This window comes from Larus michahellis, chromosome 5 (assembly GCF_964199755.1).
Source record: "Larus michahellis chromosome 5, bLarMic1.1, whole genome shotgun sequence".
In the NCBI taxonomy this organism is placed as follows: domain Eukaryota; kingdom Metazoa; phylum Chordata; class Aves; order Charadriiformes; family Laridae; genus Larus; species Larus michahellis.
In genome coordinates this window covers 42921070-43447871 of record NC_133900.1, presented here as the reverse complement: position 1 = coordinate 43447871, position 526802 = coordinate 42921070, and the positions used below count along the sequence as shown (strand labels likewise).

The 526802-nt window shown below is 38.5% G+C and overlaps 6 protein-coding genes across 19 annotated transcripts; 3 read left to right on the top strand and 3 right to left on the bottom strand.

The window, feature by feature from the left end:
* The first annotated feature begins 8546 nt into the window (after positions 1-8546).
* On the top strand, positions 8547-27392 carry TMEM192 (transmembrane protein 192). 2 transcript variants are annotated; one of them, XM_074589818.1, is made up of 6 exons: positions 8547-8696; positions 12140-12286; positions 16450-16714; positions 18775-18900; positions 23219-23321; positions 25706-27392. In XM_074589818.1, the coding sequence occupies exons 1-6, from the start codon at positions 8652-8654 to the stop codon at positions 25827-25829; spliced, it is 810 nt and encodes a 269-aa protein (XP_074445919.1). In that variant the 5' UTR covers positions 8547-8651; the 3' UTR covers positions 25830-27392. The 2 variants fall into 2 exon arrangements, with proteins under 2 accessions (XP_074445919.1, XP_074445918.1); XM_074589817.1 differs by having other exon boundaries at positions 18766-18900.
* A 3593-nt stretch (positions 27393-30985) lies between these two features.
* APELA (apelin receptor early endogenous ligand) lies at positions 30986-39525 on the bottom strand. Its single transcript, XM_074589819.1, has 3 exons — positions 36335-39525; positions 35728-35841; positions 30986-33364 (listed from the first exon to the last, which is right to left on the bottom strand). The coding sequence occupies exons 1-2, from the start codon at positions 36408-36410 to the stop codon at positions 35753-35755; spliced, it is 165 nt and encodes a 54-aa protein (XP_074445920.1). The 5' UTR covers positions 36411-39525; the 3' UTR covers positions 30986-33364; positions 35728-35752.
* Positions 39526-179172: 139647 nt separating this feature from the next.
* MARCHF1 (membrane associated ring-CH-type finger 1) lies at positions 179173-422383 on the top strand. Of its 4 annotated transcripts, none has more exons than XM_074589809.1 (9): positions 179173-179312; positions 258913-258991; positions 282521-282729; positions 326396-326535; positions 373388-373438; positions 386713-386792; positions 400098-400278; positions 417815-417962; positions 421980-422383. In XM_074589809.1, exons 4-9 carry the CDS (start codon positions 326434-326436, stop codon positions 422279-422281), a joined length of 864 nt encoding a protein of 287 aa, XP_074445910.1. In that variant the 5' UTR covers positions 179173-179312; positions 258913-258991; positions 282521-282729; positions 326396-326433; the 3' UTR covers positions 422282-422383. The 4 variants fall into 4 exon arrangements, with proteins under 4 accessions (XP_074445910.1, XP_074445912.1, XP_074445909.1 ...); XM_074589811.1 differs by lacking the exon at positions 282521-282729 and adding an exon at positions 387074-387814 and having other exon boundaries at positions 421980-422281; XM_074589808.1 differs by lacking the exon at positions 282521-282729.
* TMA16 (translation machinery associated 16 homolog) lies at positions 415754-452627 on the bottom strand. Of its 7 annotated transcripts, none has more exons than XR_012587383.1 (9): positions 451998-452044; positions 450736-450848; positions 441618-441655; positions 440740-440824; positions 439496-439644; positions 432436-432478; positions 430605-430788; positions 417526-417623; positions 415754-417055 (listed from the first exon to the last, which is right to left on the bottom strand). XR_012587383.1 is itself a non-coding variant. In XM_074589816.1 (8 exons), the coding sequence occupies exons 1-7, from the start codon at positions 452025-452027 to the stop codon at positions 430650-430652; spliced, it is 570 nt and encodes a 189-aa protein (XP_074445917.1). In that variant the 5' UTR covers positions 452028-452627; the 3' UTR covers positions 421091-422341; positions 430605-430649. The 7 variants fall into 7 exon arrangements, 4 of the variants coding, with proteins under 4 accessions (XP_074445917.1, XP_074445915.1, XP_074445916.1 ...); XR_012587385.1 differs by lacking the exons at positions 415754-417055; positions 417526-417623 and adding exons at positions 421091-422341; positions 425358-425428 and having other exon boundaries at positions 452025-452627; XR_012587384.1 differs by lacking the exons at positions 415754-417055; positions 417526-417623 and adding exons at positions 421091-422341; positions 425358-425428.
* A 27067-nt stretch (positions 452628-479694) lies between these two features.
* NPY5R (neuropeptide Y receptor Y5) lies at positions 479695-488246 on the bottom strand. 4 transcript variants are annotated; one of them, XM_074588911.1, is made up of 2 exons: positions 488216-488246; positions 479695-481416 (listed from the first exon to the last, which is right to left on the bottom strand). In XM_074588911.1, exon 2 carries the CDS (start codon positions 481405-481407, stop codon positions 480076-480078), a length of 1332 nt encoding a protein of 443 aa, XP_074445012.1. In that variant the 5' UTR covers positions 481408-481416; positions 488216-488246; the 3' UTR covers positions 479695-480075. The 4 variants fall into 4 exon arrangements, with proteins under 4 accessions (XP_074445012.1, XP_074445009.1, XP_074445010.1 ...); XM_074588908.1 differs by lacking the exon at positions 488216-488246 and adding an exon at positions 487899-487982; XM_074588909.1 differs by lacking the exon at positions 488216-488246 and adding an exon at positions 487312-487924.
* Positions 488247-496536: 8290 nt separating this feature from the next.
* NPY1R (neuropeptide Y receptor Y1) lies at positions 496537-508159 on the top strand. Its single transcript, XM_074589807.1, has 3 exons — positions 496537-496664; positions 499450-500299; positions 500420-508159. Exons 2-3 carry the CDS (start codon positions 499544-499546, stop codon positions 500876-500878), a joined length of 1215 nt encoding a protein of 404 aa, XP_074445908.1. The 5' UTR covers positions 496537-496664; positions 499450-499543; the 3' UTR covers positions 500879-508159.
* The last annotated feature ends 18643 nt before the right edge of the window (positions 508160-526802 follow it).

The window sequence follows — 526802 nt, the reverse complement described above, 5'->3', positions numbered from 1 at the left end:
ATGCAGGTCAGGAAGACCTCTCCATGGTCAAAAAATAGATTTCACTTGTAAGAACATTTACTCTTGTTAGGTATTAGAAGTCATAACTTCTTAATGATTTGGGCAGAATGCTTATGAGAGGATGCTGCTAAGGCTGGGACTCTTTTAATGAAAAAGGAAGAAGAAAGGAAGGGGCTAGAATTAAAGACTTAAGTACCTCTCTGTACTGATATTGCTTCAAACAGAAAAACAAGGTCCTTCCTCATTTTGTTAGCAGATATCCATCATATTTGTATTTTACTGAATTTAGTTGTGGGTAATCTATGTATAAAATGTATGTAAAAATAAGTATGTTTATCCAAAATCATTCAGGGTACACATCCATTTTTTCCCCGTGCATTTCACTCCCAGTAACATTAACATCCAGCAACAGACTTTTATACAACCAAGGCCCCTGCATCTAAATAGATCCACAAGGACCTATGTGGAATTCATGGCAGGACTTGAGGTCAACAAAGACATTAGCTATTGCTGCATTCTTTTGTCTAAGCTCTAATATCAGCCTTGATAATCCAGCATTAACAAATCTTAAAAGGCCTTACTATGGTGTAAGAGACTTTTTTTTTTCCCCCAGAAGAATGGAATATTTAAAGATTCATAGAACCATTGAGCTAAGAACATGAATGCAGTTGAGAAGAATTAGATTGAAAAGTACTGTGAAAAGAAAAGGCAAGAAAGTGCATGTAGCAGACTGAAAAAGGGACCAGATTGCCAAGGAATATGTACTGGAGAGTAGGCAGAGAGAGAAAAAATTAGACGTGTAAATTGGGAATGTGAAATAAGGAATAGCAAAGCAGCTGCTATCAAAAATAAATTGTACTGTGACCAAAATCAGTTAAATGCAACTAAGCATAGATAAAAATATTTAATCTCTTCTAGGACTATTCTTCTGTGTAAGCAATTGCTGGAGCACTAAGAATGATACGTACTTAATAAAAATAGGTGAACAGTAAGATTTACACTGTAGAGTTCACAGACCTTATATGACGATGAAAATTAGTAACTAAGAAGTGGCTTTTCCGTGTTCAAAACCAGACATGGTGTAATTTCCAAAGAGGCTTGCTACGGCACACGGTCCAGTAAACAGGCTTTAAATACTCCAATCCTAATCTTGCAAAAGATGGGCCAATTCAAAAGCAAACAGCATGAAGTTTCTGAGTTCTGCTCAATGGAGAAGTCAGATCCTTGTGGTCAGTGCTGAACAGTGCAGCGTTCCCACAGATTACAAATTGATTTTAGTGCCATGGAAAAAGGAAGTCCTAGTTCAAGCAAGCATTATGGGTGGAAGCAAGCGTAGGTCACGGCTTTGATTCATATTAGTACTGCAAATTACTGAGGCACAAAGTAGAGATCTTGATGAACAGATCTGAGGCTCAGTGCTGCAAAGCTTTGAATTTCACATATGGTGTATTGTTGAGATGACCATGAAGAGGTAGGCCAACTCCTACTCTCATACCTGTAGACTTGTGTTGCTTCCTGCACACTGGATAAGGCAATCAGGTCTCTATACTGAGTGGTTTACATTCACTGAACCATCAGAAAACCCATCAAAAATTACTAGATTTCACCTTGTATCCGTGCAATGACTTAGACACGATGCAAAGGTAGCAGCAGAAACCTGCAGCAGGGATTTCTCGGGGAAAGCTGGACCATCCCAATCAGCTGCAGGCAAAGCTGATGATGGAGCTCCACCCTTCAACAGAGTGATACCTTACCGAAGTAAGTTCTGCACAGTTTTTGTGTAAGTTATAGTATCTCTCAGTGCAAGTCCATCAAAGCCAATGTATTTCTGCTCCATCGTAATTATTCTCTACTCTAACAGCAGTATTATAAGATAGTCCTAACCAATTCAATCCACTATTACATTTTTCTGAGAAGAAAACAGGTACAGCTAATTAACTAACATTACATTTTAAAAATTGATATACTGCCATCTAGTGCTTACTGAATGCACAACTGTACAGAGAAATTCTATTAATTTCAACAGTTCTTGGTTATCTATGATTGGCCTATAGCAAAAGAATACGTAAACTCACCACTATGCATGTACTCATGCATAGAGAGAACTTGCCTAAGAACAGTAATTGGGAGCAATTTAGACTGTGAAAAGTGACAGAGTATGCTGAAAGAATCAATCGGAATATATATTGTTTCATATGTATATGAATAAGACTGGAGGATCAGTATTTGCAGAGTCTACAGCACTTGAGGGGACACTCAGTGAAGATGAAAAATGGTGTAGATTGGGAAAGAGCAAGTGGGATATAGTTCATACATTGTACAAATTCTTTTGTTGTACAAAAAGACAATGAAATCAAAGACATTAACATATTAGAAGTTTATATTCAGGGAATCATAGCAATAACAATCACATAGGTGTAGTTACTGCATATAGTTTTACACAGACAATTGTTCATCGAAAATGAAAAACATATCATGCTGCTTTTCAAGAAATTTAGTAAATCCTCGTTTGGAATAATGTCCTGGGTTGAGTGACACAGGACTAATTTCTCTTCTAATGCTGGGGAAAACTCCACTTTCGGAAGACTCTAGTGTCTGAATTTGTGAAAATATTTACTTTATAGCCAGCTCAGCTATGTGGGATTCAAGGTCTGAGTGTTTTCAAGCCTTGCCAGGTGCAGGGATGAGGAGGAGCAAGGCCCAGGCATTTGACCCAGGCTGGCCAACAGAATTATTTCATACCATGAACGTCGCATTCGATATAAATTAGAAAGTTTGCTGCGTAGTTTCTCTCTCCCTTGACGACGGCGGTCCAGAGAAACTCCTTGCCCCAGTGCTGGATGCCTGAGCCCTTCCCTTCCTCCCGAAGCCGTTGTGCTTGCAGTGTCTGACATTTACTGTCCACTGCTGGGAGTGCACAGCTTCCTACTGATAGAATTGGCTGAGTATAATTCTTGTATATCTTATATTAATATCGGGATTAATACTGGTTCTTTAGTATTATTGTTAATTATTTAGTCTTATCCTATTAAATCTATTTATATTTCAACCCTTGTGTTTCCTTGCTTTCCCCGATTCCCCTTTCTGGGTGGGGAGGGGTCATCAGGTGATAGAATAATTGTCTAAACGACGATACATTGTTATGGGTTTTCTCCAACCATAACAAACAATTATTTTTTTTTTGTAAGAAAGACTAGAAGGTATTGCAAACTCATTGTAAAGATTGAGAAAAGAGCTCAGGATCAGTACACTTAACTATGCAGAACGTCTAGTAAAAGTTGACTCCTATTACATAAAGAAAAATGAAGGGGAAATTTAATTCAATGATAAAAGTTTGTCAAGGGTTAGTCCAATAATTCTGGTACAAGCAGATGCTCATAAAATAGTTTATTATGGTTTTACTGGAGTACAATTTTTCTATGCAAAAGAAGAACATTGTGATCTGGACTAATATACCAGGCAAATTATCTCAAACATTCCTCTTTTTCAATGAAAATCACACTAGATGGTATATAATCTAAACACAAATATTTTCAGAAACAGCTCTGCATTTCCTTTTATATAGTAAATGTTTGTCATATTGTGATGGCTTTATAATAAAATATAAACAGAAATGTGATTTTGAAAAATCAGAAGAAAGTGATAAAACCCATAGTTAGAAATCACTCTGCAAATTAGGCATTTGCTTAAGCCGTAAACCATTTAAAACTCTAAAACTCATCTTTAGTGCAAAGTAAGATACATTATGATACTGTTTCGAAGTCTGATTTATACTTCTAGTGTATGTTTCTAAAAATAAATATGAAATCAAGAGCTGTATCACTTCTTTAACCTCAATTTATTTGCTGTTGAATATAGCTGGAAATGCAGTAGAATTAAAAAAGTAATATCTGGAGTGCCCATTCTGTTATTCACAATTCTTCCATTCATTGTTCCATTACATCCTCTCTCTCGCCTGCATTAAGCAGTCCAAATTCTCTCCCTGCAGCTGTATTAACTTTTACCTACCTATTTTCATCAGCCCTATCTCTGGACTTCATTCTGGACACACTGGACATTTTACTAAATGATTTGTACTAATAGATTAGCTGAATTAAGCAATGGCCACACTAAGCATCCAGCATTCAAATTTGTCTATTAATTGGTGAAAGACTTTCTGAAAGAGTTTTTATTAATACCAGTGTTATGGTCTTCTCTTCTCAATAGCTTGCACTTAAAGGCCACAGAATTTTGAATGGGCATTTTATTTATGAAGCCAAAGCTTCATAGCAAGTGGCAGTTTCTGATGACACAATTACCGTGTCTAAACAGTCCCACACTGTTCACCACAAAAAGCTGACACTTGCATGATGTGAAAATCTGAAACTATAGATGGAGAGAAAGGTCCCTTTATTTTAAACGTATTCAGCAGTGAACTGTTTTTGTATCTCCACAGGATCTTAAAAACGTACAGAAGCTTAAAATAAAACAAGTACCCGTGAAGTGTCAGTAATTTAAGGCTAGAATATAGATTGCGCTTACTGCAGTATGACTGTCAGGACTATTACAACCAATTCATGCAAATAAAATTGTCTTTACTGATATTTTTACCTTTTCAGTTCCCATTTGTATTTTTAGTCATGCTGGGATCTGTCACAACCCCATACGCACGGAGCAAAGACTGTATTCTTTACATAGAGCTGAATACAGTTTAAGTACTAATTGTACCTGCAATATGAATAAGAAACAGTAATAATAATTACACCTTATAGCTGACGTTTAAAAAGGTTGTGAGCCCAATTCCGTTTCCATTCATGCCAAATTTTAAATAAAACTGAGAGGAAGAAAAGTAGATATTAGGCCTCTTTGTGAGGATACAATTGTGAAAGTTAGTCCCCAAATATTGTAATTATTACTGATATGGAAAAGGTTATGTGTGAGTATAGGATTTAATCCTGGGTATCTAATCTACACTAGCTTTCCTTAAGGGCAGACAGCAAATAAGGACATCATAGCATGCCACTGTTGGACCGTACCACATCTTTTTACCTTACCCTTATCAGATACCTTCATCATTACTGATGGAGCTGCAGAGGAAGTAATTTCAGAACAGGCCATATCTTAATCTGTTTTAGACTCCCCAGCACTGGTTCATCCCTCAGGAAGAGGCTTTCAAGTCACATGCACTAAAACGACAATGTCTGCAGAATTTGCCAGAAGATGGAAGAGGAACTGGGCAGAAGAGAATCTTACTGCATTAAAACCTTGCTTACATCGTTAAAACATCTCGCTATAAAAATTACCTATGAATCTAGTAATTAAATCAATATATCAAAACCAAAGCACAGATTGGGTGTTCTACTAAGAACAAGAGTAGACAACTTCTGTTAAGATTATATACACGTTTTAGGTAAACCGGTTGAAATTGTCAGTCGCATATTTCTAAAAAATGCAAACTGGTGTTGTGTACAGTAAATATTTATGCTTTTTGAACATTTAAACTTGCAATTTTTCCCCAACTGTATTCCTCAGTAACCTGTTGAGAACACTTAATTTTCCATTCGGTAGAAACAATACTTATGATCTATATAAAATTATACATATTCAAATGAGTGCTGGTAAATGTAAATTTCCTGGGACTTTAGAATTCTAAAACTATAGTTAGAAGAATTCATTTGTTTGATTTTATCTCAAACACTTGCCTAATGGCATGTATCACGCACACTGGATATATACATGCAAGCCACTGAACAGATGTGTTTTATAAATATACATTAGACCAAATTTCTAAATCTCTGAACAGAGATTGTTAGAAAACTGTTTCTGAACAAGCACAGAGAAATGACAACTACTTAGCAGTTGTGTTCACTTTTCAAATAGCGTGCTGCTGATATAATGTAGAAGTATATGTTTCTCACCTGACTGTACTGGATATCTGAAGAAACAGGCTAAAACCAAGATTATAGCTAGCATATAGTATTTTATGGAGACTGGCAACAGGGGGAAAAGTACTTCTGCAATTGAAATTATTATGCTAATAAAAAATGTAGTTCCTTGAGCTTGGGTGTCCAAGTGATGATTCAGATCCCTGACTTTAGGCTTCTTGGTTCCAAACTCTTTGAACAACTGTTTTAAATCACTTCTTTTCACTTCTTTGTTGTTTTTTTTTTTTTTAATTGTATCTCTTTCCCTCCTACTGTTTCCCCTCAAATATCATCCTTGCCAAATTCAGAATCCAAACCCCACAGATTAACAGACAAATACATGTGTGCATTCGTAAGTGTGCATGTACGCAAGCAAACAAAATGAGGGGAAACAAGAGAAATAAATATGCATTTCAGCATTTTCTTTGGTCATAAATCAAAGCAATAGCAGTTAAGCAATACAAAATGACGTGACTTTTTTTATAAAAGACTTAAGTGGTTCTTATTTTATTCTTCAAAAAGTTTAATGCTATTTTAAGGTGTTTTTTTAAAAGAAACTGTTACAAAGTATTATTAAATCAATATAGATTTATTTATACTAAAAAATTATTCTACCCATTGTCATTAACTGGCACTGCTATTAGCTTCTTGGCTGTGTGACTAGGTACAACACACTGCACACTAACATTTCTGGTTATTCCAGAACAGATGTGTTAACCAGAACGCAGACATTGTTGCTCCTTGCAGAACAAACAAAAGGTAAAGTCTTCATGCTTTTCAAGCTGAGCAAGAGCTCAGACAAAGGCACCATGCAGGTAAGTTGTACAGTTACACAAAGAAATGGGAAGTTCTGGCAGTCACACAGCATCCTCATAAAAAATGGCACAATCGAGTTTCAGACTGATCTATTGAGCCAGCAATATCTTTGATGTTTACTGGATCTGTGTAGATGCAGACCACACTTGCCAAGCTAACTACTTGGCAAGGCAGAACACCTTACAAAAGTAATGCCACTTACTTGAACAGCAACTAGTGAATTGTGGCGTCACTTCACTGTCACAGGAAAACTTTGTCCTCTAGTTGCTGATCAGTAGGATTTGTGTTCTTGTGAGGAAGGAAAAAAGAGGAAGCACAGTAAGGAAGAGGAAAAGAGAACATGTGGGCTGAGAAAGTGGAACTGAGCTGGCTCTTATCACAGGAGCTGGACTTAATCTTACTGAAAACAGCAAGTTTAAGGCTTGTTTTTCATTTAAGGCAGCCGCTCAGGTCGTTAAATATGTGTATCTATGTAAAACAAGAACAAATGAGTGCAAGTTACGAATGTAAATACTCTGTGTGGGAAGTTTCAGTTGGGTATTTTTCTACAAAAAGATACCCAAGAGAAGTCACAGAAACAGAGATGAAAAACTTGGGACAGCCTGAAGAAGCCCATAACTCAAAAGCAGCTTTTCACCTCTGGCACTTCTGCACTCTTTCAAGACAGGCAGTGCCACACCAGCTCTTCAGAGTCACAGCCCTGGCTTCTCTTAAATAGCACACAAAGAACAATTCCAACCTAGAGATGATACTACCTTGTTGTCTTTCAAGCCCCTGGTACAGCTTTGATCTTCTTCAGTGTCCTCACCAACACCAGCCCAGGGCTCAGGGATGGTCTCATAAAGCAAACAGAAGGTTAAGAAACATTCGCAGATGAACAGAGCACACAACAGATAATAAATATGCTGCTTTGTAAACTCATACTATGCCCACGCTTAACACTGTGTCATCCCGATCGCTCCCATTTCAGAAGAAGTCGGATAAACTAATGAAGATTACCACAGAATAACTGGAGTGATCCAGGAGTATTTGGCATACAAAAGGGTCTCAAGGAGTAATAAGACAGACATCCATAAAGTGAGTATCATGGACACCAAAAGTGGCCATAGTCTCTCTCAAGAACAAAGAGTTATACAATGAAATTAGCAGTGGGCAGGTTTTAAAGAAAATGTGTTTCTTCACAGAATATACAAACAGGCCAGAAACATCTTTCATGACTTACTATGTGCCTTGGGCATGCTAAAACTTTCCACGGCCTGAAGGGGCAACTTGGGCATGCTCATGGAGAAGATCCACTGGAAATAATTAAGTGCAGAGACTCTGTCCTTGCCTCGAGAAGTTCCTGCAAGACAAATTGTTGGCGATGGCAAGATACTCCGCAGAGCAAGCTGAAAGCGACACTTTTGGTAGCCACCTGCGGCTCTGCACTCCCACTTACGTGCCCCCCTCCCCCCGCGATGTCACCTGAGCCACCTGCCTCCCAGGGACACCAGCCCTGGGCCTGCATTAACTAGCCCCGCTTTGAAATTCAGCCCCGGGCTGCTGAGCCCACGGGACCGAGCCTCCCCGAGGGAGGGAGCGACACCCCGGGGCGGGCTCGGGGGACACAAGTTCGGACCCCGGCTGCTGGCTTGCAGGGCCCGCTCCGTGAGGTGGCAAGTCCTCATCCCTTGGGCAACAAACACGGCCCGGGCCAGTCCGGACCCACAAAGGGACACACCACGGACCCTGTTCGCGGCTGCGGCCCCCCTGCGGCTGCACCCCCCGCCCGCCCGCCGGCTGCGGCCCCGCCCCGGGGCCGGCGCTGCGGCGGGCCTCGGGCCCAATAGTGGCCGGGGCCGCTAAAGGCGGGGCGGGGCCTGCGCCAGGCCAGGCGGCGGTCGGGCCGCTGGTTAAGTGCAGGCGGGGCGGCGGTGTGGGGGGCAAGCGGAGATGGCGCTGACGGCGGGGGGGAGGCGGCGGCAGGACCTGGACAACGTGAGTGCGGGACTGGGGCGGCAGCGGCGGTTCCTCCCGGGGCGGGCGGCCAGGCTGCTGGCCGAGCACGGTGGGCGCTGCTGCGGGGGAGGCCCTCGCTTTCCGTTCCGTCTCTTCCTTCCCTCTGTTTTCTGTATGGGGCGCCGGAGGCTTCCTCCTCTTCTTCCGGGGGGGGGGCGGCGGCCGAGGCCTCTCGTAAATGGCGGTTTTGGAAGCGCAGAGGCCGCCGGGGCCGCTCCCCGGCCGGGCCGTCCCCCGCGCTGCTGGCGGGCACCGGACGCTGCCCTTCCGCAGCCGCGCTTGAAAGACCCTTCCCCCAGCAACCGAGACGGGTGGGGGGGGTGTTTTTTAATTGAGGTCGTTAATTGAATGGAGGTTGCTCGTGTAGCTTGTTTAGCTCTGGGTTATTTTTTCCCGCAGGCGGGTCCTGTGAGCGTAGTCTCTGGTTTACCCGCTGCGAGCTGGCGGGGCCGCGGCGTTTCTCTATGGATTTGGGTGTTTCCCCAGCTGGCAGCCCGGGCGGGCAGGGCTGGCTGTGGGTCTGCCTGGTCCGGCCTGCCTTCCTCCTCCGTCTCCTCCTGCTCCTCCTGGTGCTGGGCCGCCGCGGGGGCGGTCACAGGCTGGAAGCGGGTCAGGGAGCCCGGAGGCTGGAGCCATACCCTGTGCTCCTGGGAACATCAGGGCCTGACAGAGGGCCCATTTTTTTAAGGCGTTTTGGCTTCCAATAGCTGTGGCTTTAGCACATGGTAATTAAATGAAGCCTGTGTTTTATCTAATTAGGACACTTACAAGGTTTTCTTAATGTCAGAGTGACTGCATGGCATCATCGTCTCTCTTGCTTTAATTCCCCTCCTCCCTACGTTGCCTGTAATAATACCTGCTCAGGGAGGTTTTGTCGCCCCATGCTTCCTAATGCTAGCTATGTTTCAGGATGCAAAGATGAATTGTAGTTGGTCTTGCAATAAGTAACATGGACAAATATGTGCCCAGGTGGCCAAGAAGGCCAACAGCATCCTGGCCTGTATCGGCAATAGTGTGGCCAGCAGGACTAGGGAAGTGACTGTCCTCCCGTACTTGGCACAGGCGAGGCTGCACCTTGAATACTGTGTTCAGTTTTGGGCCCCTCACTACAAGAACGACACTGAGGTGCTGGAGCATGTCTGGAGAAGGGCAACAAAGCTGGTGAGGGGTCTGGAGAATAAGTCTGATGAGGAGCGGCTGAGGGAGCTGGGGTTGTTTAGCCTGGAGAAGAGGAGGCTGAGGGGAGACCTTATTGCTCTCTACAACTACCTGAAAGGAGGTTGTAGTGAGATGGGGGTCTGTCTCTTCTCCCAAGTAACAAGAGATAGGAAAAGAGGAGATGGCCTCAAGTTGTGCTAGGGGAGGTTTAGACTGGATATTAGGAAAAATTTCTCCACAACTTCTCCACTGAAAGGGCTATCAAGCATTGGAACAGGCTGCCTGGGGAAATGGTAGAATCACCATCCCTGGAAGTACTTAAAAGATGTGTAGATGTGGTGCTTAGTGACATGGTTTAGTGGGGTTTTTTGGCAGTGCTATGTTAGTGGTTGCACTTGGATGATCTTAAAGGTCCCTTCCAACCTAGACAATTCTATGATTCTGTGTTCTGATAAAGCTCTATCTGTGAAGGAGTGGGCTGATTTCTCCTGGTACTGCAGAAGCGATGAGTTCACCTGTTCCCATGAGACAAAGGATGTTGGTCTAAGGAGGATCACTGTCTTTGTGGGAGGTGTGAGCTGTTAGCTCTGCTGTTAATTCTGTGTTGTGGAGGAATGAGGCAAGATGTCTTGGCTACTGGAGTGCTGGTCCTGCACGCTTGCTTTCAGAGCTTAAAATTATACCTGGCCCTTGAAAAATGGGAGATGAGGAACAAGAGGGCATCTTTGTATTCTTGCTTCTGAATTTTATATCAGTGACATAAGAGAAGGGCCATTTGTAAACCTTTAGGTCTGCAGTAAAAGGTCATCTTAGCAGGCAGATATTTCGGCAAGGTTTTTTGCAGTCAAAGACTAGACTAATTGAAAGGTATCAAATAGGTGAGAGGCCTGTTAACACTCTTCTACGGTTCGGCAAGTGTAGCATTCACAGTACTAAAATAAAACTGCTGACTGAAATAACTCTTGATGACTAGTTCCTTAGCTGTAGGCAGCTGCCAGTAGGTGACATAACACTGGGGAGCCAATCTATATTGTCACAGTCAATAGCAAGTGTAAACCTAGGTCTAATCCCAAAACTTCTTTATCTCTATCTTGTGCTAATGGCTAAGAAGAATGACATGCCTCACTATCTTGAGGCTTATGGTGCTTTCTGTCATGGCAAGGAGAAGTCCTCAGTTCAAAAACATTCAATATCCCCGCAAACGCTGGCATGTCTCTCTTCATAGTCAGAAGTGTCTGCTCTTGTCTTCTTCTGGGCTGTGGCTGATATCACTCAGGAGAAGAGCAGTCAAAACTTGAGTTTCTTTATCTTTTGAAGCAAGCCAGTCATAGCATGGGACCCAGCAGGATGCTAAGAGGGAAACTTGAGCAGTTTGAACACTCATGGTGGCTGTGTATGTTTAGCTTAAGGTGTATTGAATGACTGTGTCCTGGCCTGGAAGGAAGAGAAATGTAGACCACTGAGGCAAGTTCCATGTCTACAAAGAAAGGTTTTTCCCCTCCACCCATTCCCCAGTCTTAGTTTTACTTTTTACTTAAAAAAAAAAAAAAAGGGGGGGGGGCAATCCGAAGATGTACTTCTAGAAACTTAGATAGCTGGAACATCTGAGTTGAATGTAAAGTCATAGCCCCAATATTTGGTGCTAACACGACAAGTAAGGGCTGCATGCTCTCTAGTAAAACCAGAGCGTGCCTTGCCCAGCACTTGGTAGCATCTTCTTCCCCCGTGAACTGCTTCTTTCTTGCCTGGCTTCAGTTTGAACTACTGCTGCAGGTGTTTTGACGTGTCAGGATCTGAATCACTTGAAACTGTTGCTGGTACACTGCAGCTGACTTTATTGCTTCTAACTGTAGTTGGATGGAAGTAAGAATAGCAGGGATTTTTGCAGTATCTGTATAAAATATGGGAGAGAGACTTTGTCACTTTTTCCATATTTTCATGTAAACATACTAATACATGTGGCCTCTCAGCAGTGATGCTCAAATACTTTTAATACATTTTAAAGAGTAAATTTCCTGAAGACTCAGTGTGATGCTGGGAGGTAGATTAGTGTCAGATTCCTCAGGGACTGAGTTCTTAGTAAAGATGTGATGAGAGTTTACCTAGAACTTAAGAGCTTGTCTCAAGATACTGACCTAGTTTGGTTTTTTTACCCCAAAGCTTGATTTGCTAAGAGGAAATTGCTCAAACTTTGTACTTTACTTTTGGAGCTTACCTGTTATTGCTCTTTGCCCCTCCCCCCCCCCCCCCGCCTTCTGTTCCAGGGTTCCTTGGAAATAACACAGAGTTTGGAAGATGATCCCCTACTGGATGCACCGCTTATTTCGTCTCATACACTGCATTCCCAACTGAGGCCAAAATTTCGTGCTATCCCAGCAGTTCTCCTGGCCAATTTTCTGTTGCTAATACATGTAAGTTTAAGAAGCGTGACTTCCTTATGGAAATTTGCTGTCTCTATTCTGAATTCTTAGTGTTCATGTTGGCAGACTTCTCCTGAGATGTGCATACACTGTTCTTCCAAACTGGTGAAGTCTTATTTGCCAATGAATCTTGATAATGTATATGCAACATGATATTTGCTGCATTCTCATTCTGATAGTTTGTCGATGCAAACATGCTACGACACATGTTGTTAGGAAGAAAAGCCTTTTAAATAGTAGTGCTTCTATGCTGTTGGAAATGTACTTCTAAAATAATATTATTGCTGTAGAATTGCTGATACTAGTTGTAGAGTTAAGATAATTTTAATGCTATGCCTTCCGGAGGCTGAACTTAATTCCACAGGGAAGACTTAAGGTATTTTCTATGGGAGCTAAACAAGTAAAGCTGGACTTGCTCCAGCTCTTTTTTTATCTTTCCATACGCTACTTTTTGCATGGTAGTGGATGGAGAGATAAAGGAATACAAATATTACCTTGTGCTCTGACTTCTAGGGATTAAGGGTGAAAAACACAGATAAAGGACAGAACTTGTACCCAACAGTTTGAAGGCCTTTTCAAGGTTGGTAAACGGAAGTAGGGAGACTCCTGTCTAGTAGTGAGCTTATCCTTGATAAGCTGAAGAGGTTTACTGTTGCTTGTGAGCATGTGGAAACCAAATGTGAAGAAGGAATGGTGAAGAGCTCTGGTCCTAAGATCTAACTGAGATGGTACTTGCATGGCACTTAGGTACATGGTTTAGTAGTGGACTTGTTAGTGTTAGGTTAACGGTTGGACTGGATGATCTGAAGGATTTTTTTCAACCTGAATGATTCCATGATTCTGTAATGCCACTAATGGTGGCCTGAAGACAGTATGTGTATAAAGCCAGAGAGCGCGCAAGACATGTATGTATGTGTTGCCAGCTATTTTAGAGCTTCATTTGATCTCAAACAAAAAATGCTGTGCCCAGTGCTCTGCAAAACATACTCTCTGCCAGGACTTTAAAAGCACATACCGACCTCTAAGGTCTCTCTTTAGGCAGCTGCATAAAGCTGTTCAAACAATATGCCCTAGCCTTCCAATTTTAAAGTAAATGTTTTGTGAGCCTCTTGGTAGTATCAAGAAATGTCCCTCTGTCTGTCAAGTAGACTTAGGAAATGCTTCTGCTGAATAAACCAAAGTTCCCAATGGCACCTGTGTATCCAGCCTTATTCCTGTCCACTACCAGAACACTGGTGCCATCCCGTTAGGTTAGCACTTGAAGTCTGCGTTACGAAGGCAGATGCTGTCATTGGTAGTAGAGCGGTAAATGTTTTTCAACCTGGCCTTGGGGCCTTACTATCTGGTACCATAACTGATGTAGCCAAATGTCAGTCACCCCAGTCTTGGGAAACTGCTGTCTCTTCTGTCCCCATCGCTTCCCCTCTCCGGCAGATGGAGAGAAGTGTGGGGAGGTGAAGAGAGAGAAAACTGCTGAGACATCTGTGAACGCACACTCTTCCAGGTAAAGTCTTGCTGCGGTTGCTGAATCTGCTGCAGTGGCCAGTTGGTCCTTGGAGCAAAATAGAGAAGTAACCTTTTCTGTTGGTGAAATACAATGTTATAATTGCCACATGAAATAGTGCTGTCTCTCTTGCTGAAAAGATGGATGGGGAAAACAAGCTTATTGAATTTCCTTCCTGTCTGCTTCTGCAAACTTGCACAAACCTTGTGGAATGTGGTGACACCAGGTTAGCTTCTGAGGCACAGCCTGCTAAAGGGACAAGTATCCTGGAGAAGTTAAGCCATCATAGTGTTATGCAGTAGAGTTGTAATGCATCTGTACAGTAATCTGTGTGTAACTTGAAGTATTTCTTCTCCACCCTCCTGTGCTAAGAAACAGGGTTAGGTGGCAAATAGCTGCTTTGGTGCAGCTGCCTAGTTATGTACAATTCTGGAGTGTGTGGGTAGGGTATGCTGGAGTGTGGTGGGGCTGGGTTTTTGAATGTCCTTCATTTTGCTAAGCCTTGCTTTTCTGCAGGCTTCTGGCTCTTATCAGGAGACTCTGGAGAGCAGTGGAAAGTGTACAGGCTAGAAATAATTTCTTTATTAACCCTGTCCATCCTTAATCCCCTCTGTGTATGCACATGTACAAAAATGAACTTAAATACTACTCCAAGAATAAATTTTTGTATATAAAAATCCACTGTATTAGGGTGAAGCACCTGTTCTTGGGCTGCCTTAAAATGTAAGCAAAACATCTTTAATAAATGACACCCTTAATGCCAACTATCTGTTTCCTCTTGTATACACTGCTGTAGTAAATTACTAGAGCTGCAATGCTAGGCTGTTCCTGCTCGCATCAGTTTAATATAGCCTTTTTCTGTACTGTACATTCCTAACACCTGGAGGGAGTAGAACAAGATGTGTTAATGGTTTAAAATGGCAAACTGAACAGTAAATGGACTAAATAAAATATGGGTTAGCTGGATAATTCTTAGCTTTGTAAGAAAAGGCAGTGATAATAGAATAAACAAATGTTTTGTTGATAAACCCTTCCTCTTATTTAACTACTTAATCTAGCTACTTAATCCATCTCAAGATAATTTGGGCTTAATTTGCATTTGAAGTAATGGTTTTACAGATAATAGAGGACACACTACTTTTTTTTTTTTCTTACCACCTTCTACCTGTCTGTTCTCTGTCCTGTCTCTTTTAGGTATTCACAGTTGTGTGAAAGTTATTCCCCTTTCTTCCTCCCTCCAATTACCTAGCTCTATTCACAACCAGAGCAAGCTAAGGGCAGTTCATATAAAGAATAATTAAGTGGTTCTGAAAGGTTAATTTCTGTGAAGAAAGCTGCTTGAGAAATGATGAAAGTATGAAAAATAAGTTCAAGGGAGCAGTGGGCTCTTCTATATTCATAGAATTAAGTATGGAAACAAAGCTAGCAAAGGAAAATCTGGCACTTCCCTCCCTCTTTAGTTCTGATGTGTTTCTATCAGTTATGAGATGCAGAACATTGGATGCTTTTTAAGCCAAATATATTTGAGGAGGTAGACTCTTGCAGACTTCAGCAAAATTGATTTTTTTTTTGTTTTGTATAGAAGCACTCGATTTACTTCTGTATTAATGGGAGCTGTTTTTGTTTTCAGTTGTTTTAAAATATGCTGATTCTGTAGAATGAATCAGGATGAGAAAGTACCGTATTTTCTTGTTTACTGAATGCAAACAGTAGAGAGAGTATTTTCTATGACAAAAACATTTTATAAAGATTTTCAAAAAGCCCTGTGTGTATACATATACCCCAGATAACGTGCACCCAAGACTCTGCCTTCTAGTTGGCCAAAAGATTGCTGATATTCACTGCTGCTGGTGAAAACTTGAAGAAAAGTCTAGAAGACAGGAAAAGTTATGGCATAATGGCACTAGTCTGAAAGGACAAGTGTATATACAGTCTGACTGATTATAGTCTGGTCATTCTGACATAAGTTCTGAGCAAAATGGAAAAATCTGATAGTAAATATACTAAAGAATGATTACCAATTGGCAAAGATGACTACCCAGTGTTAATAATTGACTCTCAGTTACTGTGATGATGTTTCACTTTTTTCTAGTGTCACAACCTGGAGATTATCTTTAATGGATTTAGTAAAGGGTTGACTTTCACTTATGAAATGTCAAGTCAGAGAAATAGAGACGGTACCAGTAAGATATGAGGCTGTCTGGCAGAGCAGTAATAAGTGTAATTGAATTAGTCTTAAAAGATGTGATTACTTTTTTTGGGGGGGGGTGGGGGGGTGGTTGCATTAAAGTAAAAAGACATGGTAAAGAGGATCCAGAAATAAGAGAAATTCACTACTAAGGGAAGACTTGGGTAACCGTGGAATTGATTTAGAGGAAATCCTGGGAAGAGTGGTGGTTCCCAGCTTTGTTCAGCTGGAGACTGGTTGCCCTCCTGGGAGACCATCACTACTTAGCAATTTCAGCTGTGTGTTCCCAGAATGACATGTAGTGGTTGAAGTAAGTGTCTGATGTTTTATGTTATCTGAACTCTAATAAAATCAATTTGGAAAGTCATGCATAATGAATAAAATACATAAGCCTGTCTTTTTTTTTTTTAATAGTAAAATGTTGACTTTAAGAATTTTCCTCTCTCTTCCTTTCTCTTCCAGGTTGCTTTTGTTGTTCTAGCATTTTTAGCAGCTATGTTTTGTTCTTACCCCAATCCAAATCAGGATAAGTGCCCTGGAAACTATACTCACCCACTTAAAGTACAGACTGTCATAATCATTGCAAAAGTAATTCTGTGGATTCTGCATGTTTTTTTTGAACGATATGTCCAGCACCACCACAGTAAAGTCAGAAGCAGAGGTTACTTCTCAATATACCGATCAACAAGACATCTAAAAAGGCTTCCGCTGCTGATACACTCCACAGGTGAAGTGACCTTGTTTTCCTGTTTGTTTTTTCTCCTAAAGCTTTAAGCTGACACAACAAAAGACTGATCAGTTTATATATAAATGTATATTATGTATTATGAACTCTTAAAAATGTGCCTTTGAGCATTTATAAACTATATTTATTTTAGTCAGGTGGACGTCCTGACTGACCTTTTTGGCCTGCCAGATGCATGTTGTAAAGAACTCTTTGTAGTGGAAAAATGCCCACAAGTAAGTGCGAGGTTGAGTAAAACATCTAGTCATTTGCATCTAGTCTTCAGCCATAAAATGCTCGGCCAGCAAGGTCTGTTTGGCTGCTAGTGATCTTGATTTGCATACTCATTTGCCTAATTGGATATGTGGCAAGACTGCCAGTCCTTCCAAGAAGTGTGCTACTCTTCTTTTCAAGCTCAGCAATTCAAGTAGAAATGGGTGAATTGTCTATTGCTCAACAGCTGTCTGAAATCAGTAGAATAAGAAGTTTCTTAATCTCCAGCGAGGCTATGTGTAATATTCGGCTCTACTTCTTACTCCCTTTTTCTATTCCTATGGATAAAGGGTGGAGCATGAGAGTGGTTTAATTATGTATTCTGCAACATCACTGGCCAGTGAAGCTGGAAGTGTTGGTAAAGTTAGCTGGTGTAGCTGTTCTAACAAACTACTTCAAACAAATATAAAATCCATAGCCCATCTAACTTGAGGGGATTTTTCGCGCAGAAATAACAGGGGGAAAGGGAACAGTGGTTGCTTTTACGGTATTTTTGCCTCTTCTAATCCCACCTCCGTTCTGCAAATCTTCTGAATAACTAGAGTAGAAAATTTTTCACCAGAATTGGTAAGTTAGATATTCCTGCTTTCTACAAAACCCTAGCTTTCATCCTGTCCCGTCACTGCAAGAGCTAGTTACCTTGATGAATGTGCAAAACTTCAGGCTACGGCCACTAGGTAGAGCTCTGAAGATAAAGATGTGTTTAGAGTGCAGTGTGACAAAATCGGGTTACAGCAGGCTTAAGGATGTTTCAAAAGACAGTAAAAGGACTGTTTCTGCCTATTGCAATGTAATGTGGAATATTTAGCCCTGTCTTCAGTCTTAGATGGAGCCCCATTCTCCCCTACCAGACAAACTCTGGGCATGTGTAAATGTTCGGCTACAATCCGTTGTGTGCTGTGGACTTTTGATGTAAAATCTCCTGTAGCTCAGAAGGTGGTTATCTCCGTTACTGCGAACTCTTTGCTATGCTAATTGCTGCCGGTACCACTTCCATCCTGACAGTTCCATTGCCTAATGTAGTACGAAAGAGAACTGGACAGTCCCCTAGCTACATTAGTGGTCTTAATACACTTAGTGCTTTATTCAGGCGCTGGTTATAGCATTTCTACAGGAAAGGAAAGAACATTTAACACTGTATCGGAGAAGAGGGTATGTAAAGAATTAAGAATGTGTGTAGGTCTGTATTTCAACACTTGCTGCACTTGACCAATTGTGCTTATTTCAGTTAAACTTTCAATGAATTGCAAGTATTAAAATAATAACTGGAAGCCTGTGCAAGTATCTCCCTGTGAAAGAAAGGTGTTTGCTTTTATGCTCTTACTGGAGTACACTCAAATCCACCATTTGAAGGAAAACACCCTCTCATTTTAATTTGGCTGATGTGACCTTTTAGGAATTGAAAGAAATTAATAGTCTTCAAGCAGTTTGTGGATGGATGGCAGGAATAAGGCTAGAAACTGATTAAGCCCACACAGTTACATTGGGTATTTCTAGTCCGCTTCTTCCACTCTTGTTTTTAAGTGAGAAAAATTGATAAAGAAATTCATAATTCTCTACCATTATAGTCAAATACTGAAATTAAACCTCGCTTTGCTGCCAGCAGTTTTGAGTTTGTATCACCTGTGTTAAGGAAATTAGCAAAAGAGGCAAGTATGAAATGGAAAAGCATTATTGAAATGTTGCAACCTCATGCAGATACCAGCGATGAGAGAGTACTAAGTTATTTTTGACAGCTAATGAAACTGTTACACCTGTAAAACATAACACTTGTTTTCTAGGTAATACAGCCCTGCTTTTGATTCTGTCAACGCAGCATTCCTTTCCTGATCACAGTAAAGTGTACCTGTATCTTATCCTGGGAGTCCTGGGCCTGGAGCTGATTAGCTCTCTGACATGCTTAGTGATTTACACAGGTGAGAGGCAGTTTTTGCTTTCTTGAGTGAGACTTGTCATAGCTGCTACTCAACTGTTTGGTTGCCCTCACAGTAGCTCGCTTCAGGTACTGCAAGGTATTTAATTACAGCTATAAATACAGAATGATTCTGTGCTTGTAGGAGAAGTAAGGCAAATCCAAAAGAAAGGGGAAGGTTGTCAGGCTTGATTTGGTCTCCAGGTGCTGCTAAATTAAAAGCTCTGTGTTACCTCAAACCTGTTGATCCAATGAAGTGGCAATAAATGCGTAATTGTTGCAAAAGTGTCCTGTGAACAAGCTTGTCTATTTAGCAGTGTGTTCTCAAATGGGTGCACCACAAGCTGCGAAGCAATAAAAGCTAGCTGGCTTTAATGGGACTGTATCTGGGATTTACATGTGGGACTTGCATAATTGATGGCGTGATGTGCCTTACTTGCCAGACTCTTTCCCTGGTCCCACCCCAAAAGCGTCAGTTCCTCTTTGTCACTAAAGTGGAAGATTCCCTCTAAGGAATGTTAAAATAAAAATATGACTCTTGCAATCTGTGCTAATACTAAAATGAGATATTGCTTCATAAAACTGAGGCATTGCTTTGTACTGTCACTGTTAGCTTGTAAGATTATCTGCTTTTAGATTTGGTTTAAATTACCAAAACTTGATAAGCCTCTTTCCATTATATTATTGCAGAACTATCTAAACTGTTGATTAATAAATGCTTGAACCAAATAGTTTTCTCTGATAATCTCATCTTAAAAACTATTTGGGTTTATGGCTTGCATTAACTCAAATTAAAACAGTTGTGTTAAAAAAAAAAAACACAACAATGAAAAGGTACAAGACACTAAAAAATGCAATTATTTTTGTTGTCCAAAGAAAACATGATCTTTACTGTGAAGTCTATATCTGTTTAGATGATACAGAATTCCTGCTCTTGAGTTAGTTTATACTCCTCCTTCTGAGATGCAGCTTTCTGATTATTCACAGCTACAAACAAGGACATGGCACCTTAGCTAAGTAGCCTCAATAGCACTGGTTTCCTGGAGGGGTAACACCAACAAAAACAATGTGGAAAAACTTAGTTTGCTCCTGACTTCTAATCAAACAGGAGGAAGGAGGGTGGAAATACCTTCTTCAGGACTGCATGAAGCTTAAAGTAAAAGACATTTCTATGGTGGTCAGTATTTGCATTAATTGATGTCTTTTGTGGTTTCATAATTAATCTAGGATGTCTTTTGGAGAAGAAAACTTTGGTATGTTCTTAGTAATGTAATAACACACAGAGAAATAGCGCCAAGTAACTTGGTCATAAAAATACAATCTTTTATTGACTCTCCTGCAATAACGTTGAAATTAAAATGCAACAAGAAATAAGGTCCCATTCTAAACTGCATCCTCCTCTTACAACTGTGCCAGGGCCTGAATGCTGTCGGCTTGTCAGGCGTTCCCCTGAACAGACCAGCATGGCTCAAGTAGACTAACTGTCCTTTGGAGGAGTAAAGGCAATGAGGAGGGAACACAAGCATAGTAGTCCTAGAGAACTATTCCAAGAATGCTGGAAATCATCCTTTTTTGCATAGGCATACTTAACTTTCCTGGGAAACTCAGGAAATAAGAAATAAATTGCAAAACTTTAATAGAACACCAGGAATTCCAGTGAAATGTTATTTCTTATCCTGAGGCCTCCTTGACCTCCAAGAACTACACTGTGTGTCTCTTACCCTGGCAGAAAAGTAAGAGTAACTGCAAGAAAGTTGATCTTTGTAGCAGTAAGGTCTGAGCCTGGACTTCCGTAAGAGCTCTCAAACTATCTTTCTGCTTATTTGTCACCAAAAGGGTCTCGTTTCCTAGCTTGTACTGTGTCAGTTCCTGTGTCTATCAAATCCATTAGCCAACTTACACTGGGAAGCTGCGGGATGCAATATTTTGCTTTCCCACTCTGAAGGCAGCTTGAAGAGAAGGATCCAGTGATCCTGGAACCAAAGTGAAGGAGGGACAGAGCTGCATTGTGAGGAAGGAGTAGAGCAGTCTCTTTTTATTTTCTCAGACGCCCCAAAACAATAGTCTACGTTTCATGCTCTAAAGCTTGGTGTAGAAAACTAGGGTTAATTTTTATGTAACTTAATACTTGCTTCAAGAAGGGGAAGACCTCCAGTCACCCTAGGTTTCCTTTTCCAGTGAGCAGTGTAACTTGCTTTCCAGTTTTCCATCCCAGTGCATGTTGAGGTAAGCTAAGAGACTGCTTGCATGTCCGTCTCCCATGTAGTGGTGGGTTTTTAACATTTTAAGAATCAAATTAAAGCTCTACTGAAACAAAACAAATTTATTTGGCCAATTTTGAAAATAGCCTGAGTATCTGTAGTAATAGTGATGCTCAGGTAATTTTTTTTTTTTTCCTCTCAAACAGCAGAGTATGTAACTGGAAGCACAAAGCTTCTTTAATAGGATAATTTTAAGGGCAATTCTCTGCTCGGGGATGGAGTCCCCCTCTCTAAGGCACGCACTTAGCAGATACCACTTACTGTTAAGGCAGTATCAGCTAATGTAGCTGGGCAACAATGGGGAACTAAGGTCACTTTATACTAGCAACTCATGATCAACCTCTTCCTTGTCTTAGTAGATTACTCCTAAATTTTGGAGGGAAGGTAGCACCGGTTAATACATTGTTTCTTCACTGTGGAATAATTATTTCTTTACTACAATGGGGTATAAATGCTTATCTGTAGAAGGTTCATGTACCTGACTTATTTTCATATAAATATTACTCCCTCACAAAGGGAAGTGGTGTCATAGAATACCTGATTGTAATTCTGGATATTTCTTCTTGCTTGTTGTGCATCACACAATTCATTAAAAAAAAAAGCTCCAATGTCCCATGAAGTACAACTGCCTTTCTTAAAGTCTCCATTTAGCAGTGTGTCAGCATGTATATATAGCAGTAGGATGCAGAGGCAGAGATTCAGAAATCTACAAGGAATTGCTGTGATTGACCTATAAGACTTGACATACATAAATTGTTCAAGTGAGGTAAATGTGCATAGAATGAAGTATGATACAGACAGCTCTAAATGTCAGCTTACTATTGTAAGTTAGTTATTGATAGGATAGGGAGTCAAGCTTTAAAAGGTTTGCTAAATATATGTATTTAATGACTTTCTTACATACTTCTAATATCACTTGAATAAAAGACTAACATTCCCACAAACAACATATGTTGGGAATTCCACTTCCATTCCTTCATGGCTTTATTTGTAGAGAAATACAGTCACAGAAATAACTAACCTTTGAGCCGAACTTGTAGTTGACCTCTGGAGGGTCTTAGCATTGTTTTAGCAGGGTGGCCTGTAATAAACCCCACAATGTTATTGACTTGTATGGACAGTCTTTCTCTGCTGCAGTAGTGTGGATTTCTCACAGAGCCAGACTGTAGTGGTTTTTGTGGCATTAGATGTATTGCTTCACGAGCAGCCCTAACTGCGGAGTCCAGAATGCATACTCCGGATCTCAGTATATTCCCTTAATCAGAATCTGACGTTGAACGGCTTCAAATACTTTCAGCTTCCTTCCAGAAATAATGCAGAGGGTGCCTACAGCTTCTCCCACACCCACCCATCCACATTCCATACCTGTTAAATCTAATCGTAAACTTTATTCACAGGTGCCCAGGAATGACTTCTGGTTTTGATAGCCAACATTACAAGGTTCACAATGTGAAGCTGATTGCAGAACTGCTCTGGTTTGAATACTTAATGGCTTTCTGTAGCAAGTCTGCCCTAGTTTTAGAGCAGGCAGACAAGCTGCTGCTTCATCACAGGTAGTCTAGTTAAAATAGTATTTATCAAAGAGCTTAAATTAGGAGTTCTGACCTAGATACCAGTATCAAAACTTTTTACAAGTTCTTTATGGCATGTGGCTTAATTTGTAGCCTGGATTTGGAGACTGAATCTCAGTACCCTCTCAATTCAGTTAAGGTTTCACCCTCTTTGAGGTGACAGATTAAATTTTGCAGATGTTAAGCAGTATGTTCAAGCTTCCTCTTTAAACAGCAGGACCAGGGAAAAACGAACAAACAAAGAACAAACAAGAACCCACCACCACCACTAACTTACAATCAAAGCCATTCCAGAAATGAGCGGAGATAGATTCTTTTTCTTTCCTTCCTCCCCACTCCCTAGTTTCCCTTATCTTTCCATCTCCTATCCTAAGGCAATCTTATAATGATCTGTTACAGATTATTTTTTTATTATTTTTACCTTAGAGCCTGGTGATAACACCTTTCTGTTTTGGTTGCTTTCCAACTAACTTATAAAACTTTGTTGCAGTGAAAATAAGCAACTTCAATCGTGCGAAGCCAAGACCTGACATAATTGAAGAAGAAAAGATGTATGCCTACCCTAGCCACATTACCTCAGAAGTTGGATTCAGGTAAGATTTTCTGTATTAATCTTGTGCTGTGTTCAGCCATAGTATATAGGTAACACTGACTAATGTAATTGCATTACTTCCTGTGGACTTGCATATAATCTTAAATCTGTCAACCAAAGCAGAGGTAAGAGTCATAGTTTTGAAGGAAACGATATGCTTAAGGCTTTTATTTTACGCGCACAGGTGAGAAGTAGTACAAACTTGGACTTTCTATGAAGTAATGGCAATTTATTATGATACAGAAACCCTCAAACATGAGGACAGAAATGATTTGACCATTTATGGCTGGTTCCATGAATCTTTAACATGCTATAAATAACTGTGTTTAATCTGTGTTAGTTGACTTTATATGGGAGTTTGAGGAGAGATACTGGTGTCTTACACTTTTACTTAAAGTATGTCTGCAGAAGCCTAGCTTCTTCAGCCAGTTTCAGGCAAGGAAATATATTGTGGGCAGCTGATAGATGAAGAAAAATTTGGAGCTTTGTTCTATGCCAGCAGTTGAATATGAGATTCCAACAAGGGATTTGGAATATATTTCCAGTGTGGGAGGGAACTTTAAAGGTGGCTGTGGCACTTGGGAGGTAAGGAAGTTATCAGTGAGACAGAGAAGCTATCTAACACTTGCCTCATAAGAACTGAGACTTATTGTTTGTCTTTTGTGTACCTTCTGACTTATTGAACATCTTCCAGTTGCTGAAATGAGTTTAGTGTGACTTAACAAAAACCAGTCGTCAAAACTAACATGGATTTCCATATAAGAATTTACCTAGAAATTTTCCATTACAGTATGACTTGCTTCTGTATGTATGCCTTAGTAAAAAGTTGAAGTGCAGAGATGACTAATACTTAGGCACTTCCCCTGGTGTCACAAATGCAGCACGCACATGCTTTTCTGGAACTTGGAAGTAGATGTCCAGGATACAGGAAGGATTTAGAGTTGTCTTGAATTTTGATACAATGTCTGACTTCCATCTTGATTTAAACACCATGGTGAATGCATGGTAGACCTCATTCCTTTCTTGTTCAGCTTCTCCCCTGAGAAATTCTCAAATACCCAGAGAATGAGTCTGCAACAATGACCAGCTGAGGAAAAGACTCTGATTTTTTGATTAAAGAGTGCAAACTTCCTGTGAGAACTGATTGCAAAACAGTTATTTTAATTCAGCTCTATACAACTCTGACTCTCTTTCCCTTGAGAGTTAAGGTCTATTGAAAAGTGAATCCTGTCAGCCCTTCAGTTGACCCTGGTTATAAGAATGTTTTTTGAATATTATGACCTCTACAACCTAAGCTACTGATCAGGACTTCTTCTGGTGCTTTAAGTTGGTAGTGCAGATTACTAGTTAAGGTTGCAAGCTTGCTGTCTGCAAAACCCGTTTTCTTTATTTTTTCCAGTTTAACTAAAGTAGATTTTTAATTGGCCCTAAGCTTTTTTTCTAATCTAACAATCCGCCTCAGCACTTTCTAAGAACTATGAAAAGGGCAATGTTCTTCCACAACATGCTGCAAGGCTGAGGAACAACTTTCTAAGCACCAAGATGCTCACATGCATACTAAAAGGGCAGATTCCCAAGTCATCTATGAAGACACAATGTGGAAGGGAAGACTGGAATCTGCTCAGGCATCAGTATTTATTTATTCTTGCTGTATTCTTAAAAGTTCCTAATTATAGATTTGACAAAATTCTGTACTTTTACAGATTTTTCTCAATTAACTTGGCTTTACTTAATGTTGCAGTTTTACCATCCTAGTTAAAATGAAAGACGCCTGAAAGCTGGAGATATTTGAAGCGGGAGGTTAGTTTTACATGAGGTCGTAGACCTGAAATAGCACAACTGTTTGGTGCTGATGCTGTTATGATATTGTGACAGACAGTATCAGTGTATATAATACTACATCATATATGTTGCTGCAGGTTAATCAAGAAACTTCCGTCTTAAACAGCTTATGATCCCCACAGCTGAATAAAAATACTATGCCTGCTAAAATAAGCATCCTAATGTATTTCAAAAAGGTGCCATGGATTTCTTAGTACAATTCTAGGATGTTGTCTGGCTCACTAACTTTGAGTTTGTTAAACAGTAAAAACCCTCATACTATAAATTTTCGGTAACTGCCTAGCAGGAAATAGGTAACTCAATTATGTATACATGGCAAGAAGTTTAGCCAAACTTTCTTCTCTTCCTGCCCTCTCATGCAAAATGGAGGTTAAATATAAAGGTGTCGTAGATTGCCTCTTCCCTCAATAGGTAGTTGAGATCAACAAAAGTAAAACTGAAGGAAGCAACTTGTTTAAATATTTGTTAACCATCTCTGACACTTTGTATGTTAGAAAGCTGCTGTCGCTTATTGAAACCCATATTGACTTTTTTTATTTCAAGGGAAAATTCAAGTTTAGAAGAGATAGTTGAGAAGCAAGGAGATGTAATAGAGTATCTTCAGCGACACAATGCACTGCTCAGCAAGAGACTATTGGCACTAACTTCTCAGCAAATCAAAACTTAACAGCATTTGGAAAACTGCTGCTGGAGCTCTGGAGGGAACATGAGGTAACGTAATACCAAGACTGATTTGTACAGATGACACTTCTTCTATCATCTTTCACATTTTGAAACAGAACAGCTGGAAGGAAGAGCTCTGCATATACTATAAACCTGTTACAACTGGACACTGGCTCTCTTCAAATCATCAGTTCAGAAAAAAAGTTCTGGAGTTTCAAGGATTTTTAATTCCTAATAGGTTAAAGTTGGATCTGAGGTAATGGTTTAACTCTGTTCAGTTGTTACTATTATTTTGTACTGTTGTAACCGTTAAGCTTCCAACTACCAAAGTATTTTATATTTCTATATACAAACTTTTTCTCTAGAAAAATCTGACTTTGCAAAGGGTTTGTCTTCAGTTTCTAGTGCTGAAGCTGGGAGTAGGTGTGTTCTGTTACTGAGTCCCATTACTTCCAGTGTTAGCGATGGCGTACTTCAATAATCCTATACAAAGTAGATACTTGCTTTCTAGATTGTTCTTCTTTTCTCCTCTGTCAAGAAAAGGAATTAAACTGTTGCCTGTGCCAATGGGGAAATCTGGCATCCAATTTAGGATTTAAAAAGTGGTGGGTGCCCCAAAATGGCAAATCTTGCATATAAGTGTGTTGTACAAAACAATGTCATGATAAGCAATTGAGCAGTTGTTTGGAATTCTGCCTTTAAAACCTATAAGAGGGATCTTCAGGGATGATGACTTTCGTGCTACTAGGAGTCTGTGTCAGTGAATAATCAACAAGATTCCTACTCTGCCGACTGGACTACCCTAATGCAAAAATACTTGAGTAAGCTTTTTCATTGACCTGGTAACTAACTTGTGTTGAATGGGTTTAAAGATCCTGTTAAAGATGCATCAGTTACAGGCATCCTTGCTCTTTACTTTGATTCTTCAAAAAACGTCAGCGTCTTGATTCAAAAGCTAAAACGGTGGATGTGGGGAAGTGAAAACCAGCAGAAGACGGAAAGGTCTTCTAGGAGTTGTAGAAACATGAATTTTTGGTCTCTTTCATGGCTTTACTGGGAAGGCTGGTAAGAGAACCATTCTGTTCTGGGTACTACTTTGTCTACCGATGTAGACTAAGAATTATTTTAGAAGCCAATACCTCTTTGTGGGGCGACAGGGTAACCACTAGTCAAAACTGGGAAGAAGGGTGTCATGAGGAGTAGTCTTGTAGATGAATATAAGAAAAACAAAAGAAAATTAATCCATCCTACTCTGGTTCTAGGGCACAACTTTAGGAAAAAAAAAAATAAACTGTTTAGTATGCAACAAACATGGGGGTTGTTTCATTTAAAGGAAAACAATAAACATTGGAGGTTTTGCTGCTATCCAACACTAAACTGTTCTCCTTAACTGTTTTTTCTTGAAAATGCAACCAGGATTTTATAGTATACATGTGAAGAATACAAATGTTTTTGGTTTTAGAACTTAGGTTTTGTTGTGATTGTGTATATCAATTTATATTTCTATGAAGAGCAGTAAAATGTGACTGTGAAGTTCATGCACAATAAATGCAACTAAGGAAAGGTGTGAATTCTGTCCTTTCTAAGCTCATGTACAGCTGCTTAAGACTGTTCCAACAGGCAATCTGTGCAGATTTTCTGTTATGCTGAGGTTCTCACAGCATGGTTTTGGCACTTAAAACTAGCTAAAACCTATGGCAAGGATAGCTGTGCACTTGTTTTGAAGCTTCAAGTTTAGTTTTATCCTCTTTCCTGGGTAATGTTTTTCCATTGCACTTCAGCCTTTCCCTGCTACTCCTGTTTCTCTCCAACATAGAGGAATCGGCTGCATAATGTGGCAGAACAACTTTACGGTATTTTGAGGGCGTTGGTCATACCCTCCTCCTCTCCTTTGTGGCTGCTTAAGGTGAAACTTGGGATTAACCAGCAGTATTGCCTTCTGTGGAACAGGGCAAGTGCGGGTTGCCATGTGTGAGCACGTGTTATCTCATGCCCTTTGTAAGTCATAGCTCTGTAAGTACACAAATGATTAACAACTTGCAACATATCTTTATCATACCCACACTGTATCTTGATTTCTTCCTTATCATACCCACACCCTGTCTTGAATTTCTTAGTATATTTAAGCTTCTGGGAAAAAATGGCTTTTCACACTTGTACAGGCTCCAAATAGGCACCAGCCCTCCTCACTACTCCTCCGTGAACCCTTTCTATGCTCTGTCTGTGCCGGGGCTATGCAGAAGTGATGAGGAGACGCCACTGGAACGGGGCAGGGACTGCAGGCCCCACTCGGTGTCAGCCCCAGCCCCTTTGCCGGCACCAGACAAGCCCCTGCCCCGCTTGGAGCCAAATGTGCTCCCTGGCCCCACACGTTCCGTCAGTGATGCTGCTCCCCATGCTGCTGTGTGCTCGTTGTGATGTCACTGCGCAATGGCATGGCATGGCGTGATGGGTGTTGGGGTTCCCCTAGGTGGGCTCGGGTCCTGCCAGTGCTGCCTGGTGCCAGGCACCCCTTCCCTGACCAAACTCAACAGTCCTTGGTGGTGGAGCCAGGCAAGGAGATGCCATGGGCAAAGCCGGTGCTGGAAATGCAACACAAAAGGGGAAATGACCACTGTTGTGTAAGCGAGAGGAAGCTCTGCTGTCACCACACTGCATCTGGCATGCCACAGCCCTGAAATCAGATGCTAAGTCCTAGTTTTTCTGGTTGTGCCACACCTTGCTTATCTTAACCTTACCCTCCGCCAGCATAAGGCGTAGTGCTGGGCATTGTGGTGGCTAATGCCACCTAACCAGCTTTGGAGCAGCTCTTGGTCCATCACCAACAATGTAGCTGCAGTAACTACCCCTGCAGCCCACAGCATCAGCACCTGTGTGCAGGCTGGACCTTCACTGTTCAAAGTAAAATCCATAATGTGCTGCACACCCAGTAATTAGGGACAAATTTCAGGAAAAAGAATAAGTATTGCCTAGGGAACATAATGGTTTCCACATGATCTGGTATGATTCATAGTGCTTTGCTGCAAACCATTGCAGCCCTTTTCGGGCATGGTGTGGCAAACCTGCACGTCAGCGAATACATGTGAATCTGAAGAAATTAGTGATGTTCTTTATGTAATTACAGCTGCATAAATATTTGCAGGTCCATGGTCTTAATTTGGTAAGCTCCAGTGGATTCCAACCAGGACAGCAAGAAGATAATGAAAAAGGAATGTTTCCTAACATACATTGCAACTGTACATTAAAAAAAAAAAATTCTTTTTTTTATTATTATTCAGTTTGTACCCCAATAGCATTTTGTTTCTGTAGAAAAACAATGTATATGTTTTTCAGATTTGGGAAAACAAGTATTTTAGACTACCTAAGAAACATAAAAGATTCAGAGTTGCCCAAAAATTGTTCACGCTGTGGGTTTTTTAATAATTTCTAGATGAAATGTGCTAAATATTTTGTACACACTAAAGACATTGTGATGATCTTTTGTAAATGCACTTCATATATAAGGGAAAAACTGAGTCGATAGTCGTGTTTTCTGTTTCTGAATAGCGGTTCTATATAAACACTTAAGTATTTCACCTTTGAAAGGAAATCACCGATTGCAAAAGATTTTAGTGGGATTTTCATGCTTGAAGGTTCTGCGTGACTATGCAGTTAAGCAGGCTTGCCCCGCTGAAGGTTGTTCTTAAACTAAAAAAGAAAGTGTCAAGGACCAGAGGCACTTGGGCAGACAACGATCTAACCTCGAGGTAACTCAAGAGGCATGAAAAAGCATCCTCGCTGTTGGAAAGAGTTAGGCTTTTAGGCATTATTGCTAACTAAAGACAGTGCTGTTGGAGTGTTACCCACTTTGCACAAATATTTTGCAGCTTGATCACTGTCAAGAAAGATAAAAGCCATCGACAGTAGTGAGAGATCAGTATGCTAATTGTGCTTGTCTGACGACAGTCAAACATTTGAAACTTATTTACCATACTACTGCTTCTGCTGATTGACGTTGATATAAATCTTATGTGACCCTTAGCAAAATGTGGCTTTGCGTGTACAGATAGTGAGATATTTATAGCATATGTATGTGGCGTAAGGGAAATATTTCCAGTCTTTATTCTTCTATAATTTCCTTTCTTCCATACTGGAAAGGGAAGAGGTGAATTGTTTATTATCCTTCGGGAACACACTAATCTGCTGTTTCTCACCGCAGCCTTACATTTACCTCTGTTTCCTGTTGACCTGCCACTACATCATTTTGTATTTCACTCTAAAATAGCCAATATAATTTAAAAGCCTTAATGAAGCTGACTTTCACATAAAATCTAAAATTTTCCTACGTAACTCTACAAGACAAGGAGTTAGTTCTGTTTCAGAAACTTGCGTTTTGTCTTTTTGAGGGCTGAGTTTGCCTTTGGATCAAGTCTTCTGTTAGATTGCCTCCGTGCAAACATCGATTCTGACGTTCAATACACAACAATTTGTATTTGTACAAACTTCCTTTACATGTACGCTCACACATGCACACGGAGAGTTCAGTCATCTCAGCTGTTGCAGCCTGTGTCCAAATGCTTCATGTTTATGTATGTAATCACACCATCGTCACGCAGAACTGTTTTTACCAGATGAAGTTTATGTTGCGCCAATCAAATGAAAACAGGTAGTTTCAACAAAGTCAAAGGCAAGTCCAGCTCAGCTGAAAACAAGGTCCTTTGAAGCCCTGCTGCCACTGAAGTTAAATGTCAACATAGCGTTGTGCTGTAGTAGCATCACTCGGCCCCTTAATTCTACTGTGCAAGATCTCTAGCACTTAGAAATTTATTTACAGTATCCAACTTTTAGTGGGAGAAGTTACTGCACATTTTATCTTCTGCTATGCTTCAGACTACTTCTGAGCTCATTTTTTTGTCCTGAAATAAGGCCATTTTCTTTAATTTGTGAGAACATTCAGATTTCAAGATTTAACGCTCTGAGGCAATTAAAAATCTCGCTTGTTCTAGGCATGAAGACAGTGCATAATCTGGGTTCTGCTGTAATCCTATCAAGGTATCACGATGTCATGTTAGAGCGTGCTGTGATTACATCAACCAGGAGTTTTAAACTAAGTTCTTTCTGTGTGGCTTTTATCAGAATTTTGTATTTTTAGAAAGATAGATAGGAAATGTGAGGGAAATGTTGACAGGAATAACTACTATTTATTTGTGTCAGAAACTGAGTGAGAAAAATTCTTAAGACACCGATTCCATATGAACCCTCAGGGAAACAAGGCAAATTACGCATTTTCTTTAGATACACTGCCTTTGATAGCTGAAGAACGTAAATTTTGAAATGCGTACAAAGTTTATTTAAAATGAGACATTGTTATTTGCAGGGCATACTGTCTTTTTACAAAATATACATTCAACCAGCTCGTTTATAAAAATATCTATCAAAGATCACAATCAATGCCTTTTTCAGAGAAGATTTTATGGTATCAGCATGTCTAAAAAGAATGGACATTTATAATAATTTTGTAGACTGACAATGGGCTTCCTAGGACCCCTTTGGTACTTGTTTTATTTATTTTTACATCTGTAAAGGAACATGCATATATAGCGCTCTGGTAGATACATTATGTTTTTCTTACAATTTTATCAAAGTTAATTGAATAATTATGGTTATATAAAATATCCAGTGCCACACTAAATCTGTATACTCATTCATAAGACATAACTGTTAAATAGTTACTCTTCACCTTTGTTGCTTTCCCATACTCTTTACCTGTACAGAGATAGCCATGGAACATATGAAAGCTAAGTTAAATAAATAATTAACAAATAAAATTAGTGGTAGTATGCCTCTAATTTTCGAAAACTTTTTTTTCAAAACTCCAAAGGTTTACCTGCAGGGCTGTTTGTTGGTATACACGAGTTTGACCATCTTTTCATGATGATTTTCTCAAACTCCAGAATAGGATGTGATGTTAATTTTTTTCTATACAGGGAAAACTGAAACTCCCCTTAAGCTCTGACTGTATGAATCTGATTAAGGTTTCAAGTTCTTAGAGATGGGAGGGTTACATATAGACACTAATTAGAAAGTTTTGGCTATCCAGTTTTCTTGATTGCTGCTCTTTCACTTACTAGAAACTATGTGTTGCAAGACAAAATTCTAATACTGGATTTAAACCATGACACTGCTGATTTTCACTCATCTTTATACAATTTACAAAAAACATTGACATTTCAAGCCTAGTGCAATGACTTAGAAATCTGGGTATGACTTATTTTCAGATTTCTTTTAGTTCTGCTAATGAAAGGGCCAAGATGTTTCCCTTTATGTGTAGTTTGTAATTTCTGCTGATATAAAAAGAGGGGAAACGTATATTTTTAAAAACAAAACGTAAAATAAAAGCTCAATGTATTCCTGACCTCCAGTGCTGAAAAGAACAGCCTGTTTTCTGTTTGAAGTTCTCATTCATTGTAGTGCTCTGTTCCAAATATCCCATTCATTTAATTACAGGAATAGAGTACTACCTAACACTGAGGTTGACCAAACAAAGGTTTCTTTTCAATGGTCTATTTTTATGCTCTATTTATAATACTGTAGTGGGTATTTTAGGAAAACTACTATTAAGCAAATAGGTCTATAGTACTGAATTTTCAAGTATGCTTTAGCTGTCTGGTTTGGCAGCCTGGTTTAAGAAAACAAATGACAAGCTTTGCAGTAACAGCTCATTAGGCAGGAGGATGGGCTTGACCTTAAGGCCTGACTTGAGAGCTCCGAGTTATCAGTTTTGCATGACCCTTGGCTAATCTCTTATCTCTGTGTGCTTCAATTCTCTATCTATAGAACGAGGGATAATTCTCTCTCTGCTTTCTTATATTGTAAACTCTTACTATACATGAAGCCAGTAGGACCACTAGTGTGGTGCTGACTTTGGTACTATTACAGTTATACGTTCTACATTATTATTAAGGTAATTCCATAAAGATGTAATGTTAGGTGTTAAAACATATATGTATATATTACGAATATATAAAAGTATAAAGCAAAAATGGACTTCACGGTTCTGTGCTGGAGTCTGACAGTATTTTACCCTAAATACTGCCCTGCACACAGCCTGAATTGAGTAGTCAACAGCAGGTCCAACTTCTCCCAGTCTGAATAGAACAGACCATTAAGAGTCCCCTTGGAAAAATCCTTCTTAAATGCCACTGCAAATCCATCTCAGGCACCCGATGTTTGATTTGGTCTTTAACTTTCACTGGTCGTTATGAGACCCAAAGAATTTATACAGAATGTTTCAAGCAGATGAGCTTCATGCACATCCTCCCATCACCACCCTCCGTTTCTTCCCCCCCCTCCTCCCTCCCTCCCTCTCTAGGGTGTGAGCCAGGGGCCTTTGTTCCAGGTCTTGCAGAAGGTCTTGCAGAATGTGGCAGACAGGACTGCTGAAGATGGGGCTGCGGTGGCTCTGTCAGATCAGCTGTTGTCGATCTGGACTTCTGACTAACTTCTCCATCAGTTTAATTGTTTCTCCTTTAAAACGCTGAAAAGCCCATTATGAAATTGCTGGGGGGAAAAAAGGAGAAATAGCCATTAATGAAAAATTTAGGAAACTGTCTCACATGAAAGAGAATATATTAATTATGAAATAGATGGTTGAAATTTGAGGTAAAGTTTCTTGATTTGGAAATTTCAGCTAAAAAGATTAAGAAAAAACAATCAAAACACCAAAAGCAAGAAGGCCTCTAATATAGGGGGGGTTTCCACTTTTTTTTATCCCCTGCTTTGCCTACGTAACTGATGAAAAATCAAGTCGAATCCCCTGATCATTTCAAATGTTGTTACAAAAAAGAGAGGCTGCTACATTCATCCCAGTTTCCAACCACCTGTTGAAATTCAGGCTTAAGGGTCCATCCTGTTTGCATCTGCAAATAGCTTTATCCATATGTACAACTCCATTGAGATCAACAAGATTACTCTAGCGAGTCGAGTTACCCAGGCATGTAAATATTTGCTGAATTAGGACTAAAATTGGAAGGGAATGTAAACGTAGATGGTAAATCCTACTTAAGATAAAGGAGCTGAGTACCCACAATGACGACTGGAGTTAGCAGAGTTGGCTCAGGTGCCTGTCACCCCTTACTCCCCGGTGAAGCTTTATGGATTTCCAAGCAGCTTTAAAAAGCAGAATTATATTTAGCTAAATGCCTACAAGTTATATTATTAATTAATAAGTACAGTGTTTTGCTTCGTTATTGATTTTTGCTGCAAGAAACCAGCTCTCCATACAGGATATAACACTGAAAATAGCTTTTATCTTGATGTTCGGTCGTGTAAGCGCACATATATTGTGCGGCTATTGCAGTCTCAAGCAAAAATGCATTATATACTGTTTCAGAGCATGTTAGAGAAAATGTAATTGTTTTCTGCACAGACAATCTCCAGATTATGGATGCTGGAGGATGGAAAAAGGGGGGTTAAATTTACTTTTCTTAGGAACTAAAGCAAACCATTGAGAAGGATTCAAGAAATTGCTGGACCTAAATTCCACTGTCCCTGTCATTCAGTCTCTGCATGTGGAGTGAATTGATCTGATTGCTTATCTTTTTAGGTTTATGCTTAAACTGATGAGGGAATCTCATTTAATCTGTCTCTTATTGAAGTGAATGCAGTAAGGAGACACAGCATTCAATAGTAAAGCATCCTTCTGGCATGTCCCTCTTTCTACTTGAAGCTCAATTCTGCCACTCAGTATGCAGCCCATCTGAGATTAAATTTAAGATAGGGTAATCTTTTTTCAACCTTCACAAAGTTGCCAGTTTACCATCCCATATGCACATTCCATGTGTTTATAGGCCAGCACTATAGAGTGGAATGGCACCTTTTCGCATGGCTGTTTTGGGAGTGGCGTAGGCCCTTTTCACCCAGGCAGTTTATGCACCGACAAGATCCTTGGTACAAGGCTGCTAAAAGGTTGACTTTGGTCTCCTTTTCACTGTTAACCGCTTAGTAAATCGAAAAATCTTGGATCCAAAGAGTGCAGGTTCTGCCCTCGTTTATTTATGATGCTGTCACACCTGGGGCTACAACATTATTTTAATATATAATGAGTTTAGAAGATGCAAAACTACTGGCTGCATGTTTTATTCATCCTTAAATTACAAGAGCGCCTTGGTTTCCTTTTGATGCCTACCCTATTTGCATATGCTACCTGTGTGCTTCTGCAGTCACTTAGTATTTGAATGTATATGCCCTCATCAGCTATAAAGCATTAATGCTTTTGCACTTGTATAGCCTTTCATCCGAGGAGCTCAAAGTCTTTTGCTGACAATGATTAAGAATTACAGTCCCCTTTGAAGTGGGTAAATGCTGCTACCTTCATGCTACTGACGGGCAGAGCGAGGTGGCTTTGCCCTGCATCCAGCACCAAGGAAGTGTCAGCCCTTGGAGTCCCGGAGCATCCTCTCCGGCTACCGCTTCGCGCAGCCTTTACTCCTTACACCGTTTGCCCCGCAGCTTTGCCAATAGCCTTAAAGGTTTGTAGGGCAGTAATTAGTCCTGTTTAGCAGACTCGGTTGTTTTCCACTCTGCCTCGGTGAAGGTGTTTGCGCGGGGAGCGGTGGCCGGGGGGGGATAACGCGGAGGCGGCAACAAGCGGGACCCGCACCCCGGCCGGCCACAGCCACCTCTTCACCACCAACCACCGGAGCCCAGGTGAAATCACACCTGCGGCTTGGCTTGCTTCCTCAAGCGCCTCTTAAAAACTCTTCCCAAAGGCAGGCGTGGATTAGGAAACGTGCTGATTGCGGGGGGCGCGCCCGGCTGCAGCCCGCACGGCGCCTCCGGGGGAACCTTGCGGGGAGGCGGCGGGAACTGGCCCCATCCCCCCCCCTTTCCGACGTTATTACCCGACACGCGTGGATTCTTACCTGGCCCACGCTCCGCCGGGGGGGCTCAGGGGAAGGGAACCCGGGAGTGGAGCGGCATACAGCGCCGGTGGGAGCAGCCGTGCCGGTGGAGCTTCCTGCGCAGGGCCAGGTTGGCTGCGGAGGGAGGGAGAGACAGGCAGGGCGTGAGGGAGGTGGCCGGCAATGCGCTCCGGTAGTCACGGCGCGGGGGCGAGCGGTTCTGCCCGGCCCCGCCGCTGCCGGGGAGCTACGGCCGCCCGGCCGCCGCTACTGCCGTGCCGGCGGCGCTTCCCGGCAGCAGGTTTGGACCAGCTGCTTACCTTAGGCCACAATTTATTTCAGCCCCCCCACCCCCCAAAAAAAAAAAACAAACAAAAAAACCACCAGTTGCCAGACTCCCGAGATTAGATACCGGACGCATCATCTCATGCTGCCGCGATGAGCAGGGATGAAGCGCATGGATCCAGACAGCAGAACTCGGGCAACCACAAACTCGTCCCGGAGGGCAGGAACGGCGTGTTGGATGGGCTTAGAGAAACACGCCGGAGGTGCCCACGGGAGGCACGAGCCGCGTCCGTGTCCCGTTCCCCCACCCCGGGCACACGCGGTCAGGGGGGGCATCGCTTACCCGGCCTCTGCCCGCCGGCGGGGAGGAGGCTCGCCAGGAGCACAAACACGATCCAGAGGAGCAGCCGGAGCCTCATGTCTGCGGTCAGCGCGGAGGCGCGCTCCCAGGCTGTGGGGGTATGTATATAGGCGAAGAGATGTACAGAAATCCGGCCCGCGTGGCTGCAGGCGGCCGGCAGCCCCTGCCCGGCTCACCCACCGGTGACAAACTGGGGAGCCAGCCGCCTTTTCCAGCGAGGTTAATGATCAGGCAGGGGGCAAGGTTCCTGGTTTGCACTGCGGTCAGTGCCTCCTTCTCTTCCCTTCTCCCTTTTCCCTTTCCTCTCTCTCTCTCTTTTTTTTTTTTTTTTTGTCTTGTCACTCCCCCTTATTTTCCATAAGCAAACAACGCAGGAATTAAAAGTCCGTGTAAACAGCAGGTTCTGTCAATGCAGCAGGGGCAAGGAGCCTCTTGAACAATGCAGCGACTTCACTTTAAATTCAAGCCAGGCAGGGGGAAAAAAAAAAAAATAATATGTAAAACAAGCACCGATGTTCCCTCCCCCATTTGCAACTGTTTAAACTTTGCATTGCCCATATTGGTCCCACATGCAGAAAGCAATGGCAGTGGCAGGAAGCCCTCGTCCCCCGTCTCTCCCTCCCCTTTTTCCCTCCTGAAAGCGGGGGCTGGGAAGTCCCCCCAAGCTCGGCGCTCCTCGCAGCTCGAATACCTTCTCTCTTCTCTAAACTAGCTGCCAAGTTGTGGCTATTCAAAGTGAAACTGGTGGCAGTTAAGGCTAATGGGTGTCTTTTGTACTGTCAAGTATTTTTAAAGGATCAGAATATTCTGGAATTAAATTTGCGAGACTTTTGGGGTTTTTTGTTGTTGTTGTGTTGTTTTGTGGTTGGTTTTTTTTTTTTTTCATCGTGTCGGGTGAAATAGAAGTATTACACGATGTATCTGTTACAACAGTGCCATTTTGGGGAAGGCAGTTTTGGATGGGATGTTAGGTTTGCACAACCCACCTGTACTATACCACCTGCATTATATTTGTACTGGATTACGGCGAGGGCTCGCTTTGACAAACCGCGCTGGAAACAGCTGGGGGGGGGGTGGGAGGGCAGGTATGCCAGCCCCAGGAGAAGACAGACCAGCCCTGCAAAATGCGTTGGCAGCAGCGATGGTTTTGAAATCCCATGAATAACTGGCATCAGTTAAAATTCGACTGGTCCTTTTCTTATTTCCAACCCGCTGATTTCTTGGGATGAAGTAGCACCTAGCGATACAGAAAATGAAAATTTGTCCCTTTTGGGGAAAAGTTTCTGTTTTAAAATACGTGGGAAAGAGTACATTTCTGAATAGATGAACTACTACTATTACTAATAGAAAAGCATTAGCCAAAGTGGTCTAAAGTTGTTCTTTGCCTAATTCCCAGAAGAGTGGAATACATGCTTTTTTAATTTAATTCCTCCTGTGTTTTTTCCCCTGTTACAGGTTTTCACACTTTCTTTAAAAGCCTCTTTAACTCGATAATGCATGTTAGTCCCTCTTCATAGAGTTATACGTCATTAATGGGTTACTTGATTTATCTAGGTAAAGTATACCTGTATGAATTAAAAGACAACTTGCAGCTTGAATACACAGTGGAAAGAGTTAGTGAATGTTATTTTAAAATGATGGCGAGACTGCTGAGGAAGATGGCTCAGAGAAAACAGTAACAACGGAAATCCTCCGCTGGTTGATCCCATTGGTCCGTCATAAGCAGCACATGCGTCCCAGTGTTCACCTGTACAGCTTGCTGGTCATTGCGTTTTCTCTGTACCATCTCTGGCCTTTACGCTAGACTTATATTTTCTCTGTACAGTCCCTGGCCTTATAAACTTTAAACTAGACTATATAGACTAATTAAGGTTAATGCCACTAGCTCAGCTGAAATCAGGGTCCCATGGTGCCGGTGACAGACTAGTCCTAAATAGGGTATCCTTTCAAATAGAAAAGTGATGGAGAAGGAGAGATGTGGTGTGGCCGGGTCACACAGTGAGTTTGTGACAAAATCAGGATTACGTCCTCAATATCCTAAATCTCACTTTGTCACCGTCTCCACCGGGATACCTTTAGGGATGCGTTCACTTGTTCACCGTGACTGAGAACATGCTGGCCACTTCATTCATACAGCCCTGCAAATGACCATGACTTTAATTCATCAGTGAGCTGTATAAGGGGTCAGACTCTTAATCTTAAGGTGAAAAGTAGTATAGTCTTCAAAGCGATAGGGACTCTGTAAATAGCTAAAAGAGCAGAAGGAATGCATAGACTATTGCCAGTCCCTCAGGCTATCTCTAGGCGTCTTCTGCACCGGTATGTGGTGAAGTTTGCAGACATTATGGGGAGACCTTAAATGTTAAGGGAATTGAGTAAGATGCGATATTTAAATGCAAAATTTATCTTTTTATTTTTGACTTCAGTTTACTACGAGCTGTTCATTCCACAGTTATTCTGTGCAAAAGTCCAAGTCACTGTAACATAAGCATCACAGATTTCTTGTAATTTTCATATAAGCTACAGTAATAATTTGATGCTTACCCACTGAAGAAGTTTCTAAAAGGTATTACAGTCCCACTGTGGAATCTGTAGTTCTTTTGCAAGCAGCTTTCTTTCAGGTGCTTACCACTGCTTGAAATTAGGCAAAGAACAACTAGGCATAATGAAGTGATGTAATGGTTCTGCTTTTTCATAGTGTTTGCTGGTGGTTTTGTGTTTTGGGGGTTTGTTTTGTTTATTTTTGTTGTTTTGTTTTTTTTTAATTGGCTGAAGAGGAAAGGGAATGTAAAGTACATAGGAAAGCTGAAGGTCTGTAGATAATGCTTTATAAGCTAGAGAAGAATTAGTTCTTTGAATCAAAAGCTTCCCTTCTCTCTTATGATCTGAAAGGAACACCCTAAAGGGATGATGATTTCAGTGCTTATGACCTATATCATTACTATTTTTCCAGTAGGCTCTCCGTTCCCTACCTCCCCTTTGGTAGGATCAAAATAGTCAAATTATCAGTTTACTTCCACAAAGCGGAAAAAAAAAAATTAGCACTTTGCAGAAATCATTTCAAAAGTTACAACATGGAAAATTAGGACTGCCTTTGCCGGATAACAAACGTTAACTGTGAGTAACACACAGGGCGTTGTCATTTGCTTGACACATTTCAGTAAGTCGTATTCAGTACTGCATCACTTCACTGGATATAAATTGTTCTGCATGATATTTTCAGTACAGAGTGACCGTTACAGTCTGTTTGGGGGAAAAATAATTTGAAATCATTGTGCCATGTCTAAGAATAAGGTTGAGAGAAATAAGGGAAAAGTGACTGAGGGAGTATCAAATTATTTTGCCACACACAGAAAAATAAAAAATCTTTTGATAAGTTAAATGAGGGAGCAAGTGATTGGAAGCACAAAAGATAAAATAATGGGTAGGAGCAGTAAAATTCATAGTAATAAGAAGTAGACTAAGCAGACTTGGATGATATCAACAGGAGAGGAAGATAGTTGGGCGCTTACTGGTGAGGAGTAAGGGATTAATTTGCATTCCCTATTGGGCTGCCAGTCAGATATTGAATCCTACCTTTCCTTTGAAGACCAGCACATAACTATAAACTCTAGTGTTTATCGTTAATCTTTGAGAACAGCTTTCAAGTGCTATCGGTATAAAATGTTAAATGGTAGCTTCTCAAGTGCAGGAATTAACTGTTATAAATGGCAATACTGGTTTCAGTCTCTGTACCTCAGATACCCGCTTGGATAATATCTCTTCCCTCCCTAGAGATCTGTAAAGATACATTGATCATTGTGGATCTCTACTGTGCTATGAGAAGACATGCCAAATGCTCAGCAGAGTCATAGTAATAATGAAAATTCGTGTTTATTTCTACTTAGAAGTGTCAGATAAGATACAATAGCAGAGTTTCTAATCAAATTTTTTAACTTTGTGTTCCCCGAATTCATCCATCCTGCTAATCCAGAGGAATTATTTCACTAACCAGTCAAGATCAGGGATAAAAATGTTTACTTCAAGATAATTTGGTGAAGCAAATAATCAAGGCCAATGGCAAATATCAGTAGGAAAAGTTCTAGGCTTTTCCTAGTTCCTTTCTGTTACATTGCAAGAGCTGTGCAACAGAGGAAAGAAAAAAATGCAAAAACCATTATGTGAGTCACTGCTTGAGGTGAAAAAGTTGGCAAAGCAATTCTCGAAGGGATAAATTTTGAAATGTTGTTTAGGCGTCTGATGTATTTTTTTCACCACAAATTTCACTAGGATTATTATCTCGTGGTTTTATTGGATCTGTGTGCCAGCCACGAATATAAAGGATGGTTTTTCTTCAGCCCAGGGTACAGCATCAGAGGCCAAATATAATGTTTGCCTTCTTCATTGACTATAATTGAGAAGACTACTTTTTCTAGACAAAACTTCATGAGTTTGAAAATTATGACTTCAGGAAAAAATGATGGACTTTCTGTCATGATTTTAATCTGTGCTTGGAATGAAAACCTACTCAGTAACTAAAACCCATTCCTCCTTTTTTTTTGCATTTTATGCTTTTTCTGGAGGGAAAAAAAAATAAAAAATCCACTTCTCTGCCTGTTTGTGCTCAGCTGCCTTTCCTCCTTTCCTGCCTGGGGGGTGACGGTGCTCCGGAAGAAAATGGTGGTCATGAGGCCAAAGGAATGCGTACCAGTAACCTGACACTGGAGACAGATGTGCTCAAGGAAAGGAAATGGGGGATGTCTCAGACTAGGCTAAATTTCGACTCTTTTTTTTTTTTTTTTTTTTCCTGTTTGAAAGGTTTTCCCTGTGCATTGCAGAGATGCGCAACCTAGACAGTACATTTTCTTTATTTTTAACCTGGGAAGAATGTTTGCTGCATCCATGGCAGCGTCTCCAGAGTCTTACTGCAGTACAAGTCATAATTATAATTATTAGAATAGTAATAAAAAGGAAAAACATTCTCTGGTAGACTTCAGTCTGTCTCAGTTCTGTAACCCTACAATCTGTAGAGTTGATGTCATTTAATACAATGAAAGTAGTACCAGCCACGCACCTGAATAATCATAAAGTTTCTCCTAGACAAATGATGATTTCATCAGTTACCTACAGAAGTGAATTGATGGATTTTCCTTTTTACTTTAAGGAAAACACGTTTACATAGGCTTGAAGGTGCACTTATTTGTCAGTTGTTTTCCATCCCTAACTAGTAAATTTTATTCTAAGATTCATCTAGGAAATATATATATATATTTATTTTTTTTTACTATTATTATTTTTTACTAGGAAAACAAAGAGGTGAACTCTGGAGCAGCAGTGCCTGCAATCCCCACTAGCGCGGCCACATGTTCCATTTCAGGCAACCCATTCAGGGTCAGATTCTTCTCTGGCACCGGTCATAATTTCAGAGCTTTTTTTAATTGAAGAGACATTTATGTTGTCTTGAATTAATGATGTTCAAGGAAAAAAAACCGCAATGCTTGCAAAGCACAAGATTCTATAATTAATTTTTATTTGCCGGTTAACTTTCAAATATGTAACCGCCTTGAATATCTAGACCCTTTATGCCCTAGGTTTCAGCCGGGAAACTCTCTAAAAAGTCTATGTTTCATGTTACGATGAAAACTCTCATAAGTGATCACGTAAATAAGGCAAGCAAGGTAACCTTTCTGCTACAGCATCTAACATACACATTTAGGAAAGCGAGGTGCTTACTGCAATGTTTAACATACATGTTACTGTTTATATTTGCTAGGGAAAGTTCAGTAAAGAAACAGAGATATATTTTTGTCCTAAGCTCTAAGTTTTAGAGCTTCATATGAGGTTGGAAAATTATTGTTTTCTATCCGTGTAGTTGTACAAATTTCAGTAAGTTTTTCCAGGTGGAGGATTTTATTTCCTGGAGGTGGTTTTCTACATAACTGATCTTCTGTTTTGGATCTGGGCAGCCACTAGCCACCGCAACATTTTAATGCAGGAAATGCTAGGACGTGCTTGGCAAATTTCTATAGAGAGTGGATGAGTAATTACTTGAGAGAGAATTTCAAATGACCCTCCAGCTCTTTGCATATTTATAATTCTGACTTTGGGTAGTAAATTTGGTTTGCAGTTTCGGTAGATTTATTTTTTTTTTTTATGTTGCTTGAAGTTTATCATTAGGGATATGGTGTCAGGTGAAGCAACTCGGTAGGAAGAGCGAACTCAGGTTCCCATAAGGGGGTCTAGTGTGATGTTTTAATATTCCAAATAGTTGTCACCATTAATGTTAACCCTCTGCAAGCCTGGTCACCAACTTGCGACAAGGTGAAACGTGCGCTTTGTGTATGGGTTTTCCTATCAGGGTTTGGACCTTCCAGTAGAGTCTTTTGAACTTCGCCTTTTGGCGAAAAGATTGCAGCTCTGCCTTGCTCTTCATCAATGGCTAGGCTGTGGTGCAGCCTTTTTGTATTTTCCTATCTGAATTATTTCTTTATCTGCTGTGGTCAGGAAGGTCAGCCTTTCTGTTGCCAACATGACTGGTGAAAGGTGCAAAAGCAGAGAAGATATGTATGATTTTTTTCACTTTTCCGACCTTCAGGCAAACTGAAAAGCAGGAATTGAAAGCTTACGTTCAAATAAAGGATATCAACACACGGAAAAAAAACAAAGGCAAGAAAGTCAAGCGTTTATTTAGGAAAATGTTGAATTTCTCATTGAATTCCTACGTTGTTTGGCCCTTGACCGCTGTGTGGGGAAAGGCCAATGTTTCCTGGTTGCATATTAAATACTTTTGTTTATTGGAAAGTTTTGCAGTGCTTGCTCTCAATTAGGGTAACAGCACCTACATGATAACTAGCCTTGGGTGTTTTATTAGCTTTTTTAGATATTGTATACTTCTAACTAATAATAGATTTTCCAAGGGACAAGATTTATGTCGTTGACTTGTGAAACCTGTCTACGCCAGCTTCTCTTTTTAATTACATACACTGGATAATTCAGTTACTGTGCAGCGGTAACAAAGTCCATCCTGCTGAAAAGACTGCTCTGAAGAGGCTGTCAGTGCCTTAGCTGCTGCGCTTGCACAGACGGCCGCTCTGATCAGCGCTTGCCGTGGATCTTGCACACTGATGGTCCTACTGCTTCTCCCACCGTTGAAGCTGCACTGATGGGAAAGGTGGGAAATTTAGAGGAAAAAAGCCTGCTACAAGACAGAGCACTGTAACCTGTCACCCCCTTCTAATCCCATAAGGTGATTACTGGCTGTATAACACCTATAGCTATACCAAATAAGGTCCAGTTGTTGGGTTGGTTTTTTTTTTAATGGAAGAGGGTTATCTCTATCAATGGAAAGACCAAAGACTAAATTAGCAGGGATGAGGCAGTGGAAATTTTTGCAATGCCTGATATTAGGTAGAGGGTACAGTGAAAGAACATCCTTTAGAAGCTGAAGCAGCCGTGCAGCTAGTTCAGCATTGTTCAGGGTTTTATTTTGCTAGTTTTGAAAGGTGACAATGTTTTGCACTGGTTTTGCTTCTGCAATATATGTATGTGTTAAATAATAATAATCTCTAATGTGACTAAAAGGCACAAAGCAAAGCTTATTTTACTAGTTTTGAAAGGTGATGGTGATTTGCACTGTTTTTGCTTCTGCAAAATATATATATATTTATATGTTTTAAATAACAATCATCCCTAATGTGAGTAAAAGGCACAAAGGAAAGCTCAAAGTAAAATGAGTTGATCTCAGTGTTCACCACAAGGATCCTTGCGTTAAGCCCTCAAAGAAGATCTTGAGGCTCCAGGCCCATCAAAGTTTTGTAGTGGATACTGTACTCCCTCAAAAATAGAGGAACCCAGGAAACAAAACAGCAGCCAAAAAACACCAGCCCTCAGACAAAATACACGCTTCGTGGAAGAGAGGTTACATTAGGTTACGGGCATAACTGAACCTAATGTCAGAAAGTGCAGTTCGTAAGCTGCGTTGCATCACAGCTTTAGAAACTCCCAGTTGAATTTGGCAGTGTTTTCATTTGCTTTTGTGGCTAGTGAATCTTTTCAGCCTGCAAATTTCTACTCAATAGTCATAAGAATCTGTTACCAGAGACCCTGAGGAACTTTCGTTTTGATGTGTGCTATTTTATGAAGTTTATTTTGCAAAAGGAGATGTGGTCCTTGCTCCTTTCAACTTATTCCTGATTGCCATTTTTGAATTCCTTAAAAACAGAAAGATAACGTTATTGATACAGAGGTGAAGATGCTAACGTATATAAATATGTATATAGGGTGAAGGAGTATTTAGTGATTCCGTCAAATTTCTTAACACTGTAAGTTTAAAGAGTCTTTATTTTAGCTTTGTGGGCACATACTGCACAGCCTAAGTTCAAGTTGTGTTGCTCAGTTGTGGTGGATTGTGTAAAACAATCATCTCATTTGTTTTCAGTGTTTGTACACATAATGTTTTCTCACAAAAAATAAGCTTGATTGAAATGCTGCTTCTAACGCTCATGAAAACAGCTATATATTGTTTAAATGTTTTCTAGACAAGCTCTGTGTTGAAAAGAAGTTGAAATTGAAAGTAATTGTAGAAGTACATCCCACCGAGGGCTGATTTTTGGTGTGCTTTTGAAAACTGGCCTTCACGTTTGGATGCTATTGTGCATATGTATGCAAACTAAAGCTACTTTTTGCCTTTTTTGTTTTGGTGTTTTGTGTTTTTCTTAAATGAGGCACTAAGGTGAGTAGGGGATAGCTGGCAGTGAGCTTACAGGATATACTTGGAGACAAAGTGATTTGTACCTTTGCAGGTAAAATAATAAATTTACTTTACTGACTTTAAGTTTTCCAGCATGATACATGCAGGATGGAAAAATCCCAGCATGAATGTCGTCGCTCAAGTATATATTGTGGTGCTGTTAGGTAGTAAAACACAGTTTTCCGTTTCCACAGTGAGCAAATTAAGTGTAGAAATCAGAAAGCTTCCCCTGGCCAACCCGTGGCCCTTCCGAGTGCAGAAGGTGTGAGGGAGCTGTGCAATGTCCGGCCGCCAGAGCTGCCTGGGGCTGCTTTAGCCCCTGCGTTACTTAGGTTTAGGTTAAGCTGTCTTTAAAAGCCTCCAGGGAGCTGTCGTGACAACAGGCAGGGATTAATGAGATGCAGGAGTCCAGGCTTGTTTCTGGCAAGGAGGTTGAGTGGGCAGTGAAGTGGCAGAGGCAGCTATCAGTAGTTCTGCCATTTCTGCGCTGTGTGAGTCTCCAGATATCTCACAGGGGCTTAGTAACCCTTTGCCTCTCCCCCTTGCCCACCCTGTGCTGTCCCACTGCTACAAGGGCTCCGTAGCAGAGGTCCACTGAATACGAAATCACACACCATCATCTTTGCAAAGTTGTCTTTTCAAGATTTTTGAGCTTGGATTCAATGTGACTGCGGTTATTTGCAGTAGTTTTGTTTCCCTTTTATAGATCGCATTTATGGACTTATTCCTTATCTGCGGTAGATTTTGGTGATGTCTAAAGTTGAAAGCCTGGGGAGGTCTCAGCACTACACTATCACGTGTTTGGGACTACTGCAGAGATTCAGATCTTCCAGTCTTCAACTTCATGGATGAAGTCTTGGAGACACTGGGCTTTCTTTGCATGTGCTGCACTGCCCTTGGCTTCCAAGTTGCTTGGAGAGAAGGTGGCCAGAGATGTGGGCCACCACAGTCCAGGCATTTCTTACAGCCTCTTTCTAGTTGTCTTCGCTCTCAGGAGCGGTCAGGATGGAGAACACCAGCTGGATGAATTGGTTTGGTGCCAGTAACATCTTGCTTCTGTTGTCTTTCCTGAGGAGCCCTTTGGTTTCCCAGCTGTTGTATTGTGGTTGTATAGTTTTTGTAAGATGTGGAAAGGGTACTGTAGCCTGAAGATTTGGAGCAACTGATAACAAATTATAAGGTCCGCAGCTTGTTCTGGCAGATGGAAAATGTATTGCAGACTGCAGCTTGGACAACTTGTGGATGGTATTTCAACTGGAAATCCGAATGAAGAATGAATTTATAGGATGAGCATTGGAGGTGTTCTTCACAAGACTGTGTTATCACTGCAGTGATTTACCCATACCAGGTTTAGATGTGCTAGCTATGGTTACCTGAGCAGTGTAACAGCCGTGCTCCTGAGTATTTGCTCATGTCCTCTGATGCGTTTACAACCTGTTCTTAGGGCCATGCTCTCTTCGTGACAGGGGTAGTCTTCCTGAGCTAACCGATTTAAGGCCATCATTGAATTGTTACTAATTTCATCCTGATTAACCAACATTAAATGCTGTGTACTCAGCTAAATAAATTATATGAGGGGTATAGACAATAATGTGTTAATGTAAGTGCATTCTACCTGCTACAGCTTTTATTCTTTTCGTTTACTGTCTGTCTCTGGCATGTAGCGGTATAAATAGACCATGATCTCTTCATGTATGATAGTTCATATGTTTTCCTATACCAACAGCAGGGTTTCATGGCTTTAAGTACTTACAATGCTAGGCATATGAAAACTCTTTCAGAATTCAAACCGACATTGACAGCAGTCATCTTTGGTTGCTATTCCTTGTCCCATTTTTCAAAGGATTAATGTGTATTTACTCGGGCCTTTTATTTCAATCTCAGTAGCAACAAACTGAGCTCACAGTTTTATTGATAAAGAGAATACTGTATAATTTTCTCAGTGTGTGTCAGTAGTAATTGAATTCTTAAAGTAATGTTTATACTGCAAAAAAAAATTTTTTCCTCTTTGGTTTTTCCAAGAAAACCTGAGAAGAACACAAATAGAAAGTTGAGGTTTATTACACTCTAAATTAAGCTTAAATGACTTATAATCTTATATTTATAGATCTGTGACTATACTTTTTATGTAGAATTTTTATGGAGACCTTAAATAGAACTTAGTGATTTACAGCTAGCTGGTTGAAATACATTATTTTCAGGGTTTGTTGCTTTCGTTACACATTAACTAAGTGTGCTAACAGCTAAGTAAATGTTTGGCAACTGATCAGGACCTCTAAATGAGGTCATAACACATGGAGAGGTCCTGAGAGCTTACAATTCCTGTTTGTCTCAATGAATATTGTAGCTACTAACCATCCTTCACAGCTCGTAGGCTCCAATCCAACGGTGCACTGGAGCATATACATGTCTTCAAGCCAATAAGTAGATCCATCAGCTCCACTAAGGCCGCCAGTCTGCTTAAAATTATGTACAGGAATGAATACTTCATTACGCCAAGGTGTTATGGAATAAATAAGTACTGCTGGGAGAGTTTCAGTACAACAAGGTGGAAGACTTGAGAACATCTTTGTCCAGCGTGTTGAGTTGCTTATTCCTGTATGTGAAAAGCAACTGTTGCTCTATACGAAAAGTGTTGTTTTCTATTTGATTGCAGCTCGTGAGATCATAAATACATACAATGTACTCTTGTTTTATCCTTGCATAGAAATTGTCATTACAGTTGATGTCATGCATGCAGAACCATGAAAGTAATGATTTCAGGCTTATAGGTATGTTTCTTAAGATGTCAGTCTCAATTGACAGACAGATACTCACCCCAGCCCAGTATTTCAGAGGGAATAATTTGTTCACCCCACATCATCTCTAGTAGTTTTGATATAATTTGGATTGACGGATTGACTGCATTGCAGTGGCTGCTAACTGTAATGGCACGGTAAATAGAAATGCATAGAAGAAAAATGGTACATTATTTAATCAGGTAATTTATAGAAAAAAGTATCTTCTGAAGTATTTCATTGTGAATGGGGGAAAAGAGTTCAAAGTCTTTGCGCTGGAAAACTGATGACCAACTCTTAATATAGAGCAAAACTAACAGAAATGAAAATGTGAGTTATTTGGACGTTTGTATGAAGCCCCTCACCTAGCGAGTGGTAGAGATTGCTAAGAAATACCGGTATAAAACACAGGAAAGGAGAAGTATTTTCATGAATTTTTTTTGTTGAAATACCATCAGTTTATTCAGAGTTTCATTATCTCTTCTGTTATCAAACAGGAAGTCCTGTCTTTGCTTTACTGCCTCTGAAAGTTAGTCTTATCAACCAACCATTCTTTGCGTTTGGCTCCCCAAAGTTTCTTCCACTTCTAGTATCTCACAGAGTGATTAGCTCTGAAAGAAGCAGGTGGAGCCAGCCTGTGGTTAGTGCTCCTACACGCCATTGGATATTTTATTTGTGTGAAGACAGAAAAGATTAATCTTGGCTCACTGAGACTGATAAAAAAGTGTCCTGTTTTCAATTTGTTCAGGATTCCACTTCCAGAAAATATAATCGCTTGTCAGAAGGGACCGTGCCTTCCGTTATGGCAGAACCGTGTTTAGCAGTGCTATCAGCTTTATCGTAATGATACACTAATGGTGGTATTAGGTATACAAAACCTAGTTGCCTGGAGTTAAACATCTTGAACTGGAATTATTTTAGGAACGTGTTTTGGTTTTGTGTTGGTTTTGGTTTTTTTTGGTGTGGGTTTGGTGGTTAATTTTTGTGAAGAAAAAAATAGTTGTCTTCAACATAGGGTCCTTTTTTAATAGATTTTGTTAAAACTCAGATTTTATGTTTTGATGAAGAAAATCCAGAATGGTTTAAAAACAAAAATAAAACCAAAACAACTTAGGAAAATTTCTGTTGGCTTAAAAAGTGTTTTTTCCCCAACAAAATAAAAGAAAAATCCCAGCGACCTTTATTTATAACTAATTTCTCCCAGGTCAGATGTGTAGATATAATCCCATACTGAGTACCAGCCGTGATGTAGTGCAGATTTTGAGGATGAAGATGAATCTAAATCCTCATAATAATTTAGTTGGTGTTTTAAATAGTTAATTTTCATATTTTTTAGTTGCTTGCAACTCCCTTATTCAGATAGAAAGGCCAACAGAAACAGAAAACCAAATATGAGATAGATCATATATTAATTACTTGAGGGAATGTGTAGAAACATTTGCAGAACTGTGGTTTTTAACAATAAATGCATATTTTATTTTACGCTTGTAAATTAAAAGAATCTTACTTCTGTAAGATGACATAGTAGCTCTCCCATTAACTTGGCATCTAAGATCCAGCCTGTTACAGTTTTCAAGTTCTTGCAGCAAAGATGCTAATTCTCTTCTTGTTTAGTTTTTTTTTGTTTTGTCTCCTGGTGTTCTCCTTGTCTAACCGTAAGCCAGATGGATATATTCGTATAATGTAATAACTTTGTTTCTACTTTAATTTATCCTGTGGATGTTTCCAGGTGACGAAAGGAGACCTTTTGAAAATTGCGTGCTCCTTTCTTTTTTTTGTTAAGCGATGGAAAGCGCGCCCCAGTGCTGACAGAGGCTGCTTTTGTCTCATTGACATGTATGCATAAGTTATACAGCCTTATAAATCTTGGCTTTATGGGACTATGTGTTTTACAAATGAGATGAAGAGTGTCCCTTTCGGAATGGATTTGTTAACGCCGAGAAAGAGTGATATTCTCTCCCTCTAACCTCTTGACCGCCCTTTAGTAAAATAGCATGGTTTAGTGTTAATGGATTAATTGCATGTATAGCAAACATCTTCATTTTCAAAGTCAGTGCAAGCTGACACCTGTATTGTCCTGTGTTAAAAATAGGACGGTGTTTCAGGGAAAAGAAATAGGGAGGAAAAGCTTATAAAGACAGACTGTGTTTGACAGAGTAAACACTGAGAGGCCTTGGCTGTGTTTATATCTGTTATAGTAGTTATAGGCAATTATTGATATAGTAGATATTAGACAATTATATCCCTTCTAAAAAGATTAAAGAGCTTTTCAGAAACACTTCCCTTTCTTTGTATGTTTTTATGCTTGTGTAAAGGGTAGCTTCAGTCTCTAATACTTTGGAACTATTCTTCTTCAAACCAGGTAGAGTCTTTGAATTTTATTTTGCCCAGATCAATTTAATGATCATCCTGTATGGAGAGAAAGGCCATCATCCAAATCAAAATGCATTTTTTTTTCTCTATTTTTGTGAAGAACTAAAAGAACCGGGGTGTCCACTTGTTTTAGCATTACACAGTCACTTCCTTGTCCAGAATTTTCTTTGTCTGACAAAAGTGGGGGATCCCAGCATTGCGTACTGAGGAGAGCAGCCCAGTTTATCAAAGACTACTGTTTTCAATTAAAAGCACGTAAACTTAGTTTTTGTTAAAACAGATTTAACATTAGTATGTTTAATTGCCCTCTGAACATCTGTCCATTAACAAACATAGTAAAAGACCTTTCCAGTAGTCTTTACTGCATTATCCAAAAACCTCCAGAGGTGAGCTACCCCCCAAAAAGTAAATGTTTTTTATATTCCTGTGTAAATGGAAAGTTAGGGAGAAATAAAAACATTCAAGTAGATCTAACAAAGCATGTAAAAGCAGCAAGTCTTTTACTAAGAAAAAAACCCCCAAAACCTAATGAAGTAGTTAAATTCTAATTTTCATTAAGATCCATTGACAAAGACAGACCTCTGATTGCTTCTCAATCACTTTCTGAAAATGTTTGCTACAGTACTGCTTCGGTTTGTTTTAGTTGCTCACACACAACTGGAGAACGTGTGCATTTGCTATGATCCGTGTTTATACACAGGAGTTGTGCTGCCTTAATCAATTTAGTGAGATTCTGCTGTAAATTGGCACTGCTGCTTTTTATTACAATGACAGATAATTTAACGCTTTTTCATAATGTCTTAATGCCAATTGGCTACTAATTTACGCAATTCCATGTATTTTGTGTTTTATTAGGCTTTGATTTTGTCATAGTTGCTGGTCCTTGGCTATACAAACTCAGAAATTTTCTTTTTTTAGAATACGTAGCAAATTTTGTAACAACTGTACCTCCTAATATAGCATTGGTACAATAGCAAAGTCCCATATTCATGAGAAGTTTGTCCTAGATCTGGAAGACCAATAAGAAATAGGAGGGAAGTGATTGATTAGCATTAGTTGTATTGGCACCGCCGCGCCTTGTCAGCCTGGACAGGGGTCACTCACTGCCTGTTACTGTAGGAACCGTACAAAACCAAAGCCGAAGCCCACCAAAAGCCCTCTGCATAATCATAGTGCTTTCATGGCTGGGCTGTGGATGGTATAAGGCAAGACATACAGTGCAAAGGATCTCTCATTAGGTCAACCCATTCTCTGAGAAAAGCAGATGACTTTTCCAGGCACACAAGCCCTACTTCAGGTCTGCGATAGAAACCAAAATGTTGTATATTAGGAATTCAGTAGAGGTATTGGTTTTATAGCACGTTGTAGTTTCCCCATATGTTTTACCATCACCCAGTAGTTTTGCATTTTATTCTCTGCTAACTAACAGTCTTAAACTCTCTCTGCTTACTAATACCCCCTTTTGTTATACCTATTCCAACTTTTTTATTCCCTTGGAATCCCCCCTAATTTATTAACGTAATTAACATAACCTTAAAGCAAATTGTTCTCAACCTGTGGCTTCTATTTCAAACCTGTCCTAAAGCTTTTCTGTTTTTCCCACTTAGATCGATCAGCCTAATAAAAGGTATCATCGTTTCTGAAATCCTGATCTTTTTATAATATGTGTAAGAAACAGTAGAGGGAAGAGACAGGCAATGAAATAATATCAGTAAGTTTAAAAGGCAGTGACCAACAGTCTATTTATTCTGTTGATTTTCTGCCTCCTCAGTCAGTTTTGGACGAAAAAATGCAATAAAACTATATTTTGCCAATGACAGTTTGTTCTAAACAGTATGAGTTATGACTCCCAAAGCTCAAACAGTTTGGCATTTTCTAAATCAAACAGAAAGAAAAAACTGGTTATCATTAGTTTTTGTGTACATCTAAAAAACACAGTGCCAGAATACATTCAATGACCATCCAGGGCATATTTGCTCTGATGTGGCAATTACGCAAGACCTAGCAAAGACAGATGAAGAGATTTTTTTTATACTGTGATAAAACCTCATTCAAGACATGAGCTCATGGCAAGGTCAAAATTCCTGATGATATTAGCAGCCAGCCTAGTACGTCTTCAGCTTAGGCTTGTATTACTGAGTATTGAAATGTGTCTCCTAACTCTTCTGATCAGGTGTGCTGCTCATCTATAAGTGAATGAGATCACACATGGGCAGCTGTAAGGACCAGTGTGCCCAGGCTACCCAGGTCGGTCCTTCATACAGTTCATCAGATGCTACTTACGCCTGGAGCTACTGGGCTAGAAGCGCCCTCAGGAAAAGAGGTAAGGGAGTTCAAACTTCCCTGGCTTCCAGACCATTGAATCCTCTCTTGAATAGATAACGTCTCTTCCTAGTCTGCCCTCACTATCTCTAATTCATGTCTCTGGTTTTACTGTTTTTTCCCAAGGCGCTCTCTGCTGCCTCCTTCATTTCCCTTTTTTGTGTCTTTTTTTACTTCTCTTTCTAAACAACTCCATAATAGTACTGGCTCTCCTTTTTCCTCTGCCTAATATAGGGCAGCACTCAGTGGCTTGTATCCTGAAAGCAGTAGAGCTTGGGTTACATAGGCTCAGCTTTCAAGCTAACAAACCTTGCCGCTCAACCGTGCTAATATGACCTCGCTAATTGTAGTTCCAGAGCTTACTTGATCAGACCTGGGTTGGATACTTCTGCGTGGTGCTCCACAGGGCAGGGCAAAGCGTGCTTTTACCTGGAGAGATCATATTCTAGCCTTTTCTCAGCTGCCGTCCCTTACGCCTGTCTACTCCAGAACGTAATACTGAAGAGCATTGCTAGCCTTCTAACGTGGCTGAGGTTTCTATCAGTAGAGAAGTATTTTCTATTGGGATTACGGTTTCTCTCTTCTGTAGTGTAGCTATTTTGATAAAAAGTGGCATCATCAATCAAAATAGAATCATAGAATCATAGAATTGTTGAGGTTGGAAGGGACCTTTAAGATCATCGAGTCCAACCTTTAGCCTACCCTGACAAGAGCCACTTCTAAACCGTGTCCCTCAGTGTCCCATCTACCCTTTTTTTAAACACCTCCAGAGATGGTGAATCCACCACCTCCCTGGGCAGCCTATTCCAATGTTTAATAACCCTTTCAGTGAAAAAATGTCTCCTAATATCTAATCTAAACCTCCCCTGACGTAACTTGAACCCGTTTCCCCCCGTCCTATCACTTGTCACCAGGGAGAAGAGGTCAGCCCCCATCTCTCTACAACCTCCTTTCAGGTAGTTGTAGAGGGTGATAAGGTCTCCCCTCAGCCTCCTCTTCTCCAGGCTAAACAACCCCAGCTCCCTCAGTCGTTCTTCATAAGGTTTGTCCTCCAGGCCCCTCACCAGCTTTGTAGCCCTTCTCTGGACACGCTCCAACACCTCAATGTCCCTCTTGTAGCGAGGGATATATAGCAATAAAGTTTAGGCATTGGTAGACTTTACCCGCATCTGCTGAACAGCTTTCTAAACTGCCCTTGCAAGGAGGTTTCTAAGGACTTGAGATATTCGCAATTATGGGAAAAACTATTGCATAAATCAGCCCTGTAATTGTCATCCATGCCAATATGTGAAATGCTTTCTCCAAAACTATTTTTCAAACAGAGGAGGAATTCGTGGCTGTGTTATGAACTGTTATGTGTGATTCATTAGATATTTTAAATTTCAGATTTTCTTTTTCTAGGTATCTTGTTTGATGGTGGTGGGCAGAAAAAGGGGGGGGGGGAAAGTGAAATGGACTGTCTTTACAGTTGTCTAGACTTTAAGTTACCCAGACTAGAATACATGCATTTCTGCATTCTTGTCTCTTCTGTATTTTATGTGATTGGAGAGGTGCCTGAAGTGTTCTGGATGCTGTTATTTGTGCTCTGCACAACTGGTAAGTATTGGAGAACACAGATTAATGCAGAGACATGAGTCTGTTGGTCAATACAAAAGTGGGATGGAAGCTTGCCATTGTAGGAATGGATATAAAAAATCTGCATTTCTCAAATCAAGTAGTTTCAAACTTTTCCATATGTGCTTGAGGAGTTGAAGAATACTTATCAGTGACCCATGAAAGAAAAGCAGTTCTAATGTCAGTCTGAAATACATTATACATGAGTGTAATGATTGGAATATTTTAAGGAGATTAAAAATGTTAAAACACACAGTTTTAGGCTACCTCGGAGCTTCAGAGTGCTGTGAGTAGAATGATGCTGCAACGTCTTCCTGAGTGTATCAGCATCTGGAAATGGTGGTTCAGAGGTCTCTTAACATCTCAGGTTAAGCCTAAACTTTGGAACTTCCCTGAAGAGCAGAACAGAAGTAGAACTGGCATTTCAGAATAAGCTGTGCTCATGTGTTCTGGATTAACAGGACATAACAACAGTTACAGTCTAGCAGTGGTCATCTTTACACAGAAAGCTCATTTTTTCAGCTTGCAAACAAGTGAAAACACGTTGGCAATGCTGAAAAATAAAGTACAGAAACAGTAGATGAACCGTGTTAGGATCTTTTGGGAAGGGGAAGGACTTTGGTAGGACTTGGATGTAAGGCCATGTTGTCATAGCACCCAGTTAATGCTGGAGGCAACTGATAAACACCGACCATCTCCAAGGAAATGGAGGTAAAGTGTGCAGAACCACAGTGGGCCGCAGAAGGTGCTGTTAAGGCTGGCTTGAGGTAGAACAAACCATTTTTCTTTCAGTCATTTTACTTTTCAGTGAAGTCTCCTCTGACAGCACTCTCTGAAATTAACGGTATTTTTTTGGTACAGTGTCTGCTTCTGGCAGTGGTAAGGCCCGATATTTATAGTTATTACCAAAGAATGGTATGCAGAGAGGCTCCTGCTTATTCTTATTGCTGTAACAAACAAGGTCAACTGACTTTGTTATTTGCCCCATTGGAGGGTTGGAAGCAGAAAAGCGTAGAGGGGTCCCACCTGTGGGGAGCAGCAGGCAGGACAGGTGACCCAAAACTGACCAACGGGGTATTCCATCCCATCTGCCCCATGCTCAGTATAAAAGCTGAGGGATCAAGGGGTCAGCCCTTTTTATTCAATGACCGGTGTCCGGGGAGGACTCTGTCTGTTTGTCTGCCTTTGATCCTGATCCGTGTGTTCCTGAATCCAGTTCCCAATGGTCACTGAGTCCAGTCTGGGATATTCCCAGTGCCTGCTGGCAATGTGATTGTCATCCTTGGAGCTCGATATCATTTTTGTATATATTTGTATATATTTAATTATTTTCTTCTTATTATATTTTCTTTTTATTATTAATATTTCATTAAAGCTGTTTTAGGTTTTTTTCCAACCCGTAAGTCTCTCTCCGTCTTCCCCTTCCTCTTCTGGGAAGGAAGAGGGACACTCTCATTTGTTTAGTGGCCAGCCCAGCCTCAACTGTGACAGCTCATCACAGACAGTCATTTAAAGGTCCCCAGCCATGTAAAAAAAATGTGAGCTGTGGAGTATTACTAATGAGAAAATATAGTTACTGTAGTCTGTGAAACCCTACCATTTCAAGGCTATGCACACTGAAATAACTAGAGGATCAAGGGCAGAATTCTATTTTGTCCCATTTGTTTGTTACTGCTTGGTCATGAGTTATTACATTCTCATCAGTGAGGTCACTGAAGACACTTGAGGCAAAACATGCCATGCTGAATTTCTTTGTTTTCTTTTTTTATGGAGCACTATGATTCTGTCTTGGATTCTTCTTTATTATGTTGTTAATAATTCACATAAGCAAGGCATATATCTAGTACTTTGTGAATATGTATGAAGACAATGTCTTTATCCTGAAATCCTTGGTCTGCTAAAATTAGAACTTGCAGTTCAACATACTCAACACTTTGGTTTGATGTCTTAAAACCAAGCCTTAAAATATCATTAGGTTCGCAAGTCAATGCCTGTTTGAACTGCATGGTTGGAACTGCAGGTGGTTTAAAACAATCTTCTGTCCTTAGCTAAGGGAAGTCAGAACTTGGCTATAAGTAAAATCTGTGCATTTTCAAAGATATCTCAAAAAATGTTGAATTACTCTGGCACTGAACTTTTTTTTTGGTCATTGTAGGCAATCTACATGACATCAGTTTCTAGTAACTGCTGTTGTATTACAATTTTTTCATATATTTGCATTTTCTCTATTTTGCAACCCACTGAACTTTTTTGGGGGTTGGCTTTTTGTTGTGTGGTTTGGGGGTTTTTTGGTTGTTTTTTGTTGTTGTTGTTGTTGGTTTGGGTTTTTTGTTAAATGTTCAGCATAAGCAACCAATTCAGACAGAAGGACAGTAGCAGATGAAAGACAAGGACACTTCAAAGAGAGTCTAAAAGTTGGAAAACAATACCAACGAAAAAGGTTAACCACTCAAAATCTAAGACTGCTGGAAATCACCACAATTTCAGTTCTAGAGGTGCAATATTGTTGTTGTCACTAGGTAACTGCCCAGCTTCAGTGGAGCTACTACGGTTGCTCTCGGGCCTCACTTCAGTGGGCCTCCATTACTCAATAAGGCTGTTAAGGCAGGTATCTGAGGGTTGCTTGCCGAAGAGAGATCAATTAAAGCACACACTCACCAACTTTGCTGTATGAGAACTTTCAGTCTGAACCTGCAAGTACTGATTTGGCTTCCTTCGCAAGGTTTTGACCAGTCCTAGTTCCCTTCAGTGGCAAAGTTAAGGAGCATTGTATGGACTTGTCAAATATGTGACACAGATTCTTGGGGAAGACTTGTTAAGGTCCATGCACCTTCCTGGTGGTCACTCTCTGAGTTAGTAATGCTATGAAGAAAGAGAATAGGGCTCTGTGAAGAGAAACAGTGAGAGAGGAGCCTAAACCGAAAAAGTTTTATCACAGATTACATGAACCTTAAACACTTTCTGAGGAAAGAGGGGGCTATTCAGTATAACTGTTATCTACAGCCAATTCAGCTAAGCAAATACATACTAACACTTAGGTAGTGGGGCCACCTGTCACCAAAACACCAAAAGCCACCTCCTTGAAATAATACTGCTTTTTAGATATCCACCTGAACAAAAGAAATACTTGAAAAGCAAACAACACACAAATATAAATTGCTCACAACAGTAGCCGTGGACAACTCCTTTCCCTACAACAGGACATTGATAAAGACACATAATTCAAGAAAACTAGTTGAGAAATGCCATTTGTATTCCCACTGCACTTAGGTCCTCTCCCACTCATCAAGTCTGTGGGAGATATTTGGGAAGAAGTGTAATAAGATATGAGATGTTATGTATACAAAAGATAAAGAAATTGTCACTTTGATGAAAGGAGATAACTAAAACACCTATAGACAGGTTTTTGCTAAAAACAGGAAAAAAAAAAAGGTAGAGAATTTGATGAGCTCTAAAGAATGAGGGGATGTACTTCCTTCAAGCCCCGAGCTTACTGTGCTATGAATGAGTAGCAATGGATGCTGGTGTCTACTCTGGGTTTTCCTGAGCATGCAGAATGTATACATCAATTGTTTTTTAATCAAGAGGAATATCATATCTTTTTCTTTCTCAGTTTATCTTTCTTTTTATGGTGATTTTTTTGTCTCTGCTAGAATTTCTTCTTCCATGTTTTTTGGTGTTGCTGAGTTAGTGTTCTTGGACTTGCTGAGCTTGGTTTTGTTCATATGACAAAAAGGGAAGCTATTTTGCATGCCAGTTGTGCTTTCTTCAACACTGATGATGTCAATAATAATGGCACGACTGTCAAGGAACTGTTATGCCTGGCTGAAACTTATGAAAAGCAAACCAAAGAAGCATAACATTTTCCTGTTGCATGTGTTTGTGTACAACTGTTTAGCCAAGGATGGCAGTACAAAATCTTTGACCGAAGACTTTTAAAACAAGTCTAAGAACCTAGAGAGCCACACTAAGAGCCAAATTGGAAAGAAAAAGAAGTCTTAAAGATCTAAGATTCATTTAAGTGATGGAATGAAGAGAGGTAGTTCTTGTACTAAACGATTAAAAGAACTCCAATGTAATGGCTCCTCCTTCAGTACAGAATCATGAGTGACTACTGATAAAAGGGCCAGGCAGTTCAGTAAAAAAACATCGTGTCCTAAATCTATTTCTTTCTGGCTTGACTTCCTTCTTCACCCTGCTTTTTCTTCCTTCCCTAATCTCTCTATCCATAATTCTTCTTATATTTCTCTTTTAGTTTTATCCTTCCTCTTTATCCTTCATTTTGTGACTCCAGCTCTCATCTTCCTTCCAGACTCTATTCTTCTAGTTTTCTCTATTCTTCCTTGTTTTCTTACCATTTTCCGTAACTCAGTTTGAATGTACCAAGGCCACAGCAGCTACAGTGATAGTAGATTATGCCATCTCCAGTAGCTTAGCTTCAGGGTCCTGAAGGGAGAAATTAAAGGAAATATCCAGGTTTGTGCCAGTTTTGGCATGCGGCTATGCAGGTATTTGTACTTCATTTAGTGGTCGTTCTTTAAGCTCATGTGTTATCATTCAAAGATGAGTAGTGTTATAAATGTCAAGAAGGAGGGCAGTTTAAAGAATGTTCAGGAAGAGCCAACTTTTGGAGTTTTTGTTTTCAAGTTAGGTCAGTCCTTGACTTTTTGCTTTTAAATCTATAACCAAAAAGTGCACAAACTAAAAAATGAGCTTAAATCAAATAAATGATGGCTAAAAGCTAGTTACTTAAATATCAGCAAATTTTCTTGAAAACCATAATTGAAACAGATGTAATTTGTAACAGTTTGACACATCTTAATAAATACAGTTGTTACAACAACTCCACAACTCATTTTTTCCCTATAAAATAATACATTAATTTACATTCTTTCACTATCAGTTTGGATTTTAAAAGGGACAGAGAGTGTTACCCTATACTTTTACATCATTCAAGCTATACAATTGATGTAAACTCTGAATGCTCTTTGAAGGCAGGGGTAGAAAACAGAGAAAAAGATGCTGTTAAAATAGGAAACGTTTTCCTGAGTGTGTAAGCATCCTATAGAATTCAGTCCTGCAGAAAGTTAGAGATTCAGAGATGCTATGACTGGGTTTGAGATGGTTAGCTATGAAAACCAGGACTACAAATGTACCTGACTGAAGACTTCAGGTCTGAAAAGGAATTTCTGAATGTGCATTCATCATTGGTTCAGTAAATTACAAAGTTAATTTGTAATTAACTGAAAGTTAATACTGTTCACAAAGTATTCTGAAACAAGTGGTAATGGGTAATTTTAAGAGGTGCTTGATGTTCTAGCATGGTAAAAACATGTAGCATGGGAAAACGTGAGTTTAAGCAGAAAAACTAACAGTCTCAAAATGATAAAATTTGCACCCAATAATTAAAACAATGGCAAGAAAATCCATACTTTACTAAAGGGTTCTAAAAAATACATTGGCAAGAATGGAGTAGTAATTAAAGCGTGAGAAAATTATCTAAACTTTCATAAACATTTTGGTAAAGTAAAATAAATATTTTGTATTAAATATACAGCAAAAACCACCGATGTCTTTCATATCAGCTCTGGAAATAGTGAAAATTTTAGTAAATGTTAAATAAAACACATCCTTGTTGATTGCTTCCTCTATGCAGAAGGAAGTAACTTTTTTTTTCCCCTCCAAAACAATACTATTTTTATTATCTAGGTTTATATTGTTGTAAAACTAATAACTAGGAATAATGATTAATAATATAAAATGTTTTCTGAAGCCCTGTAAGGGCAATAAATGCGCAGAGTTGTTTCCCAGGAAGGGGCAGTCGTTGAACTTTGAATGAAATGGACGTTCCATTCAGAAAATTTATTAGCTCCTATTTTAAACAATAATCAACCTTGGCTGAGAAGGTGTTTGTGTTGATTATTGACATTAAAATGTACATTCATTTGAGAATTTTCTTTGGCAATAGTCTTAATATCAACCAAAGTATGTTGGATCTGAAAATTGCCTTTTCTACTTTACTCCTCATCTTCAATAATAAGGCAGAAAAAACAATAAAAATGGTTTGCCTTATTTCCTAATAACTGGTGTCCTCTGTTCTTCTCTTTCCAGCTACTGCAAAACAAATGGAGAGCTAAAATCACGGTTCTGTCCCTTGTGTAACTATGTTTTTTGTGCTATATTTTAGGCTGTTTTCTAAAAGCTCAATTAATCTGTCAGTTGGTGCTGAATATACCTCTAGTGTTTCTAAATGAAGCCTGCAATTCCATTGCAATGTCAGATTTACAAGGCTTTCTGCTTTTTTCTGCTATTGTGCTTATTATATGTGGTACCTGCACTGCTAGTTCCATTCTTTTGTTTAATAGGATGCTAAGAAGAAGAGGAGGAGGAGGGAGGAGGAAGAAGAAAAGGAGGAAGGGGAATAAGAGGAGGAGGAAAAAGGATGAGGAGGAAGGAATAGGAAGGAAGAGAAGGATTACTGGATACCCAAAAGTACCTGTCCATATCATAGCCCTTTAATACCTTTGTAAATATGGTTTTCTTACCTTCATGTTCACCAAAACACTGTGTCATTAACACTGTACTTTCATCTCTTTTGGCCTGGAGCAGTAACGTCATAAAATTTACATCTCTGTTATTGTCCTTCAGTTCTGCTAATCTTCCTTAACGGGGCTGTAAATAACACCACTCACGTTCCCTTTAAAATAAAAAGTAAATGAAAACGAGGGAGGGAAAGTCTGCAAATAACTCCTCCCAAGGCCATGACCTCCTCCATCTCCCACAACCAGAGCAGGTAGATAAGGAGGTTACATATGAAAGCAACCCTTCTGAGTGACTACACGTTAAATCAACTTGTGGATCAAGCTTTGACAGGTGCTGATATGAAGGGCTGGCAGAGGCCACATGGGAATTGTGTGCTACATATCTATTATTTTCCTGGTTCCCCAGGATATCTTAAGAAAGCAGAAAGAGTGAAAATCTTCCATCTCTATAAGCAGTTCTTCACTCCCCTCTCACTAACGGATCTGCAGCTCTTCTGCAGCATTATAGTGTTCTCAAGCCATAATATTTCACTCCAAATATTCTTTTGCTTGAGAAAAAATACACTGAGGCATAGAGCCAACAGTTGAAGCGCTATGTTTTCATCAATTGTAATTTCAGTTATTACTTTGGGCTTGCATCCAAGTGTAAATTGCTAACACTTTATGCAGTTTCCACATTAATGGATAGTTAAATGGTACATCTAATACAACAAAGATAAAATTATTACAGTGGTAAGGACATTTCCTTGATGTACAGTTCAAAACTTTCTGTGCTTTTTTTTGTGCTACATTAAAACAATATGACAGTCATCGTCCCATTATAGAAAATAGCAAACACAGATAGAAATAAAGACAATTTCTTACCAACAAACCCTGCCACCCAGAAAATAATGTCTGTTCTTTCATGCTCTTTTCAAGTTCATCTGTTTCACGCAATTGAAGAGCTCATACCTTTGAATCTGATAAATTAATTATTCGTAGAGAACTCTTATGAAGAAGATAATGAATAGATTAAAAAAAATTTAGAAAACATAGATCAAAGAGTAATCTTAAAGTCTAAATCCATAGTAGTAGCCCAAGAGGAATATGCAAACAGACTTTTAATCTTTCAGCACAGCTGCCTCCAGGCTTAATTTGAATTCAACACTTTAGAGTATGCGAAACCAAGTAAAGTGTCAAATTTTAGAGCTGAGTACTTTGGCTGAATTCTAACAAAGCAGGTGAGTGTATTAAACTTCAAGTTTTTATGCAGCTACAGTAAGTATGTATATTCATGAAATCATATGCTGTCTGGTGGCTTTTTCGATCTTAGTGTTTTTATCACTTTTTATCCCTTTTAAAGTGAATATCCCAGTCATTCCGGTTTACAGTGCTTTACTTCCTGTCATGAAGCAGTATCAGAAAGTGCAAACTGGATTCTTTTTTAACTAATTATGAATTGAAGATGAGTACAACAGATGAGGTCCAACTGCTAATGTGTGTTTGGTCCGCAGAAGCTGATATCTGAGTAAATGCTCCTGAAACGTATGTGGTGTGGACATTGCGTCCTCGGCACCAGCCGTGGTGGTCTACAAGCCTTCTCCCGTGGGGCTGCACGACTCCCTCACCCAGGCGTAACCTCAGCATTCTGAGTCAGAACTCTTGTCTTTCTGCAGTCAGTCTGGTTCTCGGGGTTTAAGGACAAAAGTGGGCATATTCCCTTCTAGTCCAGAGCACTTCAAGAGTGAGTCTCAGAGAAATTTAGAAAATAACAAGAAGCCTAGGTACATTATAGAAAGGGGTAGGAAAAGCCCAGCAAGGGTGGATTTTTTAATTTATACAGAATAATGTTTTTATCTTTGGTCTGCCTCGAGCAACCACAAAAAATTACACAGTTTGTAAAGCTAGAGGTAATGCCACAGAATGCCTATATATATGTGTGTGTGTGTAGACTACATGTTGCGTGGGTTCAATCCCACTGTACTTTACAACCCTGTGTTAGGCAAGGAATGAGAATACATCCTGAATGCTTTCATTTAAGAAAGCAGGTGAATGCTGTTTTCATCACCTTAATATTACCTTTCTTTGGAACATGTAAATATATAGTCCCGTGAATTTACATCTATCAATTACATTTTAATAAATACAAGATTTACATGTATCATATAAAACAAAGATGAAGGCTACACTGTGGAGCTAACCCCTCAAAAATTCCCTCAGACTAATACATAGAGTTTAGTGCTTAGCTGAATAGAGAGATACACTAACTGTGTCTAATCTCTTTCTTTTTTCATGTCTTTTTCTTCTGTGTTGTGTGGCAACGTCATCTTTGAAGATGCTGTAGCTGGAATTAATCACTTCTCTATATACCAGAGCACTGGCATCCTGAATTTGTTACATCAAAGGATATTGACTGAGAAGACAAATAATTAAATGACCCGTAACACAGGTAAATGATACTCTTGGGATCAAAGGACTCCCCTATGAATACTGAGTGCTGCTCTGTTCTGCCAGTCATGGAAAGTGTCATTTGGTTGCAATGGCTGTAGTGAGGTAGCTTTTGTCAGTCCTTCAAAGCAAGGGTTTTCCAAACAGGATCTTCCTGTTTGTTTTCCTTGTTTGCTAATTGTTCAGAAAATACTAAGATGAATGTAAGACTTGGTCAAATATCAATTCATAGGACATGGCTGCATTAGTACCTGCAGGCTAGGCTTCTGAACCACTTTCAAGTGAAAGAGAAGACAGTCACCAGTAATGTGGTTTGGAAATGGATGGAGATGGCTGACTAAGAATTTCCTGGTGCAAGAAAATATTATGCAAAAGATACTACCTTTAAATCTTACCTTGAACCAAGACTGTTGTTTTTAGTTCTCGAGAGTGAGTTAAGCTTAAGATGTTTAAATCACAGTCTTCTAGTACAAGAGTGCCCATGTAGAAAGTTACGTAGAACAGCTGCTGTAGCTGTAGCTTAGACTGTGAGAGCTTGGTTGCATAGAAATACTGTAATGTGCCTTCCTTAAGTATGTTTTCCTAGGAATCATGGCTGTGTCTGTCAGCGCCTCTGTTCTCTCTCTTCCTCACTTTTTTTGAATATAAAGATCTTATTCAGCTGTCAAGGTTAATACTTTACATACCATTAGCTTTGAACCTGGTTGGATATTTCACTGTGGTGCAAATAAATCATGAAACTAAAAATATACATGAGTATTAGAAGGCAGAAATAATATCTGTGCTCTGAAGCAGTCATTCTTCATGTTATAGCTTCTCTGATTATAATGGATAAGAGCTGCTCTCCTGCAGCAAAATAATTTCAAATATATTTGTGTGAATGATACAATATTTAGAAGAAGAATAAATGAAAGGTATTGTGATTGCCTAGAAGGTGATGGCTGGATCAGTAGCTGGTATAAATTTACATACGGCTATTGAGAGTCAGAGATATTACTAAATGACTCAAAACTTGAATATGTTGCCTGATAATATAAAAATATTTCCATTCAAAATGAAGCAGAAATCTATAGCTGCAAGGATTTTTGGAAGATTTATTAAATACTGTCTGCTATAGTAAAACATATATTCAGATGTACATATAAATAATAATCTCATGGATTTCAACTGTTAGCCAACTATATACAAATTCTATACTGGTGTGATGGTAATCTGGTATGATTAATTCTTTATGCAATTTCATGTAAAATAATTGTTCACACACATTTGTTTTCTTTCTTACTATTTTTTATTACCTCATTAAAGTTCATGGCTTAGATCCACATTTTCGGTGAGGTACTTCCCATCACTATTTAAAATTAACTTTCTCAACTGATGGTGCTCTTTCTTTTCTGCTTCTGCTTTATAAGGAGAACAACAGTCAGCAGGAACTACATCTATCAGTCAGTGCAGAAACAGTACACTTTATGGGTTGATCCTAAGGAGCAATAGCCACTAAATCTCAGAATAAGAAAATAGTTACTTCACCTGTACTGTGTCTGTACTCGAAAGGATTGCTTCCCCTTTGGAGTCACTCATATGGGAATTTTTTAATAAAAAATGAATTAATTTCAGCCCTGAGGATGTGGCCATTAGGACGAACAACTCACTCCCAGAATTACAGTTCCCCTTCCGTAACTTGTGCCTTGAGCAGGAATGGGCTATTAAGTCTAAGTTGCCCCCTAATTGAATTAAACTGTAAAAATCTTCCCGACTTCGACAGAGCCAGATTTACATTCCAGGAGAGACTTGTCTAACGCCAGGATCTTTACTGGGATTCTCTACAGCTGAAAAACTTTACCAAACGTGATAGAAATAACGCTGCTAGTACTGGGAGGAGAAGGAGGATACCCAAGTGCAGAAATTACCTGCAGGAAGGTTTACAGCTGTTCAGGGTGGAAGATGATGTGTTGTCTTCTTACAGAACATAATAAAGCATAAGTAGAACAATATCTCTGAATAATAATAGAAGGGAATTTTAATTCCTTTAATTTTAGAATTTTAATCTGGTAAAGTATAACTGCATGTCCCTAGTAAAAGGTCTTCCTCTCTACTGTGTGAGCATGGTTGCTTCCTGTCTCTTAATGGTTAGGAGAGTAATTAGGTGATGATTGTATGACACCTTTAATGTTCTAGTGGCTTTTATAAATATAAATCATTAAAATTAGTTTTGTTGTGACTGGGCAATAATGTCAGAAGTGATTTTACCTCTGTATAGTGGTATCTGCCAGCATATCTGTGAAAGACTCAGTCTTTGTCTTTACAAGAAGGTTAGGTTGATTTGCTGGGAAACATTTCTGCAGTAATGCAACTCCTGTATGGATATTCTTATTTCAAAGTGTTTTCACAACAGTTCAGCTTAAATGTGTTTGCAATCCGATTCTTAACCAAGAAAGATCCAAAGTGTATGATGATCAGAGGATCTCTTCATGTTCAGAGAAATTTGAAGAGAAATTTCTTTGCAGTATTTAACATTAGTTTTTGTGTTGAGAGTCTTCAAGATGGAACTGAAATTAATCTCTACCTAGTGACAGCTTCTCTTTGCAATAGCAACTTCATGAGTAAGTACTTTTTCACACTTACACCTCTTTTCATTGTAGGGCAACATTTTACTGTCTATACCAGAGTTATCTGGTGTCCCATCCTGGTATGCTCTCCCCTTTGAAAGTGACGTTATAAATCTTCTTAAAGCTATGTCTCGCTTAGCTTGAGAACGCGAACATAGATTTATTTTAATTTTTTTTTAATTCTGTAATTTAATGGCATTTTTAAATACACTTACTGTGCTGGGAGGTTGGTCCCCTATATCTTCTATTAGTTAAAATATTAGAAAGTTCACTTTAGTTCTGTTTAGAACGTATGCAAAAACTTGGGCTGCAATTCAGAAGCAGGATTGAACGTGTATGCTTGATTTGGATCTTCCAAGCCACAGTTCTGAGTTGTGAAGTGCTCTCTTATCTTTGTGTCAACGCTGAATAATTTTTTGCTGGATGTATCCCTACAAACATGAATTGTTGAGAGCATGAGAACACTGGATGAGGAACAGTAGTTTTTAATCAAAATAACTGCTCTGTAAATTAAATGTCTTCAAAGCAATAATAAAAAAATAAATTAAAGACCAAAGAAACTCAGTTTACAAAGAAATACAATTTACTGTGTTTTTAAATAAAAAGTGGTAGAATCTGGATCCTTGTTAGGTTCATTCACCTTAGAACAACTTGTAAACAGCTCATGAAACCACAAATGCCTCGTACAGTGTTTTCTCTCAGAAAACCTTGTTTACACAGAGATTTTCTGCTAAATATATTTATATGACACCTGAAGATAAAAAAAAAATATATATTTCTTCTGTTATATATTCTTTCCTTACTGAAGTACTACTTGGTTGAAAGAAATTATTAAAATAGTGGACTGTTAAAACCTGGTCTGTGAGTGGTTTATTCACTATCTTAAATGTGTTCTCTGAACACGTATTTTAAAAAATAATTTGATGTTTAAGCAAGGCAGGAAGTATTTGCAGCAAACACTCTATATTTTGATAATTTTAAAATTTTACAAATTTAAAACTTCCCATTTTATTATTTTATTTCACTTGTTTTGACCATGTTTTCGATACCAGGAACATTTAATGAGATCTTGAAAGGTTAAAAAATAAAACAAAAAAAAAAGTTAAAACTGAACTTGTCTTAACAATAGTGTATATATTGGGAGAGACAGTTTGCAGGATTTTTTATTACCAAGCCATTTAAAATAGCGTGAGACTTTTGCATTGAGAAAACTTGCTAGAATAAAATGACGTGTTTTATTACTTAGTCTGTTAATTAAGATATGGAAGGATTTTATAATACAAAATTCTAGGAGCCACTTCCCTTGAGAGGCAGTGACTCCCAGTGAGGTCCTGCACACACCACAGACATTTCCCTGTGCAAGACCAGAACTGGGCTCTTACTTCTGAATGTTGGTTTTCTTCCAGTTCAGAGTTAAAAGATACCGACTACTGAGAGGCCTTTGTCTTCCCCAGAAGCAGGATGTGACCGATCACTTTTTAACTCGGTGGGAAGAGGGAATCTGGACGCAGCTGGCCGGGAGACACGGTCTCCCAGCTCCTGCAACCTTCCTGCTCTGCACTGAGTAGCTTTCTTTTGTGAGATTCTGAACCAGGCTGCGGGAACGTAGTGGGAAGGTCTTCTGCGTGAGGCACCAGCTCCCGCTGAGGTCCTGCAAGCAAAGCAGCATGTTGCCTAAAGGTGTTGATATTTTCTGCTTATTATAAAAAGAGCGAGATAATGTATTTTACTGTAGGAGGATTTGACAAGGCCTAAACTGGATAAGTGTTCCTGGACTTGCCTACCATTACCAGAAAGCAATTGTAATTTAGATATCCGTTTTCATAGTGAATTGATTTGTTTTGGGAAAACCTTTTTTGTGCTAAGGACAAGCTGGATAGGTAATAGGAAATAATGTTTATGGCATAAACCAGGGATTTTGGATTAATGTTCGTTATCTGACAGAACAGACATTCTCTTTGCTTTCCTGAAAAACACTGACAATCTGAAAATGATGCATTATAATTAGGCTGCTCAACAACTACCATCTGAAGCTTTGTCATACAAGGTCAATTTCTTGGTATTTTTACTCCTGTCACTGTGGTGAGGAACAAAATGACTTCTTCCCTGTACATGTTATACCTTGCAACCCAGCCCTGAGCTCTTCCAGTCATCTCCTAATATGCAAAAAGGAGTCTTCTAGTAATTAGTCTGTAAACTACTTTGTCCTTCCTCTTGCATCTTTTCACTTCTGGGCAGAAGAAGCAGTGCTGGTGTAGTGCAGGTACTTGAGACCTAAGGAAATGGGTAGGATCCCAAAAACTGAAAAACTGCAGAAATGCTTTGTCCGTGAGGCAAGAAGGATCAATTCCAAAGCCTTAGGCTTTCAGCAGATCTTCTGGACTTCGGCGAGAAAGAGGTATTGCTTCATTAGCTGTACCTGGTCTGTGAAGAAATGGAGGACTTCAATATCAAGGCTGAGTGAGGCACCTTTGAAAAGCAGCAAATCAACCTAATTTTTATAAGGCGTATTATAAACTTTCTAAATATCCAAAATCAAAAGCAATACTTGAGTACAGATTGCATTATACTGGAGAATTTTAAAAAATATTTGCCTTGTACTTTTCAGTAAGCTTCAGCAGCTGATTAATGTTCACGTAAATTAAGTAACTACTATAATACTGCTCTACAGTCTCATTGTAGAATTATTATCTTCGGATGCCAGCGTTCTGTTGACTGAAAAGTGGGGAGGAAACCAAACATAACTTCTGAATTTAAAGTTCCTCCTTTTGGAATTTAGACCAGATGTGCTCTGTAAAAAAAGCCCTGGTAGTTTTATTAAGGCCATGAATTGGGGTTGTAAAAAGGTGCTGAAGCAGCTTCATGGGTCGTGGTTCATTAACTCTAATTGATATGTCTGGATTCCATCTGATGATGATCAGGTCCTTCCTTTCTCACATCCTTTTTCTCACTGTCTATAGGTGACCAGCTTCCAGAGCTACCTCTTTCAGAAGTATTTCAAACAGTGCACCTGGGTAATCTTCTAAACCACTTCAGTCATACTTGAACGTGTCTTTTTGTTCTTGGATTTGCTCCTTTTCTTGTACTCTTCCTGTGTGGAGCTTTCCTCTGGAGAGAACAGAACCATCATTAATGGAAAGAATTTTAAATTTTGAGAGATTATGTCACATAAAAGTTTTCCTACTTGACAAGACTTGTTTTTGGAGGTCAGAAAATTCTTACATACATTAAAAATAGAAAATGTAAAAGCCTTATCGAGCACCAAGTGCCTTCTGATTTCAGGCTTGATATGAGGGAGTGAAGAAGCAATGTTTTACATACCACCCACGTAAGACAACCACGTAATTTATAGTATGTGGCCATCTGTGTGTTTCCCAAGTTCTTGTTTCTTTATTAGAATTAACTGTGTGCCAAAAGCAGAATATTAACTCTACAGGCAGTGGAAAAGATATGGAATAGGTAAAGAATGTTCCTCCCTTTATTTCAAGCTGTTTGTGACTGAAAGTTATGATTGGTGTCCTAAGAACAGGAATTAATGCTTTCAGACCTGACGTAGCACCTCTCTTTTTAGCAGTAAATATATGGGCACAGAACTACCTGTTTTCCCCACTAGAATTAAAATATTAAAATTTTCAGAACTTGGAATTTATTTGGCAAGTCTAATTCCAAAGCATAACTAAAACCTCATGTCATGGTAACAGAAGGAATAATCTTTCATTACTATGAAAGATTACAATTTCATTGGCTTTCAGTGTGATTTAAGTACTCTTAAGTACAGTTCTTTAAAATAAGTAAATAAATAATGCTGTGTTGTTAAACATTAATTTCATTAGCATGATTGGTGCTAGGGGTTTTTCTGAAATCAAGAGATATAAGAGCTGTAAATCTGAACACGCTTTCTGAGTTTATAAAATCAAAAACTAAGATTCCATAAGGTTGTCTTTTCTCGGCTCTTAATGTTGTTATAAGTATTCAAAAATCTTTAATTTTATATCCCTGATATACTATGCCAAAATAAAATAATCAAGTAACTGTAAACATGTGAAACAGTTATAACACTTCTCATATTACTGGTTTTAAATCTGTTTAATTGACAATACCGGTAGACCCTAAAAATTTGAAAAAAAAATGTTACAAATCCATTTTGCCATTATTATCAGACAGATAACTTCCTGGAATTATTACTGACATTAAATATATATAAATGTATTTATTTTTTTAAAAAGCTTTTTCTAGTGTATTCCATTTTTGTTAATGAATTTGTTTCCCTTCAGAATGCCACTGTCATGCCATGATATTTCTATCATCAGAACTGTCTGATACTGATTTCTAAAATCCTATCAGCGTTTATGTTTCTTTTAAAATATTTCCCATATTCTAAAATAGCAAGAAATAACACAGATAGACTACATTTCACTTCTGCTGACTTGCTAAAAAGATCACTTTTGTAACTGATAAATGCACCTCCATATAGCTATCTATATCACCTATGAATGTTAGCACAGTATTATTCTGTTTGTTCAGGGTTATTATCTGAGCAGTGGTTTAATCCATTTAGTTATAATCCTAAAAAATACCATATGCATAACAAAATTAAAACAGCCTCTCTTACCCATGTCTCAACATGCCTTGTGACTTTTATAAAAAGATTCTTCCTATTCCCTCAAAAAAAATCTGGTGCCATTCTATAGAGTAAACTATTTTATTCTGGGCTCTGCATATCAGCATTAATTTCATTCTTTTACAGCCTCCACTTTTTGGTTATTTATTCTAACTGATCCCTATTTAGCCATGGCATGCTAAACTCGTTAATCTGTAATTCTGCAGTTTTCTCCATAGTATCCACGTGTCTGAGAGCATAACACAGAGATGAAAACTGATAAATTATTAGACAGCATCTCTGGTCTTTAGTCTCATCACACTTTTGTATTTTTATTGTCTGAAAATTGACTTTTTTCCTGCATTTTATCTAGAAGAGAGGAGCTCACCGGCCTTATTTTCATACTGCAATATCTTAACTTCAGCCTGTTGTGGGTCTTTCTAATTTTCTTTAATAACAGAAGGAAGTGAGAGGTGCTTAAATATAGTCATAAACTATTTTTATGTGAAGCTCTACCTTCTTTACTCTCCAGTGTTAATTTACTTCTTTGGCTTGTACTTTTCTTTTCCTCTGGGAAGCTCTACTAATTTCCTTCATGCTACAGTTTCATACGCATCCTAGTCTATGTTTTCAGATGTTTGACCTTTATTAGCTATAAAATAGTATATAGTTTCTGCTTTGATAGCATCTAAACACTAAAATTCATCGTTAAGGAGTTACTCTATTTCCACTTCTTTTCTTCTGGACCACCACTAGCTGTTTTTACATTGCAGTCTTTACATAAGCTGAACATTCTTAGGCTCTGATATCTGATCTATACAATCTGCCATCAAAGAAAATGAGGCTAACATGTATTTGACCTGTTGCATAAATTTGCAGTTAGGGAAAATATTACATTCCCTGAGAAGAATGCTGGTGCCTCTAGAAGTTGTGAAGTCTAGTTTGATTTTCTTTCTTTTCTTTTTTTGTTCCTCTACTCCTCCGTACTTTCTCCATAACTGACTGGTCCCGAAGTCCTTAGGCATCTGTGTTTTTACCTTTAAAATATGCACTTTTGTTTTTACAGACTTACAAAATACAGTTATCCAATACTTAAAATATTTGTCTAACCTGTTCTTTTAATTCTCTTCTCCTATATTTGCACTGTTACTGGACTCAGGTCTTTGCTTTTGCCTTAGCAACATACCTTTTTTGAATTGTTCTTTCTGTTTGGGCTCATGAGGCTCGTTTGTCTCGGTATCAAACATGGCCAATTTATGTTAGTGTAACAAGTTACAGATGAGCCATCCTACCTGTTCGTATGGGTGTTCTTAACTTGCCCCACATGCAAGGGAAGTGCTGTTAGTTTTCAAAACGCCTGTGTTTGTTTAAGGTCTGCGAGCATAAGTTCATGTATACAGCAACAGGCAACACAGATTGTTTCTAGGGGGAGGAGGTGACACAGACCTATAGAAACATAGAACAGGAGAGGGGTGCTTGGGATTATCTAGACACTATTAGTAATTAATGCCTTTGGTATTAATTGCCTCACCATGTTTTCATTTTTTTATGAGTCTTTCTTGATATGAAGAGGTCACTGAAAAGCAGCTGGTTTTTACCTTAATTTTGCCCTCTTTTGCCTTGGTACTTCTAATTCCACCTCAGTAAATCCTAGTACTTTCTCCTGTGCCTCCTGACCCATTAGATTATCTGCTGTGGAAATACCATTAACAATCTCTGAATCTTTTGAAATTTGGGTTGTTAGCTTCCCTTAGGCTGGAAAGACTTATTGAGAAGGTTTCTGGAAGTCAGGAGCATCCCTTGCCATGGAACAGGGCATACAGAAGCCTTCGACTCAGAGGTGAGTAGATTCCTCATTGTATTTAGATGGAAGTTGCATGAAATCCAATCATGATGAGGAAATATATTGATTTAAAAGACTTAACGTTTCAAAAGCACGCTTTATGAATAATTTTTCTTTTTAACCCCAGGCATCAGTCCTATTTAGTAATGAAAATATCTGCAGTGTATCAATCAATACACCAAAAACTTATCTACACCAGTTTGAGTACAGATTTGAGGCATTTTCACAGAAATCTACCCCAACCCTTCCTTCCAACCCTATAATCCCCAAACAGAAGATATATGGAATTCAAGGCTGTATAGTGAAGAATACGGGAAACGAAAAGAAAACACGTTTTATTTTGAGGTATGTTTCCAAGATTCCAGCCAGGTTATGCAAAAGCCTACCGAAGGTCACTTATCTATGCTTCTACAGCTGCCTCTATACTTCATGGGAACTATTAATTACCGGCCTGATGAGAGATGCCTGGGTTCTGTGGAGGCAGAGGCAGGATGAGAGTTCAGGATAACAGGAAGCACCATCAGAGCCAAGAAGAAGTGTGAACTAACTTAGAGACTCCCATTTCAAATGGTTCTAGCTACAAAATGAGCCTGAGTACATGCTCATGCAGGTAGCTTTGCAATATCTTAATATTTTTTTTAGGGCGTGAAGCCAGGAGAGATCCCTGAGATTGGTGAGTCCTTTCATTCTCATATTCTTTCAGATATGAATTCTCCTACGCAGAGAGAACTGGGAAGCCTCTATCCTACTAGCAAAACACAGTCCTCAAAAAGCCCTTTCTAAACACCACTCACCCAGACGGAGCGCAAGAGTATCATATTACTAAGGGAAAAGTAGGATTAGTAGACAGAAGAGAACAGGAGCTGGTGGAGTAATCTTATTTATTGCCGCCTTCTAACCCAAACCGTTAGTTTTTTAATCTGGGAAGGAGTCCTTAACCTCTCTGGCACTTACTCTGCTATATATTTATCAGCAACACTTACCTCCCAGGGAGAGAGAAAAACTTCTGTACACTTATGAGTTTAAACAGAGTCATTGAGTCACGAGTGTTACCCGACAATTCAAAAGCAATCTTGCAACTCCAATATGAATTGAGTTTAGTCCTAAAATAATATGTACCAATTCTTTAGGGATTCCTGGGAAATTCTTAATGTTCAGTTCTAACTCCCACATCATCAGTTTGAAAACACAAGGCTGTTTTTTCTTTCTTTTCTACCCTCCCCTGTAGTGCTTTTCAAAGGTGGCTTATTTTCCCTGAGTTTTGCCACAAAAGGGAGTTAGTAAACTTTAAAGCCTGTGTGTTGGGAGGCAAAGGAGTGACATGAAAGCACTCTGGTAATGTTTTTGTGTGTGGGAAGACTTGCTGTAGGCCTATTATATTTCTCCAGAAGTTTTTTTGGGAAAAAAAAAAGCAAGACAAGTCTTGCTCCTAATGACCCAGACCACTTGAATTTTGTATTTGATTTTGATATATCTGTCTCCGAATACCTCCATTTTATTCTGATCAGCACAAGGCATTCCATGGCTTGCTCATTGTGCCATTTTTGAGTTGAAATCCTAAATTCAGTCTGCACTTGAGGGAGCGGTGGCAGATGGTGCTTATGGATGGAAGCAACTCCTTGGTGCTTACACTGAGGGAGGAAAGCACTTGTTGCTATGGGGTTTTCCCCCTGCCAGCTAAATGATATATAACTAGCCAAACACCCGTTCTGGTTCGCTCCCTGGCTGCCCTGGCAATCTTCTCCTTCCTGGTAGCGTGCCTCTTCCAATGCTTTCTGCCCCACCCTCAAGGAATTTGGCGTAGGTCCTCCTGTGAGAGAGGAGCACAGCCATCACGTACATTACGATCTCTTAGCGGTTAAGGCCATTTGTGTAAGAAGTGGAAAACTTAATTTCAGTGCCGCCTTCAAAGGAGCCTAAATACACCAAAGAAAGTGCTGACCACCCAACCGTAACCTAAGCTGACAGCACAATCTATCCTGTTGCAAGTGTGCAGAAAATAATTAAAATTCAGTAGGCTGCTGCTGGGGTTTGTGCACTTGACCAGAGGAAGATGCACAAGCGAGTCTTCTGACAAGAAGAGTGAGTTTGTTTATGTTACTCTGGCGACTTTGTACCACCGGGAAAGCATTGAGCCCAGCATTAAGAAGGCAAGTCGTGCCTCCTGCGCAGCCCTGATGGGTCCTACAGACCAGCATATGGTGGGATTCGGGACTCAATGTTATGCGCAGCATTGCATTTGACCCGATGTAGACAGATTCCTGCTCAGCATAAAGGGTATAGGACATATTGGATTGGCTTAAAAGGTGCGTCTTGCCTAGTATCCTCTCTGACCGCGACCATTAGCAAATACTCTTAGAGAAAGAGTTAAAGAAACAGACATGTATAGAGTGATTGTTTCCCAAAGCATCTTGTTCTCATGAATTTGGTATGTTCTCAGATGTTTAGGAACTTCTTTGTTCAGCATGCCTAGCCTATGCATGGCAACTGACATGTTCAGCTCTGGACTCAGGTGCCTAAAAGTTAGGGAAACCAAGTCCTTGCTCAGTTATAATCCTAAAACTTTTCTAGTTTTCTTTCTTATCACCTTCATACATCTCTTCCTCTTCTGGCCTCCTTACCTTTACAGACTTTCACACTCCTAGCAACTAAAATTGCATCTAAATTACATTCAGCCAAAGGAATCACTATATTTCAGATTAAATACATTCTTTTATTTAATTATTCGGCAATTACCTGCAAATTTTCACCTGTAAGGCCATGTCTGTGTTGCCATACACAGATGGTTGTGTTTCAACATTTCCTGTAGTTCAATCCAGCTTAGGCTCTACTGTTACTCAATAGCTGCACCATGGGTGGTCCTCCAACCAGGACACCCATACAGCTTTTTTTTCAAACAAAGTGTAAAAATGCCTTGTGTTACATCTGAAAATTCTGCTAGCAGCTATACTTACCCCCAAAACCTCCATAAGTCTTAAGATAAATATATATATAGAAGTGCAAATATATAGTATAGAGAAGAATATGAAATATAAAAATCCTCCCACATTAGCAAGTCTAATTCTCTACCTTTCTAAAATGCTTTATTTTAAATCATGAAATCAGGAACATAATTATAATATAGTTTCCCACTTTCAGTATCTTCAAACAATTGAATGCTTGGGGTACTTAAATTTTGAGAATGTCCTTTTCTCGGGTTAATCTTCCATTGGGTGTAATACGGGTCTTAAGTGTAAATTTTCTATTTTGGCTTTAGGATTAAAAGTTGTTCTTTTGAGCATGAATCACATGTAGTTTTATTACCAATTTGTGAAAGGGATGGTTGGGTCAACAAAAGCTGTCTCTCCACAGGGTATTTTAAAATGGATACCTGTCAATTTTTAAACTGCATCAGGAGGAAAGCAGTAACTTTCAATTGTAAAGAAAAAAAATAAAGGAAAGTTGGAATGTTCTTCCATCCTCTCATATAGCTGAGGATGTCATGAGCACTTATTTGGTGCTCCAATCATATTCTTACATGAGACATGCTATGGCTGTGGTCAGTCCTAAAAATGGTTCTGCATGGATTCTGATTCTGAAGCCCAAGTGAGTCTTTCCCACTGATTTCAGTAAACTTCATTCCTAAGTACTGCCAGCAGTAAAAAGGACGTATGCCATATACTGAGGAGTCTTACGTGTTCAGGTAATTTTTATTCAATTTAAAAAACACTATTAAAATCTCTGTTGTGAAACCCAAGTAATACTTCTGTATTCTGTGTCCATGATGTAGCATAATTTCTATTATAAGTTGTATAAGGATATTATTGCAGTATTTAAAGCAGTTATTGAAAAATTCCTTTCTTTTATTGCTACATTATCAAACAAGAGTGGTAAGAAGCTCACATTTATGGTTGATTTTAGACCAAGGAACATAAATTCCAAAATTCCAACTTCTTTTTTATCAAATTAACTAAAATTTTACGATCATCTCACTACTTAAATAGTTAGGATACTTCTGAATGTTTTATAATACAGGTATAATTTTGGCTTCTTATTAGGGAGATACTTAAAGTATTTTAAAGACCTTTCATGCAGGGTAAAATCAAACACTGAGACAGAAGGAACATAGTTGCTAAAGAAAGGTGATGATCATAGCAATGCCTAAATTGCATTATTCTAAGCTGTGACGCAATCTTTAATAAGACCTGAAAGCAGCCTGAGAAGCGTTAAGCAGCAGAGAAAAAAAATCATTTAGTGACTATGTAATCTCACAGTCTTTGACGTTATTAATTATGCCACCCCGTGGGGCCAAGCAAAAAACCCCCACACCACAGTTCCCTAAACCTGACTACTTTCCTGATTTAGAGTTTGAAAGTATTGCATTGTAGAGCAGAATGCAGTAAGCATATGAATTGTGCTATTGCCTCTCCTCATGGAAAGAAATAGATACTAAACTATCAAATAAATGTAGGTCACCAAGTGTTGTTACCAAGATGGTGAAGAATATCCCTTCGTGACTGAAGAAAGGTTAAACATTAATTCCCCAGGTTTCCTTCCGCAGATCTAACACTGTTGTTATGTGCTGTGATTTTTCCTAATAAGAACAAGCGCACAGCCAAGTCTCTTTATTCCTGAAGTTAACTTCGTTAAGTTTTGTAGGTAACGTACAGGTGGGGATTGATGAAGCTGGGATGTTTCCATGGAAATGTGTGGAAAACTTTACTATGTAATGCAAAGCTTCTTATTTAAAAATCATTTAGGAATTCCTAGTAATTGGTTAAGAAAATTCATATTAAAGTCTTTCCTTTTCTTCAGTATTTTTTTCTCCAGTGTAATCAGATTTGCTTACTGGTACAAAACAATGCTCTCAATATTATTCTTTTTTTTTTATTTCTTGCAGTGCTCAGGACTTGGCCCTTGCCCTTTTCATTCTGTAAAGTAGTAGCTGATGTACAACACTTGTTCCCGTTGGTTGGATTTTGGAAGTTTTGGCTGATGTCATTTTTCTAGAAAGGCTGTAAAGGCTTTCTAAAGGCTGGCTTGAGCCTTTATTTTTATAAGAAAGAGAAATAAAAGAGGTTTTGTCTGCAGACTTGTGTGCTTGCAGTACTCCATGTGACTCCATGGCCTTACAAGTCTCACCAGCAATTCACCGGTAACTCACCAGTGATTAAAAGAAATTCTAGTTACGGAAATCATGGAAAGATTAATATACAACATACAAAAAATAGTAGAAGTAAATTATAGAGAATAACAAGTTCTCAAGTGCACCTACTATTTGTACGTATCATCGCCCAGTATGTCAGTACTCAAATCATTTCAGAGATTTATACAGGAATCTTCAGAGCGATCGTATTACACAACCGTAACTTTTATGGTTGCTATTCTTAAATACCAAGGATCAAAAAAGTCTTAAAAATAGGCAGTTTCATTCTCATGTTCCTCGTTGAGTTTTTTTGGTCAGTGCAAATCCCGCCAAAAGTCTCTGCACCCCATGTGAGCAAACTGAGATGCAGTTAGTCAGGCAGATATGATGAAGCTGTGTGTACTGCTGGCACACTTCAATACCCTGTGGCATTGCTTAAGATGTAAAGGATAGAGCAGATTCAAATGCATCTCATTTCTTGTCACTTCCCATGGGAGCTAGGCAGAATCTCTGTGTCTTCCTGCGTAACGTACAGTTCAGTTAGTCAGCTCTATTCACAACTACTGTGGCCATCCTGGCTTCCAGCGCGTATTATTTAAGCTCTGGCTGTATAGAAGGCTCCTGAGATGTAGAGTGGATTATTTCCACTCTGATTTTAAAATCTGTCCTGCAGGATGGCTCTGCTTCACACACTGCTTTTTTTTTAGTGTATGTTGAGGGGATATGACATTCCCCGTCTCTAGCTTTCTTGAGAAGAATAAGCCAATAGCTCATGCTGCCTCCCAGAAAGTACTCCTAACGAAAAGTTGTAAGAAGTGCTTGAGGTGTTTTTTTAAGAGCAGCCCTGCTTCCAAGCTGCATTTGTTAAATGTTTCAGAAAGAGGAGTCATCAAACGTGACAAAGGCTCCAGAAACTTCTGCGATTTGCTGACACTGTGAGACATAGCAGTCAGTGTGCTGCCTTCACCTTCACAGAAGGATGGTATTTACCTTATAGTATCTGGAGCTTTTTGAAATACTGAAATCGCCTGAATACCACGACTCACTCTTAATGAACGCAGACAGGATCCTTCCCCAGATTTCTGTAATGGTGGCAGAGTTATATGCCAGTGGGGAGGGAGAAGGCATTGGGGTGCCTGCATGAAAAAAGGCATCTTGAAAAATTAAAGTCATTTTAATTTAAGTAACTTTTAAAAATAGTGGTTTAGTTTAGGCAATCCTTCCTTTTTTCCCTCTATATGTATAACTGCTTTTCTCTCTGGAAAAAAAAAAAGAAAAAAAAAAAAGAAGTATATTTATAGATAAGGAGAAACAAATTTTATGGGGCAAGGAGTATTGCTTGCTAGTATCTTCCTTGCTGTTTTGCCATTTGGATTATGCTGTATAAGTGCAGGAAAACAGTCAATTTATTCCACCGAAATTCAATTAGTGCATATGAAATCAAGTTCCCCTGAGGCGAAAATCTGCTAAGTAAATAGAAGAACTCCCTTGCCTGCACCTGTATTTGGAGTAGCTTGTCACGCTATGGAGATATGAATGGCAAGACAGGCATTTTAATCTTCAGGCCTGAGATTTTAGTGCTAACAGACACTGCTGAGAGCAAGGCTTCCAGGAATTCTTGTGTTGTTTCTGGTCTCTGCAAGATAATTCTTCTCCAAGTAGCACAGCTAGTGGTTCACGGTGACTAGAGAACTCCCTCCAGCGGGAGATTTATTGCATGAACTCTGCTTGAAACCGTGCTCTTCTAATGACTGCCTGTCTTTGGCAGCAAATGCATCACAAGCTATTAATGTCTCGCTCCCTTTTACCTTTCTACAATAAATCTGTAATCTTTTATATTTCTTAAAACAAAACTCTGCACAGCACATTGCGCTTTGCTTCAAGGAGCTGTGGTTTGGCTCCTGAGAGGGGGGTACAGGTCAAATAGTTAAAGGGAATTAAAGTCAAGGCTTACCTGCCTTGCACAAGAAAGAATCGAAAGAAACCAGAAGACTGCTTCCCCACTGTTATTCCTTATATAGAAGAGCAACAGTGGCGCTGGGGCATAAAAATGATGTTCCATATAATTTGTGACAGCGGGTTTAGCCTCTTCTAAGAGGGCAGCTGGAAACACATGCTGCAGCCTCCTTCAGGATGACACATCCTCTACAGCTCCCCAAGCCCTTTGCGTTCTTGTCGGCTTTTGCTCTGCTCTGTGTCCTGTACCTCTGGTTGTCCCAGATGCTAGCCTGTACACCTCTCATTTTGAGGAACAATATGTAATGCCGGCAAAAAAGGTTTCATAATACATGCAACAAGTATTTTCTTGATCTTACATATAGGTTTTCTGTAGGATTTTGTAGTACTTCCAGAAGCTACTATTATGCATAGTGTAATGATAAATTACCTTAAATGATAATGTAAATGTAATGATAAAATACTTTAAATTTAATTTTCTGAATTAAGTTTCATGTTCCTTAGAGTTATGATTTGGACATAGAAATCTCTTGACAGCAAAACGGGTGCAGAACAGTCTGCGACTATAGAAATTTCCTTGTGACACGTCTAATGAGGCACTCCTGCATTTTTCCTTACTGTCCATTTTTAATGCAAAGATGTAATTCGGTCTTGTACTTGTTCATTGCCCTTCTTCAGGTATCTCAGCTGCCATGTTGTTGTGAATTTGTCTTACTAGGGCTGCAATTAATGCTCTCAGGCTTCCTTTTTTTTTTTTCCTGAACAGGGTAACCCTGGTTATTCCAAATGATCTGCCTAACTTTTTTAGTTAGAAGCAGACTTTTGAAGGAAAATGTTATGTTTACATTTGCACGGATTAATGCATTTTCGCAAATGTAGGACAATCTTCCAGAAAAAGCCGTCATCTTTCTGAGGGAGGAAAAATCTGTCTTTGAATAGAAGGTAAGCATACCTCCCCTCACTTCCCAACTGTATTATTCTGTATTTCTAGTTTGCTACGCTTCACCATGTGCACTCCCCTCTCCCAGTCCCTCGCCTCTATTGAAATGGCAGATCTGAGCATTGGCTTTTGGGCTGGCACAGGAACTGCTCCTTCATGCTCTACTGTACAATGCTGTGACAAAATACGGTAATGTGAGGTAAGAGTTTTTTAGAAAAAATTCCCTTAAAAATTGCTTTAGAAACTTAAGAAATACAGTATATTTCTATTTCTCATTTTCCTTAATCTAAATAAATGAGATTTTTATGAGAAAGGCAAATAACGCGCAAGCTTCCCCGTCACAAGAGAAAAGAAACCAAGCACACGCGTCTTCCCACAAAAGTACAGCTATCTCTACCTAAGTATCTGAACTGAAATAATTGAAGCATAAATAAGAATCTTCCTGTAGTCTTCCTTCTGTGTTCAGATAACCTGTAATATGGAAATCAAAGGAGACCCCTTTCTGCTGTTAGTAGAAGACACTGCCCCAGTGCCTGACCCACTGTATGAGAGGATGAGCATGCTAAAAGTCCCATGAAGAACATCTCCTCACCCAAGCACCTGTTTCAGTTAGCTTTGAATCGAGACATGTTTCTAACATGACACTCATCAGTGTTAGCACAAAGAGGATATATTGCTTTCATTCTCCTGTTGACGCTGTCTCTGAGGCAGCAGGCTTTATCTTAGGTGCTCTGCTTGCCAGGTGTTCCTCCAAATGCAGAGTTTAAAAACCGTTGTAGGAGAAACACATAAACAGGGCGACAAGGCTCTGTTATTGCAGGAGGACATTGCCTGAATTCAGGGGTTATTTCACTAGCATAGTGTGATTTGTTCTCACAGCAATTCTGTCCAAGGTCGTTGCATACAAGACACTGAATACAGTCCTAACCTGGAACATGAGAACTAGCCCTGCTGCGTACACCAAGGTCTTCCAGACACTTGGCACCTACGAGCTCTTACATCAGGATTCTCCTCTCACATATGCTCAGCAAACGGAAAGCATGGCTGTAGTGATAAAAACAGGACAAGTGGAAAGTTCTCATGTAGTTTTGACACTAAGGAGATTCTGTCAGAGCTACTCACACTACATCGCTCTAATACATTGCTGTGAAAGCTGAGAGCAAGGAAGGAGACCTAACCTTGTCTTTGCACCCTTGCAGGCATAAGTTTAAAATCAGTATTTCCCCTTTTTAGGGGGGAAATGTCCCCTTTTTAGGACACGTCTCAGTTATAGACAGGTGAAGCTGAGTCTCATTTTCATGTTCGTGCCTGTGCCAAATTGCCCTGCAGATGGTTGGTTGCTGCCATGGGGACTGCACACCTTGTGGCACGTACTTCCCCCGTCCTCGGCTGGAGCGTGAGGAGTTGCTGTTCTTGCCACATCGGTACAATGGACGTCTCTCACTGAGCTGGTGTCCACGCTGTGTGAATGAGGTCAGTTCTCATGGCAACCACACTTTATCCGCAGAAACGTGCATTGTTTTCTAACACTTTCCCCTTCTGTGTAGAAATGATGTAAAATCCAAGGGGGCAGAAGAGTAAGAAAGAAACCTAATTGGCATGCAAGCGGCAAACGCTGTGACACGTATTTACCTTTCACGCTGATCACTATTGTTTCACAAATTTTTAAGCAGCCCAAAGTTTTATGAGATGAGGCGTATGTTAAGAATACTCCATTGGGGTTGCTCAGCAGCTTGCCCATACAATAGGTTTTTTTATTTAGACAGAAATCAAGTTGACACAGGATTAGGTGTGGCAAAACCCAACAGCTATATTGCTGCGTGCCTCGGGATTATTCCGGTCACTTCCTGCCTCCCTCCTTTCCTTCCCTTCCCTCCTTCTCCATTTTGAGGAAGCTTGTAGGGGCGAGGGTGATCCCACGGGAGGTTGGGAAGGAGAGGAAGTGCTCTGTTGGTGGGGATGGACAGAGCTCCCTGCTCCTGCCCCTGCCAGCAGGGGATTAGGTGGCACAACGGTGACTGTGACAGCGCTACGGCTGTAACATGGGAATTCTCCGCTGATGGTGTAAGGTTATGTTAAATCTCCTTTGCAGAACTAGCAGCGGGTCGAGTTGTTTTTTTTTTCCCCAGATTTCAAAACCTTTTGAATGGGAGAAAGACGCCCCCCGTGCTTTCAATGGCATTTTCACTCCTTTAAAAGGGAGCAAAGACTTGGCCTCAGCCTAATAAAAACATTTACCTTGATTACACGAACCTCCTCAGTTTTGCCAGCCTAAGCATCCTACAACTCCTCAGACCATGAAGTAGGACTGCTGCCAGGAAAAAAGCGCTGGGAGGCTACAGACAGCGCTGCTCTCAGCGGCGTGGCATGGCTCCCTCCGAGAGGGCAGAGCCGGCTGTAAAAGCTCTTGCTCTTGTACCTTAACGCAATTTCTAGCCTCGTGACCTTTATTGATGCCTTAGCGGATTGCTCTCCACCCTTCGTATGGTATTCGTAAAGTTAGTGTCAGGTACTCTGAGTCTACCAGCAAGATTGATCACAAACCCTATAATTAAAATATTAGTTAGTAAAAACTGTAAAGTACTATATCTATTTTAGATTATTACCTTCTTTGTTGTCTTGGGGGTCACTGTAGATAGAAGCCAGGGTAAACAAGGAGAAAATGACAAAAGCCAGCAAGATGAAAGCTACTTCAAGGTTTGTAAAGGGCAGCTCCATGAACTGTTACTGCTTCGCCTAGGAAAAAGAGTAAAGATTTACTCGGCTGGCTGTGGAAAGGGACTGCTCTCAATAGAGTAGTTACGTCTTTCGTCAGAAGGATACTAGATCCTGGTCAAACTGGTTGAGTAACTTTAGCAGGTAAGGAAACTACTGCTGGCTCATACAAGAATTCAAGCCCTTTTTACTGAGGCGGATGTAGTATGTACGTTCCTCTAGGGGATATTTACAGCAGTTATTAAAGTAAAGTTACACTTCACTGAGTGTCTATATCTATCTGTATCCTGTATTTATTTTACATATATTTACATGTGATGCATTTAATAACAGGAACATATTTGGACTCTGAAAGAGTAGTAAATAAATCCTTATTAAAACAAAAAGTATCTGTAAAGATCTGTAGGAAAGCATAGATTTTCTTAACAGTAAGGATCCTAGTATGTAAAACGTCTACCTTCTGTGTAATGGAAAGTTTAACATATATGAGGGAAAGTCCCAACATTACAACCAAATTACAAATCAAATCCCAATCAATAGTTAGTCCAGGGATTCTGAATGGAAATTTAAAGTGTTCGGTTGCTCACAGGATTTAGCTCTAAAAAGCAGTCTCCCTGAAATCTCAAAACCCAGGAGTCCAATACATTTGTACAGAGAAGTTGAGAGAAATCAAAAGCATGTAAAAAAAATGAAAACAGCTTGCAGGAAATAAAGGGAAGCCGGCACTTACTGATTGCCAGGAATTTGTATGTACATTCCATTGGGATTTCTTCAAAATCATCACAGTTCTAGAAAACGATTCAGTATCGTGGACCGAATTAATCACTTACAGCTAGAAGGATCTAATATAGTGTGGTTCCCTGACGCTTTTCAGTTGCTGCCTCGTGGGTGGCAGGTACAGTCCACATCAGACTAGAGAGTGGGGAAAGTGGAAGGAGAAGGCACAGCTCAATGAGTCTTTTTTTCTTGTACCTGTCTTCAGGATGCTGGCAATCTGCGAGCAAACCGAAGCAACAGAAGCTGTATCGATGCCATTGGGGCAGTCGAGACCGAAGTTTGTATGTTGTAAATCATGTTGGATTTTAAGTCCTAGTAAAATATTAACATAACTGTAAACAAGACTAACTAGTATAAGAAAGAAACCCGGCTCAGTAAACGTGGCAGCACGAATTTTGAAATTCAGATCCATACTGATATAAGCAATAATTATTGGAATGATGCGGCTATGTTAGCAAGAACCAAACCTGTATAGATGCAACTTACATGAAAAATCGTCCTTCTGAAAGATCTTTCTGATCACTTTGTCAGGATTTTTTTTATTTGCTGTAAAGTCTTGGTCTGAAAAATACAAATACCATTTATACAAACTAAGGCATCGGTCACCCCTGATTGTATTAGCTACATGTTAATTAAAGGGGATTACTAAACTGTAATTTTTAAATATTCTGATTATTCTGTTATTTAAAAATATCAAATATTTTGACATTGCTATTTTTGAGTTCTGGTCTTTTGTACGGTGATATAAGCAGGAATATTTCCACAAGGCAAAGGAATGATGCTTGTAAAACCCAGTATCAATAACACCAGGATAAAATAGGAGCATGTAAATGATATTTTTACCTACATATCATTGAGTAGTTTAATATCAATCATAAAACCCGAGACATTAGGCACAACAAAAAAAAATTAATCTGAACAGCCACCAGTAAAAGAACTGATGGTTGATAATGCTTTTTAAAGCTGCTAAATCCCATTGAAAGTACTTGGAATATAAGCTCTGTAGCTGTCCAGGACATCACATTTTTTTCTCTTTGCTGTTGGCAGTATTCGTTAGCTAGCTGCCATACCTTTAAAAATAAATACAAGTGTAGCCATCTACTGGTGCTCAAGTGTAACTATCACTAAAGAGAAAGAGAAGTCATAAATGGTAAAAGAAAAATTAAAAGTGTTAATTCTGGATTTATTCTTATATATATATAAATCCTTAAGTCTGAACTAACACAAAACTTATTAGCAAAAATATGCATCTGTCAGAATAAAATTGTAATTTGACTTAATATTAAAAACCACAGAACATTATAATAAAATATTAAATCACAATGTTCATGTATTTGTACATTGTCCATTGTACACTGAGAAAACAGCGCATCTTTCTTCTTGGAGACCAGTTCAATGGAGACGTGTTCAATGGAAGACCAGAATCCTCTGCCTATGTCCTACTGTTGTCATGAAGAGAGAAAGTATGCCATATTTGTTAAAAATAGAAGGCTTGTGCCTTGTATTGAGGTCTTATTAATACTTTGAGAAGGCTTTACAATCAGACACAAATTCTGTTTAGATATCTACAATGACACTAAAGAACATAGGGGGTTAACCCCTCAAATGTGGCAACTAAAATGTGACGTTATTTGATATAAATCTCTAAGTTTGTAAGCCATATTTAAAGTTCAAGTTCCTTTTTGTTTTTCTAGGGAGAAGTGTTAAACAGAAAGATTAAGAATGAACTCAAAACCAAACACCTGATTCAGCATCATCATATGACAGGGAGTCTTCAGAGCAAAACAGGAGGTGCTAGTGGGTAGGATAGACCTAAATCTTTCAGTTGAAAAACATTGGGAAGGGAAGGTGTTTGTAAGTAACCACAGGGTCTAATATGCTGTCACTGTCTACCTGGAAAACTATGACAACTTTCTCTTCTCACCCCCGTAAGATGCATCTTCTGCATTTGTCACAGTATAAAGGTTACACAAAACCCTCCATCTTCCTTAGAGGCTGACAAGTCTACCATATGTTTTCAGCTGAAGGATACCCTTGTTTTAGGAAAATGCCTTTAAAAAAAAATACCAGGAGGGCAAAAATAGCTGGAAAGCAAAACATGCTTTTTGAACATGAATAACCTTTCAATATATGGGTTATTCACTGAATTTCTAATATCATTCTCCATCAATGAAGGCAGATTGTTGTGCGCTGGGTAGAAATGAGGAAAAGAAGAATGTGCAGATGTGGGAAGGAGGTGCTCGTGGTGAAAAAATAGAGACAAAAGTTGATAGCCTTGTAGAGAAATTGGACTAGCCTTCATCATTACTATGTGTTTACAGGGACCTTGTCAAAAATTACCCCGCTTAAGATACAGCTGCTGACATTTTACTGGAGAGCAACGAAACCTCAGATCTTTGTAATGAATTCTGCTAGTTTTGGAATCAGATTAACTTGGAAAAAGATAGGGAAGTCAAGACGATTTTTGAAAGGTTGTTAAAAGGTTTGTATTGAAGTGTATATATATCTATGTATATGTGTGTGTATATATGTCTTTATAACACACTAAAACTAGACGACACTTACAGAATGTTCAGTTGCAGCCAAAACCAGATAATAATAGTGTATCTCGTGATTTACCAGTTTACCAGGTGGGGGAAATGGAGTCAGCACCAACCAAAGCTGGCATTTGATGGCTGTGCAATGTTCCTTTCCCCAGCTTTTTCAAATAAATGTGTATGAAAAGTAGTTCAATGACCAGATTCCTCAGACTTTTACTTTCCAGGTTAAATTCTGGCCCCACTGGAATCTTTAGAAAGCTGATCCATTACACTGGTGTGGCCTGGATTTCACGAACACTGTAACAAGTTCCTCCACAAATACGTTTGTTGACTTGTGTGGGATGACTGAGAAAATAAGGAACTAACCGTCAGGACTACACGTATATATCATGGCCTTAGAAAAGATGAAAGAAAAATCTGAGACTGAAAAGAAAAGAAAAATCCAGCATTTCTCCAAGCAGGACTTATAAGAGGTTAGTCAAAGACAGAATGGAGATTAGAATAAGAACTCAGTGGGAGCTGGACAGAATTAAATCCATAATTTGAAGTCTTACTTTTTCTTTTTTTCTTTTTCTTTTTTTTTTAAATCTATGCACTTTTTTTTTCTACTCTAGATTGCTTCTTGTCAATAAAAATATTATTCATTTTCTTTAGGAATGATCAAGTAAGATTGTAGGAAAAGTTGAATATGGGACAGGTAGAAAATATAAAGCAAACATATATTCTGCATACCTAGCTGCCTGTTCCCGTCACCGGAAAGAATGCTGCCAAGGAAGCGGAACTATCCTTCATGACAGTGCTTGTAGTTAATGTAAGTTCTTACTGGTTTTGCAGAGGCACTTCCTTATCCATTGCTGCTGCTGTCATTGGTGGTGTCGATCACTTCTGAAACCAAACAGTGGACCTGACCCCGTAGAGAGTATACTCAACCCAATGAAGTGTCAGAAAATGAGGAAAGGCAGTATCCAAACTTTAAAAATGTTCTGCTTTAATTAAAATCCAGCTTTGTAACTGACAGAAATTATTTGATCTCATAAAAATGGTTGACTAAACCAAATAAAGTGCAAGGGTCAAAAAGTGACGTATGAAAGTGTAATGTCTACAGCTTCCATCCAGTGATTGTTCCTATTGCTGATAACATGAGGTACCTACTTTACACAGGCCAAGTAAAGCAAATATGAGCTTTGTAAGATATTAACTTCAGTTATTTGTCTTAATGCAGTGGAACATATATAATTGGTCTCTATATTTCTAGTTGTTCTGAATTTTTTACATGCGTCGCATAATAAAATTATGCTACACTGCCATTTCTTGAGAAAGACACATGTGAATGTGGCCTTCTTTGCTTTAAAGTAACAAATACTGTGTTATGAGAGTAATATTATTCATAAACCTACTGTATTTTGTTTGCTATAAACAAGTCCTTAAGTTTTTATCATTAAAAAAACAGTAATAAAAGTCAGGCCACGTATTAAAAAAAGAGTTCACACACTGAAGGGAATGGATCTGAGGCAGATTCTGCTAAAACGTTTTTTGGAGCACCACCATTAAAGGCATTAAATGATTTGTTAGTTGTTACTGTTTTTCCACCCTTTGTTGCTTTTAAGCTGTCATGCAATTCTGTTTCTTGGCAGGTCTTTCAATTTGCTAAATATTGAAAAGCTGACTCCGTGCTATGACTTCATCTGTTGCAAATTAGCATCATTTGCTAACTTGAAAATGGTGAAGATCTGATGAGCAGCTTCTTCAGTGAATTATAACCTGCCAAGTCACGTGCTGTGGTGGGCTGGGTATCCTAATAAAAGAGTTTATCTATTTAAATCTGCTTGGCTGTTCAGGCATCATGGCTATATCTACAACTAAATCAGATACAGAGGAAAAGGTAAGAGAGGGGCTGTGGAAGGAACAGCCAGAGTAGGAAAAAAAAGAAATTGCCAGAGGAATAAATAAGTGTCAGCGTGCACAGTGTGTGTATATTGAAGAGGATAAGGACAGCCTTTGGACTTAGATATCTGTAACTCCCTAGTTATCTCAGTATATCCTAAGTTCATAGTGGGTATGTTCTAGTCTCTTGTTTGCTGAATCTGCTCATTTTATTTCCTTAATTTGTATTCTAAGCTAAGCGAAGTATAACTTAAACCAGATATATTAGCTGTGAAAAATGCAATAAGGTATAACTTTTTTATGGTATACTGAAAAATAACTAGTTCAATATAAGCTAAGGCATTTGCTCCCTTCATAGAGTTTGGCTTTATTAACAATTGTATAAAAAATGGGATGCTATGGAGATTAATTCGAGCTTTCTCTCTAGGCTTTGCTGAGGAATTTTCTTGAAGAATGCTCAGTTTACAGCATACGTCCTTCTTCATTATCTCAGTAAAGAAATGAGCCAACAACGTTAGTGACTCAGCAAGGCCCATAAAATAGCTTTTGCTAAATAAAATAAAATAAAGAAGGTGGTTGTATATCTATAATGTTGTTACAAAAAAAGTTGTTGAAGTTTCTCTGAGAATCACTGTTCCTCACTTACTTTTGCAGCTAAACTGTATTCAGTTCAGGGGCATTTTCTGTTCATAGAAATTGTCAGTGACAGGTAATTTTCTAGCTACTCTTGTTCAGGGTTTCCTGTTCTTGTTGGGGTTTTTTTTTGTGCTCCAGAGAGAACTGTTATATCCAATGTCTTTCTTATTAAATGTACCTCTGTTTCTTTACCTTTGCTGTCCATATATTGTTCCATGTTTTTACCTGCCTAAACAACTGATGTGGATTAAAAGGCAGAAGATCCTGCCGTATTTTTTTTGTGAGATATTGATGACTTTATAACTCAGCACTGGAGTGAGATTTTGTTTGTAAAACTGAAGCTAACACTGTTGACCTACAGAAACAATTCTAAATGTGAATGTTTTTTTTTTATTTTTTTTTTTCAATATCAGCTTGAGATCTATTCTTTCTAGTAAACTGTGTGTAAATTGTGTGATCTAGGATATGCCAACCCCTGAAAAACAGTAATTTTACAACCGTGACATTTAGCACTGTTGAAATATCCTCTCTCTAGGGTAAACTTTGGTTTGGGTGTATGTATCACCCTTATCACACTACATGATCATGTGCTTTCCATTAAGCACCATGACTAATAGCTGTCGCGCATCCTCGGCCCCTTCCTTGCTCAGAGGTGAATTGTGTGTGGAGCAGAATTTGTGCAGGGCTTCCATTTGTTTTCTCTGCAGACACATTGTTATGCATTTCTCTTCAGAAAATTGGTTCTAGGTTGCTCCTTGAGCAGAAGTTGATAAGCTTTATGGTAGTATGTAGGATCTCCTGGGCTATGTTAAGTAGACTGACTAAACGAAACTTCGTAATTGTAAAAAGAAATCTTTCTGCATTTCTTCCAAGACCCTAAGGTTTAATATTTTTTTAATTTTTTTTTAAATATATACATAACTGTGGTCACATCAGAAAACATACAGGTCCTATCTGTGAGATATTTGAAGACATAAAGGGGAACTACATCATCTTCCATTCCAAGTCAGCGCTAATTATTCTTTAATATGAAAAAGATTGAGTATAAAATCAGGACCTGACTTTGCAGTGTAGTAACACTTCTAGCTTAGATCATATCAATAAGAGATGGTGTTCATCACTTCATAGGAACCATAACTCACTTCCCAGTACTCTTCAGCAATATTTCTGTATAATACTAAAAACTTAAAAGAAAAGGCACAAAGTAAGCAAATATAAAAGTACTGGCCTAGTAATTAATTAGGAAACAAATAATTATAACCAATTTATTTCAACCTAACTCATCTGGAGATGCAGTTGTATGGTTTGTGTTATCAACCGTGGTCTTTGCATTGCCAAACAGGATGACTGCTTACCTAGTAGCATGAATAGGAAGGCTATATATATTTTTTCTTTTGCCACACTTTTTATTTGTGGGACACATCTTGCCTGGACAGAGATTTCCTGTTTAATGCCACAGCTAGAATGCAATTTCCACTTGGGTTCCTTTTTTCCCCTTCTGTTTTCTCACAGTTGTCTAGGATGTGATTTTTCTCACAAAAACTTTGAAACTGAGAACATTTCACAGCAAGGAAAACTCTGAAGGTATTTAACCACTTGGAATGCACATTTACAGATACCTTTTCAAACTCACAGGCATATCCATATCCAATGCAAATGATTTGTTCCTAGTACATAAAAACAATATTGGAGTTAATAATAGATTTATGTCGGCTTTCATGCTCATTGTATCACTAAAATGATCAGGTGGAAAAAGAGCTGGTAGACAAAAGCCAAAAAGGTGGATTTTGGCTAGTGGTAAATGACTTCTAGTAGCTACTTTTTTTAGGGTTCAGTTTGACTGATCTTCTTATCTCAGTGATGTGGCAAAGACATAAAGTAGCTGGAATTGACTAGTAGTGAGTCGTCCTATGTTGACATAAGACAGTGGAGATAACATATCTGCTTCCTGCAGCCACAGCTCACAACCCCAGCACCGTTCCTTTGGTAGATCCACAGTCCAGTAACACCTGTATATGAGGTCTGGCCAGCATGGGGTCTGCCAACCCTTAACTCTCTGTTTCTCCATTACAGCTAATTGGATAAGGGGCTAAAGCGCCAGGTTGGTCTTTCAAATGTCCTTGTACACTTCCACTGACGATATATGAAAGGACTAAAATGTAGTTTTCAATTCAGTTAAGTGTAAGTCAAGAGTGAACAACGCTCTATTTGTGTGACTTAAATTATTTTAATGTATCTAATGACAATTTCTGAGAATAAATTGGACTTGGGTAACGAATAATGGGATATGCTTGCTGATTTGATCTTACAGTGCCACGTATACTTCTTCAGTTGAATCCCTCTTTTTATAAAATATTGTTATAGCTGTCAACACTGTGATGTCTGTGTGATATCTTATTTACAACTAAATCCAGTTCTGTGAAATCTTAAAGAAATATTTTTGAAACTCATTTCATACCTTTTACCATCTGGTCTCTGTACATGTCACTCTTTTGACTATTTTAATGGTGGTATTTTGCTGGTAAATGAATATGAAGGGGACATTATGATTTATCTGCTTCTCTAGGTGCTTAACAATACATTACAAAATAAATATACAAATATATGATTTCATATGCAGGATTATCTACTCTCCTTCATTTACTGCCATTATCCTAGGAGCAGTAGGTAAAATAATAGTTGACACAAACATACACTTTATAATTTTCTCAGAATAACAAAGGAATCTGTAATTACTGGTGTTACTCGGCCTTGTGGTTTTTATATATGTTTTGGTATCTCAAAAGGAAGTAATTCTGCCATTTACCCCAACAGAATATTTAAAAAGTTCCCTCCCACATACTCAAAAATTGGTCTATGGTGTTTTAATACAAATATATTGTATGTGTCCTTAAGCAGTTTGGGACAGCCTATCATTTTGGGCTTCCTTGCTCTCCTCTAAGCCTACCAAGATTAATGTGCACATTGAAATCAGTGAAGTCAAAATAGAAAGAGCACTCAATTATTTTGGTATTCTACTGTTTCCCTTTCTGGCCTCCTTTATATTGCATGGGCCCTGTTGTGACCAAAATTCATGTTGCAGACCTTCCTGGACTGAAACTTTGCAAACATAAAAAATTTGACCGAGATAGCTGGGGCTCCAAATTGGCTCCAGATTTTACTCTGCTGCTGAACCTTAGATGGCAAATTAATTTGTAGGTGGCTGCTTGCTTTTGTATCCCACTGAAGAGATCCTGCCTACCTTATGCAAAAATACATAGCTGATGATGTTTTGATATAAAAATTACTACAGCCAAGTACACTTCCAAGGTATTTTTTAGAAAAATCTGTACCCATTTGTTGCAGTTTATAGATAACCCTGTATGCAGTCAGAATTTTTGAGTTCTTACTATAGAAAATGGAACCGAATAAGCTAAAACAAGAAATGGTAGTAAGATACATAAAAGCCTGTAGGTTGGAAGAACAAACACCTTCAAATTTCTGTAGCTGATTTGTAACTGGTGAAAACTGCTCTTTTTTTCCTTGAAGACAGAATTATCCCCGTGTTAACCATTTGGGGGAGGCAAGTGGATAATGACCCAGTTTAAGAACATCTAGATTTCATGCAGCCAGCTATGGGGTTTAAATGACATTTTAGGAATATACTATGGTATGCAGAGCTCATTGAGAATGGCTACTTAATTCAAGTTACTCTGAGCTATCTGTATGCATCTTTTCAGTTTGGTATTTACACCGACGGTTTATGGTTTATATCATATGCGGTACATACAATTGCAAATGACCAAACCAAAGTTGAAAGGGGTCATAAAACTCTGTATTCTCACAGTATTGACATGCTATAATCGGCCGAAAGGGTAGTGTGTATTCAAGCAACCTTTTGCCCGCAGTATGTAATTTTCATTTTCAAGTAGTTTACATTTCAGGCAGTGGATAAAATTTGGCTTTGCAGCTGTCTACTAGAGATTTGGTTTTGTTCCTTGGGTTTGACCTCAGAAAGGAGAAACTAAGGAATACTAGAAAAAATGTTTATTCAGCAGTCTTAAGTTTCCTAATGCCCACCGACCTAGCTGAATTTCTCTGATCTTTACCTAGGGAATTAAATTAACTTAAACAAATATGGTGTTTTTTTTGTATTAGCCTGAAATCAAAGAGTGGCATTTTAATTATTATTAAAAGGGAAAGAGACAACTTGGTTTCAATCAAAGGACATATTTATTGAAAATTTGGTATAAGTAATTCTGATAAATGCGTTAAAGGAGAACTGAATTGAAATAGTTATTGAAGAGCTCTATTCATACATTTTGGATACATTTTGGAAAAATTCCAAAGATGTTGTCATTTATAAACCTTCATAAATTCAATTTCATATATTTATTAGAACAGTCATGTTATTGAGAGCAGGCTATTTTACTTTATAACCTCCTGACTTTTTAATTATTGCAAAGATTTAGGATCGTTCTCATAACTCTAGTAAAAATCCGTGTTTACGTGAACAGTCATATGCCACTGCATGTATTTTTCTTCCTAACTTCTACGTCCTTGGTTTTTTTTAATAGTTAGGACAAGTGTACACATCCTCAACTTCTGGGGCACCATTCTCTTGACATTCCCTAACCCCTTAGCGAAGCATTTGTACTCCTAAACTCACCGTCTGGTCTAATACCTCAGAATGAATCTGGATTCAGTACATTATCACAGGAGGGAGGCCTTATCAACAGCTTATTTATGCCTCTTATTCTGTCAGTGTACAAAAATATATTTTATGTAACTTCTTGATTCCATTTGGGAATGGAGGCGGACAAAAAACAATACAGACGCAGAACAGCCATGGGAACTCCATGTTGTTCCGTCAACGTTCCATAAGGAGTTATGGACACCGTGTGTTTTGTCACAAGTTTTGAGAAATACAAGCCCCAGAAAATCCTAAAATTATATCTGCAAATTATTTCCATAATGCTTCAACATTTGATAATTTCTTTTAATCCTAGAAAGTATGTCATTTATGCATTCAGATTTGAGCACCAGCCTGAGAGCTGGGATTGTGATCTGTCATGGTGACACTTATGGCTTACAAAAGATGGCTGGTCCGCAAGGGTCCATGTTACTTTTGGCATTCAATTATTTGTAGGAGTGATGCATCAAAGAGAGAAGATAAGGGTGATGTTTTACATATTAAACCTGTTCTGAATTGAAAGAATATTCAATAAACAGTCTTTGGAATCAGTTTTTGTAGAATATGTACAAGGGTGTAATAAAACTCTGACATTTGAGCTGTTCATAGGTTACTAAATCAAATGAGGCCTAAGGCAGTGAGAAGCGCACATAGACAATTAACCCATTATGGGATGATACTTCTGAGGTTCAAAGCTTGTTATCCTGATCTTTCTTTGATCAGCAACTGTGTTATATAAATGAATTTTTAAAAGGGATCCTCTACTGAGAAGTAGAATTTGTATCTGGAGTAGTATCTCAAAATCATAAGAGTCAAATCACGCCCCCCCACTGTCACCCTCCAATGTTTCTCAGTCTTGCTAATAAAACCAGGAGGGAAATACAATCTCTCTTAACTGCCTTATTTATTCCCTATAAATTTAAGTATTTTGAAGTCCAAAGTATTATCCTTTCAGGTGCTCATTTTGCTTTTCTGGAAAAAATTGTGCTTGACTTCCACTGAATTAATTTGTGAAACTCATGTAACGTGAAACATTTTGGAAGAGAGAATTATACTATGTATTCTTATTGGTATCCATATCCTTAGAACTAGATGGCTGAGAAAGGTGTGACCTTAAATTTTCTCATATCTGCATATGTGAAGAATGGTATACGTATTGTATGTGTATAAGTGATAAATAAGCTATTGAAACTATCTATCTGACAGAAAACATTACAAATATTTTTAGATAGCAATACATATGAGGCATTATCATTCTGATTTTTTTTCAGTGATTTTAATTTTTATTCTTGTGAAAATTCAGTAATGTCAGCTGCAAATTGTCAATGGGAATCTAATCTGTGTCAATTTAAGGCATTAATACATTCTGAATGATGTTTTTTAAAAAAGAGGGGAGAAATAGAGTTGTAAAGTGCTTCAAGAGTGTTCTGCAACATCAGATTTTTCTCCAGTTAAGTCAAGCTAGGAAAATTACTGTTGCTATCTGAAACAATAAGAAAGGGTGACAGCCACAAAGAAAATATTTTAGAGAAAGAAAATTAGAAAGAGAGTGTTACTGGCATTATCTAGCAAAGGTAACTTTTTTCACACCTCAGTGAATTTTTTTAAAGACTTCTTCCCCTGCTTTTTCTTTTTGATCTGCTGTGAACGCATTGAAGTGGATATATAATGCATATTCAACATAAAGACAGAGTTAGGTTTTCTGACACTTAGAAGAGGGAGAAAAACAGGACCACATGAAAGACCGTGGTGGAGAACTAACTCTTCTATTAACATTGCCTGAAGGAATCATTCAGTCTGGGCGTTTTGTCACTAAAGGAAAGAAAATCCTCAGATATTGCTGTATTGCTATAACAACTCCTTTATTTCTCTAGCATTTCAATTCATCATCCCATTTTCAAGTGACGCAGAAGACAGGATCAAGTTGTGAGATGTTTGACTATTTTACTATATATTTTATTAAAAAATGGTATACAATCCAGACTAACAGTAATACCAAAACTTGTCTATGTTTTTTTCCAGTGAAAATTAACCACTTTGGGCTAGGAAAAATTAGAAAAATAACTTTGCGCTGAGACACATACCTGCACCTATGTCCAGGGACAGTCACACACGAATCAGAAGACAGAATTTTACACATCAGTGACTGTTGCCGCAAGCGACGGAGTTTTGGGTAAGGCTGTGCATTGCCCTGCGCACTCTGTTTGCTCCAAGGCCAAATTCTACCATCATTATTGCCGCAAATCAGCATCTTATGTCACAAAAGTTTGAATCAAGTTATGCCATTACGTATTTCTCCATAGAATCAGATATCTGCAGAAATTCATCAGGCTCTGACATTGTCTAACAGTTCCACTTGACCTCCTAATGCAGGAGTATTTGCTTTTAACAGAATTAGAGTATTTTCATTCTGTTTCTAGTCAGAACTAAATCATTCAATTTGGCACAAAAATTGTAAGGCATTTTGCTTTGTGTATCTTAGCCATTTAACCAATATTATAGAATATTTATATTTACTGTGAAAAATCCCCATCAGTTAGACTTAAAGATCTGTTCATATTTTGAGTGTAATACATTATTTTTGCCTTTAAAAAATACATTTGTGTGAGGACCGGTTCAATCAGGGATTAGTAATGGCCTATAAAACTGTTCAGATCTAGCTCAAGTCACTGTGGAGAGCTGCTCTGGTTTGGTAGCTGAGGTTTACGCTTTAGCTGGGATCTGGCTCAGCTGGCCCTTTAGCAATAGGTGCTGTATGGCGTGATTTTTATATCAGTCAAAATTATAATGCTAGGTTTATGTGAGAAGTCAAAAAGTGTGATGTGCCAAACAGCATGTGCTGGGAAATACAATAGTTCAGTTACCTTTTGTACATATGTGATGTAAAAATGTTGCTTTTTGGTTTTGAATATTTTAATGTACTACCAGGGTAAAAATTAACACAAAGAAAGAAAATACTCCAAAAAAATGGGGTTTTTTTTCTGTTTTCTTATGTCTTATTGAAGCTATCTGAGGAATTGTTTTGCTCACCTAGGCACACTTCAAAATCACCCTGGTGCTTCTGAGTGGACCAAAAGGCCAGTGCAAAAACCATCGGTAATGGAGCACAATGACACAGTCTGACACAGATGCATTGCAGCAGCTCCTGAGGAGACATTATGATGCATTTCGCCTCCATATGAGGAAAATGCTAGGATGTTAATACGGGTATAACCTACAATATAAATTTAAATAAATCATGGAAAAGTTACCTCTGTATATACAAAAGAGAATGGAGTTTTAAAACATTAATAACACAGCAGCTTTATTTTTCTTTTCACACAATGTAAGCAAATTGAGAGCTTTAACTTTAGTGTTAAATATTCATTCTGACTGAAGGAGATTCAGCGATACAATTTCTTTTACTATTTATGGGAGTTGATGTTGTTAACCCCTGTTCAGATGTCACGACGAATTTACTTTTGTATTTCTGAAATTACCTTTTTTAGTATAGAAGGGCTAAAGACTACAATTAGTTGAATTGAAAAGAAAAAGAATTACAAATGCCTTCACTTAGGGGTAAAAACCATTTGGAGAAAAAAAAAATATTTTGACATTCTCAAGTAGATGCTGAAACCAAGTGAATTTTAAATAACAGGCCATTTTAGCTAATTTTCTTGTGTACAATTTTATATTTTCTACTTCTTTTCCAGAAGATACTACCTTTTCCTAGCAGTTTTCATAAGGTAGGAGTATTTGGATGTAAAATCTGGTCCTTTAAGGTGATGGTTTGAGGGTCAACTGCAACATTAAAATCCTTTCACCTAATTTTTGTGAATTATCCTCAATGGCAAAATTTTTGTGAAGATCTAGAGCAGAGAGAGGTATGAAAAAGGCAGCTATGCTACTGTTAAATCTTTTTTTTTTTTTTTCCCCCAGGCATTGGGCTTTATAACTTATATAACTACTACACTGAAGGTTTGTGTGCCGTGGAACCCAAACACTTCCTAAGTGTCTAGGTTCAGTAGGGCATAGGCTGGCTTTTAGCTATATTTCATCTCTTCCTATCAAGAAGGACAGGGAATGACCTAACTCCACCCGAGTGCCATATCCATCAGACATGCTTTGTTAATAGCATGGACTGCACTGAACACAGTGACGAGTCCACCTTTCCTCAACACTGGGTCACTGGAAGAGGGAGCAGTCCTGTCGCAGAGCAAAGTAGTGGCTGGAGTGCTCAACCAAGAAGTGGGTCTCGGCCGTCCGAAGTAAGTTTAGCTCAAAGTTCTGATTAGAAACAAGACTGGCATAGTGCTTTCCTCTCTTGTCACTGGAAGTTTATCATTAAAGAATTCAGAAAGAATAAATATGAAGGAAACTGACTCTGTATCCTCAAGATGAGCTCGTGATCTCTGAGGCTGGGCTGTGTCCCAGCCCATGTTGTGAAAGAAGTGACCTGTTTGCTTTGGCACTCTGAAGCTTGATCTGAACCGTGTAGTATATCCCTGCTCCATCAGTCTCCGAGGTCTAGAGTGGGGATCTTTGCTGGAGCATGCTATGGCGCTCCTCTGGCCACATCTTTCACCTTCTTCCCAGAGCATGGGGTTAGAATGTCATTGATCCTTAGGTTCTTCATTGTCAAAGAGTCAGGCACTGAGACCTGCTTTTTGGAGGTGTAAGGAGCTTAAGCTGTTTTAGATATGCATATCTGCCCTGAAGCTTCTTCTCTTGCTGTTGCAGTATTTCATTAGGTACTTATAATGGCCAATCTGAATAGAATCCCTAGCAAAAGGGGGGGAAAAAAGCGCCTTAAACTAAGGATTATAAATATATTTTCTTACTCCTGTTTAGCATTTTTTATGGCCTGACTGACCTTTCTTATTGAATAAAAGCCTTTTATATTGATTTAGCAGAGCAATCGATTAGAAGGGCTCACACAATCTATGCCATTGACTCAGCTCCACTAGAGAAACGCATACTTAAGCAGTGGAAATGAATAGGTTGATAACTTCTAATCTGCCGAAGATATCTGCTTATCAGGTGAGTTAACTCTTCACATCCACATAGCATGATAATTTTTAAAGGAACAGAGATCTATGTTGTATTCTTCAAAATTATCAATATTTTTCATGAAGGATACAAATTTGTCATTTGCTGCAATTTCTGGAATAATGAGACCATACTGTGTTATCACACATGCACAAAAAAGAAGGAAAGGTGGTAATGTTCCTAATGAAAGTATTTTATGTTTCTTTTTTATATCTGTGCCTCTGTGGAGGAGTTTTGCATGTGTGATGGATGACAGAAATATAATATAGATAATATAATATAGAAGGGCTGTGACCAAATGAAAGGAATGTCACAGAAGTAAAATACAAAGATTAATGGTAGCAGATGGATGGAAAGGTCTATCTAACTGTTGTTATTATAGTTAAACATAAAACATTTTTCTTTCAGGTTTCTGTTTTCTGAAGGCAGGAATAGTAACTCATTCCCTAGCCACCGTGATGCTGGATAAAAAGGTTTTTTTATCAACTTCAGATCCAGTCGATATATCTCTTGCAAACTTGCCTCTTGTTCGTGTTCTCAAACGACACCACTATGGTGCACAAAATTATTTTCCAAAAGAGTGACTTCTGGGAAGATCAAGTGGGAGATGCTTTTTGGAAGCTAGGATCAACTTGGCTATCTTTTTGTAAGTTAGTTTGAAGCTATACTGTGAAAAGCATCCTTTTGGAAAATTTAATTTTTGTTTTGATAAAGACTTAGTTAATTTTATTAATAAGATGGCTTGATCAGGCTTAAAAAGTACTTGTCAGGCAAAGGCAGAAATTAGCTGGACTGTGGGGCAGATCTTCCATTTGATTTCATTTGGGAATTCCATTTTATGTATTTACCCTATGTGATGTAGTAAATTGTATTTGCCCCAAAAGCTGTAGGTTAGAACTCTTAAAAATACATATATGTGGTTGGACCCTGTAAGCCACACTTTTCAGTTTATTTTTGGAAACCTGTCTCCAGTTTTGTGAACACATCAACTCCAATAAAAAAGCCTGAACAGTGTCTCCATATTCCTACGTAAATCAGAAAACTAAGCCTCTAAATTCTATCATTTGGTTGCCTACGGTAGCTACTAAAGTAATCTAGAGGTTGAATTTTTCACTTTTCTTAAAATTGTTCTTGGTTTTACTAATATGGGTTTTTCAAGTTATCTACCTATTTCCATTACACAAAGACATAAGACTTCTCTGACAACAATGAATTTAACTGAGGGAGTATAACTGTGTTAGGCACAGAAGACAGAAGATATCAAGCTCTTAAACTGTTTGAACGTCCAGGTCTATTTGGGTTTATGGTCTGTACAACCGCAATACCATTCAAATGCCATATTACTGTAACTCCACTGATCTGAGTAATTACAATAGACGAAGGGGGGATTTTAGTAGTTGTGGCTGAAACTCTGAACTTTGTGAATGGAAAACCAAATTTAAAACTCTTCATGCCACCGTGTTGAGTTGTATTTTCACTGAAGATTCCAAATGTAGTGAAGAGGACAATTTTCATCACAGTTAAGAGAATGGCTGCCATTCCAGGCCAGTATGTGGTAAGCCCATACAAAAGTCATTTTAAGTTGCGTCTTGAAAAATGGAAGTAAAAATGGGTTTTACTGTATAATTTTTACTTTTGTTATATTATATTTTGAGATGCTTAGGAAAATTAGAGTCTTAAGAGGTGGTACCTAAGTTGCTATGCTAATTCCCAATGATAAATGCATGCTACACTATCAGTTCTTAGGTATCAGAATGTATGTGGCCAGGTGACTCTTATACCCCAGGGTAGATAAAACTTCAAGAGATGATCTTAAAAGTCTCCTCTGGCATTAAAATATGAATCTCTAAATTATATATTCCTTTGCTCTCAAAAAACCCCAGCAAAACCCGAAACAAAACAGCATGAACTTCTGACTGTACTTGTCAGTGGACCAGAGATACATTGTATAGTAAGGCTTAGTTATTTAAAGAAATGAATACAAAGGAGCAGAATATAATTTCTTTCATTTGATTCTCCAAAAATTGCGACTGGTAGCAATTCAGAACACTCACTTTTCCTTCTAGTGAGCATGCTGAAATGCTTCCGGTTTCTAAAGTGTTTTAAAAATAAATAATAGGAAAAAAGAATAAAGATTTATTGGGTAAAATATTAAATAAAAATGATTGACCCTGCAAGCTGGTATCTCTCCTCAGTCTCATTCTACTGTCCAGCAGCTTTTCATTGGCTTCATGAGCTGCACAACCCTTACACAACTCTCTTTAGGTCCTACAAATAGCTTCTTTACTCTGATTCTGGCTAGTGAGTCTTCTCCATGTTGCAATTAAGCCTTTTTTTTCTCTCAGGAGTATCCCAGGCTCAGCTCTTGTTGCAGTTGTCCATTCCTCTCTGCTCTGCATACCAGAAATGCCTCCAAGCTGTGTGTCATTTTTGTTTGATTGTCTTGTTGACTAACCCTGTTAATATGTTGGGAACAAAACAGAAATATATTGAATTACTGTATACCAAGATGCATTCTGGAGATACTGATGTCAGATTTGAATATTTAGAAAACTGTAACTTCCATTATTCCATATGCTGTGCTTACCTGGAAAGGAAAGTAAGCGGATTGGGTGGGTTATGTTCAAATGAATGACGAAAGTATTAAATCCCTTCATGGAGATGATCTCTTAGCCACTGTCTTAGGTGTGCAAGGAAAGGCTGAGAAATACAGCTCTTTAGGCAATTGAAAGGGAGTTGAACAACTCTTCCTTAACAGTCATTCATGGAGGAAAAAATGCTTTTCAGTAAGTTAACAAAGGGCTTCTGAGAGACAAATATACAACTTAGCCCAAATTCCTTCCAACCGTTTCAAAAAAGGAAAACAAGAGAGTCTGTGTAAGAGAGAAGCTTTCACCATTATATTCTCTTTCTACCTAACGTAAGGGAGAGAGGTTCCGTATGACCATCCTCCTAAGAGAAATTGCTTTGCTGTTTCCGTTAAAACACACCAAAAAAGAAAAAGCATGAAAAATCTTTCAGAAGGAAAAATACTTGGAAGTCTGTCTTCTACTGTTTATTTTTCTTGATTTACTTTTCCCATCAGTCTCTAAAGGGTAGAGATAATGATCCTAGCATGTAACAGGTCGACTTTGGGGATATTTCTACCTCTAATGAACATGGATGCTCATTGTTACCATGGAAGCAGATAAAACCACTGGTTGAGAATATCAGCAGTTACCAGTGCATCTACCAGCCCAACGAGAGATTATAATGAAACCGAACAGTAATGCTAGAAGATGCTGCAATAAATGGTATCTGATTTGCTCTCTTTGTCTTGCTGCTCTAACAGGTTTCAGGCAGTTGTTCCAAAATGAAAATTATCTTTTGCAAAGTCATTAATTGTAAGTAGTGGTCCTTTGCTTGTGAGGACTTATGCTTCTGTCTTCCACAGTAATTCCTAAATTGGCAGTGGTAGCCTGGTTTATATCATCTGAAGTCAGATTAAAGGAGCAGTGAATCTGTTGCTATTGTCCCATACACAAAACACTGGCATGCTTCTTGGGATACAGGAAAAAAACCTGGGGTCTTGTCAAGATTGAAGTGCTAGACAAAACAGATGTGTAGGATGTTGAGTTTGAGATACCCAAGGATAGGTAAATACATATTTTGTAATAAAATAATTTTAGGTAGTATTGTATGTATGTACGGGCAAACATGACCCAAGCCACGTAGACACCATTGTTAATATAGCGCCTAGTCTTGAGGGGTGAAAATATTTGATTACGGTTAGTGATGGTTTTGGGGGCTTTGTGTTGTTTTGACTTGTTTCAGCGGTACTTCAACTGGAACACAAACTCCCATAGACTTGGAGTACAGCTGGAATCCAAGGCAGGCACATCCGGATTTCTGTGTTAAGTCCTGAGCGAGGATAGTGATAGGAGGTCACTATGGTGTCCATAACTTAGGTTTTAGTAATACTCTTCTATTTTGAATGGTTAATTCAAAAGATATCAGTAAAAAATATCTGAGGAAAGCAATAATGGAAAGAAGAAATTGAACAAAACAGAAGAAAAGAAGTTTGAATTTGAAATGAAAACAGAACCTCGTACTGCTTTGGCTGACTCAGCTTGTCATTTCTTGTTTGTAAGGTAATGAAGATGTGAGAACTTTTCCCTAAAGACATCGTGTTCTTTTTTTTTTCCATAGAAGTTATAAAAATATCAAGAAAAATCCAAAACTGGTCAGAGACCATAAAATAGGACTGATATAAACTCCTCTGTCATATTTATGGAGAGAATGATTTATTTAAAGTTATTTATTTTGGCTCTAACAGCCCGATTTATACTCCACATGTAATACTACAACTATTTTTGGATGATCCCTCCCAAAGCACCAAATAGTAAGGTTCACAAAAGCAACTACCTTTGATCAACCGTCACTGTTTGGAAATGAGAATTCAGTGCTTGGGCAGTTCAATATCGCATATCACGACATGCTGCTGCTAACGGTGTGGGGTAAAATGAGATTTCCCCCCCAGGTGTAGAATGAACCTGTAAATTATTCTCCAACTGAAATGACTCTTTTGATGTTAAACCAGCCAACTGATACTTCTTTAACTGTTACGTTTCTCATTAGGCTAGATTTTATTAATGGTGTCTCAACGTATGTGGGAGAGGGTCTTCTGTTCCAAGACCACTTTTAATTATGTATGCTGTGTAAGTGGAACATCAGTGACATCCAGTGGCAGCACACGTTAATCACAGGCATGAATGTTTCATACAGCTTGAGGGGAGTCTCATCAGTTTGCCTCCATTTTCTTATGATTTGGCTCAAGCTTCACTTCTGGGGAGCTCAGGCACATTTTGGCAGAATCACGTTTTCTGTCTCAAATAGCGGATGGACAGGCTGTTACTACAGGATCATTTGACAAATAGTAAAGGACGAATGAGATTAATCTCAATTATCAGTTACCAACTCAAAGAATAAGTCGTCTTATATACGGTAGTCTTGTGTCATCCTATAGGATTTTTATTTTTTTAAATACTTGAGCAGAATTTACCAGAATTGCCAAGCAAGAGAGAACCAAGTTTTACAGGAGTGTGTACGAGAAATTATGAATTACGAACTAGAGCTAAAGTATTATTTAGGAATATCCATGGCGACATTTTTTGTTTGTTTTCTTAAGGTGACAGAACTTAGAGACTTGAATGCAGACTGTAGTAGTGCGCTATTTAAAAATGTGCTAGTATTTTAATAAATAAAATTGTGTTTCCTTTACCAGACAACGGATGCTATTGTACACACAAGGTACCGCTCTCTTTCTATCAAACTTTCTTCATTGTACTACAGCAAGATTTTTACCAAAGATTATTCTGAATTCATTATTTCTTGCTGAGAGGAAATGAATAGTAATGCTATAGGATGTCAAGCTCTAAGCTGCAGTATTTGAAATGATCATTCAGTTTCTATAGGCACTAACTGAAGGCAGCAGGCCTTTTTTGTAGTATACAGGAAATACATGTAATGAAAAACCACACATTTTAATGTATTATTGGAAGGGTCTTCTCCTTGTTTACTGTTCTTTCTCAACGTAAGCTCATTCTAATCCTAGAAGGTAAATTGTGTGAAATATGTTTAACTAACTGTAGTAAATTTCTGATGGAAAATGCTGCTTTAACTAAGCTAAAATTTTTCAAGAAAACATAAATTCTGACAAAATTTTTAAGGTAGAAAAACTAAAGAAATTATTGCAAATTCCTAATTTTTAAAATTTGAAACCTCTTTCAGTAATATATTTTCATTTAAATATTTTTTTTTATTTCGCTTAAATAAATTTTAATATTGTTGGTATTAAACAAAAGCCATCATTCTAAGAATTTCTTTCTCCAGAATCTTGTTTTAGAAAACTTCATTCTGATTTGGAAAACAGAATGTCAGAACTTGTGTTATGTTACCTGTTTTCACTGTGTTTTATACAGGTCCCCCCGATTCAGTATTAGTCATTTGCATTATCTTCTAAATTTAAATTATCTTCTAAAATAAGAAAGTCACAAAAATATGACCTCAAGTATTCAGTTATGTGCTCTGCTCTATCTGCCTTTGAAGAATAGCTGATTATCTACCATGCAATGAAAAAGCAGATACGACACCTTGTTTTCATTAGGTTGGAATTCTAGAACAAGGCCCAAACTTGCATGTGCAATTTTTCAACCTGCGTCTGCATGGTTTTGCCCCTGGCAATAGGAGCAGGCTCTACCCTGTGGAGTTCCCACGTAGTTTCAGTCCTTAGTTCTTGGCTAGAGGTTATCATTTTTTTTGTAAGGATGATGATTTCTGTTTCTGGCCCTAATTTAGAGATATATCAGATACGGCAACATCCGCATCAGAGGTAGCAAGTCAGGACTATCTAGTTTTCTTTCTCAATAATTTAATCTGAGTACTGTCACTAGGACTTGACTTCTCTATTTTCGTTATGAGATATTCTAAACCATTTTTAATTCCACAAGAGTAAGTGAAAACAAATCTGAATATGCCTGGTAGCCCGCGATTATTCCGCTCCTAAATGTGTCTGTTTCTGCAAAGAGGTAAATATAATACATTCAGTGTACTATGCCCCAACATTTTATTTTCAGTTTTTATAACTACATGTTTTTCCGTAGCAAATTCAGACATATTGCAGATTAATAAAAACACTTATTTTTTACTTTCTTTCAGTAAAGAAAGCCTACTGTTCTCTGAGTTAATGCAATAAGTTTTTTGATATCACTGTAATGAAGAAGAAATCCTCTGACATCAGCATTAGATTAATGAAAATGAGACTATTTGATGGAAACAGAGAATATTATTTACCTAACATAAATTTTTCTTCAGGAGCGTTGTTCCAGCTCAGCAACAAAAAATGTGGAGAAGCTGCCTATGAACCCACCAGGAAAGACTTTGCCAGATTCTTTTGCTGACTCTAAAATATTGCACAAAATACTTAATAGGTTAATAAAATGCTTAGAATAAATGGTGCTGTGTTGTACAAAAAAATTGTTTGGCTGATATTTTTCTTACTGTGTTTGCATGTGGCAATGCTGGAAACGGTGATGTACCAGAAAATGGGAAACAGATCAAATTGGTTAATCAAATGTAAATTAGTATCTTTTTAGCTATCAGAGTAGAGACAAAGAAATTAAAATGCCTTGAAAGGAAAGCCTCTCATATTTTTTTCACTCTGTTGTTTGTATTGCAAAAGTATGTAGAAGCCAATCTAAGGAAGCAGCTCTATTTTGCTAGATAGGTTCAAGCTAATACAAGAGGTGGCAGCAGTGTGGAAAAGAAGGTGAAAGAATGTGACCACAAAAATGGACCGGATGGTTCTACAATATTTCGGTTTTTATCCAAGCCAACAGCAGTAAGGAAATAAGCCCGTGAAAGTTAAGCAACTTTCTGATTTCTCAAGAGAATCCATGGTCAGATTTATTCCATTCTTGTGCTATGAAGATGGATTCTCCTATTCTTCTGTGACAAATGACTATTTCTGCCTGTTTATAGGGATGGAAGAAGCAGTCAGAAGAAAAATTCCATGTTATAGCTGCATTTGACAGGCTCTTTGTTCTACTCAGGTTTGTTTGGAAGAGTGAGGAAATAATGCCAGATAAATCCATATGAATATGAAGTCATGTGAGGATCCAGAAGAGAAAAATAGAAAATAATAAGAAAGAAAAAACCAACCCACCCAAATCTGATGCAGAAGGTGTTATCCCTTCTTACAGAAGGTTTTTTCAAGGAGTGGGAAGTTTGTTAAAATGTTTACAAAAGTCTATATCCATCTTTATTTATTTCACTAAACCAAGGACTACTTTTTTTGCATATGACGGGAAAATCTTTAAAGCACGCCTGTCACAACGACTCTCCAACTGATTCACAGATTTTACTACAAATGCTTAGCATCTGACATTGTAACTTTTCAGACTGTCACTGTGGCTTCCCTGCTTTTCTTCCTACACTCTGAATCAACCTATATATCAAAAAAGCTAATTTAATTTTGAAGGGTTCATTATCAGTGCGACTTAATTGCTCATTACATAAGAATTCAATTTCTAGAATTTGCACCTCCTATGTTTTTCGGACTCTCACAATTTTTCAGGTTCAGAGCATGACCTGCAACATCCGTTTTCGAGCATTTTTAAACACTGCTTCCGCAAACATGAGCTCCTCTGGACCTTGTGACATGAGGGAAAAAAGCTGATTTTTTCCTCAGCTTTTTTCTGAGGAACACACAGCACAGCTGCATTCCCTACATTTTCCTGGGTGAAGACAAGCTATACCTTTACAGCTGTTCCCAATAAGGTCACCTGGATACATTGCTTCAAAAGCAAGTGGAAACCACATATAAACTCCTTTCTCCTCTTTTTTGATGTGTCTTTCCTGACCAGGGCTGTCAACCAGTTTCTCTGATGTGTGGATGGTCACAGCCACAGGTGACCCTGTCCTCTGTCACAGCAATGTGAAAGCTGTGATAGCATAGCCATTTTTATTCAAAGCTTGATATAAGCAGGCTTAATTGATTATTGGTGCTACCACAGCATTCCAGAAAATGTGACTGGGAAAGATGTTTTCAGCCTGAAACTCTTTCTGTTCATTCTAAGGAGGCATGGTGGTGAATCTGCAATTGTATTTATCTTTCTAGAGATAATTGGTGACACTATGAAATTTGGCCTCATTAAATACACCTGTCATGGGATTAGGTGGAAGTGGGGAAAAACTACAAAATCACATTTGGACTAACCTATACTTTGTCTTGAGTAGTCAAAATATGTGGCACCTGGAGCGTGAGAAGACCATTTTGCTTTCTGTAGGGGTTCTTCAGGTAAGAAACAAACAAATTTTTGATACTTAATAGTGCGGTGTCATATGATTTGTGGTTTCGCATTATCCGGGGTTTACCCTGATCTTTAGATGTGGGCTGTTATTTGAGAAGCTTGAACTACAGTACAGGCAAATATGTGTGGTCTGTGGAAATAATGACAAAACAGATACTCCCTTGTCTTGAAAATAGGCACAGCATTCCTTAAGTATGTAAGTTCTAATTTCAGAGGTGTTCTGGAATGTTTCTGGTATTTTTGAATGGTGATAGCTAGAGTCTCCCTGTAGGTAAAAGGGAATACTTTTGCTAGTAAATAGTGAAATGTATAACTGAAAAAATAGAGCTCAGAGTGAACTTGAAACCAAACATAAACCATTTAGGAAGCCTCTTAACCTCTGTTTGGTTATGGCTCCTTTCTTGCAAAGATTGCAAAGTAGAGAATGGATTTGAGAACTCGTTTGCGTTTTAATCCATTTAACTTCTGTCCACCGTATTTATGGTGAAAGGTAATTTCTTTGCATAAATTTGTAAAACTACCATTCTGCTGGACTTTATAAGCCTAACTTTTCAGAGATTATTCTGCAATTTACTTTCTCCCTTCTAATGTTAAGTTTGTTACAAAAAAAAAATTAGCCTAAAAATAACTTTTTTTTAAAACATATTCTTTAAAGACATGTTTAATGTGACATGAACCTTCGCCCATAGTGAACAAGCTCTAGTTCAAGAACGCAGGTGCTGAGCAAGATTTCCAGCGAAGCTGTTTCTTCTGAAATAGCACACCATGCTATTTGGCACCTGAATTGAGAATGAGGAGGTGCCTTCTCTGCTTTTGCTTCTCCCCTTAAGATTTGCTGGAGGAAAGGTCTTCTTATCGTACTGCCAAAAGGAAACAAAGACAGAAGCAGAGAAGAGACAAAAGCAAGTGAGGAAGGAAGGCTCAAATTGAAAAAAAATATAGCACTTCAATGGTTCAGTGCAAAACAGTAGTTGTAAATAGCCAGGGCTAGGAAGGGAAAAGCTGTTCCACTGCATGAGATGCTTGGGTTAGACAGCTGGAATAGGAGGGGCTAAATACAGTGATTCAGAGATGGAAATGAGAAAGATAGTGAGACTGGAGTAAGAAATCAGCAAAGCAAAAAATGTTCAGAAAGGTCAGAGTTTGGGTTAGAACGATCAGAAAGGCTCATTACTGACTTCAATATTCATATCCAAAACCTGAAAATAACCTGAATTTCTGGAGTCATCATTTCTCTGGTCCCAAAGAGTATTTTTACTGTATGAATAAGTAGTTTCCCATCTCCTTTTTATGACTGGCTTACAATAAATGGTCTACTACTGTAAAAACATTAAACTTTACTGCTGTTCTTAGTTCTATAGAATCAAGTAGAAAAGATCTCTGCAGTGGTTTTAAAATTTGCAAATACAGTAGTGAATCATATAGGTGCCAATATGGTACACAAAAGAATCTGAACTTGCAGTATAGTGTTTTGTAATGTAGATGATTGTAGATAAACTTCATTTAAAGAACACATCAAGACTGCAAAGTCAAACATTGGAAAGCTGCAGAATGCAGAACTCTGTATGAATGTTTATTTTCCTCTCCCGCTTTAATTATAGTTATGTAACTCTTCCTCAGGGCTCCTTCCCTTATTTACTGGATAGGAAGACTGGGTCTGATTACCATTCATAACTGTCTCTGTGAAAAGAAAATGCACATCGAATCACAACTTCGTTTGTTGCAAAACAGGCAGACAAGAGCCCCCTTCCTTAACACTTGTCAACTGTACTAGCGATGAAGAGACAGAAAGTGCGTGCGGGGGGAAAAAAGCTGCTTGTGATTCAGCAAGCCATGTTCTTCCTTATTCAGGACAGTCAATGGTACTAGAGCAGTGTTTAAGTTACTAATGTATCCAAACACTGTCCTAAATAGTTCATTCTTTAGTACTTGAATTGGATTGAAGACCTAGATCCATAACGTCTTGAGATGCCCTTACCAGTGAGCACAAGTTGGATATCTAAAGAGTTTGTGTCTGGGTATCTTTCCTGATTTCAACAAACGCTATTATTCAAAGACCTAGTATGCGCTCTGAGGCTGACACAGCTTCCTGATCCCCCATTCTCCAAATGAATGACCTTCTTTATTTACCTTGCCCTCTGCAAGACAAGCTTCCTAAAGGCAGATCTGTCAGAGGTTGGTGTTTCAGGGTGTGAGTATACAGACTTTCTTGTAGTTAAAATGGCTCTTTGCCATGAGATATCAGAGTTTAAATTTAAGATAACCCTTAAACACTTAAAATCATTGTCCCCTGCTCACTATGAGCCCCATTCTAGTCCCATCAGAGCGTGGCAAAATCCCATTGACTTCAATAGGATCAAGAGTAAGCCTTGCATGTGGCTTTAAAAACTGTATTAGTACTATCTTACATTTATATGTCATAACGATTCTTGAAATCCCACAGAGCTTTTCTGAACAAAACTGTTCTTAAAAAAAAAAAAAAAAAAAAGCTTGAACAGAGCAACACGATGATACATAACCTGCAGAGCTGAAAAGAATTAAACTCTACGTGGTCATGCCAGTATAATGGTGCTCACAGCTTGTAATTTGCAGTGGATTCTGCTACTGTTACTCTAATAAAGAAATGAAGGTCGTCTCTTTTGAGCACACACGTGATACCAGAGCAGAGCAGGAGGTTGTTGCACAGTCCTTTTGTGACATGTGAGGAGACCATCACTGAATTAAACAAGCAGCCACAGGTACCTCAGTAACCATGCTGTGGACAGTGGCACCATCTCTCAGCCAGTGTTATGTACCTACACTGGTCTGCGGCTTCCGTAAGCTCCTTAGGAACTGGAGCACATTTGGAGGCTTAGGATTTTGTGGTGACATATATTGAGAGAGGATGAAAATTCCTAATGCACTGCAAAACTGAAGGGAATGTCAATGTGGTGACTTTCACTGAGAGAGAGGTTTAGTATCTCAGCTAAAATAAAACGGTGAAAAGTAATGGAAAAATATGAAGGTCCCAAAGTTTAATTGATTTTCAGTATAATCAGAACTTCTGGGGGGATTGCAGAAAAGAAGTGTGAATTTCTTAAACCTTCTAGTATTTTGATGCTCCATTTTTTTCTTTTCTATATATCCATCACATGCAGAGATGAAATACAGAATGCAACACCAGTCCCTTTATAAGGGTAACTTGCTTACAGAAGGTTAATTAATGATTACTTGATTATTAATACTACAGTCAGTCCCACCGATAGAATATCAGAATGTTTTACAGACCAAGTATTAAGTTGAAGTTGGGTATCACATGCACGCATCAATTAAGAGACAAAATAGAAAGTAACTGGACAAAAGGTTAATTTAGTAATTTCTATTGTTTATGCCACCCATGAAACCACATTCAGGGATAAAATTTCTACAGCAAGATTTGAACTCCTCCTCTGCCCTCTCTCTGTTCTGTTTTGTAGCATCCTTTCCAATTCCAGTGCATTGAAACAGAAATGGATGATTGTCCATACTGGTCACTTGGACTGATCAAGCTACAGGACACAGTGAGTTTGTGTGGGATCAACTCAGCAGATAAAACCTGTTTTGGTCACCACTACAGGCTTTATTCAAGGGCTTGTAATGACTTTGAAATGGCAGGGATTCTAGATAGTGCTTTCAAAACAAAGGATTACTTATTGATCTTTAGGAACGTAATAAGCATGAAACAGGGTTAAGTTACAAAAGCTGATGTATGCATTGTCTTAAGTTCAGCCATTCTGCTACAATTTAAATATACTCATTTGATCAATCAATAATGGGACTTGGAGAGATATTTTTCTTTGCTGTTGCACATGCTTTTCAAGATTGAGTCCCTGATTCGACCTTTTTTATAAGGCCATCTATTTTATCCATCCCAAAGCCTATGCCAGAGGGTCTTATAAGATTCTGATAAGGGATCTTAAAGCTGGTCAGACTGCTTTACACAATTGATCCAGAGGGCATGTAAAAATCTCACTGTGAGTCTCCTTTTTGACAACTTGGATAGCAAAGAGTTTAGAATCATGGAATACCAGGTTGGAAGGTACCTCAAGGACCATCTGGTCCAACCTTTCCCATCAAAAGCACTGTCTAGACAAGATGGTGCAGCACCGTGTCCCACTGAATCTTGAAAGTATCCAGTGATGGGGAATCCACTGCTTCCCTGGGAAGATTATTCCAATGGCTGATTGCTCTCGTTGTGAAAACTTTCCTCTTGTGTCTAATTGGAATCTCCCCTGGAGTAACATGTACTCATCACCCCTTGTCTTTTCCATGTGACTCCTTGTAAAAAGGGAGTTTCCATCTTCTTTACAGCCACCCTTCAAACACTGGAACATGGTGATAATGTCTACCCTAATCCTCCTTTTCTCAAGGCTGAGCAAACCCGGTTCTCTCAGCCTTTCCTCATATGTCAGGCTTCCCAGTCCTTTGATCATCTTGGTGGCCCTTCTCTGGACCCTCTTCAGTCCGTCCACATCTTTTTTGTATATCAGGGACCACTGAACACAGTAATTCAGGTGTGTTTGAAGAGTTATTGCTGGTTTTCTGCATAATCTAACCTTCAGATTAAAAATTGTATTCTCAGAGTTAGCTGAGTAGAGACATTGATAACACTAGTTTGAATTTGAACCATATTATAGAAAAAATCATGACAACTATTCACTCAAAGTCACAATCATGTTCCTCATTGAGCTGAGACATAGCTCTGAAAAAAAGTCCACAGCATTTTCTAGTTCAAAGGTCCAGATGTAAGCTTTAGAAATGTGGCCTGTACTCCATCCCTTCATCCTCCACTCTCGCAATCCTTTGCACATACTGTCAACCCTGCTCCAGGCTGACTGTGGCCTCTGGGACAGAACAAACCTTACCTCACTTTGGCAGACTGAGAGCAATGTAATATCAAAGAACACCTTTATGTTATTCTTGAACCTTATGAAAAATGCTGGCCATTACCCTCTACAAGACCACCTGAAGGAAGGAATATAGACAGCTACAAGTACGCTGGAAGCAGTCGCTGTAAACTGTTTTCTGAGCACGTAGTCCAATTTAAAAGAAATCTTACTTAAAAGAGTGGTGCTTCCATTTTTTTCATATAGAAAACTTCAGTGCATTAAGGTTGAAACACATCTGGGGAAGAAGTGCTCGTGTTGGTGCTTTGGTGGATCCTTCTGAAACAAGTAATCTGCACAGCACCAGACTGTCTAACTAATAGCACCACAGCCTGGCTTTGCATCCTGCTTCCTTTCCTTAGGAAGCTGCGGACAATATTTCACAGGAGCAGTGTGTTTCTGAGCCTGAAAAGGAGATGAATCAGCTGTAAAATAAGAATTATTCTGGACAAATTAAGCCTCAAATCTTACTGGTTTTAGGTATCAAAAGCTTATGAACGACTGAATACTGAGACGTGGCCCATAGATTGCCTTGAAATCACCTAGATAAGGCAGACAATAAAGTAGTTTTTTACATGCATTGCTTCTTGCAAGTTAATCCCTACCATATAAAAGCCACAACTAACAGAGTAGTAGAGCATCAGTTAAATTTTTCCTTACAAAAAGCTGCCAGAAACTTACCCAAAACCCAAATATTGCTCTTGGCTCAAACTTGTCCCAGAGGGTTTTGGCTAAAATAGCAGAGCTTTTTAATTATTTTGAAATTGATTTATACACAGATTTATGCAGCTGGGAATTTTGCAGGTCTCTGCACCACGACAAGCAGTTCAATTCTGAGTAATTACCTCTCTTTAACTAGCATTCTGAATGAATTGGGTTAATTTCTCCTCAGTCTGAAGTGAGTGTTCATGCAAATATATTTAACACTTGAGACAAAATTCCCACTTTTAAAATGTAAGACCCGAAGAAAAAAAAAATGCTCCCAAAAGTTCACATGGTAGAAAAAGTCATATTTTTCGAACTGTCCATGGATTTCCTGGAAAAACTAATTGCCCTTTTTCATTGGAATAAATGTTAAGTATACTGGATACACATTTCTGAGATAAAGTTTGTCTGATATTATATTGACATGTAACTTGGGAAAGATTATAAGCAAAAAGAATATCTGGATGGAGACAGTACTTATTTTACTTATATACTTTGACCTATTTAAAATCTGACTTCAGAACAGAGTTCAGCACAGGTCTCCTGAGAGACCAAGCTAAATGTGTAGCTAAATGTGTGGGCCACTCTTATGTCAGCGTGTAGCTCATTTTCACATTAAACTTCTTAGTTAATGAATAATAAAAGACCACATACAAACTATTACAATGCATTAAATGGTTTTTATCACGCTGAAAACGCCATAGTTTTGTATCCTAAAATGTAAACTAAAATGTCAGAGCAATTAGGAATTGTCACTGCAGCAGGCATATTTGAGAATACAAATCAAGAGATGAGTTCTTACAAATTCTATCAACAATACAACACTAAGTAAGTCAATTTCAGGGACAAAATTTTAATTAAAAGCAAGTGGAACGCACTGGCTATATTGAGAAATGAATAAACTTATTGTTTGACCTGTGTAATTGTAACTAATTCCACCATAGGGAACACAGTATTTGTATGCTTTTATCGCGTTTAATAGATGAAGATGTGGTCATTCATTTGGAGGTGTATTATTCCATCATTTTGACTGCAATTTTCCCAAGTAGCCTCCAAATTTGACACATACAGACTTTGAATGTGCATATTTGTGGTGATGAATTCTGCTCATGTAAAATTCACAGGAGGTGAGCTTGGTTTAAATGCTGAACACATTACCTGAACAACCTCAGGAGAGTATTTAACAGAAGCATGATTTGGTGAGCAGAGTAGAATCTGCCTTGACTCTCTTCTCTCCTTTTGAATGTAGAGAACAGTCTGTTCTTACAAAACTTGAAATATCTAAATCTTGGCACACTATTACAGAGAAAGGAATCACTTGCTGTGCATTTGCTAGAAGTAGCCCTCCTGTTAGCTTTCATGTGAAGTACCTTATATCCATTCAGATATAAACACATTGGTTTAGTCTGCATCTATGATTGCTAGACTGGGAAAAGGAGACAACAAAAAGGAAAAAAAGAAAGCAACACAGAAGATGTAGAAGTCTAAAGCAAAATCTGAAATCAAGCTTATCTGTTACCTCTGTCCTTTTTAGCAGTCCCCTCCACACTCCTCCTTTTCCTCTTTCTCTCTTTTTTTTCCCCCTTGATTTCTCCCTTAGGTATCTATTACACTTCCACAGTCTCTGTATATCTATCCTGCTTTCTGTACCCATCTTGGTTCTTGCTTCTTTCTCCTTCATACTCATGGCCTGTTTCCCTAGGTCTCTCCCCTCGTTCTTTCTTGTTTCTTTTTTGCCCCAATCTTTCCATACCTTCCTGACATCGCTAACCCCTCTCCATTCTGCTCATTTTCCAGTTGCTCTTTTCTGTTTCCTCTCACTCTTCTCATTCTTCTCATTTCCCTTTCTCTAGACTACCTTTTTGCTCTCTTTCCTCATTCTGGTTTTTCATTCTCTGTTATTTTGTATTGGGTCCTTATCCTTGTCTAACTTTTTCATCAAGCTTCTGTCTCTTCTCTTCCATTTATCTCCTTTATTTCTTTACCAACCCTTTATGTTTTTATTCCCAGTGCCCTACAGTTCTCTACCATTAACTACTCTGCTTGTTCTCCTCTTTTTCCCTGTAGCTCCGTTTTTCAGTAGAAAATGTCATCGAAATATGGGGCAGTTTTTATCAGCACAGTGATGTTGCAGACCTGATCCACTCTGTTTAAGTCATTTCCATTTCAGTGTATGCAGCTTTTTACTACTAATTCCTTTGAAGTGTGAAATCCATTGTTCTGGTAAAATACTACAGTAATGCTTTGTGGGGGGGAAAAAGCCTACCTGTAATGGAATGTTAACTTGCTAAATCAAAATCACAATGTCGGACAGATATGTAAATAATGAGATATTTATACTAGCTGTCACTCTACCTTATCTAGAAAATAATTCAGTAGTTCTTATACACAATCATGCCTGGCATGTATTTTGATGTGTGATAACTGTAAAACATTATCAGTGTCAGGAACTGTACATACTCGCGTCATTTTTCATTTTAATGGAGCTGAAAGTGCTGAGAACAAAGGCTCGCAACTGATGCAAATCTTCTTCTGATTAATGCCAAGTTTGAAGTATGTTGCGCACGAGAGAGACTGCACAGCCTTGTTTCACAGAGTGCGTAAGCATATGCAAAGGAAATTGTAGCTGAAAATGAAAAGAAAAAAATATCTTTAATGTTTTGGAATTGATTAGGCCTGTATCCAACTGATTGCAGGCATTCTTTGTGTGCATTAAAACTGAGCATTCATAGAATTTTAAGTACACTGCAGCAGTTTGCTAAATATTTGTTGTAACAACATTTTCTTTCCTTCTATTTAAAAAAACCCACCCTAATCTAGGCATTCTGACTCATTTTATATGTTTGCAGAGATTAAAATGTTGCTGCATTCTTGGAACATATGCTCAAACAGTTTTATCATCTGCTCCTAGTTTTCTCTTTTCCTATGTCCTTTTACTCACAAATGTCATTTATCCCCGTGAAGCAATAGGAAACCTCTGTTAAACAGGCCGTGGAAAACGATAATATCCACTTTCAAACTGTGACTACTGCCAAATGCATACATGGGAAACGATCTTTATGTCTGTCCATGCAAAGAGTCTATATTGGCTTGTTATGTCTTTGAACATGAGATGAGGTAATCAGGAAGAGCAGTTTGTGCCGTAGAGGAAGGTGCCTGGATGAGTTCCACGTCCACTGGCTGGCATGAGCTGCAAACCCTGCTCTACATTTCCTCTCCTCCCCACCAGGCAGCCAGTTAGGGTTACTCAGCACCCATAGGAATAAGACTGATTAGGATGTGAAGAGGTAAAGACACAATGTCAGGGCTGCTGATTTCTGTTACATTAAATAGTGAAGCGAATGTTGAGTGGAATGGCGGGACAGAATTCCAATATGTTGTCCTCTGATGGAGACAGTCCCTTTCCCTGGTGCCCATTTCAGCTGTAGGAATATCCAAATGTCACACAGTAGACATACCGAATCTTAGGAATGTCATATAACCCAGAGGATATATGTCATACATGCAGAATATTGGGAATGCCATATATCCCAGGGGACCAAGATCAAGATGGATCAGGTTCAAAATGCTCCGAATCCCGTCTTTTTTTTATATACTCTCTAGCACCAATTTATAGAGATGAAAACTTTACACAAAGTAATTATACAGTATTAGAAGCATCCCAATTAGATTTCTTAAGAGTCACCCCACCTACTATGCTAAAAGTATAATCAAGCCAAAATTTATGCAAGAGTGAATTAATTTTCTCTTACACTTAAACCTTCTATTATAGTGGCAATGGTACAGAAACTTCTGCCAGTTCTCCTCAGAGGTGTCCCAAGATGGAATTTTCAGATACACAAAATATTTTTGAGATTTAAAAAACTTGTTGTTTTGCCTTTGTACTCTATTTCTCAAAAGAGGTAAAAGTGTAATTTAGGAGGAATCAAAGTAGTGGGCATGGTAGCTTCCCGCTAGCTCAGGGTCCAGCTACCTGTGGAAGAACCAGGGAGAGCAGAGATAAAAGATTTTATAGAATGTACCAAAACACCTTTGATTTCTTTAGTGTGAGGGCAGGTCATGAACTAACAAGAGAAGTACAATTAAATTTAGATGGAATCGTACAGAAAATATTTATTTTCTGGCATTAGCATTTTCTTTCCCAAGGTCTGGTCTTGATCATAGCCTGCCTTCTCTTGTGTAGGTATGCAATCCTACATGGCCCAAGACAGCAAGCACCTTGCAGAGTGCACAGGTTCTTTTTTTTTTTTTCCTTTAAGTATTTTGTGTCTCTTTGGCTCTAGTCCAACAAAGCTCCATGAGACTACTTCTGTAGAGCAGTGCTGTAAGTTTGTGTCATTGTTTGAATCTTTACAAGATGGGGTTTTGCAAAAAATACATGAGTCAGTTCTTTCTCACACCGTTTTCACACTCATGCAGCAAAATTAAACTGTCACAAAATGTTTCCCTGCTTCCTCTGCTGATATTGTGTGCTATGAAATGGAGAACTAAATCTCTTTCTCTTTTCATCTGTTGCAAAGATGTGAAACACCCTGAGGTTCAGGGTAAAGATTTAAAACCATAAGGACAGTTTCTTGTGAGCTCAGAAATGGTTCTTAGGTGTGTGAATATATGTGTGCATGTACGTATGTGCATCCCGTGAGAAATTAACCTGAAGAAAAAAACATAATATAGGGTTATCTGGGTTCATATCTGCTTTGCACAGAAGGGCAGCCTTACACACAATTTCTTGTTTTACACAGATGCATGTCTGTAAGAGTTCTTATGCTTCCTATGGAACAAGGTCATGACTTTGGTCAGTTCTTTGTCAATAAAAACTCATCACTTCACGTTTTACCTCCTTTTGAAATACTTTCCTGGTATTTTTCAAGTGCCTTCTGCTATATACTAGATAACACACAGCTTTAAAAGTGATCATTTTGAACTTAATGACTTCCTTCTACCCTTCTGTTCTTCTTGAGATAGGAGGCAGAACTCTTCTCATTTTTTTTTTTTGACTTATTGTCAGCTGATCATTTCAGGAAAGTTGCAGTTTTTATAGGCACCCTGGTGAATGTAAAAATGTCATTGGTACGCTCTCCTGGAACATACCAAGTACTAAAACCTGGATATCCTGGGAGCAGCATTTTTGTTAGCTTATGTTTAGAGTGGTGAAGAATGAGGATAGTTGGTTTAAGAAATACTTAATAGAAAATATGTGTGTGAAGTACGTGTTGAAAACTCAAGTCTACTGTTTTCTTTGTCTATACATTATGAACTCTCTTCTGCTTTCCATGATGAGTCATTATGTTACTTCGGAATTTTTTTCCCCATACCTCACAGGATCCCACACAAGCTTTCAAAAAGTCACCAAGACGACAAAAAAAAGCGCCAATTTAAATAACATACCAGGGCTTATTTTACTCCTCCATTTGCTATGAAATCCCAGGAAAAAAAATTGTGTATGAGCAGTTTTCTATCAATCTTATGCTAAAAGGCTGTTAAGCAAGAGAAGGAAATTCCTAAGGATGAGAACATGCAAATACCCTAAAGAAAGTGCTGCTCTCTGAGGGGCAGACACTCGAACTTTTTATGAAGTTCAAGGAATCTTTCTAAAGTTACGAAGTACCTTGAGACAGAAACATCTTCTTGAAGCACCCAGACTGTTGCTAGGCAGAGGATCATAAATTACGGAATGCATAGATTTTCAGTCCTCACACCATTTTTATGTCTGGCAGAATAACTCTATCTGTTATATCTTGTTGCTACCCAAGAAGATTTATTAAGGTGAAAAGCATTGTATCTTTACTGAAAGAATAGCAGTGTACGCCTTACTATATATATGTGTCCTATCTAAAGCAGTTTGTATTTGTGCAGGAGGTTTATACAGTGTATTTTTTCCTGACTTGAGTGATAAATTTTTGGAAGACTGCAGGAATAATGATCTGGAAAATGTATTTTCCCCACAAGGCTCTAATATTTTTTTTTTTTAGCCAGTGGCTTTAGGATCCCATAAATGGTACAGATTTTTGGCAGGTATAAAACATTCCTGGAGACTGACTACTAATGACAAGTTAATCCATGATTAGATTGCTCCAAAAGAAGAGACAAAAAAAAATCTTGTGTACTTTTTTTTCCTTAATTTTTAGGGTTATTTTGCCAGAGGCTCTGAAAACACAGGACCACAAAGCCTTAAGATATTACTAGGGCTGGGTCTTAGGTGGTCACAATTTTGATGATGCTATTCTGCACAAACAAGGTTAGTTTCTAGGAAAGAACTGATTATTCCTCTTGTGCATTATAGTATGTAGTGAATAAAATTATTGTTCATAGCTGTACCTATTCCTGCCCTTTTCCTGTCTTAATAAGGGCTACTGAAATAATGAATTTTGTAAAGGAAGGTTACCTGGGACTAACTGTTGATAAAATGTACAGCACATAACTTGCATTGGTGTTAAGGTGTGGTGGTCAATACGGTTAAGTTACTTGAATAAGAACTGTGATTTTTTTTTTTTTTTTAATTAAACTGTCTTATTTGATAAAGTGAGGGTCATCAAGAAAAAAATATATTTCCCCACCTTTTACAACTTCTCCTATTGCCTTTTCAAAGAAAATATTCTTCTCTTGCTTAGGAATGGATCCTCTTGTGTAGCAGTTATTTAGTATAAACTACAGGAAATTAGAGAAAAGTCACTGACCAGAAAAATTAAAAACTCTTAGCTCTACAACAGCTGTTAAAACTACTAACATAGTTAGTAAATCCCTGGAGGGATTTAAAAGACTTGTAGACATGTTTTTTAGGGATGTGGTTTAGCGGTGGACTTGGAAGTGTTTGGTTTACGGTTGGACTCAATGATCTTAAGAGTCTTTTCAAACCTAAATGATTCCACGATTCTGTGCGCCTTATTCCACAAAAACTTTTGTATATTTTCCCTCTGCACACATCCCCCAAATATCACTCAGTTTTTGGGCACCATTTTAATTTTTATGCCTTCTTCAATGCCTGCGTGCTCTCATTATTACAAACCGTATTTTGTCATATGAAGCACAATTGTATTGAAAATACTAAAAAAAAAAAAAATAAACAAATAGTCACCAAAAAGGTCTTGAAGGGATGACACTTTTGTGACTAGACAAATGTGCTTTCTGTATTTTTCCATTTACCTCTCTTACGGAAAAAAAGAGAATGTTAAATAGCAGTAAGAAAAAGGCCAGATGGAATAGCTGTCTCCAGAAAGATGCTTGAATAGCTTTGCCCTGATGAAGTATTGCTACAATACATCAACAAAATGCAGCTTCTCTGAGGTAGTTGCTACTTGCCAAATACTGCAGTCGAGGAAATAATCGCTGCTTGTTTTTAGCTGAATGATTTTGGGACTAGAATGATAGTAGGTAGACTACAGAACTCTCCAGAATTAATTTTTATAAATACGGTTGATATGAAAGGCAACTGTTTGAATTTCAGACATGTTCCAAGTAAAAGCATATACAAATTTAGATGATTAAGCTTTTACATTTTTTTGCATACTTGCTAAGCTATGCTCCACATGCACTTCTCCAGCATATGTTATAGTGAGAGAAAGTCAAAGATAGACCTTTAGAAGGAAGTTCTGGCTTGAAAAATGGTTTGATGTGAAATTCTCCCTGGGGGTGGGAAATCATACCTGGCCTTTTAAACTTCTTATATTCAAAACATAGGTAGGTTTTCATACTTTATGTAGAACTGAGACTGCATTTCAAAGGGTGCATTTTACTGTATCCCAAAAGAGGCTCTGGATGACTGAGGAAATCAATAGTCTTGCTCAAAGTACCGATGTTTATCTTAATTTTGTAGCACAAACCAGAAGAAATGGTCCTGTGTCTTTACCTATGGTTAATTCTTTTTGATTGTTCATCTTTCCTTCTTCCATATTCATTCTTTTCCCCTTACTATGCTACTGCCCTATTGCCTTTTCCACAAATTCAGTGTCAATGATCACATCAGCCTGCTTCAGCCATGACCTCTTCAAAAATCCAGCTATTTCAGAGGACGGTTACTCTTCTGTTTCTCTAACCCCAGCTCTATTTCAATGCAGTTACAGCATGGCGGAAAAGAATAAAACTAGCAGAGGATATAATTTGTTACCTTTTGTAGGGACCTTAGGTTTTGTATCTTAAGTGGTCAGTTCCTTGTTAGTTTAATGAATATGCAAAATTTTCAGCCTTATAAATACACTTCAGTTCTGGACCAATATCTCATAAAGCATGAAATACTGGCATGATTCAGGTTGCATTAATTGGTTATCTTTGGGATCTTTTCCTGACACAATAATAGATTTCAATTTTATCTGCACCTGTAGTGGCTAAAATTCACCCGTGACGTTTATCTAGTCCTTACAGTCACGATACACTGTTTGTTAGGATATTGGTATTATTTAGAAGCCAACAGACTTTAATAATTCATGAAGCAACATAGGTCCGGAAAGCAAAAGTGTACATTTTGTCCACATACAGATCAAATATGTAAGGGCACTAAGAAAAAATATAAAGTTACCAGAATGCTGAGATTAAAGCACAACCCTAGCTATGTGTCTGATTTATTGATGCTTTTATTTATTTTATGCATTTTTTAATATCAAGTCCTTATTTAAATTCCCAGGGTAATATCTAAAATTCAAAGCTCAGTCTTTGGGTCACTAAATCCTGCAACTTAACGTTTTTCACAATGTATCCGTTTGTGGTGGTTTGTGTGGTTTTACTTCCCTTTTTTTGTTTGGGTTTTTTTTTGGTTGTGTTTGTTTGTTTGGGTGTTTTTAGAGTTTTAATACGCACCAAAGCAAAAATACTTTTCAAATACTTAGTGGATTTACTTTGACAAATTTGTACGCTGCAATAACCTAGCCTGCATAAATGATTACTTTCAACTGTGTTTGTGACAATTTTCTATAGCAAATGCTAGAGGGACCAGCATGGGTAATGGATTATTCCAGTGGGCGCTCACAGGCAGGGAAAAAAATGATGGTGAATTTCATGCTGGTGTCAGGTTTGGCTGATCCAGAAGAGGGCTGGAGAGATAATCAGCAGATTAGGGCTCTGCACACTAGGAACACAGACATTGTTGCCAGGGGTCAAGGAGCAGCGGGGACTTGCCGCTCTGCAAGGGAAGGTGAGACAGGGGAAGCATGGTAACAAGCGCCTGGGACAAAGGGTAACGGTTTTAAACTGAAAGAGGGTAGATTTAGATTAGATATTAGGAAGAAATTCTTTACTCTGAGGGTTGTGAGACACTGGAACAGGCTGCCCAGAGAAGGTGTGGATGCCCCATCCCTGGAAGTGTTCAAGGCCAGGCTGGATGGGGCTTTGAGCAACCTGGTCTAGTGGGAGGTGTCCCTGCCCATGGCAAGGGGGGGCTGGAACTAGATGGTCTTTAAGGTTCCTTCCAACGCAAACCATTCTATGACTCTATGAACACAGCCAGTAGAGGCAGTGGCTTCCTTGTAGGGGCCCCATAGCCACAGTACCCGACTGAGGCAAGTAGGTCTGGTGAGGGCAATCAGAAACAATGCAGTGATTGCCAGGCTGCCCAAGGTCACCAAAGGAAAAGGGACAGCCCTCAGCTGTGCCGTCTCTAAGCAGTCCCTGACCCCTAGACCTCCTGGAGGCGGGACGCTCTCAGGGTTCTGCCATCAAGACTGGTCAGCATGAAACTGTTAGTGACCTGACAACTTAATGGTGATGGAAGTGGTTGTCATCTCTATGCCATCCTCCTCTTCTAGCAATTCCACCTTCCTGTAAGCAGCTAATAATTCGCACATGATATCACAAGTACTTAAGAACACTTAGAATAGATGTGCACTTTCTTAATTTAGCAGATTAGTTTATCAAACAAAGATGCCTGATTATTCTGTCATAATATAGCAATGCAAAACCGATGTGATATTTAATCCTTTTTTCTGTTTACCTCTATCTTTAATTAATGTTTCCGCACATAATGTACCTGCAACTTGCCTATTACTAAGGTCATGTTATGAGGCATACAGCTGCCTGGATCACATTTCCTTTTTTCAGCTATAATTACTATGCTTGCTGTTTGTTAATTCTAAGCCTAGTTCCTGATTTGATAGATTCATTAATAGCCTTAATATGGGATTTAAAATTATACTCTGTTCTTCTAGTGCCCTGGGATGGAGATTATGTGATGTAGTCAGGAGACGTAAAATACTCTGTGTTTTAATCTTACTGTTGATGTAATTTCGTTTTCAGTATTCTTAAACTATTTGCCCTTGCACCTTTGACACTACACTGGATGCCATAATCCTTGCGGAAAACTAATGCAAAGTGTTCATTTAGATTCAAGTCATAAACCTCAATTATCTTCAGGCTCCAGGCTGTCCTTACTGAAAAGATGCCCCAGTTCTTTTTTCTTATTTTTTTGTTGTTGTTTTTTTCTTTATTTTTTTTTTACTAAATTGGCCAAACACTTCCTTTTAGGTTCTTTCACACAGTCCAGTTTAACTTGTTTTATAGTTACTTCCATTTTTCCTTCTGCTTTCCACTTCCATGACATGCCCCTTTTTTTTTTAATGTCCTTTTTTCCATTCCAGTATCTTTCACTATCCGTTTATTGAGAACTTCAATCTCTATGTAACCAACTCTTCATTTTTCAAATACATACTTTGCAAATCTAGAAGCTCAATTACTTATTTTTCTTTTACTTTTTACTAGTGTTCACAGTCTTATATATCTTTTGAATACAATGCAAAGCTCTCTTTGAATATCTATTTTATTGATACTCTGTCTCATCCTACATGTACATCTGTTGAATTAAAAAATGGCAAAACAGGATGACAGTGTAAGAGTAATGAAACTGTACATATATTTGTATATTTTCAGGTGTAGTAGGAACGTAAAACAAATAACTAAAGAATGTTCATTTTCCAGGTGCATAAGTAGATTGTCAATATTTTAAAAAAATGCAGAAAATTAAATTTGTAAATAAGCAACTAAAATAGTGGATTCAAATAAAAAAAAAACACCTTTTTTTTTTATTCTGGTAACTGGTTTTGGTTTGGTTGGGTTTTTTTGTTTGTTTTTTTTTTTTTCCCCTGTAAGTAATATATTGATGATACTTGGTACCATCATGGGAGAGAAAATTCAAATGCTTCAGATCTGTAAAATCCATTTTGTTCTACAAGTACCCTGAAAAGTAATAACAGTGTTTAGTGTTATTACTCTGTATGTTGACACCAGGAGTCTTTTACCTCCCCTAGGTCCAAATTACTTGCAAACAGTGTAATGAAATTAGTTAATCACTTGCCACTGAAATAAAGATAACGAGGGCACACCTGGGAAGTTTGGTATAAATGTCTGGGCTTGGATCAGGAGTGTGCTTTTGAAACACATCGCTTGTTCGTTCCCCCTGCTGAGCCTTGGCTCACATCTCACAACAATCTTGGACCACAGGCAATGAACCTCTTTGGGATAAAATTGAACTAGAAGATGCGACCTGGGAGCCCATATAATGCACTCCAGCTACAACTGGGCATGCAATTCATTGCATGACGTCCAAAATAAAACAGCTCTGGTGTGCAGAGTACAGCCCTCAGCTCTTTAGCTTTATTGATCTCTTCCTAGTGGTCTACATTACCTGCTAATGTAGACACAGCTGCATGCAGGTAGACGTTTTCCTTTGGAAATCGTAAGTACAATATTTATTTTAAAAAGTTCAGGAAAGAAATACTTTATAGGAGGCCAACATATCCAATGTTAGCTGCATGACCATACTTTTGTTCTTCCAGAATTGAAAATGAAGTCTGCAGTACCGTAAGCTGTTTTCTAAGCAGCGCTACGGGACTTTCAGAATCACACCTTTAATTCTGCTCTCATTGAAATAAGCTGAAACTTTTCATATCGAATTGAATAGAAATAGTGATAAGTGAAATATTTTGTTAGTATCTGTAGTATTTTCAACATCGGCTTTTAATAAGCACCAGTATTTAATTTTATGTTTGTAAAGTAAAATTGCTTTTTCAAACTGTTCAGGTCAGTGAAAGCACAAGTGTGAGTAGAAGAAGCGAAGTTCAGGAGGGAAAACAAAATCTATAAGTGGTATGTTAGGTTTGAAACAATCCCCGCATTCTAAAATAATATATATATTCGGGGGGAATCTGATCGAGATGCAATGGCAAGAAAGGAAAGTCAGGAATCTAAATTATTAACACTGTTCTAACTCTGTGAGAAGATTTTAAGTGCCTTGCAATAACTGATATTTTAGTTTTATACAAAGGTGTGGACTTTGCAGGCTGCTGAGATACTTTGCAACTTGCTGTACGCATTAAAAGGGACATAGTAAAAATGGTGATTTTGAGGGCTTTGTTCTTCCTGACAAAATGAGTGGCATATATAAACTGTTGAAACATTATCCTGCCAGGGGTGTATGGCTTGAAACCCCTCCTCGTTCCTCTTGCATCTAAAGGATCTTACTGACAGTACTGACGGTATTAATTTTCCCTCACTTTCCAAAATTCACAGAGGCCTAGGATCGGGTGGGAAAAGTGGCGGATGAGCCAAAACACTAGCTTTAGAGATTCTTCTTCCCGACATCATTTTGCCCGGTAGCCTCTCTTTCACCCGAGCAAAGGAAGAATTTGTATTTGCTTTATTTACAACTGTCATTGTTATAAGTTTATTTTACTTACTGGGAATTTTTAACTTTCTCAAGATGTCCTTCAGGATTTAATACTCATTCACAGGGAGATCCCATTTTCTTCCTGGTCCCATTTAAGCCAGGTCCCTCTCTCACTCAGTGAAACCATTTCTTAAAATACAAAACCATGTTTGTTTAAACTGTCCTTTAATTGATGGAAAAAACAAATGTCTAGAGAGTAATATGATTAATATGACTAATTTATTAAGTGCCCAATACTACAAACATATCAGAGACTTACGGAGATGGAACACGTGCTTTTCATTTTCAGAAAAATAATCTTAATTTTCCAGGTAAACTTCATTTTTTATTATAAGCACCATAATTGTTGCTGTATTTAATAAAAATAATATATATATAAAATTCTGGATTTCTACCTAAGTAATTTGGGTGCATGTCATTTCGCATCCCTTGCCTTCAGGTGAAGCCCTTGAATAAGTAAAAACAGACAGTTATTTGTCTGAGGCAGATCGTGGCCCACTTTTCCAGGGTAATGCAAGAACATGGGTAGGCACCATTTGTAGTGTTTTCCCCTGTTGCTCCATCTCTCCATTGTAGGATGACATCAAAGCTTGCTCTGACTCTGGAGTTTTCTCTTGGGTTGTTCCAGCATATGGTCCTTCACTTAGAGCTATGACAAAGTCACAGGTAATCTGTTCATCAGTCATCTTATTTACATTTTATACAGGACTAGTTGAAACACTCCTATGCTTTTTCACTATTATGGCCCTCATTCAGTACAACTGTATCTTCTTGCTGTCCCAAAAGGTAATTTTTAAAAAACTAAATGTTACGGCCATATGAGAACAATGTTTAAAAATTATTTCCAGTCAGTTTGTAAAGTGTCATTTGCCAAAGTTTTGTCTGAGTTGTTCTAATATTTCATGTTTCTCACATCTAAAAAACTTGTCCACAGATCCAAACGTCATAGCTGGATATTTTTTTTAAGAGAAAAATGTGTGTCCTAAATGTGTGACAACTTGATCATACAACTTCAGGCATGCAGATTTGCCATCTGGTCCTAGATCTGACTCTACATGTTTTCTGGCAACCGGTGCATGGTAGTCTAATGATAAATGGATGCAGACTAGAACCACTTGAAAGGTATTTGAAGGATGAATACAAATGTTTGTAGCTTCATATTAGAACTTGATCAGGAGCAAAAAAATTTAGATTTATATTTTTTTTTAGGTTAGGTAATCTTTGTTAGATTACCAAGTTTGTTTTTTTGAATGAAGGACTGGCAGCTACAGAATATCACCTGAACTTAAAAGAGCACACGAGTTCTTTCATGGTCTGGGGAAAAATCATGGTTATGTCGCTACTTCATCCACCCTATTTACCTATGTCTATATCAGTGGCATGCATGAGATAGAAAAAAAAATGAGACACCATACTTCTCTACAGACCTGTTGTAGGGAATGGATCACTTTCTGGACTTTTAAAAATGTAATATTTTGGAAAAATTCTACAGAATTATTGGCTCCCCCTCTGTAGGACTACTGAGAATTACAAGTTCAAAGCAGCTTGATTTTATACTGATCAAACGTTTTAATTCTTCAGAATATTTTTTTTCCTTTGATTGTGAGTTGTGCTTTTTTTCTGTCATGTGTTTTGTACATATTAAGTTTAAGATCTACTAGTAACAGTTGAAAAAAATGTGTAAAAAAAAAAAAAAAAAACCTTAAAAAGTTTCAGTGCTTATTCACAACATATTCAATTATTCACGTGTAGCACATAGTATATGATTTATTATGTCTGTTGCTTCTCCAAGTGATCGATGGTCTTCCTTGCTGACCACCATTTATCACTCCTGCATGTACCGCTTCATTCTGCACTTTATTTTTGCAACCTTTTAGATAACAAAAAGCAGTTTTAAAACCTTCAGGCTGAAACAGCAGTTCGGTCAAGACTTCTCACTATCATTATGGGCAAGACGCGGGTGGCAGGGGTGGCGGGAGGTGGGCAGCCTGCCCACGGAACTGCCCAGGTGAGGAGCAGCTGTCAGAGGAGATGAGGATCTTCATGGAGGCCCTGCAGAGAGGGGAGGCTGACCCACATAGATGGAGGGTCAGTAAGAGGCTGGGGTCAGTGTGAGGGCATGTGGAGGGTCCCGTTGTGGGGAAGGCTGGAGGCCTGTGACTGCTGATGGCAGAGGGGCAGCTGCTTGTCCACCACAGACCTGTGGCTGCAGGGTAGGCTTGGTGGCCCGTGAGAGTGGTTACCTGCGAGGGGGAGAAAGGCAGGTCTGGGGAAGCACTGGGGCCGCCCAAGTCTGAGACATGCACTGACACCACAAGGAAGTCACAAGTGGTTGTGGCGGGGGGGAGACTTGGGCCTGCAGGCAACATAAGGTCCTCTGCAGACCTAACTGTGCCATCTTGAGAGGTTTTTTCCTGGCCGGAGGCTCACATCAAGGACTCTGCACAGAGACCGCAGAGGCTTGCAGAGCCCTTGGAATATTATCTCTGATCTGTTTCAATGTAGGCACCAGTGACACTGCAGGGGAGATCTCAAGCTTACTGAGAGCATCTGCAAAGCTGTGAAGAGCAAGGAGAGGTTGAGAGAATCTGTTTTGTTCAGCCTGCAGACTTTGGGGAGGGGGGAACACCTAATAGCAGTTGCCCAGTACCTACAAGGAGGTCATCAAGAAGATGGAGCCAGGCTCTTCGTGGCGGTGTGTGGTGGGGGATGGGAGAAAAGAGCGTAAGCTGAAATGCAAGGTTCAGGCTGGATATATAGAAACCCTTTTTCCACACGGTGAACAGTCAAGCACTGGAATAGGTTGCACGCAGAGGTTATGCGATCTCTGTTCTCAGAAATTTTCAAGACCTGACCGCACAAAGCCCTGAGCAACCTTGTCGGGGCTCTCTTTACCCTCTTCTGAGCAGGAGGTTGGACTAGAGAGCTTCCGAGGTCCCTTCCAGACTGCAAGCCTAGGATTGAATCATGATCCTATGTACTGTGTAGGAGTTAAAACTAAAATAAAATCTCTGAAATGCACAGAGGTGATCTGGCATGTCAACTGCTGTTAGCTTCATTTGTCATATGTTGTCATATCACAATGAGCCATAACATGATATGACTAAAGCAATCCAATGTGGTACCTAAAATTCACCTCACAATGTGACAGCTCTGATGGAAAGAATGAAATCTGACTGTTTTTCTGGAAAGTGAGAAGCATCTTTAAAACGGCGTCTATTCTAAATTCCTTTAAAATAGATTTACTGTAAAAAAAAGTGAAAACCACCCAAGCCTTTTTATTTGCTGCAATCCCCCTCCTGCCCCTCCCAATGTAACAGGTTTTCAATCCTGCTTTAGCTACCATGGACCTTCTGTCATCGAAATTTTTGCTAAACTATTAAGAATGTTTTAATTTGAACATTTTATTCTGTCAGGAAAAAAAGAGACACTTCTCACAAAATAAAAGATTTCTCTTAACTCTGTGAGCTAAGCATTAAATAGGTTAACATTTGGGCTCCTGTCAGGGGAAAAAAAATAAAACCAGTTTCATTAGTTTCACAGAAATAAAGTTTGCATTTAATGTTGTTCCTGTTGAATCAGCATTACTCTGTTGCCAGAGTTGGAAAGGCAGTACACTTCCTGAAAGTGACCATGTGTAGTGTTGGATAATTTTTTTATTATTTTTTTTACGCTTAACAGAAATGTCAAAAAGACAAGAGTTCAGGTTCCACATTAACCTTTAAATTTGCTTTGTTTGGGGAACTGAAATCCTGAGCAACCTAGTAAAGCCTGTGTGTCATTGTTTTGATCTGTGAGGAGAGGTTGTAGGACTAAGGCATGGAATCTTGATTTCTGCCTGATTTCAGCTTACCTGCAGACAGACTTGAGTGCACATACCTTTTTCCTGCATGATAAGCTGGCCAGTTGATAGTTGCGTATCAGCTGGCTAGTCATACTGTACTACCCACGGCATGCCCGTACCCTCCTTCTTTACGTTAAATGGCTGAGAGAGATTTTGACGTGTAAAATATGCGAAGATTTTATGTGTCTGTCCCTTATCTGCGATGGAAAATGAATTTTTGTGCATACTCGTATGACTAAAATGCTAGTCAAAATACTATTATGTCGTCTTGTGTGTTTTTAGGTGGTAGAACAAATTAGCTGAAGTTCCCATGAGCTACGATAACATAGAACTTCCCCCAATAAGTTTTGTTTCTTTGTGTGATGACATATACGTTATGTGTATATTATTACTTGGATGTAATAGTGAAATTATCAAGATAGGCTTATGCATACAGTGGTCAGAATCATCTGCTGCTTCAGGAAACAGTTTTGATAATTCAAAGAATCAATGGACCCTTTTATAGGCACATTATAACCCATGCACACCAGACAGAAATGTTATTCACAGTGTTCTTAGCTAAAACAATCAGTGTGTACATGAATTTTCTTGTATGTACAGACAGAAGATAGAACAATAGTCCTAGAAGTATTCAAAGCTACTTGTGTCCACAGTTCCTCTATTCATTCTTTACTGATTGCACTCTGCATGTTATTATTATAAACATGTAAAAGGGGAATTTGTTGCTGTTGAACCTTCTATGATTTCTGAGTTTATAGGGAGCGCCTTACTCGGAAACTCTGACTGGGCTCTTACCAACAGCAAAGGATAATATGTCATACATTGTGTAGGAATGATGGGTGCATGGGATACGTATGTTTTTCTTATTGATTAGAGATCCACCGGTCTCAAGCAATTCTTTGACAATCTCTGAGCACCCACTCACCCTTTGACAAAACTGCATTGACACAAAACGTGATTAGTCAGCTGCTGCTTAGTGTAATCACCAGAAATGCTAATGCTTACTTCTTTCCTAGAAGACTATGATATGCTAGGAAGACCAGTTATTACTGTGTCTTGAATGATAAAGCTGACTGGATCACTAATAATGTATCCAGTCATTATAGACTGGATACATATAGAATGAATATAGACTCCACTTCTCTGTTTCTCCTTCACTTGGACATGTTGGTTTTTCAGGGTGGTTAAGAAGCAAGGTATGTTTATTGATTTAGCAGACTTTATTTTAGTATTTATATGTGTATAGTGAAAGGTTCACATTATAGTATGAAGAGAAACATATCCTTTAGCATTTGTTTTCCGTTTTAGTCAATTAAACAAGTTAGTTACAGAATTGATTAAACCTTTTTCATTAGCCCCCACAGGACTTTAAGTGCTGGGTTAAAAATATTTTCCTAATGCTGTGCCGGCAGTAGAAAATTTCATAGGTAGAGTGATGACATATGCATATACACATTGCTATGGCATGTATGTGATTCCTTTTGCCAGTATTTCATGTAACAATCAGGAGTTGTACTGGCAAAAGTTTTGGCATCCAGTATATAGATGCCAGTGCTCCTTGGATTACTGTCTAGTGCTTTGGTTTTATGACATTTTTACATTTTATGACATTTACGACATTTTATGTGTTGTGGGGTGGCAGCAGGGTACTCAAGGAAATAGGACAACACAGGATTTAGTCACCACAATATTATTTTAATCTACCTCTTTATTTTTCTCTCTCTCTCTTTTTTTTTTTTTTTTTTAAATTAAATTCTCTCAAATGTGAATTCCAAGAAAACAACTACTCCCTTGCCAGTGCCTGGTTATGCTTTGATTAAGTCGAAACCAGGAATACAGGATGCTGTTAGAGCATCCAGTGTGTCATTTAGTAAGCAGCTCCACCTGAGGTGAAATGGTGTTTCTAATGTACGGTCCTACGCTCCTGAACAGTTGGAAAACCAGAATGTGATGGAGTTTGGGGCTTAGGAGCAAGTCTGGCCAAAAGGAAAGGGCACATTTCTGGAATTTCTGCTGAAGTCCCCCAGCCGTTTAGAGCAACAGCATTGGAATGACAGCCCCTGTGACAGCTGGTAAGCAGATCATGATTATGCTCTGGAAGCTTAAAGCCTTATTAGCTGTTAGTCAGTGGCCACCCTGTTCAGGCAGTCCAAGGCAGAAACAGTTGTCCTACAGCTGTGTCCTCCATTTTGGTGCAGAGAAATAGGAATGTGAAGAGTGAGAGGGCTGCAGGGATATGAAGCACTAAAACTCCCACAGGATGCGCAACCAAATTTTCTCCCATCCCTGTTCTCTTTTTGAGTACTTACCAGAAAAGAATACTTTTAAATCACTGTATTAATCCTGGCAAATACTGGAGTTGGTCTGTCAGTGTTATCATTGACTGGGAAAGTGTTTGATGCTTGCAACTTCATGAATTCTAGATTTTTTTGAGAATATGTAATTAGGAAAGATTTTTCCAGAATAGTGTATTTACATTAGTGAGCTTAAAGTGTCAACAAGGCTGGTGGTAGTTCAGTCCATCGTTTAAGAAATTGTGGATCACACCTGTTTTCATCTGAGGCAAAAAAGCCCCACCAAAAATACCGATTAAAATTTTCTGATTAAAGCCAGTTTAGAAAAACACTGGAGAAATATTTTCAGAGAATCTCAGATGAGACGACTAATAAATGAAAACATTTCAGAGATACTGTTGTTATGAGAATGGAAGGGAAAATGTAAGTCTCCCAAATCCCTACATTTTTGCTCATAAATCTTTCTGAATGCACGCAAAGCTTCATTCAGAGCTGCATGATCGTTAACAACTTAAAGAAGACTTAAGGTAATTGTTAAAAGTTGTTGCTTGGAAAGTGTTAGGGGAGGAGACTTTTGCATATTCTGGGGTCTGGGTATGGCATTCGTTCAGTAAATGTTGTTATATTCATTATGAAAGACAATGCGAGATTCTAATCACTAGGATTCCTGGACAATATAGTTGAAAACTGTGAAGAGGATGGTCATTCAGAAGGACATACTGTGGGACGTTTGTGGGAGGCCATGATTTGAAATATTTTCTGTAACACTGTAACACTAAAAACACAGCGGTTTTCAACCATTTCAGTGCTAATGCCCATAGTTCACCAAAGCACCACATTAAATTCAAGTTAATTATATGTTTTTCTTTCTTGTTTACTTATGATCCCTTTTAAGTCATTATGACTTGTAGGATTTGCTTCACTGAAAAGTTACATTGCTTCTTGATGATTATATATGACAGAAATAAACAAGTCTGTAGCCTCAATTTAACTGCAAAAAACCCAAAAGTCTTTGGAAAAGATACTGTTAGGAATATCTATGCATTTGTTCCTTTTAGAAAATACAAACACTCAAAATTGAAAATATCTGTGGATGTTTCATTGGAGGATTTCTCAGGATTTACTTTTTAGTTAAAAACAAAAATGGAACCTCAAAGGGAACCAATAACTGCTGGGATGCTTACACAGCAATTATCGGGGCTAAGGTATCAGGTCCTTTTTCTACCTGATTCTAAGTTAACAACTTAAGTGTACTTTTTCCGTTTTTCAGGTGAGTGTGGTTATTGTATTTTCCTGTTGGCTTTTTTTTTTTTTTTCCTAATGGAGGAGTTTTGGAAAGACACTCTTATTTTGATGTGGAACAAATTGTAAATCAAATTAGCAGAACTTAAAAAACCAGTTCTGTGCTTCCCTCTGTAATGCCTCACTGAAAAGTACCCAGTGCTAAATTTGCACCCTTGCTGCCTTTTCAGTGCCCCTTCACTCAGGTGTTTCCAGCTGTCGTCTTTTTCCCTTCAGCCCACACCCAACATGCTGGGAGTCCCCTCCATGTTCCCTGTGCTGTTGCTGGGGAGACTTGGGCTGGTGAAACCTCTGCTCTGGCTAGTAGCAATCAGCCCAAGCAGCGGCTCCAAGCTCAGGGCTCGTGCACTGACTGCCCAGCAGGCCATGGCATACCCTGGTGGCAGGTGCCAAACTTACTGGCTCTTGCATTTGAAGCACTGAGAGTATCTGATTCAGCTATCAAATGTTATGGAATTTATGGGAAAACAGTGTCTGTGAGACCTCTGCCACCTGTGAAATTTGATTGGAATTGGTTGGCGGATTTGGCAGGTTTGTGGAACCATGCAAACCATGGAACCGTGCAAAATGGTTCTGTAATGGCCAGGATCAAGTAAGACATCTTTGCTTACCCTTTTTTCCCCTGCCTGAGGTAGTAGATCTGTTCTGAGCCATTTCCCTGGGTGATGGCAAGGTGAGAACAGTGCTGGAGGATGGTTGTCTCAATCCCACCTCCTCTCTTTGCTAACAATAAAGGTGACGTGGTCACAGCTGAAGAGCTGATGACAGAGCAGGCACTGCAGGTTCTCTGCAGACGCGTGTGCACTGGCATTCAGCTTACCCGGGAAGCCCTCTGTTGCGGGAGGGGTGGTGGGAGGAAGGAGGAAATAGCGGGGTGTGTGTGTGTGTGTGTGTGTGTATTTTCCAACGTGTAGGCCTGTAGCATCTGTAAAGCAACAGAGTTTCCTGTAATGGGCGATCCAGTGGACCTTCTCTGGAGCAGTAGTCATGGCAACCCCTTTGCGCTGGACCACCAGCACTAAGAGCACTGAGAGCCGAATGAATTTATGCAAGACATTTTTGTACATTTGTTAAAGACATGAAGGTAAAATTCAATTTGGTGTCTCAATTTTACACAGTCAACCATATAAATATAAGGACGTTACACATTTTTAATCTGGTAAACCTAGCTATAATTTGAGAATTTTCCTGGCAGTGTATGTTCTAATGTTTGTTCAGTCAGACTCTGTTATTAATTGAAGCTGTATTCAGACCTGTCAAGCAATGGAATAAGGAATCTAACTTGCAAGTTACTCAACCCGCTTCTCTGCATGTGCCTTGTTGTGACACTGTCTCGGGATGTCTCTTACTGGCAGACACCATTCGGTATTGCCCAGAACTTCTGTAATGTGAACCTTCTGTAACGCGACACCCTTATTCGTCATTATGATGCCCTGCCTTACGGAAAGACAATGACATTAGTCTTGACACCTGCAACCAGCCTGAATAAAGCCTGCCTTACTCCTAGATACGGGAGCTGTCATTAAAAAAGGAGCTCTGAGGTGAACGTACAGAAAATAATTTTATTTTTCCTGGTATTGTGAATGTATGTAGTGTGAATATGGGGATGGAAATTGCATGAATTTATTAGTTCTGATAATCTGATTCTTTTACTTTGTCTTTCCAGTGTTTTCTGTTTTGTACAGGAGGTAATCAGGAAAAATCCCTCTGTATTTTAGTTAACACTGACAATTCCCATTGACAGAAACAAAAATTGCAGTCTACTGAACAGCATCCACATTTCAGTGCAAAGATAGTAAGTCAAATCCTTGCGGGAGGATTGTATTTTTATGAGACTTTTTTCATATCTTTTATTCTCTTAGGGTCAAAGAATCATTACACCTTCAACACATAATTATCTTTATCATCCAAAAGTAATTTACATTTAACAAGAATATTTAATCACTTCATTGCTTGAAAAAGCAAATGAAATGCAGTGGTTTATACCTAGTCTGCCTGAATATTTTGCTTGCAGTTATTCCCTGTTATGAGCCAAAGAACAAACACCATTTGAAATCCCTAGTTTTTATTTTATTTTTTTATTTTTATTTTCCTAGTACACTTTAAAGGTTTTATACTGTAGTCAGGAAAGGAAAAGCGTAGAAAATAATTTAATGGTCGAAACCCCTCTAGTTACAGCCAAAAGGCTGAAACTTTCAGAAGTTCATCATCTTGCATCCGAGATAAATGTACAACAAAGATGTTTAGCTTCAGATCTCTTTTCTGTAGTTATGAAATATCTCAGCTATGTTTTTATTTTGCTTCAGTAGAAGTTTTGCCTTCAGAAGGGTGGGCGCCCCACTCGTGTTTAAGTGGTAGCTGCTTGGAGCGGCTGGCCAGAAAATGTAAGGACTCAGTTGTCAGCAGAAATAAAAGATGACCCTCTGTTTTGGAAAGCAGGATTTCTAGGTCTAAAGGTAGCTGTAGTGAATATCAGGCTGTATTTCCTTGTTTGTTAGAGCTTATGTAATGTTAAGTCGCTTGCTTTGACTGTTCCTTACATGTTCTGTGTGACACTGACATTGATTGTAAAATCCAGCCAGGATATATACGAGAGGAAAATGGGCAAGGGTGCATGCAGAAAGCTTCTGCTGGTTGTGTGTTATGGTTTGAAGAACCCACAACAATTTATTGTCATCCAGACAATTATTCTGTCACCCGATGACCCCTCCCTACCTGGGAAGGGCAATCGGGGAAAAAACAAGGAAACACAAGAGTTGAAATATAAACAGAGTTAGTAGAATAAGACTAAATAATTAACATTAATAATACTAAAGAACCAATATTGATCCCAATACCAATATCAAATATACGGGGATTATACTCAGCCCGTTCTACCGGCAGGAAGCTGTGCACTCCCGGCAGGGGACAGCAAATGTGGGACACTGCGAGCGCTACAGCTTTGGGAGGACAGGAAGGGCTCAGGGGGTCTGGTGCCAGGGCAAGAAGTTCTCAGGATCACAGCCATCAAGGGAGAGAGGGAGCTTTGCAGCAAACTTTCTAATTTCTGTTGAATGTGACGTTCATGGTACGAAATAATCCTGTTGGCCAGCCTGGGTCAAATGCTCAGGTCTTGTTCCTCCTTGTCCCTGCACCCAGCTAACTTGAAAACATTGAGACCTTGAAACCCACACGATAAGAGACCTTCCTGAAAAGTAAAATTACTGAAAGAGAAATCAATCCTGTGTCTCTCAAACCAGTACGTTGTGCTCCTTCGCTAACCAGCATCTGTTAAAAATAGTCCGCAACAACAAAAAGCAAACTGTAAATTGGATTCTAAGTTATAAACAAACTAATCCTTTTGAGTATGCTCATGTGCGTACCGAGTAGGGATTCCTCAGGATTCTTCTTGAATTTACCACGGAACCTGCAGAAATACCTTAAAGCGTTTACCTGAATGATACTGGGTATTGGCGTGCAGCGGAAGTTGACAAGTAACTTCAATATTAATATTTATATTGTAGTAGCATAGAAGATTCCCATGTAGCTGTTACTGACAGACATTAAAATTTCTGTCTCCACTATTTTACAGACTAAGTACCAGATGGTGGGATCAGCTCCTGCCACTTGACTAGAACTTCAGCATAGAAAGCTTTGTGCTGTTAAAAAAGTGTACCTGTGCAGGGTCCGTGGCTTTGCACGTGATAAAAACCAGATCCATCCTCCACATGTCACACCTGGATATCAGGGCATGACAGAAGGGATGTCCTACAGGACCGGCAGCATGGCATGCAGGCATGGAGGTGGCCCTTTGACCATTTGCTTCAAACCCGGGACTGTAATAGCTGCTGTGACCGTGGTAGCTACAATTACTCTGCCTTTCTTTTGAATCTTTGTTGCAGGAACCTGCAATGCACTTTAGCATGTGTTGTGGTAATGCAAGTCACATCTTCTTAACGCTGAAATTGTTTACGGATTCTTTTCTTACTTAGCCTGTTTTTATTTTTTATCGATTGTGAATGAAACATTCTGATTTGATATAAACATGGTAACGCATTGGTGAGGCTATGGCAAATAAAATATTTTACATGGAGTTAAACCCCAGCAGGTTTAAAGCTTTTGTCAGTTTGGTTTTGATAAAAAATAATTATGTACGTCTTCCTTGATTTTTCTATCACAATGAAGAACTTAGGTCTTGAATTTGCTAGCTGGACCCTTTACTCAGACTGAGTCAAGGACTCTATTTAACACCGTGATTGAAAGCTGGCGCTATTCTGCCATAGGGCTTCTACACATAATTTTGACAACTTGCTCTTTATCAAAGAAATTGTGTCAATCTTTAAAACCGCTGCTTTCCTTATTTACTTGCAAGGCTTGAATATCAAGCTCCAAGAGGAAAGGAAAAGCCACATGAAAGAAAAATTTCAAGGTAATTTTAAAACCAAAGGGAGGAGGTATATATTTCCCAGATTTTTACAAGCTTTGCTCTGCACTTCTGTTTCGCCTTTCAGTTACAATTCTCTGAGTTTCCTTTGGGCTGTGCTAATGCGATATTCTCAGCGCTCTGCTTCGTGTCCCACTTGTTTCCACCAAAGCAAGAGAGTCGCTATTAGGCTTCATATGCCTGTTGGCTTAAATCCATCACATAGATAGGCTACTTATTTAGTGGGACTTCTCTCACTGGTATCCTTGCTCAGGACTCCTTGACTCCCCTCATTACGAAGTTTCCAGTGAAGCTAAGAGTAACGTTTTTGATCCTAAAAAAATCTCACTCAGTCTGGACCACCATGCACAGTGGTACTATCCATCAGAGGTGTGATAAATGGGTGGCTGGCTGGATATTCTGTGGTCATAACTGAGGAAAATAAGTGTTTAAGGGTTCTTGAGATCTTTGAGAAAGCATTGACACATGCACTGAGCTTTCACAGATTTTATTGGAGCATTTCCTTCTGAAACAAGGATGTGTTCCTGAATCAGGGTGACTCTTGCTCTGAAATTGCTTCAAGATCTGGCTACCTGCGTACAGATAAACATGTATTTATCTGTAAAAAAGATAGCTTGGCTACTGCAAATATTCTCAGTCACAAATGCACCATGTATTGTTGTAATTGTAGTTTACTGTATTTTTCAGAGCACAAGCATTGCAGAGTAAATTAACTTCTGTAGGGGTCTAATCTGCCACTGACTTGCTGCTTCTGATGCCCAGGCTTGTGGTTTAGGTATGCTCCTTATAAATTCTTGACCTTTAGGCTGTGCTTTAAAAACAACTTAATGGGGAGTTGTTGGTGGGAGGCTAAAGTGGGTGTTAAGTGTTCTTTAAGGAAACAGTTGGGGTTTTTTATTATTACATCTTTTCTATTGTGTGTCTGTCTTATGAGAGATCTGAAATAACATTGCATATTGGTTTTGGTTTTGTAGTTATGAATTGATTTCAACAGATGTCACATCACTCGGTCTGGAAATTTCAAAAAGTGAGATCATAACATGAATAAAGCTGAAATCAATTTAAGGGAAGACCAACAGTTATATGGTAGTAACAACTTTTCTTCATTTATTGGAATAACTCTAAAGAGTACATAACAACTTTGATATACATCTAGAAGTACTAACATCAAAGAGCATTCTGTGTATGAATCATATGTACGATGATATAGTCCTTGTTGTGAAAATGCATTAACAAAAAATGAAGTACAGAAGGCAGGTGCAGAAGTGGTAAAACTATTTTGCCCTTTGCCAGATAATGATGTATGGAAACTTAAGAGACTGACTTGAAGACAAATACTTGAACATAGAGGCTAGTAAAATTTTTTAAACTTGACCATTTCCCTTAGGCATTTGCCTGTCAAATCCTAAACCTAATGAGAAATGAGATAACAAAAAATACCTGTGATTTTTTTTCCTTTTTGCAGTCTTTCCCTAAAACAGATGACTAAATATTTTTCTGTTGAAGGAGAAGGGAAGGGAAAGAGAAAGGTGTCAGCATTACTAGATACAGTTTTATAAATGCTTATTCTACCTTTAAAGTATGATTGAATTAGGCTCCATATCTTGATGTTGATACCATGATGTAAAACATCCTTGCATCATCAGAAGGGTCTTCTCAATATTATATATCACTGTTGATTTATTAGCATAAAATCAGGGTTAGTCAATAGTAAATGCTAACCATGCTTTCTTGCTAATACCGTATATAGTTTTCAGTGGTGGGAGGAAAATCCCCTGAGAGAATTATCTGCTTTTTGAATGCCTCCCATAGAGGGGCAAGAGGGAGAGAGAAATTCTTTGCACAAAAGCAGCAAATCTGCTCTGACAGCCGGCAGCGTAGCAGTGCAGACCACACCACTTCAAAGCTGCAACGCTCTCTCCCATCAGCAGCACTATCGGTGCTGCTGGGCTTTCTCTGGTCACTCCACAGGGAGAGGATAAGTACCCGAATTCTCAAATATTTTCTATTATTCACACTTCCTCCTGGCTCCGGTGAAGACATGGTGCAGAGCTGTTATCTACAGTCCTCTCTCGCTGACATAGGTAGGTAAATTTGTAAGGTTAGCCTGTTAGCTAGTGATAAAGACTGTCTCTGGGCAGGCAAATAAGTGGCAGGTCCATGACATAAACACTAATAGTGAAAACATTTTTAACTAAGCAGATGTCAATAATAATCTATATTCAGCTACCTAATAAAAAGATTTATTTTTATTGTGAAATAGTTGTAATTTCCATTCTTCCCTTTTCTCTCTTCTGGGAGGAGAAAAAAAAAAATACTGGCAATTAATTTTTTCAGTGATTCTCCCAGTCTTCATGGTTGTGTAAGGAAAGCACCTACAATGCAAGCTGCCAAAACTACAGTGAGCCACATCTACTGGCTCTTTAAGTCCTTGTAGTGAAGTTATCAAGGGAGAAGTGAAAAATAGCCCAACGACTTCTGAATTGCAAACACTGCGATGATTTCACTTCACATTACATCACTTGCACACTCTCCATCCACAACCTTCTACTTGCTTATGAAATATAAGAGAGAGAGACACAGAGCATCTGTCTCTTCCATCAACTAACTCTACTCTCTTAACATTGCTGGTAGTATGGAAATAGGTGAAATACCAAAAAAAAAAAAAAAAAAAAAAAAAAGAGAAAAGAACTGTAATTGAACCTTAGCTAGCTGTGTGGCTGAGCATATTCCTTCCTGTGCCCTGGCCTGGGAATTTTAGAGTGCCATTTCTCAGTATTTTCAATTCTATTGTGAATAGAGTAGGCATCCCAGGAAACGGGAGATAGATGTGGAGGGGCAAAAATAAGGGAGGGAAAAGCTCTGATTCAGAATTTATTATTCCTAAAACATAGAAATGTAGAAGTAGGGTAAGTTTAACTGATATGATACTTAGACTATGGAGGTTGAAAATGGCACGTATTTCCTTCAATAACAGTCGTTAATTGAAACCCAAGGTGATCTGAATTACCTTCTGTGAGATATGCTAGTAAATAGAATAAATATTTAAAAAACACACAGCACTTCATGCAGTAGAACTAAATATGCATGATGTGGGCATCCTGAAATTGTTGGTTCCTAGTGCCATTTCACTGTAGGGAACGGCTGCGTAGCATGTCTCTTCTGCCCGGTTCTTGAGACCCTCATGCTATCAGAGATTCAGGTTTGTAAGTCTCCACGTATCCATCCATGCACACTACCCACCCTTGGGTCAAGGAGCATATATTCTGGTTTTGCATGTCAGCTTGAGTGTTCCTGCACCCTGTTGCTCCCGTCCTTTCAGTTCCAGTGGTAGCATGGGGAACATCTACGGTCTCTACACCCACTAAATCAATATCTGCCTGTACATCCAATGTAAGTACACGGGATGGACCCTGCCTGCATTCCACTGCTCTGAGCTGTTGCTTGGAATATGGATCGTAGTTATTTTTGTTTGAGATCAGTAATGACTTGGAAATCAATCACCATATGTAATGTATTATAAATGAAAATATATTTTCTAGTATCATATGATAACACTCCATGTTTTCTAGATTATTAACACAGGGAAAAAAAATAGTTCCTAGGGATAAAGAGAGTGATTTCCTGTATAAAAAACAAATCTCTAAAGCAAGGCTTTTTCTTAGCTTTATCCACTGGGTACTTTTTGTTTCGGTATAAAATTGCCGTGTGTTTTAGTTTGCGCGTATTGTGGTTTAAGTGTATTTCAAATCAGGGTTAATATATCACATTCAGTTCAGAGTTGTGCTGTTTGTAATAAAAAAGTAGCCTGTCTTTATGCAGGGATATTACCTGCTTGTTGTAACACACCTGGGATTCTTTTAGGGCTTACAAAACATTTTGATTCTGAATTTATTCTTTCAAGAAAACTAGCACTTCTCTGTACTTTGCATGCTCGGAACGTGTGAAATGGATATTTATCATGTGACACATAACGCAAATAACATTTACTGTTACTAGGTGTCATGATAGCATGGTACTGAGCACAATGGGAATTGAAAAAGGTAGCTTGGTGCTTCCTTTTTTTTGCCTTTGGATTAAGGAGATATAGGTAAGGTGGGTTTTTTCTTCCCTTTTTTTTTTTTCTCCCGCCCCCCCATTTCATACATTGTCCATGTGCCTGAGCACTGCTTTTGAATTTAGGATTTGTTTTAACACCTCAGAGATAAACGCAAGTGTTCATGTTAAATTGTCTGGGCTTTGTGCTTAAGCTTTTTATCTGTAAAACAAAGATGTTTAATACTGGCTTGCCTTGTGGGTATTGTGAGGACAAATTCTCTAGCCTTTGTGAGGCAGAAGTACATGGATAAATTCAGTTTTTATTTGTAAAGCAATTTTTCAGATTATGTATATTGAAAGCCCGTTTGTCTTAAAATGTTCTATGGGGAAAAAATTAGTGTTCAAGACCACAGTGATAATCTTCATCTATATCACCTTTTTATCGAAGTCCAAAGGATTCTGCAGTTACAAAGTGTAACATGACTGTTCATTTTCATTGGTGTAACTAGCTCTATTTTAAAGATTCCAACGTACAAACAGGAGCCCACACAAAGAAAAAAAAAAAAAACCAGGGTTAACTCTGCATTATTGTGAAGCCTTGCTACAGAGAAAAAAAAGCAGTGAATTCAACTTTATTGCGAAGCCTTGCTAAGCAGTTCCCAAATGTCCCAAAAGTTACTTCAGAGACTCTTACCACCCCATAGATCGTAGTAGCACCGCTGAGCAGCAGGATAACAAGGAGACCCATCGGTAAGGCAGAGGGAGGTAGGCACAGCCCTTGCTAAGCAGTTCCCAAATGTTCCAAAAGTTACTTCAGAGAGTCTCACCACCCCACAGATTGTAGTAGTACCGCTGAGCAGCAGGATAACGAGGAGCTACATCGGTACGGCAGAGGGAAGGCAGGCACAGCGCTTGTTCAGGGCATCCCCTGCATCTTCAAAGTGCGCTCATGTCTCTCTCTCTCTCTCCGGCCCAAGACAGACCCCCTTATATCCTGCACTGGATTGAGTGGAAAAGTACAGGGTAGAGTTGCTGCACGCGTGGCCAGTGCATGCAGCGAGCCTCACCAGACTCATGATCCAGCTTTGCTGACAGCGGCTGTCTGATACCTGACTACACTGTTGTACTCCCTTCTTGTTATCTTCTTCTTTGAAGGTCAGGTTCTCATGGATACACACATAGTTTTTGCAGCAACAGTACTGAGGTTCTTTTTCTCGGCACGTATACTGGGTTTGGTTCAACTAGTAATTTTCCATCGTGTCTCACTCAGACCATCCTCTATTATCCCTAACACAATTGGGTCACACGCTGTGATGAAAACATAGAGTTGGGACCATGCGCCCAGGACGAGATTGCAGGGTGCGTGACTGTAAACTCAGTAACAGAGATGGGCTAGGTCTGAATAGACTCTGTTCAGCTGTAATCGGTAACAACTCACTGTCATTTATTAGACATAGTTTTCTACACTACATCTTGCTCTTTCTTGTGAATACAAAGGTACAACTGATTGTTTTAGGTTTAGCAAACATGCCATGCAAAATTCCCCACTGGATAGTACAGTAAGTGTATTTAAAGTCTTTTTCCAGCCGTATATTTGAGTACTATTGACTATGAATCAAAAGCCTCTCCTGGTTAGCGGCTGAGGCAGATTCATCATAGCAAGTGACCTGCGTCCCACACTACAGCCAAGAGCAAACCCTCCCTTTGCCCTGTCACATGTACAATTCCAACAAATATATCCAGGGAGAAAAATTCTTAAATCTTGAACGTGTGGAGAGAGAACACCAATCTCAACTCTGAAAATTGTATGCTAAGAGAAACAGCAGTACAACCTATCTCCTGTTTCTAGCTCTAGCTTACTGCAATTATTTCAAAATATCAAATTCAGACAGAACCCAAAATATAGGTCTATTTTGTGAGGAAAAGAAAATGTGACCCAGTTTTCTTTCAAAGGATAGCATAAGATTCAAATCACAAGCACATTTTCTTACATGTTGTTTAGAGCTTGTATTTTCACTATTTAGGTCCCTTTCTATGGTAGCAGAATGTTATTGTTCATTAATCCAAATTCTAGTTACGGCTGTAGTACAATTAATCACTAGCTGGTGATAAAAGTAATTGCATTTTTCTGACTTTCCTCATTTGTCAGAGCGGTTTTGGCAGTTATTATTGTTAGCTGAGCAAGAACTGTGTTCTCAGAAATGATTCACTGGGGTATATTCCGGTTAGAAAGATGAGGTTCTGGGTCATCTCAAGCGCATACTAAAATGAAGTGAGGGAAGCATATAAAAGTTGCTGCTGAAAAATAAACTGACTGAACCAGTGTTAATGTGATGTTCAGAAGCAGGGTTTTTTAAAGTCTAACTTCAAGCATTACTTTCCCACGGATCAATGACTCGCTGTTTTCATGATATAACAGATCAGCTGTTTTCTATTTATTATTTAGTAAAGAGAATTATTTCACAGAAGGATTATTAAAAAAAAAGACATTAATTGTACTGAAGTTAATTTTATAAGACTCAGATACCAATGTGTTTTCTAAATAGGTAAACTTTATTGCAAATATCGATATTGAAGTTATATAAGACTAACTAATTGTATAAGACTAACTAAGGTGTGGAAATCACCTATCCTATTTGTGTAAAATTTTCTATTAATCATCATGTATTAATCATGCTGTCAATTGGGTGATCTGTAATAGGTCCATGTTAAAAATGGAAAGAGGTTCTCTAGAGAAAGAATGCAGGAACTTTCCTCTCCAAAGATTTCATAATGCTGACAAAGCAGGGTTTTGTTTGTTTTTGGTTTGGTTTGGTTTTCCTTGGATCTTCATTTGAAATAAGTAGAATATTTCAAAGCTAGGATTACTTGATAACTCTTAGAGCTAGATTTTAAAGCACAAGACTCTAGAAATCTTTCCTTCAAGAATATGGTGGCAAAAGGGCTTAAAAAATCCTGCAAAACAAATCCTAAACTTGTGTAAAGAATTCTGAATGTTTGTTTACAAAAGGAGCAGACTTTTAGGAGAACAAGAAATAAATTTGCAATTCTTTCACTTTGCACTCTATTTTAACCACACTAACTTGTTGCTAACTGCCTTTGTGTGGCAACTTCTTCATTCTGTGGTGCAGGAAGAAAATCGTTCCCTGCAACAGAATGGCATCTTAAAACTCTGTGCAAGCTTCCAGCTTCCCATGAAACTCTGTGCAAAAGATTGTGTATCAAGCAGTTCCTTCAGATGTTAGTCTTTGTCTCTTGCTCATGATTTCTGAAGACACTGTAATAATTCATGCCAAGTTTACCATGCCATTCAGTGGAGTCCAGGATGTCTGATATATTTCCTTTCTGCATCTTGCGTGGATATATTCAGAATAGATGTTGAAATAAGACTAGTAGTGTAATTATCACAATCCAGATATGCTGATTGCTGTATTTCCTTTTTCTGTAGAATTGTATGCCATCTTCATAAGTTCTTTGGAAGTGCCTGGATATAGTGTAATATTTGTGAAGTAAGGCAACTTTTGTTACTGCATCTATAGTATCAAAGAGAAGGTTTTTATTTGGAGCACTGAAAAACTGATGTTCGTGTTGGGGAAGAAGTTATTTTCTTCAATGAAGTTTGATTTCTATCTCAAAATGCTGAAGCAAGTATCTAGGATGTTGAGGTGGTTCCCTAAGTCTCACTCGGCCTCTTGCTGAGGAAGCAAATACCAACGTCTGAAGCAATGCAGTTTGTACATAGAAACTTGCAAGGAAAATGGTGAATGGGGTATTACAAAGATTGAAAAGTACTGGTGCAAGCACAGAATTTGGAGGACTGTAGCTTTGAGTACTTATGTGAACGCTTTTATTCCAAAATATGCAGTGTAAATTTCTGTTGCAGTTTGTGGATGAGTGTAGCTTGCAGATCTATAGGAGCTTGCTCTAAAACCACACCAAAAGAAAGAGTTTCTAGAATGTGAAGGTTTTGAAGTAATTCTCCTTAGTTTAAGACAATATAAATTTTGCAGGCTTTAGTTCCTAGGTCTTAATTGTGATACGAAAACTTGATAAAAATAAGATGCCTGTCATAGTATCCTTTCTTCTTTCAGATCCTAAAGGTTTCTAGACAAAGGATATTAAATCTATGAACATTTTGTGCTTTCATTCATGTAAGCCCTTTGTATTGGGTTTGTGTGGTGAGGTTTCGGTAATGGGGGGGCTGCAGGGGTGGCTTCTCTGTGAAGCTGCTAGAAGCTTCCCCCATGTCCGATAGAGCCAATGCCAGCCAGCTCCAAGATGGACCCGCTGCTGACCAAGGCTGAACCCATCGGTGACAGTGGTAGCGCCTCGTTGACCACGTATTTAAGAAGGGGAAAAAGTTGCTGTGCAACAGCAGCTGTAGAGAGGAGTGAGAACATGAGCACACAACAGGGCTGCAGACACCAAGATCAGTGAAGAAGGAGGGGGAGTAGGAGCTCCAGGCGCTGGAATAGAGATTCCCCTGCAGCCTGTGGGGAAGACCATGGTGGAGCAGATATCCACATGCAGCCCATGCAGGACCCCATGCTGGAGCAGGTGGATGCCCAAAGGAGGTTGTGACCCTCTGAGAAGCCCACACTGGAGCAGGTTTGCTGGCAGGACTTGTGGCTCCATGGGGGACCCACGCTGGAGCAGTCTGTTCCTAAAGGACCACACCTCATAGAAAGGACCCACACTGGCGCAGCTTGTGAAGAACTGCAGTCCGTGGGAAGGACCCAAGTTGGAGAAGTTCGTGGAGGACTGTCTCCTGTGGGAGGGACCCCACGCTGGAGCAGGGGAAGAGTGTGAGCAGTCCTCCCCCTGAGGAGGAAGGAGTGTCAGAGATAACGTGTGATGAACTGACCACAACCCCCATTTCCCATCCACCTGCACCACTTGGGGCGGGGGGAGGAGGTAGAGAAAATCATGAGGCAGGGGGGAAGGTGTTTTAAGATTTAGGTTTTATTTCTCATTATCCTCCTCTGATTTGATTGGTAATGAATTAAATTAATTTTCCCCGAGTCGAGTCTGGTTTCCCCGTGAAGGTAATTGGCGAATGATCTCCCTGTCCTTATCTCGACCCATGACCTTTTCATTATATTTTCTCTCCCCTGTTCCAGCTGAGGAGGAGGAGTGATAGAGTGGCTTTGGTGGGCACCTGGCATCCAGCCAGGGTCAACCCACCATGACATTTTTGCATTTATTGCATTAAAAAAGGCATGGAAAATAGAGAGGTATCTGAAGATACCTCATGTGAGGGCGATTCCACATGTTCTGATGCAATTGCCACAGGTTTGTCTTTGACAGGACTTTTTTACTAATACTTTGTGTTATTTTGGTTTTGCACCATGTGGCTATCACATTCAGATTTACTTAAAGCAGTTTTTTCTCCCCTTGATTTACACTTAATAAGTGAGTTTACAGGTTTTTCAACTTGACTTTTATGAAGGCAATAACATCTGTAGTGTTATGCCATATTTTTTTACCCCTGTTGGCAGTGTCTAGGAATTTTGTAAGCAAACATTTGTGTGTGCATTTCTATCTAACATACTTCTTGTACATAGGTTCCCTTTCAATTTGGGGGGATGAATAATCTTCTAAAGCTTCAGGGCATCCTTGACTCTGTATACTCTTTGCCTTAAACTCTTTAAATAAATGTTACTGAACAAACATCAATTAGTCCAAATAGATGAAATAACAATGATAGCTGCTAACAAAGATTTAGGACAGATAATAGCTAGACAATATATTTTAGCCAGTAATAGTAAGGCTATATAACTCAGTAAGTTCAGTAACAAGACAATGCTTGTTATGAAGGAAGTTTGAGAATGCAGTTCTTGATACTAGTAAGGGTAAACTGTCTCTTTAGGGCCCAACGCAAGGCAAAAATCAAACTTACGTTTACCTGTAAATGTTCTTACTCTTTTGCGTGACAAATCTCTGGTGTCCTAAATGTACTCTTGAAAATAGCTGTCAGAGTGCAGTTTACCCAAACTAGCAAAGCAAGTAGTCACAATAAGAAAGAATACTCGTAGGGAACAGACAAAAGGAGACAAATTTCCAAGCAACCTATATGAAAAGTTTGTACTAAGAGTATACTAAAAGTACTGGAAAAACATACCTGCATTCCCTGGATCTTGTAGAACTGATCAAGATAATCAGAAGGATCCTAAAGAGGAATGAGGTTTTTTTTCTCTGGTGTAATGGATGAGATAAGAAACAAAAGAGGAGAGGACAGGCTTGGGAGCCTGGAAGCATTCCTTCTTGGCAGGAGTCAGGGTGTCTGGGAGCCAGCAGCCAGGCAGAGGCAGAGGGCTTTTGCCCTGAAGTCCCTGGTGATCAGTGAGTCTTGGGAATTCAGAGCATAGGGTTTCCTCTGTTCTCCTAGCTAAGAAGCTCTTCTGTAAGGATTTCTATCTCCTGCATGTTTCCTATGTGGGAGATGTGATCTGAATGTCCGGACAAGAAATAAATACAGTAGATATCCACATGCACTGAATTCACAAGATGAACTGGAGCAAGTTTTTAAAGAAATTTTAGACAGTCTATGGACATTTTTTGTAGCTGGTTTGTTAACAAAGGCTTTTAGAAATTGGTGCAACTGTTTTGATTTTGTTTGTTTGTGCTGTTCGGCGTCAATATCTGGCTTTTGACATCCCAGGCATATACACAACAACCAACTAACTAAATTTTTTTCTTACATAGATGTGATATATTTCAACCCTTATTTTCAGTTTTCACTGGTTCATTTTTAGAGGATGATCTAGCCCTGTACTGACTCAGTTATCTGAACACACCTAGCCGTTGTTATGATAGAAAAATGGGTTTGCTTTAATAGGTTAATGAAGTCTTTCTCAATCCCTCTTTGGTGGGAAAATCACAGAGATAACTCAGAGCAACAAACTATGGCAACTATCATTTAGTAACAAAACCAGAAAACAAAAGTCAGTGGTTAAAGCCAGCAGTGTACAATACCACAACCTTCTAGAAATTCACAGTAAAAGTTCAGTGAAGAACTTGACCTTTCAGCCTGCTGAAAAGCAGGTTTATTCTTTGCCTGAATGTCTTTGAGAAGAAACTTCATCTTTATTTACTGGGACATTAATGGTCCTAAGGTACTGACTCAAGTATCTCTTTTCTCTTAGATGCTCAAATTTCATACAGATTACAGATAAGGAGATGCATTCTCTTGGTTTGTAGATCTACAGTAAGGGCAAATACATAAATGTTATCTTGCACGGCTAGTGTTTTTAAAGCATTTTATTTGTTTCTTTTTTTAAAAAAAGTACTTATTATTTTTTAACATCTTTGATTTTTCAGCACTCTTTTAGGTTAACATTCTTTAGAATAACCACAGTTAAGACTGTTGGTGTCTATGCTGTGAGATCCCATGTAGCATAGATGAACAATTTTCAGCTATTGCTCAGGTTTGGTGTTTGGTTTTTTTTTGGTTTGGTTTGTTTTTTTTCCTTTCTTTCTTTTTCTTTTTTTTTTTTTTTAAACTTGCCAAATGCTCCTACTTTCATTTTAGTTACTTTTTGTCAGACAGAGTTGATCAGCTATCAAACTACCATCATCACTTTGGCAGTAATCAAAGGCTTGCCAGTGCTTTGATACCACTGATTCCTGTATTTTAGATTTCACTGGATGGCAGCTGTCCTAAAGGATGTTCCAGAAACCTGCAAGTGAATTATTTTGATTTATTGTCTTGGCCCAGTGCAGATGATGCTTACTATGTGGGAACTGGCAGATGTGTATGAGAAGGCGTAACTGAGCTTGCCAGACAGCTTAGAGCTCTCTACTTGGTAGAGGTACAATATGTCCACTTTTGCCACCCAGACTACAAACCAGGAAGATAGTTAATGCCCGTAGTAACAGGGTGCCTATGATACAAATGGCTTTCATCGAGATAAACCTACTGCTGACCCCAACAATGATAGGGAATTTTTAGTATCAGTTTCCATCCTGGGTTAAGTGGAATCATCAGAGACTTTGCAGTAGGATGGATTTACTAGAATTTTTTGGGTTGTTTTTAATTTAGGATGGGAAAAACTTTCCAACTCAAAGAAGAGATAAACATGTTTCTGTGAGAATGCCAAGGAAAAAAGACGATTTCCAGAATCTGATGTTATCAAGTTAGTTTCCAAATCGTTTGGCACTCTTGAGCTAAAAGTTTTGTTGGATTATGTGCAATTTAACCTCGTGGTCCCTTCTGGCAGAGTGCTTACAGTAGTTAACATTTAAGTACATGTTCTCTACCATATGTAACAACTTCCAAAGCTGGTGAGCCAGTGGAGACAATCCAGGGGCCTCTTTCTTGTGTGCAAATGTCTAGTAGTACTGTGAATTGCATCACTATGAAAAATTATTTTGGCTGCAATGAGCCAATTTGTAACCATCTTGTTAGACAGCGTTTTTTGCTCCTACTTCTGTGATGGCTAAGGCAATTTTGTAAGGCTTTGATCCTGGATACAACTCAAGAAATCCTGCATGGTTTGTATAGCCTGGGGAGAGGTGAGGGAAGGGTATTAGCACTGGTGTTACCTGCTACCAAATTCTAGTGCTTAGATCTGTACTATTATTTGGGCCAAATCTATCTGGAAATATGTTCAACTTTGGGCGATGGAAGCTGAAGCATTCTCAACTCTGGCACAGATACTTATTGTGGGAATTTCATCCAGGATCAAGCATTGTTCAGTTTGTGTGGGGAAACAGCAAAACAGTGTGGGGAAAATTGAGGGATCCTAGGCAATCAATAGGTCAAAAAGCTCCTATGGTTTTGTGAATGGTGAGAAAAACTTTTACTTATTAATAGTAGATGTAAAATTTATAACCAAATACATACTTGGTTTTGCGTTTTAGCAGCCATGGATGCTAGCAATGTAATTTGATATTGCAGTCACTTAAGCTAAAGTCTGAAGTTGATAACCAGAAACAAACTCTATTGAGCTACATGCAGACTCCTATAAAGCAAGCCATTTAAGCAAATATACATTCTATTAAGAGTTACCATGGTAGACAAGCTATATCTCTCAACATCCTCTACTACTTGGATTTTTCATACAACCGAAGTAAAAAGCTTTTCCCTATTTCTCAAAAGAATACAAAACTCGAATCGCTGAATTGTTCCAAGGGAAGAGAAATGCAGAAACAGCACATTTATTTGGTAGAAATTTGTTATGTTGCTACTTTAAAATTAAGTAAGATTCATGCAGGAATGACTTACACTAAATCATTGCATTACCCAAGCGTTATTACATTTGCTGCTAAATTCAGGGAGAGAGAGAGAGAAAGAAGGAATGAAACAGAGAGAGGGAAATCCTGCAAAACTGCAGCACAGAATTTATAAGCAAATGTGTGTGTGCATCCACATGCACGTATATATAAAATCCACAGTTCTTTTGAGATCAGATAGAATAGCTGCCTCAAGAAAATTAAATTTGGGTTTGGCTGTAACACATTTTTAATGTTCTACGCTAATAGAAAACAGTTATAAAAGTGATTGAAAATCAAAGTGATCACTGAGCTAGTTGTAAACAGCTCTACTGTCAAAATAGTTTGGAGATATCTCACTTGATTTAAGGATTAAACTCAAGAGTTGATTTACTTTCTAGCCCATAGTGGTTCATGAGATGTGAAATATAGTACATGGGCCAAAAATCTGTCTTTAGAGAATTTAACACGTGTCAACTGGTGAAGGTCTGAAGTGGTTGGAGGAAGGAAATAATCTATATCCTCGGGTCATAAAGTCACAGTAGTGCTCTTCTTCCTCCTGGGTGTATAAGAGTAATTTGGCACTTAATACGACTACTGTCACTGTTCTGGCCTGCAAATTTTCTCTCAACAGGTACTAAGAGAACCTGTGGAAAAGTTCATAAACAGCCTCTATTCTGCCCACTGCAATGTGAATTGGGTTACAGAATTTTTCTTCTCATAAAGATGAATGATGGTGGCTATAAAAACCTAGAAACTTCATGTCAGTAAGACCACTGCATTTAATAGATACAGCATTTGCCTTCCTTTGCCCTGGATAACAGCTTTCCACAACTGGCTTTTCCAGTTGTGTATGTCATGTATTAGTATCAAGGATGGGGTAGTTAAAGATAGTTTCTGTTTCCCAAGATGGTCTGTACCATCAGATCACAGAAACCCAACTCTTGGCATTGATCATCATCCTAGGTAAAAATGTCACCAATGATGCGTACCTTGAATAAGTTGTGAGTGGCACCTCTGCACCTATTTCTACCAAGAATGTCTCGCGGGAAAAAGATTTTTCTGTCATGTGTGGTTACTCAGCAAAATTGTCAGAAGGTTGTATAAACTTGCTTACCACTTAGTCCAAAGTAAATGATACAAAGGTTGCAGAATCCAATCAGTAAATGCCAAAACCTAAGAATCAGTTTGAATTGAGCTAAATAGAGTCAATTACCAACCTCATTAATTTGGATGATTTTTAGGAGGATTGTCACGGTGGCAATGCAGTTAGTCAATAATTAGTATGATAAATGGATTTGATGGAAGTACAATGTTTTGACTACTTTGTGTTGGCTACTGTGGTAGTGGCTGATGCCGCTTTGTAGTTTCAAATTGATCTGTGGACTAACAGTCAAGCGATTAATAATTCTGTATTGGGTATCTGTCACTTTTATTTGATTCAAGACCATTAAATAAAAACAGATAAGCAGCAGTTTTGAGGGAAAAGAGGGTAGTACAAAGTTGTTTTGCCATAGCATACATTGAGTTTTCAAAGCACTGGCAACATCATGACATGGGGAACAGAGATGCATATTGAGAAGAAGCGGTGGGGTTGTGGTTGGTGTAAAATACTAGCTGAATAATCAGCACATGGTTGATGAATCTTACGTGTTACTTTAGGATTTTCTAGTTACCTTGATAACCTGTTTATTCCTTTAGTTGCTGCCTGAAATCATACTTCTGGCCATGTTAAAAGCATAGGATGCTAACCTTGTATGCTTGTGGTTTGGGGATAAAGCTTGCTGTACTGTAACAAGAAATCCAGCTTTGATGGTCTTTCTGTGGAGTCTGATGGAGTGTCTGTCATTCTGGCACCTTCTGTCTTCTGCCCATTGCTCATCCTCTCTGCTATATTCATTCTCAAGGGAAAACCCTGGAACACCCACACCCACAAGATCTGGAGCAAAAGAAGCAGGAAGGAAGAGGGACACAGCAGTAGACCTAAGAGTCTCATCCCATTACTTGATTATGCTAGCAAAAAAAAAAAAAAAAAAAAAAAAAAAAAAAAAAAAGTCTTAAATGTGATTCTGCAGCCAAAATGATACTTTTCCTCCTCCATACCATCTGCAACATCTCAGATTCAGGCTGTTTTGAGTTACAGAAATCTGAATTAACTATCTCAGATAGTACTTGTTTTGAGCCCTTTAAATCGTGACAAAATTCTGCACTTCTGCAGAAAAAAATGATAAAAAGAAGCACAAAAAGTTGGCTTTCAAGATGTCAGAGAAAGGGAGCAAATACTCTGCTAGAAGTTCAGTTGGTTGAAGTAGAAGTAGTAAATTCACTGGAGCAGTGAATGTTTTTGTAGGAATTTTGTTTTACAGCCCATGTATTTGACTCATTTGATTCTGGCTAGTAAAAGTAAACAAGAGGATACTAAGTCCTTTACCCAGATGTGGAATAATATTTATTTAATGTAGAGTAATCTGTTGTGTGAACTGTCAGCAGTAGGTACCTGTATGCATGCAATTTTCTGTTTAAAAAAAAAAAATAAAGTCATAAGGTGCTTTACCTTGCTTCCAGCGAGGTCTAGATCTCCTCGCATTCACCATGTAGCAAGACCATTGTGTTACAATCTGGTCTGCTCCTTAATGCTACACATTTTATTGCATTTAATGTAATCTAATGTTTTTATTATTGGGTTTTTTTAATTATCAACACATGTTTAAGCTGGCTGGCCTGAGTGTAGCTTCTGTTTGGGTGTTGCAGTACTGCCTGGCACTGCCAGGGCTGGTTATGGCCTCGGGGAACCCTCTCTCTCTTTCCCTCCGCATCACACTGCCAAAGCCCCCATAAACACAGATGCAGAGCTGAATGCCTGTCATTACGTTTATACAAATATATATATGCACACATACACAAAAAGTGAGATATCCATCAAATTTGGTGAAGCCATGGGCCATACTGTGGAATACCTCCTCGAAAAATAGTTTTTTGCTGAAAACCCCCATAAAAATAAGTCCTTTTTCCCTAAGGTTTTAACTTGCTCGGTTCCAGTTTCAGTGATTTCCTTCTGCTGGTAAACTATTTCATAGTATAGGACCAGCATGCAGCCCAAGAACCTTGTACAAGTGTCCTCCTGTACTACTGAAAGGGCATAAAGTCATGACTAGCAAGGTAATAGAACATATGTTTAGTTTGGGGACAAATGTTGCAGAGCTTTGAACACAACAAGGAGACTGCGTTTTCAACAAAACGTGGGTGCCCATGACAGTAGCCAAGTAGTGCATTAATGAACAGAAGTGACTTTTATAACGGCAGTGGAACTGATCACTGGTGATGGCTTGAAATTAATGGTTGTTTTCCCACTACTGAGTGTTGAAAGGTGCTTTTATAGCTTTACGTAGTCAATGGTAGTCTTTAAAATTTCTCATAGATCCTGTTAAAGAGATCAAGAAGCAGGGAAACTTTCTATCCAAGCATCTGTAACTATTAAGCCTCGAACCTAGTTCAGGAAGGGAAAAAGACCTGAAATTTTTCCCTAAGAAATGCTGAGTTAGAAAACCCATTCTCTAAAACGAAGAATCGAGTTAAAGATACTATCTGATACAGGGCCCTCTATAATCCTCTGTGACTTCTATGTATAATGGTGTGTGCTAAGTAAAAGGAAATTAGAGCATGTATAATATAATTTCTTTTACCTAAAGTAACATCCTAAAAATTTAAGTGCCCTCTATGATACTTGGACTGTTTGCATGAAAAGGTAAATAGCAAATAGGTAGAGAGAGGCAAAACTGGAATGTCATAGGCCACAGTATACACCAGAAAGGTACCAAAGACTAAGCAGAAGTCTGATGTGTTCAATTTTTTTTTAATAAACATGGTAAATCATCTCTAGTTTCTCTGCTTGATGAAACAATATGCTACTAACTTAATTAATCTCTCTAATATAGAGGAATCATTTTCTTCACATCTGGTTCAGCTGCCAAAAATGTAAGTGGCAAATGCTGCAGATCTTTTGACAACTGAGAAAATATTCTGCCTGTCAAAAGGACTTGATTAACTTCAGTCTCTGCAAAAGACTTACACTTTTTGAATATGAGAAATATTACAACCTCACTCTGTGTCTAGAAAAAAACTTTAAACAACAGCTAAGATATTAGATTAAGCAGTTTAACTAAAAACATGTCAATTACCAAATATATGCCATGTGAAAATATAAAGTGATTTTTTTATGGAAGAGCGGACTATTCGTAGCTTCAGTTGAACACTTACACGGTACTTAGTGAAAGTCATAGCTAGAGATCATGAGCACATTTCTGTTGGACATTAGTCCTTTCGTCTTGTCACCATCTGTGTTACACTGCGATATGGATTAGCTCCAACAAATTAGTGTTAAGGATTCAAATTCATGTTTGTGTGTACATGTGTGTGTACATGTGCTTTAGGTACCACAGGGACTGCACTGTTACAATGAAAGTCATCGTGCTGTGGAACTGAAGCCCAGCATGGAAGACAGAGGCAAAGATGCTGTAAGTCTTTACAAAATATATTTTCATCATTCATACCAAATACATGTATCACACCGATATAGGAAAGATAGCACTTTTTCAGTAGTATATGCTACCGTCAGTGCCTAAAACACCCAGTTGCCAAATTAACCAAATCAGAACATGTCACTGAACATGTCACTAGCAAGCCCGTGGAAGAGTTGGATCCCAAAGGTCAGTTCTGTCTCTCCATTTCTGTTTTAGTAAAGATTTTCACACTCCAGGGCTTGGGCATTAATCACTGATTAATTGTTTTCTTCAGCAGGCTTGATGCTTCATGTGTTCATACCACTCAAGTCTAAGTTTGACGTTTTCTTGGGGGAGCTATGCATTAATTGCTGAATAAGAACTATTTCAGATGCTCTTGATGAAAAATCAGTATTTGTGGGTAAGCTGCACATGACATCGCTGTACAGTGCTAAGCAATGTGGCATCACCCAAAAATACTGATTTGGAGCAGTGAACCGCCTGCTTCCTCCAAGTGTTTTCACCCTTGTTACTAGATTATATTTCTGTTCCTCTCACACTCACAGTTGCTGTTCGTTCTGTCTAGTTATTTTACACTTAATACAGGCAAAGGCAGCACAGGCCTTGTGACCGCTGGTGGTACTCATATTGGCAGACACAGATTTTGGCATCACTAGCCTTGCTCACTGGCACGTAGCTTTGATCTGTAGAAGCTCTCATGGAATTACATAAACTGTGTATTACATGCGGAGCTCCTTGCTAAACCAGAAACTGCCAACCCAGGCTTTCACTTGTGTTCAGAGATTGAGTTACCACACTGACACACAATATGGTGATATCAGCTGGCTGGGTAGAAACAGCCTAGGAGAAAACTTGAAAGACTGTTTTAACATTCATATCTTCCATCCCATACTCCACCAAAATGTTGGGTAGAGAGCCAAAGTGTTGGAAAAAGTAATGTCTACAGTAGCTGAGGTACAACCCTTTGCATCGAGAAAAATAATAGATTGCAGTCGAGGATTCTGACTTGTGGTGAAATAAAGAATTCTTTGCATCGGTACAAATGTTTGGCTGTGAACAAGATGTCTGTAACACTAAAAAAAAAAAAAAAATCAAATTGAATTCTTAAGGACAAGATGGCATGATGATATCAGCATCATACATGCTAAGCAAAAACAAACTAAGTGCCTGTAGCATGAGCAATACGGATGTTGTACAAGAGAAATCCCAGAAATATAACAGTATTAATTACAATTGAGTAAATTATATTAATTAGGTACAAAAAATTATATTAATGCAATAATATATTGCTATTAATACATACTAAGACAATAATGTATTTATGTTCATAATTAAATTTTATGTCAATATAAGACTATATTAATTACATACTGTAATACAGGAAAACACCAGAAACTGAAATATGCAAAAAAGCATTTGTTGAATCTGGAAACAGTAAAGGAAACTGAAATGCATTAATCTCAAAATCATGCTATTTTCCACCTATTGTGTTCTCCATAATGACTGTGAACAGCTCCTATAATACTTCAGAGTCCAGAAGCAAGTGTAAGTAGACTGGATTTCTCCATCATCATTTTGTGGTTCATTAGCTTTTTATATGCTGTAGTAGCCAATGAGGAAGCATTGGGAACTCTTCCAGGAGTTATATCCGTGCTTCATTAGTTTTAAAGCCATCTTTCAGCCTCATGCTTACTTGTAAAAAAAAATCCTTATTCTCTGTGGAGCAATGAAAGAAAAACCCTCTCATCTTTACAAGCTTGTATTTCCTTCCAACAGCATATTCTCTTCTCAGCTGACAGGTACAGAAAACTGTAGCTGCCTGGAATTCTACAGATCCAGATTATGGCCTTAAATAAAACGGGCATTCATGTAATTGAAAAGTTGTTATGAAACTCTCAAAGACAAACTTATATCCAGAAACAGGAATGACATTATAAAAGTCACTATTCGTTACAGATAATGATACTACAACTTACTAGGAAAACGTTCACATTTCAGAAAATTATTGTCTGCGAGCAGTATGCACACATTAGAAAGACAACAAATGACTCTTCTTCAGTAAGCCACCACCTTGAATGTTAGCTCTCTCTTCATAACTAAAAATAGTGTGCATTCATCTGTCTAAGACAAAGTGAAATAGCCACCTGCACTGGCTGATTATTTTTTTTTAACACATCTCATAGGGCTTACAATTACGATACACTACAGTTCATTTTCTGTCCATTCAGGAATTGGCTTTTCTTATGAACTCGTTTGCATGGTCATCGCTCACTACCATTTTTTACAGTGGTTTTGTGCAATGCAGGTTTACCTACAGTGGCAGAGTTTTAAGTTCTTGATTAATGAAAAATGTTAGAAAGAAACGCAATCGATCACATAAAAAATAATTTCACAACAATTACTTTCAGAAACTGGAAATAGTTGAAAATAAAATTTTTGTTTCTAACGGTGAATTACATAATCAAATATAACATGGGTTCAAAGAAAAAGTCTTGTAAAACTCTTAAAACTTCTGGATTGCTTTGTATAAAACTGGCCAAGCATGTTTTGTGAAGATTAATTTAGACTGGAGAAATGCCGAGAGGAACTGCACGATAATAAGGGAATAAGCAAACTTTTAATGACAGGGGATACAAATACTTCTGGCAGTTTCTTTTGCCACCACAAAGGTGAAAAAAATTACATTATTAATCTCTGTATAGCTGACTCCAATGGCCAGATAATGGAAAAAAATTAATAATCTGGTTTGCAAAGGTGTGCAAGGAACTGCACTGAAAAGTAAGTAGTTCCACACAGAATCAGCTAAAGTCCAGCAGAATTTATTAGTTCTGGCTCAAAACCGGCTCTGCCCAGCTGGGGTTAATTCCTGGGAACTCACTTAGTCCCAGGTTGTCCTGCGCACTGTCTCTGTGGACATCTCTGGCCCAAAGTGCTAATTAGCTCAGGCTGGGCTCCCAAGAAGATGGTTGTGTTACTTTCTGTGTCAAGTTGGTTTTGGATGCAGAGCAGTCACCTGTGAGCAGCTGGACAGGTCTGAGGATGAACTCCGGGCCTGAGACTTTCAGGGTATGAATAAACACTGTTTTTCCCCCAGCTCCTAAGTATTTGAGAAGTCCACTACTATTTGTTAAAAATCAGTTTGAAGAGGAAATAACCGTTCTGAGGGTCTCCTTTTCTCAGGTCTTTTTCATACACTTTGGTAGAAGAAAACTAGGGACTAGCAATTCCCTTCATTCTAGGGAGAATTTTGAAAAAACCACACAGCAAACGTGAAGACTTTTAGCTATTGAGAACCGTACTGAAATGCAGACGTCAGAGTAAAAATACCGAAGAACAGCAATTACACCAATTGCATGCCAGCATGTTGTTGCCCCTCAAATTCACTCTTCTTATTTTTGCAAGCATAATTGTTTTGAGTGGTTTTATCTCTATGAAAAATCTAATCTTCATATTTTTGCTGATGGTTACTCAAATTAAAAACGACACAGTGCTGAAATATTTAAATGAAGGGAATCAGTGTTTTGACACTTGCTTCGCTGTCTAGTTTGTCAAATAAGCAAAAGATAATCCCAATGATTAGGTAGATTCTTTTTTCTGTCTGGGTGGTACACATTTCTCATAGCTAATCATGTCAGAAATATTTTGTGATGACTTCAGTATAACTGGCAACCATTATTTCCATTTTGTTTGAGGTATTTGGCCCTGAAACAGTGATGTAATGATCTCAGAAAGATGCTCCCTTCATTAAGTCAATTATGTGAACACATAAGGACCCTCATAGCTACCAAGAAGTTGTGTATCACAAAATACTGTAAATAAATCTTTGCATCCACACAGTGAAGATAATGCTGATAGCAGATGAGAATAACTTTGTTCTGATATTTTCCCTCCCAAATATGTGAAAAAATTCATCTTCTTTACCTTACCGCAGTTCACCTCTTTGAATTTGACTCAAAAAATAAAATAAAAAACCCACCACACGACCCCCAAACTTTTCACAGGAAGAGTTAGCATACAGTATAGTAGGCTTCTGCTTCTTTTGATATGGGCTTTGTCTCTCACTGCCAGTGTAGAGTGTTATAAACCTCATTCACTCATGGATGTTTTGGCTATTCTGTCAGGGAATATTTTTCTGATGATATCACATTATTGCGCATTTGAACCCCCTTGCGCTCCTACTGGTGGCTATGACACATCTACTGAATGCACTTTAATTGGTTCAGGCTCTTTGGACGGGGATTTCCAAACCTCAGAACCCACAATGAGATGGTACTAGTTCCCAGCTCTGAAATTATCATGAATTTGTACTTTAAAATTATGCTGCAATTATTACTGAAGTAACATAAGAAAGGAGGCAAGGATTTGGAATTGGGTCTGAATGTATTTTCACTGCCAATGCCAGAAAATTTACAATATTAAGAAGTGTGGGACAACGTTGAAGATTAAGTATTTTAAGATTTAAAATGACATAGGTCAGACAATGCCCATGTCTATAAAAACAGCAGGTGAGTAACACGTGCAACTCAAAGGATAAATTTCTGTTCATCTTTTAGGTGTATAAATTACTTTTCTTGAAGAGAAATTGCATTTCTGTCTTCTGGATAAATTCACAGGAGCTCGTGAAGGTTTATACAGCATGTGACTTCGAAAAACTGTTGGCCAAATATGGTCTAGGTAAGACCAGTCTCTGCTCCGTGTCCCGAGAGAGGAAGTTTTGTGTACTATGGTGCAAAGTCAGCCTGAACGCATCTGGCTTTCCGGAGACCCAGCATAACCCCATGTATAACAAACTCTAGGAACAATCTGAATGGGGGCACAGAGAGGATAACTGTGACAGCTAGAAAGACGTATCACTGACTCCAGAATAAAGCAAAGAGGCAGCACTAACATCTCCAGGGCAGGGACAGAAGGAGATCATGAAGGCAAATCTATGCCCAGGCTTTGCGTTGGGATCTGTGACACTACATGCTTATTATTTGAGTGAAGTATTGCTTCAGTGATGAGCGAGTCCTTCCAGAGCACTCGAAAAAAATTGTGCAAAGAATCCCATGTGGCTTCGCACCTCAGGCTCATGAAGGAAATTGTCTCCACTTGACAAGAATCCATGGATTACATGGTACCAGCATCTCCCCTGGTCTCCAGAGCTGAAGCCTCGTGTCCTAGGTGGCACTAGAAGTAGCTCAAGTTCTGCCTGCATGTGCACAGGAGGAAATACTTGGCTCTGAAGCTAAGCATTCACCTGCAGGCAAAATACATTCCGGTTAGACTGTAGAGTTTCTGCATTGTTGCGTCTGTGGCCTAGACATATGACACTTGCAGGTTGTGTGTGTGTGGTAACTCTCATACATCTGTCAGATGCTGTGAATCCTTGCGTAGGTGGGTCTTAAAAGTTTGTATTCATACTGGACAGCAAGGGAACTCCTGGGAATCTCCATAACCTAAATCCCCAGCTACTGCATACAGCCATGATATGTTCTGTTTTCCATAAACCACCTTAAGTTTAGAATAAACTAGTTTGATTTGGTTTATCCTTAGTGAGTTACATGAGTTTCACTTGCTTGTGCTTCTGCTACTCTTACAGGGCTATCCTAGAAACTTAATTTCCTCTCTTCATTTCCAGATTGAAATTGCCCGTGAACAATTCATATACGCTCCTTCTCCAGCCTTGTCCTTCAATTTAAATAGCTCTTCTTTTCCTCTTGTGTGGCCTACTTGAGTTTCAGTTCACTATGCATACGTTTTGTTTGATAGTCGTTATATGTCATTTAAAACAGAGGTAGATGAAGCTTTGGGACAGCTCACTTCCTTTTCCATGATGCACTTCGGGAACAGCATGTGTAGTTCTTAGTATTTGTCTTGCTAGGCTTGACAAACCAAGCTTTCATCATACTCATATCCTTTCTCTATCTGAATTCATCGTTCTAGCCACCACTGGTGTACGTTTAATTCCAGCTAAGGTTTCACTAGATCTCTGTCAATAAAACTTAATTTTGCTGAAAGTACCTGTAAGATTGAATCCAAAGGTACCATTTAATTTGTCTTTAAACAAACACACATAGTCCAGGTTTTTGCTTCAAGGAAGAAGACAACAATTAATTTCATCTTGGCAGGAAGTTTTCTTATTCATCTTGTTGTTTTCTATTGAGCAACTGACACTTAACACTGATAGTTTAGCTAGATGTAATTCTGGCAAATATTTATTTTCTCAATGACATGGGTCATATTTGGCAGTCCTATGCATGGTCTGCTGTTGGGTATAGAATTCAGTTTCATACTTACCTATGCTTGTCAAACAATAAGTAATCATTTAATAGAGTGCTTTAAGAGACTATCATAGGTGTGAAACCTGTTATATAAAACAATGCATTTTCCGTTTTACATTATGAGAGTAATTCCAGCTACATACAGTTTAAATATCACCATCAGCATCATGCAAAGTAAATACATACCAAACTCCAAACGGGTATCAGAATTAGTCGTGTTATACCGCTTGAGTCCTCAAACCTCACGATGCTGCCCTAATTACTAAGCTTCCTGCAGTGAGATTGGTGTTCTGGAGCCTTGTAACAGCTGGGCACTTGCAGTTGTGTTCATGGTGCCAACTCAAAGCTTCTCATCACCACAGGCAGAATTGAAAGCCAAGTATCAGCCTCTTCAAATTCTCTGTGTGCAATGGCTTCAGACCGGGCAGAGGTTTTTCTTTGCTCTCTCTCAGCCATTCTCTCCTTTCTACAACAGATTTTAGCCCTCCTTTTTGCCTCTGCTCCCACTTCTCCTGTGTTCATCGTTAATGTTAGAAAGTAGTAGTACCTCAGAAAGGATAAAGAATATACCTGACGTGGAGTAACTGTCGCTCCAGACTGCTTCCTGTGCCAAGACAATGCTACTTCTCTTTTTCAGTACTTCAGTCTACTTTTTGAGACTATGCTGGAACATTCCTGGTTGTATTCTCATTCTGTCAGCAGCGTCTTCCCGATGTTTGTAGATACTCTATTTTTTTCCAGTAAGTACACAGTCCCCTTTGGCAAATGACATTTACAGTCTTATATACAGACTGTTATATAGCCTTATAAGAAAAAAATGCCACATTTGTAACAATTAAAGGCATTCACATTCAACATCCTTGGAGGTAAGGCTCCTCCAAAGCTGCTTTTGCTCACATACTTGTTTGCTTATAGAGTCAGCATCTATGTTGAATAAATCATGCAGGTTTTACCCACATTTGTCTTCAGAAAATTATGTAATGTAAAACGTAGTTCAAAGTGAATGCAAGGTGCCTCTGGTTTTCTCTTTAAACATTTTATTTTCTTATTTTCTAAGAGTGTGAGTATGCTTTTTATATCCAAGTAAAAAATTAGGAATGTAAATTTGACTATGTGCTGCATATAGAACAGCAAAGTAACACTTGCTAATTTCTCACACATTGGGAGATTGTGTATAGTTTCCCACTACTCTCAAGTTGCAAGTCATTTGCATTACTAATAATGGACTGAAACCACACTAAATATGAGTTGCTCACAATAGAGGCCCTGCAAAATTCTGTGGTGCGAATGAAATTAATTAGCCCTTGCCACTACTGTGTTCTGCAATATGAAGACACAATAGAAGAGCGGCCTGCAATGGGGAAGGAATTTTTTCTTCATAGGAAAGGCATTATGATCCTTTGACCACAGATGACACCTTCTGTACTGATAAGGTTTAATTTAGATCTTTAGGTAGTGGAAGTTTTTCTCTAATTTAGCATGAGACATTTTAAATCACTTTCCAGAAGATGACCATAGTATGGTAATTACACAGAGGAGTGAAAAGGCAGTTGCTTCCTCTCTAATTGAGTCAATATAGTCTTTATCAATTTCCGTGCTTCTTATCTGTTTTCTTTTTAAAGCTTCAAAAGTGAGTATAGTATTTTTCAAAATATGGCCTTGAGTTATGCATACTTTAATTTACCAGTCCAGTATATTAAGATCTTGTCTGTGTGTATATATACACACACTGTAATCCAGTATATTAGAGATTTTGATAAGAAATGCAAAGCATCAGGAAAGTTGTTTATCCCTAGTTTGACTGTGTCATCAGTCCACCTTGTTGAAAAAGCAGTGTTTGCATTAAAAAAGGAAAAAAAAAAAAAAAAAAAGGAACAATTCAGTGTCTGGATAGTTTCCAGAAGGATCCTTCCTTATAAAGGAAAAAATCTGGTTGACAAGCAATAGGCAGTGTAACCAGAAGTTAAATGAGTTTAAGATTCAGGAATCCATAGTCTGAAAATAGCCTTGATAATTGTGTAATGAAGAGTTTGTTAAACATCTAGTGCTTCTTTTTAATATTAATGCTTTTCTTATTATATTGCTGTATCTCAATGTTGTTTTGACAAAACTTAGGTCGTGCAAATTAATAATAATATTGTAAGTTAATAACAGTTTAGTTAGAAAGTAGAGAAAGAAACGAGCAGCAACAACAGGAGAGCTAACATTAACTGTTCAAAATCAAAAAAATGTTCAGTTTGGATTGGAATCAGGTTTTCACCTGTTCTTTTATTTTTTGAAAACAACTGTTTTCCATTCACCAGTTTTGCATGAAAGAAAAAAGATGTTCTGTGATGAAACAGAAAACTCTCCCATATTATTAATAGAATTTATAGTACATTAAAGGGAAGATGTTCTAATGAAAATCATCTATTTGCTTTGAAGCCAGTGTTCAAACTGATGCTGGAAATGGATGGCAATAAACAGTAAAAACTTATCACTTTATCACTTAATTCATGAAAGAATTAATTTATCTTAGAAATTAGTCATTTCAGGGGGCAGCTGTAACTCATATTTCTTAAGACAGTTTTATTTAAATATAAATTGGTTGGAGGGAGATAAGGGTTTTTTCTCCACACTATTATATCCCTCATCCATAGGCAATGTACAGAACAAACATAGGAATTTGGTTTTTTCTTACTTTCTTTCTGAGCAGACTTGGGAATTGGCCCGTGTTTTTTTACCTCAAAATGCCCAATTCCTACTGCAAATGCATTGAAAACTGCTGTGGGTTGACCCCAGCCAACAGCTAAGTACCCATACAGCTGCTCGATCATTCCCCCCACCCCAGCAGAAGTGGGGGAGAGCATAGGAAGAGCAAAAGCAAGAAAACTTTTGGGTCAAAATAAAGACAGTTTAATAAGTGAAGGAAAGAGAAAAAATGCAAGCGATGCAAGGGCAATCGCTCATCACCTCCCACAAGCAGACCAATGCCCAGACACTCTCTGAGCAATGGCCAGCTTGGAAGCCAAGCCCCTGTACCCCATTCTTCCTCTACCCCTGTTTTTATTGCTAACCGTGACATTATAAAGCGTGGAATATCCCTTTGGCCAGTTCAAATCAGCTGTCCCAGCTCCTAGCTGGAGGGCAGGGTGGGAAAAAGAGAAAGTCTTTTTACTGTGTACTGCACTGCTCAGGAATAGTCAAAGCATTGCTGTCTTATCAACGCTTTTAGCCACAAATCCAAAACACAGCACCATACCAGCTGCTATGAAGAAAGTTAACTCCATCCCAGCCAAACCCAGTAGAGAACCTGAACTCTTATTTTCAGTATAGGAAGGTACATGACATGTGTCGCTAGCCTTTGAGATAGTTACAGACTATTAGAAGTAGTTGATTTAAATCATCAGAGGATCTGGTCTTGGATATCTCATGTATTAGTTGAAGATCAAAAGTCAATCCAAGACCACCTTGTACAAATAGCAATAGGATATGATTAATTAGCAGAATTAGATTTCTTGCATAGGTAAGAAAAATATAAGTAGTTTGGTAGTCTGTAAGAAGACCGATCGCTAATTCATGATAATCAGAAAAAAAAATCCGTTAGATTGATTATTCTGCAGTCATTTAGAAAAAAGTTTCTTATACCTTCCAAACAAGAATTTGGTACTGGTCACCAACTGAGTTTAAAAGGACCATGTTCTGAAATTTTGTGATAGTTGCTGGACTACATGAAATTTTTAAAACTAAAAAAATTGTTATAAGTGAGCAAATACCTTTTGAGTTTAGATATAAGTTAATGAGAAGTCGTTTATTTTGATATTGTATTCCATAAAGGGGCAAGAGATCGTTTCTACTAGGGCTGCAAAGCAGCATACTAATTGAGGGATGAATATAAAGTGCTGTACATTTCTTGTACACTAAGAGATCAGCTGTACATCTTTTCAAATGAAATATGCAAAGTTAACTGGCACTTCTGACATTAATCTTTTTTCCTTATCACGCATCTCATAGAATGGAGGAACCTAAGTGTGCTAGTAGCAAAGTTCAGTAAAAAGGACACAGGCAAATGTAATCAATGAAGTCCAGAACTGCAAATTGAAGCTCTTCCCTCTTCTCATGCCACTTAAACTCTGACTATTTAAATGCCTGCCTTTTCTACTTTTAAGGTCATAGGCTATCAAGAATATTGCCCCACTTAGCACTGTTTGCCCTGCCTCCAGCGAAGATCCAGGTAGTAGGTGACCCTCTTTGCCTGAGTGTTGATACTGATCACCCTTCAACACAAACACTATGAGCGGGGTGGGGGGGTGGAATTTGTCTAAGTGGGAAGGAGTGCCTCTGGTTCAAGCCTTGCCTCCAGCCACAGCAATTCAAACTTGCTTTCCAACGCAGTCAGACGCCAATTTGGGCTGAAGCACTTCCTAGCCCTGGATTTGAAGCACAGCAATTCTAGTCTCTTGATGCGGGAGAATGAAATCCCGGGTTCCGACTTCTGTTTCTAGTTCTGCTTTATGTATTAGAGACATGGATAAAATGTATACTTGGACCTGGCACCAGAATTGTGTGGATTATAGCAGTTTGGTAATCAGATGACTCGCATCAGCACTTGTTTTACTTCTAAATCTCTGCTGTTTTGGTTTGGAAACAATTTTATTATGGATCTGTTGGCGTTTTATTTTTAAGTTTTCCACCCAGAACCTAGTTTCATCATTGGTCAGTTTTAAATGAACAATAAAACACTATCAGCTGACAAGAGGTGCAGGAATTTCTTGTGAAGAGTCCACGTTCTGCCAGGCTGCACAACAGGCATCCTAGTCCTGTTTGGGTTTGAACCAGAGAGGTCATGCTGGAGTGGCTTTTAAAGACCGGTCTGATCTGCATCCTCAGATGCTTATTTAAAACATGTAAACGTACAGGGAAAAAAAAAACCCATGCAGGTTCCAGCTTTGCATGTGCAACTTAGGTTCTCCCTTTGCTCAGCATCTGGACAATAAACTCTCATCTTCTTGGGCTATTATTTGCTAAGTGTTGTTAAGCATGGAAACGTATCTTATCAGCCTTAACTGGACCCATGTAGCACAGTTTTATTTTTGTGTCTCTAATTTCAGTAAAGTCTTATAGAAGGCAAATGAGGTTGACTAAAAATATGCTAGTGCATATGTAATTCTTGTTTTCTTTTATGTCTGTGTGCTTTTTTTTTTTTTATTTCAGTGAGAGTTTTCTGCAAAGGGACTACTGTGGTATGAGATGTTACCCAAGGTAAATACAAATTTGAGAAAATGCTTTGATGTTGGAATTTGGTTTATCTGAAAAGTTCCCACACAGTTTACCACAGTTTTTTTAATGAATGTAGAAGCCTCCCACTCTTTATAAAGTGTTTGTTACATTAATTAGGGGGTCTGTTAGACAACTAATTTCCCCCATAAAAGCTGCTAGGAAACGATGAGCATGGGAGCGCTATGATGTGAAGAAACGCACATCTCAAACTAGAAACAGGGGCTGTTAGTTACTTAAAATAAAAGTAAGTTTTGGTGCTTTGTAGATTTATATATGTTGTCTTCCCACCTTTCAGGTCCATCCATTGTTTGGAAAGAAATACAAGACTTGCATGATAGACTATTGCAACCCTTCTCTATTACCATGTGAAGAGCCTATTGAAAGTGCTAACCATATTGTCAGCCATACTGGCAATTGAAACAAAACAAATGCCTCTGAGAACATGAGCTAATTTCTGAAAATCAGTATCTATGCATATCAGTTGCCATGCAAACTAGTACTATTGTACTCTGACAAAATCAACAAGCAATTAAGTAATGAATGTTTGTTTCTCAAGATGTGCTAAGCACCTGGATAGGCAGAAAACTGTCTACAAAATACTTAAACCAGCATGTGGTATGTAATACAAAACAAGCTTTGAAAGATCTACTACCCTAGAGAAAGAAAAATGCTTCAATTCATGCCATGATGGTAAAATTTTCAGGGTTGTTTCTACATGGCCTTTTTTTAGAGAAAAATTGACTTTATTAGTCCTTCAGCTATTAGCTCTTTTTCCCTTTTGCCATAATGCTATTGGTATATCTGTTATTTTCTCCATATACTTTCAGTACTTCCTTTTTAATTCTCCAAGATGGGCTTCGCTTTGTGTAGGAGGCCATCAAACAGAAAGTGTAGTATTGTCGAGAAGTCTACTGCAGACTTGCACAGCGGACAAAGCTGGTGCCATGTGGCTTTTCTCTAGAGCTGAGGTGGGTGAATTCTGTTGTCACTTCTTTGTGAGACAAATGCATATTGAGAAATGGAGAAGGCTAAGTAATGTCCGTACGTGATACTGGACATGATGTATATATTATAGGTGAAACTGATATTGCACATTAGGAGTGGTTATAGGAAGTAGATGGAGTAATGAGCACAAGCAAATCCTACTGGATTTTGAATCAAGAGAAGTCATTGATATATATGCTTCAGCAGCTATAATTAAACTTGGTTTCCTGGTCTGCATTACCTACATGGTGGCAGAGAGCAACTAAATACCTGTTCATTAGTAATGCATTTGCATGAAGGAAGATTGGAAATTCATACACACATGGGTGATGGCTTGGCATGTCATTTAAATTAATATTCTGTTAGGCATAGGCTTAGTTTTGCATGTTAAAGAGTAATTCTACGTAAACAATTTGAAATCATGAACACACAACTGCAGTGACAGTAAACTCTTTATGCAGAAGTATTTTTCAAGTCTTGTACTGAGCAACTTTTCAGGCCTTGTACTGAGCAACTTAGGACTGTGATGCATGAACGGAATGCTATGTACTGTCACATTAAAAAAAAAAGGAAAAGAAAATACTTATGGAAAAATTTGGATGCAGTGATAGTTCTTTTAATTGAAACACATGAATGCTAGTTCCTTTTGAATCAACTTGAACAACAAAAAAATCTAGTTCCAAGAAGCTAGCATAAATTATGTATCTGTATTTTTTGAGTTGACTCTGATTGCTGTTACTTCCTGAAATGTATCTTTTAATGACTTTTTGAAGTATCATTAGTGCATTAAGAAAAACTTAAAATTGAGTACAACTTTGGTTCCCATTAAAAACCACGTCTTTCTGTCTAAATCCTAATTCCTAGAAAATGGGCTCTTCCCTGCAAGCCTGCAAAATAGGAAATAACTTTGCTGTCACATCACCCTTTCTGCCACCTGCTGTGCACAATACCTGCCACATTATTAATTGCAACAACTCTTTGGGACCTGGATTCTGGAGCAGATCCCCTGTCAAAGAACCTTCCCAGGGTGAGTGAATAAGTTAAAAGATCTCCAGTGTATTCCAACAGTTTTTCATTTGGGCAGGAAGGGAAAGGTCCAAGAAAATGTTTCCCCAAAAGCAACAACACACATCCTTTAGTAACTTCTAATAATTGGCATAAAGGAGAAAACAGACATTGTATACAGTCAAGGTAACTTCTGTGTTCTCAGCACAATTTATTAAACTGAAATGATATTCCCAAGAATATCAACAATGTTGCCACAATCACAGTAAAAATGCCTTAATAAAGAAACTACAGAATCGGCCATTGAAATGTCTATTTGAGGATAGTTGCTATAGCTTTCAAAAACTTGAATGTAACTCAATTAAAGTATCTGACAAATTCAACATAAATTCAACATATCATAAACCAAGAAACTGAAGAAACGGAGACCACACTCACATAATCTGAATTTCAACCTGTTTGAGCATTGCCTGCTGCGTCCATAACCATGACAGCCTCCCAGTCTTTGAGCTACAAAATCTAGAAGAACCTTAGAGAGAGTGAAACACAACACCCACCGCAAAAAATGGGTCTGTCATCCTTTCCAACCACAAACTTTTCTTATCCCTCAAACCCTAACGACTTTCACCATGGCCAGAACACCGTGAGCCATTGAATGACCTCTCTCTGCCAATGAGGTCTTCTGTTTTGCAGGTGGACTGGTGAAGAGGAAATGCTGTGAGAATTCTACTGAAAAACTTTGGGTGGGTTTGTTTGTTTGTTTTTTTGGTATGAGTTGTATAAGTTTGCAAAGCTGGATACTACTGGATAGTAGTTTTTCTAAGGGTTTTGACTTCCTCCTTGATAGAACTGTCATTATGTATCGAAATACCATGAATTTGCAGCAGCTAACTGCGGGTGAGACAGAACGCTCCGATGGCTTTTTTCTCAAACCTGAATTCTCATTATGTAATATTTACATTACCTAGAAGAGATGTGTGTGTGCATATAATTAAACCTGAAACCAGGAAGGGAATATGTTTTTTTTGGTCAGATCACATACTTAAATCTTAATAATGAGCTAGATCTTTTGGGGACTTTGTGAAGCAAAAGTTTCTTCTGGGTACAAACACCCTCCAAGCTTTTGCTTTGTTTTCAGGACTATGGGGAGGAGGAAGGATGCAAGGGATCAGGGAACTGTGTAAAGCTAATTCAAATGACAACAAACAGTCACTAACTTAATCCTGAAAACTCACAGGTCATGACAATAGCAAGTATGGAGACATTAAGAGTGTCAGAAGTGAAACCTAAACTACAGAAAAATTGGTTAAAAAGCTAGCCTGTATTTAACTAGGTAATGCATTTTAGTAGATGCTTATCCCCACGAGCAAAGCATGATATATGAATGTCTGTCTCTGGCCACAGATGCCAGACTTGGGCTCTGTGAAATAACTCTTCTGTTGGTTCATTTGATGAAAAGTAAAAATGCATTTCATCTGTCTTAATAACCAGCTTGACTCACTTAGGGCTTTTGCTTTGATTTATAGGGCCAGATTACAGCATTTGTTCTTTAGCATGAGCATATGTAGTTTCCTATATTTACTTGTGTGAGTGATGCTACTGCAATCAAAGCAATGAATGTGTGTCAAGTTGACTCTTCAGATAAATTATTATTATAGATTTTTTTATAGGTTTTGTTGTGGTTTGAAAATTATTGTCTCCCACTGCCTAAACAGTGGATGAGTCTTGTCACGTCAAGTGTGGGAGGAAAACTGATCTTTAGACGTTAATGCTAACTACAGATAGAACTAAATGAAGCTACACATCTGAGCACATTTAAATGAGCTGTTGACTGACCTTTCCTTTCTTTTTTGTACCCCGCAAACTCCCCAGCAGGGAGTTCCTTTTTATGTAGTATTGTGTTGTCAGGCTTGACTAAATTTTCACCGGCAGGTAAAGATGGCTGTTATACGTTTTTAATTAAGCATTGAGCCTCAACCATTTTTAATCAATTTGTTGTTCTTGGAAAAAAGACAATGCACTTCGTACGCAGGGGCAGATGCATGCTCACACACATACTCCCAGAATTATGAGCTACCTCAATCTTAATTTCTGTTAACAGTTTTTGTGTATTCAAAGTCATTGCTGGTTAATGAAATATCTTAGTAATTATATTTAAGCGGTTGCAGTAATGTGGAACAAAAAGTGAATCCTATTATATCTCTCAACTTTGGAGATGTGAGCAAGTCAGATATATGAATTCTGGGCAATAGCTGTTAAGCTTCAATTATTACTCTTTCTTAAAACGAAGGGAGAACGAGGCATAAAGAAATATGTTATGTAAGTTATGTCATCAGCAAGGTACATATAAAAGAAAGACTGAAAGGGTTTCTGTTGCCAAAAAGATTCCTTTTAATTAAGGAAAACAAATCTAATGAGAATCCAGCAATTCCAAGTTATGTATGATAATGAAAAGCAGTACAAGGGATAAATCAGTTGATGTAGTAGTAGTATTCATACTGAATACTATTGAATAGTGATAGAAATATGAATAGTATTCAAGGCAGGAGAGAATACCTGGAAAGAAAAACATCACAAACTGGGAATGCAGTAGCAGCATTCAACAGTTGAAATAAGAACGGCCCACTGCCAGTATAACTAAAATATCCACTTCATGGGATATTTATGCATCTTCAGCTCAAGTACAAATGTGAAAACTAGAAACCAACCAAGTGAACTACACCAGAAGTGCGTAGCCCATCTGTACACCGGACAGTAGTTCCAACTCAAATAAAGCTCAGTGGCCAGGCTTACACAGTGGAATTGACCTTCCACATCCAAATGAATAGGAAACTGGAGTATCCAAACAGAGAGTTAATCCTGATAATGTGAGCACTTGAGAGAACAAGGTAGATGTAGCAATTGCAGATGCAATTTGGATATGCAAGTCTTCAGCATCTCCAGCATAATGTCAGCCTATAAAGAGCTGTGAAGGTTCCTGTAGCACCATTAATTTATTGTTTCAACAATGCAAAAAGCTACTGTTGATGAATTTTTGAATAGGATGTGGCTGTGAAATGCATTTTTTATAGTGACTGAAAATGCTTGCTCTGCTTTAATATTAAGAATGAAACCAATATAGCTGCTGCGGTAGGCTACTGTTAAGCAGCTGGAGAATATGTAAAACAGGCCACATCTTTGATACTTAGGGGAACGTCATACAAAGCTTGGAAACAGCTCAAAGAATAACACAAAATAGGAGGTAAAGAACTTTCTTTGTGTCCGAAGCAATGCTTGGATCGCATGGAATGTATTCAGATTGTCATCACCAGTACCTGAACCACCACTTAGAAGAAGCACAAGGAATAATCGGAGCATGCCAAGACTCTGTGCGTTGAATAGCATTTTAATATACTAAGAGAAGAGAAAAATTTGGTAGGTATTGTACATGGTGTGCTTGGGGGGCAGGGTGCAGCATGTTAAAATAGGATGCCAAGATAAATGTAGACCTCCTTATCTTTTCAGATGAATTAGCGCTCCTGTTATAGGGACAGAAGTTTCAGGCTCAAGGAAAATCATGCAGTATTGCAATCCCAAAGAAGTTCTTCTAACAGGTTGTTTTTTCCTTTGGCTTTTCCTTTCCAATTGCTACGTATTGCCATTTGTGAAGGGCAATATTGTTGATCCAGAATGCTTCCTGGATAGATCTATTGGCCCTTTTTGGAAAAATAGCATTTCTTTACAAGAATCAAACTGTGTGCATAGTTTAATTATAATATCATTATTGAAACTAACTGTTTATGAGCATGTCCATGTCTGTTCTGTAGTCTCTAAATCCTGGATTGTCCTCTGTATAGAAAAAGTTCAGTTTGCAACTGGAGAAGCTGCAGATCACAGACTTAATTTGGTCTTATATGTCCAGAAATCCTGCTAGTTAACCTCTCTATATACACAAATAATAATGTATTAATGAATAGACAATAACTTTTCAATCCACTGTGTTCACTGAAACTTTTCTCAATCACAATTTGACTCTTACCTATAAACTGCGAAACACTATGTGTAGGACGAACACACCTGTTGGCATAAATCGGTACAACATATCTTTTCACATCTTAGTACCAAGGAACCAAGATATGAAAATACCTAGTAGCGGGTTTGGCAATACCTAACTTAGCTTATTTATTAGGTCATAAGTGGTTCTCAGGAGTGGGACATCCATTCTGTAGTCTCATGATAACAAACTTTCTTTTCAGTTCTGTAAAACCTATTCATTTTTAGTCCATGTTTGAATTAGGATCTTTGAGAAGGCAATGCACACCAGGAACTGTAGGTATCACAGAGTAAAAGATCACAAGATGAAAAATAATGAAGTACCAAAATGGTATCTAAATGAAAATACTTTTCTCTCATAGTATTGTTTTGCCCAATCTCTTATTTTTATTTTATTATTTGTTTCTGGTGATAGACAGCTTTTTTGTGCCTTTTGGTCTTAATATTCACAGTTTTTATACATTTGTTGACCTTAAGTGGGCATATTGGCTACCAAAATACCATTATGTTTGCAATCCAGTGGTAAAATTTCAGAGAAGAAAACACGGAGTAATATTTGTAACGTGAATTCTGTTATGACAGCAGAGAACAAAACTGCTGGTGGGGCGGGGGGGCGGAGTGAGGAGGTATCATGGGCTCTTAAATGTGAGTTATAACTATTCAAAGCACTCGTTACCAGGAGCCAGAGTAACATTTTCACATCACGTATAGAACATGAAGATATGAAGGCCTGAATTAAAATCATATGAGAGGTAACTTGAAGTGCAGTGTTTGTGGGCATGATACTACAAGGATTAAAGAGGACGGCTGGCAGGAAAGGCAAGATTTCCCACTTGTGATTCTAAATTACCACAACAGTTTTCCTGTTAGAAAATACTTGCCTATGTGGATTTGTGTGTGCTGTGTTTTGATATTACATTAATTCTCGTACTACATCGGTACACCTTTTTATTGAAATGCTCTTCAAATTGTTAATAAGGATGCCGCAGGATGCCAATACTTCCACCTGTAGAACTACACATGGCACAGATTTGGTATTAGCATAACGAAGGTGACCCGCTCCTCTTCAGAACAGAACTTGCATTGCAGCACACGGCAAATATTTCTTTAAAACCTTATATCCTCTAGTCCTCAGTGTGAAGTGCTATATTTTATAACAAATCAACACTTTTGCAGTTTGGCCCTTAGGCTCTCAGCAGACGTTTATAGAATGAGGAAAAACAAATGTCTGGGTTATGCAAAGTTAATAAAAACAGATGCTTTTAACAGCCCACTGTACCGGTATTCCATGCACCAACATAAGTGCTGTTTTATGTTGGTTTAGGATGAAAGAAAAGGAAGGAGCTAGAGTAAGGATGAAATAGCAAAAGTGTATAATTGGTTATAAAATATAGAAGGCTGACTTATGAAAAGGATGATAAATTGATACTTTGTATTAAAAATACTTTGTGGCAAGATCTCTCTATTCCAAGGAACATCATGAAGAAATCCATCAATCAATCACAGGCATAGTGCTGTGGTGGTGGTCACACAGATGAGGATGTCACTTGCATAATTTGTCAAACTAAAACTGGCTCACTAATGATGAGTATTCAAGGTCAAAGTGAGAAACAAGAGTTATGCCTTGGTATTTTCATCCAGGTAATTGTATATTCCCTTTTAGCTTGGTTCATTCAGGCAACAGGCAGCATGCTTTTCTGTTGCTGAATGTATAGTAGGCAACGTGACATGAAGTCAGTTTTAATTTGGTAGAGTTTTTTACTCAGAGGATGGAGAAGAACAAGGAAAGTAACTTCCGTCCTTCCTCTGTTGCATCTCTACAGTCATTCTTTGTGATGTGAAATAGCTCTACCTTTCTGTCTTCTCTTTTACCTCCTCCTTCTTCTGAATACATATGAACTCAAGCTTTAAAGATGTAGCAGCAAGACAAGCAGCAGCCTAGGGAAGCGCTTCAGTGAAGCAGGAGCAAGTGGCTGGGTTCTGGGTTTGGGTTTTTTTCTTTGTTCTAACAAACATCTTTTGGGTCTTGGGGATATGTATTTCTAGCATTTTTTCATCATAGTTAGCTTTTAATCAGAGTCCAATGATGATTTAAACATGAATGAATGAAGCATCTTTTATTTTATCTTGAAATGAAGAAAATCCTCAATGCAAAAGTCATTACAATGGATAGAAGACAAAAAAAAAGCACAAATAGAAAAGTAATCAAAACGAAGAAGTTGAAAGAGTTACAGGATTGTTGGAGATTCACTAAGCTGCAGAAAGACTTTTCCTCTCTTTTTATCTGTTATCTCTGTGGTTAACACACTTGTCCAGTCTAAATGTGAGACATCAATTCAATTCCCTTCTCTGCCTGAAGGGATTAAAAGCTGCACTTCTGATCTTCTCAGCCTAACTACCAGGTTGTGATCAGCTCTGAGGAGGCACTAACGTAGTCCTTCCTGTTTTGAGCTGTTCTACTGCAAAGCAGACTTGGTTACCAAGAAAGCTGTTTTCAACTTATTGAAACAAGAAAAAAAGGAAGTTATTGCATTCAAGAGCATCGTAAATCTTTGCCTCTGGGATAACCACTTCCATTCTTGCATGTTTGGCAGCTGGCTTGAGTTAGTGTGACCACATTTCTGCTTGAGGCTTTCCTTCCATTTTCTCTCCCCCAGACCCATGTGCTGAGCTCCTGCTATGCTTGTGCAAGCACTAGTGATTGGTGACAGCTGGAGAAGAGGGTATACATAATTTTCTAAAACTTCCAGATTTGTTGGCAGCCTGATAAGTAAACCGATCTTGCTCACTGCATCAGCCATGTATTCATTAATGCTGATTACTGGGAGGCTTGGGAATGCCTGAAAGAAAGGAGGAGTCGCTTTCTTGGTGGGAACATCTTACCTAGGCTTGAACTGGCAGTGTAACTACATCCTGAGGGCGTAGCAAAGGCTTGACCACGAAATTTCTTATTTTTTAATAACAGGGTGGTGTTGTTGCTGTCTTTTGTTTCATGGACCAGGCCTGCAGAACCTGACACAAATCTATTCCCAAATAGCTTTGGGAAAGCTAATGTCGTACTCTTATGACAGACGAGATTTGAATCTCATTGCAAAAAATATCATTAAGTACTCATTGTAACATTTCCTGCCTTAATCCCCTTTAATTGTAGTTTTGGTTTAAATAATATATATAGCATGATTCTTCCCTCTCTTTTGCTTGCCATGTCCTCCATGTTAAATGTGGGGGGGTTTTGTTTGTTTGTTTGTTTGTTTTTTTAAACATAGAGTTTGACATAATATTTTGTGACATGTAGCTCTACAAGTTTGTTGCTCTATAACACATAAGTTTATGAAAGGTTTGTAAATACAATATTCATTTTTGATACTTGGAAGGATTAACTCAGAAAAGTTTAGCCCTGCATGTAAACGTGGTGGTTCTGAACCCATAAAGTTGCTGCTCAGGACTTTCTTCAGCACAAACTCTTTCTCAATGTTAATATCTGTTTAAAAGTCCAAATTTACTGGTTTGCAAGAAGACTGAATCTTGATGTCCAAAGAAAAAAGTTCAGGTAGAGTAAGCAATGAACTCAGACACACGTTTGGTCATAATAAATTGCTCTGTCGTGTGGTTCTTGGTCATCTTAGTCATATGGAATCAGAGGAGCTGTAGTTACAGAGTTGTTCACTTGCTCAAGGTATGAAGGAATCTAAAAAAGTTTCCTAGAGAAAGCTGCAGCTCTCCTTAAACCAGTACTTCCACCAGTGTTAAGTGATTCAGTAGTAGCAATCTAAATACGCCCTTTCCACTGGCAGACTGATGCTCTGCTCTGCTGAGGAATTCACTGTGAGGGAATCGCTCTGCGATGGCGAACCGAGCTCATCTTTTTACATGAACTTCTCTGAATCAATTGCCTAGTATGCATCTTCTGTCTAGTATACATCTTTTTCCAGTTAAACATTACTGTTCCAATGTCACCTTGTCCCTTGTTTTATGTCGATAGCTGCCTCATTACTCACTTAGTATCAGTCGTCTGTGTGGGTTTGAGGTATTTTTGGTCTTTTAAATTTTTGTGTTCCACTTAATGCAATCATTGAAGTGTCTTACTGAAATGAAACTGCACTGAATTCGTGAGCTGAGTAGCCTTTACTAGACCTCCACGATTAGCCCACTTATCCAAAGCAATGAGCTAAAGTTGCATACTACTGCCTCTGCCACGGGCTCCAGGACCCCAGGTGGGAGGGAGATTTTTTTGGAAGGAGAGTCCTCATTTCTGCATGTATGTTCTTACTGATGCAGTTTTTTAAAAATTGTTCTGCAGATAACAGGAAACGATTTAACACCCAAACACTTTCTTTGGAAGGGAGAAAGGGATGTATTTTGGTGCGGTGAGTAGCCATGCAAGTGTGTTAAAATGGTGAAGCAGAGCAGCAATAATTGAGGCTGATGTAGCTCCATTTTCAATTTTATTTTCAGGGTATAAAAATTGCTGTTACAAACCTGCTTAGATGAAATCTCCAATAAGACAAAAAGATAAATAAGGTAAGATAAAAAATGCAAGTACGAGTGAAAATGTACCCGCGTATAGCTGAGAATTAAAAGAATTTTTAAACCAGTGCCAGAAGGTGAGAGGAGAATTTTGAACAGCTTTATTTCATTTTTACTGTTCCTCAGAAAAGGAGAAGAAATATATAACAAGCAGATACGACTTTAGAAAACCTCTCATGTTTTGATCTTCAGATCAGGTCCCAGGGCTCAGAAAAATGTGAGAAATAATAGTTTATTGTACTTGAGTGAGCTCCATAATATACAGGCTTAATGTTTTCATCATGATGGAGGTGCCGCTTGTTTAGACACTTGCCCTTATGGCAACAGGATTTGAGAGTTCTCCATCTTCTCAGTGGACTTTGAAGAAGCCTGAGGCTTGTGCTACCACTCCTTCCACGCTGCAGCTCAGACCATTGTTTTCTTTAATTTCTAGACCTGTCAATCGAGCACAGTTATTAAGAAAAGAAAAGAAAAGAAAAGAAAAGAAAAGAAAAGAAAAGAAAAGAAAAGAAAAGAAAAGAAAAGAAAAGAAAAGAAAAGAAAAGAAAAGAAAAGAAAAGAAAAGAAAAGAAAAGAAAAGAAAAGAAAAGAAAAGAAAAGAGAAAAGAGTCTGTATGTCCTCTTTCTGCTCTTTCTGTCCCCTAAGACCGTAGAGGCATACTTGAAATCAGTCCGGAATGGTTTATTCTGGTGATGAAGCCTTTATCAGTATATGTAACTAGTGAACGTGTTGTGCTGCTGGAAATTTGGTCTACAGTTGATTTTGTGAGAAACAAGTTCCGGTCCGAATGAAATAGGCTCAGGCAGAATCCTCTGTGAAGCACATTTTTATTCACGTTCTTGCAAGAGCGGATGACCTAGCAAGTAGGCACACTTTCAGTTCTTGAAACACACCTTTTTATTCCCTAATCCCGGCCGAATTTTTCCCTCCCCTGTTTCCCATTGGTTAGGTACCCCAGGGTTCACAGTCTGTTCGAGGCGCCTAAAATTCTTTCCGCATGTCCTGCCTCTGTTTACTTCTCTTTATGCTACACCTAAAGGGATTATCTGACTAGTTTATTTCTTTCCTTTTTGGTAAAAGATTGCTCAATGTCATTAGCCCTGGTTAAATGTTTGACTACCCTTCTAGACGCTAATCCAGGAGGAATCAGTTTGTCCTTTTGTCTGTGTGATAAGAGATGTTCTACAAGCCTTTGCTGGAGCCTCTTTGTCTTAGTCATTCCCTTATCATGCCACCTCTGATGGAAACGGCTTTTCTCCTCTGCAAAAGCAATACCTGCCTTTCTTACAATTTTTCATTTTATTTTGGCTTTCCCACTCTGGACTGCTCGCCGAGCACACAGCCTCAGGACATTAGTTTGCTAAGCCAGCTAAGCCATTCAAACTTAGACTTCTTTTCAAACATGACATGAGAACAATTACACAAGCTGGGGTCCAAGCTGGAGCTGCGTGTTGTCGTGTGCCCCCTCCCGTCCCCTGCACTCCCCCCTTGTCCCCCCTCCCAGTTCTTCTCCGTGTTGAACCAGTGGCTGAGGGATGCCATTCCTGCACAGCTCTCTGAGGGGAAGGGAGAATCCAGGCGACCGCTCCCGTTCTTAATGCAAAGAGAAGTAAACCCGCCGATAAGCCCTCGCCCAGGGCTTCCACGCAGGATCTCTACGCTTCCAACAAACCGATTTTAAAGGATATTTCACAGGAAAAGCAGAAACCGGGTGAGGGGAAGGAAGAAGAGGGTCGGGGGGGGCGAATCCCCCAGTGTGAAACTCTGGGACCACCAGCCTGTGTCCCCCCCCGATGCTGTTACCATGCGAACGGGCAGCGCCCCCCCCTTCCCCCGACACGCGAGAAGGGGCGTGGCTCGGGGGCGTGGCGATGACATCATGGGGCGGCGGTGGGCGGGGGCGTGTTGGAGCCGGGGCGGGGCTGCGGGGCGGTGGCGGGCTGGCGGCGGCTCGGGCGGCGGGATGGGGCGGAGGGCGCAGCCCGGCGGGCAGCCTGCCCCGCCGCCCCGGCACCCGGCTCCCTGAGGCACCTCGGCCCGCCGCTGGTGAGTGGGCGGGGGGGGTGGCGACGGCGGGGCAGCTGCTGGGTCCCGGGTGCTGCCCTTTTTTTTGGGGTGGGTTGGGGTTTTTTCCCTTTTTTTTTTTTTTCCTAGGTTTTTTTTTGTGCGTGTTTTGTTTTATTTGCTTGGTTTGTGTTTTGGGGTTTTTTGTTGTTGTTTTTGGTTGGTTTTTTTTTTTGGGAGAAGCGCATCAGGGCACCCACGCGGGTTGCTGTTTGCGGGTGCCGGCAGACAGCGAGGTTTCCCGGCAGCTTCTCGGTTCACCGTTCCCTCGGGCCGGCACTTTGTCGGTGGCCGGTCGGGAGCAGCGGCCGTGGCTGCCCCCGGTCCCTCCGCCTCCAGCCTCCGCGCTGCTAGGAGAAATCCTCTACCGGAGTTTCTTTTGCTCTGCCACCCCCTTGCCCCAAGTCGGGGACGGACCCCGGGAGGGAGCTGCCGCCGAGCGCCCGCCCCGGCCTCCCGGTCCCCATCCGAGCCGCGGAGCCGCCGGGGAGCGGGGGCTGCCGCGGGCATCGCGGCTCGGGCAGCGCCCTCCCCCCCGGCGCACCTCCCACCCTGCGAGGGACAATTTCACGTTCTCTTCAAGCTTAACACCGGGATAAACGCAGCTTTAATCTTAAGGCTTTTCTGAGTAAGCGCGGCACGTAGCGACTTGGTAACAAGAGGAAAGCAGGGTTAGGAAAACCTGGCTTGGGAATGTGGGCGAACTTACTTGTCCTTTGTTTGTAACAAATTTTTCAGCGGTTTTTATTTTTATTTTTTTGTTTTTGATGATGCTCTGTGTGTGGGAAGGGGGATAGAAGTACCAGCCCTTATAAAATGAGACAGTAAAAGCTGTGGAAATGTGAACGAAGGTGTTGAGGCGTCCACCGCTTCAGCGCGTCTCGCTGGGACTATCTAGCCAACGTTCCTCTTAATCTGGCAGTTCTCCTCACTTTTCCTCTATCCCGTGTATTTTGCACGGACTTCTGGGGAGCATAAGTGTAAAATGCCTTCTCTCGCTTCTTCCCCGTCTTCCTCTTGTATTTGCAAGTTGTGGTCACGAATGACTCGAAAGGAGGGGAACACAACCCTGTGCTTCAGTGCAATTTAATTTGTCCTTATTGCCGAACAGAAAGGTAATGAACTGCCCTGTATTTCTCCTTCTCTGTTTGAAATGCTGCACAGTTCGATTTATCTGACTGTGTGTGGAGATCTGCAGATCTGATAGTTATTGTAGTGTGTTTTCTTAAATCCCTATGACCGTGGCACGGATTGAAGGAAACGTACAAACTAATGTACCGCCTGAGAGAATGAGCTTATCTTGCAGAACATTTCCTTTTTAATACTGAACGGCTAATATGGACGCTGCCACAGTACTTCATTAAAAAGTTGAGAACTAATTAGCTGTTTCTTACGGCTAGAGTTCCAGATTTTAATTAGAGTTCCTGTCTTCAAGTTTAAACTGATTAAAGTAATGCCAAAGCCACTCTGGTTATTTTCAATGTTTGTTTAAAAAAAGAAAAGAAAGGAAGAGTAATTTTAAGCAGTTTGAACTGCATGTTGGAAAACAAACCCTTCTGTTTGGGGTTCTGTCCCTGAGCCTGCTGGGTGTGGGGGGTGAGAAGATGCGTGTTGCGTGCATCTTGTATTAGAGTGAGGAAGGAAACTAATTAATGGTGATGAAACTTACAGGTTTGCTGTTTGCAGGGCATTGGTTTCAACTGGAAAATCGCAATTTGAAAAGGAAAATTGGGATGTGTTAACTAACAAAGGTAGCACTGGATAATCTGTGAGCATTCAGGTGCATTTCCCAGTGTTCAAACCACGTACAAGGGTGTGTTTGGACATACAATGATGCCACTTCCTAATAATACTAGAAACTCTGCCAGTGTCTAATATTCCTGGCCAAACTTACATAAAGCTGTCATGATGATTAAATATTGTCCTCCATTACCTTCTCTATTAATCTCCTGTGCATACTTCTGTCTTCATTCTGCTGAAGAACGGTTACTTGCTTTAGACTTGAAAAAGAAAATTCAGTGTATGGCTCATTCATGAGTACCCTGCTATATTTTTAACAACTTTCTTACCCTTTTTAGGTGTTTGAGAGATTTTCAAATTGATAATTCCCGAGGGAGTTGTTATGATGATTCAACTTGCATAGTGGGTTTATTCTGAATATTTCACAGCGCTCTTGGCACTCTTCATGGGAAGAGTTTAATGTTTTTCTCACACTACTAAGCACTTGCGACAAGATTTAGCAATGGGTGCTTTAAAATCCCCAAAATGAGGTTTTCTGGAAAATGCATACTAAATGAATGACACCCTTTTAAAGTGCACGGATGGGTCAAACTTGAGTGTGCTTGAAACTGTCCCATATAGGACGGACAGCTGACCTTAACTCTGTCAACTTGATTTATTTCAATGTTCGACCCAGTCAGAGCTGTGGTAATCCTCATGTCATGACAGAAAGTTCTCTTGTCTGTTCAAACATTTAAAGGATTTTTTTTTAAAAATTAGTATTATTTTAATAGTGACTGAATTCTGTGCAAAAGAAACTTCTTTGCAAAACCTTGGGTGTTAATTTGACATCTGTAGCTATTCACATTCAAGGCACTCAAATGCTTTGGTGTCAGGTATGCTGCCAATGAAACCTTTATAATTAAATCTCTTAAGTAAATTGACTAATTTTTCCGTACTATGATTATTCCATATGTTTGTTAACTACAGCTCACATCAGCTAATATGATGTCAGGATGGATAATGAGATAAACTGTCACCTTGGTTTTTATATTTGACGTGGGATTTCTATATGTGACTGCTGCAATTAAGTGTTTTTAATATCCTCAGAATAATTGTCTGGCTTTTGACAACTGGCCTTTCTTTCGTGGAAGAAGCAGGTCCATGCACTAGGAAAAACTATGTGCAAACACTAAAGCATTTATTAGATTTTTAGAAGATTTTATTAGCTAGACAGTCCTGAGAATCCTTACATGTGATCTAGGAACAAAATTACCCAAATGTGCCCCACTGCTCCTCCAGGGTGAAGAGTGCGGAAACTGGAAGTTTCTCTGTAGCCTGTGGCATCTTACTGGAATGGTCCAGCTAGGAGTTGATACATCTGCTGGCAGTCTTTTCTCAAGATGTGTCTATTTCCTTGTAATTTTTGTCCTTTCCTCGTTTTTCCAGTTATTGCTGGCTTCTGCTGCCACAGCCATGCTGCTGTCAGATGCCTGTTTTCTAATTCTGCGGCCTTTTTGCATTGCTGCCTGACCCCTTCGAAGTTTTCAACTTGAGTTTTGTTTGGTTCCTGTATTCATATTATCCATTCCTTAGTCCAGTAGATCCACCAAAAAAAAGGATCTTTAAAGAGAAACATCTTGTTACGTGAAATTAAATCCAGAATAGGCTCGTCATCTTAACAGCAGTGCAAATTCAAATAATGACTTAATAGAGGAACTTAAGCCTTTTATGTGATGAGAATAACCCTGTTAATTATCAGGGTTAATGAGGTGCATTCCTTTAAAGTGAACAGAGTGATCACAGGCCAAAAAAAAGGACATCTCTTCCACTGGATGGTATTTTTCCAAATCATTGGTAATTGAAAAGGAGTTTTTCTTCCAGACAGGCGTGTGATATTGCAACAATTTTTATCAGTTTCTTCAAGAAAGAGGAATAAACACCTATTTAAAAAGTAGGCTGTATGATTCAAAAAGTCAAACCAATATTAAATAGTAAAATAACTTTACCTTGTTTTGTATAGCTATCTTGTTTGACAACCAGACATATGCTGAAACTTAAATCTCTTTAATCAGAGTTCCATGATTTGGAAGTAGTAGGGAGTTTGATGTTATTGCGTTATTCTGTGTTGTTTCACAGCTCTCTAGGGTATTTCAGTGCTACTTGTCTCATGTAGTTCCTTCTATGGAATAGTTTGTGGGATGCAAAGGAATTACAGGTGCTTCGGGCAATTGCAGCGCGGCAGTGCTGTCCTGTTGGTTGTAGGACAGGTGTACAGGGTCTGTCTTGTCCTGTATTGTGAGAGGTGTTGGCAGCGGTGAGCTGCAGAAGGGTATAAAGTTAATTTCAGCCTAGATGACTATTGAAAAACAGTTTCTGATTTTACAGTGAAGATGATACTATATTTATAGCTCTTCTATAATCTTACAAAATGAGTGTTTTTGCACAAGAAGCGTGGCATCCAAGGCGTCAAAAGCATTTCTGGTAGCTTGTGTGTAGGAAGAGTTATAATCCCGCCGGAATTTTGTCCCAAATACCTTTGCTTGTCTGTTGCCAGATTTCTTTGCAAGAATGTCTCCGGAATTGACCCATCTCTGTCTGTCTGTCCCTATGACACGTGAGCGTGGCTGCCCTGGGAGGTGCAGCACAACAGGAACCCTCAGCTCGTTAGCTGCCACCCTGAACGGGCTTGGCTGAGCTCTTAGTGCTTTGGAGTGAGGTAGCTGCCAGTGTTACGTGCTTGCTCTCTCTCTCTGTCCGTCTGTCCTCACAGGCAGTGCTGAGCAGGCGGTTAGAGGCAGCGGTTCTTTCTGAATCTGCAAAAATGTTCTGTGAATGTGCACCTGCCCATCCTCTATAAAAAAAAACAAAAAACCAAAAAACCCAAAAAAAAACCCAAACAAAACCAAACAAACCAATAAAGGAGAGCAAAGAAAATGGAGCTAGATGCAGCTGTTACTGGAAATTTTAGGATAAAAAAGAAAGGGTGGTTTAGTGGTATGTAAACTTTTCTTGATAACATAAGGTGTGGCGGTGAAGGAAATGTGGTTTTACTGTAGATTAGTCATAGGCAGTCAATGGTAGCTCGAAAATTCTCTAACTTTTGGCAGTTTTAGTTTATAAAACTTAAATCCCTTATTTTTATTCCTTTAAAAGGCAAGTAATAGCTTGGTATTTTTATAAAATGTGAAACAATCATTAAAACTTCATATTAGGCAGAATTGAGTGCAATTTTGCAAAGCCAAACTGTATGATATTAAGTTAACTTTCTTTCATTTATAGGAATGTGATCATGCTTTATAGGGAAAAACTGGTAGTGCAAACCCTCAGACTTCAGTGGAATAAAATATATAACTTTAGTCTGGCAGATCAAGGAGGGTAGTATGTATTGGGAATGTTTCTATGATTGCCCACCAGCAACTAAAATCCAAGTTCGGACTATGTGTACCTTCAAATGGACTTCTAGGTAGACAAAATTAGATGTCAAACATGATTTATGAAAAAAGGTTATATAGTATTTGACTGTATTACAATATTGGGCTATGTGGGACGTGGTGGAAAATGTGGGGTGCAGAGTACTTCAGAATACTGAACAGCTTAAGTATACCTAATCTGTTCAGTGAGTCAGTTCGAGAATCTAAAAACCAGAAGCTTGTTTCATTTGTGATCCAGAACAACACTCCTCCTTGTCTATTTATCTCCATTGCAAAATTAAGTTCTTTAAATAAGGTAGTGGTCACTGACTGATTTCCTGTAAGGCTTTCCATTTTCCTCAAAGGAACAGTTTCTCTGTCTTTTTTTGATGTCTGTAAAAGCATTGCGATTAGTTACTCCCTTGTGTTGTGCTCTGTTTTTTTACTTCATGTTGCGTTACCAGCTGTAGAGGGGACAAACTGGGGAAGGGAAGTGGCACCACGGTTCTGCAGGAACTTGTGGAGTTGTAATCATTGTGGTATCGTGTGGTTAGGGCTCCCAGTGAGGATATGTAAGGGACAGCTTCTGTGCACGTCATAATTGTTTTGGTCGTGTTGGGTCAATGAGTGAAAATGTGTTTGAGGGCAATAGAGTACTATCCCAGTTTTCCAGTTTCTGCCCTTCAGCTCTCTACAGGAGAGGAGAAGAGATTCCAAACAAAAGCACCGTGAGGGAAAGCCAGGCCATCTTTGCAGTCATGGGAGCAGCTTCCTTGACCTCCATGGAGTGCGGTTTACGTTACGATGGCTTGATGACTGCAGATCTCATGGGAGGTTGGGTTCTTCCCCCCACCCCCTCCCTCCCTGCCTTCCCCAAGGTATTCTTCTCTGAAATCTTTTCCAGATGGATTTTTTGAAATACCAGTGATGTTATGGAAGAAAAGGATTTCTTTAGCATGGAGAAAAGGTTTAAAGAGGAAAAAAAATATTAATACATTGATTCAGATGTAAAATTGATGTAACATGAGCCATTCTAGGTACATACCTAACCTAAGGGACAAAATTTTGGCATGAGATCAAGTAGTAATAAAATAAGGACTAGGATAAGATTTCTAGCCAATGGAGAAGTGAACTTTTGGAGCTGTCTTCTCACAGGACGAGTGTGCGCGTGTGTTACATGGTCAGAGTTTTAAGGGGAAGCCCAAGCCCACTGTAAGACATTGTTGGACTTGGTAAGTGTGATGAAAGGAGGCTGGGAGGATAACTTGGACTGCAGCATTAATCCTGGTGTATTGCTGGAAATCATCGGCTGGAACTCAACTGCATAGCAGAAGAATGTGAGGCCAGCTCCAGCTCTCTGGTTATCAGGGCTGTTGGCTGAATGTGGAATGTGAGTGAGGAAAAAACCTTGCTCAGAAATAGGCTGTGGAGTGAGTGTCCCACATGCTAGCACAAAATAGTGTGTAACAGGACTAAATCTAATCATGCTTTCCTGATCTTTGGCCCTCGTAGGAAAGGGATGATTATGGTTCCCAAGGGAGGGTCTTGTGCTTCAACACTTCCAACACGTGAAACTGGCATCAGGCTGCGTGAGCAGGCCTTGCCATGTAACCTGTGAATGCAGGCACATTCTCATCCTGGCCTGTGGTGGACAATATGCTACTTTACCTCATTGCTGCTGCTGCTTCAGGGTCAGAGAGTCTGTGCTGCTGCTTTGGAGAGAAACCTAAACCAAACTCCTGAGTGCCAGCCCCCTTCAAAAGATGTCTGCTGTCTCCTCACAGTGGTGTGGTCTCGTCTGTTTAAAGTCCTTCTGCCGAGTGCCGCCAAACACAGGTCAGCTAATGTGACCGAGTTCTCTTTCTGGGGAGTAGTGAAAATTTCTCTATGTAATAACAGTATCAAATTGTCTGTGTATGTACTAGCTCTACATGTGGGTAAAACAGGCATTGAGAGAGTCAGCTGATGGATATGAGTTTTTGTCAAGACAGATGCTGATAAATGTTTTCAGTCCTATAGAGTTATGTTTAAGATGCATCTTCCTGGTTTGTATAAGTACATTTCTTGAAATCGAACAGTAAAATCAATGCCTTAGGTTAGTAGAAGTCCTAACAGACAGTGCGAGGTATTGGATGGAAGATGGCATACCTGCAAAAAGGCCAAACTAATTTCATCTCCATATGCCTCTTAAATGCTGGTCTTCACAGCCGGTGGGGTGCAGTATTCAGTGGAGCTCAGAGAAAGGGACTGTCTGTCCAATAGAGGCAAAATGCTTCAAAAAGATAAAAGCTCTTTGATAAATTCTTGCTAGAATGAAGAACTGAATTCAGCTTTGTAATCGTGTATGGATATGCTGAAGTTGGTAAGGTGAGAGACTTAAGGTAGAGCAAAGCCTGAGAAAGCAAATTCTGTCAAGAGGAGTAGGTGGAAATGGTCCCTCTTCTGCAGCCGCACACAGCGGAGGAGGGGAAAAGAAGTAGCTAAACCGTTTTCTTGGTGGGTTTGTTACATGAGCAGTCTCTGCGCTTTGTGAGAAATTGTTTCCTGAATTTTTTGAGTCCTTTGAACTGCATTCGTAGTAATAGTCTACTGATTTTATTCTGTCCTTCTGTGAAAAAACTTTATTACAAACCCTGTTCAGTCAGTAAGTGTTTGAAAATAGCCATGTTTTATTTAAGTAAGAAGAAGAGCGCCTGAATTGCATGTGTTTCTCTTTGAAAGAGAGTGAAAGGCAATGTTACAAAGAATGAATTTTGGCAAGCAGGAAGAAAGCTGAAGAGGAATGACAGAATGTGTAAGGGGCAGTTTTTATCCCTACTGAAAGGGTGGTTGGTGAATTCAAAGAGGAAACGATAAAAAGAATTTCAGGGAGAGGAAGACGAAGGTAAGGTTATAGAAAATGGAGAAAGGCCTAAGCAAACTAAAGGAAAACGAACCTGTAAAATCTGAGGTAGGGGTAGGGTGGAAGTGAAAAGGAGGGGAGGAAATATCTATGATAAGAGGAGATTGATATGAAGTGGGTGAAATGATCTGAGTGGAAAAATAGTGGAAAAGGGACACAATTGAGATATGGAATGAAAGATGATGATCACTGTATGTGGAATGAGAGAAGAAAATCTTGTTTTAAGTGTGTGCTGTGTTTAACTTTTCAAAAGCCTTTTGTTCCCATGTGCCAGGGGAAAATTTTTGGCCTGATCCGGCAGCCCGAGATGGGGGAGGCTGCCACAGCTCCGTGCCTGGGCCCCAACCAGCAGGAAGGTTGAACGTGTGTTCCCAGTACATATGCCTGCACCTGCTCCAGGTGCTCCACCACGGGCACGTGTGTCCCCATGACCCACCCCAGGCTGGCACTTAAGCCCACTCGCCCTGGTCTCTCCGGAGGCTGGCAGCCAGGTGCGTGGGCTGTCCCACCCCAGTCGCTGCACTTGGGCCCCCGAGCACACATGCATAATGTGTAGAGCCCCCACCCAGGGGAGGAGTTAGAAATGATTTAATAGGGTGATAGGACGGACTGCGCTGATCAGGTGCCGGGCACGGCCAGGCAAGTGAACCAACCAGCACACCAACCAAACTATTCACACGTAACCGGCCCTCTTTATCCACTTACTCATCTGTTTTCTTACACTTGTTACTCCACAAATCATGTAAATCCATCCCTTTCCTTGCCTTCTCTCCCTTTGGTTCCTCCTGTAAAGAGTCCCCCAGTAAATCCTGTGCAATCCCCAAGTGCCCTTCCCTTGCGTTCTATAACATGTCCCACAGCCCTGGGCGGTGCCCCTTCTGTGTCCAAGAGCTGCTCTGATGTTGACTCATCGTGATGGGTTTCACACCTGGACACTGGGGCTGAGGCTCTCCTGGGACAGCCCTAGGAGGAGTCTGGATGGGGCCTCAGTTCCTCCAAGTCCCTAATTTGTCTTCCTGCCTGCCATTCTGCATCCCTGTAGTCCTCATGGCTTGTGGAGATGGGCCTCTGATTGCTCCCATGATGGGCCTTTGATGAGCTGGGCAGGGTATTATTTGGGCTCCCCTCCCTGCCACTGTCTCTCTGTGCCCCTTTTTTGGGGTGCAGGTAAGCTTTTATAATCTAACAATACACAACCATCCTAATTTTCTATGGGAATTTTACAGAGTAAACTTGTGATAAAGATATTTTGTTAAATAATATGTAGGAATGAAAAAAAAAAATTGTTTTAGGGCATGTGCTTGCTGTCTCCTTGTTTGGCTTTATGCTGTGGAATACAAAATGTGTTGTATAACCTGTAGGGTCTAGTCAAGTTAGATTTTTATTTTAAAACTTGAAAGGGATTATTCTTCAGTTAAAGGTCTAGTCAATAGCAGTAAGCAACGATACAGGTTATGACACTACTTACGCATCTGTGAGGAATCCAGGTAACAGTAATAGTTACAAGACAAAAATTGAGGGGGTGCTTGTGATTGGCAATGTTGTAGCTAATGGGATGGAGTTAAATTTTTTTCCAGAATTGCCACCAACATTTGTTTATGTATCTTTAAGAATTTAGGCTGCATGTAAAGACTGTTACCATTATAATTACTTTTTTTTAAAGCCATGGTTAAACGTATGCATGTTCTGCAAAGCTGTCGTTAAGATACACTTGAATTCATGGAAGAATGATCGTGTTCATCATCGCAACTAGATTTTTCAGTGCCTTAGGACTGGAGGCAGGAGCCTGCAGAGAGAAACTGTCAAGCTGAGTTAGACCCGGCAAAGGGCATGGGAGTAAGTAGCACAAAGTTAATCAGATATGTTTCCAAGAGTGGGGATGGGGAAACATTAAAAGTCAGTTCGTCTAAAAACAGAATTGTGCACCACGTTTTACATCAAGTGATTTCCAGGCAGCTACAGGAAAAAGTATAGAAGTATGGAAATGGAAATTAAGGTGGAATCCGAGTGCAGATCCACTGGAAAGTGGAGCTGATAGCTAATTAGGCATTAACAGGGCAGTGTACTTTTTTTTTTTTTTAAGAAAGGGGGAAAAATTAATCCAGGCAACTGCAGGATTAGGGTTTTGACGTCAGTGTTATTCAAGTTCTTAAACTGCTTTTGGAGGAAAGGATAGTTCTGTGCATAATGGCAAAAGAAAATTAGAAAAAGGTATTAGGAATTTACCAAAGAGACTGGTGCTAAGGAAGTGTGACAGATCAAAGGCCCCTTTGCCTCAGCTGTACTTGTATCACAGTTTGTATAGCGACAGTGTAAATAAGATCAATTTTGATTTTAAGTCAGCCTTTTTTGACATGTATTGTGTCATTAGTTGTGAGCTTGACTTCTTTGGCAAGATGAAATTTGAGAGAGTATGTGAGTAGTCTGTAAAGGTGTGGGGATAATCACAAGGAAAGAATTACTTAGAGTAAGACAAAGCTGGTATGAGAGCAATTGGCTGTGTATAAATTTTCTCTAGAAATTAGAATAGGATTTCTAATCAATAGAATAGCCCCCCCAATTGAAGGTAGTGTATATCAAACCATATCTTACTGCATTAAAGCAGAGTCTAAGAAATTGATGAAAAAGTTCTCATAATGATGATGAGATGCCTGCCAGAGCAAAGAACTAAATTCATGGCACAAGGGAACTCTTTTCTGCCGTATTTTCCTAAAATAAAATTCCCAAAAATTGAATGCATCAATATTGTGAAAGTATATTTGACAGCAGATGCAGCTCGTTCTCTCCATGATGGTGGAGTTAGGTTTTTCAAACAGAAGCAACCAGTTTCAACCACCAAACCAAAATAAAAATAATTTAGAGAGAACAGAACTTTCCGCAGACAGGCAATGGAAATTTCGACAGGTGGAAATTTAAAATTGCTATGAAAGCCTAGAAAGGAGTTTTCTTGGGTAAAAGTTCTGAAATAGATAGTTGAAATGATAGTTGAAGAAGGTGGTGTGATAAATGATGAATACTCTTCTCTCACCCATATCACCTATTTAAAGTTATGTTTCCCTGATGTAAGGCACTGGTCACTGCTACTTATGCCTTTTGCTGGGTTTTAAACTCCCTGTGTGATGTCTGCTAGTCTTTCAAGCAGAAATTTTTGAAGGTTTTGGCAAGGTTAGAGAGCTGGGCTGGGGGAAAAAGGTAACTGTCAAATGCTGTTGGAAACTTACACGCACTGATGCTTCAGGGCAGGGCCTTGAAACAAAACAGATTGATTCTTGTGCAAGGAATGCATTTCTCCCCTTCCTCAGAAGATTTATTTGCTTGGGGAAAATGGTAGACGTTGAAAACACCTGTTCTCGTGCTGGGAAGACTTAGACTTTATTGGCTAAAACCTCTCTTAAAATTTAATGGTTGGGCCAGAGCAGGATTCCTCTGAAATCACAACTGTTGAGTTGTTTGGGCTGTGGGAGACCAGGGTGTGAGCAGCCCAACTGACACATGCTGCCCTGGAGCTCTGGAAGAGAAAGCTGCTTAGAAGGAAGGGTCCTGCAAAAGTAGGAGGGGAAAACAACAGGGAAGAGAACAAATCCAGAGAGATGAGTGCTTGAAACCCGAGGAGTGAAACTGTAGGAAGGGGAAGTGATATTCAGAGTCTTGGCTAGAAAGGTGTGACGCACTAAAAAATAAAACAAGAATTGACCTGGCAGGATGCGATTCAGATGAAGATACCGAAGAGAGGAGATGATGAGGAGCTAGTTAAGAAGAACATCAGCTCAACACCACCCGTGCAGTTTGAGAGGGTGAAGGAAGACGGGCTGGCAGGTGTGCCCAGCTGAAGCCAGGAGTCCAATCCGAGGTGCTGGTCTGATGGTGGTGTAGGTGAAATGTTAGTTGATTTGAATGCTTGATCACACGGGCGGTAATGCCTCGGCACTGTTACTTACTTTGGCTATTACAGCAGACTGCAATTGCTCTGCAGGTTTCTTGGGTGTACGTGAGTATGTATTACAACTGCATGTAATACTTTTTTTCCATCCTTTCGCGCCCCTCTCCATAGAACCCTTGCACAAAATTCTGATGTACAGGGGATAAATCAGAGCTGTATGACATTTTTATCAGTAGAGCTCTAGCCTCATTTTATTGTGCATGGTGAATGAGGCAGGGATTACTAGGGGAGAAGTGTTTTCTGTCGTCAGGCAGCTAAATGTTACTCTGGAGATATGGCTTATATCCTTTTCTGCCCATGTAGGTTGTGTTTAATGCTGGTCAGAGTATTTGCAGGTGTTTTTTCACTGTGTATTTCTCGTCTTTTCTGGATGTCCAATCTGAAAGTCAGGGTCTAATCTGCTGAAGAATGAGGTGCTTGCATCTGAAGTTGAAGGAATTTTAGTGCTTGTTTGTCGTAGAGACTGTATCGGCTCTACCTGTTAGTGTCTGGAGGTCTGCCTGAGTCAGGTGTCACGCCTCTGTATTTAGTAACCTTCTGTATTATTCAGGAAATAAAATTACATTATAATGGATGCCTTTTGGTGTAGCAGATTGGTAAAAGAGAATTCTGCTCTTGATTTTAGTTACTTAGCCTCAGACCTAGCTTCCTGCTTACATATTAATGGGGAGTAGTGTGGAGCCTACTCCAGTTCCCTTTCTGTTTCACTCTGTAGTGCTGTGGTCTCTGTAGGACCTTTGCAGCTGTATGACTTTCACGTTTATTCCATTGAAATAGTTATTATAGCGCTGGAAGGTTCTCCATGCTTTAATACTGTATTGGCTATGCAGTTCCGTAATGGTACTTCAAGCATTATGTTGTCTGTAATTCCTTGTGCAATCATCACAGCTCTTGCTGCATCACTTAAAAATGCACAGGGAGAATGCAAATGCTTTAGTGGTAAAAGACAACAGAATAGTCTATCTTTTTTTTTTTCAAATATATTATTTTTCCATTTCACCTTTAGTTGAATAAGAATTGAAGCCTATTTTTGGATCTCTAAATTACACCTTTATGCCTTACCATCTCTACAATAATTCTTCTGAAGTGTAGAAAACTTTGTTACTGCAGGGCCAATAAATTACACTCTTCTATGCTGAAAAACTAGTAAGAATTGTGACAGGCAATTTTGCTTTTTGTGGTAATAACAGGAGAATTTTTTTTATTTCACCAGACAACAAATAATATAGCAGACATCTGAGAACATGATAATTAAAATTCTCTCAGGGAAAGGTTTCCTTTCTCAATGTTATAAACAAAAAGAAAAAAATAGTAATAAAAATGCTCTTTAAAGTATAATTAATATCCTGTGTATTATTTACATCATAGGAGGATTTAAATCACTTGCAAATGGGGGAAATGCCAGGAAGTAAAACAGATGATGGCTTGCAAAATTGACAGAGAAACCAGGCAACTTCTGGTAGTGTTTAATTGATTGGGAGAGCAACAGTGAACCTGACTGGATCCCTCAATTTTATACAGATACTAATGGAGTGGCTGTTAACATCTAGGCAGCTAAAAGCTACTCATGATTAAGACCTTTCATCTTTATTGCTTTGGAACGCAAAGAGATTAATAACAAAATCTGTTATAGAAATAAGTTCATTTATAGTAAGGTGTTGTGGAAGAGCATGTCCTATATTTTCTTAAACTATTTATAAAGGAGTTTTTTAAAAGAAGATTTTTAAAAATAGTGGAATAAGATTATAAGACAGAGAACAAAGAGATAATGTGTGCTTATTTGCCTGGGCTAGAAGATGATGAGATGAAACAAGATGTATCTTCCCCAAACAGGCACATTTAACTTAGAATTCGCAATCTTTTTTTCGGTGTGATATTTAAAAAAAAAAAAAATTGTGGTTATTGACTTCTTATTAATCTTGCCCTTGGTAGAATAATTTCTGTAGCCTGTGTTGCATAAAATAGTGCTAAGCAATGCTTATTATAAGCCAGGAAGCTTAATGAAATATTTACATGAACACTTAACTAACAGACATAACTTTTAAGATTTAGCAGACCACCTGCTCAGCAGCTGAAATAGAGCAATGCTGTTTTCAAAACTAGTGCAGTTATTCATGGCCAGGGAAACATCCTGGGTAGACCTCCCAAGAAAACTGCTTTCTCATCCCATTAATTCTTTTCAGCTTTTTTTTTTTTTTAAATTACTTGAGAAAACATAAGGCTTCCAAAGGAAAAAAGAAGGATGGGTGTGTGCAGGAGAAGGAAGAAGAGAAGAAAAGAAGTGGCAAGAGACACAGCTTAGAGTAGCATCCAAGAATGGTCTCTTAACATAGGAGACTCTTGGTCAAATCTTTGGCCTCTCCACCTTATTCTAATAATTGGCTAGTTTAGCACAGTTTTTTTTTCTCCCCATATTCAGAGCTGTCTGTGCTCTGCCTTCAGTCCAGAAGCTACATAATGCTGTGTTACTGTGACTTATCCAAATTGCTGGCTCTCTTTCACAAGCCTGATTAGCAAACACATCGCTAGTGCTGGTCCTGGAGCGGTTTGTGTATATTTGTCCATGCAGATGTCTTTTGTGTACTGGAGAGGCATGTGCTAAACATAAGTAAACCACAGACATTGTTATGATCAGAAATATCACCAGTTTAACTGCTGGGATTTTTCTTCCAACTGTAGAAATCTGGGAGTAGACAGGCATATCAAAATAATTTTGACTGTATCTGTTCCAGCAAGGACTTTATCTGAACGAAATAGATACATCTTTCAAGTATGACATCAGATAGTGATTAAATGCAACATTTTGTCTTGTAAGGGTAAGGGTTTCTTGTCAGACACGGTTACTACACTTCCATTTTTGCATTTAAAATTGTTTTCAAGTTTGTTCAGTCTGTCACAGTGGCATGGCCTATCCTCTGTACTTGTGTCTAGAATGCGGTGAGATCCATGGAGTTATAAGCTAGTGCTGTTTCAGCAGCTTTCATACAACACATACCCATTTCTTTCTAGGTTCACCTGCTCACACAGGTAATGAGGAGAAAGAAGCCTGTAGAGGAGCTTCAAAATCTGAATAGTCGTGTGGGTTGGCAAGAGCCCGAAGAATTAAATATCCAAATATACACCCTTGACAAATTAACTGTTAAGCAGTAGATGTGTGATTACAGACAAACTTACAAATTCTTAACTCCCGCTAGCACTTCTGTTGTGAACATGAAAAAATAAAATATATTTTTTTCCTGAAAAATAAAAGGAATTGTTCTTCTCAAGTGGACCTGAGAGGGTTGATGTTTTCCATAGATAAGGAATGTAAAATACCCTCCTACTAGATAATTTTTTTTTTGTGCTGAAGCAACAAAGAACATCCTTTCCACTTTTTCAATATGATGGCAGTTGCCCCTACTATCATATAGCTACTATGTTAGTACCATGTATAGAAGTAACTGTATGATAGTAGTAAATACTGGGGAAAGGATATGTGATGTGTCATACTCTGCAGTAGTGTACAAATCTCGGTCAGTGCTATAAGTGGCTGGTCTTTCTCTCAGTGGACAATTGTGGCATCCTCACCAGGCAAACACACCAAATCTTACTCAGCCTTGAGGCTGGCATAAACAGGCACAAACACCACACATCTTGCAGGGCGTGATTTGAATATTTACCATCTTGAACTTCATGATGCTGAAAAAGTGAGTATTTTGCCACAGCTCTCATTACTACAGTTGTCAAGCAAGATCTGGTTTTGACAATGTTCAAGTTGAGCTAACTTACTGATGATTTTCGGCATACTATTCAAAATGTTGGAAATCAAACCATTTTCTGTGTCTTTCAGTCAGCATTTTAAGCTTAGGCTTTGTGTTTTGTCCTGTAACAAATGTTATAAGGATTGCAGAACTGGCAGGTACTGCAAGTACTCTGAAATAACAAACAGAGGCCTTTTCAGCTAGCGAAACATTTGACAATTGTGAGCGTTTCTGCCAGGAAACATTGCAGGCATCCAATTAAGGAATTCCATAACAAGAATGCCCTGAGTAGTTTTATATCTATGTTGGAAATATAGTTTGATTGACACCATACAGCGTATGGAAAGCAATAACAAATGGTTAATTTAGAGCTTTTTTGGAAAGCCTAACTGGAGCTGCTGGTCTAGTCACCTTTCTGGACTTTGGTGTTTGTTTACTTACTGGAGGATTTGAGAAGCAATTTGATGTTCAGTGTGACTTGCCTATTTCTGCCTTGATTCTCTATTTTATCTTCCTCAAGTTATTTTGGCTCAGAAGACATCTTCCTTCAGCCTAAGTCGTCTTTCCTAATTTTGTTACTTTATGTACTGTATAGTAGTACATATTAATTAATTGTATTTGTTGAGAACTTGAGTTCTCAGTGGAGAGTATTACATGTGAGGCTTGTTAGCTGTTGGAAGTCTGTCTAGTTGATAAACAGTTGTTGAACAGATGCAGAAAACTTTTGCTTAAGGGAAGAGGATTACCCACCTACATATCAGTTTTGTGGAAAGTCCTGAGCACATAGTGCGCTCTCTGGTTCGTGGCCCAAATCAAGATAGAGGAGAAAAATGCTGTAAGGGCAGGAAGTAAAAGTGTTCTTTATGAGGAAAAATGTCAGCTGTTATCCACACATTATCCGTAAAGATACTGTGTGTTGGTATTTAATTGTCCCTGGGAAGCATTCCTATATGGCACATTGTCATAATGAAAGACTAAAACCTAAGGTGTGTGGGATAATGGAGAACTGTATTTGCAGGTGGACATCAACAAAACAGAATTAAAATAAAGTCAGGTGATGTCCAGCTCTCAGTCCTTGAGGTTGGCTCTAGATCAGTGTTTCCAGTTATGAATAGCGGTCGTCACGTGGGAATACAGCTGAGAGCGCGGTGGTGTGGAAGCAGTACAGGCAAGAAGGGCCCAGGCAGCGGGTCATGGAGAGTGGGAGTGAGCACGTGTAACGGTCTCTACAGCAGGCCTCGCTTCTGTCTTTACGCATTTCAGCTGGCAAACATCATGTTTTTAGCAAGTTTGGCAGTAAAGTTCCATTCCTCTTTCTTAAGCAAAAACACGTTGGGTAGGCTCTGTTGTGCTACACTTATATTTTCAACAATTCTGAAATGTGTCTTCAAATAATATTTATTGTGACATAGTTAATTCTTTTCAGTAGAAAGACAAGTGCGTAATGGGATTTTTAGGTTCTATTACTGATTTCCATTGGATACTGCATTTTACAATTTATGCAAAATATGACAATTTCATTGTCACTTGAATCAACCCACACTTGATTTTCAAAACCGATTTCAGTCTCTAGACAGAGCTAGAAACCAAGCTCTTTAATTACTGTAGAACACAGCGACACAACTACACATTCCTACGAGGACCATCAGGCACCTCAGTTCTTTAGGACTAGCTGCGTGGGTTGAGGGATTAGTTATTGATGGTCATCAGCTTTTTGGCTTCTTGGCTGAGATTTCCAGGAATGACACTTCGTGCCGTTTGCGATTGCTGGGCTTACTTTTGCTAAACCCTTTATGGAGATCTGTACTAGAAAGATTAGGGTTGGTATGAATGACGTAGGAATGGAAAAGTGTGTTTAACCACCAGAAGCAGCAGCAGAAGGGTTAAAAGAAAGGCCTATATTGATAATGAAGAACAACTCTCCAAGGGTGCAGCTCACAGGACACTATTCCCAGTGGTAAGATTCAGGAATGCATTATTTATGTCAAGACCAGAATGCTTGCCCTCTGACAGAGCAGATGGTTCGTCATGTGTACCGTTTCTTTTCCTGCTTGCCTGACAGAAAAACAGACTATAGACTATATATATTCCAAATGAAGAAGAAACAGAGTAGGAAACAACCTGGTCTAAGATTTATGGAGGCTGAGGTAGGTGGGGGGTTCTGGTGTGGAGGACCACCCACAATGGCTACTGGCTCCTAAAGGCTATGAAGATCCGTCCAAAAACTAGTTTGTTGTTGCCAGTCTAGAAGAAACCCAGAAACATAGTGAGGACTTGATAGCTGGTGCCTGTTGTCCTCTTTGTCACATGCAGGTGATCCTGGACAAACCACTTGGGCAGACAGGTCACTTGTGTAAGTGAGCGTGAGATTGTGAGTGAATGAAGTCTTTGGAAGGGTGAGTGGGATATTTGCAAATAAATATCTTCCCCTTTCATAAGATCTGATGTAGAAATTTGCTACAGTAACTAAAATTTAAACCATAAATGAAGAACAAGTCAGATGGGAAGGAAAAAGACTGGACAGTGTCTGTTACTGAGAATTTTGTATTAATTAAACAATTTATATTTAATATAGACATTTATTTTCTTTTTTATTGAAATATAACAGCAATATCAGTAATACTAAATTAATAAAATTAATTTTAAAAATTGTCAATGATATCAATGTGATATAATTCTAGAATATTATTTTATTATGACTTATTTTTAACACAGGCATTTTTAAATGGCTACACAGGATCCCTAAAGGAACCAGCATCCTTTGATGTGATTAAGAAACCTTGGGACTGCAGGAGGCTGTTTGACCTTTGTCCTCCTTGGCATTTCAGCACCAAAATGTGGCATTATCACTGTTAGGTTCCCTCTTTTCTCAAGAGGTGTATTATCACTCATGTTTCCTTCAGACTAGATAATAAGCAGGAAATACAGAGGAAAAAATAGGGGGCAGCGAGAAGAAACTATTTTTATAGAGTTCAGACAGTTGTGTCAGGAGCAAGCCTGGTGAGCAAAGAGGCATTTTGCAAGCCAGAAGAGTAGCTGTATGGCACATGCTATATTTTTGTGAACTGTCTTTTCGGACTGAAAAATGTAAGCATCGAGATAAACATTTGTACTTATGTACTTGATCACGCGTTATGTTTGGTATATGTTCAAGCTTACGCAACAAACCGGTGGGAAGGACTGCCTAAGAGACAAATAGATTTACTGTCTAGCAGTTCTTGTTTAGGTTATTTCTAGCATGTAAAGCAGTTTCCCGTTTACACGTTCGTTGTTTTGTATGTTTGTTTAATGTCTGGTAGACTATAACATGTGCTTTTGGTGCCCGGAACCTGCTGTTTTCCAGGGCCTTAAATGTAGTGTAATTAACTCCCCAGAGTGAAAGGGGGAAATTCTTTGGCACACCTCTTTATAAGAGCTTTGCAGAACTTTAGGAAGAGTAGAAGGAGAACTAGCAAAGTACCTGATTGCTTCCGTGTGTCTCTAAAGCTTGGCTGGGGAAGAACCTATGTTGTTAAATCAAGGAACACTTTTAAAACAAACCCCAAAACTTTCCTTATCTTTTTGTCTAATCTTTTTTGAAAGCCTTTTAAAATAATTCTGAGCTTTTGTTTTGTTTTAGCTATTCAGGGGAAAAAAAAATAAATCGTAATTCATGAAACTTCACGGATAATGGTATTGGGTTGCAGACATACTAAATTTATTTCTATGATGTCTTTTCCTAAATGCTTATGTATCAAACCTGTGGCTTGTTCTGTGTTACGTGCTCTTTATGAAGTTAAATGTCTGGAAGACAGTGCGGTAATTTCACTGTATTAATACTTCATTTGGTTTTTATTTTGTATAGAGATGGTTTGGGTTTCTTAATTGCTGAGGGGGAGTGCAGCTGAATCAATGTGCTGGGAGCAGCAAGAAAGTAATATCTCATTTCATGCTCGCAGAAGTGGTGCCTCAGGTGAAACGGTTGTCTTTAACTTGCCTGTTTAGAGAAGTGCTGTGTTAGAAGCACTGACCTTTGACTTAAACCTAGAACGAAAATCTGTCTAATGAAAAAGCTGCCAGAAATGAAAGGTCGTACAAAATGCAATGAATTTTTCAACTCCTCAAGAAGGATTTCTCAAAGTACTGTAATTCCCTATTGATTTGCCTAACCAGAGTGATATTTGTCACTGTTCGCTGAACACAGTTTTACTTTTATTCATGGTCTCTCTGTGAATATAAAGCTTCTAAGAAGAATATAGCTTATGGAAATGGTCCAGCCTAAACAAACCGATGTGTTTGGTTCTTTATGAAATTGTCAGACTGGGTCAAAAATTTTATCCTGAGTCAATTCAGTAACAGCTGACCTTGAATATATTTTTTTCCTTCCTGTTTCTTAGCAACAGCAAACTTTTCTGCAGGATGACTATTTAATATCCTAATCTGTTTTAGAAGCTTTTATACCTAAAGAGGAACAGATGGTCTAAGGAAATTTTGTTTGTAGCAATAGAAATAGGGAATATCTACAGATTATTTTTCCTCATTTTATACCCTATTGTCCTGCACTTACAATTACCTAATATCTCCTTGATGGTAGCCAAAAACTTCCATCAGGAACAGAGAATAGCAGTCTTCAAATGCTACAGGTTTCCTTTTTTTTTTTTTTTCTCAATGTATGATGCAAGAAAGCAGTGATATCTATGCTCTAACAGCTGTGATTGCATTCCTTATACAAAGTGTGAGAATATGTATAATTGTATTCTGTAAGTGTTGAACTGTATCTGAGTAAATGAAGAAAGCATTATCTACAATGTAATTTTGTTCATTGGCAGTTGCTTACTCTCTCTCTCTCAAAATCTATCATGTGAAGTGGCTTTCTGTCTCCTTTATTATAGATTCCAAAGGTTCTTTATATTTCAGTGAGAAGAATCTTTTTTGAAAGGTTATTTTTATGTGACTTGGTGTTCACATAAAATACAAGTGAAGTCATTAATGACACTGAAATACAGAGCTCTGAAACACTGTTGTGACTATTTTATTATAGGCCCAATGAAGAAATAATTCTGTTTATTTTTCTGGTGGCAAGAAGCTTCTTACTTCCAAAGAAGCAGATTGAATGCTTGTAGAAGATTGGATGATCTTGGATTTTTCTACATAAATTTAAAATTAGTTCATGAGCCTCGATTCTGACTTTATTGCAGCCACCTGCAAAGGAGAGAATAAGAAGACCTGTTCTCTTCTAATTCTTTTTCAAAGTGCTGTGTAGTACGTTTGCTTCCTATTCCCGAACTTCTTCGTGCAAAGAGAGATACCTCCCCTCCATCACTTAGTTGGGGTCTTAAGAATCAAGCTGTAATGACGCTCATAAATGCCTGACAATGAAGTCATCTGGTTTTCTGTGATTGCTGGTTTGTCATGGAGACAGTTATTGACATGTAACTCCCGATTAGCAGGTGGAGACATGATGTCAGTGTGGTGAGGAGTGCTGAAGGAGTGTGTGTGAGCATATATATACGCATAAAAACAAGTGATGCATTGAGCAGTACGCTGTGGGTCTTCAGGCGAATCATCTGGTGCAGTTTTTTCCTCTGTATTGGCATATGTCGTACTTTGTTTATTATCAGTGGCTACCAAAATTGTATAAACTGTAGGATGAGCTTGTTTTTGATAACCTGACAGACCTGTTGCCTGGCCTGCTCTTGAGGTTTCATCACTTATCATCACTTACCACTCTTGATCCAAAGTGAGATGTGCTCAGTAGCCTTTGTTAGAGCTCTTTTAGCTGCATAGCATGATATGAGGCTGTCTCTTACCGTGAAACCTCCTTGACATCTTTTGTCCCTATTGTCGTCTTTGGATGTTGTGTGCCACCTTACCTTATTAGCTAGCCTAGAAATATTTCTACTTGCAACTTTTGCTTGTTGCAAGGAATGACAGTGTCACCTTTGTTTAGTTCCACTGAAGTAAAATTCTTCTGACTTCCCACATTTTTACACAAAGTATTTTCAAATGAAACTGAAGTGTGGAGCTTTAATATCTCCTTTTCACCTTCAGAGAAGAGCCCTTCCATTTCATTTTGCCTCTCTTTCTTGTATTGGGGGTGTTGGTTGACAGCCGGCTGAATATGAGCCAGCAGTGTGCCCAGGTGGCCAAGAAGGCCAACAGCATCCTAGCCTGTATCAGGAACAGTGTGGTGTGCCGGACTAGGGAAGTGATCATCCCCCTGTACTCGGCACTGGTGAGGCCCCACCTTGAGTACTGCATTCAGTTTTGGGCCCCTCGCTACAAGAGGGACATTGAGGTGTTGGAGCGTGTCCAGAGAAGGGCTACAAAGCTGGTGAGGGGCCTGGAGGACAAACCTTATGAGGAACGACTGAGGGAGCTGGGGTTGTTTAGCCTGGAGAAGAGGAGGCTGAGGGGAGACCTTATCACCCTCTACAACTACCTGAAAGGAGGTTGTAGAGAGATGGGGGCTGACCTCTTCTCCCTGGTGACAAGTGATAGGACGAGGGGAAACGGGTTCAAGTTATGTCAGGAGAGGTTTAGATTGGATATTAGGAAACATTTTTTCACTGAAAGGGTTATTAAACATTGGAATAGGCTGCCCAGGGAGGTGGTGGATTCACCATCCCTGGAGGTGTTTAAAAAAAGGGTAGATGGGGCACTTAGGGACATGGTTTAGAAGTGGCTTTTGTCAGGGTAGGTTAAAGGTTGGACTCGATGATCTTAAAGGTCCCTTCCAACCTCAGCGATTCTATGATTCTATTTTAATTAATTGGTTGGGCTGAATGAAGTCTGGAGTTTTTTGTTTTGCCCGGTTCCACCCCACCCACTCCTCCGTTCCCAGATTTGTCATAAAAAGTAATTTGAAACTTAAAACAGGCTCACCCTCTAGGAACAGTAAAACTCTTTGCTTAGGAATGTTTTGTGTCTCCCAGCGAATCCTTCCAACCCTTGAGTCTGTTCTAAGTCGTCGTGATGGCATGTCTAATCCAGAGACGAATGAGGTACATTTTGAAAAATCATTAAACAAGCTGCAGGGAGTCTCCTAAGAGAAGTAGGAAAGAAAGCGAGAAAAGGTGAAAGTGGGAAATATTTTGTTTTCATTTTTCTTCTTTCTGTCATCTTTCCCATTATCTTTAAAAAGGAATGATAGGAAAAGAGAAGAGAGCATGACTTTTAATAGGTACTTAATCTAATGTTAAAAATGGAATATAAGCTTTGGTTCTTGAAATCCTTCATGTGAAATGGCGCCACATGTAGCTGCCTGAATAAGTGGATTGCCTGGTACATTATCTTGCTTTTCTGTGTTTTTGTCTGAGAGGTGGCTCATTAATAAGAGGAAGGGTAGTGAATCTCTACACTCCGTTATTATATCTGACTCTTTAATGCAGAAATGATAGCCCTTCATCTACAAATGGTTGGGGTTTTTTTGGGTTTTGTATGACTAGGGAGATCAGTCTAGGAAGGAAGAACTCTTCAGTCTTAAAGGAGTATTGTCACAAAGCCCGTATGTGAACTCTGAGGGGCTGGAGAAGTGAAAATTAAAGGATTTTTTTTTTTTTTGAGGAAAAAAGCCTCCCCTAATTTTTTTTTGCTGAGTTACAGCTCTTTATGAATCCTTTAATATGTAGTACTCAAAGCACATCTGGATAGTGCGAGTGGCAGAGCATGTCTGCTCATCTGTTATGTTGCCGTTCACTAGTAGACCTCAGTATTGTTTAACTGGATCACAGTAGTTACTGAAGTTTAGAATTCTATGTGGTTCAAGTCACATATTAGACGAGAATTTACTTTGATCTCTATGAGCATTGTTAGAACGGGCTACTAATGAAACCAAGTCTATACATTTTTTCAAAAACTGACTTGTTGCTGGGATAGGTGCTGGGTTTTTTTTTTTTATAGCAAAGCAGCAAATTTGAGCTATTTTGTAATACTTGACAAAAGGTGTGAGTGTACTTGAGTTCTGAACTATGTAGGAGAGCAAACCATAATCACTTAACTGTCCACCACGGACTACTACTTACTGGTGCGTCAGACTCTTATCGTGTGTCTCTTTCTAAGGCACAAGATAAGTCTTTTATAGGCACAGTGTCCTCATTTCACTGTGACAAAGGATGTACATGCCTTCACGTGTTGGCTTGCTAAACTTCAGTTCCTCCTCTTCCTTTTCTGTTCCTCCTTTTTCTGGTCTGACCAAGTCAATAAAAACAAACAAGAAAACCCCAAACAACAAATAAAAAAGAACAAAAAACCCACAACCCAAAAAACTCCACAACCCCCACCCCCCAAACAAAACATGACCAACCAAGCAAAACTCCCCACCGCAAAACAGAAGAAGTAACTTAAAAAGCTTATTAAAATTTCTGCCCTTTAGTATTATGATAAATTCTGAATTAAGAGATAGCTGCTGCATTAGGTTGTTGGTTTAATCTTCATCAATGTATAATCTCAAAATAACCAGGTCAAAATGCTAAAGAAAGGGAGATCATGGATTGATATCACTGTAGTGTCTAGAGCACATTAATTTTCTTTTCATGCATTATATTGCTCTTTAAACATTTTAATTCATAAGGTGGCCCTTTCTTACTTTGCTTATTTTAGATTTCTTAATCAGGAATATAACCTACTCCCACTGTCCTCTGTAAAAATAACCTGATGGCGTCACAGTTCACGTCTTAATTTGAAAAGCTGGGTACCGTATGTAATCTATTGTAACATAACTCATCTGTCACATTTGCTTTTACTAATGTACCTCGGCATCTGTTAAGTGGGTCTCGATAGATGTCATTATTATGGCATTTAGGATTCTTTAATTCACAGTTCATCTTTCAGCATCAAGCAGACAAAACTAACCTTGGTGTTGTTGACTGTTTTGTCCAGGAAGAGCAAATACGATAATAGTGATAACAACAACAGTAATGAAAAAAAGACGCACTTACTGATGCATGCTGAATTCAAGTTGGGTATGTTCTACGTTATTTGAACTCAGTGTAAGTAAATGTTTTATCAGGCTGTTGGTATACCAATTGTTTCGTAATTTGGTTTTAAATCTCCCCCCAATTCTTCTTTTCATTCTTACATCACTAACTTATTTCTCTATTACTGTCATCTAATATAACGTTACCTTTTCTTGTATGAACAGTTATGAATTTTTTTTGGTTCAATCTGAAATTTAGCAAATCATTAATTCTTTGCATGTACTCATGCTGTATGATCTTGTGTGGTTATTTAGGTAATACAAAACAAATTTCCATGAAAATAAAAGTATGGCAACATAAGCATGCAAGGATTTGATTTTCTACAGATATCTATGAGCAAGGCCATCAGGTGTGGGTAAATGACACTTTCCTGCTATAAAATTAGATCATAATGTTGACAGCATGTAGTGGTCCACTGGAAAGAGAAATTTTATAATCCAAAAGCACCAAAAAGCCTGTCTGGAGAATCTTTCAAATTGAGTGAGTGTACTGGTGTCGTCTGTTGCTGCCTATACTTTAAAACTTTCTGCATCTCACTAATGTAAATGCAGCATGTCTGTCAAACTTTATAAACTAAACATGCTTGTTAATGTTTTTTTCTAGTTTTCACGCATCCTATTCTAGATCTGAAAAACTGTCTGAGGCATTTGTAGCAGCCCATTAGACCTTTCAGAACCCATGCAACACCTTCCCCCAGCCTTGTTTTCATCCCTGCATGAGATAAAATACGTTGTCACTTGTATATAAGAAAAAGGGTGAAAACCCTCCACTCCAATACTCCCAACATAAACCAAAAAAAAATAAATCCCCAAACCTTAACCATCAAACCTGGTGATTTGCCTTACTGGCTTATTCTTCAATCATTTGCCTTCAATTTTTTTTCCTCCTTGGGAGGAGGGCGAATCCAGTGCATCTGGCAACTTTTTTTTGTTTGGCTGTCATATTACAACAGTTGCTCAGCTATCTTCTGTGAACACCCACAACAGTAAAAATGCTTTAAATTTTTTAAATATGTCAGAATTCACACATACCCACACAGAAACTAAGAGTATATTGTGTCATCTAATCATTCTTCTCAGTTTTGATCCAGCTTCCTTGAGATTGTTCCTCTCCTTTCACTTTTCAGTGAAATTGATGGAAGGGATAGGAAGATAAATGTATAGATTCTTGGCTTGTGGTAGCAGCTGATCTGTGGCCTTCCTGGGATGTTGCCCAATACAGAATTTGTCATACTTTTCACATCAAGAAAACTTGAGAAAGTTTAGGACAATCCAAATTTTTTCAATGAGTAACTTCACAGGACTAAGAAGTGTTTTTGGAAGCCTATAGAATATGTGAGAAACACATATGAAGAAATATCATAGAATCATAGAGTCATTTGAGTTGAAGGGCACCTGTGGTGGGTTGAACTTGGCCAACAGCCAGACACCACACCAGCATCTTTCTCACTCCCGTCTCCCATGGGACAAGGAGAAAACAGAAGGAAGGTGAGCATGCTCATGGATTGAGATAATGATAGTTTGATAGGGAAAGCAAAAGTCTGACACTTAAGCAAAGCAAAAAAACCCCGTTCATTCACTAATTTCCGTAGTCAGGCAGATGTCCAACTGCATCGTGGAAGGCAGGTTCTCTGCATGCATAGTGAATGCCATAACCATAAATGTCCTCACTTCCATCTTTCCCTGAGCTTTTATTTCTGAGAATGACATCATATGATATGGTTAGTATGGGTCAGCTGTCCTGGTTGTGCCTCCTCCCAGCCTCTTGCTCACCCCCAGCCTGCTGGCTTGATGCTGTGCTAGCACAGTACAGCAATAGTTAAAATGTTGGTGTGTTACCCACACTGTTCTAGGCGCAGATACAAAGCACAGCACCATAAGGGCGCGCTAAAGAAAGTTAACTCCATCCCAGACAGACCCAGTACAATCTCTACCCTTTATTCTATGCCATTTCTGTACCTTCTGGAATTGATCTGATCCAGCAGCCTGCTCGGAGCAGGACTGGTTTTTAAAGATATGTGGGCTGCTCTGGGCCTTGTCTACTTGTTCCGGATATTTTCAGGAGTGAAGATTCCCCAGTCTTTCAGGGCAACCGGTTTCAGTTTTTGCTGACCCTTATTATGAACAATTTTTCCCTCTTATCTAATCTGAATTCCCCTTGCTTCAGTTTACATCCATTGCCTCTCATCTTTTTGCTGTGCATTTCCCAGCAAGTCTGGCTCTGTTTTTAAATAGTTGAGTATAGCAATATGATCTACCCTTAGCTTTGTCCTTTAGAGGCTGAACAGACCCGATTCTCTCAGCTGCTCCTTATCCATCCCACGCTCTAGCCCCAAACTATCTTGTTGGCTCTCCACTGTACCAATCTGTCTTATACTGGGGAGCATAAAATGGAATACAGTATTCAAGTTGTGGTCTGGCAGATGTGGATTAGAATAATAATTTACCTCTATTTGCTGGTTCCGCTGTGCAGTCTAGTATGCCCTTGGCATTCAGTTTCTTGCAAGGGTGCATTTTTGACTTATTCAAATGTCCACCAGTCCCTGCATGTCCTCTTGTGCAGTACTGATTTCTGATGAGTTAGCTCCCACACTGGACTGTTGCATGGGGCTATTCTGTCCCTGTTACAGCATTTTGCATTGTCTTTTGTTGAATTTCCTTGAGATTTGTCAGCCCATTTCTCCAGTCAGTTGTGATCTGTCTGAAGCACAGCCATGTCCCCTAATGTGTGAACCCCCGCTCCCCCTCCCTCAGTCACTAGTGAACTTGCTGAGGTACATTAATCCCAGCATCCAGGCCATTAAGATGTTAAATACAGAATCATAGAATATCTCAAGTTGGAAGGGACCCATAAGGATCATCAAATCCAACTCTCTGCTCCTCACAGGACTACCTAAAACTAAACCACATAACTAAGAACATTGTCCAGATGCACCTTGAACTCTCACAGGCTTGGTGCCATGACCATGGCCCTGGAGACCCTGTCGCAGTGACAAACCACCCTCTCCATGAAGGACCTTTTCTTAATGTCAAATCTGAACATCTCCTGTTTCAGCTTCCTTCCATTTCCTTGTATCCTATCGCTGGTCGCCAGAGAGAGGATATTGTTTTAATGATACTGCTCATCCTGGGCTCATAGGGGCAAAAAGTTGAAGGGACTGTGGGGAGGTTGACTATTGAGATTTGCAGACTAATTTATGTTGCAATCTGTTACAAATCAAATGGCGACTTAAAGGTTTAGATGTCATCTGGATTTCATTTGTAATCAAATGGTTAGAATTTCTAAGTTGTCGGTACTCATTCTTTTGGGAGATACTGAATGATTGGGAAAAGGGGCTGAATAATAGTAATATGGATACTAGTAAGAGGAGGAAAGGGACTATGAAACCATAACAAAAATGGAATGTTTCCCTGGGACAAAGGGGTATTTTGGCTTTTTGATATACTCCTCATTTGTTACCCAATCTTTAGCAAATCTCTGTGCTTTTATTGGTTCTGTTGCATTTGTTTTATTTATTTTGCCCAACTTCAGCGCAGGTGCAATCATTTCTGTGAAATACCTAGGCTCCACCTGAACAGATTCAACTTATATGTGGATAAGGTAGCCAGACATAGCGCTTGTTTTGCTGATTGCCGATAGGATATAACACTAGAATAGGCTAAGAAAGTTACAGTAAAACACTTGCAAGATTTAATTTCCTAAATGTTACATCAAATTTGATTTAATCACTGTCAAAATCAGCTAAGCTTTGATTATACCCTTTTAAGCACCACTTCTTTTTGTTTTGCACGCCATTTTTCTTTTTGCTTACCTTTATATGCCAGTACAAAGAAAATATTGTTTGGAATGCTTTCTTAATTTCTTCAGCATTTTTATTAAGCCATGTGTATGTAGGTACTTCTCCTCCTGTGAGTTATACGTCACTTAGCAATAGCATTGGATGAATTTGATGGCTTAGACAGTCTTTGAAATTACAGGTATAACAGATTTAATCAGTAGAGAGTTGTGATTTCTTTATTCAGAGAATTTATTAGTGTATATTTCAACAATTTCTCACTTGTGGTTTGTGGGTGTTCTTTTTCCTTCCTTTTTGTAATTGCAGTCCCTAAAGCAGAGACGTCTTCTTTCTTTTAGTAGTTCAAAAAGAGTTTTTCAGTGGATTTGCTCTGCTGTCAGTCCCTTGGAGATGCTAACTCAAGGCACCAAGAGAGATTTTTCAGAAGTACCAAAGTTAGTTAAAAGCCATACAGCCAGTTGGAAATTGATGGGCGTTTTCCTAAATCAAGATAATTTTGATGTTCATTTGACTTGGATGCCTATTATACAGCTGAAAATTCTGTAGAGACTTGGTTAGCGTAACTACTACATAATGAGTGGAATCCATGAGCAGAATGAATATTGCTAGATATTTAATACAGTCTACAAGTATTTTTGTAGGAGAGGCTACACTCGTGTGAAGTGGTGGAAAGATTTTCAGCCACAATGTTTTCCATTGGTCTTTCATTACTGTCTGTTGTGTATGTTGCTACTTTCCATTAACTTGTGCATTGTACTCTTATTTTTTTTACCTTATTATGGGTTACATAGAAGTAACATGTAAGATTTACTGTCCCCAGGTATATTTTTCTTTCCTTACAAATGGTTTCAAATGTTGACATTAAGTCATAATTGGCCTGATGAGTTCTTTCATTGCTGTCATGGAACAAATGGGTGGGAAGAACATATGTCAGCTTTGACATCACCCCACTTGTGCACAAGCTTGAGGAACATCTGCTGTTAACGGCTGTTGATTGCTATGACACTTTGTTGAAAGGTCGAGAACTTTTTGTCTCCACCTTATTTTTAAACTAGAAACGTCTTCCTGAAGATGATGTTTCTTGTCAAGTTGTAGCAATAGTATTAACTTGCCATATATGTATGCAATTCATTTTTAACTGTCATTCAATTTCTAAATGGTTGCTCAACGAATGCCGTAATTGTGTTTCGGATGCTTGGTAAGTGGTGTGAAACTTTCACACTTATCTTGCATATGCCTCTTAAATTATAGAGTAAATATCTTCTTGGTCCATCTGTTTGCTAAGGGACTGCTGAATCTGAAAATCTAGAATTTAGTGGAAACCCAGGTAACAAATAATGATAACCCATAATTTTGTTTGTATATGCACAGAATTCTACTTGACTTTGACTCAAAATACTAGCAGCTTTTCCAAAAATCTTGTAATGGGTGAAGTACACCTTGATTTCTGGAAGCCTGTCACATAGACCTTAAGTTGTTTCCCCATATTGCCTTTATCTTTCCTTTATACACCAAAGCTGGGGAGAAGCGCAGGAACCCTGCAATCTCATGCCAAAGAAAACCTCCAAAAGAAGCCTGCCAGCTCTAGTTAGTTTTTTCTCTTCTCTGCTAATTTCTTTTCATCCATGTTTTCAGTACTGAAAAATATTGCACTTTGTATTTTTCTTTCCTTTCTGTCTTGACTGTCTCTACCTTGCAGTCTGTAAAGTGACAGAGTCCAAGCTTGTTTCCTCACACTGTTAATTCCTTTGCCTGACATTTTATTGGCTTTCCACTAATAGTATTAGACATACATCCACTTTCTTCTGTGTCTGTTCCTCAGAATTCATTCTGAGTGATTTATGTTATTTTAGTTTGTTAAAAGTTATTTAGTGCCTTTAGTTATGAACCCACAAGTCTTCCGATAGTAAACCTATCGAAATGTTTTCCCTGAGTGGAGATGCATTTTTTTGGTTAATATATTGAAGGGATTTTCTGCAAAGAAAAATTTTTCTTGTTTGTTCTTTGTGTGTTGGGAAACATTGCAATGACTCCCTTTGCACTTCCTAGCTTTGCGAGCACTTGTGCCAAGGCCTGCTGTAATTTTCTGTGAATATTACAATTTGAATACAGAGAGTTGTCAAACATATGACTAATCTTTGCTTGCAACATTTCTGTTGTGTTTTGGCATTCAGACAGACTTCTTTTTCATATGCATGTAAAGTGATATGTTTAAGTCTGCAGCGTTGTTAATTTGCAGCAACCTTGTTTTTGGAATAGTTTGGATTTTACAATTGTATAACTCATAACACAGTTGTCTGACTTTTTACTTTTTTCTTTCCACCCCACCTTCCCTACTCATTTATCAGAAGTTTTACTGCAGAATGAGGTAATGTTATTAAGGTACGGTTTCCCAGGATCTTGAGATGACTCTTTGAATACCTTGACGTGTTTTGCATGTGTTCTGCATGACATAAGAAAACATGAAGCATAAACTCATTCAAAGCAGAAAGGAATAATTGGTTGTGCTCCAGTATTTACCATTATGATTCCACCAGGTGAGGGGAAGGGGGCTTTGAGGGAAGCTATTTGTCTTTGAGATTGCAAAAGAAGGAAGAAGTTAAAGGCTGGTGTTCACATGAATGGAAGATACCTATTAACCTTGCCAACTATGAACTCCTGAACTTATTTGTATACTACTAGAAAGTACTGAAGTAATACCTGAAGAGATTCCCATTATTCTGTAAGCCATTTGCTTGAATGGAAAACTGGATAATTCTTTTTGACCAATTGTGAAGTCCTTTCCCTCAGCAAAACCTTTCCTCATTCATGTCTACAGGTATGTAGCAGCTCTTCTTCCCCTCTGAAGATAAAGGTTCACTACTACTTTAGCAGGCTACAAGGCATGTTTTTACTTGGATTATCTAGAGGCAGGGAATTCTAATGGGGAGGATGGGATTTCTGTCTGTATATATTTCCCATGAAAAATAAGGTCAGTTCCTGCCTCTTTCTACCTGCTGATGATATTCTGAGCAACAGGTGTATGCTCGTTGGTACCCGTGTAGTGGAAGGAACCAGGAAAGAGTGTGATTCCTACATCACTCTCATTTCTTACACAAACCTTGAATGTCTTAAGATGTCTGTAGGAGAACATTATTGCTTTACCTTATGATAAGACGAGAAAAAAATAGTATTTAGCTGTAGCTGAATTCCGGAATACCTGCTCCAGTGAAACAAAGTATGGATACTTTTTCCCAACTTAAAGTACAATGTTTGGAGTAATTTTAAATTTAATTACAGAATTATAGAATATTTGATGTTGGAGAGAACCTCTGGAGGTAATCTAGTTCAATCTCCCTGCAGGGAGCAGAGTCAACTAGAGTGGGTTTATGAAGACTGTGTCCCGTTAGGTTCTGAGCATCCCCAAGCATGCTCCACAACCAGCCTGGGCAGAGCCTGTTACAGTGTTCGATCCTACAGCATGTCACCCAACAATACAGGGGCAAACACGAATCTGTGCAGGGGTCAGGAGCAGAGGGGTACCGATGACACCATGTCAAAGCTATTTCTTATGTTTAAATGGGTATTGCTGTATTTCAGTTTGTGTCTGTTGACCTGTGACTGGGCACCACTGACAAGAGTCTGTCTCTGCCTTCTTTAGTTCCCAGCATTATGTTTTTAGACAGATGGATTAAATCCCCTGAGCCTTCTCTTTACCAGGCTGAACGATCCCAGCTTTCTCAGCTTCTCCCCAAATGTGTATGCATTAAATCAGTCCTGGCAGGTCTTAAGATAATCTTACACTAATACAACAGTAGTTACTCACAGTTACTCACAGTTGTACAGAAAAGGGGATGGTACTTAATTTGGGTGATAGAATAATATGAAGGCTTAACTTGCAAACATGGGGTAGGACTTTGGAGGAGATGATACTGACCTTTACACAGGTCGACTTAGCATGTAGTTGAGATTTTCACTATGTGCACTTGAATTTGAACAAAATTATACTTTTTGTTAAGTTACAGTTGAAGATGTGTGAAATGGAAAATTTATTTGGTATTTATCTGGTAAATAAATCTGGTATTTATGGAACTAGTTTATTTACTTAAGGGGAGGAAAACAGAAGAATAAAAATTTATCTATGCAGCTCACTTTTTTTTCACTGTCTATGTCTTTATTCGGTTAATGAATTTTTTTTTCACTGTGTCTATATTTTTTATTTGGTTCTATAAGTGAATTGTATTTTTCAATGTTACAATGTAGTTTCTGGTTAGATAACAGGCTGCTTTTTGGCTTTGGTTAAAAGGTGTTTAAATACCAGCCTGGGATAAAATATGTAACAGGCAAATAATCTACACTGTATCTCTCTTCCTGTCTTTATGAAATGAGTTCTTCCCTTTTAGAGTTTCTCTTTTAGTCACGGAATTCACCAAGTTTAACTTGCTCATTTGGTTCCAAAATAGTGTTGGGAAAGGGATCTTTGATGTTACTCTAAGGTGTTCAAAATTTATTAGCAGTGGTAATACAGTGAGAGTCAACTGATAGTCCTCTGCCTTCCTTCACTTAATGGTGTTGTCTAAGCAGAAAAGAAAATTTAGAAAGCTGCGTTCTCGGGGCAGGGGGGAGGGAGTTTATATTTGACACTCTACCAAGCTGTATGACAATCCCCCTTTTACCCCTATTTCTGTAAAGCTTTCTGGTAAATAGTACATTGATTTTACATTTTAGGAACAAAATGCCTCTGCACGAACAGCAGTAGAGTGCTTCATCCCTGCACCATATGATCATCTCTTCTGAAACTCAACCTGTTGTAAAATATTTCAGTTATAGTTGATCCTTTTATATACTGTCCAAGCAAGAGGTCAAAACCTTTTCAATCTTATTATTTTTTTTAATGCTGCAACAAACTGATTTATTAAGTTCATAAAAATTTTGGGTATTATTTTTACCTTTTGCCTGTCTCCTCCCTCTTTTCCCTCCCCCTCCCAGCTTCCCTCACGGTATTTAAAGATAAAGACAGTAACATTTGGGAGGGTAGTTGGAGTGGAGAGATCATTACAAGAGTGCCTCAGTAGTAGCAAGTTATCTGTCCTTTCCCGAAGTTTGCTAAAAGCTTGATGTGAGGTATGTTTTTCTATTTCAACAGGCTTGAAAAATACACTTCCAAGTTCTCGAGCCTCAAATTTACATGGGAATAGCCCTGCAGCTTATGTACCTGGAGAGATCTTGCCTGAATCCTGGTCATGTTTAACCAAAAAAACCCCCACTAATCTCTTTGATTACATTGTTATTGAAAGGAGGCTTATCATTGAAGAAGATGAAGTAGGAAGTGCTTTCTGCCAAAGAGTAATTTTATGTTTTCTGCTATAGACAGTGATTCCCCTAGAGTTTAGACAGACTCTTTAAAACTGCTCTGTGGATAGAGCAAACCAAGGAGATGCAATAAAGCGTTCTTGCCCTTTAATATAATCTAAAAAGAAAGTCTCTGCTGGCAATGTCCTTCATACAAAAAACTGATGCATAGAGTTGTGGAAGAATAAATTGATGTCTGATTACCTAATGCTACAGAAGGAGAACACAAAGACACAGAGAGCTTATTCTTTTAATTCACCTTTTGCTTTTGTATGGGAAGGCTGTACTACTTGTTATCAGTACGTGATAGTTCAGAACAGAAGAATATTCTCATGGTACAATGACTTGTTGTTACCCATTAGTTAATTCAAACTGGGAAATTTTAGAGGTTAATTAAGTGTTAGGCCAGGGAAAATATTGTTTTTAAGGGTTTCATTGTGTTCGCTAATTATCATTTGTCACCAAAACTATGTTCAGCATTTTTTATTCTATTTATACTGTTCCAATTTATTTTGTTTGTTTAGCTGTACTGTTTTCCACAAAGAAACTGTTAGTTTCCCCGTTGAAGGAAGGAATAATTCATAGAGAATATCTGAAGCTCCAAAAGCTGCTGAAAAGACCCACAGAGCTGAAGTGAAAAAAAAACCCAACACACTAGATAGCCCAGCAGATTTTCCAGTATGGAAGTGTTTGATACAATTCAAAGTTTGATTAGTTTTTTTCCAATAATGCCTGTGACCTGGTATTTCTGAAATGCTGTTGCAGGTGAAAGAGATTTTTAACAATGGGTTTCTAAAAAATTTTGAAAAAATAAGATTAGAGGCCTTCAGAAGTATTTGTAAATGAGATTTCAATCTGGGGTATAGTTTTCAAGATAATGGGTAAAGCAGTACTTGTTTTCAAAACTTTTTAAGTATTAAGTATTCAGATACCTCGCTTAGGTATTTAATTTAGAAGTCTTCTTCCTGCAGGCTTTTTATATTACTGTGTAGGCTCATTCAAAAATAAATTCCAAACAGGAACTTAGGTCTAAACCTAAGATCTGAAGCTCCAAAAGCTGCTGAAAAGACCCACAGAGCTGAAGTGGAAAAAACCCAACACACTAGGTAGCCCAGCAGATTTTCCAGTATGGAAGTGTTTGATACAATTCCATAATTGTGAAGAGCCTGTCTGTCAAATCTCTATATGTAGATGAATTATTTCTGACTTGTTTCTGCATCAGTATGAGGAAAATCTGGTATCTGATTCCCCTCACATGGAGGGAAGGGGAAAAGGCAAAAGCACTACAAACACCGTGGGTGTCGGTAGTGAGATGGGTAGTATAAACTACTTAGGGCAGTCATCATCTCTGATTAATCATAGACTAATGTAGGTTGGCAGGGACTTCTGGAGGTCCCAAGTCCAGCCTTGTGTTCAACATGACATTCACCAGAGGAGGTGCTCTTCCAGGCAAGTTTTGAATGTCCTTTATGGGTGGAGGTCACGTAGCTTCCCTGGGAAACTTGTTCTGTGAACTCTCAGCTGTCTGGCAAAGAGGAGGCTAACTGCTACTAATAGTCAGATTTGCAATAAAACCAAAGAACAGTGTGATTTGCTCCACTGTTTCCTTCTAAGCAGCTTGAAGGGCCGCTTAGAAGGAAAAGTTATATATTTTTTTTTTTTTTTTATTCTGTTAACTATTGCATTTTCTAGAACAAGACCTAGCAATTACATGGAAGAGTAACATTATCATAGAGGTTTCTCTGAACACAATGAACTAGCTTTTCTATTGCTTTGCTTTCTTTGTGTTTGTCATCATCTGTGCGTTCTGGTCAGCATTCTTAGCCTAGACTGATGGTGCTTGTCCTATTCCAAATTATTTCCAGTAGTTAAAGTGCTGACTGGGAAGATTCCAGTCTCCATACAAGTGCCTTAGTCTGCCTTAATCAATTCACATATAATCAGGTATTAAATTCGGTCATGGATAGTTGCATGGATTACTCTTGATTTCTTGGTATGATAAAATTGGTTAGAACTTGCTGTCAGGAAGGCTCTGTTATGCAACTAGTATGAAATATTTGTCAAAATAAAATTATTGAGGGCTTAACAGCTATGGCGTGTACTGGTATTACAGTGTTCTTGCTGTGTTCAACAATAGAGCAGCAAAAGTCATCTTCACGTGACTGCAGAAAGCGACTACAGCACAGCTGTATACACAGATAAAACTTAATACAGCGACGTGTCAGGCAACAATGGAGTGCTTCAAAGGCTTGACAGGTCTAAATGGGTTAGAGACTCTGATAAACCAGGATGATGGTTATTTCAATTCAGATCTTTTAGGTTGACTTGCCCAGCATTTCTGTCTATTTGAGAGACATTAGTGTCTGTCTCCATTTAATGTTCTGCTTGAAGGGTAATAAATTCTCTGGGACAGTAAATGCTAAGAGTTTCAGGATGCCATGTAACGGTAACAGAGGCAAAAAGTGTTTTTCTTATTGTGCATGAAGAACTGTTAGAATTGTTTATCTGCATCTCTTATTGCAGTTTTTTCTGGTTTCCTGGGGTCTGCCATATGTGTGAGAGTTAATCAGCTCTTGATGGGGTTCTCACACATTGAGGAATGTTTCTATAAATGCATTAACAACTCAGTCTTTAATACTAAGACCAGTTGTTCTCTGGGTACCCAGCCCCCTGAGCTGGATGACAGGGATGGGGAGCAGACTGAAGCTCCCATAATCCAAAGGACAAATGGTTGGCAACCTGCTACACCACTTAGACGCACACAGGTCTATGTGGCCGGATTGCATCCATCCAAGAATACTGGGGGAGGTGGCAGATGTGCTCACCAAGCCACTTTCCATCACTTATCATCAGTCCTGGCTAACCGGGGAAGTGCCAGTTGACTGGAAGTTAGCAAATGTGACACCCATCTGCAAGAAGGGCTGCAAGGAGGATCTGGGGAAGTACAGGCCTGTCAGCCTGACTTTTATGCCAGGGGAGGTTATGGAGCGGATAATCTTGAATGCCATCACACAACATGTACAGGATAACCAGATGATCAGGACCAGTCAGCATGGGTTTATGAAAAGCAGGTCCTGCTTGACTAACCTTATCTTCTTCTGGGACGAGGTGACCCACTTAGTGGATGAGGGAAAGGCTGTGGATGATGTATGCCTAGACTTCAGTAAAGCCTTTGACACTGTTTCCCACAGCGTTCTCCTGGAGGAGCTGGCTGCTTATGGCTTGGGTGAGAGTACGCTTCGCTGGGTAAAAAAAAAAAAAACCTGCATGGCTGCGCCCAAAGAGTTGTGGTGAATTGAGTTAAATCCAGTTCGTGGCCAGTCACAAGTGATGTTCCCCAGGGCTCAGTACTGGGGCCAGTTCTGTCTAATATCTTTATCGCTGATCTGGACCAGAGGATCGAGTGCAGCCTCAGTAAGTTTGCAGGCGACACCAAGTTGGGCAGGAGTGTTGATCTGCTTGAGGGTAGGAAGAGTCTACAGGGGGATCTGGTCAGGGTGGGTTTTTGGGCCGAGGCCGATGGTATGAGGTTCAACAAGGCCAAGTGCCAGGTCCCACTTTTGTGTCACAACCCCATGCAGCGCTATGGGCCTGGGGAAGAGTGGCTGGAGAGCTGCCCGGAGGAAAAGGACCTGCAGGTATTTGTAGACAAATGACTGAATATGAGCCAGCAGTGTGCCCAGGTGGCCAAGAAGGCCAACAGCATCCTGGCTTGTATCAGGAATACTGTGGTGAGTAGGGCCAGGGAAGTCATCATCCCTCTATACTTGTCACTGGTGAGGCCACGCCTTGAATACTGTGTTCAGTTTTGGGCCCCTCACTACAAGAAAGACATTGGGGTGCTGGAGTACAATGAGAGAAGGGCAATGAAGCTGGTGAGGGTCTTAAGCACAAGTCTGACAAGGAGCAGCTGAGGGAGCTGGAGTTGTTTAGCCTGGAGAAAAGGAGGCTGAGGGGAGACCTCATCACTCTCTACAACTACCTGAAAGGAGGGTGTAGAGAGGTGGGGGTTGGTCTCTTCTCCCAAGTAATAAGCAATAGGACAAGTTGTGCCAGAGAAGGTTTAGATTGGGTATTGGGAAAAACTTCTCCACCCTTCCAGGGTTATCAAGCATTGGAACAGGCTGCTCAGGAAAGTGGTGGAATCGCCATCCCTGGAGGTATTTAAAAGATGTGTAGATGTGGTGCGGAGGGACGTGGTTTGGTGGTGGGCTTGGCAGTGCTAGGTTAACGGTTGGACTTGATGATCTTAAAGGTCTTTTCCAACCTAAATGATTCTGTGATTTGATATGACCAAATTAAGCCAGTCTGTTGGTTGACTCCCTGGTCTTTCACTGCAGAGGGAGTAGGCCACTGGAAGCCTTGGGAGTCTTATTTTAAAGTACACTTCAGGGACATTGTGCAGAGAGAAAATGTAGGTTTATACCACAGAAATGTATTTGTTGGCTCCTTGGACTGGGTACGGAAAGCGGACAGCCAGCAAGGCAAGCAAATGAAAAACTTCTAAAAAAAAAAAAAAAAAATATATAGTTGGGGAAGTAGCTGAAGGGAGGAGTTTTGGACGAACCAGAGAAGGCAAACCGTGAGGAAAATGTTCTTTTCAAGACAGGCTGACAGAAGGATGAGTATTTTAGCAGAAAGAATGACAAAGGAGGATAGACTTAAAAGAAAGAAGCTGTAGGGTTTAGTGAAAGAGCATATGCAGAGGAAGGAAGAAAGGTGATGAAAGATGAGACACAGCCTGAGAATTTGGGTAGTGCTGTCAGGGAAGATGGTGGAGTCGCCTCCTGAGAATGTGTAGATGGAAATATTTAAGAACTCAAATAAATATTACATGGTTAGGCAGCTGAGAGAAATCCCTGGATTTTATTTTTGGCACTACTGCCTCTGGGGAAAACTGCTAAAAAGTTCGTGCTCTGCATTCTGAAGATGAGTTCTGGTGCACAAAGATGCTGGTAAACCTTTTTCAAGCTGCTGAACTATAACTGAACACAGATACTCTTTTGAACCTTTTTTTTCAGAGGGTTCAGTCAGTGGGGGAATCTGTTCTGCAACCATTTTAACTCTATGTGCTAAAAATATTAACTATATTACTATACCGTTCAGTAGTTAGTATCTAAACAATAATGACATCAGATCCAAGATAAATATGGATTTTATACACCTCAGGAAGCACTGGAGTGACTTGAAGTTGCAGGGCTATCTGGTTCTAGTTTGCTTTCCAGATGAAGTTCCTTATATCCATGAATATTTCCACTCCTTGTAAATGTTTTTTCTTTGTATCATATTTCACTTGGCTGTTACGCATGAATCTTGTAGCTCTATGTTGTTCTGTATAGAATTAAATGGAAGTTTACAGTTTGAAAGAAACAAATACATGCTAATCACCTTGCAGTCAGTTTTGTTCCCTCTATTATTAAAATTAGATATGAAACCCAATTAGTATTTCTAAGTGTTACTAGCGTTTCTAAGCTAGATACTTTCTCACTACAGGCTTTAAAATTCTGAGAATAAACTTGGTCACCTCTTTCAAAAACAAATATAGAAAGCTGAGGGATTTACCTATCTGTCAGGATGTGCTAGTGGAGAAAAATGAGAAGCAAATAAAGATACAACAAAATTCAATCAGGAAAAATTTTTTTTTTGTTTCTTGAATGTTATGAAAGGAAAAATGCTAGTTTTCAGAGAAAACTATATCCTTCTAAATGTAAGGATGATAGTTTTGCAATAAAGGAATAGATGAGTTGGATATGAATAACTGTGATACATAATCTTTACAATGCACATGATGTTTAGTTGTGTAGGGTGGTGACTTGCAATTTGTTTCAGATTTTTCTGTTTGGTTTTGTTTAGGTGTCACGTATTCCACATACTATTTTTGGTGTACTGAGCTAATAAAATCTCCACACCATCTTGCCAAAAATTGTTGATAGAAGCCCTTGTGAAAATATGCTTAATTAATAGCAGAAGGTCAATGGTCTGTTCAGAAATAAGAACTGAATTGGAGCATACATACTACCAATTAATCAGTAATTACCATCAATAAAAGTAGGGAGGTAGTGAACCTGGATCCCAGTCTTGGATTTGGTTGTCTTTTGAAGATCCTGCAACCAGCCGTGTCTGCCATTCTCAAGTTGTGTAAAAATGTGCTGTTTGAATTTCTGGCACCTGATAAATTTCATTTGTATCTTTTCTATATATCCTCATCTAATAAAGATTGTATTTAAAATTTTGCAAAGTCAGCGGTTGGAAGCTCTAATAAGGATTAAGAAAGTAGAAATGTGTATAATAGTGTTTTTTAACTCTCCATAACATATGTAACTGAAATCAATGTTAGTGAATGTGCATCAAGTAATAATGCCTAGGGAATGCCTGAAGTTGCAAACTGGAAGTGTAGGCTATTGTTTACTTATTGTCTAGTTCATCAGGTGAACGTTAAGTACCTATTGAAAACCATAGCTCATTATTTAAAAAACGTATTTGTAAATCCATCCAAAGAACAAGAATTATTCCAACTTGAGTGCTATTTCTTTTCAAATTATTGCAACTTGCATTCATAAAAACTTCACAAAGTAGAAAATTTATGAATGTCTCTTAAAAAAAAAAAAAGAGGATTCAAATTTTTTTTTGTTGTTGTTCTAACTAGTGAATCTTGAAAATGTAAATTGCATTCTGTTAGAAGAAAACCTCGATGTCTACTTGGCTTTTTTATCTAAAGGGTTCAAGTGACAGAAACATTTTAATCAACCGCAGTGGTGGTAAAAGAAGATACTGATCCAAACAGAAGGCAGAAGTCTATTTTAGGAAGCTTGACTTAAAGATCTCTGTTCTAGGCGCAAAGCAATGTAATGCAAGCTGGAATAATAGTGTGTCATAATTAATTTTGAATATTGAAAGTGATTGATTTACATACTGTGAAACGTGGTGGATTTGAAAAATGTTTTATTTTTCTGAATTGCATCCAGAGGAATGTTATACATGAAAAAGAAATTAGGTTTTCGTGTGAGGATGCTAAATACCTAGGAATTCTTCTGCATAAACTATGATGTAGTGTCTGAGATCATAATTATCTTAGAATGGCAATCACATACACAAATCCAGATGGCCTTTGGGATAAGGGTCAAACAGTTGATCTTTTCAAGATAGTTACACTTCTGCTTTTATGTTCATCTATGTATCAAGCCATTACTTAAATGGAAAATTTCACTTGGCAGAGTTGCTGCAACAGATCTAGTACAGAGATGTTTATTCCAAAAAGCAAAGTGGTCTGTCTTTTAAAGACATTCAAGTGTAAGTTGAATATTGATTACTATCAGGCACATTCTGTATGTGTCTCTAAATGTATTTGGAGAAGTACATTCAAAACTCTTCACTTTCCAAGTAAAATGTCACACCTTAATTCAGTTTCTAAAGCATCCAGAAAACACATACTTTGCTAATTGTTTGATTTCCTAGGAACACCGGAAATTTAATATAATTAGTAAGGTATGGAACTAAATTCCTGTTCTATATTCCTTTTTGTGCATGTGTCCATAAAACATTGAAGTCTTCTGAGTGTTATAAATGGCCATTCTGATAGGGATGCTATTTATGGCTTCTCCAGGAATAAATTATAATTTTCCTAAAATTGATGGGAGACTAGTGTACTTGTACATTAACCAAAATATACATTTGGCTGCTTTTTCAATATTGAATTTGATTGTTTTTTATGTTGGTTGTTTTTATGTTTAAGATTACGATAATGAAAACAAATCACAATAAACCTTGATATGTGCAATCTCCTAAATTTACACTGAAAACCAGAGCTAAATTATCCAGGTGTTTTGAAGGTAATGAAGTTAGTGTATGGCCTCATTCATATTAGTATTAAATGAGAAGCTATATACATTCACAGAAGGAAATTAACATTAGCATAAATGTTTACATTACATTAACATTTTCAGTTTTGGTTCTCTAGTTACAATTTTTTATTTTTTCCACTGAAGAAAATGAAGTTCAAGTTCTGATCTATACCTGTTCTATTTAGTAATGTATTGAAAGGACAGAAGAATTTATCTTGGCATGTAGGGCTATACTTTGATTTAACTGGCTACCAAAGCCATGATAGTTTTTAGCCTCTGGCGGGAAAAGCATCTTATATGAAAAGAAATATTTTAGGCTTTGAACAATGTTTTCATGATACGGCTTTTACTTTTTACAGTCATACTCTAAAGAGTAACTGAAAACCTCTGTGTGTGTGTATTGCCAAGATAAACATCTTTAAGATAACCTACATTTTAAAGGGCTGTTTGGTGCTTTTTTTCAAGGGGAGAATATCAGCCAGTGAAAATAATGGGTTGCTTAAACCTTAAACAAAATCTGTCTGAAAAATGTTCCATATTTCTGTAGTATTTAAAGACAGCTTGGTCAATACTGTGAAAACTTACAACAAAAATTCTGATTTTTCTGTTGCTGTCAAGCTTCTAAATACAGCAACTTTTTATATGTTGTGTGTTACGCGTACTCACGCTCCCCCATACAGAAATAGAGTACATGTGTTCACTTATTTGTTAAGGTCAAAGGACACTGTAAAATTCTTTGCTATTAGGAAATAAGGATGTACCACAGCAGAATGTACCGCAGTGGTAGTGGGTATGCTAGCAACATCGCTGGCCCAATTCAAACCTTGGTAGAGCTTGTCGAAGGTTATTGGTTCAGTAAGCTTCTGATCAGGTCTCAGAGTAGGAATTGTTATTGCCTTATGATTTGTGTTGTAACATTAAAGCTTTGAAGAAAAATCATTTAAAAAAATTAGGGCACAGAAGATCTGTAGTGTGATATCAAGATCGTTAGGATGCTGTGAATGAATTGTGAAGGGCTTCAAAATGTTTGACTGTTTATTCATTACGCTGATGTCATCTGGGGAATTAATGGTGTACCTTTAATGTAGGATGACTGCACTCTACGTATTTTAGGTAGTAGTTATAGAAATGACTGCCAGGTATGCAGCTTATCTTTCCAGAATACCAGCAGGAAAAAAAATTCTTGATGAAAAAACATAGCAAACTAGGGTATAGCATCTCTTTTCAAATACGTGGGCATGTATGTGTATTTTGAATGGAATTCTAAATACACATAATGCTATAACAAATTCTGTTTCAAGGCTCGTAATACCACATAGCTGATTAATTGCTTTAAGTGCAATTAAGATATGTAAAAATACATAACTTCTGATATTTGAGGAAAAGGATGAATTGGAGGAGGAAAATAGGGGAGAAGGTAGATGCAAAAGGCTAATTTTTACAGTGTGACTTTAAATGTCAAGTATTTCATCTAGCTGTCAAAGATTTTCATCAGTGTAGAATCAATACCAAGTTTTGAGAAGTGGTTAGATAGGGAATTGGGAAGAAGACAAAAAGGATGAATCAAAAATTTACTCTGCTCAAGAAATGATTTGTTTTTACGTCAATGGTGGTCTACTTAAGATATTGCTAGACTTCATTTCCCTGAATCACAATGTGCATATGAAATAGGTGAGTCTACGTTAATGGTTTATATAGATACTTTGTGAAAGCAGCTTGATTATAGAAGCACCTTCCAACTTGTAAAATATATCTTCCCAAAAGATTAGAGGTTAGGTTAATTAACACATCTGGAATTGATTTACATTTGCAATGCTACCTTGATTCAATTCATTTGACTTCATAGAGGTGAGTGATAGAGGTTCAGCCTCTCATAGTACCAATGAGTAGTAATTTTATAGAGGTTCTGATTAGCCATTTAAAATGGCTGAAGGTAAAAGTGTTGAGTATAATCACATAATGGGAGTTAAAATTTTTTACTGTAATGCTCCAATACATGAAACAGAAATTTCTACTCTTCCAACACGTAGGTTTAGAGTAGGTATCTCCAAAGAATCACAGAATCATAGGGTTGGAAGGGACCTCTGGAGATCATCTAGTCCAACCCCACTCCTGAAACAGAGACAACATCAGTATTTTCCTGTCGCCAGAGTGTGCCTTAATCATACTGGCTTCATTTGTCATTCAGTCCCAGGAGAACTGACATATATAGTATTCACAGCAGGACTGTGAATGAAAGTTTCTGAGCACCCACTCTTCAGTTTTTATCTCTGTATGGTTCCCAGACTATGTGATGAATGAAGCAGGACTTGAGCCAAGAACAAAAGTAGGCTTTTGGGGCATGTAAGAGGGGACTTTCCTGAAGACCCTCATAGCTGTAGCAATTTATGGAATGTTTTAAAAGCTAGAAAAGTTGCAAAAATAGAATTCAATTATTTCCTTTAACTCAAGCATTCCACCTTGCTTTACACGTATATATGACATTAGGTATCCAATAAGAAATAAGTTTAAAAACAATGGAGATTAAAGGTCACATTCTGCCATGACTAACCTACATATAAAACCTTGTTAAAATAAGAAATTCCCTTTCCATAGGAAACTGATATTTTAAAAAATAATTTGAGGTTATGTATACTCATTTTTCAGCAAATCTGACTCCAAACAGTTTTCTAATATTATATTATTAAATGTGATCTATTCTAAGGTTAGAATGCAAGGATTTTTGTGCTATAAATTTTTTTGTGTTGATGTTTCTGCTTAGGGTATAGACAAAAAGAGTCTTCAATATTTTATAAATGCATTCATTCTGTTTTATCAGGAGCTGGGTAACTTATCTTTGAAAACGTATGTGTGTGAAGCTAAAGCTGTTTCATGGTAGATAGTATTTATAAAATGAGGTCATTCACTTTAGGTGCCAAAAGCTGTTTCAGTTTCATATAGAAATCATAGCAGAAACTTTTTTCTGGTCCTTCGATAGCCCAACTAAACGCCTCATCTGTGGAATTTTGCCTAGCTTGGCAAATTGTGGTTTTGACCAAAAATTCTGTCTTGGGTATGAAAATTTTCCTGGTTAAAGCCTTCTTGCAATTGTTCCTCAAAATTTGAGAGAGAGAATGCCGTCCACAGGCTAAAGAGGGGTGGTCTGGGGCAGCATTTTCCTCCATGTGGATAAAGCTGCCTTTGGTTTGATTGCAGTGCAGCCCCTTTCAGGGGGCAGATTCTGCTGTTCTCCTCTGGCAGAGAGAGGTGAGCTGCTGTTCTATAACCAGTGAAGCAAGAGATTCATAGAGTACATCACACTTAAAAAATAATTTTAAATGCAAGGAAATCAGCTTGTAGTCAGTACTACATTCTGTTGGATTGTCTTTAATTAAAATATTTATACTTTCAAGTGATTAAAATTCTGGGTGACTTGCAGAGTTTTCTGATAGAATAATGTAATTTGTAAAGAGGAGGAAAACATGTAGAATATCCTTCCCCATAAAAAAACTGTGCTGGAGGATCAGTAGATCGTTCAATTTGTACTTCAGTTTCTAAAATGTTGGATTCATAGAAGTCTTTTTACTACTAATGTTTCTAATGAGTTCTACATCATATAATTATCTCAGCCTTCAGTTTTAAGAAGGTGGCAATCCATGGCTGGCATTCTCAGCGCATTATCATCTCTCTAATCACATTTTCTAATTTTTTTGGAAGAATGTATCTTGATTCATATTTACAAGCTGCTTGTTATGTTTCAAACATGAAAATTGTTTGTGGGTGGCATACTTTCTCTTATTGTGCATGTGTATCAGAAATCATCTGTCATCTGATTTAAACTTCAATTTAGTCAGCACAGCATCTCAATTTAGAGAAAATTGGCCTCCATTATAAAATACAATTGCAATAGGATTATAGCTTTATGGTAATGTATGTAATTTATCATTCTTATTATTATGTAACAGATTGTAGAGTAATGTTTTGACTTTCTCCTTTAAAATTGCTGCGGAAATTATAACATTACTCTTATGTAGATTTTTTTCTTTTTTTCTTCAAAATTTTAAGGAGACATACAGTAGCCTGACTTTTATGGATAACATTATAAGGAATTTTCATAGTATTACAGTGAAATTGTATATTCAGTATTCATGTATTTCTTACTATGAGACAAGTAAACAAGGGATACAATATTTGAACAAAAAGCCGGGGAGGGTGTTTATTCAGGAATGAAATGAAGATCTTTTAATTAAGTTATGGAATTCCAACTGTTTTTATTTACGATAATCTGGGATTTTGCAGCATGGTCTTTGGCAATATCTTGTCTCTGAGCAGATTAAGTGCTAAAGTTGTGAATACACTGGAGATGTTAAAGCAAACAACCTTCCTTTCTCAGGAGGAACTTCATAACACTTTTGCAAATATTGAACTATAATAGCAACTCCAAGTTCATAAAAGCTTCTAACTGGAGCTACTGGCCAACGTCATGTCATCCCTGGGAGGCTGCATTCTGTTGTTTTGGATTTGCATTTTTCCCTTGAAACACCAGGACTCGTGCTGGGAGTCAGCAATTTCTTTTGTTCCAGAAGTGTAAGGTCTGAATCTCTTGTGGCTGTTGCTCAACTGAAACCATCCCTGCAAAGTGAGCAGCTTCTTTCCATCTAGAAATGTGCTTTGTAAGGGATAGCAGTCTCCTATGAGATCTCTGTGCTGTTTGTGATTATCAATTCTATTTTATCTGCACGGTCTAGTCTATTATTAGAATATGCAGAGATATTCACGTAAATTGCATATAGCTTAGGTTTCTTTCTTTTTTTTTTAAGGGGCTAGGAGCAATATGCATTACTTTATCTCTACACTTGTTATTTTGTATCACTGTGTTCTGAGTACAATTATTCCATAGGCAGATAGGAGGAATGGTGTGCGTACAGGTCATAAGCACATGCATTCAGAGTCACCCCAAGATTTCATTTGGTTTTGTTTTATTACAAGCAGATACAGTGCAGACTAGGTATCTTTCAAATCTAAAAACTTGGGGTTTGGTGACACTTTAAAGTGCTTTGTTCTAAATAGTTACTAGCAATAATTATTAGAAGACAATCAGGAAATTTAAAGATGTGTGTCATTTTAAAAAAAAAATATCAAATTTTATGTGAGGTTGAAATAGTAATTGTTTCAGACACTGACAACTTTACTTTTCATATGTATAAGGGGTGAGGGGAACTCTAGGAGATTTGTATGGACAAAACTTAAACCCGATTTATGCAAATTAATTCTTAAAATGGTACGTTAATTATTTTCAGTTGTTGACAGTCCTGTGGCACCCTCAGAGGTTGTTGCTGATATTCATGCAGTTCTGTGCAATGTCCTAAAGTCAGTGTATGAATGAGTAAATTATGTGAAATGTGGTATTCTTTAATCCTTATACAGCAAAATCTGTGATGTTGGTGATAAAGCTATTAATCTGTTTGGAGGAGTTGTTTTCATTGTGGAATAGTGCAAGATGAGCAGATGCAATATTGCAGATGAGCTTTGCTGACCCTGGAGGGCAATTCTGCTTGGTCATTACGGTGTGAAGGTAGGAGACCAGATAGCAGGACACTTGAGAGATTTGCACTTCGATGGTAACATTGCAGACGGGGACAACAGCAGTGGGGGAGAACGGCTGTCAAGTCTCTTTTATATGTTGGCATATTATGAATCATTTGACAGAGCAAAAGGGAGGCTTCTGCTAAATTGTTTCTCGGAAAGGGTTTTGTTTTCTTCATTCCAAAGATTAAATTTTGAATTCAGGTTTAATCTTTTTCCTGATAGTTTTTAAATCTTTCTTCTTAATACCTGCATTTCAGAATACAGTCCCATAGCATACTTCTGGTAGGGATTAAGAATTGCTATTGTCCTCACATTTATGATCTACAAATGTGCACCTGCATTTTCCAGTTTACCTCTCAATTAACAACACTGGTCTTTTTCTGCTTTTAAGGATGTTTATTCTCTGAGAAATGCTTCATTCTCTCTCTTTCCAATAGTTAAATGTTGTTTCTGCCAGGCTGGAAAACAAATGGACACAAGGAGTAAGATTCTTACTGAGATAGCTAGAATTAATTTTCCAGTAGCAGAGGTGAGCCACAAAATATGATACAATGCATGCTTTTGTACTATAGTGAAGCATTTGGCTAATAAAATGTTGGAGCCTTTTTCTTGATCAGTAATTAACCTAATTCTGGGGTCTGCCCTCCTTTAATAAAAAGGAAACTGAGATTTTCTTTGCCAATCTTTTTTGTCTAAGCTTCCAATTAATTAAATTTATACAGATTGTTTTGTTCAGATCCTCTGCCTTTTTTATAAGTCAAATTATTTATCACTTCATTGCTTTGCAAGTTTTTTCCTGCTGTAAGCATTTTTCTCAAATCAGAAGATGTAACTACAGCTTTAATAGTGTCTTTCAGTGTAATGGATTAAAAAAAAGAGATTCTGAGGAAATTGGTACAAGCAAATTTATAATTCTTTGTGCTATTTTTCTTTGCTTATCTAATGACAGCTCTTTCTGTGGAATAGACAAGCTTTTATGTCTCTCTACAGCTGTATCATGTGACTGCCTTACTACTTTGAGCATATTTCTTGATAAATTCTCAATATTAGGGAACAGCTTTTGGTCTAGAATAAAGGACTAAAGACTGCATTAAATGCCAAGCCAATTTACTGAGGATTTTTCTTTGTCTATGTCCTGCCTTTTTAACCCAAATGTGCATTTTTTTTGTCATAGTCATTTCGTTTTGATTTATTCTGAGGCTTATAAGCTTTTATAATGGCCAAGACCCTAAAAAAAATGAAAGGTATAGAAAATAAAATAAACCCAAAACAACAACAACAGGAAAAAAGGAAGTTTTTCAGCCTGGAAAGCTTGCAAGCTAAATGAGAGGTGAATTGATGAATACAGACAGGTAAGAAAGAACAAAGAGACAAGATGACGATATTGATTTAAAAATAAATAAATAAAAAATTGGTTCAGTTATTTGCTGCAGCCTCTTAGTTCTCATATTCTTGGTCTGGTTTCATACACTTGGTTTGTAAAGCGTGTGGCATCAGGTTGAATGTTTTTCATTTACACAGGGAAACCAGAGAGATCTGTTGTTTAGAGAAAAAAATACCTCCCAAGGGAAGGACTGTCCCTTCAAAACTTGGCGGTTTCCCTCCTAAGATTGGGTCGTTTATGGTTAGCTCGTACTCAATCATTATAATGCCACTTTCTCCTGTATTTTACTTGTTCTTGCGAGAATATGGATTAAGGTATAAAGAGGTCAGTGTGACCAAACAGAGCGATAGTGAGGGGGAGGAAACCTTAACTGAGAATAAGATGCGGCCATGAAAGCAGTTCCCAGCTGAGCATGGAGCGAATCGTAGACAGATCTGTTGGAAAGGACCTCAGGGGTCATCTAGCCCAAACTTCCAGCAGAAGTGGGCTATGGCCAGCACTAGATCAGGGCTCTTTAGAGTCTGGCTCGTCTTGAACACCTTCAGGGATGTGGAGATTTCATAACCTCTACGGACAACCTGATCCAGGGCTGCATTACTCTCTTGGGGAAATGTCTCCCTAATGTTCAGCCAGAAACTCCCAAATGCCAGTTTGGAGCTGTTTCCCTTTGCTTAGCTGTTTGCTTAGCCATTACTGAGAATTTGGCTTCCTTATCTTTGCAGTTCCCCTTCATGTCAGCTTGCCCCTACAGCTTGCTATTCACCAGACTGGACAAGGCCCATGTCCTCAACCTCTCCTTATGGATCATGTGCTCTGGTCTCCTGACCACGTGACGGTCCTCTGCTGGACCTCTCCACATTGCTTTTGAAGTGGAGGTGCAAAACCTGGCTCTGTAGTATTCCGACCTCATCAGTGGAAAGATGAGAATAACTTCGTTTGTTCTGTAGGCCCTGTTATCTGTTAATGGTGCTCAGGATGCAGTTTGCTTTATTCATGATGAGGGCACTGTTGGCTACGGTTTAACTTGGTGTCCACCATAAGTTCTGGGACCTCTTCAGCAGTTGACTGTGGGCCTACACTGCAGAGTTACATTGCTGCAGATGTAAAGCTTTGTACTTTTCTATGTTGAACCTCATGAGGTTAGCCCAGTCCTCAAGTTTACTGAGGTTTCTCTCAGTTGAAGTTCTGTTGTTTACATCAACCATTTATTTTACTTCAGTGTCATCTGCAGATTTGCTAAGGATGCGGTTCAGGTAGAACAGTAAAGTGTAATATAGTGATTGGAAAGGATGTAAAAGACCAACAAGAGCAGAAGGCTGATAATTTTGCCATTTCTAAAGTGAATTTGACTATGATGAGACCTATTGAGATCATCTTTTGAATGCACAGGAAAATAGTTGCTGCTGCTTTTTTCCAGATACTGAACTTGGAAAAAAGTACTAGCTAATATCTGCTTAAGACAGTAGTATTTATTGTAGGGAAAAAGATAAATATCCTGACCTTTATCCGTATGTTCTTATTTGGGAACACTTTCTCTGTGTTTCAGAGAAACACAAAGTATGGGCCAGTGTGCCTTGGTGAACCGTGTCCCAAAGTAAGAATCTGTAAATAATGTTCAGAGCAAGTAATGCAACTTATAATTCCTGTCTTCTCTGATTCATGCTCTGCCCAGGTCTAGCTAGCTGTGTTCTTGCTATCCTGCCTCAGTTTTTCATTTATTTATTTATTTATTAAATTCTTATCAGTACATTTTCAGATGCCTGGTGAGTAACACAGCCTGCAAGGATGTGAAGGGTGTGGGTAACATGGATTTAGTCTCCTCAAGTTCAGGAGGGAGCTGAACATGTTTCCCTGGTAAGCTGGACAAGTTGTCTTGCCAAGATGTTGTATGAAGTGATGGTAGTGTCTTCTGTCTTCGGTGTTCTTACGGTAGTTTAAAAAATGGAGTGGTTGCCCCTATTAAACAGTGAGGATTCCTGGGCAGAGAGAGCAATTCTCTGCACTCTTGAGTAAAGTGCCTAAATTTTGGAGAAGATAAGATGTAAAACTGTCCCCCTGCCCTTTTTTTGGCCTTGCAAATATAGTGAAGTGAATGTATTAATAATCGTGTCGAAATTATTTTATTATTTCAGAAACAGAAAGTCTGTTAAATCTCTCCAGACGTGCTCATCAGTCCTCAAGTTAGCATTATTCTCATGAGCTACTCCATTCATTAGTGTTAAAATTCACAGGTGATCTGCAATTTAGCAGTTGTGATTATAGATAAGCACCTTGTCTTCAAGCTTAAGTTTTATATCCACAAAAACTCAACGAAAGAAGTAGTTATCTGTAGAACTTTTAAACATGTCAGCCCCATTTCTGAGGGAGGCTACAGGACAGTTAAGAATAGACAGTCAGAATAGGACAGTTAAGTAGCCAATATATATTTGGGCCATAAACATAGAAGTGAGAGAACTTTTTGTGTTGTGTATCATTGAACCATTCAGCTCTCAGTGGAGGGAAAAAAAAAAAAAGAGACGTTTAGTAACTAGCTGTGTACCTGAAGTACAACTTTGCCATAGCACTTGTTAAACAAGCCTGTGTTTGCCAGCTCTGCTGGCCAAGGAGATGCCTTCTCTGTAGATGCTGATGGGAGTATTTCTGTTTGCAATAGACTGAAATTCTAGTGTAAACAACTTAAAAGATTGATTAAAATTCTCAGAAACTGAAATAATTCTCTGTTTCTATGTAGTCTTAACTGTTTGTAAATTAACTGTTTATGCTTTTCTTCTAATAAGATACTGTCATTTGCTCTTTCTTCCTTACCTGATGAAGGACTTGTATGCCAAAAGTTTCTCTGTGGGGTCACTTGCTATCAATTGGTTTAACAAAAATAGTATTTTTCCCCTGCAAACTTTGCTTCTTTATAAAATATATTATTTGTTTTGCTAGGGTAGTGATTCAGTGGCCTCGTAGTAGAATTCGTTGGAGTGCCACAGCAGACAATGAGAAGATGTAAGCTTTGGGTTTGTGCAGTTAATTAGATGACATATATTTTGACAGACACCTAGTAATTAGAATTTAAAATGATTTTTTTTTCTTTTTAGCATTTAATTATTTTTTATTTCAGTTCTTTGCTGAGAAGCTTTTCATTAGCTGTTAGGAGTTTACGTTACTGAATTTCATGAAGACATTTAAGTCATGTCATCATGGGCTTTCATGTGCAGAGCTCTGTGTTTTTCTGAAATTATCTCCAAGATCAGGATGTTACATGTCTGTGGAGTAACTTCTTTTAAGAGCCAATTTAAGCAAAGGGAATAAGCTCAGATTGCGTGTGCAGTTAACTATATTGCTCTATTATGATTTCTGCTGCCACTATTACAAAGACTTATGTTGAATTAAATAAAGATATATAGCAAGTATTTTACTATATCTTCAGTTATAATAAAACCTTCTACTAAAGTGTAATACTTAAATGCATTTTCTCAGTTTGGCGGAGCTGTCGTTATGGAGAGCAGATCAACAATCTTCTGTTGTTGCTGTTCCTTTTCCTTCCCAAATACTTGTTAGAAGAACTTAGTACTAAAGCTGTTCATTTACACTAATGGTATACTTGTTTAGATTTAATGTACTTCATTTGAAAAAAAAAAACAAAAACCAAACCTGCTCTGTGAAGGACTTGTCCCTCTTACCTACTTTTTCTTAAGTCCTGACATGAATATTGACTGTGTGAGGTTTATTTTTACTCTGAAAGAATTGACTTGTAAGATTGTTATCACACAACGTACATCCTCCTATGATGTTCCCCAGAGAGTGTTGTAAGGTGTTCATCTCACTGTTAACCTCCTCTCTCAAGTTGTGGCATAGCTTTTGTGAATGTGTTTTTTTTCTTCTGTGAGTACATGCTGCATAATATTTTGCTATGTTGATGGATGCAGGAGAGAGGCAAAATACGGTGTATTCAGTGAAGCTTTTAATCCTGAACTCATTCCTTGAAATATCAAGATTTCTTTTGTGCTTGCTTCATCAGCATTAGTAAGATCACCTGTATGGTTACACTTGGCTGTAAGCTTTTGGGAGCACTAAACAGGAATGGAAATTTGATGACTAATACATTAAAAGGAAGGTAAGGAGCCACATGAAAAACTGCCTCTTTGCATTAACCAGACCCCAGTCCATTTTCTCTCCCCAGTTCACTGGAACACACTGAAGGTCAAGTGATCATGAGGACCTGTCTCTCATGCCTCAGGCTCTTGCATTTTATCTGCTCGCTTTAGTGCTGTGATCCAAACTTTTTATAATCTCTTCTGTGTGTACTGATTGATTTTTTTTTTTTATTTTTTATTTTTAATTTGTTGATCAGAAATCACGGTAGTGAGAGTATATAGTGAATTTAAGGTTTGAGATGTTGAGAAGTCTTTCTACTCTACCAGTTCTTAGAGCAAACCAGAACAAATGTACCTGGAAATGCACAGTATTTGTTTTGAGTTACTATGGGAGCTGAGTGTAAGGACTGGTAAAGAACAGTGCTGGCAAAGAAACAGCTTTTCTGAGGCATAAAAATTATTCTAGCCTTTTATTAAAAAAGTCTGCCAGAAAATCTTTCCTGAGATTTTTTTGTATTGAGCTTGGCCTGAAGAAGCTGAATCAATGGAGCTGGAAGGATCCTCACTAGGTTTCCGTGCACAGGGGAGGGGATGTAGAATATGTTGTCTTGGCCGTAATGCCTGTGTGTCTCCTTACCCTGATGGTGGGGAAAAAACTGGATCGTACCTGTCAAATTTTCTTTTAATATCCTATTTGAGTACTAGTATTGCCCTTGATGCTGGGGAGGTGTGGGGTTTTTGTTGCTTTTTTGGTTTTGTTTTTGTTTTCTTCTGGAATCCCAAATAATTTGTTTGTTTGTGTGAAGTAGTTGCTTTTGGGGGACTTTTTGGTTGGTTGGGGTTTTTTTGGTTTTGTGTTTGGTGGTGTTTTTTCTGTTGTGTTTTTTTTTTTTTTTTGGTTTGTTATGTTCTGATGGTTGGCTGTTTTTGTTACTCGTGTTCAGACACAAAACCAGTGGTAGCATTGAGAGATACTCCTATGTGTACACATGGTAATAACTGTACATTTGTTTTTTCATTATGTTTCACTATTCTTGACTTTGTCACTAACTTGTCGGGGGAAACCTGAACCAGATAAAGGAAGTGCACGGCAGACTTGCTTGATTGTACGCTCAGAAATCAGCAACTTGTTTGTAACACCTATGTTTTGAATGCCAGGATTACAACTATGACAGAGTTTTTTGAGATACTCTTCTTGCTGGCATATTGCTTAGTTCTGGCAGGAGAGAGGGAACTCAGATGTAGCCATCGAAAAGTAGAGCACTGCTGATGACACCTTAGCACTGTGGTTGTAATCAACGTGTATTTACAGTATTATTCAGAAAACCCTTAGTTTGCACAGGTCAGCATTGTTATTTTTATTTAAAAATGCAAATTAGAAAAGCATATCTGTAAAAAAAGTAATTAAACCATAACTGAGTCAGTTGACTACAGGACACATTATGTTATCTGACAGTAAATATCCACGTGCTTGTAAGGATAAGATAGGTGTCTGATTTAAGTTACGCCTTAAGATGTCAAATTTTACCACTTTCCTTGCAACAGGAGTAGAGAGACATGACAAAACTGATAGAAAGCTGGCAACAAGAGGAGGCTGACATGAATATTCTCACTGCAATATCATTTATCAACAGGAGTAGTCTTTGAAGGAAAACACCAGTGCAAGCAAATTTGCATTAGTTTTTCCTTAAAACAAACAAACAAAAGTCCTCCCCCAAGCATCAAGACAGTTTTTCACTGTTTTTAGCTTCTGCAAAAGTGCAATTTTACAACTAGCCATATTTTTTTCATCAGGTTTTAGAATTTAGATCTTTTCCAACTCTTCTTCATTTTCATATACCATGTTTCAGCAAAGCAGGTACTGTCTGAATTTTGTGTTTTAGCTGACAAATGTTTTCAAGAGTAAATCCACCAGAAGCTACTGGGTCTTGATAGGACACATTTAGGAACATGATAAAATAGCAAACGATATTTTTAAAGGAGCTTTGCATGGACACATTACTTGTAGTAGATATGAAATTAATATAAAGTTAAGGAGAGACCCAGAAGCAATTCTGGGAAGGCAGCAGTCATCAGAGCAGTTTAAGTTGCACTTCTCTTTAATGTTGTCTGACGTTTATGGCAAACCAGGTCATTTTGTCACTAGTTCACCACTTCTGCACAATTCATTGTTAGTTGTTCGGCACAGTAGATGTTTCTAGGCTCACTGGATGCTGCATAATATTGTAGATTGAGAGTGGCAGACCTTTGTTGTTCTTCCATTAAGACTGAGAGAAGTAAAGCAGTACTTAGCCCTGCTAAACAAGAAGTTAAAATGAGTAATAGCCCAACTTAGTTAACGTGAGTGTTACTTTCCAGTCGAATTCAGTGTCTTCTGGAAGTTGATTGTGTCTTCTAAAAGGGTTAGAAGCTGAAGCTAGTTAGTGGGAGGGGGTCTCTAAACTGGGGAAGGATTATACTGGCTCCTCAGCTGCAGGGGAGTAATCTTGCTGTTGGAATTAAGGAAAAGTAGGGTTCCTTTCAGGGGTTTCCTCTCTGCTTTCCATAGTGAATATCAATGCAAGATTTTTTTTTTTTTTTTAATGTCACAGAATCACAGAATGGTAGAGTTGGAAGGGATCTCTGGAGATCTAGTCCAACCCCCCTGCCAGAGCAGGGTCACCTAGAGCAGGTTGCACAGGAACGCGTCCAGGCTGGTTTTGAATGTCTCCAGAGACGGAGACTCCACCACCTCTCTGGGCAGCCTGTTCCAGTGCTCTGCCACCCTCAGGGTAAAGAAGTTCCTCCTCATGTTTAGGTGGAACTTCCTATGCTCAAGTTTGTGCCCGTTACCTCTTCTCCTGTCCCTGAGCACCACTGAAAAGAGCCTGGCCCCATCCTCCTGACCCACATCCTTTAAGTATTTGTAAGTGTTGATAAGATCCCCCCTCAGTCGTCTTTTTTCCAGACTGAAGAGACCCAAATCCCTCAGCCTTTCTTCATAAGAGAGGTGTTCCAGTCCCCTAATCATCTTGGTAGCCCTTTGCTTCACCCTCTCCAGCAGTTCCCTGTCCTTCTTGAACCAGGGAGCCCAGAACTGGACACAGTTCACTGAAATGTTGTTCTCCTCTGTGGGTATTTTTTTGTATCTTGATTATCAACTGGTGCTACAGAATTTCTAGCAGGTGCTTAGCTCTGGTTGGGGTTGCATTTAGTACATAGCTTTGATTTCTGTGTTACTCTTTAAACTTTTTTTTTACCTGTTTGTATTTATTTATTCATTTAATTCACCAGGGTTTATGCTTCTTTTTGTCTTCATCTGAGCATAACCTAAGCTTTTCAATGAATGGATTTTGTTGTTGTTGTTGTGGTTTTCTTGTTTCTTCAAGCTGCTCTTAGCCTGTTTCTTCAAGGCAGTTTCCTTTTAACTTTTAATCAAGCCTTTCTTAACGTGATGTGTGCTAGCACTGTGTTTTCAATATGGTGTCTTTCAGTGATATACATGCTGTCTCTGGGATTTAATTCTTTTAGCAGTCTTTTTTTATCTTCTTTTTAATAGGCTCGCTCATTTCTGTGTCACTTTCCTTTTGGAAGTCGCATGCAACTGTGGTGGATTTTCTGGCTTTTGTAACTGCTGTAGGGATATTGAATCTGAATGTGTTATTAGCGTGCCTTTCAATAGAAAAATTTTGAAAAAGATCCTGCATACTATTCAATACTAAGTCTGGGACTGCATTTCTAATGGTTTCCCCAACCAGCTCTCCATGAAATGATTATTGTAGCACTAAAAGTTTCTTCTCTGCTTTGTGTCCCAGTGTGATACTTGCCTGATATTCATGGCTATCTGCCATTAGAACTGTATTTGCTTCCCTCATTGCCTCTCTGATCTCTCTTAGTGTATCATAGGTGGTCAGTGCTATGATTCTGCTAAGGCAATTGATAATAGAAACCTACTTTGAGCTGTTACATTTGGATCCAAGAACACTGAATGATTTACTGAAATCTTCCTTCTTACCAAAATTCAGTCAGAGGCCAAATACTCCCCTGGACCCTTCATGTGGACATCTGAGAGTTGAGACTATCTACTTAGAAAACTTAATACCCTGTTGTCATTCTGTTGAAATAGCAGTGTATCAAGTTCCAAGCCTTTTATAGCTGGTCTGCAAGATGTGGCATTTCATGGGAACAGGGCAATAATTGCAGAATACTTTGAGTTTGTCCCTATTCCATCACAATTGATTATCCATTTTCTTTCTGAACACAAACTGTTGCCTTGATGGGGAAAAACTGTAAGCATTGTGGACGTCTTCAGAGCCCTTCTTTACTTGTAGATTCTTGTCTTCATGCTGAAATAATACAGGTATCTGAAGAATATACAAGGTGAGAGTGAATTGCGTCGCTAATTGAAATTAACAGGAGTGCCTGGCTCTTTTTATTCAGACATCTGTTGGCCTCTGTGCTCCAGTTAACACTGCATGTGTTTGTTCAGAGTATTGTCCATTCAGAATGTTATATTACAGCTAGTAATAATCGACTGGCATTTTAATGCTAATCTGTACTATTCAGCTCCTGGGTCCAATTACTTATTGTTGAGGGGATAGAGAATCAATGGTGGTTTTTCTCCACCTCTCCCCTAGATTATATGTACTACATTGTAGCTATTTAAAATTCAAAAAATTGCTCAGTTCCAAGTATAACATGCTATTATTGTGCTGTTGGCTACTTACTTTCAATATATATTCATTTTTGTGATGTACTATAACACTTTCTTTGAAGCGTGATACTTCTAATAGGGTTTTTCTTGTTTGTTTGTTTAGCCTCAATTTAAAGTGATAATATTGGTAGTAATGACAAAAACATTCAAATAAGATATTTTACTGAGAAACTTTGATCTTTCATATGTAAGTAGAACTTCATACATAACCAAAATCAGCTCTTTTTTGTAGGTGAGTTTTATGGAAGTGGCACTTGGTAAATAATAGGGAAAGGGATCTGATGAATTAATTTTACTTGAAATTAGACAGCTAATTCTCCTTATTGCACTGATAATTATTACATTGAATTGTAGGATTGTTTTTCTTTCTTCCATGGGGTAAAAGTAACCTTAAAATAAGACAGGGAAGCATTGATGCTGATGATTTTAGAAATTGTATGTATAAGATCTATAAGTCTTTTTTGCATAATAACTGAAAACAATAATAATACTAAGGTTTTATATGGTCCTTAACTTTATCAATAGTTTTGGTAACAATGAGGTTTGTCTATTAAATGATTATAATCATATAATCAAAGTATAGGCCCAACCACAGATTGTAAATGCCCTAGTTAGGCTTAGAAGAACCAGGTGGGACAGAGGGAGAAAGGTGAGTCTTTCTCTACTTGTTCTTACACTGCTGGAAGCCCGTAAGCATCAAATCAGAATTAATCTTAATGCCTTAGAACTGTATACCATAAAAACTGTATGATCAGTGCATCTACATTCCAGTTCAATCCCCTATCAATCTAAAATGTTCAATCTAAAATGTTCAATCTAAAATGTTCAATCTAAAATGTTCAATCTAAAATGTTCAATCTAAAATGTTCAATCTAAAATGTTCAATCTAAAATGTTCAATCTAAAATGTTCAATCTAAAATGTTCAATCTAAAATGTTCAATCTAAAATGTTCAATCTAAAATGTTCAATCTAAAATGTTCAATCTAAAATGTTCAATCTAAAATGTTCAATCTAAAATGTTCAATCTAAAATGTTCAATCTAAAATGTTCAATCTAAAATGTTCAATCTAAAATGTTCAATCTAAAATGTTCAATCTAAAATGTTCAATCTAAAATGTTCAATCTAAAATGTTCAATCTAAAATGTTCAATCTAAAATGTTCAATCTAAAATGTTCAATCTAAAATGTTCAATCTAAAATGTTCAATCTAAAATGTTCAATCTAAAATGTTCAATCTAAAATGTTCAATCTAAAATGTTCAATCTAAAATGTTCAATCTAAAATGTTCAATCTAAAATGTTCAATCTAAAATGTTCAATCTAAAATGTTCAATCTAAAATGTTCAATCTAAAATGTTCAATCATCTAAAATGTTCAATCATCTAAAATGTTCAATCATCTAAAATGTTCAATCATCTAAAATGTTCAATCATCTAAAATGTTCAATCTTCTAAAATGTTCAATCTTCTAAAATGTTCAATCTTCTAAAATGTTCAATCATCTAAAATGTTCAATCATCTAAAATGTTCAATCATCTAAAATGTTCAATCATCTAAAATGTTCAATCATCTAAAATGTTCAATCATCTAAAATGTTCAATCATCTAAAATGTTCAATCATCTAAAATGTTCAATCATCTAAAATGTTCAATCTAAAATGTCGTTGATGCTAGATTTATGGTGCATGATCAGCTGTGTGCATTTTAGACTTTCTGTCCCTGAACTACAGTACTCCAGCTCCCTGAAACAGATGAGTGTTCTTGAGGGATGTCTGAATTTAGTGACTTCGTTGAGATGCTGGCCACTTAGGCTGCAGCGCTCATTATTTTGTCATCAGTCTAGTATTTGTATTTATGTGCTTATTCAATGTAATTGCATGGTAGAGTTTTGTCTTCATAGCTGTAGATTATATTATTCCCAGCAGATTAAGAGAATTCTAAGTATTAGGAATGTAGCAAATCAGCAGTAAATTCTGCATGAGACAGTGATGTTGCTTGCAGGTACTCTTGATTTTACGAAAATGTTACAAAATACTGAAATCTTGGCTTTCCAAATAGTTATGGAGTGTGAATTTTAAGCATGGTGAATAGTGAAACTTGTACAGGCTGAACTTGAACTTGTCATAGAATGATGAGCAACTAATTCTGTGTATTATAGTTATCATTTAGTGCTACTGTTGCAATGGAATTTCTGATTGATGCACCTGAAAGCTGTACAGTTTTGAAAAAAATTTCTATCTGATTGATAAGAGACTTCCTTCTGCTAGTTTCTTGTTTATTTTACTATTTGTCTATCAAACTTGCCATGTAGCTCTAGCACATACCACAAAAACAAAGTATCACATGAGAATTTTTTCCCATATAGGCATAAAATTGACCTGTAATCTGCATACTTGGAAATATTTCTCCTTATAGGAAATAATGGCAGCTCCTTTCCTGTGTTAACATTTGATACATACAGAATTTGTAAATAAGAAATTCCTGCAATCGTAATGTGATATGAGAAGTCTTGGCATGGGTATTTAGATGAGGTGGTGAAGAAATTTTCTTAGTAAACCCCTATTAATTCAGTGGAAAGTACTGGTATGCTCAACTGAGAAGCCAATACCATGAGCCTGCTTTAACCAATTGGTATAGTAGTATTTACTAAACAAGCAACAAACAAAACAAGCCCAAAATATAACATTAAAAAATGGCAAACCAAACTTTAAATGCACAAATAGCTCTAATTCTTGACACTTTTCCCTTTAAGTGGCTCCGTTGACAAAGTTGGACTCTACACAAAAAATAAATTGAGAAAACTCCAAAAGTCAGTAGTTCTGCAGGATTAATGGCTAGAGGTAGCTTTTTCACAGGATTCATATTTGAGTCAACTGAAAGTACACATATGTTTTCTGTCTTTGGTGATTTGTTCATTCCCCAAGAAAACCACCTACGTTTTTCTGAGGGAGAAAAAACAAACCAAAAAAAATACTATTTCATGTTGAAAATTCTGAAGCCTAATGCTTCTCAGCTGAAAATAGCACAAAGTTTTGACATTTACTTCTATGTCCTTAAAAAAAACAGGCCCCTTTTTACACTGTGCCAAACTGAAACATAGCATGCTAAGGTAAATGTTTAAGAAACAATTTGAGAAAACAGGTAATTTTTTTAATATTTATTTTTGGTTAACCAGAAGTTTTTAATGTTTTTCTTCTAACCGCTTAAAGTGGCCTAAGTTTATTTTATCTTTTTGATGAACCAAAAAGTAGATATTTGCATGTCTGTAGTTATAAAATAATTGTAAATTACCATCTCCCACTGTATTTCCTAGTTTCACTGCTTACAGATATCCAGTGCTTTAATTCTGTCTTGTATAACGTACACACTGAAGTTTGCACAACAGCATATTCTAAACTGCTTTATTTTGGATCCCACCTGTATCTTTTCTGTCATATGTTTCAATACGTATTAAGCCTACAGACCTGTGAGTTTTGAAAGGAAAACTATAATTTCTATGTTTTATATTCAAAATCTTTTCAGTTACTTCTATATGAATTAAAAATAATGTAGTTTTCTTTTCAAAAGGCTGTGACATACTGTTTGGGGAATGTTTCAAATACTAAATTTCTACCCAAGAAGTAAATGATTGAGTATGATGAGTTTCTGTATTTTCCCAGTGCACATGTGTTATTCTAATTCATAACTTTTTTCATACTTAAGAGTGAAACAGAGATTTATCGTTTCATGGAATAAGGAAATGACTTTTTTTTTTTTCAAATATTTACTTCAGCATAAAATGTTGGAATGAATAATGGACATCAGAGGTGGAAAATAAACGTACTAAGCTGCAATTTGCACTTTCCTGAGTAGGGCATAAAAGTATCTTGTATATTTATTTGCTTTGTTACACTTTAAATGTCCTAGCTGTTTCAGCCACATACTTTTTAACAATTTTTTTTATAGCCTAATAAATATCAATATATGATAGTTTTCCTTGGCATCCCATTTTTATTTTTGTCCTAATTTCAGACTAGTATTTCCAATTATTGTAATTTCCTGAATAACAGACGATACTTCTTTATATATATACTGTTTGGCATACAGGAGTAATCCTTTCCTCCTATAATCATCTTATTTCTTTTTGTTCTCTGAGATGGATTGCTTCTGTAGGTTACTTCCTAAAACTTTTCTGTTGTTCTGATGACGAAAGAACTAAGTTTTAGCTTCATTTATCAGTGAAACTCTTAGAAGCGAAAGATACATGCTATATCTTTTCCTATCCAGTAATGAAATACCATGGTTACTATTAGAGATCGTTGGGTGCCCAGGTTGGAAGTATATGTCGTTGTTCTGTGCTGGATTCACCCTGCTTACATTTAAAGCTCTATTTGTGAAATATAAAGCTTTTGGAAGCGGTATCCTATGTGAGGAGGATTTTTTCTTTGTGAATACACTGCTGTTCTCCAAAAAAAAACAAAAAAACAAAAAAACAAAAAAACAAAAAAACAAACAAAAAAAACAAACAAAAAAAAACCCCACCAAAAAAAACCTGGAAATCACACAGTGACAATTTGTCCATGAATCGTCATCCTAATTGGATACTTGCAAGGATTTTGGTTGCTGGTACAATAGCACTTGTGGAAGACTTAGAATTTTTAAATGGCAAAAATTGCTCTTTTTCATAATTCTGTGTCTCTTCTGGGAAATTTTTTCACTTCTTGAAAAATAGCTGAGGTGTTCCTTAGCCTAGGTGCTTTGTACAAGCCTGAAAGTTAGGGCTAAAGAAACTTTGGATCTTGAAGGATCTGTTTGCTGCAAGAAGGCAGAATTTTTCTGAATTACCCCTTTATCTTAAGCTTTTAACCAACCCTTAGTAGTTTAATAAGGTAGGCAGCGAGCTCCCTCAGCAGGTTGCTCTCCTACCTATTTGACTTTATCATTGTGATTTCCCTGAATATAACCTCAGTGTTTTTATTCCGAAATATCAAGCCAGAATCTACATCACAAACCAGAATATTTCACAGCATTGAAACTCTTTTTTTTTTTTTTTTTTTGGTAGTTGTTAAGTGTGTTGGCATATATGTGAGTAAAGTGATGGCAACTATGCTTTCAGAAAGCAATTTTTTAAAAAATCCCTATGTAAGTCTTTCTCTGACATGAAAATTGTAATACTCTGATAAAACCAAAAAGCGTAATTGTTTCCTGAAACCGTGCACAAGATTTGAGATTACTCTGAGAACTATTGATTTTAAAGTTCATGAAGAGTGTCTGTAATCAGCATAGCAATTTGACTTCTTAATTAGACTGGTCCTGTGAGAGTTTGGCTCCCCATACAGTATGTTTATGAATCTAATCAACCAGGCGGCAAAAAACCCAATTATAGATACTATCTTTATTTTTTAACTCGCAAAGGAGCAAGAACTGAAATACTGGAGCTTTTGCTTCTGTGATAATTAAAACATAGATTTGAATGAATAGAAATGAAAAAAAAAAAAAGAAAAAAAAAAACCCTACCCTGAAGAAATCTATACACCACAAAATGAGATTGTTGGCAGCTAACAGAAGCAAGAAAAGGACAAAAGAAACTCTTGGACTGTGCCAAGACTGTGCCATCAGATACGAGTTACCTGCTGGACTAGTATGCATCAATCTTCATTTTTTTCATTGAAGATTTATCAAGTCACAACAAACCGTATGGGAGATTTTGGTTTTCTCATGACAAATCACTCAGTCTGTTGTCTACGTTTAAAAAAAGAGAAAAAAGAAAAAAGTTTAAAAAAAGTGCTGTCTCTTATCAATTCATATCCTTAGATTTGTCTTGTTTCTTATTGACGTAAATGTTGGTAATTTGATTTTGTCATTAACTGTTCTTTGTGTATGAAGTGCTTTGTAGTGAAAATAGCTAGAAACAATAGTTAAAATTACCCAAACCTGATTTGTTATTTCTTCTGTTTACTCTGTTTTCCAATAGGTTAACTGTTCATTCTGCATCCATTTGTGACTTGGAACATTTCAAGCTCTGTTTTTGGTTTTAAAACTAAGTGAGCTGGCAATTGAACTGTGTATTGTATTCCGCACCCATATTGCTATAGTAGTTGAGGGTGTTGGTCTGCTGGGTGACCAACATGTCTATGGTTTATTATTGCCTTTTCTTTCCGTTCTTCTTCCTTCACTGGCTTTCTTCTTGTCATTGATAGAGAAAACTTGGGTTTTGGTTTTTCACTGTGCTCATGTTGAAAGTTCATAAATGCCTGTGAGAGAGTTCTGATGATTCTAGGTAGGTCAGGCGTATATGCTAGAGCCTTTTACAACTAGAAAACTCTGGTTTTGCACAGATAAACCTATCTCCTGGGGCAAGCAATTCCACTTTGCTTTTGGAGTGGAGTTGTTATGTTTGTTTATTCCAGAGCTCTTTTACAGTCTTGTAGCTATACTTAAGCTAGACCACTGATAGCCTTAAGTTGTCGACTGAAACCTGGCACTCGATACTATGCCAGATGCAGAGCAGAAGACAAAATTTACATTCTCGCGGACATCATTGACCTTAGTGTAAATTGCCAGAACTCCAGCTATGAATCTTGCCTATGAGTGGATTTCAATTTATTATCTTTTTTTTAATTGTTGAATCAATAGAAAGTCGTTATAGAGGTAAACATTATTGTCAAAAGGCCATCTGTGATATTCAAAGGGAAGGGCATTTATTACTTTCTTCCTTGTTTACATCTTCAGGTTTTCTTTTCGTCATTTAGCAGTGATTTTTGTGAGGGACTGTTGGCAGTAGCGGTGCAGGAGTCCACCATGGCTTACTGGGTCTTTCGGGAAGTGCCCAGTCAGATAATTTTTGAATGTAGTATATTCTTTGCCATATTTGAAGCAGTTTAATATGCTATCATTCTCTTTCTTGATTACGCAAATAAACTTTGGATAAAATAAGGATATTCCTAACAACAGTTGGAGAGAGACTTTCAGAGTCCGAAACAAGAAACCTGATATAATAATATATTTTGTGAAGTGTTTACTGTGAGCAATGAATTCCTCTTTAACTAAAAGACACCTGATGGCAGCTCTAAGAATTAGAGAGGTATTTTGTTAATTTCACAAGGTCTACGAATGTATGATGCAAATCACAGATGCAGCCCACGTGATCATGAAAACTACACCCATATGGGCACATATGCGCTCGCTCCCTGGCCCATTGACTGGACTCTGACTTAAAGGCCAGAAGCATGCTTTTGCACATAGACTCCATAGGCTTTGTCTGTTAACATTCCGGTTAGGTTTGCCTTAGTGCTAACTATGTTAGTGGGTGTTGGTTTTGGTTTTTTTTTTTTTTCTTTTCCAAAGAGTCTAATTTTTTTTTTCCTCTGTGGTTTGACATCTCAGCTGAGACCTGGAATAAGGTGATCATTTCCGTTCTCAATTCAGATCCATTTCAAGTGAACTATCATAGGAAGACAATTTTCATCCTCTGCAGATGACGTGGAAAATATGCTTGATGATATGTCTTGGGGATATTTACTTAAGTGCAGCACAGTGATTGAGCCTTGAGAAGCTGAGTTTTGAGATGCAGAACTTGATGTCTGAGGTAATTAATGACAAAAGCTTCCCAGCTTTCACTGTGGGATCCTTAAGCGTATGTTAGCCAGCATGTAGTGCTTCAATGAGGCAGAGTGCATTGGAAGAACATAAGTAGCAGAGAACAAATGCTGTTTAGATAACGGGAAGGAATCTACAGAAATCGGATGTTTCTCATAAGACCTTAACCTGGAGTTATTCCAAAATTGCACATTTGTAGAGATGTTATCTATCTACCTAATCGCTGAAGAGTCTGCATGTGTGACGGATGGTCTGTGCAGTTTGTTTGCAGTTTATTAGCTGCTCTGTGTCCTCTTCTGCTGAAAGGGGCACAGCTGGAGCACCGTGGAAGAGGGCTGCCTTCCTCCACATACTAAAAAATGGACTGGGTAGAAATCTTGGGGAGGAAGGGGGGACTGCCCCTTCCCAGCAAGCAGCTCCCCAGATTTGCCTGGGGAGAGGCTTTGATGGTGCTGGGTGGAGCAGGTAGTCAGAGACTGTGACTGACTTAGCTTCTAGAGGGCTTAAAACAGGCAGTAAGATGGGCTTTGGAGAAGCAGGCAGGCTGTATGTCTGTGGGTTCAAGTTTTAAAGGTAGTTAGAAAAGTCTTCTGGAAGATTGAAAAGGAGCTGCCTGGAGTTTGTTACAAACCAGAGGTTTTCTGGAAGTTCAGGTTTGTTCTGAGACCAGTAAAAAGGAACTTGCTGTGCAGCAATGGGGCATGGAGGAAGACATCTGTGTGCAAACCTTTTCATTCTGCTTACCCTTTAGAACCAAATTTCTTTATTCCAAGATTTCATTCTAGTTCATTTTCAAGAAAAACATGCTACATCAATTTAGAACCCCTTTTATTTTACTTGATGACTTCAGCTTAAAGCAGGTAAATCCACTTAAACCCCGGTAAATTTGATAGGCAGGTATTGTACGGTAACGCACTTATGCAAGAAGCAGAGCAACAAGTGCCAGTCTTTGTTTAACCTGCAGAGCTTACCTTTTCTCTTTTTTTTAGTTTTTAACACCTTTTTTTTTTCAATTCTACTGAAGCCCTCTTGGTCTTCAGAAGTCAGCTACAGGAAAAGCTTTAAAGACACAAAATAACAATTGTATTCTCCTGTTTCAGTGGCTAAATAGTAACTTGAATTTATGAAACATAGAATATATGCAATGTAGCAGTGGTTTGAAATGCTGATATTCCATGAGTATTTACTGGAAAAAATTCTGGGAAGATGGACCTTGTGTGTGCGTAAGTAAAATGGATCTGGGCTTTGGTTTTTATTTTGCTTCTTTTCCTGAGAATGGGGAGAACAAAAGTTTAAGCTAAAAAGGCTTTTGGTCCCATGGAAAATTCTTTATTAAGATTTTTCTTAGCACTAGCCATCCACTTGAGGAATTCAGGGCATGCATATTATCTGACAAATATGTTGCACAAATTTTATAGGGGAATTACAGTTTTGGGGTTTGGCTTAATTGATGTAAAGGCATAATAATGCATCCTCTCTAGCAGAAAAAATAGCGAGTTTATGCAATGGAAGTTTTGAGAATGATAGTATTTGTATACTATCAATATATATAGTATCAGTATACTGAATTGTAGAATGCAAATGTTCGGTCAGAGAGGCTAGCACTGGTAAGACAGTGCTTTGCATGTTTCTTCTGTTTCAGAAACTGGATTACTTGAGGCACTAACTTAAACTTTTTGCTCCAACTTTAAGACAACTTTTTCATTGTAAGTGCATCTTAAATGTGCAGGAACTCCAACTGTACTTTCCTTAGGTTGTTAAGTAAGACTTTATTGGTTTCGAAGTGAGGTACACTAGGTCATCTAAATGTGACACTGCTACTTCTGAACATCACCATGATGGATAACAAATCTTAGTTCCTCTTTGCAGAAATCATAGTCCAGAGGCCAAAGGCTACGTTGTGATACCTCTCTAACTTAGTCTTTAAATATCCCCAGTGTATTTAATCATCAAGCACCAGATCCTCTGTGACCTGATGAAGTTTATGCGCCCTGTCACTGGTCATGTATCCTTCATCCTGTCTTATACTTTGTTTTAGTTTCTGAGGTTGTAGCTTCATAAACACTTTTAAGTCAGTAATACCCGAAGAATCCTCCTCCTTTTTTTTTTTTTCCCCCGCTGTTACTTTCTTCCTTGATCCTAGACAAAGGATCATTTCAGGATCCTGGTAACTCGTAACATGGAAGAGACCTAGTTTAAAATGAATACAGCATTACAAAAAACAAAAAACAAAAAAACCCAAAAAACCAAAAAAAAAAAACCTGAGAAAAAAATTCTAGCTGGTTCATAAGTGGGAGGAAATGTTTCAGGAAAAGGTAGAACGGCTCCCTGTGGCTGTGTAAGGAATGAGGGTCTGTAACAGGAGACAGCATTTGGGGGCAGGAAGGTATGTACTTCCTCATGTAGAACTTCCATGTGATGGCTTGCTGGATGTCGCTTCACAGGTAGGTACTATGAATTCTCAAATACAGGAGCTATGTGGAACTGAGTATTCTTCAATTAAATATTAATTTAAATGCTAGATGAATATTCTATTCACAAAGCATCAAAACAAAACATAAAAGGAGGTTATGGATGAGTAACATAACATTTAAATTGTAAAACAGTCTTCTCGTAAGTGGGAAATATGGAATGAGAGTTATATCTCACTTCATAGAGAATTACAAACTTCGAGTTTTTTTTTTTTTAAAGATTTTGAGTGACATGCAATGTCTATGTTGTGTAGTGTATGACGGTGGTTGGGATTGGGACTTATTAAAGGCAAATTTACCAGGACGGGGAAAACAGCTGTTACTTTGAAAAGTCGGCACGCTAAAATCCAAGTGATGACATTATGGAATAATTTTACCGAAAGACAGTTGAAAAGCAAATCACAGAATACTTATTCCTATAAACCCTCTTCTCTGGTTTATTTGTTTGTTTTAAGATTTTCTTTTGACAATTAGTCGGGCTCTAGTGGTGCTGATGAATATGAGAAGTGTTACTTTCAAAGCAACAGACAATAATGAGAATAGACTAGTTCAGTTGCTCATGAAGTTGACACTATGCAACAACATAGTGGATGAGAACAAAATACTGTGTAGGCACATTAATTCTCAATGTAGGAGAGAAACCACACATGGGTTCCCTACTTTAAAGCCGGAGATGTTAATTCTTAACAGGATCAGAGAATAGTTGAGGTTAGAAGGGTACTCTGGAGATTGTCTGGCACAACTCCCCTGTTTACAGCAGGGTCACCTAGAGTAGTTTGCACAGGGCTGTGTCAAGTCATTTTTTGAGTATGTACAAGGATGAAGACTCCACAAAGAACCTGGGCGACCTTTTTCAATGTTTGACCAATCTGACAGTATGAAAGGTTTTTCTGATGTTTAACTGGAACTTCCTGTATTTCAGTTTGTGCCCATTTCTCTATGTCCTGTGACTGGGCACCACTGGCAAGAGCCTGTCTCTGTCTTCCTTGTATGCCTCCCATCAAATATTTATAAAGATGGATAAGATTCCCCTGAGCCTTCTCTTCTCCATGCTGAATGCCCCCATCTCTCTCAGCAGTTTCTCATGCAAAAGATGGTCCACTCCCTTAATCATCTTCATGGCCCTTTGCTGCACTTGCTTCACTATGCCCATGTCTCTCTTGTACTGGGGAGCTCGAGACAGGACCCAGCTCTCCAGGTGTTTCTCACTAGTACTGAGCAGAGGGAAAGGAGCACCTCCCGGTGATGCTGCCAAGTTGCTGTGATCTGTCGTTGCTGTGAGGGCACACTGCTGGCTCATGGTCAGTTTGTCCACCAGGACCCTTGAGTCCATCTCTGTAAAGCTGCTTTCCAGCTAGTCGGTCCCCAACCTGTACTAGTGCCTGGCATTATTCCTTCACAGGTGTAGGAATTTGCACTTCCCCTTTGTTAAACTTCATGAGGTTACTGTTTGCTCGTTTCTCTAGCCTGTCAAACTTCCTCTGAATGGCAACACAACCCTCTGGTGAATCAACTACTTCTCTTAGTTTTACATTATCTGTGAACTTGCTGAAGGTCCGCTCTCTCTCACCTTGCAAGTTATTAATGAATATGTTGAACAGTATTGGCTCTCATATTGACACCTGGGGTGTGCCTTTGATGACTGGCCTCCAGCTGGACTTGGTGCTGCTGATTCACAGCCTTTGGAGCCCAACACTAAACAGTTTTCATTGTTGATCACTGTTGATTTTAGGAGGAGAACTTGGTTGATAGTAGCTCTTAGTATGAGCAGGGATTTTTAAGTACACATGCGAATGTGGCATACTGTGCATAGAGACCAAAATATTTTGCAGAAGGCAATAGTATGGTGTTAGCATAATTCACCTAAAAAGCCAATCAACAGATGCAGAAACCTGGCTTCCTCAGTTCTGAGGCTCATGGGAAGTACTTGCATCTGCTTCATCTGGCTCTAGACCATCCGTTGATCTTCCAGTGTGCTCTTGTTTTGATGCCAGGCTAGGGTTGGGAAATGTTGGAAAGAGAAGAACCCTTCTAGTTGCTCTGTCTACATTGAAGAAACCTGAGATCAGCAGGGTTAGTGTCATCAGAAGGGCGGCTTGAAAACTTTTGGCCATATATAGGCGAGAAAGATCCCAAACATACTAAGTAGGGAAATAAATGCATGGATTGCAAAGTGCTGGGTTGTCACAGATGGCTTTTTGTCGTCGTTATTCTAAGGTTAAAACCAACATGGAATCTTCAAGTATGTTCACATAAGAGTACAGTTTTAAGATATAAAGGACAGGGTGATGTTACTCTGCCTATGAAAGATCACAGGACTTCACAAGATGAATATGAAAATAACCTTCTCACACACTGTGATCTTTAGGGGTAACTGTTGAACTAGTGATACTCTGTGACTAAAATTATGATTTACAGATTGTATATGTGCTAATAAGTGGATGTATATGATGCTTTCCTAACTTCATTAGGTCCCTCTGCCTGCTAGCATCGTATCAGTGTAATCCAGGTGGATTCTTGTCATCTTATGTTCTCTCTCGATATGGGGAGTAGGAAAGACAAAGGAAAAATTGAGTGGCATGTAAGGCATCTGATCTAACTGAAAAGAGCAACCTGAATGGGATGTAGTTTATTCAAATTAGTTATAAGATGTATTTCAAATTATTTAATCTTTACCGTATTTTTTTCTGTGACCATCACATTTTTGGAAGTTAGGACAGTTTCCATAATCACGTGTGTGCTTACATCTAAGTGAAAAGTGGGGAGAAGAGTTTTCCTTTGCGTTTTTGGGAACTTATAGCAGGGGTCCAAGGATCCAACACTTCACTCAGTGAACAGAGATTCACTTCCGCTTTTTGGAAGTTCTGCTCCTTGGAGTGCAGTATGTACCTGAATTTTATATATCAGTCAATAGACAGTAATCTCTATTACATAAAAGATTTCAGACACAATTGAGAATTACTCCAAGTAGAGTTCTTTATATTCCATGAAAATGAGGCTGTGGGACCTCATGCAGAAATCCAATATATCTACTTTTGTTCATTATGGGACAGTAGTTAAGGATTCAGTGACCTATCTGTTATGGGTATGACACCTGACTTTTAGATTGTCATCGTGGTGATTGATTTTGTCGTCCTTCAAGCTTAGGAGATCAATTGCTGTTTGTGTATTTTCTGCTTCCGATAGCTGTATTAGAACCATGTGGGCAACGTTAATCTATAAATACTATACGAAGGCTCAGGTTCTGCTTACTATGTTGTGTTTAGGAATGTTTTGGGATTTTTTTTCTTCATGTGATTTTTCTGGAATTTGGAGAGTTGTATGACCTTCCTTATTTAAAACCATTTGAATTATAATTAAAATTAGGTGTCCAAATTGTCAGAATATAATTAATGAGTCATGCCATGGTTTCAGTTCCTATACTTTCATTGCAACTGAAAGTTTGCAGTTCAGCAAATAAAATAGCCAGTCTTCAAAAAGAGATGTTTGTTTGAATGTGCCTTGGCACCTGCCAGTCTTTTAGTGAAATTTCATGGCAAAATTTCTGCACAAATCTTGAAATATTTTGTGAACTTGGAGCCTTTGGGGATGTATCGAATGTGAGGTCATCACTCACACTATGGCCATGTAAAATGGTAACTATGGCAACTGTGAAGTATTGGAATGGAGGGCGAGGAGAGAGGTTTATGTGAAAGAAGTAATATCATTAGACATAGAAAACATCCTCACAGAGCCTTCTCAGATGAAGGTATTATATGGACGTTTTATTTGTGTGAGGTTCCTTTTGTTTTCTAATGTCAAGGCAAATTAAACTTCCTGTGACTAGTCCTCTTCCAAGTTTATTTTAATTGGTACCACAGGTTTTAAGGAGAGGTTTATCGTGTGTTTCCCCCATAATTTAAAGCTTGCAGAATATTCTTAGGGCTTTAAAGGTATTAACCCCTTAGAATTTAATGTGGTGAAAACTGAAGCTATGAAAATATGTGGCTTAAAGTTTTGATTTTTTTCTTTTCGTTTTATTATATAAATTAGAAAATATTAAAAGATGAATGTGGAAAGGAAGGAAAAACAGCTTTTGAATTTTGAAAAAAACTTTATGGAATAAATTTAGGTAAATAGTAAAGTTACTTAAACAGGCACATAAAGATAGAATGCTGTGCAAAATTTTGATGTGAAGCCTGTGGGAACAGAACATTACTGCTGTTTTTCAAAGCATTCTAAGTTGTAGTATTTGCAAAAGCTCTCATTGGATTTGGAAACACTTGCAAGTCTTTTGAGAGCACTTACACTTATTTTATACTGTATCAGATCTCTAGCTTTTCTGATTTTCTTTTTTTCTCCCCAACTTTAGGTAATTCCTATTCATAGAGCTGGATTTAATTTCTTGTGATTTGTCCCATCGGTGCTGCTTCCTGCTTATGAGCCTTTTGCAGCAGTAAGACTGTGTGGGAAAAGGAAAGTGCCTGTATATCGTGCTCTCCTCTCCTCTCCTCAGATTATAGTTCAGAGATGGTACTGTCAATATGGATAGAAGTACTTTCTTCTATAGCCTGAGTGGATGAAATTGCAGTCGTTGCTAATGACAAAGGTGTTTTGGTTGCTTTTTTTTTTAAAGTAGTAAGGTTTATGTCTTTGATTATCTTAATGCTTAGGATGAAATTGAATCTGGATCTCTAGTGTTTTGTCAAAATGTTCTAACCATTAAGAACATCCTTGCCTTCCTCAATATGCTTACTGTGTTTTAAAGTAAAGGTGGGCCTCCCTCTGTTTTTTGTTTGAAGGACAGTACCAGGAATATTTGGAAAGAAGCATTTTGTGCATCTTTCTTTGAGTGTTGAATTCCCAGAAGGGTCTGGGGCTATTATGGAGCTTCACACAGTGACTTCCAAAATGTGCTGCCATTCTGGTTTAGATCAGGGACAAGCTGAAGGTCACAGAATCATTGGCCAAGTCAGGTGCAGAAACTACGATGACAGGACTTTGTCCTCTACAATAGTGACAGGAAGCATGGCCTTTAATTCCCTCGTATGTCATCCTTGTCATAAAGATACCTAGGATGAAATCTTTGCCCTGCTGAAGTTTATGGGAGTTTTGCTATTAACTTCAATGTAGTCAAGAGGTTACAAGTTGTGTATTATAGAGGAGAAAGTAGAAGTTTTAGACTTGGGTAACTCTCATGAGAAATATATTTTTTTTTCTCTCTTTTTTTTTTTTCAATTGAATGGAAATATGATTTCATTTTGCAATTTTGGTGACCTCTTAAAAGTAATCAAGTGATCTTTCTTTATCCTATATGAACATGACCTTGCCATTCAGTCTTGTTGCTTGTTATAAGAAGGGCAACAGCACAATAAGGAGCTAGAAAGCAGAAATAAAATACCATATGTAATAAAATTTTCTCTTGTTTGTGGGAATCATCCCTTCCCCCAGACCAAACATGCACACTTCTTACCATAGCAGATATTTTGTCTTTGAATCATGTTTGGTTCTAATATAATGCAGAAGTGAATGGAAGTATAAAATCAAATCAACAGAAGTGGAACTAACAGTTAAATACAACAGCTAAGGCGGCAGTGAAAACTTTTAGTTAAGGAGCGTGGTATCCAGTACAAGGACTTAGGGAAGTCTTTATTTTAAAATTAGTGGATTGTGGAATATATTCCAACGCTTTGATTACAGCTGTGAAATATATTCCAACTACTTGCAGAAAAACGTAGCTCCTCTTAGGTGCCAAGTGTAACTCCTGGTAATTAGGATTCAAGCAAACAGTGGCAATGCCATTAGCTTAGTTTACCTGTAACCAATGTCAGGACTGAGTTGGCATTGAAGTTGCTCAGTGCTGTCGTGACAAAACCCAACATATCCAAATAGGATACAGGATAAAGCTTGTCTTAATCTTCTGAAACACCGGCCCTCTTTCAAAGTAGTCTACATGGAGTAGGAGTCCAAGACTTTCCATTTCCTATCAATAGAATTCTTCTACAATGTAGACTCAACAGATTATTTGTAGTCTGTACTGTCACACAAAAGATACTGTAGGAACAAAGGTGGTTTTTATCTTTTGCGTGGGCTTGTCCAAATTGCAGTGCAAATCCTGGTGTCTCTTCCTTTCTAATACTTGCACCTCAGTCTGCTGTCAGAAAGGGAGTGAGATGGAGAGGTTGAAAGCTCATCTGTTGTGCTGTTTTGTTGATGGCCATCCAGCAGCACTGACTTCATGCAAATGAGAGCTAGTTTTGCTGAGATCTAGTTTGAGGTGGTACTGTGTCATTCCTGATGGTAACCAAGTTTTAAAATGAATTTTGAATTTATCTGTTGATGTCCTTTTAACCTTATGGTTTCTTTTGCTGTTATGTATAAAGCATAAATATGCAGAAATTGCTTTTAAAAGAAATGCTTGTCACCAATAATCTTTTTTTAATCTTTTTTTTTTTTTTAATCTTTGGCTTTGATTTTATGGTAGTATTGAATCCCAGATTGAAACCAGCTAATGGATTTCACAGAGAAAAGGCATAGTTACTATGGCTACACAGCACCCTGGAAGCTTAAAAGGACAAAGGCTAAATGAATACCGTACTGGCTGCTTAGCCGTTTCTAGAATAGATTCTAGTAATTTAAAGGCTTTACAGTTTTTCAGACACCGCCACTAAAAGCAACATGTTAGTCCTTTAAGGATTTGTATTTTATTTTTAGTTTAGATCATTACGTTTGAAGTAGCATATTTGAAAAATATTTGTCAAACCATCCTCTGCTTTTAGCCAATCTATTTCACATATATCGATTGCATGTAATGAAATTGACTATTACCGATCATTTTATCACTGATATTTTTACTGTGGTATTTTAAAATGAGTAGAAATCTGATCTTCGTATGGAAAAATAAACACAGAGTAATTGTGGTTTGATGAAAACTTGCAGTAATGTACTTTTTATTGCTTTCACTGTAGTTTTGACCGAAATGTTTTTACATTTGATTTTCTTACAAGCCAATCTACACATTTAAGGCAAACATTTTGTATATAGTAATGAATAGTAAAACATATGCACAGTTAGGTTCATACAATTAAGGAATTAAATTACCGTTTTTTTTGTCACCTGATTGACTGATGGCAGAAGTGCTACTACCTGCTTTTGCTTGAAAAATGAATTGCATTAGAAATCTTAAACATATAACTCATCAACTCAAGAGCATATTTTAATGACCTGTTAAAAATAATACAGAATAAAGATTTTTAGAGTGTAATGATAAAATGCATCTATTGTTTACCTCAGATAGAATTTTTTTCTCTACTGGTAAAACTGTACTTTGACTGATGGCTAGTAGAAAATCATTGGGAAGGTAGCAGGTGAGCTTACAGGTAGTTTTGTAAAGAGAAATTTCATATGCCCTTATATGCAGGGAGAGGGCTCTTGTATTTGTATTTTGGATTTATCTGTCAAGCAACATATGCATATATTTCTAAAGTGAACTGGACTTGCTGCATATGCAATAGACCAGTTGAGCCGCCCTCCTATTGTAGCTCTGTCCGGTGCTCAACAGAAATGCCACGTTGCTACGTTAGCCCATAGTGTCATTTATTTTTAAGACATGCAAAGAAACCTTTCTACCTAAAAATATCAGAATTATTGTACAGAACTTCACCATACAGACCAGCAATCTAGACTAATCTATAAAGCCCGTTTGGGCCAAATTGCAAGATGAGCAAAAGAGAATGCCTGGCAAAACTCGAGAATAACCCAAGTAAACGTATAGGTGAAAGAGGATGACACTGGCAGAAAAATATGTGGTAGTTCTAGGTTATGAACTGCTATAAACTAAAGTACAGTGGTGTAGAAGTGACCCAGAAGGTCTGATTACCTTTTAAATCTCCACAGGGCATGTTCCTAGCAACCTCTGGTGGTTTTGGACTAACAAGTCTAAAGATACCAGATGTTGAGATTCAGCAGGCTAGTTTTCCTGACTTAAGAAAATTCTACTTTAATTTACAGCTTGAACTGTAAATTCTGTTACAATTTCACACAGAATCAGTGTGCTCAAGACTAATATGGTATTTACTGAGGTATTGGGTGGTTCTGTTTTTGTTTTTAAGCACTTACTTGAAGAGAGTTTTTTCAGAAGGTCACTTAAAAATGAATGTTATGTATTTCTACTCGTTCTTAAAATAGGGAGAAGGAGTTACTGAGGTAGATTCTCGGGTAAGATATAAGTTCCTTTCAGGAAATCACTGTTACTAGTTTTTTATCTTGCATGAAAATGTATTGAGAAATTTTCCTCTTATTTGTATTTCCTTGATTGTTGTAAACATAAGGATGAAAAAATTAGATGGCTTGTTAATGATTTGTAGGTGATGATACCTAGCTGAAGTTGTCCCATAGTAATCAGTCATTGTGGACTTTTCATTCCAAAACTTAACTTTCCAGCATAGTGTAACCTTGTTCTTTAAAACTTGTATTGTGCACAATTTGTTTTGCTACATGTAACATAATGATTTTGAAATTTTAATCAAGTAAAAACCACCAGCGGATTGACAGGTTTTTTTATAATGTCAATCTCCCACCCCTGCCCTTGACGGTTTAAATCTAATTCTCTCCAAAAATGAAATTATAAAAACAATAACAAAAAAAAAAAATCCCCATACGAGGTTTTTTTATTCATGGGTATTTTCTTCATTCATGGGGTTTTTTTTTGGTTTGATGAGCTACTCTATTTATTATTTACTTAAGTACTGCAGAAAAAGACGCTGCTTGAAATGCAGGAGTGGATCAGTTAGAAGTGCTTCAACAGAAGACTGGGACTATGATATTTGATGTTGCCATGGGAAACTGCTTTGCAAGAACATTTGCAGAGCAGATGGACCAAGATAAATAAAACACATACAGGTATTGAATAGAGATTGTGTTATGTTCTGTGAAACGACAGGAAAACATGAACTCATATCTATGTAACGTAGTTCTTTGATTCATCCGTTTTTAATGGGTATGCTGATAGCTTGATTTTCAGAACACAGTTCATTATAGCAAACTTGTTTTGTCTTCCTTTAAATAGGGTAGTATATTTGCGTCATATTTTATCTTATGCCATTAATAAACAACAGTCTGATATGGATAGCACAGTAGTGAAAGTTTCCTATAGATTTTGAGTTTTCAACTGAATTTTCAAAGAAAATTTCTGGTTTATCTGCCTCATCTTCTGTGTTATGCAAAACCGGTAATGTCCTAACTTTATGCTGTAATCTACTGCCTTTTGAGCTAGCCTATAAAGTTACATCTAAGTACACAAACGCTATGGAAAGAAAAATCTTTATTTCAGATGTTGTAATTTTGATAGCTTAACATGCTCTTGGCTATTGAGAGCTCTTCTGTAACATTATACACTAGCCTTTCCCCCTCGATTTAAAAAATAAAAAAAAAAGGAGACACATACCCAGCCTGTTTAAGAACTAGAATATCTTTGAAATCGTATGTTTGGCACAGAAGTTTGTTTCCTTAGCAACATGAACACAAAAGATACCCATGTAATTGTATATATGCAGCATGCCTTTTTAAGAGTACATATGTACAGAAATCCACTGTATATTTATTTAACATGTATTCTTTGTTCTCGCTGGCAATGACTAAAGTAGGCATGTGCTGAGAATTTGAAATATAATTTGTGGTCATATCTTTTCAACTTCAAAGTATAAAAAGAAAAAGCCTCTGGAAAAATTAAAGCTTAATCTGCTCTCTTGAAGGCATATGATTTCAACTGCTAAAGGATTTTTTTTTTTTTCACGATGTGATATATTGACTGTAAAAAATTTCTTTGGACTTTTAATCTACAATCTATCTGTCCTTCTGTTCTTCATGAGTTATAAAACTTACTCCATGGATTGATTTCTCCACATGCAGTGGAACAGTTCTATGGGGCATGCTGTCATAAACGCATGAATGCCTACATAACTATTGGTGTTTTTCATTTAGTATGAAATGCCATGAAATACCATACCACTGCATACCATGCAGCTGATTCACATTTTTAGAGTGCATATTGACAATTTTTTTTGAGTTGTCAGAGTAATGCTTGTTTGTTTTTAAGTAAATACTCCATTGTGAATCCAAATGCATTTCATGTATTTGTTGTTAATCCATTTTAAATATCATATGTGAATATCTGCCTGAAGTTATGTATTTATGTGAAATCTGTTTTTTCAGGAAAACTAGGAGAGTTAGAAGCAGGAATTACTGGGAAAAATTTTATGGCTTCTACAATGAATTGGATCAGAGTATCTCAATTTCTTCCGTTGCTTTTAATCTATTGTTGTAAAGTCTTGCCATTAATATCAGAGGCACCAAAAGACGTGTTGGCATTCATTAGGGTCAGGGTTACTATATGTTGCTAGCTTTCAGCTATAACCTTTTAATGCCTTTTTCACTAACTAAAGCACAATGGGGTTGATTGTATTTTTTTTTTTTTCCGTGCATCATGGAGAGGCGATTTCATGGGTGATTAATTTAACCTCTTTTCAATTTACTTTAAGCAGAGACCAACAGTTAAATAGAAGACTTTACAGAATCACAGAATCATTGAGGTTGGAAGCTAATTCTGGAGATTGTCCAACCCCTTGGTCAAAGCAGGGGTCACCTTGAGCACATTGCCCAGTACTGTGTCCAGTTAGGTTTTGAATATCTGCAAGGATAAAGACTCTGAAACCATCTTGGGCAAGCTGTGCCATTGGCTGACCACCCTTACAGGGAAAAATAACTAAAGAATTATGTTTAAATGGGGTTGTCTTGTATTTAATTTGTGCCCATTGCCTCTTGTCCTTTCACTGAATACCACTGGGAAGAGCCTTCCTTACTCCGTCTCCCATCAGGTGCTTATAAACGTAGATAAGATCCTTCTGAGCCTTCTCTTCTCAAGGCCTCCATCTCTCTTAGCCTCTCCTCATACAACAGGTGCTCCAGTCCTTTAATTATGTTCATGACCTTTTACTGGACTTGCTCCAGTATGCCCATGTCTGTCTTGTACTGGGGAGTCCAGGATTGGGCCCAGCATTCAGGATGGCTCACTAGGGCTGAGTAGAGAGGAAGGATCACCTCCCTCAATCTGCTGAGGTGAATTCCTCCTATTCACATTGCCCCGTGTTCCTTGCTCGCCCACCTGGTCCTTCTCACTTGATTGTTGGTCATCCTCTATCCTCTCCTGCCCCTGTTATTCCTAGTTTTAACCTCTCATTACTGAATTGGCCATCCTGTTGGCAAAAATATTTTTCCCTGCTTAGGTGGATACCATCCCTGCTAACCAATCCTCTGTCCTTGTAGAGCATCCCATGATCATATAAAACTAAAACCCCTGTTGCCCATACCAACTGCACAATAAATTGTTGACTTGCAGGATCTTGCTTTCCTGATTGCCCTCGGCATCATCGTTGATGCCAGTGTGGAGGAGCAGCAAAGGGTGATAGTCTACAGCAGCCTTTCCACAATGTCCTGATCTGAGTCCCTGGCAAGCAGACAACCTCCCTGGGCAACAGGTCAGGGTGGCGGCTGGGGGCCTCCGCCTCCCCCCAGCACAGGGAGTTGCCCCACCATGTGAATGTCCACCACATGTTCCTGCACCACTCAGGTTTAGCCAGTTTGGGTGCTTTGCTGGACAGAGCTTCTATTTGTTGCCCTCATAAGACAACTATTGTAGTTAAAGGTTTAATGTGTTTTACTCTCTGTTTTGCAAGCCAATGTGTATAAAAACATTGCTAGCGAACAAAGTACATGTTTTGGCTTTTTTGTTTTATTAAGCTTTGTTCTTGCATGGTATTCTGCCAGTGCCATGCAGGTTAGCTGGCTACAAAAAGGCTTTTTACACTAGTGTGGCTGATAGAAGGAAAATCACATATGGTTCTCGTGTGCTTAGGGAGATCAAAGATTAATCTCTAGTTAATCTCAAATCAATCTGGGAGTCTACAGAAAGATGAATGGGAACCAGTATCTGGTATGGGATTTGATAAAGGTTGTTTAGGACTACCTATCAAGTCCAGAAGCATTGTTTAAGGTTGTACCGTCTGGAAGACATCAGCATTGAAAATTTTTCAAAGCTTGCTTCATAACACGATTTAAGGCTATTAAGTTTAGGTATACAATATTTCAACATGATATAACTAGTTTCACATGTGTCTTTTTTCTGTTCTAGGAAATGAACCCAGGAAGTAATGTGAAGGACCACGTGAAGTTCTGTCTTAGCAGAAATTTGCTAAAAGATTGTTTTACCTGTAAGTTCTTCTTTTCTGTTTTTAAATGTTAAATTACATTCATACTGCTGGAAAAAAAGGGTTTATTTTGGCATTTTGACTTGCAGCTTGATGGTGAAGAGAACCCTGCCAAGTGCCTTATGTTTAATGCCTGCTATTATTAACTTGCTATATTTTAGTGAAGAGCAAAGAAACATTTTTTTTTCCTCTTCTATTTAGGTTTTTAATCTAATGAACGAGATTTTCATGTTGTGTCATTATAGGTTGTATATCCACTGTGATGCACACTACACTGCAATAGCTTATTTTCCAGAAATTTTTTAAAAAGTGAATGAAAGGTAGAAAACATCCAAACCTGTATGAGTGTATGAAACTTTTTTTTCCACTGAAAAGTTCTTTAGCAAAGATTGCCTGGGCAGGTGGGTGCCTGCTGTGATTCAGACTTCTTCTGGATTAGTCATCTTCTTCCAGAGTTATTAAATTATATGATAATCCCCTTTACAGTTGTAAAAAGTTTCATGTGGTACTGGTGAAACTTCAGCAATTGCCCTGTGTTATCCTAAGTGTATTAAAATGATTCAGATGCTGAAGATTTTCCTTTGGTTTTCCAAAGAAGCTGGAGGGGAGTATTCCAGGATATTTCAAGGAGACTTTTATGATTAGTCAAGGAAAAGAGAAGAGAAACTCCTACTTTGATAATTCTGCCTTAAAAACTCTATTTGTCAGATTTTCAGTATTATTTGGTGGGTTTAATTACTTTGCACTAGTTAGGCAAGTGGATTTCTAGTATCATAAGAGTAGCCTTAAAAAACCCGAACAAACTGAAAAGAGGAAAGACTGAGTCAGAACTGGATAATTTATTTCAACTTCATCTTCTCTTTCAATTGGTCTGTTCACCTCTTCATGTCGCTCTGAGAAATGCAAGTATTTTATATGCGTATATACATAAGTATGTGTGTGTGCATGTGTATCAGTTGTAGATATTTATATTCATTGAAGATACACAGTACATACAGACTTGACTTGGAAAAATCTTAGGTGAGAATATGGAGAAAAGTCTTTGACAGGATGCAAAAGTTGAGAGTCATATTGCACGTTGAGCACATTTGTAGCCCCCCAGACAACAAATGCGTTATTTGGAGTCCTGCAAATATGCTGATTTCCATCTGATTTTAATAGTGTGACTGCATCTGAGGACAAAATAGCAGAAAATACAGGTGTGTGGTTTTTTTTTATCTAAATGTTGCCAATTTCTATATAGTTACAGAAAATACTGAAACCTGGTTAGAGAACTGTCAATTTGCGAGCATGGAGGCATATTTTCTTCCTTTAGCCTAAGAACTTATTCCATATCTACTCTTCCCAAGTGCCAGTGAGCCTTTTTCTGGTGTGTGTTATGAGCAAATGGTCACATACGTGAGATACCAATAGAGTATGGGCATTAATAAATTACATCAAAGGTACCGTAGTCCTAAATTTCATTGCCATCATTTTTCTGTTATACAAAGTATTCTACTCTAGGTATAACTTCAGTCTTGCAGAAGCATTGAAGATACTTGTGCACTTCATGTAAAGATCCTTCATGTGCGATCACTCTTATATGGAGTAATGGGTTGCTTTGAAGCCCAGGAATTTGAGAATTACAGTGGACTAAAAAACTGCTTATACTGCGTAAAGAGATTCACATGGGCCAAGAAACTGCCTTTTTTGCAGGAAGTACAGGCTTCAGCCGTTTTTCTTAAACCTGTTGCTCCAGAAAGATAACGGTCTGTCACTGGTCCTTACCGCTAGTGGACATTTATGAGTCTTTAATCTGCACTTGAGGTGTTTGTGCTGGCTGATGCCCTGGCAAGAGTGAACGAAGAGTCCACTCCAACACTTTGCAAATACACTGACTTGGCACTCTTTTCGGCATCTGGATCACATGCCGTGGCAATATAGAGAGGAGGATATATTTTTACCTCTAGTATAACTGTGTTGAAATGCTGTCAGTACCTTAATTTCTTATTTATTTGTGCCATTGTAACCATAGGCATTTGAAAATGCTAAGGATATTGCAGACGATTCTTATGGGGTAATCTGAACAGGAACAAACACATAGGCCCTAATTAGATAAATATAATAGCAGTTTAGAAGATTGACATCAGTCAATACGGGGGTTTTTTTTATAAGCATTGGACATACTGTTTTTCATTAAATCTGCCTACTTTGGCAGCGTGCTTCAGAGAGAAACACTGAGAAGAGGAGAAGAAAAGGTTCTAGAGACTGATTGTTGATTTAATAAGGGCCTAATAGAAGAAGTAATAAAGTAGTTTCGGTTTGGAATAACTTCTGACTGGTACTTTATGCAGGCCAGAAGGAATAACATGCCTTATTTAACCAATTAAATCTTGCTTGAAGAACTGTAGGCAAGCAATTCTGGTTCTGTTTTCTTTGATTGTCAATAAGTTAATGAAGCTATGGTAGCACTCTGTATTTTCACAGATGGCTGGACTGGCTTATTTCAAGTCCTCCTATACACCTCTATATTTAGTGCTTAATCTATTCACTTCTTGTTACGGAAATGGGGGACAGTATCAGAGAGACGACGCAAAGCAGCATATATACAGCTTCCTACTGAAGGCTGCAATTGATTTTAAAATTCACATATTCAACCGCTATATTGCTACAAACAAAAAGACACCACGGAGAGGAAAAAGGATAATATTATTATTGTTGTTGTTGTTGTTATTATTATTTTATATTCTGAGCACAGGTTACTACAAGAGAGAGAAATCTAACGTTTTTTTAACCATGATATAGTTCCAACTTATTTGTCTCAAATCTTTTTGCTAGAGATAATTCCATGCTGTTAATTGTGACATTGATTACAGTATTTATTTTATGCATTTAAGTATAAATCTGCTATATCTGGTAGTATTCCAATCAGTATTGCAAAACTGGCTGTCGTGATGCATAGACAAGTAACTATGTAACTTCCTGAGATTTGTAGATCATGGTGGCAATTACTTCATGATGATCAGTTTTGCGTATTTTTCTTCCAAAGGGAGTTTGCACGTATAATTTCTATTAATGTTAATTGGTGAACAAATAAGAAAACAGAAATCTTTTTCTACTTCTTTTTCCCCACAGCTGGATTGTTCTGTGTTCAGCTAATCACCATCAAAATAACATTTCTGTCCTGTGCTTATAAAAGATCAAAACTTCAGGTATCTTAGTATGTTCTATGTAAAATAAGCAGTAGCGAAGTCTACTGTGTTATAGAAGCACAACAATTTCTAAATATGATAACCATTCATTTTGACAGAAATTCAGGAGCACAAATATTCTGTTTACATAGATAAAATAGTAAATTATTCCTCTTTATGACAGGCATGTTTGCTGATGCACAGTGACAAGAGTTCATAATTTTCTCTGAATCCTTGCTGGATCTCTGGAGCACTGAGCTTTTCCCCCTATTCTTCTTATGTGCTCTGAAAAAAAGGTTTGAAATACCTTCTCTTGACTTCACAGAGAGTACAGGGTTGGGTCACTTATTTGGAGATCCTGATGAGAGTCCAGTGCAAGTATGGCAAAAGGTGAAACTAACCCAGTTGAAAAGCAAAAAAACCACACTACCAAAATCAGTAGTAAGAATTTAAATGATATATAGAGAAACTGGTGAAGAATGGCATAGGGTTTTTTTTTTTTGTTGTTGAAGATTCCGACACCCTAAGAGCACGCTAATTTTCCACGGAGTGTCTTGCACAGCTCTAATTAGGGTTTCAGTGATCACTGGAGAGGAATCTTCCTCTACTCTCCCCATGCCTTTCTCTTGTCTTTCTGAACTAAACTCAGACTTGAACTTTAATCTTGTATGTTACCTGGCGTATGATTTTGTGTCAGCTTCTGTGAATATATTCAGGGCAATACAAGTTTTAATTGTATCATTTTTGTGTACTGCAACTGTCTTCCTGATCATAAGGTAGTACAAACCTATCTTGCAAAGTAAGGAGAATAGAATTATTGTGAAGGTCTTTCATCCTTTGCTTCATGACTTATTATGTAGGATTTTTTTAATAAAGGATATTAATTGATGTATCTGAACTGATGACACTAAGAAATACATCAGCTGTCCCTGGTGTTGCTTGTTAATTTACTTTGCTGAGGTATAATTTCGTGCCTTGTTAAAATCACAGACATAACTGTGGTTTGCTGAAGGTGGAATAAGGGGACAGCCTCTGTGAAACTTCTGTGTTTTTAAAATATATGATACCAAATTTCCACCAGTAGTACTGAAAACAGTGATCAATAAAAAAATAAGTTAAATGTGGTGACACACGAAAGAGTATCAGCACTAAACTAAGCTGAAATATTTTATCCTTTGGGGTCACCATGCAGTCAACATTTTGCTCTAGGTATAAACTTCCTAAATCTCAGGTAGTGTCAGAATGCACGTGTAGATACCAAAATAGCAAACATGTGCACAGCATTTGTAGGCCACAAGCTATGGCTTCGTTGTTGCTGAACATAACAAAAGATGGAGAATTGTGCAAGCTGCCTTGGAAATTTAAGAGGTTGATAGCTCATCATAATAATAAGCAATGACAAATTTGAAAAAGAGCTGGTGGAAAAACAGAAATAAAAGACACACACATAAAAGAAAAAAAATGATTGCAAAGAATTCTCAGGAACTGAAGATTAGGTAGTCTATTTTGATGAATAAAAAAAATTTTGAGGTCTAGTGGGAGAGAAGGGATGGAATGGTAAAAGCAGTGAGTACTTCTGCCTAATAGTGTTTATTTTTTATTTCTGATCGGTCTAATGTTTTTCAAATTCAACAGAAGACAACTGCTTAGTTTATTTTCAGTGTTGTGAAAATATACATTAATTAATTCTTTATTTTCTGTCAATAATAAGTTTCTGGTTAATTATGCGTTGGTTTACAGAATGTGTGGGTAGGAATGAGAAAAGCTTTGATTCCCTCATTTAGCATGGTGTGATTATACTATATGGTTCCAAAATATACAGCACGATTTGGCTTCACAGCCTCCCTCAGACTGAGTTTGCATCTCTCCCTTTTGAGGTGACTACCTTGCCTATGCTACAGAAATAGCTTGGAAGGTAAGGAATGGGTACCGTTATATAGTCTGTCACTTATACTTCACCTGCTTATTGCGCTTGCTGGATATTACTCCACAATTAGTCCGTTGGCAGGAAAGGGTACCTGGGATTAAGAGCCAGTGAAAATTTTTTTCCTGAGTCTGTTTGCAAATAGTTGTTTGTCCTGCGGACAAGGTTACCACACTTTAAAGCAAGAGTCGTAATGGTTTTAAAAAAAGTGCAAAGAGAATTCTCTTTAGCTTAATTCACACCACTTAGCAGGTATATCAATTTTGGGTGAGATATGGTATTGCGATGCTGTACGTCTACATCTCATACTACCGGGTTTCAGGCAAAACCCTCTTGTTTCAGTTTCCCAGCAGATGAAAGGTTCGTCTCTTGTATCAGTGTGGAGGAATTGTATTGTCATAGAGACGCAAGAGGTGCAGCAGGACCTCCAGAATGCCCGCACAAGGACATTCACCTCTGGGGAGCAGCATGAGGAGCTTGTTTTGAGCCACAGAAAGCAGAATGCTCCTGAGAAACCTCAAATTGGTAGAGAAGCAATTTACAATTTCTTTCTTTGTGTTTCCTAGGAGTTGATGTATCACTGAGTGATGTGTCTCCCTCCTCTGAAGGCAGGCTTAAGGGTGACTGTCTCAGGAAATGGCATTTTGCAGGGTCACTCTTACAGGGTCTACTGATACAGTCTGGGAGACTGTAATGATTGTGGTGCTCTGTGCATCCACAAAGCTAGAGTTGATAATTATGAGTATTTATTAATGTAACGGACCAAAGACAGCACTGTTTTTGTGGGCTGATTCATTGTGAGAATGGTCTAAGGATTCTCCATTTGTGCTGACAACTCAGTACTTTCCTGGAAAAAAAGTATGATTTCTTGGCTCTAAACTTGAATGGGAGAAGCAAATTCATACTTCTATAATTGTATTAGTTGCAGTTCATTGTTGTAGTCTATTTCAGATAAACCTACGCTGCATGAATCATAAGAAATTACCAGCTAGAAAACAGAGTTACAATGTCAAGAGGTGCTTTTGCTCCACAAATGACTAGTTCTCCATTAATGTCAGGTCTATGCGTCTGTAAGGTTGTTGGCTTTTTTTTTTGTTGTTGTTTTGTTGTTTTAATCTTGTGTGCATTGTAAGAGCATTGCCTCTCAACTATGCAGTAATCTCTGATAGGTTGCTTGTATTTTTAGAGTTTGTATGACTCTTGTGCTCCTCAGGCTTTAATATACCATTTTTATACAGCTCTTGCTTTGTGAATAGTTTCAAAGTGACCGTGACTCTAAGCAGGAGGCTTATTTAAGCAGAAAATAAACTAAGAAGAACATCAGAAATGACTGTCAAACTGACAGGAGGGCAGTGGGAATACTGATAGGTTTCCCGTGGATGTTTCTATTTTTGTGATCAAGTAAGAAGTCAATAATCCTAAAGTAAGCAAGCAAAACTTCTGTGCTGCGCTCTGCAGCTCTCTGTTAAGTAGGAGCTAGTAAGTATTAGCAACTTGTGGGTTTTTTTGCTTGACTAGCCCAGCAGTGTACATAGTATATATTATACAGAGCTGTGTAGAAGATCTTGAGAAAATAAGGTTTTGTGCATTATTGCCCTCTCCCATTACTAGCATTGCATAGCCATTGGAGGTGCAATCCTGGGCCTTTCTGTGTTCAATTATCTTATAATTAGTGGTAAAATTGGAAAAATATTGCTGATAAATGGTATTTGTGTGTTTAAATAGCTAAAATAAACAGTAAACTGTAAGCTGTAGTTTAAATATAGCTAAAATAAACAGTAAAGTAAACTATAAGCTGTAGTTTAAATATGGCTAAAATTCCTAGCAGATATAGCCTGCAGCATTCCTTGGTCATCATCTCCTCTAGTTGGGGATGTGGCTGGACTTAAAGCTGTGTGCTTCCTGCCTGCGCAGGTTCCCTGTGGCACAGGTTCCCTGTGGCACGTGCATAGTTGAGAGAGGAACAGCAGGTCTTATGAAGGGACAGCTGGGGACCATTACTAAGTCCTGTAGTACAGGGATAACCTATAGATCTTCAACCATCGCCTGGAATGCTTAGTGTCCTGAGGGCAACTAGCAGTTTTTAGAATGAACGCTACTGAAAATTTAAGCTACAATGACGTGAATCCTTACCCATCTGTCTGCTGTATATCAATCTAAAGATCTGCTTTCATTGCAACTTGAACAAGATTGTGTAGACTGCCTTCACAAAACTTGGGGAGAAAAACACCTGTATACACAGTTTCAGATAGTTAAGGTTCAGAAGTAATACACTCTACTTGGAGGTGGTACCTGGTGTCTTCTGACCAGATGAGTTGGATTCCAGGATTAGCTAGATGACACAAATACATCTTTGTGTGAGTTTGGAAGGTACTCTTCCTGGAGTGTTTTGCAGCATTCATTCAAGAATTCCTGCTAAATTGAAAGCTTCCGTTGATAAACTCTTTTGTGTAAAATGTCCAGAAAGTTAATTCCCGAGGCTGAGTTAGCACTGGCTAACTGGTGTTAATTTCACTGAGTATGAAATTCGTCCAGACATCTGGCTTAATAGAGGAGAGTAGATGCCTTGGAGTGTAGACTCCACACACTTTAAGTTGCTAAGGTTAGGACACTTTAAGTTGCTAAGGTTAGGTGGTACATGTACCTTTCCACTCTTTCCTCGGTGTATATCATTCAAAGAAAGAGGATTGCAATCACTTCCATTTTTAAGTGAACTTGGCTTCCGTTTTCAAACGATCTGTTGAAAAGGTGACAGTAGTGCACATGCTGAAGTAGTAGGTTAAATTATTTATAATGGCTCAGTTTGGCTCAATTGACATTAGAGGGCAGGAAGATACTGAAATGATCCTTACACACTCGGCTCCCTAGCTGCCCCCATCAGGAGTGTATCATGATTTCACCAGATCTGAGTACCTGTCTTCCATCTACTCAAACATGAACACCCCTGAAAAGGCAGAACAACTGAGTCTTCTCCTGTGACCTGGTTTGAGGAGGAGGAGCACCACAGCTGTGACACTTGAAGGTTAGAGCATAAGGGATGCTCTAAAGTGCCTCTGTCCTCACGAGTACTGACTTGGCAACGGAAGTATGTGTGTGTTGTCCTGGAACTGTTTTTGTGTAAGATGCTGTAACGAAGACATGTCCTGAGAGGTAACAAAATGTAACTGCATTGGTCACAAAGAAAAATTGAAAGCTGATGTTCATTTCTTCAGATAGCAAAAATAAAAATGAAAGCAAATTTTTCTGACCCTAGACTAACTTACATTTTTGTTTTGGAAGAGATTGTGTGTATTTTCTTTTAAATTATGGTTTTGACATTTTTCTTCCGAAGCAAATCACACTCTGTTTAAAAGGTGCTAAATATAAAAATAGAGAAGAACTATACAGAATTAAACTAAGCAGAATCAAAATTAAATAGATATAAAAGGAAGCCATTATTTTTTTTTCCTGGAAGATTTCTCTAATTTGCAAATTAATAATTAATAGTCCACATAAAGCAATTTTCAAAGATTTCACCATGAGTAATAGGATCATAAAATGGTTCGGGTTGGAAGGGACCTTAAAGATCATCTAGTTCCAACCTCCCCTGCCATGGGCAGGGACACCTCCCACTAGATCAGGTTGCTCAAAGCCCCATCCAGCCTGGCCTTGAACACTTCCAGGGATGGGGCACCCACAGCTTCTCTGGGCAACCTGTTCCAGTGTGTCATCACCCTCCCAGTGAAAAATTTCTTCCTAATATCTAATCTAATCTCCCCACTCTCAGTTTAAAACCGTTACGCCTCATCCTATTGCTACACTCCCTGACAAACAGTCCCGTCCCATCTTTTCTGTAGGCCCCCTTTAGGTACTGGAAGGCCTCTGTAAGGTCTCCCCGGAGCCTTCTCTTCTCCAGGCTGAACAACCCCAACTCTCTCAGCCTGTCTTCATAGGAGAGGTGCTCCAGCCCTCTGAGCATCTTCATGGCCCTCCTCTGGACTCACTCCAACAGGTCCACGTCCTTCTTATCTTGGGGGCCCCAGAGCTGGACGCAGCACTCCAGGTGGTGTTATATTTGGGATATACATTTAAGTACAGCTGTAATAATAATGTAAAAATAATAAGAAGAATAATAAAGTAATAATGATGCCATGTTAAACCCTCTGAAGCAGGCAGATGTGAACCCGTCCAGAGATGTATTGTAGAAGTTCTTTCAACGAAATATCTAATTGTCTTTTGATTCTTAATGTTATTGTGGCCTTAACTACAACCTGCAACTGAATTCTTTGCTCTAATTTTGTGCTTTATGAGAATGCCAGCCATTTACAATTTATTAATATTTTTCCTTACAATTTCATTTAATAGGCCCTTATTTTCTGTCCTGACAGTTCTTCATCTACTTTTTCTATGTATCTTTCATTACTTCATTAATTTTTGTTCTTCGTCATTCATCTCCTCCAATTATGTGATCTGTCCTTTTCATCTGTGTTTCTACAGATGTAAGTTGTGTGGATTCTGTACAGTTTAAATGAACCTAATGTGTGGGAGTGCCACGGTGAATATTTATGACCTTGTGGCAACTGTCTCTGAAACTGTGACAGTTTCCTCAAAAAACAGAGAGCGAGTATATGAATAGTTTGGGGTTTTTTTCTCCATCTTTTTTTAGCGTAATTTTACCCATTTGTCCTCCCGAGTTTCCCTTCCATTTGTTGGTTATACAAAGCTTTGTTTTGATCCTATTAGGTTGGACTTATAATATGCTTACTTTGTTTATGTTAGAATGAGTCATAGCAATAGTCTGTCTTGTTTGTTGCAAAAAAAATACCCTAATACCCGTGCTTAGTTGTTTTCACGATTAATTGTGTTCTCTGAATGGAAGAAAAGATGGCATTTGCAGACATGAGTTAAGCACTGTTATTATTACAAGAAGTGGGAGGTGGGAAGGGTTATAAAGATTCTTTGAAATTAGTGACTTTGTTCTCCTTTTGTCATTTTTAACAAAACATGTCTGTTTATGTTGATACTGCCTAAAAGTTTTAATTTGAATAAGAACAGGTTTCGAATTTGCTAGATGTGACATGCATATAAAGAAATATCCTTTTCCTGTAGGAGTGCCTACAGTCTAAATATACAAAAAACACACGGGTTGCAAATAAGGCTTTACAGTTGTAGTGTTTTCTTTAAATGCAGCTTATTTCCTCTGTCCTTTATCCCTTGTGTCCCGCTTGAAAGGATGTTTCTTAAAAAGCAGCTTACAAGGAAAGTTGTAGTGAAGTCCTAGTTCACCGCAAAAACCAGTGCATATTGGTTAAATGAAGAAATCGCAACCATAACTGAACAGACAGCATAGGAAGGCAGACACTCCTATGTGCGTCATACTCACAGTCATCCAGTGTGTTGAGTAAACTGGGCTGTGTAATTCAAAGGAGGGCCCTTGTCAGCTTTTTGTTACTCATGTGCCACCAGGGACTCATGCTCAGGGAACAGCGGGGAATTTCAACACTTTTCTAAAGCAAACAGTTCCAAAAATTGCATCTGTAGGGCGCTTGATCTAAAAACAGATTTGTACCTGCTATTAATTGGATCCAAGGGTGGGCTTCACAGCATGCGAAAGAAAGGGAAAAATTTATCTTTGTGTCACGAATGTAATGAAACTCTTGACCCAGTGCCACTAATAGCTGTGGCTTAGTTGGCACAATCTTATAGCTTTCTTAAGCTAGTAGGACAGCAACGTCTCACGGCTGTGAAAAGTATCTCATTCTTAGCTGGGTAATAGGAGAGAACAAAGCTGCTTCAGTCATCGCTTTGTGTCTCATAGACATCATCTTTTTAGTCTTTCTGGTAAATGCATGTTACTGTATTGTTATTATAGGTCTTATTCTCTGTTGTGTCACTTCAATTTTCCTTCGTATCACTGAAGGAAAATCATGTAGCAAAGAGTCCTTTTTTAACTGCATTTTCTATCTGAAATGAGAATTTCAGTGGGATAAGACAGCTATGGGTTTTCATTTAAGTTGGTTTAAGTTTACTGCTTGTGCTGGAAAAAGCCAGAGGGATGAGATTTAGGTGATAAAATGCCTTGTTAGGCAGCTAAGGAATATTGGAGGAGGCGAGCAAAAGCTAACTAGGAGAAAGTTCTACAATCTATTTATGAGATAGAATGTTATTTTAAGGTAAATGATCCTTAAAATACTAAAATCTACAAAGTGTTTATCAATGGATGATATTATAAAAAGTGGTAATCAGAACAAGATGTGCCTCATTAGTTTTTGTGAATATTTGAAGGTGCAGGATTTGTTCAAGGTGTTTCTTTCTGGGAAACATGCAAATGCAATGTATGCATCCTTTCCTGAAGGAATTTAACAATACTACATATTTCCTCCAACTAACGTTTGGCTGAAATAGAGATTTGTGAAAGTTCAGTTTTGCTTCAAAAAGTTTGGCCTTTTTTTTAGGTTTCTTTTATTTTGACCTGAACTTGCTCATTGCTGTTCATATATGTTCATATGCTCAGTGCTGTTCACGTTTTATATCTAATGTGTCTTTTTTATGGTAAGACCAAAATTTCACTGAATTCTGTTTGAAGAAAGCCAAGGATAAATCAAAAAAATCTTTCAAAGATATTCAGTGTAGATTAAATCCATAGTAACTGAAAAGGATAGGGTTTTTCAAATATGATCGTAATGGATTTTTCAAGGAATTTGGTGCTGAATCACCTTTGAAATTTAGCAGGCACAAGGCTTTAAACTTATTTAGACTCTTTGGGAAATTCAAAGCCTAATTCCAGTTTTAGGCACTAAATAAGTCGTACACAAGGTTGGAGGATCTTTAGGTAGAGAATTCAGAAATACTGTCTGAAGAAAGGGCTGATTTTATTGTTTGTGGATTCTTTTTTTTCACTTTGCAGCTAGCGTTTGTTTCTGATGTGCCTATGAAACTGACAATCTAATAATGATATTGTCCAAAGCCTTTATTCATTTTGCCCAGTTCTTCCCATTTTGATGTTTTTTCAGCTGCTTTATACCTTTTGGGTTTTTTTTTGTTATTTAGAAGTATTTACTTCAAAGTATCTGTTGGGTTTCCCTACGCAGTTTCAAATAGATTTCCACTGGTATATTCAGTGGTTTTAAAAGATCACCAATGTGTATGCCTAGTTACTAAAACCAGTATTTTTGTGCATTGGAGAAACAGGTTTTCCACATACGTTAGCTGAAGTTTGTGTAATAGGGTCTTATATCTGCTGAAAAAATATATTTGATAATTGTTAATGTGGTAAAATACTCAAAAATATAAAATAAACTTTTCATCAGTATGTGATGTGAAGAAGCTGGTTAGCTTTATGGCACGAAGGAGGGGGTAGTAAATGTTACTTCAATCCTGAGATTTAATTTCTTAGCTGTTTTTAAGCAGGAGATTGACAAATCTGACCTTTTGTTAATTTAGGCTCTTAATAACCTCTTCTGACTCTCTTAAAAAATGCAGTTATTCAGTGAGAAAAACAAGAAAAAAATATTTACGTCTGAAAATATTCTTGGGAAGGATGACTTCAGAAAGCGTACTGGAGAGCAACTGTAACTTTTTTCCCCGATTGTTGTTGATTGATAGGGGCAAATGGTGAAAAATTGTGCTCACCAAAGGCAAAGTAGCTGTGCGGAGAAGCCTGGCACTCTGAAGTGCTTAGTGGAACTTAATGGAACTGGAACTAGTATCGGGTCTTCTCAGGCTGGGTTTTCTTTCGGTGCTTAAGTACTGGTGTGATGATGATAGAGCAAAGTGCTTTTCATAGTATCCTCACGTTGCACAGGAGTTCACTATAAAACATTACTTTTATGTGGTATTGAAGAGAATTAAGTTTTTTATTGAAGCTTGACAGAACAGATAAATGTAATAGCACATTACGTTTAATCTTATCTTCCAAAGCAGAGCATCCAGGCAGAGGTAAGATAAAGTATAATCAAATTAATCTTGCAATGTTTAGAAAGCTGATAATGGGTAACACAAAGAAATATATGACTTAAATCTGTAGTAGAGTTGTGTTAATTGGAAATGAATATTTAAGGTACATAACCTGAAGAAATACATAGAGAATATTGCAATTATTTGCCTGGGTGTTTATGCTAAAAGGTGCTTTTCCTTTAGGAAATTATTCTATCATTCTCCTCCTGCCAACCCCCCATCTGAATTACCACTGTTAGATGCTTGGTTCCATGGAAAAGTAACAAACAAAACAAACCCCTGCAAAACTCTTGATTTCTTAAACAATAAGCACCATGTGAAAGCATAAGTAATTCTTGTTTCAGTACTCCTTTTCAAAAAATCTTCACAGACTTGATAGTAACCATCGGATCCTTCATAACAGGAGTTTGAGGGATTTGTTTTCTGAATCTGGGTCCTCTACAATTTAAAATGAGAGTATAAAGTTGTTATGGCTATGTCCATCCAAGTGTATTAATTACAGAATTAGATAGATAGGCATCATAGCAACACATTGTATTTTATTAGAAATAAATATCTTTGTAATAGTTATGTGGCTCTACTTTTGGTATACTTCCACAGCTTTTAGGTGAAATTATGAACTTAATCTCATGTTTTTTGTCTTGTGGTTTAGTAACACTTGGAAATTCACTTTTTCTGGAGAAATTAAAGAGGAATGAAGAAGAAAAGGCTTGTGTATGTGCAGGAGAATGCTGTTTCACACATTTCTAAACTTAATTATCTTTATTTAATCAGAAATGTATTCCATGTTTGTTAAAGAAATAACCTTTTCTGATTTCATTAAGCTTCTCGGGCATGTAGAGTTTCAGCCAGGGAATGTGCTTTGTTTTGAACTCAGTCAGCGACCCCTATAAAAATGTTTAATTAACTTTTTGCCAATGTCAATATAGTTCTATTATACTCAGAAGGCTGGATGAGCTCCCTCTGGTGGCTCATTTACATTGAAGTGCTCTTCGTTCCTTTACTTAAATATCTGTTTACTCAAGCGAACAAGGCTGCTGACCCCAGGCATCAGTCAGGCATCAGTTCCTTGTGGGCTTACGTTTTAATTGAAAAACATCAATAATTTCCTTACAGAATGAAACACCAGCATTTAAATTCACAGCAGTTTCAATTTGTTAGCAAAATAAATAGAGGTAGTGGGTAACAAAGTAAGCAAATAAAACTGAATTAGTTCCTTTTAAGTCTAAATCGCACAATAGGTGGGTGGCAGTAATTTAGGAGTGGCACCCACTTACAATAGTGCTTACTCTTAAACTTAGGAAATACTTGGATATTAAAGAAAATTATTCAAGAATGTGAAGCCTGTGTTTTTAAAATGGTTTAATCCTGTAGCTGACCTACAATTTGAGTTAAAATGAATCTTGGTATCAGAATTCATTTAAGCTATTTCATAGCATTAAAGAGAAGCATAATACCATCTCACTTATGTATAGTCATCTTTAAATTATGAAGCCAGAAGTCTTTGTGGGTCAAAACCACCAGCAAGTTTAAAGTGCATTTGCCACCTCTGTAATGTTAGTTTCCACAGATCCTTTCAAGCTCCATGCTGTTGTGATTTAATGGGATCCTTATTATCCTGGCAATGAACTGTCCTCGCTCTGAAGCAGTGGGAGGTGTTTCAAAGCCAAACAACATGGAGACTAGACATAAGGTTAAATACTTGGTTCAATATAAAAGATTTCTTTTATTAAGCTATTTTCAATAAAGCTGATTACAGAATAGAATACTAAAGAACTAGAGAAATTATAGTTCCCGGAATGTGAATATTTAGCCAAAGATAAAATTCAGCCTGGGTTTTTCTGAAGGAAAGGAGGATGAAGGGGTCACAGGAGATGAGAACAGGCAGGAAATGGCAGTATTTTAAGTTTATAAGATAGAGATGTAAAATAAAGGGAAAAATACAGTATAATCGGCAAGGGACACCTGTAGGAAGTTGAGAAGAAATATATTCTAAAAAGTTTTTTGAATGAATATTCATTTGCATTTTTTAATTAATATCTTCCGTTTTTTCATGTCCCTTAAACATTCTAGCAGCTGAGATTCACAGAGCAAATAATGCTTAGCAAACATGGAAAATCTCCAAAGGTAGACTTTCAGTGTTCACACAGATGGACCTGGCTGTAAGATTTTATTTTTGATCACAAATTGTGCATCTGTCTTCATTCTTTGTCAAATAATGATAGGGAGCACAGTTCATAGTATAATCTCCAATATACTGTGCACCTGAATATCTGCATTAAAACCAACCAAACTTGGTCTTCCATTCTAATTATATGTAGCCAGTAACAGAAGCAGGTGGGTTAGCAAATAATAATTTCCTGTTGTGCAGATTTTTTTAGAACAGTTTCCCACCGTCTCCAAGTTTAGAATCTCCTCGATGTTGGTGATTAGAACTTTGAGAAGTGAAAAGTCTAATTTTTGAGGAAATTACTGGTGTACTTTTTTCAGGACCAAGAAGAATTGGAAATAACTTGCTTGGTGCACCCTGGGACTATGTTTACATTTTTGCAGCTGATGATAATTAGCATTTTCCAGTCATCCTTTGATTAAGAAATATTCTGATCCTTCTTGTCAGTCTGTGCTCCTGGCTGCTACCCAACTTCTTTTTCCTGTTCTACCAGTGCTGTAACTGTGTTGCTTGTACTACTGAACTTCGTCCTGTTTCTAATGCTCTCATCTAGAAGATGGTCCAGCTCTTCCTGAATTGTGCCCTGGCCGTCCTCTGTGTTGACGGGTAGCTTTGAATCTTGGCCAAGAGCTAAGAGTCTGTTCTTACTGAATAACAGTGGAACTCTTTAAGATTCTTGGATTCAGGTTTGCAGCATTTAACCCAGAACTAAGCAGGTGGACTATACTGCTTGCTACATTTTGATGTTTCTATTGTGAAGACTGTTAACTACCCTCTCTTAGACAGCTGTTAAAATGCCTTTTACATTTATGTCATTAAGAAGTGGGAAATATAATGGGAAAAATAGTGGAAAATAATATTTTAGGTAGCAATGTCTTTATTTTCCCTCTACTCTTTAGTACTTTTAGTAGGTTTTTTTTTTTCCTGTAGTAAACATAACCAAATAACCCAATAGCCATTTCCTGAACAACTAGACTTGTATTTGTGTTCTGAAGCAGCACATGGACAACAGCATTTTAATTTTATGTTTGTACGCTGGTGGACATATGTAGCCAGACAGCGTGGCATGCAGGTTGCTTCCACCCCTACAAAACCGGGAACATAATTTCATACAGTGTAGTTTTATGAAATGATACCACCTTTATATTGCTGAAGGTCATCAGTGTTTGTAAGCAGAGTGATGGCTGAGAGGTTAGTGTTCATCATGCAGGTAGAACTGCCTGAACTGGAGAGGTGGTAGGACCTCTCCACAAGTTGGGTGCTGCAAATTAGAGTTAACATAGCAGGATCCTTGTCTGTGTAGTGAGTAGCTAAGTGTCACTGCAGTATAGATAGTAGTTTCTTGAGTGTATGCTTTAACTGTATAATTTAATATCCTTTGTCGTGTACATCGTGTAAATACATAGTCTGCCCATTCTGTGTAAAAGTTTGCCATTGGCTTTTTCCATTTTTCCGTTTTTATAAGATGCAGCTAAGTTTAAACAAAAATTCTAAATTGTCACTCTAACTTGTGAGAGAAATGGGCTGTTCAAGCTACTGGTGGTGTGTAGAACTTTGCAAGTCTTTGTCCCCTGTTTCGTGGGGACACTGTAGTGTGATAAGTGAACAGTACGCTTGGTTTAATTTAGTGCAATTAATTAAATTAATTAAATTAATTAAAGTGCAATTTGGTTTAAACTTAGTGCAAACACTGTATTGAAGACATCCATGAAAGTGTTTGTGTTGAACAGTGGAAATCAGAAGTTGTTTTAAATTCCAGTATCTATTAGATAATGGAGATAATTACAGACAGGGGCCACATTTTATCCAATTTACCAATGTTCTGTCATTTCGTAGTTCACTATTGTCAAATCTAAATTTCAGCTAGGTAAACTTCTATATGATGTATCGGGCATATTTTAATTCAGTCTCAGGTATTAGTTTTTTAATTTTTTTTGCTTTTTGACTTGTACCCTTCCATGACCTTTGATTTTTAGCCTTTCTAAAAGTGCTTAGGCAGTACATCTGCACAGACTATGTGAGCGGCAAATAGGTTCTTTCATGTTTGCACTGACTTCTATTTTAGCCTCTCCATGGAGGAAAAAGAAGACCTGTGATTAGTAATGCTGTTTATGAGATGATGCGTAATAATGCACAATATCCTGTGAATGGCAACATAGAAAAAAAAATCCAAAGACATTCATTTGAAATTTTTAGTTGATTATTTCCTTAATACTTTCAATACACCTGCATTCGTACTACATTACGTGGTACTTCTCAGCACTCCATTTATGAAGCTAAAGGTGGGCAAAGGGGAAAGCTACCAAAACCCCGCTGAGGATCTAACACCATGATGGCTACATTCAGGTCTGTATCAACTCCCCAAAGCATTTCAAATGGAACTTGTAATACAACATCTCACAGCCCTTTCTTCTAATTTGTGAAGAAGGCAAATTCTATTCACCTCTTTTAAACAACTTTTAAGTTTTGCTTTTTTTGAGGACTTACTTGCACAAGGGTTCTGCCTAAAAGTCTTGCATTCCTGAGGCTCCTCGATTTGAAGCCAGCCCACAGTGCAGAACAGTATTTAAGACATACTGGTCCAGGTAGCAGAGAACAACAGGTTGTCCCATTCAGAGGAAAAGATATCTGGAAACTGGTCCATGCTGCTTTGGAATATTTGTATTTGGCTAAAGATATCTTTCATGGTTGCCCTAATTCCATGACTACCTTTTTACTGCAGTAGGTTTGAACTTTTTTTTTTTTTAAACTGTGAGGGACAGGAGATGATCTAAAGGAATTTTTCATTTACCTGAAAATTTCATTTGGTTCTAGTGTCATGTAACTTGAGGATGCTGTGAAGCCCAAGGGATTGGTTTACACCAGTCTTGTTTGGCCTGCACTAGGCAACTGCTAGCTGCATTTTTAATTTAGGTGTTAGAAGCTTCTGCTTGTTAAAGTGACTGTACTTCATCCCAGTTGATCATTACCGAGTACTGATATCCACTTCCACAGCTGCTGTAGTGATCAGACTTGCTTCTTTGTACCTAAGATGTGAATATAAGACAGGCTGAAAGTCACAACAGGTAGCCTGCATTACATTTGCTAACATCAGTCAGATCTGTGTTTTCTTTCCTTTTTTCCTGCCAAAACTTTATGTAAGAGGGTAACTGCTATTTTAAGGGGAAGAAAACCACATTAATTATTTGTGAGTGAAACTAGGCTCCTTTCTGACTTTTACTTCTTAGTATACTGTACTAAATTTTATACTGATTATCTATGTGGAGCTTGTGTCTTCTGAAATATCTGCAGAAAAGCAAAAACTTGTGTTTGAAGGCCGTTATTGGAAGTTTTTATATATATATTTGTGTATGTGTAAATGAATAAAGGCCTCTGAAAACATACTGGTATGTCACCTTAATTTTTAGGTATGTGCTGATACAGTTTTGATATCCTGACAGCAAAATTGCATTTAAAATTGTAAGCAGGATTCTTTTCTTTAGGACTTCTCTATAAATTCTTTCAAAATCTGCCTCTTGACAATACCCCTTATTATTATTATTGTTTGCAGATGTTACGTGCTTTACCCTTTTGTAATTTTGTCATCAGTGCAGGTCAGAGGTGAGAGGCTTAATTGCTTTGATGCACTTGTTAATGGGAGGGAAATGGAGTGGATCCTTTGCAGAAATCCTGGGTTACAGATGGATGGCTTTGTACTTTATACAGGGGCATATCTGGGACCGCGGTGCGTCTGAGTGCGGTAATGGAATATTATCCAGCCCAACCTCATTTCATAAAACCATGTTGTTTTGTTGTGTTCTTAAATAAAATTGTGATGAGAACAAATGAGGTTCATCAATTTCTTATTAAGGAAATGAAGGTAATAAAGATGCTGAAGGTAATACATAAAAGTGACTCTTCAGGACACTGGAGGTATAGACTAGAGGTGAGGTAAGATGTCTGTAGTATATAGGAAACATGTTAATAGGTCTGAAAACATTTGTGAGGGTGTAAAATCTCCCCAGTTAAGTAGTAAAGGGAGCGTAGTAAATACAGTATATGTAACTTTTCTGTATTATTTTTGGAGTCAGTGAAACTCATTCCTAGATCTCAGGACTATAGGACAGGTCTGTACCTTTTCATACTTTGTGTGTTCGCAGCCAATGTATCTTTTTGACAAATAATGTGGAGTCAAAACTACCGACTTCTAAACATTTTATGCTGAGTAAAAAAGAATTAGATTTACCTGTTCCTGATAAAAGACAGGTTGTTTATGCAGGGAAACTTATTATTATGTTTTCTTCAATTCAAGAATCTTGTGAAAAATTGGGATTCTGTAAATGATGGCAACAAGGCAGAGTGATTATATGTAAGCTGCCACTAAACTGGCAGTACACTAGTACAGTGTGTCCTTGTCATTGTGTTACAAAAGGAGTTGTATCGCTGTTTTTCATTCTCATTGACACTTATGTCACCACCGTTGGACCATTAACCATGGTTGATCAGATTCTTTTCTTACTTCAATGCAGTAGGCTTGTGTAAATGAGTACGGTGAGAAAATAATGTGATCCTTATTAAATTAAAATGAAAACATTGTTTGTGTATGGTTAGAATTCTGATCCCTTTTTGTTGTCTGATTCTTATGGAAATGCATCTAGGGATGGTTTGCACAGGGAATGTACGTATCCTAAGCACGACAGAGGGCGTAGTACCCTCGAAGCCATGGATGGAGGGAGTAGATGAAGAGGCTGCATGTGTTGCAGGCTAGAGCAGAAACACACAGTGTAGCCCACATCAAGGGAGCAGCCCTGCGTTGTGAAACACCAGGAAAATGGTTTCTTTTGTCTTGATTTCCTTCATGGTCACCAAGATCAGACTGGTGCTGTTCGCAAAGTGCATACTGAGGGCAGAGTGTTGGGTGACTAAAAATTAAGTTGGATCTCTTGGCTTCTCTGAATTGGGATTAGTAGGGTTTCAAACCATAGGCAAAAAGGGGGTAATTTCCATCGTATGTAACTTCTGTAGTTACTTGCTTCAAGAACTTTTTGTAACTTAAATCAGTTACTAATGGCCCACCCAACACACAGCTCTCTTCTCTGACACATCGTTTTCACCTGCTCCAGGTCACCAATTCACTTCTGTTATTGTCACCCCCTCGAGGCTGGAACCCCATCTACCTGCTTTGCATGGCAACTCCATACTTCACTGAGCAGCTGTCATGCTGTCCTGTGGGTGAGGCATGGCACCAAAATGATGACTCTTTGGGTGGTACATTTGCCACAATTGGTGCTATTTAAATAGAATATCCCAGGGTGGTCACCGTGGGAAATGAGTGGAAGTTACCATATTTTCTAATGAGTTTGTTTGTGTGTGTGTGTGTATATATATATATATATCTATATATCTAAAATGACTTTATTTACAACTTTGAAGTACTTTGGGACTCTGGGAGCTAAAAACACATGGTAAATTGAAATCAATAGTTTTTTGTTTCTGCAAGGTGTGCTCTGATGTTGTCCTGCTGTTCTGAGATCATAGATGTATTAACACTGACGCAAAAGCTTTACATTTTATAATTCTATATAGTAAACTTGAAAAAAGCAAAGAGGGAACACTAAACTAAAGTGTGGGATAGAAAAATGATCCCCACCCCACCTCTGCCACTTTTATGGTGCGCTTTTGCATATGTTCTGTATTTTCCAGCAGCTTTCTTGCCCCAAAGCAGTGGTGCTCCGCGTATTTCCACATATAGCAGTACTAGGCTTGAGTGTTTTGCGACTTGTTTTAGTACTGGGGCTGGGAAGAGCCATGTTTAGCGTGTCTACTGTGAGGGCAATCACTCATTAATTTGGAGTCTCCACATGGTGAAGAAGTGTAATTACTGAAACAGTTAAGCAGAATGTGAGCGTGGATTTACTTAATGATAAAGTCATTGCCTTGCTTTGCACGAGGTTTTGTTGTTATATACTTTTTAATGGCATAGGTTCACTGTAGGGGGGAAAAAGAGGCCGTAAGAAGTCATAATTTTAAAAACAATTCAGCACATTGCACCATTTAAGGTCTTTATTCTGTCTAAAACAGACATAGATGGGATTAAGGAGATTACTGGTTAACCTAGAAATCTCTGACTTGAATCTCAAGTTCAGACAATTTAAAATGCAGAATTATTGGCACAGCATCAAAAGACAAATTGACTTTTTGAAGCTTAACTAGACATGGAAACGCACACGATAGGAAAGCTCCATTTTAATACCTCAAAACCACTAGTTTTCTCTCTGTGTTTTTATCAAAGAGGTGAGTGATTATCATGATGAAGCACAGCCAGGTTTAGGGATTCTTAATCCACTTGTTCCTCAGAGGAAGGAAGAGAGTTTGTCACTAGCTTTAAAAAACTTTCTCTTGAACTAAGAAGGAATTTCCTTTACATTATAGTATGGTTTAAGATTAACAGTTAAACTTCAGTAGTCTGGTATATGACATTTCTTGTGTTTGATTACTGCTAGAAGAAATTTTTATATTGCAGCTGTCTTGGTAAACAGGAGCTTGTCTTTTTTTTTTTTTCAAGATTTATATTCAAAATTCAGAAAAATCTCTCTGTGTACATTGGAAGCTGTTTAAACTTACATTCAAACTAATTTTGAAATATCAGAGAGTAAAGATGGAACAAGCATGTAAAAACATAATTAAAAATGTGTACAGGAACCATGTAGATGGCAATAGAATTCATTTTATTCTTTGTAAATCTGTTTCATGACTATGGATATATATAAAAAACATATATAATAAGCATATAAATATAAAAAGGTGCACACATACACACGTGTCTTGCAGCATTTGTAAACTCCTACTACAGATTATGTTTCTTTGTTAATGCGTTTGATAAGCCCGTATGTTGGAGTGTATCAATATACCTTGGTTTAAACCAGTGATGTAAAACTGGGATGTCAGCATGAACCAGATCCCGGTTTATCTCTGGCTAGACTCTTGTAAGCTCTGTTAACTCAGACTGAGAAATAGTAACTAAAGTAGTGGAGTAGTGAATCAACAGTATTTAAATCCTCCCCACGTGGCTTTGTTAGAAAATCTAGGCAGCATATAATGCCATTATTTCTTGTTAGAATTCCAAGTGCCACTGTATACAGCTAGAAATAAAGATGACTTATTTCAAAGCCTGGGTTATACTTTTTGTTTTAATTGACAACATATTAAAACATTGTTGGTGCTTGCCCTGCTGTGTGTTTTTTTTCTGCTTTCATTCCTGTATTGTTTATACGGTGCCGGGAATTTGACTTCTGATCTAATTATTTCTTTACTATTTTTGATCAAAATCAGTTTTGCTTGCATTCTTAATATTTATCAGGAGTAATAACATTTTTGAGGAAGTATAAGTGTTAAGAGTTTCCTTTCTTCATATCCATTTTTGTAATACAGCACCTGGGACCTTCTGCTATTGTTTTGCATTTTAGGGGGAGGGGAGGTGGTGAAACAGTTTTCCTGGGCATTTTGCATCTTGAAACTGAGAGAACAGAAGATGTTGGGTGGGAGAAGCTCACATAAATGACGTTTTCGGAGTGCATGTGATTACTGTAAAGACACCTGTGTGTCTGCCTTTGGCTTGTCCTGCTGAGCTTGCTTCTGGTGGTGTCTTGGAAAACACGAGCACAGCAAAGGGTTAACTTTTTACTGTCAACCTCAGAAAGGCACACTTGCAATCCCTCCCAGTCTTGTCTTCCTTTTTACACCTCGTTCGCTCACGCTGCTCTTCACTTCAAGGCAGATCCTTTGACCTAAGCAGATTATTGTAGACGCATGAAGGACACAGCAAGCTATCTGTGCTTTTAAAGGAGGAGATTCTGGCTCCAAAATAGGACACTAAGCTTTTCAGCCTGATGCTGCTTTACCTAGTCAGCACGAGGGGGTGTCTCCGGGTGCTTAGTGGGCTCCTGTGGCATCAGATGGGAAACAAAAGCAGAAGTGGCAGCCGCTGCAAATGTGGGAGCCTCTGCCATTAGAGGGAAGCGATTGCTAATAAGGGCCTGCGAGACCCGGGTTTCCTTGGTTTCCATGACAGTTATTAGGTAACATGGAGATTGAATTGTCTCCCACAATGCTCTTGGGGTACAGGGGGGCAAGGGGGTGCTCCAGGGACACAGCATTTGAGTTATGACATGCAGCAACTCATCACTTTAAGCATGTGAAACTCTCTGGATTATTGTGCCTTACTTCTTTGTTTGCTGTTTGTGTTTGCGATTTGCTCTGCTTTACTTTTTTTTTTTTTTAATTTTTTTTGGTGGTGGAAGACCCTGGCAGATGCTACACGGTTTCTCAAATAATATTTTCCCCTTTTTATTTAGAGCTGAGCTTGGCAAAGCAAGGATATGAACAATTATACAGGTGGGCTACTCGGGGGGAGTGAAGATATAAGGCATCCAAACAGGTATTGGCAACCTGCAGCACTGTAAAAATGCCCCTCCAGCAGATTTCTGTAGTTCCAGCGCGGGAGACTGCCAGCAATGGGAGAAGTTCAATGGGCAGAAACAAAGAGAAGAGCAAGGAAGTCGAGGTAAGAGGAAGGTTTCAATTTGCTACGGTAGGACGAGTCTGCCTTTGGTAGCCGGTGGGTTTGGCCGCTCAGCGGGACACGGCGTGCTGTAGTGTTCCACGGTACACATGGGTGCAGCGTGCTTTAGCACACTGAAGCCATCTCCTGGGATAACATCTCAGCATTATAGAAAAAAGGAGGGCATTTGGAAGAAAAAATAAGTGAAGTTGCAAACTGTATTAGGGGGTTTTAACATTTTTATTTAAATGCATGCGGTCCGCTAGTACTGACAAACAGTCATCGTTCCTCATAAGCTGTCAAGTAGCAGTTTCTGTATAATAGGTTGGGTGAAAAAGTAGTTTTAATAAGGTTCCTGTCTCTGTTTAAAACAGAAGAGAAATACGATGCTAAACCCTGTCTTTCTAATATGCGTGTGTTATTTGTAGCAACTGTAGGCATGAGTTCTATAACTTTATTATCATTTAAAAGGCATCATTGTTTAGGTTTTTTTATCCCTTTTCTGACTTCCTTTGATTCATAAATGTACAAAATGTTGTTCCATCAGTAAACATTGTATCCCGTTCTTTTCCAGTTAAGAAGAAACTGTAGGTTTGTATTATATTAATGTAGAATACAAATTACAGAAAATCTGTGCATTTTAATTTATTTTTTTTTACCTGTAGGAATCTCTTTTGCTATGTATAGATTAAACATGTATTGTGCAAGACCAAAAAAAAAAAAAAAAAAAAGAGACATCCCTTCCCATCCCAAAACAGAAGTAATCTGTTTATAGAAGTAACAGTAAATGTACATAACATAGACATCATCTGCTTTTTACAGACATGTTTCTTGTCTCTTTCTTTTTCTGTTTCCTCTTGCTGTATGGAAAACAAGGAACTATCGGGAAAACAAACATGATGTCTTTTAAGTGTTATCAAAGAGATTGTGTGACAAACTGCATCCCTGAAAGTAGTGGTGCTTTAACTTTCTTTTTGTGGTTTGTGTGACATAGTTTTCAGGAAATGTTTTAAGTTCAGCAGATGATTGATACTCATATCATGTCTGTGTGATTGTGGAAAAGTATTGGTAAGCTTGCAGGCTTTTATTTATTTATTTTATTTTTAAAGATGCCTTTTTTTGCTCAATCTTTGGCTTTGGCAAGTTCACTGAATGTGATTATACTGTTTTTTGTTTGAGCATCTGTGTATAAGCAGTGTCCTTCCCTGGAAGTAGTCTCCAGTTGCTTAGGGGTAGTGCTGTCGTCAGAGTTCATAATGTCTAGAGATTTGTGTACTGAAATGGAAAACTTCTGCTTTAGTTTGTTTTTACTCTTCCATTGATAGGTTAAAAATGAAGGTTCAGGTGGGAACTGTTTTTTGTATTAAGACTCAAGAAAAGCAGAAGTATATATTACCTATCTTAACAATGCTCTCCAGCATTCTTGTTTTAATTTGGAGTTAACTGAAGAATACATGCAACATTCACATCGGGGTCAGAGAAGCGTGATAGTTAACTTAAGGGAGTGGGGGAAGCGTGGAGCTTCTGAATCATAAGAATTATGTGCTTTTTTTAGTTGTGTAGGGTTTTTTGTTTTTTCTTTTTTTTTTTTTTTTTCCTCCTAAGAGGTCTGGGTTGTGTCATTTTAGCAAGACTCCAGTATCCCAGAAAGCAAAGTCTTTTTTTTGAAAGTTCTGGAAGTTATATAGCAGAAAAGAGCAAAATAGCCAGCATAATTAAGTTAATTAAGTTCATGAAAGTTCTATTCTAAAATGAATACATATAAAAAAAAAACCAAAAACAAAACAATACAAAAACCAACCCTCCAAAACTCCCAACCAATCATCAAGTACATGCTGATCGTTTAAATGTATTTGCTGAACTGCGCTCTGCTGGGCTGAGCCTAATCATCCTGCTCATCCCTTAAAGCTTACGGCTGTGATTTATACAGCATAAAAACTCCCTAATGCTATTGATAGAGATCGTAGATCAAGTGGTAAAGACTAATGTTTTTCACATATCTACAGCTTACGTAAATTATGATAATGTTCAAGTTTGTTTTGTGTATGTAATTTGGGAATAGTGAAGCAGCCTTTTTATTGTCCAGACAGAGGTTGCTCAGGCTTAGGTAGATGGTGTTCCACCCCTGCAATTCCTACACAGCATGGTCCTCACAAAGAAAAACTTCCTTGCTTGTACTCACTGTTTCTGTTCTGTCGGTGAGGGTCTTCTGGGTTCATGGTATCCACTGTTACTGTTTCTGCAAGTACCTGCATCCTCTGCTTTTCCATTAGCCAGGCCTTTTGAGGTGAAAGAGCTAATTAAAGAAGTTAAACGGGCTTCCTAGAGCAGTGAGACTGTCAAGCTGGTCCAGGTTCAGGAAGACATGAAAAAATGAAATATCTGAAAGGTCTTCCAATTGCTAGGATAACAATTGTTAGGATTGTATGCCAAATTCTGTTATTGCTAGAAAATTTTGTATGATGTCCCTACAACAACATTAAAATTTATGAAGAAGAGTTCATCTTCTGTCTTAATTGCAGAGCATGCTGAGGTGAACTACTTCCAAGTTCACAGAGGATTATGTAAATCTGCCTGACTTAAGTACCTCAGTTGCATGTGATTCATGATGCAACTCATTCTGTAATGCTTTTCTGTGATTATAGATGCTCATAGACATACTTTATCTGAAGGTTTTAATACATGTCTAGGCACGCTTACAGATGATTGCCAAATACTGGTCTATTTTTAAGACTACTATTAAGTGCAGTATTAATTATCAGCCACAAGTGCCCATAATTGGATAGCTGACCAATATTAGGAGTAGAAGCATGGTAACAATGGCTAGAGGGAGCTTTATAAGGCAGTCTTCCAATGCAGTATTCTTTGTGGGAGCAAATACTTTCGTGCAGTCTATTCCTGTAATTTTTGGGTGATTTCACGGAATCACGGAATCTTCAGAGTTGGAAGGGACCTCTAGAGATCATCTAGTCCAACTCCCCTGCTAGAGCAGGATTGCCTAAAGCACATCCCTCAGGGCTGCATCCAGGAGGGTCTTGAAAGTCTCCAGAGAAGGGGACTCCACAACCTCCCTGGGCAGCCTGTTCCAGTGCTCACATTTGCCTCAATAATGAGCAGAAGTTGTAGCTAACAATGGATTTTGCATCAAACTTAACTATAGAGCTTTGACTGTAAAGGTGAGGTAGTTTTTTTCCATAACAAAGCAATGAATATGTTGTATAACTTGTTGCAGCAGCTCTGCACTGCATTTCCATATGCACATATACTCTTCCGCTAGTTTGTTTCACTGATTTTAGGAATGCTTAACAGTCATTAGTGCTACTTGTTTTGCCCAAAACTTTTAAGTGAACAAGCTTTCTTTCTTATTCTCTTAGTAACGCTGTTGGAAAAGATTGTTGCAGAAATGAAGGACAAAGTACAGAGTATAGGGTGCATTCACAACATGATGTGAACTTTTTTGATATTCAGTAGTTAATGCAGCTTTCTTCAATGTTTGACAAAGGTCATAAGCTGACAGTGAAATGTGTGTTTCTGTGGTGGAGAAAAACACTTGAATGTCTGTTTCAGAAGTTTGTTAATAGAACTCTTGTTTAAAGTGAATTAAGTCAGTAACCTGAAAATCAAATTATCTTGTCAGGACTCCAAATCTTTTAAGTTTTCGAATACATACACTCCAGTGCCTTGAGACCAGTGCCATATTAATATATGTCCCACGTTTTATATGTGTATAGTATTTAAAGTTATGCTGGACTTCTGGTTGGTTTTCTCTACTGTGATAAAAAAGGCTAAAGACTTGTATATGGTTCCTGAAGAATATGGTTGATGAAATGCCTGCCCTGGCTGGTAATTTCATTATTTATTTGTGAACACACACTGTGAAGTTCATAAAGTAGGCTCTGTTTACGTTGTCTTGTGTAGGGGCATGGATTAGTATTCTAAAGTGACTTAAGTACAGAAAGAAATTTTCACATAGGAGAGAAAATTGGACAGGGCAACTGATTGAAGCTTAGCAAAAAGACTAACTAACACTAACCTAGAATTCGCGAGGGTCATAGAATAAACTGCTGTGACTACTGCGGAAAAACAAACTTCAATGTTGTATACTCACAGTGGTAGGAGTACGTTTATAAAAGGCAACAATAAATGTCATGATATGGCAAAGAAGATACTCCTTGCTGCCGAACGAAATTCGTAGACACTGTACCCTTTCATCTTAATCATTATTTTTCAAAACTACTGGAATACTTACATGCTGATTTTAAAAGGATTAGCATAATGAGCTCTTGTCCATAAAAAGCAAAAATTAGGTCAGTTTCTCTAAGTGTAATCATTTCAGAGAACAAGATATTTTAATATAGAAGGCAGTGACAGATAGAAGTCAATCTTGATTTGGTTACCTTGCAGGAATTGTCGTTAAAGGAAAAAAAAAAAAGGCCTCTGGAACTGTAATACGGCTTTTGGACACATTCATGTAGTAGTATGACTTGCTTGCGATAGTGATGAGTTTTATGTCTGTTGACTCAAAACCAAACCCAATATCCTAGAGATGTTACAAAATTTGATAATCTCTAGTTACTATTAACAAATAATGAATTTGCCATGTTATTGTTGCTTTATTTTTAGTTTTGATTCTTTGCTCATAACTTACTGGTAAATGGTTTTCTACTTATGCCTACTACATTTCTATAGTCTTAATATATTTTGTTGTTCTGGCGGAGGTGATGATGAATACTAGCTTCCTTCGTGGAATTTCACAGAATGTAGTAAGATGCAAGGAGGAATTTTCTTTTTCTCCAACATATACAAAAAATAAGTGCTGCTACATTATTTTTCGCATCTACCTGCTTAAATGTCTTTCTCTTTCCCTGTCAGATCCTCACTGCAATGTTTATCATACTTGGGCATGAAATTTAATTCTGCCTAGTGCACAATTCTGTGCTGTGAAAGAAACACTGTCCCTCTGTCCTTCATCAGTGTTTTCATGTTCTGCCGTCTCAAAGGCAGCAAGACAGCGAGAGATCTATAACTTTGGAGGCTTTAAATGTTATCAGAGAAATACTTTGGCATTTATGGGGAGAGTATGGTAGATTAGACTTGAACTTGTTGGTTTTGCTGTAGTTTGTACCTTAATAGGATTTGAATGTGTTGCTCAAAATTATGTATGCCTGTTTATTGTGAGGAGCATGCATTTTTTCGTAAGCAGATCTCTTCAAGTCAGAATCGAGACTGAAACCTAATAGTTATTTCAAATGCCACATTAGAGTAGCTGCTAACATTTATTTTAAATGCCAGACTAGAGTTGCTGCTAACATTTACCTTAAAGCTTGTAAATAGTTTAGGAGACATTGACATGCTTTTTAAGGGAGGAGGTGGTAGCTGAATGTTCTTGATGGGAATGAATTGTTTTACCTACGTTATCTCACTAGTTACCTGCTTAACTTCGAGTAGATGTAGTGATAGACGAAATAATTTTAAAGGCATGTACTTTCTTGTGTGCTACAAAGAATGTAGTGCTTATACATTTCTATTAAATTATTTTCATGGCAGTTGTGAAGTACATGTATACATGAAGTACAAGTATACAGAGATATTTGTTACTTGAAGCATGTCTGTAATTAATAAAAGAAAGGTAAAGGTTTTACATATCTGTTTATGTTCTTTTATTGCCTTACAAGCTTAAGTCAAGCAATGTATTTCTTTTTTTTTTTTTTTTTTTTTTAGATGGGGAGGCACAATATTTAGTGTAGTTAAATTTGTTAATGGCTTTGATCACTATACCAAAAGCTGAAATTAGAGTAACTCCTGATATGTGGAAATGTCACTTATACCAGTGCTAATAAAATAGCAGATATTTCTTCTCTTGATGGCTTCAGGCATGCGATGCAAGGAATAAAAGCCTTAGAATTCCAGGAAATTGATTAAATAGTTCATCAGCCAGATAGCATGTGTTACTGGTTTTGTTGCTGATTATCTTAAATTCTCTTCTTAAAGTTTCTTAGGTATAATTTAATAGATAAATAGATATGGTCATTTATTACCTAATGTACAGGTGTAATTTTTTTACAGGAAGTGTAAGGATGTTTGTTTTCAAGTATAGCTGCCTGAAGAGAGTCATGTAATTGCAGTCTTTTTAGGAGGTATATTTTTTTTATTCAACAAATAGATGTGGAGGTGGGAGAATGGGAAGGGAGAGCTCTAGCATATGAATCAGGTTACTGATGTACTTTGACACATATTGATTTTCCTTCATAATTTGTATTAATATAAAGCTTATATTGGACATGATGTTACATACAATATATGACAAAATCTCTAATCCTGTATATTGACAATATTGTATGGTATTTCTCAAAAGACATGTGAGGTTAGTCTTTTCTTGACATGACCACAGTTTGGACTTCTATGCTATGTTTGCATGGAAATCCACCTGCAGTTATAAGACACTTACTGCTTCCTGCTGAAGTTGTTCTGTAATTTTGTGGTGATAGATTACTGTTGCATTTGATGGTTAAAGTGCTCCCAAAGTATCAATGTAAGTCAGTCTGTGGTGTGCTTAGTTCTCATAAAGATGCTATAGAAAGTTAACTTCCTTATCAGTAAGTCTTATGACTCCTGTTTGGGAACTGTTATTATTTTGGTCTGACATGTGATTCTCATGACAGGCGATTTCATGATAGTGAGAGAAAGGGGGAGTGTTATCTAGTACAGGCTAGGTTTGTTCTAATAATTTTGGACTCTTGTTCCTTTTTCATATTCCTGTGAATAAAAAGCATTACTCTGCTACCAGTAAGAAAATAAGAGATTGCTTGCTGTGCTTTTATTAGCATGCTGTAGGATAATGCCAATTCTTTACAGGCTGCTTTTCCTGATAAGATTACATAAAGGGTACTGGCTGCGTAGTATGATTGTCAGGCTTTTTATGAGAAGAAGATGGTAAAAGCATACTTCACCAACTTGAGTTGCTGTGTATTGACTATGTGTCAAATACCAGTATTGATTTTCAAATTGGTCTTTTCACCGATAAAGGATTTGAAGCTTAAGATTCCGTATCTCAGTAGCTTTCTTCCTCTTCATGTTTCTAGTCAATGCTTACAATCTGCTGGCACATGTATTCTGATCCTGCTGAAGTTTGACTACAAGTCTCATGAAGGAAGCTTTTATAATTCCTTTTATCCCTGGGATTCCCTGCTCCAATAAATTGACGGTTTGGGCTTGTTTGTGTATTTTCCCTCTCCTACTTTAAAATGTTTCTGAGTTTAAAACATTAAGCTTTGGATTTCCTTTTAATGTTTTTACAGAGGATTGTAATGATTTTACAGAGGAAACATTGCCATATTAAAAAGATATTGTAAATATTTCCTGCTAAATTGTGTTTTTTAAAAAACGAATGCAAACTCCAACAAATCAAAACCACATACACAAAACCCCCCATCTTTTTTATTAGTGGTTGTTTGTCTTGTCTTCACCTATAACCTTGCATGGCTGGCTTAGTTTCATGACTTACTTAGGTCCTGAATTAGATTGAAGCAATGGCTGTAATTGAGACAGCTTCCAGAATATGGTATAGTTATTGGTAGCTGAATGGGGCTGATCTGGAACTGTAAACAATTCAGTAAGCTAAAAAACCTGATTGTTTGCCTTTCACACTGACTTCCATTATGAATAATGCTCTGTGAATGGTTCTCTCTGCTGCAGATGCTTTTCTTCTGGGGGCTGACATGTTGCAAATACAGTTCAAATGAAAGTTATCTAAGGCAGAAGTTTGTCATCAGCAAAGCCTGTGTTCCAAGACTCATTTTAGAGAAGTACTCTCAAATCTAGACAGCATTTTAAAAAGCAGCTTCCATAGTCACATATATCCCAACAAGTCTCGTTCTGATTAAAGACAGCTCTCAGGCATTGAAATCTGGTTGACTGCAACTATTTGATTAGTTAAGGAACATCATCATAGAGGCTCAAATTGCTTGTGTGTACTGCCAGATTTGTGAAACTTGTAATGCTAGGCCTACAGGTGTATCCAGTTTTGTCTGAATCTAGCTCTCTAAACAAAGAAATTTTAAAGGGAAAAAAGCCTGTGTATTCAGGTACATAGTCAGCCCACACATAGAGTTACATAAAATTACTATTTATAATAATATTTATTTCTTCTTCATAACAATGAACAAAATAATACTGAAATTGACCTGTGGTTTGTGTTGTTTTGGTTTTTTTTTTGGTTTGTTTGTTTTTGGGTTTTTGTGGGTGTTTTGTTTTTTTTTTTTTTTCCTAAGGCAGAGCAGACTTTGTCAGCTTGGAGGTCTTTCTCAAAGACGCTTTGAATGTAGCTCATTCTTGTGAAAGTGCAAAATTCTGCTCTCTATAGCACAGTTTAGCTCATATCCTCAGCTTTGGAAGGGGAAGGGTGTTCATTATCCCTGATTTCAGTGAATTGTTATAAGTGTATTAGAAATAAAATTGTAGTTTACACATGTGTATACTTCAGAAACTGTTTAAATGATGTGAAACTTGTTTATTCTCCTTTTTTAAAAATGAGGTGGTTATTGCTATCTGCCCAATTCTGCAGCTGCTGGCAGCTGAGTGCCTCGTTTCAGCACAAGGGACAGCGCCCAGGGTCTGCCGCGGCCCCCGCCCTTCTTAGCTCCTGTTTAACATGTACATTTATAAGTTTATTGTTTTGTGGTTTTCTTGAATTTTGGATTATTCTCAACAAAAAGAGAACAGGCAAGATTTTGTATTGGGGAGTGGAATTCAACAGTGTAACCTTACTTTTAATGGGAATGCAAACATCAGCCTTTCTTGTTCTAGGGTGGGATGATTTAACTTTGATAAGAAGATAGAGGATGATTCTCAGCCTATTTTGAAGTATTAGGAGATCTCTCAACTCTTCTCCTAGGTTTTGAATACACAAGAGCCATGACTTCATTTCTCCATCAGTGCCATCTTCTTACATTGTGGCAGCAGTAACAGAATGCAGGCAATGGAAGCATTTCCTTGTTCAGAATGTTTCTTAGCTGTATCTACATTGTAGAGTGAAACTTTTCATTCACTAGAATGAAGTCTATACCTTCATTTAGCTCACTTATTTGCCAAATTTGTCCAGCTATGTAGTCATAGGATTATGTCAATATAGAAGGATAGGACTATTTTACTGGCAATAATAAGAAAACTGTCTCTTGGAGCAAGCAGATGAATTGTCTGGATCCATTGATATGTGATCCAAAAAAAACCCTTTTTAGTTTACTTGCTGGATGTATTTGAGATTACTGCTGTATTTATAGCACTGTCATGCTGAAACAGTTTAAAGTGTTTATGGTAATATCTCATTGATTTTAAAGAAGTGTTTGTCTTATTAGAGAGGTTTGTTTGTCTAGTGGCAGATAAAAGATATCTAGTCCAGATAAAAACAAACAAAAAAATCAAAACAACAAAACCGCACACATGCTGTCCACTGTCACTTCTCTTAAAAAAAAAAAAAAAAAAAAACCCAAACCAAAAACCAAAACAAAACTCTTGCAGATGCTTAAATGGAGACTTTTTCCATTCTGTGCTCTACCATTACTGCAGTAGCCTGTTGCACTGGCTTTACTGGTTTCTGTGAGATAAAGAGGGTACAGCTAACACCTTACCCCCGTATTTCCAGGTATGGTTCTGGGCAAGAAATTGGAAACCTTCATTTCAGTATAGGAAGTAAATGTCAAGTACCTGGTGCAAGAACAAAATGAAGTGGGGGAAAGGGACAGACAGCAATACTGTATTAGTATTCCTGAGTTTTAACTACTTCAAGTATGTTACTTCTTTTTACCTCCTTCTTTATCTTTGAGAGAAAAATAAAATATTTGATAGCACACCCAGTCATTTGACTGGGATAGACGAGACTAACATAGAGCAAATGGTTAATTGGACAAAAACAGTGCATTTGGTTTGTGAAATGTATTCTGTTGATGTGTTTGCCTTTTTGCAGTGAACCATGCAGTGCTTGTGAGTAGGTACCAAGACATCTGGGTGTGCTATATCACATGAGAGATGCAGCAAGAGAGGACTGTGATTAGGCAGTGTACAAGGCCCAAAGAGGAGTTGGTTTGATAACTGCAAAGACTGCGTGCCTGGAAGGACACTGTATCTGTAGTGCTGGGTGAGAGAGTTAAAGGTGCTGGAGTTGCAGGGGATAGTGAATGCGTGAGTGTTGTGAAGGCTTTTCTGCTCTCTCCCAGTTTTCTAATCCCTTTCAGCCTTTTGCTCTGAATACTAGAGATCAGACACAGGTGGGTATGTGAATTGGCTTTCCCAAGCTCTGTGTTAGGGCTATATCACTATTATAGATAGGCAGCGACAGGAAGGCCTGTTAAAATCCTCTAGTTCTGCTGCTGTCTCCTACAGTGAGGAAAGGAGGTCACAGCATGCACAGGGGTAGTGCTGCTGTGAGCTCAGCCTAACCGCATGCCTTGCCTGAAATGTGTTTCAAGTCTCATTAGTGAGGAATCCCCACTGTAAGCCAGTGTCTGCAGGTTGTGTTGTTTGGCCCTCCTGAGGCACAGTTGCATGTATTGAGCCATCGCTGGTTCTCTGATGATTCTCTTTATAGGATCCATGGCCAATCATTTAATGCATGAAAATAGTGTTATTTTTGATGGTAGTTCTTCTACTGTATTTCCTCCTCTTCCCTCCATCATCTGTAATGCTGTTCTTTGAGTCATTATAACAAGGACTGAATCTGATGGATGCCTCACAGAACTGTGACTTTGGTTCTCACTCCAGATGTATTTTTCTGTGCTGTCATTTTCCTTGTCTGAAATTAGTGTGTCACTGCTCCTTCTGCTTTCATAGAAGATCCGAAATCCCCCAGTGAAGTCCATTTTATAAGGGATGTCGATGCGTTGTGTTGTTTCCTGTAGGTGGATCCTGTAGGTAAAAAGTTTCCATGGAAACAATAGACCCTTCAGCTTTTACAGTTCTCACATAATCATGAAACTTCTGTGCATACGGTGCAGGTTGGCTCAACTTATTTCTCTTGTGGAGGCTCCTTTTTTTGGCCGTTTTAAGCTTTGTTTAAAATACAAATGTTAATCATTATCTCTTGTGGATTTGTTGAGTGTGGTTGAGAATTTGGACTACTGATGTCATTGTCCATTTAAAATTTCTGAATATTAACACATATGAAGTAAAATAACAAGTTAGAAGAGGTTGGAAGAATAATGGTAGAATTTGATGAAAAACTGTTAAATCTTTTGTAACATATCAGTTGGTATTTATGGCCTACAGGATACAACTTCTCATTCATGAAATTTCTAGTACCTTTTTGATTGTATGAGTGTTTTAAGATTTTCTTTATTAACACAGTCTTTATTCTGTGTCGTTTAGATGACCATAAATCATGTTATTGGTCTTCCATGTTTTTAGCAGATGAGTAGAAGGGCAATTTACCATAGTTTCATAAATTATTTTAAGGTTTGGCTATTCCAGTCAGGCTCACAGTGTTCATTTCTGATAAAATTAAAAATTAGTAGACTGGCCATGATAGTGCTGTCAATACCAAATGTGCAAGGAGGAAAAAAGAATCGCCGTAGGAAAACGGGTGGGCTCAAAGACCGTCATTCTGAATTGTCTGCTTCAAAACATTTCAACCTAAAAAAAAAAAGTCAAACCATTCAGCATGGCTTTTGTATAATTTCACAGACTGTGTTATCAAGCTTTTTCTCTGCAATCATAATTGCAAGACAGTGTCTTTTAAGGGAAATTTGGCATTCTTGCTTAATAACATGACTCTAAGAATGAGCATTGCATTTCTTACTTTCAGACATTTCATAGTCTCAGCATCTGCCACCAGCCAGCCTGGATGGAAAATTTTAAGTTCATTTGAGATCTTAATATAGAATACTCTATTCTCCTGAATTGCTGCTGTCCAGGTGTTATAGGAGAAATATGACAGAATCAATTTTCTCCCTGAAGCTAATGTAACCTTTATTGTCAAATAGCTAAACTCAAATAAATAGTTTATGACATGACTGGGAATAGTTACTCTGCTGTCGCCATTTGCACAGTTCACAATGCTGCCATACGCAAGTGACGACCTGTTTTGTAAAACTTTGTGGTCTCAGAACTTCAGTGTCTGTTCTGAAAAAAATGGCTAACCTACAGCATTTTGCTAAACTCATACTTTCCTGATTAAAAAAAAAAAAAAAGAATAAGGGGAAATTTAAACATGTGATGATTGGATTGTTGATTCATACAAAGCTTTTTGCTAAAATGATTACTCCAAGTAATATATGTGTCTGTGTATGGTGCAGATAAGTCAAGTTCAGGTTAAATGCATTTGACTAAAGCTTAACTAAAGCTTTTATCTTTAATGTGACATCTTTTTTATCCTTGTTTGTTTGCATTTCCCTTGGCAGCCCTATATTAAGACTTGATACTTTCTGGTGTGCACAAGCATATTTTGTTTGCCATTCACTTTCTGGCAGAATAGCATTTGGCACTGGGTAGAATCAGAAGAATTGGAACATTTGAGAAACAAATGCTCTATGTCTACTAGTAGTGAAGTATTACTCTGTTTAAAAAAAAAAAAAAAGCACTAAGCAAACCCCGCTGATGTTCTAGCATTAACTAGTCAAAGTATACTTAGCCTTGAAATCAAACATCGTGACAGCAAAATAGGTTTTGGATATCCTCACGTTATTGATAATGAACATTTTGGTAGCACTGAAAATGGTAACATAATATTATCTCATGGAAGTACAAGTGGCATTATGTGAGATAATAAGATGTCAGAGTTCTCGGGTCTGTAGTGCATTCACCTATTCCCAATTTTATGCTACTTTAATGAGAGAAAACCTAAACAGTATTTCTTCGGTCTTACTCTGCCTGAATTGCTGCAGTCAAAGATGTTTAATGTTGAACTACCATTTCAGATATCATTTACAGAAACAGATTCACTTACTGTCCTTCCCATGATGAAGAAAAGAAAAAAAAAAAGTAAACTTTCATGGTGATTCGGCTATCTGTTTTTCTTTTATTATTTGCTTTGCATATTGGTCTATGTGCTGGGGGCTTCTTAATTGTACTGTCTTTTATGATCTAAATTGACTGCTGTAGCTATGTTCAATATACTGCCTGAGTAATTAGGCTTTTTTAAATAAAGGCTTTTTTTAAACCTTAAAATGATTACTTATTTAAAAATGAAAAAAAAGAAAAAGAAATAAAAAGCAGCTTAGACTCTGCAGCAGACCAACTTCCTGAAAACTTGATTTCCCTCTGAAAGGAGGTTACATTAATAGATACAGTCAATGATCTGTGAGGGGGAGAGTAAATTTTCCATTGTCCTGCAGGGGAGTTACAGTGCAAGGCTTTTTCTGTTCTTACTCTGATCCTACTAATGTTTTCTCCTTCCAAATTTCTGGTTAGGAATAGTGAAAGCTGGAATAATTTAAGGAAGAAAGTATCACAGAGAACAAGTAGAGATTTTTTGAGGCTCTCTGGCTCTGCCTACCTACTCTGACAGATTTCAAGGAATTCTCAAACTGTGAAAGTGTTCGCAACCTTGCCAATTTCGGATCTATGCTTTAAGACTCTGCTTATAGTCCATAAGGTGATGACCTGGGTCTGCAAGTGTGTGTGTGGGCATCACTATGCAAGCCCTTCCCCAGCAGAGACCCCGCGATTCAGGGTCTACCCTCCAGAACAACCCTAGCGCCAAAACACCACTTTCAGCTTTTTAGGACTCTGCTACATTCACCATCTGGCTCCTCAGGACAGGAGAGCTTGCGCTAGAAAGAGAATGTGTCATGAAACAGATTTGGGACCCTTTTTTTGTCTAAGCTGATCTAAGAACAACGTAGAAGGTTTGTGCACTGTAGAAGAGATGTGTATTTCAATAACATTTTCTGTGTAGCAGGTGTTTCTGATGGTTTCAACCATCTTGTTAGGGAGAGATGTGAGAAGAATATGTAAGTGCAAATCTCAGCAGGAAACAATCATGAGAAATCAATTGAGATTTTTGGCAAAATGTATATGAATAAAAGTATGAAAATATATTTAAAACTTATACAAACGTCTAATCTTGAAATTTGCTGTTTCATGAAAAAACAAAACACTTAGTTTTGCTGGTTTTCTATGAGAACTGATCTCACTGTGTGCTGAGTGCTTCAATGAGATGCTAGATACTTTTAGATGAGGAGATTTAAGAAATTCCTGAAGCAGCAAGCATCTTTTTCCTTGCTAGATTCAAGTCCCAGTTGATATTTTAACTAAGTAAATCTTACCTGAAGATAAGCTGAGGTCTTCTTTCTCACCAGCAAGGTGTTTGGATGTGAAATACGAGTTAGGGTACTACTTCAGCTTCTCTTCTGTAGATACTGAGTCTCCTACATTTCCTAGGGTAAGCTTTTGATTTACTGTTCTATCTAAAGTTAGAAAGGTGTGTTGTTATGAGTTTTTTGTTGTTTTTTCATTTGTTTGTTTGTTTTGGGGTTTTTGGTTTTGTTTGTTTTTTAATGTTTTTATTTCCCTGATGGGCCTTGGCTGTTTTACATCATTGGTATCTTCGCTTCGTCATCTAATAGGCCTGATCACTTCTGGTTATTGAGCAGTGTATGTAGGAGCTGCTTTGTCTGTGAAATTAGTTCTATAAGAAACATTAAGTCTGTTCTATGTTGGGGTGTTTTCACATGGCATATGGATTGTTCTTCTGTCTCGGCAGTTGTAGGGCCTTGTCTTTTATGGTAATTCCAAAGGGATTTTTTTTATGCCTTATGCAGCTACCTGGTGATAAATCTAAGATTGTAACAAATTGAGGCTGTCAGAGATGAAATAAAAGCACCTCCAAGGTAACCATTGGTCTGTATGAACAGTGTTTGCTTTTGAGTGACAGAGAATCAAGTTTTAAAAAATTTGAACCTCATAAGAAGTCTTGCCCAACTTTACTGCTTGTCTGATGTAAAAAGACTGGTTTTGGAAAAACTGGAGGAAGGGTGGCTGTTTCAGGGTAAAGGACACATTCCATTTTATGCACAACGTAAAGCACAGGCAACTTTTACCAGGTGTCCTCATAAAGTCAGTTGCATTTGGTATAATGTTAGGGCCACCAAAACCCACATTATGAAACACTGGCCTTCACTTTTGCACCTGAAAATAATATGTCTGAACAGCAATTATTCCTCATGCATGTAAAATTGTGGATATAAAAACTGCAGAGTGTGTCACTATGAAAATTATTTCTAAACACTTTATGCACTGAGTAGATGCTCCATAAAATTCATCTTATACAAAAGAAATAAATGCACAGGCTGTAAAGAAGTGTGCAGCAGAAATGCTTTTAATTGTAAATTTGTGTTTTTTCTGTGTTAAGGACAAAAGGTTTAAAGTAAAAAGCTATGCAAAAATCCCCACTTTGGAGAGCTGAGCAGCTGGTAGAAGGTACTCCCTGACAAAAGTGGCCGTACGGATCGTGTTATTACTATGAGTTTGTACAACTTTTATGACCATCGGAGAGCAAGAGTCTGAGGCCTGAAGATGCCAGATGGGTGAAGTATGTGTATGTGCCTGCAAGTCTCCAGAGTCTGACTTCTGTATGCAGAAGTCTCTGGCATGGGTCAGAGAATATAATAATTTTCTAACGTAATTAGTTTTTTATAGTGTCATGGGCATCTGAACATATTTCTGCAATTGCATTTAACCTTTTGGGTTTTGTTGTTTTTCTGTTGTTGTTTTTTGTTTGTTTGTTTTGTTTTTTAATATGGAACTTTAGCTTGAAGAAAGACTGAAATTATGCATAAAAATGAAGCAATAACTCATCAAATAATTAAGAATAGATTGAAAACTCCATTTCAAAGAGAAAATAATGTTAGAGCCTGCAATCAAACATTTAGAATATCTGCATTATTTTTACCTATGGTACGTGGAATTCATGTGTGGGAAATTGTTTTCAAACATTTCTACATGTCAAGTAATTATTTTTTGACCATTCTCCTTATGTATTCTTCATGAATGCATAAAACCTGGACCTTTCTTCCTATTTGAGGTTTACAAATGAAGCTTTATAATAACTAGCATGTTTTTAGTTTTCAGATTTGGAGTAAGAGATTTGGGGAGGAAAAAGTGCATGCAGTACATGGGAAATATTGCATAGCTGTTAAATGCAGACTTGTATTACAGCATGTAGTGTTTGCAGAATTTTCAGTAAACACTAAGTACCACTTATTGTGCAGTCAAAAGACATCTGACACTCAACTTTAAATGAGAAACCTGTAAGCTTGAAACAGTGAGAGGATGCTAAGGATTCTTGATCGTAGCATTTGATGGTCCAGTGGCTCCCACTTCTCAGGAAGTTTAAAATGTGGTGATGGCAAAATGTATTTAGCCTGAAAGATTTTTCAAGAAATGTTTTATTGCATTTTGAGGTCCCCCGGAGTGCAAATTTTTATTGTTATATATTAGTGATTATTAATGTGGATTTAATATGAGAAAGCTCTGCACATAATATAGGAACCCTCTAGAGAGGAAAAATATATATATTTCTGCAGGGAAATTTAGGTTGAGGGTACCTAAACCTTTGAGTTAAAAATATTATAACATTTTGATTTTTCTTGTGGTTGAAGTTTCCTAAATATAGAGGGAGGAATTTAGACAGTAAACAGCTCAAGGTGTATTTCCTTTACTTTTTTTTTTTTTCCAGTATGATATCTGCAACTTCTGAGATTATCTGCCTTTTTGATTCTTAGGCTGAGGGTACCTCAACCTAAATTGCCCTGCAGAAATACATATCTGCAAGAACAGAACCACACCATGGCATAACACCACTCAGTAAAAAAATATAAAATAAATTGCTAAATGGGATGGCTATAGTGGGTTGACAGTAACTTCTGTTGTAAGACTTCTTTTCTGTGAAACTCAGGCATTCTGTAAGGACACACTGTAAGGACATCCTGCCCCTCTGGCCCAGCTGAGCAGTGCCATAGGCTGGGGGGAGAGGGCGCTTGCTCCAAAGGATCCATGTGGCCCAGTCCTGGCTTGCAGCTGCCTTTTTTGAGTAGCCAACTGTTCCACCTCTGCATGTTTTCCCTATAGGTGGCTTCCCACTGACGGGAACCTTTCTTCACTTTTTATTGGTTTCTGACTCAGGTTTCTGACTTGTAATAATTTTACACTGAAGTAAGTTGTGTGTGTGACTTCTAATGACTGACGGCTGTTAAGATAGTATTGTTGTTAAAATTATTGCATGAGCTAGAAAGTGTTGAGTAATTTTTGTGCTATCCCTTTACTTCCATTTAATTGTAGTAGGTCACGTATCAAAACTTAGTCTTTATTTAAAAGTTTCTCTCTTCAGTGCCTGGTCTCATTTCAGCATGTGGGCTGTTTTGATAATGCAGACAGTTTTGTCATGCTGTTAAGTCAGAATGTGTAAAGTATGAATTACTGGCTGATAAAGCAATACCCACATACCTGTAATCAGTTAATAGGTAGGTATTGTTCGCAAACATTTCCTGACATAGATCTCCCATTTGAAGCATTTTTTTATACCCAGCTGTAGTTTCACAATTTTCATTTCTGGAGTGAGACACCCGCATTTTCCATTTTGTCTAATGATACAGTTTAATGCTGGTTTCTCACACAGAATAAGAGTTTAGGAATTTATCTGGCCAAGAACACGAGAGCTTTAGTTTCATTGAATTTTGAGGGTTGGTAATTCAGATTTTTGTCATCTGTGAGACATAAAAGATATTGACTAGCATAAATTGTATCTGATTCCCCTATCTTTTCTCTCTTCTTTCCAGTAACTGCTGGAAAAGACGGTAGCAGTAGGCTAGAAGTCAGCTAACATTTGGTGTTATATGCATTTTACTTCATCTTTTTTTGTTCCTTACTAAAATCAGGTGAAGAAGTTGTAAATCAAGCCTATTTAAAATTCCAAGTGTGCAGATCAGTGCAGGGAGTGCAGGCTTTTATTTTTGCTTTGTCAGACACCCTATTATTTTACACAATTGCTTGCAGTATTTGGGTAGTCATTTGGAAATTCTGTGTGACTTCTAAATTTGTTTCAGTATCACTAGTTGTAAAACTTCTGTCTTGCTCGTCACAGTTTTATGTTATTCAAAAACTTTAAACATGACCTGCTTCCAAAATGCAAAAGACCACGATGCCATTTAAGAGCGCACAATAAAAGTGTAGTTGGGCAGGTAAACCAGCAACATTTACAGCCCTAATAAACTCAGGAGAACACATTTGAGAGGCTGACACAGGTTTTATTGTATTGCACTAGGAATGTAATACTGTAATCCTTGCAGCAATTCCTCACTGTGAATCAGAATCACGATAAACAAACAGAAAGTAGACTTTTGGTAGTTTTGTGTGCCTTTTAATATTATTTGTTGAATATGAAACTTATAGTGGTCTAGATAGGCACAGATGCATAAAAGTACATTCCTATTATTAAAAAAAAAAAAATCCCTTATGGGTTCTAAAAACCAGATACTGGAGAAAGAAACTATTTTGCATGAGAAACTAATAGAAGGCTTTACATCTTTAAACTAGACAGTAATAAACTTTCCGATCATCTCAGAGCTCTGCACAAAAAAGTATAGTTTCTAAAATCCCATGAGTCCTTTTTCTGTGCAGCCAATGACAAATACAGTAATGTTGATACTACAAACGTTTTCACCATATTTCCTTATTCATAATCACTGTACATAACTATAATGACACAGAGATAAATACAAGCCGTTCTTGCTCAGAAACATAGAGGAAATTAATGAAGAATGAGGAAAAATCAATGCAACAAGAACAAAAAAGCAATTTACGGGAAGTGGATCCATTATGACAGGCCACACAATTTTATCTATCTTCATTTTACCAGGATCCATTCTTTCTTCCTACATGTGAATGTGTACTTACATGAAGACAATCCAAAGCATTTATACGAAGCATAGCCTAGTCTTAGTGAATTTGTTGCTTATACTATTTCTTTATAAGGATTTCTATTTTCTATTTAAAATTCAAACGCTGTCAAGCATCAAGATGTAAGTCGTATCACGTTACTACTAAATCATCCAGTTAGTTACTTACTGTCCAAATTAAAAGGATTAAACATAAAAGTTCACTGTTAAAAGAATGTGTTTCAGCTGAGAAAAGTAACGGTGTCAAGTTCAAGAATATTACTTTCCTCCACAAAAGACTGAAGTCCTGTTAGAAAATAATTATTACAAAAGGTGAATCAAAATTAGCTTATTTGAAAAGTGATGGATTCCTTTCTTTCCCCCCTACACAAAAAGGGGTAAACGTGTCAAGCAGCACCTTTGAGAGTCAATGGCAGCAACAGCTTTTTCACCCCCCTGTTGATTAACAGCATGATTTTATTGAAGCAGATGAAGGGAATCTTCAGTAATCCCTGAATCATCAGGGTAAGCAATAAGTAGAAATCAGGAAAAAACATTCCTTGATTTTTTTTTTTTTTTTTATGGCTGGTTGGATTTAGTTAGTTTCACAATATCCCATCTTCAGCAAATACTCATTACAATTAACACATAGCAATTGCTCTGTTACTGTTACATTAAAGATAGCAAGTATAACACATTTTTGTTAAGAAGTTTGTTATTGTGCCTTAAGCATTCCTGCTTATGAAGTACACTGTTACCCATGTTCCATCCTTCGTGGGACTGTACTCCTTTTTATTGATTGTTGCATCTAACAAAGCCATGAAAGCAGCTCAATTTTCTGCTTAAAACGAAGTGAATGGATCCCTGGCTGTTTATGATTGCGTGAACATGGAGTCAACATGGAACGAACTAACAGAGCAGAAAAATGCTTGCACAACTAATGCAGAATTCAGCTTCTGCAGTCTCACCAGTCCAGGTCTCAGAAAGTCTGAAGTTTGGGCCATAGTTGCGTTCTGGACTGTGACAGTTATTTTGATGCCTTAAATTCAGGATGTGATGTGACCCCAAAATCTAGACCTGAATTAAAGTAAGAACAACAAGAGCAGTAAATAGGGCCTGCAATAGTGAAGATGCAAAGGTATCATTTGACTTTGTATTGCGAAGTTAAGTAACCGTACCCCATTTTCAGGAACTGATAAAAGTGAGGCTCAGATGAGCCAAATATTTTGGTGCCCAAATACCATTAAGTGCTCTGACCGACATTTATGTACTGAATTCCTTTTAAAAATCTGACGTTTTGGCATAGCCGTAGTGATTATTATGTAAAGGCATAAATTTCCCTTGTGTTTTCTTTCCCTTTTTAGAAAGTAATGAACTGAATCAGCAGAGACATTCTCCAAGCCTAACAGTGCTCAGGATATACTTCTCTTTGTGTTTGCTAGAATTTAACAACCAGAAAGTGTGAACAGGGTAAAAAGTTAAGGAAAGAGTAATCATCAGGATACTAAGTTCATCATTTCTAGGTTACTCTGAAATAGATTTGCTTCTCGTTGAAGAAGTAGTTCAGAATGTAGATTGTATATTGAAGGGGCATATTGAAAGGATTTTATAAGCATGAAAACCGGTGAGAACCTACTCTAATTGGTCTGTGGTAGCATATTTCCAAGAAACTAGATTAGATATAATTATCTTGGGAGGTTAAGCAACCCTCTTATCCCCATTAGTGTACTTACATAATACGCATTTTAATAGCATCTCACAGTAAGGCTCCTGGTAAACCATAGGAGATATGCAGATTCCCAGTGTTGCCTTTTCTTTCTAAAAGGCTCAGAAGAGATATCAATATTCCTGGAAATAGGTCTTTGTTCCTTGTCCTTTTTTGACGTATCTCATTATTGGCAATTGTAATTTTCCCACTAGCTTGGCCTCAGGTATTGGTTGTTCTAAAGGAAGGAAAAAGGTGTTGTGAACAGCTGAGTGTTTTTCCCTGCCTTGCAAAAGATTACGCAGCTGATAATGGCTGGTCAGTCTGCTGGTAGAAATCAGCAGTAGGAGGAGAAGAACCATGATTTTATACTCTTTTTTCTTTTCTTTTTTTTTTCCCCTGTAGTGAAGGAAAGAGAGCTTCTGGGCAAAGCCTGATACGACTGGGAGAGGTATTGCATGTGTAAAGTCCCATGCTAATTGTAAAATGTCTGTATGATGTTACCATGTAAACTTTATTAGTAAAACAGCAGATTAGGTTTTGACATTCAAGAAACCCCTCATTAAATCCTGTGAATACAGCCCTTACTAGGTGTGTATTAAAAAGGAGGAGAGCATTTCTCCACGTACGCATCATGCCCCCATGAGTGCAATACTGTCAGAAATGTGTGAACTTCTTGAAATGTCTTTCAGTGGAAGATTATTTTTTTCTATTTTTATTTGTCTAGGTTTTAACACTGGCAGTTTTAGTGATATGACAAACATGAGGACTTTGCAAGTGCTATCTTCTTTTGTTTCACCTTTCTTGCTAGGATTTAATCTCCTCAGAAGCTTTTGTTTCTGGGTTGTTTTATTTTTTTTTTCATGTCTGAATCATTTTGAGGGATAGGCATCTGGAACAAATTTTCTTGTATAAAATAAGTGTACAAGAACCACTACCTGGCACCGAAATAAAAAATGGCATTCAAATTTGGAAATGTTTTGTTTGTGTTACACATTTTAGACTACACATTTTCCTGGCATTCTACTTTATGCTTACTGATATGGCCAATGACCAAAATAGTCATAAAGAGGCTGTTAGGATGAATCATGTCAGTGACCAGGAAGGACTAATAAAACCAGTTTTGATGTAAAAAGCAGCAACCACAAAACCCACAACCACAAAAAACCCACCCAAATGGTCTACATTTTGTAGTTAGCCCATTTCAGTAATTCCACAACAGCTTTGAGTGCTGATTTGAAAAGCGGTTCTTGGACATACAGTCTTCTATGGTGGGTTCTTCCAGTATGTATTCACCAGCTTAAAGATGGTTTCCTCCCCCACTGAGCTCTGTACAAGCTGAAGTTATTTTGAGCAGTCTGGATTGGCAGATGGTAAATCATTAATATTGATGCCTTTACAACTTGTGTGTTTGCAACTTCATGGATCCTTCTGGGGAGAAGTCCTGAAATCCAGGATCTTGATTATACCACGGTAATATTGACCGTTGTATCCATTATGGAATACTTATTCTTATTTAAGAAGCAGACAAACTCTTGCAGAGCTGAACTGAACCTTTAAAACCAGCTTGCTTTCTGTACTTTTCTGATAGATCGTAGTATAGACATGTACTATTGACAGCAATACCTATCGGTAGTATAGAATAGCTATCAATAATATAGAAGCTATAGTACTAGAAAATATAGAAGAATTGTATCGTGTCTATAACTTTGCTGTCAAGGGTTGTCCTCTTTAGATATACAGAATTGTATAAAAGTTAACCAAAGATGATGTGAGTCAACAAAAGTAATCCTCAAACGGGATTGCATGTGTTTTCACTTTGCCTAATTTCCATGTGAGGCCTGTGGGACCTTTTGTCTGGCAAAACACTGGATTTTTGTATTTAATTCCAAGTTGTGGCTTTTTTTTCCAAAAATGTTCAGATACTACAGTGGATCAATGTTTTCTGTGTTTGGAGCTACCGCATTTATTACTTCAGAACACAATACTTTTTGTGTGTGTTTGAAGCTCTCAGAAGACATTTCAAATAAAAATTTTGGGACACTGCTGCAAGGAGTTTAAGTGAACATTTCTTCCTTTGATTTCAGTATTTGCTTTGCTTTTACTACATTATATTTTACAAAAGGGAAGTTCTGTTTTGGTTGGTAGTTCCCCTGTTTCTTAGGGGATAAAGATGTTCTCCGTGACCACATTTAGATCAGAAACAGTGTAAGACATGATCTTAAGGAAATAAGACATTTACCAATGCATCTATTTTTATGAGGGTTTGGGGGTTTTGAAGGGCACGATGGAGATGTCAAAGATGTTAGGCAATTTAAGTAGTATTTTTGATAGTTTTGAATAATAATAAGATGAATTATTCATTTCTGGTGGACTGCATTTTTAGAAGAAGAGAAGGATATTGTGTGAAAGGCTAACATGATCCAAAGACTTTTTAAATAACAAACTTGTGTTTTTGAAGAGTTCATTTGTTGCCATATGTTTTGCTTTGTGTTTGAATGAATAAGCTACCTAGCAACCATAATGGTAATAATTTTGTTATCTAACATTTTTTGGTCGTCTTTAATTCCCTGACATTGATATCCATGACTGTGTGAAAGCAACATGGAATTATCCTATCTTGAATATAGAACATACAAAGCGTCATACAGAAATATCTGAAAATACTTTTCTGAACAGTTAAAACAGTTTAAAGTACTTGCTGTGCCTCTCAGTCAATTGCTTACCTTTTACTATGAGGTTGATATTGATGATGACGACTTTAGGCATATATGAACAGATGCACGAGTCCAACCTTGGAGCTTACCTATAATTGTTCTTACGTATATAGGGATGACTGCATTGATATATTTCCCATAGTGTTTTCCAGTCTGTACTTGCTCCCTCCCTTACCTGTTACCTATGATGCAATCACCTGTCACACAGTGATTTACTGTTATTTCACAAATCTCTCATTTCAGCCCCAAGTTTTGTGTTTTATTGGGCTGTAAGCTTATGTGGAGCACCACTGAGTTTTTCACTTGAAGACAGTTTCCTTATTTTTTGCTCCTGTTTAATTACTTTAAATTACACAGTTAAAACAGAAGGTGATACAAAGAAATAGGCTTGATTCTGGTCTTTGTGTGCTATTAGTATTTCTTTACTAAATTCCAGACACTTTCATCTGTGTGAAAAACAGTAGAATTGCAAAGGTATGAAGAGAGGGTATTCTGTAATGTGTTGGGGTTTTTGGATAACACATGAGAAGACAGGAGCTTCTTTTCAAAGCCTAGGCTGATTTGTCAGCAGTTGCATTTGGAAAATTTATGTGGTATTCGACATTTCATAGCAAACACTGAAAAAGTGTTTGCCATTTTTATTGCCACTAGTCAGAAACGAAATGCAGTATAACTGAACTTTGCACTACTTAACTATTTACTTCGTGATACTTAACTGAGCAGCTTTGCCATCTGAGTGTTTTCAGTAGTGGAATATCTCAAGAAGAGGAAGTAAGAGCTTAAAAAAAAATAAAATAAAAATCACTCTCACTGTAGGATTGGCTTGCGGCTGTCAGCATGCCAAATTTGAAACCAGATTGCAAGTTGTGGAGTGCATTACAGATCCTATTTTCAGCAATGTTCATCTACTGCTGAGAAAGTATTAAATAAATCCTGTGTGGAGAGCGATAGAGGAACACCGCGGAAGGCATCCACTAAATGTGATCACTAAGTGAAAATGCACACACCTCTTCAGTTTTGGACTAGTCAATTTTTGTATCTTCCTTCCTCTATTTCCTATCTTCTCCATTCCTTACAAAATGTTAGGTAACACATATTCACGCAGAACATGCTACAAATTTTATCAATCTGTAAATCATTGAACTATTACAATACACTTATAACTCTAGTATTTATAAACTTTTTGCCTTGAGGAAGTGGCTATACTGTTGCTAAAAGTGCCTGGAAAACAGGTTTCTTATAAGCTCTGGTTACTGTTTTTCTAAGTCCAAACTGTCATCTCACTGTGCAGTAACAGAAATGTTATATCTTTTTTCCCTTTGTTGTTGTGCTGTCCCCACCCAGAAGTTTGGGTTTCCTTCTTCTTAACATATATGTGGTCATAGTCATGAGCATATGAACAAGGGAGAAATAGGTCTGATCTTATATACTGTTCCTGACCATTCCCGATTCTTTTACAGATGGGTCTCTTGGCAAAGTATTTATTTTCCAGACCAGATTTCAACTTGCTCTTCATTTCAAATTTAAGTTTCTCCTCACCAAAGATGTGCTTTCCTGATGAATCTCACCCTCCCTCCACTGGCTTTGAATTTGTTCAAAAATATACCGCCAGAAACTGCATTTCATTACTTCAGGATTTTAAAACTTGAGTTAAAGGTTTTCAAGAGAATGGTGGGCAGAAATTGAGTATTAGCTCGAAAGGTAAATGCTTCAAATAATCAAGACTGCCTCAAAGAGCAAGAAATTTACAATTAAATGCTTTCTAAATTGTGGGTTTTAGCTAATAATTTTGCTATGACACTGGCATCACACAAGAGGTGTTATATTTTTAGTATATTTAAATTACTAGCTGGATAGAATGTTGATTTCTGATCTTTTGGTTTTCAGAGACTCTCAAACAATATTATGACACATAAAATGGATGTTTCTTCTACTATTTAGAATGTTATGCCAGTGCCATGCTTACTACTGTGTATTTGCTTCCAGACCTTTTATAAAGAGAGGTTTACCATACTTCAGTCTTGTGGTTGTAGTGGAAAGAATATGGAAGTCTTTGTTCAGAAGTGTGTTCAGGCAAGAAATTTAGTGTTGTAATAACATTGTAATAAAAGTTCCTTCAAATTCTTTAATATGAATTACATAAATACAATTTTTTACTTTGTTAAAATCCTTGATTCTTCAAATATTGTTCAAATGAGGCAATGAGCTAATGATTTGCATTATAAGAGGGAGGCCAAGTAACTTTTTTTAATCAGCGTTATCTACTTTCGATATCTGAGGTGAGGAAGGTGTGTCAAATGGGAGGCTATCAAGATGAGTTATTAATTTCTAACCTATGTTAATAGAAATGCTTATTCACACAAAAATTAATGTATTTGTTTCACGCCTGGAAAGATTTTGTGTTAGAAAATAAATTCGTCTTAAAGTGAGCTGAATGAATGACAGGGGAAGGTACGTTTATATGGGCATATTAGTCTGTTTTGAGAAAAATGATCCTCTCCTCAGAAGATTATAATATATGGTATTATTTGTTCATTACCGAAAAAATATTAAACCATGGATGTACTGTTTCAGATATCAGTTGTTGATTGTTCTTTTTGGTGGGGTTTTGGTTTTGTTTTGGTAGTACAGAACCCTAAACTTCCTTAAAGATTATGTGATATTAGATGTCTTTAAAAGTTTTTGAAGCTAGAGACTGTTCGGGTTGGTTACTGTCTTTATTTCTCTTGGTAAGCTGAAGAAAATTCTTGACAAACTTTATCGTGTGGTTTTGGTTCAGTGTTTTTTGGTTTGTTTGGTTTTTTTTAAATTTCTGAAGCAGATGTTTGTCTTCTATGTGAGACATAAATTGTAGGATGTGGTAGAGGTGATGAAGTTTACACTTTTCGTAGCCTTCAAAAGTTATTGTAAAATCACCAGCTGTGTTCCCCTGAGTTTATCACTCAAATGCCCTACTCACATGATCCTTGAAATTCTGGGAATGACAGATTTAATTGAGTCAGTTCTCAAACCAAATAATATAGATTTGCTTAATTAGGTGAAACATAATCTTGAAATATGATATTTCTTTTTTTTTTTTTTTCAAACTCTTAGAAACCCTTTTTAAGTGCCTAAGCCCATATGTTCCTCATGCTGTGCAAAACTGTTCAGAGGGAACAAAGCCAGTTAAAAATTCAGGGATCTAGGGGAAATAGATAACTGAGGAAGATGCATAATATTAAGGGTTTGCACCAAGATTTCAATCTAGAATTCAGGATTAATAGGAATTCAAAGCCACAAAGCTTTAAATTTCTATTGCTGACTGGAGGATTCCTGACAGCTCAGGTCAGATCTCTTAGCGACACCTTGCAAACCGGCAAGGACAAAGCTGTTGGGCAAAATGAAACCACAAGTCTACCAGCCCCCTTAAGGCTTTATAGATTACCTACAGGATTGCCTTAGCCTCCTGAATATGGTAGGAGTGGAAAGATACGAATGTTATTGTCAGGTGTTGTCAGGCAGTTTTTATTCTCCTTCCTTGCAGTATAAATACCGTGCGTTGCAGAGGTGAAAAACAAAATAACATCACATATCTATGAAAGACCTCACAAATAAAGTTTTATAGGTGTCAGAAGTTTAAAATGAATGCTTTAACATTAATGAAAATGCCATTAAAGGATAAATGCTAATATATTTTTTTTTTCCAATAAAAGGGCCAAAGAGAGAGAATACTTGAGGGAGGAAATTTTCCTTCCTAATTCTCAGTCTATCCAGCCCCGGTAAAGGTCGCTCATTGCATAAATCCTGGAGAAGTACTTATCAGAAGCATTTTCCCTTAAAAGGTGTACAGGATTGGAAAGAAGTAGACATCTAAGTTTCACAAGAATCAGAAGAATAAAAGAAGTTTAATTCTGAGCTGTCACCTAAATGATTTTCGTGAAGTTGTAAAACTAATTTATGCAAACTTTGGCAAGTAGAAATCAGTTCTTCATTGTCTGCAATAATGGCAAACCCAGCTAATATGTTGCCAGGGCATAACAGAATTTGACCTGCAGAGAACTAGTAATCTCATCTTCACTCAAACTGATTCATACAGGAATGCTTGAGAATCCTTTCACAAAATTTTATGGTGCCCCAAGTGTCAGGCGAGTTTTGCTCAGGCGCGGTGTGGCCCCAGCTGGCTTCAGGTGTTCATGCTGTGGCTTTGCTTGCAAAGCTTCGCAGGCTGTGGCCGCTGGGAAGGACAATGCTCACGTGGCTTTTCAGAAGTCAGCTTGGATGCGGACTTGCTTAATAACAATTTCACACCTAAACTGCTTCTAGCCCCATAACCCATATGGCTGTAGTCATATTTATACGTCAGCAAAAAAAAAAAGCGTTCAGAGCCAGGCTGTCTCTGCACAAGGACCGACTCTGTGACTACATCAGAGACATGACTAATTTGAAACCTGTATGGTTAATGACATGTGGATAATGGAGAGTTTTCTGTGTGTTTACTAATGGTATAGTAGAACCTATGAGGAAATTAAAAGTCATTTTTTGAAGAAGGATCTGGACAGTACAGTAAACATGGTTTCATGTTCTTTTTTTTCTCCTCTCTCTTTTAAGTGATTATTTTCCACTGTGTGTATGGAATAATGCAAGGAAAAACAGTACGTGACCTAGAACTAATGAGGTTATTGTGCACGTATACCAGGCTGTTATAGTTTGGGTGTTTTTTCAACTTATTGTTTGATTTGTCAGCTTCAGTGACTTCCTTCAAGTGATACTTCCTAATTTTCAAAATTGAAAGACCATAGTGTAAAACCTTGAAGCTATCTTCTTTGCACAATAGAAATAGTTCATTTATTCCTGTCTACTGTTGCTCAACCGAGACGTGTTTTTGCCCAACACCGAACTTGACCTACTGCTCACAATTACTTAAATATATTTTTGGGAAGCTATGCCCTAAAGTTCTTTGAGAGTCAAGGTAAATAATAATTTCTCATCTTTGTTTATTATACTGTTGACTTTCCACCAAGAACCGTAAGGGATCAAAGCAGCAGGATTTGCCTGTATAGGATTCTACCCATTCTTCCCTATTACTGCATGGTTATCTGTGTCATTTTAGATTTAGCTCATTCTGAAGGTGCTTGCCTTAAAATGCTAAAGACCATTACTGGTGTTTTTTCTAAAGGTAGTCACAGCACTAGTTGCTTAGGCAACCAACAGTTCTTACGTGAAGCCAAAGAGTCGAGACCAGGTTTCATCTCAGTGTGAGTACTAACAAACCAAAACTATACTGTGCAGAATAATTTAAAAATTACTTACAGCTTTTGTTCATTATGAATATAGTTATGCTTCACTATTAGCAAACAGTACTGTGAAGCTAACTTATCTCAAATGTTCAAAGCTAATTAAAACAATTTTCTGTTAATCTGAGATTCCCCATTATAAAACAAACAGTAAGCATAGTTTATGGGTATCTTAATTTATGCTTGTTGGAAGCTAGATTTTGCAATATAAATATTTAGATATACTCAATCTTCAGAATTAGGTTAAGCATATGTCCGAAATCTAGATTTGTGACAATAGCTCTGTGATGATGTATTGTACAATGTTTTTATCATAATTGTTTCATTAGCAATGTATGGTTCATCAATTTTCAATAAATGATTAGTTCAAAATCTACTAGAGAGGTTTTTTGTGGTAGCTATCGGTTATTCTGTAAGTAGCTTAGAAATATTTAAAAGATCCTAATAGGTTTCCTCCAAGAACTATTGTTCTTAACTAAACAGTCACAAAGCAGAGGATAGAGAAACAGCAAAAAGGTCAGTGGGGCACAGTTACTAGCAATAAGAGTCTACCTGTCTTGCTTGTCACCTACCAAGCAGTCTTAGTTTGGTTCTGGCTAATTGACACAAATTGGGAAATTGACCTGCTGCTTCATTTTCCGAAGAATATTTAACATCCTTACCTGCTGCTTGATGACTGAAGGTGAGAAATGAATTATTCTGTACAAATATAGACTGAATGATGAGTCTAAACTCTTAGCAGGGACTCTAAATTGATGCTGTGCTGGGAATTCTATGGATTGTTTTCTGTTCTTTATCTTGAAAGAGCAAGATTTAAATTCTGGAACACAGAATTCCCACTACTATATATGAATTACTTACTGATAGAAATTTTATTTCAGATATCTTTCCTCCTAAGAGGAGGGACAAAAGTGAGTGAGCATAAAGCATTTAATGTTTTGGATAGTAGCCTATTTAGTAGAACTATTTTGTTCTACTGCTGTATGTTTTACACTGTGAGCCTGTGATACCTTTCTGATGACCTGATAAATTGCCTGGACCTATTAGTGGTTGTCAATACAGTAAGTCCATATAGTGTCGTCTTAACATTTAATTAGATTTATATAATCAGCATCCCCTGACATTACTGTGGCAACAGTACTGGAGAAGACCCTAATTAGTAAATTCCCATAGTGCTTAAAGGGTGCGCTTGGCATTTTTCTTCTCTGTACATTTTGATTATTTTACCAGTCTCTGAATATGAAAAAATGTACGTTCTAGTACTTTTTTTTTGTAGTGTGGGAACAGTTAGTGGCAAGCAAAGGAAATGTGTAATTTTCACACTTTTGATAGCATGTCTCTTCGTACTTGTACTGAGCTTGCATGAAGCAAAACATATTTTAATTCCCAGTGTTGTTTCTATTTCAGGGTTTTTTTTGATACTCTTGTAACTTTAAGGACTATATGGTGCCTTCTGTAAAACTTTAAAAAGTATTCCTTCTGTAGTAGAGCTATTGCTCTGCGGAAAAGCAAATTTGAGCTGGCACTTTCATTCTACACTGCCACTCGTGTGGGCTTTTTACTTGGTGGGAAACGAACTTTCTGGGATGAAATTTTGCATATATGTTAACAGAAAGATGTATTTATTTCTGTCTTATGATGGAACTTTAATTTAAATGTCATTTAAAAAAATAAAGAGGTCAAGAATTAAAACTATGTCTGTTTTGCTTGATGATGTGATCTTAGATATCAGGCAGAGGTGTATTCTTAGTGCAAAGGTACTTTCTTTACAATGCAGGAAACGTAAGACACATAAAATGCATAATATTAATCTGTATTAACAACAACTGCTAACACTAAGCAAACTGCAATCCCATGGGTTGTCAGTAAAGACTTAAGTAAATATGTACACAGGGAATCAATATATTCTGTGTCTGAGAACAGTCTGTTCCTTCCTGAGGACAGCACGTCGTAGCCCTTTGTTGGCATAGATAAATGGGTTGTCATTCTAAACATACTGGCACGTGTCCTCTGTCAGCCTGGGGAGGTCCTCATCCTTCAAAATGTGACATAGCTTCCGCACAAACACAAGATTAACAGACTGTCCTTCATTTCTTAAATCGACCATAAAGATTTGCAAAGTGGATTAATGAGCCCTTAAACATGCCCATGGAAGTTCAAATCTAAGACAGTGCCCAAAGACCATGGTCATGTTGGGCAATAAGATTCCTCTTCCTGGTGCTTTGCTTTATTATATTCTCTGTGCACATTTCATTTCCCCATTTTTCACATCACAGTTGAGTGTGGTTGACCCCACTGTTTGAGTATCTTCCCTGTGCTTTACTATTTGTCTTTCCCTTATTCCTATCCACTTCCACCTGATTATCAGGGGTCTGACCTGGATTTGCTATACCCCAGATATTGCGAAAGCTGAGGGAGGGACTGGGATCTTCATTTTTCACTTGGAGTCTTTTGAAATAACTATTTCCAGTAGCAATAACAAGCCAACCTGTATGTAATTATTTTCACCAGTATATTTTCTTTTTCCCCTCAAAGCTTCTTGAAATGCTCCTTAGTTTTGCGGGTGGCTGCCTGCAGTTAAATACAACTTTTACTTTCAAAGTTAGTTTCTCTGTTTCGCTTTCTAAATAAGTGTTAAAATTCAGCGTGTGCCAGCTATCTACATATCCTTTTGCATTCATCTGTTTTCCATTGTTTCATGTTTCCTGAGGCAAACTTGCTTTCTGTGGAGCTATATACAGAGAAAGGCTGCTTAATAAAATCTCATCTGTTGAGCTAGTACTTGGCAAGTGTGTTTTCAGTTCACTCGTGCATTTGAGGAAAAGAGAATGGAATGGCATTGGGAAATAGGGTACTTGTGCCAATTAGTTCGTTGAGACTTGTAGCATGGCATATATTTCAGAATTGTAAATAAGTCTCCTGATAATGTAGTAAAAATTGGTTTGTTCAAGTTACATGGATCTGTAGATGTGCTTACTAAATTTTGTAATGTATTGGTTCTAGCAGCTTGCCAGAATTTTCTTGGTGACATTTTATTTAACTCTTTCAACAAACATTCCTAGTTTTAATTGATTTTTCTGAAGAGAATAAAACCAGTAGTGCTAGAATGAAGGTTACTTGCTTTCTTCAAATGAGAGAGCGCCTCTCTCACAAGGCTGTGATTAGAGACGTGTATATATATGAAAATACAAGGTATAATGGAGAGCTACAAGTGTCAAAGTACTACAAACCTTAATTAAACCTTAAAGAGATAAAAATGTCTGAAGTCAGCGTAAAATGTGTAAATTCTAAATGAATAAAATTTGAACTTCAAGGAACTGGGCAGCTAAAGAAAGGAGGCATAACCTATGTACCAGCTCACAAGCCTGGTACACGTATGTATTTTTATGAAGGAGAAATGTTATATATTTTAGTGATTGGAACAAAAACGTTACATAGATTGGTGCTGAAGGCAGAAGAAGCCAGAATTGGTAATCGAAGAGGCAGAAATTTTCAGAAAACAGGGAAAAAAAAATAGTGCATTGGGAAAAAGAGCTGAAAAAACAGCAGCCAGGGGAAGTCTGTGCACAGAAGAGACTATGTCAGTGCATTATGTTGCCTGTCACGGCTGTGGAAGGCTTCGATTCTAGATCTTCTTGAATCAAAAGACATGATTACCCTTGAGGAGGAATTTAATGCAGGTCATCAATGGTATCAGGTATCTTTGGAAGCTAAGGCTTGTCTCTGTTACACCTCACCTGTAGAAATGAGAGAACAGCACATTCATCTCACAGAGATGGTGAGAAAACAAACTATTCAAAACTATGGGGTGCTTAGGTATTATGAGTCGTGGACACACTAAATACATGAAGACAACTCATTAAATGACACTGCAGAGCTACTCAAGTAAGCACTGAGCTTATCTGAGAGGCCATGTGACTGCTTAAGGAGGTCTCACACCACCCTGCAATAGTTCTCACGAGGGCAAGACTTACGGCTTAGCCATGGAGCTGCTCTTCGGTATAGCAGTTAAACAGCTTTTGGAACGGGGCCTTTGTACAGGAACGCACGGTGTTACATAGCTGTGCCGGGTCACGTCCCACAGCTGCCATGGGTATCTCTGCACCACGCTATACTGCCTGCTTTTGTCTCGACTTCAGCGCCAGTGTTCAGTGTAGCCTAAAAGAAAGCAGTATGGCTGGTAGCAAAGTCGGAGGAGGTTGTAACTGCAAGTTGACATGCTTCGGGGAATTGTCAGAGGCAGAGGACAAACATTCTGGGTGGTACAGGATGAGACTTAGCTGCCTGAGCTGCTGCACCACGGCCGCGGCAGGGTTGTAAATCTTTGTGTGTAAATCTTTGCGTCGTTCACCCAGTCGCTAAAGGGAGCCAGGGAGCAATGCTGTGCCATCGAGCATTGTGTTTGTCTTCTCCTGTACACTCTAGATCTCCTCAGATCTCCTCAAGATCTCAGTTTTATAAGTTTATGATATTTTGTCAGTATCCTTGCTAATATCTTCTTTTGTTGAGGTTTTTTGAAAATACTTGCAAGGGGCTGGATACCTATTTTGCACTTAGAAGAGAGAAACTGATGCTGTGCCTTGATTTACGCTTCAGTTAGCAAACACAACAAATACTAAATTTTTTATTTTTTTAAAGGTTTGGAAAGAATAGCGTATTTTAGATGTGATGTGTATATGATCTGCGTGAATCTTAGCTTACTGGCAGCCACAAGTGTTGTGCTTATGATAACTACATATACTGTATTGTTTGCATCTCCCAAAGAAGGAAAAATCAGTATTCTCTATGGAAAATAATTAATAAATCATTATGGCCTGCTATAATGTTTTTATTTTTGTTCAGCTGTCAGTACCGTTAGTCATTTGCCCTCATTTTCTATTAGATCATTTTATAAAACATTATTGTTTTGTTTCTGGCTCCTTATTTTTATTTTTAATAAATAATGTTTGTAAGGAATTTGCTCCTGATTAGTGAGCAATACTGTCATATCCACCAATTCAAATTTGGAGGTATCCTGTGACTGATGAATAGTCATGAAATAGTTTATTTGAATGCTAGTTGACAGAAAACTTAGAGTCACCTCTGGAAACTCTGGTGTACCTATTTTCTTGTTAACAATTACAGACTTGAAATCAGTTAAAGAAAGTAAAATTTTAGATTCTTTTGGAAGCTACTTATTAAAAAACTTATGAAAGTTAAGTTGTATGCATTATAATAAAATTCTGCTAAATATTTTGAAGACGGCTTATGTTGTCATAAAAGATTAACTGGGTATACTGTCTATTAAGTTGATATAAGAGCCAAATTAGGTTTCATGAAAACTTGTAACAGATCTGCTGAAGACAGAAAATTCCTTTCTAACATGTGTTAAATAAGACCATTAAATAGCTGTTACCACTAAACTAACTGAAATATACTATTGCAAATAATCCTTTTTCATACCTCCACCTTGTGATATATATTATGAAGATCGTGACTTAAGATCTGACCTCTGCTGGGAGGAAATCACAACAGATGGCCTATTCAGGGTTTTTCAGGATAAACGGATTCCGGTTATTTAAGTTATAAATAATTACTGGCCTACTGGCCTAATGCTGCAATTACTGTTAACAGCTTAAATAACCAGTCCCTTACATAAGTAAAGTATATGTTAACCTAAAAGCTAATAATTATGTGAATAAACTTCTGAATAATTATACCGTGATATTTTTCAACTGCAAGTTCTAGAAAACAAATACAAAAATGGGCCTCAGAAGTGAATGCCTAGGTACAAAATAAATATTTATTTAAATGGGGTTCTCATTAGACATTAATAATTATGGTGGCATAATTATTGGAAGCAATTATTCTTGTTGCTCTGGCTGCTGTCAAAAAGTAAATCAGGAAATATTTGGAGAAATAAAGTAGGGAAAAAAAGAATTGAAGGATTACGTATCCCTTCTAGTTTTTATGTTTGTAGTTAACTTAATGAAATAAATAGAAATGTTTTTCTGAATAGATAATGAATCTGGAGAGGTGCCAGAAGATTGGGTAAATATTAGTATGGCACTCGAAACAGAAATTAGTGGGTTTCTTAAGAGTGTCTTCAAATAGTTTCAAATCAAGCCTGAACCTAATTTATTATAGGGCTTTTTTAAAAATGAGGCAAACCAGGAAAACCTAATTAATATGACAGAAATATAATTTTAAAGTGTTAACCTACTACTCACTATTGGATGAGCATTTATTTAATGGTAGTGCTTTTATACCATGGTTGTTTGGGAAATAAAGCAGAAATAGTCAAAACAAATAATGAAACACACTTGTACATACACCGCTTAAGCACTGTGAATTAAAAAAAATCGACAATAATATATAACCACGTTCTCTCTTGTTCTTAAAGAGTCAGCAGAGAATAAATGCAGGAAATATGCTGGGTGTAATGGACTTAATTATTATTCTCAAGTTTTTATTGAAAAAAAAAATAATTCTATTTCATCTTGCTTCTATATAGAAAATGATCCTACTGGAATTTTGTTGGGGTGCAGTGATTGCATTCCTGCCATTCTGATGTTACCCTAAAAGAGATTCTGAAAACTGTCTGAAATTATGTAAGAAAAATTTAAGAGACCAGCAAAGATAAGGTAGCAGCGACCTTCTGATATAGTCTGTCCTGTAATAGAGTTGTTACAGGTAGCATTATGAAGCGCAATAGTATCTAAGCAACGGGATATGTCTTTATTTCCAGCACTGATGACCATCGTCTAGTTTAAGTGCTATATGACAGACCTATCACAGGAGCAGTAACCAAACTGCTCACAAACACGAAGTTTCTGTGTTTAGGGTTGTCAAAGGAGAGGATGGTTTATGACTACCCAGAACATTGTATTTGACAGAAGAACTTCTGTTAAAAATACTGCTCTGTCACAGGGGAGATACTTCTTCCGTTAGACCAAGCATGGTCAAGCGTGTGTGTACTTCTGGCACTTCAGTGAAATGTGATTTAATGTGATTTTCCTTTTGTTCTTAAAAGTAAATTTAAATTCAGTATTAATTATCCATCCTTTGAAACAGGACTGTTGAGCGGTTAAATTATGTCTTTCAGATATCTAACCTTTATTGGATTAAAGAAAAGAAGCTACTTATGTCTTCATCTTTGTATTTTACTTAGTGAGCTCTGCCTGATTCAAAGTGGTTTAATCTTACACCATAAATATACCCTTCTTCTCTAAATAAACCACATAAGAATGAGGAGAAGCTTTGCGAGAGAGACTTTTCCTTTTACATATGCAGAACAAAGTCTGTTAAGGACTTCGTTTAGCGTCTTATGCCCCCTGCATTTGGATAACTGCATGCATAACTTAGTTAATGCTTTACCTTCTAGTGGATTTTTTTCCGTGTTACACTTTCTGCTCTTTCTGTGGCCTCCCTGAAGAATTTCCAGTATGATTTTCCAGTGCTCAGTATGATTTCAACATGTGCACTTACCAGTCATGCCTTTATTGTTGATTGAATCTTCGGTTTAAGCTGCCTGGCAATCATGCACAGTTAAATGCAAACTCACAAAGCAAAAACATGCACTTTGTTCTTGTTCTTAAATATGTGTTTGTTTCAAGACCGTTCTCCTTTCTACTTGGGAGTCTGGAATTTATGTGGAGAGATCCTGAGGGAAGGATTAGGCACCCTTTCGTCACTCACCTGTAGGCAGGAACATACCAGGAGCACAGACTGTTGCATTGCTTTTGAAAGCTCCGAGTACTCATTCTAACCTTGGATGAGTGAAGGTAAAAAGTAAAGTAAAAAGTAAAAAAAAAAAGTAGAATTAAACTCTGCATAGGCAAATACAGATTCGGCAGTATCAACATGTGTAAAGATTATAATTATTTTTAAATATTAAATCAGTAGCCATAAATATACATTTCTCCTCCTAATTTCTCAACACTTTCTTCTTGTACTTATCAAATATGGAAAGAGTAGAATTACAATGCTAAAAATTTAGCAGCAGGGAAAAAAAAAATGTTCTGCTTTCTCTAAAGAGCCTTGAATGATTTAAAATCGCTTTCTGCTTTACACAAGAGATACTTTTGATTGTAAAAAATAAAAAAATAAATATATGTATGACTATAAAGACAAACGTACCCACAATTTTTGTATTTTTAGTAAACCAAAAGACTATTTTCTTTGAAAGCTTTGGGAAGATTTCTTGTCACTCTTTGAGTGTAGTGGTTATGGAGTGGTTAGACAAAGCAATGTTAGCTGCACTAATTTTGTACCAGTCATCTTAAATTGATTTATTTTCAATGATTAAAATGTTTTAAATAATGAGTGAAATTTGGATCCTTAGTTATGACAAAAAGGAATCAGCATCTTGAAGGGCTAAGGACAACTTAAAATACATATTGGCGGTGTAACAGAAAAGAGCAAAACATAGGTTGGCTTTAGTTGGAAATAATGATATGGTTAATTATGGTACAGGAGCATCAAAGTAGCCACTTTATAGTCTCTGAAAACTGATTGGATAATAAAGGTAGTAATTTAAGCAGATGCTGTAGTTGACACTTTGCAGGCTTAAACAATTGAAGCAAGTTCTAGAAAACTTGATTACAATAAAACTTCTAATGCTCTAAGAGGGGTGCTGATACTGTGGTTATACTTTTAAGAGGTGCTGAAGGGACACATTTGGTAAGCATAACTAAGTTAAATGACAACTCTGTTTTGTCTTTACAGCTAGGGAAATGCATTTACTTGTGCATAATTGGGTTTGCTCTTCAATTAGTGCACTAGAAGCACTTCTGAAATCAGTCATTAATAAATATGAGACCATGTTTGAATTCAGATTCCTACATCCACTTAATGCAGGGGAGCTTGGTTGTGTATATGCAGTAGCTATACAAGAAAACTGGTATCTTGATCAGTACTGTAATTCTTGGTGTCAACTAAGTAATTTGTGGACAAGTGTACTTGTTTTTTATTGGTCTCTGCCTTTTTTTAATGAGGCTAGCACATTAGGTATATATTCTAGCTAATTGCTGCAGGTATCAGTCAGGAACATTTTACTAGCTTGATGGCCTTTGAAGCTACTGACGCTGCAAGTTATGTTAATTAAACGCTGGACTCATCTGTTTCTTACAAAATTACTCCTCAGTTTGGAGGGGCAGGTGGCCCTTTTTGATGAAGAAGTTTTTACTGACAGTTATCAAATTTGTAGGTGGAAACTAATTTTTTCCACCCTGACATTAAAGAGCTACCAGTGAGTTGTACTGGAATGGAATATTTTACAGCTATTGGCATGATCACATATATTCTAATAAGACTTTCTCTTTTTTTTTTTTTGTTAATAGAGAGATAATTTTCAAAATTGAGGTTGAGCTTCTTATGTGTAAACATAGAGAGTTAGAGCCATTATGGTGTTACGTTATGGCTAGACTGAACTGTTCTCATGAAACACTGCAGTCGTAGGATAATATTGACTCGCTGGTTGAGAAAAGCCTATGGCTCGCTTGTGACGCAAAAATAGCACAAGCTATCAGAGCTTTCTAGTGCATCCATCCCATGAATTTATGTTTGTTTTCAAATTAGAATAATTGATTGGAAGTCACAGCTTGATAAGACTTACACAAGGAACAACAGGGACTGTATTTCTCTTAACAGAGCTCAGCAGTTGAAGGCTATTTGCATTTCAATATTCCTGCAGCTCTATTCATGGAATATTTTGATGATCTGCCAAGTCATGCAGTGTGTTTAGTTGCTGGACAAATACCATCACTTTGATTGCTGTTGGGAATCTTCGAACAAAATTATTTAGCTTAGATAAGGAACAGTATGTTTTGTGTTCAGTTTCCAGCTGTTCTATGGTAGCTGTTAGATGCTAGTAAGGACTGAAAAAGCATAACCTTCTCATGTGCTTCATCTTAATTCAGCCTTTGTTGAGGCCTTTCTTACCCAAATCTAATTATATTCCTGAATTAAGCTTACCGAGTGATTGATCACTTAGTGAGGGGTGATGGTGGTGTCACTCTTTGTAAGGGTCGCCTTGCAGATCCCTGGAGGGCTGTTGCCGCAGGTAAATGGCACGCGTTGATCTTGGGCATACACTCTGCAGTACATTTGTGGCTCAGGTAGACTCTATGGACCTCTAAACTAACATGTGTTTAAAAGGTTGTAAAACTTTGAGAATCTAGACTTCTTGCCAGCTGACATTATAGAAGTTCTGCTGGAAATTGTTAAAATGCCATATACCTGTCTAGACTGTGTAGAAACTCATAATGTAATGACTTCAAGTAGTTACCTTTGTCATACTGAACTACAGTTGTTGCCTGGGGTTTATGGTTCTTTGTCAGTTCTAAGTACCAGGAGTATCCAGCTGTGCAGAGTAATTTTGTAGAATATTCCCTAGACTAAGATATTTTTTCATTTCATCTGTGATCAAACCCAAACTGTGTAGTATTACACGTTGTATGCTTATATGGGATGTGTAGAATTGTATTCTCAGGTTGAATTGGCTTATAGCCGCCCCAAATGTGAGGACTACGTGACTCTAGAGATGGTGCAGTTTGCATTACTTCTCTCCATTAAACACATCTCTGGAAGAATTCACTGTATACTGAAACATGAAGCAATGAAGGTTCTTTTTGGCTGAAAGTTTAATTGAAAATTTGGTAGACAATCAGAAACAAAGAAAGTAGCTTGACACACAAAGCTATATGAAAATACTAGCTTAAAATAATGGTAAGATAATAATTCATAAGCAGTAATAAAATATTAGAAAGGGTCTTCAGTGAAGACCTGAAGTTTTCCCTCTTACTAAGGGATCAAGAGCATGATGGTTCGCAAGGAAGCTTCAGATAACTACTCACGTGAGCAGCTGCTCATCAGTAGGTGTAGCAGACTTTTAATCTGGCCTTAGAGCTCTAGGAACTTGGGAGTCATATGTTTTATTCCTAGGGTATCTTTTCAACCATTTATCTTATACTAGGTTAATTTTATTGCCTTTGCAAAAACATGTTTCTTCTTACTCTTCGCTGGGTAAAAAACTGGCTGGATGGCCGTGCCCAGAGAGTGGTGGTAAATGGAGTTAAATCCAATTGGTGTCCAGTCACAAGTGGTGTCCCCCAGGGTTCGGTGCTGGGGCCGGTTCTCTTTAATATCTTTATCAATGATCTGGATGAAGGGATCGAATGCACCCTCAGTAAGTTCGCAGATGACACTAAACTGGGCGGGCGTGTTGATCTGCTTGAGGGTAGGTTGGCTCTGCAGAGGGATCTGGACAGGCTGGACCGATGGGCTGTGACCAATGGTATGAGGTTCAACAAGGCCAAGTGCCGGGTCCTGCACTTGGGTCACAACAACCCCATGCAGCGCTACAGGATTGGGGCAGAATGGCTTGAAAGCAGCTCGACAGAAAAGGACTTGGGAGTGTTGGTTGACAGCCGGCTGAATATGAGCCAGCAGTGTGCCCAGGTGGCCAAGAAGGCCAACAGCATCCTGGCCTGTATCAGGAACAGTGTGGTGAGCCGGACTAGGGAAGTGATCATCCCCCTGTACTCGGCACTGGTGAGGCCCCACCTCGAGTACTGCGTTCAGTTTTGGGCCCCTCGCTACAAGAGGGACATTGAGGTGTTGGAGCGTGTCCAGAGAAGGGCTACAAAGCTGGTGAGGGGCCTGGAGGACAAACCTTATGAGGAACGACTGAGGGAGCTGGGGTTGTTTAGCCTGGAGAAGAGGAGGCTGAGGGGAGACCTTATCACCCTCTACAACTACCTGAAAGGAGGTTGTAGAGAGATGGGGGCTGACCTCTTCTCCCTGGTGACAAGTGATAGGACGAGGGGAAACGGGTTCAAGTTACGTCAGGGGAGGTTTAGATTAGATATTAGGAGACATTTTTTCACTGAAAGGGTTATTAAACATTGGAATAGGCTGCCCAGGGAGGTGGTGGATTCACCATCTCTGGAGGTGTTTAAAAAAAGGGTAGATGGGGCACTGAGGGACATGGTTTAGAAGTGGCTCTTGTCAGGGTAGGCTAAAGGTTGGACTCGATGATCTTAAAGGTCCCTTCCAACCTCAACAATTCTATGATTCTATGATTCTATGTTTGTGTGTATTCCGTTCAGAGAAGGAAGTGTGAGAGTGAGCATTTTGATGTTTTTGTTTGTTTGTTTTTTCAGTAGTAGAAAGACTGGATATTCTTGTGGGAGGATGGTCATGGAGTCTTCCATCTGACCAATGTCCTGGAGAGAAGTATCTTTTAAATATTATTTTAAAATCGGAGTGAAGACTTTCTTAAAAGTTATATGCTTTTTTTTTTTCCCAAGTTCATACTCTTTATTCAGGGAAGAACCAAAGCAATAAAGGGCTCCCCAGCAGTGAGCTGCTCCAGCTGAACATGTAGCTTTATTGTTCATGGTGTGCATTCAGAGAAACAGTGAAGTCTGGGATCTTTTCAGACATAGCAAGCCAAAAATTTATACATACATTCCTCTGGGCTGTAATCTTCATATAGTATTCTTCTGGGGAAAACTGGGGAAAATAAATATTCTTACATTTATTCCAATTACGCGTTTTGTGGGGATTTTTAAAATTTTTTTAGGATTTTTTATTTCCTCTTGCCAGCATTAATCTCTAGTTTCCAGGCATCTGCACAAAAAATGCAAAGCAATAACTTACTGATTGTGAGAGAATGCTGTTCAGCAGTCCTAACAAATTAAATCTGCTCATAAGTGCTGCGTGTAGTGAAATGTTTTACTGGTTGTTTTTACCAAAATGGAGAACCACTTCCCCAGAGCTGTTCGTCTCTCTACGAAGGTTCAAGTGGCAGGAAAGATTGGCTCAATGTCTTTCTGACAAACTTCACTTGGTAGCCGTAAAGCAAGTGGTACCTCTTTGCCCAGCCCCAAGTGCAGTCAAAAACAGAGCAGCAGCAGCAGCAGCAGCTCATCCCTTTTCATCCAGTTTAATAGAGTTGATCGGTGTTGTACCTGATACAACTCCCCTCTTCTGCTTGTAAACTCCACTTAACTGGGCAATAGGTGAGAACCACCATCACGGCTTCCAGAGCAGCAGAAACAAATGGTTTGTGTCATTTTAAAAAGTCTAAACAATATTGAAATACTTTCTGCCTGAAATTTTGAATGAAAAACAGAAAATTCCAGAGACATCAGAATAGTTTCAAAAAGACATTTTACTTTCTCAGAAGATTTTATGTGCTCCCATTTAAAAAGCAGGGGAACAGGATGGAGACTGGTTTAGTTAGAAGTCAGACTCCACTGTTGTTTCAGTCCTGCTTAGTTGATGAATAGTGTTTCAGCACAAATGATGTAGAAATTACCTAGAATTTGCAGTAGAAGACTGAAAAAATAAAAATTGTGATTGATTGTCTCATATTGCAGAGGAGGACAAGTGCGTATGCTTGTCCTCTGATACTTCTGCTGATTCTCCAGTTTTACTTATAAGTACTTCATTAAATGCTGGATATACATGAAAAGCATTTAAAAGCTGGATTCATTTTTTATATCTGTGTACAGGTGTTTAAATGCATGAGCTGTTCGCTGGTACTTTAGTCTCAAAAACAATCAGTTTGGTAGATGCATTCACAAAAACAAGGAAAAAAAAGTCTTGTAGGGCTTGCAAGGGAGTGGATGCTCTGGTCCAGTGGAAATCAGAGCTGCTGCTAAGTTGGTGACAATGAGTTTAGTCAGCGCTTCAGTTAGATTTCTCATTGTGAAGCCTTTGCTGGGTTGTACCCATGCCCTGTACTCAGTTCTTGAAAGTCTACAACTGAAACCTTTTATTATGGAAAAAAGGATTTGACTCCGCAGTAAACATATTGCGTGGCAGTCTTCATGTTATTAATGCTTTACTGGCATATACTTTCTTTTATCTCATGTTAAGATTTCAAGAGACTGAAAAATTAATAAGAATCAGTTCACCCGTAGACTCATTCATCTAATCATCTCCAGTGCAATAAAGCAAGCTAAGGCTAGTTTCCACTTATTGCTTACTGTCAGTTCCGTGAGGTTGTGTGGAGAAATGCAGTTTTGTCCTGTACAGCTTTGTGCTTTGAGAATTACATATTGATGGTAAGTGCAGAAACACTAGAGCAGTAGTTATTCAAAATGGGGCCGTAGTTTGTCAGAATCAGAACCTGGGAAGAAGAAAACCTGCTGTAAACACAGGCATGTCTTGTGTCCTGCATGGAGATGCATTGCAGAAAAAATAAACCTACTTTACAAGTACCTAATAATCAATCACATTAAATAGGTGCTACTTTATCTGTAAGGTCTTTAGCATTATTGTATGTTCCAGATCTATTCAGTCTAGTGCTAACATTGTTTAGAGTACAGGGCACTCAATCTGGTAGGTTAATCTTTTTGGGGTTTGTGTTTCATGATATTACAGAATAACATGTTTTAAATAAAAAAAGAAATATTAAAATACTTAAGGTTTCTTACACTTAAAAACCTTACTTGTGCTGTATTTCCAGACTGTGTTATCGTGGCTTAAAAAGTATTTTATTATTCTTACAAACTAAAAATTGCTCCACGTGCAACTAATAGTGGGCATGTGGCATTTATTGCTGGTGTGTGTACATTACTTTTTGCTATTTACAATACATCCTAGTGTAACACTTCAAGACAAGCCAGGTATTCTGCTGTATGTGGGCATGAGTATGTACATGCTTGTGTGTTTTCACACCGCTGATTTGTATTTAATATCTGCTACTGTTTTAGGGCTATTTCTAGTTGTTTCATGGAATGTGTGGTATTGCATCCAAATGTTATATGGTTTTAGGAATGGTGCCAGTCTCTCCGTTATTTTGTAGTAAAATTCCTTTAAAATAACACTTTTTTAATTAAAGTGACAGCTTGAGAAAGATTTAACGTGGAGAGAAGGCACTGAACTTTCTGACACTGAAATAGTATTAATGCATGTAAGGTGTGCTCAAAGTGCATGGTTCCTTTCTAACCTGCATGGTGTAACCCTTCGGCATACTTTAAATAAACATGTTCTTCTAAAAATATGTTTATTAACTTGTTTAGATATAACTTAAAAGCTGTTTTTAAAGGCATGCATCCAGAGACATACACGCAATAAATTCAAAGTGTCAATGTTTCAGGGAATCTAAATTATTTTCAGAATTTCAGAAATTGAGAAGGGATAAGTGGAAGGAGAAAATGTTGGGCTGGTGCCAAGCGATAGCTCGTAACCCTCACAGACTTCCAAACAGCACAAGAACACCCGAGGTCTCAGGTGATGCTTCACATAACTCTACTTTGGTGAGTGAAAAGTTGCATTTCATGACGGTGGCATGCTCAGATGAACTTCAGAGGTCTTAAATTTATTTTTAAAAATGTAGTGTTTGCCATTGATTGCATTACCTCAGTGTGTGAAACCCTTTGATATTGTAGCTGTTTACTCTTTCCATGTGCTATTTTTTCATCTTTTATGTTATGCATGGTCCATTCTGACTTGCATGCTGTGTCTATAAATCAGTATTGATGTTTTGTGAATGATAAAGTCCTTTAAGCTGGAAATGTCCTAATATGGATTACTTACGGTGTTTGTGATCTTAATCAATGCAGTGGCATTTGGTCCCCGTTGAATACAGCTGGACATTTTCTAAAGGTATCTTGTTTGCTCTTTGTTCCTGCCTGTAACAGGAACAAAGTATAGCACTTGTGTTAGACAGCTCAATTTTAAAATTATCTTCATATATTTAACATGATGCTGCAAGCAGCGGTTGAGTTTCTGCATGCAAAAAGCCATTGATAGTAGATATTAAGGCAATGTAAACTTGACAGTTTACATAGTGGAGTTATTGTGCATTGTATGAAGTTGAATAAAGTGACTCATTGACGAGAATTTTAATTCTGCAGTTTTTGCTCATTCAAATAAATGCATTACATCAGTAGACATCCCCAGGTGAGTAAGAACTGATACTTGAATGTAAAGGCTTCAGACTGTTTTTCTTGTTTTTCTTCAACTGTATTGACATTTTCAGACTACAGCAAAACTGATTATTTGAAACATATTCCGTTAAATATGCCGGGTCCAATTTCATTATTAAGTTTAAAATAGGCACAACATTTTCCTATCTAGAAGCGTGAGGTGTCAGGAAGTACTGCCCTCCAGTAATTGTTGAAACATGGACGTGATGACATCTAAGCTATGAAAAATTGTTTATAACCACTGTAGTATTCCAAAGAGTGTGAGGAGAGTTATAGACGAAGACGCTTGAAATTTGTTGAAGTTCTATTGAAAAAAGCTCCTACTTAATGTGGCAAAATTATCTTGTTCAGTGGTAGACTATATAGGTTATATAGAATGTAAGTTTCTGCTAAGGAAGCAAACACAAAAAGCCAGCACTGAAAGTCACAAATTTTATGGTTTACTTAATGTCCTAGATTCTTATTATTATTATAGCTCACTTTCATTTGGAATTCTTTTATTTCAGAGAAATAAAAGAAAATTAAAAAGCAATGAGTCATGAAAGAAGGATTTCCAAGTATATTATCCCCATATTTAATTACTATTACTATTTTCTTTTTAAATTTTATTTAATTACTATTAATGTTTAGGTGTTGCTAGTAATAGGTGGTAGCTGTTAAGGAATTTAGATATGTGCAAATTTGCATGTTTTGATTTCTGCTTGACTGCTAGTCAACATTTAAGTCAGTTTGATACTTCAGAGATAAGCGTTCCAGTCTACCAGATGGGACTTAGAAATGATGAACTGGGAATATAGTTCATAACAGTTGAACCAGTAGTGCTAGCATGTTTTAACATTATTAATATTAAAACTTGTTCAAAAATAAGACTGCTGCTTAGTTGATGAAGTGCATAAGAAAACCAGGCATATAAACAGCTGAGGAAGATACTGTGTGTCCTTTAACGTTGTGAGTGGCTACAGAACAGTAATCTTCACAACAGGAAATAAAACAATATCTCTTGAGGCCTGTCAAGCTTTCCTCTTCATTTTCTTTGCTTCCAGCTCTCTCAGCCATTACTCTTTCTATCCCCCACTTCTGAATTAAATGACATTCAGTATAAGCTTTTGCTGGCAATGTCTTTCCAACTTGGGGGCTGTAGGCTGAAAAACCTCATTTTCATTCTGAACATTTTGAAACTGAAATCTTGTTTCAAATCAGTTTGGATTTTGCTTAGTAGTCTTAGCCTTTTAAAGCTGAAAAATTTTCCATCTGGTCTTCAGTGAAGATACAGACTTTAGCAGTGGAAAATGAAAAATAATGAAACAGCAGAAAGTAAAGAATATAACAAATTATTTTTGTAAGAGTACAAAGCCACTTCCCGTGACATATTCAAGTCCTCAATTTCCAGTGCCTTGCATTTCCTCTGTGGACCTGGTTCCCTTCGTAGGGGTTTATTTGGTCTGTCCTGTGAGCACAGCTGTGGTAGGAAGACACAACTCTCTGCTTCCTTAGACTGTGGATGGCAAGTCTGGCTTTGGTGGGAAGCAAACTGGAATGTACACTGCACTTTTTTTTTTCCATCTCTGCCATGTGCTTTTTGTGTACAGTTTGTGTACAGATTCAGTAAAATATCTTCTGTATTTTCAGAACTTCAGCTAAGGCTTTTCAAAATAAACTTTCCTTTCCCTTTAAAAATGAACCCTCGAAGTGGTTATTTCACAATGCCACTTTCCCAAAGGTGGATGATCTGAAAATTGCAAGTACGCCTTATTAATTTTTATGAACAGAAATATTTTTCTCTCTTAGTGAAAGAAGGAGGGAAGCTTGTGGAGTAGGAAGCAGGTTACGATCATTTCCAAATTGCTTTTTTCATTAAGCAAGTAAATTGAATACTGAACAGCAGTGCAGGAAAAAATAAAAAAGAAATTAACTCATAAAAACACTGTAATAAATTTAAAGCATTTAATAAAATCAGTTATATAATTTCATTTTATTTGGTTTTTTTTGTTGTTGATGTTAAGATGTTGTACCTTCATCCAAATCAAAAAATTCTGAAATATTTCAGCAAAACTCAAATAAATAGTATTGGAAACATTTTTCCGTTATTATTTTCAACTTACTTATAATATTATCCGCAGGCTTTATCACCTTTGTCTACTTTATTTAAAGATTAAAACCTTTGTGTTCAATTTCAGGTGGAACTCTAGCTTCTTCCTTAATTGAAAACAATCCAGATCTTGAAAGCTCATAATTTTATGCAATAGTATTTACAGTTTTTTCACTTCTGAAAGTCTAGTGGATACAATTGAAAACATACAGTTTCAAATTCTTTCTTCATGAGTCACTTGTCTCTGTACTGACAGTGTCTATGTATACTGTGATTCTGTAAGCATACGTATGTATGTATGGTTAGTTCCAATGATTTTGATGGGAATACATAAATATGTATTAACATTGATTAAGCAATTTGACTAGAAGCAGTTCTGTGTCTTCCTATCTTTGCTCAGTGTCTAGTGTTTCTTGGGGTCCTAATTCAGGACTTGAGCATTATCACAATCTATGTTCTTAATAGCTATGTATAGGCTGTTCTGCATAGGGCAAAGACTGGTCTTTGATTCAGTGCATCATGTTAAACACATGAAGCTAATGGGACATGAGCACATACTAATGCTGAATTGTAGTCATTAGCACATACTACTTTTTCCTGTTATATTCCTCACTAGAATTATGGTTGAATATATGTGGAAGTATAGTCATGTGAGTAACTAGATAATTTATGTTTATATATGCAAATGAAATTTAGAAGTCATTTCAAATGATCAGGCATCTAATTTGAGTCTAAGGAAGGATTTTTTTTTTATACTAAATGATACCATCTGCTTCTCAAAGAGAAAGTAAAATGTGTTTATGAATTATCTGTTTGACAAAGACAGATTCCATGGTGCCACGTCTAATCTACAGATGTTGACTGAGCAAGTTAATAGTAGTTAGTGGTCATTCTAAAATATAATTAAACAATGGAAAATGGTTTTGTTGTGGTTTAACCCCGTCAGGCAGCTCAGCCCCACACAGCCGCTCGCTCACTCCCCCTCAGTGGGATAGAGGAGAGAAGAAGAGGGGCAAAGTGAGAAAAATCGCAGGTTAAGGTAAAGACATTTTAACAGGTAAAGCAAAAGGTGTGCACACAAGCAAAGCAAAACAAGGATGTCATTCACTCCTTCCCATCAACAGGCAGGTGTTCAGCCACCTCCAGGAAAGCAGGGTAGGTTACTTAGGAAGACAAATGCCATCACTTTGAACGTTTCCGCTTCCTCCTTCTTTTCCCCAGCCTTTTTTTGCTGAGCATGACATCAAATGGTATAGAATATCCCTTTGGTCAGTTGGGGTCAGCTGTCCTGGCTGTGTCACCTCCCAACTTCTTGTGCACCCCCAGCCCACTGGATCAGGCAGCCTGAGAAGCAGAAAGGGCCTTGATGTAAACCCAGCTCAGCAATAACTAAAATGTCCCTGTGTTATCAACACTGTTTTCATCACAAATCCAAAACACAGAACTATATAAGCTACTATGAAGAAATTTAACGCTATCCCAGCCAATAGCAGTACGGGTTTTCCTCCAGTGATGATAAACTGGGAAGCTGTGCTTTAGCTGTAAGTTCTGCTAACTATATGAAAGTTCTGAACAGTGTAGGAATGATTTATCACTAGATGATTCTTAAAGGTCCTGTCCAACCCAAACCATTCCATGATTCTGTGATCTTTATCTCAAGCCCAAAACTCCAAAAAAACCCCTCCAGAACAAGAAAGATCTCTTGATTTGAGCTTGAAGTGTTTGCCTGATTTTCATCAAGGGAGTGTAATTCCTTGCTGAAAATCCTGTGAAATTGGATCCATCTAGGTTTCCTTGACAGTGGAAGGTTGTTATCCAAGAGGGGTTGAGGGGATCTGTGTTTTAATTTTTTGTAAGAAAATTGTGTAGTTTAATACTCAAAAACTAGATGTAAATGAGAAAAGAGTAATTAGCTTTGAATATAGAGTTGGTTTCATCTGAATTATCTTCTTATTTGCATAAATATTAAGTAGACTTTATTAATTAGGCTGCAGAACCAGCTAGGAAATCCACAATACTATACCTACAAAATTCTCTATTAGACATTGATTTTGTAAATTTAGTAGCAACTTCAATATAGTAGCCAAACAATGTGTATATGTGAATCAAACTGTGGAAGAGAGAGATTCTACAGAGAAATGTAATTTCAAAAGAGGCAGATTTATTCACCAGGTATAATAAATGATATGCTGTTTAAACCTGCTCTTAGTCTGTACTTCCAGAAGAATAAAAGTAGAGCTTGGTGCAGCATGTTTGATTACGCATTGAAAAATGGAACTGTTGAGAATATAACCTTTTGTGGTTCAGGCGTACTGCTCCTGGCTTCTGTGTCAAGTATCTTATGGAATAATATATGAGGTCTGAATAAATTTTCTGGGGGGGAGAGGAGGTTCCTAAATATCTCATGGTCTCTGGTGGTACTTATCTCAGCTGGGCCACTTCCCTCTGTTCTTCTGGTGCTGAGTTCTGTCCTTAGTGACTGGGTTTTTCTGTTTACTTCTCATGGACATAGTGAAACTTCTGCAGCATTTCAGTTAAAGCCAGCATTTGTTCTGATATTCTTGGGCTAAAATTCTTGTTGCCGTTGTTCATAGAATCACAGAATCGTTTGGGTTGGAAGGGACCTTTAAAGGTCATCTAGTTCCACCCCCCTGCAATGAGGAGGAACATCTTCAACTAGGTCAGGTTGCTCAGAGACCTGGAATGTTTTCAGGGATGGCACAATTCACGGTGCTTCTTGATTCACCTCACCTGTTGTTCTTTCCTCAGATGCTCTAAGGCCTTGTGAGAAGAAATTTAATTAGATGCATGTTCATTTTTAGCATTTTACACCAAGTTACTTTTTAGCTTTTTATTCAGTAAGTCCCTCAGTATCTATTAATGTTCAGCTACGGAAACTTTTCCTTGTGATGTAGATGTTCCACACAGGGCTCATCCTTCTGCACAATGCTGCATGCTCCCCCACAGGGCGATTGTTTTAACTATTTATCGCTTTCCAATTTACAGGGTCAGCCTAAGCTGTCAGTGGCCTCAGTAGCCATGCCACTTCAGGCCAATCTTATTGATTTTTCCTTGTATTTAAAGGCAATTAGCAGTCGTTACCTGGGTTACCATCACCTTCTGGCTTCTCACCACAGATGTGTTATAGGGATGTAAGGTAGTTAAGAGTTCATTTGCGTGTTTCTTTTCTGTGCATATGTAAACGATTAGAGCAGGGTAGATGTAGGACAAAGCTTTTGGGTAAGTCTCCCCCAGTGCTCAGTTTCTTCCTCGGTGCATACCAGCGTCATTTAATAATTTAAGGGCAGGGCAGATGTGGTCACATTTTTACTTATTTGACCAGTGATTTCAGTTAGGCTTCCCCTGTGACAGGCTTAAAACGACAGTCCTCATTTAAATCATTTTCGTTTCACTTGTAAAAAGAATGACGTATTTCCTGACCAAAAATGGAGGCCACGCAGAAAATTACTGTTACTTTGCATTTGCAGAAGCAACAATAACTTAAATGTTAGAGAAAAAAAAATAAAGCTTACCTGAATGCTGGCTTCTATGTGAGATGATGATGATTATTATTATTATTAATGTTTTATTTAGCTTTATAACTTACGTGATATTTATGTTTTCTAGGTGTTAGTTGTCCATATTTACAGATATCAGTGGAATTTATAAGAAATTATTTTCTGTAGATCAAATTACTATAAGAAGATATTGACGATATATATTTGTTAAATATCTCTGTAACTTAATAGATTGTATTCAATCCTTTATTCTTTCCCCCAAATATTTCATGCATCCTTTTTTCTCATAGCAACCTGAGTTCACAAGATTGGTTCAAATCTATTTCATATAAATTATTCATAATTTGTTTCTTTTTTGTATTGTTGAAGCTGCCTCGTTAGTCTGTTTCACTTAGGAAAAAGGGGCACCTTTTGAGTGTAGTATTTAAAATGTATTAACTTTTTTTAGTTTTGGAGAGAAGGGTTATGTCTCAGTACATTAGAATTCTTCATGTAACTTTTGACTGAAAGCTCAAGAATTATTTATCTAGCAATTTTCAATATATCCATAAAAGTCTTAGATTTAGTTCAAAGTGTGCAAAGCTCCAGGTTGTATGATGTAGGTTTATAGATACTGAAACAAAGAGGGGATTACCAGATCGCCATTCAGCTTCTATCTGGAAAATGAGTTCTAGAAAATGAGAAAATCAGACAGGGACAAGTAATTAACCTAAGTTTTTTATAAGGTGAAACGGGTTATTCTCATTTTAGCTCGGCGAAGCCTTCAGTCCCATCGTTAACTGAACACCTGCACTGTAATGGGGAAGGCAAGATGACAGGAAGCATCAAAGAAATGTCTGTGCTCATTCATTTATTGCCAGAGCAAGGAAAAGCTATGAAAGCACATCGTGTTAAGAAGAAAAAAAAAGGACGAAGAAAAAAAAAAAGTAGTGGTAGAAGATGATTCTGCAACTTTGTCTTTTAAAAATCTCATGGTAATACTAAATAAATTCCATTGCAACTTTACATAGTACTCCATTTCTGAGGATCCATATTTTTCAATTTTTTTTTTTTTTTCAGTTTAATACTACTTGAATTACAGGATCCAGAAACAGTTTTAGGATAAGCTCTCTACTGTGCTGACTACTATGGTCTGTGCCACTCAGTTCTGTAAACAGGAATGTGTATGCAGAACTTGCTTGAAGAGTCTATACTGATACCATTTGCATGCTTAGAGTGAAGTATGTGTGTATAAGTTTGTAAAGCATTGGTAGAAAAGGGTTAGAATAAGGATTTCCCTTTTTTATGTATATATATAATATTTTTTTCTTTCCTACTAGTTTTCTCCCTGATAGTTTAAATTGTGCCTAATCACATAAGTTTGTGCAGTTTCTGCAACGGGATTCATTCTCACTGCTAAGTGGTTAACAAAGTAATTATTACCTCAAAATATACTCCAAAATACTGCAAAAAATATTCTTAAGAGGAAAATGGGGTTGTATGTGCATGCATAGAAACCTTTTCATGCATTCACATTAGTACCTAAGTCTTGCTAAGAAGAAGAAAGTACTAAAGTACAGGGAGCTGTATGTCTCCCTAAATACATCCCTAACGTATTCCGCTACCTTATCCTCAGAAAGAGTCTTCCCAACGCTACAAATGATTTGGTGTTGGTTTTCGGTGCTGTGTTCCGCCCAGCCTGCGGGCTGGTTTTCCTGCAGCATAATGAGCCTGCCCGTATCGTGACTGTCTTGTGAACACCTGCCTCGTACGGGGAGTTTGAGGAGTCATTGCAGTTCTCTGTGGCTCTTCCTTTTATCTAAGAGTGACATGCTGCAGCCCAGAAGATTAAGCAGGGCCTCTTGAAATCTGCAGCATGTATGAGTTTCCCTTTTTATAAGATTTTCGTGGAACACTGAGCTAGGAGAGGAGAGCTAGGGGGAGAAATCAGATCTTCAAACAAAACTTAACCTTTGTAAGCGGATTCTTCCAAAAATATTCGGTGGGAAGATTCTGAAATCTAATGTTATCACTCTGTTTTCCAGTTGGCAGCGTTGCTGAATACTTGTGATTGCAACTGCAATTGTGGTGTCCCCTTTACAACAAAGAACAATAACAGAAAGTGCTGGAGTGATGAACTGAAGCAGAAAAGAATCGTAATTATTGTGTAGGTTAAAGCGCTGACTTGCATTTTATCTAACACACGTAACTATTTTTATCTATGTTTATCTATGATAACTATGTTTATCTATCACACGTAACTTTGTGAAAGCCGCTTCTACTTTGTGATTTCAGTCTCATTAATGTGAACTAACGATAACATTCAGGATAAAATTTCACTTACAATTGTAAGGTGCTTAAATACTGTAGAGACGAAGTTGTTAGACTTATCCTGGTTGCTAGTGGAAGAATTAAATTAATTTGGAAAATTAGTACAAAGGAGGAAGAAGAAATAGGGCAGAAGACCTAGTGGCTTTCTGGAGATGAATCAACAGACAGGCTGAGGTTTAGCGTTCGTTCCACAGGAGATGGAGATAACAGCATGAACCAGGTGCCCTGCTGCAGTTTGAGAGGTGTTACTTCAGATCTTGGTCCAGATTTGTAGGAAATGCCCGTTTTATCAATTTATTTAAAAATGGGTACGTGGTTGAAGATGACCGTGTGTGGATGCTGATCATATTGCTTCTGTCGACTCTGTTGACTGTGAATGAAAACTGCCTGTGACCTCATTAGGCTAATTACATCTGGAGTTAATCTTTTATTCCCTCCCCCTTGTCCTTTCATGAAGTATGAGATGAGAGTAAATAGGATGAGATTAAGAAGGGAAAATTTAGACTGAAGAACATATTCTTGACAATGAAATGTCTTAGGCTGCTATATGATTTTTGTATTGAAGGTTACAGGAACACCTTGTCTGTGATCCTTGAAATCTGGAACGGAAACATTTGCACACAATATTTGTATTAGTTTTTTTCCTGCCCCTGACTTTCTGCGCGTGTAGTTTTTTTCCTGTTGTAGAATAAATACAACCAAGCTTTTCTTGCCCTGGTAATCCTTTTATAAAGTCAATGGTATGAAAGGTACAACTTCTGTACTAGTTCAGTTGACCTGACTAATTTGTCTAATCATTAAGCATTGATTTAATAGAAGTGTTCAGATTTCATGTTTTGTGAAGATCTATGTAGTGGTAAAGTGTCTGTTTTCTATATCTGTGCCTCTTATTTCAAATTTTTTTCTTTTTCAGTCTGCACTGACAGCAACAATATTTACTTGTTAGCCATGTAGGTTGTAATTTATATAATTGAGTTACTGTTTTTCATAAGGTATTGTAAATAGGACCTTATGTTTGACTCACATTAAGAAGAGAGGCACCAAATGTAGGCATGCTTTTAGCATTTTTATACACTACAGTTAAACACTAGTTCTTTCATAATGGATGAGGGAGAAAAATACTGTCTTTTTTTTTTTTTGCTGTGCCTTTTTTTCTCTTTTCTGTTATTTTGGAGAAATAGAATTTTATGACATACAACATAACCATGATCTGGCAGAAAAAGAGGAAAAGCATAACAAAAATTTATTTCACAGATGTTTCAATACTACAAAGATGAGGTCTTGTTTGCCATTTATTGTCGATTTATGCAGAAATGATACTCACATTTTGAGAGGCGTTTGTTATTCTTAGTTTTAATATGGCATTTGTTTAATGTACAAGAATTATATTTTAAGTTGCACCGAGGTATGCTGACACACATAGTCTACATTGTTATTTTTCAGGCTGTAAGTGCATTGTTCTAGCAATACGTAAAGGTGATATTAAATGTATTGTGAGTTTTATTACTAAATTGGAATGCTGCACTTTTTTTTGATGCTGTGAGAGAGAAGGAGGATTTTCATCTTACACAGATGTTTGGGTTTTTTTTCACTTGAAGGACATAGAAGATTGTATTTATTCAATGCAATCCCATTTTACTCTTCCTGGATATAATTTGGCTCCCTCACAGTGTCTTCAGGTCTCAGGCGCAAGAAATCAGTACTCCGTCAGTCAGTCCATGATTAGCATTTTCAGTATAAACATTGGAAGAAATATGTAAGGGTAATGTGTAAATAAGGGGGAAAGGCGTGTTGTGGAAGCAAAACTGATTGTAGAAAAAGTTCATTTATTGATTTGGCCATTAATCTGAACTTGTGGTTTCCCTAGACAAAGAAACCCCCCAAAAGAAACAAAAGAAAAATCTCCAAATCTGAAGTACCTGCAGACTCACTGCTCCTTGTATTTCACAGAGAAGTCGTTGAGTACAGGCTCTGCCTAGTCTATGTTTGAGGGCAGGTAGAATAAATTTTTGCGTAGTGAAATGTATATTAATGAGATCACTGAACCAGGAGACATGTTGATGTTGGTCCATCCAATGAACTCAAACGCACTGTAGATGAAGACCGCAGAGGCACTACAGATGTTTCCGAGGGCTCTCAAAGTGCTCTGTTGATAATGTGGAAACCTGGGGCGTCAAAACCATGTACTCACACTTTGCGTTTAGTGGGGAAATATAATTTTACCTGTTCAGATTTAGGCATATACTCTTCTTGGTAAGTGACGCTAATTTAGACTACAGTATTTCCTGATGCTGAAATAATTGAATTTATTTTTTTATTATGGAAACCTGAGTTTATTTAGTCATGTTGGATGTTTGTTTTCTCTGGGTAATATTATTTCAGAATGTGCTAATTGCTTCTTGTAATCTTTGTAATCTATAAATATTAATGCTCGTGAAGTGTTAATAACAGCTGATAAAAACGAAATGCAGAAAAATGAGCAATTCAATTAATCAATTTAAACTGATTTCATAACTGCATAGATAATTACTAAATTGTCAAAACATCAATAATGATGCCTGCCGAACTACAGTAGTATGAGGTATTTTGAATATTTTATACAGACGACTAAGTATGACTTCCCTTCAGTTTCTTTGCTGTTGTGGGTTAAGGCCTTTTAGTTTAAAACGGAGATCACAAAATCCTGAAGATCTCCACTTGTGGACAGCCAATTCAGGGTATTCATGTCATTTTTTTTAAAGAGGTGCTGATCTGCCAGTAACTTTAAATGGCTAATGATGCTCCCTATTTATTTAGTTTGTGCCTAATGGGCACAAACTTGAGCATAGGAAGTTCCACCTAAACATGAGGAGGAACTTCTTTACTCTGAGGGTGGCAGAGCACTGGCACAGGCTGCCCAGAGAGGTGGTGGAGTCTCCGTCTCTGGAGACATTCAAAACCCACCTGGACGTGTTCCTGTGTAACCTGCTCTAGGTGACCCTGCTCTGGCAGGGGGGTTGGACTAGATGATCTCCAGAGGTCCCTTCCAACCCTATGATTCTATGATTCTATGATTCTATGATTCTATCTCTGAAAATCCTGTTCTGTAGTCTAAGAGGACTTTTGAAAAGTGTGAACCTAAAGTTTGCTTTTAAATAATTATTTTTGGATTTCAATAAAAATGGGCTGACTTTCAGAGGAACCAATTGAAATTATATGCTTAGAATATATGAAATGATGCATCTCAGAGGTTGGTGATTTATGAAAGTGTGATTTTAAGGTCCAAGGTCTCATTCAGATAGCATCAGAAAATCTGCCATTACTGAAATCTTGCCATAACCAAGGTTCTATACTGCCGGGAATTGTTTTAAATAATGACAGGATGATTCAGGCAGATTTTTTTTTCTTCATTATGTTTAGTTCTCCATAGAGGGAAGAGAAAATGAAATGATGGAGAATGGAAAAAATAATAGGATAAAAGTAAATTCTGTATAAATACAGATGTCAGCTCCACTTTGATTAGTAACTTGTACAACTGTGAGTTCACTTGTTCTCAAAAAGAAAAAAAAGTTCATTTTCTTCTAAATACTTTTTATATCATACCATATTCACAGTTCAGCTTGGTTTATATATTGAGCAATATTGATGGGTGATAGCAACGGCAAGGCCAAATATTCACTATGTTGACACTTCCAACTAAATGCATTTTTTGAAGCGTTCTGTGGGAGCCTACCCTTTTAACATGCAAACACCTTTTAAATACACTGTAAAAAAATTGGAGACATCCATCGTTAATCTGCTATTTTTGAAGATCTGTTCTAAGGAAACTTTATCTGAGTTTATACGTGCACCACCGTTGACAGGAACCACAAATAGTCATCTTGCTTCTGATTTCTGTACTTGATTCATGGGATCATTAATTTTTTCTGCTTGATCTTAATGTTTTTATTTCTTTCTAAACATAGAGATAGAGAACATACAGTATAATTAATGTAAAAGTGTTTCTTGGAAAAGCTTTTTCCCATGGCTCTGAAGAAGTGATTAAAAGGTAAAGAATTCTGTGAAGTGTAACAGTAAAACTTTGCTTTAATGCTGCAAGTGACAGAAAAGCTTTTTGTTTAACATATGCAAAAAGCTTTCATGTGATACATGTCTACACATAGGACTGAATCAAGAAATGCAAACTCTAGTGCCAATCCTGAAATTACGGTCTATTTTTTCTTTTAAAAAAGTCTTTTAAGAGGAGCTTTCATATCAAGTTTGGATAGGAAAGAATTTCAGCAATATTTGAGAAATCCACTTTTGTGACATAAAGTGACTGAGCTATGTTACTGTTTTCTATTTCCTTGTTCAGGTGTTCTTGGGTGGTGTTTTTTTTTTTTTTAGGAGGAGGAAACAAGGTAGAGCCCTGTATTCTTAACCTACTGCAGCATCACGTTGCTGCTCCACAGCGTCCTTTCTGTCACTCAACTGTGGAAAATACCATGACTTCAAATTGTGTGGAGCTGCAGAGGGAAAGACTGTTGCATGGCTGTTTCTGCACACTGTCACAAATACACTGCCCTGAATTTAAACTGGCACAAAGATCCCATCTGCCATCCACAATTTCTTTGGAATTAATTAATAAGACAGAGGTTTGGTGTAGGTAGGGGTTTTTTTGACTTGATATTTAGCATTTGAAGAACTTGTATGCAAAGGGATACTTTTTTAATAATGTGGATGACAGTAACATGAGTTAATGCTTTGGTCAGTTGGTACCTGTCATGGAAAATGCGTTGCTTATCAGCTTCTCAGATGCGTGAGATGTGCAATTAGCTTAGTAATTTTGTATATTTATTCTCAATTCAAAGCGTTTAGTAAAGCAATTGGTTTCTTGCAGATAAAAAAAATAATTGAAAGCAATTTATTTTCGTACATGAGAAAATTCAATATGCTTTGGTTATCTATGAATTTAGTTTATTTTTGGAATGTAATTAACTGCATAAAGGCCAGTCAGAATGGGATCTGTTTATGCCTATCTATATATCAGTGCGTTCAGAAATGACTATCAAATTGTCTGCATAAAAAAAGTATATTTGGGGCCAGAATGTATTTTGATCAAAAAAATAAAAATCCCTACAAGCAAAGAGCCTCCTTTGTTTTTCAGAAATTGTAGTCATGTGGAGATCTAGTCATATTATCAGGAATTTTGTTTCTAGGGGCCATTGTCTGGGTGTTTCATGTTCTATTTTTCATTTTATTATTGTGTGGTGCAAGCAAATATGTATATTACTGAAATATGTATAAAGATGGAAGAATATTTGAGAATTTTGCTTTCTGTTCACTAGTGATTTTTTTTTTTTACACTCAAAGCAGTATAGTGGAATGGATGTGATCTTACTTCTATGCTTTTTGTTCTAAATCAAGAGACTAGAAACCTGGTATTTGCATTTTCCTGATTACGAGCTTTTATTTTGCTTTAATACAGATTGTCTCCTTCAGAGAAATAAGCTAAAAAGCATTCTGACAAGCTTGCAGACTTGCAGCATGGCTGTCTCAGGAAAAGTAAATATAATTTCTAACTTAATCTGTTAGAACTTTTTAAAAAAAATTAATATATTCGCTATTTCCTACCATTATTTAATTAAAGTAATGCACTTTTGAGCCTTTTAATGCATTTTTATATTAGATGTAGTTTAAAGCTAGAGTCAAATTGAATAGACTCCACCTGTATAAACTCATATTGTGGCTTGATTTAAAATAATATGTAAAACATATTTGTTTTCATCCCATATTGCTGAGAGTGTAGCAAGACAGTTCCCTAATATAGCTTAGTAGAGTCTGGTTTTCCCTGCAGACAGTATAGTGTCTAATTTGATGCACAGCATTTTGTTTTGGTTTGTTTTTTTTTTTTTACAAATAACTACAACAGCTTACCTACCGAATAACATCTGTGTTGCCACAAAATTGTAAATGGTGATGTAGACTTTCTTCCTCAAACAAGCTGACCACTTCTTTCAAAGCTTTCTGTACACCATCATGGTCTCAGGTTTAGTGCTTAGATGAGTTTGAATCTCTACCAGACTTTGTAAGAAGGTCTGGAAATTATGAAATCTCTGATGTCCTGTTTAATGGTATATATTTCTGCTTTTTCTGTCTGATTACACATTCTAGGTAGAAGGTAAGGTTTGTAATTAAAAACCCATGAGACAAGAAAACTGAGAATCGGTAACTTGTGATACTCAGGAGTAGTGTAAAGATTTTTTAGTTCTTTTTTTTAGTTATGCAGAAACATTTCAGAAACCATTCAGTTGTCTTGGACTGATCGCAGCTGCCATAAAATGTAACTACTTCAAGATTTATTAGCTGATTGTTTACATTAATCAGCTGATCCACAGACCATCTGAACCTGCTTCAAGGGCTATGTTATTCTTATTTTTACTCTTTACATAAAAGCAAAAATTTCGACCATTTGCATTATTATTTCCATACTATTCAATTTTTAAATACCTTGGAAAAGGACTAATATTTACATTTCAGACATTAGAGATCAACAAGGGTGTCCTGGTTTGGAGGGGCACAAAAAGTAGGTCTACAAAACAGGTATCTCTCTTCTTGTTAAGATTTCATTTATTTTTTCCAGCAGATGCTATTCTTCCATGCTTTTTCATTTATCTTTTTCAGGTGCATTGTTTTGAAAATAAAAATCAAGAAACTTCACCAGTCATCACTAAATTCTTGGACACACAGCAGTTACAACATTAATTTTCTTGTTCTCGTGTTGGGTAGTAGATAGAGCTTTTACATAAACACTTAAGAGTATACAATATTACCTAGCATGCAAATATGTTTGTAACTCAAGTTTACTTGTTGCTATAGCTACGAATAGAATGTCTTTATATGAGGCTAAGTATTATATAAAGTAAGCCATAAACTATATTTTTGGTGTTAAAGGATGCATAAATATGATGGAGATTGGTATTATTCACTGTACTCCTAAATTGAAACGTTATGCTCCTCTTGGAATTGTTTTTCTGTTTTGTCGAATTGTTGAATAATGATAAAGCGATAATGAAATTCAAACCGGAGAGCTTTACATCTCTGTCCACTTAAATAGATGGACATAAAAATAGCTCCCAATGCCAGCCTCATTCAAAATCCAATGATTTGGATGGTTACCAAAGGATTCATCTAGCCCAATGTCATGTCTCCTTCAAAAATAACTGATGCCTGTAGAAGAATACAAATATCAATATTTCTGTGACATGCTCCTCAAATCTGAAGAGATATGAAGTCACAGGTCCTCTTCATCCATATGAGATATCACAGGAGTTTTAACAGCCTGTGGCAGGTTGGCCCTGGCTGGAGGCCAGGTGCCCACCAAAGCTGCTCTGTCATTCCCCCTCCCCACTTGGAGAGGGGAGAGAAAATATAACAAACACTTATGGCTCAAGACAGTTGCCCAGGGAGGCCATGGATGCCCCATCCCTGGAAGTGTTCAAGGCCAGGTTGGATGAGGCTTTGAGCAACCTGGTCTAGTGGGAGGTGTCCCTGCCCATGGTGGGGGGGGTTGGAACTAGATGATCTTTAAGGTCCCTTCCAGCACAAACCATTCTGTGATTCTATTCTATGATTCTATGAGGACAGGGCGATCACTCAGCAATTACCATCATGGGCAAAACAGGCTTGACTCAGGGAAATTAATTTAATTTATTGCCAATTAGAAGTCAGAGTTAGAGTACTGAGAAATAAAACCCAAATCTTAAAACACCTTCCTCCCGCCCCTCCCTTCTTCCCAGTCTCACCTTCACTCCCAATTTATTTACCTCCTGCCCCTGAGCGGCACAGGGGGACAGGGAATGGGGGTTGTGTCTCTGCTACTCCTTCTTCCTCAGGGGGAGGACTTCTTGCACTCTTCCCCTGTCTCCCACAGGAGACAGTTCTCCACAAAATTCTCCACCGTGAGTCTTCCCATGGGCTGCAGTTCCTCACAAACTGCTCCAGCCTTGGTCCTTTCCATGGGGTGCAGTCCTTCAGGAACAGACTTCCCCAGCATGGGTCCTGCACAGGGTCACAAAGTCTTTTCAGCAAACCTGCTCCAGCGTGGGCTTCTCACTCCATGGGTCCACAGGTCCTGCCAGGAGCCTGCTCCAGCACGGGCTTCCCACAGGGTCACAGCCTCCTTGTTTAATTACTTGGTTGTGAGAACTACTGCTTGTTGTTACTATTAACAAACTCCCTGGGCTCTTACTTAAATGCATGTTGAAATAAATTATCAAATCTGATATGGATTCTGTAGAAAGATTGCCCTTTATGCTTCCTTCATAGCCCAAATTAAAAAATTGGAAGAGCCTCTAAGGGCCTAGCATGCATTTGCTTTTTCTGAACAATTCTGAGTCTATTTGAGCCAACAAGGAGAGGAGCACTCCTGGACCTGGTACTGACAAACATAGAGGGACTGGTGGAGGACATTAATGTTGGGGGCACCCTAAGGTTGTAGTGATCATGAAATGATTGAGTTCAGGATCATGGGTACTACGCACAAAACAACAAGAACTAAAATTACAACCTTGTATTTCAGGAGGGCTAACTTTGACCTCTTCAAGAAACTACTTGGAGAGATCCTGTGGGCTAGGGCTCTGGAAGGCAAAGGGGCTCAAGAGAGCTGGTTGGTATTCAAAGACCACTTCCTTCAAGCTCAGGATCGGTGCATCCCTAAGAGAAAGAAATCGGCCAAGGGACGCAGGAGACCTGCATGGTTGAGCAGGGAGCTTCTGAAAAAGCTCAAGTGGAAGGAGGAAGTTTACAGTAAGTGGAAGAATGGACTGACCCCTTGGGAGGATTACAAGAATGCTGCCAGAGCGTGCAGGGATGAAACAAGGAAAGCCAAGGGCTGCCTTGGAATTAAACCTGGCTAGGGATGTCAAGCTCAACAGGAAGGGCTTCTACAAGTATATTGGAAGCAAAAGGAAGACCAGAGAAGTTGTGGGCCCACTGTTGAATGAGACAGGAGCCATGGTGATGGAGGATGCGGAGAAGGCGGAGTTACTGAATGCCTTCTTTACTTCGGTCTTTACTGCTCGGCCCAGCCCTCAGGAGTCCCAGGCTTTGGGGAAAGTAAAGGGGAAAGAAGAAAAATTCCCCTGGGTTGAAGAGGATCGAGTGAGGGATCAATTAGATCAATTAGATATTCACAAGTCCATGGGCCCCGATGGGATGCACCCGAGAGTGCTGAGGGAGCTGGCAGAAGTCATCGCTGGGCCACTCTCCATCATCTTTGAAAGGTCCTGGAGAACAGGCGAGGTGCCTGAGGACTAGAGGAAAGCCAGTGTCACTCCAGTCTTCAAAAAAGGCAAGAAGGAGGAGCCGGGGAACTACAGACTGGTCAGCCTCACCTCCATCCCTGGAAAGACGACGGAACAGCTTGTTCTGGGCATCCTCTCAAGGCGTGTGGAGGAAAAGAAAGCTATCAGAAGTACTCAGCATGGATTCACCAAGGGGAAATCATGTCTGACTAATCTGATAGCCTTCTATGATGGCATGACTGGATGAATAGATGAGGGGAGGGCAGTGGATGTGGTCTACTTTGACTTAAGGAAGGCGTTCCACACCGTCTCCCACGGCATCCTCCTAGGGAAGCTTAGGAAGAGTGGGTTAGATGAATGGACAGTGGGGTGGATAGATAAATGGGTGAAAGGCAGAGCTCAGAGAGTAGTGATTAGGGGCACAGAGTCTAGTTGGAGGTCAGTGATGAGTGGTGTTCCCCAGGGGTCAGTACTGGGTCCAGTCCTCTTCAATATATTCATCAATGACCTGGATGAGGGGATAGAGTGCACCCTCAGCAAGTTTGCTGATGACACAAAGCTGGGGGGAGTTGCTGACACACCAGAAGGCTGTGCCGCCATACAGAGAGACCTGGACAGGTTGGAGAGTTGGGCAGAGAGGAACCTTATGAAATTCAATAAGGGCAAGTGTAGGGTGCTGCACCTGGGGAGGAATAACCCCATGCACCAGTACAGGTTGGGTGCTGACCTGCTGGAGAGCAGCTCAGCTGAAAGAGACCTGGGAGTCCTGGTGGACAACAGGATGACCATGAGCCAGCAATGTGCCCTCGTGGCCAAGAAGGCCAATGGCATCCTGGGCTGCACCAAGAAGAGTGTGGCCAGCAGGTCGAGGCAGGTCATCCTCCCCCTCTACTCTGCCTTGGTGAGGCTGCACCTGGAGTACTGCGTCCAGTTCTGGGCTCCCCGGTTCAAGAGGGACAGGGAACTGCTGGAGAGGGTGCAGCAGAGAGCTACCAAGATGATGAGGGGACTGGAACACATCTCTTATGAAGAAAGGCTGAGGGATTTGGGTCTCTTCAGTCTGGAAAAAAGACGACTGAGGGGTCACCTTATCAACACTTACAAATACTTAAAGGGTGGGTGTCAGGAGGATGGGGCCAGGCTCTTTTCAGTGGTGCCCAACGACAGGATAATGGGCTAATTACCCAGAGGTAGTGGGCACAAACTTGAGCATAGGAAGTTCCACTTAAGCATGAGGAGGAACTTCTTTACTTTGAGGGTGGCAGAGCACTGGCACAGGCTGCCCAGAGAGGTGGTGGAGTCTCCAACTCTGGAGACATTCAAAACCTGCCTGGACGTGTTCCTGTGCAACCTGCTCTAGGTGACCCTGCTCTGGCAGGGGGGTTGGACTAGATATCTCCAGAGGTCCCTTCCAACCCTATGATTCTATTGTGTGAATTTTGCAAAGGAAAAAATCATTAGCACTTATTGATACTATCACCAAGGTTATGCCTTGTCAACCTTTGACAGTCACAATTAAAGAAATTAAACTAGGTGCTTTAAAACACCTGTTCTTGTCGGAAGTCTAAAGAATATGAAATACCTTCAAAAGCATATCAAGCAGAGTGCTACTGCTAACTTCAGGTTTCCTGGCAGTGGATTCCCAAATAACCAGAGCAGGAGGAAATCTGTCATCACGTTCATGAGCACTGAGAATTCAGTTGAATGGAAGAGTAGAAGGCAGCGTTAACTGTTCCATTTTGGCAAATTCCACTGTCCTCCACAGTCTTGGTGCTGTGCCTAGTCACTTCAGGAATGAGAGGCAAGGATATCATGATGAGCAATCAGAATGATAATTTGGGATTCCTATCCAGGAAATGTGTGCATTTGGCTTCTCGCTTCTTGTGTCACTTCCAGTATTTTTTGCAAGGGTAGAAAAGAATAGCAGCTTTTCCCGGGCTGCTGACTTGACGGTGGAGGAGTTTGAGGAAGGGACCAAAAGTTCAGTAAAAATGAAAATAAAAATTGCTGACTTTAATATAGATATCAAAAAGGATTTTTTTTTTTTTTTAAATGTGTTTGGGGGATGGTTTCAGATTAAAATTTAACCAAGATTTTTTTTATTGAGGATGCTTAGGCAGAAGGGTTTTTGGAATCAGAGTGGAGTTCTTTGGAGGAGCGGGTTGTTCTTGAATACTGCTTCTTGAAAAGCTTTCTCTGAATAGATGCAGAAAGAAGTTCAGTTCATAATTTTGTATGCAGGTTAGTTCTTTAGGTACTTGGCAGCAGAGTTTCTGTCATCAGGCATAAGCAAAGGTGAAATTAAAAGCTTCATGTTTCTACCTGAAGACAGATCTTCTGTGATTTCCAAATGTGGAGCTATATTTGTATGAAAAGTGTTGCTAAGACTGATGCTCTCTTGTTGTTTCTGTAAAATGAACAGTGCAAAACAATCCTACGTGTTTTAAAAGTAATTGACGTGCCTCACATAACCTGGTTTTAGGATGCCTCTGTATTATATAGCTTTTACAGTGTACTATTGCATGGTACACTTGACTTTTAGTCAAATTTTGATTTTGGTATGGGGCAGAATTTGGCCTGTAATTTATGCAGACCCTCTGTGATATCTAAGCACTGTAACACTTGCCAGGAATTTGACTTTCTGCTTTAAATCCCAAAGTCTGATCTAAATCTTACCCTCAGTTTCATTTCAAAGTAGTTATTTTTCTGCCTGACATATTTACACGGGAAGTAGTCTTTCATCTGTCTCCATGAATTATGCAGACAGCCAGGTTATCATAGAGAGGTGGAAAAGGCTTTATGTTCAAAGGCTTTACTGGAGTCACACGCTATCATTGGAAGCTCTCCCACTGGCAAATAATAATTAAAATTTTTGATGCGACTGTAAGGTGATGAAAAGCGGAAAGGGTGGAGATCAAGATGTGCGGCTGTGGAAGAGGAAAGGGGTGAATGCAGGCTGGATGTGAAAGCAGCAGAGCGTATTGTCAGACTAGTCCTGAAGCTGGGACTGCAGGTGACCTGCTTAATTTACACCCTTTAACTTAGTTATCCCTCACTTGGGTGCAGGATGTTTAATTTTTTGTCTAGAAGTGCATAGGCAATGAATATACTGTCACAGGGCAGAGTTTTTGTATGATTCCATATTTTATGTTATTTTTTGTGCCTGGTCTTAATTGTGCCATCATTTATCTTGTATACTTGCATTTAGAAGCATATTTTTTATTTATGCCTTTAATTAGTTGTGCAAATATTTAATTATATCTTTTTGGTAGCTTATAACAGCAGCCTCAGAGCATTTTAAAATAAGATTTCTAAGTAGGATCATACATCTTTAGAAATGAGATGCTTGGGTTTTGTCGGAGAATCTTCAAGCGTTTTTGAAACATTCAGCCAGTTTTAGAAATAGCTTGGGGCTTTAAATATTAAGAGGAATGTTAAATGTCCTTTTTGCTGTTCTCTGTCACATAGGCATCAGGATATATAAATGCAGCATTTTCAACCAGTAAGCTAGTTAATAGTTTGCAGTTGTCAATAAATGGTATGGGGATTTATAATTTTTATTATTATAAAATTATTTAATACTTTCTTGTTCTGTTTATGCATGCTATGCTGGAGTATGTTAAGTTTCACCAGTTCCAAGTTAAAATTTTCAAGGTACTTGTTAACCATAATACTAATTGTATCAGGTATGCAGTAAGATATTAGATTATAAAAAAATTTTAATTACAGTAATTTAGTAGTTAGAAAAAAGCCATTGAGTTCCTGTTACATTGCTAAACATCAACATATACTGGGTAGTTTGTGTATACGAAAATGACAACACTGCAGTAGAAGTAAAGCTAGTTCCAGCTTTGGTAAGATTAAATACCTTCTCTTTAAGGTCAGGTAAGTTAAAAATAACACCATAACCAAACTACTCAGGTGTTTCTTACTTTTCTTTATTATTTCCCTTTTCTAATGCTCAAGTACTTGAAAATAAGCTGAGATAAAAATTTTACATTGCTTCAAACTAATGGGAAATTTACAAGCAAGTCTTTGTGTTCCCAAATTTATTCATAAAAGTAATGAATATTTTTGTGGTATTATACTCTATTTTATTAAGCTCAGTCAGCACAGGAATTTGCAGAGTGATTCAAGTACATGGAATTTTTGAAGACGCAAAATGATTTTTTTACAAGAAAAGGTAAACTTACGTTAGCCCGTATTTTAGTGGATCTAAGCATGTTTCCCTAGGGGCTGGGGTATGTGCAGGGTTGCTACTTCCTTTTTTCTTTAACAGACTGTGACTTCCAAATATATCTCACAGTTTTCAGGGCAAACTCCTGTCCCAGGCTTCCGACAATGAGATGGCACAGGACTCATAATAAACGCTGGTGGTAACATTCAGTCGGAGTGTGAGCATATCATCAGGCACTTTCTATTAATTCTTGTATTTCCAGTATTACAATGACTTCATTACAATTACATGGCTATATAGCCATGCCCTCATAGCAGGATTCAATTTACTAGTGAAATAAATGAAACCGAAATGATAGGCAATTCAAATCATTCAAGCTGAGGCTTTACACTGAATGTGTAGATTTGCATTAAAGCTTTTGATGTTGTTACCAAATTGAATGGGAATTTTAGGTGTTATTTTCTCTATTGTAAATCAAGTCTGAATGAAAAACCAGCGGCACCGTTGCACTTGGTTGATAACAGGAGGCAGAATGCCGAGCATAGAGAGGAGATAATACACTGATGTACAAATCTTCACATGTCCTGCATTGCAATCTGCATCATAACAAGCCAGTATCAGCAGGGCCAGTCCCAGTGTTGCAGATGTGCAACCAAGATTCTCTTCAAAAAAAATAAAAAGAAAATATGTTTTCTTCCTGCCTGTTCATTGGTTACTAAAAGAAGACATATGACCAAACCAGAACATGCTCCTTTCAGGCGCTGCCTCTTCTCTTGCAGCCCTGCTGGGCTTCCTTCATTTAGGGAAGACTAAAACATGGTTTTCTTCAAATTTTTACCTTATCGGATGCTGCAAAGTTGTCACGATCTCATGTCAGCAGCGGGTAGTGGAAACCATGAAGGCAGCTGAACTTGATTATTTGTCAGAGACTGTAATTTTGGTATTCTGCTAGGTAAAAGGAGTGCCATGATGCGTAGGCCACTGGGCATGGTTTGATTTGGAAGGTAAAATTACCTTGCTGGTTATGTGTTACCTTGCTGTCACAAGTTTGTTGTGTTTCTCACTTCATTTCTGATTTAGATTGTGTGAATCCAAGTTCACACAGAGTTCTGTTTTCTTTTTAATTGGGTATTCATCATTGCACCCAAATCAGTTGAAGAAATCCAGTACTATATCCTATTACCAAAACTGAATAGAATAAACAGAGAATAAAGTTTAGATATTCACTAGTATCCTAAGATACAATTTTTATAGTATAGCTTGTAACTTAGATATGTTTTATAGTAACATACTAGTGAAATGCATGGTGTTACAAAATCAAAACAGATGTATATTGGTGTTTGGAACACTTTAGAAATTTGAATATAAATGAATCTAAAGTGTTTGGAACACTTTAGAAATTTGAATATAAATGAAATATAAATGAAAGGCAATAAGGTTGTGAAAGTGGTACAGATTTTGGAATAGTTCGTGTTGTCTATAATTTAATGTGAGCTGAACTGACAGTTCTGGAGTCAACTGTCCAGTACAGGAATGCTGCGGGAGGAGAAGAAACCTTTTCCCATGAATAAAACACATCTTTTTATTAATGGATGAATGTTGTCTAGTGAAGTCTCCCATACAGGCTTTTTACCGCCTAGTTTCTCCCATAGGTTGAATTGAAAATAGTGTTCCTTCAAAGTTTTCTAGTAATACTAAGATGTAAATCTCACTACAAGCAATGGGGAGTCAGTCCAGTTTGTCATATTGCCTCAAATGATGGTATTCAAAAATAAGCAGGTGAGACTTTAGTTTATTTTTATACTTTTTATTGTTAACTTCTTAAAGTAAGATTTGAATAACAGAATAAACTGTCACTTTCAAAAGAAGAGGGGAATCAAGGATTAATAGTAGTATAAAATTTTAGTGGAAACATATTGCAAGGTCCAACTGTGTTGTCATAGCTGGGAATAATGATTTGTTGTCATTTTGAATGAAGATATTTATCTGTATAAAACCAGTTTTATTGACGGTTATTCTAAAGAAAACTTGAAAAATTGATATTTATTACAAATACTAGTAATTAGTTTTAAATTTAAAAGAAAAACCCTTTACAAGGCAATAAACATCTGATGCATTTAATTTACACATGCCAACAGTATAATGTAATAAAATCAAATTTGAGAACATGGCATATATCTCTCTGAATCCTCTCTAGTGGCATATCGTGTTTAGAGACCAGCAGAAGCAACACGTAAGGAGAAGTACAGATATATTTAATTTGCTTTGAAATGGTGTGCACTGGATGAAACTCAAGCAGCAGTATCAAAACAAAAGAAATACTAAAAGCCAGTGAGCGATCCCTACCTCAGGTAACAAGGGCCCATGTGCTATTTTGGTATAAAATAAGCTTTTATGCTTGGGTGTCACTGACCTTGCCTGGTTTACTACAGCTCCGTGGATCCTCCTGCTGTGGTGCCTGTGATCCTAGGATCGGTGAGATGCCAGGGTTGAGATGCCGTGGTTCTGCACGGCATCTCAGGTGTGCGTCTCTAGCAGGACTCCCATCTGAAAGTATATTGGTAGAAGTTCTGAAAACTAAACATCATTCAAATTGAAGACATGTGACTGGTATGATGCTTTTAGATTAGGTTTTTATTTGATGCAAATATCAACTTCTGTGTTGGGAAACATTCCAGAATTTTTGCATAAATGCTGTACATTCAAATCTTAAAAATTATTTAGTAGGATGTGTAGGAAGGATGGTCACTCTTGGGCATAACCTTAGCAAAAGTAGTTATACTCAGAATTTTCATCGGAGTGAATATTCACAAACACGCTTTTGAAGTTGCAGTATAAGTAAGTAGTAGTAAGTAGTTGCAGTATAAGTAAGGCAAGATGAAAAACTCAAAAATGTATTAGGGAAAGAAAAAGTAACAATGCATGGAAATAGCCTTTAGATAGCAAAGGGAAATGGCAGATTAGATAAGCCCAAATCTTTTCTGTGACTAATAAGGTCCTTGAGTGGTTTTGAAAACATTGAGGAGATATGGAGTCAAGGATTATGCAAATGATGTTTGTTAATTATTTTGTTTCTGTCAAGATAAAGTGGGAAATGAAACTGGCTAACTAAGGGAAGGGATAACTTCTGCTGATACTAAGGGATTATTCAGTCTAAAGAAAGTAATAAATTGTAGAAAAATCAACTATTAATCTCAGGTTTGTTTTAGTACCAGATTTACATCTTGGCTATAGTATGTAATTTTGTATCAAGTTCCTGAAGAATGTTCTTATCAAGATATCTAGTGTTTAAAAATAGGTGGTGGTCTTGCTGAAAACTGAGCTCTTTCTCCCAGTTTAAAAAAGGTGCATCTCAGCTTTTAGTTGAAAATCAAGCTTTTGTGTTTGAAACCTCAAGCCAGGTTTTTAATATTCCTGTTAGTTACTATGACTGCCTTACTCATCCTGTATTTTGCGTGTTACATCTTACAAAATCTTTAATAAGTTGTCTTGATACAAGTAGTCTGAGATCTGAGAAGGCATACTTTATAGAGTTGCTTGGGAGCAGATGGCAATAAAGTGCTTAAGCTGTTTTATGCTTCCTAGGACTTTCAAAACTGAAGCTTGGGAATTTTTCTCATTGGAAGTATTGCTCAGACAATTCATTATTATAGGTATTGGCCAGGTTTGAAACAAAATTTTTCATTTTGTTGGCATTAATACTGAATGAAATTTTAAAAAACCAATCATAGTATCAGTGGAAGGCAGAATGGTTTAAGAGAAATCTTTTTCTTACTAAGCAACAATTTTGGTGAAAATGAGATACTTTCTCTAAGGAAAACTCCAAAACATTATTTTCAAAGTAAAATAGAGGTGACTTTCTCCATCATTGAGTCTGTTATAATTTTCACATTATTCTTTAACTTATTGCCAAACAGTTGTGTTTTTTCTCCTTTTACTGAGAAGTTGTTTTTCTAATAATTTAGTATCTTCTGTGTTGAGCCTAAATTTACTCTGGATATTTTATACCCTTTTATTTTCTGCAAACTGTGGCTCGTCTTAATTTTTCCCTTCCCTTGGTTATCTACTGCAGAAGTATTTATACATAGCAGGTAACCTATCTCAGCAATTGTTTTGCTAATCTAAACTGGTCAAACTCTTTAAGCCTCTCTTGGAGAGTATGCTTTCCGTTTCTCTAATGATTCTCCTGGCTTTTCTGCCCCTGTTCTAGTTTCAATTAATCTTTCTTATGTGTCTGTCCTTGTACATGCTGTTCTAGATGTGACCTCATCAGTGCCTAGCACAACAATGATAACATTTTCCTAAGGCTTTACAGAAAGCATCCATCTTTCTTTTACTGTAATTTAAGAAAAGAGATATAAAGAAACCTGCTCTTGAAGACTGTGGATTAAAAGTTGTGTTATACAAAATACTGTGCTGAAACAAACGTATCATTTAAATAAGAGTAGCAATTACCATTTTTATCTTGAAAAGAAGGAAGGATGCAGGGAAGTAAAGAAGTAAAGTTTTCAGCTAGAAATTAGTTGCTCTGCACAGAAGAGGTTGAAGCTGAAAGTTCAGCAAGGAGCTTCCATGTTATATGATCTAAAAAGTAAAAAGGGTGGTGCAAAGTCCATAAGGGTTTTTGTTTGGTTGTTTTTTTACCATTGAAAATACTGGAATTTAGATATGGTAATTTAAAACAGGTTTTTACAGCATCCAAAATTAACTCTTTCAGAAAAATAGTCAGTGTCCTGTTATGAAATCCTCTGGGGAATCTTCCTCAGGATTCAAAACTATATGCAGTGAAACTAGAAGTGTGAGAATAGATACATCAAATGTGACGGTAACAGTGCAGACACTGTAATGAAACAGTGTAAATCAATAGTAAACCCTAGACAAGACATCTAGAACACTTTGTATATTTTGACCACATTTCAGAAATTATAACTCAAAAGATTTAGATTAAATTTTAAAGCTTTAGCCTAATCTTTAAGGTTTGGGGCGGGGAGAGATAACAACAAAATAGGAAATAACAGCTCAGCTCAAGGAGAGGTAAAGGTATGTCACTTCAGAAGTAGGGGGAGACCATACACATACTGAATGACACAGCAAATTGTTTTGGGAGTATTATAACTTTCTCATAGTGCAGTATTTTCCGTAATGATGTAAAGTATTTTCTGAGTATTCTCTGAGTAATGGTGTAAAGATGATGCTCAGCTGGGAAGGATGGAAACATTTGAGTTCCAGAATGGATGGAAAAAATTAGTTCCAGGAGGGGCAAGTTGACTAACGGGGTTTAATTCAGTTCCCAGAAGGACAAGCATGATGCTCTGTACAGAGTGTGTGATTTCATATTATGGTTGAGCTGAATTATGAATTTGCCAGTACCAAAACGTGGGGGTCTTTCCCTGACTCATGGTGAGTAAATCTTCTTCCCTTTCCCGCAGACAAAACCAAACATGGGGGCAAGAGACTGGTAAGAGATAATTAATATTTGTCCATATTTTTGATAGTTCCCTTTCTTTCCCCAAAGCCTGTGTGTCTTTCTTTAATTGTTTCCTTTAAAGTCTCTTTTCATTTCAGGGTCCTGTGGGCTATGAATTAAGACTGTTAAGTCTGTACAACTAATACAGATCAGCTATTTTTTTTTTTTGTATTTTTATCTTGTTCTCAGTTTTTTGCATGTTCATCTAGTTCCTTCAAGTTTCCTGTACAATACTCAGTGTAGTGTCTAATGACCTTTTATAGCACTAATCTACTCATCAGGGTTTTCAGAACAATTATTCTCAGGAGTCACGGAACATGAAGCATGCATAGTATAACTCCTTTTCTCTCTCTCTCTCTCTTTGATGGCAGCATGTAAAATTATAGTCCCACGTCGCTATTTAGCATCTGGTTTCATTTCTCAAAATGTATCTGGCAGTCTTCTTTACTAGGTTTCTGTTTATCTGTGTTATTATCCTTCATCAAAGGTCTTTGTAAAAGGTTGAAATATTTAAATGAACTTTACTGAAACTTTTGGTAAATGAGTTAAGTGCATCAAGGTTCTTGGAAGAAAGGAGGGAGTTACTGGTATGCTATACACTAGCTTTCTGTATGCGTATATATGACCTGTAAATTAGAATGAGAATGAGAACTGTTTATTCTCAATTATCCTGCCCATTACTAAGCAGCTTCTTAAATGGATACAGTCTGTGATGATGATTCTCCTTTATCTCATGTAGAAGTGATCTATTGTATCAGAAGTGTCTAAATTCAAGTTAGGTCAGAATACATTGGAGCGGAAAATAAAGTTTTTCAAAGCATACTATAGTGAAAAAAAGCCCTACCTACCCCTGACAGAAACAAAAATAATTCTGCTGGTCAGAATAGGGTGGAACTAGGAGTCTGGGTTCTTTCTTTCTATCTGTCTGCCTCTCCCTCCCTCCCTCCCTCCCTTCCCAGCAACAGATCGGTATTATCACGGGAGAGCTAATAGTTTTGTAGGTTTAATCAGACACATAGGGAGTAGCATCCAAGTCTCACAGTCGGGTAAGCTAATTCCACCAACTAACCACTCTTTTTAGGTGAGTAGGAACCCTTTCCAAATGGAATTTTCTTCAAAACCTAATAGGTATGAAATGGTTTTGTCTCAAGGAACACCTACTAAAGAGAAAATTGAAAAAAAATCTCAGCCATCTCTATTAGTAGCTGCAGACAGTGTGTACATGTTTGTGTGATGTGTTTATGTATGTGTTTATGCTAGTTTATATTGACTAACTCCTGCATTGTAATCACAGAAATGTTGGAAAAGTTGATTTATTCTTTATATATCTCCCATTAAATAAATGTTATGAAGTCTACTTAAAGATTTAGGTATTCCTTGCTGTTCCTTGAGTGGCCTGTAGAATAAGGCCTGCTGCTGTAAAAATCTTTAGCTACCTGTGCACACTGTGAATTTAGGATAACATCTGGGGATTTAGCTTCTGGTTTTGGTACGTCAGAGCTAAAAAGGTTATTGTCTGCTGCTTTACATACCTGATACTTTTTAGATTGCAATGTAAAGAGCAGGAACACACTGTGTAAAGTGGTACCTTAAGCAGAATATGCAGAGATACTAGCTTTGAAACTTTTGATGAAAATACTACGTGTCATGAGGATGCTCAGATACTGTCATATTTTTCTTGCTACCAGTCTAATGCTGTATGTATGCTGGCATGATACTGTTAATTGAGGACAAATTGGAAAACTAACTTCATTATAAAAATATTATCAAGGATAATCTGAGTTACATTGTGTGGTATTTGTAACCCTTTTATACAGAATATGGAATTTTTGCACAGCTATTATAAACCGTTGAATTTGGTTTCCTTATAAATGGTAATATTTTTTAAAAATGTTTTTCAGCAAAGGTAAGGAGTTACTGTTTAATTTGCTCTGAACTTATTCTGTGAGGAATAAAATGCGGACAAAGCTGTGGACAAACGGCTAAATCTGAAATCCTTTTAAAATTCTTTTTATACACAGGCTCTTTATACTCACCAGTAACTTTCCCAAATACAGATGAATTAGCAATCTTATGATTCACTGCAAGTTTTCACATATACATAAAAAAATATCTCCTCACAATTTTCAGAGCTGTTGAGTTTCCAGGGACTTTGAGTTAGTGGGAGCTGAATCATTTACTTTACACTTGCAATGATATCTTCCAGGACTGAATTAGTGAAATACTGTCATACGTAATATTGTACAACAGTTTTATTGAGTAGTGTGAAATGTTCTCATTTATCTCCATTTTGGTAATTGAAATGACAAATTTCAGTCTTACAATTATCCAGTGTATGTCTATTAATATAAGAAGATCCAAATGAAGATGAACTAAAAGCCCGTGTAGCCCAGTGTGCCATTTCAGACAATGGCTAATTGTGAACGCTACAGGAAGGGGTAAGATAAGAGCGTGCACTGTTAGTGTGGCTCCCCAGAATATTTTCCCGTCATCCAGTAATTGTAGTTCGGTAATTCTGGCCAAGAAGTAATTTTTTTTGTGTTTCCCTTGAATTAAACTTTCTTCTGCAAGTATGTTCTGTCACTTTTTGACCCTCTGTAAGCTGTTAAAAATTTCTGATGTGCGTATTAAACATCAGCCACTTACGGTATTTACTTTGCTCTGAACCTATTGCCGGCTGGTTTGATTTGATGTCCTCTTGTTCTTCTGTGGCTACACGGGAAAATAATTTCCTATTTTCCACGCTTCTTGTGATTTTCTGGCCCTTTATCATATTTCAACTCAGTTGCTCCTCTTCTAGTTTGAATGGTTATAGTTTATTTATATTCACTTGTTTCTTGTGCAGAGGCCATTCCATCTATTGACCATACAAATTTTCCATCAGTCTTCTCACTCTTCATGTGTTTGGGGGAAGGAAGAGTATTACTGTGAATGTTTATGCCTTTAGCAAATTGTTGCTCATTGTTGTCTCTTTTTTTTTTTTTTTTTTGGCCGGTATCCTTTTACATATAACCACACAGAGGGCATATTTCTTCATGTTTTCATGGACACAACTTCAGCTTTTTGTAGGATTGCTTTACAGCTGTACATTCAGTTTTTTCAACACTAAAGGGTACTGAATGCCATGTGAAAATTCACTTGAGAGTCTTGAATTTTGAAGTCTAGAGCAATATACAGATGTTAAGGCAAGAAAAAACTTTTTGTCTACCTGCTTCTTGGGCCAAGATGCGGAATTTCACCCTGAAGAATTTGGGCTCCAAAGAGGTATAGATGAAACTCAGTCATTTTCGTGGTGACTTATATTACTATTAATTTCTTTGAAGTTTTGAATAGATGTATGCACAGTCTATATTGGTAGTACTTTTTTTTTTAATGTCTGAATTTGTCTTGACAGTGCTAAACAGAATACGAAGTGCTGCAGAGACACAGTGAGACCTGTGTACGTTGCCCACTGCTCAACAATTATTCTGCCAGCTAAATACAGAGAAAGGCCTCAAAAAAAAGAATTTTTGCTTGCCTCGGTTGGCTTAATTTATAAACTGTCTCACAGGAAGCTTAGAGCCGTAACAGGGGAAAAGAAGCCAGGTGGTCAATGTGTTAAAGAAGGCTCCAGGAAGACGCTGCCACCGACTTACGAGGTTCAGAATGGCCTCCCCCTCGCTTCCCAAACTCTTTCTCAAGGAGGAGTCCAGGTGCGGCTGGATGCAGTCTTAGCCTCCAACTATAAAAAAGACGTCAGACCCTAGGTTCTGTCACAGAGTGAGTTTAATACAGCTCGAGCCGCGTGCCTCCAAAGAGGAACCCCCTCTGTTATTTTCCTGTGCTTTTTAAAGCCTCACAATCTATGACATAAGTTGTTCATGCACCTGTTCACGTGACAAGCGGGTGTCTTTTGTCCAATCAACTTGTTCAACAGTTACTTGTCCTCTTTGATGACTGAAGTTTTGGTATAGGCTCTTTAACCTTACACAGTTTCATAACCTTTTTGTCCCCTCTGCACCTGAAATTCATCTGCCTTCTGCTGACTCTGGGTAGAATGGTTCCTTTCGTCATTTCCACGAATCATACTTCAAGCATACAATCTGCATTAATATTACTTATGCAGTTTCATTATGTTAGGTAAGTTGCCATTCTTCTTGGACTAAGAAGGAGTTCTGCCAAAGTTCATTATGTTGCCAGGCTACACCTGGAAGGCTTCACCAGTCCAGCTACTTGTGAAGCAAAACTTCAGTTTCCAACACAATGGTTCATAAGAAAATAATCTTTCATGGTGGCCAAGATGAATTTGCAAAGGTTTGGGAGGAAAGTGCTTTGTTTTTTTTTTCCTTTTGGCTACCCTAAGTATACAATATACTGTAGAGTGGATTTTCTATACAGTGGTTGTCACAGCAGAGCTGGCAGTTTAGAATACATTGCAAATGCGTACTTAATAAACTAGCGATTCACCAGCTAGTGTTCATTTGACAGGTATGATTCTTGGCATAATTAATTAATTGAAATAAATAACTCTAAAAAATGCTGCCTTTTTGTCGTGGTTCTGCTTTGTGTCATTTTTATCATGAAAAATATCATGAGCTGTTTATTATATTTCTCATTATTTCCTTTTTATGCTTTTTAAAGTGCCTGAGAGTAAAAGAGCAGAGGAAATTACCCTTAATTTACCAGGGTTTTTTAGTTGCCAAATATCCAAGCTTGTTGCCGTGGAGATCGGTGCACAACTCGGATGCCTGACTCGCTGCTGGTAAAGGGAGCACCTTAATGGATTATCGAGTGAATGTTTGACTATATTAAATAGCTAAATAAACTACAGGGATGAGAACACATTTATTTTAGGATGCAAGGGAAGTTACTGATATCCCCCAACATCTACCCTCCGATTCCATTAAGTACTTGTGGAAGACGCACAGCTTTTCAAACTCTGCTCCTGTTTCATGTCATGTTTTCTTAGTATCAATTATAGCCCTTGGAGAAGTGCACTGTAAAACTGAACTTGGAAAGTTAATATAAATATGAACTCAAAGCTGCATGCGCTGTGGCACTTAAAGAGCGGGAATTTAGCTTGAAGTGCAACGCAGAAGTGATTTGAAGTGGTGTAAAAGTATCATTTCTTTTTACGTTTAAAGTGGAAGAATCGATTCTTGCTTGTGACTGAGAATCTCAGAGACAGGATGGGGACTTCTTCCTTGCATGTTTTAAATTCTGTAGCTGATTCTGGGCTCTCAGTAGTGATTTTTACAGTGAGAGAACTGAGGGACTGATAGCAAGGCTCTTTTAAGGTTTTTTACCTGGAAGTGTCCCTTAATGTTTCTGTAATTATGAGCTAATTTCACTTTCTCTCTCCTTACATTGTGGAGATTCTTACTGAGCAGCTCATATACAGACCTGAGAAGGGAAGAAAATCCAGCTGTGCTACTTCTTCCTTCCAGTTAATTGCAGAGGCCGATTAATTACCATGAAAAAATACCATAGTGAGAGAGCGGCTGTAGGGATATAACGTTGTCTGTTGTACAAGGGAGAGCTGGGACGTTTACACGGCTTCTCTCTCACATGCATCTCCTTATATAAAGAGCTATAATACTTTGCCTTATAGACACTTTACATCATAGAGGCTTAACATATTTTATCTATGTAATCCTTACTCTTCTGTCTTTTATCTGGGCCTTCTGAGCGTATTTTAATCCAATTTCCCTGTGAAGCATAACGTAGGGAAGGAAGCGATCTCACTTTTTGTTAACTATGAGTAATGCAGGCTGAGAAAATTTGGATGGCTGAGATGTTCATGTTCACAGGGACTGTAGCTGTGACTGTCTTTTGCATACACTGGGAGGGGGAGGGGACTTTCACTGTGCTTTCCAACTAGACTATGTGTGCACTGGTTTTAAGAGAAATTGTATCAGAGCTGTTGTTTTGGGGGGTTTCATCTTTTATTGCCAGTAAAATTTCTCCATCTAATCACAGTATGAGGTTATATTCCTCATCCTGCTAATTGGCATCATATTCAGAAGTTCTGTCAAATTTGTCCTTATCTTCCCTCCTCAGTTTGTCTCTAATGTGAATGAGTAAGCTGAGTTATGTGCTGTAGTGCTTGGCTGTATTACAGTTCAGTGGTTTTAGCACATCTATTTTCTTTGAATGCAAAAGGTTAATTTGGTTTCAGTGTAGATTGAATCTGGATACTGACCTTTACAACTGGAAAAACAGATAGAATCATAGCTTAATTAACCTCCCAACCAGGATACGTATTTGAAACATAGTCAAGAAACCATATGTTTTAAGTTCTACTGGGAGCCATGTAGGAATCATCCATATCTGGAAGCATTAGAATTGTCCAGAATTAGATGAAAGGAAAAATTTATTACTGTACTGGTGAAGCATACAGCTGCACTTGGAAAGAACTAAACCAAAATTGAAATATTGACATTTTGCCATCATACTTTGTCTTTATTGTGAAGTGGGAAAAGCAAAGAAGACACTGAATTCGTCAGCTTCTCTGTTGACATTTTCCCTAAACTGTCCTGTTTTCCAGCTCTCTGTGATAGTGTTCCATGGCCCTTCCAAGTTAAAACACAAGTTCTGTGGAATTAGATTTTGTGCATGTAAGTTTTAAAGTAAACTAAACTCTGGAAGCAAATAAAGAAAACAAAAAAGATTTCGTCCCTTTGCATTGGTTACTCAGCATTTGTAATCAGTTAAATGCTTAATAAAAAAAAAGATGACTGAAAATTGAATCCTAATCCTTTCTCCGAGGTTCTTCTCTGTAATAATTTTGTCTCTAGTATCTCAGATTGCAAAAGCCCCATTTTGCTTGTTTATAGCAATAATTGGCAAGAATACTGTTTTTGTATGAGGGGAAAAAATTCATTTGGAGCTAAAGATGTTTTTTTGATATAAAAGAGAGTCACCTGAATACCATCTGCATTTTTATAGCTGTATAAGCCAATGTTTGCCAGAGTTGGGAGTCTTCCTTCCCAAAAATCTGAAAGATAATGTGTTGCTGGGGATGTTCTATGAGCATCATACTGCACTGTGGACCACTACCTGAGGTGAATAAGCCAAATCTTCAGTGGACCTGGTTCAAGTTGACACTGTGTAAGTCACCAGTTAAATACCTGCTTCAGATACAAGTGGCAGAATGTTGCTTATTTTCTTATAATGGTTAAACTGTACTTGAAGTCCTTTCCAAATGCACTGAATACTAAATATCTAGAGCATTTATCAGATTGAAGACCTGCTGTAGCGAAATGAGAGAAGGTGTGGTATCTGTTTAGAAATTGACAATAGTGATTCATGTGTAATGTTATTTCACATTACGTGTTGTGACTAAGAAAAGCAGAATTCCTTGGTGAGAAAGCACAGAAAAGAATATAATGGAATCACACATGCTTCATTGTTGCCTGCAGTAATGGGAAAATACGCAAAGCATAAGGTATTAACTGATATCTAAGATAGTAATTAAAATGTTTCATGAATAAGAGACTAGATAATTTCAGTGGTGCTTTTAGGCTGGAGCCTTTGAAGACAGGCACACATAAATGCATAGAATATTGTGTGCAAATACTCGAGTCAATTATAGTGTCAGGGTGTTACTCCCAACACATTAGTCTAAATTCTGTGCAGTAATTAACAGATATGGATAAAATAAATAAAGTCTATTCTATATTCTGGTAAGTAGGTATTTATAGCCGCTCTGGGAAAGTTTGAATTATTGTCTGTCCTAATTATGCCAAGGACTTTTTTTATTAGGCATGACGGTCTGACTGGGAGGAATTAACAACTGCCTACGATGTCTTTGCGTTATAGCTAATCAGATATCTTGGCAGAGCCGCTTCTTATATTTTTGGGTTTATTTTTCTGTTCATTCATTTATTAGTCACATCTGGAATCAGAAATTGTGCTCTCAACAGCGAAGTCTTCCCTTGCCTAAGACAGAGTAGCTGTTTCTCTTCCCCAGGAGAGTGTCCCCATTATCTGTTTTCCCCAGGCTTCCTCCTTCTTTCCCCCTCAGTGTTCCCCTTTCTACCCGAGAGATTTCTGTTGTAACACAAAATCTGCTAAGAAGGAGTAATCAGTAAATGGTGTGCTGTACGTGTCCCTCTCTCAGTACATCTTTGAGAATGAATATGTAGGTCATGTCTGTCTGGGAATAAAAGACCTGTAGAAGGCTTCTTGTCATGAATATGTATGACTTGCTGGGCAAGTCTGCTAAGAAATAGGTGTATACTATGTTCCGCACTTCTTTTTACTTGTGTTGTTTTTAGTGGAAAATAGAATCAAGATTTAGCCTTTTAATTAAACATTAGGGTAGCTTTAAAGAAAAAAAAAAACAACAAAAAACCTTTTGTATAACAGTTTCCCTCGATCTCCTGACTGAATAAATGAATATTTAGCAATAGGTACATATGTGAGTTCTAAGAATAAGTCCTATTTGATTGTAATTTCTACAGCTTCCTTCCTCTAATGAATATATTGAATATTTCAGAAGGCAAAGGAAAAAAAAATGTGGCCTGTATGCTGAACCTTGCAGTCCTAAAATATTCCAGAAGTAACTGCAACAAGGATCTAATTTTTGTCATGGAAGCTCTTCAAAGGATTGGAGTAAATGACACATTTCTGGGTTTGTGCAGTAATAAGCTACTATTCATTTCTGATGCTAACTTCTTTATGAGCAGAATCAGTAACTTCAGAGATGCAAATCAGACAAGACTTAGCTGTAAACAATAATGATCATTTCTGTAATAAAGGTCTATGATAGCACATATGGAAACTTCACAGTAGGAAAATTTGTATTACCTTGATGGTGGATCCCATCAGTTATGAAGGATGATGGTCACTGGATCAGCGTACATAGAAATAAGATTTAAATGAACTTCAGTATTAGTTCTGAAGCAGAGATAAGTGGCTGTGGGGATACATATTCTATCTTGAAGCTGTCTTTGCTCCGAATTTTGTACGCATTTTAGTGTGAATAAATATTTCACTCCATGAGCTTTCATATAGAGCTTGGTTGAGAAGGAGATTTATAAGAATTTTTTCATTCAAGTACTGAAGTTTATGTTTTGCTTTGATTTTTAAAGAGGGAGGAGTTGCAATGTTCAAATTTATCTTGAAAATCAAGAACTACATAATGACTAAACTAATGGGTAGATAATTAAATTAAACTATAAGCCCCAAATGGTTTAATTATTTATGAACTTTAGTTAATCTATCATTAAGATGGATTTGGGGATTTCCAGAACAGGTATGAAATATGCTGATGAACACATCTGTGAAACCTATACACATCTCAGATTCAAGTGGCATAAAATTCCTTCACGTTCTTCCATTTGTTATTTTGAGCTCATGATTTTAGCCCATAGTGCTGAGTTGTGGGAGTCTGAATCTGGGCCTGCTGGTACAGAATTAAATTACTCAGCTGGTAACATTTCTGATTTTTCAGCTGCATCCAGCAGTAGCAGTCACCAGGGTTCAATGGGAATTCTCTTAATCCCACTCTTACCTAATGTCAGTATTTTCTGTGAGCTCTACTGTTCTGCCTACAAGCCTATTTCTGTTATGCACATGGAGATCTTTGAGATACACGTTTGCTGCATATCAGAAGCCAGGCGTATACTCAAACAGTGTTCTTTATCCAGTACTGTTTCCATTATTTTTTCTTAGCATTATTACTTAGCATTTAGGATTTATGTTCAAGAACTTGATTATTTATGGTTTTGCTTCTGTTCTTGTTACTGTTGGGAGATTAGCAGATTTGAATGATAATCATAATGAATCAAATCTGCCAATGAAAAGTTGCACCCGTACTTTAAAGGATTTGAATTCTTGGATATCCTTTAAGGGACTGGGAAAAATCCTTTTATTTTCCCTTTTACTTGAATGAGTTTGAGTTCATGGTTTAAAGGGACACAGAAGACATAAAACTTGTAATCAGATAAAAGGTTTGAAAATGGCGATGTTTGAATGTACAGCACATAATCAAGTACTGCTTTATAGCTCTGTTGTAATTGAGGCACTTTGACTTTGTGTATTTAATTAATCTTTTGTCCTTTGATAAATATTTGGCTGTTAGACAAGTAGTTGGCCACCCACAGTCTTTCATCTCTGGTACTAATTGACTGGAATCCAGCAGGTCACAATATCTGGCAGACAAAGTGGCCTCTGAATTTCGGCTTCTGAAACAATTTAGTTTGTCTTTTCAATTAAAAAATTTGCATATAGTCATACTTAACAAAGAGGAAACTGAATGCATGTCATTTATGAATTAAAAATTGGATTACATAGTCCACAGACAATTATCTATGTCTACTTTCTTGTCAAAAAGTTCCTATCCATTAATTGTTACAACTGTTTGATGAAATTTGCATACTGACCACCAAGAGCATTCATAAAAGAGAGGATCATTGCAGAGACCAGATGTTTGGGGAAGCGTCTGAAGGATGAGGAAGGGATGTCTCTGATAAGAGAAAAATAAGGAACGTTCGGACTGATAATTGAATTAACATTGATTGGAGATGGTGATGAGAAGACCACATCGTCTCTTCGGGCTCACTGAGAAGCTTAAGGAATAGCAAAGTTTCATGATGTACTGGGAGCTTTGGAAAGTGGCTGCTGTACTAAAGTTGGCAAAAATACATGATAGAATGAAAAACAGATCTTTATTGATCCAGGGTGGAAATACTTAAATACTAAATTGTAGTAACATGTAAATTATAGTACCATTTGATTTAAGAAATGCTGCAGTGAGATTTATTGTGTTGTGTTTCTGCTCATCATAGAAGAGAGACAAAATGATAATTTGATGTCATAGTGAGGAGGATTCTATTTCACTTTCTTGCTCCGTGTGTCAAACCCATTTAAGGAGAGTAACACAGTGTGAAAGTAAGTGATAATTAAATAGTTGGTTTATTTCATATTTGAAACAGAGACGTACAGTGACATATATGCATCTCTGTAGAATTAATAAAACAAAGCTGGACCGATTGTCATACATTAGCAAAACAGATTGACAAAATAAAGCCTGCAGACTGTTTGCTGCATTTGTAGTTTATAGAAACAAAAGTAGAAATTGTTGCTTGTCTTCATTTTCTATAGCTGAGTAATGCCAAGAAAAAAAGGTATAAAAATAGGATTTGCAATTTTCCAAGGTAAGGTATCTTTATCAACAACACCCAAACACAAAATCTCCCATAGCATGTCTCCAGTAATAAATGAATGTAAATCAAGTGTTAGTGCAATCAGGCAGGTTGTTTATAATTGCCAGGTAATTTAGACATTAGCAACCAAGTAGCAGAAGGTGGTTTTGACATGTGGAAATCTATCACAAATTCCACTGCTACCTGTTATAACTAAAGTGCTCTGATTAATGTAGTGAGATGGCAGAAATTAAACAGGCTGTAGTTTAGACATTGATACATTAATAATAAAAAGCTCCCTATTTTTGCTGAAGAGAAGTATCTTGGCAAACAGAAGTGGAAAACAAAAACATTAGTGAGATGTCTGTAGGGCAAGATTTGTTTCTAAAGGTGACAAGTAAATCTCTATAGACACTAGGTGTCAGAGAAGTTAGAGCTTTGTATTGGCTGTCAATATGTGCACAGTTCTCCAGTAAAAAACTAACAGCAATGAATTCATGCAATTACTCTCCCTCCCTGGAGGTTTTTCTTTTGACTCTAAAGAACTAACTCTTTTAAATGCCCATATACATAGGGAAACATTTTATGTGGTTCTATATTTTGACGCAGTGAGGAAAACATTTTCAAATGGTTATTTTCCATTCCATCACTTTTCCTGTCTATTTGCCTTTTCTGGTTTTATTTATTTATTTCTGTAATCTTTTCTTCAGTTGTAATTAATATTATCCCTCTTTGCATTTTTTCGTTTAATTCCATTTCCAAATAGTATTCCATCTGTCTTGACTGTACCAAGGTATATCATTAGAGTACAGACTTCTGATTTTTAGATTACAGTCTTCCTCTGCTTTTTTCCTGTGACGTTTTAATAAGAAGGTAATGGAAAGTTTCACTTGTGCAATATCTATCTTTGCAGCTTTTAATTTTTAACTATGTGGTCAGCTTTGGATAAAGAAAGGAATTACTTGTATCTTGTTAGAAAAGTGCTAGTAGGAACTATCATTTTGTCAGCCTTTTTTTTCTTTCTTTTCCCCAAGGTATAAACTGAATAGCAAAGGCAGCAAATTACAGTAGGTTTTTCATGCAGTGATTGATGCCTGGTGTTCACCAAATAGTTCATGAGTCAACAAGGACAGATACTATTTTATACGTGTATTTTTGCATTCTAAGAGTGATTTAGAATACCTAATGATAGACAACAACCTTGGATAGAATGCCTGTGATTTTTATTCAGGTTAAAGTAAGCAAAAGAGTAAATGAAACCTGGTTAGTTTGAAGAAAACTCCTGACATTGTTAGTCAGATGATGAATTCAGTGGGTGGAACTAGGAGTGTATGGAAATTATACATCTACTTAAAAAATGAAAACAGTCACGTGAAATTATGTTTTGTAAGAGTATGTTAACCTATAGACTAGTTAAGATATTGGTGTCCATAGTTTGTGATGGATAGTGTCATTTGGAAATGAACTGGGTGATACAACACTGATTTCTTTTCAAAAAAGAAGAGCACCATGAACCTCCCTGACAGTAGGTGCCATTCGCTGTGTTGCCCTCGATCGGAGGAGGCAGAAAGATCCACTGGCACAGTTGCCACACAACATGGTATTACTTATTGCCCAAGCCGATCCTGAGCAACATATATGTTTCGCTTCCTAGTAGAGGTAAGTGGAGACATTTATCAAAAATGTGATGCATTGTATCGAACGATGCAAAATACAGGTACTTCTTATTCAGATCTGTTTCGATAAATCCTCTCAATTCTCTTTGGTATTTTAATAATTTGATGCTTTGGACATAGAAACATATCATACTTCAAGTCAGGGTGTTATAGCAGCTTATCTGCTTCAAATATACTTTCTGAAAGATGTTCTGCTGCTGAAGGATATATAGGCAATTTGTGATATGTTTTTATATGCTGGAACTTCATAAAATAGCTCATGTTGGAAACATCACCTGTGGTAACTTGTTCAAGTGCTCAGACCTGGAACCGTGTGGGGCTCGGGCTGGATTGTTGCACTGCATTTTATTGACTTGCACAAAGTATGTAATCTGCAGCAGAAACATGTGGAAGATGATTCTTCGATCAGCTTAAGATTTATTCTTTTCTTGCATTCAATAAGGGAAAGGACGTGATCTCCTTCAGCCTCTGAACCGAATCAAATGGCTGTCTTGCTCTGTAGGTGCAGAAAGAAATTAGACCCACTTCCAGCCCTCAGTTCCTGGTTATCTTAATTGCAGTAGGAACAAGTTCACTTTGCTCCTAGAAAGCAGGAGGTACTAACGAGCAAGACCTTTTGCTGTGTATGTTTTCTTTGTTGTAAGACTCTCACTTACCCTTATATTTTGGTCTTCTGAAATCCTGGCCTTTTTTATTTTCAGTTTTGTTCCTTTAACCTCATTCTCATTAGTATTAGTCATTACCAGAAATAATTTTCCAATAAAAGCTTCTGGCTAGCTTCTTATCTCATGATCAGTCAAGGGCAGCTACGTGACACACATTCTCTGTTTACTGAATTGTGTTGAACTTATTTTCAACTTCATAATTGCTTCATTTGTCATTTTGGCAAGGATTTCTAGGAACTTTTCACTTTTGCTAAGTATGGTACAACAAAGTCAAATATGGCTCTTTATGTGAGCTATTAAAGGAATTGCACTTATGTCAGGTGGGTGTTTAGTATGTGCTGTTTTCTGACTGTATTCTGTGCATGCCTGTCCTGTTCTTCAAGGTCGATTCAATGCTGGATTATTTTTTTTTTAAATTTAGTGGTGTATTTATTCCCAGTTTTAAACCAGTTATGACCTTGTACATCTATGCAATATAGAGAAAGTAACCTAATATTGTAACATGGATGTTGTCCGTGTAATTGCAGGTAGAAGCATCACTGTGAAACACTTAACGTTGTAACAACAAGCGTGCCATTGACTCGTCTTGGCCTGTGATGGAAATTGCTCTGAGCCTCATTAAATTATAATTAGCATTTTCAACACAAAAGGGCGGTGGATCAGATTCTGATACATTTATCATGCTTATTAGCAGCTTACGCTAAAAAAAACCCTGCTACACTGAGTCCAGTGAGACTGATGTGGAGTAAGCTGGTCTAAGATATGAGAAGAAAGGAATCTAGTCCACTAGAGATACTGGCCATAAGTAATGCAGTGACATGTCTGTGCCGTGCAGTTAGTGGCATTGTAGAATTCTGTTCAGAGAAAAAATAACTTCCTAAAATGTTTAACTCCAAATCTTATTTCAGTGAAAGTACCCGTGTGTGGTTTTTATAGTCTTACGTGATGCAAATCTGGCCACAAAGATCTCTTAGTTGCAAAATAAGTAACAGGATGCATGACAACTAAAGCACCTGTGCATTATTCTTATGTAAGGTTACCCAACAGCCCATTAATAGTGAGGTTGCTTGATCATTGCTGTGTACTCTTCTACCCACATACAAATATGGAAAATATGCAACTTGTAGGGTAATAAAACTAACTTCTTTGTGTCACACTGGATTACGTAGTCTGTCTCCACAGGTGACAGTCAGAATGTCATGCTTGAAATGCTTCAGCATCCTCAGAAGCTTAGTTTGAGATAATCAACTGGTTTTGTACAGCTGTGATTTACAATATAGACCTTCAGTCTGTTTAGATTTACCTTGTCCACAGGCTTTGTGCCTAGTGACCTTGTTGGTGATTTGATATGAATGTTGAACTTCTTAATGAAGTTAAAATTTATTAGAATGGCAAGCTCAAAGCCCCATCCAGCACCTGGCCTTGAACACTTCCCGGGATGGGGCATCCATAGCTTCTCTGGGCAACCTGTTCCAGCATCTCACTATCCTCAGAGTAAAGAATTTCTTCTTAATATCTAATCTAAATCTCCCCTCTTTCAGCTTAAAACTGTTACTCCTTGTCCTGTGGCTACGCTCCCTGGTAAAGAGTCCCTCCCCATCTTCCCTGTAGGCCCCCTTTAAGTACTGAAAAGCCGCTATAAGATCTCCCCAGAGTCTTCTCTTTTGCGATCTGAACAACCCCAACTCTCTCAGCCTGTCTTCATAGCAGAAGTGTTCCAGACCTCTGATCATCTTCATGGCTCTTCTCTGGACCTGCTCCAACAGGTCCATGTCCTTATGTTGGGGGCCCCAGAGCTGAACACAGCACACCGGGTGGGGTCTCATCAGAGCAGGGCAGAGGGGCAGAACCAACTCCCTTGACCTGCTGGCCACGCTTCTTCTGATGCAGCCCAGGATGCGGTTGGCTTTCTGGGCTGCGACTGTACATTGCTGGCTCATGTTGAGCTTCTCATCCACCAATACCCTGAAGTCCTCCTCAGGGCTGCTCTCAATCCATTTTTCCACCCAGCCTGTATTTGTGCTTGGGATCGCCCTGACCCACGTGCAGGACCTTGCACTTGGCCTTGTTGAATGAGGTTTGCATGGGCCCACCTCTCAAGCCTGTCCAGGTCCCTCTGTATGGCATTATATGTGTATACTTGTATTTGTTTTAATAATTTAAACCCCAAAAAAAGAAACTGTGAAATAGTTCTTGAATAATGTAACAATAGCCGTACTGTGGGAGAGTGTTATCTTGGCTCTGGCCATGCCCAGCAGCACATAACTAGGAAAAGAATGAATACTTTTACATATCTATACATATAAATACATTCATAGATAGATAGATAGATGTTATACGCATTTAGATGTTTTATTTATTTATATCTATAGATGTGATATAGTATATATGAATAATATAAACAATACATATGACACTATATGTATTTTGTTGATTATTTATTTATTTATATTTTATTTCTTTACTATTCCTAGCAGACTTTTCTTCAATATCCTTGTAAATGGTCTTGATAAAACTGAATTGTTAAGAAATTTACAGACACAGACTGATTTTTCTTGATATTGCAGCGGAATTGTTACAGGAACTTGTTTCTGTGCTATTACAGTTTTGAAGAGGTACCCGATGGGTGTTTGCAGGATGTAACACCAGACAGAAGAGATAGATATTTGTGGTACAGGATGTCTGGAAATAAGGAGAGGCATTCTGGTGTGTGTTTTTTGGACTGCGTAATACAAGCTGCAAGCCGAAAAGCTCATACCTGTCATGGCCAGGAGGAGTCTTGGAGGGAGGTGTTTTGCTGTTTTGTTCACTGGAGAAAAAGACAGTTTCAGAATTTTAGCAAGAGATCTCTCTGAATATTTTGTTTTCACTTTGCTTAAGGGCCAGACCTCTGCATGTGTAAATTTAGAAAACTCAGTCAGGGAGATAAAGAGCCCTAGTTATAGGCAGTAAGTAATTCCTGCTGAGATGTGTGAATTCTAAAAGGCAGATGCTACTTTCTTTGAAATAATCGGGTTGGAACGACATGATAAGACATTTCCCTGATGTACAAAAATATGTATGTATAGATGTTTGAACATATATTTCTTTGGATATAAACTTTCAAATGTAAATTAATATTGAATGTGTGGGAGAAAAAGATCTTTTTATTATTGTTTAGCGAGCTTGTAGGAAAAATGTTCTTCAATAAAGATAGCTCCTCTTCACTTACAATAAGAAAAGGAATCAATTATTCTTAACAATGTGAGTACTTTGTAAAGATAAACGATTAAAGTAGAAGCGGACAGATATTCTTTAAGGACACATTTCAAAAGAGATTTTGCCGTAACTTTTCTATTCTGTTCTTTCTTTGTATGAACAGTCATGCGAGTTCAATGTGAACTTGAACGAAGAATTCTGTCTTCGATTTATGTATGGTTTAGTGCAGCATTTTGTGTTTTATTTATATGCTTTTCAGGATAAATCACCATGAAATATCTGAGCTTGGAAATGATGATTAAATTTATTTATCTATTTATTTATTTTACCAAAAAACTGTACAGACAGCACTCTTTCTTTCAACTGAGACTATTCAGTGTATGATCTAGTACTTTGCAGGGTTTGGACGCTAAGAGTTTTCAGTTAGAGGGTCAAGAGCTTGTTGTAACTAAAGTGAAGGAGATATGTGCCATAGTGAAGAATGGATCATATAAAAAGCCTAGAGAGCTGTAGCCAGGAAACAGATTTTGAAAATGAATCTCTGATGACAGTTTATTAAAAGAAAGGAAGTTAGAGTTCGAGAGTTCACTGCACTGTCAGAAAATACAAAATATTTCTTTAATCCAAGTGATGGAGAATAAATGTTGCATGCTTTTAGCAGGGAGTTTCTCAACTATGATCCCCATTCATAATTTTTAACCACAAAGGGGGAATTAATTTCATGGGTCCATACCTTCTATTATTTTGAGGTCAAAGCAGAGCTCCTCTGAATGCTGACCCAGAATATCCAAAGTATATTTTCAGTAGGTATAAATGAAGACATTCAAAACAGTATATATTTAATGTTGTATAGAAAGTATAAGCAATTATTAATTTATTGCCAAAGCTAGAGTAGATAATATATCACAGAAGTAATATTTGAATCATAGAGTGCTTTCGGTCAGAAGGAATTGTCTAGTTCATTTTCCTGTTCAAAGCAGGGACAACCTCAAGGACAAGATGTAATAAACGAGTGCATAACTTGAACAATCTTACGTTTAATTCTTCCTAAAAAAGAGAAAATTCTGGCACCCAAACCTGAAGGTGGTTAAGTCCTGAGAATTAGCCGGTATGGTAAAATAAAATGGAGAATGATGTATGGTCAGGTAGTTCAGCAGCACTGGAGTACGTTGTGCTACTTAATGCTAGTGAAGACAAAGTAAAAAGAGAGATAGTGCAGTATATTAGTATTTGCAGTGCAAAAGACTGATGGTGCTGAGGGATGGAGCAAAAACATAAGCTACCTGCCGGCTGACGGAAGAGAGGTACCGTAGGTTTATGAAACAACGAAGTAGGTTTGAAACTTTCTGTAGAAACTGATAAATTAATATGTAATTGTGTTTTTTCATTTAGGTGTGCTTGCTGGGGTTGAGATCAAAGCTGTTTCGATATAAAAATGGTGGTGTGTTTTTTTCCAAAATGTTTGCTGACAAATAGCCTAAGGTTGGGGTTTTTTTTGTCATTTTTGCCATTACAAAATTGTTCTGTGCTACAAATTATTGGGGAAATTCTAATTTCTAGCCTAGACATGTACATTAATGGAGTAGGAAGTTTAGCCTTTTTTAACTGGTAGCTTCTGTATTTTTCTGTAGTCGTTTAATGAAGGATGAGGAGAGAAGGGTTGGAGTCAAGTTGAAAGCCTTTTATGGACATGTACGCATCAAATTGTTAATGTATGCGTCTGCCTGCCACAGCGATGCATGCGTTGCAAATTTAGCTGCATAGGTGAAAAGTCTGCTTTGGGTTTTGTCCCCATGTTCCCCTCTGCCCCCTGCCCTGAGTAAATAATTTAACAATCTTGCACAAATGCTATCTAGTTCAACCCCTTCCAGGTAAAAATCAGTCTCGTTTATATGAATAGTTCACCTTAGTGTTTGAGGCCCCATTCTCAATGCTGAGAAAAACATTTCTATGACCTCCCTAAGGTATGTGCATTTGCCGAGGGGGATGAACATTGTTTCTGAAATATCATTTACCTTTTCAGTGTAAATGAAGCTGAATCTAGGTCTGGGGAAGTGCTGGGTTGAGCCACTGCTTCACTCCTTTAAATTGCCAGCAAAAAAAGTTGTGCCATAGACATGTAACTATTCAACGCATACTTCATTAGTGGATTTCAACCTTTGGTGTTGGTTTGGGTGTGTATGTGGGTGGGAGGGGATGGAGGGGCAGGTGTTAAATTCAACTATATCTATGATGGCTTACTATTTGTTGCTCTCAGACAATGTCTGGCCAGGAAGTCGTGTAGCGCTGGTTTAATCTTCCCGAAAGGATGAATTCAACTTTTTGGATGTGTCCAGTCTAACTATGTGGATTTTATTATTTGTCATGAAACATTCCTGTCATACAAGAGTACCCATTTGCATGAGAAAACGAGATGATACATTAATCTTTCACTGAAAATGTTGTTGGTTTTTTTTAAATAAAATTAACAGTAATTAAGTGCTAACATTAATTTCTTACAGAAATTTTTACTGATTTTAATTTGCATGAATATTGTAATGATTTATTCATCGAGCTGTCTTCCATTGTACAGTCACTAGCCAAACTGAAGAGAAATAGAGGAAGAGAAAGTCTGTGCATTCAAAATACCACTTCTTTGGTAGAATTCGAATTACATAACTTTCTTCATCTTTTAATTTTGTTTTTCAGAATGACAAATCCCCAGGGCGTTCCACGAGTCGATCAAGTAACATTTCAAAGGTATGTGAAATCTATTTCCTTTGTATCGAACTTAAAGAAAACTGCATACAGTACTTTACTGCATTTAACCATATATGCATCTTCTGATGTTTTCTTTATAAACGTCAGATTAAGTTTTTTACTGCCCAACATCATGTTTTCCATGTAAAGTCCATCTTAAAGTATAAATATTCAATTAGCTATTACTGTAATATGTGTGATAATGAGAAGGAAATAACAGTTGCAGTTTTTTCACCTGCTTTCCACAACTGCTTAACGTTACATTAACACTTTGTCTTAAGATAGAATTACTGCTTGATTTTGCTCCCCCTGCCCTACCCGAATACTAACAGCTGTAACGTGTAAAGCTATGAATGTGTCATCATTTTGGATTGAATTCTGAATTCCTTTTACAGCGATTTATGGTTCACTGCAGCCAGGACTTTATATCTAGATGCTTTTTAGTTTCTAGGAAACAGAGAGGGAAAACTAGGGGGAAGCAAAATGTGATTTGTACTGGGGTTCTTTGGTTTTAACCCCCCTTTTTCTGTATTTTTGGTTCAGAGGTGGCTGAAATTTATTCCAAAAAGCCAGGATATACAGGAGGTAAAAGCTAAAAACTCAGTAATTGTTTGAATCCCAGCCTAAACATCTGCCATGTATTTATTATGTTTGTATCTAAAGATTTAATATTTTGCATCCAGTGCAAGCACAGTATTCATAGGCCCCTTTCCCACAACATTATTGTCTGTAGTGTACCCGCTGTAAAACTGTTTTCTTTTCAGAGCTTTAAAAAAATATATTGTGATTTCTTAATTAAAGAAACTTGGTATATGTTAGGTTCTGCTCTTTCAAGAAGGAAAAAAAAAAAGGCAAGGCAAAACGTGCACAATATATACAGCCTGTTGTAGAATATGGCTGAATCTCTTCCTGACTTGTTGCCTATTTTTAAAAAGTATATAGTTGTATACTCACAAGATTGATCACAGTGAATTGTATGTATTATTTTTGCTAAGAGTTTAGAGTGCACATATGTAGTTACAATTACCATAAATCTATGCTGATTTGATATTATTTTTTCTGCTTTTTAAAGTCAGTTGTGTGGGTTACATTGCGACAAAGCATAAATATATTCACCGACATGAGACACGTGGCAGTGACTAACATTTATTTTGAAGTAATTTCTGTAGAAATCAGTATAGGTGCATATTAGAAAGGGGTGCTTGCATCTGTTGAAGTAGTACATTAATAAGCAAGGTTTGCAGGCATGCATTTAATCTATTTCTGATGTATAGCATCATTCGTTCTTTGGCATCATTTTTTTTCTGTGAAGCTACCTGCCAGTGAAGCTTTTCAGATGCTGAAAGACACTAAATTGGAAAGCCAGTTTCCAGTTTATTGTTCGTTTCAAAATGCTTTTTTTGGTAAAATGGCAGGGTGTATGTGTGTGTGTACATAGAAAAGCAAACACCTAACTTCTCAGGTTAATATCGCATGGCACAAAGTATAGTAACAAATACTGCACCTCAAAAAAAGATTGGGAGCTTCTAGGGCATGTAAACTGTATACCAAAGGCAAGAGTTGAGTTCTGTGCAGGAGCAGATCTTGCACATAACAAAAATTTCAGTTGACAGAAAAATTAGAAAGTCTTTGTCTAGAAATATAAATTACACTAATCAAAACATACTGATTTGATTTTGTATCTTTTACAGCTTTCATTTGCCTGTATGAACATGCAAAAAAGGGTAAAATAGAGAGTTATATTTTAATAGTTACTGTGTATTGTGTATGCCACCCTTGGTTGTATAAGGGGCTCCTGGTCCAGAGCAGAGTAGATGTTCCCTGATAAAGCTGGATTTTGTACCACCTTGTTTGTGAAATGGAATATAGCAAACATTCTGCAAATACAGATTCGTATTTCATAATGCTCTTAAGTTGTTTGTTCAGAGAGGACACCTGAGGTTTGCAGTGTATGCTTGGGCAATTTTGTGTACTAGGTACATTAACTCTGAATTACCTGGTATTACGGATTAAACTGAATTGTTGAATATTGAATGTGTCTTATCTAGACATAATGAGAAGGAATGGCTTTGGGTTTTTTGTTATTTACCGAATACTAGTTACTATATACTTATTCAATCTATACATTTTAAAATCAAACATTCCCTAGAGGGGTGGGGGGAAATCAACACTTCAGTTTTACCACTCACTTTTGCCGTCCATGGAAAGCACAGAAATTTAGCATGTTGCAAAGACTTTTCTTTTCTTGCATATAAGTTTCTGGTAAGAGTTTCAGTAATAAACTATTTTAGGCAAATGAAAGAACAAAACCTAAAATATTTAGATACTATTTCAATACAAAATTATTTGTAAAGTCTATTGTAATACATGTTACTAAGTAAAAACAGTGGCTGGCCAATATGTTTCTGTACATGTACTATTATAAGATTAAGCCAACTGGAATATTCACAAACAATTTTCATGTAACTATAAAATTATGTAGCTCTACCTCTGAAAGTATTTTTTTTTTTTTTAACTTGTAAGTCATTTTTTTTTTTCACTTGTGTAATGGAGTATTTCATCAAAATGGCAGGAGTAAGGCAAAATCCTGCACTTCCATTCCGTTAACCTGACTCAGCGCTGAATCAAGTACTATTTTATTTGTGGGCGAGAGTACATGAGCAGCGATACTGAGTGTAGCAGGGCTATAGCTCCCACTGCCCCTTGTCCCCCTAAGACCCTGTGCTGTACCCCTTCTGCCCATGGCCCTCCCCTGCCAGGCCAGCACCGGTTTGCTCGGCAGGTAGGAGAGGGAAGCGAGCATTTGCTCAAACTAATTTGCTGATCCATCTCTGTGTTCTTTTCCACCTCATTACTGTGACCTTAAATTTCCTGCTGGTGGGGTAACCACTGAGTTAATTGCAGGTTTTTGAAAGTAATCTCATATCATTTTGTACTCTGTCACTCTTCCGTACTCTGCCCAATTCTGTCTGCCTGTTTCTGGGTACTCCTGACTGATGGTCAGCTCTGGCCGTCTTCAGCGAATATCCACCTGGGACATTCGTTCATTTGCTTCAGCCTATACATCAACAAAACCGTCCTGGGACTCCAAGAGCAACTGCTTCAGTTGGTTTTCCAAGCAGAGACAATTAGGAAAATGTATCAGTGTCCGATTTCTGCTGCACTTCTGGTAATAACCTAGATTTTCCCTGTAGAATCAATAAATCAATAAACAGGTCTTCTTGCCTTCTGCCCTGCTGGCATTGGGAGTAATAGATCATATTTGGGACTGAGCTGTATTTTGTGTTATCTCGCAGTGACAAAGTAGAGCCCTAGTTTCTAACTATGGCTTTCAAAACCTATCTACTGCAATACATATAAATAAAAACATAGAAGTATTGGAAATGTGAGCTAAGAACCAGCCTTGCTGGTTTTAAATCATTGTTATTATTTTTTTTAACTGTTAGACTTTCTCTCCCACCCATTTCCCATGGTGCTGGTAGCAGAGGCAACTTTATTATTCTTTGTAAAAGATAAGCCTTGTGCAGCGTTCTGGATTTCAGAATTAGAATTATCTTATCGGGATGTGTTTAAAATCTAAATAAATTAAAACCTTGAGCTTGTTCATTACATATTTGCCACTGCTTAGTTCTGTGCACTGTAGATTTTTTCAGTAAGCTTGTTATGTCTTCCTAAATATGTGTATAATTTAAGAGGAAAGCTAGTCTGAGAAGGATCTGGTGGATTCGTTTCTTTCCGTTGTGGTTAACCAGTGGAACAAATCTTGTGTTTGAATTACAGTCTGTAGAGGTTATGCTTATATGTGTTTCTGAGGCTGTCTGGTTATATTAAAATGCTTTCTGGAAGAATTGTTTCTAACACATCGTAATTATCTTTCTGCATGTTAATTATGATTCAAGAGCTCCTTAGAGAAGGATGCTCTCTCAGCAGTAAGATTAGAAATTCTCTGATGGGATCTTTGGGCTTACTTTGCAGTGCAGAGAAATTCAGGCTTGGAGCAAATTGCCTGATTTTTGCTTTGGCTCAATTGCTTCTCAAAAGCCATGAGCAGGTGTTAGAAGACTTTTTATTTACAGGTCTCTGAAGCATCTATCTAACAAAACTCTGTTGAGTTACATCAGGAAGAAGAGAGGTGATAGGTTTAGAATATTCAGTGTGATAATAGTCATCGGTCTAATTCAGAATCTGAAAAACAACAGAGGAGGGAAAGAAAGAACTGGTTTTACAATATGTTTATGCAATTTCTAAACTGATTTCTTATGTCAGGTAGGGCTCCCCTCAGTAAGACACAAATGAAAACCAAAAGGCACCAGCTTGTCAAAGTAGTACCCACTAAAGTTTTAGATGAAAAATGTATTGTTGCCAATTTATTGATTGTGGATTTGAGCTACTCGGTTTGTGATTTTGAAATGTGTTTCACAAACTGAATATCAATTTATGTAATATGTAGTATAATATTTTATCCTTTTGAATTACAAATTTCCATTTAATTTCTTCCATTAAAATCTAAATGTTCTTTCATGTGGGTTTAGATATTCTTTATTTTTCATGCTCTCTCACACAAGGTGAATGTGTGAGGAGTCCTGTATCACAGTTCAGGTGTTTTATGCAACTTGAAGCAAAACTCACTATGCATTTTTTTAAATGGGTAAACATACCACCACGTCTTTGGCAGTGTTGTCATAGTATCTTCTGGCTGAATTATTGCAAGCACAAATGATCAGGTTTATGGTGAAAAAAGCATAAGGGAACTTAAATGTTCATCATAGAATCACAGAGTACCAGATTGGAAGGGACCCCAAGGATCATCTGGTACAACCTTGCTTGACAAAAGCACAGTCTAGGCAAGATGGCCCAACAGCCTGCCCAGCTGAATCTAAAAGAGTGTCCGGTGTTGGGGAATCCACCGCTTCCCTGGGGAGATTATTCCAATGGCTGATTGTTCTTATTGTGAAATTTTTTTGTATCGTGGACTTAGCCTGAGAGAGGATTGCAGCGTCTCCAAGATACCTGTTGCATGACTGAATTCTAAGATTCAGTCATGCATATTCACACATAAATGACAATTCGCTTCCAGATTGCCATGGTGTTTTTTTTCAAGGAAGCCTGTAGCTCCATCCTTTCCAAACGTAGCTTCTAGATTACTGTGATAAGCCACTGAGGGAAAACTTAGAGCTTTCAAAAAATAAAATAAAATAAACCAAGAAAAAAACAAGTCCTTGCTCTTGTAAAGTGTAAAATGTCAGCCTTCAAAAGTGCTGTTACAGTGAATAATATCGTGTATACAAAACCAGCATTAAAATATGAGTGTAAATGTTATGTTAGTCATCTAAATGATTCTTCTTGCTCATAAACAGAATCATTAATATCAAAGGTGAAGGCTAACTTGGCACTTAACTCTCATTATGATTCTGTTACTGTAAAAAACAAGAGCACAAAGTAAACAAGTTAGTGAAAAGTATTTTGTTCATCAAAAAGCAGAAAAAGGCAAAAAACTAGAACTAGAGACAATGGCAAAATAACTATTCCTGCACTTTTTTTTTCCCCATTAGATGTAAATGTTTGATTTCTTTGTCTAGAGAATACTTTGTGGCTTGTCCATAAAATTTATTGTTTATTTACGATAACCTTAACAAAAGGCATGACTGCAGAATTTACCTAAGTCTGCCCGAAATTTGAACTTCTGAATAAAATTGCATAAAATACATCTCAGTTCCAGCAGACACCCGGTAGAAAACAATACAATTTCAATTTATTCTTAAATACACTTGACCTGTATATACTTGACAAAAATACGATTGTATGTATACAATCTATATGGATTCTATTTTATTAAATCACAGTTCTTACCAACAGCTTGTTCTGAGTATACCTAAATGTGCCACATCAGCACATCCAGGCAGAATTGCAGATGTGTTTGAAATGTGTTAAGTACCACAAACTTTATGTGTTTATACAAGCTTACCTTGTGTGTAATGCCTATATGTAATTTCCACTTCTGTAAAGACATTGTCTTATCACTGATTTCAGTCCTATACTATGATATGCAATACCATACAGGTGAAATAGTTTTGCTTTGTTTTCAGTAAACATGGTATGCAAGTTGTAACAAATGCTTATTGTTTAGTTTTCAATAAGAATTATCATCTGTAACATACCTACTCCATATGTATGTACTCCTGGAAATTTTTACATGGCATTTATTTCTTCACCACGGCACTCAGAAACACATTTCAGGTCTTTGTCCTAAAAATAATACAATTAAGCAAACTTTATTTCTACAGTGATACAAAATTATTTTCTTGATGCAGTCTGAGGTTCCTCGCACTTCATAAAAATATGGTGTCTCCCATTTTTCGTAAGGGTGTGTTGTCAGGGTTTCACTGTCTTTTGGCTTAGGTATTTCAATATTCTTCCTATGGCTCTTTTGCTCCGGTGCATTTAGGTTTCTCTCTCCCTAAGGGATGGAATAAACAGATACCCAATACACACCAGAGTAGAGTTGTTCAAATATAACAATGGTTCAAATATAATAATAATCCCTCACAGATGGGAATTCATCCAGTCCGTGTCCTTCGTAGCCCAGATGATCAAATGAAGAACGGGAAGAATGTGTGCACTCACATACATATGCACTGGTGGGAGAACGGCAGGAATGTCATATGTTGGAAAGCTGTTTAGTACACAGAAATATTTTTAGGGTTTTAAGTCTTGCAGATAGGGGGATATGTAGAAACAGATGCCTTCTTTGGAAGAGAAACTCTAAATGATGTTGTCTGAATACCGATACTGACTACCTTTAGAACTAAAATACTACAAAAAAGAAGATGCGTGTTTTGTGCTTCACCTTTTCTACAGGCTAAGTTTGCATTTAGCTCCTTCCAGACAGTCAGAAGCTGCTGGTCTCAGGGCTTTGCACCTTTTATGTAAAGACCAGCACATCCCTTGTTTCAATTGCCTACACCTGTGTATTTTTCCCTAAGAGCTACAAAGCATTTTTATTAAGAAAGTGATAATGCCTAGAAAGATGCATTCTTGACGAGAATCATGAATCAAAAATATTGCATTGCTGCAGTACAAAGACTTTTGCAAACTATAATCCGTCAGATAATTCAAAGCTTAGCTAGCTGTGCTACATCTGGAGAAAGAGTGGATTTTTGAGTAGAACCTCTACCTTTAAAATAAAGGTTAGCAAAGATCAGTAAGACAGGGGAAAGGAAATTAAAAAGCTTATTGAATCTACAAGTCAAAGTTGTAATTGCTTTTGTTGGTGTCATTTTTAAATAGTAGGATAGATTTGCCACTTGCAATTTTACTTTGATGGGAAGTAAACCTACTTTAGTGATTTAGATTTCAAACCATTTTATCATACTGACTTTCAAAGGTGCTGAATGGTATTGCTCAGCAGAATTGTAAGGATATTTCTTCTCCTTCCTTCTGTGTTACTTTTCCCTTTATTCCTTCTCTTCAGAGGCAGGTGGAAGGAGGGGGGTGGAGGACAGCAGAGAAAGAAAAGAATCGGGGAGGAAACGTGCAAGGAATAATTTAAAAAAAAAAAATCTGTGAAAGAAAATGAAACAGAAATTGAGTTACCAATTAATTTAACAGTTGCTGTAAAGCCATCAATCAGACTATAGTAACTCTGAGTACAAAGCAGGAACTCCATCATAAAGGACCAAAAAAAGAAAAGAAAGAAACCCCCTTCTCCCAAACTGATGTGCTTAAGTTTCAGTTGCCATCAAGACACTCTTTGTAAGATGCACCTGGCTTGGGTCATTTCCACCACGTTTTTGATCTTTTTAGACCTGAGAAATTATCCAAAGAAAAGTTTATAAAGACAGACGTTTTCCATAAAAAGTTGCATTGTTTACAAAGCAGAAATTTTCAGATGAAAATACACAGACTGGATCTCCTGCTGAGCTAATTGCCATGCAAACTGCCGTAATCTTCTAAGGTATCCATTCCTTGGTGTGCCATTATTTTAATCGGATAGAGTTTCAGCTTTTTAACTATAATGGCTGGTGGGATCTGGAGGATTCTGTGATGCGTCGCTGCTATAAAGCATAATTAGTAAGAGAATCATAGAATCAGAATACCAGGTTGGAAGGGACCTCAAGGATCATCTGGTCCAACCTTAATAAAAGCAGAATAAAAGAGCAGTATAAAAGAACAGATTAAAAGCATTAGTCATGTTCCCTGTCTGCCCTGCCTTCCCTCAATTTTCTGTGACTTTGTACTTAAGCAGTGTTGTAAGCAGAGCAGCTTTTGGAAGTGCCTTCCTTATTCAGAATAGAGGGATTAGAGGATTCATTAGCCTTTCTGGTGGTATCTGTGAGGCCATTTTGTAGCAGCTGTCTGTTACGTCTGGTTTGTTATTTTAAAGCTTAACTCCATTCAAATATGAATGCTTTGCACTTGTAGAACGTGTTTTTACTCAGCTTTTCTGTTAGGTCAAAGAAGAGCCCTTCTCTCTTCTGAAGAAGAGCACAACTTGACTCATGTTCTCGGACTAGTTTCAACATGCAGTGTTAAGCAATAGATGATCAGTGAGGACTCTCATTTTTCATCACTATCTGGAAAATTCTATCAGATCCTGAACACCAAAGTAAAGGCAGTCTTTATTTGAAATTCTTACTGTTTTCATCGGTTTAACTTCATTCTGTCTCCCATTTCTGCCTTTGCTGCAGTCTTTTAACAGACGTGTATGTGTAATATTAAAGTCCTCATGTGTCAGATAAATGATTATCGTCTCGCTTGTCCTGAAAACTCTATATTTAACAGTATTCTCTTTGAAAAGCATAGTACCACATCCTGTTGAACATATCAAAAATAATTACGGATAAGTGCTCTGTCAGTTCTGTTCATTGAATTGCATATCCTTGACAAGAAAGTTCATCCAAACTGGCCAAGACAACAGAAGGTGGTGACTGGGGAATCTCTCTCTACTAACAACATTTGTGAAATGCCAAACTTAATCAGCTGGAGTTGGCATTATCCCTCAAGCATCTTCCTTGTGTTGATGGCATAGAGAAATGAGCTGCCTTGTTTATAAATGAATTGTTGGACTACTTTATTTTGAATTACCGCATTTAATTATGCTGCTGATACAATTTGCTATGATAAAATTAGTACAGTGCTTGTTTAGTTTTCCTCTTCCAAGGAGCTGTACAATATAGCTGTCTGAAGTAGACATCCACTCAAGGAGTACTATTCTTAAAAAAAAATATTGTTATTCTACCTGCCAAGTGGAATTGGAGTGCACAACATCAATCTCATCCCTCTATTCAACAAATACAGTATCTCAAAATATTCATTGTGCTAAATAGCAATATAGCAATGGGATAGCAATTATAGCAAAAAGATCTGTGTGCTTGAGACTGTTTCCAACATCTGTTGTATATACAATCCCATAAGAGCTGGATTGATATGATATGAGCAGAATATATTCAAATGATCGTGTTTTGGTTTGTCATATATGCAACTGAAAGGATTTTGTATTTTTTTGCTAAAACTAGCAGTAAAGATGAATAAAAATAAAAGAAGGCTTATATTATGAGCAGGGATAGTGGACTTGTTCGGTGCTGTGTTTTGTGGCAGCACAGTTTTGAATGTGGAACTTGTGCAGGGCAGTGCTCGGTTGGGTTCATCAGCCACTCTGCTGCTCAGAGGAAGCAAAACGCGCTGCTGATACAGCTGTCTCCCTAGGATCTAACCTGGAACTTCCGTATGGCTGTATGCTGTGCTCTGTAAACACACCAACTGACTAAATTTCAGGACAAGAGGTAACGGGCACAAACTTGAGCATAGGAAGTTCCACCTAAACATGAGGAGGAACTTCTTTACTTTGAGGGTGGCAGAGCACTGGCACAGGCTGCCCAGAGAGGTGGTGGAGTCTCTGTCTCTGGAGACATTCAAAACCCGCCTGGATGCGTTCCTGTGCAACCTGCTCTAGGTGACCCTGCTCTGGCAGGGGGGTTGGACTAGATGATCTCCAGAGGTCCCTTCCAACCATACCATTCTGTGACTATGTGACTACATGCTACTTTAGGTATCTTCACTGTGAGGCTGGACTTAAGAGAATGTACATTTTTTTTAAAAAAAAAAAAGCTTGTAAAGGAGACGGCTAAGAGGGAATATTACCAAAAGAAATGAGGTAAGCCCAGAGGCAGCGTTGGCAGCAGAGAGCACATGCAGTTTATGCTGTCAGAACGTGGGTAGGGTGAAAAAGCAAAGGGGCCTGGAATAGGCTTCCAGCTGAGTTGGAATTTACAAGTTTTTAAAAACAACTTGACTAGCTGTGAATGATTATATTCATATGACATGTGGTAGCAGGGACAGGCCAGATATTAGCAGGTCCTTCCACTCCTGTTTAATTTATAGAGATAAAACTGGAATTATGTACAAAATAAGGCCCTCTATTACCTGTGAGGTCCATAAGCAAACATCTGGTAATGAATATCAGAAACATTAACTTTCTTGGGTTTAGAAATCACTCCATCAGTTCATTTTACCATTAAAAGCTATTTTAAAGTAGATAAAAACCAAAATTTGCATTTAAAAGTTGTAGAAACCTATTGAATGAAACTTGCTCACAGATAAGAATCTGAATTATCTTGTGCATAGCTTGGCATGTTGGAGTTTTCTTGTTTTGTTTTTGAAGAGTTAAGTGATGCATGGGCTTTTTGACTGTCCAGATGTCAGGTTTGCTCCAGCAGGGATTAGACAAACACAAAAAAAAGCATTCATTTTTTAAAAAGATTTTGATGTAAATTATTTTAGAAGGACATAAACCTTCCTCTGAGTTATGTTAACTAAACATAACATCATTATGCCAGTGCAGGGGAACTAGAAAGTAAATTTGACTGAGCAGGGCTGAAACAGTCCAGACCTCTTAACAGCTGAGAGTGAAATGTAAGATTTAAGCAATCAAACTGGTAATGTAATTTTTGTCTTAAAATAACTAGATTTCCACCTGTCTCCAGTCCCAAATAGTAAGTGTAAAAGCTTTTCAAGGAGTTTGTTTTAATTTTTGGCTTGATTCCAGCCCTCTTAAGAAGTGTCTAGCTGACTTCCTGCTTTAATAGCTGCTGAAAGTTTCTTGAACTCGTGCAGACCTACCGTACAGTTACTGGGCCAGCTTAGCTCTTCTCCTTATCCCTTCAAAGGGTAATGCTTGTGGCAAGGTGATACAAATCTTGCATTTTGGCATGGGGGTGGCCTGACCACTGCTTAAAGTCCAGCCAAACCCCTGTAGTACACGGATCCTGAAAGAAGCAATGGGAACAGCCCTGCAGCTGTGAGGGGGAAAAAGAAATGGGAGTCAGTCACGAGGGATGAATTCAGAAGTCCACAGTCGACTCTAGGGCTGCATTTCTTCAGCAGTTCTTTGCCTGAGGTTTAGCCTGGAGGGATGTTTTTTCACACAGCAGCAGCATGTAGCCCAGTAATGTGGCTCTGGTGCTGATATCTACGTCTTTCCTCATTAAGTAGCTTAAGGTATGCCTAATCACGTAAAACTAATCACAAAGGCTGAGGTGGAAAAAGATTATATACCCAACCGTACCTATACCATCTGTTTCTAATGTGTATGTAAAAACAATTCATATTCCTTAACAGTATGTGTAATTGAAATGTTCCTTTTGTAGAAAAAAAAGATATGAAATCCAGTCTCTCACTGATACTTGTCCTTTCTTCTGTCATTAGACTGTAGGCACTCTAATGTTTCTCCTTTACCTGGTGGGCCCAGGCATTGAAAAAACTATATGAACATAAGGATTGTGCCCAAATGCTGTATCAACTTAATTTCTTATGTTGGCTTAGTTTTCATACCTCTGAGTTTCATTTCTTGGAACCTAGTAGTAAAGAATTAGTAATATTTTTTGTGTTGTGATATTAACACATCAAGTGGTAAAAAGAATTGCTTGAATTATGAAAGCTAGAAGATTATTTTAATGCAAAAGCACCGTTCCTAGGTCTCAGCTGGTATCCCATTAAAAGCAAACATGCACATAGTGGTGACTGACGTTTCCAAAAGATCTAGTCATGAAATATAATGGATATTAAGAACCTTGGATCAAAGTGAAGTGTCAGCAGGTACTTGCTGTATTTATTTATTTTCGCTTGTACTATTAATTTTCAAACTGACACCACAAAAATGTCTGTGAAAGGTGAGCTAGAAATAATTTTAATTATGGACTCTACATGTGACTGAATTTGATTTGCTAGTACAAAAGGTTGGGATGACAGCCTTTACGTCTTTGTATTATTTGTACTTTGTACTCAATAATCATTCTTCCCCTGCATCTGGTGCGGGATCTTGTGGAGCCCTTAAGGCTTCTAGTATTTTGTCTCCATTTGGTAGTGGTGCTCACACTGGGATAGGGTTGCTTACTCAAAGCTAATGCCCTTATCAGCTAAAGGAAGGTCATAGCATTAAGAATGATTCATATTGAACCCTCTCCCCACAGTACTGTACCCCGTGAGTGCTCCCGAAGAATCAGAGAGCCTTGGATTTAGATTTGGGTTCTGTACAGCTATGCTGCCAGTAGATTGTGAGGCAGATTGAAATGGTTTGCTGTAAACACCATCAAAATATGTTTTCAGTGGAAGTATTGAGCAACTGAGACTGCAATTTGTAGCAACAACCTTATGAGCAAAATGTCACATACTAGACATGTTTTATATCTCTCCTGCTGTTTGAGAATGTGATCAGCTCTTCTAGAGATGCAGTCTGAACTTTGGTCTTCTCAGGCTCATCAGTTTAACGTACTTGAGCTCTTCTAGAAGATCTGATTGCCTTGAAAACCTTTTAAAACATACTTTAATTTTCTCCCCGTTCCCTCAGTCCACTCAACATGGGTTAGCTTTGTGCTCTTCATCACTCAGCATAATGTAAACGTACTTCACTCCATTTTGAAAGGAATCATCATGGTTGTTTGATTGCATGAAATAAAAACAACATCCTTTCCCATCAGACATTTACAGTAGATCAAAACCAAAATGAAAATTCAAATGTTGAAAGCTGCTTCCTCAAACAGCGACAAAAAGTAGTCATGAGCAAATGAGAGCTGAAACATTTCAGTCATATTTAGTTCCACAAATAGGTTTTGCTTTTGGTCAGGCTTCCTGTATTTTGTGAGCTTTCATGTGTTCAACAGTGCGCTATGAACAGCAGCATCAGTTACTTTAATTTTGTAATCATGTGGCAAAGCAGTAAAATATCTGCAATGTATTTCATAGATAAAGATTCCAAATTATCTAACTTATTTCAACAGGCAAGCAGTCCTACAACAGGAACAGCTCCCAGGAGTCAGTCACGGTTGTCTGTCTGCCCTTCCACTCAGGACATTTGTAGGTATGTGCTGAGAAAAGTATACTCTAATCTGGCTGATGCTTGTTAGCTGTTGTCTTTATCAAATAATATGTAGCTCTTGCTTCTGCTTAACACTATTCATAATTTACACAGACTTTAGTTTTCTTTTGATCTCTCTTTGTTTTAGTTCTGGTTTTGCTTTTCAGTCTCATGTTTTCCTATTAAAATTCATGTTCTCATTTTCATCCTTTTTTTTGTGATTTCTCTCTTTCCACCCACCCTTACCATTTCCATCCCTTTCCTTTGCTTACTGCTTTGACCAGATCTACTACCTTGCATGATTTGTCAGAAGATGAGCTTGAACATGCAACTCCTGTCATGGTGCTGACCCCTTCTAATAGGGAGTCTGGTAAGAAACAAGTAAAACGAAGGTTTAGGCGGAAAAGAGAGACTGGAAACAATGGTGAGCATACAGAAAAGCAAGGAAAGGGGAGAGACTGTAAATTGCATCCTGAGCCTGCGAGATCGAGCTGGAATGCATCTGATTCGTCATCATCTTCGGATGAGAGTCAGTGGGCTCAGGCTAGGAGGAGAGCAAGAGAAAAGGCAAGAATGCCCAGGAGGGGAAAAAGGAGCAATAGATCATGCAGTAACCAGGATGGGCCCTCAAACAATAATGCTGTTGAACTTGTCTCCTTGGGGACAATGGGGGAAAAGAAGCAAGAGTTATCTGACCCTGAGAATCCCACTTTAAATCACCGCCGAAGAAGGGTTCCAAGGCTTAAGGAATCGCAGTCTTCAGCATCATCTCAGGAAGCACGGATTTCCGCGAGAAAATGTGGGAAAAGCAAAGGGAAAAGCTACTACAGAGATCGGCAGCCTGCGTCTTTCCTTAGACACAATAAAGATACGAAGGACTGCTTTGCAGAGGCAGGCTCTGGCAGTGATGCTCTGGCAGTCCCAGATAACGGAGCTCCTGCTGGGGCAGGGCCCAGTGTGACTGATGCTGTTCAGAAGCCTCCAGTGTTGTATGATGACTGGTCTGATGATTTAGAAGTATGCAGGTTAGTCCCTAATAAGAAAGATTTAGCGTGCTTAAAAGGAATTTCTCACCGCCGTGGGCTGGGTGCCCTTCTCTTGTCTGCTTTCTGTCACTGTTTCTCAGTAATAAACTGCTAGGCAGGCTGTAAGAAATAGCACTAAGACCTTTGCTACAGAGAAGTTAGCATATCTCAATCTGAAGACATAGTTCTCTGGTTTAAAAACAGTAATCCTACAAGAGAACTAAATGTTTCTATTTTCTTCATTTGCCCTCATGAAGGCGGACACACTGTGTCCTCTGGCAGAGTATTACTGTGTTTTAAAGCTCGAGCCAGAGGCAGGGCATGAGGCAGAGTGCCAGAGAGCTCAACACAATGGGATATGGAGCTTTTCCTTCCTAGGTGATCAGTTCAAATACAGCTTTGTTCCCTCTTTGTCATTTTTCATTGACTTATATGAAATACAGTTATGGTCTTGATTCAGTGTCCTCTAGAGCTACCATTACCATGGCAATCTGATGGACGGTGCCTGCAAAACACACTTTCCAGTTGGGCATGAGTTGTACGGGACTGTGAACTGCTGGACACCTCTACACTGTGAAAGTGTAGGGGCTGTTAGTTTCCTACCCATCACAAGTACTGGAAGAATACAAAGGGTGACTGGGCAGAATAAGCATTAAAATAAGCTTTGGGAAAGAAAAATCAACACTGGCAGTTCTCTCTAGTGCAGAAGTTCAGGCTTCTGACAGTCTGATACCCTTGGTGTGAAGCACACAATGAGAAGGTGAGCATTTTCCCCTGGAAATGAGAGCAATGGGCTAATGTCTGAATCTGGAGTAGACAGCTGGGTGGACTTGAGTTACTTAATTGAGTGGTAAATGAAAATGCACCATCCCGTAAGTTTAACAGAACTGAAACAAGTTTGGTGGTTTTTTTTTTTTTTTGTTCTCCCCAAACTTGTGAGCCAGCATTGACTCTCATCTACACAGTGTAAATGAGGATCAGGCTTAGTTTCTTGATCTGGTAACCCAACACTTCTCACTTTTCTTTGCTGGGAAGAAATTTGCATGGAAATGTAAACACAGTCAGAATGAGGAAGTTCATGATGCCACATCATGCAGTTTCACAGTCTACTTCAACCTAGTAACACGCTACAAAGATCCTAGTTTTAAAAAGAAAAAAGATAACACGCAGGCATTGTGTTTTTTTTCATAGCGGGAGATATAAGCCATTACTAATGCATCTAGTGCTATGCACTCCTTGTTACGCTTACCAAGTAAGAATGGACGTTTCCGTTGTCTGACCGTTGTCTATCGTGGTAGTTTAAGATTCTTCGGAGTAAAGTCCAGCTGTGTTTGTACATCAGCTCGTACATCGGGACCACACCCCTGGCTTGGGACCTCTTCCCCTTACAGAAATGCAAAGGAACAGCAGCGGTGGTAAATATGTTATACATTTTTGAAGCACTTGAAGTATGTCTACATGGTATGATGCAGAGCTGTGCACAGATAACTGCCTTAACATCATCAGAGTTGTCTTAAATTTCTGAAACAACAAGCCTGCCTGTATTTAAGACTCAGTGTAGTAGGCACAGTAAATATGCAATAGGGCTATTCAGTCATTATTAACTGAATATGAGCTACCCAAAAACTGAAATAAATTATTTCAGTATGGAACTTCATATAGGCTTAACTACACCTTGTTAAGAAAAAATAAAAAAAAAAAAAAGAAAAGAGAAAATAAAGTCAAAGTTTTGCAATAATCTCAGGTAAATTAATCCTAGCTGTTGCCTAAGTCTCCAAACTTAGACTTTGCTTTCAGATGGAAAGCAGACTGCAGCTTATTATCTGTCTTCTCAACCCATTCAATTTTATTATAATTATTCGGGCTCTTTTTGCAAGACTTGGAGATTGGTTCAAGGCTGGACTTTTTGGATGCGCATGCAAATTTTTCAGCTGGGCTCTTGTTTAGTAGAGAAAGGTTGAAATCTTTTGATAGGTGTGTGTTCCTGGGCTCACTGTCAGCAGAAGTGATCTTTGAGCAACCGGACTTAAACTCAACATGGTAGATAACTTGGCCTGCTGTGCAAAATTTGTCAAGACAGTGATAATTGCATTTATCTTCATGTCAGGGGTAATGATGTATGTTTTGTTGTCATTACTAGGTGTATCGTACTGATGATAATACATCTAGGAGAAACATTGCAAAATCAAAAGCATGTTAATTTTTCATAGCTAGTAAGCTGTTTTAATCAATTTGCAGACAGCTGAAGAAAAAGGAAGATGGTTTTACTACTGATTCAGTATAGACTGTAGTTTCTGTTTTATAGGGCAGGTCCAGGCACTTAAATGACTTATGATCTGTGGCATGTTTTTCTTCACAATCACAATCTTGCTTCTGAAACAAAAAAAAGAATGACATTTCGATGCAGTTGTGCACATAGACAGTAACCATTTTTCTGCATGAGAAATGGTAAAAGGGTTTTTTGTGATGTTTACTCTAAAACTGGGATTAACATAGCTGGTTGTGGTGTGGAAAATTTATTTTCTTGAGATTTTTTTTTCAAGCTTTTCATCCTAGGTATTCACGTCGTCTAGTTGATGTGACAAAACTGGCTGAGAGGCTCTCACCTAGATGGGATTGTGTGGAAATAGCAGAGGAACAGGGATCTCAAACACCTCCTGGTGCCAGTTATTTTGTCTTTAAGTGTTTGGATAGGCGTTTTTTTTTCCCCTTACTTCCTCATGAATTACTGGCAGTGAAACACATTTGTAGATGCACATAAGGCAGTGAATGGTTTCCTCAATATGCATTTCCCACATGAGCGGGAATGTGACAGGACACACCTTGTTCCAGCATAAGCACAATAGTCATGCAGATAAAGTGTAGTACCATGGCACGATATGTACTTCTGCCAGTCTAACACAGGCCTCTTGGTCACTTCATGTGGGACATTTCTCCTTCTAGTGTCACTGTTTCTCTATTTCCAAGACGAAACAATGACATGACACCAATGATGATCTTTACAATCTCTTCCCTGAACCTATTTCTTTCGTCTGGAGTCCATTAGAAGGCAAGGTTTCTGCTTCTGAGATTAGGGACAACTATGTAAGTTAGTTCTGACCATGCTGAGTTGTTTTGTCACCTATTTTTTTTTATGTTTTATTTAGATTTACAGGGTAGGCTTTCTAAATCACACAGTCGGGTCCCCTTTTTCCTAAATTGCCCTGTGTCTGAGATTTTCTTCATATGTACTGTGTTCTGCAATTTGCCATGTGGCTTGAGGCACAGCCTCAGAAACAGGTTTCTTTGGTCTGCACTGAAGGCAAAGGCTCTGTGTGGGACACAGTAAAGTGAATGGATTGTGAGGATCAGGCCCCATGGATTTTCATGTAGGAACCACAAAGGAAAGAAAAAGGGTTAGTTGATATTATGATAGTGTTTCATAAGTGGTTTGTGTATCGACTCTGAATTAATGTTATGGTATTTTTATTATTTATGATGGGAGAATTAAAAGATATTTTCTGTTTGACTAGTCAGGCTTTTGGTGTAAGATCCTTTTGTAGGACTGGTGCAGTCATTTCAGCAATAACACTGAACTGTAATTCTGTACGCTGAAAGAAAGCACACACACTTAAATAAGATGGAGTTTCTCACTATGAAAAAAAGGCATATCGGAAGTAGAATTTTGATTTTGTTGAACTCCATGAATGACTCTATATGAGGTCAGGTAAAGGAAGGCCCTCATTTGAGGAGTAAATAGAAGAGTAGAGCATGCCAGAAGGCTGGTAAGAATGGAGAGAAGTAAGGGAGAAGTTGATCATGAAATCTGCAGAATTTACTTCAAGAATAATTTTTTAAATCAGCTTAAAAAGCTAGTGTATTAATTAAAAACCCATTATAAACTTAGGAAAAGACTAGGATGAGTATTTCTATGTGTTAACATAGGTGGAAAGAAATAGCGTACGTTGTACTTGACAAGAGGCAATATGATTATGTAGTTTCTCTCTGGGAAATCAAGTTTTGTAACAGGGTTTTTTCTTCATAATATTATTTAGCAGGACCTGAAAAAGTAGTATTTTGCATGAAAATACTTACATCCTGAAATATTCTTGTAGCAGACTGCTCAGAAAATCAGCAGACCGAAAGCCTCTTAGGAGTAAACAAGTCTTGAGGAAAAAAGAGAAAGGTGAACACAAGATAGATACATAGGCTCAAATATTACCATTGAAATTTAACACTCATTTGAAATACTTATACCGAAGCCATGAAGTTTGATCCATGAACTGCCAGACTGTAGTGTTTGGCTGAAGAGGTTTCTAAACTGTTTCTCCCTGGAATGTTAGTGCCTTCCTTGGGGTCTCAGGATGATACGTTCCTTCATTAGGAGCCAGATCTCTGAATCTTGTCCTGCATGTTGGCTCCTCGCCCCTTCCTTTTAAAGAATTGTGACCGCTGCTTACTTTCCTGTTCAAAGCCTTCTTTCTGCAAGGTGACTTTCTCATAGGAATCTCCTGCTCTTCAAGGTATCTCCTCCTCTGTGTGATGGTCTAGTGGTTCATCAGTCTTTGAAGCAGCACGAAATCCTGGTTAATTCTATTCTCCGCCTGATGGTTCAACGCCCCATCTGTCACCTCTTTAGCCATCTGGTTATGCAGTCTCTTTTGGAAGCTCTCCATGATTCAGAAGGATGCAAGGAGAGCCGAAACAAGGCAAGCATGTCTTTGTTAGGGTCACTTAACCGGGGGAGAACTGACTCCTGGTTTCTGCTTCTTTCTCTCAAAACCTATCAGTGAAATGACACCACTTTCTGCTATAAAGTTTGGGTGAAGGGAGACCCTTGGTTTTAAGGGTCCTGTTATTAAATACTTAAAGTGTGCCTATGCTCTGTAGGGAGTTCAGTTACTTAAAGCTTTGACTGTCACTAGGCAGGTGGGAGGAAATCTAAATCCTTTTTTAAGTTGCAGTCCCTAGTTCTTTGAACTGTGTTCAGTGCAGTAAATCTTGTCTGACATGTGCCTTGAGTTGCACTGACAGTGAATCTGAGGCAGGAATTACATGTAAATCTTTGGATGGTTAGATATCCTGTTTATCACCTATAATGGAAGATTAATAGGAGGACAAGAAATGCTGACAAAATAAAAGATTTAGTATGCTTTTGCTAATGTTGTTTGCTCTTGGGTCTCTTACAAATTCTGATCACGTTTACAGAAATCAAGAGAAAGCTTTACCTAGACCATTATGAAATTCCACTGGTGTGGTGCAACATTTAGAAAATGTTTTTTCCTCTAGTCAGATAAAGGCAGCTGACTCTATAACATAATGGAAGGGCAGAAGTGACAGGGAAGAGGTATACGGATTGATTACATTCGGTATGGAGAATTAATGTGCTTCATTCACACTGTGTTTAAACGGAGAGGAAGACCAATTTGTCATTTAGATTACTTTATGATTTAACAGTGGAAAGAATGGAAACGAGATTAAAAAAAAAAAAAAGCCTGCAAAATGAAAGCAAGGGAAACATGGCATACTGTAGCCTATTGCAGGGTGAACATATTTAGTGAATTTAAATTTTTTTTCCCCAAGTGATAAATTATGCAGGAGCAGAGTTTGTTATTTTTTTTGTTTCTGTTTATGAATGAGTTAATTATTCGATGTGAGATGTTCATAAAGTTGTTTGGTTTAATTTTATGTTCTAACTAAAAGCAGTGTAAGCACTTTATAAATTGGCGAAATGAGAAAATGACCTTTTCTGGACAGGAGAATAGTTTTCTTAAGATTATCATACAGTAACGACAGCAATTTTGTGCATCCTGTTGCAAATGTGGAATTGGTTCCTTTTGGTCCAATTAAGATAACCTTGGAGCTCATGGTATTTCATGCTGGCAGCTAATAATCCTCTGTCAAAAATCAAAGCCAGGGATTCGCTTGGCCCAGCATCTTCCAACTTTGCTGTTTCTCCCTGACTAAGCTCCCTTTAGTAATAGTGAGATATAGCAATGAGATGTAGCCGCTAAACAGGGTATGAATTTATCTTTGCATAATCATTATAAGTCCAGGTATGCTTTCCAGAGAAGGTCAAGATTTTAACTGCCTTTTCAATCATTTCTCACCAAAACTAATATTTTTTGGATTAGGCATTATCTTCCTTGGGCATATTTGTACGGAGGAGATATTTCCCCCTTTTATTAGGCGGATTAGTAAAAAGTTCGAAAGCATTTCTATTCTACTGGTACACTTCCATCCACAGGAAAATGACAGTACGGGGATTGGGCTTCTGCAGTAGTTTATTACCATGCTGTAGTTCACAATGCATAGAAATGGCATCACAGGGGCAGTAAACATGTCACAGCCACAACGCAGTAGCTCCTCCTAATTTTGTCAGTGAAGGGGTGTCCATTAGTGCTTTAGTTCAGAGAAGGAGACTGTGTTTGAAGCACATCTGATCACCTTTACTTTTACCATGATCTAGATCACACTGAGGATCGGTCTCAGGGTTCTCCAACTATGTTCCTTTTGAGTGAAAGCAAACGGAAAGATGTATTCCTGGTTCAACCCCAAATCAGAATCAAAACAAAGCAACCCCTGCCAAGATGACCCTGATGTGGATACCAGGTTTTTAGCACCAGCTGGTTTTTTTTTCAACAGATTTGCTACACTTTCACTGCAGTACTTCTTAGCACAGACACAGCTGTATAGCACCTAGGAATATTAGAGAACAATACATTTTTTACATAATTATGCCATTTATAGGCCTTAAACATTACCATACGTCATTAGCAGGATGCCCATGCCCCCACATACATTTCTATTTTTGAAAGCCTCAGAGGCACTCCTCTAGGTTGTACAATTTGTTAATGAGGGTAAAACTTGAGGTGATATATTTTTAAGGAAGTCTGTAAAAGCTCTCTGCACTATGTTACTGTAGCTAAACCCTTTGTCTATATGTAATGGCCAAGAATCCTTGAAAATTTTATTAGCTACTGAACTGCAGCGCCAATCTCAAATACAGGATCCACTGAAAGAGTTCTGGTGGTGCAGAATTACTGCAAACTCTTTTCACCAGCGCCGCTCGTAATGACAAGGCTCTTCCGTAGCTCGAAGCACAAGCAGGGAGATGCTAATTCATTCTTAGCCTTAATCACCTTCCTTTGGCGATAGCCGTCTGTGGAACTCGGCTGCACAGATACTGTCAGAGAGGGGCGCTTGCCAGCTGGGTAAGGGTACAGCACTAAGTTTCACGATGCACACCTGACTCCTGCACAATAACTGCATTTTATACTTCACTGCAGTGGCATAGAAATTGGCCTATTTCCTTAATTACCGAAGAGTAAAGTGGATTAGTGAAAGACAGGTTAGGATAACTGCTGTTTTTCCAATGAGAGCTGAGATTAGGAGCTATTCTCTTTAATGAGAGTAAAATTGTTATCTTGCATGTGAAGGAAAAGCAACAAACTAGCTGGAATCTATCTGTATCTCTTGCAATAAGCAGTTGGGATGGTGACTAAGCATCTAGATTGTAATTTTTTGTTGCTATGGTTTTGCCAAACTAAACCATTGTCGGGAAAACCTGAAAAATGTCCGTGTGAACTCTTGCTTCATACTGATTTTAGTTGACCTTTTAAACTGAGATTAAGTTAGAAATGTTTGTCTATATGTAAAAAAAAATAAAATTTAATTTGATGAGAAGTGAAGAACAGTCATCCACGATAGCTCTTGCTGTTTTTCTGAAAATCAGCCTAAACCCAATCAGCACATGACTGTCTACAAGCTGTAGCCATCTTGTTTCATCCTTCCCTTCCTGCCTTCTACCTTTTGCAATGAACAAGACCAGGGGAAACAAGGGAAAACAGTTCATGGTCATGGAAATAAAGACAGCGCGCCAATACCACGTTCTGGAGGTGCCTCACTTCTGGGAGTTTAGTTTAGTAACATCACATTATTTTAACCCAATAAGAAATTTCTCTCGTTTATGAAGAAAATATGAAGAAATTAGGAAGAAACGTATGGTGTCAGTATAGCCTTCAGTGAGGGAGGTGGTATTCCTTAAACTACTGGCAACTTTACGTACTCATTTTGCATAGTCATTATGGTACGAAGCTTCGTATGTCACATACCATTTCTCAATCAAGCATTGCGTTATCAGTGAGTTTTTCAGCATCCTTTCAGTGTGCCTTACATTTGATGAATATTTTGAACAAATAGAAATACTGTAAAATAATTTAAAATGCTCTCAGCACACTTCTCTAACTTTTCTTTTTTACATACATCATTCTCTACAAATTTGCTAAATTGAACTATTCTGTTTCTATTTGAGAATTGTTTTTTGTGTAGGGAACATACAAGAAATCTGAAACAGTTTTATATGAATTATGCAAAATCTTTCACAGAAACAAATTTTGTTTTCAATTTAGCATTTTTTATTTTTTTTCCTTCAAAATATTTTTTTTTGCCAATTTATTGCATTATAAGTGGACCTGGTATTTAAGAACATCCTTTTAAATGCACAGTGTTGGCATAGATTTCTCTGTTTGGCACATCTATGCACTGAAGGTTGTAGAAACAATTCTGTACTAGAGAAGTATGTGCCGGTTAATTAAAATACTGGCATGTAAAGTAAAAACTTAAGTATAAGAATCACTGCACTGTTAGAGTGTTATTTCATAAAGTTTCACAGTGAGCTTTCTTTAAAGAAAAATAAATATTCTGTGATCTCAATGTGTAGGGATATGTCTGTAGGTGTATATTATACACACACACACAAAATAATTTTTATATCTGAATCAGAAGTTCATCTAATAGCTCATATATGCTGTGTTGTCTGGTGTATGGATGATTTATAATGCAAAAGCTCCTTTGAAGCCTTGTACTCATCTTTTTCCCTAGCCAAGCAAGGTCCTGTTCCTAGGCAGGAATCTTTAAAGCACGAATCTGACAAACATACCAAAAAAAAAAAAAAAAAAAAAAAAAAAAAAGCCAGCTCAATTTGTGACTATAAGGGGATTCTAACTAAAAGGATTTGGTCAAATAGCTGATTTCCCTCCCCTCCACTTCCAGACAGTCAAAAGTATTGCTCTATAATGAAAGCCATTTATCTACTAAAGGACTAGAAAGTTTGAGAAAAGCTGAGTATGTAAATTCTGTAGGCGTGCCTGAGCAGCTGGAACTGCAGCTATTAACCATGATCAGTGCTGTACTACAACTTGTAAATAAATCAGTATGGATTTAGCAATTTATATATGTTTTTTTTTCTTTTCTTTATAGTGGAGAGCAGGGGGATTTCATTCAACTCATTTCTAAAGTATGTAAGCAAATTTTACTCTCAGCCCTGTAAATGGTCAGTCTGATGGGTCAAAATTTTGAACAGTTGTGATCGTGCGAAAATAGGAAACTAGAATGAAAGTTCTCTGCCTCTGACCTGGTTTAGATACAGTTTAGGTAAGTCTGTGCTTTGTATCCCTACTTCAGTTCTGTTTGCACAACATATTTTTCAAAACCATTATTCACAATTTATTTTCTATAATTTGGGGTAATTATGATGTACGTGATACATAAATACAGCAAAGGGCGAAGAGGCACAAAATTCTGATTCAGTATTCATGACTGAGCAAGATAATACAAGTTATCTGGCCCAAGTCTTTAAAAGATATTTAAGCAATTAGCCCACAGCTTGTTTCAATAGCTGTCAGGCACCTACGTATCTTTAAAGACTGTGATTGTGAGTTTAGGTAGCGTAAATTTCTTTTAAGGTAATTTCTTCTGGCTAAACAAATAACGAAGTGCTAAATTGCACCAAAGAGCATACAAGCTAATGAAAACCGTGCCTTTGGTTATTTTCTTTGGACTTTAATTCCATTTGAAGTTTGGTTTTATACTCATTACATATTTCATGGTTATAAAGCTAGAAGAGGCCATTAGATTATTTAGTTCGAGGTTCTGTATAATGTAAGTTCTTAATGTCACCCTGTTATTTATATGTTTAGCTTGTAAGTTCTGTACAACGAAGGCACAAATAGAACATATAATTCATATAGTGTTTTTCTGCAAAAGCATTTCTACTAAAGAATACTTCTATTCATTTCACATTCGCAGTGTCACTTTATTTGAAGATCCCACTGGAGTTTTAGGCTTGTATTTTAGCTCTTAACATAATTTTAAACAATTCTGGCAGTAGTGGAAAAAAGGCTCTTGGGTACATAGCTTAGTTGTCTAATTTCTAAATAGTTTAAATGCTAAGCCTGTAAAAAAAATTGTGTATAGCTTGAACTTAAATGAACAAAGAATACTAGTTTTCCTTTGGGAAACAGCTTTAATTTAAAAAGAAAATGATGTTTTTTATGCACCTCTCAGCTGGGAATGCATTTGTTAGCAAAATAGCTGTTCAGTGTTTTGAAAATTTAGTTCTGCTTAAGCTACAGGCTCAATAAGAAGTCAGCTCACAGACAATTTCCATGTAAGAACTAAGCTGCTGATGCACCTAGCTTGGCTGGGTGAGTAAAGACAAGACTGTAAACTGAGTTCTTGTAAAATGTGTCTCACAAAAAATGAATGTGTGCAAGATAGGAGTTGTGGGTATTTTCTTCTCCCCTCTACTCCCGTGGGGTATGAGATGCTGATTAGCGTATGGGCACCACTGTAGACACTGAAAACCTGACTTTTGTGTACCATGTTCCCAGAGCTTCGTTTTTTTGGCTGTTTTTTTTGGTTTGTTTTGGTTTGGTGGGGTTTTTTTGTTTGGCTGATAGGTTGTTTGGTTGTCGTGTCTCATGCTGTTATTTCTAGCAAAACAGCTTTGTTCTGCTTTCCCATTATTGTAGATTCGTTTTCTCATGGCTCTAGGCTACACCGTGGGAGAACAGTGAAGCTGCTGGGTTTGATCCCTAGATCTTTCACATAGACATTGAAATCTGCTCCTCCCCCTGCTTGTGGACTTGGCAGCCTCAGTGCTGTGCCGTAGCCGGTCTCCCCCGGGTGTCTTTGCCAGGCGCTCCTGTGCTATGAGGAAGGTCACCCTTCTTCCCTAACCTGGCTGGTAGGAAGAGAACCTCAATGCAGGGCCCTCCCCAGCCTTTTTCATACCCCAGGAAGCAGTGTGGCCACATTTTTCTGCAGAAAGGGGTGAGTTATTCCTCAGACATGTTTGGCCTCCTCTGCACGCATGTATCTGAGGGTGCCTTTCCTAAGTACCAAGTTTCTAAGCAATAAATTTTGTTTGCGTGACACCAGGATCTGAGCTGTTGTTGCTACTTCTCTATTTCGAAATAACATTTCTAAGGCTTCAGCTCTTTTTGCCCTTACGTGCTAATTTGACTCTTAGGACATTCATGAGGGTTTGGGTGCTTTGCTGTGCGTTTCTGGGGTGGGGTTGGGAGGAAGTTACTCTTCGTTGAGGTGAACCTCCTTCACTTCAGGTGTTTGGTTAAGTCTTCTGCTCACAGTAGAGCTTTCTCTGCCCTCACAGAGATACTTGCCAATAACGCTGGTTTCGGTGGGTGAATGTTTTCTTGATATAATCAGGAGTCTGTTTGGAAGAGGGGAAAATCACCAAGACGTTTGGACATGTGTCACAGAAGAAAACCATCAGATTGTGATGTTAGGACACTGAGCATTTTATGCAAAACCGCAACGTGAAAAGCTCTGTATCCCATTACAAGGTAACAACAATTCTGGGATCAACCTTGGGGTCTGCTAACAGCTGTAGCTTTTGTTTTCCCAGATAACACAGCTATCTGCTTCAAAGGGACGTTGAATAATGAAAAAGAGGAAGGACCATGACTTTTTAACACCTGCCTCCTAAAAAGTGTGTGCATGTGTGCGTACTCTGTGCCATACACATTACTCTAAAGTGCTCAAAACTGTTCTCTTATCCTTTTAACCGTGTAACTCCAAAGAGATATTCTAGGAACTTCTTGTACTTTTCTTATTGGATATTTCCAGTTTTGGTTTCAATTCTGTTAACCTTGTGTATTTTATTGGCATTACTTACAGACCAAGGACAGTTCAGCTCTAAGAAAGACCACTGATATTTGTCTTAAAGGTTTTGCTATGCATAAAAGGGAGAAACAGTGTTATTTCTATTGATTCGCCTTCAGACTACGTAGCAAATTCAAAGAGAAATAGCTAAGCGATGTTACTAAGTGGCGGAAGGGAACAAAGAATATGTTCTTGGGCCTCAATCCGAAAGGTCATACAGCTTGTGTCTTATGAATGTCAAGCCTGAAAACGAAAAGGCAGTGTAAATAAACCAGTGCCTTTGCCTTGCTGGTTGGCAAGTTCCCTCACTAGCTCTTGCTGTCCTTCCTGTCAGGATCTGTCACTGTGAGGGAGATGATGAAAGTCCCCTCATCACACCGTGTCGCTGCACAGGGACCCTGCGCTTTGTTCACCAGGCCTGTCTGCACCAGTGGATTAAGAGCTCAGACACACGCTGCTGTGAACTCTGCAAGTACGACTTTATAATGGAGACCAAGCTCAAACCTCTTCGGAAGGTACGGTGCTTTTGAATTTAATTATCCTCAAGTGTCAAATGGCCGGAACGGCTGCGCGAAGTACTGGCACAATTAAAGAAACATCTGCCTGTCCAAAATGGCTTTGTATTCACTGTAGTTAAATCAGTCCCAGTGATTTTTTTTCTGTGTTGAAGTTAGGTAATTTGCAGTAGCAGGGGATTTTGACTGAAGATTTCATTTCAGCACCCACGCAATATAAATGCACAAGTAATAGTTTATTGTATTTAGAACTTTTAACTTCAGCTTTTTGTTATTGTCTGATCTGCTTATTTTTAATCCGGAAAGAAATCTTACTCATCGTGGTTTGCTGCTGAATGACACACACCAGTTCACCCAGTGTTTTTTACACTGAGCCCATAACTTCTGGTGGAGAATGATGCTTACACCAATGTGGAGACAGAAATTACAAAGTAATACAGTCAATCAATTTAGCTGCATCTGTTCTAACGGTTACACTTGTGAGCAAATTAATCACTCGTACATTAAGATTAGTTAATGGAATCTAAACTACAGAGCAACCTTGCATCCTGAAAGTCAAATGTATATTATCATCTGTTTTCCACGATAAATCAATTTAATGGCACACAGGCTGTCAGTATAGGGAAGGTGAAGAGCTTGTTAAACATACGTGGGTTTGGTTTTCTTTGGAGCAAATAATTTCTCCTCTAGTTTTTCTCTAAAAATGCTCTCATCGTTTTAGGGTTTTGTTGCACCTTTGAAGTTTAAGTCAATCTAGAACACGGCAAGTTTTGATTTAAAATAAATTTCAGTGTGAGAGCCCTTGAAAAACATGTAGCGACTATTAGCTTACAACTAGCGTATGCATATGTAGTAGCGTTTTGGTGGCAAAAGACATTTTGGTTTTGTCAGCTTTGCCACAGGTAGCAGTTCAGGGAAAGAAGAGCAAATGAAATTCCTTCTCATTTCCCATCCAGAGAAATTATCTAGTAAGTCCCTGATGATAAATCACTTTTGAAGAACTCGGATTGATTTGACAAGCAAAGCTGGTGATAGAAAAGGACACAGTTCTCAAGTGCCAGGTAGATCTTGCCAGGTAGACTGGAAATTGAAACAGATGTAAATAAAAAACTGATAGCTAAAAACTTAATTATACTGACTTAGTTTTTTAGCAATTGCAGATAAATTTTAGCTAACGTGACAGGAAAGAGATAATTGTATAAAATCCCCTGCCTATAGCATATCTTTTGGGTTTTTTTCCCTGTATGTGTGTTTCTATTTTGAACACAAATTGCTTTAACCTTCCATCTAACAAATACACTTGGCACCAGCCGCGTTCCCCAAGAGAATATACAGGTATCAGTATTTTTAGGAAAAGCCTTTTCCTGATTGTGTTAGATAATAGAGTGCCTTTAAAAAACTTGAAATAAAATTTTTAGCATCCAAGGTGAAAAGGAGTGAAATATGTGAATAACTGTTGATATCAGAAGTAGACACTTTTAACTGTGTGTGTCTCATCATTGCCGTCCCCCCTCCCATTTTTTCTTGTAATTGAAAAAAATTAATGGAATACTGTCTGATTTAGACTGGTAATGTAATTCCTGTAAGTCTGTCTTTTCTTAATTGAATGATTAACACCTTATTTATCTTATCATTGGTTCTCAGGTGAGTTTTTTCTTTCTGACTTATCAAAAATGAGCCTATTCTTTCAGACAGGGTATTTTTGTTTCTGCTCAAAGCAGTACTCAAATGTAGTTTATCTGCCTGACAGTAAATGCTGGCAGCATTCCCCCCTTCAAATGCAGTGCAAAAAAAATTTGCCTGTATGGTACGGACCCAGCATCTAATTACAGATCCATTTTTATAATTTACACCCATTTCAGAAACCAAAACCAAAGTTTCGAATTAGTTATCCTTTTTGCAAAAATAGTTATCCTTTTTGCAAAATTAGTTATCCTTTTTGCAATTATAACATGCAATTGTGATACCTTTCATATGTTATATTAAACTAAATATATCATCCCTAATAAGTGTATGCACTATCATTGCCATCATTCACAAATCTATGAAACACTAAAGGGTTTATGAGAAGCTGTTTTATAAACCAAGTATTTTGACAGCTGTAGCAAAGACAAGGTAAAGGAGGAAAGAGCGATCACAGAGAGACCTGCTGGGTGACCACAGCTCACTGGTAACTTTCCACCCAAACAATCTTTAATAAAAAAATCACTGAGAATTGCTGTTTTGGTAAAAACGATGTATTTTGCCAAAGTGGAAAATTCCAAGGAAACACTATCAAATTTCTTGCAAGCTTTTACGGAGCCCAGGACCTCAGCGGTGGGGCATTCCCTAGGAGTCCAGGTTTTCAGAAGATGGCGTGAAGACTGATTACCAGAGAGCAAAGTGCTGTGGGACAGGCAGCTCCTAAAGCTGATGCTCACCACAGTCCTGTCTCCTTGTTGCAGGATCTGAAAGTCCCTGTAGAGACTGTAGGACTTAAAGACCTTCTTGAGAGCTTTAGGTTTCGCTAAGGCTTGGCTCTGTACTAGATCCCGAGAGCCTTCAGTCTCCAGCACTAAGTCCAGCCTGGCAGCAGTGAATTAAAACTTCCCAGATCTCCTAAGGATGGAAAATGAGGAATTCTCTGGTCGTAATGGCAGGGACATTATGAGCAATGGCAGTTATATCTGAAAAGGATGCCAAGTGAAAACAGCGATATTGACAAAAAAAAAATTTATTTGTTTTGATAATAAACTTTGAGGAACTCTAAAACCAGATTTCATATCAGTGTTTCCTAAAGAAAAGACCACAAATTTATTTTAGAAGAGTGCCTGTTCTTTTCCATAAGAAACTTATTTTATGAAAAAAAAACCCTGAAATTTCCCCTAAAGTGAAAGTTTCTGGCCAGCTCCAGAAAATGCCATTTCTGTGGCCATTAGACCTGGATTTGAAGGGGCATTCTACAAGTGAAAGGGTCACATCTCTCAATCAGTTTTGATTTTTAATCTCTATTTTATCTGTGATGTGAGATTCTATAGCTTGGTTCTTGACTGTGCATTGCTTCGTTATGATGAATTTTATCATAATACCATTGTAACATTCCAACTGCTGGTCTCCTGAAGGGAAAAATTACAGACCACAGAACTTAATTACAGGTGTCTATACTTTTGTTTTTGCAGTATCACAAAAGCAGAATTTAAATATAAAACAATTTGATTCAACTGGTGAATTAGCAACTTTATTCATGCCTCAGCCTTTCATGCACTCACAATGTGTCCTAACAGTTTTTTTATCAAAATCTAGGGGTTTATAGCAAAATCATGTTTGAATATCATGTCATACAGCTATTAGCACCCATAAGTGCCAATGTGCAGCATCCTAAGTTAACATAAATAAAGATACCTCTATTAAATCAATAGGCTTGTGAAATGTGCAGCAGTTATTTAACTACAGAATCCCTGAAAGCACCAGACATCAAATAAAACTTAGCTTAATCATTTTAGTAAGTCTTTGCATTGAAGTAATCCTTTTAAGCACTGATCAACAGGGATTGCAAGTGTTTCATATATTTGAGCACGTCTAATTACCTTGCTGAATATAAATTTAGAGATTAAATACTAAGCATTGCTTGATGTGTCTGTTTTATTTCTCATGGTCTCTGTTATGTGTATCTATGGTTATAAATAATACAAATGTATTTGTAGCTTTACCTTTCAACGTTTGCAATCCATAATGCAGAATTTCTCATTTATAAAGTGACTTTATTTATCATGGAAGGAATTTGAAAGTGGCAAGAAGCTTGTGTGGGTTCCTTATTGAGCTCTCTCAGGTAATAGCTTCATCCTGAGAAAATCACTGCTTCTTTAAAAAGGATATAATCCTGGTAAAGTAGTACCTGCATTGCATATCTCTTGAATTTGCTGTTTGAAGCATAGTAGAAACAGGAACTGAATGAAAATACTGTAAGTATGAAATGGATTAAAATATCAAATTAAAAGGCACTTAAAATGCAGAATTGTTTTCAAATGGAGATTTCTCCACAGTGTCTATACTTCAAGATACTTTTAATATTTAAATTGTGCGATAATTGTAAGATGTCTGGTATCTGATGAGATGTTTTACTTTGATGCATTATCCCAACAGATTATTCTGTGGTCTTGGATATGTCTGTTTTCTTCCCTGATTTTGTTTTATCTTCGAAACGATTTACAGACAATGTCTTATTTATGTGAGGCATAAGCAATATTGCACATTGTTACCATGCAGTTACTCTTGGTCCTTAAGGAACAGCAAGGCAATTTTTTGTTCAGAGAAGCATTATGTACCAGTTGAGGTTGATTTTCTTTATGATAGAAAGGGTATCTGAATTCATCCCTTTTAAAAATAGAGGATTGAGTGTGTTCTTTTAGAACGGAGTGGTAAGATTCTGTGAAATTAAACAGAAGCAAAGCCAGTCTTAAAATACTGGTAATGAAAGAAACTTGATCTTCTTGTTTATTTTGAATGTGTACATATATCTTCTAAGCGTTTACTCCTCTTCTAGTCTGTATTTGCTTATATACTGACAAATAGCACTTCTAAATGTGATACGAGGTGCTTCTCTTTGGGTTTTACACCATTGAACTCTGTAGAACTTCTCATGTATGCAGCTGCTGTCATTAGAGGAGAAGGAAGGAATGCTGTCTCCCCACTTGGTATCATTTATTTTATAAATAACTAGGTTGTAATAAGAGTGATAAAATGTCCATGCCAGCTTTAACTCCCATACAGGATTCAAAGGTTTAAGTCCCAGTTGGAGATATGTGGTTCACGGCTGCGCAGAGCAGGGTATTTAGGTCCTGGAGAGGTTACGGAACTGGGTAACTCAGATTTCCGTACAAAGCAAAACCCAGTCCAAGCATAAGAAGTGACCCATTGTGGTCAGATTAGTGATTAACTGGTTAAATCAGTTTGGAAAAGATTTCAGCTGTTTGGTGTGATGCTGATTTAATAATTGGATCAAAAGCAAATATTTAGTTATACTATAGTACGTTAAAGATACTCTATTTGCAACAAGACCATCGGATTGGTAGCAGCTGTAGAGCCAATTAAGATGTAGGGTTTGAGCCAACAGACGTCAGTGCACTCAATGTGGGGTAATGCCCAGCTGGAAGGTAGAGAAATCCGCAATTCACAGGCCCATTAAAAAAAAAAAAAAGTGAATCGCCTATGGAAGCAACAGAAGAAAATCAGAATGCTGCTTTGAGAGCTATGATGAGCTAAGGAAAGTCTAAAGTGAATCTTTAAGTCCCATTTCTCTCCCGGACTTAATGTTTCACTCTGGAGCAGGAACACATCTGCTTCTGCTCCCCTTGTTGGAGCTCGAACTGCATAGGGTGCCTTATTTTACAAACCAGTCGTCATCTGCACTACTCTAAATCCAGTTGTTAGAGCTCTTGGCTGATGTGTGAGTGTGCCAGATTCAGCTCCCTTCTCTGTGCTTAACGTAGTCCTATAAAAGGAGTAAATCTTAAAAAATATGACTGCCTGGAGGAATTCATTCATAACCGGGTGCTTTGTGGATAAATCCTTTTTTGATAAAATCTGGTAGGATGCATGATAAATTCAGTGATGGCAAAATATGTTAAGGGTCTGGATGTATTTTTGATCCAGTGCTAGCTGACTAATTCATATTTACATTTTTTATTTAAGAGTATGGTGATCACTGCTGAAAGTGATACAGCCTGCAGAGACATCTTTGTGAAATCCTGCTATGAAATCAAAAGCGGTCGCCATTAGAAACCACTTCTCCCACCAGAGTAGACTCTCAGAACCAGAAGTGACCTGCAGAGTCTCCCAGGAAAAAAAAAGGAAACTTTGAGCACTCATTACTATATCGCTTGCTGTTTACTTCTTATTGCCCTGTGCTATGAAGTATGAACCATCTGGCTTTTTCATCAGTTTTCTAATAAGGCTCATGATAGGACGTGATAGCTAATACTGCATAGGTCAGGTAACACTGACTTGCTGTGGGATTAGTTCTCTTTTAACCCAGTTTGGTGAATACTTTGCAGTCCTTAACATAGCAGAAGAGCCGACATTTCCTCTTGATTTCTGGTGCAGCGGCACAGTGTCGTCAAGGCAACCTGCTCCCGTGTTTTCTTTCTTCCAGTAAACTGCCTCAAAACATCACTAGCCTCAAATCATTTCTTGTAATATGTGGGGTCAGACACTTCACCGGCATGCACAAAGGCACAAAGCTATTACTTCCTTATTGGCTATCATGTCATTATAGTGAATAACTTTGTGCTCAAGGGAGAAAGTGTATATTAAAGCTTTTAAAGTAAAAATAATTCTATAGCATTTGTATCCTATTGTGATGCCTCAAGGATGCAAGGGACTACTTTGTTCAGACAGTTGTATTCCTAATTCTGAGAGAGAGTAATAGAGCATTGCTGCTAATTTATCTGTACATAGATAACATGCTGTAGTTCGCAGAGTAATGTTGTCTTGCATTTTGTGCCAAAACAAGAATAACAGATCTTACCTTTCTCATAGTGGTAGAATTTGGGTTAGCTTTCTATCTTATATTTCTTTCTCTTCCATTCAACACAGCTTTTATTCACCCAACTGTTCCAGTTCCCATGGACCACTGACTAGCGATGCTGACCTTCTGTGCCTCATACCTTGAAATCATCATAACAGACCCTTAGGCTCTCAAAAAGCCATCTCATTATGATACTTTGCCGGTACACCCTTATGTGCAGCATCCTTCCTGGAGGGGGAACAAGATGTCTGTATTGTCGTTGCTTTGAACTTGCATTGTTTTAAGAAGCAAACAAAAAATCTTATACCAGAAAATGAAATGAAGACTACTTCCTCTTTTAATTAGCTGCTAGTAACCAAATTTGCTACTTCTGCTGCCTGGTAGAATTTACAAAAGCAAAGGGAATTCAGGAGATTGTCCAGCCCTGGGTATTAGCGGTGTTATCCACTGTTGCACAGAACCATAAACATGAGCTCTGGGAGGTACAAATCCTTCTGTGCTTCCTGAGCCTGAAATGAACAGTTGGTCTGAGCTGTTTTACAGATGCAACTTGCATCACGAGGTTTCATCTTCCTTTTACTTAAAGGGTCCTACCCTATCCTTCGTCAGCCTCTCAGTTATTTTTTTACGTATTTGGGGTCTCCTTTTCATTGTTTTAATTTCAGCTCTTTCAGTGTTCCGTTTTTAAAGCTTGGCCTCATCAATAGTTATAAGAGAAGAGGGGCTGGGTAGCTGAAGCATTGGAAATAATTAAGAGGATCTCTTGATACTGGCGTAAAGAAAATGTAAGCGGAATGGTGCCCTGACACAAAATGTATAGCTAGTAATATAAAACGTAAAGAGCATAATCAACCCAAGCAGTGACCTAAACCACTCATTGTTATTCACGGACATTTGTAAAAATGCCGTTTTTACTGTTTAATTTTGAAGCTAGGGATTTTACCAGCTCTAATGGGAGTGGGCTGCTATTCATGATCTGATTAATGCATGTATTAATCTCTCACATAACTAACTAACACATGCGATTTTACAGTGGTTATTTGCCTCAAATTTATTTTGCCTGGGACCTATTGATGTGAGAATGACCTGAACTGAGTTTTAGTTCCCAGGCTGATGCTTGCTTGTTGGTGGAATGCATGCAAAAAATGGTTTCTCTTGAACATAGTGATGTTCTCTTGAACGTAGCAATACTGTACTTGATCTAAATTATGATCAAATAATCATAAACTGATAATTATCAGTTTATTCAGTATATTTTATAATTTTTAGGGTTAATTTAATTTTATTCCTATAGCATTTTATTTAAATTATTTGGAAAAAAAGAAAATTTTCCTCCAGGAATTATTCAGATCGCCGATTTGTATGCGGCAAAATTGGAATGTATGGCATTTGTTGGAAGTCTTTCAGAATTCCCTCAGTTCTCTGCCAGAACACTAGGCTGTAGTTTTGTGTTAATTACTCTAGCCTTTCCTCAGCCCAAATTTCCTCTATTTCGTTTTTATTTAATTGGATCAAAAGAGTCTCTCTTGTGGGAAAATTAAAAGACAGAGAAGGTAACTGTAGCTGTTCATTGGGAAATCAGTATTCTTGCTAAAGTCGTGTTTATAGATAATGAAGCACATCAGCTCCTTTTTTTAAATCTTGGTTATGTGGCAATTCAGACATATGTACATATACTGTATATATAGTTCCAAAAATAAGATACGTCTAGATATATTTAAGCAGCAATGTATTTAAAAATAGCAGGGTTTTGGTATACAAGAACATTTAAACCAAGCCACATATTTGTAACTTTGCAGACTGATTTGGTTGAGGGAAGCTCAGAAGCTGAGTTACATTTCCTATATGTAGGTCAGTTGCTCTTATGACTTCAGGAAGAAAATAATGACCACATAAAGAGAATTAGTGTTCAGGTTCACTTGTACTATTAATTTAGTGGGCGTTGGGGGGGGAAGAATTGGTAAGAGCATCTCTGATCTATAAACATGAACGACAGAAAATGAGATAAAAGGACACGCAAGATGATCTTGAGGTTCATCCAACAGTACCAAATGGCTACTCTTTGTTCAGTGACTTTCAGAGATAGCTGCTTTCCATTTCCAGTCAACTGTACTCCTTTTCTTCCAAGAGTCCTTAGCATGCAAAGGTACCTCTGTACCCTTCCTTCCCCTCCTTGCTGCTGGGCTTCATTCCTCTTACGACACGTGATGCTGAAGGGCCTTGGGCTGTAGCGATGTAATACATGCTCCTGTAGGCCAGCTTGCACAGCAAGTTCTCCAGGTAAATGGCTTTAGGTTTTTCATTCTGTAAGATCCAAATTAGAACTCTAAGGAATTTTACATATTGGAAAGAGTGTTTAAATTGCTAATGTATCAAATGGGAGAACCTAGGACATGAACAGCAAACAAAAAAGACCAAGCACATTTAGTATAAGGCAGTTATGAGAATTTTCATGCTTGCACTGCTCTAAGAGAAGGCAAACTTAGGTGGAAAATATTTTCAAGGTGGAATAACTAATATTCTGTTGTAACTCCTAGAGTTACATCATTTATAACGACAGCTAAATAAACAGAAACTATATTTGTTGATTTAGCTTTTCAGGTGCCACCAATTTTATTTCATCATCTCTAATTTCAAAATGCATGCTTCAAGATACTTATCAGCAGGCTAGACAATTTGATATCGAGGAAATTAAGCAGTGTGATGAATACTAAAGAGAAGGTGATTCAAGTAAAGGCTCTCTAACAAAATTGTGATCATATATTTTAACAATGTCTTAGGTGCCTAAGGGAACAGGTCTTCAGAGAAATTTCACTTTAATTGGGCACGACTAAAGAAAGTGGAGAGGCATACAAGACTATGTAATGGGATGTTGATCTCCAGCATGTTGCTATATCCACCTTTCTGTCTAATTTCTCTCCTTTTCCTATTTCTACCACGCTATCCCAGCCTTCTGTCCACATCCCTCGCGCTATTTAAGACCAAAATACACTCAGATGTGCAAAGGCAGTTAAGAGACTCTGGCACAGACTGTTGGGAGATGGTTTGTTATGGCTGCTCTAGTGGAGGAAGGATTCACGTGTGCTTTGTCGCCGGCACAACCCGTCTCAAATCCAGCGCTGAGCATGTGTCACGGCTGCTCTTGTATTGCCCATAGAGCGCATATCGCAAAATGCAGCACCCCCACCTGCTTTGGTTGGAAAATGAAATCTCAGTTTAACTGGCCTTGCAGGAAAATTATGATCTGTGCTTTGTGGTATGATAGTTAGATTGATTGATTTTTTATTTTAATGTTGGGGGTTTTTTTTGTGTCTAATGTTGTTTGAGAGCTGGACTGTGATTTAAAGGCATTTGCTACTTAGTGACTGGAGGAAAATGTCATGCCTTCAATTAGGTGTGCTGCTCTTTTGGAAAGAGAAAGGAGACAGAGGCAGGAGACAACTAGCTGCAAAGAGAACAAAAGTGACACACAAACTAGATCCATTTGATAGAATGGTTGTAAAAATACTGTAGGGAGAGCGGGTAACAGTAGCATCTGCTTGCAGTTTGGACTGACTGTAATAAAGGTTAATGGAGACATAGATTCTACCCCATTTCCTTACTTCTTTATGGGTTGCCCACATGTAGCTTGTTTGTTTGTTTAATTTTTGAGTAATAAACTGATATGTCCAGGCACCTAAAGTCTTTTCTAGAGTTCAAGATGTGTACCAGACATTCCCCATAGTTTTTATGAGCTTTGCATTATAGTGATGGTTCACTTCTGAACAGTGGTTCAATGTTTTGCCTGCAGTTTATCCATCATTATAGATTATCTTATCTATAAGGTAGCTGAAGCGTGCTATGCCAGGAGATGATGGTCCTTTTCTTAAATAGCTTACACACAAGGCAAGAGAAACAGCAACTGTGAAAGAGAAGCTCATGATACCAAAGTTCCAAAGTAGTTCATGAAGTACCAAAGGCTGTTCATGTAGACCTCGGTTGAACGAAGAATTAGTTAATGCATTGTTTCAGCATTCAAAAAGGATGCTTGAAATTAAACACTTTGTAGAGTACTTTTACATTCCATATATTGATGTAAAATAATTTCTAGCAGATGGGAGCTAGGAAGAAGCTCCCAATATGGAAAGATTATGCTATAATTATTTGCCATGGGGTTTCTTGCATGTTTCTCTGAAACATCTGGTGTTGGCCTCTGTCCGAGACAGAGCATTGGATGAGAGGGACATGAGGTCTGGCAATTCCTGTATTTCCAAAGCGTAGCATTTTTGTGGTTACTTTGTGTTGGGGTGATTAGGATGCAGATACTGAAGTTCTTCTAGTTGGTAAATGACAAGTATTCTCAATAGTACTTCCAGATTGCAAAACCAGCTACTTCATTTTAGAAATTATCTTCTTAAATTACTTAACACCTCTATTTTACATTATTTAAGGGTCTGCTAATTGATGACATACACAGCTAAAAAGTGCTTAAGTTTGTGAAGAGTGCATACTGATTATATCTCTCAAGTCCAGCTCTTTTAACTGTCACTTAAAAAGAAATATACCACTGTCTTGATTTTGATAAAACTGAATTATGATTCTTTGCAGCCTATAATCTTAGGTGTGTTTATCAAAGTGAGATTTTTCATTATGTAGGTCTTTACTTACTCTAGGCATGCATATCACACATAAAAGTGAATCAAAGTGTGTTTGTCTTTAGAAATGCACTCATTTCTAGTTCAGGTTTATCCTTTTAATAGGTGTTTTAAATACACCACAGGCCTTAATTTCAATTCCATCCAGGTTTGTTTAGTGTCACCTAGGGACAGAAATAGATTTTATGTAAACATCAGGAAGGTTTGCCAGAGAGGGATTTGTACCAGTTCATCTAATGAACTAACCAGATCAAGGTAAGGTTGCGCATAGATATGGCCGTACGATGCACCATACGACATGGGATTTTTAAAATTTATTTTTCTCTTCAGTGGCTAATTTAGCAGGGGCCTGACTCTGGCTTTCTATTCTTGATCCTTACAAGAGTTCCTTCTCTGGCCTGTATCTTTTGACAAAAGGCAATGACGAGTATGTTTTCTGGGAACCTGCTCAGTTCTTCCTCTCTGAATGTGCTCTGGACGCGTTTGGGGAAAAGAACACGGAGGAGGTGTTTGCATGGCCCAAACCCTTCTCTTTTCAGCCATCAGACCTGACACATTCTGTTTGACCATATGAGGGGCACTTCTCGTCTTGGTGCACGATGCAGCAAGGCATGCCTTGTCCTTCTCTGAGATGCAGTCCCTGGGGCACAGGCTGTAACCACCTGTTGTTTAGATGGCGCAGAGCAGCCCGAAATGCTTTTATTCAAATTACAAGGAGTGAAGTCTCATCTCCCATCAACGCTTCAAATCTGCACAAGGCTATTTTGTTCTCCCAACATGTGTGGAGCCCTGTTGTCCTTTATTACTGTCATTCCTTCCTCTTCCACCCACTGCACAAATTCCATTCCTGCAAACTACCGTTGCAGCTGCTTTCCTCCAGCTGGTAGGTTGATAGTAATGAACAGTTTTCTTTGGAGCCTGGGCCAATTAGTGCTGGAACAAGTGACCAAAAAAACCCTCCCTAAACCACAGAAAATAAATGACTCTGAGCTACATGTTCAGACTTCTGACTATCTTCCCTGCCTGGCTCACTTCATCATTCATTGCTCCAGTTCTTAAGAGCTTTTTTCAAAAGTGCTGGCTAGGTCCTTCAGGCCTGGTTTGAGATAAGAAAGATGTTTTTCTGTGTATTCCTGGACTGTGTGCAGAGAGCATTTCCTACAGCAGCTCCTAGTAAATAACTTCAGCCTTCATTTTGCAGGCATGAGTATTTAAAGACAGAGGTTGCCCCAAAATCTTTCTTTAGACTGTAGAAAGAATTCAGAGAATGACGCGTGATGCCTTTAGCTCTAGGTGAGATCCTCCCAGCTGTGGGTGCAGTTCAAATTACATTTGTTGTCATTTCTTTACTAAATGTCATAACAGGAAAAACATTTAATATTAGCAATGTCATGCCCGTACCAGATTGCCCTGTCAGGCCTCTTTACATGCGATTTTTAAAAATAGGGTTCCTGAAAATACCTAGGAGTTAAAAGTCCAAGCATTCATTGCAAAGCAGCTTGTTAACTTCACCTTCACTTTGGCATCCTCGGTGACGAGCCCCTGCAGCAGAGAGACCTTTGATTGTAAAGGTTTGGATCTGCAAACCTGCAGTAGGTATGGAGTTGGTTCAGGAAATCCGTGTAGACAAAATTTTGTGTCCAAAGTGACAGAAAATTACCACTAGTGGGAGGCAACATGCGGACACAAAATGGGGACGGGGCAAATAGACAGTAAACCTACAGTCTGAAGGTGGGGAAAAGGAATACAAGCAGCAAAGTTTGCAGAGTCCAGTTCTGTGGTATGGCAAGAGCTTTTGTGCGAGCAATGTGAAACTTTTCGTTCTGCATTTGGCCGTGACGAAACCACTTTGCAGAAAGCTTAACGTATGGGAGGGAATTAAAATTGCAGATTCACTTCTGTCTATAAGAAGAGAGGCAGTATTGGGATCTCTAGGATGTGAAGCAGCATCCCCAGATCCGCTAACAATCCATTTTCAAAGGATATTGAAAAATATCCGTATTTATTTGTTGCATATTGACTAAACAAGCTTTTATTAGAAGGGACGTGCAGGGAGACAATTTTGGACCTTTAAAATAAATATCAGGGATTTTCTCAGACTACGATACAGGAAAGGGAAGTGGTTGGCTACATATCATTTAGACGTCCCCTGTGAGCAAGGCTATTAATTTTTTTTTTTTTCCCCAGAAGCCTCATGACTACATTTTGTAATTGCAAGAGTGGGTTATGAAATCAGTAACCGTTCCCTTTAAGTTCCAGAGTGAGACGGTCTTAAAGAAACAAAACCAAAACACGAGATAGAAACCTAGAACAGGGTATAGTTTTACAGCTGCCGCTTTCAAGATTATCACACGCTTCTCTGGCAGCAAAGCACAGGAATTCAGGCTGAGGTGCACCTCGTGTTTTAGAAGTAGCTGTAAGTCGTAGTTGGGGTGGGAGGAGTGTTTCTGATCATATTTACAATTCGGCTTCTTTCCTTTGATAGCTCATTCTGGCTTCTTGGTAGGAACCTCCGAAGCAGGTAGACGGTCTCCTATCACCCTCCAGTGGTTTGCAGAGCACAGTACAAATGTAACGTTCAGAAAAAGCTTATTCAGAAAATAAAAAGAGGGTTGAGGATATTTCAGGCTTTCTTCTTGGGATACTTATTGTTGCATTGCACATTTGTTTGGTGACTTGTGTAAAAGGTTTTGTGGTTGTTAGATGTTACGAAGTGGTTTAGCACGCCTGTTCTGTGGAGCATAGTGATATTCATGCGGTCGCTTGCTTTTGCAGGACATCAAACCATCAGCATCGGTGATGATTTCCAGTCTGTGTTTGTATAGCTGCCAGGATTAAGGGATCTGTGGGTGGTGACAATCAGACGTACGACAGTGAAGGGGTGCTTCAGAGGAGGCTGGGCAAAAACTACAGTGTTTGTCTGTCAATTTAGTGACTCAATAATTTGCAAGTCATTATAAATGTCTCCTCTGCCTGTTACAGTCTCCCATTTCTTTCTCTCCTTCCAGTCTCTAGAGCACCTTAGGAGTATTAAACATATAAGGTTCCAAGGGAAATTGCATCTGGGCACTTAGTTTTGTGCTATTTTTCTGTTCTTAGTGGCATCTGATATTCTGTCCGTGGCACGTCACAGTGTCATCAGCCTGATGGTTGTACATTTTTCCAGATCACTGATAATAAAACGTGATGCAGTTTATTTTTATCTTGCCATCATGTACTGAATGTAGAGAGCCATGAGAACTGCAGAAGCTTCACAGGACAGCAAAGGTCAATCTATCAGTGGTTAAGGAGGCATTCATGTGCTGTGTGACATGGTAGCAGCTGCCAAACTTACCTACCCCTCTTTAGGCTATTTCAAGTCCTGGACTACAAAGCACAAGTAGAAGGGGCTGATGCTTTCACTGCTCAGTATGTTGTTGTCTCATAGACTTTGCTATGGACTCTCAAGCTTTTTTTTACTGCACATAACTGTGATTTTATCCAAGCAAGTCTGTACTAACATTAACAGTTAAATTTTAGATTTAAGCCTATTGGAAAAATCCTGAAATAGTGAATTGCACTTTTCTGCTCCAGGGCAACTGAAATTGCTGGCTTATCTACTAACATCACCCGTTTAGTAGAGAGTGACAGTAGTCATACAGTACTCTCTATTCAGCCAAGCTAAAATATGTGAATAGGACAAGAAAATTAACTCAGCTGCCACAGGGATCACCAGGAGTAGAGCACGAAGTTCAATTGAATTTCCCCTTATGAGCTCAGCCCATCATGACTGGAGAACTGGGACCGCAGTTAGGGCAGAACACCACAGAAGCACGTCCTTGAGAGACACAGAGAGTTTTAAAATGCTCCCAAGTGCTCTGATCGCATCTGTCCATGTGAGCAGGAGTCTCTGCTTGGTCCTTGTTTCTTTCTTGCATCCCAACTGGAATTACAAGGTGCTCTGCCGAGTATTCCAGTTCCATAATCACCTGGTGTCCTCTCCCGGTCTCCTGCCAGCCAGCTTGTTTCTGCTGTGGTGACGCACATGTGGATAGAACAGACGCATAGGGATGCTGTCTTGTGGGAGAAGAAGAGGGGCCAGAGAGCGGAAGGAGAGGCTTTAGCCCACTTTCCGGCTGGATTTGATCACAGGATGTTAGCAAAAAGGGTCTGCTTTAGCCTGTTCCCACGAGCTCCCTCGCATGGTACACACCCTTCTTGTAAATCTCAGCAACAGTTTGTGAGGTTGTTCTTTACTTACCTATCCTGCCAGTTGGCCGTTTGGTTTTGTCTTTTTTTTTTAGCCACCTACAAAATGTTTACATTTAGAGTAATGGGACCAGCATTTTTCTTTTTTGACTTTAAAATTCCATACGAAAAAGCTTTATTTGACCGGGCATTCAAATCAACGCTCTAAGGCTTTTGTGTGTTACAGAGCCTAAAATGGCTATAATGAGACTACAGGTATACGTGACAATGAAAATTTAGCACAGTATTTTCTCTCCAGTAGATTCTGCTCAGTGTAGCATCCGTGTTGAGATGACAGAAAACTTCTGTTTGAGAACACAATTCATTCTGCTTTATGTCCAGCATTGATCTCCCACAAAGCATGCAAAGCTAAGTGAAGGGTTAAGGTAAAATCCTTTCTTCCATCTGGACAAAGAAAACTTTTTCTTTGGAAAGGAAGCCTGTTGCAAGGCTTGAATTGAATTTTCACTACAAAAAGGATGAAAGTCTCCAGGTCAAATGCTGTGTAACCTGGTGTAATGATATGATAAGACTGTGATGACAATGCCGCAGTCTGGTCTGACCCCTGAATACTACCTACACGAACATAAGGTTCTGGTTTTTTGTTTTATTACTTTTTTTTAATGCCTCCCATTTTCCGGACTGCTATATAAAATCCTGCGGGCTTACTTTTCACTCATAAGTGCATGTCTCAGAAATTGAAATCATGTATCAGCTGGTAAATAAACTGCTAGCTCTGTCTCTTTTTATATTTCTCAGGAAATGTTTCAATTCTTCTAAACAGTTATTTAAGCCCTGTGTTTGTAAAATTCTGGCAAGGGCTAGAAAATGCTCCAGAGATTGTGTTTTGAGGCAACAGCTCTGAAACGTGCAAGCTTTAACTGCCATAAAAGAATGAAATTTATTTGGCCTAGTGTGTATTGCTCTAAAAGTAATGGCTGGAAGAAGCATTTCTGAGAGTCAGCCCTCTTGGTGACATAGTCCTCAGCTTTTACTGCAGTTGTGCTCCGTGGAAATGTGACTAAACAGCAAATAGTGCCCAGACTAGAAGAACGGCCGAGTTGGTTCAGGGTAAAGTTTAAGCATCTACCTTAGATCCATCTCCAACACTAGCCATAAACAATTCAGGGAAATTTGTTATTTGCCAAAACCAAACCAAACCAAAATGATAAAAACAGCAGTGACCAAACCCTGGGTGTACCAAGGGTCCGTGCGGGCGGAGGAGCAACTTTGCTGTCCCGTGTTGCGGCGGCTTGGATGCTTCAGCTTTCTTCCCTGAGCGCGACTGCAGAGAGATGGCACTGTTGTATTGTGGTTTGTACTCGGCTTCATTCATCGCATGCCGGCGACCGACTCCCAGATTGTTCATCAGAATCGAGGCATTTTGCTTTTAAATGTCATATTCCTTCATCTGTTTTCAAAGGCAAGCATTTTAGTAGAGAAGGGTTTTATTTTAAAGAAGTGCTGAAAAAAATATCTTCGCGAGCGAGATTTAAAAAATCGCCTCAAGAGTTGCATTGTTCAAATGCAGAGAATAGCCTATTTCATCTTAAAATAGCCTTAACTTAAGCTAGGATTTAATGCCATAATTCACAAACATCTGCCTGGAAGAGCCTTCTTGCGTTACTGAGGCTGTTTGCCTGCTATCATGTACGATCATTTCCACATAATCATCTTTTCAAGTTTATTGAATTTAATCCTCAATGCAGTAGCATTTCTTATGCTTCTATTCTATGGGAAGGCTGTTCCACAACCGCGTTCCTCTAATTTTAAGCAACTGAGAATAGTTTTAAGTATTACAAGCTAAGGTTTAGGTTTTTTCTTCCCTCATCGTCGGAAATGTGCATCAACTAAAGTTAAAATAAATATTCAGGTTTTTACCTGTCTATTAACATGTTATGGCTGTACTGCAACGAAATGACTTTAGATGTCGTGCGCAAGCAGACAGCAACAGAACAGAACTCTTCATTCCTCTGAACCTGTGAAAATGAGATCATTATGAATTTTACAGTGACAATGCACATACTACTGTAATGCATATTATCAAAATAAAAGGACTTGTTCCTTTTATTTCTGCTTGCTTTTTTGGTAGAAGGAGCCATAATGGGCGAATCAGTTTATTGTATAGTCTGATTTTTTTTTTTAATTACTTTTTCTTTTTAAATTACAGTGGGAGAAATTACAGATGACAACAAGTGAGAGGAGGAAAATAGTTTGTTCGGTCACATTCCACGTAATTGCAATTACCTGTGTCGTTTGGTCATTGTACGTTTTAATCGACAGAACCGCTGAGGAAATTAAACAAGGCAATGACAATGGTAAGTGTCTTTCTTTTACCTTCTTCAATCTCGCACCAAAGCAATGGATGGATGTGAGATGCAGATACGTAACCACTCACATTCTGTTCTTAAGTAACAGCTCACCGATACGTGGCTACATCAAATGCTTTAATGCAGAAGTAATGAATGCATCAGTGTTAAAAGCTTATGCTATGCCCCTGCAGGGAGACCTCTACTTAGAGTAATCATTACAACAGCTTAACTAGCCTGCTGGTTCTTCTTAGGTTAATCTCCCATTATCTAGGTATTTCTAAAGCTCAGACAAAAAGATGAGTCAAATTCAAACAGCTCAGTGGAAGTTCAGTTCATAAAATAGCAATTCGTTTATATTACCCACTTGAACCTCGATGTCCTGGAAAACACAATAGAGCCCTTTCATCAACAAGTTTCCTAATCCCAACTTCCAAAGGATCATGTTCCAGTTGTGTTAGTCCTTCATGTGAGACTTGAGTAGCACAGAAAGCCATTCCTGCATCCTTTCGAATAGAATTTCACTGTCAATGTCCTCATTCCAGTTGTGTTTATTGTGAGGGAGGTCAAACCCAGGAACAGAGAGGTCGTGGAGTCTCCATCCGTGGAGATACTGAAAACCCAACTGGACGTGTGTAACAAAACGCATGTTTAACATAAGTAGGGTTTTTCTTGGACTATACTTACCGTATGTGGAAACCATATTCCAAACTGAACTACCGTTTTCCATTTCAAATCTAAAATTATTTGGTCTTAAGTTTAGTCTTAAATATGATTGTGATGATAAAGAGGATAAAAAGCTTTTGAGTTTTGATCTGACTTGACTGCAAGCACAGTAGAGGGACAAAGGTCTCTAGCTTTGTGCTATATTCTGAAGTTAACGTGGAAAACAAAACAGGCGGAGCTTTGTGCCTTGCTGGTTAAATAAATATTTGATGATACTCCTGATGCTTGCCTTTCTTGCCTATGAGAGGAAAATATGTAACAAGCCTCAGTAAGTCACGGACGAATGTATACTACAAAGTCTTGTTCTGCTTTCTTTCTAAATGGGTAACCCTCTTTTTCATCTCAAAAAGCCGGCCCTGAGGATAGGACTAGGAACGGCTTTGAACTTCTGAGTACAACCACATCACCCTACTCATTAAAAAGGGGAAAGGTATTTCTGTGGCTTAGCTGAATTTATACAACAAAACAGCTAACATGAATTTTTGTTGTTATATAGAATGCGTAAGAATCACATAAATTAATCCCGCTGGGCTCAAAAAGTATTTATAATTTGTACAGAATTGTGTTTATCAAATGTAATGGGTGATTCTCCACACTAAAAATGGATAAAGAGATGCCTTGGAGCTACTTAAAACGTGTGAAAAGAAGTGTTTGTGAAGAGAAGTCTTCTGCCGCAAAATTTGCTTGTTGGGGGGGTGTACTTTTACAAAATCAACTGTATTTGGGGTGTGTGTGGGAAGAGCTGTAGATGTAGTTTGCTTTTCTCTCATTATCTCTGTTTAAATGGGAAATGCTGGGGAAAAGACAGTGAGCACTGGAGGAAAAACACTTTATAAACATATTTTGAGGAGAAAAACTGAAAGCCCTGAATAATACTAGTACTCTTTGTTAATATTGCGTAAGTTTAAAAATCCCTTTTCTAAATATATCTCTGAAAATATTTAAAGGGCTTTTTTTTTTCTCCTTACAAAGGCATATGATGCAAATAAACTAAAAGTGTAAACTTCTGAATCGGTAAACCTGTCACTGGTCTATAGAAAGGACAATTTAAAATATATTTAAAATATTCTAGAATTTATATGGCACCAGTGGTAGGGAATCAAGTTTCACAAAAATTTGCTCCGTTTGAAGGAAGAGGTCTAGGCTAAGCTGAGCTTTGTCTCTCCTAATAAAGCTCGAGGCTGTGACAATACGGCAATCCTGGAATATGCTGAAAAGTACAAAATTCACTGTGCCTTACCAGTTAAGCAAAAAATGATGCTTCCTGTATTACCGTGGAAGAAGCAGCAGCAGCACATCTTTACTGCCACGGGGTGGGAGAAACTCTGAAGGCAAGCTGAGCCGTTTATTCAGCCTCTTCTTCTGAACTCAGCTCTCCAGCTGTGACTTGCTGGTTCTAAGTGTCCTCACCCACTGATGGGGCTTAGTCAGATGCAAACCATACTGCTTTCGTAATTACAATCAAGACAGTGATTTTTAAAAACAGTTATTAAAGGGGAAAAAAAAAGAAAAAGCACATCACTGGCTACGACACCTTAGCAAAGTGTTCCTTGTTACTTCCTCCTGTCCCAGGTACTTCCTTCACTTGCAGGAAGAGGGAACTGAAGAAAGTCACGACAAATGTTTTGTGAACAAATTTAGCAAATATAAAAGGATTTGTGCCTGGCAAGTTCAGTTAACCAGAGTAAGAGCGGTTAGGGAGAAACGTGATTTTACACGGTCTTTGTATGCTTTCCTTTTGCTGCAAATTAAAAAAAAATTAATTGGCTAGTACCATCACGTAATACCTTGTTACCATTTCTAAGTACTAGTAAACAGTTACCGTGACAGGGAAAACTACAGCTACTTCAAACATTTTGTGTGCTTTTGCGATAATTAATATTCTTTTGGTCTCCATTTGTTTATCTAATTAAAACCCCAGCTCCTATGTGTTTAACAGTAAAGGGGATACTTAGATTCATGAGACTCGCACAGCTGGCTAAAAGCAAAGACTTGTTTTTGAGGAGTCCAGGTTACCAGGTCTGGGAGTGGAGCCTGGCTCCTTACTGAAGCTCTTCTGCCGAGTCCCAAAGGAACACAGATTACTTTCCTGCCTGTGCCAAACGTTTTTTCCCTGGATAAAACTTGGGTAAAACTCACAAATCTCACCAAGTTGTTGCAACGTATCACCAGTGGTCAAACAAAGCATTCAACGACCTTCCATGTAGGACCAACAAACCTATTCGGATTGTTCGGGCTGAGAGGGTAAGCGCTGATACAGAGGGCTCACTCTTGTGTACAGCATTTAATCTTTAAATGTGATGAGGCAATGGGTAATGGGAAGGCTGGTAGCTGGTCCTTTATGTTAGGCTGCTGAATGGTTGAAAAAAGCAGATGCAATGGTGTGAGTTAATGAGGAGAAGGCTATTCTTGAATACAACATTAATTTATTCTGTTAAAATCTTAAAGACACATTTAGGCCAAAGCAAATAATTTTAACATTATTTATGTCACGAGCAAGTTCAAGTGCTCTCATGTCTAGCTTTCGTGTGTTAGCAGCTATATATTTTTCTGTAACTATCAATGTGATTGATCAACGCAATGACAGAAGTAAGAAGAGATACACCAATACCTTTAAGTTACTTTTTTAGTACATAGGAATATAAAAGTTCTGCTTTTTGATTTAGGCGAGTTCCGTGGGGTTGCACAGACAGCAGGAAAAAGAGGCCAACGAAGGCAGGTGATGCAGGAGATAACAGCCCTTTCCAGTAGCTTTTTTTACTATACCCTGGCTTCAAAATGAAGCCAGGACCAGGTAACGATATTGTAAATGTTGGTGTTCCACATACCCTAAACAGTGTCATGCTTCTAGGCACGATTTTGAAAAGCAGTTGTTGTTGAAGATATGCATAGTATTTCTAAGTATCCATTTATCTTGGTATTTTTGTATTTTTGCTTAAGCAAGCTATTGACTATGGGGATATTATGGAAGAACAGTAAAATGTTTTGGTTTTTGACTGCATCAAGCATTGTATTTCCTTTGTGAGAGCGGCCTTGCGTTTCTTATTTGACCAAATTCCAGTGAAGTCCGTTAAAAGTGGGAGGCAGACGTAGTTTCTTGGCTGGCCTATAGGATAGGAAACTGCTGTTGTTTTCTGTTCAAGCCCCAACAGCGTGTACAAACCTGGGAATTCTTGGGAATTCTTAGGAATTCTTAGGAATTCTTAGCAAGTGGCTTCTTTTCAAAATATTTTACTGACACTCAGTACTTGATACTCAATGTATGACAATGGTAATAAATATAAACATTTTATTTCAAAGGTGTCCTTGAGTGGCCATTTTGGACCAAACTCGTTGTGGTGGCCATTGGATTCACGGGGGGCCTGGTCTTCATGTACGTGCAGTGTAAGGTTTATGTTCAGCTGTGGCGCCGGTTGAAAGCCTACAACAGAGTGATCTTTGTTCAGAACTGCCCAGACACCGCCAAAAAACTGGAGGAGAGGAACTCTTCGTGCACTCAGACCTCGGACGTCAAGGACGCGGTGGTGGTGCCAGTAGCACAGACAGGTACAAACTCTCAGCCGGCAGCTGAAGAAACGACGCCTGAGGTGATGCCAGTTTGACAGAGACCGCGTCATTTCTTCCTTGCAGAGTAAGGTGTAGTGTTTTCTACACTACAAATGCTAAAAGAGAGTTGAAATGACTGTGCATTTTTTTTTTCAGTTAAAAAAAAAAAAAACCAACAAAAAAACCCACACAAAAAACAAATCCCTGTAAGGAAAACGGATCCGGCAAAGCAACTTGTTACTGTATGGAATGTGACCGTTCGTGAAGTAGTTTCGCAACTAGTCAGCAAGTGTAGTGAAAGTGGAAGTGTAGAAAGTGCAATAGAGAACAGGTTTAACAGACAATGCCAAACCCATGGGACAAGACTATTCTTTTTTTTTCTTTTTTAAATTGAATGGCTGGGAAAGTAGAAACAGACCTGATGATATAATCATTTGGTTTACAGAAAACGAAAACCTTTCATCTGTTTACTACTAAAAGTTGTATTTGCTATTTATCTCCTTGAAGATACACTTCAAAAGGGTACCAATGAAGTTATATGCATTAACTGAATTGAGGTATAAAGAGCCGTACCACAGCACTCCCCCTCCAAGCCTCATACGGTCGCACGCGTTCGTGGGACTGCAGCGGAGCCCGAATGTCTGGGCAGCTGTGGCAGCTAAGGATATTTGAAACATCCGAAAGGTAGCATTGTTTTTAAATATGCCTGAATTTTTGAACAGTAAGCAATTCCAACCAGTAGAAACTCATGTCTCCATAAGCTACAGCTATTTTTTTTTTAAGTATACCTGTCAGCAAAGTAAATACAGGAAGGAGAGAATGTGTAGATACATATTTAGCGGAGCAGCTCAGCTGTTTGTTTTACTTTGTAAAAGTGGATTGGTCGTAAACTGGAGACACAAAATTTTGAAGTAAGAACAATAAATGAAAAAATGCAGTTTACTGCAGAATCACACAACAGTAAATTGCATATTATCAAAGGTCTGAAAAAGGATGTCACATAGGGAAGATGGAAGCCATTTTTGGTTTTATTTTTTTAGTCATGATACAGAAAGGTAGACATAAGAGAATATACCTACATATCTTAAGAAAACATTAGTTTTTCTCTCCTCATTCCGAAAAGTTAGTTTCTATCTTCCTGATTGGAAAAATAAATCAAGTTTCCCTTTGTATAGGTAAACTTGAGGTGTTAGAGATTCGACAGTTCAGTTGTTAACTTCGTGTTTTGAGCATTCTCATATAAAAATGAAGTGTGAATAGCATTAAAGGGTGCAATAGATAAATGAATGTAGATATAATACTGTGTCCAACAGGGTGAATTATATATAAAGAACCAGTTTTGTGATTCACTTCTCATACCTGTGACGTTTACCATCAGGACACAACAGCAAGTATTGACTTCGAGTAGTTATGTACTGGCGGGGGACAAGTTTGGCGCCTGAGTGTAATGTATATTTAAAAAAAAACAACTTAAAAGTTCTTTTTTGATCTTGTATTTAGGTAAAGGAGGAAAAGCAAACAAGCAAAGAACCAGAGCAAAGAGGATAGGAGAGCAGAGGTTCATTCAAAGGGGGAAATCTGCCACAATTACAGGTGAACTACACTTCTACAGAAGCCTTGCAGTTTCTAGTGGTAAATTTCCTCTTTACACGCTCAAATATCTACAATTAAATAACAGGATCGTCCCATTCTTGCAAACATCCAGGGTGCTGGGCCTAAGATGTATTGGAGTTTATATAATAGGCATTCCTTTGTGAATGTTTCTACTGGCTTAAGGCTCAGGGCATACTGGAAGTAGCAGTATTAGCAAGAAATGTGTCTTTTATCAGACCATTATGTTCTTTTGTATTGGAATTGCTCATGTAATTTGGCTGTGACTAAGTGACTGTCATCTGGCCAGACAGGACGCAAAATCTTGGCGCTTGAACAGGCCCTAAATACATATTAATATTTGCTCTAAGTTACTCCAGGTTAGTTGAATTGATGTTTTAAGTTTTTTCACATAATGACATGCACTTTTCATATAAAATAGATTTCCAATTATACAATTGCAAATTGGAATTGTAGCAACCTGTCATTTGAAATGACATACAAGAGTAACCAAATAATTTCTGTTTGTAATTGTGGAAGAGACTTCAGAAGGTCTTCAGAAAACGATGCCAGTACTAAGGAATGCCTTGCAACTGCACTCGTTTAAGATAGTCTGCAAAGGCGTGGTTTTCAAAAAGTGTAAATCTACTTGATAAAAAGTAAATCTCATCAAATCTGAAGTTAGACACTTAAAATTACTAGCAGCATCTAAATGTTTGGGATGATGTTTACAGTAAAACCTGATGAATCAGAGCAAAACTGACTGACATTCCATTGTTATGGAAGATAATGAAGAGCTTTCTGAAATAATCAGGAAGTTTCTTACCAAGTGACAGTAACCCTGCTTCTTTAGCCAGCTTGTTCTTCGACCTGCTGTAGCATCGTGACCCCAGTGAGAAGACTTAATCCCCAGTTTACTGGAGACTAATTCACATCATTTTTTTCTTGAATAAGTATAAAATTCAACTCAAATTAAAAAATACCTGAGGCTTCTGAAAGCAGATTTCTAGCATCCAACAAGATTACTGTACATTTTTAAAAATACACCGAGGAGTCAGCAACAGAACAGACAACTTGCAAAATTTTATACTAAGAACTTCAAAACACTATTTTGGCACTCAACTACGTGTGCAACTGAGCTTACAGCTAGTTAAATGCAAGAATGGAGAAAGGCTTCAGTTGAAATTCCTCCTCTCCCTTTGAAATATAAATTTGGACAGCAAAAAAAAAAAAAGGAGCAAAATGGGACACTGTCTGCTGAGACAGACAATGAGGAAGCCAGCAGCAAGGGAGACTACAGCAGGCTTGAGGCAGTCTTTAAAGCATTACAGTATTAGTCCGTGCATCCCTGTCTTTTCTTAGGGGCGCTGGATATTCCAGAGCTTTCAGGGATTTCATGCAGGATTGGAATTTGTTTCTGAAGCAGGGCGCAACCTCTTCAAGAGGGCACAGAGCTATTCACACCAACATGCCTCGGGTACAGGTCTTCACGAATAAGGAAGGTGCACGAATACAGGCGCTAGACAGCTATGACTTACTTACCAACCAATGGTTTTTCCTTTCCACACAAAGCACAGTTTTCTGTATCAATTTAATAACCACGGGATTCTATCCTGCAAAAACAGCGTACTGAAAGTTTTGAGATACATTTTAAGACTTTTTTAATGAAAATGATATATCAAATAAAGCTCCGTATCAAGCTGCCTGGGTAGCCACAGTGCATCTCGGGCAAACGTGCTGACGGTGGCCTTCAGCCTGGCGACACCCACAAGGGCAGAACCTTGCTCCGCGCTGCCGTTACCAAGAAGAGCTTAATCTGCATTCGTGTTTAAGCGAAGTTTAAATTAAGGTAGATGACAGAAGTAATCTGGTGTCAGATCAGAGCTGGAATTTTAAACAACATCCTCCTAACCTATGAACATGCAGGGTTTTTTTCCTGTTTTATGTTACAAGCATTATAATTTGGACAAACTGACATAAACATACCACTTTTGACTATCATTAGCATTACGAAGATTCTCAACGAGTCCAACAGTGCCATTCACACACTGCTCTACCTGAAAGCAGTGGTTTTGTTATGTAGAAAAAAAAGTAGTAATTCCCCATCACCAGAACAAACCGTTTATAATTTCTAATAATGCAATGAAACTTACTCTATGATGAAAATATTTGACTGTGTATAATATTTGGAACTACAAGTTTGTGTTACTTGTTTAACTCCCTCTCTTTTGCAAAAGAAAAACTGTATGTTTTTTGTGGGTGAATGTGTACTGAAAGACAGAAGGTAAGGGAAACAAAAGTAATATATCTGCTTATTGTTGTGAAAAAAATGTATTTGTATTAAACAAATGACCCAAATTACTGTGGTATTCTACATTTGTCCCTGTCATATAGAGCATCACATGCTGAACATGAATTGCAAGACCACACTCTTGCAAGACAGGTGAAAAATATACTCAGCAGCATACTTTTATATTGATAAACCTGCTGGCTTGAAGGGGCTAGTTTTGGGTACACACCTTGGCAAAATGCTCAGGAAAATACCTCACAGAAGAAAAACACTTGAAAAGAACTACGGTTGTTTAACTTGCAGAAAGGAAGACTGTGAACAGGTTTCAGCTCCATAAAGGACTCCCAGAAAGCAACTGGTTTTACATCCATAGCAAAACGGACAACTAGTACTGGGTTTCAAATGCAGGAGGTTAAGAGGAAGAAAATTTCCTAAGGAGAGCAGTGCTTTGGACTGAACTCTTTGTTATATGTGATTGTGGAATAGTCAACACTACAAAGTTTTAAAGATGGGTTGGACAAACAGTTAAATGGTTTAAAGCTAATCTCACCTTAGATTGTCAGAAGGGATCACATTCCCTTTTAAATTATTTCAGACTTCTACTTGGTGAGATTTTCTCCTTTTCCAAAAACCCTAAAGATAAATGCTTTTTTTAATGAAAAGAAATATCACATGTTTGCGTTATAAAAGAATCTGTGCACTTTAAGTCAGGTGTAAAACCAAAGAAAGTATCCTATCTTGATAAATATGCAGTGTTCCAACCAAACTACAAATTTAGTTTTCTAAAGAGGATTGTAACCATCTACCCTGTATCTTTCTCCTAGATTTGTCAGCTGGGGAGAGAGTGGGCTAAGTTTCAGAACCTCACGGTTCTAGCTGGAATAAGTCATCATAACGGCGGCGACTGCTAAGAATATACACTCAAAACACAGAAGTGTTCTAACAAATTACATTCCCTTCATCCAAGGCCGACAGATTGTTCATTTTGTTAAAGCTGCCCTAACTAGCTCACCCGTGTAATTCAAAGATGGATTCACAAATCCCTACAAGATATAATACAGAAGAAACAGCATAACCGAAGAAATTCTAGTAATGAAGATATAATCATTTCCATTCAATAGCGTATGAAAAAACAGAGCCAAATTTGGTTTTAGAGTTAAGACGATAGAGGTATAGGTCACTATGCCTTTTTGCTTTGCACACAGGAGTTCGAATCTCTTGATGGAGGGTACCATTAGAACACAAACACGCATTCCTGCTCAGTTTGCTCTCTGTATAAACATAAAAAAAGAAACATGCTAGATGGTATTTACTCACACCTTCCCCCCAATAAAATATTGAGGATGTTCTGCATGAGATTGAACTAAAAGTAAAAAAAATTGTCACTTAATGAAGAACTCACCAAAAATACTTCGAATGGTGTACCACATTTCCACTGCCTATGATACAATGCTCAGAAAATAACCTCGGATAAATTTTACACCATGGTTGAGAACAGAACGATTCCAGTCTGCTGGAGAGTGCAGGCCCTAGGACAAACTTGCCCTTCTATTACTTGCAAATACTTACGACTGATACAAAATGAATTACAGAACCTTTTTTTTTTTAAAAAAAAACCAGCTCAACAGTAATATATATGAAAATACAATAATCAGCACTATTCCATATAAAATCCAAAGACAGGTCATAGTAATTTTTAAGTGTGTTAACTAAATAACTAAAAAAAAAAAAAAAAAAAAAATCAAACTGTCAATTACAGAGAATTATAAGAGGATTTAACATTAACACTTAACATTAACATTGTAATCCTTAATTACAAATCAACAGAGTTTCAAGGTATTCCCTACAGCAAGTTTGGAAGAAGAGAGAACATCACATAGATATTTCCCATTCCCACTATTAACGGCAGCTGCCTTCTAGATTTTAATTTTAAAGAAACAGAATAACAATTCAGAACTCCTGAGAGCATTCATCCTTTTTTTCCACCATAGGGAAAAAAACTCATCAACATACAAAACCCTAATAGCTGGCTTTAAAGCACAGCCATGACTGGATCATGAAACCGATAGACGAGATTCCACTATCTTGACTCAGTAACACGTGAGGCAAAAGACTTCCTTAGATTACTTTTCAATTCAAATATGAATACTTGACAGCTACATGTGATTTTTTGCTGATAATTCAATGTAAAAAGTTCACACACAGAAACTGTTCTTTTTTCATTACTTATGCAGTCGATCAAGAAAACAGTTTAAAAGCCAGCTAACCAAGCAGTGAATACGTGGCCTTCAAGGGCAAAAAGCCACAAACTCAACAAAGTTCAAACTGCAAATGTGTTCTTGAAGTGTGAATAAGAAATGTTAAAAAAGAAATCACTTCAAATATTTGATTATCACATCAACCACACAAGTAATAGTTACTTTTTTATAATGTCTTATTGCTGATTTGTTTGAAGGAATATAGAACATCTCGTTCTTCGTAACTTTGCGCAACAATCTTTTTTAAACCATTCACCAGGATGTCAGCCTAATATATTGTCATTACTGTGACACCTTCTAGTTGCTTTAATGCTCATTTTCCTTCTGTATTTTAATGACTATGATGAGAAAGTGACTTTTTCTGCACTGTTTCTACTTAAAATTTCAAAGCACATCAGACGCTGTATACACGCAAAAATTTAAGATGAATCTTCTGAAAGGCAAAATCTGTCAAAGCACTGAAAAAGCACATACATGGCTTTAGTTCAGACCAATTACCCTGGCTCAGCTTCCACCAGAGTTTAACACCTCAAGTTTTATAAATCAAAACAAGCTGAATTCCACAACACAGCTCAATTTAACGAAGTTAAAAAAATACCAAAGACTTGCCCTGAACTTCAGCACGCTTATTTCTAAAACACAACGCACTGATTTGACAGCCTCGAGATATGACTGGTGTCAGAGGATAAGACTTGTAGCCAGGATTAAGACATGCAGTCTTAAAGCTGCATTACATCACGCACATATCCTTCAGGTCTCTTAATCAGGTTTCTTCTTTAGTTTAATTTAAGGAGGACAATGGTTAATTCTATATTACCTAAACAGTTTGGTTTCCTAAAACATGAAAGGATAGCACAAGACTATTTTGTAAAGAGGTAAAAACTTAATATAGATCTTAACAGAATAACACTCATCAGAAACACATACTGCATAGCTAAGAAAATACAAACCTGGATAGCTGAAAAAGAAATCTGGGAAACCCACATAACTATTTACCATGACAAAGCCTTGCTGTGTAACACACAGAACTATATTGCAGACCAATTACTAGAAAGATCACCAGGAATAATTATTTCCACATAATTAAAAAGGCATCTGAACTGTGACTCCTACAATGGGTACAGACAGAATATCTGAACTCCTGCGCCCGATCTGATCCGCACTAACAGATATGTCCTACTTAATGCCTGCTGTGAAATTATCCCTGGCTTTGCCCTTGCCCTTTTTTCCTTTTATCTTTATTATTTTACAGTATTAAAAGTGAGAATCTGCTAAGAACCTCCCTGAAAGACACATTTAAAGGCACCTAAAGAGTTGCTTCATAAAGCAAGCCTCCTATTTAAAAGTCCTAAGCAACTTAATTTTAAAATACACAGCTTTCTCAGCAGAGGGGTCAGCAAAAAAGAAAATACGGACAAAAGATATATTTAAAAACAGACCGTAGGGGCTTTAATTGCCTTCTGATCTGAATTCTTCAACACAAGAGTGGTGAGGACAGTGTAATTCTCTCAAAATTCTCTTGACAAAACATAAAATACTCAATATTTTATTGAAGTTTTTCCAGCCCTCTGGATTCTCAGACAAGAGAAGGTACAAGAGAAGAGTTCTTCATGATTAACTGATGCTCCATGTATCTCATCTTCTGCATATACTTTTCCACCAAATGGGAGAGCATTTCTTACACCCAAGGTGAGTGTTCTGTGCCACACAGCACAGGATTTTGTGAAACGAGGCCTATCCCTGCTCTCCACGGAACTGCGGACACCTACAGACATCCCGGCCACCACCACAAGAGATGGGTAAAAGTTACCATTGGCTATTCCCGCTGTTTACCAGGGTATCTGCTATTTCCATACCAAATGATATACAGTCTTGCCATTACCAGGAAAGGGTAAGGATTTCCCACCACAAAGTATTTCTAACAGATGTCTGAATCCTGACTGCTGTATGACCAGGGAAGAGGTACTCAGCTAGTCAGGATTTCAAGATATAAGCTACAATTGCTTTGTCAATGCAGGAGCCCGCATCCTAAAGAGAAGGTACAGTATGAAAAGTAAGGACACAATTAAAATTTTAAGTATTTATATTGATTTTTTTTAATTCAGTAATATACAGCTTTACCCAGTAATATATTGTATCACAGGTACACAGCGAGCTCCTAAAAAATGCAACTAGCAAAGCTTTTGCAAATATAGTTAGAATTTATTCTTGTGTCTGTGATAATTAAAATAGGTTTCTTACAATTCCTCTCAGCTGCTTCAGCTCTTGAATCTGCTGGTGCTCTCATTAGGCCACCTCTTCTGCTTCATTCAATTCTTCTTTTGCTTCCACATCTGCCACCTCAGGGTGACTACAAGCAGCGTCCTTAGCTGAGACCTTTTTCATTTTGATGTTTGGCAGTTTCCTCAGATCACCATCCCATTCTCTTAAAGGAAAAAAAAATAAATAAAAAATTGAAAAACAATTACCAATAGAAATAGCAAGAAGGAATGGCAGAGTTAATTCACCTTTCCTCAGAAGATGCTAACCCAAGTGAGGTTTCTTTTCTCAATGATACTACCAGTCCTACTGCAGTATGAATAAGCACCAACATTTTCACCTGATCTTGTACGCTACAGCAGCTGCAACTCCTCTGTGAAGAATTAAGTACTTTCAGATCTGACATTCTGAACAAAAAAATATATGATTCACCTTATTCCCACAGACTATTTGTTTCCTCAGTTACTTTAGGCCATCTGCTTTTAGATTTGACACACTAAAGTCCCAGTTTTGTAAGCAATGGAAAAGCAGTTTGGATGCTCAATTTGCAGACCTAATATCACATGTACATAAAGTTCTTCATTATGGTTTATGGTAACTGTTAATTAACATCTTGTATGACTGACTTCAAGGGGACACAAAATGTTAGTAAATATAAATTCACATGATAAGTACAGTATTTCAAAAGGCTGCATAAAAGGAGGAAGGGTTCACTTAAATATTACAAGTCAAATACAGTACTCAATTAATAGAATGCTTTCTTGATTATGGTAAATGCACTTCATGGATAATTTTTCTCAAGGGCAAAAACAGTATTTGCCAATTATAAGATGAACTTGTTTTTGCTCTACCAAGGTAATAAAACAACACTTCCATCAGATGCTGCAGTACAAGAAGTCAATTGTGAATATGTATTTATTATTATAAATATAATAATAAATATAATAATAAATATAATATAATTGTGAATCTGTATTTATAAACACAGCAGACAGGGTCCTGTCTCTTCTTTTGAGATTTCTGGCTTTATTCCAACATCCTGTAACTATAACTTCTGGCTACATACCCCCCCCCAGGAGTTAGTGGTATATCATTCCTTGCTACATAAGCATTCAGAAGCCTGTCTTTTTTTTCTTTGAAGTATCTCATTTGATAGAGCTGTCAGCAAATTGCACAGCTCCCAGATCTTTTAACTGGACGCAAGTCGTCAATTCACTTAAGATTTTCAACTAGTATATACACACAAACATACTGTACTACACTTACAGTTGAATCTTAGAAAACATGACTAAGAACTTAGTCAGAATTATCATTAAGTAACTAAAACAGCACTATAAATACCTTAGGTCAGTACGTTATATGACTACAATTACCGTCTGAAATCTCATTTCAGGTAAGAAAACGGTGTAATTCCATTTATCAATAAATCTACGTCTTGATCCTTAAACACTAATAGTAAATGCTAACCCTTTTTGTGTAAATCAGTGAACAGCTGAGGTGAGGATTTTAGGTAAAGAGAAAATATTCTCTAAGAATACTGAGAAAAAGATACTTAAGTTACAGAAATGGAATTCCAACTGTTGAAGCCTTCTAACCCTTCCAATGTTTTAATGATTACCTGTCACCAGCGTTTAGCTTCTAACAGCTAAGAAATGCCAAAGCAGCAACAGCATACCTAGTCTGCTTTTTCAAATGAGAAATTCTTTGACAGTTTTGCATAAATTCTTTTTTAAGAAAAAAGACGTAAAACATGTCAAATTCAGAAACGCTGTTTTGCATAAACAGATCAGTAGTGATAATATAAAGAACTTACCTGAAAAATTTAAGATGCTTTCTGTTCATAATGTCTGGGATTTCTAATGGGAATGGAATGAAATTCTATTATTAGATGTGTTACATTATTCAAGTGAGTCTCATTTCAAAGAAAGAAATGTGAGTTACGGGGCTGAACATACTATTTCAGAGATTAAAAAGCCAAAAAAAATGACAATGAGGATTCATATTAGAAAGTTTCTAGACCAATATATAAACAGGAAGACCTCTCACTGCTAAAGAAAACAAAGTGAATTTATACCCGTGAACTGTTCCAGAATTCAAATGTACCAGTTACTGAAAAGCCAATCCTGACAAACAATAAAAAGAGGGTGTTTCATTTTATCTGAACTGAAACATCCAAGAAATAGCAAAATTTTAGGCACCTGAAGTTTCCCTTTAAAAAAAGTCCAATGAAGAAACTAGGAAAATAATTAATTTCTTATTTGTTTTAAAAGCATAACTAACATTCTCAACCAAAATCAAGGTCTGGCTATAGTAGTTTTTAAACAGACATTCACTTACTCACGTAATAAAGAGACAATTCTGCTCTGCAGAACTTACTATAAAAGGTAAAATAAGAAACCTTAGTTTCAAAGCTGACCTAAACATACAAGCCTCACTCCAAATGAATGAGTACGAAGTGGTCCATAAGTATTTTGAAATGTTTCTGGAAAAAATTTTCAAAGAAACTAAGTCACCACAACAGGCAAAACAGATCAACAGTACAGTTAGGAAAGCAACTCTGATAATTCAAGTAAGAAAATGTAACAGTTAAATACACTTTGTAAAATTTACCACGCAGTACAAGCATATATATATGTGTGTATGTTTTTAAAATATAAACACTGGGAAGAGTACAGTAAGATGTCAGGTTTGTAAATAGAACACAATCTTGGATTTTGGAATATAACAGTACTGCCTTCCACCTGCAATGTGACAGTCTGAGAGTAAAGAATGGCTATTTGATAACAATTAGTCTCACTCTAATGCAATTACAGTTTCCATTGTTAAATACCTGTTCTATAAACCACTCAATACTGGGAAACTGGAATTCTGTGGTTGCTGAAATGTCTGTTAAATACTGCAGTAAATGCAATACAATATTTACACAGACTGTTGGCACATGTGTCCTCTCATGAGCTGAGTTTCCTCTGGGTTGAACAGAAACAAACATCAATAGTTTTAATGACTGCAAGTTTTCAGTCTTCCACACTAACCGAAATAAGTGACACATACTCATAACAAATCTTTGTTACCTTTGGTATTAAAAAGGAAGGCAAACATCTTGTAAAGAGACCTATGGGACAGACCTTTCCAACCCCATCCGCCCCACGTGCCCCCCTGGAGTAGCCAAAACACTCCTACTAGATGTGTCATTTATAAACTCATGCAGAATTTTACTGAGGATGCCTACGTTACATTGTGTTAATGCAGCGTCATTCTTTTCTTGGTCAGTCCTGAAGTACTGCAAGTGACCTGTGTTTAACATCTTCACTAATTCATAGATTTATGCCTTAGGTGCCTTGAAATTTTTGCACAGTATAGAATACCTCATTACTGTCTATGAACTGTACAGATTTCACAGTCAGCAGATTTCTCAAAGACGCCACTTGCTACCTTTTTAACATTAAATACACTTTTAATATTTTAGCTCTTAAAAAGGTGGTATTTCAGCAACTTCTTATACTGTCCTCGATCGAATCCCAAACATACAGTTCTGCCTTTGTTCATCTATCAATTTTCCCAAGTCTTGCAGTAATAAATCAGATCATGCTATCAATGCAGTATTATAGATGATTTTGCTACTACAGAATATAGGATGACGATACCTGTACTTACCTTTGTGGCCAGATAGTCTTTTCTATTCAGAAAAATATTCCTTCCTTTTACGCTGGGTTATAAAGTTACCAAGTGAAGAACTATAACATACACAAAATGTTTTGATAACAACTACACTGATTTCTGCAGCCTGCTTCCTGGTAAACAGATACTGCTTACAGCTGAGCAAGGCAAGGCAAAGAAACACATACCTAATCCCTTTTTTGTTGGCCGATATTTTGGTTCTGATAGACATCAATGCCACAGTAGCGCCATCCTTCCCAACTAAGCGTTGAAACAAAGCCGTGGTCCCTCTTGGTTCCTTTGCAGTCCTTTGGTCTGCACTCTTGGCAGCACAGCGCCAAACACTGAAACATCCCAGCCCCCAGGAGAGAAAGAAGTTCTTCCCTTCTCTCAGGTATTTTACAAGGAGCAAAGCCCATTCGGTTCGCTCTAAGCGCAGAGCTTAGTGATGTACGCAGTGAGTTTGGCAGAAGTGGCACCATGCTAATTTGTGCCGGCTGCCCCAGAAATATGGTGAGATTTGTATTTGTTCCATCTATCAAAGCACTGATCCAACATACAGTTCAGTGTTATTCCCAGACAAACCAGGACATTTAGACAAGACTTTCAAATGAAGCCCTTTCAGTTGCTTTGACAAAGAAACACCTTTGAAAGCATTTAATGGCTTTTATTAACTTACATAGGACTTTCTCCAAAAAGAATATTCTAACAGTTGTATCTAGCCTGTCATTCAGGGCTCACCAACGCTATAGAAAGCAGGCATTCTGAAGGGGGGAGGTTCTGTGACAAACCAAGATTTGGCACTCAATCAATCTTTACTGGCTTCGCAATGACAAAATTTTTAAATTATGCTTACATGTGTGTTTGCAATATGTTATACAATACAAACCACAGAGTTGCCAGATTAGGAACAGAACTAAGAAACTCCAGTCCCATGTGTATAGAAATAAAGTAACTACATACTGCACAGTAACTGATTTTTTAAATTATGGTGGAAAGCTGCAGTAGCACTGTATTTTCAGATTAATAACACTTCTTTTACTCAGAAGTATCTCCTGAGTATACCACCAGTGTCATGGTTTTTGCTGCTACTTGTGAACTTCTTAGTTTGCTTTAAAAACATTAAGTCACAGGAGTGTGGTTTTCTGAACTAAAGATGGAAAAAATGGAAGACGGAGAAATACGGCACAGGAGTTAGTGGAAAACAAATCAATACAGTATTTTGTCTGTCATTTCTAAGACGAAGTATTCAGCAATCTAAGTGCTGTAAGGAAACAGCAGTGAAAAATTTAAAGCAACATTTTTTTCATGTTTCTAACCCTTTCGGATAGTTTTATTTTCCCAGCTGTCTTCTGAGGAAGAACAAACAGTGTGCTAGCTCTCAAACTTTGTCATGAAGATGTTAGTGCTTAACACCATTTCCTAACAAGGAAAAAGCAAAGTGACTGAGCTTAATTTATTACACGGAACTTGTGTAAAATACTGTAAAGTCAGCACCTTTCCAGCTGTTTGGATGGAGAAGCACTGGACCAGATTACTTCAAAGTTCTTATGGGCATCAGAAGAAAAAAGCTTCTGTCAGCTGTAGGTCTAACCCATCCTGCCTCTGTGCACAGGCTTGAACTGGAAGGCTTCTAAAGCATAACTAGAGAAAAAGGGGATAGAGGAACCAATCCCGGTGTCAGAGCGTCCTTCTGCAGCTGTATCCCACAGCATTATTTTTTAACCAAGTGCTCTGTGACAGTCTGCTGAGATGTTTTATTTCCTTCCAGAAGTATGCTGTTAATAAAAACATTATTGTTCTTCGTAGCAGTAACCACTTCTCTCTCCCAAAGCAAAGATCCGCACAAGAGATTTACCTAAATCTCACAAGAACTGAAGTCACTGCTCTGTCAGTGCTCTGCACAGACTACAGGCTGCATATACATCACAGCCATTAGAACCGTCATACAGAGAAACACCCAAGTCAGGTCAAAGGATGATACTGCAGCCTCAGGTTAAAAAAGGAAAGGGATGTTACGAAACTGTAGATGTTCTTTAGACAAAGAACCTTTCAGTTACACAATAATGATAGTTACAGAAAACAGCAGCTAACAAACAGTACAGTAGTTACAGCAGCAGATACATGTAAATCCTACAACTTTCTTCTGAATTAAATCCATTTACTTATAACCTGAAGTTTCAAGAATTAACTAATAAAACTGGTGCTTTTAGCTTTAAAGGTAATTTTTCCCCAAGATTAACATTATGCTTCTGAGAGAACATGCAAGGTAATTAGAAGCAAATTATCAAAAATGTATGATGTTCAGATGAAATAATTATGATGCCACTCAACTGAAAGCATGCAAACTTCGAGTTCCAACGGCATATCCTGTAAACATCTAGGATTCCCTTTCAATACCTTTGCTACAAACGTGTAAGACCAAATTAAAGAAACAAACCCACACAAATGACAACATCAGGAAGAAAACTGCAGTAAAATTAATGTTGATATATTTAAGGAGTAAGGAAGTGACAAGAAGCTGCTAACAAAACTCAACAACCTCACAGATAGACTGAATGTTCCGCGTATAGGTACTATTTTTTGTTAAAAAAGACTAAAATTTGCTATGCTCTTGGCTATCTACTGCTTTTGTAAACAGCCAGTAAAGAAGAATTAATTTTTCATTTGCGTATGTGATGTACATATAAATACAGCATGAAATTTTAGACTTTCCTAAATATGGACAATTCATATCATGTAGTCTCTGCATAGCAAACGCATATGCGCCCAAGAAATAACTGAGTTCAAGAATAGGGGGGGGAAGAAAAAAAACAACAAATACTAAGTCAGTTATAAAAGCTCCACTAGCTACAGCTTCCAGGGATAATAATGAGCTAGAGCATAAAAGCACAGTTTCCAGCTGATTTCCATTTATCCCCAATCTCTAATTACAGTATTTAGTAGCAACTATTTTCTCTGAATGAATACTGTCCTAGACAGAGAGCAAAACCTGCAGCAGCTGTGATAACAAATAATGAATGATTTGAGAGTGTATTTAATATGTGAAGTTGCACCATGCTCTCTGAATGCTTTTCTTACTAATACTGTAATAACCTCAAATTTTCCTTACAATATTTCTGTATTCTTCTTTATTTTTATGTTGTGCTTGTGCATTTGACATCTTTCTGTCTAGTCCTATTGCTTTTTTCTGTCAGCTTTCCACAAAGCAGTAAGGGAAAAAGGAAGAACTATAATTTAAAAGCTTAACCCAAAACGACATTTTCTACAACTGAGCTATTTGATGACATTCATAGTATCCATTTTCCTATGATTTTCCCCCCGCCTCCTTCTAAGAAATCAAAGATTTGTGAAAGTACTAACACTGACAAAATTTTAAAGCCACTCACTTTCCTTATTTGTACAATATAAACTGGGGGAAAGGGGAATATGACACAAAACCCAAACCTTGCTGTGCTTTGTACCCTAACCACAGGATACTGTAGATTTTTCAGGTCTTCCATGACATACTTTCACTGTTAGAAGGACTGACTGTGCCTGAATAATACTTTAGCATTAAAGCCAAGTTCATTATTCAACTCCAACATGCTTATTTATTAGAGCAAAATAAATAAGTTTCACTACTATTTTGTACTTGACTCTCCTCAAAACAACACTTTGCTTTTTGCACTTTCATTATCCCTTTGTATTTCTCCCTTATTTCGCCAGATTACTGCTGCTTCCATTCAGCCTAGTTCCAGCTATCAAATTTTCAGTCTTTTATTTCTCTTTCTCACATGTAGCCTGCATCTGTGTACTTCCTCCAAAACAGAAAATACTTTCTAAAAGAGTTTAAGTGCTGCTTCTTAAAGAAGACTATACACCTTAAGAGGAAATCTTCAGCTCTAATACTTATGTTGTGGTTTTCACGCGAGTGCTCCTCAGAAGATTTCATTATCTAATCTGCTGGCATAGATGGCTTACACCAAAGGAAGATAAATGATAATAAAAAAGTCAACGAGAATATCTGGCATTATGATTTTACTCAAACTTGTGATAATGGCCAAGGCAAATATTTAAAAACTCACAAGTGCTTTCAACTAGGCTCTTATATACAAGATTTTAAATTTTAAATCTTCAGTTTTTGCGGGTTTTTGATTATTAACAGGTTAAGTGTTAGGCCCTTCACACACACAGAGCACTTACGCTCCCTCCACCAACATCTCCAGTAAGTCAAAGACAGGAGCATAACTCCTCTGCCTGAGAGGAACAAGAGGAAAAATGTGTTTTTCTACTTGTCGGTATCACTTATGCTTGTAGAATAGAGCCTTAACAGTAGATGTGTCACAACAGTCCAGGATTTCTTCCTGGAATACCTAAATTTTAATAGGAAAACTCCAGAAATATTCAGATTTTGGAAATATATCAGTACTACAATTTCTGCTGCAATCATTCTCCCACCTGAAATACATCTCAGTGTTAGTGGAATGAAAGGTCTCTCTCTGAAGATGTTTTAGGCCACCGAGTTCAGAGGCTTTGGTTCTCTTCGAGTTCATGAACCCCGAAGCCCACTCTCGCATGATATGGAAGTTCCTCATGCCACCAGTCCACCTTGGTGGAAAGGGGCAAGTCAGGCCACAGGCTTATGCCTAACAGGAATTTTGTATGCTATCAAAAGAATGGTGGAGAAAGCTGTGTATAAAGACTTGATTGGCACAAGTCCAGATAACAAAGCCCACTTAAAAAAAGTAATTCATTTGTAGATAAAGCGATGCTGGTTATTCCCCACAGGAGGAAATAAAGTCTTCATTCTAATGCATGTTAAAACATTCACACCCACTGAAACACCCTTTTAAGATAAAAAAATATTTTGTATATAATGAAGGTCCAAGCAAGCTGCTGAACAAAATTTGTATTTATATGAGACAGATGCATTTAAATCTCACTTTAGTTTCAAAAATGTGTTACATACACCTGCATTAAAGAGGCAGTAATAGCAAGGGTGCATGAATGCAAAGTAGTAAAGCAGAAATACGATTCAGATCTCCACCATCATTTTTCTCCTTTTCTTCAACCTGGCCCTCCTCCCAAACTCCTCTGCAAGGCATAAATACCTAGCACTTGGTGAAATCCTTTCCAGAGAAAAATAAAGATAACGCCTAGAAATTTCATTTAGATTCTAGCCTTGTGAGCAGGAAGAGGTGTGACCACAGATTGTTTCTAATGCTTTTACATACCTATTCCATAGCCTTCATAGAGCTGTCTTTCACGTTCTATGGTCTGCTTGATGACAGTTTCCCGTGAACCATGCTGTCTTCCTTGTCTACCTTTAATACTGTTTTGTAATTCAATCTGCTCCAATTCAGCATTGAATCGACACATGTAACTGAAAGAAATGAAATGCATTTATGCTAGATGCAGTCAAGCAAAACTTTTGCAAAGCACAATTACTTTGAGAATCTAAGAAGTTATTTTACTAATTGTATTTATTTTCTAAATTATTCAGAGATGTTTCTTAGATCTGAGCTATTACTTTAATCTTCAAAGTTAGAAGCTCCATTTAGAACTTCATTTGAATCATCTGCGGCTTCCAGAAGGATTAGGTTTTTTACTTGCTTTTAAACTATGTTTGCATAAAACAAAACTCCCATATTATTATAATTCACCTGCTCTGGAAGACAAGCGTTAAATCTAAGTATTGCTAACTTTTAATTGCTGAATTACACCACCTCAATAATAATTTTTAAAGTTCTTTACTTTTAAAGTTAAGTTCTACACCATCTCACAAACATCCAACCCAAATCCAAAAAGTAAGCTTTTATTGCCTTTGCAGTATCACTAGCAGTTTACAGGCTACATGGACAGCGTAGGAAATACGTTAAAGCTTCTGAAAGGAAAGTGCTATAGTACACCTGTGTACTATACATATTATCTTATATGTACATACATACATACAATACATACATATTATCTTATTTAGCTAGCAGGTGAAAAATGGTAACAAGCCACAGGTACATACATCCAGCAGCACAGAAACAACTGAGTTTCTTCTTATCAGATTCAATTTTGGTGTTTCCTGCCCTAAAAATTGACCCACCTGAGTACTGTTTAATCTTCTCGACAAAGAAAATTAAAGAATAATGGAGTACCTAGAATGAAATCTATGCATTTAAGTGTCACTGAATAACCCAACGAGAAAATTCATGCAATTACTACTATCCAAATCAAAGCAAAGATATACTTAAATAATAAAAAAAAAACCAAACACCACCACATGACTTGCTTCAGTAATTCTAGTGTAAATATATACATTTTTCAATATCCAATTAACCTCAGTTGCAACAAAATCAAGTACTTGATATTATTAATAGTAATATACAAAAAGTCCTCTGAGTCATCATCACTTTGCAGATCTTACTTAAGAACATTTTTAAAAAAGACAAATCAAGCTTTTTAATCCTACTTTTAACACCAGTCTTACTTTTCAATTAGTTCGCCAGCTTCCTTCTTTGTGTACTCAATTTTATTGGGGTCAAGGTGACTTTGAAACCATTGCAATTTTTCTCCTACAAGAATAAACTTAACATTAATGATTACATCGCCACTGTAGCACCAACACAGATTAAAGTTCTTCAAAGTTTTTGAAATAACCCCCCCCATTTTTTGAGATTTTGAATGGCATCATAGACTCCCTGACATTGTATCATGTATGAAATTTGTTGTAATAGAAACATCATTTCAGATGTATTTTATATCTTCCTTGTGGATAAAAAACATTACACTTTGCTTTACTGGAAATTAGTGTTTAAAATATCACTGTATCAGTTGCTTAAGATGGAAACTTACGAAGTCCCAAAGGGGAAAAAAATAACACAATGCCTGAGCAAGAGTTCCGATCATCACAATTTTTAAACTGATTAAATTGAAAAGGTGCAGTGTCAATCATACGAAAGAGAAAAACATTCCAGGTTGCGTCTCAACGTTTTGAATTTACTTGCTAGCAGAATGTGTCTGTTAACCCACATATATCATCCTCTTTTACAAGCAATTAAAAAAAGGACGGAGACAAGTACAATAAATACATGTACAGATGTACAAAACAGCCATATGGTCTATATTGCCCTGTTGTCCTGTACACTGACTAAAGATTAGGCTATACTCAGCCCCAGCTTCAATTCTATACATACTACTTGAGTGAACACGTCAGGTATTTTAGCATTTCAACAACGTCTATTTTAAAATCACAAAGTCAGATTATAGAGAAATAAACTTTTATTGGAGTATCTATAAAGTTCATAAAACTTAAAATCTATGCTAAAAAGCTGAATACTGTATTCAGTAATAGAAGTTTCTGCTCACCAATGATACTCAAACGCAAAGCTTTGTCAGTCTTCAACCTAGCAGAGAAAAAGCAGATATGTTAGCCAGCAATGAGCACCACATCATTTTTTTGTAGTCACAATGCAAGTCAAGGTAAAATTTCAAATAGAAATATTTGCCAAATTCAGAACAATGTAAAACTTAACTCTGCTTCATCTAAAAATTCTACTTTTTGGTGAAACTACTGTCTGAAACTTGACCAGTTTACCTATTAAGTTAAACAGATTCTTGGAAGAAATTAGGACACAATACTTTTCTTAGAGCATAGCAAAAGGAATTTCACAGAAGACCTGCACTGTAATAATTTCATTAAGTATTTCTAATATTCTGTTGGTATGTTTAATGAGTTTGGAGATCAAGAACAAAAGATTTCAACACGCTGCATCCTTGCAAATCAAGCATACAATGTGAAAAGTACCATTCTGGTATCTAATAAACTTGTAGTAATATAAGTTTGTGCTTAATGAACAGTAAAAGCTAATGTGTTGAGAAACCAAAACTAACAACTCTCTAAAAAAAGATGAAAAAAATCCACCTCAAAGTATTTTTAACTCCACCTCAATCTCTGGCAGGATACTTGAAGTCTTCTGTAGTCTATGGGATGTGTGTACACAGTTTGGGTTGGGATTAATTCCTGTCCTATTGAGCAGTTCTCAGAGAACACAAGTTTTCTAACAGGTAATACAGAGCCTCATGTGCCTTTGTCCTGAAGCTCTCAGATTCAGTCCGCAGCAATGGATCTTGCTGAATGTCACTTTATTTCCAAGAAAGGAAAATAACACGTGGTTGGGATAAACATGAAATTTGTCACTGGAAAAAATATCTTAGCCGTGCACGTTCAATGTATATATCCAAGGACCTCTAATAAAACTGACTTCTTCTTTAAAAAATATTACTAAATAAGAAAATTGATAAAGAAAATCGTAACGGATATAATCGACAAAGAACCAATAATGGCAAAATTCAATTCAGTTCAAAGCTAATGTGCTCCTTCGTTAAATTCCTTGTACTCTACAGAATTTAATGAGCGCTTTAGAGTTAACTGAGGTAACTCAGAGCACAGAAGTCTGTCACCTGTCATAAAAATTTGGATCAAAAGAGAAAGCCCTACTTCCCAGAGACAAACACATTTGTGCCACTTGGCCACAAACCTACATTAGTAAAACAAAGATTATCTTTCTCAAGAAGTATTTCACCCTCTGAAGACTATCTAAAAACCACATAAAAGCAAATGCACAGCATGTACGAACTGCTAAGAATTCCATTAATGCCTCTTTACTTCTATAGCTATCCCAGCATCTGGGATAAGCATTTTTAATACACTAGTCTATAGGACTCAAGCATGGGGTTAGAGTTTTATCATCCATGACAAAAAAATCCCAAGCTAGTTGATTAATTAAAAGATTTTAGCGTTAAAACAAAAATTACTCTCGTTCCTGTGGGTTAAAGGACAGACCTGGATGAGACTATGTAAAAATGGAAGGAAAAGGAGTTAGATTAGAAGTCAGCTTTAAAATTTAGCTGTAGAAGATACCTTCAAGAAAAACTGTGGTAGGTAGTCAACAGAGGGCTTACAGCAGGGAATTCTGAATGGTAACAGTGACAAAGAAAAGGACACATTCCACAGGGGAACTTCACACCAGCAGTCCCTGCTCTGAACCCTGCATGGCAACACAGCCAGCCAAGCACCACTGCAAAGCGTTGCCATGGAGAAAACTACGATGCCACCTAGAAATGCTGCCTGATTAGAATCATAAATCATGTCCAGTATCTATGCTTTAAAACTACAAATCACCATTTGCACCTGCAAGGGTCACTAGATTGTTTATTTATGACAGCAATGAAGTATATAACAAGGATCTTTTTCTGGTAGAAGAACCATCAGTCTCTAGGCGTACGCAACTTCTTTCTCTATGAGAAATACTGAATGATAGCATCAGATGCCGCTTTATTGTACTTTTCATAAAAGTCTCACCTCAATGGCTGCCAGAAGACAACAGTATTAGCAGGGAGAATAATGAAATAAGGTAAGTCAAAGAAAGTTCCTCTCATCTCCTTCCACACAATAAGTAACATCTTTTGCTCAAGGAAAAGAGAGGGTGAGGACAGGGATACAATCTTGTGGCACGCTGTTGCTTCTTAATGATTTTCTCCTCCACCTGCCTCCTAAAAATCATCTGCTTAGGCACTGATTATTGATAAGGATGATTAGTGGTTTTCTTGTTGTTTACTAAGTACTTAAAAGGTTAAAGCCCTCATGCTCCATCAGCACCTCTTTATCTCAGATATTGTATCCAACTGTTCTACTTTAAACACTAAAAATGAATAATTATTTGCCAAATCAGTTTACCAATTCAGTATTTTTCCCCGTAATATTCACACATACAAATGCTATCTATGGCTCTGAGAACCAAGACTCTTTAATTAAAAAAAGTAATTCATGGTGGACAGGACATATTTCCTTGTTTCTTGTCTCAGGTTGCTAAATACCTTCCATATTTCTCCCTACAAGAGTCTGTTTTTGTTAGCTTACCAGTGGCTTGGTTAAGCATTTTAAGATACTTCCATATGAAAATCCCTCTATGAGAATTAAAAATTCTGATTTTTTTGCAGTTCATTTATTTTTATTTCTGTAAGCAAAACAAATAATTTTAAAAGCTAACCGTTTTTTCAGTTCCACATAAAGAAGCTGCAAGAGTACACCTCAAAGCATCACTGCTGCAAACAGCGCAAGTAGAAGCATAGTAGCACAAGGGAGATTAAGAGGTTAGACAGCAGAAAAGCTACGGAAAAACAAATACACAAAGAGCTCCACAAGGAGGTATTTTAAGGCTACTGCTTACTCCTAAGGGGTTGCTTCATGCCAGATCAAGAAATACTGTAAAAACTCAGCTCTCATATCTCAGAGCACGACAGCGTTAGACTAGTATATTTGTAATGAAAATGTACAGACTCCTAAAAAATTTACAGTATATGCACAATAGAAAGGGTATATTAATAATCATAGAAGGGTAATAATAATAATAGGAAGGCATACTCAAGGGGGAAAAAGACAGGGAAAAAAAAATTCCAGTGCTAGATCAGCTTTAGCTACCAAAACCAGAGAGAGATTTCAGCAGCTGCAAATAAAACATGATTGGTGTTGGTACATCACTGCTAAGAGAAGTTCCAGGAATACCCCGTCATGGTCTGGTTTCCTAAAGTATAAAAAAAGCCGTGTTCTACTGGCGCCAGTGAACCAGATATTGCTGTCTCATACAAATATCTTTGTAATTATTTAACAGAGCAAAGAAGTTGCCTACAGGAATAAGAATTCACATGTAGATTAAGAGAGAATAAATTGGTAGTAATATACTACAATTTTTGCTGCCCAGTAGACCTTGAGGAGAACTGAGAAAAGGGATGCAGGCAAGAAAAAGGTGCAATTCAAGTGAACAAGACAACTTAAGATTGCAGTCAATTTTCTAAAACCAACTGGTCTGTCTCCTCTTATTATGGTCAAGATTGGACCTTTATAGTGCAGCCAGTATCTGGACAATAAGCTTATTATTACTGTCATATCACATTGAGAATGCTTGCGTTGAAGAGTATCTGGACAATGGAGGCTGTAAAAGAGTTCTGCAACTTAGAGCAGAATTTCGCCTTCCTTTTTCCCAGTGTGCATTACGTATTAAAATTCCTTGTGGGTAATGTCTGTACCTTATTTGGACAAAAGATACTCGAATATGCATTTCATAGCTGAATGCAATTTCCTTTCCTGTTTAACATAAACAGGAATGTTCACAGCATTTACTTCTCTTCCCCATCATATAAAAAAATAAAAAGAAGCCTCAACTGTCCTTAGTCCTGAATCCTGTCTCCAGCCAAGTAACAAAGGAAAAAAAAAAAAAAAAAAAAAAGAAGAAGAAAAAACCCCACTCCAAACCAAGGCAAACATTTACCAGTACTTCTACAAAAGACGTTCTCACATTACAGTATGTCCCGGTTTGAGGTAAAACATGCCATTCAAGGGCTTTCTACACCCAAGGTAATACCTTTACTGAACAGTAATCGACAGATAAAATGCGCGCCTGATAAAAAAGTATTATGCACAAATTTAGCCAACCACAATTGAAGCATCTTCTGACAAGTAAATACACAGCTAAATTAAAGTAATAGAGATGAATCATATGAACTTCACAGATTCATTGACCGACCCTTATTTTTGAAGGAAGACCGAAGAATCAGTTTTTCCATGCTGCAGAAGCGCATTAGCCTGTACAGAGAAATTATTCTCTTTACTCAGGGCTGGTAAGACACTGGGAATACCGCCTCCAGTTTTGGGCCCTCTAAAATGACTTACAATCACAGAATGGTTCGGGTTGGAAAGGACTTTAAAGATCATCTAGTTCCAACCCCCTGCCATGGGCAGGGACACCTCCCACTAGACCAGGCTGCTCAAAGCCCCATCCAGCCTGGCCTTGAACACTTCCAGGGATGGGGCATCCACAGCTTCTCTGGGCAACCTGTTCCAGTGCCTCACCACCCTCACAGGAAAGAATTTCTTCCTAATATCTAATGTAAATCTACCCTCTTCCAGTTTAAAACCATTACCCCTCGTCCTATCACTACACTCCCTGACAAACAGTCCCTGATCTTTCCTGTAGGCCCTCTGATCATCAAGGTAATAGAGATCCAAAAGAAACTGGAACCCTTAATAAGACTTTTAAAGACACCAGTGAAGGAAAGAAATCAACATTATTCATGTCTTTTGAGATAAACTGATCTTCAAGCCAAGACAGTACAGAAAATAATCTTCCAATTGTCTCTATTCTAATGCAAATTATTTTTAGAACACCACAACAAAACAGATCTAAAAAGTGCAGATCTGTGAACAACGCTAGTTAATTGTATAGGACCTAGAACTGCAAGATGTAGAGATCTTATTTACAGATAGATCATTTTGATATCACAATATGCTTTGTATGGTCCAGCCTGACACATTACTTGTGGTGGAACAGCTTCCCTATGCAAAATGAAGGGTTACATCTTTTACCATCAGCCTATAGGCCTCACACCTGACATAGTAAGACATCTTGAAAAAGAAAACGCAGAAATCAAGAAACAAGAGTCTAAGGGAAAGGATAATTAACTACATCCTCTAATCTTAAACTGAGTTTCTCTCTATTAAGCACTTCTGCTCCGTGAAGGCATCTTCACTGATCCCCACAAGAATTCAGGATCTGTTCTTTCAAAAGGTAAGCTTCAAGCAACTCAATATTAGTTTGCTTGGGTGCCAATATTTAATGTTTTTTCATAAAACGGTGCTTTTTTCCCCTCGGGTAACCCATGACACGTACCAAATGGTGGTCGTCTTGTTTCACTTGGAAGGATTCTACTGCCATGACTAGCTCCTTTTGCTACGTGTCAGAGGAAATGAACAGGAAGCCTAATTATACTGCTATAAAGACCACTGTCTCTTAAACAGGTAAAAAAAACCCAACATTTATAAGTAAGTTCATTTCTTTTTTAAAATTCCTTTTTAAAAAGCAAATAGCTTTATAAAAGAAAACTGAAGTAACTTGTGTTAAAAAAAGCATTCAAATTAAACTTAAATCCTCAAAAAAAAAAAAAGCTTTCATAGAGAATTAACCTGTCATTGTGTGCAGGGCACAGGAAGTAAACTCCCTAAACGTATACCATCGATTCATCCTTGCGTAACCTGGTTCTCCAGCACTGAGAAGTTAACTGCTGATCAATCAAAGAGCAGTTAACCACCAGCTGTCATGGTTTTGGCCAAATTGGCAAAATTACCTCAAACCAGGACACCGGGGTTTTTTTTTAATATTGCAATTATTGATGTGAAGTTTAAAAAAAAATATTAAAAAAATAACGTGGTTGAAACAAAAGCTGCATTCCACAATGTATTAACTGGAGCATCTTCTGTCAAACTACAACGATGGGGGCTAGTGCAGATAAAAGACTGGTATTGTCATGTGCTGAACTATGAGTTGTAATCTACTCTGGCAGGCACAGACAGAAATCTACATAGTAAAGACTAGGCACTAGAACCAACTCTCAGATGAGCAAGTCTTTAAATTAATACATTTAGAATAGAATAGAGCATTTTAGTTGGAAGGGACCTACAATGATCATCTAGCCCAACTGCCTGACCAATTCAGGGCTGGCCAAAAGCTAAAGCGTGGTATTAAGGGCATTGTCCAAATGCCTCTTAAACACTGACTGGCTTGGGGCATCGACCACGTCTCTAGGAAGCCTGTTCTAGTGTTTGACCGTGCTCTAAGTAAAGAAATACTTCCTAATGTCCAGTCTAAATGTCTCCTGGCGCACACATCCTGTCACTGGATACCAGGGAGAAGAGCTCAGCACCTCCCTCTGCATTTCCCCTCCTCAGGAAGCTGTAGAGAGCAATGAGGTCGCCCCTCAGACTCCTTTTCTCCAAACTAGACAAGCCCAAAGTCCTTAGCCCCTCCTCATAAGACATGCCTTCCAGCCCTGTCACCAGCTTTGTTGCCCTCCTCTGGACGCATTCAAGGACCTGAACATCCTTCTTAAGTTGCAGGGCCCAGAACTGCACACAGTAGTCAAGGTGAGGCCGCACCAACACTGAATAAAGTGGGATAATCACCTCTTTTGACCAGCTGGATATGCTGTGTTTGATGCACCCCAGTTGCCAGTTGCCCTCTTGGCTGCCAGGGCACACAGCTGACTTGTATTGAGCCTGCTGCCGACCGGCACCCTCAGGTCCCTTTCTGCAGGGCTGCTCTCCAGCCACTCCTCTGCCAATTTATACTTGTGCCCAGCATTACTCCATCCTAGGTGCAGAATCCAGCATTTTGACTTGTTAACATTCATCCCATTAATCATTGCCCAATGCCCCAATCTATCCAGATCCTTCTGCAAGGCCTCTTGTCTCTCAAGAGAGTCAACAGCACCTCCCAGTTTGGCATCATCAAACTCACTAATGGTACATTCAACTCCTGCATCCAGATCGTTGATAAATACATTGATCAGAACTGGCCCTAGAATTGAACCCTGGTGACAGAAAGAAAGGAAGAAAAAATTCATTTGTTGTCTGCCACTGGGGAACCCAGAAATTTTTTTCTTTTTAACTAAAGGCTTAAGATCATCCAGGTCATCCTAGAAAGGACATGGTGTGATACAATTGCTTACTACGAGAGAGAAGCCTAGAGAATCGTTTGGAATGTCAGCCATATTTCCAGTGCTATTTCCAGTGCACTGAATCCTGGGTGCTCAAAAATACTAAGTGGCCTTTAGCTCCTAAAACAATTTTGATTCCATATTTTGCTCTGTAGACTTTACTCGGCAATGTTAGCAACAGAATAAGAGTCCACTGCTGCAAAGGTTGCTTCAGCGGTTCAAAACACCCTGACACTATCTGAATACCCTTAGAGGAGCAAACCTTTCAGCTGATCAGCTGAAAAAGCGCCTGTGTTAGAATTAGCAACAACCCTACTTGCATACTATGACTTGCCAGATCTATCTGCCTCAGTAACAAGGCCTAGTCACTACAAAACCAGCATCTTTTCATTCCTTTTCATGGAAAGGATGACCTAATTACTGCAATATTAACACATTAAGCAGAGAAACGAGTGATGCATTTGGTACTCTCTTATCTGCGACAAAATGGATTGTCTTGCGCAATCTCTAACACATACCTAAAAACCTTCTCCATGAAAAAAGTAATTAAAGGGCAAGTTAAATGGGAGAAAGTTATTTCAGTGGGAGTTCTTTGCCTTAACTTCTTGCTGTTGCAAGAGGAACCAAAAATCGCACTCTAACAAGAAACGTCAGCGCAAGTGTCTGTAAGAGTATAATTCTACCCACAGAGACAACCACTAAAAGATTTGATTGAGTGTGCCATGTCCTAATGAATAATCAGTACACCAACTCCTTCACTCAGTAAGTTTCCTTGTGCATGTTTTTCTTTATGGCAAAGTCACAGATGTAAGCACTAAGAATCAAATATGATTCAGTTATCTTTTGTGATTAAGCTCTCTGAGTGGCAGTTACGAGACAAGAAGAAAGAGTTAAGGGGAAAAGTAGTCAGTTTAGCACTAGGAAAGTAATCTACTATAAAAACTTACTTACAATCAGTAGTTGCGGAGAGCACAGACAAAACGTGAAGCAGCAGGAAAAACTTCTTGCACATTAGGAAACTGCCCAATCCTCAACACATGCCACGTGTAAACTTGAAGCAGCTCTGCTTGAGGCTACATGACACAGCTACGCTTGTGAAGGGCCCCTTTCTAGTTAGGCCAGTCTTACAACTTTCCTCTGGACAAGGTTGTACATCCATCCCCAACCAAATAGTTGCTCAGTCTCTGCGGAATATTTCAACTGCATCAGGAGTTCATAATTTAACACCTTAAGATATATGAATATTTGCGCCCTGCTGTCATGGTCCATCCAAATACTAGCGTACTTTGACAGAGAATGCTTTAAGTTCACTTTAATAACTTTCTAAACAAACAATCGTAGCATATCAAATAGCAACCTGAGAGAGAATGGAAACCAAAGACCAGTCTTCTCCAGCTATCTTTTCCTTCTGTAGAGAAGGGAAGTAAAACTTAAAACTAGAAAAACAAACTTGCCATGGAACAGCAAGAAATCACCAAAGCGGAGTTAACGATTCAGTTTTATTCGGAAGTCCCTCTGGGAAGGTTTCGGGGTCTTCTTTTCTATGAACTCAGCACTTCAGCACAAAAAGCTAGACCCAAAGCAGGATTCTTATTAAATCTTGGAGTAAAGTCAAACTAGGTGACTAAGTTTCACGTGAAATCACCAAAATCATGCCTTTCAGATTATAAAAGCAAAATGCCATGATATGAAAAAACGTAACTTGTACAGACAATACCAAAAATCAAGTAGCTGAACTATACACTTTGTATAAGCTAATTTCATGAATGAAAACCTGTCCGTTCACATGGCCGAGCAATATTAAGTTATACAAGTCTTTCTTTTATCTTAAAGTTATATCAGCATAATAGTACCCTTCTACTACCACCCTCCTCCCTCCCAAAAAAATGTGATATTATCCTTTGGTCTGTACACAGATTTTGCACAGTCAACTTACTTTTCTTTCTTTTCCTGTTTGTGTGCTTCCCTCGCAAGCTGCGCAGCTTTTCTGCTGTAAGGATGGATAACTTTTTTCTCTTGCTTCCCTCCTTGGGTTTTTCGTAACTTTGGCTGAAAGGAAATACACTACTAAAGTTAGGCAAAATGTTAACGGGAAGACAGGAGTACACACCGCGGTTAAAACTAGAAAGTTCATGCATCAATATCTCAGAAAGCCCTGAGCTTATAGCAGCAGCTAATTTATCAGTCCCGCCAGTCAGATCTTACCCTCCTCAGTAACAAACAAAATTACTTGAACATGGTACATGCTGTAACAAAACTACTGTAGCACAGAAAAGGCTGTAAAAAATCTCACATAGTGACTACTCTCAAAATACCTATTTTGTAGAACCCTGCAGCTAGGAAACTAAAATTACCTCTCTGTACCTTCGCAGTAAATGTCCCCATTCAAGCTTCTACCCAATTGTTGCAGCTGGATTTCTGACAAAGGACGTATGTCATTTGTACAACGCCGCAAAAAGGGCTTTCATGTCGTCCCCCCCCCCGGCAGCCCACGAGAGTCCTCGCAGCCCGAGGTGCACCTTCCCTGGCTGCTGGTGCCGCACAGAGGGGGGATACCACTCACGCACGTAAAACACACTGCAATGCTAGTTTAAGTTATGCCACTTTTCTGGTGAAAAAGTGTTTGAAACAAAACTGAAAGGCCTTTATCAAACAGCATTCTTTGAAGTCTTTAACTGTGTGCAAAAGAAACGCCTGAAAGCACGAATTGCAATCAATGAACGGAGACTTCAGCACACCCCGTTATCTGTGTTAGCACCAGCGTTGAGAATCGCGAAAAAAAATGGCAAGATAAAGACAAATTATCCCGACCAGCTAAAGAAGCCCCGAGAGGCACCGTGCGCCACTTCCACAGGCTGACCCCGCTCCTTCTTCCCTCCCCCGCGGCAGCCCCGAGGCCCTCGATAGCGGCCGCCGGCACGAAGGCCCAAACGCCGCCAGCCGCTCCGGGAGGACCGGCGACCACGCAGGGTCACTCAGGGCGCCCCCCTCCCCGCTCCCCCCGGGGCCGCCGACCGGAGGGGAGGGAGCAGCTCATAACCCGAGGCCCCTTTACCGCCGGTAACGGCCCACGCTACCGCCCACGCGTTTCAGGGGCTGAGGCCTCTCCAGGGACGCCGGCGGGGCCGGGTGAGGAGCCCCCCCAACGCCGCCCCCCGGAGCGGAGACACGGGCAACCGCCGCCCCCCTACCCCTCACCCGCCATGCCCACGCCGCCACACGCACCATGGCGAGCCGACCCTCCTTCCGCCGCCGCGGTGCACCGGACAAAGGGCTCCGGGCGGGCCGGGCGGGCGGCGCGGCCGGCGTTCCGCGGCGGGGCGGTCGCCAGCAGCTTGCCCGGCTCCAGCAGCTTCACTCGGAGCCCAAAGACGCGCATCGGCCCAGGCTGCGGGGCCGCTGCGGGGCCGCCCGAAAGCGGGGTTGTGGTGGGAAGTCACCGGCCGGGCCCGGGGCCTGCGGACGGTCTTCTGTGGCTGTTCAGGTCCGAGCACTGCAGAGACGCCGTCTTTAGGCCTTGTTACATCATGCTTTTCGGTCGCCGATAGCTCTTTTCTGTCAGGTTGTTTTAATTCACGTCTGTAATATTGAATGAGAAGTGCTGGAGGTAGTCCTGCTTCGGTTTGGACTGTGTGACTCCTCACCAGGCTTTAGAAAGGGCTTTGTGACCCAAAACGTCCCCTTTTGCGCCAACTTCACCACCTGGGCCAACAGACTTCGTCCCTCCCCATAAACCGAACATCTCTGGGACACTCTAGAAGTGCAAGATGAAGATTTTACTGAAGGAAGGAACACAGCCAGGGGCGGGCGTCCTCCCCCCGCGAGGAGGCCCTGACACCCACCAGCAGCTGCATTTGTTCCGGCCCCGCTTCTGTAAAAGGACAATAAAAATTATGTCATTGTTTTAGTTTATTTAATTTATTTGTCATTATTTTATTGTCTCAATAGAAACAGAAGTTTTATGTTAAGACAGGATGTTTTCTTTTACTGTGGTGAACTACCAAACCTCTACCCACAGCACGAAAGACCTGCTTCTAAATTAAAAATTCACTGGCACCCGCACGTGCTATTATTTTCGCATAATACTGAGGTATTAAGTAGTAGCTTCATACTAGTTCTTTCTTTCACGCTCCCTGTGAAGATCGGTGAATGCGGAAGTGTAGAATAAAAGTCCTTTTTACAGTATAGTAGCGCCTCAAGATTATGATGTTTCTTACTAAGATAAAACTTTCTGCAGGCATAATTCATAATTTCTCTAACATCTCAATGGCGCACGTCAAAGTCTCGTGGTGGGCTAAGGTCACTGCTATTTTGTTAAAATGTTTTCACTGTTGGAATTATGAGTGAATTGTTCAGCTTAATGATGATTTACTTTGACAGTATGACAGGTCAGGGAATGTAGTTTACAGTTCTGTGTATTGCCAGGTAACGTGTCACCGCTGGGGACTTGCTATTCTTCAAGCTGCCAGAAGCAGTCAAACGTGCTTGTAATATCAAAATGTGTAGGACCTCCAGTATTAGAAACGTAAAAAATCTAAACGTTGAGGTGTCAGGCAAACCATTTTCATTACTTATTTTTTTCTGTTGTAGCAATTGCTAAAATCTGTAGTTTGGTCTCATAGCATGGTGTGCTATTAATACTGGGAAGCCCATTCCTGTATTAGAAGTGATTTTTTTGAGTGTCCTTCTCCGCAGACCTCTTCCGGGATGTCATTTCTCTTCTGCTTAAACACTTTCTAATGTTCATCACAAATGTATCCGTCACCGATTTATGCCCATGTGCATTGTGCCTTCTTGTGCCAGCATCATCATTTTAGCTTAAATAGTACTTCTTTCATCCTTGTCTGCGAAAGAAAGTGTAAAGCTTTTTATTTTAAAAACTAAGACTCCAAGTTCTTCCAGCTTTTTAACTGTCTTTGCAGGAAAAATAGTAGGATAATAACTCACTGATAGAGAAGGTGTCTCACAGGAGCTGACATGCTTTTTAGTGGAATACATCTACTATCAGGAGAAAGGGTCCCAAAATAGATGTGGCTCCTACTAACATCGTTCTGCTAGTAGTTCTTCTTACTATATATGATCAGTTCGCTTTCACTTGTTTAAAAGTACTTTGCTATCTTTTACAAATGCTATATGAAAATTTGATTTTTTTCAAGTTGGAGGACCAAATATTTAAAGAAATACATTCGTTGTAAAGATTGTCCCTGAACAGTATTTCCCCAAGTTTTTTACTAAAAAAAAAATAAATAAGGAAAGCGTGATTAGCTTGAGCAAAGTCTTCATTTAGCTTGTAGTGGAACACTATCTGTTTGTGCACTTGCAATAAAACTGATTTAGAGAACTACAGAAAGCAGTGACAGTAGCATTTTATTATTATTATTTTTTATCCAATAATTTAGGATGTAGCAGTCATAGGCAGGAATCTAAGCACTGAATTTTAAATAGTCCATCCAAGTAAATAGATTCAGAGTTATGCTGTCAAACAGCACAGGAATCATAGTAGCAAACTAGGGACTAGCTCTGTTTTGATAATGTTCAAGTCTACACAGGACCAGCAACTTATGTTTAACTGAGGGATGCTGAAGGAAGTCAGACAATATGGTAAAAAGACAATGAAAACATTTTGACTATGGGGTCCCACTCATGAATACAAGCCAAAGATGAAAAAAGTAAATTTTAGATTCTTTATTCATTTGGATGAACAAAAATGTGGCTATATTTTTTTCTGCTAAGAAACTAATTAAAAACACCTATGAAGAAACAAGTCAATGAGACTTAAGCCTTGGCTTTTAGACAAACAATTTCCAAACTTGCACCGTGACCATGTTGTGATTTCAGTCCTTCCTTCCTTCAGGCTCCCAAATGCAAACACCAGCGTGAGTGCTCGCTTTCCTCTTGGCCTGGTGGCTCCGCTCACAGCCGTTACAGCCTCACGCAGACTAATGTCCTTAGCCTGGAGATTTTAGAGCGTGCATGCCTGGAAATGTCCATAGCTATGCTATTCCTGGCAGAATAGCCCAGAAGAACTACTGTGGTCTCCATCTATTTTTCTTTCCACAGAGATCTGCTGGGCGGGAGGCAGAGGGAGGTGTATAACTGGCTTTACTTCTGAGCTGGAGGACGCGGTTGGGACCCAAATCAGAGCTGAAAGGTACCCACAGAGCAGGATTACTGAGACTCATTCTACCTAACCTTGAATTTTTAATTAGGACATTAAGAAAGAAGCATAGTCTCCGTAGATACTTATACCTAATGGGCAGCTCCATGGGGTTATTCAGCTGGTCTTTCGCCATTGACTATAATGAGACCCTTGGGTGATGATGCATCTAATTTGATGACCTAGTTACAAACCAAAAACTATTCAATGTAAATGCGCACTGATTTCTAGTCCAATCTTGTTCTTTAAATAGTTCATAATCTGGAAAAAAAAAATTGTTACTTCTCAATACTTCACTCTCCCCATTTACAAAGGATCTTTTGTAGAATATCTTGACAGCTGTGTAAAATAATTGCTGTGTAAGTTCTCCTAAGTCATGTATTTTTTTCGGGGGAAGGGAGGGAAAACACAAGAATCTAAATTTGGCGTGTTGATATCTGGATCTTAATTTGCATTTTTTTGCATTAATTTTACCGATACCATTGCAAATGCATAAATTAAAATAAAGGGATACCTGGCTGGGAGAGTCTTTTCTACTGTGTTTTGTATCAATGAGGCAAAATAAAGTAGGTTTACTACGTATAGACTAAATATTCTTACATCCATGAACAGATTTGCCATTAAATTCCAGTTACTGTGGAATATCATGTTAAATATGATAAAGCAGGGACTACAGTACGGTACTTAGGAGACAGTAGCCATACAATGCTGCAAAAGAGACCCCATTATAGTGACAGTACCATGTATCAGATTTTCAGAAATTCTGACATGTAAGAATTAGACCCATTGACATGTAAGAGTTAGACCGATTTCTGAATGTTCTTGAAAATCTCATTTACAGTGTTATAACTGCATTAATGAGAATGGAGCTTAAAATTGTGGTTAGCTTAGCTTTAGTAAAATGCAAATTGCCTGAGTTCAAGGGAAACAAGTAAAGGTTAAAGCAATTAACAGCTGGGTTTAGAAGCGAGAAAAAAAGTAATGAGCAGAGGAAACTACATCAGCGAGGGAACGGCGAGCAGTCAGACATAGCTTTGTCAGGATGTGAAATGCATCCGAAATGCATCTTGGTCTGAAGTGCATCATGGAGCACGTGTGGAGACACATGTAGAGTTTCTTGACTATATTCCAGGTTATCAATAAGACGAAGCAATACAATGGAAATAGAAAATTGCAGTTATGCTTGCAGTTATTTTGTGGGGTTTTTTTTAAGCTAATCTCTCTTACAGTTGTGATTTTTGTATGTGCTATTACCTTAATGATTGAAGGATATAGCCACATGATGGTAAACATAATAGAAAATACACCACTAACTTTAAATTGTGTTGATTTGTTTTGGGGGGGGGGGGGGCGGGGGGGAGGTTCTGTTTCACTTAATGTATACTTATTGCAAAGTTCCTGATGTAAGCTTGCTCTTAGGAATGCAGAGTTCAGATCTGCTCACAGCAGTGGGGGTATGAATGAGACTGGTATGGTATTATTGCAGGGATTGCTTAAATATAAATAAACTGTCTAAAACCGATAAATCGCTGAAACTGATACATAATCTGGGTTATCTTTAAATCAAGCTTTAGGAGAATAAATCAGCTAACACTGAGCCCAGCACTGTCACAGTTAGGTCACTGACTGAGCTTCAGCAAATCTGAGGATGCAGGCACTGCTTTAAAGAGGTACCCTAATATTTGCTGTCTCCTGATTTTGTAAATACAATGCTTTTAATTTAGCCAGGTTTGTGCTTTGAGACTACATTCCTATCAATTCAATGCCACTGTTTAAGTCTACAGTTTACAGATTGTGAACACATTTATCCACGTAGCTGAGGCAGTATTTCTGCAAATTGGACTTTATTGACTCAACAGAGCATTAAATGAAGGCACGAGGGCCTTGTTTTGAAACTTGTGTTCTTTGCGTGGATTATAGCAGATTTTCCAGCATTTGTCTGAAATTTTCTTTAAATTGCTTTTATTTGGCAAATATTTTTATTACTTTTGTCACTGATTCTGGTGTATTTTGCACTGATATCTTAATTTCTCTGCTGACAAACTAAGAAAAGGTATGAGAGGAGTACCTGCTTATATCATTTACTCTCTCCTTCCTGTTTTACAACTATTTCTAAACTGTACTGCACAAGAAACTACTAAGAACACCTAATATGCTCCTTTGATTATGTTTCATGCTACCTATTTCTGCATTTCCCGATTTCTCTAAATGCTGCTATGTTTTTTTTTTGTTGTTGTTGTTGCTTTTAATCTCTCCTTTCTAATTATACTCAAGCTCTTCCTAATGGATTCCTGTCACTAATCAGAGAAGCAGAAGACCACTTATTCCTTTTGGCAGAGCCTCCTAGGCTAATGCAATTACCTGCCATAGTCAACCATTTTATCATTCCCTTTAACCTTTTAAAATTAGTGCTCTTGCCTCTTTATTTGTTTAGATTTTTAAGAGGCTCTCTGGTGCACTGTATGCTTACAGATATTTTAGAATTCTAAATAAGATTTAGCATATTAAAAATACTAAAAGCTATGTAGCAAAAATCATCATCTATGCAAATAACCTGCGATTTCTTGTAAAATCACTCTTTTCTGTCCCATCTGTTTCATGTTTTCCTTTCCCATCCCCTGTACTTCCACCACAGCCTGACAAAATTCACACATGGTAAAACAGAAATGTTTCAAATAAGCCAAGTTTTCTACATATTTTGAAAGTCTCTGGTAAAACAGCAGCCACGTAGCACATGCTGAAAGTTCCCACTTGGGAAAATAGAATTAAAAGTTTAAACCTCCCATTGGACATAGAATTTAAAGTTTAGAACTTTCCTAGAAGAAAGAACCTGAAATGAGACTACAGAGTAGTAGTATAATGTGCTGCCACTGTATAGCATGGCATCTTCAGCAAAGAAAATCAAATGTCATATACCAGAACCTTTAGACACTCCATTTCGCAGGCTCCCTTCAGGACCAAACTCCAGTCAGGGTGCAAGTGAGTGTGTAAATCTGCAGAGATTCAACTCTCTGGAACCTAGAGTTTCCTTTGGGCCCTTGGTGTGCCCAGGGGCTCAAAGCTCAGTTAAAATGATCGACAGCTCAGGGTGTGGGCAGATGTATCTGGGCAACGTGCCTGCAGCTTAGAGAATTAACTTCTTCTGCCTCTGCTTAAGCTTCTGTCCAGCCTGCCTGGGCGCCCATCTGAATAATTCCTCGTTATGACCATTAAAATGTACCTATTTGTGAAGTTGCAACTGAAATTCACAATACAATGACTTAATATTATTCTTGTGAGACTTAAGCTATCGTAACTTTTTTCTTCGATAGTGAATTGAATCTACTGCCCAATAAATTTATGAGACCTGTCCTGGATATATCAGGATATTTTTACTGTATGTACACTAGGAATGGAAACATAAGAAGAAAATTCTTTGACAATATAGAAGATGGTTAATGAGTTAGCCAAAAAAAAAATCCTATTTCTGTGCAACACAGAAAAATATGAAATGATTGAAATCTCAATGTTTTGTGTACCATTAAAGTTTGAGTGACAGCAGATAATTTCTCAGGCCTATTTGTTGTCTGGTTTGAGTGGTCTCTTTCCTTCTCCTCCTTTTCAATCTCCTTCACTTCAGGCCTTGTAGCTGCAGCAGTTGAAGCTATTATATGAACATATTGAATAATATTTTAGATGAGGTGATGCTGGAAATTCAATTTTGTCTGAGATTCATGGAAACAAGTGTCATCCATCAGGTCTCAGGAGGTTTTCTCCAGCTCCTCTAGCAGGCTTATTGGGGTGTCAGGTGACCGTGAGGCCACAAATAATTTCTGATTTTGTTGTTCATACTGATTTATTTACTCTTTTTTTTTTAAACTTGGAATAGACTTTCTCATTACTGCTGTCAAAGGACGTTACAGTATTATGCACAGCTAAAATATACATATATACAACCCTCTGATATTTGCAGTTTAAAATCATGTAATCCTGATAATTTATGTAACATTACACCATGTTACAGTAAGCAAGCACCTCTCCTACAATGTTTATTTTTCATTAGATAATCCACATACTTTTGCGTTTCAAACTGGGTCTGCAAGAGTGATCTGGGGATAGTTTAGATAAACATGTTCAGGCTCATTGCTATATACATATATCACAAACCACATCCTTTTAAATTTTATTTGACTGATTTAGCTGATTGCCTATCTTGCCTCATTAGACATAGCTTCTTGTAAACCTTCCACCATCCTAATAATTCTTCTGTTTATCTCTGTAGTCCCTTTAATGTTTTCTATTTTTTTCAATTATTTCTATTTAAAGGAATTAACCTTTTAGAAGAAGAGGAAGATAATGATGAACTTGGACTGTTTTCAGCTTTTGGAGTGTGTAATTTTTAGAGACTGGATCATTTTGTCCCCTGCAAAGCATAAAAAAATAGTTTCTAAAATAACTAAGAGTGAAAAGTACCATGACCCATATCCAACAGTGTATTTATTCCTTAAAAAAATATTTTTCCCTACTTAATGGTAATACTTGTTTTGACAGAGGATCTTCAATCCAGAAAATGGGTGATTGGTTTTATAGGTCTTTATTAAGAATATAAATCTAGAAAAAGTAATTAAAATGTGACATGGTTCATCAAACATAATTTTGTTGGGCTCATTTTTGTGTATATGCTCAGCATCAGGAACATGCAGTGTGCATAACGCTGTATAGAAGAAAATACAGATGGGGTTTCCAATGGATAGAATGTAATTTGCTGCACTACACAAGATAAATTGAGAAACTGAGGTATTAGAGGAGGCAAGTTATGTTTCATTTAAGATTATAGCAACTGGATTGGTCATCATGAAAAATTTGCTATTTTTACCCTGGATAAATAGATATATTGAGATATCAGTCTGTGAATTAAATGCTCTTCTCCACCTATTGTAAGAAACGCTGGGAGCACAGACTTAACAGTTACTGTGATCGAAATCATTACTGCATGCAATTAGTGGAAGAGCGATCATTGTGGGACATAGTGACTGCTGTGCAATGCACTTCTGTTGTATGAAACTAAAATTGCCCAAAGGCAAAGGTCTTCAGTGAGCTCTGTGCGGGTTAATGGCACTGAATGAAGGTAATGAAATCCTGGAAAAACTCTGCCTCCATGTTCAGGGCTGTTCCAAGGCAGCTCTGCGGTGCTGTAACTGCACCCATCGACAAAAGGCAATTTCCCCACCAGCTATGACCTGACACAGCAAATTGGGTGGCATTCTCTGTGCTGTGGCTGCCGTGCTCGTTGTACGTTAAAAATTACTTTGGAGAAGAAAACTCGCTGGAGTTAACCTTGTTGTGTAGCTGCTGGTATTTAAAACAGGGTGAAAAGAAATTCTATTGAGAGTATAAACGCTTTGACAGTATTAGAAGATAGCTGTACCAACTGATGTGCCTGATGGACTATGGCTCCGATCCTTAGTGGTGTTATTTATCATTAGCTCACTTCCCTGTTAAATTCTGAATTTCAAACCAAACCAAACTTCTGCAATAAGAAGCAGAAAAAAAATTTCTTTCCCAAACAAAGGAAATTCTTTGTAAAAATAATTTTGAAATAATTTTAACTCCTTTCCATAGAAGATCTTTACATTAAGTAACATTACATTCGACTCTGGAAAAACCGTGTGCCTTGCCCGAGCCTGTCTGTTATAGCATCCATGGGCAATCTTGCCTCCAGCATTCCTTTCCTGCCATGCTAAGGAAAAGGTTGCATAATGTATTTTTTTCTGGCTAAATGGCCCTCACGTTTGCAAGCTCGGGCAAAAGCCTTCACATCCGTATTGACTTCTGCATTATACCGATTGTAAGCTGCATGACTCAGCCAGGAACCCAGAAGTTCTTGGTTTGACATTGGTGAGAGAAAGGCAAACTATTGCAACAGAAAGTCTCTGTTCCTAAAGGCTCTCCAGCCAGACCCTCAGCTTTTATAAGCTGGCACTGCTGGGAAGCTGGAATATGATTTAACGTTACTTTGCTTTCTTTAGGTACAGCAGTCACTGAAGCCAGTATTTCAAGTTACAGCTCCTGAGGATTCAAGTCTTTATTACTTATTTTGTAGTATGACATGCATAGGAAACATAATACTACTGCTCTGGCTACAGCAAAGTGAAAAGCCCCATTATTTTTAAAATTATGAGCCGCTACGTAAAACCGTACAGAAATAACCAAATAGTATCTGCATTTTCTAGTAGTTCAAAATGGCTTGGTATCTAAACAAACTGGAAGATAGCTACTAGTGACAGTATTTCCTGAGGGAATATAATTACAGTTTCATGTTGCTAGTTCTGTTACCTTGTCTTTTGTTCTTGGATGGCAGGAGAGGGAAAGATAATTAAAACCAAGAAGGAACAGCTAAAACCACAGTGACATTAACTGAAATAGCACAATAGGCACCTACGTGTCTAGAAATACAAAACCATTTTCGCATGTCATTGTTCCCAGCTGTAAATGTGAATTGGTAGAATTAAACGGTGCCTTTTGGGGCTGTGTGAAGTGTTGCTAACAATTGCTGCATTATAGTAACGATTCTATCAAGGTGTGATACAACTGGAAGTTACAAGCCCTTATGTAGCTACTGAATCTTGAGCCACTATTCAGCACAACTCTTATACCTTCCCATACAGGCATCCTGCTCCCCTCCCTATTTACCTCCTATCATTTAAGACCAGTTAACACGTAGTAACTTCTCAGTGACTGGATGGCAGAGAGTTGTTCCATATGGCAAACAAAAGGCTGCCTGGTAGCAGTACGCGTGGAAATGGAGGGCTACGGAGAACTGAAAGGGTTAAATTCATCCCATTAGGAAATCTTAACGCACCATAAATTGATAACCTGTTATCTGTTTTAAATATGACCATGTGTCTTCATGAAGTTGAAATGTATTCCGCAAGATAGGATCCGTAGGCGCTATCCTTTGTTCTCCTTCGCCTCTTTACATCTGGAAACTATGGGAGACTCTGTTATGTCCGGAGGTGCCAGCATTTACCTGAGGTTTCAAGGGTCTGGTGCAAGCAGATGCAAACAATCCACAGAAAAGCCCTGTGGTAAGTTTGCCATTGTTGTCCTGAAGGTGGGGTCTTTTACCCAGTGTGCAAGCCAATAACACACGGAGCAGAGGTATTTCCAAGTGTATTCCATTAACGTGCAGAAATGGGGTGCTCGTCCCAAGGGAGCACACCTTAGTTTCAAAACTTTCCCTTTTTATGCACTGGTTATTACATATTCTAACAATTAATACTCATTGTAATATTCATTGTTATTCTCTTTATTGATTGGTCAAGATTTCTTCGCTTCCTATGTAAAATTAGCGCACAGACTCTTTTCTCTTCCATCATTCTCTTTTGAGTAGGTGGTATCATTTGGGTAGGTGGTCAATGAGTTGGCGGTCGTGATCTCCTCTGCCGGAATTACCTTTTACCTACTTCTCTAATCTGGGCAGTTCCAGGTGGTTTTCTCGGTTTGCTGACCAGGCCTACAATTCGTCACCCTCTTGACAGGAATATCCTGCTTAGTAACAAAGCTGCATTGTCTAATAGTTAGTTCCTTAATCTAATCTTAGATAAATCATGTCTAGTCACTATTTCTCTATAAATGATCAAACAGGGTTGGGACCGTATAGAGGACTTTTCGCAGCAGCTTCCCTTGGTTGCTTCTATTACGTTACATTTCATTCTTCTAGCTAATATCAGTTTTACTACAACACCGTGATATCCGCAAAGACATGGACTAGTACTTCCCTGCAAATAAGGTTTGAGCCTTGCAATTACATTCATGCCTAGAAACCTGTAACAGAAATTTGTTAATTGTTTACGTTAAACACTTACTTGAAACCTCATTGCCTATATGGTTCCTGATGTGTCAAGAGCACAAGCACATCTCCAAACCATACTTGCTTTCCTAGCAGCTTTATTAAATAATAAACAAATTGGCAGCATATTTTTCCTGTATCGGGAAGAAATATAACCCGGACTCCCATAAATCTAGCTGAACTACTATGCATCAAGATCACCTAAGTTCAAGCTGTAGCACGAGTCTGGCTTGAAGCTTTGTCAGCTTTGAAGTTCATCATGATGTTGTGAACAACGTACCCATTTTGGAGTGCCCACCATTCAGTGGCTGAGTTGTATAGTCACTTGGCTCTCCTGTTGTCCTACAGAAAAGCTCAAGTACTTCACGACATTGAGCATCTTTTTTTTTGCTTTACTGAGAATGGAACAGACACAGAAGTCTTTGATGAATTATTCACACGATCGGTTTATACTATATTCGTAATAAGATTCAGAGCTCCTGAGAAACTTTTATTGTGAAATCTGCCTTGCGTGTCTGAATGTCTCCCAAACATGATGTTTGTCATGAAACATATTAATTGCACAACTCTTGGTAGTTTTTCATGAAAATAACCAGATCTAGCAGTTGGACAGTACAATCAGCGTTCTGTGTCTACGTAGATACATGAAGTGTACAATCTACTCAATTCACACTACTCATGAAGTGTTGTTATTAGATAATGAATTGTGTGGGCAAGTGTGGATCCACATAGATGAAATTGAATTTCACACTTCTTTTTTCCTGATAGGGAAGGCCAGTCCCCTTGGCTGACTCTTCCCTCCTTTGGTTTACAGGCATTACTCCTCCTAATGAGGTTCTGGAAATGATTTCATTTGTATAAGCAGAGAAGCAAAACAGATCAATTAGTCAGACTGTAAGTTTGGTACTACAAAAATGAGAAGAAAAAGCAGTTCACCTCCTCCTGATTTTGTTTCAAATTTATTTTTCTTTAATTTCCCAGAGGAAATCGGAAGGATTTCAGGATGACATGTGCCATACTGCAGTCTCAATTAGCTTATAGTGAAACAGTGCCAGAGCAGGGAGATACAGCTTTACTGCATGGCATCACGGGGAACCTAGGAGCTAAATTAACCTGCCATTCTTGTCTCTAATGATCCTTTAAAAAAAAAAAAAATTACAACACAATAGAATTTGAATGTGTTCAAAAAGAATGTTCATTTCCTTACTTATGCTTCAGTGCTACGTCCTGCTGCACGCATTCCGAATTTAATCTCCTTTCCTTTTCAGCTACCACAAAGGGCTTAATAAGATAACTGCCTTAATATGACAAAATAAGAAGAGGAATATAGATAGTGAGTAAATCTTATGTCCCCCCCTGTGATCACGCAGAGCCCAGGTGGATTTTCTCATGGCAGAGCAGGTCCTGGCCATGGAGGGAAGTTCTCCTCTTTGGTCATTCCAGACTTACAAAAAAGCAACTCTGTTCCTAAAGGATGCTCACATGAGAACTTTTTGCTGCACTTTTAGACACAGGCAAGGCCATGCAGGTGGCATCACCACCAGTATGGAGGGGGAGCTGCCTGCAGGCTCCTCTATGGCAGTCAGCTGGCTGGGTTTATCCTGTGTCCAAGGGAGTTGTGCCACACCAGCCTGTGCCCATTCAGGCTGTCAGGTGGACCACCATGATGTCCAGTGGTGTGTCAGGATGTGTATTGGCACAGAACCTTTCTTGGTACTTCAGTCTAGGTGCATTTATTATGTAGTCAATCATCTGATTTGCAGGTTTGCCATGGCTCGCTATTGGAAAGAATCAGAGCAGTTGTTTATTGGCATTGGGCTGGAGGTCATAGAATCATGGATTGGTTTGGGCTGGAAGCGACCTTAAAGACCATCTAGTTCCAACCCCCCTGCCATGGGCAGGGACACCTGCCACTAGACCAGGCTGCGCAAAGCCCCATCCAGCCTGGCCTTAAGGGAAAAGAAAGTGCAGAGAGGAGGTGTCTGAATTTATTTTACTGCTACCAGGAAATTCTGGAGAATAGTGGAGAACTATTAATTAACCACGGATTTTGTACAACTAGTTTTATTTGTCAGGCGTTCCCCTTGATCCTATTTTCATCTTCAGTCAGCTACTCCTAACTTAGCACTTACTAAATATAAATAATTGTGGTCAGTGTGTTTATCCCATAACTAATCAATACAGAAGAAACATGACTGAGTGCATGGGTTACTACTGTTTGTTGTACACATGTATACACAGAATGACTTGTGGACTTTGTGACTTTGCGGTGGCTCCTGGCTTTCAAAGACTCACAAGAGCACACGGAAAGTGTGCAGAGAGGCTTTCTTTTTGCATTTTGCTCCCATGGCTGTAGTGATCATCAGATTTTGTATATATTACCAAAAGAAGTATGCATACCCTGAGGGGAATATCTTCTAGAGGACAGTTGTGAGGACTTTTTAAGGAAAGAGGGTGGTGACATCCCTCTGGCAGCCTGTGAGAAGGAGATGGACGCAGAGAAGCTTTTTTTTTTTTTATGATGGAGGAGTACTCTTTAAAAACCTTGACTCTTTAAAAAACCTGACTTGAGAGAAAGAGGTTTGCATGATTTTTTTGGGGGGATGGAGGCGGAGGTTCATCAGATTTTGTTTTGTCTGTTAAGTAAAATCCTGTTGAGACAATTTATCAGTGTGATTTCAGGAGTTCCTGCTGGTAGTAAAAACAGCATAAAGGCATTGCAGGTGTTTTATTCCAAATAGAGAGAAAACATAAAATTATCTTCTTAGAGAGTATTTTCCATAATGTTTCACACAACATCATGCAGGTTTTATAATTGCTTAGTAATTTATTAGTTTTGCATCTTTTGCCTTCTTTTTAAATTTTATAGTGCAAAAATAGGGCTATTTGGGAAGGCTTTGGTTTTATCATCCTTGAGAGATCACGATGTTTTCCTCTTCAGACTTTCCAGAGGATTTCTATTCCTAAATGTGACAATTTCTATCAAGAGGAATTGGTTTACTTTATAAAAGCCTAATGTCTTGAAAAGCAGTTTTATACTTGGTGGGCATTTGCCGCTTTCACTAGAAAATTGTTCTTTCAGTTCATTTGACACTTCAAATAATAGCCCATTTATCAACAGCTAATGCCATCCACTGCTGCAACAGCAGAATTTAAGAAGTGCTACCTAAGAACATGGCGAGAGCAGGCACTTGAAAGGAAAAGCTTTAATGAATGCTATGAGCAGAATATTACCTTTAGGGCTGCAATTCTTATCAACTAATAGCCATCAGATTTTAAGCAAGTTTAGGATTTGGCAAAAATTCTTTTCAGAGTTGGTACAGGGGAAGCCAACAACTTCAATATAAAGTGGATTTTTAAAATGGGTACCAGCATAACTAGGAACGTGAGAGGGATGCAGCCTGGATGCTCACGGAGGTGGAAGAAGGCAAAGACCAAGGTTGGTGTCGCAGCATGCTGATGAGGGCAAGGAGGCAGGAGAGCTTTACGGCTTCCTTTCATCACCAAGGAACACATCACAACAAGTTTTTAAAGTAAAAGGCATTTCCATGCCCGCTATGTCTTGCCTCAGCTTGGTCCTTGATGCGCTCTCGAGCAGTTCAGTTACACGGATGTGTTGTATAACCAGGTGGATGCGTTGCAGTGAGGAGAACGGGAAGACAAGCTGAAGCTCTCTCTGAAATTACTTGATGCTTCTCACCGGGTTACTATAATGGGAAGAACTGATCTGAAATGTCTGTCAACTAAGAAATGAAAGTCTTGATATGTAGAAAAATGTTATCTACTGTGTGAGGCGCACTCTTTGGGAAACTGTTTTCTTTTTGTTTGTGCTGGTGTTCTTCTGTAATGAAACAATTTTTGTAGGAAAATTGGGTTGTCTTTTCTCATACACACTTGATCGCTGTTGTGTGAACTTTCACAAATATGTTTTTAGCTGGATCTTTGACAAAGTTTTTTTCCTCTCCGCTATCATGTAGCTTTAAGCTATTAAAGATTTTTAGGGGTAGTGACAGATCTGGAACATCTTCAAAACTATCCAAGGGATCTATTCATGTAATCCCTATTTGAAAGTCTGGATTACAGTGCCTAATTACTAGAACAGAATTACTGGACATTAAACGTCAAATGTTTTTTAGAGCAGGACAATACCTCAATCTAATTCAGAACTACCTAGATGGTAAATATGAGAATCTTATACTAAATTTCTTTTATCCAGTTGTTGCGCCGGCATCCACTTATACTGGTTTCTACAAGATAAAGAGACTGTCAGTGATGTACCTTTGAGCCCTGTTTTACTCTAGAGCTAGAATTATTTTAGTGCTTTAAATTTTAAATCTCTGGCTAAACTAGCAGGTCTTGTTAAGCAGGTATTGTGAGTAGCATAGCTGTTTGTTTATGGCAGTATCTGCATAATTGTTATTTTAAGTAAATTGGTTCACAGAAACTGCACCGGTAAATTCATGCGGAAAACATTCATTATCATCATTACAGGTTTTGGGGTTTTTTTTGATCATCTGTTGTTAGCTTTCTGTAAACATTATATCAGAAAGAATTAGAGATGGTGGGTTTGTTTTTTTTTAAACATCTGTTAAGACTTCAACTTTTGGGATGAAATTTTGTAGGCATTTCTAGATGGATCAGACCAGGTACTGGTGTGGCTCAGAGCCCCACGAGTGGCAGTCAGAATATTTTGTTCATACATCTGTTTACAGATGAGTCTGTGGCCTCATGATTAAGTTCTTTTATCACTTAGCAGGTGTAAAAAAGGTGTTTCTGTAAAAGTGCTGGTTATGTTGTCATCAATGGATACAGTTTGCCAAGACTCTGACCTTTGCAATACCTTTGACAACAAATCTACAGATTAATTATGCATTGTGTTAATAATGTCCTTTTACAATCTGCAGTTTCAATTCATCTGAGAGCCCTTTTCTGCAGGTGTCATTCAGAGGGATTAATAGTGGTTTCTATTACCTTTTCATTAAAGCTGTCTTTTTATGAAGTTCACCAACTTATCTTATTGCTAGTAATGCATTTATCAGATGGAGATCATCTGATTCTTGGATCTTCTTCTGTTCTGCTCTATTTAAATACAGATCACCAGAATGATACATGCAATTGTATATGAAACCATACCATTCATTTAAAGGACTGCATGACACTTTTACATTATTTTATTTGCTGCACCTTAACCAATTAAAAATAATCATCTTGCATAATCCCTTCTAAAGTGGCACATCTCAGCAGTCACTAGTTTACTGAATTAGTGGAGGAACGGCCTCAGTTTATTTTTTTGTTAAACCTGCTGCGTAGGTAAATTGGTGCTTCCACTGATCTACCCAAAACAGTGAGTCTTTTACTGGAGAAAATAAACTGGATTGGAACTAGCTTTCTTGTCTGTATGTAGAAATGGCACAGCGCAGGTATCTGAGGAACCAGACAGCCTTGTGTCTGGTTCTCCTGTTATTCTCAATCACCTTGTGTGCCTGGGTCGTTCTCCAGTCTGGAATGGGGATGAGACAAGGTGTGCACAGACCTGGGAAGGGCTCCCAGGTATTTCAGCTTAGATGTAGTACAGCGACAGAGAGAAACGGGGAGAAGAGAAAACTTTTACAGCTATATTTCTTTTCTTCAGGTCCTCAAGGTAAAAGTGGAAGCTAGGATGTGCCCCCTGCTTTACCTGCCTCTGAAGTGTGTGAGCCGAAATGGGAAGCATAGCTCCAAAGAGCAAGTGGGAGCCAGCAGAGCTCTCCTCAGGATGAGATCCAGCAGCCGCCTTCACGACTCCCGAATGGAGGTGAGCAAGAAACACATTCTCCTTTTGAGGCTTCTCTATGTTTTGCTTTGCCCCTGATTACGCTGGTGTCTGAAGAGTATCCACCACTTCTGAAAACTTCCCCTAATTTAGGTATGTTAATCTAGGATCCTTAGGGCTCCTGTAATAATTAATCAACTATTCAGTATTATCTGTGGTCTGTGTGTTACTTTTTTGATGCAGCAATGCTGGCCAATGGCTGCCAGAAAATCCTCCTTGCATTCTCTCACCTTGTGATACAGGTCCTCAGTCCAATCCTTTTAGCTTTTCAGGATATACGTCCCAGTTTCCAAACTCATCTTAGAGTACAAATGCTCTGACTTGGTTTGCTTTGCGTATCATTCCACTGTAATCAGTCGTTTCCAGATGAGCAATGAGCCCTCTACTTGCTGTTGTCATTCAAACTTACCTTTAATACTGACTTCGATGACAAAAATGAATGTATTTGTGTACTTCATTTAAGGAAAAGACTAGGGTAAAAATAAAGGCAGTGAGGAATGGAACAAAAATGCAGTCTTGTAGTATGGAAGTGTTTTCCTAGCTGCCGCTGTGAATCTTTACAGCACATTTCAGCTATAGCAGCCATGGGATCAACTTTGCTAGCGCTACTCTGCCTCCAAATAGTACTTCTCCCACTTGGCCCCTATGTCTCCTTGGCACACTGGATTCTAGCTGGTATAGCTGAAGCTAGAAGTAGCATTGTTGATGTGCTTTGCTGCTGTAAAAGAAGCAGAGGAGGTAAGGTCTTATATTAGATCATCTGAGATGGGATCTAAGCTACATATTTATATAAAAGTATTTCCTTTATAACAAGGGGGCCTTACTGTATTTCAGCTTTTTTGAGCTCTTCAAGAGGTAGCAGGGCTAATGCAAGCTGAACTGGGAATGCTTGTCTCTGAACTCATGAAAGGTTCTTCGATGTGTTCATTCTCTGCTCATGTTTTCCTTCTTGCTGAGGAAAACAGTTGTATTCTAGCTGCAAATTGGACCTTCCCTTTTCAGGCAGAAAAATTTACATGGTGAAACACTTGTTTTTCTAACTGGTTGCAAATTGCGTATCATAAAAGCTATCCACTGTGTAATAGTTTCAGATGTGTATAGCTCTTCTGACTCGCCAAAGTGACTACACACCACACCTTAATCAGCCGTGGGTCAACATTAAGAGCAAAGTACATATACTAAACTCCTTGTTCTCTGAACGTTTCTTCCCCTGGCAGTTGCTACACAGCCAGCCTCTGCCGTCTCCATGCAGACCCTTCAGATAAGCCAATACAATTTAAGCTGCTGGGCAGAAAAATAGACCCATAAACCTCTCTGGGTTGAAAAGAACCATCTTAAAAGCGGCGGTGCTTTTAACCTGGATAAAGCTTACCTTTCAGCTGAGATGAATTTGATGCAAATGAAGAGTGAGTTCATTTTAGGCTGTGTAGGCCGGCATTGCTTCCTGGAGAAAAACACTTGGGAAACTGCTGTGAGGACTCTCCTCTTCCCCAACACGTGGGGGGTTTGATCGCCACCCTAATGCTCAGTTCCTACTGAAATTGAAAGGTGTTGGTGGCCTCTATATACCCTGAAGCTCTCAAACTAGAAACTTAGATTTAGGCATGCGTGTATTTTTATTGTGTTGACATTATTTAAACTTCCTTTGCCTCTGAACTGAGATGCGATCTCAATATTAAGCTGGACTCAGGCACCTTTGATAGTTCATTGACTTAGTCTGATTTGAACTTAAAATTAATGTTTTCAGGGCCTCAAAAGTGATGGAATAGAGAGACACGGTATCCTTAAAGTTAATACAGTAAATCAATCTACCTTAAATGTGAAGGTAGGCAGGACAACAAATGGAAGGGAAAAAGACTGGATTATTCAGCGTTTCAACCGGAGTTAAGTGCTGACGACAGGGAAAGGGGAGAGCAGAGCAGGAGAATAAGCCAAATTTATATTACAAGTATAGGTATTAAGCAAAGCGCAAAATTTTATAGTAGTAACTAAAGACGGGGAAAGGTGGATGACAGGAAAATAAATTGTGTTTAATATACTGTCTTTCCCGGCCTTCCTTTCTGAATAATGTGGTCAGTCTGCCTCATACATGCACTAGGAGTGACGGGGAACGTGTAGAAAAAGGCACAGTTTTGTTAGCATGAAAGAATAACCTGTGCACCCAGTGCATGCCGTCTCTTGTTGGTCAGAGAGGAAAAAACAGTGCTCCTGCTGAGTGGGAGCCTTCCTCTTCGCTGCCCCTCTTAGCGGATCCCAGGGCACCCTTCAGATGCGATGGGACTTCCAGACCGCACTTGCTCGTTCGTTCCCCACCTGGTCAATGTGTCTGTACAACCTTCTCAAGTACCTATTGCTAAATTAACAAATCTTTAAAATAGCTTTATTTAAAACACTGCAGTGCTTCCAGAAGGACGTCAATTTTAACGGTGCAAAATGTGCACTGGTCTGAGAGTATTTCGCAGCTTGCATTTGTTGGCAGATACCATTTTTTTGAGAAGTATTTTCCTTGACTTTCTGCTTCACTTTGTGAGGTGGTATTTGGAAAATAGAGCCCCTGTTTTTCAGCTTTCTTAACTTAAAAAAAGGATTAATAAATTTTTAAAAAACCCCTTAAAAGTACATTCATGGGGGAAATAACATTAAAAACTCTAAACACTATCCTTTTTTACAGCAGGAGTGTCTGTATCGTAATCTTTGGCCGGGAAGCGGCAGCTGGAGAGAGATAAATTGTGTTCACCAGGAGAGGGCTCCCTCAGTCTTCTGATATTACTGAATTTGGGAGTTTGAAGACCCAAAGGTGTAGCTACAGAAAAATTCATGCAAGAACTGCTCAAATTGGATTATAGTCACCACTGTGCCATAGATACCATAAATGTAAAACAAATAAGTAAGTCTGATTTTGCTTAAATGGTTTTCTTTTTAGAACAAAAAAAGTGATGCTGTTGCAACTGAGCTTGATTTTTTTTTTTCACTTTATAAGGCTGTTGTTAAACAACATTTAAATGATATTATAGAAGTCAAATTTGTAAACAGCACCACCACCACTGTGCAGATTAACACTACTGTGCTTGGCTTTGCCAAGGAAATTCCAGAGACTTAGGAAGTCCATTCATTTTGGGGCGCTTAATATGGTTTAATCATAACTAGAGGAATAAAAAATCATGTTTCAGATAGGAAACAGCATTTTTTTTGGCATATTGTCTATCATCTTTTGCCGTCCTTCAAATAACCTTAGGTATCATGAAGGATAAATTTATATAATGATACAAAAACAGAATCAGCCAGGCTGTACCTCTTATTTCTCATTATACCTTTTATTTCTTAAAAATAAATGCAGTAAAATCTTTATATGAACGCTGTTGTACAACTAGTGTAACACATGCTGTCTTCTGTTCTGCTTTAAACAAAAGAAAGCAAGGTTATTTCTGTTTCTAGCAACGGTTACATGAACTCTGCTTTGTAGTTCTTGTTTATCATTGTAAATTACAGGTTTGGTTCTGCTCACAGTCTACTGTAAGCATTATCCTGTGAAATTCATGCATGGAAAGCAGAAATCAGTTTATTACAATGCATGCAGTCAGTAATATAAACAAAGAAAATAAACCATCATTAATTTATGGTGTGTTCTTTAAATAAAAGCTTTTTCTTGCAGTTTTTTTTTGTTGTTGGCCATAAAATTCTTAGTGTAGTCATGTCTTTTATTGGTGTTCATAATTAAAGGGACAGGTTGGAAGTTTTATTTCAGCAAAACAACTGCCAAACTGTGGAAAAGAAACCTTTACTTTTCAGGTATTTGAACAAGTGTCAATGAAATATTCTGCGTGTTCCCCCAGGTTTTTGGGGGTAGTGTGATCTATTCAACTTCTCATATTGACAGATGTGCTCCTTTTTTCTAGTGCTACTCTCTTAATCATTTTCATGGTAGTAACGCAACAAAATCTTTTATCAGGATCAGACCTATTATGCCATGTCATGAACCAATAAAAATGGAGGGGATACTTTAAGAGCAAAGGGTAGTTTGGTGTTGGAGCTGCATTAAAACATGAAGTTGCTTGCGTCTGAGCACATACCAGAGTCTAGCTTCAATGAGTTAAAATAAATTTTTCTTAATAGAAGAAAGTAAACAAAACTGCATATCCAACTATCTAAGCTTTTTTGCCGTGCTGTTATTCAGGCCGTAGGATCCTGGATGTATTGAATTAATCAGCTGGTCCTGCACTGATAGATTTCTTCATTCCACTTCACCTCTGGGAAGTGATTCCTCATTCCCTCTCCAAAAAGTCTCACACAGGTGTCTTCCACAACTTTCTGGAAGGTCTCCAGTTTTAGACTGTTTCAGATCAAGAGGCAAAACAAGTGCCATAGAGTTTGCAGTCTCATTCACTGCTTTTTTTCAGCCATCTCCTCTCTTCTGGGAAAGGAATAGCACTTGAGAGCCCCTGCTGACTGCAGGTGTGATGATGTGCAAGGGGGAGATTGGTGTTACGTGCCCCTGAGAGAGCTCCTGGGAAGAAAGTGCCATTTGTCTGGCATAAATGGCCTTGGAGCAGCTTTTCTGAAGAATGGGCTCCCACAAAACCAGTAAGAGATCAACTGTGCTCCAAATGATCTTCGCTTCAGTCCCCGAATGACCTTAAGACGCAATCACAAGCCGAGCATATCGCAGTTTGGTTCTGCAGTAGGAATGAAATTCTGAACTTTGCCCGTCATGATTTGCAGTGAGGATCAGATGAGGCTCCGCTATCTGAAATGTGCCCTCATAGTCTAGGATATTAATTGAGAGAATGCATCATCGAGGCTTCAGACAATTACCTTTATAAGATGTGTGTTGGAACGATGGAGTCTTAAAAAATACGTAATTGTTTCGCCTGTATTGGGTCCCAGTAGTTACATAAAAATGAGTTTAATTTTCCTGCAGTAAACAGATTGCACTTTTCCCAGTTGTGCTAACACCACAAAAAAAAAACCCCAACAACAAAGCCAGCAGAAAGTAAAGATTTAAATTGTATTCTGACCTCTTGCACAGCTCCTTAATCCTTAGGCCAAGACACCAAAATACTTATGAATACTAAATGAACCCTGATTTGGTGGAGAGCCTCAAAAAGCCAAGGGAGTTACTGGGAGTCAGAACAAGATCGTCATCTTGTTCAACATAAGTAAATCTGTGTGTAAGGTACAAAGAGGCAGTAGGATTACTTGTAGTAAGGATGGTTTTATTTATCTCCTTGCTTAGCTGTTTTTCTCTCCATTTACCCCCCCCCCCAAAAAAAAAAAGAAAAAATGCAGATTTATAGTTAAAATTATAATTAATGGTCTTGTGGTCTGTCATTAAATGGGGTTTGTGTCTCTGTGGTTCCTACTGAGTCTGAAGACATGAAGAACTGTTTGCTTATCACCAAGTTACTCCTCTGGAGAAATTTTGCACCAGAAGTGCCTTTAAAATCCTTTTGTACATTAAATAATACAGTACAGTAATAAATGTTTCCTGCTCAAAATTGTCCAATTAATGTGGCATTCAAATGATATAGACATGAGCCTTCTCCTGCTAAGACAAAGCAAACATTTGTTTAACTGGATGTAAGAGCAGGACCAACCTACTTTAGTCTTGAATGTCAAATCACTATTCTGATAATTTCCCAGAGGAGTATTTTTAAGCCTTATTATTAAAAGGATCATCTTAATGTGACTACAAGGGCAAAACGAAGCATTCATATTTGTTCAACAGAACTGAATTTGCATTGCGACAGTATTTCCTAATATTAGTATGTAATGAAGTAATGTCATAACTTTCAAATATTTTGCCATGTTTTCTTTTCAAAAGCAAACGAGATTAATAAAAATCTGACTTGTATAGTTATACTGTATTTATAACAATGATGCTAATTGTACCCTTAACGCACAGCTCAGCTTTTTGAAATGCAGCGTGACCACATCTTCCTGTCTGCACTGACATTCTTTCTGGGAAAATCAGATTTTTGACAAAGTGTGTGTCAAATCAATAAGACTGTTTTTACCACGGACACGCTGTATTATGCTTTTTTTTTTTTTAAACTATATGTAATGAGACAAAGTTTAATAAGGAGGCCAGGAGATCATGGTAACCTTTGGAGTAGAGCAGATGTCACTATTATCTCTGAGCTTGCAGAGATTGAAAAAAAGGTGCTGTGGGAGGACTCACTGGCACATGGATAGCCTCATACCACGGAATGATGACACAGATTGACTTAATGGCACAGAACGATGCATTATGAGTGATCACAGGCAAAAATGTCATTATCAAATGGTTGGAATGAAAATGCTTTTGCTTTAAAGAAACATTTTGAGAGGGGCAAGGGCACATGTATCCATACTCATTTATTAGCTCTTACTTCCTAAGATTCAAAAATTTGCAATAGGATCTCTAGCCACACATAGGATTAGCAAAGTACTGTCCCAAGCTCATTGTCCCTGGCAGATACTTGAGAAGGGTCGGGCTCTGATGGGTTCCTTTGTCACTGGCCCAATGTGGCTAGCTAGCATTAGTGTGAGTACGCTTTTATTGCTCTTTCTGTCTTTTGTTTCTCTTCCTGTCAAAAGCCACTCCAACTGAATATGAACAATAACAGCACCTCTATTTACCTTCACCAAGCAACTTCATGAGTCTTCATTACATGCTGCAGGTAAACATGCCTTAGAAAAAACAGGGTTTTTTGGATTCAACGGTGTATAAAAAGACATGAAATAGCAGAACAAGAAACCTGACCTCAGAGATTATGAACCATATATCATGGTCAAAAAGTGTTGAAAAATTTACCTAATAGTTTTTATAAAGATCTTCCATGAGGATCATGATTTTATACCATTATTTCAGTCATGTGGCGGGAAAAGGAAGAGACTTGTCTAGGACCAGAGTCCTGTCACTGCCCTAAGACAGTTTTCAGGCTTAAAAATTCTGGACTTACAGACTGTACCAATGTTATTTTCTGGGGAGGGCTTTTTATTGTAAATAGTATAGGCATAATTTGGCTTTCATCAAAATCAAAGGCCTGGACCCAACAGTGTTTATGAAGGATGTCTTTCAGGAGACTATGACATTTAATACTGTTTATCTTGTATGCTGCACAGACAGACTCCTGCGAGAAAACGATTGATTGTCTTTTCAAAAGTGCAATGACAGTTGACAGACCCCTATGGATCACAGAAGGGTTTTTTAATCTGTTAATAATCTTTAGGTAGGGAAGCTTTTCCATGCCACCTGTCCTATACTTCTCAAAAGGAGAGCTGGTGCCTATCTCAGCACGATTGGGAGTGGACACTTTTTCTTCTGGACCGTGCTCCTCTTCTTGGTTCTTGCACATCTTCAGATGGGTGGATGGTGGGTTTTTTTTCCTTTCCTCGGGTGTTCACACTGCTGAGAGGGAAATGTTTTGTCACGAGAGCTCCCAGCTTCTAGAAACAGGCCTACGTGCCTGGAAAGGCTGCAACCACAAGCAAATACGGTGGCAAGACCAGGCTGGACGGGACTTTGAGCAGCCTGGTCTAGTCGAAGGTGTCCCTGCCCATGGCAGGGGGGTTGGAACTGGATGATCTTTAAGGTGCCTTCCAACCTGAACCATTCTATGATTCCGTGATTCTGTACCTCTCCTGCTGCATCCCTGCTGCCTGCTGTCCTGTGCCCACAGCCCTGCCCAGGGCTGGCTGTCCCCCACAAGCCACAAGGCATCTGCCTGGGACTCGGTGCCCCGGCTGCCCCACCACAGGCAGGGACCCTTCACCGCCTGCTGTGATTACAATAGCTCTAGACCTATGGGAGCCACACGCGTCTTGTCTCAGCCGCTGTTGCCATGGCACTATGGAGAACCACGGAGGCACCGACCTTTTCCCCCAACCTAAATAAACATACTCCAGTGTTAGACCGTATTGAGCTCCCGGCATCCTCAGCCCCGCTGGCCTGGCTGGCTCAGGAGCGACCCGGCCACGCCAGCACTTCTTAATGGGCATCTGTTTCTTCTCTGCTGAAAGGAGAGGGACAAAGGCCAGCTATTAACAACATTTAATCTTTGACATTTACCAAAAGTCAACTTTGTCAATTATATTATTTTGTAGAACAGAAAAAACCCATTTATTTTCCTCATATGAGTCCAGTCGTAAGAGTTTTAACATTCGTCACACACAAACCCCAGCTGTTTGAGAGAGTTTTTTCCAATCATTTTTTTTTTAGAGAGTGATCACTGTACCATTGCAATCCTTCATTCTTCTAACACCAATGGATAGATGGCTCTGCAACGGGCATTTCCTGATCGTACTTAGTGAATGCTATCAAAACAAAACTCCTGTCTTCCTCATTATTTAGGTTTTTAGTTACAGAAGGAATTGACCCATAGTAGTTTAGTTGACTTAAGGACTTGATTAAATGCGCTATTTGAAAATCCATCTTAATGTGCTTTTTTTTTCTAGGAAGTGTACATATCCGTATCTGTACCTGTACATATATACCTGTATATATATGAGAATAATATAATGCCATTGCATATTGCGGTGAGATACATCTTCACAAGACGTATTGACATACATAATAGAGACAAAAATCACACCGCTAGTCACCGTCGTATGTAAAGCCCGTAGGAGCATCTACTGCATCTCAAACTAGATGAGGCCTACTCAATAAGCAAGGGGTGGCAGGATCCTTGTGTTTTGAATTTTTATTTTCTTTTTTAATGTTCCAGACTGAGAAAACTTCAAATGGATGGTTCAGTTGTTTCCTCTCCCACTCGTAGAAGTTACTCTTTTGGGAATTGGCTTCTGCCTGATTTCAGTTGCTTCTGCTTCTTACGTATTCCTTGCTGATACTGGGAAAAATTATACTTCTTGTTGAAGGAAGGTAGAAAGTGGAAAAGTTATTTTATTTTTATTTAACATTTCAGAGGAAAGACAGTGATATTTTGGAGATGTCAAATTATGATGATGATGATAAGTATTCTATAAATTAAAAGAAAAGACACATTCTCCCATCACTGACCATCTTAAAAGAGAGAAGACAGATTTAGATGGCACAGGACTGAAGAAGTTCAGTAGCTGCCTTGATTTAATTCTCTATTGCCACGTTGCAATTTATTGTGCTTTGAACAGTGTAAAGAGTAGGGAGCACGGCTACTGACTCCATGCAGGATAATGGATAGGGCTGATATAGGATCACCGGCGTACGGACTAATCTTTGTGCACCTCAGAAACTACAGCAAGGTGTGTCATCTACAGCAGAAGTGAGTACAATTTGATCTGAAAAGAGTAATTTGAGAATAAACAGTTGGTTTATATTTAAATAACAATCCTAAGTGTAGGAGTTAAAAACGGTTGAAATCCTGAAAGTATATAAAGGAAGGAATAGAAAATAAATAGCAATTAGGAAGGAACATAACAGTGAATTGAAAAAAAAAAAAGCTGGAAGGAATATTTCAAGCTGAAACAGTGCGAATGCTTTCTTATCCTCTTAGGCTATTTGGTTACATCACATAGTATAAATAAAATTAAATGATATATTTCAGTGACGTGAAAATACGTAGGCATAAATCAGGCATAAACTGCTGTAACTTCTGTTACTGTCTTCTGGCTGTGGATTTAGTTCTTTTTTTTCCTAAGTTTATCTACCAAGATTAGCTATAAATATTTTTAAATTAAACTATTTACAACTTTTAAAAAGCTATTTTAAAATATATTGTTCCAATATTCTGTATTCTGTACCATTTGTACTCTATAAAATGACATACTTTAGGCTTTTGGGAGATAATAATCTGCAAAACGCAATAGTCAGCGTCCAGGAAGAAACTATAAAGTGTATCACCGGCAAAACCAAAGAACAATGGGTTACTGGGAACTGGACTTCAGGGAAATATCTTAATAATAGAAGCAGAGATATTACCAACCGGTATGTAATAAACTCCTTAGCAGATGATGGCTTGGGGAGAAAAGGTCTTGGAATTGTAACATTGTGATAAAAATAATTTGACAATTCCTCAAAATAAAAGAACTGCTTTCACTTTTAAAGACTAACTGGAAGGGAAGTACCTCAAGGCAAAAAATGCACAATGACCCTTCCCATCCACCCATTTATAAAAATAATGACTTTATTTCTCAGCCTGGAAAGGCTACGTAAAAAAGCCTATTGGATTAGAAATCGTAGTGGAGAAAAAGAAATAATCACCAGCTAGACCCGGGGAGAGGTTTTACGGCTTAAAACTCAGGGCAGAGGCTTTGTACATTTACTGAATCCTGAAGGCGGAGTTGGGTTATTAAATTAGAGTAATCCGGGGGGGAGAAAGGACATATATATACACATATATAAAAATATATATATTTATTTTATATATATATAAAATATATATATACACACACACCCCTTTTGCATTTATGCTATGAAATGTAATATGACTTCCTTAGGGAAGATGCATGTGATTTCAATTTGGAAGAAAAAATACTGATCTGATTAAAAGCATGAAAAGGAAAGATGGGAGAGCGATGTGCAAAGTGTGTGTCTGTGCGTGCGCGAGCGTCTGTGTGCACACACACAAGCACATGTTTATTTGAAAGCTGCTGCAGCTCTCCAAAGCAAGTGGGTCACCTGTAATGAAGTGCAGTAGGCTTTTGCTTTTCGGTAAAGGAAAACAAAAAATCCTGCTGTCTTTCCATTTTCTTTTTCTTTCCACTCACACTTACTTAGGTAACGAAGGCTTACTCTGATCAGAAGCATGTTGCAGGTTCAGGGGAGTCATCACTGTATAAACAAAGGCATAACTACAGGTAAGTTCAGGCCTGGCTGAAAAATTACATAAAATGACAAGGCAGAGTAAAAATTGGCTGCGGAAATCAGAGATAGGTTCTACTGGGTAAACCCAGTGAGATGGAAACAATCTAGACAAGAAAAACTACCCCCAAACCCGTTCCAGGGACTAAAGCAATCTGGGAAGCAGCAGCAAAGCATCTTGCAAAGATACTGCAAAGTATGAGTCAAAGAGCTAAGGAAAAATATTTTTCTAATCGCATCCAGAAACAGATTGTTAATTATCTCAGAAAACAGTCAAAGTTGGCACTGAAATAGTCTCAACAATAGTTATTTAGTAAACGGTATGTATTTTATTATAGTTTTATGACAGTTAATACTGATATGTCCAAGTAGTCTTACATTTATTACTCATTACATATTCTGTTTAATTCCAAAGTACAGATTGCCAATATTTCAGGTAATGAAAATGGAATTCTGAGTTTGTACACCAGGCATGATTTCCTATGTGTAACAGACAGAAGAATATTATATGTACATATTTCTGCCCAATGCAAGAAATACACGCAGACGCAGAACTATCCATTTGCATGAAATGCGACTAATCACAACCAAGTCAGACTAACTAAACTAAACTAAACTGATTTAGCTTTTACAGCTATACACATCAGTAGACTTGAAAGCCAAACTTGTTTGTTTTATTTTATCTTGGGGCGCATAAAATCACGGTATTTGGCAGCATGGAATAAGGGACATTAAATCGGCTTTTATGCTGTTGTTAAGGAACCCGTAGAGGATGGGATTCAAGCAGCAGGACATCATACCTAGTAAATGGCATATGCAATAGACTAATTTGAAATGTCTGTTAGAAATGAGAGTGGCATTAAAATCCGTCACAATGTGGAAAAGGTGAAGAGGCATCCAACTGAAACCAAAAACTAGGATTAGCAATGTCAGTCTGCAAAAAACTCTCCTAGATCTTGTCTTAATTCTGATGACGGATTGGGATACCGTAATCATGTCCTGGATCTCTGTATTTTCTTCTGGTTTCATCTCAAAACAGATAGGTATCCCAGGGATGAATTTACTGGAGGAAGAGAGCTGGCTTTTTTCTGTGCCAGAGGTTTCTGGGAGGCCTCTGGAATGAGTACCCTGATGATGCCTTGAAATAGCTGGCACCACACTTGAAGTCTTTTTACTGTATCTTCTGTGGTGCTTTCTGCCGAAGGTGCAGCTCCACCTGGAACGGCTGGAGGGCTGCACCTGCATGCCAGTACTCTTAGAAGGATGAAGCGTTAGGTTTATCATCTCCTTTTCTTCAAACTTGCTTTCCTTGTTTGACAGTCTGGAACCTATGCTCCTGCAGACGCTGGTGTGACTAGCGGTTAAGCAGGCCAGCGGCAATATATACTGCATGAACAATAAGGCTATTGTAAAGGCGATTCTGTAGGAATCAGAAGGCCACGACTCAATACACAGGAGCCTGTTCTCCAGTGCCTCTAAATTCAGAATTTTGCTGAGGTCCACAATTCTGTGGAAAACTGGCAGAGGGGAGCAAATGGCAAAGCCAAGGGCCCAAATGGTCACTATTAAGAAATAGCCTTGTTTGGCTGTTAAATTGCTAGAAAGGGGATATTTGATCATACGGTACCTGACTGCAGCAATAGATATTAACATCAAAGTTGAAACTAGAACTGATGCGCACTGGAGGAAGGGCATTACATGACACATGATAGTGCCAAACATCCATTGGTCAAGCAGGACGGACGTCAGTGTGAAAGGTGAACAAAACAGCACAACTAAGATGTCAGAAAAGGCCAGGTTGCTGATAAGAATGTTTATTATTGTCTTCTGCTTGCGCTTTAGGAGAGCCATTAGTATAAGCAGATTTCCCACAAAGCCGGCCAGACTGATCAGTGTGTACAGCCCAATAAGAAAGTACTGTATGTCATCAACGCTACTCTTATAATCTTCCCAGGCAGAAAAATTCTTTGTAGTAGCCGAGGTGTTCTTGGTAGGTGTCCTGTTGTTACGGTCTTTGAATCCTAAATCCATTTTACAGTCCTGCTTAGAACAAGAAAGGCGTTAATTAGCACCTGAAGGAAGGATGATACTGGTGTTAATCAGAATGTAAACGAAAATAAAATTACCTTGTATCACCTTAAAGTAAATAAAATAATAGTGGTGTTATTCTACCGTGAGGCAGATCCTGTATAACTTCAGGTCAACACAAATTAGTTTCGTAGGTTTTATCATGTGGTGTTCAGCACACCTAGGCTCCTGCCTGGCCGCTCACATGGGACGATGACAGACAATTCAAGGTTCTGTATTATGAACTTGGCTTTTCACCATGCTTTGCTACAGCCCATATTGTCAGCCTTTCCATGAGGGAGCAGTTAGCTCCAAAAGCAATCCATTTAGAGCCGGTGAGATTACTCATGTGAATAACAGCTCATTGATATGAGTAAGGAAATTACAATCACCATCTGGGCATGTGCCTAATCATTACATGACAGCAAATTATAATGAGAGCACCTGAAAATATATGATGTTTTGACATATGCTAACAACTGCAGTAGTATTTCTTACCTTGCTAGTAGAAAACTGACACAAAATAGGTGAGAGCTTTCAAGAAGGATCAGTTTATAAGGAGACCCACTGTCAGTGATCCAAGATGGAATTCCTAATGTGGTGAGGATACAAACCATCACCTATTAAGCGTGGAACATATTTTAGCTGTTATTCAAGCAGAAAGGAAAACTGCCTACGAAACATCCAGAGTAACTGGATGTAATGGAGAGAGGACAACGTTGACTGGAAGCAAATCCCACACGGCCATTTGAAAATTCAGGGAACTGCTAATTATTCAGCACAGAAACATCTAATGTTAAAACCTAGCTCAGCACAAAGTTATTCTGCCTACAGAATCTTCATGTATTAGCCTTCGCTTTAGAAGAAACAGAAAGACAAGAGCATTCAATTTAAACTCCAGTTTACCATAAACATCTGCATGCACGAAAGTTTCAAAGTCAAAATTCCCCAGAGTGCCAATGTCCTGTACAAAATTGCTTAATGTTTAGAAATCTTATGCAAGGCAAAACAAAAGGTTCTAAACAAACCCAAAACATACCTAAATTGAGCAGGAGGCTAAACCTGTCAACTGAAAAAGGCAGGGCTCTTCCAGAATGTAGCTATCCTCAGTGAGCTGTATCGTCCTGACCTTGTCAAAGTTTCCTCTACACGTGCAGATGTGCTCCTTCCTCCACATCACAACATGTGCCTTCCTACCGTCAGGTGCCAAAGGGAAGCTCGAACCATAAAACACCCTCAGAATATTCACTGACAGCATGTTGTGATGGGGAAGGTCCCTCATGTAAGATTAGAAATACTTATTTAAAAAAAATACGAAAAGTCGCAATGTTTTGTGTCTTGCAAGTGACGTGTTAGTGAAAAGAACTAAGCCTTGCCAACTTCTCACAATGTTGAGTTAAAATGCTTTTTAATAGCTAAAATAGAAGTAAGAATTTGATACATGAATTTAGGTAATCTAAATATTATAATTGTCTGCGTACAAGCAGGGCAGCATTAATGCAAATTATTTCTGTTTAATTTTTCTCTATTTCTAGTGAAATGGTGGAAAACCATGTAATAGACAAAAAACATTATCTGAGACTGCCCTTGCCTCTAGACCAACTTTGAAGGAGCAGACTAGTAGATTCTGTAAGTAATGCACTATTTCTATATTGATATTATCATGAGATTTTATTTCGGGAGGCTTCTCTTTTTACAACTATTAGCTAAAGAAGTAAGTAGTTTTTTACTTAATTTTTCTGAGTTAGTTTCTCGGAGTTGCTAGTAATCATCTGAAAACATTATGATCTGCAGACCGCAGTGACTTCTAAAATTAGCTTAAATTTCTTTCTAGTCTCCAAATGTGACTCAACATAATTTTTGTCTGAGAAAACCACAGCAGTATTGCTCTGCCCTGCGTAAAATACATTCCCCTACCTCAGGCTCATGGAATTATGTCCCTGTTATATCATACCTGTATCATTTTTTCCCCTTTGTTCAGCATGGAGGGACGATGGGTTTTGCTATGACTGATGCTTTCGCAGATTTCATTGTGTGTACGCATCTGCAATTTGCAGACTCTCTTTTGATTCATGAAAGCCATTTCAACTGTACATTGTGTTTCAGTATGAAATATTATCTGCCTAATATTTTCAGGGTGAACATTCTATTATCTTTGCACTACCACATTCATCTTAGCTGAGAAGTCTGTAGGAAAACCCCTTGCATACAACTGAGGAGTTAATAATGAAAAAGCCCTTAGTTTAATTCTGGGCAATTTTCTTTTTGCTTGGACACCTTCCTTTTCCAGTTTATATCTTGCAGAGATTAAGACAGCATTACTAGTTGAGCATCCCATTGCCTGAGAGCCGGTTTGAAACCAATCAGGAGTTATTTGAGAAAGGGAAATTAAACTTTACTCGAGAGCTAGATCTGTCCAAATCTTGGTTACTAACCAACCAGTCATTGAATGAGAACAGGAAGACTAATAAGAAAGAGGGAAGGAAATCAAGTACCACCTTGGGATTCAGAAAACCTCAAAAACTCTTACAATGCTCTCAAAGTGGTGATGACTCTGAAGGAACGAGCTTTTCATTTATTATGTGTGTCTACATAAATAACTCTGTGCTAAGAGGGATCATTCTGTGTAGTCTTCTATTTTAACTGATACTAGGTTGAAGGACTAACCTGTAAAGGAGAAACAAACTGCAGATGTTGTTTCTCTCTCAAAAACCTGGAGATTAGGATTGCTTTTAAAGTACCTACAGGTGCTGTCTGTAATAGTAAATTCCCACACAGTCCTATCTGTCTGAAGGTGATACTGAGTAGTAACAACGCACACTGATGCTTAAGTTATAATAGCAGCTATGCATGTGTGAAAGTTTTGTTGATCCCTGTACCAAAATTGCAGCTTCCTCCCTAGACTCTTTGGTGATATTGGCTGTTATTGAAAAGGCTGATCGTAGACCATAGGTTCATCAGTGCGTGGAGAAAAAGCAGGCATCTCTACTGGTAGAAAAGACTCTCTGTATAGTTAGTCCATTCCACTTCAATTGTGTGCTATGGTCTGAAGAGAAATCTGTATGTTTTCTTCAATTTTGTTTAGTTTAAATTAATGTATTCTATGAAGAGGACTGGAAAAAATCTGTTGGTGTCGCTGCTATTTCCTACTGCCACTTTCAGCTTTGGGTGACTAAAAGTGAGAAAGAAGAGACTCTCAAGTCAAATGCACCATAAGTATTTTCTCTTCTATAAATGTATATTCCATTGAGGAACTGCTAAGACTAGGTCCAAAGAACAAAGTTGTATCTGTTGTTATACTGGAATGTGCTTATTAAATGAATGTTTACTGAGTTCTTCTTAAAAATTTAATTGAAAGATTGTTGCTAGGTTCTGTGGATTTCTACACCTTCATGTAAAGCTTTTGCAGTATGGCTTTACCAGAATTGTTCATCGTGTTTTTAATAGAATTCTTTAAAAACAAAAAGTGAATATGCTGGTTTTGCTGGAGTAGACATATTTTGTTGAGACACATCAACACAGAAAAACCTTAACGGAAATGCCTCTGAAGTCAAGCATGGGCTCTCCAGCTCCATCCCTCCTCTGCTACGGCTGCCTTCTGCCTTGGGTGAGAGCTGAGCATGATTCAGGGAAATGAAGATTCCTGAAAATCCCACTCTGGGAAATAGAATTAAATAATACAACCTTTTTTGAAAACCTTCTCCTCATATTTGAAGTGTATTTCTAAACTGAATGCATCACAGTTCCAGGGTGCTCTTGCGCCTGTTTTCAAGATCAAATTTAATGAATCTGAAGGTCCCTGATGGAGACTTTCTAGCCATCATCTCCAGAAGTTGTATCACTTTCACCTCCTACATCGATCAGTCAAGCAAATGCAGCTCCCTTTCTGTATTCCTGGTCCACGTACACTCTTCAAGACCATGCTCAGCTACACCTGCATGAGCTCTCACCCTGTGACCTCTAAGTGGGTTTGCTTTGGTCTCCTTTAGTCCCAATGGGACGCTTGAGAGAGGAAGGTAGGCTGCACACGGCAGGAGGGACTGCAGTTTTGTGGCAGGATCCAGGGTGGATTTGAATATTTACTGTAAGAATCAAATTCATGCAGTTAACACTAAATACAAGGAGTATCTGTGGTTAACTTTTTCAGTAAAATACATTTTATGACACTTGAGGTACTGTGATCTTGAAAGATTTCAAGTAACACCTCCCTAAATCACATTCATCTGTGATACACCTCAGTGTGACTGCCTGATGTGACTGATGTGATTTTCACCAAAATCGTGCTTCAGAGGAGTTTTCAATTGCAGTTGCTATAAGGCCTGAGAGTGACAGGAGGAACTTAAGCTGTTATTCAGGTTTAGCTGAGTTAGAGGTACCATGTAACCAAAAATATGCTAGTTTAATATGTTTAAAAATCTTAAAATTAATCTCATTATTCCAAAGCTATTTTTTTAAATACAAAATCCATAAATCATAATGTAGGAGAGTATATAGGCTAGATATTTCTCTTTCTCTACATATTTAAAGGGAAATTTTCAAGAACACAAAAGTTAGGCAGGCAGCCACCCTCCTCTGAAGGCAATTGTTCTTCCAATCTTCCTTCTATTAGATGAGATCCTTTTAGTAAGGTTTATTCACTGGTAAGACCTCATAACCTAAAATATTAATACCTACTAAGTTAACTCTGACTGGCTGGTGCCTGTATAGTCTAGTCAGTTCGGTCTGTGTATCAAGAAAATTAAGCTGTGAAAAATTTACAGTCTTCGGGAGACCTTTTTCTACCTTAAAAACAAAGACAGACAAACACATACACGGAGGAAGCAAAATGTGAAAAGTCCCTAAGAAATACAACCTTTCTGTACCTGTAATGCTACAGTGGTATCAAGACTGTAGAGAAAATAGTCAGAGAAAAGTCTTTAAACTTCTACACAGTTGTAAATAGTTAATATGACAGTCTGTAACTGCCTGACCACCTAAGCTTAAGGAAGACACTAAGCTATGCTGTTACTACTTGAGAAATGATGCCCTCTTATCATTAAAGACTGAGATAAGGTCTGAGCGAAAAACTGAAACCACCAAATAGTCGCGTTCACAACACAAGCTAAAGATGAAATGCTGCCGCTTCCAATGTTCATTACAAGCGACAGCAAAGACTAGTCTGAGAACCTGGGAGAATTCAAAAGATTGAGATTACTTCAGAAGTCCAGAAAAATGGATTTTCGTGCATGTTAATGGTATGCCTCTCTATCTGCCTAACTAAAAGAGGAACTGCAACATTATCCTGGAAAACAAGAATACGGCTTCCCAACATAAGCAAAAACCAACTAATGAGATTATTTCTCCAGCTCCAAGGAAATGTTATGCAATGTAATGGGGCATTTGTTGGCCAGAACAGAAAACTTGAAATGCATGACTACATATTTTATGATATGCAGGAGCACAGCAGCTCCTGGCTTGCAGAGGCAAAAAAAACAACCCAACCCCAAACCAAACCAAACCAAACCGGGGAAGTCTGTTATTTTTGCCCTCCGGTGCCTCGCTAGGGAATCACTTTGCATTGTGCGCCCCGTTCCGCCCTGCCCCCGAAACCCCGCACCGGTCCTTCGCCGGGAGCCGCGGGCTCTCCGCAGCCGCAGCGGCTCGGGCTGCGGGCGGCGGGGACGGGACGGGACGGGGAGCGGCAGCCGAACCCCCCCTGCGGCTGAAGAGAAACCCCACGATTTCCGCGCGTTTGCTGGCAGGGCGCTGCCCCGCGCAAACTTGCGCAGCCGCCCCGTGCCGGGGAAGGCGCGGGGGGCGCGGGGGGGGGGGGTGGTGGTGGGAGGGTGCGCCCTGCCGCGGCCGCGGGGGTGCCCCGCGGAGCGTTACCTGCGCGCGTCTCCGGGGCGGCGGTGATGGTTGCGGTGGTGGTAGGCGGGAAGGGCCGCGGTGCGCAGCGCGGGTGCGGAGCGCGGAGCGAGGCGGGCACTCATAGCTCTGGCCCGGGCCGCGGAGAGGCGAGCGCGGCTCCCCGGGAGCGGGGAGAAGCGCGCATCCCCCGGGCTGCCGGGTGGCGCATCTTAGGCGGGTGCGGTTGAGGCGCCGGGGCTCGCCTGCGGCCGAGGGCCGGGCCCCGGGACGGGATGCTGCCGCCGCCGCCGGTCGCCGTTGTGGCTGGTGGCCCCGCCGCTGCCGGGGTCAGGGCTGGAGGCGCCGCGCGGGCGCATTTCGGGAGGCTGCTCGGTGCGGTACCTGGCAGCTGTTATTTCAGCCTGGCACAGTATGACAATTAAGAGTTTCCATGGAAATACAGCGAGGCTGTAAACAAACGCCGCGCTCGCCAGCCCCCTTGAAGGGATGCGCTCGGTTTGTCACCCGGGATGCAGGACACGGGCGTTTTTGCACAGGTGAAATGCTCGACGTGCCGCGGGACATGGGGAGGTGCGAGCGTGGCCAGGCGGTCGCAGGGCACTGACCTGAGCGCTCTCCAGTTCCCCTCTCTGGCTGGAGCACAGCTTCGATGGCATTTATCCACACCGCTCGAGCAGCCTTTAATTTTTACCATTCTTTTCGAACAGGTGGGAGGTGATGGATTTCCCTCAAACAGTTTTCCTTTCTGAGTTGCGTAACTCTGTTCTTACGGAGGCAAAGATCTGAAGGGCGGTTTTAATTTTATCTGGGCCATCAGTGGGAAGGCAGGGCATTTTTCTTAAGTGAGCAATATTTTAAAGCATAAAAATTGTTGGGTATGTCATAGCGCTAAGCATGAAAGGACAATTTCTGCTGTTCTCACCAGCTGCTATCTTCTAGCACGAGAAGAGTCATTGATCATAGTCCAATTACAGGGCTACTGGAGAACTGAGTGACATGCAGGTCTCTGGGAGCACAAGTGGCAGAATCTGACAAGAAAATGTAATGACTTTTCCATTTGCCAAGGCACTCCTTCGACAGTTGATATTAACACATCACTGCAGAAAAGCTGTCAGTATAATTAGCTTGTGAAAGACTGCACCACGCAAAGACAAAACAGCTGGATTGACCATATTGTAAAATAACTTTGAAAGTCCTGTTAGGTTCCTTGTTTAATTTAGGTTAAAAAATACTCATTTTAGGGTACGTGATCAAGGAACAATTAACTTTCATCTTCAGCGGATGAGCTCAGGATGGTGAGGAAAATTGCCTCCCCATCTTCTTTCGCCTGCTTCTGCATTATTCACCACCCACTGCTGGTGAATCACTGCATGTGCAAGTGGAGCACAGGGAGCTGCCAGGTGGAAGTGACGTGCCAATCCATCTCATCCCTTTAAGACAGCTCTCCCGTTAGTCACAAAGGAGAAAAAAAATGAACGCTTTTTAGGGCTGAGCAGCTGTTCTTAGCGTTTTTGACCGTCTTCCTACCTAACACTGATGGCTTTGAAGCTTTTAATGCTAATATTTGGCTGGAAGATAGAAACCTACCATGGTTCTAACTTGCTATGGGGCGGGGGGCACGGTTAAGACCATCTCCCAGGACACGGATTTGCATGGATGTCTGTCGTTCCAGGAGAGCTTCCCACACTGCTGGCCCCACTGCTTGGAGTGGAAGTACCCTCCTGGAAAGAGGGAAGTTGTAGAGACATTATATCTTTCTATGAAAACCTCTGGCTACAGCAGACTGACACTGTCTTTAAAAAAAAAAACCAACCTAAATTTGCTGGCAGAGCTCACAAATGGGAAATTATGGTTTCTTGCATTGCAGAGCTATGATTTATGTGGGTTGTCATTGTACCTTTGTAAAGATACAAACAGCCTACCTCCGTGTTGACTGTTTCTAAGGTGGGCAGTTGCCTGCTATAGTTTCCCAAACAGCCTCCAGAAATTACATGCTTCTTAGCAAGAGCAGTCAGTAAGACAAGTGTTTCTTCCTCAAAGAAATTTTCTCTAAGAATAAATATGATACTTGTTTTGTTAGTTGTCTTATTTCAGGAGGGTTCATCAACCAGTAATATACTGGCAGGTGTGGGTTTGTTTGGGTTATTGTTTTCCCCCAGACCTGTAAATAACACCAGATTTCTCCTAGCTGTATTTGGACAATTCATTGCTGATACTTGCGCACGTCAGAGGCAATTACTATTCAGACCATTATCATTTTTTCCTTTTCACTGTTTGTGTCTGTCTGTCTTGCCAGTAATACTACTGAATAATAAAACAGGTGATCTAGAGATAGGAAAGGTACTGACATTAAAGGTATCTAATGTCAGGACTGAGAACAGAAAATAGCACAAGTTCCCTAGAAACCAGCCTCCATAGGGTTGTTGAAACCTTGGAGGAGTACTTAAGGCAAAGGAAGTAAGAGATGGTGATGATGAAAGGTATCTGTTCTGGAGAAGCTGGGGAAGAAAAATGGTGCATTGGAGAGAGAAAGCTGGGATTTCCAAGAGAGAAGGGCACAACAGAAAATACTGGAGACAACTCTGGTTATAAGAATACAAATTAATTTTGGCATGTTTCTTAACACATTCCCAAATGTATCTTTCTTTTGGGAGTATTGTCCCAATATCTTTGAAAATTTAGCCTCTAAAGGCTAACTGTGAAACACATGAAGACTCAACGCTCCAACTGAAGGTGGTGAGAACCGATGAATGCCACAAAAAAGTCAAGGTCTAAATCAGTTAGAAGAGGCCCATCTAAAAAGTAAAATTACAAACCAGAAAATTGGTTCTGTTTAGTTCTTTTAGTTTAGTATAGTTTTAGTTTAGTTCTTTTTCTAAACTCGTAAATCTCCTTATCTCTTCCTCTCTTTGGAGAGGGGGCGGGGGGAGGGCCATCTGTCATTCTGATTGGCCAATCCGGCCAAAACCACAACACCACCTAATGTCCAAATTTCACAGCATGCGGTCAATTGCCTGAGGCATGAATCAAAGTCTAATGTCACTGTAAAGTCTGCTACCAACGGAGCACCTAGCCATGGGCAAGACAGTCTAAAACAGTAGGACATAGCTACCACAGAGTTTGAGGCATTTTGTGAGATACATATAAAGCATTTCTGTTGGTCAAAATTTTTCACACATGTCAACCCAACTGTTGACCCCCCCCAAAAATACTATTAAAATACTAGTACAAAATACTATTAAAAATACCACTAATGTCTGGCTTCTGTAGACGTATATTTGGCCCATCTCTTCCACAGATTGTTATCTCACATAAAGAAGCTGGGCATGAAGACAGCAAGCCTTAGACTACTAAAAAGGCTGCAATGGTTGAAAAGTCTGTTTGATGAAAGGCAGGACATCTGATGGTTAGCTAATGAAATACTTCCAAGGGTGAGCACGTAATTGATCATTTTTGCTGCCTAACATGTGTCATCACATTTGTTGGCTGGTGTTACTCATGTTGACTATTAATGCCCCTTCCGGATGATCATGCTGGAGCACAGGGCCTATTTCTGCTTCATCAGAAGCCAGATGAGAGCTTGTGTATGAGCGTACATGAGTTTGAACCCTGAGTGGACAGAGTGGGGTGGTTGTAGCAGAAAACATGACTATGTATTTTAGCCAGGTGGACATAATTTAGGTTATATCTCAAGCAGCCTTTAAGCAACACTGCATATGATCAGGATAGCTTTACACTAGTTAGCTTGGCTGTATTGTTGAAAGTGGAAATGCAGCAACAAGACAGAGATCAACCTCTCAGCAGAGATCAGCCACGTAATTATTCACCCAGCTTCTTTGGGTTTGTGACATTAGCAGTCAGATGAAGTGTTGTTATGTTTGGTGTCAGTTGCAGTCATTGAAGAATAAACATACTCTTAGCCAAACAGAGAATTTGCTGCTATTCTCATTGTACTCAACAGCAAAATGCCTGTTTAGTCTACTGATGACAGACTTTTGCCCCAAGGAGGATGAGTTCCCTTATCTGTGAATAGCATAATGGGAAATGCAAGTATTTCAATGGTACTGATGTTCATTACTAGAAAATGAAAACAATAAAAATAAAGTTAAAAAAAAACCTTCAGAGAGTGTTTCCATTCATTTCCATAGCGGTGACTTCAGTTTGTTTTATATACGGTAGAAACCACAAATGACTCTTGTGGTGTTCTTTCATTTGCGGGATTTTATGTTTTACAGAGGGATTGCATTGCCTGAACATATGACAATACATTGTAATGAAAGTGACAGCCTCATTTTATGAGATCTTTGCTTTTCCATTTTTGAGAGTTACAGCGAGAGAGAATTTTAATGGCTTGATCTCTTGGCATATTTTTTCCATGTGTTTGTTAAAAACATCTTGTTCCCTTCTCAGTGCCTTTGCTTCAAAGAAATTCTGTACTCTTTTACTCAAGCTGTTCTGTTTCCTTAGTTGAGGTACTTGTGTTCTGTTTATTGTACTTACTCTCTTTTTGCAATGTCATTCCTTCACACAAATAAACATATGCACACAAATAAACACAGTCTTCAAGTCCAGGGTGCTTTTGATGCTCTGAAAAAATTTACTCCCTGGAAGAGGATAATCTTTAACACAATGGCTGTCTTGCTACTCCAGTGTTCTCACGTCCTCACAGTGGTCATCAATAGAATAAGAGTTAATAAGGAAGCATTTGACATCTTTGTGAGTTTGGTGCTCCAGCTTGAGACACTCAGCTTGGTGTTGAGACTGGAGATGCACGGAATAGCTAGGAACTGCTAAAACCTGAGTTTCTTACAGAATATACCTGACGCTATGTGGAATTTACTGCACAGCATGTATTTTAGATAGCTATAATGGGAAGAGTTTGAAAAAAAACTGTCTCTCTTTATTAGGGTGATTATTTATTAGTGTGTTTTAGTGCTCACATGTATGTGAAGTGCTTCAGAGAAGACTGATATAGCTCCAACAGATTCAGTCATCTGAGGTGGGCACACAACAGTATGGCAAAACAGGAAGCTTGTGGTAAGACTCGGGTTATAGCATGTGCATGTATATTTTTGTATATATATACACACACAGAGATATGTATAGCATATACGTTTGAAAGACTCGGTGACTAAGGCAGCCTTTTCCATTGCTCCACTGCACTATTTAAAGCCTGACCTTGTATCCTTCTGCAGTGTGAATAACTCTATGAATATCTGTTGCCATCACTGTGAGTTAAGGTCACTTAGTGACACATACGATCTATCTTCAGTTTCTTATAAGTAATTATTATATTTCCACAGTATAAAAGATGTACTGTGAGGCTTGCTTCACCTGTGTTTATACAATGTTTGAAATTCTTGTATATACTAACCATTAAAATGTGAAGTATTATGCATTGCTTCATTTACAGCTCAAATGGAGATTTTCCTGACTAATGACAAAATGGAGGAAAAGACAATCATACCTATCTGAAACTTCGGAAATTTCTGTGGCAGAAACAACGGCATTTCTCTATTTGGATTTTGCTAGGACAACAAATTAATGCCTCTGTGGTAGGTCAACCCATTAAAAATAGAGTAGGATGGTGTGAAACAACGACAAAACTACCCTCCCCCTCCCCCCCCCCGTCCCCTCCTCTTCCCAGGCCCCACCTCGGTCCTTCCTTCTGATTCTTCTACAGTCCCACCTTCCTGGGCAGCAGAGGGCGACAAGGAATGGGGGTTGTGGTCTGTTCATAGCATGCTGTCTCTGTCGCTCCTTCCTCCTCGTGCTGCTCCCCTGCTCCAGTGCAGGGTCCCTCCCACGGGATACAGTCTTTCACGAACTGCTCCAATGTGGGACCTTCCCACAGGCTCCAGTACTTCATGAGCTGCTCCAGTGTGGGTCTTTTCCATGGGGTACAGTCCTTCAGGAACAGACTGCTCCAGTGTGGGTCCCACACAGGTTGCAGTTCCTGCCAGAAAACCTGCTCCTGAGTGGGTTCCTCTCCATGGACCACAGCGTCGATTTCTACTCCACAGTGGTCCTCCATGGCTGCAGAGGAACAACTTGTGCCACCATGGTTCTCACCACAGGCTGCAGGGGAATCTGTGCTCTGGCTCCTGGAGCACCTCCTCCCTCTCCTTCACTGACCTTGGTGTCTGAAGGGCTGGTTCTCTCACATTTCATAGAATCGTAGAATCTTCATGGTTGGAAAGGACCTTTGAGATCATCGAGTCCAACCAAACAACCTACAATCTCTGCCACTAGAGCATGCCCTGAAGTGCCACATCTAGATGTTTCTTAAACACCTCTAGGGATGGTGACTCAACCACCTCCCTGGGCAGGCTGTTCCAGTGCCTGACCACTCTTTCAGCAAAGTAATTCTTCCTAATATCTAACCTAAACCTCCCCTGCCGCCACTTCAGACCATTTCCTCTGGTCCTGTCATTATTCACTTGGGAGAAGAGGCCAACACCCACCTCTCTCCAACCTCCTTTCAGGTAGTTGTAGAGGGCAATGAGGTCCCCCCTCAGCCTCCTCTTCTCCAAGCTAAACATGCCTCTCCTCATATGACCTGGTCTCCAGACCCCTCACCAGCCTGGTAGCTCTCCTCTGGACACGCTCCAGCACTTCTATATCCCTCTTGTACAGAGGGGCCCAGAACTGAACACAGTACTCGAGGTGAGGCCTCACCAGTGCCGAGTACAGAGGCACGATCACTTCCCTGCTCCTGCTGGCCGCACTATTCCTGATACAAGCCAGAATGCTGTTGGCCTTCTTGGCCACCTGGGCACACTGCTGGCTCCTGTTAAGCTGGCCATCCACCAGCACCCCCAGGTCCTTTTCTGCTGGGCAGCTTTCCAGCCGCTCTTCCCCAAGCCTGTAGCATTGCTTGGGGTTGTTGTGACCGAAATGCAAGACCTGGCACTTGGCCTTATTAAACCTCATACAGTTGGCCTTGGCCCATCGATCCAGCCTGTCCAGGTCCCTCTGTAGAGCCTTCCTACCCTCAAGCAGATCAACACTCCCACCAGCAGATCAACACTCACACCATTTTTATCACTCCTCTCTCTCACAACTGGTATGCAGCATTTTTTTACCCTTTCTTGAATATGTTACTACAGGGGCACCACCAGCATCACTGATGGGCTCAACTTTGGCCAGCGGTGGGTCCATTTTGGAGTCGGCTGAAAATGCCTCTGTCCACCATGGTGGCAGCTCCTGGTGTCTTCCAACAGAAGTCACCCCTGCTTCCCCCCCAATACCAAAACCTTGTCATGTAAACCCAAGCCTCTTATTCTGAACTGGTCCTAAACATGTATCTCTGCTCTGGATACCTGTTGGCAGAGTACTAAAATTCTGTATCACAGAATGGTTATTTTAATTTTTAAAATACCCATCTTGCCTATATGGGTAAGAGCATTACAGGGAAGTAGTGGGATCATCCTGGCATAGAAAAATACTTTTTCCCTGCCTAGCAATACAGCTATTGCACTTAAAAATCTCTATATTGGACAATAATTCTCTTTTTGTAATGTGAATGGATCATTCCACATCCATAGCAATGAGAATCCTCAGTTCTACGTGTCCTGGAGTGTCACATCTTCAGACAGAAACATGCTCTTTATGGGATCTTCAGCTTAGATCTCTGCCTGAGTGTCTCCACCTTTGCTCAGATGGAGTCTGGTGCATGTTAATGACCCACATGTGACTGAAGTTCTTGAGAGGCAATATATACAGCCTGCACTTACCTTCTGGTTGCTGCTGTTAAAATGTCAGCAGGGCCCCGGCTACTGGTTTATAGCAACCTTGAGGTATGTCTGCACTTTCCTTTCTCATATCGAGGACTGCCATTACAATGCAGTTGAGCCGAGCTCCTGGAAATACAATGTAAACATCAACCTCTGTGCTGGGTTCTGAAACCTTCCCAGGAGGCTCATTCTGCAAAAAAATGGAACAGCCATTTATTATGTGCAACTGATTTTTTAGCTGTACCTAACATGCTTTCTCACTTGAGATTTATCCATGACATAATAGTGTCACCATATAATAGGAGTATCCCCGAAGGTAAGAATGCAAGAGCAGGTAATTCCTTACACTTGAAAAATTAATCTGGAGCCTTGGAAGAGTTAGGGCACTGCTGTTTTCCGGGAAATCCAGACTCCTAATACAGCCTGCAGGGTTTGTCAGGGCATTTTTGAAGTGCTGCTTAAGTTTATGTGGGTAACTTCTCTTGGACTTCCAAACTCATTGGGGTTTATGCTTATTGAAGTAGATCTTCTGCAGCAGTGCTTTTTGTGAGTGAGAGAGCAAGGTATTTCAGGATCATGAGAAAAGCAAATGGAAAATAAAATTTTCCATTTTGCTTTTTATGAAATTTTTCAGTAAACAGTAAACAATCCTCCTACAGATGATAGTAGCTTGCAGAGCTGCTCATGCCAGCTTCCTTAAAAAAAAAAAGTCTGGTTGTTGGAAACTGGAGTTTTCAAAAGAAGCAGAAGAGCTGGCCAAGGCAACAGCGAACACCTTTCCAGCTCTGCATCTCACCATGGGGATTTGTTCTTTACGTTTCAGGGGCCCATTTTCCTTCCAGCTCCCTGCAATATCCCACTGCTTTGTATGAACCTGCAGAAATGCCTTCTTTTTTCACGGGTCATAGAGGATGGTGAACCACTTGGCTCGGATGAATGAGAAACATACCCACAAGGGCCATGGTGACAGTTGTATTCTCTTGAGGTCTGATAATTTATTGACTTAGTTTGCTTTTAAAATAGTTTCTTATTGCTTCTAGCTGGAAAAAAGTAGCAAGAACAGCAACTTGTCAATTCGTATTAATCCAGTCATTGCTCTTCATGATATATACAGACTAGAAGGTAGTTGTACTAGTTTAAAAAGTCAATCCCGAACTTTGTAAATTGCTCCTTATACTTGAAATCGCCTTCTCCTCCGCTTTCCAACAAAGCTTCTATTTCCATCTTAAGTTTGGCCACAAGATGGCAATAACTTGCAGACAAAATGCTGAAACAGCCACACAGTGATTTGAAACTGTCTCCCTTCTGAGCTTTCCCTGCGCTCTCCCCCCTCCTCTTTTGTTTCAATATTTAATTGCATTTATTTCGGAATTACTAGGCAACCCACCCCCAGATGTGTAATTTAAAGGTGATGTGCTTGCAGTGAGATTTTCAGGACCTGCTCAGCAGAGCACCATCATGTGATACTGGGATAAGGTGGAGTTCAGCTTTAAGGGGGAGTCTCCAGCCTTCCTCACCAATCTTTAGGATCTCAGCTGGAGGAATACCAGAAGATCCTTCCCCTACTCCTTCTTCTCCCTCCAGCCTCCTCAGCTAGCCCCTGAGCGGATCAAAGACGGGCAGAGCAGTTGCAAGGTGAGTTTCTCCTGACGTTGCTTTCCCATGACTGTGGGTGGTTGTGTGCAGGTTAGCCTGGTGTTTGCTTGCTCTCTTAGGTGCAGATGACAAAATCCCAGGAAAGGGTAGGCTCCAGGTTGGACTTGTGAGTGGCTGGGTGAACCAGTGGCTTGGGCTGACAGCGTTTTGTGCTTCTTTTTGAAGATCTCCAATAGTTACACAGTGCATTTCCAGTCACCTCACAGCACGTTATTTCACCCTTTCTGTCTGTTGGTGCTAAACTTTTGACCAAAATCCTCCTGGAGAGTCAGAAGAGTATGTGGGGTGGGGGAGAATGTGCAATCACCTGGAGGGGTCTGCAGTGCTGTGGGCTCTCTCCACCCCATGCCAGCACCCAGGATGGGGAGGGATCTCTCTTCTGGCTTGGGAGTTGGTGGGGTAGGGGACAGGGAACAGTGCAGCTGTCCAAGTGACGCAACTTCATCCCCTCCTGATGTCTGTTCCATTTTGGCGAGGTGGGCAGGGAGGAAGAACTTCTTGTCACTTGCCAGCAGCGCTGTGTTTCTGAGCTGGTTGCCAGCCACGCTCTTAGGTTGTATCTCTGCTATGGGGAGAGGTGAGGGACCAAGAAGCAGTGGCATTTTCTGGTTTTCAGTTTGATATTTAATAAATATGCAAGAGGAGAGCTTGGCTAAAAGAGCCTGAAACCTAGACAACCTCATTGCTGGGTGCAGTTTGGTCACAGCTGGTGAGAAAACCTGCCCAATTGTCTCCTTGCAAAATATGGCCCCTTGTCCACTCTGAGCCTGACATCGTCCCGTCAAATCCCATGGCTGGGCTGCCCACCTTGTGCTGTACAAGTGAGAGTGGAGATCACGATTAAATCCAGAAGTTGCTTTTCAGGCTGGGGTGAAGTCATACTGTTGGAATTGAGGAGTCCTGACTCCCTGCATCACCCACACCACCCTTTGGGTAAAGCACCTATTTCTGGCTCTGGGTGAAGTGATGCTTCAAGAGGCCCCGGGAGGTGGGAGGTTCTTTATTGTACCCTAAAAGAGACTTTGTGGACTAGGGAGACCTGATAAATTTAGTTAGTAGGGGCAGCAGGTCTGAGAGAGAATGCTCAGGTGCATGCCTAGCTAGTTTGAAAATCAGAGTAGCCAAACCTCAGGCAGAGATGCCTTTTGTCCAGAATCACTGACGTTGACTTTGACAGTAAAATGTCACTCAGAGGCAAGCTACATCGCTTGTTGCGGTTTCATGTAACCATGTGCTGATTATAGAGCCGGAAAAAACAGCTGAGGTGAGCTTGTGATGCTGGTGAGAAGACATGGCTTTAGCATGGTCATCCTTTGGCTGACCCTCAGGAGGAGCCGGAGCTGCAAGCCCAGCCCTTGCACACTGTCTCTGCCCCAGTGAGGGGGTAGCCCCAGCTCTGTTCCCCAGCACACAGCTGGTTAAAAGGGTGTCTGCCACCAGTAACAAAGACGATTCTGCTCTGGTGACTTAGATGGCACTGAGATTCATATTGAGTATTATTTAAGAGCATGAGCCCACCCATTCAGGGTAACTTTTAATGAAGTACATTTTAGTGGGCAATGTTTTTACAGCTTTTGTGATAAGTGCCATATGGAGCTGGGTTTGAAACCCACTTGTGTGAATTTTAAGTGGCATTACTCTCATTACCATAACCTAAGGTTAAGTCAGCAATAAATTTAGCTCATGGGAGAGTGGGCAGAAAGTTCCAGATTCAGGGCAGCAGCCACTGATGGTGAGTTGGAGTAGAGGTCTGTCAGGTTATTTGATTTCTTTCTTCTTTTTTTTTTTCTTTTTTCCTCCTGAACAAATACGCCTGAGTTTTTCTTATTTTAAAATCCAAGGCCTTGCAAAGGGGTGATTATTTAGGCGTGCTTATTTGTGTTGCATGGGTAAAGAAATTTTCTGCAGTGTTTTAATTTTTGCTAATTTTTGTCTTTCATCTTATTTTGTTCTTTCTTTGCTGCACAGCCCTGCTAGATGAGATTAAGGTGTTCAGAGTTCCTGATTTGCCTTTGACTCAGTGCCAGTGCTGCTGTGGGCACTCGGCTGCTCAACATCAAGTGTATGTAATAGGTAAAAAAGAACACAGTGATTTTTGGAGAAATTTTTCCACCCCTCACATTAGTCGGATGGGGTTTCCCCCTCGCTTATGTGATGGCTGGATATAATTCCACTTAGAGTAGTTTGAGAAAGCAGTCCGTTGCAGATTAAACTTGTAACAAAGAAGGAGATGTGAAACATCAAGTAAAGGCTACGCTGGTGGAAGACCGAAATTGCTTCTCAGCTCGTTATTTCGTGTAATTCGTGCCGGCGGGAAAGGGTCGGGAAGGGGTCGCATCCCTCGCTTGCAGAGCTGCATTTTGATCCTGCCTTCTGCCTTTCTCCCCCGGGACTGCAGCCCCCGCTCCCGCCTCGGAACCTGGCATCGCCACCGCCGTCCTCCCGCGGGGCTTTCCCCGGCTGTCCCCCACCCGCGGGGGGTGCACCGGCTGGGTGGGTGACCCCCCACCCGCGGGGAGAGCGTCGGCGGGGTCGGTGACCCCTACCCGCGGGGACAGCGGCGGCTGTGTGGGTGAACCCCACCCGCGGGGGCAGCGGCGGTGCCGCGCAACCCGCCCGCCCCGCTTATCCGAGCGCGGGGCGGCTCCGCTCCCCCGCGGGACTCGTCCGCGCCGTGGCTCCGCGCCGGGGGGGCGGGCGCGGGGGTGCCGGGATGGGCGACGTGGCTGGGGGTGACCGTCCCTGCTCCTTGCCTTCTCCCCAGGTGGTGCGAGGGAGATGCGGCACCGAGGAGCGGGCTCTGCCGAGGGTCTCCTAGCGGGCTGATGGGCGCGTTTTGACCTGCGGGAGAGGTCTGGATGACAGCGGCAGCGGCGGCGGCGGCCGTGAACGTCGCCCAGCGAGTTGGAAACAAGATGAATACTTCAGTTCTCGCCCCCCTGGGAAATATTTCTGGTCACCTGAATTTTTCGGAGAAGAACTCACAGATCTTGCAGTTTGAGGATGAGGATTGCCACGTGCCTTTGGCCATGGTCTTCACTCTGGCCTTGGCTTACGGGACTGTGATAATTCTGGGAGTCTCTGGGAATCTGGCCTTGATTGTCATTATTTTAAAACAAAAGGAGATGCGTAATGTTACCAACATCCTCATTGTCAACCTGTCCTTTTCTGATCTTCTTGTGACCATCATGTGTCTTCCCTTTACCTTTGTGTATACTTTAATGGACCACTGGATTTTTGGGGAGGCCATGTGCAAATTGAATCCTTTCGTGCAATGTGCCTCAATCACCGTCTCGGTCTTTTCTTTAGTCCTAATTGCTATCGAACGCCATCAGCTGATCATCAATCCCCGTGGCTGGAGACCCAACAACAGACATGCCTACATGGGGATCGCTGCCATATGGATTTTAGCCACAGCTTCATCTTTGCCTTTCCTGATCTATCATGTGTTAACGGATGAACCCTTCAGAAACATAACATTTGATGAATATAAGGACAAATATGTGTGTTTGGACCTGTTCCCCTTGGACACTGCCAGGCTTTCTTATACCACGACACTTTTGGTGATTCAGTACTTCGGACCGCTTTGTTTTATATTTATTTGCTACTTAAAGGTAAGAGAGAATCCCCTTGCGGTATGTACTTTTTTCTGTCTGATGCTTTTTTATCCTTGCAAAGATGATGGTTGTAGGTTAAATTATCCCACATGTTTCTCTGTGTTGAATTTCCTGCAGATATACATACGATTAAAAAAAAGGAACAACATGATGGACAAGATGAGAGACAATAAGTACAGATCCTCTGAAACCAAAAGGATCAACATCATGCTGATCTCAATAGTGGTCGCATTTGCAGTTTGCTGGCTGCCTCTCACCATCTTCAATATCGTGTTTGATTGGAATCATGAAATTCTGCCTGTTGCCACCTGCAGCCACAACCTGTTGTTCCTGATTTGCCACCTCACCGCCATGATCTCTACTTGCGTGAACCCCATCTTCTATGGGTTTCTCAATAAGAACTTCCAAAGGGACCTGCAGTTTTTATTTCATTTTTGTCATTTCCGCTCCCGTGAGGAGGATTATGAGACTATAGCCATGTCCACTATGCACACGGATGTTTCAAAAACCTCTTTAAAGCAGGCAAGCCCAGTTGCATTTAAAAAAATAAGTAGCGATGATGATGACAGAATATAAAGAAGTAATAAAAATTCTACACCAAACTGCTGGAAGTGTGATCGCAGGTGAAACGTGTCCAAGGACAAGCACAATTACATAACAAGTACAAAATGGGTAATGTTTTTCTTTTTTTTTTCCCAAGGAACTTTGATTGTTGTCACTTTGAAATTATACGCTGTGCATTTTTGCCCCTCTTACTGCTTTAATGTTGGCAGCAGTTATATCTGAATCTTATTATACAACTTAGTTGGACCTGCTACTACCTATGGTTTTCATCAAATGTCTTTTTTTCTGTTTTCTTTGTACAGTTATGTGCACAAAGATATATTTATTGATTTTTTTCAAAGAAGTAGTTTTCAGGAGTGTCCCTCTAAGACCATTAGAAACAATATGAACCGCAGGGAGGCTGTCACTACAGAGGACACCCATCCCAGAAAAAAATTAGGACATTCTGATTTGAAGAGTTCTTCTTCTTCCTCTTCTTTTTTTTTTTTTTTAAATCCGGCTTTTGATTGATGTTAAAATCCTGTAAAATCAGCGTGGGCACGCAGAAAATGATTCTGTGAAACCTGTAGAATGTGTTAAATGGGGACATGCATTTGTCTCGTTCATAGAGGCAATTCAGGTTGTAATCACTTAGGTTCAAAAGCAGGATTAAGAGAGAAATTCTGTTCTCATTTACAAGAATAAAACCCTACAGTAATTCCACAGAGCACAAAAGGATAACTGATGTTTCACCACAGCAAATGAAGGCACAAATGGGCCTTCAGTCCCAACTGATTATAGCTGATTTTAATAATACAGACTTTTTAATTTAAAAAACCCAAACACCATTTTCATCTGCCATCACTGACAGGAGTTAGTGTTGCTGGGATGAAATGTACTGTCTGTCCCAAGCCTATGAACCTTGTAAATTCTCCTTGGGACCTGTGTCCAGAATCTAAAGGGAGATGGGACTGTTCACTGTCTGTATAAGGTGCAATTCCACCCTCGCAGGTGACAGTGAAAATCACGTCTGGTATGAAAAAAATAAGGTTCAGCTACCTGAGTCTTTTCATAATAATTAGCGTTGATCTATATAAATTATGTATAGCCTCATAATATTCTGTGTTCAGATGCAAGGGTATAAACCTGGATTATCTCCAAGACAATGGAAGGTTTAATCAAAATCTGCAAAATTTAAAAGGAGGATATAGATACAGTTTGGGTGTCATTGGTATGTTTAGCTTTCAAACTCACATTTTCCACAGTTGGTTGAAGTGTGGAAATGTTTGCCAAATATACACAATAGAGCTCTGTGTGTTATTGCTTAAAATATATATCCTCTAATTTCACAAAATATACATGACTAGATCCCCAGCTGAGGGAAACCTGCATAACTTGACTGCTGTAAATGAAACTACAACAATATCAGCCAGCTGAGGTTCTGTGTCATACACTGTACTTTGCTGTATAATCAATGCCTTTTCAAATAATCAGCTTTTAAAAATACAATATAGACCCTACTTTCTTTTAGCAAGGTCAATTTAAACCATTCTGGCAGAGATAAAGGGTCTTTAAAATGGATATAAATGTAAATGTAGCATAAATCGAAATCTGACCTGACATCTTTCTGAGCAAAAAGATCTCAGGTTGTGATAATGAATTTAACGTGTTCTAAATTTGACATGGATAAATGCCTAAGAAATGAAAATTATTGGGTTTGCCAGTATTTAAAAGTAAAAAACCGTGCCTTGTGCTGTCTTATAAATTGTGTAGAATATTAAAGTAGCAATGTGTTCTTGTGCATTATAATTCCATGTATTTCTCTACTGGCAGATAATTTAATTAAAAAGGAGGTTTCTGTGGTTGAGAACAGGGAGGGAATATAGAAAATGAATTATAAGACAGAACTTTCTTTCAGAGCTTTGCCCTTTTTTTATTTTATGAGATTTCTCTTTCTTTTGTGGTTCTCTATGGAGTGTGTTGTTAATACTTTGACAAGAGTCTCCTGAAATTATTCCCCTGTCACTTTACAATAATTTCATATGCGAAGAGATGTGTATTTTCACAAAGAGATACAACGTAGAAACCCAGCCACGTTTTTCTATTAAGAATGTCACAGTAGGCTTTTCCCATTAGAAAGGAAATCACAGAAAATTTTATGGTTTTTCCCATTTTTGAAAAAAGCACTTTCTTCCAATCCAGTGGAAGAAGAAAACAGAATTATTTGAGAAAGTTTCCAGTTAGTTTGCTGGAAATTTTTGATCAGGCTGAATTAGGTATTTATACAGAGTAGGTATTGGAGCAACTTTAGAGGAACCTGCCGGTGGACAGAGACCTAAACCTGTATGTCCTAAGATTCAGAGGTCTCCAGTGGGATAGCAACATAATTCCTCCTGTGTCAACCTTTCTCCTGCTTGAGGTACAGTCTCAAATCATACAGCCCATCTGATACCGCCTCATACTGTCTCCTGAGAATGCCTGTCAGGTGTTTTTTGCCTACCAAAGTTGAAGTGTAGGCAGGAACGTTCCTTCGACTCCTAGGAGCCACTGTTGTCCTAGGATCAGGCTTCTCTTACATGTTTCCTCACTTCCCTGCAAGAAGCCTTTCTGAGCCTTTGCTAAGGACGCAGGCTAGCACATCATCGTGCGAATAGCACAGGGGATGCTGCCTGAAATGACAGTGGAAAATGAATACAGTGTAAAGAGCGTTCATCACAGAAATGCATTTGGAGAATTTCAGAAGCAAAATCGTTGCTCTTCTGAAGAATTTGTTATGAGGACAAAGATAAAAGTAGTCTCTCTGAGGTGCTGACCTGCCATCTGCAGGGCGTAGATGACATCTCCCAAGAGCAGTATTTTTGTCTTTGGTTTCATGACTTGACTCTGGAGTCCTCAAAAGCCACTGGAGACTTTCCCCTCCTGACACCTGGCTATGACACTAATCCTTTTTTCACTTTCAGAGCTCCAGCATGGTTTCTTATCCTCTATATGCTAAATTTCTTTACAGGGTAAGCTGTTGGATTTCATGTTTCTCTATCATTTCTCAGTCATTCTGGCTTGATATTTGTTCCTCCTATGTGCTGTTTTGTCCAACTCTCCACACTTCAGCCCATGCCGATTCCTATCTCAAAAGCCTGAAGATCCCTCTTATTCTTTCAGATTGGCAGAAAAGTTTTACTGACAGAAAAACAGAACATTAGGGGATCTATAACGTATCTTACTATTTATGTGCAATACATTTCATGTCAAATCTACAGCCTTAAATGACAAATATAACTATTTAATAAACATTAATATCTGCTTCATTTGTCAGTTATTTTATCATCTTAAACTTCACTTTTATCCACCACAGACATTTAAAGCTTCTGCATAATCTAAATACACCAGCATATTTGTATGTCATCTTAATAAACAATTCTGTATTCCCATATTGCTTTTTTCAACATATCTCTTGATTGTATCGTTGTCACTACGTACGGTAGTCCACAACTTTCACATCTTCATAAAAAAAGGATAACAATGAAGGAGGCAATTAATTGACATTAATATTCCATTTTGGTAGGCTAAGAAAAAGATAGATATTTAAAAAAAATAAACATCAAACCTGTTTTTCCACCTTATAAAAAAAATCAGATTTAAACCAGGAAAAGGAATTAACATGGCTGGACCCCCCCAGGCTGCTTGAGCTGATGCTGACTGCATCTCATCACTGACGAAGGTGTGAAGGGATAAGGGTTCATATATTCTGGCTCTGCTGTCTTGCAGTACAGTACCAGCTATTATTAATGGATCCTAAAAGCAAAATTTGATACTGATTCATATTCAGACTGTAAATCAGCATATGTTTAAATCCAGGACTGTTCATCACATTCTGATTCTGACCTCAGGAAAATGTTTTTGAGATCAATGAAAATGGAGAATTTGCTTAAAGTTAATAATTTGCCTAGGCACTCTACTGGATAAAAGTGCACTCCTGACTGGCAGCTCACACTCTTTCCTAAAAATCAGATTTTGGATTTCAACTTGTTATGGAAATGACATGTAGTTTTTCTCTGGATTTTTCTCTGGATTTTCTCTGGATTCCAGTGCCTGACAACGCTTCAGTTTAAGGCTTTGCTTCCTAATTCCTCAGATCAAAGAATTTCCCAAACTGGTGCATAGAGAATAAAGACAATAAGGAAACTTTTTTTTTCTGTTCTTATTTTTAAAGCATGTATAACAGTAGGAAACATGATCCTAAATAACACCTCTGTCTGCCACAGATTAAATTAATTCAGCTGAATAGAAAGAGTGGAGAAGTAATAATTATAACCAAATGATAAGTTTTGTTGACCTCCATTTCTGAACTGAAGGATATATACAACTCTCTATTCTACCATGTCCTTTTCACTCCTGTGTTATTTAATATGCGGTATCTGCCTCCCTGAGTCATTACTAAATACCCAAGTCATTACTAAGGTTGATGTGAAAGAAAATTCTTTTCTGCTGTCCGTGTTTTGCAGAATTTAAAACGTTTGAGGATTACATGTAAGAGGAAAAAATATAACTAGCTTTAGTCTCTTTACACTTTAATTTACCTGTGGCCAGAAATAACTTCTGTTCAGTATTTCTCCCCATGCAAGAGAGTGTTAATCGTCCAATTTCAAAGATTAAGGAGAGCATTCACAAAGACTAACTTCAGCTGGAGGATGGCAGTTTTCCTAGTCTCCTCCAGTGGCAACCCAAGGCCACTCACACCTGCTCTACTTTAGGTGCTGCGCACCTACCAAAATGTCTTTCTCTCCCTTATCTATAAAGGCTGCTAAGGGACGGCCAGCTGCCAGAGCCACCAATAGGTCTAGTGACTACTGCCTCCCTTCCTCCGGCCTCCACGGTGTCTCTGCTGTCATTTCATACTTCGTACCCTTGGCAGCTGGTTTCTGAGGAAGCGACAGGAATTTGTACTCTGATTTTGTAAAGTGCCCGAACACATGGTAAAATTCAGCTCTATTCAGGACAGTGCTTTAAGCATGTGCTCAGCTTTAAATAGTTTCTTCCATTAAAATTCTCTTCCGGCAAGTTTCTGGCAGGCAAGTTTCTCAGAATGTGCACTCCATATAAGAATATAATTGCAGCAAAACTGACAGTACACTCTGCCTCATGTTTTCCAAAGATCTGCGTTGATGATCTGGTTATCTGACATAAATAAGGCTTGGTTGCAAGAGATTTGCACCAGGTGCAAACGTTTTTGAGACTGCTGCACAAAGGAGACTCTGCACGGTTAACTAACTTGCCACAAGTTATGCAAAATTTCAGATATACAGATATACAGAGAATTTGGAAAAGAGCAAAAAAGCAGAAGATCTAGATGAAGTCTTGATGCATTCTGTCAGATATGCGCAAAAAGACTCGAAGGGAGACTCAGACATTTATTTATTTTTGGGGACAACAGACTGATACACAAATGATTTTTTGGGCAAAGTGGTGGTCAAAAATGATGTGTGATTAACAGGTTCTCTGCTCCTGTTTTCAGAAAAGGAATATGGAACTATATAAATTACTCTGAAAATGTATTTTAAAATTTTTCACCTTAGTTTAATCTAGATCTCTTTTTGAGATGAAGGAAACAAAATGTTTTTGGCACAATTGAAGAATAACAGCTTTTCATCGCAGCCACCCACTGCACATGAGTCCATTTGTTTTCACTTCTGCACAACATGGAGAACGTTTGTTTATGGCAGGAGAAGCAACGTGATCAAGAAAGCTCTCCTTGTCTTTCTTGGTTTGTGTTCACACTGATACTGTGTTGCTGTTTTTCACTTTGCAATCTTCCCCCTCCCCCCCAAGCTATGACATTTGTATTATGCTATTTATATTGTTTCTTAATAAAAGCTCTCTGTGAAAAGATGTTCTTGAAAGATCCTTATTCAATGTGTGCTTAAACATATGGCTGGAAGGCCATACAGGATTTTAAGAAATGTGACTGGCAATGTGATGATATTTCAGGGGGTAGACAAGTAGAAAATATATTTGTTGCATGCTGTTATTCAGCCCTTGTCATTTAAAGCTTTCATTATAATTTTAATTCATGTAATCTACATATCAGCTAAGTCTATGTATCTAGTGTTTTCTCTTGGTGACCAGCCTCCAGAGGCATCCAGTTAGTAGGAGACACTGGGTAACACAGCTTGTTTCCTTACCTATGGCCTTCATGATTGCCTATAAGCTTCTCATTGTTTGTAATACACTTCAAGATATATATGCAAAGTGTTCACTTCTTTTTGTTTAAGACTAGTAAATGTTGTACATTTAGGAGATTTAATAGATAGGACTGGAATATCTTTTCTAATGTTTTCCATTATTATTATGACCCAAACATTTGAGGTTCTTCAATTAAGCCTTGATTTATTATAATTTTGGGTACAGGGCTAGTCCCTTGGATGTCAGCTACCATGTTTATGTGCTTATAATTAGCCAGGTGCTAAAGTAAGAGCCTTAAAACCTGACCTAAACCACTGCAAGGTTAACGGAAAGCCTCCCATTGACTTCAGTGAACTTTGGCTAAGGTCCTTGTTTCAAACGACACCAAGGTGCGACACATGTCTGACTATCTGTTTCCTAGAGAGGGCAGCAGGTCATAAAAAGTGACATTTCTCTATATGTATGGACTCCACAGAGACACAACTCCACAGTCGTCCATGTCACTCTGAGGGACATACCAAAAAATCATCTTCAGCTGGTACTTACAGTAAGGTTATTAGGTTCTTGTGTGAGTTTTACTCTGATGCATTTTCTTGACATAGTTACAAGTTAAATGTATTTGCCAAGCTGCCTGGCTTACTGATTTAAACGAATTTGCTTCACAGAAAATTGAAGAGGGCACTAGCAATTCTGAAGGTAGTTTTGGCTCTTGACAAGTATACATATTTATAGGTTTCCACTGCTTAAAGTGTAGGGTTTGTTTATTATTATTATTATTACTGCTGCTTTTTTCACTTTGTCAAAAAAAAAAAAAAAAAAGAAAAAAAGATCACTAACTCCTAGACAGCATAGTTTACATTTAAAATTCACTCCAGGCAGTAAGAAATCTCAGCCTTCAGCGGGAGCTGTGGATTTACCTGGTAATGGTGCTCCTACAGCAGTAATATCAGCAATCATAAATAAAACAACTGCAAATAGTTGCTTAGAAAAGGCTACCTTCAGAATTAGGTATTAGGTAGAGGCACCTTTAAGTTAACATATAGAAACTTGAATTAAAATACTAATGTTTTTGTGGTGGAAATTATGCATTCAAATAACCCAGTCACTTCATGAAATTATAAAGCCTGAGCCTGGTCTCACTCATATTAGTCCAATGCTGCAGTAACACCTCTGACATTGTTCAGAAGATTACGGTGCAGATGTGGCAGGTAAGTGAGATCAGCCTGTGGAGGCTGTCAGACTGGTGTTTTAGGCCCATAGATTTTATATTACCTAGGATCAGGATAGGATACTGAATATTTAACCCTGCTGTGTTAAGAAAATTATGTAACTTGGCTGCCTGTTCTCCCTTCCTTTCCTTGTCTTTTGAATTCCTTGATAATTTTCACTCAGACCTGACGGATTCACCAAATCATTATTGGATAAGCGGAGTACCTGTTTGTTAAATAAGTTTGTTCTTTAAAGCAGGATATACATGTTAGAGGTGTTAACATCAAGTATTACATGCTACATGGTAAAATATAGATATATATGTTTAATATCACTTAAAGTAGCATTTTAAAATGCTGACTTCAGGTGAGTTTTATATATTTATAAAAAAGCCTTTAGCAGTTCTTATCTTCAGGGCATGTTTCTGGAAGGAACAAACCAAGCTGCAGCGATTATGCAGCTGTGCTGGCTGTGCAGCTGGTCTGCTTGGGAGAGATGGGATGCACCTCACTACGTGAGACAAAGGTATCTTTGCCAGCAGGATGGCTGACCTGGTAAGAAGGGCTTTAAACTGGGAGCGATGCAGGATGAAGGGTATTACCAGCAACCGGTGAAAGAGTGATGGACAGGGCTGAAAAGCAAAGGGCTGGGGTGGTGTGAATGAAGACAAAGACAAACCCAACAAACCAGAGTTTAAATAAGGTCACCTCAAGCATTTCCAGGTAAGCAAGGAAGTGCCTACAAGGCAGCGTTATGGGAATAATCCCCAGACCCTTTTTGGGAAATGGTCATGCTGGAGTGCCTTTCTGAAGTGCCTGTACACTAATGTGTGCAAAGTGTAAGTAGAGATCTGTGTGCAGTTGCACAGCTATGGTCTTGCTGGGATCATGGAGAAGTGGTGGGATGATTCCCATGACTGGAGTATTGCAATGAAGAGATATAGCCTCTTTAGGAATGACAGGGTAGGAGGATGAGGAGGGGGAGTTGCCCTTTATGTGAGAGAGCAGTTGGAGTGCATGGAGCTCTTCTGAAGGTGGATGAGGAACCAATTGAGAAGTTCTGGGTGAGAATTAAAGAGCAAATGATATGGGTGACACCTCATGGTGATTGAACAACTAGTCCTGGAAACCATTTTCAGGCTCATGAAGGACAGAAAGGTGATCAGGAGAGGTCAGTGAAGGTTCTCAAAGTCATGCTTAAGCAACCAGCTAATGTTTTATGATGAAGGTTATCTTACCAAGCCATCTACTGGCTTGGTAGATGAGGTGAGAGCAGTGGATATTGTCTACCTTGACTTCAGTAAGGCTGTTGACACTGTCTCCCATAATGTGCTTATACAGAAGCTGATGAAGTATGGGCTGGATACGTAGGCAGTGAGGTGGATTGAAAACTGTCTGAATGGTCAGGCCCAGAGCGTGGTGATCAGTGGCTCTTTTCAGGTGGTGCCCAGTGACAGGACCAGAGGCAATGGGCCTGAAACACAGGAGGTTCCCTCTGAACATTAGGAAACACTTTTTTACAGTGAGGGTGATTGAGCACTGGCACAGGTTGCCCAGAGAGATTGTGCAGTCTCTCTTCTTGGAGATGTTCAAAACCCTCTGGACATGGTCTTGGGCAAGTGGCTGTAGGCAGCCCTGTTTGATCAGGGCAATTGGACCAGATGACTTCCAGAGGTGACTTCCAACCTCAACCATTCTGTGATTCTGTGAACTACAGCATCAGAAATTTATCCACAGAATAGACATGATTCTGTCTTCAAGTAAAGGTTTAAGAAAAGCTGGTTTTATCTCCAAGCTACAAATTATTGTGTGTTTCTAAAACTTACCCCTTGGCAATCGTATTTACTATGCTGTAGTTACTGTTACCTTTCCATTTATTTTACTCCAGTGTTGTAACACTACCAGAGAAAATGCTCTCAAATGCCAATTCTTTAGGCATCTTGAAAAATACAATCTGATTTCACTAATCTCTTAAATGACATTGGACTCTCAAAAAGCCTTTTTACTTATTTTGTAAACATTTCAATGCTAACACATTATATGATATATCGCTTTTACTAAACCGTCAAGCAAGATCCAAGCAACCTTCATACAGAAGTATTGCCACTTACTTCACTCTGATTTCCGAATTTGGTATAACAAACTCTTAGATAGATCTGTTAAACTATATTTGATTTATACACACAGTGTTAGAAAAACACTGAATATAAGAATAACTTGGTACAGTTGTACTCTTACAAGTTTTGTGAAAACTAGGGGCTATGCCGGTAAAAGCATTTTTATCAATGCCTGAGTAAGGAAAAGAATAGAAAACTCACTCTTGCCTGCTGTATTTGGCAGCAGCCACCTGGCCAGCATTATCCAGGCAATGAGTATGCCCTGATGCCTGAGCCAGGCAGAGCAACACGGGAAGGAGGACCACGGGACAACTTAATGCAGGAGTGTTGTGGTAATGCAGTGTTAGTCTGCATGGGAATATGAGGGGAGAGACGAGGCAAATTTGGTGGGCTGAGGAGCAGGTATGGGGCATAGAGACATAGCATACAAATCTTATTAATTTTGTTATTTAGAATAATCTGTGGTAGGAAACGTATGATAATTAACAGTTTCTAGGCCAAGCTGTGGTGCATGCCAAAGTTTCTGGGTTTGGTCATTTTTATTTATTTTTTTAATAAAACTCGCAATTATTTGAAAAGTAAAATCCAGTTTAGCATGGTCCCTATGTTAGAGAGACAACTTGGCAGTGAAGGTGCTGGCAGTACAAATTATTCTTTTGCAACTCTAAAGCCAGATGAATTTGAAAGAGTTCTGATTGCTCTAATATACTTTGCTTACTTGGTATAATATATATTTTTTAAAAAGCTACAGATGAAGGAGTGTTTCTGATGAATATATATGCAATACTACCAGCTGCATAATAAAGACACAAGTGTTATTCATACATTTTTACTAAAAATTTGTGCTAGCCCTGTCACGCTGGATACTGCCATTTGATTTCTCACATGGTTTTCTTAGAAATGCGTCAGTGTTTGTACAATGACTATGATTGCAGCTAGGCAAAAAAAAAAAGAGCCAAACAAAAAGTCTCTGCTCAGAAGGTATATTTTTACATGATTTCCTCAACCCTCACCCCTCTCCATCAAACACCTTACCAACTTGTGTTTTTAGTCCAGGGCAGCAGAGAGAGAGTTCTGATGATTTCAGAAACCTCACCGAAGGCCTCTACCCACACTGATCCAATCTGAAATCTATGCTGATTTCTCAGTGCTCTCTGAAAGAGGATGTCTGCTAGCAGGAGTATTTAATTAGATCTCAAACTACTCTGTTACTGTGCACTAGTAGTTAGCCAAAAGAGCAGATAGGACTGCTTTAATTAGACAGAAACTGAGATAAACATATTCTTTGTGCAATGCTTATTTAGAAACATCTTAATAATAGTATTGTTTCCAGAACAACAGGAAACTTACTGTAAGTCAAGTTCCAAGTAAGCCTGGGTTTAAGAAGCTGTGTCTCTGTTTCCTTTCAGTGTTGCGTTTGCAACTCTTTACACCGACCTTCTATATTCCCATTGCAAGCAGCCAATATTGCAGTCACAGAAATAATGATCACACAGACCTCTTGTAGGTATGGTTCAGGATTAAGCAATCCCTCTACCCACCTTCCACTCTTCCCACGCCTACACATTGCAATCACTTGTCACACTGAAGGGTAAACTAAGCTGCAGCATAGATCCGGTTTAATAACAATAAACCTAAGAATAAAGAAGGGATTTGTATGAGGGAATTGGTCCAATTTGTCACCTGGTTACACAAACGCTCGTTCTGGTGTGAAGGGCAGAGGTTAATGGGAGGAGTGAGTGAATGACTTGGGATGGGAATGCACAGTGTTCAGGCTGGCATGGCCACATAAAGATGCTAGTCAAACTGTGCCCTAAAGCTGTCGTAAGGAAAATACTTATTAATCCTTCAGTGTTGGCTCTGACTTGCTATGAGGTCTACTATTTTGGGTGGCCACTATCATGTGAACAGATTTTTTTGCCAAGCAGAAAGAGCTGATTGGACCTTGTCTAGAGCCTGAAGTGCTTACTGCTTTAAATGAATCTGTGCTTGTCTTTTGATTTAAGCTTTGTGTGCTGACAACCATTATTGCCTTTCCATATAGAACCACCTTTCATGCATGCCATACTGCAGAAGCCGTTAGCTCTGTTCCAAGAACGTAATAATCACGGAAGTATGTATTTTCTAGTAAACTCTACAACCATGTGCAGAGATCCACGATGTGGGCCTCTGGATTGCAAATGCTGGTATTTCTGTGATTTTTTTTTCTTCACCTGGAAACTAAAAAAAACCCAGATTGCTGCCGGGCAACATCCAACGAGTAAAGAAAGAGTTATGCCCTTGAGTCTGCAGAGCTGTATTCAGTATAATGCAGTGGTCAAGATTCTGTCTGAGGAATAGGCTAAGCAATGTTATCAGCCTTGATAGTTAAGCCTTCTCCAAATATATTCACGTATGCAAGTAGGTTCAAACTGTTTTGCCTAAATCAGCGTGGGATACTTTTACCAGCAATTACTGTGTTGAACCACTGTGAACTCCAATTTTCAGCTCACTTTCAAAGTTCTAACTTAGACGGAATTGCCTTGATTTAGCTAAGCTTGACCTATGAAATCATAGATGAGTCAGCCTGTCTCCCTTGTAAAGTGCTCAGAGACTATGATATGTGATACAAATAAAATGAGAGAGCCTATTTCCAAGTGTGAATTTAATTACTATGTTCACTGAGGCTGGTTTGTATCACATATTTAAGTTTGAACAGCAGAATGTTCTTGAAATAAATAAATAAAAACTAACATCTGAAATGTGAAATTGTTTTAACTGAGTTTCAGATATAGATGTGCACATTACATTAATACCCAGTGCTGGGATCTTTTCACTGACTGTATTAGCAAATAATTGTGGGGGCACATATCTGGATCACACATTACAACTTTTGCATGTAAATATGTAATAAATGCATACAAATTCATCGTTAGATGGATTGGAAAGATTGCTTTGTATGGAAAGGGAGTGACTGAAATAAAAATCTAGATGTTTTTAGAATACTGTTACTTCTTGACTTGTCAGAAGTTTTACAGTAAAATAGAACTTGGTTTTGACACAGAGCATTCTGTCATGTACTTGAAAATACATTTCTAAAAAGAACTCATGATAGCCTGGTATTTTGACTAACGTCCTTTTTCTCAGTAAGTTCTTGCTCATAAGATGGATATAAAATCTAAGAGATCAAAATGGAGTTCCTCTCTGAGTTCAGTATGAGTTTTGCCAGAGGAAAGCGTAGTAGGAGTTGCTGATTTTGCTTTATGTCGCGTGCCTATTGGTATTGTGCTAACACTGGCATACTCCCACGTGTTCTTTTCTGCTGTGGAGTTTGTTCCATCATTTTCCTTCTGTTCTGTTCCTCTTTTAAAAATACTTTCCTTTTTCTGCCCAGCCCTTCAAGTGATCTTACTAGCTCTCTCTCAACATACAAAGAATTTGATGGCCAGTTTTCTAAAATTTAAGATAGAATTTACAATGGTCACGAAAGATAACTGTGTGTGATTTATACAATGTATGAAATAAACCCAGCAACATATTAGCATAACTTTTTAAGAGAAGAAATTGATCATTATTTTCCAGAAGGAATTTAGCTTTTTGAGGTATCAGAGCTTTGGGTTCTTTGCTCTTATTTTATTCTTTCTTTATTTAACAGTACTTAGAGTATCTACAGGGTCCATTTAATTTTTTTTACTGTTGTTAGCACGAATACTGGGAAAGTAAACCCAGAAACACTAAAGGCTTAATTTTCAGGCACAAAAAAGACTTAGATACCTAACTCTCATTAAAAGGCAGCATCTTATGTATTTGAAATTCTTTTTGCTACATAGGCATAGTAGTGATGAAGATAAAGAAGCAGAAAATAACCTGTCCAATACCATTAGAAAAGGTCTCAGAACTCATGTTTATCCCTGTTAGTCTCTAGCCTTGCATTATTCTGACTACTGTAGTTGTGATCGCTTAATGGAGGCCAATGACCAAAATGCCATACATGGGATAATCATCCAGCTTCGTTTAGCCAAGATCTTCCCTGTATTTGTTGCATTCGTATTAACATGTGGCATACCCACACTGTCATAGAATCATAGAATCATTTTGGTTGGAAGAGACCTTTAAGACCATCACGTCCAGCCATTAACATAGTCCTGCCAAGTTACCACTAAACCATGTCCCTCAGCACCACATCTACACAGCTTTTAGATACCTCCCTCCAGGGATGGTGACTCAACCTCTTCCTCCTTCCCAACCAACTCAACCTGGGCAGCCTGTTCCAATCCTTGACAACCCTTTCGGTGAAGGATTTTTTCCTAATATCCAATCTAAACCTCCCCTGACACAACTTGCGGCCATTTCCTTTTGTGATATCTCTTGCTATTTGGGAGAAGAGACCAACCCCCACCTCTCTACAACCTCCTTTCAGGTAGTTGTGGAGAGCAATAAGGTCTCCCCTCAGCTTCCTTTTCTCCAGGCTAAACAAACCCACTTCCCTCAGCCACTCCTCAACAGACTTGTGCTCTAGACCCCTCACCAGCTTTGTTGCCCTTCTTTGGACTCGCTCCAGTACTTCAACATCCCCCCTGTAGTGTGGGACCGAAAACTGAACACAGTATTCAAAGTTCAGCCTCACCTGTGCTGAGTACAGGGGCGACGATCACTGCTCTAGTCCTGCTGGCCACACTATTTCTGATACAAGCCAGGACGCTGTTGGCCTTCTTGGCCACCCAGGCACACTGCTGGCTCATATGCAGCTGGCTGTTGACCAATATCCCCAGGTTCTTTTCCGCTGGGCAGTTCTCCAGCCACTCTTCCCCCAGCCTGTAGTGCTGCGTGGGGTTGTTGTGACTCAAGTGCAGGACCCACCCGTCCAGTTATGAGCATGGAGTTGTACAGTAAAATAAGCCAGCATGAATTGCAGTCACACCTTCAGTTTCTTAATCAGATCACTAAAAGCCTTGTTTAGGTGCCATGTATGTCTGTAGAAGCATAAAACCTTTTGAGATCTCAAAATGGTATTGCTTGTCTGGTGAGAGATGCGGTGGTGTTCACCTCCAGCACTGTACCTTACCTGTCTTTGGGAAAGTCCCATTTGTGCTGCAAATATGTTTCAGATAATTTAGGTAACAGCTGCTACATTTGTCTTTTGTAACTTGGGGGAAACAGATAACCAGCCTACAAACCCTGTCAATACACAAAACAGCTGAGCCATTTCTGTACCCATGCTGTCTGTTCCGCACTGTCCCCTCCCCCAAAATGCTTCAAATAATAGAAATAAAACCTCCTTTACATTTCAGATATGGTAACCTGAGGTAGGGTCAGCACATTTCCCATCACTAGCCATTCATATCAACATCTTACGTTTTTCCCTACTGATCCCCTCTGGCAGCTTTCTGGAATTGCTGTGAATTTATAATTTGTGATTCTGGGAATTTTAAATGTAATAATAGGTTATATTTGATTTACTCAGTATTAAATATCAAGGCCCTGCTGTGGAGCCTACAAAAGTCCACAAACTTCATTGCAATGAGACATGCATTCTTTACCTTGTTGAACATTAATGTTGTTGCTGCATATGAGCTGTGCTCCATGACTCATCCCACATTTTTTTGTGTCACAGAATCACAGAATGGTAGGGTTGGACGGGCGCTGGAGATCATCTAGTCCAACCCCCCTGCCAGAGCAGGGTCACCTAGAGCAGGTTGCACAGGAACACGTCCAGGTGGGTTTTGAATGTCTCCAGAGTTGGAGACTCCACCACCTCTCTGGGCAGCCCGTTCCAGTGCTCTGCCACCCTCAAAGTAAAGAAGTTCCTCCTCACGTTTAGGTGGAACTTCCTATGCTCAAGTTTGTGCCCGTTACCTCTTGTCCTGTCACTGGGCACCACTGAAGAGAGCCTGGTCCCATCCTCCTGACACCCACCCTTTAAGTATTTATAAGTGTTGATAAGGTCCCCCCTCAGCCATCTTTTTTCCAGACTGAAGAGACACAAATCCCTCAGCCTTTCCTCATAAGAGAGGTGTTCCAGTCTCCTAATCATCTTGGTAGCTCTCTGCTGCACCCTCTCCAGCAGTTCCCTGTCCCTCTTGAACCGGGGAGCCCAGAACTGGACACAGTACTCCAGGTGCGGCCTCACCAAGGCAGAGTAGAGGGGGAGGGTGACCTGCCTTGACCTGCTGGCCACACTCTGCTTGATGCACCCCAGGATGCCATTGGCCTTCTTGGCCACAAGGGCACATTGCTGGCTCATGGTCATCCCATTGTCCACCAGGACTCCCAGGTCTCTTTCAGCTGAGCTGCTCTCTAGCAGGTCAGCACGCAACCTGTACTGGTGCATGAGGTTGTTCCTCCCCAGGTGCAGCACCCTACACTTGCCCTTATTGAATTTCATAAGGTTCCTCTCCGCCCAACTCTCTAGCCTGTCCAGGTCTCTCTGTATGGCAGCACAGCCTTCTGCTGTGTCAGCCGCCCACCCCAGCTTTGTGTCATCATCCTGTGATGTGTCCTGATAATTTGAATCAGGAAACCTGCTCACAACTTTTTTACTCCCTTTCAATGACAATAAGGGCATGGCCTAGGACATGGCCAGGCAGATTCCTGGATTCAGGGTTTTGGAAGAAATTTTGGGTTGCCCTCCTCTAGACAAAACTGGAAAGGATTAATCCTCTGGGAAAGATAAGAGATAATTCTTTCTGCTGTAAAAACTGCTGAAAAGACTAGCTTTTTACTGTTTCTCATAGTTTTTATTATCTTGCATATTTTTTTTTTATTTTTTATTTTTAGTGAATGGCCTAGTCATCATTGTAAGTGAATGTATTCCCAGAGCGCTGCTAGTAGCCATGTTGGCAGGATACTGTTCTTGAGTTAATCATCTCAGCTTGGTTAGAAACAGTTCAAAATTGTCTGAGATTAGGCACCGTGATATTTATGCATATGTTTCTATGTTGCAGCACTAACAACACCCACATTACGGAATCACGGAATCACAGAATTTTTCAGAGTTGGAAGGGACCTCTAGAGATCATCTAGAGGTGCTAAAGCAGGATTGCCTAGAGCACATTACTCAGGACTGCATCCAGATGGGTCTTGAAAGTCTCCAGAGAAGGGGACTCCACAACCTCTCTGGGCAGCCTGTTCCAGTGCTCTGTCACCCTCACCATAAAGAAGTTAGATATCTTAAAGTTAGCGTGAATAATTCCAAGCAACCTGTAACATAAGACATAAGCTAATATTCTTAATATTGTGAAGACAAAAGAAACCATTGTAGTGAGTACTGGATAACACAAGCAGTTTTCTTACAGCCTAGTAAGTAAATGTAATAGCAGCTCTGAAATCTTGCCAACCTGTCTGCTAGTTCTTGAAGTAGTGCAGGTGGTACAATTTGAGAAGCGAGCCTTCCAAATGTGATGGAGGTAACAGGGGACAACTGTAAGTGTCAAGATGGGAGCTCTCTCCATACATAGGTGATTTATGCTGTCTTGATCTAATGGACAGAAGAGCTCTCCAAGGGACAGGCTATCCATACAGACAGACTGCCTTTGACACAATATCTCTTTTAGCAGAGTTTTCTTCATGAACCTGGAGCTTACAAAGTTTTGTAGTTGGAAGAAATACTTCTATATCCAAGTAGAATGAATAAGCTCAATCTATCAGGGTAAGCACTGAACCAATAAAGTTCCATTATGACAATTCTATGCAAAATAAGGCAAAAAATCAAAAGACAAAGAAGGTGGCTTTCAATAAGAAACTGATAGAAGAATGAGAATTAGAAGAAAAGTAGCTTTGGTAACAAACTTTCTGATTTCATGCCAATGTCCTTTTTGACTATGGGTTAGAAAGAGAAGCAACGTTTGCAGCCGTCTCCCTGCAGGCACCAGATTGCTAATAGAGGCAACAGAGCTTGCAAATCCTTTGGTAAAGATCCAGTGTGGTGAATGGATGAGGAAAATGTGTAATAGCTTCATTGGACGCTGAAATTGGTATTGAAATAATAACAGATTTTTTTTTTTTTCAGGATCAAACAGAAAAACATCAGGGAAATACATGGTTTGGACTGTGTCAGAATTCCAGTTTGGGATTTTATTCAACAAAAAAACAAAATGAAAATATTTTTATATTGTTCAGGGTTATTCAACCTTTTAAAACATGTTTTTCTCTTAATCTTGATAAAATTTTAATGAAAAATGCTGTTATGAAACAAGAAAATTACATTCTATTTTTAAATGTTCAAAATGAGCTGGTTTGGTTTTTTTCAAATAAAACACTTTATTTTAATAAGACCATGAAGCACTAAGAGGCATTTAAAATCCTCTCCTCTCCCCCCAAAAAACCCCATATTTGTTGAATGAAGCCAACATTCTTGTTGTATATCTTGTGAATAACATTGTTCCAAATAAATGAAATTTTTTCTGGTTTTGTTTCTTTGTAAAGATGCACTGATAGCACTAATCCAGTTCTTATCCACTCTCATAACATCTTAGATGTTACATGTAATTTCACAATAAATTACAAACCTTTTAGTGTAAATGAAAACCATTTTTTCTTCTTTCATAATTTTTCTTCATGAATTATCCTGCATTCCATGTTTGTGGGTGCTAAAATATTATTATTTTATTATAGAAATTGTTTGTGAAATATAAAAATTTAAATAGCTGGGTATCCTATTGGCATCCAATATCATCTGAATACTGGCATGGGACTACATAGTCCTGTTATGACCATTCTATGCAGAATTGGGCAGGAGAATTAGAAAAGGATACAGAATGGCTGTACTGTAACTTTTCACCTCACCTTCCTAAAGAAGTAGTAACTCAAGAAAAAACCAGCATAACCAGAGGCAGTACTAAGGAAAAATAGTAGAGAAGCTTGGGAGCATGACTTTTAGACGATGTTCATCTTAGAATCTGTAATAATGCTTGTTGCTTTAAAAAGTAAGTTGCAAATTGCCTAAAGTCAATATGGCCTCAGAAAAGCAGAAAAAAAATGTGATATATCTTCATTTTTCAAATGTTTCTTGAAATCTTTTTTAAAAAATAAGATGAAACCTAGAGAAAGTAATGAATCCCTCGCAAATGACAGTTCTCTTTTCAGTAAGCTAACTCCTATCTTCATATGTTTTTCCACAGTAATTCTCACCACACATGCAATTCACACTCTTTTCTGTGAATTTTCCATAAAAAACAAAGTACAGTACCTACTGTACTTATTCTGTGGTACTATGTATTAGAATGTTTATAGCAGGAAGAATAAGCTGAGAGATGTGTGGGCGATGGCTTTGTTATTGTAGAAAGACTAAGCTTGAGAAATAAGCTCTAGTCACTATGGCAATGAACTTAAACATACCATGTGCCATTGTAAGGTTTTTAAAATTCCATTTTTCTTTCTTTCTTTTTTTAAAAAATGTAACATACAAACAATGAAGGAACAAGTGAGTGTTGATTTACAGCACAATTCTGCAAACCACATCAAGCTTAATGCACAGATCCTGTGGTGCTGGAAAATGACGAAAAACTGAGACAGAAGGTGCAAGAGGGAAAAAGAGAAGAGAGGAAGAAAAGAGAGAGAATACCTGCATAATACTTTATCAGCCTTGCTTGACAATAGTTTTGTTACCATCAGCTGTATAAGCTTTAACTTAATTTTGTCCAGCAGATACTTAACAGCTAATTTTTCTTTAAAGTTTGGCGTGCAGAAATTAAATGCAATTTTCTACTCATTGCTGAGTTTCAGGCATACGATTGAATGTTACAATTCATTCACTGAAAGCTGCCATTCCCATTGTTCACAGGACTATTGGTGAGCTTTCAACTAATGACGCATTTAGTATTACGCAAACAACTGTCAGGATGCAGAAAAAAAAGCATGCAGAAAAAAAAGCTGAGCTGTATTAATAATGAATTGTTAGTGGAACAATGGTTTCAATCATTAGTCAGTAAAATAAAGGTGATTATATGATTTTATATATCCTCATACATACATACATACGAGTGTGCGTATATACACACAAACACAACATTATAGAAGAGTTTTTGTTTTTCTAGTTTTATTTTAATCTAATAACCAGTCTGCGTAACCCTGTAATGTGATGCTGTGTACAGAGATAATACTTTTGAATACCCACTGATTGATTACATCGCTATCATAAAAAGTTCTGAAGAAAATTTTCAAACTGTTATGATTATTTCATTCGTATGACTTTCTGGTTTCGGAAACTGAATGCACTGCAGACCCAGGGCTAGTTTACTGCATTGCGTTTAATTTTGACCATACCTGTTACTATTGTTTAGATTTGTTTAGTAACAGTGACAAAATTGCAGTACAAGATTCCTAAAAATGCAGCTTCCCAAGCTGTTGTGCTTTCCTCTGGGCTCTTTTGGGGAGATGTAATACTAGAAGAGATCACCTGGGATATTGATTCAAGTCTTCTGCCGTAGCAGAGTTGTTTTTTGGTCTACATGCGAGCCTTTCCTGTTGATGTAGGAATGAATTTCTGTAGCTGTTATAAATCGAACAGTTTAGTCAAAAGTGCTAGAAGTAATCAAAAGGAACTAAAAGAGAAAAAATTGCTTTTGTATTACCAATAATTTAATTTCTGCCTGTTAGGTGAAAAGAAAAATTAGATTAAGCACTATAAGCATTATAGTTCATGCCACCAAGTGGCACGTCCTCAGTTTTTCAATACTGGAAGTTGTCCCTCAATTTTTTAAAGGAAGAGGATAAGTACAGAGAACCAGGCTATGCTGGATGTGTATGTGTATGGGGAGTGAAATATAACAGATTGGATGAAATAGGAACTTTTCAGTCCATTCCTGATTTTGATGCTGGCAAATGGTCAGTTATCTTTGTTCCAAATGCAGCTCATACAACATTTTGTAAGATCAAGCTCTCTAATAAAATATAAGAAGTACTAATCACATTGCTGGTGAGCTGCTGGAAGACATACAGATGCCATAGTAATGCTATAATCAGCACTCGAGAAGAACAGGTATAAATATGTAACCTAATTTAATTCAGGAAAGTACATATTTTTATAGTATTACTTTCTGCTTAGACTTAAATGATTATTTATAAAATCAGAACTGTCAGTTACTAAAATAAATAAATGTAACTGATCCTTTGTCTCCTTTGTTTCCCTGACTACTGTGTATGTAGTACGTCAGTCGGGACAGTTAATATCTATATGTCCAGCCTACTGTTTTTCTTCCTCTTATCTCCGTTATTTGTAGACCCACAGGTGATCTTTTCCTTTTTTTCCCATCAAATTACAGTTTTCATTATACTGACAGGTGCCATTAGGCAACAAGGAAGCTGATTGCTGAGTGTGGTGAAAATAATTGTTTATGAGTCCATCAGGCCTGTTTAGGGGAATAATTGTGGTTTTTTCTGTTTATCAGTGCAGAATTCAGATTGGTAATATTTACATACTCTCATTTTATTTTAACTGAAAAGAAACTATTGCTCAGATTATGAACACCAGGAATTTTCCCAAAGTTAACCACCCAAAAAATCATTGGCTTTGACAGAATGACGCACTGTTTTTGTAAAGTCTAAATAAAATAGCCACTGCTTTTCTTTCAAGGTTGCAATTCCTGTTCATTATTGTGTAGCACAATCATCTAGATCATTCCTCACAAATCTTTTACCGCTTAAACATACACACACCTCCACAAACTCCTTTGAGTTAAAAGCAACAAGAGGATCATTGCAGACTGAGTAACATGGAATCTTTTTGTGATGCTGTTTTTGGGGCAAGAGCTCTTGACTGATACATGGGAAGTAGCAAATCAATAGGTTATGAGGGTTTAAAGAAAAGTTAAGATTTTTATCTACCAATGCATACCTTTTCTGTTTTCCCTAATTAATTTTAATTTAATGTAAATTCCAATTGGTTAGACTGCTCAAATGGTAAATTCAAAATCCTAAACTTTTAAATTCATGAATGTATTAACATTCATGTAGGAAAGGGTAGGAAAGCCCAAACCCCAACATTTCCAAATGGATACCTTCCTACTTTAAGTTACGACTTTTCTGAAAGCTTGAATAACTCATAGAAAAGAGCAAAGCTGAATTTATGGAGATAATATAACTGTCTCACCTGCCTCCACCATAAATAGATTGCATTCATCTTAGCTGCCCTCTTTTTGATTACATTTCATATTTGAAATGATTATTGTCCTAAATTATTTCCTGTTTGAAGTATAGATTTTTCAAGTCAGTCTGACAGGCATGCTTTTCACTGAGGTGCCTAATTGCCTTTTATACTGGAAGATATTGCTTCAAAATCATGTGCTTTCTAAACCCAGACCGATTCATACCTAAGAAAACATCTTGACAAGTTTATTTTTCAGCATGCAACACAAGGTATGTAAGTGGTACGAGATCCAAAGACTATAGAAATGAAACACCTAAAAGTCTCCTGTTAATTCTGTAGGAAAAAGCTTCTATATTAGGATTGAGACGAAGTACTAGATGTTTCAGAAAAAAGGGTAAGGATCCTATGTGCTCAGAGACTGTGTTTTGCCTTAGCACCCCAACTGAGACTGTAACCAATGCAGCTGAAGAGCCCATCAGACCATAACCCAAGGCAGCCTGAATAGAGACTACGTGGGAAGTATTATCCTTCATGTGTTCCTCTCATAGCTGAAAACAAGAGTTCAGGTCCAGGATTAAAATATTTTTCAAGCATTTAGTTCATTTAACTACTTTTGCTATGCTTCCTATTATTGAAAACAAACCACTTTTCATTCAAAGTAAATGCTACAATAAATCTTGGTACCAGAATAATTGGTTGTATGCAGCACATGCAGCCTTTTCTGTCATGTCTTTAGGCTAACATCAGAGAGGGTTGAGGTGCAACATACATCAGCCCCAAAGTGGAGTTAAGCATAGGGTATTTACACCTCTGAGGCAATTTTTTTTCGTGTTTCCACATGGGGAGGGGTCAAAAGGGTCCAAAGGAGAGTGGGTCTAGAGCAATACATGTTATCCTGTGTAAGCCAGTGTATCTCTGAAAAGGAGCCTCGACACAGATGCATTAGGTTCTTGTATTCTCTTGCAAAGAGTCTGTAGTTCAAATCTTAATCTTGTGTAATAACAAGAAAAATAATTCTCAGTGATAATTGCTAGGAACATTCCAAGTTATCTTTTACTCCAGTGTGACTTAAATATCTCATTAAACAGTATGCATTTGTGGAATTATATGAAACTCATGATAACTTGGTTTAAAAAAAAAAAGTTTTTGTTCACTAAGCCTGTTCTCTTCCCATCAATAAACATCTTTGCACATTTGGTTTCTCATTAGAGTTTCTAGCATCCTAGTGGAAATAAATGTCACAAGATTGTTTTCTCATGCTAAGTTAATATGCTGGTTTTGCAGACTGGAGGATGTTTTCTCAGCAGGGAAATAATAATTCTGAAAACAATGGATTTTTCTTAATGACATCTAAATCTTCCTAAGATATCCAGGGCTTCTGGCCAGACCATCCACAGCATGAGTTTGCCTCCATTTCATCAGTGATTGTGTTAGTTACTATGTATTAACAATGATCCTCATTTTACTTATAGGTGTATAATTAGGTATATCTGAGAGCTGGCACAGTTAGTGTGCTGAAATAAGCCCTTCCTGATACCTGTACAATACCCAGCACCAAGACATTAGAGTTCTAATAAATTCTCAAGGTTATGGTATTTTTACAAATTACAGTGTAACACTGGCCACATATCTGGCTTTGTAGACTTTTGGTAAAATGAAAAGCTACACAGTTTTGATGATTTTGTGAATAAAAGCTACATTAGTTCCCCATTCAATAATTTTTCTCAAAATAATTATTTTGGTATCAGAATGGCTTAATACACAATGGATATAAAGGGAGCAGTTGTATTTACTATTATAAACTTACCTTAAACTTCTCTGCCCACCTCCAGTCTATCTTTAATGAGGTTCTAACCTCACTGTGCAAACGCAATAGCGAGGACAGGCGGCTAAGCCTACATTGGTCCCACTTTATGTAGCTTGTTTTTTGGGATGTCTGGATCTTCAGCAACTTCATTCAAACTAGATTTGACCTACACCCATAGTTCAGACTAGGTTGATGAAGACTTGCAGCCTCAGATAACTGGCCACATTGCGCAAGCCTCTGCCACGTGTGCGTGGGCCGCTCCAGCTACGTGCGAGCTGTGGCATCCCTGCCAGGTAAGACTCATGCTGTGTGTGCTAGTGGACACAGGATTTTTCAGGTAGGGAGGTGGCGTGGTGCTCTGTTACCTGTCATGCTTGCAGTTGTGAAGCCCAGCGTGGATTAAAGCCACGTCATCACCCGTGTCTCTTTGACTCAAGAAGCTGTGCTGTAGGCCAAGTGATGCTATCTTACTTTGACACTGTAATTCTAGACAACATGCAACACGTAATAAATAGGCACTTTCAGTGATTTCTTCTCAATTTTTGTAAATGCAAATAAATGAGGGAAGTCTGTAACACAACAGTTAGCGTTTTCCCATATAACAGCTATTTTTGATCTTAGTCTTGCCTCATTCATTTAGCTTTAGGATGCTTCAATACCATTAACTGAAATGAGCTGGGTTACATTAGGCAAACTCATTTCAGCAGTTTTCAGGAAAGAATATGCTAAAATTAAATTAAATTGCCAGAATAGAAGTTCTCTTTGGAACTTTAAGTCTTTAAAGCTTCCTCTTGATATGCTTTTATAAATGTGAGACTCTGGCTATGGTGTTTTAAATAATACTTATTTAGAGCTTCAGATTTAATTAAAAAGTATTTTATTGGGAATATTATTGTTTATCTTTCATTGTCATTTATTCACATTATTGTTTAATGTCATTATTTAAAGTGACATTTAAGAGAAGTTACTGAATGTAACGTCAATAAATTCCAAGAATCCAGCTGGTTTGATCACTGCCAAGCTACCATTATTTTTTAACCTCTGAGTTTGACTGCTGTATTTGGTGGAATTTACAAACAGAAGCAGGAATATTTAAAGTTCTAAATGATAATAATACACTACTGTAAAAATATTTTTCCATGTAAAATAAGTACTGCCACAATTTTTCTCTGAGATCAGGAAAGGTCAGGGGATATCTTTGGAGAGCCTTCTTTACCAGAAGAAATTACTTAAATAGTGGTAAAACTAATACTAATAAAGTTTCTTATTATGTTGATTACTTACTGCATTGAACACATCTCCATTTTTATCTACTTTCACCTTCTTAAATAATTCTAATAGCTTTCCTTTGTAAAAAAAAAAAAAAAAAGAAAATTTTAAAAAATTTGGTGTTCTAAAATTTTACCTTAATTTTTTTATCTACAAATTTCTGCCTTCTCCTTCATTCTCTACTCCTTTTCCAAAGACAGCTCAGGGGACTGTAACTCTTTATTAAAAATAGCATTTGCAAATCTTCTCTTATTTCAGACTGTATTTTGTGCTCAGGCTTTCCTAAAAGCAGGCCCTTTGTTTCTTAAAGGGTCTATTCTATAACCAATATTTTTATAGTGTCTCAATTGTACTGCTTATTTTAATAAGAAAAAAATTGCTGAAAGCGATGTAAATTGATTTTCAGGGGCCAAGGTTGCGCAAAGAAATCTTATTTCATGTAAAAAATATGTCCCTGTGTACCCTGCTTGACAATAGAGAGCTCCCAGATAGGAATTGAAGCAGACAATTAATTTAATTTAGTTTTATGTTATTTTAATTATGCCAAATTGATATAAAGTATAAAAAAATTTGAGAGTATTCCTCATTATTCCATGTCTGCTAAACTCTGTGCTTCTCTGATGCAACCAGCACATACACAGAAGGCATAAAACCATCCAGCTTTTATTTGAGTGAGTCGTTGCATTTAACACACAGTTTAGCCACAGTTTCTTGAAGTTTGGAGTTCATGCTTAACATGTCACAGTATATCTATTTAGTCAGTTTTGCAAAATGCCTTTAACACAAGGTGTTGTGCACTTCTAACCAGTCTAATATCACGCCACAATAGACTAGACGAGTGCATATGGTCGAAGTACCAAATTTCAGCATAGTAATAGTAATCTCCATACACAGAAGAACTTTCTGAACTGCTATTGTTTGGTTTCTTGCTGTTCCTTAGTGCTAAAATACAGATTAAGGTACCCTCAGCTGTTATTTCTGACAAAGCCCAGAACTGGAAGTAATTGTCACCTAGTTAAACTGGTATCTCTGTCATTGTGTTTCCTTAGAAATTCCCCTCTTCTGGTTCTTATGCTCATGGTATAAAACACAGTAACAAAAACACAGCATATACCACAGAACAACAAATCATAGCATTATCAATAGAGAATGTGCAAAAACCCCATATTTCTGAGGGTTCCAAAGAACCCCATAGGCACAGCTTGTTGGCTTGTTGTAGGAGGTAACATAACATAATTTACTGTTCAGAAAAGTTCCTCTTTCCCCTTCTTGCCTTTATCCAAGATGTGGATTTTTCCCAAGATGGGTATCA

Bases quoted from the DNA above. Each gene is read 5' to 3' on its own strand.
- MARCHF1 (XM_074589811.1), top strand. From the start codon at position 326,434: ATGTTGGGCTGGTGCCAAGCGATAGCTCGTAACCCTCACAGACTTCCA. The intron at 373,439-386,712 runs GTATGTGAAATC...TTATTTCAACAG, and splicing joins GATCAAGTAACATTTCAAAG to GCAAGCAGTCCTACAACAGG. The intron at 417,963-421,979 runs GTAAGTGTCTTT...TTTATTTCAAAG, and splicing joins TAAACAAGGCAATGACAATG to GTGTCCTTGAGTGGCCATTT.
- TMEM192 (XM_074589817.1), top strand. From the start codon at position 8,652: ATGGCGCTGACGGCGGGGGGGAGGCGGCGGCAGGACCTGGACAAC. The intron at 12,287-16,449 runs GTAAGTTTAAGA...TTTCTCTTCCAG, and splicing joins ATTTTCTGTTGCTAATACAT to GTTGCTTTTGTTGTTCTAGC. The intron at 18,901-23,218 runs GTGAGAGGCAGT...ACTTTGTTGCAG, and splicing joins ATGCTTAGTGATTTACACAG to TGAAAATAAGCAACTTCAAT.
- NPY5R (XM_074588908.1), bottom strand. From the start codon at position 487,949: ATGCCATCGAAGCTGTGCTCCAGCCAGAGAGGGGAACTGGAGAGCGCT. The intron at 481,417-487,898 runs GTCAGTGCCCTG...TGTTCTAAGCAG, and splicing joins GGGAACTGGAGAGCGCTCAG to GACTGTAAAATGGATTTAGG.
- NPY1R (XM_074589807.1), top strand. From the start codon at position 499,544: ATGACAGCGGCAGCGGCGGCGGCGGCCGTGAACGTCGCCCAGCGAGTT. The intron at 500,300-500,419 runs GTAAGAGAGAAT...AATTTCCTGCAG, and splicing joins TATTTATTTGCTACTTAAAG to ATATACATACGATTAAAAAA.
- TMA16 (XM_074589814.1), bottom strand. From the start codon at position 452,027: ATGGTGCGTGTGGCGGCGTGGGCATGGCGG. The intron at 441,656-450,735 runs GTAAGTTGACTG...TTTCTCTGCTAG, and splicing joins AAACAGGAAAAGAAAGAAAA to GTTGAAGACTGACAAAGCTT. The intron at 430,789-432,435 runs GTAAGTTCTTTA...TTTTCCTTTAAG, and splicing joins AAGCATCTTAAATTTTTCAG to AGAATGGGATGGTGATCTGA.
- APELA (XM_074589819.1), bottom strand. From the start codon at position 36,410: ATGAGGCTCCGGCTGCTCCTCTGGATCGTGTTTGTGCTCCTGGCGAGC. The intron at 35,842-36,334 runs GTAAGCGATGCC...CTCCCTCCGCAG, and splicing joins CGCCGGCGGGCAGAGGCCGG to CCAACCTGGCCCTGCGCAGG.